This window comes from Pelecanus crispus, chromosome 7 (genome assembly GCF_030463565.1).
Source record: "Pelecanus crispus isolate bPelCri1 chromosome 7, bPelCri1.pri, whole genome shotgun sequence".
Classification (NCBI taxonomy): domain Eukaryota; kingdom Metazoa; phylum Chordata; class Aves; order Pelecaniformes; family Pelecanidae; genus Pelecanus; species Pelecanus crispus.
Genome location: NC_134649.1, coordinates 36163145 through 36688131, shown reverse-complemented (window position 1 = coordinate 36688131; position 524987 = coordinate 36163145). Strand labels below are relative to the sequence as shown.

The 524987-nt window shown below is 36.0% G+C and overlaps 1 protein-coding gene across 1 annotated transcript; it reads left to right on the top strand.

Annotated features, from left to right (window-relative positions):
• Positions 1 to 46464: 46464 nt before the first annotated feature.
• ERC2 (ELKS/RAB6-interacting/CAST family member 2) lies at positions 46465 to 504637 on the top strand. The gene is made up of 20 exons (XM_075714165.1): positions 46465 to 47121; positions 101558 to 101581; positions 102214 to 102630; positions 147648 to 147722; positions 160922 to 161077; positions 169196 to 169363; positions 214346 to 214513; positions 241364 to 241501; positions 250319 to 250459; positions 251012 to 251152; positions 254598 to 254633; positions 261051 to 261080; positions 261963 to 262156; positions 268119 to 268130; positions 282716 to 282851; positions 327096 to 327256; positions 407273 to 407420; positions 408617 to 408736; positions 425340 to 425474; positions 504557 to 504637. The coding sequence occupies exons 1-20, from the start codon at positions 46465 to 46467 to the stop codon at positions 504635 to 504637; spliced, it is 3138 nt and encodes a 1045-aa protein (XP_075570280.1).
• The last annotated feature ends 20350 nt before the right edge of the window (positions 504638 to 524987 follow it).

Genomic DNA, 524987 nt, shown 5'->3' with positions numbered 1-524987 from the left:
GACTCCTTGGGGCTTGCTTTACTTTGGGCCACTTAAGTGGTTTCTGCATGATAGCCCTGCTGAACTTCGTGATCCAGCCCTTTGCGATCGTCACTGTAGCTGGTGGGTTTCCCAACCTGTGCTCTAGATCGTGGTCCATCTGCAATGTTCTTGAGAAGAGTTTCAGGAGCTGAATATTAAGCACTGTCCAGTCTGCTGTTTTGTAGGTATAGCTTCTTGAATAACGGGACATATAAACATGGAAATTAAATGAATCTGCATTTTGCCTCATTTTTAGGGAAAACATCTTCGACTTATGTAAGGAGGATTTGGCTGTGTTGAAGAGTATAGTCAGATTGAATAAAATGCTTCAGAGCCTGTTTAGATCTTTTACTACTCAAGATGGCATTTAAGCTTATGCTTAAAGCCAAATGCTTACTGAAATCCTTCATTTCAGAGGACGTTAAGACCTTAAGACTTGTCTTGAATAGTGTTGCTTCTAGACGTAGTTAATTTTGTCTGGCCAAAGCTACCATATATATAGGGGCAGATCCTGTAGTGCTTACTGCAGCTGACAGTAATAGAAGTCTTCACTGGTAATTTCCTTCTCATTTACTCATCTAATTTTTTCTGGACCAGTCATGGCCAAGCAGAAGAAAGGGAGAGCGGGCACTAAATCGTTCTTCACTATTTTCAAATTTATATTTCATCCCCTGCTTCACAATAGATTTCCCAAATTAATAGATTTCTATAATACTTGCAGAATTTTAAATAATATATCCAAACCAGACCAGGATTTTTTGTTTGAGACAGCAGGTGGCAATATAGTTTCAAGCATCAAGTGTAACCTTGTCATACAGAAAATCATAAGGACTCTAAACCCATTTTTTTTTCTGAAACAACAAGTTTCACAGTCCATTTGGATTTCTTTTTGTGTTAATATTTTATAAATAAAACATCAGTGTTTTGTTAGACATGTGTGAAAACAGGTTATTTCAAAAAGTTGATAGTAGTTGATGGAATACTGCTATTTGAAGCTCTAAATAAAACTATTTTTTTAATTATGTACCTGCCAGTCTACTCTATAGCCTGCTCTTTTATCAAGATGTCCACAGAAATGGTAAGGCTATTTTTCTGTTTATAGTGAACCTTTCCTGACGTATCCAGGATGATATCAGAATTAAGATTAAATAGTCCTTTTAATGCAACTCACAGTGGTTTCAGGACTTGGAAAAAAAGAGTACTATTCTATACTTTGTCTACAAGTTAAGACCATCAGAAAACTTGTTCTACACATACAGAACTGGAGGTTCCAGAATGGAATTGGGTTGAGGAGTACAATATGCAGGCTTCATAGATAATTAATCACAAGTCTGTTTCAAAAAGCCATCCTAATATTAAAGAGCAATTCAGACTTTTAAAATCAGGTTGTTGGCTGTAGCATTATGGGGGAGGGGAATGCTTTCAAAGTAACAGAATAAACCTGTCCCCTATAGTCTATATTTAATTCTGTTCTATATTTAATGCTGTTTGTAAATGAATATGCATGAAATATTACGGAGAATTCATACATTACAGTATGTTACAGGAAGGCTATAATACAGTTGTACTACTACATCACTATTCGGTTTTGATGGCTGCAGAAAATTGATCACTTTTTTGTTTAGGTCATACCAGTTTGACAGTAAATATCTACAGAATCAAGAGTTAATCACATGCTAATCACTTTGTTTTGATAAAACTGCATGTATTTATTTTTGGTGTCATTAACAAAAAAGTGAGAATCAGGAAAGCTGGAACAAAGTCACCTTTTAGCCCTCTCTAAATTCATCCTTCATCCCTATTTCCCAATTACATTGTTGCTGTGCCATTTCACTCCGTGTTTTCAGAACTCTTGCCTCCATGCATGGGAGCATTTGCATAACTTTTAGTCATTGAGATTATTGCTACCCTTTCTGACTTGCAGGGAGAAATCAGAATTTTTGCCTTGCTATATTTGAGGGTCTTGCTAAGAGTTATTAAACTTTAGATTTTTTTGAACCTTTTTTTTAACCCAAATATTAAACCTTATTTGCACAAATATGTCTGAGGGCAGTAGAGGCTTGAGGATGAAAAGAGTAAGCCTTGGTTAGTCTGAATGAAGAAATTTAGTCATTCATTTACTTGTTCAAAAAGAAAAGTACCGTATATTTGATCCTGTTGTAGGGCGAAGGAATGACATGATTCAACAAAATCATATCCTCAAGAGACTTATATTTACATTCTGCCCTGAGATGCGTATATGTGCACCATGAGCCGAGAATTGGGCTTCCTCACTACACAGAACTTGAGCACATACACTGTTCCATAAGACTCAAATGGAAAAAAAAGTAAAACATGTTTAAGTGAGTTTTGTCAGAGAGGACGGAGTTAACTGGAATGTACCTTTGCTCTTAGTTTGACTAGTAGTCATCTACATTCGATACATAAAGCGTATAAGTATCTATACTCCTTTTACTCTAAATTATCTTTGTTGCATTGAACAGGCTGTTGCCCTTTGGTAAGTCTTTTTATATCTGAAGCAGAACTGGTTTGGCTTGCATATAACGTGTCAAATTAATTCTTTAACAACTACACCATAGATGAAGTTGGCCAAAATAATCTGACTTTGTGTACTACTTTATCAAATGCCTGAAAGACTTGCCATTTTTGAATGGTCATATTTTGTTAAATGTGAAAATTTTATATAATTAAATGCAAATAAGCAGATTATAACTTGTGTAAAAGGACTTCCGACACTGTAAAAAAAATTATTGCTTCCATTAATGCACACTTGGCTTTGTATTATCATGAAGGCCAGATAACAACTTTTTTTTTTTTTTTTTTCCTTTCAAACTACCTTGGAAATTTCCTCCTGAAATATCATGTGTCATTCTCACATTAAGAGGCAGAATTCTAAAAATATCCAGTGTCCCTTAACTGAACTGCAGTTTCACAAGGGGTCGCTATGTAATGTTTATATATTGTGAGGACCATATCAAAGTATTTATTTATCAAAGCTGGAAAGGAGAATTACTCTGTCCCACAGCAGGACAGTTATCTATCTCGCACTGAGAGTACATTATGTACTAATACTGATAGTACAAATTTTAAGGCAGTCTAATTACCTGAAGCCTGTAAATTGACATACTTTCTTAAATGAGCAAGGAAATCTGACTATCTACTGTACATGCTATAATTTAAAATGTTTTTTGAAGAACCAGTAAAGGAGTCTTTGAAGATAAATCCTGCTCTGATATAAATTTTTAAAAATACTTAAGTTTTTTCACCTTTCAATATTTGCTACTATTTTAAATCATGGGAACCTTTCAACTTTAAGACAAATATTCTATTTTATTTGAAGAGTTTTAACATAGGTTGCATCAGGTAATAAAACTCCAACCTTAACTTGTGGTTTTATCTTCCCTGTATCTTTTCACTAGGTAAGAAATTAATTGCCTCCACTAACATACATTTTTGAAATATGTGACGATGGAATCCACATTATCATTAGGCATTTTTGTATTTTGGACTGGATGCTTTAGTCATGCATTCCAAACTCTATGTGGATAATATGTCTGTTCATGGCATTATGTCTCATTGTATGGGCTATATTCTAACTTGCCATGCTTCTATATTAACTTCTGTAGTTTTATTTACTGATTCTTATCTGCAGAATTTAATGTGAATATTAGAATCCAACATAACAGGCATGATAGGAGTTGACGTGAAATATCTGAAGAAATGTAAAGATTATGTTTTCTGTTACTGCTTGTCCAAAAATAGTATTTAAAGCGTTTATACTTTTAGGAAGGAGAATACAGGAGGTAGTACTTGTTTCTGTAATGCAAGAACTGTTGGAATGCTTGCAGGAAGAAAGTTATCAGGCTCTATTTTATTTCCTGATAAATTAATCACGAGCATTCCTAAGTCCTTGACTTATCATTCCAGAGGACTGAATAAAAATGCTTTCAGGCTACATGCATCTCTCCTAAGAATCATGAAATACTATACAAAGCACTTCAATCACTCATTAATTAAACTTTCTAATAGCCCATATAAGCAAGGTAAGAGGATGAGATTTCAGTGGGAGGTAGGTGTTATGAAAGTCCCATCAGGTGTCTGTCTTGATCTCCAGACACGTGAATACCATTAATATCTGGTCTTGAGTGACTTAAGAGAACAAGTCCCATTGATTTTTCAATCACTTACATACTCATGAAAACCCCACTCAGAATTGTTGTGCTTGTTTTCTAGGTGGATAAATGGATTGGCACAATGATTAAATTCAGCATTGTTAGTGATAGCTTGTGGAAGCTAGAACAATGGGGTTTTCGCCTGGGACTGGGTTTGTAAATGCTTTTACAACACAAATGCAGCTGAGAGGGACCCCCAAGAATACATTTCTTTGGGACTTGCATGTGGAATGTAGCCAGATTTGTATTTGGCATTGTTGCTGCATGGGGGAGTATTTTTTAAATAGTTGAATGTACTGCAAGTGTGGTTTGAGTCCATTAATCTCTGGTTTTTAACTTAATTTTGGGGGAAGGGATTCCCAAACCTTTTCAGAATAACATAACATTCATAGGAAGTGTATCCTTTTACCCTACAGTGACAGACAGAAGTCATCCTCCTTCCTCTTAATACCTGTATGTAGTTTCTCTGAGATATTCAGCCATTGCAGATGTAGTAAAGTAAATCAGGAATGTCCTTAAGGTGTATTTAATTTTTCTTAGTGAAATATAGTAGTTTGAACTACAGAGAAGCTGTGTGCACAGGTGAGCAAACAGCAAATCCCTGTCAAGTGCTCTACAGATGAGCACTGAAACAAAGATGACCGCTGAAGAACAGCAGCCCTCAAAGCATGAAGATATCTTACATGCTACTGGACAAGTTCAAATTCATACTTAGTTTTCAGGTCTTCGGAATTTAAATGGGAAACCTAAACAGTTTTGGCCTTGCTTCCAATACATTATAGGGAACATAAATGAAAGTTTTTAGGCTTGTTTTCTTGATTGCTTCCTGCAAAAGCAAAATGATGAAGAGTAGCTATCAACTTTATGCAATCAAATGCCAGCATGAGACGGTGTTAATCTTTAGCTAGCATACTTGATGATTAATGAAATGAATGTATGAACTGTATGCCAAATAAACTGACTGTTGAAATCAAACAAAATTTTTCTTTCAAGAAAATCAGTTACTTTTTGGCACTCTTGATATAAGACTGCATGTTCTGATTTTAAAATAGTATTCCAAACAGGAGTTTACGTGATGTCCATAAATTAGAGTTTGTATCTAATATCAAAGAATATTACACACTAAGAACTTTTGAAACGCTAGAATTTTTCTAAAACATATTTCTGTGTAGCAGAGGAATGCAGTTCCTGAAATCTGCCTTTGTGGCCAAGAAATGTGCGGACCATACATACCATACTTTTGTTCTCAGTGTGGGGTATTACACATTTCCTCCCTTCGTATTTATGGATTTAAATGATAGCTATGCTTGAGATTGTGTTGATAGGCATTGTCTTTGTATAACTTGTTACCTTGCAATGACTATTACATGGAAGATTGGTACTTTTATGTTCTGAAATATACACAGTTTAGACCACCAAGAAGCACATAAAGAATGTAAAGAAAGTATGTTCTTATTGCATACACATTATTGAACAACATTAAAGCAGGAAGACAAACTCGGGAGTAAAGCATCCAAATTTATGTAAATTGGAGCCTACAGTAGTCTTTTTCCTTTTGTAACCTTCAACTCAGTTTGATTGGGTTGCAGCCAAATTCATGGGTGGCAAAAATGGCTGTTGCTCCAGTGGAGTTGCACTGTATCAGAACAACAGCAAATCTTACTTCCCTATCGAGAGAAACTCTTTAATTAGCTGCTTGGGCTTTACAGCATTTGCTGTAAGTATTTGTGAAGTGTTTTCTATATTCAGGTATCTCATGCACAGCTATGAATATTAACCTTTGCATGTACCATTGTTTGTAGGAATTGTTCAGAGATTACGTACTTAACTGAATATTCCCGGTTTTGGAATATTCCAGCCGTTTTTGGAAGAACCATATTTTGAAGTGCGCCTTGCTTCAGAAGGACAAGTGTACTTGCTGCATATTTGTTGTCTGTACATGGCACATGGTACTTTGAAATTGCATGAAGCTGTACAAGGTTTTTGTCACAGTCATTTCCTGTCCTGTTTCTTCACATGGCAGTCTTAAATGAAAAAAATCTGAAATCACAAAACTTATTTCAAAGTTGATGTGACTAAAAAGGGATTTATGTGTAGTGTTACACTTATCATAGAATTGGTGCAAAGTGTAGAAATAGAATATATTGCATAGTAAGGCGAAAGGTTATCAAGCAAAGAATGGATTGTGATCTAAGGTAAGTACCTGAGTGGCTGCAGATTTTTACCAAGTTTTCTTTCTACATTCTTACTAGCAAAGAAACAAAACCTCATGGTATTATACTATAATACACAGTGGTTGTCAAAACACAAGAGTCGAGTCATATTTCTTACAAATATATTCCCCATCAAATGTTGGGGAAGAATAAAGCTTGCATCAGAAGAACAGTATTTTCTGGTAACGAGATTAGAATGTTAATTACATAACACTACTGCGTAGCATCAAGTTTGGATTTTTTAAAAATTAAATTACTAATGATCAGCCTATTAAGTGAGGATGCACCAGTGTTCCTTCTGAAGGATGTATCATCTTTTTTCCCTAAAAGTATGTTTTGATATAGTTTAAAATAAAACACTATAAAAGCAAAGATTACCACTTAACATTTTATTCTTGTCAGGAAAGCATCTCCTGCAAAATACTTACAAATGAGCCTCTTACTTCTCAAGTCTTGACTGAAATGCATTATGCAGAAATCTGACAACTGTTCAGTACAATTTGCAAGCTGCAGAGAATTCAAAATAGTTGTCGATGTCTAGGCAGAAATTCACTGTACAGCAGGGAATTTAGGTAGGTTCTCTGCATTTTGTCAGCCTGTGTTGTGTTTAATTAAGACACAGCAAGCATCTCAGGATTATCCTTTGACAGCTAAGAGTTTTTGCTCCAGGTTAATAAGCCTGATTTTTTTTTCCTCTCTCCTCCATTTTTCCCCTTCATAAAAATCCAATAGGCTGTCAAATCTTCTATTACTTTTCTCGCAGGAGCCTTCTTTTGGATAGAGAGATCATATTGGCACTGATGCATTCTTCAACTTCATGCATAGTAACTCGCATGTGAACTGACTAGTTCTGCTACATAGCAGAGGCATTTAATGTAATAAAATTAGTATCCCACAGCAGATATAAAATAAATATGTGATGTGAGGACTGCAGAAACTGTCCTCACAAGAGATCAATCAGTACTGATTTGAACAGACACTAATGAAAGGTAAATTAAAACAACTAACCAACCAAAACCTTAGGAAGAAATAGCAGAAAATAATAACCAAATAATTGAAACAGTAATGATGTTTATTTGTACTTGCTATCAAAGAGGAATGATTATCATAAAGCAAGGAAAAACTGTAGTAAATAAAACAATAATAAAGTAAAACTATATTATACTTTAAAAATTAAAAATTTCATCTTAAACTCAAAATAAAGAGGCCAAAAGAGTGGAGAAAAAGGGGAGAAAGTTGTCCTATGCATACCAAAAATGCATCAAGCCACTGAATTTTTCTGAGCCAGCACTTGATCAGGTGTCATGCAGATGCGTTTCTCTCCTTCTTTATTCTTCTTCTATATACATATACTTTTAAAGTACAACTTATCTTAAGAAGAAAATGTCCATAAATTGTTAAAAACCCCTAAGATAAAAGCAGCTATATCAATTAAATAGGGAATGTTCATCAGAGCTTGGACAAATCATCATGCAGAGGATATACTAGGAGAAAGCACTGAAACAATCAAAGTTAGGCCAGCTGCAGAACAGAAAAGAAAATGATAGCTTTAGCAAATGAATGCTAGTAATTACATTTCTGTCGCTCTGTATTATATTGTTTGTCATCTTGGGATAAGATTTAACTTACTCAGAATCTGAACCATTCTGATTTCTAGAACTTAGGCAAAGCGACTATTCAGAAGAACCCCTGAGGAAAAGAAAAAGCATATGTTCATGTTGTAATGGATCATATCTGAAAAGTGAAAGGTATGTTCTGAGCTTCTGGGGCTTCTTGTGTTCAATTTTTAAAGCTAAACTTTCAGGGATTTTAGAGTAAACTTAATACTGAGTTGCATAGCTGCCTCAACTTGGGAAGTGTGGGAAGGTATGAAGGTTCTTATTTCTTTACAGGAAATAAATGGAGCTCTGTAGTATCAGAAAAATAATAGACATAACAATAATAAAAAATAGACTTAACAATAATAAACAAACATCATGAATAGCAGCATTAGAAATTGTGTGGCTTTGAGAAATCAGCTATGAGTTGATTTTTACCTTCAAATGAAATAATGGAAGTATAAACAGAAATTGTAATTTATCTTGCTTTAAGATAAATATATTCATTTATATAAATGGATATCATGTGTATCCATTTATCGTAAACTGGGAAGTGTTACTAAAGGAGACCGTGCCTTCTTTTACGATGTGACATGATCACAGGATGACAGCATGTTAAAAAATCCTTTTTTCTTCAAAACTGTTGATGTTTTGTACAATTTTTCCAATTGTTTCTGATTGGGGGAGAACTATAGAAATGTTACGTATGTTAAAATAGTCAGTGAGGGCATAGTAAATACAAATAGGACACTTTATTGTAATGTGACTTGGGAAAAAATAATTAATATACCATTGTGTTACTTAGGGAATATGTGATTATTTTGTGTATTTAGACGTTTTGTTAAGATGATCAATCTAGATCACAGCACTTTTGTGTGATAAGGGAAGAGAAACCCATCCACAGGCCAGAGACGGAAACAGACAAGTGGACATCTCTACAACCATTTTCAAGGTGCTTTTGTATTTTTGCTACTCCGATTAGGAAAAATCTGAGTAGAGTATCAGCAGACTGAATACAGAGGTATTTGTGCTGAAGGATAAATAGTAGGATTTTCTACCAAATTCCCTCATCTGCCCTTTTGTTTTTACACTGTAAACAATGCCATTTTCATAGGCATTTCCATATTCTCTTGTCCTTCCCTTTATCAGTATTGGATTTCTTCCCAAAATTTCAGCACATTCTCTTTTCCTTCACCCTTGAACTGTACATCTGATTGGATTCATGCTTATGTTTGGGGCTAAGTGATAAATTGTTGCAAACTTCACCTTCTGTATTATCTAGAGTAAGATGAATATGAAGGAAAAACTTAATGTCTAGTTAGCACAATTTTCTGTTTGCTCCCATGGGTTTTCATTTGGTTGATCGTTTATTTCTTTATGGTTGTTGATGAGAGCATTTAACTGTAAATGTAAAAAAAAAAAAAAAAGGATATGATTGTCGTTTTCCTTGCCATTTTTGATAGTCCCTGTATGAAGAATTCTGTTGGGCAAGTAGAATTACATGTACATTTTCCAAAGATACTGTTAACAATACAGGTTATACATGATGGTGAATCAGTCCCTCAATTAGTACAATGTTATAAATGCTCCCAAATGGAAAGTTTTATTATAGTTTTGCCTTCCCTCCTGCAGAATTTCACAGTTGTAATTACGGTTGGCAGTAGATGAAACTTCACAGATTTCTGTATATTTATAAACTCTGCCCTAGCAGCTCAATTTCCAGAAATTCGTAGGATTTCTTTCATATTTTGTGCAGTACTTCGTAAATTTTTGACTAAGTGGTGCACAAAAAAGTTAACCAAAGCAGTAATAGGCAATTCAACTCTGACTAAAATAAATAATTGCAGAAATTTATTTGACTTAAAAACCATCAACTACACTGAATCCCCCCCCCAAATTTAACAATACAAAGGCTTTTAGAATTGGAAACGTTTTGCTTTTATCCTTACGTCTTGTTTTTAATCTGTCCAATCTGTCCATCAATCCTTGGGTATAGCTGAAACAGAAAATGCAGTATAATGGATGGAGATTTAACAAAACAGAAATGGATGACCTATGCTGATGTAATGCTTTCTCATCTTTTGTACGAGTCTCCCTTTTTCTCAAGTTTTCTGAGCAAAGCTCTTTAATCATAACTTGCTTCTTAAACCAAGTTGGGCTTGAACTTGGATATATTTCAAAATAATGTTAATAAATCTCAACAAATGCTATTTGCTGAATATTGTCATTTTCGTATGTGCTTTAGAATTTCTGAAGACATAAATTCATTTAGATGTAAACCTTATCAGTCTTTGAAGAGAGTGTTCGTTATATCTGGCAATAATTGTTTCGCAGAAAATTGGGAAAGCAGTCTGGATCTCTTGAATGGTTTATGATTCAATCCCACTTCATAAGTAAGCTTTGCCAACTGTTTTGTTTCTACCATGAAAGCTTTATATATATATATATATATATGGGGGTGTGTGTATACACACACACATATTGAATGTATATATGGGGTTGTTCTTGTAAGTATACATACACAAAAATGTATATAAGTATATACTGTTTTTCTTTTCTGTTCATTCTGAAAGCGTACTGTTGAATTAGATAAGCTTGAATAGAAACATATTGGGACACTAGTAATTCAGGATATTCCTTTTGAACAGGCAAAGGAGCTTTATTAAGAAAAGGAGATAAAAATGTTGTGCCATAGCTTTCAAAAATGTTCTGCGCTTCAAATTAAAATACACTTATCTAGCTACTACAAGATGAGACTGAACTTGTGATGACAAGCGTGACAACAAATCATCATGTTGCTTACTGTAGCTCAAGTCAGTCTAGTCTTCCTTCTGCAGTGATTTTTCTTTACTGCTGCAATGCAAATGTACATCTGATAGTGTTACAGTGTTATATTCTGGAACAAATGAAATCTGCCAGTAATTATTCCTGTATCTACAAGAAATTGCTTCATACTTGTGCAAATCTTTACAGATTATAAAAAATTGCCAGTTTCTGAAAGGGTGTTCTACAATATTATGTCACACCTAATGTTTTTAATTGAGTATGCTTTTACAACATGTGGTAATTCAGCAGCATACGTTATTGGATCACAGTTGTAAGTACGAGCCAAGTTCTGTCACTTTTATGCACACTAAATAGAAAATAACTTGGTTTTAATGGGATTATTGCCAGACCAATGGAAGTTTCGAAGAGTATCTATGAGTAAAGTTGGAAAGGAAGAGGCTGCAACACCAACATAATAGTGACTGTTTGTGTTTCTAACAGTCATTAAAAATATTTTCCCTGAAATTTTGTATGATTATTCTTAGACGAGTGTATGTGTGTGTGTGTGTGTGCTTTTTGATTTGTATTTAGGGAGTTGAAATACAGAGCTAGATAGATGGTGTGCTGCTACTATACTGTCAGAAATGCCCAAATAGAATGTCCAAAGATAGTCTGTGAAACAGCCATATGGCCAGGAGCTGAAACACATTAATTGCAATTCCAGAATAATTGGGGTGTAACCTTTTCCCTCCCTACTTTTCTTTTCCATTTGCAAAATAGGGTAGTATTATTAAACCATTTGATAGGATTTTTCTTCAAATATGTTAGATTATGCTCTAAGTGGCATCTCACTTTCATAGCATAGCATGTACCTTGCTCTTGTTTCCAGTAACACAGAAAAATGCAGTTTCATCTCATCTCTATGGCTACATGGTGTTATGCAACATGACTTTTGGAAAATTGTAAGAGGTGGGCTTTTTTTTTTCCTTCCCATTTTATCAAGGTAAATAAATCCTTTTGTTCAGTCTTGGGGCTGGGGGGGAGCAAAATAATAGTATCAGAAAGGCTACATGGTTCTTTGTGTGTATGATATACAATATTTCATAAATGCTTTAATTAACTGGCAACTTGAAGTACCTGAAACTTTGCACAAAAGCTATTTGGAAAGGGATTCCTTACCCAGGCCTTGCTATACACACATCACCCCTGATAGCTAGTGTATAGAAGGGGTTAACGCCTGTTGTCCATATGTCTTTTTTCACTTCCCTTTCATTCCTAAAAAAAGGGAGTTATTTATTGTGTTTTCTTCTTTCATGCTAAGGAAATCAACAACTTAGAGCACTTAAGACCTTATTGAATGACCTTTGTATAATTGCAAAATTGGAATAAGCCAAATAACATCACCATGGAATTAAACTAAACTTTTAAGGCCACTTCAAAGGTCATGGAGATCATAAAATGCTTACGCATTTGAATCTTGGTTTGGTGAATGAAAAGAAGGTGATGTCTGTGACAGAACGGATTGTCATAGGTGAAAAATAACAACAAAAGGAGAAAAATAGGGACAGTGGGACTGCTGACTGCCTGAAGGGCAGAAGTTGCTGAGCAATTCATCAGCAACTGCTTTATGAGAGTTCCAAGCTCAAAAAATAATTTATGGGTGGTTCAGAAACTGAGCTATTTTTTTCTTCGTAATAAGCATGATATGGATTGTGGAAATGAAGACTTTCTATTCCCTCCTTCCATCTGTGTTCTACATCCATCTGTCATACTTTATCCCTGTTTAGATTGAAAATGTTCTGGATTTGTGGCAGTGTTTGTATTTACAAACCGAACAACCAATAGGCTGAATGCGACAGAAGCTGTAAGACCCTCTGTCATGGTTTAACCCCAGTTGGCAACCAAGCTCCACAGAGCCGCTCACTCACCCTCCCCTTCCCCCCGGTGGGGGGGAAGTAGAACCTGTGGGTTGAGAGAAAGGCAGTTTAACAGGACAGCAAAGGAAGAGAAAATAATGATAAAAGAATATACAAAACAAGTGATGCACAATGCAATTGCTCACCAACTGACACCCAGCCAGTTCCCGAGCAGCGATCGCTGCCCCCCAGCCAACTCCCCCCAGTTTCTATACTGAGCATGATGTCATATGGTATGGAATAGCCCTTTGGTCAGTTTGGATCAACTATTCTGGCTGTGCCCCCTCCCAGTTTCTTGTGCACCTGGCAGAGCATGGGAAGCTGAAAAATCCTTGACTGGCATAAGCAGTACTCAGCAACAACTAAACCATCAGTGTGTTATCAACATTCTTCTCCTACTAAATCCAAAACACAGCACTATGCCAGCTACTAGGAGGAAAATTAACTCTATCCCAGCTGAACCCAGGACACCTACTGATATAATCACTTGGCAATAGGACCCCTGCTACAAGTAAGAGGCCATTGTTGTTATTGGAGTTGCTAAAATCTGGCATCTGATGTTTATCACGTTACAGTTAAGAAAAAAAAACATGGTTGCAATCCACTGTCCTTAGGACACATCGCTTCTGAATAATAACAGATCATCCAAAGGATGGCTGGAAACAACTGGCATCTGAGTGAACAGAATGATAATTCTTCCTAAAATACAAGACTCAGGCTAATCAATAAATAGATTTTTTTTTTTCCCCTCAGATGACAAAGCCAAATGTCTAATTGTTACTGTATACACATGCTCTATAGTCTTTGCTGAGTCTTTAATTTGTTACAAACTGGATATGTACAGAATGCAAAAAAAGGAAAATGATTTATCAACTCCCAGTTCAATTTTTTTTATTCAGTGCCATCTTGAATGATTCAGTGCCATCTTTATCTGAGGTCAGATAAAAACAATGGTTTTACTTCTCTGAGAGAGGCTCCTTTCCCCAGATACTTAAGGATTTTTTACTAAAATTAGACAAACATTTATTTTAGATTTTAAAAAGCTATTTCAGTATACTGCTAATTTATCCAGTTAACCGTATGACAGCACTTTCTAGATAAGAATTGTGCCTTTTTCCTAAGGAGGTATGTATTTAATATAAGCAGTAATTTAGATATATATGTATCCAAATTATGACTCATGAACAAGTTGGAAATGTAAATAAATAAATTAGGAAGTTTAAAAATAGCTCAGAAGTATACTTACTGTATTTGTAAAAAGAGTATATCAGTAGAGCAGCAGAGGGCAACATGGTTATTACATGAATCTGCACTCTGAAATGGCACCTTTTTTTTGGTTTTTTTTTTAAGCTCTGGTTTCTAGTATCTGAAATTTCAACTAGTAAGACTGTAGCCTGATGCTGTTAGACATGAGAAGCTTTCTTATACAACTAAGCCAGTATTTTTCACCATGGTGAAAGAGAGAAGCTCCTTGGCTATGTTAAAAGATTCAGTGGAGAACTTTCCCTTTCATTCACTGCTGTTCTCTTCTGTGTGCCAGTACAAGTGTTCCATGCTGTCACATGTGGAGCTGGACTGGGACCTGATCTGACTAAAAATTTTGAGTAGGGGAAAAAAGGGCAGGAGAAATGTGTGTGTGGGGGTAGTTTTCAGTGGATCACTTTCTTGATTTTCACCATATAACCATACAAATAGCTACGCTGTCATAGTAGAAAAAACTGTGGTGTGGCACCATGTATGAATCGGTAGATCATGGAGCAGATGGATATCAAGGAACGCTAAACCTGGCGTTGCTCCTGAAGTAATACATATCAGATTATGTCCTCATTTCTGTCATTGTGGTAGAGATTTTTTTTTTCCCCTGTTAACTGTGATAAGATGAACTCTGGAAATGTCCCATAAAGCAAGAGTTAAAATATAGATCAGGCAAAGCCCAGCTAATGCTAGTGCGGGGAGACCAAGAAGAGACTGCATCAAAACTCGATCTGCAGCACCACTGCACCTTACATGAAGAAGCAGTTCCTCAAAAGAAGTAGCTACTTCCCTGCTGATCCTGTTGTCAGATGACAGAAGACTATGGTGTAAAGATTTTTTAAAAATTTCAGCTGGAGAGACTATAACTTCAGGAAAAAGCTACATACTTACAGTCTGTTTATTTAGGCATAAATTAAATTGTTCCTGTCCACTGGCATGATGAAGCTTATTATTTTCTTTGAAGAGGTCCCCTTATAAAGAAATACGCAATTTTTGCATAGTAAATGAAGTCTCAATGTGTTTCTCACTTCATTTGAGCAGTCATAAACTCTCATATTAATTCCAGAGCATAATCTTTATTTATTTATTTTAAAATCTGTATTAATTTTATCATGACAAAATAAGCAATCCCCAGCCATGCTATTCATCTAATCTGAATGGCAGGTGAAGTTAATTTCCAGTGGGCTCTATGTAAACCACATTTATTCCACCCTAACAGTCTGCATTCAGCACAGCACTTCCACCACCACCACTTCCAGCAAAAGTAACACCTTTTGATAAATTAATGGTTGAGATTCACTTAGTCTAATTTTCTACAACAAAGATGTGCAACAGCATATAAAAATGGAAATAATGTTTCAGACAATTTTTTTTTTTTTTATAGTTTCCCTTCAAAATCAGAGCGTAAAAAGAATGTATCTTATGAAAAGAGGGGACAAAATGTTGAGAGAGTCAGTATTTTAAATGAATGACTCTTCAGTTTATGTTTCTGTAATAATAGTAGTGCTAGAATAGCTAGAAACAGTTAATCTAGTTTTTGAGCACAGAAAATGTGCAGCCTTGGGGTTACTGGTCCACCTTGGGTTCTACTATAGGAACTAAATAGCAATCTCAGGGATAACAGTGTACCCTAAATTCCATTAAAAACTGCCTGCCAGATGTGATCGGTATAGGGATCATCTCCGTACTTAAAGTGCTGACCATTCCTGGAATTGGACTAATAAAAAGTACTTCATCAGTTAACTCAGTAGCTTTTACTTGTTCTTCCAGTATCTATTTCATAACCACAACCATAATCCATTGCAATAAGTTTTTTTTTTCTTCTACAAATAAAAGTTCTAATTATTGCAGTACTTTATTCTGGTCTTTCCCCCACCTCTCTCATTCATTTCTTCCTTAGTTTATTTTGTTCTACTTGGCATGCGTCTTAGTCATTTCTATGCCTCTTCAAGTGTTCTACTTTCCAAGCTGATCTGCAAAACAGCATCTCTAAGATGCACGCTAATTAATATGGATGGGTTTGGTGACCACAGCTTAAATTTCAAATAGCAACATGCAGATCTTAACTATTTTCTGTTCTATATTTTGGAACACCTCAGTTTGAGCTTCAGTAACATACAGGATTTGTCTTTTAATAACTTAGTGTAGGAGAACTACAGTACCCCAACCGTCTGCTTTATGCTGAACTCTCTGAAGCAGCCAATTTTGTCTTCCAGAACGTGGCTGCTGCACATGCTGGGTGCTGATTGCACGTATTATCTTAAGAGAATTACTTCTCAAATATTTAAGAAAATTACTCTTCTTTTAAAGGCCTTCTTTTGTGCTTTTATACTCTTGCTGGCTTCATCGCACCAGGAGGTAACTGACAAATAGCATCATTCAGTTCCATGGCTGTATTTGCTGCTGCGTTGTGTTTATGAAACAAATTGGGAGGAAGAGGAGGACTACAAAAAATCAACAACCTGCAGCTTCTCAAGAAGCAAAGAAGGTAGCTTGGCAACAAAAAGAAAACCTGCACTATAGTGCAACCAGAGTGGTTTGTCTGTGTAACAAGATGGGAGCAGTGTTTGAGAAGGACCTGAAACAAAGACTCATAGCTTTAACACTCTAATGTCCTGGTTTACAGAGAACTCATGAAAAATCGAAGGCAGGTAGGAGCCCTGCAAGAAGGAATGTAGCCAGAATATCTGCTATTGGGCATTCTTCCTTACCTTTTTTATTAGCAGGCATATGATATGAAAGTTCAAAAATGAGTGTGCAAAACAGCCAATATTAAAGGTGTTGAAGATCTAGTGGATTTATGTGCAAACAGCCTGAACTCACCTTACATTCCTGAGTACCTGCTGCTATGCCAAACTAAATCCTTTTTAAGCCTGATCTTCTTTCTTCACTTCTATTTCTTATAATACATTGTGGATCACCATAATCTCTGCTTTGTAACAAGAATGCAGAAGTAAAGAGCTGTTTCACTCAACTAATGTAATTATAAACTATTATAAATGAAATAATTGTTGACTTCCAAAATACCTTTTTTTCTCTAGTTATGCTCCTGTGTTCCTATCTTGTTTCGTATTAAAGACAACAAAGTAGTTTTGCTCAGATTCCATTTTATGTCTACATTAACCCTTCTGTCTGTCAAGCACAGGCCATAGTGATGTTTAGGATCCTAAAACTGCAACTGTACTTAAACACCAAAAAAACCCATGAATCCCATTAGCCGCATGAAAGAAGCAGGCAAAATATTTCCAGTGAGATAAGGTTTGTGCAGAGAGGTAATACATTTTCTTAGACCAATTGCTGTAGCTGCAAAATATTTCTACTAATTTTCAAATGTGCTCCTCTTCACAGCTGCCTGGTCAAAGTATTAAAAAAAAATGAATGCAGAAAATAAAAATATATTTTGGAAAATCCAAAGTACATTTAAATAAGGAGTAGAGAAATGTAAGTATATATAAATAAGAAGCAGAGAAATGTTATTAAAAGTACCACTATTGTAACTACTGTCTCCTGTCTTATCCCAGTATCTCTCTGGTTCCTCCATTCATATGAAAGACGGTCATATACAGTTCTCATACAACACTACTAGCACAGTCTACTCAGGGATCAAGAAATCATGCTCCATATTGTAGTCTGATCTTTCATGGTTGATAAAAATCTTTCTAATTGAGCTATACTTCAGTGATTAATGCATTTATCCTCCCCTTCACAATGGCTGCTGCTGCTGCAACATGGTTTGCCTGTCTGCCTTTTGCTATACATATTTGCTTTCTGATTGCCCTGAAGATTTCAGAATAAATTCAGTACTGCATGGCAAAATACTCCTTTATCCCAACATGAAAAACCTTGTGATTTATAGTTTATAGTTCACTTGTATGTAGGTGGTTTACATCCTGAAGGAGCAGGAAATGGTTTTAGTACAATGGAAATAAGTTATATTTGTGAGGGTTTCCATTGCTTTTCTCTTACCTTCTCTACAACTGAAAAATTTATAGAAATTTTGCATAGCTTTTTCTTCCTCTAGCTAGTAATTTCACTAAAGAATTTTATGAATATTTGTATCTGTTTCTATCACCTGATTTTTCTGGAAGTTCTGAATCTAATCCTCAACATTTCTATATGGCTTCAGCATAGATGATGGTTTTCTTCTGCTTTTTTTCACATCTGCCAAAAGAATACTGTGCTACTCAATGCTAATGGATTGATAGGACTGTACACGTTTCTTCATCCTTAAAGGTAAGAGAAGGATAGAGCAACAGCTGTTTATAGGCTTAATTTTTGCTTCCTATGTTTTGAGGTTTCTGTCATTTTTCAGTTACTTCAAATAAGTTTTCTTCCTAAGATTACATTCTAAATGATAAAGAAGAAAAAGTATGTGTAAATTAAAGTTACTATGGTATATTTAACCAGAATTGGCTGGGAACAAAATTATTAGTTATTTCCACTAAGCTTTAAAGTTTGATGTTTTCCTGGTTTTTTTCTTTTTTTTTTTTTTTTTTTTATTTGACTCCCCCAGTAAAGTGAATTAAACAATGAGAAAACCCACAGAAATGGACCAAGGAGATTAGGTATAGTCACACATATGGATTTTTTTCCCTCTAAACAATACTTTATCAAGTGACAACAGAAAAAAACCCCAAAAAGTTCCTTGAATTTGCAGGAACTATGTTATGAAAGCCACCTTCTCCCTCCTTGCACAGTCACACCTCAGGCATATTCATGCTTGTAAATTGCATATGCTGAGATTTGCAGTCCACTAGAAATAGATGTGCCAGACTGACAAGGAGGAATTCCTGCACAGTAGCAGCCATTTTATACCTAGTTGTAGGGAAATGTTATATAATGTCAAGCTGACAATTAGAAAACATTTCTCCCTCTCTGTTTTAACTTGTGAGCTCTCCCCTTTTTATTTTTTTCTATATAGCTTAAATAAGAAATAAAAAGTCATCAGTTCAATTTAATGTAGACCTTCATTATTGTTATATACATACATTCTTCTGTTACAATAGGTGGTTGTATTTCTATAACTGCAGTCACAAATTGCTTAGTCAGAAAGATAATCAACAAACTATGCTAGTGGAATAGGATGTAAAAGTGGGATTGGAGCAATGAAGAAAGCAGAAACTCTTAGGGGGGGAATGCAAAAAAAGACAATACTGAGTTTGTCCCTGGATCTAAATGCTCCTAACTAAGGAAGGCACTTCATCTGCAATCACCAGTACTGAAGTAGGCTTTTTTTTAAGGCACATTTCAGGTTCTGAGGAGAACTTATTCCTTAGATGCTTCTGTAGACAGAGGAAAAGAGTGTCTTTAGAATCGATGAGATAGACACAAAGAATTTCACCTACAGTTACATTTATGCTAGTAAATTAAACAGGTTCAGGAAGCACTTCTTGGCCCTGGAACTTAACTGTTAAATTGTTAGAACAGTACCTGTCATGTTTTGGACTAGACAAACTCCCTCTCTCACAGTTCTCAGGCATATTTTGGCAGTCGGCATAAGTAGGAGTATGTTCCCAGTAGGAAATCTATGTGGGAATACCCTATTTTGGGAGCTGAGAGAGTCTAGAGGCATGAATCCAGATAAGGCTAAGCCATTTCCTCTTTATGCCAGAGTGGTTCAGGATAAATTTAATTAAAGGTGCTAGCATACATGTAGTTTACAGGGCTGGTTCTAAATGGTAAAAATGAGAAAAAATAAATGAAAAAAAAGCCATTATCTCTTTTTAGTTCTAGAATTGGTAAGATAAGTGGACATAACCACTTGAAGTTAGATCCTCAAATAGTGACCAAGTTTTACTCAAGTGTGGGAGAAGTCCTGATACTTCATAAAGTCAGGATAGTAGGTGATTGTCATAGAAATACTGACAGATATTTAATTATAGCCACATAAAAGGATACTTTCAACCCTATATTTAACCTTTCTTCAGTTTTAAAGACCAGAACATAAATGAAGTATTCAGAATGGCATGTGCCATTAGTTAGTCTGTGTTATAGCACTGACAAGAATCTCGATGACAAAAGTTAAATCCAATGGTTATGAGATCTTTTTGTAAGTTATCACTACAATACTAAGAAAATGGGACAATGAAGTTAAGACTACTTCAATGAAGATTATGGAGTATATGACAACTGTCCGGTTACTGAAATGTAGGATTCCTTAATATCTGGCCTTAGGTTCTACATGAAGCAAAAAATATATTGGTACAGATAGAAAGCTAACATTCTTGTTCTCTCTAGATGTTTGGGTTTTTTTTACATAGTATAACTTTGTGTATAACAAATACATTTTAAATTAATTTTAAAAGAATGTTGGGATGGCTTAAAATATTCCCTAACTACAATCATGAATCACAAAAGCAGAAGTGATGTTTTAGCTACAGAATCAAGCATAGCTCATAGTATTCAAATTTTTTTCTTAAAGTTTCTGGGACTTTGTAGTGAAGTTGAAGATTGAGAGAACCTCAGCCTTTGTATCATAGTTTTTCACTGGGGAACTTGTGGAGGGTTTTTTGTGTTTTCGTGCAAAAATACCAAGGAGAAGTGCTAGCGTATGTGTAAAAGGACCTATAAAAACACCTTGTAAATTGTCTGAAGTAATATATAAAATAAGTCAAACTTAATCCCCCATAAATTTATACTTTGTGTAATTCTATGGAGTATTATGAAGTCGATATAAAGTGTTACCCTCCCAAAACAGCAGTTCTATAATGCCTCTTCAGCATGTCTATATAGAGTAACAGATGGAAGACTATCAGGTCCTCTTGTTATAAACGTAACAGTTGTGTGAACCTCATGCCTTCTATGTAAAGGCAGTCATTAGCTGATAACTAGCATTAGCGTGAGCTGCACTGGCCATCCATGGTCAGGCATATTATACTTCTTGCTATTCTGTTGGACATGCAGTTCCTCAATAGAATCCACAACTAGTACAGAAGTAGGGAAGCATCCGCAGGTTCACTGTCAGTTTTGAAGCAGTCACACAAGGCTACTGGTTTTCATTATTTTCACTTTTTTCCTTAATTTATTTGATCTAGTGGGGAACTATTCACTGTTTGATTTTGTTTGAAATTTGATTCCATTTTGGGACCAGTCTTGTAGATCAAGTTTCTAGCTCCACCAAGCTTAGATAGTTTGGTTCCTGCCCAAGTCCTTCCACCATGTGAATGTGATAAAGGCAGTAATTTGGGCTTCAGTACCCAGCTGTTTAAAATTGGAGGAGACTGTCTTGCCAATAAAAGGTTCCCTTACTGAGCAGCTGTCCTGTAGCTCTGGTGAGAAAAGATGATGTGCTGGGGGTGGGCAGTCCTGCAATCCTGATTTTGTTTGTACCTGCCAACTTCACTATAGTGGTTGAGATCATAAGTAGGGAAGGAGATCCCAGTTTCCTGCAAATGGAGAACTGAGAGGGGAACAGCAGTTGCCTTCAGCTGGAATGCCTCATGTTGCTGCTTGTAAGTAAAAGTTTTAGTATCTAGATTTACTTTTCAGGAATAAGGTAGGCACTTAAAAGCTTAAGCCTTACTGAAAAGTCAGTTGGACTTCAGCTCTGAAGTGTCTAAACTGATTTAAAAAAATTAACCATCACCTAAGAGTTTACTAGTTAGTGCTCATTTAGTAGCAGCCCTAGTATAGTCACGTGTACTACAGTGGTAGCAGTAATACTGTGTTTCCAGAAAACAGATCCAACCAGGTTAATAAAGGACCATTGATAAAATTTTAGGTCTTAAAATATTAAACCTAATTCAAGGTGTTTGAAGCTAGATTTACTACTGTTAGGGGCCACTGGAGTTTGAATTTTTCTAAGAAATATATTTAGGTCTCTGAAATATATTTTACTGTTAATGTAAAAGCCTATTAATAGCCCTATTTTGAGATGTGGCACCTGAAGAACTTCTGAGATAAGTATTTTTACCATAAAATAACTTTACTATTTTTGCTCTATTTGCAACAATGAAATTAATGGCACATGCCAGAGTAGCTTTATTTCTACCCTGAACAGATTAGCAGTGCAGCATGTAATAAATTGCTTAAATTATGCAATTACAAAAAAGAATATACTTTCCTTGTTTGTTTTCTTGCATAATAATACATTATAATGAATTCCACAATAACATTTTGTGTGTTCATGTATACCCAAATAACATTTTTCCATCCTCTGTAAAGCATGTGTCACTGTTAGATTAAAAATAAAAAGTTTATACTAATGATTTTGAAAACCAAGACAGCGGACTTTGGTGATCTGTCACGAGGAAAGTAAAGAAGGAAACTAACATTTGGTGGAAACTATTTTATGATTAAATTTGACAGATATCTGTAGGTGGATATCTGAACTGATAAAGAGGAAAGAGAACAGTCCTCTAAGTTATTGACTGACAGGTGCAACACCTCCATGAATTAGACTAATAGGACCTCATTCTGAAATCAATAGAAAAACTTACTTTTGTTTCAGTGATTTTGTTTGTTTGGCGCTTTTTTGTTTTGGGTCAAGTGCTCACTCTAAGTCTGATCACCACATTGTGGTAAATGAAAGTGGGTTTTGTTTGGGTTTTTTTTTTCTGTAACCTTCAGTGTAAATCATGTGGAATTATGTTGTGGGGTTTTTTCCTTTTTTTCTTTTCTTCTGGAGATATCAGTATACTTCATGTGAAAGTAGTTTTCTTGCACAGTTCCATTAATTTTCTTCTTTCTGGACCTTACCAGTTGGGAAGAACTTGCACTATGAAAGTAACTTTCTGATTTGTTCCTTGCTGGGAATTGGGTATTAATATGAATAAAGGGCACCAACATCCATAATGACTGACTTTCTTTTCCAAAAATAAACATATCTCTTAAACCCTGTTGTGGCTTAGCCCCAGTCAGCCACTCAGCACCACGCAGCTGCTCGCTCACTCCCCCTACCCTGATGGGTTGGGGGAGAGAATTGGAGGAGTAAGAGTGGGAAACACTCCTGGGTTGAGATAAGAACAGTTTAATAATTGAAATAAAGTAAAATAGTAATGATAATACTAACAATATAATAATAACAACAATATACAAAGCAAGTGATGCACAATGCAATTGCTCACCACCCACCAACCGATACCCAGCCAGCTCCCAAGCAGTGATCGCTGCTCCCCGGCCAACCCCCCCAGTTTCTATACTGAGCATGACATCATATGGTATGGAACAGCCCTTTGGTCAGTCTGGATCAACTATTCTGGCTGTGCCCCCTCCCAGTTTCTTGTGCACCTGGCAGAGCATGGGAAGCTGAAAAAGTCCTTGGCTAGCATAAGCAGTACTTAGCAACAACTAAAAACATCAGTGTGTTATCAACCTTCTTCTACTAAATCCAAAACACAGCACTATGCCTGCTACTAGGAAGAAAATTAACTCTGTCCCAGCTGAAACCAGGACAAACCCTTTCTTTGAATATTATTTAAAAAACATATCTTGGTAAGATCTTGTAATAGTGAGTTCTACTGGACAGTTATAACTAGAAGTACTCGTGAAAGCAATAAACAGCTACATTTAATCAAGGAGATTACTGTCACATTTACTTACTTTGTACTGCAACATAGGGTAAACAGAATTACTGATTCCATTTCTCGATAATAGTCTAACCTAGTATTATCTTACGTATTTCTGGTTTTTACCATCAAAACACAGGGTCTGATGTGCATGGTCATATCTCATTTCTGCTTCAGAAGCTCCCATCCTTCTAATAATTTTTATGTCTTTGTGTTGTGTCTATTTGCACTGTATTTTTGTGAGAAAGTAATTCAGTTTTTCATACATTAATATAATGCCAGAATTATTTTTTACAATTAATTTTTAACTTTTAGTTAAAAAGTAGACTGTTATATCAAGTTCTTGACTTAGCTTTTGTAATAGAAAATGAAAGCTGAAAGCAACTCTGCCACTAGGGAAGCACAGATGAATACATCAGACCAAGGTTCAATGGAATAAAGCTAAAATACATTTTCCTCAGTTTTTAAATCACACACCTGCAGCTGCTTGCTCTCAGTTATGCAGCAGCAGTGACTGAGCTCCATTTCTATTTGGTTTTATATTTTTAAAAAATGAAGCACTAAACAGCATACATCTTCACCAAAATATGAAAGGGAGCTAGCTGCTGCTAAAGTGTTATTACCACAGGTAAGAAGAGAAGAGGGAGCTGGGAAGCATAAAGGGAGGCAAGGGAACTGAAGACAATCAGTAACATTATATGTTTTCTAATGTTATTTTGAATTATTTATACTTAGAATAACTAAACAGAAAAATTATAAGAAGAGTATGTTTTATACTTTCATGTTTCCAAAATCAGTATAGCATAAGCTGAGGAAAATAGCAGACTTTAAAATCTATATTTCATATGTACTTTAATTGTTTAGGGCCTAACTTACTCTCATTTAAATAAAAAAAGAAATTTGTCATGAATTTCAGTGGGGTTTTCACAGCTCCTGATGTATGACATAAGCAGAAAGAACTATTAATATGTTGTGTTTTTAAGGTAGAAAGCTCTTCAGAAAGCAGACAAACAATTTAAGAAAACAAACAAACAAAGTATGCTAGCCAAAAAAGTATCTGAAGGTAGAAACTGTTGAAAAGTGCAAGGCTTAGATATAGCATCACAATACCCTTATAAATACTGGTTTAAGTTTTACCAGAGACTGCTTTCCTCTAGACATAATCTTTCAGCCAGCTGTTAGTAGTTAATGCATCTGAACCTCTTGAAACAAAAAACAAAAGGAAAAAAAGTGCTAGTTTATTCACATGATCTGGCTTTCTTCTTTTAATGTGTAATGGCACCCACCTGTATCATGACACCGAAGACAATACAGATGTTCCTGTGATTAGACTGAAATAAGAACTTTCATCAGCTGTAAAGAAATCAGTCTTAAGTACATATTATTGTTATTATCCTACCCTTTGGATTTGGATTCTATTTTCTTGAATGTAAGGAATTAATATTATTGAAGGGTTTGGATTATGTGACCTTGAGGCTGTTTGCATGGATGTTGTTTCTACTGGCACAATAAGTAGATTAGCTGCAAAATTCTGATTTCCCCCCGACACACCCTTTACTTGAACTGCACATTTTTCTAACAACTCCTTTTGAATACAATTTGGCAAAATATTTTTTTTCACAAAGCTCTACACCAAATGGTCTTGTCCATAGTGGGTATATTCTGTTCTTTGGCACTAGTAATACTGACAGTCCCCCTGCAGATGGTCTACTGCTCCAAGATGGTCTATGATTAATTCTGCTACAAACTTTATTGAATGATAGCAAGCTTAATTCATTGCAATATTGTTGCAACCTTATGGTAACTGTGGTGTCTTCCCACAATGACTGTTCCTTGGAATGAAGATTTTTAGGCTACTGATCCTGGCTTTTGCAGGCTATCACAAGGCGCATAACCTTTGCCAGTGAATGAGTCACAAAAAAAAGATAAAGCAGAACCCAATGTTCCTCCTTTTCAAATAGACAGGGATGGTGTGATATCTTGTTTAAAAAACTGTCAGCAGCTGACACCACTTAGAACAAAAGTCCTGTCATCATCAGCAGTACTGAGACAGAATTGGTATTAGCAATACTGAGACAGGTCTGTAAGATATTCTTACTGCCCACTGAATCCAAATTAAGTACTAAACTTTTGAAAATGGACACTTCTTGTGCTTTGAAGCATTCACTGTAATGACCCACATTTTATAGTGTTTATCCATTTTCTTACAGATGCAGACTTACTAACTCTTCAAGGTTACTTTGTTTGCTTTATAGATCAAGTGAAATGATTTGTATACAAAACCATGTTCCTTCGTGTCAATTTCTCCAGGAACAGATTTTCTCTGTCCATAATTTCCATGGTTTTGTAACTATTTTAACAGAAATGTCTTCAAGTAAATATGCAGGTTTGAAAAGCAACTGAAGTTTGCATTTTAATCATGGTTTATCCCATTATTTTGAACTTGGAAAAAATATTTGCCCCATATTGTAATTATAGCTGAGATAGACATACTGTAAGAGTATGTCCCTTTCTTGAGGAAATAAAAACCTGCTATACTTTTACTGTGAATTGCATTCTAGCATTGTTTTGAATATTTGCATCTCTGAATAAATATTTACAACAGCAAACTATTTCAACTGGCTTTGGATAATTCAAATACAGCAATGAAGGGATTATGTTAGTTATAAACATGATTGGTTGCAATCAATTTCATTTGACATAGTTTTTAATAGTAATTCCATGAAAGCTGTTTTATCAATAATGTTTAATAGTGCCATATATTGGTACATATGTGGGCAAGAGAGGAATAAAATACAGATTACAGTAAAACAGCTGCAGATTTGAAGTGCTTCTTAAAAACATTGTTACAGCAATGAGGTTGAGCCAGATAAAATACACTTGTGAAATTCAGTGTAGGGTGAGGTGTGAAGTTGCATTGAAGCAAGGACTGAGGGTGATCAGTTGTAATTGTATCAAGAGCAATTAAACTCAACATAAAATTTGAGAAGAGGGAAAAATAGAAGAGGGGACACCCCCATTTCTTAGGATGAGAAGTCAGTGATGTTTAGAGAAGTTTCCCTCACTCCCCTTAATACAAAACTAAATAAATACAATCTCAGGAGTAATTTTCAATGCTGTTTTCTGATGAAAAAGGTTTTCAGGCTTCACATAGCAGCTTATCTCCTGTTTTTTTTCCTGCATGCTATTTTTTTTTAAACACAAATATGGATGTCATCTTAATTACTTTTACACTTAACCCTAACCACAGATTTAGATTTCTTTTTTGCTGTGTATCTATGCACATATAGTAATGGATTTTAGATACCATGTTCTTAAGCACCTGGCTCTGAACATTTTTGGCCTTCGGTGAAGAGGGACAAGAAGGCGGTTTTGCCTCTGCAGTTTTACGCAGACGTAGGTGTATTTTTAGGCTATTTCACAATGAGTAACACACTTCCAGGCGTTCAGGGTGGGGACTGGAACCCATGGGCTTGCAATGAATGGACAGAGACAAATGCTCCGAGAAAGCCATGGGCTTGCAGTACGTGTGGTGCTGGTGCTGCTGCTGGTGGTGGTGGTGCTGCTGCTGCTGCTGCCGCCGCTGCTGCCCGCTGTCAGAGCGCTTGCTGCTGCCCCCGGCGGCAGGCCGCTCGGCGCTGGTGAAGCCCCAGCTCCTCGGGAATGCTGGGAATGTTGAGTCAGGGACTGACAAGCCAGCCAGCCAGGCTCGCAGCTGACTGAGGGAGACTCGCTGAGGGACAGAAAGACGAGGGACAGGAGCACACAAGCCTCTCCCGACTGCAGCAGGTTCCCTCTCTTCCTCCCCTCGTAGGTGTTTGCTCGCTCCGGCTCGCCCTGCTGCCTGCTTCCTCCGCGCAAATGAGATGTCAGCTAAACGTGATGTTGTAAAATCCATGTGAGGACGAAAGACAGATGCAATGATTTGAAAGGTGAGAAGCTTAAACAAGAATATGGCTGTAATACATTACTGTAAATTTATGGTGATTAAGGAAATTGCTATATATTGCTTTCTACAGCTGTCTGGTAGCCGAAACTGGAAATGAATTTGCAGAACAGGCTTTTTATATTGCTTTAGAAATACACTGTAATAAATGGGACCAAGTGCACATCTTATTCCGGTAACAGAGTGCCTCTCCCTACAGAATCGTCAACCAGAAACCTCTCTTGCAATTTCTATTAAAAGCAGCCATAGGAGTCTCATTTTTCGTGCCCAGTGTTTAAAAATATTATTGTTGTTGTTAAAGTTTTCTAGAATAGAATTGATGAGCTTTGGAAATTCCTAGCTTTATACCTAAATACTGGATAATATTTGGTGGTTTAAAAATCGTGTCAGGAAAAAGGTGAGAGATTTCTGTTCCCTTCTAGTGGCTGGTGAATGGAAACCAGGAACTAACAGGATATTATTTTGCAGTTATATAATTAATTAATACTTACTGGAGTCCCTCATTTATGATGTGTGGGTTTTTTTTTTTAAGAACATTTTGGGTTGGAGAAGAGTGATGCGTATGATAAAATCCATGCATATATTCATCAAGGATACATATGTATTTTGCTGAGAGCACTGGAGTAGTAATGTGATGGAGAAGGAATATATATATTTTTTTATTAGTGTGTGATTGATTTCTAGGCGGCTACCTGCTAAGCCTTGTGATGGATGGATGGGAATCTACTCCCTTAGCGGCGAATTGATGTTTCCCTGTTGATGGACACACCAACCGACCACTCGCATTGGCAGATACAAGCTCGTTGCAAATAGGCACGGCCAATAAGTGCTGCCAAGAGGAGGGCAAATCCTACTTGCCAGGGTTAGTTTTCTGCTTGGCTTTTTAAATCAGTGTTTTCACTTGTTTGTTTGTTTTGGGATTTGTTTTTATTTCCAATTCCCGTGCCGCCATCCCCCATGTGTACGCCCAGGGCGGCCGCCTCGGACGCAGCCCCTTCCCGGCAGTTCCACCGGGAGCAGGCCCTTCTCCGGCTCCCCCCTCCTTCCAAGGGCGGGGAAGGGGGGAACGTCCCCCCCGCCATCAAGCCGCTTCTCCGCTAGGTCTTCATTTCCCTGTGGCGAAGCGGAGGACGGAAAAGCCCCTCCGTCTCATGCCTGCCCCCAGGCCCGCCAGCCTCCTCGCCGCCCTGCTCTGAGGGAAGATGCTGTGGCGATCCGTTACCGCCCTCCTCCCGCCTCAGGAAACCGTGGAAGTCCACGGCGCTGGTTCAGCCGCTCTTTCCGGGGTGCGGGGAGAGACCTCCTGCGGTCGGTCGTTCTCCAGCCCCAGGGGCGGGGGGGCTTGGGACTGCGCTCCCAGCCTCACTTCTCGTCAGCGAGGAAGCCCGACCACCTTCCCGGCCCAGCTCCCCCCGCAGACGGCTGTGTCGGGGCAGCGCGCCCACCCCCCACCTGCGTCTCTACAGGGACCCCTAAAGCAATCCCCCTGCCGCGGGGGGTTTTCCTTGAATTCTCCTGATAAAAGGACCCCCCCGGGCCAGCACTGCTGCCGCTACGCGGGCGAAACGCGCCCCCCATCCGCCCCGGTGCGGCCCGACCCCGGCGGCCGTAGCAGCCGCCTGGCAAGAGGCGGGCGGGCGGGCTTCTCGCCGGCCCTCGCTGCGGGCGGGAAGGCAGCACCGCCTCGCGCCTCCCCGCTTGGCGCGCGGGGCGGGGCGGCCCCCGCTGGCTCCGCTGCGAGAGGGCGGGGGCTGGCGCGTGCCTCCCGCTGCTCGCGGAGCCCCGGGGCCCCGCCCGCCTCTCAGGGGGAGCGCGCGCGGGCCTTGTGGGGGGGGGGGGGGGGGGGTGCCGCCGCCCGCCTCGCCTCGGCGCCCCGCGATTGCTCCGCGGGGTCGGGCGGTGTGCCATCTTGCTCTGCTGCGGGCGCTGGCTGGTATCTCCGTCACCTGTTCTGTGGGAGGGCGAAGGCTTTTGCAGTCCGTACCCCTTCAGGGTCTCATCTGCTTGAGCAGTGCGTTTCCCCACTTCTTCCTTTCCTTGGATATGAAGAGGAAAAGGTCCCTTTTTAGGGACTCCCTGCACGCAGGGAGTGTGTAATGGTAAGTTTCTCCAGTTCCCTTAAGGAATATGTTTCTGTGGGAAAAGCTTTGTTAGTTTCTTGATGCAAGAAACTCACAGTCCAAGTCTTGGCTTTGTGGGTGACTGTGTTAAGGGTTGTGTGTGAAAATAACTCCACATCTCTTCAGTGCTGTAAAAGAAACCTTTTCATTACTGTTATTTTTGTTCGAAAGCTCCGTGTAAAACAGTTTTCAAAGGTATCGAGGTGAGTTAGCAATTTCACTTTTCCTAGAGGAAGCTGAAGTCGGGGAGGACTGACTTGCTGTCCTGTGAGTGAAGGGAACGTAATTTCTTCCTCCAAAGGATTAATGAGGTAAGGGCGGTCCCTGAGACTTAGGGCTTCACAGCTCAGGTTGAAACGAGATGTTTAAACTATGGAGAAACTGCTGTATCTCTTGCAAGTGTACCCAGGGTGGGGTAGATCTTCCAGTTAAGAACTGAGGGATTTCTTTTTTTTTCTTTTTTTTTTTTCGTAGTGCTAGTTCATTTGTTCCTGTCTTCAAATAGGCATTTTGTTTTATCACCACTAAATTTTCAAATCCAAAGGTAAGGAGATGATGTTTTGCTAGTGAAAGAGAAAGCAAGTATGTGGACTGTCCTCCTTGTCATTCTCTCAGAAATGCGATTTGTTTGCTTGAGAGAGTAGGTGGTAAAAATACTGACTCCAGAAAACAGTTGGAGTAAATAATTTTGAAGGGTAGTGCTGGGGATTGAAAGGTTGTTTCTGTGTTGGAGAAAGTGTGTTTAGTCAGGTTTGGAGGAATCTTGGCTGCCATTATCTTTAAATAGCTCCTATTTTAATCCTGCTCAGTTGGTGGGGTACCTAGGCTGATACGCTGTCTTCCTGAATGTGGAAGATGATACTGTCTTATTTTCCCTCCGTACTCTAGCATTGAGATCATGTGCTTCGACTTTCTAATTGTGTGGGGTGTTTTTATTTCCTATACCATGAAGATGGGTTTATGGATAGAAAGTTTCTTCTGTCTGGAACTAAGATGCATCCCTTTTTCCGGGATTCAGTTACTGAAATGGTTTCCCTCCTTCCCAAGCATGAAGAAGAAAGTTGGAATGCAGAGGTATCTTGTTCTTTCCCATCCTACTGTGCAAAATGGAGTTCCTTGCCTTAGAAATGTGTCTCTGGTTTTCCTGAGCATTGACCTCCTTTTACCTTCTGTTAGTGTTTGAATGCCCTATACTCATTATACTTGGGATACTCTCTCTTGTGGTTAAGCTGCATTTGGGGGAGACCCATCTCACCACCTCTCATATTCTATGGGTGGTCCTTCAACTCCCCTAACCTGCTGGTAGTCAGAATTTTGTGGGTTAAATTCTGATGAATGGTAGTGTAAGATACAATTATCCATGCCAGTCGCCCCTGTTGCCTGCTCTGAAGGCTGTAGAAAGGTGGCAAGGGAAGGGGTGGCTTGTATTCGTAGCAGCCAAATATCAAGTGAGCACATTCAGCCATCTTAGAATGTCAAATATAACTGATATTTAGAGAATTAGCTATTCAGCATGCGTGTTTTTGTAAAAGAATGCTCAAGGTGATTTTCTTGCTTTAGAAAGATGATTCTTGCAGACCTTTGAAGGATGACTAACAGAAAAGAGTGGGTTGTTCACCCCTCAAAGAGGGTGAGGCAACCAGCCTGTGTATCACTTCCAAAGACAACATATGTTCTCCCACCTGTATCTCTTATGGTGTTTATTATATTTTTATCCACTATGATGCATTTGTTATCTTCTCAGTTTAATTTAGTTTGTAACATGCCTGGGATATATATGGAGATAGTTAGTCAGATCCACCTAGGAAATATTAATGCAATACTGATTTTTTTTTTTTCTTTTGTAATGTGACTGCTCTTTTATTTGTGAGATTATATTTGTTTTCTTCAGTTTTAGGATTGCTTTAAAACATTTTTGTGATGTAAGTTTTGGTTTTTGAGTGATCTTATATATACTTAGCAATCATGAGGTTGCCTTAACATATTTATTTTGCAACATTAATACTAGCTTATTTTCTACAAAGTCCTGGCAAAAGGGCAAGAGTTACTTTAAAGGAAAATGAGATTATAATTTCTTTTTGAGGATCATAGTTGATCAAGGGAAATCTTAGAAATGAAATTCTCTAAATGAACTGGATAGTGCTGCTGCTTCTGGGTGATACTTAGAAGAAAATGTAAAGGCATATCAGCAGAAACATCAACATCAGTTAAATTTTTTCTGGAGCACTTGATTTTTAATTGGTCACTTTTTTGTTATATAATGCATTTTATACACAAAGAGTCTTTCTGAAATAAAGTGAGATGGATTTATGTTGGTTTGTTACTGCTTGTATGTAAGGTATGACAAAAAAAAAATTACTTCCTTATTTCCTTTCAGAATGGTTGTGAACTATTTGTGGGGTCCAAGAAAGCTTGTAAGCATAGATATCCAATGTTTGTTTGTATAAGAAATGTAAATGTCTTTTGATGAATTAACATTGGTAGCCCAGTATCTAAGTTGTGTTGTTGCTTTCTTGGCTGTTGATCTCAGGGAGTTCTTATGATTCATTTAGTGATAGTTTTTGAAATGTCCAGCTCTGGAATATCTGAAATAGCCAGATTTTGTTTTGGAGTAGTTATAACAATTAGGAACACCAACCTCATCTCCTTTCAGAGACAGTCTGTCAAGTGCTGAGCTCTGACAAAGGAGAGAATAATAGCAAAGATATATTTTAGGAGTTCTCTGGATAAGGCTCCATTACTGTCTCCATTTTTGTTCACAGAAACCTAGAATTCTTTCGTGATATTAGAAGTGTAGGCTTTGAGATGGACAGTTTACACATTTGGAAAGTTGTATATCACTACGATCTCTTTAATTTGTAATGAAAATAATGAAGGAGAACCGAAGGGTCAGCATTTCTGTTCTTTTAGGATGGCAGATAGAATGTGTCTAAGAATATGAGGTATACCTCAGAGTTTCAAGTTGTGATTGGATGTGTGAGAGCCTTTGACGTTTTGGATGTTTAGCAAAGCCTAAGCTTTTCTGAGAAGTTTTAAGATTAGGTTTTTGAAAGGGGATATGGGCTTTCTAGACTATCTTCTCTGGACTTAGAAACTCATTCTTACAGACTGACATTCACTGGAAATGCTTCAGACTAGTTAACATATGGCTTCTTTAATGCCCAATGTACTTTTTATTTAAAGTATCCCACTTTCAACAAATACTGTCTTATTTTGTAAGCTTCTCCCTGCTTGTCTTGCTTGTTATTCTGTCCCTCTAACTGAAGTCACAGTGCAGATGTAGAATCTAGCAGCTAAATTCTACAGAAATGGAAAATTATGGGAGATTTATTTTAGAGTTAAATCACTTAAAATCTTAAATTCTGTGAGAGATGCCATGGAACAGTGAAAGGAGTAAAAAGATCAGTGAAAGATAAATGCTATAATTACCTGTGAAAATGATGTGCTGTAGTTACTGGGATAACTGTGGAGTTGAGGTGGGAAGTCACTAAAGAAAGCAATGTCTGTAATGATTGCCTGGATATAATGTGCAATTTATTTCTAAGGCAGTGAAAGAAGTGTAACAAAGTCTATGCCATTCCTGAACTTAGTCCAACAGAACACACGTTGCACAGAGCATTGGTAATATGTGGGACTGTTTCCCTCCAAGTAAATAGCTTGGATCACTTGGGATGAATGCTGATTTACTGGCCATGCTATTCTGCTGACTTTGAGACTCTAACAGAACGCACTTTGGTGACTTCATTCTAATTCCTAATGGAGGTTTACTGCGTCCGTACTCGTGGCTACGCTATTTGGCTTCCACTTGGATTGTCTCATTGCAAAAATAACAAATTGAATGGACTTGGAGACCACAGTACTTGAATTCTCAGGAACTGATTTCTCTTTGTCAAATATGAGTTGAATCCTGTTGAAGATTGTGCTGATGCTTCTTCAGTTTTCAGTACTGTTAACTAAGCGCTTTTCATCGTCAGTAAAATTAATTTACAGGTAGTCTGCTAAGATACATATTTCATTATGTCTGTGGTATGCACAATGTCTGAATTGTTTGATAAATTTATAAAACAGCATAGCTCTCATTTCTGTGATGGTGTGGACTTTGACTTAAACAGTTTTCTGTAGTGCATTCTTTTCCTCAAAATATATTGCTGTTGAAATATAGTTCTTACCGCTGATGTTCTTTGAACAATTCAGATTAGTGAGCAAATATGACATGGTAAAGCACAGTTGTTCTTGTTGTTGACCGATGTCAAATAATAGTGCAAGAAATGTGTACTCTCAGGTGCTTCTCTGGAAGACAGATTGCTGTGTAAAGCATGCTTATTTTTGATGGCTGAGTATTGGCAGTCATAATGTACCTTGGTTTTCATTTATATATCTTTTTCGCAGACCTCATTTGAAATCTGCTTGGGCAATTTATTTTTCCTTAAGGAGAGCAGTTACAATAACGTCTGTCATCAATGTCAAATGTTCATGTCGGATGCCTGTAAGGTCTTACAAATTGCACTTGTGAATTGGCATGATTATGCTCAGCTAAAATGGGTTTGGTGTCAGTGCAAAGGTGGAAGATTGGGTTGTGCTATGAAGTTGCTAATGACCAACAACCAAGTGATTGGGAAACTCTCTTCAACCTTTTCTGTGAATAAATAAATAAAAAGGTAATTCCAGAAGTGTAATGTCTTCTAATGGTTCCAGGGTGCTGATTCTATGGTGAATTGATAGGTAATCTATTAAATCACTTGCATCACTTACGGAGCCTCTAAGTTCCTTGGAGAATTTTGATCTAACATGGCTGAGGCACAGATAGTTTGGTTTTTTTTTTTTTTTTTTGCATGATCCTAAAACATATGTGTGCCCTTATATCCTAGTGAAGAGAACAGAAAGGAGAGTTGTTCAGCATGTTTTTGAATTCTGATGGCTTCAAAGCATGATGAATGCAACAATGTATGCTTTTTGTTTTATAATTTGAGTATGTATATTACTACTTTGGAATCCAAGAAATGTAAAATGCATAGTGGATATTTAGGCTTGCTAAATTATAAATATCCCAATATTTAAGTATTCTAATAGTCTTAATAGCTGATCCTATGACTGTTCTGTTGCTTTTTTATGAGAATGGAAGCTTTGTAGCAAAAAAGAAAAATACAGCTTTATCCTGCAAATATATAAGCCTGTGTTTAACAACATTCATGTGAGTAGCCTTAGTGAATTCAATTTGAAAATATTCCATTGTATAGAATTATCTCTGATTATTTCTAAGATAGACTTACAAGTTTTAAGTGTATCTTAAAATAAAAAGTATTACATTAATGTAAATGACAGAATATTCTTAAACATACTTAATGTGAAAATAGGCAAATTTACAGGTCTAATTATAAATTCGGTCAATTTCCTTCTACATTATTTTCAGTTCTTAGGTTTTATTCCTAAAATAAATAATTGCCATCTTTAATGTGTGTTTAATATATGTATGTGTTATCAGGTAAACAGCCGTATGTTTCAAAGACTGTTGGTATGAATGTTGACAATATAGATGTTTGCTGTTGCATGAACATGTGTGACAAGTTTTTTTGGTATTCTACCTTTGTGGCCTCATTTGAAAAACATTTTTTTTTTTTAATTTTGGCATTATTGAAACATTTCTGACACATCAGAAGTGTGACTTTTCCTATTGTAGACATAATTTGTAAGGAAATATTTGTTTAATATCATGATACTTTTCTTCTGTCATTCCTGAGCGTTTAACTGACTCTGTGTCTTTCATTGTTAATCTCTTAAAACCCTGTTCGCTATTTTGTATAGCAAAGATAATAGGTGTTACACAGAGTGTTTACAAAAGCTTACAGTTTGTAGTAATGTCTTTGGTATAAACACACATATATAAAAACATTGAAAATATATTTTTGTAAGGTATAACTTTTATGAACCTCTTATTTGTATTACTTTTGAAGATCAACCATGGTCTTTTCAATACCTGAGTTCTAAGAGCTCTTTCTGCAAGGTCTAAGGCATCACAACAGTTTTCCATATTGGTTCCTCATTCCTGAATTTTTGGAGTAATAGTATTTTGATTTGTAACTAAGTGTTGCTTACTCTCATAATGGGCTCTGTTAGTCCAGAGTATGCAAATGGAAAAATAAATGCACACAATTATTTAGTAAGAAAAATTAAGGTTTCTATCCGAATCACAATTCAGTGTCATTATCATGCATAGAATTTAAAAAGTTAATTTGGTTTTAATTAGATCCTCACCTTCCTCACATTTGATTGAAGAATTTGGACCATAATTTGCTTTGTTAAGGGTTCAGTTTTCCTTGCTCATAAACAAGGCAGAAGAAATACGGACTAGATGATAAATCAGCAATATGAAGTTGCCGATGTGAATTGTCCTACTTGCTTCACTTTTTATTGTGTACAACTTGGATGCTCCATGAGCAAGGCAAATGAGATTGCAGCTAAGAAAAGGAACTTGGCTATTAAATCATAATATAGATATATTATTTTCTACTTAAAATTTTTGTTAGTTTTTTCCTTTACCCTACTACTTTCTTTATCTTTTAAAAGTAATTATAAAAATGGAAATTCAAGCTGAATTGTGTCCTTATTTGCCTCTTTACATATGTGTATAATGAAATATATGTGTGGTATTGCTAGCAAAAAAATCTTTTTTAATATGTCTGGAACTGTCTCTTGTGTCCCTCTTGAAGTTACAGGTGGTCTATAAAGAAGCTTTAAAAATTAGGCTTTTGTCATTATTAAGTATAAATAAGAACCAACATACTGCTTAAAAGGGGAAGAAAGGTGGTATTTTTTGCCATTTTTAATTTAGAAATAATAGAAAGAACAAGACTGGTTTTCCAGTTTTTGCTAGAAAACTTTCAGGTTATTTTAGAGCTTAAAAATAAGCATGATTTAACTTCATTTGAAATAGAAAGGTAATTCAATCTATAACAAAGGTAGTGTTTCTGTAAACTGTTAAACAGTCACTGAAGTTAGGTAAATTTTTGGCAAAAGCAAAGCAAAATTGTGCTACTCATTAGGCGTAATCTTCAAGTTACCCTGAATAATGGTGTATACTCTTATATTTTAATATTTTTCCCCAGAGGAGTCTGTTTTAGTAAAAAATTTAAGACATTTAGTTATTTATTGTTTAATAGCAATTAAACTAAAAATACTGTTTGTCTGGCTAACCAGGTGCCTAAGAATAATTCTCCACAAAAGACTAGAGCTGGTAAATGCAAGCTTGCATTGATAAATGAGGTTTCTTATTGAGAAAGAAATAAGAGGCAAGTGATTAACAATTGCAGGATGGAATGCACAATGAATACAGACTAGGATACAGAATTTAGCACACACAAGACACCTGCATACCTGAAAAGACTACAATGTTAGGAATTCTTTCTCTGGAGGGAGAAAAGCTTGCCAAGCCTTTAGAAATACCTGTGTATCCTGAGAAGGTCTTTATGGTGCAGGAAAGTTGAGAAGACTAAAAAAAACTGGAGAGGTGCAGACAGTGTTTTGGAATGTATGTGTTTCTATCCCTTATTACTTGTAATTCCGGCTACCCCCCACTCCCCCCAACAAAAAATAGGATCTTTAATGTTAAACGTTGCAGAGCAAGCAGATGGGTAGCAAAACAATGGCACAATGAGCTCAGGACAGTGAACTTTGATCAATTAAAACTGCGATATTTTACCCTGCATCTTTGAAACTCTACTTTTAACAACACTGTTAACACTGGTGCTTAATATTAAACAAAGGATGATGCTAAACATCCCTGCCTCTGTTGATTGACCATTAAATCAGAATAAAATTGGATAGTGATACATAGTCTGCATTGGAAGATAATTTGTTGTGCAGGCTGTACTTGGTTTTACTTGCCCAGAATTGGCAGATACACTGCCCTATAGCTTTTTGTAAAGATACAGTGTGTTCTCTGGCAAAACCAATGAAAATTAGACATGATGATTCTGCCATTGCTTGGCTATAGAAGTCTTTTTTTTTTTTTTTTTTTTTTAAAGCTATCTACAGGTCTTTAAGATTTGACACACCATAAGGAAAAAAAAAAATCCTAAATTGCTCACCTCCCTTAAGCATCTTGGAAACCCCAGGGAGGCTTTCTTGTGTCACATGCAGGAGTGTAGGAAAGAATTCTTTTAGTGGAAGTGTTAGAGATAAAATGTTAAGAATAATGTTTCAACAACAAAGAGAGACCTAACTTAAAGGTTACAAAGTAATGGAGGTGTCAGTTGATGAAGTTTAAATCTTACTTTGATTTAAAGCCCATTTCTGATTTAATATTACGCTTTAAAAGTGGTTTAAAACAATTACAGTGTCTCTAACATTGTAATAAAGAGAAAAAGCCAGTGCATTGAAAAATGTACCTCTACTGAACGCTAGCCTTATTTTAAAACTGCGAAACTCGTATAGAAGAGAATTAAAAAGGTATTGTTGACTCTTCACTAAAATATGCCTGAGAGTAATATAACTGACAATCCTTATAATTCAGTGAGAACTGCTTGTTTTTCAAGATTTTTAATACTGCATTTTGAGCAAATATTTCCATTGCTGTAGTCCTCTGATTGCATAAGTATTAATTGCTGTCACAGCACCTGATGACATTAGAATGCCTGACAACATGTATGTCATTGGATGCATATGCAGCAGCCATTCCTACTTTCTCCTTCCTATACTATTTCTTTTGTATGAAATAGAAATGAAAGGTAGGCAGGTGTGATGGACTATTCCTGTTGAGGTGGTAAGTGCCAATTCTTTCATTTAGCATTGATGGGAGTTCAGGGACATCACCAACTTGCAAGATCAAAATGGACTTTGAAACTAACTTTATACACAACTACATATGTAGTATTTTTATAACTAAGTACAGAAGAAAGTAGATAAATTAACACTTACTGACTAGTAAAAATAAATTTATTGTGTAGACTATAGTAAAACTTACATTTACGTTAGCCATGCAGATTCAGGACACTCTTAAGGAACCTAAATGAAGATGATGCCACTTTTGATGTTGTCATGTATATTTTGTTTTTCAAACTTTTAAGCAAGAGTACAGTAGTAGGAAGAAATGGGTGATTTTCTTCTTAAGATTAAAGAATGGGGGGTGGAAGTAAGTAATTTGATCAGTCTGATGGTGGTAAGTAGGAGAAGAACAATATTCTGCCCTTTTAATAAAAACAGTGCAGGGCTTGCACTAACCCCACATGAACCAGCAGTTTGTTTATGAACTTCTTACTACCTTATTAAAATAAGGCATGCCGTGCTGCTCAGACTAATGAAGAAAGGAAGCATACTGTACAATAGATTTTGGTTCTCTGTATCAGTTCACATCAGCTTGTTTTAAATTAGCACAGAGAATAAAAAACATGCAAAGAAAAGAATGTTCTTTTTTATGAGGATGTGTTGAGCTGCTGTAAAGCAGTCAAAACACAAGGTAAAACAGGAGAATGTGCCAGAAATAGTTCTGGCTCTTGGTCACTACTTTAAATATATATGCATCCATGGGCTTCTGTGTACAGTGATGTTTTTTCTTCTGATAAGAGGGTATTTAAATGATTCCTTTATTAAAAAAAACCCCAAACCTTACTGTTTCCCAGGATGTGTGTTTATGGAACAGAACTTTTTCTGTCAATCTCCTTCTTTTTGTGGTGTCTCAATGCAGGGAAAGATGAGTCCTGCTGCAGAATATAGGAGCATTATCTTCTACATCATCTCTTATTTCTTCTATTTTGTTGCTTTTTGTTTATATTTGGGGAGCTGTGTAGTACTAGACAGTTTTAGACAGTTTGGAAGACATAGAGTATTTTAAAAATCAGATTGGTAATTTCTGCACTTAGCTGTCACTGTATGTTATTTGGGGAGGATAGCTGTAAAGAAGGAGTTCCCTTAAAGCTTTTGGTAGTATTACAAATGTTTGAGCTCCTGGCTGAATGTTAATATTGGCAAGTAGTTCTGCAAAGCTATTAAGTATTTGGCTAATATCCAATCTTACTGCTGACTAGGTGGTTCTGGCCAGAGGAGGAGACACAGAAACTCTAAATCGGCCCTGAGCTTTCTAAGCATAATTGTCAGGATTTTTTTTTCCTTCCTTTTTCCCTGCTGCCACCCCCGCCCCCCCCCCCCCCCCCCCCCCCCCGCCGTGGCTGTTCTGGCCCCACTATGTCTGCCTGTGAAGATGGTGTAAATGGTCAGCACGTGAGATACATTGGCAGAAAGTAGTTCCATGTTCAGATATTATTGATGATACGGAAACAGTAATGCTGACCCTTATGAAACTAATAGCGTGCCCTAGTCTGAGGAAAAACCCAACAAAATCCCCAAAACAAACAAAAACCAAAAAAAAAAACCCCAACAAAAAACCCCCACCAAAACAGGAGAAGGAAGAAATCAAGTCTCTTTATCCTGCACTAAAAATGTTTGCCTGCTGTTAGTAATATGAAGAATGATTTCTGTACTGATAAGATGATAATTTAGATTTAGTAGTCAATGCACTTCCTGAGCATAGTCTGCGTATTTGCTCATATTATGGGTTTTTTTGTCATGGGACTGTCTCATGAGGAAAGTTTTGCTACATTTTGTTGTCTCTGGCCCTATATGTAGTTACTGAAATTTTTCTACATTTCTTGGTGTTTTCCAGCATAGTGTGATTTGATAATTTTCTCCCAATAAAGTTGTTAAATCTGCTGTGGAATTAGTCGCACTGTGTGCTGTCTAGCACCTGCTTGTTAGGGAAACCTCTAATGTGAAAGTGGTGAGAACTCTGCGCTGTGCCTATGTGCAGAATTGGTAGCAAAGTTCAAAGTGTTACCTTTTTTAATGGGTTGGAGCATCTGATCTGAGACTGCTGGGCTGCTTAGGCCCAAACATTTTACAGGAGAGACATGGAATGTAACAATATACTGGATTTTTTTCTGAACTGAATGAAGGAGGAATTTAATCATTTCATTAAAACTTATTCAGACACCACAGGCTTTTGTCGGGCAAGATCTAGTTTCCATTTTTTTCTGAACCATCAGGATTCATAGAGCTCAGGAAACATGCAAAATAGCACCCAGTCTGTTCTGAGGCTAAACTACAATGCCTCTACACAATTATTTTGGACTTGCTATGAAAAGATTGACAGACATAATTCAGAAAATTCTCACTTGTTTTGAGCTTGGTGACGCTGATTTGTTTAAATAGCTTAAAAAAACTTAATTGTTTTTTTTGGGGGGGGGCGGGGTAAGAGTATGTAACCAGTGAAAAACAGGAAATGATGGGGTTCTGTGAAGACAGTGTTTCAAGGAAACTGTAATTATGTAAAATGTCGAAGTAATGCATTTGGAAAGTAAATTGAGACAGATCTTCCATTAGCATCATATTAGAATCCTATGTTTTAAGTCTGTATAAAAATAGATAGTTAAGGCAAATAAAATGCGGTGTCAGAGACTTGTGATGTGGATAATGTGAATCCATGAAGTTACTGTCTGCAGAGTGCAGATGATGAGATGAGGCTGAAATGTGGAAATAAGCTAAGTCTAAGAACAGCCACCAGGAAGCATTTTAGCATGAAATAGACTATTTTGTATTTGCTGGGATTTTCAAGGCTGATGAGACCATGGTGGGGAGGAGTGTCAGCCCCCGGCCCTGAGAATGCATGCTTAAGTTTCTGGAAAAAAAGAAAAAAAAATCTTTTTATATAGTTTTGTTTGCAGTGCAAAATATTAAAGTCACAATTATAATGGTTAGTTTTTAAGTCACACATTATATACATTAAAATATTTTTTGAAGTAAGAAAATATTGAGAGAAGTAAATAAGCATCTGTGTTTTCTCGTACTATTAAGCCGATTTGGATTTTAAAACTCAGAATAACCTCTATGGGAAAATGCATGCAGTGGGTCTGCAGTTTGTCCCAGACCAGACTGAATGGATCTGGGTGACTTTTTGTCTCAGAAGTTTTTAGGGGGTTATAACTTTCATGAGTTGTATTGGAGCTCCTTTGTGCTTGCTACTGCAACATCTACAGCTTCTGGGCTTCTGTCGAGAGGGAGGGTTGGTCTCTTTAGTTGTGGGTATGCTATTCTAGTCTATACAGCTCTCCTACCCTCTCCATAATGTATGAGATTCTTATGTTTCCTCTTGATTCCATTTATCTTTCTCTCCACCCCTTGCAATATGGTGCATAACAGTTATGCTTTAGTTCAGCAAAACGATCCTTGAAACATTGGGTGAAAAATGATTGCTTTAGAGTAACAATTTTTTCGCCCATTAATTAAAATAGCAATATAAAATCAATTTAGTTTTCAAGATAGAATCATCTGTATCTTGCCTGCCCACTCCAAGTTCAACTAGAACAGCTCTGTGTCAGCAGGTTTTATAGGAAGATGGGAGAAGGGATCTCCTCTCTTTCGCTTTTTCTCCAGGCAGTAGATGATGATCTGTGTGACAATTGTTGAGGCCCTGAGGCTGATATTGCTTCTTCATGCCTCCGCTTCCTGATGTGTTGAGACGCACAGTAAATCTTCCTGAAGCTAGGAAGGCTCCATGTATAAACAGTGAATAGTAGAAAATGATGTAGGTGCCTTTCTCCCTTCCATAAAGCAATGGCTTCTAGTGTCTCCGAGACTTTTCACAGCCATAAAGGGAAGGCTCAGGGTTTATGTTAAGATGTATACACTTCCAAAAAGCACACTTTAATGTGCTTTCCTTTTTCCAAGGTGTTTGCAAGAAAGCCAGTCTGAATAATTCAGGTTGAAGTAGGTAGTGAATTGCAAATGAAAATAGAGATAAACTGTAAGAATTTCTTTAAATCAGGATTTTCAGCTTTTGGTCTGTGAGCTATCCTTAGCAGCCCATGAAAGTAAGAAAACCAAGCATATTGTCAGTGTGCTTACACTTTCTACGTAGATGTCTCCATCTTGATTAGAGTATTTTTAGGGCAAAAAATAAAAACTATAATTGAAAATGCTGTGGAGGTAATAACATTTCTTTGGGTAGTGTTTTACTGCTCTTTTCCTGTTGCTTTTAGAATTTTCATGGGTGTATGAAAGTTACAATGTTAAATTAGTATGCAAACATTATTATTAAAGTAAAGGAGAAGTCCAGAGAAGCTAGCCTCCCTTTGGATGAGGGATGATGATTCCCTTTTTCAGTAGGGCTCAATGGTAAGCATTGGAGTGCTAAGCAAGGTAAGTGTTCTCTCCTTTGAGATTAGAACTTCTCAAAACGTCACACAAGTAGAGAAAAGGAGGCAGACCACAACCAATAAACTCTAAAAGACAAAACAAGTACCTAAAAATACATATTAGAGACATAAGAAAAATGCTAAGTAGGATATTAAGAGACTCAAAGGAAGAAGCATAAATTATTTATTTATCAGACTATGGCAATGGAAAGGAAAAATGGTATTGATATGATGTAAGGGTATACTATACCTACACTTTTGAGGATCAACAAAACTGCACCAACCCCCACCACCTGGCCATGTGTCAGGTCTGCTGTATCTAAAAATATTTGATTGTATCCAGTTTAAATTGACGTTGACAGTTAATGCTAGCAATCTTAGTTTTTCACTAGGCCAGATTTTTTTGTGGGGTGGGGTGGAGGGCGGGGGGGAAGAATTGTATCAGTCTAGAAGACAGTTGCTTTTGCTCAGGATCTGCCATGAGCCAGCAGAAGGAAAATGATCTTCAGCTTGGATCTCACATGAGATCCTCTTTGAAGGAGCTACAGAACTTTTTCAGGAAACTAGAAATACACAAGGATGGATTTCTTAGAGTGCGTTATGAGTGATGTTGTTTGGCCAGAGGATGCAGCCACTGGAATTAGGATAAGCAATTGCATTGTCGCCGATCACCATGAAATATGTTTTTTATTGATCAATGCATTGAAGTTGAGATGGCAGAATAGTTGCACCAGTTTTTTTTGCGGAACAAGCTGTGGGTCATCTCTTGAGTGCTGGATGGCAACCGAAAAGGAGGGTAGATTTGGATACTCATGATAAAATGTTAAAATTTGAAAATGCAAATCAGCAAGTTAATCTGGTTCCTTTAAATCTGTGCATCTTAGTGCTGAATTCTGGAAGCTTTAAGAGGTTTTCATGGCTCAAGAAGTTGGATCAGGCTTTTGCCTCTAGAATTAAAAATATTCATGTTATTTTATGAGTTATGTGATCCTGAAGTAGAAAAGGGTTGCTAGAATGTGATTTTGTATCTATGTCTTCCTAAATAGTTAAAACCTACATTTTCTCATTGAAGTAGGTACCCTTGCTTTGCTTTATGCATAGCTGAATTGTTTGTACATGGCAAAAAGTGCCAGTGCATATAGCTGAGCTGTTTGTACATGGCAAAAAGCGGTAATGTTTTATGACAGTGTCCTGGTTTTGGCTGGGATAGTTAATTTTCTTCCTAGTAGCTGATGTAGCGCTGTGTTTTGGATTTAGTATGAGAATAATGCTGATAACACACTGATGTTTTAGTTGTTGCTAAGTAGTGCTTACATTAGTCAAGGACTTTTCAGCTTCCCGTGCTCTGCCAGGTGCACAAGAAGCTGGGAGGGGGCACAGCCAGGACAGCTGACCCAAACTGGCCAAAAGGGTATTCCATACCGTATGACATCATGCTCAGTATAGAAAATGGGGGGCAGCGATCAGTGCTTGGGAACTGGCTGGGGTCAGTTGGCAGGTGGTGAGTGGTTGCATTACTTGTTTTTCCTGGGTTTTGTTCCTTTTCTTGTTGTTTTCATTTTCACCACTTTTTAAATTATTACTATTTATTTTATTTCAATTATTAAACTGTTCTTATCTCAACCCACAAGTTTTCTTACTTTTACCCTTCCAATTCTCTCCCCCATTCCACGGGGCAGTGGTAGGGTGAGTGAGTGAGTGCATGGTGCTGAGTTGCCAGCTGGGGTTAAACCATGACAAACAGAATTACTGTTCTTGTGAATATAGTTTGTATGGAATAATGTTGTGTTAGCTTGTCTGATCCATTTTGCCAAGGGCAATATGTGCATTGAAATTAATTACTTTTAATGGAGCGGCCTGGGTGCAGTTCAAAGAGTTCAGTGTTTCCACGTTATCAGTTGAATAAATTCCACACTCTTATATTTTTGTCCAGCACCCATAGTGGCATTGTCATGAACACTTCAGGGTAGTGTAGTGCCCTGCCTTCCACTTCTGAATGTTGTGACTCTTGACACAAGAGTCTTGTGACCTCTTGGGAAAGACGTGAAAATTCACAAGAATGGCTACTGTTGTATAATAGTAGTTGAAACATCTCTGCTAATTCAGATGCATACTGGTAATTCAAATGAAACAAAAATACTTTAGACTATGCTAGCTGTTAAACTTGATGAAACCGTAGCATATACCGAGCAATTTTTGGAATTCATATAAGCCATGTGGTATATGCTTGTGCAGGATAATGAGGGGTCAGTGGAGAACTCGGCATGCTTCTTGTTTGCTGATGTAATTAGTATCCATAATGTTTTATGCTAATATTGTTGGTGAGGATTTAATATACTAGAGCTTATTAATAGATATGACATCAGATCATCCTTCTGCCTGCCCCTGCATCAACACTTTTTTCACAGCAAATGTAGAACCAGATGTTCTGGGAAATAATGTATCTATAGATAATGAGGATGCCTTGAGGGTATGGTTAAAGATTACTGGATTTGACTGAATGCAACTTTTGTTCTTCCTCTAGTTACCTTTGAAATAAATGGTGCTAGATCTGGTTAATGACCACCAATTTAATTAATACCACAGATTTATTGAAATGGTTAGATTTGTTTAAAAAAAAAAAAAAAATCACTGGGCTTACCTCATCCTGGAGTCCTATGGTATGTTTTTATATTTATGCTGTGTGAAGTTAGTAAACTTACTTAAAACTTGGTAAATGTATAATGATGGTATTGAAGAATTTGAAAACAGAGCATTGGTCCACATCTATCTGTTTGGTTAAATAAATTACAAGGGTAGTTTTCTCGAAGTAATAATATGATATCCATAAGAAAGAAAGAAAATTATATTTCACAGTTGCTCCTTTTCTAAATTAAAACCTAGATTATTGTCATGCAACCTTTTCCTGAGAAGCTTATTAACAACAAATATTAGCAAGCTAGTACTTCGTTGAACAAATAATACTGTGTTATAATACATTATAACTGTTTAGAAGGAAATATTCACTTAAATTAGCTTAGTTTTATTGTTAATTTTTCTTACTAAAATATGTTTGTACTGGTTACAGCCAAACTATTAGAAACACTGTTTCCTTTGTCCTTTTTCATATCCAAAAACCTCTTTGTTAATCCAAACAGAAATTAAAACCCTTGCTTATTTCCTTGTTCTGTCTTACTCTAATATTACTAGAGGACACACAGAACTGCTGAATTGCTACTTTTATACTGTCTTTTGAAAATGTAATATCTTAGTTTGAGTAGTTATTAATATCAACAACAGCTATTTTTTTTTTCCTTTATATAATTCCACATGGTCAGTCATTTAAGTCCATTAACATATCAGCTAAGGTATGTTTTTGGGCCCATGGTGTTTATTGCAACATCAAGCTTGTTAAACTAAGTCAAAATGTCAAGATATTTTCCAGCAAGAAAAAATTGAGCAGCTTTTTCTTCTGAATGAAATTAGTTTGAAAATGCATTTTTAACTGGTCATCCTAAATACAAAATGTATAGTAAAGTAATTACTCTATTAAGTGCGTTACTTTATTTTTCTGATATACGCTGATTACTTGTAAACTTATTTTCCAAGATGAAAATTTATTTAATTTTATAACATCTTTTTTCAGGTCTCTGACTTCGGAGGAACAATAGATTTTTGCCTACTGGAAGAATGCAGTGAAACTGCCAATATTTGTAGCTGGAATTATAAATTTAATATTCAACTTTAGTGTTACTAATTTCTTACTAAGTAGTACCTCAAAGTAGAAGAAAAATGTATGGAAGTGCAAGAACAATCAGCAACTTAGAAGGAAGTCCCTCCAGGTCTCCTCGTTTGCCAAGATCTCCTCGCCTGGGCCATAGGCGAACAAATAGTGGAGGAGGAGGAGGAACGGGGAAGACATTATCAATGGAGAACATCCAGTCCCTTAATGCAGCCTATGCAACATCTGGACCAATGTATCTGAGTGACCATGAAGGTGTAGCTTCTACTACTTTCCCAAAGGGCACAATGACTCTTGGAAGGGCTACAAATCGAGCTGTGTATGGTGGTCGAGTCACAGCTATGGGGAGCAGTCCTAATATTGCTTCAGCTGGACTTTCACACACAGATGTCCTTTCTTATACTGATCAGCACGGAGGTCTGACCACGTCTTCACACCATCACCACCATCAGGTTCCTTCTATGCTGAGACAGGTTAGAGATAGTACCATGTTAGACCTGCAGGCTCAGCTTAAGGAACTACAGAGGGAGAATGATCTTCTCAGAAAAGAACTAGACATTAAGGACAGCAAGCTGGGATCCTCCATGAATAGTATCAAAACTTTCTGGAGTCCTGAGCTAAAGAAAGAAAGAGTATTGAGGAAAGAAGAAGCAGCCAGAATGTCAGTTCTTAAAGAACAAATGAGAGTTTCCCATGAAGAAAATCAGGTAAGTAATTCTGAAAGTTTCTGTTGATTTACAGCTAAGTACTTGATGTTTTGCTTATGGTAGTGTATCCTATGCTGGAACAAGTTTGACATTTACAACAGAAATTGTATGTCTTGATCTATCTGCCTCTGGCTGCTAAACAGTAGGAAAGCACATTAATAAGAATCTGAATGCAGGTTGTGATTTCCTTCATGCAGCATTCTTTCACATTATAGCTGAAGAGGATGATTTTTTTGTCACTACCTGTTTTCTTATTTTTGAGATCAGTGCTTTTTTGCAGCAACAGTGTAAATATACTCAACAACCTTTGAACAGGTAAATGAACCACTTCTGCAAAAGTATAAATAGACATCTGGAGGTGTATTTTGTATGAGCTGTATAGGGATTTAGCTGCCCAGTTTTTTAAAGTTAGAAGAAGATATGATATTAAATCCCCATATGCAACCTTCTGTAATTCTGTGTTACAGAATGAAGTTGAAATTGTTTTTTCAGCAATGTTTCAGAGACCTGTCACTTAAAGAAGGAGCATCTTGTAAATATGTATTTCAAATAATTCTATTCACAACATAACATTCTTTTCCCAAAGTTATAAAAAGATTAAAGTATTTTAATCTGGATGAATAAAGCTATAAGGTCAAGCTTTGAGACTATGCTATTTCACAAAGCTATACAAAACAGTGGCACAGAATAGATCAAAAAAATTCTTGTATTGCTGTCACCACGCACTTCTTGGCTGTTGGTCTTATTTTAAAGCTGCTTCTTTTTAGACCATCTGTTAACTTTCCCCAGACAAAAACACAATCCTGTGTTTCTTTCACTTCCAGACTCCCAATCTAAACTCCTTCGCTGGCAGGCAGCAACTACTGAAATTTTTAATTTACTTCCGAGTTTGTGATCATCAGTGCTTCTCACCAAAACTTTCCACCTCTTAGGCATGTCATGAACCTAAATATCTATGGAACTAACAAGTCTGATACCAGTTACTTCAGTGGGAAACTGATTGGGTCTTGATCAGGAATTCAGTACAGTGAATTAATTTATTATTTTCTTGTATACCTTGTGTATCCAGACTGACAGTTACTGAATATTTATTTATAGTAGGTGCACTAGGAGGCTGGTAGAACCAATACTATCAAAAACATGTTTGGTGGAGGTTCTGCTATTCAAAAGCCTTATTGGTTAGACATTCTAATCTTGATAGTTAGTGTCACTTTAGCAGTAGGGGGAATATTCTAATACACTCTGTTTTGGTAGCCTTTCTCATAGAAAGGTCACATTAATATCTTATATTGGCATTTGGAATCTGAATCTGGCATTTAGACTTTGTCACCTGCCAAAGTGGTTATGTTTGTGGTTCTTCCCTCCCCCCCCAAGCTATTTCCTCATCTTGAGGGGAAGTAAATTAGTCACTCTGTTATGAATCCTCCTATTCATTCATTCATTTTGTAGAAAATTATATCTTTTTATTTTTAACAATACTCTTATTTTCTTGTAAGGGTGAACCTAACAAAAGCCGAAAAGAATGTATTTTACTCTATCTATATATTTAACATGAATCCTTACTCTGTGATAAAATGACATAAAGACTGAGTAGCCCAGTATGCCATTGCTAATAATGTCCAAAAGTTTATAGAATGGACCTAGTATACAGTGATATCTCTACCAAGTACTGTTTATGATCCAGCTGCAGTTTGTGTGCTTAATAACTCTCAGTGGACTTTTCTTTGAATTAAGCCAGTTGCTTTTGGACCTGTGTAAAATTCTAGTGTCCACAACCTCTTATGACGGTGAATCCCACAGCTTAACATGTCATGTGAAGAACCACTGCTTTTCATTTGTTTTTTCACTGGACTTTGGCTGCTTTTACTAGGACTTCCTGTTCCTTGTACTGGAAGAAACATTAAATAGTTGATGTCTAGTGCCGGTCTTAGTGCCACCTGTCATTTTATAGGACACCCTCATCACATCCTGTCCCTCAGCTGTTTTCCAGACAGGAGAATCTTAGCATGTGTGATAGTTCCTTTCATGAAACTCTGGCATTTCTTTGATTCTTCTCTGAATCTTTTTCAAACCTATTACATTTTTTTTTTGAGGTGGGGAGACCAAAATGGATCATGTTTTTTATAATACAGGAGTAAAATGAGTTATGCATTGATGTTATAGACATACAGAATAAAAGGGCAAACACTATCCTAACAATTCCCAACACTCAGTTTTTGTTCTTTCTAGCTTTGGATGACCTGTTCTTTACTGCTACTGAGTACTGAGCTAATATTTTAATGGAAATATTTGTCACAGCTGAAGAATCTCACCAGTGGTTATAATCATTTTCAATCCAGGTGGGATTATTTTCACTTGTGTATAACTTCACATTTATCTCCCTGAATTTCATCGGCCAGCCCTTGCCTAGTTGCTTAGTCTTATAAAATCCTTCTTTGCATTTGGCTTTTGTCTTTACCACCCTGAATAACCTAGTATCATGAGGAAAATCAGTCATCTTACTGTTCACCCTGTTCTCTGCGTTGCATAGGATGTCAGACAGCACAAAGCCCAGCCACAGGTTCCAGCAAAACTTCATAGGGGCCTTCTGTTGGGTTTATGACTTGACCATGTGTTTCTGCTATTTCCTCTTCTGTAATCAAATATTTATGCATGAAAGGGCCATCCCTCTTATCTAATTGCTGCTTAGTTTTCTTGTAAGCATTTGGAGAGGAGCTTTTCTGAAGGAATAGCTTTGGAAGTCCAACCTGGCTGTGTCAGCTAGTTTGTCAGTCTTACTTATCCATGTGATTATTGATTCTTTCAAACAACTAATTTCGATTAAAATTATCAAAAAGCTGTAATTTTAAAGACAAAAAAAGTGATGCCATCTATCACATCTACACTAAAAAGTGATAGATCTGTCCTTGTGTGTCTGAGGGTTACTGGCTTATGAAACTTCCTTTCTTAAAAACGGAGATGTTTCTTATGGGAACACTAAAAGCTGTTTTCAGATGGGCTGTGCGTGACAAAATTGACACTGAATGGGGCCCTTAGTTTCACAGCCAACTTTGGGAACTCCCAGGAGACTGGAGAAGGGCAAATCTAGCTGCCTGCCAAAAAAAAAAAAAAAAAAAGAGAGAAATTATGTATTAATTATTTGTATTTCGAAAAATTATTAGCTATTTCTAAAATATAAGGAATATGGGGGAAAAATATAAAAAAAGACTAGCACTCAATATGGATTTGTCAAGAATCATGTCAAACAAGTCTGGTTTTCTTGGATTACAGGAAAACAGGCTTTATGCATAAGGGAAAAACAGTAGTAACATATTGACATTAGGAAAACTTTTTACATTGTCTCAGAAGATTTTCATTAGCAAGCTGGTGGGAAGCATATGAGATGAAACTGCTATTACATGGATGCCTAGCTGATTAGAAGACTGCATCAGAGTAATTATCAGTGATTCATGGTGAAATTGGAAAGATGTCTAGTAGGATCTGGTAGGGATCTGTCGTGTTTGAGGCTTTCATCAATGTTCTGAATAATGGACATGTATTATGCACCCAGATAATGTCAAGCTGGGAAGGGTTAAAAACATGCTGGAAAATAGGATTTTAAAGGAAAACAAGTTTGGCAAATTGAAGAAATAATCTGAAAAATTAGGATGTGTTTCAACAGAAAATTGATAAAAATTAAACCTTTTGGAAGCAAAAAGAGACCCATGAAGAAATTTATGGGCAGTAGCTTGGTCATTCCTGATTTTCTATTGAAGATTATTTTACTTTTGAAAATGTATGCTTTGAACACCTATTCTTTGATATTACAACCCAAAGTTAGTTGTGTTGTCTTTCTGTTCTTTCTTATTCTTTGTCACATATGTTCTCACAGCACAAATAGTATTATTCTGTATATGGATTGATTATATACATAGGGGCAGGAAGTACTTTACATAGTTAAAAACATTTAAAGTGGTTCTTCATCTTGGAATCATCCATTTGCAATTTCTCAGATTTTTGCTTTTTTTTTTTTTTTCCAGGTAGATAGATATTCTCTCTAATCTTGTTTGAATGTGTTATATAGGAGAGTTAATGTAGAAGGTTTCAGTGGAGAGCAGAAGGCTATGAGGTGGAAAGAACTAGGAGAACACAAGAAATTATTCAGTAGTATTCATTCCCAGGATTGTTGCCTGTCTGTCAAAAAGAGGGATAACTAGTTTATCCATTTGGATTAGCTGGTTCTAAGACAACATATGTTTATCAGTTGACATGCTGCTTTTATGACATTGCAATAACTGAATTAGATTTACTGTGACATATTTAAAATAAACTGTAAACTCAGTTGCACAAAACAATGCCTCTTTTCCCTACTTATAAATGTCACTATTTAATACTACATAATTAATACAAAATTAACCACCATGTGCAATAAACAGTGTCTCTTTTTCATTCATGATATGGTTATATGTTGTTGTTGTTGGAAATAAATGGTGAGTTTGAGCCTTTTCTTTTTCCTTGCAGAAAGCCAGGTTTGATTTGCTTAATGCGTTCTTTGAAAACATATTATAAATTTTGGTTGTCTTTTGAAGTTTAGTTCCTGTCCTGATACTGCAGGAGTTTGCTTCTGATTAATGAGATGAAGAGAAAGGATAAAAAGGATAGTGAACAGTTCCTCCGAGAGGCTCATAGTTTTGAATACAAAATTGTTCCTAGAAATAATTTCTGTATATCTGTAGCAATATGAATAACTCATAGATGCTGCAATTAACAGAATAGAACTGATAAAATAATCAGTAGATAAGGGTATGCATATTCATGAAGTCAGAACTGTGAGTAGTTAATGTTATTTTACATGCTCTTCATTTTTACTTTGATTCATGACAAGTATCTAAGTAGAACAGTAAAAGAAAATACAGTAAGAAATACTTTGGGATGATGTTTCCCTTCTTGGTATTAATTAAACTGTATTCCTAGTAAAACCTTGATCAGGCTCATGTATATAGTCTTAAAAAAACCCAAACAAAAACAAAACAAAAAAAACCCCTCAAACCAAACATACCATAGGCTTATTTTGCTTTCTGATGCATTGCATGTCATACAAAGTACACTCTTTTAGTCATCCTTCTGCCTTGTAAAAGGAAAGTCAGGAAGCAAGGGTCATAATTTAATTTGCTGTAACTTTGCTAGCTTATCTGGGAAATAGTGAAGTTAAAAAAAATTTTAAAATTATTTATATCTACTTGTAAAACTATATATAGTTGAAAAACAGTGTGTATTAATATAGTAATGTATTTGTTAGAATAATAATTATTAGTAATGTTTAAAGAAGCTCACTACTTAACTTTACCTAGTGGTTTCCATGTCTGGGATCAACCCTGCCTGCTTCCAAACCAGACAGTCCATTGCTTAGACCCTGCTGCCATCCTCTAAAAAAAAAAAAAAAAAAAAGTCAAAGGAAGTTGAAAATCTGTTATCACCTCACTCTGTCCACTTCTGAGACTATTGTTCATCTTTTTTTGAGATACTTTGTTTATGCGCATTGAAATTCTGGAGGTTTGATCCTAGTGGAATACACAGGGAGTTGCCAGCAGTTGGGTCATCAGTTCGAGTTCCCAGGTAGATATTTCTTCCTTAATATGCATTAAAGTATACACTTGGTTACTCTTTAGAATGGTGGCCCCCCATTGTTCCTAAATACCAGAGATGGTCAGAGGAGTGTTTTGGAGTATAAATACCTTTCAGGCTGACTCCTTGTCTCTGTGTAAATGTGTGCAATGCCACAAATTTTGAAGCTTATTGTGAATACTTATGAAATACAAGGTTACACGCAAAAAGTAATGCTAGTTACCTGAGAAATGGAAACGTTCTCTTTGTGTTTCACCGTGCTTCCTGAGGTATGTTATCACATTAATAAACTAATTTCATAAGAACAACAAAAAAAGACCTGATTTTTTTTTACTAAATGTCTCTTTTCAAGAAAAAGTAATGAATTTAAATATTTTCAACTAAAATTTTAGTATAGTATTTATGACCAGTGAAAGTCTCTTAAAAGTATTTTAAAGCCAGTAGGTTCAGCACATTCATTCATGTTTTCTGTTTTCACTGTACTGTTTTTTCCTTTCTTCAGCTTTTTTTTAATACTTCTGTCTTGAGCTGCATGCATACTTGCTGATTTTAACTTTATTTTGGATGTTTTCACTGTTTTCTTCATTTAAATTCATGTACATTGATGGCAATTTAGGTAAGTTGAAAATACTTCTTTTTTTTAAATGAGACAAAGTGCTTAAGCATATAAATGTGTAGAATTGATTAAACATTCATTATAGAGCAAAACTTCATTATCTAAAGATGAAAGTGTAATGAAACAAAAGTACATCGGTAACTTTTTTCCCTAATTAGAAAATAAAAATGTTTCTGTCAAATGGGAAGAGGCTAAAATAGCAGGACTCCTCTGCTGAGGAATTGATGGTATATACGTGGTGTGAAACAGAGTAAGTCATGCCAGAAGGGTGTGTGTTGTCTTTTGTGCTGCTGTTACTGATGATGAGGAAAGGCTACTAGCTCTGTGATGGGGAGTGGAAAGAGATAAGGAGGTGGTCATAATACTGTAGATATCCAAGGAAATTTTGAGGAAATAATAACCCAAAGGTGTTTAAGGGTGAATGGGGAATGTAGTTATTTCTAATTTTTTTTTACTGTGGGATTTTTTTAAATCTGAAAAGGCTTGCTAAGTACTGAGCTAGAAAGAATAAGGGGAATGTGTCCCTGTAAGTGTGCAAGTACTTGTTTAGTCTTGACTGAAGCTTTTTTGGTGGTATTCTGGTTTAGATAATAATACATGTATGTACATTATGTAGTAGGAACTAATACTTTAAGCTGTATGAAAATTATATCACATGTTAATGGTCATTTGGAAAGGATAGTAATAATGTTATATCCTTTTGTGCATTTTTGAGATATAAAGAGATCTGAGGAAAGTAAACATTGATCTTTATGTTCTGTTCCCCCCAGTATTTGAAAAAGATAAAGAGCATGAATTGTCTCTAGGATGTGCTGTATGTAACTCTGTCAGCTGAAGGAGCACTATTATTATATTTCAGACAAAGGGTACTTTATTCATCATGTTAGAAATTAAAAGTTGTTGAAAAAGTGATTTGAACTTAAAAGAATATGAGCAAAACAGCTGCTTTAGTCAGTTGGCTCACCTTTTCTTGGTGGCTTTTTTTTTTAAATGCAGGACATAAGTAATTCTCAATTATGCCAGTGCCAAAGTGCTAGCATTTGGGGGAAAAAAAAAAAAGTTATTTCAATTGCATCTTGAAGTCTTAGATACGAGTGTCAAATAATGACTGTCAGTGAGTGTGCTTTATAAAGAAGACCAGTCGTGTGCTTTATAAAGAAAACCAGTCATGTTTCAAGGAAAGATGGATTGACTCTATAGCAGAAACAGCATTCCAATAAAAGGTGTTTGGAACTGTGTAATGCTATATGACTCAAAATTGTGATCTCATCAGCTTTGAACATATTCATATCCTTAGCTAACATTTGATGGTACATCCCTGAGATACTACAAAAAGTGCTGCTGCTTCTGTTGGGGGTTTTTTGTCCTGTAATGGTGGTGATCTGCTGCATAAAACTTAAAACTGAAGTATTACATGAGGAGTATACTGAAAGGCTGTAGGTTTATTAGTTGATAGTCTAGCTGAATGTAATAATTTCATCCTGTTTGTTAAATTTCACTTGCAACTCCAGATGGATGCTGCATTCTATGTTCCCCATTCTGATGTGCTTCGAAGCACGGTTCTGCTGTTCAACAGTGATTGTTGTGTTGCTGTGCCCTGGTTTAACCCCAGCCGGCAGCTAAGCACCATGCAGCTGCTCACTCCCTCCCCCTGCCCTGGTGGGATGGGGGAGAGAATTGGAAGAGTGAGAAAACTCCTGGGTTGAGATAAGAAGTCTAATAATTGAAATAAAATAAAGTAAAATAGTAGTAGTAATAACAATATAATATACAAAGCAAGTGATGCACAATGCAATTGTTCACCGCCTGCTGATCGATACCCAGACAGTTCCCGAGCAGTGATTGCTGTCCCCCAGCCAACTCCCTGTAGCTTATATACTGAGCATACGTTGTATGGTATGGAATACCCCTTTGGTCAGTTTGGATCAACTATCCTGGCTGTGCCCCCTCCCAGTTTCTTGTGCACCTGGTAGAGCATGGGAAGCTGAAAAGTCCTTGATGAGTGTAAGCAGTACTTAGCAACAACTGAAACATCAGTGTGTTATCAACATTATTCTTATGCTAAATCTGAAACGCATCACTCTGCCCGCTACTAGGAAGAAAACTAACTGTATGCCAGCCAAAACCAGGATATGGTGTGTGAGTAAAACCCTTTGTACAGAAGCCAGGATTCTGACAGGGTCTCAGGGATGACCACTTCAAAAAAAGTAGATCTAGCAGGAAATACGTTGGGATAAAACTACCTTTAAGTTATCCTTGTGTATTGGGTTTGCGTGGCAAGGTTTTTGGGGGGGGCGGGGAGGGGCAGGGAGTCTACAGGGGTGGCTTCTGTGAGAAGCTGCTGGAAGCTTCCCCTGTGTCCAACAGAGCCAATGCCAGCCGGCTCCAAGACAGAGCCACTGCTGGCCAAGGCTGAGCCCATCAGCAACATTGGTAGTGCCTCTGGGATAACATATTTAAGAAGGGGAAACAAAAAACCACTGGGACACAAACTGCAGCCAGAGAGAGGAGTGAGAATATTTGAGAGGAACAACTCTGCAGACACCCAGGTCAGTGAAGAAGGAGGGGAGGAGGTGCTCCAGGCACCGGAGGAGAGATTCCCCTGCAGCCCCTGGTGCAGCCCATGGTGAGGCAGCTGTGCCCCTGCAGCCCATGGAGGTCCATGGTGGAGCAGATATCCACCTGCTGCCCAGGGAGGACCCCACGCTGGAGCAGGTGGATGTGCCCAAAGGAGGCTGTGACCCTGTGGGAAGACCATGCTGGAGCAGGCTCCTGGCAGGACCTGTGGAGAGAGAGGAGCCCAGGCTGGAGCGGTTCCTGAAGAACTGTAGCCCATGGGAAGGACCCACATTGGAGAAGTTTGTGGAGGACTCTCTCCCGTGGGAGGGCCCCCACACTGGAGCAGGGGAAGAGTGTGAGGAGTCCTCCCCTGAAGAGGAAGGAGTGGCAGAAATGACAAGGGATGAATTGATCGCAACCCCCATTCCCAATCTCCCTGCGCCACTCGGCGGGGGGGGAGGTAGAGGAAAAATTGGGAGTGAAGTTGAGCCCAGGAAGAAGGGAGGGGTGGGGGGAAGGTGTTTTAAGATTTGGTTTTATTTCTCATTACCCTCTTCAGTTTTGATTTGCAATAAATTAAACTGATTTTCCCCAAGTCGAGTCAGTTTTGCCCATGATGGTAGTTGCTGTGAGTGATCTCCCTGTCCTTATCTTGACCCATGAGCTTTTTTGTTATATTTTCTCTCCCTTGTCCAGTTGAGAGGGGGAGTGATAGAGCAGCTTTGGGCACCTGGCATCCAGCCAGGGTCAACCCACCACACCTTGCTTTTTAGGCTTGTAGCACTGCTTGAAGGTATTCCTTCAGTATATACTGGTAAGCCACACCTCAGGCATGGCAGCTGCTGCTTTTTGCCACCTCCTGCCTTAAATTACAGATCAGTCCAGAGTAGGCATTCAAGTAGAGTACTTCATGCTGTCAGAATGACATAAAGGAGATGAGGAAAGAGGTAATTGTATATGAACTGTTTTGAGTTTTGTTAGAATCGGGAGGTATCAGATATGTCACTTAGATAGTAAACTATTTGATAACACAGGAACTTATTTTGCAAGCAAGGATTATAAAGCATAAGTAAAGTCTCCTGAAGAAGTTAACTAAACATTTAATCTCATGAACAATACAGTTTCTCACAGATATCATAGATAATACATCAAACATTATCTGTGGTGAATTTCTTTTCCACCAATTGTGATGAAGCCTGCAGTTTATGGGTTTTTTTAAAAAAATATTTTTATTTCTCTGTTAGCTTCTGTAAACTGGTTTCCTTCCTGCCTTTAAACTTTGAGGCCTTATGGTTAATCTGGGGGAAAAAAAAAAATGCTGGAAATATCTCTTCAGAATTTTCCATCATCTGAAGTGAGGGAGAGAAGGGGGAGGAAGTACTGGAAAAGAGAGTCATTCCTTTCTCATTATATGTTTTTACAGTTTACACTTTCAGACAGTTTCCCTCATTTTGGTCCTTTCATCTTGACTTTTCTGAGAGTTGTCTCCAATTTATTTACCAGGCAGTCAATAATGCCATATTCTATTAGCCTGCAATAGGGAACTCCATCCTCTAGGCTATTTCTAAAAAACACAACCCTTTTGGGTGTGCGGCAAAGCATTATTTTTATTTCTTTTATATATCTATATAATTTAAAGATAAACTTGCATGACACTTCCAAACCTTTCTCTTTTCTGTTATGTTTCTGAGGTCATAAGATGCATGTCAGATTGTTGTGTCAGGGTGAGGACAATGTTATAATGGAGACTTAACATGTTGATCATGATTCAGTTTTCTTCTGAATTTTTGCGTGTCAGGGAGTTATGATTTGTTAATGTCATGCAGGGTCAGATTCTGACTTTACCTGTCATTTGCTCTGCTCAAGGTGTCTAGCATTCCTGACTATAGAACTGTGTATTTCCCTGGTGCCAGAGAGTCAGTTGTGAAGGCTGTCAGTTGCAAGATATGATTAGCTACTGGAATTTATTGCTAGAATATCTGTCAGTTGAGTTAGCAAAGAAACTAGCATTCAGGAACCCTTGGTATATTTTATAGAGGATAACTTTGGTTCAAATTGGATTGCCTGTAGCAGGAGCAAATAACTCTTTTGAATTTAGTAATTTTAGAATATTTGGCCTGTGGGATGGGGAAATTGTATTTACTTTTTGAATTTCCTTAAGCATCTGCCACGATATAGTTATTGCTCTTACTCTTCGTGTTTGAAGATGATACACAAAGTGAACAAAACGCATGTGAAAAGAAGGCAGTAGACTTCATGTGAAGTGCCCTTCAGACCCTGAAGGGAAAGGAATAAATGACGTTATTGCCAAAAGGAAAATCCTGAAGCGATCAATCTAAGTATTTCAGTGTTAGAGACTCAGAGAACACTGAGGTAATCTCTGTTCCAATTCCATCTATAATTGCATGAGAGTGTGAGGTCTCCACCACATCACATTTCTGTAGAAGAAAAGCAAAGGTCAGCAGAAACTAGAGAAAAAGCATAACACACATTGGGATGCAGCTTCAGGGGAGCAGCAAGCCCTGAAACAAGGTCTGCTTGTTGCGCAGACTCAAGTTTTCCATTTAATTGACTACAGTATTAATTGTACAGAGTACAATTTTCACTGTTTGAATTGAAAGAAAAACAACACAGAGGCAGGGAGTTGTGCTTTGCAAATTAAATACTTCCTATGTATTTTGTTTTAAATTATGTGTAAACGGATGTTGTATAGCTCTTTCAATTTGTAGGTAGAAAGTCTGAAAGAATAGTCGCGTTAGTGTGAACTTTTTCCTCTGTGTGATATTAACTCCAGATAGCTAATGGTTGCTAGTAGAATGCAATGTTCTTAACTAATTCAGCGAAGAAATGCCTAAATATCATGGTATTGTATTGTTGCTAGATACAGTAGAAGGTGGAGGTGAAATAGTGGGTTGCTATTTAAATCTTGCTATACCAAAGCATTAATAAAATGTTTCAATACAAACTTGAAAAACACCATTTGAAAAAAACACAGGTCTGTGCTAAAAGCCAGCTATTGAAGTATATATGTAATTATACACATACATATGTATACATAAATAATTATATATGTGTTGGGTTATTCAGAATGTTTTGCATTCAATAATCATATTAAATTCCTTCCCTGTGTCAAAAGTTTCTACTGTTCTGAGTGACAGAAACTAAGCTGTACCTCCTTGAATTTTGAGGGAAACCAGATTTCCCAATTGCCCTTTATTCTACAGCCAAAATTATATTTTTTCCCATGCCACTCCGAAAATGTACCTACTTGTCAGCACAGCTCTCTGGAATACGGAGTATATGTTACCTGTGTAAACCTTATGTAAAATAAAGGTTTGTACTGAGTTTGATGTTAACATAAATACATCTAGGTACATGTTATATTGTCGCATTTGTTTTTATATATATTGTAAAAAAACAAAACAACCCCCCAACCCCCTCCCCCCCACAAACAAAACAAAAAAACACCAAAAAAACCCCGAATGAATGCACAACCCTTTTATATTTCTGGAGCTGGTTAATACTGCCATGAAAATTACAATAGACTACTGGAATGATACTACAGTATTCTGGAAAACTGAAGTTCTTCCTACAAAATTCGTGTTCAGAATGACATTGTATTTTATGCCAGTACAATTTTTACTAGGAAGTTTCTGATACTTAAGAGATTTGGGATAATTTTTAATCATTAGTTAACAACTGCTTAGAAAGCCATCATCCTCTTGTGGATAAAATTTATTTATTTTCATTTTATATCATTATTATTTTAGTATGTTTATTGTTCTATTTATAACATATAAGTCATATTCTTATTTTGGTTGAAGAGTGGAAATGAATGAACTGCATAATTGCATAACTGTGTATGAATAATCTAGTACTTTCCTTACACTAGAGGGAAATTTTTGTCTTAACTCCACTAGGGAATCTGAAGGAAGGGAGGAGGGAACTATAGAGTAGAAAGCACAAAAGCTGCTTAAAGCAAAACCAGGCATTCTTCATCCTGTTCAGGCAGTTCATCCCCTGAAGAGGGAGAGCTGTCAGACTGAGAATGTGAACAATTAGACAAGAATACTCATGATAGGCTTTTCCACCTGAATACACTGCATTATCCTGACTTCAGGACTGCAAAATGAACAAGCAGTGCCAGTCTGGCAAAGTCCAAGAAAAATTATTTTTAAATAATATTTTAGAGAAGAGTTTGTTTTCTTAAATAAGTATATAGGTATAACCATAAAACATGAAATGAAGCCACCAGTAATAAAGATTCTATGTTAAATAGGTAGGACATTATCCTTTTCAGAACTCAGACTTTGTATAAAGCAGTGCTTCACTGTGTAGAGAAGTGGTGCCATCAATGGCTAAGCATAGAGTGGAACATCAGAGTGGAACATCAGAAAGATTTTGCGAATTTACAAGAAAAGAAAATTATCTTTAGGAATATATTTTTTCCATACTTGTTTCAACTAGAAAGTCTCTCTTTTTTTCATGTCACAGTGGTCTTGGAAGAAAGTTGTAACTGGATCCAGTTGGAAACTGCATTTGAAAACCTACGGTTCCAAAATCTTTCTAGGTGTTAATTTCTTAGATGTGTCCTGACTGCTCACATCTAGTCATGTGCTGGTGTAAAGCAGGTAGAGGGTTGAGTGGCCAAGAGTAGGAGATGAAGGTGGGATCTCAAATTCTGGCAGCAGCTCAGATTCTGCTGCTGAGCCTCTGTGCTACTGAGGTTTTGACTGCCTTTGGCACTTAAGAGTTTTCTTGAAAGAAAGCTTGAATATCTGCACTATATTGCAGTTTTTGTTTCATACATGCCTCAAGGTACAGAGAATAATCTTTAGACTACTTTAGATATTTTGTACTTGCACCATGAGAAAATGGTGAATACTGATATTCTTGCAACTGCAGTGTACACCACAATTTGTCATTGAATTACGTTCTCTTTGGCAGGTCAGTAGTGCATTTAAGCTCTGATGTTTTCTTTGGTGTTTGCCCTGAACACTTATTTTCAAATGTCCATAAATATTTTTTTATTCTGTCTTGATATGATCTGAAGGGTTGGGTTTTTTTCAGTTACTTGATTAAGATCAGTGTTTCCCTACTACCATGGGAATATTTGGGTGCTTTGTCTTTTTTTCTTTTTAATCCTAGCTTAATAGTGTCTACAACAAATTTAATTCTTTCAGCTTTGAAGGCTTATTTTTCTCATGCATTTTTTTTCTAGAACTAAGTAATCATCTGTTTTTAATAATTATCTTAACAGATGAGGAATTCTAAAATGTGTAGAAACAAACAGTTTCTAATGCAAAAAAAATCTAGTAAATGTATTTTGTTATGAAGTATGTATCCTCTTCCTCTCATTTTATTGCTTAATTCAGTTTTACCAGATTGTAGAAAATTCTGGAAAACACATAACAGGGTTTGCTGCTGTTCTTGTTTTTAATTTGTTTCGCAAAAGGCTACTGGGAGGATTATGTGTGATCAGGAAGTGTGAGTCAATTTGTATAAACTCCTTATTTATACCACTTATACATCTTACACATTCAGTATTATCCTGCCCTTTTCTGTTGTGCTGTTCAGTTGCGACTATACATTTTTATTGACTCCTAAATCTAAAGTCTGCAGTGTCTTGAGGAAGTAACTCTGCCCTCTAGAGCGTGGCTACTCACCTACTTTTCCCAGATTGACAAGCTCAAGCATTTAAATACCAAAAGAATAACTGTGTTTCCTCTTCATTGATGCTTTGAATAGCATGGTCATTAAAAGCAATTTTTCATTCTGTTTCACTGTGCAGGAGGAAAAATTGTACCAGGTGTCAGTCACATCTGAGAGGATAAAACACTTAGGTGTGAGGAGCCATGAAAAAGGCGAGGCTTCCAGTTCCCCAGCCATTTATCCTTCCCTTTCCCCATGTAACTATGCTCCATGAGTAAGTACATGGAGTGGAATGCTGTACTGCAGGATCAGTTTAACTGAAACAAGCAATCATTTGGGAATGTGGATGTGGACATAGTGGAGGACTTTGTAAATATTTCTAAGCCATTATAATGAGCATAACAACTGGTAAACTATTGTTCAAATTTAAATGTGGTACTTTTTTTCCCATTGGCAAGCTGTTGTCTAATCAAAATGGGTTTACACTGCCTTCTTTACAATTCAGGAAAGAGGAACATCCCTTTCCTGATAATCTGGAGCAAGTCCTCCTTCTGAGTTAGAGTGAATTTACCATCTCTAATAAATGAATATGAGAAAATAGATGTTATCTGTTCAAGTTGTTTAACTTGCTGCATACAGCATGAATTTTCAGATATACACAGGTTATTTCAATACTGAAAACAAGCTTTGTTTTCCTTTGGCAGGAAAAACTTAAAATCTGCAGGCTATAAGCTATAGATGGGGAAAAGAAAATTTTGATGCAAATTCTGGAAAAGCTAAACCAGTATTAATTAAAGCCAGTAAAAAAAGCGACACCCCCCCCCCCCAGTCCAAAAGACAATAAGTGGTATATAGAATAACTATGCCTTGAGATGTTCCTCTCTGTTTTGAATGCTAAAATGTGTAATTGTTTAACTAAGGCTCTAAAGAGTATGCAGCAGATGAATATTTCTATTACAAAATTATTCTGAAATTATGAAACTTTTGTGTTTTCTTGCTTCACATCTAAAGCCTAACAAAATCAGTAAAGAAGTAGTTTCCTTTTGAGATTAGGAAGTGGTTCTGTCTTTGCGCATGAATCTTGCATTTCCTACAGTTATTATAGAATAGGGAAGGTGGATATTCTCCTGTCACCTGCAGAGGCAAGCAGTGAACTTCAGAATAATACATTTGCAACTGTTACATGCCTAAAAGCTGTGCAGACCATACCATTAAAGAGAACTTCATAATTGAGGATAGTTAACTTAACTAATAGATTGTTTTATAAAGCCATTTTCTTTTGCTTTTCTGTTAAATTTTAGCCAGAAGTTGGTTGATTTTAGACCAATGTGTATCACAACTCTGCCACTCTGTAGGTAAAACACTGGGTAATTTACAACCTCAGGTTGTTTCAGAAAGGAGAGGATTTCCTGTAATATCAAATTTGGATGAAGCTTTAGTTCAAATAAGCTATTAATTTCTCTTGCATTTCAAGAAATTATACTGAAAAACTTACTGATACTTCCATGAACTCATGTAAAACAAATGAAAGAAGGTGGGAATTCAGGAGAACCCAGCAGTGGCTTTGGCAGTTTACATAGTAATGCTCAACAGTGCTATTAGCACTTACAGTAACATGCAAAGGTAGATAACTGTACATGCTGCTGCAGTTCACAATCCCATCTACCAAATTGCCAGGTAAGAATCTTAAGGAAAATACAGCAGTTTGTGATAAATGCTATAAAGATCAAGTATACACCCACACATTTGCAGTACACATTTGCAGCTGGATCGATGGGCCAAGGCCAACTGTGTGAGGTTTAACAAGGCCAAGTGCCGGGTCCTGCACTTGGGTCACAACAACCCCATGCAATGCTACAGGCTTGGGGAAGAGTGGCTGGAAAGCTGCCTGGCAGAAAAGGACCTGGGGGTGCTGGTTGACAGCTGGCTGAACATGAGCCAGCAGTGTGCCCAGGTGGCCAAGAAGGCCAACAGCATCCTCGCTTGTATCAGGAACAGTGTGGCCAGCAGGAGCAGGGAGGTGATTGTCCCCTTGTACTCGGCGCTGGTGAGGCCATGCCTGGAATACTGTGTCCAGTTTTGGGCCCCTCAATACAAGAAAGACATTGAGGTGCTGGAGCATGTCCAGACAAGGGCAACAAAGCTGGTGAAGGGTCTGGAGCACAGGCCTTATGAGGAGCAGCTGAGGGAACTGGGGTTGTTTAGCCTGGAGAAGAGGAGGCTGAGGGGAGACCTTATTGCTCTCTACAACTACCTGACAGGAGGTTGTAGTGAGGTGGCTGTTGGTCTCTTCTCCCAAGTAGTTAGCAATAGGACGAGAGGAAATGGGCTCAAGGTGTGTCAGGGGAGGTTTAGGTTGGATATTAGGAAAAATTTCTTCATGAAAGGGTAGTCAAGCATTGGAACAGGCTGCCCAGAGAGGTGGTGGAGTCACCATCCCTGGAAGCGTTCAAAAAACGTGTAGACATGGCACTTTGTGACATGGTTTAATGGGCATGGTGGCGTTGGGTTGATGATTGGAGTGATGATCTTAGAGGTCCTTTCCAATCTTAATGATTCCTAGTTTTACTTTCATTATAAATGATCCAGCCACCAAGACAGGAAATATGAAATTGCTACTCTACCCTTAACTGGTTTAGTGGTGGACTTGGTAATGTTAGGACTTGATGGACTTGATGATCTTAAAGGTCTTTTCCAACCTAAATGATTCTATGATTCTATGATACTTGTATTACTCTGCCTGTGCATAACTACATTGTTGAACTTTGCATTTCAAGTTGATAATTCTTGTACATGAAGCAATTCTTTCAATCTGCCTACATGTTATTGAGATGATGTAGTTTTTTCTTTTAATATCTTTCCATTGTCTACCATTTTTTTGTGGTTTCTTTTGTTTCAGCAGTCTACTCTTTTGAGTTGTATAGTATCCAAGCAATGAGTTAAGTGATTCTGAACACAGTCTTACAGGTTTATGTAGTGCTATTCTATTTTAGTTTACATTTTCCTTTAAGCTGGGCAAAACCTGAATGATGCAGCAAACTAAAAGGCCTTAGTAGTGTTTCCTATTGAAAGTGGAGTGTTTCAGTTCTTTGTACAGAAATCTTTAAAATAATTTAGCTGTGCTGTACTAAGTATTTAAGAAACAAATGTTTTAGATGATGTCTGTATTTCTGAGAATTGTGTCTTAATTCCAGAAACAAAAAACCCTGTACAGCAGCTAAAGAAGTTCATGCTGTGTTGTATATGGGCAGCTGGAAATATTCACTGAATAAACATGCTCTTTTTTGTTTTTAGCCGGTTGGATCTAGTGTAAATCATGAAGTTCAGAAACTCTAATGTCAAAGGTTTCATAGCTTCTAAGCATGAGTTTCATTCCTGCATTGCTTTTGGATATGGATCTCTGTCATCAAATCACTTAATTTGCCTTCATCAATCACAGAAAAGTATTTTTATACTTTAGTGGCTGAGGCTTTGGTTTTTTTCTAGTGTGAAATACCACATGAGCTCAGAGTATGATTCCTACTATTTTAGTGGCATGGATTCCTGCTGTGCAGTAAGGGATATCATGATTAAAGGTCAGCAAAACTGAACCCAAATCTGACCTTTAAGATTACTATAAATTTTACTAAATAAATATTTCCATTAATCTTTTACTAATATTATCCTGTAGTTAAAAGTTCAGAATTTAACTCTTTTTTTTTTTTTTTGATTGCCAAATTGATTACCAAAATGTAAACCAGGAGGTTTCATATCAGTAGAACACAAGAACAGTGATTGTGCCTAAAGGAATACAAGAAATACTTTTTTTGGTGTATTGGGTTCCTTACTCTTAATTTCATTTCCATTTTTTTCAGTTGTAGCTGATGATCTGGAATAATTATGTAGAGTAATTCAGTGCCTTCACAGTGGAAATGTGAAAAGATGCACTTTCAGGCCCCCCTTCTACAGCATCTGTCAGTTCTAGTTCCTAACTCTGTGCACTTGGTAGTGAACCCGATCCATTTTAAATTATTATTTTTTTTTTTAAATGATCTTTAATGGCAATTCTGAACCAGTAATAAAATTGGCAAGGTGGTGGCCACTGATGCTGTCTGGTAGGGGAAAAATTGAGATTGAGACAAACAGCCCAAACATTTCTCTCAGGGAGTGGCCTGCACAGGGGGGAAAAGATTCTGTTGAGGAATCACACTAATCAGAATCACAGGATTAGTTTTGAATAGGTAAGGAAGTCTGGCTATTATGTAAATATCTGTACTTCATAGATAATATGCCCTATTTGGCATCAGAGCTATAGTCTATTAATTTCAACCTAGATGTCATTTGACCTTCTTTTAGTCTTCTGGCTAGACTACAGACTTATTGATGGATACTGTGCTTGATAAGCCATGTCTGCTACTTTTCCAAGTTATTGTTTAAATCTAATTAACCAGGTTGACTTAGAACAGTTGTAGGTTTGCTCTGAGTTGTGGGCTGCCCTTTCACTCTGTGCAAGGAGCACAGAATGGAAGAATAGGTTAATTCTGCTGCAACCTCAAAAGCTTATTTAAATTTTAGATAATTTTTAATTTGAATTAAAAAAAAAAAGTCTTAATGTTGAATGAGTAGATTGTTCTCCCTTCAGAACTTTGGGCCAATAAGTTTCTCTTAACTGAGGATGAGAAGCCAAGACCTGAAAGGGAAATTGCTGTAAAAAGTTAAACTAAACTACCTTGCAAAAATGTAATGCAACAGAACGATATTTATTAAAATGTCTATTAACAGAAGCACTAAGAAAATTTGCATTTAAGGGTGCATAATGCATAGCTAGTAAAGTAATGAACAGATGGAAAATGCAATATTCATCACTAATTTGATTTTTAATGACTGATCATTATCAGACCTGCCTTTTCATAGAATAGCTAAAGAAGCTATTAAAAAAAGTATTTAACACTCTTAAAATACATATTACTGTTTAGGCTGCTCTTCAAACAAGCAGTTCCAAGCTGTCCTTACTGTTTAGTTATATCAAAAGGCATGCATTTTGGGAATTGTTTCATTCTCTTTGATTATGTGCTCTTAGGAGACCATTTTAGTGCACTATTTTAGTTTAGCATTGCCTATGTTAAAAACCAGAGTTTATTTATGCTTTTATTTACTTAAGCCTCCAAATGTTCAATAGCACAGATACAGTGTACTCTAAATTCCTTGATAACTATTAATAGTTGATCTGTAGTTGCATTCTGGTACATGTTATAACCTGAGCCCCATTCAAGTTATGCTGGCTTTCTTCTGACTTACACCTTGTACCTGATTGTTACACGGATCAAGAATAAAATACTTAAAAGTAATACTGACACCCCCCCCGCCCTGCCTGGAGCTTACCTCATACTTGTTTTTAAACAACTTAAAAGATATGGACAAGGTTCTCTATCTTTTAAATGAAATATTATCTGAAAAATATAAATACAGGTTATCTGCAGGATATGTGATAGAAGGCAAAATTTACAAAGGAATTTAGGTTAGCACAATAATTCATAGCTCTGCTCTAATTTTTAGGCACACTTTTCTATGTATTTTTCTATGTATTTTTTCTTTATTCTTGTGTGTAGAATCCATAATCAATAGCTGTTAAGGGGCCAGGAATTCCCTTCCTATTGTCAGCAGAATACCTCTGCAATAGATTAGTCATAGTTCCTTTTATTATGTTCTTTCTGGTCCTATGAAATTTGCATTCTTGGTTGCACAGTGGCAAAGCTTTACAGTGTTTCCTCTAATGACTTTTAGATATCTCCCATTTCCCTTTAGCAGCTTTATTAATGAATAACCCAATAAAATAATTGGCATTTTTTCCTAATATCTTAATGGAATTGTGTCTTTACCAGCAACATAAAAAGTATACCTGCTCTCTCAATAATTAGTATGGAATATCCTATTACACTGTATAATCTCTGACAGATACAGGTCAGGTTTGCCTGGGTAGTAGGAGGAATTTTTAACCATATGGCTATGATTATAGACTGTGACAAAGAATGTCTTGCACTATTTTCCTCTTCCCATATGTGCATGATAGGGCCCTTAGGATCACAGTGCTCAAAGCTAACAAAAATTTGAAGGGAGAGAGGACCCTCTGCCCATTTCTGTTTTAGGATTAAGAGCTGCAGTATGCCTTTTATCACAAATGTTTTCTTATGAGCTTTTGTAGCTCAGCAGTGCCCAGTTACAAAATATGCACAATTCCTCTCTTTCCAATCAGGTTCAAGACCCAGCTATTGCAAGCCTATGTGTATCTAGTTTTCATGGTTGCAGGGAAGTTGTTGTCTAGGATTCTGACCAGTATATTTAGGAAGCAGTGCCAACACATGAATGGATATAATTTAACATGATATATCAACTTATGGCCACTTATTCCTGATGGAAATTCATGAAGCAAGTAAAATTGGAAACCTTTCCCATAAATGAACTACTGTTACCCTTTATGGCTTTCTCTTTAGACACTGAAATGTTAACAGTTCAAAAATGGTGGCAAGAACAGACCATCTCTTGAAATTTTCAATATGCTGATAGGAAAGGAATATTCTACTTCAATTTTTTCAGTCTTAATCAGATAAAGGCTATTTTTGTTTGACCAACTTTTTAGTTATGCCTGAGCATAACTAGCTTTCTGCTTGATAATAGAATTCCATCAATATCAATAAATAAATACACAAAAGGTCTGGAATAGCTGCTGGTTTAGCATATTGGATGCGTTTTCACATCCCTTACAGCATATCTGTTCCTCTTCATGGTGAGCCGCTGTTTTGTAACCTGAAACATGAATATGTTAATGAAGTATGAGTGATATATCATTATTTACAATGAAATGGACCAAAGTAATAAGATATGTCTTTTAACACTTCTCCGAATATGGAAGCACTTTTCAGATGTCTGTTCATCGAAATCCAGTTTTACAGTGGCTATTTTGACTCTTAGGTATGTATAATGCTCTTTGCCTCCATTAGATGGTTGGCAGCCTTTGGCAATTCCAGGATCCTTCTTTGCAAGACTAAAAATATCTTGTCACACAAAAGTAGTTTGAAGACTGACTACTGCTTCCTTTATTGGTGAAACTAGCAATCTGGGTGGTTTGGGGTTTTTTGTTTGCCTCCCCCACCCCGTCTTGCGTAACATACCTCTTTTAGTCTCTAAATTCTCTATGAGATGGAAGATCTTGTTTTGTTGAAACTTGAAGGATCTTCAGATTTTGTGTAAGAGTGCTAAATAGTGATTTGTGCTTGGGTGGCTGCTGTATCAAACAGCTGCAGAAAGTGAAGATGGGAGTCTTACATTTTTGTAAGAAAATACAGATCTATTCTCTCTGGAACTGAGCAAGTATACAAAGCAGCATCCACATCATGAAATGTGCAGTTCTAAAATCATCTTCCCTAAGAGACACCAGTGAACAATTTGGGACAGTAATGACACTGAATATGTAGTCAGGCCTGTGACATATTCTAAGGGAGCTTGTAAAAGGAACAGTTTGTCTGCAATTAAACTTGTCAGTAACCACATCATCTGTGCAAGTTATGCACGGATTGAAATATGGAAACATGTTTAAATCTACATTAAATCTGATGTAATAGAAAATATCTGAACTACATATAATCTGAAATAATTCCTAAAAAGTATATCTTGAGGTTAGGAAATAACTTCATCCAAAGTTACCCTGTTTCTTCTTTCCAGGTTTACATTTAGAAGTAACTGGAGTATGTTAAAGATGACCCCATCTGTGGTTTAGAAAAAAAGAAGTTACAGATAAGTACTCTTTATAAAGACAAATCAAATTTCTACTCACAACCCTGTAACTGTAGTTTTATTCTTTTTAAAAACAAGAATTTAAAGGATTTTACTCAATTTTCTCCATTTTAAAATTTGCATGATTTTTCTGACAAAACTTTGAATTAATGAACTAAAGCAAAATCTATAGACTTAAAAATGATAACACTTCAGTATTTTCTGGCTGTTAGTTTAACAGAGAAAACAGAAAAGGAATCAAAACCATTTCTTTGTTAGTACAACTTTCTACCTGTGCATACAGGTATAGAGTTTTATACACAGAAACAATAAACTAACAGCAAACTTAAAACAACATGAGAAAAAGAAATTGTCTATATTTGTATAGAGTACATTCATCAATAGCATAACTTGAAAACATAAAACTGTTTCTAAAGCCCAACTGAAATGTTGTTTATTAACACCCCCCCCACCCCCCCCCCCCAAAAAAAACCAACCAAACCCAAGACCACCAAAAAGTTATGGGGAGAGTAAATTTTATTCCCCAGTGCTGAAATAGAGGAATTTATTGGCCTACCTCATGTCAGAGGCTGAAATAGTAAAACATTCAAACAAGCCATATTTTTTAAAAAAAATCTACAGTTAGCGTTTTGTCAGTGGAGCAGTGGGATCATAAGGCATTTGAAGGGAGCAAAAATGTAGCTGGCATACAGAAGTAGCCAGAACTACTTCTTCAGGATTTGGTACAAACTCAGACGTTTTCCTTAGCTCTTAGTTGTTTTCTTTAGTAATTTCTTTCTTGTATTATCAGACTTTGCCAAAAGACAGATTTGTTAAACCAGTGAAGTAGTCAGATTCCTGAAGAGATTAACTCAAATTGTTAAAATCATGCTGTTAATGACTTCTCAGTGTTGTGGATTAGGTGGGAAGCACTGCAGTTTGTTAAAGAAAATGCTGGTTACAAGTAAATGTAGCACCACGTCTGACCTTAGTACTAGTGCAGGGAAAGCTGGTGGGGGCACGCACTGATGAAAAGAAACTTGATCCTAAATGCCTAGTTTGTACTTTCAGAGAGATGCCAAGAAAGAATAATTATCTTGATTAATGCCAGCCTCAGGTGTACTGGTGACACAAGCAAACCCTAGGCTCACCTGAGGGGAATATTAATTAGCACTAGCATACCTACTGTTCTGTCTTAAGTACTTAAATTGCTTTAGCCCAGATGAGAACAGTGATTTCATAAAACTGAATTTCATGACTGTATTAGAAAAATGGTTGTGAATATGAACATAAATTAAGGCCTACAGTAGTTTCTTCTGTAACATGAAATAGGGAATGTTTCTGCAAATTTAGCTTTATGTCCCGCATGTAATCTAACTTTCTTTTTACAAGATATTAATGCAGTTTGATTTATTTTTTTAAAAATAACTACTTCCAACATATTAGAGTGTTCATTCATACACTTCATTAGGTGGAGAAAGAGGTGTGTATTTGGGTCAAACCCCGTGGTCCCAACTAGTTTCTACTGGGTGAGGTCATGTCTACCACCAAGAAATTTTATCACCCAAACTTGTGTTGCCTTTCAGCTGCCACCTTTGCTGTGCTGCTGAAGCACATGCGTGCTTGGCTGCTTTTGCTGCTGCCTCTCCTCATGGAGAGATGCTGCATTGGCCAAGGCTCTGTGCGTGGTGGGTAAGAGCCCGGAGCTTACAGCTGCTGATGTTGCTGTAGTACTGGAGCGTGTCCAGGCTGACATTTTGCCAGCAGCTGAATATCAGCTGAGGGTTTGTGTCATTTGTGAAGGTGGTTTCAGTGGAAGGACTGGATTTTGCCTGCCTCATTTTGAGATGCTCTGGATATTGGGGAGGCATGGCAAAAAGGAGGCAATATCTTACCGCAAAAATTGGCAGCATATGACCCATGTGAAATAAAAAAAAAAATTAAGTGATCATTTTGAACAGTTACCTTACTTTGAAAATGTTTATTACATGATTATAGAAATATTTCCTTTTAAAAATTCGATTAAGCAATGAAATTGTTTCATTAGGAATACTATGCTATATTTTAGATGCATGCCTACAACTGAATTTATTATGCCCTGAGACTATTTATATCATTATTACTGGTCACTGAAGTTAGTGACATTAAATGCATATATGGTTGAAAAAACCCATGTCTGTCATTACTGAATGAATATATGTTGAGACATGAGGGCTGTGGCTTAAAAATATTAATGAAACCATAAATATATTCTAATAACAATGGGAGTGAGTGAAAAAATTGTGAACATGATTTGTTTGGTAATTTCTAAATATCTTTTGTAACTGCTGCTCGTACCTTGATAAAGGAAAAAAACAAATCTAAGAGCAGACAGTAGTGTAACTTCTGAGTACCTCGGGAATGTGAATTTAGCCTTGATACTAAATACGGTAAGAAAGCAAGAGTGTATGAAGGCCCTGGCTTTTCATTCCTTGAACTGGAGTGAATGGTACTCATACAATGCCATTGCTGACATAAGCAATGTGTTTTGATGTATCTTTTCTTGAGATAGAGAAGAATGTTCATTTTAAAATTAGTTTGTGCAAGCTTGTACTTAATGCTTTGAATGAAGGGAGATTGTGGGAAATGCCTAGGGAAATTGGGAGCAGATCTCACTAACTTTAGCTATTGGATTTGTGCTGTGAAACTCTCCTAAGGTCTTGCAAAATCCCATCCAAAAGTAAAACATAAGTTTGGAAAAAGTGGTGCAATACATACTCTATAGCACTTAACCTTTCCCAGTCATGAAAATGTAGCAGTGTAGTAACCAGGAGGAAGAAAGTTGCTAATTGATTGCATGTTATATATTAGTAGTGCCTTGTTCACTTGCTGTTAAAATAATACTGTGAAAGTATGACCCAACTTTGCTTTTATCAATAAAAATTAAAACCGTATGGAAAATTATCTGTGCAGGACCCAAACATTTATTGGAGTTTTTGTTCATAGATCTCTCTTTAAAAGCTTTTCTACTGGTATCCTTTCTATTGGTATTCCGAATCATCCTATAGAAGCAATTTTGCAGGACATTGTCTTTTCTGTTTAAAGATATATAAACACATACTCTTTCTTTATAGATAAAGGACTTTCCATACAGCAAGGAAGCATATTGATATTTTTATGTTTTAATATATGGGAAACTGCTTTGATATTTCAGTTTAGTGTAGTGCCAATGGCATATCTCAAAAGCTTGTTATTGTCAACAGTCTAATTCATAAAACAGTCAACTGAAAATCATATGTTTTAGTTCTATCAAAATATGAAGGATGATATATGATATCACATCAGTGTTATATCAATTTAGACATTCATTGATTCAAAAACCCTTTTCCTCCTGTAAATAATACTGTATTCTCTCAAGAGGTACTTAAAACCCCTCTCCTGATGAGAATATTTTTTCTTTTTTTTAATGTACCTGTGTGTTAACTTTTTATTAACATGCAGTTATTTTGGTGGTTATGCAGCAAGAACAGGGAAGAAACAGTGCCTCAGAAGTTAGAAATGGAGTTGTTTATTAATTTACGACACTTACAGCATGCTGCAAAATAAGTTTAATAATATATTGGCCCAAGAGGAAACTATTCAGACTCTGTAATGGTGAAGTGGCCAGGTAGTTAAATGCTTCTTTAGCTTCAACTTCATAGACTGTGATCTAATTCATAGATTCATCTTTTTTGGTGACAAAATTGAAATTGAACATTTTCAACTTCCAGTGACAATTTTCAATGTGCCAAATCTAACTTCAGTCCTTCGCTTTCCAGCAAAACTACCATCTACTTCATAAAGAAATGGAAGGGTTGAAGTCTTGCAATTAAAATTGGCATTGCAACAATAGTACTGTATTATTTTTATTGAATGTTTATTTAACAAAGTGGTAGTCGGATTTGCCAATCAGTGCCCCATTGTGTAACGTGATATAAAGCCCACAGGAAAAAACAGCTGCTAAGAAGTATTCAGATTTTCTTGGACAGATTAGAGAAAAATTATTTTTGGCAAATTCAGATTTTTTGGTTACATTTATTGCCGCATTTTTGATGCGATGACAACATCATCAACTTCCAGTATCAGATTCACAAAAGACTGTTACTAGTTGGTTTCTCTCTATATCTTCTCTTTTGCCTAGGCTGTTCTGTATGTATGCAGGTGTAAAAAATTGGATCCCTCCATTATGTTTGTGCTCAGACTTGTTATCTTCTACCTTGACTACTTGCATATTCACTGCTCTGTCTCAGCTCCCGTCTTGCTTCCCCAAGTTGTGTCTTTTTATGCTTCTTTCTAGGTCAAACTCTTTCCCATGCCTGCCATATTATTTCCCCTAGGCTTATTATTTCTCAGTGAGCTCTTTTAGTATGCCTTTCTGTATATCCTTTTAGTGTTGCTTGTATCTGTAAGTCCACCCTATAGGTATTATCTCTTCTTACTATCTATCTATTTTTCCACCTCATGTGCCTTTTGCCAGCTAATGACATTTTTCCGGTTTCAGTTCCTTGCCATTCTTTTCTCAGTGCTTTCTTCCAGTTTTCTTATGCTTTGTGCCTCACAGAAGTTTTAGCATGGTTTTTGTGCCTGAGGTTGCCTATACAGTTGGAGAATATGTCTTTGTACAGATCTGAACAAGTATTAGGGTTTGCTTAAATGACTTGTAATTATTGTTTCTATTGGTGTCATCTTCTTTCTATTGCCATCACTTTCCCTGTGACTTATAGTGGAGTGTTTGCAAAAACAAGCTTCTGGAAGTGAAGGGGTATAGAGTATTTGATAATATGACTGAATATTTTACTATACATTTTACTATACATGACGAGGGAGGGAGGAATATCATGTTCTTGGAATGATGGTACAGGTAGGCTGAGTTTCATATGCAGCTTAAAAATAATTATTATGAGCTAACAGAATTGTGTTACCGAACATTGAGAGAAGTTGTATGACAGGGGAAAGGGAAAATATGAAACAGATGTACCATGTTACTATGTGTTTGTTTTCTGTAATAAAACCATGGGGCACACAAGAATAAATGTAATATTCATAAGAAAAGTAAATTTTATTTACTATCTTTATGCTTAGGCATAGTGTTTACTGTATTATAATCACTGATGATCTCCCCCCCACCTTTTTTCTGTGTGCTTTTTAGCAGTTGGGAAGGGCCTAGAATGGGCCTCAGAGCCCTGAAGAACTGTAATATTTACTACCCTAGCAAGAATGGATATGCTTCTAGGTGCAGAATTTGTGGCCAAATATACATGTATCTCAGACTATGTAGGTGTTGCTGGGGAAATAATGGGTTTTAGAAGACCTGTATGTCTATTACGCACTGGAAAGTGGATACATTTGCTAAGATTTCCCTGTTGTTTCTGGCAGTCTCCAATTATTTTGCCATAGCATAGGGTAGATAATGGGTATGAATGTTACCCTTCAGTTTTACGTGTGGGAATTACCTGAATTATAGAGTATATTTATTTTAAAAATATTTTCTTAACTCCTACCTGGAATTTAAAAAAAATAAATTGTTTTAGTACTTCATGCAAACTGACCCACTAGTGAGGAATAACATGTATTTTTTTTCTTTGAAGGGCATGATGATACTTTGTTGAACTGTGGATTTAAGAGTGGTTTTATAAGTTTCTCCGTTTTCTCTATCCAAATAATACAACAGTTTCACTGATTCACAGTGTATACATGAAGCTCAGCTGTATGATGTATTTAATTAAAGCTCACTTGGTTTTACTTTGCTTGGAGCTTTGGGGATTGAAAGTCTCAGGTTTGTAAAGGAGATAATGAATTATATGTAAGGATCTGATCCCCTTCTCTCTTGTTTTCCTTTGTGGTGTCATTCTATAGGCTTCTGTGAAGCTACTCCAGATTTGCAGAATAATGAGTAGGAGAAGACTTAGGCTCCTGTATCATCTTTTTTTTTTTTTTTTTTTAACCTGTGAATGTCCCCATTTCAGTTGGTTTTGATGGGATTGTAGTTGTAAATTAATCCTGTTTAATTATTCAGTTATCTGCTAGAACAAACTTTGAATTAACAAGGCAGACCACCCAAAACTTTCACGTTTAGGCAGAAATAATTAACTTCTGTTTCACATCGCTTTTTACTTTAAAAAGGGTTGATGAACAAATTGAAAGATAGGAAACTTGTTCTTCTGTCTTGATTTTTAACTGCAATTACTGCTTTAAATCTTGCATTAAATATCTTTTGATCATTACAGCACAATTAAATTTCTATAACGACTTGGTTATAGAAACTGAAACTTGGCAGAATAACTTAGATGTTTTTCTAGCACTGAGGCAAGTACATACTTTTAAAAACCATATTCAGACAAGCCAATACAGATTGTTAGGAAATAAACCAGCATTTTCAGTTTTGCTGCGAGTCAAAACTCACAATTCAAGTCAAAACCTTAAGTCATTTGGAAAGTCATTTGGAGTAGGAAATCAAGGGCTACATATCCTTTTGGTTTTCCTCAGGGAAAATGGAAAGAAAAAACCCCTCAACATCTGGATTCTTGCAAACAAGAAGTGATAATTTTTTTTTTTTTTTTCCAAAAAGAGATGTGGTGATGGCTGATCACCCTCCTCATCTATTGATTCCATGGAAATCCTTCTTTATACTTATATGGATTTTTGATTCTGGTATGTAAAAATACTGGGATATCAGCAATAGGATTGTGCTATATGTTCATAGCATGTGAATACTGTAGATTGAGACTGAAGCTAGTCTCAGTTATGCTATTGGGGTACCTGGGCTAGACAGTCATAGGCAACTAGGTCTGGTTACTGTTCCCATCACTGCTTTATAAGATGGCTTCTGCAAAGGATGTTTGCGATAGCTCCTTTTTAGCTAATTTTCTAGTTGCTGTAGAAATGTTGATTTGCATTAAAATGAAGGCTCTATGGATTTCTATGGAAATTGCTAGGGTCTCTGAGTGTTGTCTGAAAATTAAAATAACAGTCTTCTGTGAAACCTTGAGGACACTTTCCACCTGGGAAAGAAAGGAAAGGTCCACAATTTTCTCTCTACAGTACTACAGCTTCTGGAAAGCTCCACAGAAAAGAGAGTTTAGCCTTCTGTGTTTTAGAAATTACATATGTATTGGAATAGCAGATTAGAAACATGTTAAGTAGTGTCATCATAATAATACTATTTTTTGTTCTGTCTTAATTTTATGCTCTGTGTCACAGTAATTTGTTAAACACCCACATAACTCCTTTATGTACGAGTAAAATAACTTGTTCATATGTGCCTCCCAGTTTCGTATATGCAAGAGATTACATTTCTGTAATTTTTATTGAAATAATATTAGAACAGCTTCACTTATTTAATGCTCATGTTATAATTGCACGTGAATATTCCAGTGTGCAAAGTGATCTTGAAGTTCATTCAATGTTTATTTTGATAGCAAAGAGAACTTCACTCTGAAATAAAATAAAATTTAAAAAAAGTAAAAATAATCTTTGCAACATATTACAAAGTATGTGTTAATATGGGATAGTAGGATCAATACCACTATAACTTTAAGAATTTCTTATATAGATAGGTTAAATTCAGTGGCTAGACTATTTGCTGATGTAAGTTTATTCTACAAAATGTAATCAAGTTTTCACTGCTTGTAGTAAAAAATAAGGAGTAGCTGAATACAGTCAAGATGATTCAAAGCAGGAAGAGGAAATTAAATTTTTCGCTAAGTATGAGCAAACCTTGCTTTGAGATTTTATGAACCCTGTGATTATTATTTTTGGGGTGTTTTATTTTCGTGAATGAATTCAGATTGGCAGGACTGTGCATTTAGTCAGAACAAAGAGACTGATCTGTTATCTGTTGATGGTCCTCTGTAGCTACTTTATGTTGTACTGTAGAAGCAACAGAAATTACTTCACAGGCTTTTTTGAGGTCATGGAATTCAGTTAAAGAATTTCCCAACCTTTTTTCTAGTTATATGGAATCTTATTTTTGAATAAGGGCAAAAAGCCTTATTCAAATTGGCAAAACTTAATACCTGTCAGTGACATATATTCTTTGTGTTTTTATCACTACAGTTTATTTCTGTAAAACTTCCAATTTCCTGCCAAAAGCAATGACATTAGAGTAAAATTCAACTTTGAATTTTTGAATGTAGGAAGTTTGAATGGTAGTCTCACCGTAGGTGTTCTGCAATACCTCCAGGTCAGAGGTAATTTTTACAAAAAGTGAGCAAAAGGGAGTCCATCTTTTCTGTTAAGAGCATTTACTGAAAGTGGAGTCAAAGCTTCTGTATTGAATAGACTAAAATATCAGCCTTTGACACATACATTTTGATGGGTAAAAATGAGGCCATTATAGCAACCCCCTTAAGAGCTGCAAGAGGTCCTTCATTTGTTGTCTAAGGAGATCTGAATTTTGATGTGCTTAAAAGATTTTTATTATGTGTACTTTATACACACACATATGTTCTGGTGTCTAGCTGCTGTGTTGATTGGCACAGGAAAATAAATTGAAAAGAAAAAAAATGGTTTTGTATTACTGTTGGGTTTTTTCTTTTGCATGATTTCATTTCCTATATTGCTTCTGGTCCACTGTTTAAGATCAGCTGAGATTTCTGTTCTGAACCTTGCTTTTTATTGGGTTCCTGTGCTTTTGATCTGCATTGTGAGACCTAGTGGCTATTGTAGTCAAATATAAAGCTTGTGATGGCTTCTCTTGCCTACTAGTTCCTATTATTACCTAACAATGAGTTGAGAGCCTATGGTTTTGCAATTTCATCAAAGGTTACTGGTATTCCAGTTATTTAAACTGTTAATTTCTAGGTGAGCAGCTGAGACCGGTGGTCTCCGCTAGTCCTCCTCACTTGTCCACTGGTTGAACTTTGGGCCCCCTTTGTTCATATATGGTCACTGAATTAGCTCATCAGGCCTTTGGCCTTGGAATGTTACGAAACCAGTTCCTTGAGTGCTCATCTTGGCATAGGTGTCCTAAGTCTATGTTATCAGGGCTTTAGTAAGCCTAACGAGCTTAAGATCGGTTTTAATTGTCACATTCTTTGAAATTTCTGTCCTATTTATCTACTCTGCTTCCGCAAATAACTAAAACTATCTGAGTCAGGCATTGTCAGAGGTGTTTAGCCCTTCCACATGTATGAATTTTTCGTTGTTGTTACCATACTGCTGTAGTCTTTAATAGGAAGTGTGTGAAAAGACTTTAGTTGGTATTTTGGAGAAGTAGGATCAGATTTCTAGGTGACTGCAAAGAGTTATTTTTCTAACTTATTAAAAAAACCAAAACAAACAACTTTCATTTGTATTTCATTATTAAGATGTTACACATTCCTATTGTTTGCCACCTATGGAAGTACATGACTAGCATGTACTGTTGACATTATAATATTAGCTTAGTATATGTGCAGTTATAAAGTACAAATTAGTCAAATGCAACTCGTGCAGTTTTAATACTGAGTTAGAAAATTTGGATGCAGCATTAGCTTAAAAATGACACACAAATAACACATTTAGAAACCTGCAAATTATTCCAAAGTCAGTGTATTTCAACTAAGGTGTAATAAATGTAGTGTATTTTGAAAAATATAGAAGACAGGTACATTATGACATTTAAATAATTGTGGTATGTCATATTTTCAGTAGCAAACTTGTGGTGTAGGCTGCAAGAAGAGAATTAGTTGTTTGCATTCCAATATTGCTGAGAGATTCCAATTAAAACTGAGGTTTGCTTGTGAGAGTAGTTGGGCAAAATAGTTTAGGTTCTTGGTTGAAATAAAGGATAAAAACTTACAAATGGTGAAAGATAACATAGAAAGATAGACAGGGAAGAATTAGTTTTGTATTCATACTGGTCCAGCCTCCCATGGTTACAGGTAACCATCTATTAGAGATTTGGTATGGAGTGATCCCAAGAGGATACTCTATCATGTGCTGTTTCTTATCTGTGTTATTTTTTAATTTGGAGTGCTCTGTGGGTCAAGCGTCATCCCCACCATCCTTTAATCATTTAAGGCCATAACTGAGTACCTCAGATCTTCTGTGCAGGAGGCTGGCAAAGAGAGGACTGTATAGGAGCTCTATGCATCCCCTGTATTGGAGAATTCTGCTCTGCAAGCGGTTGTCTGTGAAGTAACAATAGAGCAATTGGAGAGAAGCTAAAAGAAGCAAAAAGTAAGCCTGTCTCTATTGATTGTAGATTCACAGCTCTAGTTCTCACTTAGCAGCCGATTTTCCTGTGTGTCTCCTATTGTACTCATTAACTGTAGCTGCGAAGAGGGTTGACAAAAATATCTACATACGCTTGTAGATAATTGTTTTTACTCTACTAACAGGTGTTTCATTGGTTCTGTAGCAACCAGATCATAGCAAATTATTTTGTATAACCTGTTGTCTTTACTGTACAAAAGAAACTGTCTCACTTTAGCTGGAGACATAGAAAAGAATTATACCTTATGGCCAGTCAACATACTGTAAATTCCTAGCCTCTTCTTCATGGTTCACTGGTATACTAAGTTTTGAAAACAGTGTGTTAGAGAGATTTAAAAACGATTATTATTATTGTTATTTTTCATGTTATGACATAAGCAATCTTCCATGGCAAAAATTCCACCAAATATGGAAAACTCTAACTCCATAAGCCTACAATTATTTTTCTGTCAGGTTGAATGTAGGAGTAACTATATTTCCCCCAGTCATTAGAGTCCAAACCTGTTAGAAACTAATTTGTTCATGCTTATTTGTATCATTGTTCAATCACCCTTGTGTTTGTGTATGCCAAGGAGTCACTGATTACCTAGATAATGATGACATGGTTGATACAGTCACACAGGATTTTGAAAAGCTTTTTCAAAGTCACCTGTCAAAGGTTCTTAAAAGAACTAATCTGATGTGAAGTGAAAGTTCCTTCACATGCATTAATCACTTGTAGAATGCCTCTCATGGAATAATAACATGCTGAAATGAATCAGGGAGATCACTTATGGAGTCCAAACAGGATCTCTTCTGTTCAACTTATTCATTAATTATATGAAAAAGGGGACAGAGAGTATGGTGGCAGCTTTTGTTGATGTTCTTAATAGGGATAATGACTGAATACTGACTAGAAGGAGTTGCAAGGGTGTACTGAATGAATGTATGATGAAACTGTAAATGAAATGCAATACTGATAAGTGAGAACTGGTGCACCTGAGGGGAAAAAGAGTACTAAATTTACATAGACAATGATGCTCACTGGGCTGTTAGCACATAGAAAAGAGGTTTGGGGATTATAATAGATTTTCTACTGACAGGGCAGCTTGCATGCTCAGTACAGTCAAAAAAGTTGATTGAAAATTAGAAAAAAAATCAGGGAAAAAGGAATGACACGCAAACTAGAGAACATTACAGTGAGAGTTTATATTTTGTAGCTCATCTGTGTCCTGATTTCTCTGCAAATTCAGATCCCCTTCATCTCAAAAAGGGTATGGTAGAACTGGAGAAGGTACTAGTGAGAGGAAGAAAGGGTAAACAAAAATATGGAAGGTCTACTAAGATTGGAAGAGAGCTGATGGAAGTGGGGTGTAATAGAAATCTTCAAGAGTTTGAGCAGCATGAAAAAAAGAATGAGAAATAACTGGTATTTCTCATGAAATGAGAATTGGGAAATACCAGATGAAAGTATCATGGTCAGAATTAGCAAAAAGACATTTAAACAAAAAATGTGGAGTTAATCTGGTAGCTCATTGTGGCAGGACTTTGGCTTCCATAAATTCAAAGTCATTAGATAGATTTATAAAAGTCTTTTAAGAACTGTTAGGCACATAGATCCCCAATCTGGACCTAGAACTCCTTGAGCTTAAGACTACTGGGAACTGCATCCCTCTCTGCTTATGCCCCTTATGCTCTTCCCTAGGCATCCAATATGGGCTGGTTGTTGGATCCAGTATAAAAACATCCTATAGTGTCTGACTTAGGAGCTCCACTGTTTCTTGCCCATGTTCAAAAGATGGTTCGAAGATTCTTTTTTTTTTTTTTGTATATGTAAGAAGTTTTCTCACTAGATCACACAATCACAATCTTTTTATAGGAAAGCACAGGAAAAAGAAAGCGCTTAGGTTGTGTGTGAACTACATTTAAACCGTGGTTACCCCTCCCTGTCTGTAAGTTTAAAAGATGAATCACCTGTGTGGACTGTATTCCAAACCTCTTGCTGATCTTAATAAGAACAGAGTGATCGTAGTCATAAATAACATAAGGTCATCAATGAATAGTGACATCTTCTGGGCATATACATCAGTCTGTGTTCCAGACATTCTTTCACCCTGTTTCTCTCAACTGGGGATTCTGTCTCCAAATCAAGAGGAAAAAGTGCCAGAAGGGCATCTCTATCTGGAACCATGCTCACAGTGAAACTAAACTAATTGTCAGCAAACTTATAGCAGATATTCTTGTTCAGAGGCAGATTGTGTTCACTCAGTTCATAAAAGCTGTTCAAACACTAAAAAATTTCAGTCTCTAAACAATAATTGCCACTATCAAATATATGCTTAATACAAAAAATGGCAAGTAGGTCAGTAACAGGATATTTTAGGAGACAACACATTTGGGTTTAATAAATGTTATGTTTTATCAGGGAAAATAAAAATGTTGAGGTGTACCATCTGGTCAGGATTATCCTGACCTTTATAGACAAAGCTTCCTTTAAGTGGGTACCAGTTGTCTTAGAAAGCACTTAAAATCCAAGGAACCAGATTTAAATCTGAATAATTTCTGGTACTTTATCATATGAGTTTGAATTAAGAAAGTAATATCCTGTTCAGAGGAAGGAAGAATGTCAAAAGGATTGTTAAGCTTAAAATCAGAAGACCGAAAATGCTTCCTTGTTCTGTAACTTTTTAAGTAAGCACATTTTGATGTTTCTTTGTCATGTAAACTTAGATTTTTTTCTGAGGAGTAAGAGCCAGCAAAAGCATCAATGTTCTGAGCTATCTAATTAGCATAAGCTATTGTAAATATTCCCATTATTTCTTCTGAAAAAAAGTTTGAGTACTGGCTGGTGAAAGTGTGCTATATTTGGGTAATATTTATAACTAGCTACAGTGCATTGATTTATTTATTGAATAGTTTTGTCAGATGCTTGCAATGAATCAGGCTTTAGGACCAGAAAAAAAATGTATCTGTGCATCAGTGATAACACAGCCTTCTGGTATTTGTCTCATACAATTGAATTTTAACACAATAAAAACTACAAGCAGACCTTCTTTTCTTTTGTTGGTAGGTATGTAGTTATCAAACTTTTGTCATTGGGATAAGTTCCAGCACATTTTCATTTTGAACAAACTTTTAAAAATGGATTTAGCATAGAAGACTAAACAAATGAAGTTACCCAATAATTCTGGGTAGAGCTGCTTGATTATTAGGGTTTATTCTTAAACTCTAGGTTAGACTTAAATTTAGCTGAACAGAGCTCTGACAGCAAGTTTCTGAGATGTTTTGTCAGACTACCCAAGTAAGAAATTATCAACTTGTTGCCCTGAACTTAGACTGTTGTGTTTTCTTTATTGATATTACAAGGAAAAAAGGTGATAAAAGATTCTGCAGAACAAAATATTAATGTAAAGACTATTTGGTTACCAAAGTAATTAAATGTATTCTTCTTCTTTGCTTTCTGAAATGTCTGGAGGCATTTTCTCCTTGATTCTATTTAGTGACAATTAAAAATAAATGATCCAGCTGGCTGAAGACTTTTCACTTGACAGGTAAACGGTATTATTCTCCAAGGAGGTCAAGATGTTTTGCATTTCATCATTCCTGGAATTTATCATCTGTGGTCCAGCTTGATTGAACCTCCTGTGGCACTGGAGGAAAAAGAAGCAAAGGTCTTAAAGCAAGGAAAATGTTATTGACTAATTAGAGTTTAGGACTATGTAAATTTAACTCCTTTTTTTCTTTTTTTTCCCCTCCCAAATGCTTCCTGTGCTAAAGAGAATACAGAGTAATCACAGAAGAGTAGTTGCTTGGAAACATAAATTGATTATTTAATTATTTTATTTGACAATTATATTGCTATAAAGAGGAGAAAGGTCTAAAGAATTAAAGAGCTTTAAGCTCACAGACAGCAAAGCATTGTGAACTTGATGTGGGTGTGAAAGCCACAAAAAATATTTTTCCTTAAGAGGGTTATTTTTCCATCTCTTTGCAGCTGAAGAGAACCAGCAGAGCTCTGCAGTGATGATAGCATCTCCTGTTACCCTTTCCAATGGAATTTTTTGACCAGTAGACTGTGTGGGTATCCTTCTACTGTTTTGTCTCAGAAATAACTTTCAATTTCCCCCCATGCAAATACAAGTAATCTGAATAGATTACTGTGGTGGGTTGACCCTGGCTGGATGCCAAGTGCCTACTAGAGCTGCTCTATTGCTCCCCCTCCTCAGCTGGACAGGGGAGAGAAAATATAATGAAGCTCCTTGGGTTGAGATAAGGACAGGGAGATCACTCAGCAATTACCATCACGGGCAAAACTGACTCGACTTGGGGAAAATCAGTTTAACTTATTGCCAATCAAAACTGAGTAGGGTAATGAGAAATAAAACCAAATCTTAAAACACCTTACCCCCACTCCTCCCTTTTTCCTGGGCTCAACTTCACTCCCAATTTGCTCTGCCTCCTCCCCACAAGCAGTGCAATGGGATGGGGAATGGGGGTTGTGGTCAGTTCATCACATGTTGTCTCTGCCGCTCCTTCCTCCTCAGGGGAGGACTCCTCACACTCTTCCCCTGCTCCAGCGTGGGGTCCCTCCCACGGGAGACAGTCCTCCATGAACTTCTCCAACGTGGGTCCTTCCCACAGGCTACAGTTCTTCACGAACTGCTCCAGCATGGGCTCCTTCCATGGGGTGCAGTCCTTCAGGAGCTGACTGCTCCAGTGTGGGTCCCCCACGGGGTCACAAGTCCTGCCACCAAACCTGCTCCAGCATGGGCTCCTCTCTCTCCACGGCTCCACAGGTCCTGCCAGGAGCCTGCTCCAGCGTGGGCTTCCCATGGGGTCACAGCCTCCTATTAAAACTTGAAAACCTTTGCAAAAACTTGAAAATCTTTGCAACACCACAAAGCAAACATAATAAAGGATCATGAAGCTTTCTGTTAAAATCAAACGTTCTTCTAATGAAAGTTCATAGATTAGCTGCATTCAGTCGTAAAGTTTAGTTCATTTTTATATAGTTATTTTTCCCTTAGAGGTGAAGTTAAAAGTATGTGTAGCACAGCAAAGAAGATTGTGTTTCTCTGATGTTTATAATTGTTACTTGATGTTTTGCTTTCAACCTAATGATCTCAGTGGAGTTTTTCTCTCTCTAAAGGTTCTACTCTGAAAAAGGCATGGTTTTAATTCCCCAAACAGGGGTATTGTTACATGTGTATGGTGGTTCCTTGCAAAGCAATGATAATGCATCCCAGCACTTTGGGCTTTTGTGAAGTGGATTTAGTGGATTTTTTTTTTTTTTTTAAAATACTTGAATAGTCTGTTGCTTCGTCCATCAGACTGTGGACATCAGACCTTCTAGGCACACTGGGGTGCATTATGCAGTATGTTTTGCTTATCGTAGCTGACATTTATTGTACATTTAAATTGCTTCAGATATGGCTATAAGGGGTTTTTAAATCATTCCATCATGTTGACAAGCAGTTTATTCTGCTCATTTTTGTTTTATTTTCTATTTATTTTTACTAGTTGTCATGTCTGTGTGTATGCTTCGGGAAGCAACAGCCCCCCTACCCACAATAACACAGATATACTTGTTCAAGATTTTGCTACTGCATAAGTTTACTGAAAATGCAACATTATCTGGGAAATGTTAGGGTTAAAAGAAAGCTGCAACTGGAGAATATGTATTGAGGAAAACAAACCAGATATAAGAGTGAGAACTTGTTGCAAATGTATAGTAAAATCTAGAGAAAATGTGGACTATGGAAGAGAAGGGAGGAATCAGAGGTAGATTCAAGTGAAATAGAAAGCTGTAAAGCCAATTCATATGGTTAATATGCTCCATCTCTTGTGTGCTGCTCAAGAGTAAGATAAAATGATCCTGTTATAAAGATCCATCCGAGCATGAATTAAAAAGTAGAAAGATATGAGGTTACATAATTTCTTGAAAAGTTGAAAGAGCCCATACATTTTATTGAATTATTGACAGAAGCTGACATTAGCTGAGCAGGCTGCATGGAGGGTTTTGGTTGACAACATGAGTATTGATTCTATACTCTCACCTCCTTTTATACTGTATAGAAAGAACAAATCCTCTCTGGTCATACAGTGCAAAAACTGGGGATTAGGGGAGGATGTGTTGAAGGGGATATTCATTCTGATCACAAATCTGTACTTAAACTACAATGAGTTGCAGCCAACAGATGTGTAAGCATGTGATTTAGGAAAAAAACCCCTAGCAATTACAACTAAATAAGCCTTTTGCACTCCAAGGTAGCTATAAAATGCCTTACCCATCCCACAGATCTTGTGGTTTTTATCTGCAATGTGGGGTGATTGAAAGGAAATCAATAGTAGTGGTGTGCTTCTGGAGCTTGCATTGCTTTTTGTGAATACAAGGCTTGGAGCACAGACCAGATCCTGAAATCACTTTACCTTTTCTTGCCTTAATCATTATTTTGTTTTGTGTCCAGTTGAAAAGTGGTTGCAGAGCTTTAATAACTCCTTCCTTTCTTAATAGCTGTATAAATAGAATAGTCTTACAGCACGCTTGCCTAAGAGCAGTTTGAGAAATAAGGAAAAAGTATGATACAGTAGACTGTTGGCTGAAAAGAAGATAATGCTAACAATTTAAAATTCAGCACTGTGGAATGCAGTTGGCCCCAAATGACCCTTACTACCTGTTTATTTAATTGCAGTTGGCAATGAAATGCTCCCTGGAGGCTCCTGGGCACTTCATGAGTTTGAAGGGCTACTAAATAGCAGACCAGCATAGGGATGCGCTACTGTTTCAGCACTGTAGTAATTAGGATTATGCTGTGTGCTTGGGGAAAAAGAATCCACTGACATACAAGGAAAGAAAAGGGTGGTGGTGGTGGGAAACTGGTAACTGTGAAGAATCTTCAAGTAGTTTAAAATTGAGTATTTACTGCATTCAGTTGCTCCCCTGTAGTGGTTTATTAATGGATCTGTAGTCTTAGCTGAGAAGTTTCAAAATCATACTATTATTTTGATACATTTTTTCCTACAGAAATATACAACATGTTTTATAGTCATGTTTAAAGGATGTAAGTCAGTAGTACTTAGAACTTAAAATACTAAATACTTAACTGCCTAATTAAAAGTCAGTTAAGTGTTTTGTGCAGTACTGAGTGTTGAATGGTGATTAGGAAGACGTAAGATTTAACCGTTCTTCGATGTATGTAGCTGTACTATATTTGTAATTGCTTCTTAGGAATGAAGGCCATCACATATTTAAATGTGCAAGTACAAAACATTGCATTTGACTGTTAGTGTTTGCAGTGCAAACAGTGTGATTGTATTTGGCGTTGATTGGCCAGTGTTAGTGTAACCAGGGGAATGAAATAATCTCTAGCTTAGAAATATTGTAGTTCTGTGTCAGAACTTGGAAAAAAGAGCCAACTTGATTTGTTGTTAAGTGCTAACTGTAAGTCAGGGATTAGTAAGTTTTGAAAAACTTCCATGGGGAGAGGAAGAAGAACAACACTCTCTTCTTCACTGTAGCCTTATACATAGTTTTGGGAAAAATAGCAGCTATTTTTGAATAGTAATGATAACTCAGCCTGTGAGTTAAGGTTTTAAACTTAAGAATTAAAACAAAGTTCCAGACTAATAATGCTTTGATTTCAATTTGAATAGTATTGTAGTTTAGGGATCCCCTGGTCTTCATTTAAGTGATTCTGGAGAGGATACCTGGCTATGCACTTTGGGTGCTCCAAATTAGAGGGCATTTTGCTACTGGATTTTAAGTTCAGTTGTGTCTCGTGTTAGCTTTTTAATGATTATCCTTTGCAAGGCAATCCAGTTTCAGACTCAGGGTTGGATTTTCAGTTTCTACAGATACTTTTGTGTGTTATACATTGAGGAACAACTGTTTGGATTTTATTTACTGTTATATATGTCTCTGTGTATGTACAGACACATATCATTAAGTATATGTAAATATATATAAGTGTATATTGAGTGTGTGTATATATACGTGTGGGGTTGACCATGTCCGTCCGTTGTGTGCCCCCTCCCACTGTTGAACTATGAGGGGAAAATTGCTGTCTCTTTTAAGAAAAGACCTGGCTTAGGCTGTTAACTTTATTTTGCTATACTTACAGCTTCTAATTCTTGTATAAAGTTAGTTTATTTATTTTAGGAATGTGACTATAGTTTTTCCTTTGTGTTTTTGTGCTGGTTAATAATTTTCTGCAGCTATGGATTTAGTGCCATCTTGTGGGAAAACTTAATAACTGCAGATTTTTTTATTACTAAACGTACTGGATTCATATAGACCCTAAATGAGAAGATACTCCTATGAAATCTGACAAGAATAAATATAGATTTGGTGAAGTTTATTGTGAAAACAAAGTCTTCTAACTTATGAAAGCATATTTTTGCAAACTGCATAGACCTTTTGAGCCCAAAATGTTGTCTCCTTAATGATTTCTCTTTCCTGCTGATCTGCACTTCTTCAGTAACTCAGGATGAAATGTCTTTCCAGATGGTCGTCTTGCTTTGTGATGCATCATTTTGCTCTGTTGGATCTAACTGAACACTGTTTTGATTGGAGCTACTGAAATCTCTATATTGATTTTTTTTTTCTTAAATGTAGCAGAACACATAGTTCTAAAGCTCCTTTTCAAATTGTTTCAATGGGAAATGATTATGTATTATGGTTAATCAACTCACAGTACTATTCCTAGTATAGAAGAAAACCTGGAAGCTGAAGAGTCCTCTTTTATGTATTTTGCCTGATTAAAATACAGCAGGGAGAGGTTGAAATTGGAACTTGATTGATCACTTTTTTATTTCTGGCTTACTAAAAGCTGTGCTTGAAATTGTCATGTGAATAACTTATATTCATATGATTTTTCTAGTGGCTGCATTAAAAGAATATAGTTAGAAAGTTTCAAAATCAAAAGGTGGAGAGGATAAAGAAGGTCATACAAAGTGTTAAGATGCCCCACTCCTGCAGCTTTCAGTGGTGCTATGCGTTTGTCTCATGTCAATGAAGATTTCCTTCAGAAGTATAGAAACTTCAAGCACCCATTTCACATGTAAATTAAACATGTATGTTTGCAATGCAGTGCTGAGGTTTTGGCTAGCCTTCTATCTTTCCTATTCTGTATCTTTCAATATAGTGTAAAATAATCACTAGAATATCTTTCTGAGAAATTGATAAGCTATATCAGGCTGTTACATTTCTCCATATTGTTTCTTAGATATGATATGCAAAATGTTAACTTTTACAGTATGTGGGATATTAAAGTCACCTGAGAAATGAACACATGCCATATATTATGGAAATAATTGTTTTAATATTTCTAACAAAATTCACATCATTCAGTGTTTTGTCCGTTACTACTTACTGACAATGGCAACCATCGCTATTTCAGTCTGTTATGCCCTTATTCTTGTAAACACTATTCGGACACCTATATAGTTTTTCTTTATGTGTGTATTTCTTTGATAGCTTGAGCAGAACCTGTACTATATCCACAGAAATTCCTGTCCCCAGATTTTATTTTATTTTTTTAGATGAAAGAAGTGGGATGTTTCTTTCTTTGGAGGCAGACTGCAAAATAGGAAAAGTGAGCCCAGTTCATACGATCTTTATCTAGGAAAAGGATTGGTTTTATTTTTTTCAAGCTAATAGTGAGCTTTCAGCCAGAAGCCCCTAAACTTTGTAGCAAATGATCAAGCAGATAAAGGGGACTGAAGATCAGATACCACAGGTTTTTCAGTGTTTGAAATGTGACCTTGTTTAGTCTTAATGTTCTCCTTTTGTAAGTAATTTCTTGACTCCGTGCCTCAAAAAGAATTCCTTTAATGTAGCTAGACCTCAGTTTTTGAGAAATAAGAAAATAATAGGTGTTTTTAGCATCCAATATTTTTGCTATGCTACTATTTTGACTGAATCAGCAAGCTGGACAATATATTCTACTGTCAAAAAAGAGGGAGGAAGTTAATTGCCAAATATTTTTTGGCTTATCAGGCTTTTTTAAAGCTGGCAATCAGAAACAACGAATTCTTAACTTCCTGTTCTTCATTAACTGAAGTTTGCACAATGGTTCATACTGAACTGGTGTTACCAAATGTAATCTCATGGATATACCAGGAAGAAGGCAAATATAATTTCCCAGGTTTTTGAACAGGTGCATTTCAGTTGTACATGACCACAGAAGGAGGAATAGAGCTCAGTTCCCTATGACAAATGGAAATCTTAATTCACATACAATCTTGCTTTTAAAATAAATATTCCCAGTATATGCTTTTGGCTTTCATTTCCGGGCCCATTGTGATCATTGCTAAGCCTAATTTCTTCTCATGCCCCAAAACAGCATTGAAGAATGCTGATCCTATGGCATTCTACAACTGTTTGAAAAAAACAGTTATGGAGTCCCTACAGCTTTTCTGAGGGAAAAAAAAAAATTGCACTCCAGTAGATCAGTAATCTATGCTGGAATCTGACAGGTCAGTGTTTAGTGTGCTGCTGGTCCAATGAGGACACAGTATGCGATTTCACTGTGAGGGGAGCTCTGCATTTTTTTTTTCTTTTAAAAAAAACCCAAACAACCCCACAAAACCAAAACACACCCCTGCCCTCTCCCAACATTTGATTAATCAATTTCTGTATTGATAACACACATTTATAACTGATTTTATGGAATAAAACAAATTTAAAACTTGTAGTTCTGGTGAGACTGTGACAAATCATATTTTAATAATTTTTCAGACACTTTAGTTAATGTTGGCAGGTTTGAAGACTGGGGAATGGTCAGTAGCCTTTCTTAGTGAAAGTTCAATTTGTACCTCTGCTTCTTTGCTTATTGGTTTGATAAGACTGATATCAGGGAAGAATGTCTTCATATCCCTTTACCCAGCATGATTTCCGGTGCCTGGAGGAGTCCATCTCTTTATTGCTAATCTTTTCTGAGTAAGAAGTAGTAAACTGATATAGTGCAGTTAATAGCATTTCATGGTAGCTATCTTATATTGGCAGGATGAATTACTATAATTTCAGCATGTACAGTATTTAGTATAGGAAACGCTCATGGAAACTCTGAAGTATTGAGTTTTATGGCTTTTCTTAAATATTAGACACTTTTTGCAGTAGCACTGTCATCCATAGGTGAAGGCTGGTGGTCTTCCTGCCCTTTATTGGAGGGTACAGTTGAAATGGTTCAGAACATCCCCTGTTCTGAGCTATTGCAGAGGTATTCAAAATCCCAGTATGTTCCAGGACATAATATGGTTTAGAACTTGAGCCCTAGCATCAGGGACAACTGAAGAACTAGAAGAGTGATACTCAAAGGAAGGAAATAAACGTTGGGTTTAAGGCTCTGAGGAATTAAAATTTTTAATGACAACAATGAAAGATGTTAGATCATTCTATGTAAATATTTTTTTTCTTATTAAAAAAAGATAGCCAGAAATATTTGAATACCAATATCCTTGAAAATTCTGTGAATATTTGCTCACTTGCTCTCATTTACTTAGCTGTTAGTGTTTCAGAAGCCTTAAATAGGAATTCTGTCATAGAGCTGAATATGTTTTGTCCGAGTAACATGCTCAATTATACCTGATCTTAATTCAGTAATATTCTGGATTGTCATTCATGTTCTAAATATCTTCCTTTGACATTTTTGTGGTGGAATAGTTATGTAGTTTTGTTTTTTTGCATCTTTAATGTAGAGTTTATGTATTGCAAAAAAGTTATTTTCTAAGACTCATGTAATTTTTCTTGAATAATTTGTTGGAAGTTACTCAACATTTTCCTTTAGAGAGTGATTTAATGGAAGCATTTGTAATTGTTGGCAATCTAAAATATTTAGTATTATATTTGCATGGCTCAAAAACCAGTGATTAACCTAAAAGAAATTTTCTATTTAAGCAACAGGTCAAGGCCTTTCTGAGAGACTGCATGCACTGGGCTTATTCAAAGGCATGCAAATGAGAGCTGATTAATGCCTAACACTGCAAAGTGGTAAAATAAAACAAAAGTACAGTACTTGTATTCTTAGGTGAAAATGTTAGAATGGAAATACTAGAAATAACTTACCTTAAAGGATAATAAGAATAATTTTAGTAGTGACTTTGATGAATGAAACACATGAAATGGACCAGACATAATTAAAAGCATTAAGGCCACACTTGTTTGATCTTGCTGGTAGGAAAAAAATAGGTTTCTTTTGACTCTTAAACAAGATGTAAAGCAGAGGTGCTGACTGCTTATAATCATTAATGAACCCATATGCACTTCTCATAATAGGAGGTGTGTTACAATTTAGTGTGTTGGCTAAATTCCATGTGGTTTAGTAACTTACTCTGGGTATGGCACTTTTGATGTTCTGGGCATTAAATAAATAGTAACCCACTTATTATAACCATAACAAAAGAGGAAGATAATGCTATTTGTTAAAAACCTTGACAGTAAACATCACTATGCTGGAAAATAAAATCTGCTTTGCTCATAGAAACTGAACTTGTTAGAAATCAGGGAGGAAATTTCTTTTTTCCAAATTTCCTCCATTTTTTTGGTTAAAATAAAATGGAAACAAAATTTCAATGAGTTCTAAATACACAGTGCAACGTTTTGTTAATGAACAACATTTTGCTCATTGACTTTTAAGAAAGTTTTTTTCCACAAAGTTTTAAGAGCTTTGTGTGTGTCTGCAAGTATCTTCACCAACTAGAACATATTGAAAATACTTGATAATTTACTGCAAATTGTTGCGTTCTGAAAGCAAGTGATTATTACTTCAGAGGTATATTTATGATGCTGAATTAAATCTTTTTTGATAGGAAAGTTTTAACAGCAGAGAAGGCAATCCCAAAAACAAGGGCTTCCGGAATTACCTGACATTGCATCAGCAGAATTGTAAACTCACTGTTCCCTTTAGATAAAAGGCTGAGGAGATAACGGAAATCTGCTGTTTTATGAGCAGAAGAGAGCTAGGAATGATGTGTTGTTTTGCTTTTTGTTTTTCTTTTCATCTTGTATCTCTTCATTAACAGTGGGATTTGGGGGTGGGGCTGTTGGGGGTGTGGAGTTTTCTTTGTTCTTTGGAAAAGGACTTGAGTGCTTTTGCACTTTCCTAGACTTCTGTGATGATTTGAAGCTCTGGGGATTCTGTGCAGTGACTGCGGTTACTCCTGGGATTAGCTGTGGGATTGAGATTCTGCTCGTCTTTAGTAAACCACGGACAGTCAAAATACAAATTGAAAGGATGGGTTATGTAGAGCCTAGATGATGTGAGAAATCTTGTGTGGTGAGGGTAAAGGTTTATGGTCCCAAATACTCTAAAAGTTTCCTTAGAGAACCTTAAGTGCTTCAATCCCCAAAAAGAGCAGAAATGATTTATCCTGACAAGAAAAGAGCATCAGAAGAACTGCAGTGCATTAGAGGATGGAGGATTTCTCACTGTATATAGTTACTATATCTGATGAGAATAGTTTTTAGATATGAATGCCAGGACTTCTAAAACTTGCATTGTTCTTACCTGGGTAGCTAATGTTGCAGACAGAATTTTTTTGGAAAAAAAACCCATCTGCTTTTCTTAAGCTAACATTTATTTCCAGATCTTGTTAAAATGTATTTTGTTTTTTCCTCCCAGTAAGTTGTAATAAGTAATCTTGAAATAGTCTTCCAGATGTGTTCAGATTGGTCAAAATCTGTGTTGCAGGTGATTTTCAGTCAACTAAAATACTATTTAGTGATTCTGGCATTGCTCAGCCCTAAAAAACATTGTAGCAGCATTTTTCCAAAGGGAAGAGGGGGAAAAAAGGAGGCCACAGTCTAACAGCATAATTGGACTGTTTAAAAGTTGGAATAGTACCAGTGCCAGTAATGATCACCTAAATACCAAACCTTGCATTTTGCTGTGATACTGATGACTTAGATGTTTTAATAAAGCTTTTTTTTTTTAGTAACTAAAGAACTTGATGTGGGCATTTTTGTGAACATGTATCTATGCAGGTTACTCCTCTCAAGGCTTTGTTTGACTTCTTACATTTCTAAAACTCCCTTCCTCTTGGCCTTCCGTTCTTACGGTTACAGGCTACAAGATTTGGCCCATGAGTATTAACGTGATTTTTTTTTATCGGTAGGGGAAAACAAGAAAACAAATTAATTCAGATTTTCCAGGTTAAAAGAATTGATGAAGAAGGTTGTACTGAACTTTTGCTTTTGAGATACTGCTTTATACAAGGTACACCGTAACTGAATTCCTATAGGCAGGCATGGACTGAGGCAAAATGTACTCTGTCACCACAGAGATAAGACTGTGTTCTGACTTTGGTTAAAGCTGGTTGATAAATATCAGAAATCCTCCACTGAATAAATAATTCAACAAATAGTAATCAGCTAGCTTTCTTCAGGAGAAAAAAAAAAGTAGTATTGCATTTTAGAGGCAAGGTGAGTTTGAAAGACATGAAGTGAGATCACACATCACAGAAAGCATTTGCTATACTGGAGAAATGTAGTGGAAGAAAGAAGAAAGGAACTATAGGGAGAGATATTTCAGACACATAGTTAGTTTTTTCTACTCCAAAATACTCCAAATTAACAAATTAACTTCAGTGGTTTAGAGAATGATTTGTGGTTCTGTAAGTATCTGTTATGAAGAAATACGATTTGAGAGAATGACAAACTGTATCTGTGATAGCAGACCTACTTAGGGCAAATAGCAAAGCAAAGGAAATAAATTAAAAATGACATCTCTCAGCCCACAGCAAACCAGAGAATCGGGAAAGAAATATATTTACAGATTGTGTCTTAAGAATTAGGTGCAAAACTGCTATGAAACTTGCAATACTAAAATGTTTTAGCCTGCGGTGACTCCTCAGTTACGAATGGAGATGCATGTTTTTTTACAATGACCACAAGTTTTTAGGCAATAATTTGTCTCTCCAATCTTACATGTTTTTCACCAAAATATTTGTGTGAGATGACCCAGAAAAGCTGACTGAAAAGTAATGAAGTCTGATAGTTCAGATTAAATATAATGTCTGTATTAAGAAATACAGGTTTAAATGTGCATGACATTATTTAACTTGCAAAGCATGATATTAAGGGTAACCTTTGTAGAGTTTGACAAGGCACAAAATTTAAAACCATAAGGAAAGAAAATTTACGGAAAGTCAGTAAACAAGAACTCTCTTTTCAAATACATGGTCCTGTCAGCAAACGGTGTTACGCAGAAGTTGTCTTACATCTGTTGCACCTCCAGAAATTTTAATGCTGAAAGTGCATTGTGTGTGTGGTCTGAATCTCCTGTGATTCTTCACAAATTACATCTGTCTTCTCCTTTCATCTCTTTCTGTCAGTCATGTCTTACTCAAGCAAAATTCTTGTCAACTGATCTTTGGTGGTGGTGTTTGGATGCCAGAATTTTAAATTACATTAGAGAGATGAACAAATGCATGTGAGAATCCATTTGTTAATTTATACTGATGAAGAAAGTATCTCCAGTTCCCTTTTTGGTCTTGTCTTACAGAAGAAAATAAAGATTTGCATGTTTGTCCTTAACAATGTTTAGTTATAAATATTTGCAAGTCTAATGCTCATACTTGTTTCAGTAGTACAACTAAAGTTAACATACAAATTGGTTTCGATGCAGTTCATAAGAAAGCTTTGAGTAGTTTGTCACCTTTCAGTGACAGTTTCATACAGTGAAGAATGAAAAATGGAGCAGTGGCAGATTATAGAATAAGTAATGAAGCTTGATTTTAGAAAATGAGAGTATAGTTGAGAGTATAATTTGCTGTTATACTTGCTCAGATGTATTCAGTTATAGTTGTAGCTTTCTACTGTGTACAGTTACATGGTAGGATTTTTTCCACAGTCTTCTGTATCATCATATATTTGCCACTGTCAAGAGACCAGACTGTATCAACTAACTGATCCAGCCCTGTAAATTCTATATTTATGTCCCAAGATACAGGGCATTTTAGTTAGTACATCTTATTCCTTTCATTGCATGCACCATAGAGATAATGTGATCATGTAGGGCTGCTTATTAAGATATCCCATACCATCCAGAAGTTAGCTGCAGAGACTGCTTAAAGCAATCATCCGTAGTCTGAAGAATAAATTCAGAAAAATACTATGTTAGACCATGCCTTTTGAAAGGCTGTAACAGATCATAAAGGACTGACAAAATCCTTTGTCAGTTTTATTATGTTCATTAATAAAAGGAAAAAAAAGGAAAAAAAGAAAAAATAGTATATTGAAACCTTCAGTTTGGTTTGATTTCCAGCTCTTCCGGAAGTCTTTGTCGTGAATCCATCCTGATGTGTTCCTATGTATTTCCATACCACCAGCTGCCTGGTGTAAGGTAGGGCAGTTCAGCCTCACCTCACATCCCACCCTGTAGTGTGTGGATGTCTGTTGCCTGGACCTGCCCTCTTTCCTGGACTCTGATTATTCCTTCTAAACTTGCAGGGTTTTGCTGTCAGTTGGTTTTCACTTTGTTGGATTGTTTGACCATCACATTATATGGAAGTTCTGGCATTGAGAGGACAGGGACTGTTATCACAGCAGTCATTGCTTCTCAATTGTTGTAAAGCCAGGTAAGAGGGCCCCAGAAGACAAAGCTATTACATTTTGTCCTTGTGTTTGGAGTGGGAAAGAAACAGGAGAATCAGGAGTTAAAAATGGAGCTGTTAGAGATAGGAGCTAGAAGTCAATAAAAAGACAGTGGGAGGTGAGAGGGAGGACTGAAGCATTAGGTGGGGAAAAAAACCTGAAGTCCGATCAAGTAGCTATAGCCCTTTTTGGATAGAGCACCAAAATAAGAAAACATGGATGGCTACAGAAATAGTTGTTTAAAATCTACTGGATGATCTTGCCATCACTCTCTTTAGTCATAGTGCTGTATTGAATTATTCAGAGCAGAAACTATCAAAGAACATACTCAGAATCCTTCAGTAGCTCTGGTGCCCAAATCTGAGTGATTCCTGTCTGAGGAATTAACTTGTTAGCTTATCACTACATCACAGAAAACTACTAGCAAATAGTAGTAATAGCAAATATACTATATCCATTGTATGTCCATTGTATTTCAAAATTTGTCACTTGATGATAGCATAAGACCACTTTCTGCCACCAAATCCTTCAGGCTGGCTTTCCCAGTCAAGACAGCCCAGCTATAGTTTCTTCCTTGACCTTGAACAAGGTTTGCCACTTCCTTCCATGTTAGTAGCAGGCAATTTTTTGCATGACAGTAGACTGGATTCTTCAACATGTTCTTTGCTTTTGGTGCCATCGTGATGGTGCAAAGTACAAGAAGCTGTAGGTGGACTAACAATTTTAAATCAGTGAGTCTCCTTGTGATTTCCTTTTCCTCCGCTGTTCACTATATATCTAAGGCTTTGGGATGCTCTGAAAGTGCTTATGTGCTCTGGCCCAAGGAGGACAGTTCTCTGCAGGCAGTTCCTTTGGGAATAGACAATTGGCACAGATTAGAGAAACCTCCTTGTGTAGAATGTGAATTGGAATCTGGGAAGGGCCATTAATTCATCTTCCTTTCACAGTTTTGTTTCAATTTATGGGGGCAAATTTTGGAAACCTGCACTATGCTTAATTCAGAGAAAGATTAATGGAACCTCCTGTGCAGTTCCATGGATTGCTTCTTAAGAGTCAGGATATAGAGAAGGAATGAAAAAGTTCTGAGACAACTATTTATTTGTTACCAAGAAATTGACATGGAAATATTTCTGGTCAACTGGTCTGTTTTTAATAGAAATTATGGAAAAATAAGATAGATCTTGCATGGTTTTTTTTTTAAATCCCATAAAGTTCTATGTCTATGTAATGACAGCAGTGTGACAGATACTCACAGCACTCCTACATTCCTCCCCCACTGCAATTAATTATACAATTTCTTTCCACCCTCACAACATTTGTTCTTTCCTTCTCTTAACTAGCTGCAAATAGAAAAATCTGTGCCAGCACAAGTCTAAATCTGGTCCGTCATGCTCAAAGAGAGTTCTAAGTCTTGAAGGTGTATGAAAATGGATTCTCTTATGTCAAAGTAGCAGTAGTGTGCTACAGTTGAGGCTGCTAGTTTTAACACAATTACTGAGAAGCAGGCACAACTACTGTTGTGCTTAGTGACAAATGTGGTTATGAGTAGAGCCTAAGAACTGCATACATAGGTTGCTGTGGGACAGAAAAGGAAGTTGTCTGGTTTACCTTAACCAGAATTGCTGTTTGAGTTCTGATTTCTAATTATTTGTGTGTTGATCCAACAGTTTTGGCTTTTACACCTTGCATTCAGAAGGGTTGTATATTAGCAATGCGTATGTTAAGCTTGCTTTTATTTTTGTCTTACAACATTTTAAATATTTTAGCAATGAGTTTCCCTTTGCTCAGCTAAAGTCTTATAGTCATATAGGCTTTTGGCGTACAGAGACTGCATGACTTTGGGAAAACATTTATTTGTAAATAGCTTTTAGCATCAAGTAATAAATATTGTCTAATTTAACATGAGGAGGATGTATCTTAAATCACTATTCAGATCAGAGAAAACAATTCTTTTGACTATTTCTGGACTACTGGTAGTTGCTGAATATTGCTGTTGCTTAGTAGTGAAATAATTTTGGAGTGCAGAGGATTTAGTTTACTGTGCTTATGCAAAGTAAATTTTATATGCGTGTTATTTCAGCCAGTCATTCTTTTGAAGAATGTGTAGATATGGGCTTCATTCTTCAAATAAATGCCCTGGCACTGACACTCTGGCTGGTAGCTGATGTGGACAGCAACTTGAAAATTAATTAGTTAAAAGGAAAATTTTTTTGTATAATGTTGAATGAAATTTTGTTGGATCAAAAGGAAGCATTTCACTTAGGATAAATTCTAACTCTATTTAAAAAAAAAGACAATTTAAAATTAAAAATAACATGAAAAATTTAAAAGACAGCTTCTAGTTTGAAAAACAAAAAAGAAAATATTTCTTGAATTCTTTTGAGCTTTTGAGAGGTGCTATTTGCCAAGCTTGATGCAAATTTATGAATAGTTTAAATGGATACAAATCTATTTTTCCATAATTACTCATCTGAAAATTTTCAATAAGCTCTAACTAAGGCTTCCTTCCATAAAAGGAAAAACAAATAAAGATGTGTCAAGTCAGTTGTATGATTTCAAGTCTGAAGTTGTAAAAAATGAAGCTGTTTCCCTAAATTATAAGATTGAATAGAAAATTTTATATAAATTTTATTTTTTATTTGATTGTGGTCTTTTAAATTTTTGTCACATTTGCAACACTCATGGTTTCCTTTGAAGCCTTTGAATAAAAATGTATTTTTGTAAATGGAAGCTGTGAGTCTCATGCATAATTGCTTTCTGTCAGAAGCTGGGATTTACCCCACCTCACCTGCCCTCTCTGCCCCCAAGCTGTAACAACAACAAAACCTGAACAGAAAAAACCTGTTCCTTGAGCTTCAAGATAGAAACTTGTATTATGACTTCTTAAATACTTAAAAAAACCAAACAAACAAACAAGCCCTTATCAGTCATGCCACTGAAAACTGAAACAAGCTGTTGAGTGTAATTTTAAAGTAGCTTGCAATATCATCAGCTGAGCTAAAACGTTCTCAAAGATGAGGATGGAGATATTCCAACATATTCTTTGAGGTGTCTGTCATATTTTTTTCTGAGAATTTACTTTTTAAAAAAGTTAAATGCTACTTTTACCTGCTACCTTGCCTTTTCCATCTCAATAGTCTTATTTTGAAGAATGTAATATAATTTCAAGGTGGTTTCTGTTTTTCTTTCTCCTTTTCATTTTAATACTTTTAAACCAGGATTTCATCCATATTTCTGCTCTAATGCTAGTGAAGAAAAATAGTATTTTCTTGTATAAAGGAAACTTGTAATCTCTTTACTAAAAACTGAATTATCTTTAATTCAGTAATTTCAAGCATCTATTCTCCTCCAGCTTCCAGTGTTACAAAGCTACAAAGGACTAAATCTGTATTCTCTAATGCAAAATGTCATTTAGTTTGGAATCATCACAAAACTACTGTATTGGCTGGTTAAGGTAATCTACAAAAGTTATGTCCCTGTGACTTTATATAGTGAAAAAAACATTTTAAAAGAAATGGTTTTGATTCTCTTTTGTTCTGGTTTAGCCCCAGCCAGCAACTAAGCACCACACAGCCGCTCGCTCACTCCCCCTACCCTGATGGGATGGGGGAGAGAATCGGAGGAGTAAGAGTGAGAAACACTCCTGGGTTGAGACAAGAACAGTTTAATAATTGAAATAAAGTAAAATAGTAATGATAATACTAACAATATAATAATGATAATAATAATAATATACAAAGCCAGTGATGCACAATGGAATTGCTCACCACCCGCCGACCGATACCCAGCCAGTTCCCGAGCAGCGATCGCTGCTCCCCAGCCAACCCCCCCCAGTTTCTATACTGAGCATGACATCATATGGTATGGAATAGCCCTTTGGCCAGTTTGGATCAACTATTCTGGCTGTGCCCCCTCCCAGTTTCTTGTGCACCTGGCAGAGCATGGGAAGCTGAAAAGTCCTTGACTAGCATAAGCACTACTCAGCAACAACTGAAAACATCAGTGTGTTATCAACATTCTTCTCCTACTAAATCCAAAACACAGCACTATGCCTGTTACTAGGAAGAAAATTAACTCTATCCCAGCCGAAACCAGGACATCTTTACTTTGCAGCATCTGTCCCTCTTTGTCATTGCCTTCCCATGTCTTTGTTAATTCACTCATTCATGATAATCGTTGAATATAATTTCTGTACTATTTGAAAATTTGATTTGCATTTATGCACTGAATTTCTGTGCTCAAACTGTCAGTCTTGGGGTTGTAAACACTCAGTATATTAGTAGATTTAAAGTGGGAAAATTGCTACATCTAGAACAGTTTTAAGTTTATTTGGAGCCTTTAAGTTATAAATAAATAATGATAAAGATGATGTGATTAAGAAAAGATAAGAATTACTATTAAAAAAAAAGCAGGGCTGTAAATAAGTAGGCTACATTTGTGTGCTCTTAACTGAGTTTGTGCCTAATAAGATGCAAATATTAAGAGAGTTAAGATCTGGCAATTTATTGAAACAGTGCTATTTAATGATAAAAACAGATTCGAAGTGTCTACTGTACAGAATTCTACCACTAGAAAAACTGTTTTCCATTTGAAACAACTGATAAAAGATATGATTTCAAAAGGTTATTTTCTTAAGGTTTTGCATTTTTCATTTAGTTTATTATTACAAACTGACAGCTTTAGATGTAATTGTGCTAAACATGAAGGTAGTATCAAATGAAATGATGTTTTGTTGTTTGTTTGGTGTGGGGTTTTTTTCTTCTGGGGTTTTTTGGTTTTAGAATGTGGAGTTGCAGAATATCTATTAATGCAAAAAAGTCTGGTGCCATGCATTTAGGTCCCCTAATTCCTGCAATTAAATGTCTTTTGGTACAGACTGTAGAACTATTCAGGAATTCATATTTCTATAAATTCGGTATGCTGTGTAGGCAGTGAGTAGAGGGAAAAAACAAGAAGAAAAACAAAGATAAAAATATAATCTGAAAGGAACATCATAAATCATAGTAATTTAGGATAATTATCTATGTTCCAAACTTAACATGGGCAAAATCCTTTTTTTATGTTGAATTGTGTTGAATAAGGAGTGCAAGATTTACCTCTTGAACTGAGAAAGCCCCCTGTGCTCAGATGTAGTACAAATATTTTAGGACAAGTTGCTGTCTTTTGAAAAACCTTAAAGTGTAGAAGAACAGTAAGATAAAACAGGAATGTTATTATTCACTGTGGGATTGATTATTTCTAATGCTTTTTTTTGTCACATCTATTGAGTAAAGTCTGTCTATAATTTAGGTTTATATATCTGAGTACTGTGAAGTTGTTGGTGCCCTTCTGTATAACATAAGAAAAATTATTTTTTTCTGTTGAAGGTACTTTTTGTTGAATTCAGTTCTTTCTGTTGAATCTCCTTTGCTTGCATCTGACCTTTATTTATGTTGATTTTGCTTCATTTTTTCATTTACCATGCTGTTCAGTTTTTGGATGCCAGGAGAACAAAGGTTTGTCCACTATTTGCAGTCAATTTATTTTTCAAAATTCAGTATTGCTTATTGTGTTTTTTGTTTGCTTGTTAGAGATACAGTAATCCTGTTTACTAAACACGTTCATAGCTTTAGTTGCCAAAAGAAAAAAACCAAAACCAACCAGCCTCAACTCAGCCCCTCCTCAAAGCCCCCTTCAATTATAGCGATTGACTTTATAAACAACAGCACTGTTGAGCACTGTGAAGGGCAGAATTACCTTTAGTCTATGAAATAATTTAGAAAACATGGAATACTGAGTCTTTCAGCTTTATAGGTACATATTGACTGTACTAATGGATGTGTCACTGCCTAGTGTTTGGGTTTGTTGGTTTGCCTTTCTTTGCTATTTATTTTATCTGTAGCTGACACTATTTTGTGTGTGTGTGTGTGTGTGGTGTTGTCTTTTTTTTTTTTCCTAGAAGCACTTGAAAGATATCATTACAAATACTGTCACATGCATTTGCTATTTTATAAGGTCGTTTGGCATACTTTCATAACTGATTATAATGAATTTTTTTAACAGTTTACAACAAGAATTTAATCAAAGACGAATCCTACATCCAGATCCTAAATTGATTTTTTTTTTTTCTTTCTTTTCTTTATTGCAGCATCTGCAAATGACAATCCAGGCACTTCAAGATGAGCTTAGAACCCAGAGAGACCTTAACCATCTCCTCCAGCAAGAAAGTGGAAACCGAGGGGCTGAGCATTTTACCATTGAGCTCACAGAGGAGAATTTTCGAAGACTTCAAGCAGAACATGATAGACAAGCTAAAGAGCTCTTCCTGTTGCGAAAAACACTGGAAGAAATGGAGCTTAGGATTGAAACACAAAAGCAAACACTAAATGCCAGAGATGAATCAATAAAAAAGCTTCTGGAAATGTTGCAAAGTAAAGGTTTGCCATCTAAAGGAATGGAAGATGACAATGAAAGAACTCGAAGGATGGCAGAGGCTGAATCTCAGGTTAATCATTTAGAAGTGATTTTAGATCAGAAGGAGAAAGAAAACATGCATCTTAGAGAGGTAAGGAAAAATTATTGTTTAAAAGATATTGTCACAGTACTTGCTGCAGTTTTAGAAATATACTTTAGAGTATCTGTTTTCTTTTTCTGCTCGCATTTTTTCATAAGAAAAAGATAACATGCATTTGTTTTACATCTGTAATAAATACACCACAGCACTATATGACATTTGAAAGCAAGTAGAACAAATTATGGAAGAAAATTAATTGTATTTGGGGCTTATTGTCTCTGACATTGTTGCTTTGCGTAGTTTCTGTATTCTTTGTATTGAGACAAATAAGTGTTTGGCAAATGAAGACTGGAACTGCTGAAGAGGGAAATAACACCTGCTGCTGCTATAAACAACATAGTCATGAATGCGTGCTACTTTTGATTTTATACCCCTTGTGTTTGAAATGAGTGTTTTAACATGCTTTGCCTTCCATATAAACAAAAGCTTCTGCCTGTGTGCATTTCTAATGCATTTTCATGTGTGGTGCCTCAACTTCTTTGGTAAATATACCACATAATGTTGCCACATTAAAACACTGGCGTGATGGCTGCACTGTGCTTTGAGAGATCCTTTATTTGATCCCAAGACCACCCGCACCAGCTGCCCACATCACTTGTGAATGCATTTTTGGGACTGGATTTGGGATGATTGAATTAGTACAACTGAAATAAAATCTGGCCTGGTGTCAAGCCCATCTGCCCCTGTACATCCCATCAGCCCGTCAGCTTTATCATGTGTCTAGTGTCAGGCAAACAAGACAGTGTGAGTCTTCCTCAGAAAGACCCTGCTGCCTTCCTGCTAAGAACAGTGAAAATTGCAAGGGAGATTGAATACAAGCTATCCACAGTAATGGGAATTGGGACAAACAGGTGTGTTTCCATAGAAACTCAGCAACACTGTAGTCTGATTGAACTTCCAGTCTAGTAAAAACACCAACTTGCCTGACAGATCAAAGCATGAATAAAGTTAGTACAAGAGCATAGAAGATCATGGGTTCATGAAAGGCAGGTCCTGCTTGACCAACCTGATCTCCTTCTATGACCTGGTGACCCGCCTAGTGGGTGAGGGAAAGGCTGTGGATGTCATCTGCCTGGACTTCAGTAAAGCCTTTGACACCATCTCCCACAGCATTCTCCTTGGGAAGCTGGTGGCTCATGGCCTAGGCAGGTGTACTCTTCACTGGGTAGAAAACTGGCTGGATGGCCGAGCCCAGAGAGTTGTGGTGAATGGAGTTAAATCCAGTTGGTGACCGGTCATGAGTGGTGTTCCCCGGGGCTCAGTTTTGGGGCCAGTCTTGTTTAATGTCTTTATCAATGATCTGGATGAGGGGATTGAGTGCACCCTCAGTAAGTTTGCAGATGACACCAAACTGGGTGGGAGTGTCAATCTGCTGTAGGGTAGGATGGCCCTGCAGAGGGATCCAGACAGGCTGGACCAATGGGCCGAGGCCAACTGTATGAGGTTCAACAAGGCCAAGTGCCTGGTCCTGCACTTGGGTCACAACAACCCCATGCAATGCTACAGGCTTGGGGAAGAGTGGCTGGAAAGCTGCCTGGTGGAAAAGGACCTGGGGGTGCTGGTTGACAGCTGGCTGAACATGAGCCAGCAGTGTGCCCAGGTGGCCCAGAAGGCCAACAGCATCCTGGCTTGTATCAGGAATAGTGTGGCCAGCAGGAGCAGGGTGATTGTCCCCCTGTACTCGGCGCTGGTGAGGCCGCACCTGGAATACTGTGTCCAGTTTTGGGCCCCTCACTACAAGAAAGACATTGAGGTGCTGGAGCGTGTCCAGAGAAGGGCAATGAAGCTGGTGAAGGGTCTGGAGCACAGGCCTTATGAGGAGCAGCTGAGGGAACTGGGGTTGTTTAGCCAAGAGAAGAGGAGGCTGAGGGGAGACCTTATTGCTCTCTACAACTACCTGAAAGGAGGTTGTAGTGAGGTGGGTGTTGGTCTCTTCTCCCAAGTAGTTAGCAATAGGACGAGAGGAAATGGGCTCAAGGTGTGTCAGGGGAGGTTTAGGTTGGATATTAGGAAAAATTTCTTCATGGAAAGAGTAGTCAATCATTATAACAGGCTGCCCAGAGAGGTGGTGGAGTCACCATCCCTGGAGGCATTCAAAAAATGGGTAGACGTGGCACTTTGGGATATGGTTTAATGGACATGGGGGTTTTGGGTTGGTGGTTGGACTGATGATCTTAGAGGTCTTTTCCAACCTTAATGATTCCTAGTTTTTACTTTCATTAAAAAATAATCCAGCCACCAAGCCAGGAAACATGAAAGTATTACTCTACCCTTAATTGGTTTAGTGGTGGACTTGGTAGTGTTAGGTTAATGGTTGGACTGGATGATCTTAAAGGTCTTTTCCAGCCTAAATGATTCTATGATTCTACAAAACTGTTATTCGCTCCTGTATATCGCTGAACATATGAATTGTAGAGATTAAGAACAGCTATTTACATCTACAGAATATTGTCAAAATATTTTCTTTGCTCTGGACAAATTCTTTTATATTTAGCTTATGGCTACTTTAGTTTTCTGCCCCTCCCCCTTTCCCCCCCCTTTTTTTTTTGTCTTCTCTAACCTAGAATATGTATTGAAGACTCAGTGGTATCTGGGGCCCATCTGAAGCTTGGAAACTGGAAAATTTGCAGGGCCCATTGATACATTTCAGTAAAGTTTTCTAGTGAAGGTGTGGATCCTGAATCTTTTCACAGGCAGAATTTTAATTAAAAAGCGATGCCACCCATTGATGAAGTCTGAAAGTCAATGGATCCTGAAAGGAGTTTCATAAGAAATTAATGATACTATGTTTGTGATGAGGGAGGATTGTGGGAAAAGTTCTATAAACTAGCAGACAGTTTCTGGATTTAGATCTGCTATTCTCAGAATAGCACATACGGTCTGTTTCAAGGATGGATGATTTGCTGTTTATTATTTGTTTTGTTATGTGATTGTTTGTATTTCCCCTGTTGCACCAGCATCACTTAAGTTTGTGAATCCTAATTTGGGTATGTGTTGGACATGAATAAATTTGCAGTCGAAATTTTAAGAAGGTTTCTAATTAGTACAGTAGTCAAGAGTAGTGAAAGAAATGGTACTAAATAGAGCTTGAAAAGTAGATAAAATGTAAACTTCCAAGTAAAGTCCTTGGGCATGTAATTTATTGATTAGTCCAAGGAACGCTGAAAGGAGATCATATTGCTACTTGTAGACTGTGCGTGTTTATCCTATATTTATACTGAATTATTTTTACGTTTCAGAGTTCCCCCCTGGTTACCCTCAGGGGCCAGGAAAAAAGTTGTTTCTCCCTCACAATTTATACAAGGATATAGACGTTGTCTTTCCTCTGGAGTACTGCAAGTGTAGAATGGGGCTTATTGGAATTTCTGCTTATGACATGCTGATATGCCTTGGTAACTGGTCAAGGTTTAAAAATTTACTAGCTTTCCTATCTGGAATCTGTCCATGTCAGATTGGCAAGAACTATCTAGTGATTTGAAGATTTTAGCTAACAATTTCCTTGCTATCATAAGAATTCAAGGCTTTGGGTGAAGTCTTCTGTCTCTCCAGCTCTCTTTGTGTTGCACATAGTATTTATGGGTTTTGGGTTTTTTTTTAAATTTTTTTTCTGCAGATTTGAAGTTTTTTATAGGGAGCTTGGAAGGATGATGTGTAGGGTGTATGAACTCCTTAGAAACTAAATGTTTAGTAGATGTCTGCTTGTTTTTCCAGGAATCTGGATTTGATTGTTCAAGTAGACTCTTGGGAAATGTTCTGATGTTCAAATTTTGTCTTTTGCTGTCTCGTTATGGGAAGCTGTCTGCATACTTTGAGGGAATATCAGATATTCCGTACAGTTTTATGTATTTGTTAAAAGTCCAAATGGATCAACTTTTGATCTTCATGTGTAGCTTGGTAAGTCCTTGTTATTCTGCAGTGCTCGTTTGAATTACTGTCACTGCATGTAGTCTTCATCCTGCACAATACAGTTTTTCAACATGATAAAACAGGAAATACTTTGTTAAATCTTCTGCAGTAGTTGCCTCAGTGGATTGATATTCTTATTTAATTTTTTAACTAGTGTTTGTAAGTATATTGGGTTTGTGTGGCAAGGTTTGGGGCGGGGGGGGGGATGGTGCTACAGAGGTGGCTTCTGTGAGAAGCTGCTAGAAGCTTCCCTTATGTCCAATAGAGCCAATGCCAGCCGGCTCCAAGATGGACCCACTGCTGGCCAAGGCTGAGCCAGTCAGCGACAGTGGTAGTGCCTCTGGGATAACATATTTAGGAAGGAAGAGAAAAAAAAAAAAAACCCACACAAACAAACAAACAAACCCCCGACAGAACACCGGGACACAAACTGCAGCTGGAGTGAGGAGTGAGAATATGCAAGAGGAACAACTCTGTGGACACCAAGGTCAGTGAGGAAGGAGGGGGAGGAGGTGCTCCAGGTGCTGGAGCAGAGATTCCCCTGCAGCCCCTGGTGCAGACCATGGTGAGGCAGCTGTGCCCCTGCAGCCCATGGAGGTCCATGGTGGAGCAGATATCCACCTGCAGCCCGGGGAGGACCCCATGCTGGAGCAGGTGGATGTGCCCAAAGGAGGCTGTGACCCTGTGGGAAGCCCACGCTGGAGCAGGCTCCTGGCAGGACCTGTGGAGCTGTGGAGAGAGAGGAGCCCACGGTGGAGCAGGTTTGGTGGCAGGACTTGTGACCCCGTGGGGGACCCACGCTGGAGCAGTCAGCTCCTGAAGGACTGCACCCCATGGAAGGAGCCCATGCTGGAGCAGTTCGTGAAGAACTGTAGCCTGTGGGAAGGACCCACGTTGGAGAAGTTCATGGAGGACTGTCTCCCGTGGGAGGGACCCCACGCTGGAGCAGGGGAAGAGTGTGAGGAGTCCTCCCCTGAGGAGGAAGGAGCGGCAGAGACAACGTGTGATGAACTGACCACAACCCCCATTCCCCATCCCATTGCACTGCTTGTGGGGAGGAGGCAGAGCAAATTGGGAGTGAAGTTGAGCCCAGGAAGAAGGGAGGGGTGGGAGGAAGGTGTTTCAAGATTTGGTTTTATTTCTCATTACCCTACTCAGTTTGGGCAATAAATTAAACTGTTTTCCCCAAGTAGAGTCTGTTTTGCCCATAGCACTAACTGCTGAGTGATCTCCCTGTCCTTATCTTGACCTACAAGCTCTGTCTTCATATTTTCTCTCCCTTGTCCAGTTGAGAAGGGGAGTGATAGAGTGGCTGTGTGGTGTTTAGCTGCCTGCCGGGTTAAACCATAACAGTAAGTTTTTATCCTGACTGTGTAAATGATCTTGCAGAGTTACTGAATTCCCTGCCCCCCTCCCTGAGAATGCTTTAAAAGTAAACTGGAACTTGGATACATTTTTAATTAATTCCATTAATGAATTATTTAATATTCACTCAAATTATGTTAATCTTCTTACATCTTTAACAAAATATTTGTCATTTGAGAACTTGATCTAAAATATTCTGCTTTCTGTATCTTTGCAGCTTGGAGTGTAGAGCTCATGTTGAGTATATTTCTGAGAAACTAGTATATTGTCATGTGTAACATACTGTTTGATCAAGTCCTGAACACTTGTTTCTGTTTTTTAATTAGTTTTGCTATGTAACTTTCTGCTACTGCACTTGAAACAAGGAAGATAAACTTCTTTGTAGCAGCACATGAAGTTATTCAAGGAACAGAGTTTTCTAGTATGTCAGTTTACCCTTACAATGATAGATTCTTCTGTAGTTTCCAGATTAGAGTGCTGTCTATGACAAAAGCTGAACATGTTGGAAATGAGGTTGAATGTGGAAAAAATAACTGAAGACTAGTGATTTTCTACAGCCTCAACACGACATTAAAAAGAATATATAGTTTGACTTCTCATAAGCTATGCTATTGTTATTTAGTTTAAAAATACTTTCAATCTGAAGTTTTTCAGTTCTTGAAATCTAATTGTGTACCATCCTGTTACCTTTTAAAACCTAGCTGGAGAAAGGACAAGACTTCTATGTATTTTGCAGAACTTTTGAACATGTTTTCCCATAATGCACCATATCTTTCTCCCTTATGCTGTTAATTTCTTAGTTCTTTAAAATAGTGCCTCTCAACACAGTGGAATAGAAAGGTAATGGATGAGAAACAGAAGAAACTGATTTTGTTGTTAATAGTCACTGGTGGGTGGAATTTGACCAAACCAGAGAATTAAACTAACATCCCGTGAGAAACTGAAGCAACTGGTCCTGAAACATTAGCAATTAAGGACACCCTCTTCTACACACTCATGTCTCCCAATGGCTGTCAGTTCCATCTCTTTGACCTGCACCCTGCTGAGCACTGATCATACTAGGAATTGAATAGTAATGGATACGTTCTTTGTTATTCCAGAGCTACTTTTGCCTAGTTAGTAATTTTTTCAAAGCCCACTTAACTAGGTAGAGAGAAATAACTTTCCTTGTTGTCCTTCAGTCTCTACCACATTGTCAATTATGAAATATTTCTCATACTCATTTTCTGCCCATTTCACATAAGCATGCACATTACCAGAAACCAATATCCTACTGTTTTGAACAATTTGCCAAATATCCAAAAATCATGTAAAAATTTCTCTTTATTAAGCCATTGATGGTTTCTTTTTTTCCCCGTGTCAATAGCCATAGCAGAATTTCATAATATAGCTGCCTTCAACGATCTGGGATTTCTCCAGGCCTTAGATTATATTTCTTAGAGAAGGTACAGGGAAGAGACATACAAATAGCTAGCATACCAGAGGCATAGGAATAACTCTGGAAAATAAAATAACTCTGGAAAAAAAATTTCTTTGTTTTCATATTCTTAGAAGATTTGGACTGACTTTGGCGTGTTAACTACCTGGCCCTCAAAGACTGTACCTTTCTGCAGTGTGCAGTCTAATGCCTCTTTAAAGTTTGTTTCAGAGAAGCAAACTTGTGATGATAGGTTTACTCAAGTTTTGTGTTTGAAGGTCTTAGGAATGGCAAATTTGAGGCTTATTACACAGGAAGAGCAGGACACTTAGCTGAAGTTGGAATCCTGCTCTTTTACAGCAATAGCAAAGAATGTCAGTAAGGTTAATTAAAATGCTGGGAAATAAGCTATGCAAAAAATTCTTTCCATGTATTAAGGAATGTAAAATATAAGGCAGTAAGCTTTCATGAGGATAGCTAGATTCCCAGCTTTGCGTTAGTTATAACAAAAGTTTCCTTAATTGCTGATTCACAAAGCAAGAAAGAACAAATAAAACTCTGATTGAATAGCAAAAAGCATGAGCATGTGTTTCTGCTTCAGTTTTGGAGGTGCAGCCTATTGAGGAGAGAATGTTGAGCTCTTTTCCATGGTTTCTGAGAACTTCTGCACAGTTTTCCCTCAGTTTTCCATCACTGAGTTACTGAATCCTGTATCTGTAGCTAACTAATCTCACTGATGTATTTTTGCTAATGTTTTTCAAAGGTAGCTGAATTTTATTGGTATTTTCTGAGACAAAATGATACAGCATTTGCTTTAATAAGGAAATAATGTGTCCTGTATCTTTGCAAATACACACATGTAAGAAAAAGGACATTCCTGGGCTGGGCGGTCTCCATGTAAGTATATTAATGGTTGAAAATCTGTTTTGAAGCCATAATGTCATACCATGGCATTCTTCATGTTCAGAATTAAATATCATGAAGATCACTAAATAGACATTCCTATCAGAAAACATAAGATGCCTGCCTCAAAGTTCTAAATTGGTTATCACATGTCTCTTCTAGAATTTTAAATAAACATTTTTTTCTCTATAACTTTGGGAGAACTGTAGGTAATATGGGGATTTTATCATGTGGAAATCTAGCACAGATGTTTGGTATTACTTTTTTTAAACATAGTGACCACACATTATTTACCCTAAGTACCATTAAGTATTTTTTTATTATTGCTATTAAAAACTTGCCTTAGGCAAAGTCCCACTAAATCTCTAGTAAAGTCAAATGTTAAAATTCCAGCAAGTATTTTATTATATATACATACACGTATATTACACATGCCCTCACTTTATAACATACAATTTCACTAAAACAGAATCTGAGATCATATAGGATTTTATATACACATTTTAACTCTTATCTTGCATGTATTCTTAAAATACTGTTGTTGCACATGGTTTAAAGCTACAGCTTTTTTATACTACAGCTTTTTTATATTTAGTAGGAAGAAGAAGAACACGGCTTCTTTATTATAATTTAAAGTGTACTTTTAAACTTTCAGGGTTTTTTTTAAAACTTGCTCTATCTTTGAACTCAGCTTGGTCAAATAATGAAGGCTGCTGATAGGATTTGAACTGCCATCATGAATTAGTTATTGCCTGTTTTTAAAGTTATTAATGGAGCAAAGTTCCTTCTTCCACTGTGAATAGAACAGATGCCTTGCAGACTTTTGGTGTTTACTGTAAATGTCTTACACTGGAGCCAGTAGTAATTTACTAAGGAAATGCTTTATCGACACCAAACGTTTCTTCCCTGAAGTTATATAGATTAACAAGCATTCTAGACTGAACCTCTTTATTAGGTTCATTAGTGCCTCTTTCCTTTTATTTCTCCTGGTTCAGCTCAAAATATTAATCTAATCAGTTGCTATAAAGACAATTACTTTCTATCAAAATATCAATAGTAATATGTGTTTTTAAGGTGACCTCTTAAGTATACAGAAGGACTTTGCAATGTTGGCAGTCACTCCAGACATGAGAAAGTAGACAGAACCTGATTATGCTCTAGAGAACAGTTGTTACTTCTAACATAGCCCATTCAGATTTTGTTATGCCCCATGATATTCTTGCCAGGGTGCTTGGCTGCAATAGTTTTTATAAGTGAACGTGGAGGATTAGAAAGCTTTGTTCATTTAGAAATCAGTTTCTTTAAAGACAGGATTGCTCTCCATGACATCATCACCAGTAGTATGGAATCTAGAATATGAGAAAACTGTCAAACTGTTTTAGTGTAGCAACTAAAGAAATTATTTTAGGAAGAGAGAGAAAAATCAGAGATTCATGAATAAGCTGGTTTTTCTACACCTTTCAGTATATGGAGGTGATAAGTGTCAATCCTGCCAGCATTCCTGGAGAGTGCATCCTTTAGAAGGTAATCTGGGGACTGGCTTGAATTGCTGTAAAACTACTATTGTCCCCAGATGTGGAAGTACTTTCTTTGCAGAGCTATTTGCTCAGTTCACACATTTACAACTTTCAGGCTGCGTGTAAACATTTTAGAGACTAGCCAGTAATGAAACAGAAAAATTATCAATTTTGGTTTCTGTGATAGGTTTTGTTTCCTTTCATCTTCTGTTATCTTTAAAGTCTCTGTTCTGTAAACATGCCACTACTCATCTCTGTGGCAATAGTTTCATTATTCTATAATGTAATTAATTTTCTCTAGCTTCATCTTCTTGTCCGTATTCATATGAATGACAGTAGCTTATGTATGTGACTCACAGCTCTGACATGATGATGTATTTTCACAGGAAGAATCAGACCTGAATTTGTGGGGAAGAGGGGAGTTGGTTACTCTTGAATTCCTATGTACACTTTTCTGCTTTAGACTCTCTCCTAAGTGCAAGAAGATGTACCCAGAGAGTGGTTAAGCCATGGAATAGATTGCCCAGAGTTGTTGAGGAACTTTATTGGGATGAGGAGATACAAGATACAGATTGTAAATCCCACAAAATCAATGCTCATAGCACAGTTTATTATGCTTAGAAGTGCATTTGAAAGTGATTTGGTCACGTTATGTGCCATCTTCAACATTTATTTTAGAATTATTTTCATTTAGTACTTATATTCTCATTAGATAATCCATGGCTAAGACTTTTCTTAGAACAGTCATTAGAAAAAGCAAAAACTTGTCAGAGAGAATGTGGAAATTTGCTGCTCCTATTGAAATGGAACTCGACTGGGAGTGATTACGCATCTCCTTAGTTGCTCTGCACAATGTAACACATAGACAGTGCTATCTGATAGCAGCCGTGTTTCCTGATCACTCAATCCATTCAGGGACAAGTCGTATTTCTACCTTCTTAGAGCCTCTAAAAAAACCCAAAAAAGGTAAAATGAGTGGTGCTATGTTGTTCATATAAAACATAATGAAAATAAATAAAAGGGGGGGAAAAGAAACATCACTGAAGATTAAAAAACAAATACAGAAAACAAAACAAAGCACCAAATTACTTAAGATGTAGTTTTATTGTATACATAGCTCATCATAAATAATGATGACCTCTTGCATCTCACTGGGATCAGTCAACTCAAAATTAAGGAAATACTTCACAGAAGAGCATGAATGTGTTTTCCAGAACTTCAGCACTTTAAATACAGCAAAAATATTGATCTGTCCACTGATCTGTGCTGCTGATAATGTTTGCATGCGTCACAGTTTATTTTTAACAAATTTTCTCTCAGTGTCTTTCTTACTCCTCTTTTATAGATGAGGAAAATGAAGCAAAAGGTAAGTCAGCAAACTGCCTAGGTCTTCTCATAAAATCAGTAATGAAGCAGGGGGAAGGATCTGCATGAGTTCCATGTACATCTCTGACCACTGTTATTCACTTCAGTCCACTGTGGAAATGCAACTGCAATAGTTGAAAAAGGAGTGTCTATTAAAAAATTTGAATTTAAAATAGAAGAATGTATTTTAACATGCTAACATGTTAAACAGGTCTTGTTTAAAACATGAGCTACTAGAAACTGCTGTAAGCAACTACGGTGAAATCACCTTAAGGAGGAGACAGCTGGAAATGAAAATGTTTAAAAAAAAGGTAGTACTGAAGAGTGTCAAGGGTAGGCCGTGGGCAAGAGGATTTTCAGTTGTTAATTTAAGATCAGCAGAGTGCTTGGGGTGGAATAGTTGCCATTGGATAGGAGATTTCTAGTACAAGCACTGTTCCTTGCAAGCACCCTGTTTAAAGCCACCCAGACCTGGAGAGCTTATCAGATAACCAGTTCTGCGTAGTGCAAAGCAGTCAGTATTTGGTGTATTTTGAAAATTCAGGGGGATCAATTAAATTCCAGGTGTGGGCAAGTGTACATCCTTAACATTTGATAACTTTCAGTTGCATCACAAGCTATCTCTTGAGGGGAAGATCTGATATGCTGAAAGGCCATTGCATTCTATTTTCCTTCTATTACTTACTGTATTTCATAGTCTTGTAAGATCATGCTGGCCAATTTTCTAGTAAAAGAAGTGTAGACTTGATTACATAATATTAATGCAGGTTCTAGGCTATTCTTTATATATTAAAAGTTTTCAGGATGAAGGTGAAAGAATTAAGGCTTCAGTCAAGTGGGTTCTTACTCGTGCTGAATTATTGTTCATACTTCTCAAACCAATAAACTTAATTAAACTATATCCCTCTAATCTTCTGCTTACACTGGATACATGCAAATAATGTGTCCCACTTTTGCTGACTCCTAACTGTAATTCATATTAAGGTACAACTGACTGAATCTACTGGGGTTTTTTTTGGCTTCCTTTGGGGCATTAGCTGTTGGACAATGTTTAAGTCAGGATATAAGACATCATTTGTTAATGATCTGATCTCTTATGGCAGGTGCTGTCTTCCTACTTAAAAACATTACAAAGAATTTAAGACCATACTGCTAAGCAGGCGTTAGAGTAGCAGTCATGTTGGGTGCGTTTACTGCAATTTAAAATTACTGACGTTCAGCCAGTGGGCATAAGGAATTGGAAACGTGCTTATGAGGTGGACCTCAGGCCTGAACCAACTTTTTTATTCCAGATATATTGTCTTATAACACCCCAGAAGGAAAATCAGTCTGAAAAATTATTCTATCCTCAATTTTAAATGAAACTTCTGTTGAATCTTCTTTGGTAACAGTGCTTTCCCACTGTATGAATATTTCCAGGAGAATATTGGAAGAAGAGACTGAGAATCTGAACAATTTCAGTTACTATTAAAGTTACTATAAACTGGTATCTCTTTTACTTACTACCTCCTGCATCATCTCACAAGAACTCTAGAGGAAAATGAAGGTTTTTTAAAATAATAGGTTGAAGAACACTCACTGTTCTTCTAAATCCTTTATACCTATAGAGCTCCCAGAGCAGAGTAAGATTAGCAAACATCATTTTGTCATTTTCAGGGCTAATTTCTAAATTCTAAACCAAAACTGCTATTTCCAGCACATCACATGTTTTAGCTGAGTTGAGACTTCTTTGTCTTAGAAATCATGCAGCCTTTTACCTGGACTAAAACCCCAGGTACTACAGTCATATAAGCTTGACTTCCAGCAAACTGCAACAGGCTAGCCTCCTGCCAGAGACTATATACATATGTGTGTGTGTACACATTTTTTCCTTTGTGTGGATCTAAAGAACCAAAAGAAACAAATGTCTTGTGTCATCTTAAAAAAAAACAAAACCAAAACCAAAACAACCGAATGACCCCCCGCCAAAAAAAGGAAATACATCTTTTCATTTGCTAAACTTTTTCCTCGTACACATCTTAAACACTGTGTAGCAACATGAGTTTTGCCTTTGTATGTGCATGGCCTATCTCAGTAATAAAAGTGGAAATGTAGTATAGGCAGTAGAATATGGCTAATAATGTAAACTCCTCCTAAAGTTTCACCTGAAACTAAGTTTGATGAAGGAAAAGTGTAATGTTAGATTAAACCATTTAATGAAACAAGATTTCTGATTTAGTGAATGGATGTAAACTTCTTTTTGAAACAGTCTGACCCCTTATTTTCAGAAAGGATGTATAGCCTTTGATCTAGTGGAACTGGAATTTAGCTAGTCACTAATCAGCTGATCATATCCTGATTTTATAGATCTAGTCACTGGCTTGTGAGATAATCTTGATTATAGGTCAGTTATTTTTTTTCTGTTGACAGCTTGAGCCTGGTAGTCCAACATGATTATAGAGCTCTCAATATATTTATTTGAAAATATAAAATTTGATAATAAGTATAAATATATCCTATCTCACTATAAAGATTTGGTTAAAATTTTGATGAATAACCCCAATGTGCTCTAAAAGACATATCCACCAAAATTATGGATATGTGTGAAAGTACTGAGTACCAAATCCTGTTTGTGTTTTTCCATGAGTCAAATGAGGTCAATGGGATTAATTGAGTGAGTTAAGGTGAATAGGATTAGATTTGAAAGAATAAATGAATCCAGACTTGGTTACTGCTTGGTTACACTGGTTGGAAGGAAGTAGTTCACTGTAGCTTTTCCATAGGTGGAGCGAACTTCTTCACCTGCTTGGCTTATCTCCAATTAGCAACACGTGTCATCACACTCATATGTAAAAGTATTTCAGTTGCTCTTCAGATTATTTTCTTCTCAAAACCAAACAAAACCACCCAGACTTCTTAGAGCCATTTATGTATAACGAATATATTTAGAATAGTTACTGGTTTTGTGCATTCTTGTGACTGTTGTTTCCACGATTAAGGACAGTATTAATATAGGCAGTTATATTAACTCAGGGGACTACTTACTATTATGCATATCTATAGGATTTGGGCCCTTTCATACAAAAGAGTTGAGCAATATTCCTGCTGGTCTTTTAATAACACTTCATAGTTCTTGTTGAAGGAAATGAAGTGCTAAATAGAAATGCTATGTGATCCAGGGAGCTGTGAATCAGACGTGTTTCCCTAATTACTGTACAAGGAGTGCATATGCAATACCCTATTATAGACTGTAACAAATTAACAATTTTTTGGGGGTGTGGAAAGACAAAACTGTAGTGTTTCCTACTGTGTAGACTCAGGAGGTGTAAGGGCCATATCTAGTACATTCTTTAGTGCTCTGCTTTTTGCATAATTTACTTGAATTTATTCTTTTTAAATACACAGTTTGTATTCTTTCCTAGACACTTATGATACTGGAAGATTTTGTACCTAGTCCAAGTTCCACTGATAGAATTCAGAAGAAGAAAAATTATCTAATAACTGACATAGAGAAAAATGCTTAGTCAACTTACTGCTATACTTGGTAATTGCAAACAGGTTCTTCTTAGTGGTATATCACTAAGTTCTGGCTACTGTATTACTCCATTAACCAAACTCTTATGCTGCCATTGATCTGCTGTGCTGGCAATCTGATTCCTAATTCACTTCAAACAAACATTTCTTGTGAAAGTGTTACAAATGGGGTTAGTAAAGGGACATCTTACTAAAGGGAATGTGCTTCACACACTGTTCTCCTTAAAATCTGCATTTGTAGAATGCATTATTTTAATATGTTAATAGATAATTAACAGCTAGATACTGATTTCTTTAGTCACACTGCTTTAATTGGCTTTGGCTCTTGACATTTTTTGTTTCCCTGAATATAATTTTATTTACAAAAATATGTGGCTCTTAGATTTTAGATTTGTAACAATGAATTTAAGCTAAATGATGTGGGTTTTTTTCTTTGGCACATTATTTGACTCAAAAATAAACATTGGGAAAAAAGTATTCTCTTAACACATGATCTTTAGAAGGAGAACTTAAGTAATTTCTCAGTTTGTGATATCACATCAGCAAGTTCCTGCAAATAGTGAGTTAATTAAATTTCTACTATTTTCATTATCAGCTGAATTTTTACCAGGTTTATTAACTAAAGAAGTGGTCTTCAGATGCTGAACAAGAAATAGTGTATTGTTTACTAGATATCTGAAAGTATTGGGGGGGGAAAAAGGTGTTATTAACTTGTGGCCTTATCTGCCACATAACTTTTTGTGACTTGATAATATTTAGATGATATTTTAAGATTAAACTTAATTGAGTTCAGGTTTCTCTTCAAGTGAAGTTGCCTAATTGCAAGTGTATATAACCCACAAGAATTAGTCTGTTCTGCAGAATTGCCTCTGACAAGAAGAAATTGTTTGGTAATGAAGTAATGCATTTTCTGTGGTAGTTATATGCAGGGTAAGTCAAATTATGGTTCCAATGGCTTGGTTGTGGCTGTCTTTAAAGTGTGGTACTTGATGCTTCTTCACCGGTCGTTGACAACATACTCCACTTACAGGGTAGCTGAAGTGCCATACTTCAAAAAAGAGGTGTGTTTGTGCCAACAAAAAAGAAAAGATGCATTGTTTCTGCCATGCTTCCAAAGCATGATTCAGTTTGTTAGTTTGTAGATCTGGCTAACATAGAAGAGGTTTTAGTAATTTTTGTCATGTTAAATGAACAAATAACCAATGGCATGTTATGTAAGCAGTAGATATTCAAATTTCTGTTAGAAAGTACTATACAGATGTTACTATTATGCTATTCTTTTACAGCATTATTCACATTAAAAGAAAGGTTGCATGAGACTTTATGGTTTCCTAAAGGAACTGTGCTATGAAAACTGGAGGCATGGAGAAAGTTAGCGTACTCTTATTTCATATATCCTCTTGTCAAGGCGTGCAGATTAAAAATAACGCCACATGATAGTCCAAGAGTAGAGGATATTTTTGTCTGGTTTACTTCATTTTCAAAGTCCTTTCCTTTTTAAGTTAAAATTGGTTTATAGTCTACTGTCATATAACTTGCTAACTAGATAGTACTTTATGGTTCACTTTTTCTGTTAGCTTCTGATTCTGCAATCGTACCTTTCTTTCAAGATGCTTGTTTAAACCAGAATCTAATTGTATAGTTTGTTTAAAAACAAAGATGTGAAAAAGTATCTCCTGAATAGTTCTAACGTTGGCAGGTTGAATTACAGTGGGAACACGATAGGCCTTATCTCATTAAAACCTTGGCACAACTGTACACATGCTGTATGAATAGTCCCAGTGAACATGGTATAAAATTGTGTAGCGTAGGGAACAATATTAATCAAAGATCTAATCTCTCCTCTCCTTATTACAAACCAATCCCCACACATGGAGATTTGTAACTAGAACTGAGAAAAGTTAGTAGTGTACTTTATTATGATAAATGCTGCGTAGTAGGGAGTTGGACTTGATGATCCTTATGGGTCCCTTCCAGCTTGAGATATTCTATGATTCTGTATTTCCTTAATACCCAGCATCATTCCCAAACACAACTTCCCCATTTACATACACCTTGCTTTGTTTGCTGTGGAATAGTTAGACTTCTGCAGACGTGCGTTTTCATGGATATGCACTGTGAGGTTTATCAAGATACAGGCTTCTAGGTATATAAGATTAATTCAGCGTTGGAGGTCATAGATGTTCAAATTATGCTTGTCACTTAAGAATGTCCTATGAGTTGCTGTGGCCTTCAAGTGAGGTGCTATAATCTACAGCAAGAGTAGCCTGTGAGATGAGAAACTTTGACATTCTACAGTTCAAATGTAATATCTCCTCTTAAAATTAAAAAAACCCCAAACCCCCCAAAACCCCAACAACTTCTCTCCCCTAACAAAAAACAACCAAAAAAACATGGAGGAGGGCGCCTAAATAATTCCTAAAAATCAGCCGCTGTGCAACTTGATCAGTTCACGCCTTCACGTGAAGGATGTAGGGTTATTTTGGTCACTAGATGGCACTCTTGAATGAGGATTTGTTTCCATTGTGGGTTTTTTTTTCACAGATGATCATGTCCCATTTGTTATTTTTCGTTGCTCATTTTACAATGATAAGAGGAGGGCTACCCTCATTTAAAGTCAATGGAAAGATAATTGCATAGAGATTTTATAGTACTCTGTAAACTGAATGCAGTTTAGAATAGCTGCATCTAAGAATCAAAGCAAGGAGACTAAAGTATAGTGCAGCTCTCTACAGAAAAAGTGAAATGAGGAATTCAGTCTGAAGGTATTAGTAGAAGGTATTAGTCAAGGTTTGTAATTTAATTAACAAAAATAAAAGAGCAAATTAAGGTGTCATTTTCCTCTTTTGAATGGATTGGAGTTTCACTGTGATATGTGCTCCCATACCCCAACTGCTGAAACACACCTCTACCCTGATACTGTGTGATTGGGACCTGGAAAGTGAGTGGTGGAGAATAGCTCAAGTCATGCTGACGTGCCCTGCTGCATTTCAAGATAGGCTTGTAATACTTAGCTTACCCAGAAGTTTTGCTTGCCTTTGTAATGGCATGGTAATATATAACCACACTGAAGAAACCAAAGGTAGCACATATATAGCTGCCTTTGCATCACATAGTTTGTGATGCATTTTGGATCCTCTGATATGAAAGCCCATATGTAAGTATAGCCCTCAAGAGCATACGAAATACTTCCTATAATTACTTCATTAGGTGAAATAAAGTACCTGACATTAGATGATGATAAGGCTATCTAAATATAAAATTAAATAATAAGAGGCAACAAGATTTTTTTAAAAAGCTAATTTCTTATTAACTCTGGTAGGAATTGCAAATCTGAATCTTCTATTGAAAATCTAATCTCTCATCTGCATGAGATATTAATTGTTCCTTTATTATCTTTATGTAGTAGATAATACTTAAATTACTGTGTTCCTTGAGAAGAGCCAGCTGGGACTTATTCAAAACAGAAAAAAAGATGCATTTTTCCTATCTAAAAAATGTAAAAAAAGTTCAAATGAAGGCTTTCTTACAGATCACACAACAGGCCTTCGTAATTTTTTTCGTTTTAAAATTTATAATCTACTTAAAATACATAAGACTTATAAACAACGTGAAATTAATAGTACAAAATATATGCAAGACATTAAAGGAATTTCAGAACTAGGTCCTGTAACGAGAGACAGAACATGTTGAGGAACTAGTGACCATTGGGGGGGGAAGCAGAAAAGACAGATGAATCAGAATTTTGCCTTGTACCCTTGCACCATCAAGAATTTTTTGCCTAACTGCTACACATCAAGAAAAATTTTGTGTTTCTAAACACATCTCTTTATTCTTTAACATTTTCAGTGTTTGACTTTGTATTTAGTAAAGGGAGCCTCTATTCTGTAATGTGGTTAAAACTAGACCTCATCTAAAAACCAGGAAAGTAAATAACATAAAAAACCCCAAACAAACTAGTTTCAAATTATGTGACAAACTTTTGTGTGTGTTTCTTACATCAGTATACATAGAACACTGGAGCAGTAGCAATAGGGGTTGCCTCAAACTTTTTTTCCTTGCTTTTTTCTTTTAAATCTGTGGTGAGCAAGGTAATAAATTAACAGTTTACAGCAGTATCGAAAAGATGACTAGGGGGTGCAATTGCATCTGGTTGAAAGAAAAGTTTACTAATAAATGGCTGACAATTATAATTTAATAATCTTAGCTGGTCAAGTGTCCGGGCAAACTATGATAGCATATTAGGGAACCACTTATGGTTATTTCAATTGTTAGCAAGTTTTTAGCAAGATCTTGAGTTCAAGTGGCACTGAATAGAGCCACTGCATCTCACAGCTTAAGGCACCTATAAGGCTCAAGCATTTCTTGTTTCAAAACTATGGTGAAGAACCTACCATCCAAAAGAACAATGTTTTCAGTGAGAAAATATGTTATTCTTCTACATCTGAAGACTGATAGGCTACGTCATTCCTGATGAATTTATCTGTCCTAAATATGAGTGATTCAACTTTTTACTATTTACATTTTTACAAGTTATTGTGGAAGTGTCAGATAGATGAGAACACCCAATATACTGCCTGCTCAGTTGTTGCTTTTGCTGTCATCTATTAAACATCTGTTTTGATAAAGAATTACAGTATCCTAGGGAGTTACCATACTGATAATTCCCTAAGATGTAGCTTTTATTCTTCACTTTTTTTTGCCTCACATGGAAGATTCCTGCAGAGGTTTTTGTAGCTTGAACAAATAGCATAATGGTGAAAAACTTGTATTGGAGATATTTTTTCTGATTTTGTAGTGCAGTTATGCATACATGCCGCAAACAACTTTTTTCCTTTTGGAGAGCTCTCTCAGGAGAGCTTTCTCACAAAGGAAGTAGAATCTATATTCTGTTTAAACATGTACCATCATAGCACAGGAGGAAGGATTTTTTTATTGCAGATGCATTGTTATTCCCTACAAAAAAATTGGTCTGTTTCAGAGCACTGATGGCCTAACACCTGCATGTTTCAGAGTCAGAACAATCAGTTTGTTCTCAGTTATTCCTGACTTGTTTGGAGAGAGTAATTTTCAGCTCTCAACTTGAAAAAGGCATATTTTCACATAGGAGTCCATCTGGCAGACAAAAGATTTTCTGCTGATAACAAATCTCAGAAACCCTTATCAATATAATGTTTACCCTTCAGCCTCTCAACAGCATTGTGAGTGTTTACAGAGGTCCTGGCAGTGCTTACATCCCATCTGCATCATTAAGGCACAGGATGATTGGCCAGAAAAAGGGAAATCTTACCAAGAGTTTGGGAACAGATAAACATACTCTCCCTCTTGTGCGATTTTTCTTATCTCAAAAGAAAGGTCATTTTAACACCAACTCAGATGACAGAATTTATCAAGACGATAGTGGACTTCAGGATGGTAAGACAGACAGAGCCTCTGGAAGGATTCCAAATCAGGGCTACTTTGACCATTTGTTTCCACTGAGCCCTTCAGGATGAGGGGTTTCTTGTCTCTGTCACACATAGTTGGAAGCCTGGTGCCACATGCAAACTCGTTCTTTAATTTATTAGCCATTTTTTCTGAATGGTTTGCATTCCAACAAAGTAAAATACTGGTTTCAATCTCCAGAAAACCTGGCTGGTTTTTGTCTCTGATTGAAAAATACAGAGTTAGAAACTTGTATAAAAACTTTCTCTCCTTTTATTCCTTTGGAAACAAATTATGAATACATTATTAGTAAGCTGGGTATTCAAAGTGTATGAATTTATGGTGGTTGAGCTTCACAGGAATCTGATTCAGTTTAACATTGTGGAGCTTTAACTACTGTAAAATGTATTTGAGTATTTCCTACAGTCTCTTCCTGCTAGAATCATCGGGCAGCATGACAGTGATAAACTCCGTAAATAAGGGAAAGTGTTTGCTGTGTAATTACAAATGCGAGCAAGCAGGGTTTGGAACTGGTATGTACATCATGTTGTGATATTAGTGAAATGCTTACCAGTTATTTTAAACATGTTGACAGTCTTAGCAGAAACTCTCCAGGGAAGAGAAGTGAAAGAACTAACTTGATATATTTAGTTTGCCAGTTATGGGGGTAATCCATCTGTGGATTCACTACAAACAAGAATATCAAAGAGTTCTTGGGTCTATGGCTGGTCAGAGATCTCTAAGGGATGGTTTTCTGAGTCAGTGGCTAGATTAACTAATACCTGCATTCCTGTCATTACAATTACTGTGGTCAAAGCAGCAGTTCAGCTAGCACTCCTGCATTGACATGTCCTTTGGATTTCCACAGCTGTTTCAGCTGGCTATAGAGGCCATGTTCAGTAATCCCTTAAGCCAGATTTCTTTTATCTGCAGGAGAGATCCATTTGACACCTGTCTTCTCTCCTTGTGTTTAGTAGCATGCTTTTTGGATAGATATTTACTATAGAAAAGTCAAATTTAGACAATTGTAAGAGCACAAAGGAGTTTATGAAGAAAGCTTGTTACGTCAGATTGGAAAAAGCTTTATACATGATTTCAATAATTACATTTGCCATTGTGACCGCTAAATTTGACTGTATTCACTCCAGGTAAAAACTATTTATTGTAAACTTGGCAGTCATTAGTGTTTCTAGTCCTTCAATAGACTGCTGTACCTTAAGGTTGCAGTGACTCACAGAAAGAGCTGCAAGAATTCTTCTTCCGTAAGAACACCCTCCCCTGCTCTTGCTGATCTGAGTTTAATATTCCACCTCCAACATATTGAAGTCCTTTGTCTCCTATCCCTTTTCCATTTCACTTCAAAAGTTGAATTACTTTAACAATAACAGTATCAGCTAGTATCAGGGTGAAATGATTAAGACTTTTCTGTGAGACTCTTTTGTCCCACTTTGGTACTCTACTGTATTTCATCATGAGGTGATTTTGATGAGCCATACTCAAAACTTTTGCCCAAGATAGTTTCAGAATTCCACATTTAATCAGGTTATATGCTAACCTGTATTCCTTCTGAGACACATTCAAATAATGAAATTATATGGCACTTCTTGGATATCAGAAGAGCCTTGTTATCTGAAGGTTGAAGCCCTCCTTCCCTAAGCCATTCGTCCTGTTGAGAGAATAAAAATTTCGACTGTCTCTCTGAATAAAGGTTAGCTATGAATTGTCTGGCTCTGAGCGCGCTCAGAAATTTTCTTTCCAAAAGTGTTACAGGCTGCTTGGGATTCACTTACAGGGAAGCACTCACAAGGACAAGCAACTGAAAAAAGGACAGTTTAACAGCTTGTCTGTCCTCTGGATTTCTTTGAGATGCTTTGACCCTTTATGTATTCTACTTCCTGCCCCCGCATCTATACTTACAGCGTAGAAAGAATGGCAATAGCTCATGCTTTGTTTTTGCATGTTTTATACTCTGAGTGTAGCTAGGAGACGTGCAGAATATGTGGCAGCTGTTATAACTCTTGCAGGTGTATAGAGCACACGAGTAACCTTGTGTGTCCATCTGGCTGTCACACCTATCTGGCTACACAGCTTGGACTTCAGTTATTTCCCAACCTCCAATCAAAAAAGCAATTACTTGGCAATGATGGCTACATAACTATTTATACAAATACAAACAGCACCAACAAAATCAGTGTTAATGTACAGAACAGGGACTTGAACCTGTCTTTTCCAAGTTAATTTCCTGGCTATAGGGCTATTAATAATTCCGTGTTCTTTTCTTTCTTTCCTCTAGACCTGGAAAGTTCTACCTTAAGTTTCAGAAATGCACCTAGATATTTTTGGGGTTGACAATTTCCATCCTCCAGCAAAGAACATTCATTTGTTTCTATATCAGTGCTCAGCTCATGAAAATATAAAGCTTCCCTTTCCTAATGTCACTTAGTATTGCTGTACATTCATGTTTCTGTCACTGTAGTTTTAAATAAACACCATCAAATTAGAGCAAAATCTGCTACATATTGACTTTGTGTATTTGTTGTGTATGGTACTTTGCATAGTGTTTGTTTTCTCTGGACACTTTGCAACTGCAAAGGTGTCTGTTATTCTTAAGCTGAAACTCAGCAATAGCTAATAGGATAAAGATTGTGACAGATACTAGGTTATAAGTGAGAAACATTTTCACTAATAATTTTAAATACTGACAGAGATAAGTTATTTTACAAGTCTCTGTTAAATAAACCTTTTCTAATGTAAGACGACTGCTTTTTATGCAGCCCTTGATGTTTTTGGCTTATTTCACAGACTTCATCCATAGAGGAAGAATCTTGATTCAAGCTTCAGAAATGTCATTCTGAAGTGCAGTGGGAAGTCTGATAATACGCTTGTTGCAGTCATTGTATGCATTAACTGCAGATTCTTAACTCACCTGTTACATGGAACACAGACATAGATATTTGGAAATATCTGGATATTTCCATTTTATATTCATTTCGATTTGGTTTCAGAACCACCAATAAGAACTTGTGCATATGTGTCCATGTTACCTTTTGGTCTTTGTCAGAAGTATATCTGTGTGAGTCTTAAGTAATCCAGTTTAAGGCAGCATTAGGGTTCCCTCACATTTCTCCTCTACAGCAGGATATGAGTTGATTTTATCTATGAAGTACACATATTAGTATGTGTAACTACTTCAATTTTATGACAATTAGTAAATGATTATTGGTAGAATATCTGAACAGCAGTGTTGCAGAATGAACATACTCGCCTTTTAGTTAAACCAGTTAAAACTGAAAAATAAAAGATCAGGTTTATTTTACATGGAACGTCCATTACTGAAGTAAATGCAATTACGGCTAAAATCTTGATATTCTTTTTGTGTCAGAGGATTTTCTGATACAAAAATATTTTCTGGATAGTAAGATATTCTTCGCACTTAGTGTTAAGTGTATAGTCCCTCACAGTAGCTTTGTAACTGAATGGGAGTTGTTATCAGATACTAACTAATGTTTTTAAAAATTAAATGTAAATATGTCATAAGTAGCATTTTATATAATGTGATACTTGTTGTATTAATGGATCTGTAAAAATATTTTGGGTGATGATTTGTATTAGTTCTTTTGCATGATAGGAATACTATGTGAAATGCTGTATGAAAAAGATGGAATATGGAGACAGCCAAATGTTCTTTTCAATGTATTTTAGACAGGCATGTATTTTTTTTTCCTGCAATGTAAATTCCAACTCTGATTTACTTTCTAATAATACTGAGAAAATGATAATACCCACACTTCTGTCATGTGCTTTCCATGTTTGTTTACAAGTGCAAAAGTAACTTTTCTTTAGTGACACAGTAAAATTTATATGAATGGCAGAAAGAAGGTTGGTTTTTTATTTTTGTTAAATGTAGGAACGTAGAGGTTTTTTTCTCTATAGGGTACCTATTTTGTATTCAGAAATAAAATTGAATAGACTGTCTATATTTTGCACTAATTTTGCCTTTTGCATGTCTTCAAGCTCTAGATGTCTGAATTGTTCCTTCTAGCCTTCAAGATTTAAAGCACTACACATCCTGATTCTTGGTATAAAATAAAAAATAAATTAAAAAATTGTCACTTGCTGTGAAAGATAGACAATACACATATATACCATGTTGAAACTGCGTATTCTCTTATAGAATGCCTTGCAGCTGTGGAGATATGCTTAAGAAAATACGTTTTCCAATGTTTTCTTGAGTGAACAGTCTATCAAAACCTTGCTAGGAAAAGGAAATATCTTTAAAGGTTTTCATTATGTTCTCAGCTGTATTAAATGAGTGGTATTAAAAGAATGGATTTATGCACTTTGGTACCTGAACAAAGTAATCTGTAATGGGATTGTTTCACTGTGATGACAGAATTGCAAATTATTAACAGTGTGAAATATCAAGTATGAGACATTTTGTATTTCTCTTTGTTAGCAAGTTCCTGAAGGACATAAGATTTTAGGTCTTGTCACACTCAGAGGCACGAGTCTCACCTAACGTGGAAAACAGCAAGATAAAAAAGGAGGAAACAGATCTGTGAAGAGCAAAGCTCTTCAGGATTTTCAGGGGCTGGCTTGGAATCTCTTGAAAAGAAACTGAGTTAATGATTGACCTTGGGGAAGGAGTGAAAATAATGAGGTGTCATTGATTTTTCAGAATTGCCAACACTATAGGTGATAACTGGAAGCAATATATTGTTTTGTCTTGAAAACACCCTCCAAAAGCTATTTTAGATGCCATTATACCATAACAGGCAAGCAAAAAATTAGTGTGCTTATATATGAATCTATTAATCTTGTCTAATTTAATGCACTGAGAAATCAAGTCTAACTGTTGTGGGGTTTTTTGGTGTGTCGGGGCGTTTTTTTTGTTAATGAGCAAGTAATTCTATGATTTTTTTTTTTAATGGAGGAAAGTCTGTCCAGCATGTTTTAAGTGTTATGATAAAATAGCACTGAAGTAAAGGATGGTTTTAAACTCTATTTTTGTAACACATGGTCTGTAACAGTGTAGGCTATTGTTTTCTTTGTTTTGGTGGACCATTTGTTCATGTACTATTGCTTAATAATGAGAAAAAGGATAGAAGTAGAGGAAAGGCAAAAATATCGGAAGGTAGCTGAGAAAAGTCTTGTACTGCAACTTGGAGAGTGGCATGTGAAAAACACAAGCTCTTCACTGACTCTTAGACTGCAGTGACATTAGCATTTTAGGGAAGCATAACAAGAATTATCTTTGGAGAGCTAAATAGTTGGTACTGAGGTTATTTTGGGGAATTTATGCTGGATTACATCCAGTCTGATTCTGTATGCTGAATTCCTGGCAATAGGTGTAGCTAGTAAGAGTTCAAGATGGGGACAATCAGAAGTACTCTTTAAAAGCCAGTGGGATGCTTTTTTTTTTTTTTTCCCTCTCTGCTCTTTTCTTGCAAGAGAGAGAAAAGTTGCTTTTGCTCAAATGTTTACAGTGTGCTAGATGCTGAAGGAAATACAATTTGACAAGAACTTGGAAGTGAAGGTACTCACTGTATGTGAAACTTGTGCTAAAAAACTTTCAAAGAATCTTCAGTTATATTTTTAATTTAATCAGAAAAATTTTCAGAGAGTCATAGAATACCTCGAGTTGGAAGGGACCCATAGGGTTCATAGAGTCCAGCTCCCTGCTCCTTGCAGGACTACCTAACACGAAGCCACATTACTAAGAGTGCTGTCCAGATGCTCCTTGAACTTGGTCACAGCACCAAGCCTGTCAGCTTCCTTGGGGAGACTGTTCCAGTGACTGACCACCCTCTCAGTGAAGAACCTTTTCCTAACGTCCAATCTGAACTTCCCATGATGCAGCTTCATACCATTTCATGAATGTTCAGTCAGGTTCTTAAAATCTTCTGTTTCATTCTAGAAAACTCTTTGATAGAGGAATATCTCTTTTTTTTTTTATTTAAATGTTTGTTTTTCCTTTTCTTCTCTCTCCTCCCTTGCTGCTCAAAGCAGACAGATTTTAAAAAAGTATTTTAAGGATTTTTTTTCCATATTACTAAAGTAATATAAGAGAACAGCCAGGTACTCGGAAACTATGAAGCATAAAAACTGGTTTTCTGTAGAACCTCTAATATCTTTGTCTTTACAGAAAATATGCTGTGTTTCCACAAGACAAAACTCTTAATGTAAAAAATAGACAGCCCTCAGTTGTTCTGTACTGGCATCAGGTAGTCAATCACTGTTGTTTGTTTGGTTTGGTGGGATTTTTTTTGTTTGTGGTGGTTTGTGGGTGTTTTTTTTTTTTTTTTGGCAGAACTTCTGTGTCATTTGCTCTAGAAACTGGAAGAATGTGTATCGAATGAAGCAGGGTAAGAAAAGAAATAGTGGTATGATAGATTAAAGGGATTCTATGTGACTTGAGATACGATGTTTCTCTCTGGCTCTGCCACTGTGTTTCTCCTTATTGCTGGCCCAGTTGTTTCAGGCAGAGCTTTTGCAAATGTCTGCTTATGTGTTTCTGATTTTCTGGGTTATCATCCTTCTGATCCTAAGAATTCTGTAAATGCTAAGTGTTTAGAATTGTAGATGAAGTCATTGGAAGTCTCAGATAATCTATTCCCCCCGCGCACACACACACACTTTGTATGGTGAGACACATACTGAACAGCTCATAAGTGAGAATACCGTTAAGTCAAGTCTGTGAAAGGAAAATGTTATTAGTTAGGTATCTGGGAAAGGTATTTTTCTGAAATAGCCATATAAATAGGGGAGAATAAATATCTTTTAACAACTTTTCAGAATAAAATTCAAAATGTAGTAGTAACACTTAGAATAAATTACAGATGTCCCAAAACTTTTAAGGGCCTGCTCATTAACATAGGAGCTGGTTTTTATTTTATTTTTGAGAGAGAAATGTAGAGATCAAAACTATAAAAGTTATGGTCTTTAATATGTTTAAGACACGTATTGTCCTAGAGATAATGTGATGGTTTTATGGAACTATTTCTGTAGTCCATTAGGCTGTAGTATTGCTCTTTCATAATTCCTGTTACTACAATCGATTGTTTAGTTCATGCACGCCATGTTTAGTCAATAAACAAACATCCAGAGCATGTGGAAAGTTCATTTTCCAGAGGTTTTGGAAAAATCTAATTAGACGAGATAATGTAGTGTTATGGTAATGCAAAAGCTAAAGTATAAAATACATACACTTGTAATCTGAGCACTGACCAGACTGCTTTCTGTTAAATGTTTTCTGTTGGAAATTACTTGCATTAAAAATGCAGTAGTGCTTTCTGATGAAGGAAAACCCTTTGAATGATGCTGTTCTTGTTACGATTTTACTTAACGAAGTCTTGAAAAAGTTTAATTTCATAACTTAGAATGTTCAAGACTCTTTGTTTTCATGTAATATTACCAGTGCAGTGGTCTGAGAAATAGAAGAGGGATTTACTTCTTCCAGATCTTGCTTAGCTTCTTTGAATAGGCTGTGCTGGGATTTCAGGATATTTGCAACTTAATAGGATATGATCTTTAATTTCTTTACGGTTAGTCTTGCAGGACACTGAGTAAAATTTGAGAAACTAATTTTAGAAAATAAAGACAGCACAAGATGTGTTCAGGGCCTGGACCTTTGAAGCCCAGTGAGCTTTATATGTATTCATGTGAAAGTACAACATTTATGCTCAGATAACGTGCAAATCTCCTACCACCTGCAGAAACAGAAGGGAGAGTTGTCTTTGTGATAGCTCAGTATACCACTAGATTTTTAGTTCCCAAAGCTTTACTGAAATGGTAAATGCTTGTTACATCGCAGCTCAGGATTTTCCAGAATTACTGGAGTGAAAACTCACTAGCTTTCCAACAACTTGACAGGAGTGCTGCATTCATGGGAATGTCATATATCTCAGAGGAATATTTGAAGGTTGGATTAGCAATAATCTAGTAAGATTTTTTTTTTTTTTTTGGTGTGCTAGTGTTTTCCTAGTGAGATAATAAATTCAGTCCCTAAGAAAATGAGAAAGAGTAATATTTATGTAGGAGGGAACTTTTTTTTCAGTGAGGTTTAAAATTAAAGTAACTGCCCTTTATCCAAGCCTGAGTCATTGTCCACTTCATAATTTTGATGCCCCTCTGGAAGACAGATACATGCAAGCTTCCAAAAAGTAAACAGCATTTGCATTTCCTTCTAAAATACAGAAGAGGGTTATTGGCAATGATGATGATATATTAAACAGCCTTGGAGTAAGGGCTGAAACTGAATCACCTTGCTAGCTGTAGAGACTTGTACATCTTCTGTGTACTCCAGTGAATCTGGACTTATTTCTGCTCAAAGAAGAGCTTTCAACAGAAGAGGTGCAATGTGCTGTCCATCACTCTAGGGTGCTTTCAGAGGGAAACATGATTTTCAGTCTTAGCAGAGGTAATCAGTATATGTGTCTCAGTTGCTCAAGAATTGAAGGAGGGGGCAGAATATGCTCTGAATGTCCTTATTAAACTGAGTTCCAAGAGGAAGACAAAGAACATTCTTTATTTCAGATAGAACTTAATTTTGAGCAAGACACTTTTTATCTTAGTGCTGACAGTATTAGAAGCACTTCTGAACCTGTGTGGAAAGGAAGTGATAGACATCTGCAGTACCTTCCGCTGTTGCAAGGAAGTTTTCATGTAAATGTTTTGGTTCTCAGTCCTTATGTTTACAAATTATAACTAAACCTTAGAAAGTCTTACTTTATAAATATCCCACCTTCCAGCCATGAGAATATTCAGATCATTTGGTTCAGATTTGAATGAATCTGATTCTGAAGGGTCACAGGACTTTGAATAGTAAGAGAAGCCTGTGGGGTTATTTGTGTAAGTTGTGTTATCTGGAAAATAATTTGCCTACTCTTTCTGTTTATTGCTGCCATGTATGAGTTGTTCTTCCTCTGTTGTTTAGTCCTCACACTGGGGCAGTATCTCTTTTCACTCAAGCTTGAAAGTTCTGGTCTACTGTCACCTCAATCCATATTTACTGACCTTATAGAGCTAATTTAATATTAGAAGTACAGAGCCTGCTTTTTCTTCAGGTAGTATCTGTAGATACAGTAAACTTTTAAAGTTTAGATGGGTAAAGGTAAATAATGATTATATCCATATTTGGTTGTTAAACATCTGTATTTAGATGTTGGTAATTGAGCATAACCATGCTGATGCTTGCTTAAACAGTGTGCCTAGAACACTTTGTGTGCAACTATTGGAAACATATAAGTATCAGGAAAACCTACATTGAGGGTAAGACTGGAAAGTGTTGAGTAATTTAAGGTAACAAACATTCAGATGAATTGTTTTTTTATATATATATATATATTTATATATTTTTTTTTTTTTTACAAAAGCACTTAAGCCCCCAAGGACTTCAGAGGCAATGCATAGGCAAAACCCCAACGTGTTAAACCTTCTCTTTAATTCTAACTTTTAAAGTATTGTTTATTGTGAATAAATCATTACAAAATAATTGTTAACTATCAGATAAGCTATGGTAATTTAAAGAATTTCCAAGAACTGATTTTTGAAAGCTATTCTGTTGTAAAAGAAATTCTGTAGCATTGATATTGCTCAAAAAATAAGGGATAAAGATATTGAGATTCAGGACTCCTTCCTTTAGATAGGAAAGGGAACCAACATGTTAAGTGAAATTTTGAACCACATTCAGTTCTATTTTCTTAGCCAAAAAAACCTCATTAACTTGATCATTTCTCATTTTGTGAAACAGTCATTGATTAATTAAAAAGAGTCCCATAAACTGGTACTTATTCTGTATATAGGGATTGTTCTGTATGTATACACCTGCAGATGGGGAGAACATCAGGGTGTAGCAGAAGAACTAAAGGGGGGCCTTCAGGGTGGCCCACTTCTTCCGATGAACACAGGGTACTGGTCATGACTGCACCACAGAAGTCCTACAAGCCTTTCTGTGGTAAGTTTGCTATAGTGAATGAATTATTTGTCAGTTACACTCATATTTATGTTTGTGATCACAGAACTAACAATTTGTGCATGTATCTTGGAATCATTTTTTTCCCTAATTTTTCAATTAAATTTACTTTATCATTATATTTCAATTTCTCTGTTTACCTTTTGGTTTAAGGGGTTGGATAATGATATGAGCTACAAATCAATTTAGGGTTCTTTTTTCCTTTTCCTGTCTTGCAGATACTTATCATCTGGTAGGAAATGCATTGCATAAGAGAAGGGTCAGAAAAATTGATGATCCCAGCTTGAAAGACTAAATTGAGGCAGGTAATGATGCAGTTCCTTGGCTCGTAATTCTTCCCATTTGATATAAGGACTATATAGTAGCTGTGTCTTAGAATGCTGCATGATATATATTAATGAAGCAAAGTACAGTATCACAATCCTTTCACCTAATTGCTTTGTAAAAAAAATTAAAGCACCATTGTACCATTCTTTCTCTTAGATCACCCATGTGATGAGATCGTCCAGTGTACCACCGTTTTCCTCCTAGAAAACGTGGACAATAGGAGGATCGAAGAAGCCTGTGAAAAAAGGATTATGTTGCACTCATTTTTTCTTTAGAAATATTTCCTCATGTTGTAAACTGTTCTAAAGAAAATGCTATCATCCAAAACTGCAATAAGATGAAGAGCTCACAATAAAAGTATATAAAACATAGTTATTTTTAAGTATGTTTTTATTACAAATGCAAAGAAACTTTGGCGTTAAGTTTTTCATAATGATACACTTCTAAAACTGTGCTTACAGAGATATGGTATGGATGACTTGAACAATGAAAGAGATGACTGCTAACTTATAAAGATGTTTTATAGATCTTGGTACGTTTGCTACTAAATGAAAGTATTATATCTATTTCCTTTTTATTCCCTCTAAATGTAGTGAAGCTACTAACGTAAGATACCTCATAGTATCTTTTTCCATTCTGTTGTACTTAACAGACATGTGCAGGATTTCATCTGCAATGACTTTGCTGCAGTGATGTCACTGATTAGTATCGCACTTAACTGATGCTGATGTAAATAAGGAAAGAGTCAAACCATTGGTTCATGGAGACCTACTGACCGCTGAAGTTCATCCTTGATATTCAGTCTTCTGAATAATGGCACACAGCAATATCCAAATAGAAAATGAATAATGTATGTAAAGGGAGCTTTTAGCATGCTGAGATACTATGGACCTGTTACTGAAGAGGTTTCTGTTAGGTAGGAGTTGATGCCAAGAATTTTTGACGTTTGTGGGATAAGTCCATCAATTGGCAGGATATGTGAAGAAGTGATTTTGGAAATGGAGGCTATGTGGTAAGACATAGGGGCCTAGAAAATCTGCTAGACTCTACTAGGAGAATCCATAGAGAGCTGTAAATAACTAGATAGTATTTAACCAAGAAGCAATGGAGTAAGTAAACTACGAAATAAATTGTTTCTGTAATATGTCAACAGAGTTATGTAGTTGGCAAGTTTCCACCAGCTAACTTTTTATACTGTCTAGGTTTCAGTTCTTGCTCTACACAGTTTCTCTCTCTACAGTTAGCCTACATCTTACAGTTTTTAACCCTTTAAATATTTATAACTCTTTATTTTGAATTATCTTGTGCCAAAATGTCTTTATGTACGTGCTTTGTTATCTGATGTCAGCAGAGCTTGGATAATAGTAGTTAAGTCTACTGCTATATTTAAATTAAGGAAAATCAATTCATAAAGTTGCTAGGTAAGTTACTAGATTTTTTTTTTTTGTCATTTAGTGACAGTATTGTACATTCTGTATTCACTGAGAGCTCCTAAATGCACAGTAAGTAGCTAATTAAAAAACCAGAACATATATGAATGGCCTTTATAGCTAGACTGAAGATTTGGCATGGTCAATCAGTAGTATGCACTTAAACCAGGGACAGAAAAGTAAGATTCAGTGATTTACAGAAGGCCCAGACCAAATTCCCCACAGGGAGGTTTGGGAAGGCATAGAAAGTAAACTACCATGTTTGAAAGGATTGTTAGGACTGACCTTGTCTAAGCCCATAAAAACTTAAGTAATAGATATGAAAAAAATGTGAAATGCAACATCTCAGGCAGCATTAAGATAAAGAAGAGTTGTAAGAAATGAACCTGAGAGAACTGACTAAATCAGGTTGCAAAGTTTGCTCTGTAGTGTGAAGGAAGTATGAAAAATAAAAGAATAGTCGGTGTGAGTTACCGAATCCCTAAAAAGAAATGTCAGCATTAACTCCTGACAGAGAAGTGTCAGAAGAAAAACAGATGGATTCAAGCACGGCTAAAGCATAAATATATTCAAGCAAGGGATGATACCCTGTTGCAGCCTCAGAGCATAGAAATTTTCTGGTACATGATAATGAGTTAATAATGTTTCTGTTCTAATAACTGGGCTTAAGACTACATGATGAAATAAAATTATTTCATCCCCTAAAATATAGAGGTCTATATGGTGGAGACTTGGCAACAAGTAATGTAAAGCAAATGTTGAGTGAAATTTTACTCCATCTGTGTTGTAGTTTTCATTTGTTTAGTGCCTTTTGCTCAGCTATTTCAAAAAGCTTTACAAATACATTAATAATATGTCACTAAGATCTATTCTATTTTGAAACTAATTTGTAAATAAAAGAAAGAAAAAGGGTGGTTCTCCCTCGTTATCATACATATTATAGTCTGTGTGCTGAGGTTTACTCTCTTTTCTATTCTGAGTTTTAGGTCATAGAATATTAGCAAGTGAACTCTTTTTATATAGGCTTATCTACAAATTTTTATTATGCTAATTTTATCAATAATATAGACTTTGAAGTGTTAACGCATTTATTATGTGATAATTAAATAGAGATTAGGAATTTTTTAGCTTTGCTGTTCTTCTTGTGGCTTGGGATTCTGAGCAACAGATTGTGTTTTCCAAAGATAATTGCTCATTTTAAGTCAAACTATACAAATGCAAATCTCCATAGTAACACTGTAGATTCTTCTGCCAACCTGTGCTCTTGCAAATTTGCTTGTCAATCTGAAGGTCCATTCACAGTTGTATAAATACAGTCTTTGTCATATAGTTAGAACATAGGAATAAGATCAACAATTTTATTGGCCATTTTGCTTATAGCAGCATGTATTGTATATCCTTTCTCATTTACATTGAAGGTATTTTATGTGCTTGGTTCATTTGTTGGGGGTAAAAAGTATTTTGAAGGGGAATTTTAGCTAGTAGTTGTACTACATAGCATATGTTTAGTTTAAGACGAACACGTTGGAGAAACAGCTTATTGACTGTGACAACTTTAACATGATTCTTTTAGTATGTTGAGAATTCAGTTTCTGTTCTACAAATCTCTGTTCACTAATGAGATAATTAGCCTTTAGCTGTCATGGGAATTACTAGCAAAATGTCCTGTGCTAATTGAATCAAAATGGCATAAAAATACTTGCTCCAGCTCAGAAATATTTTTATAAATAATGAGTTAGAAATGTTCATCCAACTTGTGTAAGTAAATAACCTGAATCAGCTATCATGTAAAGGTATATATCTCTATTAATACCATGATTCTGTGGTTAAGTTAGATTTGATGTTGGCCAGTAATCCTAAAATGAATTGCTTACTTTCTCAGTTCAGAATGAATGTCAGTTTTGTGATAAGGGGAAACCATCTAAGGCATCCTTTTCAATGTCATAGAGACCTTTAGAGGAGATTCCTGCTGCTCTCTGTAGCCATGGGTGAGAGCAAGAAATGGAATGAAATACATAGATGTTGCAGAGTGATTAGTGTGGCACAGCTTAGCCTCTCATGGTGCCAGACTTCCCTGACTCCACTGGGAAGCAGCGCAGTGTATCCACGGTGATGCTTGGAGGCTATTAAGCTGAAGAGAAGCATTGCATGTGCTCTCCTGATCTCAGAAGAACGCAGCACTGTGGATTCTAAAAACTGGCCGTCCTGATTACTGCTGGCATAGAAGGTGTCCCTAATGGACTATCTATAAGTTGACTTTTGCTGTCTGAGAAAGAAACAGTTCTTGAGTGGGACTTACGGGGCTGTGCAATCGTTAGACTGGGCAGATGATGTAGCTCCGTATGAAACATTGAATGTGTGTTCACACCATAAAATGAAAAGTAGATCTAATGCACGATCGAAGTGCTGTTGGCATGGCTTAGTAACAGGATGTACCTGCTTATGTATAGGAAATGTCTGTATTTTTACTCATGAAATGGATGTGCATTTGGTCATGTGATTAGTGATGGGCTGCAAGTTTTTCAGGAAAATGATAGCAGAGTAGAGGCTGGCATAACTGTCCAGTAGGCAGAAAGGAAGAGGCTGTGGGCTGAATAAATTGTTCTGGTTTCCTACATATAGTGGGAAGTTTACCACTTTTGATGGTTTAAAATGCCCATTTTGCATAATAACAACTGGTATTCTGATACTGATGTCTCTACTTAAGATTGTGTGAAACTTGTTCAGGTGGATAAAGGTCCTTGTAGATGCCTATTCAGTAGTGCTGCCAATCAATATGTGCAAATCTTGCAAGGGGGGAGATACGTACTATCAGTGTGTAGTAAACTGCAGAAAATAATTTCAGATTACTAAATCATGTCGTAGCTAGATCTAGTCAATGTTACATGATGACTTGATATTCAGAAAGCATTTTTTATCTTGATTTATAGATAGATCTTATTGAATGGGACTGGAAGTCCAAAGTCAAAAAGTCCAAGTTGAGACTTTTAGTATAACCCATCTGCTTTTTATATAGTCTTCAGTTCATCTGTGGTACAGAGATCTCATGAATATGCATATGCAGTCAACTGATGAGCAGAAACAAGGCTAGAAGGAACAGACGTATCTATAAGATACAGGAAGCAGATCTTTTAGCTTTCTGAAAGTTTGTTTTATTTGACAAGCCATCTTCATTTCTTCATGTTTTCTCAACTTTTTATAAACTGTAGGGTTTTGTTTTGTTTTTTTTTTTTTTTTTTTTTTAAATTATGTTACAAAATTTTTAGTAGAAACAGTTGCTGGAACATACCTTGGAAGGAAATGAAACCTGACCTTTGGATGACCTGGTAGAAAATGACTGTTATCTTATTCGCAGTTACACATTTATAGCTTGCTGTTTGTGATATGAAAATATCTTTGTGTATGCCATCCTTCTCCATACAGGGCCACAAAATGGCAGAAGTTGCTATAGGGGGCTGAATTACAATTGCTGCAGAAACGATGATTAGGACTTTACTGGTGTGTATGTGCAATGGTTACTTTTTTTCACTAGTTTGCATTTACATTATAAGAAGGGCAGTTAAGTTTATCATACTCCTCTGATCTCCACATTTTGAAAAAGTTATTCAATGAAGCATTATGTCACTGTGTTCTAATAATCTTTTGGCATAAAGTTCTTTGTACTTAAATGGTGGTTCTGTTCTTGCAGTCATTTTGACATCTTGATGATATGATCTTTGATAGCAGAATCATTTACATTTTACTCTATTTAAGGCTATGCTGTGCTTGAAAAGTCTACTTTCAAACCAATTTATTTCTGGTCTGAATCTGTTAAAGCTAATTGCACATTAGTAAACTACATTGTTGCAATTCTTTACTTCGTAGCCAAATACTTTGCATATTAGGAAGTTGGATATTTAGGCATAAAAGTTGCAGTAGCAAGAGTAATAAAACATAGTAGCTTTGGCAAATTGTGCTCCCAAATGATTTTTTTTTTTTTTAAGGTGGTTTTAAGAAGAGGTACAGTTTTAATGGACACAAGGGTTTAATTAAACCACAGAATTCTATTTAAAGTTTCAGTTTATGCACTGCAGAAGATATCCAGGACTCTTTAGGAGTTGCCTGAACGAGAGTCCAAAAGGGTTGATGGCATCTTGTCTATAAATACCGTATTTGCCTTATACTGGGTAAGTTAAATTCTAATTGCAATGTACAAGCAATAGTAGGTGGCTGAAACTGGGCTAGGGACTCAGTGTCTTTTCACAGGTGTTCCTGAACTAGAGTATATGAAAGCAGATAAAGATTGTTAAAAATGAAAATGTTACTAAGGTATGAAGGAAAAAAAGGTAATGGATGCATTTAGATGTATGAGTGTTGGGACCCCATTGTGAATCGTGAATTATGCAAACCTAACTGAAATCAGTCTATTCACTCTAGCCTGTTCAAGTAGTGGCAGAGCAGGCAGTTGCCTTGATGCCTGCCCTTGTCCACACTGAGAAACTGTGAATCATCTGCTTTAAACCAGAAAGCTTTCCAATCTCCCCAGCTGTGTAGGGAAGGGTTCAGAATGTCGAGTGGCTTCCTTCCTGTGAAAAGGATTTCTGCCTCAGCCCCTCCTTGAAACACTAAAAGGAGCATTTCCTTTGCCTGTTCAGCTCCATTTGGTTCCCCAAAGCATGAGAAGAACAGGAAGGTGAATAGGACTTCTCAAGAGAAAGGAGAAATGGTAAGGAAGAGAAAGCTGCTGCTTCTAGGGTGTGAATTGTGGTCCCTGCAATACCTTCAGGCTGGATGTGAGCATTACATTGTCCTGTGTGCCACAAAAAAGAGAAAATGAGACTGTCTTACGAAGGGTGGCCTGGGGAATAGCAGAAGACAGCATTAAACCTCTGTGCTTGCCTGTTACTCTCTTTCAATTCCTTTCTTCTACCTAAAGATCTGAAACAAGTGTCTCTCTGAGAAGCCTTGAGCTGACTCTGCCGTTATTTTTGAAACAAAGATGACATAAAATGTTTAAAATAGCAGTAATTCCAAGTTTTTGAGTTTGAAAATATAGATGTAGAGATCAGATAATATATAGCATGTAATTTTTCCTCAGTGTATTAAAGCACTTCTATTTGTTGAAACTATACCTGTTGTCTTCAGCCCTTCTGGGGCAAATCTGGCTCCAAAAGTTGCCAAAACAAAATAATCCCCATACTTATACTGAGGTAAGTTTAGTACCTAAAAATGTAAAAGCATTAGATAACTCTGGTTTGTCATTGCTACAACTTCTGTTTGTAACATGGTGGGATTTTTTTTTAATACATGTGGTAATGTGTTCTGTGCAGAATTTGGTATTCTACATCATCACGTAGTTTTTCTCCATTTGTCTGTTTTCCAGTCTTACCTTGTTTACATCATCACATGGATTGCCAAAGTTCTGAAAATTCTCCTTTAGGGTCTGATTTTAATCACAATAGATAATACCAATGATTTAATTGGAGATTCTTTTGATTCACGTCTTTAGAGAGAACTACACCTTTAGATATTTGATATCTATGCATTCAGCATTTATTATAAGTACTGATGTACAGGAAAGTAGTTTGTAATATGTGCCTTAGCCCCTGGACTATAGATATTCATGTTCAGCATATAGTTACACAAAAGATGCAGTCTCTAAACTGTGTAAGGAAGTGGTGTCTTGCTGCTTATATTGCCCTGAGGTAAGGAACAGGAATAAAACAAAGAAATTTTTTTGCTTTTCTTACAAAAAAAAAATCTTGAGGGGAAGTGGCATTGTTTTGAAGAGACAGTATCAGGTATTTTTAACTCTGTCATAATTTTAATGCAGATAAGGATCTGTAGCATCTTTTATGCATTGAGAAAACTTTTTTTTCCCCCCAATCATATTTTCAGTTCGGGGTGTTTTTTTGTTCTGATAAAAAGAGGAGACTGAAAGAGGAAACTTGAACAGGTGGATTCGAGTTACTAAGCAACACTGTGTTTCCTGGACAATGGAAAAAGAATTGGAGCAGTTGCTACGTGTTTTTTCTTTTTTTTTTTTTTTTTAATGTTATAATCATTGTGAGCTGAGCTATGAACTTCAGTTTAACAGACTCTTGACAGACTTCATAGGATGATTAATATTCAGCTGGATAATAACTAATTGTGCAGGTTGTTTACTGTGTGACCTGAATGGTTCTTTTCTGTAGCTATGGTAGCGTACAGTATAGGTGGTGAGCAACACGTAACAACTAGTTTTTGTAAATGACACTGGTGTTGTGTTTGCTTCACTCCAATATTCTCATATACAATCAACTCTCTTTTACAATATTCTGATTTAAATATAGTCATGTAATGATGCATTCAGGCTCCTCTGTAGAATATAAGTTTCAGAGTGAAATGAGGGTTCTGCATTCTCAAATGCTTAGACATTACCCCCTTCTTCTTCCCTGCTGAGAAAGACTGACTTGGTTGGTGTATCTCAACTGATAGTTAGGTCTGCATTGAATTGGTGGTTTGGTTTAGTTTCTGGCAGACCAAAAATGGAATTTTTTTTTAAAGGTCAATGCAAAATAATTTCTCTCTCTCTCGTAATTTTTTGTTATTTGGGGGTGGTGGTGTGGCGAACTTTTTTGGCAAGCATAAAATTTAGTTTTAGGTTAAAAAGCATGATTCTTTCTTAAATTTAAGAGTTGCATTCTAATTGTTTGTTTTGAAAGAAATCAAAGGCAATGGAAAAGGCAATTTCCAAAGGCAATGGAAAAAAAAAAATTCCAAACATTTCATTTAACACTTTGAAAAATTTTGATTGCTTTAGACTTCTAAAGGTTTTTAAAGATAATTTAACAAAATGGAAATATATTTGTTCCAGTGTTGCTTACAAGCTTTTTCTTAAAAAAACCAAAACATGCCCCCCCCCGAACAACACCCAAATTGTATGAAAAATTGTCCATCTCTTTTCCAGAATTAGATTAGTGCTCTCATATCCCTCTCTGTCATATATTTGCATAACCTCTGTCATATATTTGCATAACCTAACAGCTATATAGAATTTCTTCTAATCAATGATCCTTTTTACTACTGTGTCATCCATACAAATATGTACACTTATTTCAAAATAATATTATATTGCACACTCAAGTTGTATGTAGTGGGAAAAGCTAATAAGAGAATATTAATGTTTGTATGATATATTGTTAAAAAACACAACTTCTGTGGATATAGAATGTAGTGCTTAGGCAATCTTTTTGTGCGTTAATTTGATCCAACAATCCAACACTTTTACCTGCACGTATATTAACTACTTGGGAATGTAGGGATGAAATTTGTCTGAATATCTAGGGGAGATAATTTTGTTAACTGAGAACTTTCACATTCTGTTATGTGACAATGTGACAACTTTAGTCTTTATAATTATGTTATAAAATAATGATATCTAATTTTTCATCTACCAGCATCTCCAAGGCCGCCTCCGTAGGGCTGCTGTCATTCCATTCATCCATCACCCAGTCTGTAGTGATACTGGTGATTTCCCTGACCCAGATGCAGGACCTTGCACTTGGCCTTGTTGAACTTCATGAGGTTCACATGGACCCACTCCTTCAGCCTGTCCAGGTCCCTCTGGATGGCATCCCTTCCCTCAAGCATATCAACTGCACCACTCAGCTTGGTGTCATCTGCAAACTTGCTGAGGGTGCACTCAGACCCACTGTCTGTCATTGATCAAGATACTAAATAGTATTGGTCCCAACACTATTTGGGACCCCTGAGGGACACCACAAATATCACCACAAAACTCTGTTAGCATGTTAAAAAAAATTACTATACCAAAGAGAGAGGAGTTTTGGTAAGAGGAAAAAAAAAGATTAATGATACTGGGCAAAAAAAAGAAATTATCCTCTAGACATTTTGTTCCTTCTACACTGAAAAGAAATAAATTTTCAAGAATTCTGGTGAAAGTAGAGTTTCAGTAGCTCCTTTCAGGAAACATTCTCTGTGCTTTCAATTAGAAACTGAATTGTCCCACATGCATTTCAAGCTCCATACACAAATGGCCTTTTCACTTGAAACTTCTTGTATGTGGTCTCTTGCCAGAGGACACTCTTCCATTAAGACAACATATGTGGTTACTTAAGGTGTTTTTGACATACAAGTCAAAGAAAAGCTGAGTTTCTTAATGCTCAGATTATTTTTCCTTAGAGTCTGTCTTTAGGCATATTGGTAAAACATAACATAGGCCCTTCTTTTATGCATGAATTCAGGAATAGATTGAAGTATGATCATTGTAAAGAAATATTTTGGCTAGTGATTCAATATAGTGGTTCTATCGTGGTGTAAAAACTCCTCCTTCCTCCCTCTCTACTCTTCTTCACACCCCCAAGTTTTCTAATGTAGGCCAGGAATGGTGTCAGAATCGTTGTTCAAGTGTAATACTGAAGCCAATGAGATTATTGCTAGACTTGTCTGCTGTGCCGGACTATTGATCATTGTTTTATAGTTTGTTGGTGTTGCCTAATTCATGCAATTTATTCCTATATTCTTCTGTGTTCATCAAAACTAATATTTGCCTGTTTATTTGAAAATGCTAAATGGAGAGACAATTAGGCATGGGTCTGAGTATTTTGCTTAACTGTGAGAACTTAATAAATTTAAATACACCTAATTTACAAAGAAACTCTTTCTCCAGTACAGAACTCATAGCTATCAACTCTTCATAGTTTCCTGTAATTTTTCGTTTCATATGCTTGTATCCACATTTTTGTTTCTTCAAACTATAAAATTTGTTGGGATTTGACAAAATTTCTTTAACAGGTTCTCACAGAGTTCAAATACCGGTGGTAGTGGGTTTTTAAAAGATGACCAATGGCAATGTGATTTTTGGAATCCTTCCTAATAATGGAGGGGGGGGACTTCTACACACTGGAGGCAGACATGGAAATTTTCAGTGTTGTCAGTTTATGGTTTCCAGAAAGATAAAGAGTTTGATCAGGATTTCTTAAGTATACTTACATCTAAATTATTATGATATCATTTTGGCTGGGGGTAGATGCAAAGGGTTAGAAAACAGGAAAGAGAAGATAAGCTTATGTTAAGAGTAAATTAATTCCTATATGTTACATTTTTGTAGTATTCTGGTTAAATAGAATTTGATCAGTCTTTCTAATGGTATTTTTGGCTGAAGAAACACTACTGTTTAGACACTCTAGGTAAGTGGCTGTGCTTTTACTTAAATTAAATAATTGATTGAAATATTAATATACTGCTGATTTAAATTTTAAAGTTCAGACAAGCTGATCATGTAGAAGCAATACCAAGGCTTTCTTTTCCAGGAGAATGGAAGCAGTCTGCTTTGAGGTGTTTGAGAGAACTAGCAGCTCCTATACTATTGCCTGCTGTGATTTACAGATTTGTACATTTTACCTAGAAATACAAGAAGCTAGATTTACTGACACAATGATTTCTCATGCCTGTTTTTACGTTGCCTTAGGTATAGTTGCTGCCATCTTCAATAATCCATCTTTCTTCCAGTCGTTATTTGATTCTGATGTCTTTGTTCCTATTATGTCTTTATTTTTTATAAATCTTGAATTTTGTGTTAATTTCTTAAAATCTTCTGGTTTATGATTCCATTTTCCTTCTGTTCTTTAATCAGTAGAAGCTTAGCAGTTGAAATGCAGGCACTCACTGACGGTTTCCTGATACCATCTCTGTGGTATTTTTTCTGAAAAATACGCCTATTTTTCTGAAAAAGTCCTTTTCTTTCTAGCACTTTGTGTCATGCTATTTTAGGCAGTTTTATGTAAATAGAAGGTAAAACCTTAAATGGCATTAACAGCATTGGTGTAGCCTTTTATGTAAGAGTTTCAGCTCAATCTTCTCTAATCAGAACAAAACATAGTCACTGATGTCGTAGCAAACTTAAAATACATCAGAAAGAGAATAAAAGGAAGATCAGTTTGCAGCACCCTGGCTTTCCTGCAGCCAAGTGATGAAGTGTCTTATAATAAAGCTGGGATAAGAAGGCAGTTTTGTTTTGGTTTTGATTAGTATTATCTTCCACAATTATTTAGGAAGTATACAATATAAACTACCTCCTCTTGGAATTTTTTGATGTTTAAATTAGTGGTAAAATTGTGTGCTGAAGTTACTGTTGAGGCCAACACGAGATGCTAATCATAATATCCCAGAAACACGTGGAAAGAGAAATTAATGGCCAGCTTTGGTTTAAGACTCATTTTGATCTAAAAATAAAGAATATTAGAGTAAATTTAATGTGAAGAAAAAGATCTGATTACCTGTCAGTTTTGTGTGGGTGTGTTAATCACCTTGAAAACTAAGCATCATCATGAAGTTCCAGGTGTGGGCATCTCATTATGCAGAGCTCAAATTAATTTGTATGTGCAAAGTGATTACTCTGAACTACTACCAATTGCAGTGATACAAATGTATAGGAGATATAACGAAAGTGTAATTTCATAAAAGTACATCTCTGAGGGATTATTAGTATAGACCTTGATGGTTGCAGAGATGATGGCACAAGTACTTTATTATGGATATAAGTATCAAGAATTCCATTTAATACATTTCAGGTTAAAATAAATTATCCCTGATGTTGTGTGGGGTGTGTGGTGGGGTTTATTGTTGTGGTTTGGTTTTTTTTTTTTTTTTTTAAAGGGTTTTATTAGGCTCCCTGGGCTTTTTATTAAAAGAATTAAAAAGACAAAGCAGCATTGTTCCAAAAATGATGTAATGGATAAAAATCTGGTTTCCTTAGGCTATAAGGACTTCATGAAATGTTCAGAATATCTCTTGGTTAGCTGTTCAGGCAAATTTGAAACCCTCGAGATGACTTCAGATAGTAAAACAATCAGTGTAAGGTATCATGCACATAAAGTAGTAGTGTCTTTGAATCAGTACCCCAAAAGTATATCCCTGAATCAGGTACCCCAAAAGAAAAAAATGCATACATAGAACAATATAAATTCAAGAACTGAGCCTTGTGGCAGTCTCCAAACATTTGAATCTGATTGGAAGAAAATCTACACAAAATAATAAAGTGGGAGTCATTTTCTGATCTTCTCCAGAATCCTAGTCTGCTTCATTTTACCATCAGGGATAGAGAAGAAAAGCTTTTAAGTCAGCCAGCATCAGATTGATTCATAAAGCAAACAGGAAAAGTATTATGAGGCAAGGCTTCATGCTATGATAGACATCTAGGAATACTCATCTTTGGCAGTCTATTCATCTTTGGCTAAGGGGGTGGAAACTCTGGTTTGTCTCCCTGGGTAATGTGTGGAATCCTGTTTATACTCCAACTCAGTTTATGTGGCCTTGGGGAGTAAAGTCTGGTCTCAGAATTAGCTGTAATTTTTGCTGATCAGATAGTGGTATGACTGGCCAACTATTTTTCCATGACTTTTGTAGGAGAACTATATGACAAGTCTATGACATACGCTTATTTTTTAAAACATTTGTGTAGTGAAGGTACTTGTTTCTCTGAGACAAACAGCTGGTGGTGATTGAGAGATTCTCTGTATAGGTGATTTGCAAAGATTTCTTTCTTTTTATAAGGTGGAGAATTAGTTGTAAATAAAAAAAATCAAGGAAAAAGAACCATTCAGATATACTTTTTCATAAATGCCCAGTGCAAAATGAGAAATTCACTGTTGTCATATGTTAGAGGTAGTTTAAATATACATACTTATATCTGCAATATATTTAATGTAATGAAAAAGTATGCAGACCTACTTAACTTTAGGTATGCATTCAAACACGTGCACCTAATCTGACTCTTGCAGGCAGTGCTGTGGTTTATCAAGTTATCAATAGGCTATTTCAGGACAGAATGTAATTTAACAGTTTATCTAACCATTATGTTTTTGTGCATCCCTTCTATGGAAAGAGCAGAGTGGGCAAAACAGAATAGGCAAGACAGAGCATATCCGACTCCTTTATATTGCCAGGGTTCCTAAGAGCTTCAGTCATTGGCTAAGGTATCGTTGTTAGCTATGGTACAAATAGGGAATGAAAAACTCCCCATGCCCCCAGATGTTTGCGGGCTAAGATCATGAACAGAGGAGTCTGAAAAATGACATCAAGCTGGTGCGATCCAAATGGTCTTGATTTACCAGCCATTTGACCGTAACTTGGCTACTTAACTGTAATCCTGCAGATCATAAGTATTGATCTATTTCTGTATACATAAAATTTTCTGTTACCTAGGGACAGCTTCTTTTATTTTAACCAAAAATGCATGCCAAACCTGACAATTTTGGGATGGGTGTCTTGGTATTGTGTCCTGTCGTAAACTACATTTCAAGTTAAGTAATCTATGTTCAGTTAAATGGAGCACACATGACTAACTTATCTTTTTCAGTTATTTAATATATTAGGCGACACATTTTTTTTGAATGTATTTTATGAAGATGTTTATTATCAGTAGATTTTAATTTAACAACATGTGCCAAATCACTCCTACTATAAAGAGTGATTGTTTCTCAAGGTCATTGATAAGCAATATGCTTGTTGCTTAACAGAACTAGAAACTGATTGATAGTGTGTGGTACAAGAAATTATGACTTTCAAGCTTGTGGGTTATGAGGTATGCGAGACCCAGAAATGTGCTAGGATGGGCTGAGGTGGGGGCAGGATAATAAATGTGCACAATCCATAGTTGATTATATTTTTGATTGTTAGTCTATCAATTGATTGTCAAGTTGTACATTGTTTGCTTCACGCAAGAAAAGTGGATTTGAGAGATGGGAATGAGGATAATTAGGACCCACAATGTTATGTTTTTTTGATGATCTTCCCCCACCAAATTTATGAGGATGAGCTGAGAGAGGCGTAATTTGGAAGACACAATAGCTCGGGTTCTGGAGTCAGCTAATTTCTTTGTGGTGAATGAACCGAGCTTTGCAGCCTACCAGGCATAAACGTATTTTTCAGGGTTATCAAGTTAGTTCAATTGTGTATGTGGAGCACTGGGGTAGAAAAAACAGGGAGAGAAAGACATCTACCGTGGCAGTCCTGTCCTTTAGAGGGGAAGGACTCTAAGGGACTAGAAACAGGACTATATCGACTATATCTGTCCTGTTTCAGTTTTGTTTCGTAATAAACTGCTCAGACAGTGGGAGAGGTGTAAGCATCATCAAATGCTTAAATGATGATGTTTCATTACAGCTTTACATTGTTATATGTAGGTAAGTGAGTTTTCTATTGAGATATCTCATACCGAGATACAACTGCTGTGTTTTATAAGAGACCAAGTGCTGCCATCTTTATCCTCTTTTTTTGTAAAGACCAGTAGACATTAATTCTGTTCACTGTATGTCTTAACTAAATGCAATCTATTTTTCTTTTACCTGTGGATTAAGATGCATAAAAATAGTATGAAAATGTGAAAACTGAAATGTAACTGCTACTGTAGAGGGTGCTGCGTCAACCCACTGTGTAATTATTAACGTTAAAATGTCAAATTTAAATATAATGTTTTTAAATTGCTTATTTTGCATATTAGAGGAAAAACTAAGAAGAAACTACAGTAAAATATTCTAAATTACTTAACAGTATTTGAATTAGTAACACAACTAATTAAGTTTTGATGTTTAGGCAGAAACAGCAGCATTGTATTTGGGCTAAGAAATTACTTGCTGTGTTTGTCACCGTTGACATTAATTATTGATAGGGGTTTCAGAAATAGCGCATGTGCCATAAGAGTTGACTGTAATATGATAGGGACTGCAGTGATGCTCGAGGGATTATAGAGAGGGAAGCACCTGTAGCATTTAGAGTTACATGCTTCTAATCATCAGACTTTTATTTTGTTGTAATAAATTCATATGAATGATTAAAATAATGGAAAGATGAGTCGTCAGGCTTATTTCTATCGTGTCCCTCCACAGGAATTGCATAGAAGAACCCAACTTCAGCCTGAGCCAGCAAAGACAAAGGCTCTTCAAACAGTTATTGAAATGAAGGTATGGTCTTTGCATGTTTTCCCATACATCATTTTTGTAGCATGAACTCATGTACTGGATCTGGCTGGGATGCAGTTAATTTTCCTCGTAGTAGCCTGTATGGTGCTATGTTTTGAATTTGGGACCAAAACAGCATTGGTAGCACACTGATGTTTTAACTGTTGCTGAACAGTGCTTAGACAGGGTCAAAGCTTTCTTAGTTTCTCACTCTGCTCCCCCGCCCAGCAAGTAGGTTGGGGGTGGAAAAGGGGCTGGGAGGGAACACAGCTGGGACAGCTGACCTGAATTGACCAAAGGGATATTCTGTACCATAGAATGTCATGCTCAGCAATAAAACTGAGAGGAGGACATTCAGAGTTACGGTATTTGTCTTCCCAAGTAACTGTTACGCATGATGAAGCCCTGCTTTCCTTGAAATAGCTAAATATCTGTCTACCGATGGGAAGTAGTGAATGAATTCCATAATTTGCTTTGCTTGCATGCGCAGCTTTGCTTTACCTATTAAACTGGCTTTATCTCAACCCAGGAGTATTCTCAATTTTACCCATCTGATTCTCTCCCCCATCCCACTGAGGGGGAGTGAATGAGCAGCTGTGTGACACTTAGCTGCCTACCAGGGCTAACCCACACCACCTTGATTTATAACTTTTATTATTAAATCATTAAAGGCTTCCTTCTACTTTTCAACTTATTTTGCTGTGAAGCTAGGAATAATTAGTATTTCTTTCTCCCAGTCTGTTTTCTTCATAAGACTTGATTAAAAAAATCAAGTGCAGCATTGCTGAATAATGAGAAATGAATATTACTTTTAAAAAGACTCAGCTGGGTGGGAAGTTTCAGGTGAGCCAAAGTTGGAATAAACTAACAAACAGAAGCAAACACAAACTGTCCAAGGCCGATGTAAAATGTTTTTCTTGATCTTTGAAAACAATACTTCTGTTGGTGGTTATTTGGCCATCATTTTACGTCTAACCTAAGGAAAATACTCATTCCATCAGCAGAGTGATATGACAAAATGTGATGAAACTCCTATCCTAGTCCTGAATATAGTTTCCTCTATTACTAAAGTGTTGTGGCTTTTTTCCCCACAATACCAAAAGATAAAAAATAATAATTTAAAAAGTGAAAACTAATATTTTTGCGTAATTCTGAGTCTGGAATATACATCTTTAAGAAAAAATACCATGAGACTTGAGATAATTTGTGAGTTGGCAATGCTGCCTGAAATACATTAATGATGGTCTTTCATTTCAGTCTTAAAAGGAAGTGCAAATTAAAGGCCTCATTTTGCCAGTGACTTCTGTTATGAGCAAATGAGTTCAGCATGTCTGAACATTGTGGTAAATACACAGTTACAACAACAGCAGGACTTCATAAATACAGTATCTGCCTTTTAATAGATAATAATTAGTTTGGATTATTTCAGTAACAAATTAGCCACATCGATTTCAGCATTCCATCTTCTGATGTGTATTTGCCTTGGACGTTCCCTGTTTATTCTAGTTCAGAAACCTATGTATGAAATCTAAAATGTGTGTTTTTGCAGTAACTTGTTACCCTAAGTATATGGGAAAGTAGGATACTGGCTGAGAAACATGTTTCTATTAATATTCAGAATTATAAATTTAAAAGTTTTGGGATACAGAGATAGTGTGTTAGAATAATTTATGGTGGGTTATTAACAATGTAAAGGTTATGTTGGAAAATAATTTGCAATTCCTCTTCCCGTACGAAAACTCTTTGAAAAGAACAGGGGCAGGGAGGGCCATGACACATGACGGACACATGCAACAACTGTACTTGGCAGCCACCCTGACAGTGTCTGTCCCTGAAGACAGTAAAGTCTTTTCTGTTTGTCTCCCAGGGGAGTTGGGAGTTGGTTCCACTTTTTACAAATATGATCTTTGTAACGAGGGTTTTCATTTGTCATGGGTGAGACTGATCATGTTGCTGGAGCATTCTGGTGCGGAGTTGCCTTTTGGCTCTGAGGCACACAGTTCTTTCTTTCCCTATGAACACATGCTCCTTTGGGGTTGCCCTGTCTAAAATAGGCCTAATACTGAAAAGAAAAAGGGACAAATGTAAGATGTTGAAATCCACATGATTAAACAGCAGTTTTCATTACAAGTTCCAGCTTTGGAATGTTTTCAAGTAAATTTAAATTGTCTTAATCCAGACAGCATTTGTTTTGAAAAAAATACGGAACATTTGTTTTGAATGATCAAGCATTGAAGCAATAATTTCCCTACAGTGTTGAGGGTAGAAGGAGGGGGAAGATTATCCTCTAATATGGCAGTCTGAGGCCATACACTCCCCCATGCAGAGGCTCCATCCAAGCTGTATACATTTCTCTTTACTGCACCCAACCCCTTCCACCCCCTTGCCACATTAGCTTTTATCTGAGTCCCCTCCCTGGCTCCCCCAGGGTCTGCCAGGAGGCAGCTTTCCCTCCTTTGTAAATCCCTCTATTCTTTCCTGTGGTTTTCTTCTGTCCCTTGCCACTACTGAATGCTTTCTGTCCCTTTTTCCAGTCAGCCCTCACTTCTATCCAATGAAGTATACCCATTTCTCCTACCTGTCATCTCATATGTGATTTTTTTTTTTGTCCTAAACAGCTTTTCTGCCTTACCTTTCCTATCCTGTCATGCTCTTCATTTCTCTCTGAAAACTTTGCAAGTAGTTGCCTTCTCTTACAGCAATTGCATTTTCTGCATAACTTGTGTCCTTGACCAGTCTTTATCTTCTGTATACTTATAAAAAAAAAAGGCAAACAAAAAAGATAGAAAATTCACATCCTATGTCTTGGCTCCTGTTTTTATTACTTTATTCCTCTTCAGATATCTATTGTCTTTTCAGATGCATTGCACAGGCCTTTCTTTCCGAACTTTCTGGTTTTGTTTCTCAGACAGGTTTGCTTCCAGATGTCCCATGTCTTTTGCTTATTCTTTCCCCTTACATTCTTTACTCTTTGTTCCCTTGTCTGCTGCAGACCTTCTTCTCCAGAAGCCCTTTTTTCTTCTGGAAGGCAAAGTCACAGGACAGGAGGAGGGCAGGATGCTTCCTTTTCTCACATGCTCCTGTTATTCCCTCAAGCTCCTGTTTTTTAAAACTTGTCTAATCACATTGTAGACGTTGCTTTCAAGGGATTGTTTTGTTCCCCCAGCCCTTCACAATGATTTTCTCTGAGACCCATTATCTAGAAAGTGGGGCATACTAGATGTGCTGTTTGTATCCTGGATTTAGTAAAGGGGTAAAAGTTTTGAAGTGCACGTCTGCCCAAAACAGCAAGTCGCATCATGGAGCTCATGGTGTTCAGAGAAGAGCCACCAGAATGTTTAATATTACCACCAAACAATGAATGACTTTAGGAGCTTAATTTTGTGTAGTTTAACAAATAAGAAATGACAGAGCAAAGAGATTACAGTCCATAGATACCTATCTGAGATATTATCATTAAAAAAGAAAAAAGTCCAGTATTGAAAATAAATATATTGCAAAATACAGTGTATGGAAGCTAGAGGTAGCAAATGCACACTGAAATATGGTGTGTATATTTAACAGCATTAATGTAATTTTATGACTTGTGTTATACAGGAAGCCAGTCTAGTTTTGTTGCAATGATTGCTTCTGACTTTGTGACTGCAGATATATGTAATCAAACAGCATTTTTTTCTCATGCCTAAATCTTTGTCTGTTTAAGCAGCAAATAAAGCTGGTATATTGAAATCCTTTCCTTTAATTGCCATTGCACCCATGCATACTTTGCTTATTGTGTCCTGACAAATGCCAGATCACTGATACCTTTGAATATCAGTGATATCCAAAGTTGATTAACGCTGATTAATGTAATAAAACCAAGTAAAAAGAAATGCACTTTTCATTATTGTCTTCTTTCAATAAGAAGTACTCCTGAGCATGTGAATTGGGTCAAAACGTGCCCATGGCAGGGGGGTTGGACTAGATAGTCTTTAAAGGTCACTTCCAACCCAAACTATTCTATGGTCTTGTTCAGACAGTTCCAGGCTTATACCATTGATATTACTTGAGAGAGAAAATCAGAAACGAGTTGCCTACCGATATGGCATAAAGCTCATTTTAAGTGTAGGGTATTGACCATCCTGAAACATATATAGTCTAGCAACAAGAATTAAAAAGTCTTTAAAAACTGTAAGCTGTGAAGTAAATGAAAGTATTTGTGGTTTACCTTACTTGCAGAAAGAGCCATGTTTATGTATTGATCCAGCTTTGATATTTCAGGTATGGGTTTAGTCCCAAAAAAGCGTGTGCGTGTGTTTGCGGTGCAACATAGTCTTATTAAGATTGCATGAACTTTCACTTTCCCTTGTCTTCAAAAACAAACCTGAATATTCTCTATACTAAACTGACAATGTTAAGAAGATATATAGTAAGAGTAGTCGCTTATGGTCTGTTGATAGCATGTGTGCATATGTGCATTTAAATGCAAGTTTTATTAAATGTGAAGCTTCAAATATTTGCTTCTGATTGCTTGTTGAATGTCCTACAAGCAAGATTTTTCACAGACATATTTTAAACCTATCAGGTATTTGAAATGATGAAGAGTAGCATTTAGTTACTTTTTGTTTCAGAGTAAGACAGATGGGAATGCTGTATTATTTAGAAATGTTTTGCCCTACTATTCCACCCACTCCCCCGCCAGTGTTCAGGAAGTGTGCTATAACACTCTTGTTGTAAGGACTGGATATATAAGACTCATGAAACATTATTGTGGAAACTCATTTGTAGACTTAGTCTCCTTTCCATTGTGGAATATTATTTTCTTCAGCATCAGGACACAAACTAATTGTTTCATGTTCCAGAAGAGATGGATTTCTGCTAGGTCCAGCATAGAAATAGCTCTAACCTCTCTCACACAATATCTGCGAACTATTCTAATAAAGGAGATGAGGAAGACATACTGGTTTACTGCTGGAAGGAGGGGATAGATTAGGGTGAGTACCCTGATCTATATCACAAATCCTGCTGTATAATCTCATGTCTTTTAAAGATTTAGAGGGCCTGACCGGAAAAATCTACACAAAAGTTGCATTGTTGTAGAACTCAGAAGATGTTTATTAGTACCAGTTAATACTAAGCTGCTTCCTTAATATTACTGCAAAGGAATCTTCTTTGTGATTCAACACAGACCCGCATAGTTTGTTAGAATGCTGCTAATGTGGATAAGTCTTAGAGGTTTGAAGGAAATACTGCATCTGTTGCTATTTCAGTTTCTGAAAGATTGCCAGACTCTGTGCCACAATAAGAGCTGGTTGAAAGTTTTCCAATTGAAATTTTCTGTGGGAAAATGCTGATTCAGCTGAATCAGAAGATTTTATGGGAATGTGCCTATTATGTCAAAACTTTTAGTGAAAGCAAAGCTATGTAACTTTCTATCCATCTTGTAAGTCAACCCAACTCCCTTGTGGCAGTAGCCATTGGGAGCTCCAGGCTGTGTCTGTGTTATCTTTGAGCTACAAGGTTCCTTGCTTTCTGGCAGTTGTCCAGACAGAAAGACTTTCAGTTTTCCTGGGCAAGCCAGCAGCCTGTCTGGTGTATTTGCAGAATTGCCAGTCCTGTATTGTTCACGCATAAGGCAACAGTACCTTTGACTCCTTGAACAGTCTGTGAATGATGGTGATGTCTGGCTTCTCATCTGTCTTGTCGTCACTGATGTTTTTGATAAGTTATTCTGAAACAGATTTTAGTCTTCAAAATTTGTGAAATTTCTGGCTTCTGTTCCAATAAAAGGTTAATACAAAACTGCCAGTGACAATTTTTCTAGAGATAGAAAAACTAGTTTTTACACAGCTGTAATCACAGTATGCAGAGATTGATTACAAATAAGCTTTTCCTTGGAGAGTTCAAACTTGTTGTGATAAAATAGAAATACAGAAAATTCTTCCAAAAGTTATGTTAGATATTTCTCACTAAGCTTAAATGTTATTCTGTGATGTGTAAACCTTCTGAAGAGTGTAACAGGCTGTGCTATAAATTATTTCTGCCGTGTTATATTTGCAAACATGCAAAATACAAATGCAGTACAAAAAGCCAGACTCTTAAACACTTAGCTGGAGAGATTTGATGAGGACTACTCCCAGATGAGATGTCATAACAAGTCATGTAAGTATTAATATATTTCAGTGCAAAATCATTCTAAAGTGCAGTGAAGCTTAGGTTTTGCTTTTATCTTCAATAATAGGAGTAAAAGATTTCTAAAATGAAGTCTGATGGAGCAAGCTGATTTGATTGTAGTATCTGTGAGAGCTACAATAACTTAATGTTGTGCGTAAGCCTTGATAGCTTTTAAAATTATTTTTTTCTCTTTTCTTTCAGTATTTTTATTTTTGTGCAATTTCTCCAAATGATAGGCTTTAATGATAATTCTTCCCCTTTATTTTTTTCATTCCGTCTCAACATTTTATTTTACTTTTCTCTTTTTTAAAAAAAAGTTTATGAAAAAATATTTTGTGAACAGAACAGTTAATGTCTTAAAGATGTTTATTTTCTGTCATGTGAAAGGCTAGTAATTTAATACAAAGATTGCTTGGTTTTTGTGATCATTCATACAGACTTTGCTCTATGCTACAAGTAATACTGATTCCATGGGCAAATATTAATAAAATTTTTAGAATTCTGCTAATGGAAATCTGTCATGTTAATAATGTTAGACTGACATACTAAGTAATTGAAGTTGCATTTTACCTGTAACTTGAAAAGTTGTTATTCAAAAAGCAACTCCATAATTATATTAGATATAGGCATATAACCTAAAAGCTGGTTGGAAGTCTTCCAGAATGGGGGTGGTGGTGGTGGTGGTGTGTGTATGGTGGGTTTTTTTGTTGTGGTTTTTTTGGGGGTGTTTTTTTGGTGGTTTTTTTGGTGGTAATGTTTTGGTTTTTTAAAAGTTGCATCCCTAGTTAGTTCCTTTGTGGTTTTTAATTGATTTTTGGTGGAATACTCTTTCTCTTTGAACATACCCTTCAAGAAAGGAAAATATGGACTGCTGATTAAGATTATCTTCAGCATTTTCAGTATCAGATATTTTCCAGAAAAGAAACAGCTAGTGAAATAAAAGATAAGAAACAGCAGGTTTCACGTTCCAAGATTTTTTGTTTGTTTGTTTCCTTTGCATTCTGACACTTTTTTTCTCTTTCAGCTGGAGCTCCTTTTCTAAAAGGGGATGCAGTTAATTTGGAAACTTGTAAGATGCACAAAGGGGTTTGGTATTTCCCTTCAAAGTGTGTTACTTGGCCTATATGGCATTAAAGTATATTTGCTGTCATGGAAGGTAGCTCTCCTCAACTTTTATTTTAAATTCTTTTGTCTTAAGATTTCTTATGGAAAAGTTTTACATCCTTTTACAGCACTGAGCTCGTCTGGATTAAAACCCTCTGAAAAACTCTTCAGAGTTCAGTGCAGTGTATTTGCAAGGTTGTACAACGCAGAAACATACCTGCCAGTGAAAAGTGGTATATCATAGTGTGGTGCAAGTGAATTAATCCGCATTCAGCAGTAGGCTAGATGTATTTTTCCCATTTTCACAATGTTAGCAGTAGGTAAAATTTGACAAATCTTTTTTCTTTATTCTTTCCCCTTATCATCTTATGACTGTTTTTTTTTTTTTTTTTTTAAGTGAAAATTTGTATTCTGGACTTTTAGAACAGAATAGAATCATTAAGGTTGGAAAAGACCTCTAAGATCATCTAATCCAACCATCAACCTAACACCACCATGGCTACTAAACCATGTCCCAAAGTGCCATGTCTACACGTTTTTTAAATACTTCCAGGGATGGTGACTCCACCACCCCTCTGGGCAGCCAATGATTGACTACTCTTTCCATGAAGAAATTTTTCCTAATATCCAATCTAAACCTCCCCTGACACACCTTGAGCCCATTTCCTCTCGTCCTATTGCTAACTACTTGGGAGAAGAGACCAACAGCCACCTCACTACAACCTCCTGTCAGGTAGTTGTAGAGAGCAATAAGGTCTCCCCTCAGCCTCCTCTTCTCCAGGCTAAACAACCCCAGTTCCCTCAGCCGCTCCTCATAAGGCCTGTGCTCCAGACCCTCCACCAGCTTTGTTGCCCTTCTCTGGACATGCTCCAGCACCTCAATGTCTCTCTTGTATTGAGGGGCCCAAAACTGGACACAGTATTCCAGGTGCGACCTCACCAGTGCCGAGTACAGGGGCACAATCACCTCCCTGCTCCTGCTGGCCACACTATTCCTGATACAAGCGAGGATGCTGTTGGCCTTCTTGGCCACCTGGGCATGCTGCTGGCTCATGTTCAGCCGGCTGTCAACCAGCACCCCCAGGTCCTATAGCGTTGCATGGGGTTGTTGTGACCCAAGTGCAGGACCCGGCACTTGGCCTTGTTAAACCTCATACAGTTGGCCTCGGCCCATTGGTCCAGCCTGTCCAGGTCCCTCTGCAGGGCCATCCTACCCTCCAGCAGGTTGACACTCCCGCCCAATTTTGAAGTATCTGGAAGGGAGCTGACTGTGTATTTCTTGGGATTCCGATTCACACAAAAATTTCCTGGTCACTTTGTATGACTGTAAGCAAGTGCTTATCCTGCTGTTCATTTTAAAGCCATTCTCTTTGTGTAGTTGAACTGGTATACATGTACCTATATCAGTATAGTGTTATTATTCATTTACTGTGGTTTTGATTGTGCGATTGAACAAAACTGTTTAATGAGGGAATGGTCTTTCACAGAAGAAAAGTGCTTTTACTCTGATGCTAATTTTCAACTAACTGTTTTGAATGAGATTATTTCCATGTTCTACTGCTTGCTACAGTCATAGTACAGTGATTTTCTTATGTTTTCAGTGGAACAGGGTTTGACTGAAAATTTGATTACACATGAAAAAAAGGAATTAGATCTTATAAAGACTTGTAAATTTAACTTTTTACATCACTTTGGTTATGAACAATGCAGCTGGCTATTTGCAGAAGAGAAAAGCCAAGAAAGAAGCACTGCAGTCAGTCCTACTTTTGGGAAACACATCCATCTGCTCTACAATTAATTATATTGCAAAGCCGTTTGTGATTAATTATTAAGGGTGCTAAAAATCTTAATACAGTTTGCTAGTGAAATGCTGAACATATTTCACTGGCATCAGACATTCAGGCTTAAGATCACTGTACTACAATTACGGTGGGAGTAGTGACAGAAAAAGAATGTTCTTTCTACCCTATTGCAATTCCTGAATATTTGCCTGCAGTATATTTTGTCCCAAGACTGCAAAACCCAAATGAAGGGATACAATCAGGGCTTTATCCTGGCAGATCTTGAAAAAACTCCAGAGATGGATGATACTACCTCTCTGGGCAACCATTTCCAATGCTTATACTCATAACATAACACTTGTAGGTATTGCAAGGCTATTTTTAGGTCCCCCTTCAAGCCTTCTCTTCTCTATGCGGAACAAGCACACTTTCCTCTGCCTCTTCTTAGAGGGCAAGTACTCCAGCTCTGTTGGTGGCCTCCTGCTGAACTCATTCAAGTTCATCAAGTCTGTCTTGTACTGTGGAGCTTGAGACTGGATGCAGTATTCTAGATGAAGTCTTATGAATGCTGAGTGGAAGGCAATAATCTCTTCCCTTGATCTGCTTACTGGCTATGTTCATGTTAATACAGCCCAGGATGATGTTTGCCTTCTTTGCTGCCCGGTCACAGTGCTAGCTCCTGTTAAGCTTGCTGTCCACCAAGATTCTCAAGTCTTTTTCAGCAGAGCTGCTCCCCGGTGAGTTAGTCCCCACCTGGTACAGCTGCAAGGGGTTCTTTCTTCCCAGGCACAGGACTTTGCTTTTGTCAGATTTCCTAAGGTTCTTGTCTGCCCGTGCATCCAGTCTGTCTCGATCCCTTTGGATAGCAGCCCTGCCCTTGAGCACATTGACTGGTCTCCCAGCTTGGTGTAATCTACAGGCTTTGTGAGCCAGCACTGTTGTCACCACGTTCAGCTCACTCATAAAGATCTTAAACAGGACAGGTCCCAGTGTGGACATCATAGTACTCTTGTTACTGGCTTCTGGGTAAAGCACAGCCTATTAACCACTACCTTCTAAGCCTGATCATGGAACTAGTTTTTTACCTTGCCTAGTTGTCTACCCATCCAGACCATAATGTGTTAACTCGGATGCAAAAATATGGAAGACAGTGTCTAAAGCCTTGCTAAAGATGAGGTAAATGACACCCACTGTTCTTTCTTCATCCACAAATCTAATAATTCTATCATAGAAGGCAATTGAGTTGGTCAGGCATGATTTACTGGTGGTAAATCCCCACTGACTGTTCCCAATTACCTTCTCCTTTGTGTGATCAAAAATGTTGTCCAAGAAGACTTCACCATAATTTTCCCAGGGTACAAAGCGAGGCTGTCAAGCCTGTAGTTCCCTGGTTTGTTCTTTTGGTCTCTTCTTGATGATGAGTGCAGTATTTGTCTTCATCTGGTTGTCAGGGATCTCCCCCAGTTTCCATGATCTTTTGAAGATGCTAGAGAGTGGGCTTGCAAGGACATCAGCCAGTTGTCTCAACACCCTTGGATGCAGCCTGTTGAGTCCCATGGGTTTGTATGGGTTGAGTTCTCACAAGTAAGCCCTGACTGAGTCCTCACTGTTGATAGTCTTCTTGCTTGAACCCTTTCATTAGGCACAGAGGCCTGAGAGACCTTGTCATTGTAGACTAAGGAAAATACTTGTTTCCTATGTAGTTCAGATTAACTTGAGCTTAAGCTCAATTGCTCTGACTTTACAAAGACAGTGCAGATAGATTATTTTTATGCAGACCTTCTAATTAGGTCAAGCTGTGCTTTGAGGTGTCAAATGAACTATTATGTGACAGCTTACTTTTGCAGGCAAATGTTTCTGTATCTTAAATACTTTCATTAATGGAGATATATGGGAAAGGTCTTTGTGGTTCATTGAGTTGACATTATTTTGCAGAGAAGCTGTGAGGTTCTAAGGCTAATTTTGGTGGGACTGTTTCACACTGCACAGGTAGAATCGTCTCACACAGCTCCTATAGTGTGAATTACTGTTTTTGACTCACTAATAATGGAAAAGATGTGGGCAAATAAGTTCTTATTTACCTTACAAAAGAATAGTATTATTAACTACAGTAAGTGCCATTCTTCGAGATGTGTTGTCCCACACAGGAATAGGATTGGCTGAGAATAAGCATTCTTTATTTCCTTCGTTGAAGGCACAAAGGGTGTTCAGGATACTCTACTCAGGTACTCTAGTCAAAAGTATCTGTATTTACTCCAGCATGTTTGGTGAAAGAGCATCAGCTTCTGAGAGAAAAATCTTGAAGGACCACGGTTACTGTAAATTAAATCATATTATCATTTTATTTTTAAGTAGAATTTCTCTGGGAGTGAAAATTGTAAGGAAAATACAAATGTTAATTTCATATTATGAATACTTATCCTGTTAGATCTTGGAAAATCTACAGGATTTCAGACTATGAATATTTTCTCTTGTTTACGAACAGCTTTTATGCTGCAAACTAAATAGTTAAAATCTTTCCCATTCAAAAACCTCTATTAATTTAATTAGTGTAAGAAATAAGATTATAATAGAAGAAAATTTCTCTCAATCTGAGACTTATTATTGACTATAAAGATAAAAGGTAAAATGTTAGAGGAACGATAGTGTGCTGTCTAAATGACATTGTTTACTCCTTTCATAGCTTTGATTCCTCCTTTCATAGCTTTGATTCCATATGGATTTGTAACAGTGGTTGCTAAATTTCAAAAAGAGTCCGAGTTTCATTTTTGCTTTAGTACCACAAGTTCAGATGCTTTTTGGAACTTTGTCCAAACTATCCTGTGTCTTAAATTGCTAAATTTGCCTAGCTGTATTATGAAAGAAGGTATTACAGGAGTTCTGGTTTTGCTTGCTTTTAGGCAGCCTGGAGAAAGCATTGGTGTACTCTTAGAACTCAGGGAAATAAAACTAATTTTGAGAAAAGAAACAGAAACAATGTTGTAGTTAAGCAGACCGATTCAAGCTTAGCTTCTTCTGGTTAAAGGATCAATTAAATTTGTATTTTTTCCCAAATTAGCTTTCTAGGTTAATATCCTGATCTTACTGAATCAGGGTTGGTTTGGTTTTTTTGGTCTGGTGTGGTGGTTTTTGGTTGGTTTGGTATTTTTTTTTTTTTTTTTTTTTTACTTCAGTGGAATAAGAACTTCACCCCAATCTCTGATTTTTGATGGATGGTTGCTCCTTCATGTTCTTGAACCAATTGTCTGACCATCTGAATTACAATGTTTTCAATTTCTTAATAAATGTCTGCAAACAGGGCCTAAAGCAGATTTCCTAATGAATCATTCTGCAAAGCTCTTTTAAACAGAAAATTATGTGAGAAGTTTGCATAATCACTTTTTAAATCTGACTTACTGAAGAGATTTTGTCAATTTCTAATGACTGGCAACAACAAAAAAAATCACTGGATGTTTTCAGTACTGTGCTGGCACACGTGGCAGCCATTGTCTGCGATGTAGAAATTTTTTTGTGGTTTTGGTTGTGGCTTTGCGGTTTTGTTTATTTTGGGTCTCATAATAAAAAGTGCTAAATCACCTCTTAGTGATGTGGCTGAATTAGCGGAGGAAAAGTGTGTGAGGAGACAACCTTTCTTCCTCCTGACAGCAGGCAGAACTCTATGGAAACAGGGACACTCAGCCTCAGGCTGAGTCACATAATAAAGTGGCCTGTCGTCCTGCAGTGATGATGGACTGGCCTCCCTAGGCTAAACTTTGTGTTTAAGCTTGGAAGAATAGCCAGGCCTAGATGGTTAGCAAAGCAAATAAGGTATGTTATCATGAACATGTGGGAAATAGGGCATCTTCCATTCTCCCTTTATCCCTAACTGTGTAGGAATGAAGACAGAAGTTTGACCAGAAGGTATTCTCTACAGACTACGCAACAGAACATAGCACTGCACGTTTTTTTTTTTTTTCTGGGGGTGAAATAGGTCTAAATTCTGTATTTCTTTAAGCCAAAATCAATAGAGTTACTTTTGGTTTATGACAAATAATCTGTGTTTGTGCCATCACATCATCTTGCTATCATCTTATTTGATGTTCATGCAAGTACAGATATATTTTTGTTATGCTTTAATATATAAGTTTCATATAATTTTCAATACTCTCTTTTTTCATAACTTAGGATACAAAAATAGCATCACTTGAGCGCAATATAAGAGATCTTGAAGATGAAATACAGATGTTAAAGACAAATGGAGTTCTGAATACAGAGGACCGAGAAGAAGAAATCAAACAAATAGAAGTTTACAAGAGTCACTCAAAGTTCATGAAAAATAAGGTAAGTTCTATTAATAAAATAGCTTAATGCTGTTTAAATAATGGAAACAAAAGTTTTAACTTGACCCTTTTCAACACAAGCAGCTCTCAGCATGTCTTCTTTTGGTAAATCTCTACTATGCTGTACTCAGTAGCTATGGAGGAGTGAAGCATTTTGGATAAATAAATATGTGTTTATGTTTTGACTTACGAAGGGGTAGGGAAGAGCCTATTTCACCACTTCTGCAGAGGCTACTGCAATCTTGAGTCTATACCGTGTTCCCTTTTCCCTTTCTTGTGTATGGTGTTTTAATGTTGGCTTTTTGAATTAGTTCATAATTTTGGCTTGTACCATTTTGGCACAACTTTAATTGTGCATTTTTTTTTTCTGGTTTTGACTGTAGTTTTACAGTAGGGACTGCTGTTCCATAGATGATGCCAAATTGTAATCTAATATTTTAAAGACTTGCAATTTGATGACTGTTCCTGCAGAGAACCTTTCATTTCAAATTATTGTACATACATAATTATGGGTTGACCACAAGCAGATAGTAAATGTGTAGTAATGCAACACATTTCCTGGTATCAAGCTCACAAAACAGTATTGCTTGTTCATTATTTTAAAATACATCAGAAGTAAAGCCTGCTGTCTAAATTGTCATCCCAGGTGCTCTTTTTACCTCCTTTCATTTTGATGTGCTCAGCTGCTGTCTAGGTAAAGATGAGCACTCCAAATAGTCTTTCTTGTGAGTTCTAATATTTATTTTCTAATATTTTTATAATTGCCTTTAAAATTGTAATAAATAAATATAATGTTACAATTTGTGATGGTTTTATTCCCAGCTCTCTGCCTTGAAGGTGTTTTGTTTATGAAGTGATAAAATACTGAACTAAATTACTTGATAAAAAGAAAGAAAAAGTTTGAAATTATGGAGACTGAAGCTGATGGTTCCATTCTCATATAAATAAACTTAGGTTTTGGCAATAACATTTTTTATATTATTTATAAGCTAAACTAAGATGGGGTGAAACAAGTCACAGCTGCCTGAAGTGGAAACACTGAAAGGGAAAGACAGCCATCTCATCTCTTGCAGTGATGTTAAAAATTTGACCATAATGCCAGAATAAAATCTAGGCAAAAAACTTTAGTAGTCATGATTATTATGAAATTTTATTTTTTTTAAAAGTCTTTCCATCCTAGTTATTTGTTTGGGTTCTTATTCTGTTTAATATTTAGGGGATTTTGTGTATGTGAAATTCTAGGGAACTGAGATGGATTGATTCACTTTTTCTGAAATGTGTACTTGCAGCTCTGAAAAAAATACTTGAGGAGGAGCTGGTACTATTACCTCTCTAGAGGCCATGTGAAGCAAAAAAAAAGTAGGAGTTAATGGGCTTAAAGCACAGTTCTCTGCCTACCATTGTCTGTTGATGATAAAAATACTTAGCAATGTTGCTGTTTAAGTACAAAGTTTGCAATACCAGGTAGATAAATACTGTTACCACTCTTTCAGAGTTGGGCAATCTAACATTCAGACAGAGAAAGCATGCAGCATGTCTATGGTCATAGAATCATAGGATCATAGGTTGGAAAAGACCTTTAAGATCAACCATTAACCTAACACTACCAAGTCCACCACTAAAGCATTTAAGGGTAGAGTAGCAATTTCATATTTCCTGGCTTGGTGGCTGGATTATTTTTAATGAAAGTAAAACCTAGGAATCATTAAGATTGGAAAGGACCTCTAAGATCAGCCGAGGCCAACTGTATGAAGTTTAACAAGACCAGGTGCCGGGTCCTGCACTTGGGTCACAACAACCCCATGCAACGCTACAGGCTTGGGGAAGAGTGGCTGGAAAGCTGCCTCGTGGAAAAGGACCTGGGGGTGCTGGTTGACAGCCGGCTGAACATGAGCCAGCAATGTGCCCGGGTGGCCAAGAAGGCCAACAGCATCCTGGCTTGTATCAGGAATAGTGTGGCCAGCAGGAGCAGGGAGGTGATTGTGCCCCTGTACTCGGCACTGGTGAGGTCGCACCTGGAATACTGTGTCCAGTTTTGGGCCCCTCACTACAAGAAAGACATTGAGGTGCTGGAGCGTGTCCAGAGAAGGGCAACAAAGCTGGTGAAGGGTCTGGAGCACAGGCCTTATGAGGAGCGGCTGAGGGAACTGGGGTTGTTTAGTGTGGAGAAGAGGAGGCTGAGGGGAGACCTTATAGCTCTCTACAACTACCTGAAAGGAGGTTGTAGTGAGGTGGGTGTTGGTCTCTTCTCCCAAGTAGTTAGTGATAGGACGAGAAGAAATGGGCTTAAGGTGTGTCAGGGGAGGTTTAGATTGGATATTAGGAAAAATTTCTTCATGAAAGGGTAGTCAAGCATTGGAACAGGCTGCCCAGAGGGGTGGTGGAGTCACCATCCCTGGAAGTGTTTAAAAAACGGGTAGACGTGGCACTTCGGGACATGGTCAGAGAATGAAACGGTGCCAGCACCTACTGGAGAATCTGAGTTCTCTGATTTTCAGTATTTTTGTCTAATTTAGACCTTCATTATCTTCTTGACAAGATGCTTTTACTTTGTCTGAATTCCACAGTGAGTATAGGAGTAAGAAATTGCACCGCTGTGTAGTATTGGATACTGAAGATTTTCCATCTCAGAAGAGCTGTTACTGTCTCCCAGTTTGGAAACTGTAGTATCTTGTAAACTACATCACAGGAAATGCTGGTGTCTTGGGACATTGGAGCATATTTTTATCTTCTCCAGGCTGTTTTTGCTACAGAAGAAAAGGAAGTGTTAGTGCCCACGTGGAATTAAACCAGATTTATTAAAAAAAAATTAAAAAAAAATCAAAGAATATATTTCTTCTGTTGAAAAAAGTAGTTCTTAAACTACTGAAAAGTAGCTAAAGTTCCTAAGTAGCATTCTCATCAGGAAAATTGTTTTGCCTATTTAAACATCGTTAATTTCAAAGCAATTAAGTTTTAGTAATTTACAGCAAGAGTCCTAACGCATCTTAGCAAATCTGTTGATATAAAAATAATGTGCAAAGCCTAGTATATTGCTGACAATCTTCTGATGTTTTTGAGAGGAAAAGCTTCACTATATTTTTGTGGTAAGCAAGCAGACAAATGAGAAGACTATTAGACATGCCTTGTTTTGTCACAATCTTCTGATCTTTGATAAATGCCACATTCTGATGAAAATTTGTCTGTTTTCTTTCACCAGTCCTTTTTTTCCACTTAAAATTGAGATTTTCAGCAGAAGATACTATTTTTATCATTCATCTGAGAACCTTTCAAGGTGGAAAAGTATTTATGTAGCTGTCAGCAAACAGATCTTATTATACCTGATCTGTTGAACCTGAGATTGTTGGTAAATTCCGATAAACAGAAGTGTTGATTGATGGCAAAGAGCAGAACAAAACTCTTCTCACAGTTAACAGTCTTAGGTGCTATAAAGCTCTTAATACTTCACATTCTTGAAATATATCTTGTTTTAAATCTGTTCTTGATTTAAATAAATGGGAAGGTGTTAAATGGAATACTGAATATTATTTATTGTACGTGAGTGGCAGAGGATGTTGGGAAGTGTTTCTTTTCTTAACTAATTCTTAGTAATATTCACTCCTTCTAAATATATAGGCTTTAATTCTGACTTGCAGTTAAACAGAAGTTGTAGAAAAGAAATAGAAAACTCGCTTAGGGTTTTTTCTTTCTTGCCCACTTGATGAGGACTCTCCTTGCTCTGTTTTTGAAAGGACAAAAATTGCCATAACTAACATGATGCAGAAATTGTCAGAACAAGTCTTAAAGTTTTCATGACTAAGGGGAAGCTTCAAATACCTTCATTGAGGATATGAAGAAAACATATGGGATGATATGCATTTTTTAAAATAATTTCTACTTTGCAAGACTTCCTTCTCTTACTAGGGTTCATACTTTGGCTAGCAGCCAGATATTCAAAGGAACATTCTTTCAGGTGCAAGTTTGCATTCTGAAATTTAAGTAGTTCTTTGAGTATTAGATCTCTCATGCTATCAACAGGAATGAGTATGAAAATCTAGTGATAGTTCAGTACAACTTCAGCAAATTACTGTTAAGATGAGTTTTAAGAATTGATTAGGCTGTAACAAGGCTCTCTGTAATTAATGTCTGTGTATAACAACTTTTCACACTGTATGAAGGAAGCATACAAGTTGTAGATGATCCTGCAGAAGAAATATACAGGAAAAGAACTACAGCATTTTTTTGTGGATAGGCCTGGAAATGTGATAAACACTTTAAAAATAGACCAATATAATGTGTAGAATCTACAGATAGACTTGTAGAGTCTCCTGTAGGCAACCACTTAATTTCATTTGCATTGTTACTGTTTTTCCTTTACTTATATCCTTCACTTTAAAAAGCAGTTGCCATTTGTCACATAATACCAGATCCTCATGATGCGTAAATCAGTATAGTTTCATTTAATGGAATTATTTACTTAAAGATTTAGCCTGTTAATTTTCATATGCAATATTGCAATATTCAGGGGAAAATATCTTACTTTTTTTGATTTTCTTTTTTTCTTTTTTCCTTTTACTTTTTTCTTCTTTCTTTTTTGTTTTTTCTTTTTTCTTTTTTATCTTTTTTCTCGTTTTTCCTTTTCTCGTTTTTCCTTTTCTCGTTTTTCCTTTTCTCGTTTTTCCTTTTCTCGTTTTTCCTTTTCTCGTTTTTCCTTTTTTCGTTTTTCCTTTTTTCGTTTTTCCTTTTTTCGTTTTTCCTTTTTTCGTTTTTCCTTTTTTCGTTTTTCCTTTTTTCGTTTTTCCTTTTTTCGTTTTTCCTTTTTTCGTTTTTCCTTTTTTCGTTTTTCCTTTTTTCGTTTTTCCTTTTTTCGTTTTTCCTTTTTTCGTTTTTCCTTTTTTCGTTTTTCCTTTTTTCGTTTTTCCTTTTTTCGTTTTTCCTTTTTTCGTTTTTCCTTTTTTCGTTTTTCCTTTTTTCGTTTTTCCTTTTTTCGTTTTTCCTTTTTTCGTTTTTCCTTTTTTCGTTTTTCCTTTTTTCGTTTTTCCTTTTTTCGTTTTTCCTTTTTTCGTTTTTCCTTTTTTCGTTTTTCCTTTTTTCGTTTTTCCTTTTTTCGTTTTTCCTTTTTTCGTTTTTCCTTTTTTCGTTTTTCCTTTTTTCGTTTTTCCTTTTTTCGTTTTTCCTTTTTTCGTTTTTCCTTTTTTCGTTTTTCCTTTTTTCGTTTTTCCTTTTTTCGTTTTTCCTTTTTTCGTTTTTCCTTTTTTCTTTCCTAGTTACTCTATGTAATGTCATGTAAGATTTTGGTGTGTAAAAATAATAATGTAAGAAAAAGGATAATGGTTTTCTGGAAATGCTAGTATCTAAGGAAGTGAAATTATTGGAGGTGACAGATTCATAAATTGAGAAGGAAGACAAAGGAACTAGGGTTTCAGGAAAGGAGGTGAAGCAAGATCATATTGGGCAATATTGAAAAAGCAGTGACAGGCAAATTACACATATGAAATATGTGAGGTAGGGGGAAGGTCAGGATCAGAGGACAAGCTTGGAGTTCTTTAGATGCTACAGCACTTATACCCAGACTTGCAGGTTATCTTCATTGTAATCTTTATAAAGTACAAAAGCGTTTTTGCCTTTGTCTTTTTTTGTACTGAGATCAGGAGATCTCATTGAATTGTGACTGTTGGTCTTCCACACCACTTATGATATAGCAAAGTGAAAATGTTTGGACATCTGCTGGATACAGAAATTTATTTCATGCCCTGTTGAATTTATTTTACGCACTAATAGATGATGCAGAACTTTAAAAAAGCAAATATAGCCAGGTCTAAAAATTTCTTTTTAAAAGTTACGTGATTTCTTTTTAGGCCTTTGGTATTTTTCATACTTAATTTTTTTTAAATTGAAGTTTTAGTACATTTTCACCATTACACTTTATTTTAATAAAACACCAGCCAAAAGCCTAATTATTCAACACAGTTTTTTGGTAGTGGTTTTTTTTTTTTTTTTGGTGGTGGGTTTTTTTTTTTTTTCATTTTTTATTTGAGAGCTCTAACACGTTTTTAAACTCCTGGCAATTTGTAGGTCTTGTAGCCAGAACTTTATGCTAAACAGATTCTGTTTCTGAAACACAAAGAACATAGTGGTAATGAAAATGAAGCTTTTTTCTTTTTTTTTCCTTGATTATTTCTCAGGGTGTGTGTTGTGTCATGGAAAAAAGTGGGAAGAGTTTCTAGGAGAGATTAAATGCCTGTGATGTTCACATGGGTCTCGTATAAAGCATGTGATGTAATTCAGATTGGCTGCAGATCTACGTTTTGTCTTTATATCTTGTAGACAGATTTTCCCATTGTTCATTTTGTGTACATTTTTGTCTCGGTTGCCATACTTGTTTACCAGTTCTGGCAAGGGAGGGAGGAAGGTGGTTTGCTTTCAAGAGAAAGTTTTCACTGTCATTTTCTTAACTGCACTGTTTACTTTTTCTTGACATCTGTTTTTTGTACACTGCTTTTCTTATTTTGATATTTTCAGACTGTGAAGGTGATTGCTTTTGGTGCCAGTATAGATTCTTGATTTTTGTACAGTAGCTTAGGGGTGGCTAGCCAAGTACCTTAACCAGCTAGACAAACATACTAAGATTTATAAAGAGAAATAAGGAATAAATATATTAAGATATGAATATAGACCATAGTTAGAAGAAACTTTTTTAACATTTAATTTTTAAGGATACACTTGCAATGAAAAACAAACTAGAAATATTTTGATCAGCAGTAAATGTTTCCAGTGATTGTGCTACACAATATTGAATCTGCAAAATATTTTAGTACGTGGATCTTTAGGATGTGGTTGAGTATGATCAACCTGTGGATACATATTCTTTTTTTCCTGGGGATTTTTTGAATTGCCTTCCAACTAGCCCTTCTAGATTTCTTGTGTCCCAAATGTCTGTTGGGATGCAACTGATGGGAGAGAATGGAAGGAGCTCTTCTAGCACTTCTCTGGTTGTTGCAGAATTGAAACTTGAATTTTAAAGAAAAATGTCTATGCCTTACAGTCATCAAGAAAACTTTACAAATATAAAGGAAGTGTGGTTTCACTGAGTTATGCAGATGCACTGAAGTGTTTTATTTCAAATAATCCTCATGAGATGATATATCAGAACTCATTTGGTGACCAGTGTTATTTCACAGGACTTTAAGATGAATAGTTGTATGTCACCTAATTTGCCATCCTTTAGGGTCATTTTTTGTATTGTCCAGTGCTTTGTTCAGATTAATATATTGTAAATCCACCATGCTTTTGTGTTCTGTGGATACATCTCCCATTTATCATTGTGGAAAGGCAAGAATAATCACAATTCCATGACATTTACTGATGAAGCTTAAATTCACTTAAATTCAGAAGCTCCTTCTTAGTGACTGGGTTTCTGCTCTGTCCCCTAGGATATGCTTTCACAATCTCACAGGCCTTTCACTCTGTGGAATTTTTTATAACATTTTCCCCAGACTTCTCTTAAGTTAATCACTTTGGCTTGGCTTTCCTAGTAACTGAGAATTCCATATGAACTGCCAGAGAGGGAAAAAAGGAGGTGGGGATGGTGAGCAACAACACATTTGCAAGAACAGTGAAGTTAAAATTCCACTTCTCTGTTTCCCTGTCCTTACTAAGATGCCTGCTCTTCCTTATCAGGCTCCTAAAAAAACCTTGATTCACCCTGGCCAATGATAAATCACAAGAATCATGCTGTTGGAAGGAATAGGCTATTGAATTGAATTTATACTTTTATGAACACTTTTTTTCCTATGCATTTTGTCTGTCCTGCCAGACTTGCTTCACACAGGATAAATTCCTTTGAACTTAAGTGAGGTCCATGGTGAATTTATAGGCCAAATCATCATGTATAATCTTTAAGAGTTTCCTTTTAACTTCTGCAACAGCAGGACAATAATTCTTAAAACAGGGTACGTTAAATTACAAGAAACTCAAGTTGAAGTTGTGAGTGTAAAAAGCCCAAATCTTAATTCTCTTCCAGAATTTACAGGTGTCTGAGTTGTATTATATCATGGTCATTCACACCTTTCAGATTTCAAGTGCAACTATGAATTGGAAATGAAATTAATGATTTAACCTTTTTTTTTCCCCATTACAGATTGACCAACTGAAACAAGAACTCTCAAAGAAAGAATCAGAACTTCTTGCCTTACAAACTAAGCTTGAAACCCTTAGCAATCAGAATTCAGATTGCAAGCAACACATTGAAGTGCTTAAAGAGTCACTTACTGCCAAAGAACAGAGAGCTGCCATACTTCAGACAGAGGTATTGTATCTTCTAATCATAAAATGCAATAGAAATATTTAGTTAACAGCATGTGTCATGGTGATGATGTGTTTGTTGCAAGTCTGTGTAGAAGACACTTCGTTAAAGAATAGTGAAATAATATAAAACCCTTTAAATGCCAATATAATTGGTATATATTTTTTGGTAGTACACAAGCTCTCACTGTAGAATTTTTTTAGAAGCACCTATGATTACATTTTAAGAAAATATTTCTGCCTAATTCTCATTGGCTTCAATGAGGGGAACTTGGCCTTAATGACTTGATTGTTGTGATTTCATTCCTTGTTTCTTCATCTATTAGTTGACAATGAGTTTTCCTTTTGGTTGCTATGGCTTGATGCTTCTTTTCTACTGTATATTTCTATTCTGAAGAGTGAAGCTACTGATGTATTTTGAAGGGATCTGTTGAAAGATGCATGATATTAATCTGTGGTTATTGTTTCAAGTGCAATCAACGTTTATTTTAAAATATGGATAATTTCAGTCTTTAAAACAGGCCAGCGTATTAGTTATGTGTGTACCTAAAAAGTCAGATCATAAAAATATGGGTGATGGAATACGAGGTTGAGGTGGTTGTCACGTTTGATGGAATGTGTAAATGCAGTGTTAAAAATGTTGTCCATTAGTTCATTTTCTGGGGTTTTAAAAAACTTCATAGTCTTGGAGCACACAATACTGATTAGATTGTTTCATACTGTAACTTAATTTTATTTTTCATGTGTGCACCCCTTTCAAGAAACAGAAATACCTGTGAAGTTCAGTCATACAGTGCAAATAGTTTCTATTCAGAAAAGAGTATTATTTAAGGTATACAAGAATCTTACAGAATGTTTCAAATTTCTGGCTAACAAAGCTCTTGGAGAAAAAGCAGCTTAAACTCATCATTCTCATGGAAGAAGGAAATAAATATTTCTAAGATTGTGATTATCCCTCCGTGCTGTATGTCTTACCCTCTGTACGTTAAGAAGATACAGATGAAATCTTGGAATTTCCAGTTTGTGTTTAGTGGGCCAGCCAGCATATGTATATAATACAAAATAATCATAATAGAACAAGGGTAAAAACTCCAGCAATTTTGGCAGATCTCAATCTAGCTTTTGAGTAGTAAAGATTACATATTTTAAATCTTCGGCTGTGCAAATCTGTTTTGCAAGGTTTGTATTACCTGTCACGCTGCTGAGGATAGTGATGAATTCCATTGGCTCTCCACTAATTTAATTTCTTAATTCTTTATCAGACTGGTATGTATTCAAGGCTTTACAGTCTTACGGCTGGCAGATGGGCAGTGATAAAAAGAACTGAATCTACAGTGCTCTTTATGAAGGGCTGCTGGGATTGTGCAGTCCTGGTGGAGAACCTGTTGGTTCCTGCAGGTGTTCAATTCTTCTTCTTCCCAGCTTCTATATAAGGCAGCTGAGCTTGAACCTTTTACATGAGCAATTTAAGTTAAAATTAGCTGTAATTGCCTGTTGGTGTCCGGGTGACGATTGTGTTGTGTCTGCTTATTGTTAGTCTCTCAGGGAAACCAAATGAAAAATTCACGTTAAAATGATCAGAGAGGTAGCTTGATAGAAGGAATCCTATATAATAGCAGAGAATAAATCCCTTTTGTTTGGCCTAATATCATGTTATTTGTGATATAAGTGATTGTGTTATTTCATACAAATAATATGAGATTCTTCCAGCTTTCAATGAAAAATAAAATCTGTTTAGGTATAGGATTAGTGAAAGATAAGTTCAGTATTTTCTATTCAGTGGAAGATATCAGTTCCTAGTTTTGATTTTGTATTTTAATGAACCCTTTACTTCTGTATAATCCAAAGCATTCCGATGACAAGCCTTGGTTTGTTTCTGAATAAAATAACACTGTAAGCTAGGTGGGTCATTGCAGGTATGAGACTTAAAAATGAAGCAAAACAACTCATAAATGTCCTCACAGTATATCTTGGTTCTAGACAGTCAAGTCTGTCTCTGCATGGACTTGCTAAATCAATTGAACCTGAATTTGTTTGTGACTGAATCTTCAGAAATTCTGGTTTTTATTTCATATGCATTATTGTCAGCCTTCAGTAATTACATTGCCTCATAAATTGATGAAGCTCTAAAACACTGCAAACTCTTTTATATTCCCCATAGAAATCTAGGTGATTTCCATTTTCTGCTTTGAGTAGGGTGTAGGTAATGATTTTATCAGACAACAGGTTTTTGAGTTTCTTTTCTCTTTTTAAGATATCTTTGTAAAGGGAATTGGGGAAAGTTGGTGAATTATGTCCACCTCTTATGGGAAGCAATTTTAATTAAAATTTGTTTTAATTGTCTGTTCATGTGCAGGAGGCTTTTGGCAGAAGGGTCGCATTAATGTAACTATTTTTGTTTTTCCTTCTGGGAGATCATATGAAAATGAAGGCCTGAATATTGGGTTAATACCAGACTTCATTTTGGGATATGATACATCTTAAGATGCATTAGAAGCAACATGAAGAAAACAAGTTCCAATTCCAGTTATAGACATGTATTGGTGCAGCCACTATTTGAAATGGTTTACCAAATAATTTTGATCTAATAGCGGATTTAAAATGGGAAATACTTCACTTGCCTCAAATTTTCTTCTATTTACTTTTGAAAAGATAGCATTATAGGATGTGCTTTTGTATACACCATTTACCTGTGAGGCACAGACTTTAACCTGTGTTAAACTTTAAATTATGTCTATTGGGTTTGCGTGGCAAGGTTTTGGTAGAGTTGGGGGCTACAGGGGTGGCTTCTGTGAGAAGCTGCTAGAAGCTTCCCCTATGTCCAATAGAGCCAATGCCAGCCGGCTCCAAGACAGAGCCACTGCTGGCCAAGGCTGAGCCAAAAATCTGGCACAACTGCAGCCAGAGAGAGGAGTGAGAATATGTGAGAGGAATGACTCTGCAGACACCAAGGTCAGTGAAGAAGGAGGGGGAGGAGGTGCTCCAGGTGCTGGAGCAGAGATTCCCCTGCAGCCCGTGGTGCAGACCATGGTGAGGCAGCTGTGCCCCTGCAGCCCATGGAGGTCCATGGTGGAGCAGATATCCACCTGCAGCCCGGGGAGGACCCCACGCTGGAGCAGGTGGATGTGCCCAAAGGAGGCTGTGACCCTGTGGGAAGCCCACGCTGGAGCAGGCTCCTGGCAGGACCTGTGGAGCTGTGGAGAGAGAGGAGCCCACGGTGGAGCAGGTTTGGTGGCCCGACTTGTGACCCCGTGGGGGACCCACGCTGGAGCAATCAGCTCCTGAAGGGCTGCACCCCATGGAAGGAGCCCATGCTGGAGCAGTTCGTGAAGAACTGTAGCCCGTGGGAAGGACCCACATTGGAGAAGTTTGTGGAGGACTGTCTCCCATGGGAGGGACCCCACGCTGGAGCAGGGAAGAGTGTGAGGAGTCCTCCCCTGAGGAGGAAGGAGCGGCAGAGACAACGCGTGATGAACTGACCACAACCCCCATTCCCCATCCCATTGCGCTGCTTGGGGGGAGGAGGCAGAGCAAATTGGTAGTGAAGTTGAGCCTGGGAAGAAGGGAGGGGTGGAGGGAAGGTATTTAAGATTTAGTTTTTATTTCTCATTACCCTACTCAGTTTTGATTGGCAATAAATTAAACTGATATTCCCCAAGTCGAGTCTGTTTTGCCCGTGATGGTAATTGCTGAGTGATCTCCCTGTCCTTGTCTCGACCCACGAGCTTTTTCACTATATTTTCTCTCCCCTGTCCAGTTGAGAAGGGGAGTGATTGTCATGGTTTAGCCCCAGCCAGCAGCTAAGCACCACGTAGCCTCTCTCTCACTCCCCCTGCCCCAGTGGGATGGGGGAGAGAATTGGAAGAATAAGGGTGAGAAACACTCCTGGGTTGAGATAAGAACAGTTTAATAATTGAAATAAAATAAAGTAAAATAGTAGTGATAATAATAACAATATAATAATAATAGTAATAATAATAAACGAAGCATGTGATGCACAATGCAATTGCTCACCACCTGCCAACCGATACCCAGACAGTTCCCGAGCAGCGATCACTGCCCCCTGGCCAACTCCCCCAGTTTCTATACTGAGCATGACATCATATGGTATGGAATAGCCCTTTGGCCAGTTTGGATCAACTATTCTGGCTGTGCCCCCTCCCAGTTTCTTGTGCACCTGGCAGAGCATGGGAAGCTGAAAAGTCCTTGACTAGCATAAGCAGTACTTAGCAACAACTAAAACATCAGTGTGTTATCAACATTCTTCTCCTACTAAATCCAAAACACAGCACTATGCCTGTTACTAGGAAGAAAATGAACTCTATCCCAGCTGAAACCAGGACAGTGATAGAGCGGCTTTGGTGGGCACTTGGCATCCAGCCAGAGTCAACCCACCGCAGTCCTTCAGCAATTTACCTGATCTGAAAATACTTTAATATGCATACTTTGGGCAATATTAATTACATCTCATTTTTTTATCTTTTTAAGATGCACTGAATGTTTTATTACTTCCCTGTACTTTATCGTGGAGGTGCAGCACATCTTAAATCTGCTGAAAAACATCTTTACCCTTATGTTATGTAGGTAGAAATAAAGCACACTGTGTACCCATTAGTTTTTCAAGCCAGGACTTAACAGGAAAGAACAGTACTTTTGTTTGTTATTTTAAAGCCCCAAGATTGTTGTAGGCATGTCATAGGCTGTACAGCTTCCCATCTAGAAAATTAGATATTCGGGGGTTAGAAACAAAGAGTGGTTTCTGGAGTTAAATAATATTGAGGCATGCAAGAGATATGTGGTTGGTGTGAACATACTTTTCACCTCTTTTGAATAGATTTTGAATTAAGAGCTCCTTAAAACTACTGAGCTATCCAGTCTTGTTTCCTGGAATAGAGTTTTACAGCAGCTTTCAGCTAGCCATAAGAAATACGCTCATATGACGAAACACAGCATTTGTCATAAATTGCTATGTAACTACCTGAGAATGTCACTTGCCTTCTCTAACAATCATGAAAACAAGTGACAGATCTCTGTGTCTAAGCAATTTCACAGAGTAGAAAATAAGATTCTTCAAGGCTGACATGCATGTTCTAATGATGTTCTATTGTTACATATTTTTAAGACCCTCAGGGTTTTGGCACATTCCTTACCACCCTGCTGTATGTTAGGGAGTTTTTCTGGTTAAAAATGATTGCCAGAATGTCTCTTCTCCACAAACTAATATGTTACAACTTCCAGACTGGGTACGCAGTTTATTGGAGAGAGAGTCTGTTAAACTGTGGGCTTTCTGGATAAATGTGCTGGAGCTCCGAGGAACACAAAAGCTGGACAGTGGCTGGATTTGTAGATTGCGATGTCTACTCTTTTGTAGGCTGAAGTCCTTGTTTCTTATCAATATTTAGATAAAAACAGAAAGAACACATCCTTAACATAAGCACCAAGAAGACACCTCAATAAAAAATAATTACTAAGGCTGTAGACCACTCATTGGATACTGTAAGTTTGAGGGCTTTTAAAGCTGATCTTGTTCCTAGTGTTAGTCAGCTTTGAGATGGTTGAAAACAGGCTATTTGTGCTGCTTACACTTTTTCTTATTCAGGATGGAAATGCCTCCTTTATTCTCACACTTCTTTTGCCAGCTTATTTGCCCTTCATGTATTTTGACTGAGCAGTGGACCGATATGTGGCAATAAGAATGAAGTAATATTTTTGTTTGTTTTGTGGTATGCTTCATTGTACATTTTAATTAACAAATTCATGTCTTTAGGCTGCATTCTCCTGTTACGTCCTGTACAAACTAAATGTGATGCAGCAAGACAGGAAAGTTCAAAATGATGCCTTGGAGTAAAATTGTCCTGAACTCTCTTTATACTTACTCTTAGTTTTATGAGGAGCCTTTTTGGTAATCACTTTGCAAATACCAACTTCATATAACTCAACAATGTCTGTCTTCAGTACTCAGCAATATCTTGTCTTTCAAAAGGACCTTTTATATTTCCAGTTAATCTTTAGTTTGGAGAGCTCCAGGGGAGTAGAGAGAATGTTTATATCTCATACGAATCTTTGCTGAAAATGTTACATTTGGTTATGTGTGAGAGACTAAATGTGGTCTAATTCCAAATAGCAACAGAGGCCATTGATGTTTTGTTTCTGAGATATATATATATATATATTAAGCTGTGTTAAATTAAATAACAAACCAACAACAAATCAAAAGCTCCTCTAATGAAGCTCATGCATTTCCTGCAGGGAATACAATCCCTGCAACAAGAGAGCCGTGATAGGATAGAGGGGCTTTCTATGCACTAAAACCAGGATCCTTCTTACCAAAGACCTGAAAATAAGCAAGTGTCATTTACATGGTGATCAAGCATGTGGCTTGCCACTGTAGATGAATGAGGAATAAAAATACTGCTTTGCCAGCTGGGCTCTCTCTGAGACCCCAGTTTTAAGCTGACTAAGCTAAGGCCTAGACTGTGCTGTGGTAGCAATCCGGCAATGATTCTAGACATAGCAGGTTTTGTTCTCTGCAGCCAGAAATTGGGAAAAGATTTTGTTTGCTTAGAGCAACTGAATCTTATATCTCCAGGCCTCAGGTCTTATTTAAAGGGAGGGGAATGGCTTCCAGCAGCAGATGGGAAAACAGCTGCAGGAAGATGCAGGGTGAATGGCAGCCATCCAGCAGGTGGAAATCATTATGGAAGGAATTTTGTACTGTACAAACTATTGTTGGTCGTTCCCAGAGGAGTAAAGTTAATAACATTTTGGCCTGCATTAAGCCACACTCCTTTCCTACTGCATGTCCACATTGTCTATTTATAGAATAGATAGTTTTTGTTACTTATCACTGTAGAATTTTATGCTGTCCTAAAACATGCTCATAACCTGCTTTGAAGGGCTTCTTTCTGGAGATGAAAGTAACCATTAGAGGCCAGTTCTAATCCTGAGCTGAGTAAAGTATTGGTAGTTGCAGTGTCAACTTCCTGCCGAAATAGGATTACTTTGTAATCATCTTGTAATTAAATCAGTTTAGTAAATCCTGTAATAAAAGCAATCCTCAGCAGGATCTCAGTTACTCCATAACAAGCCTTTTATTATTGTTTAGCTTAATAATGGTGCTCTGCAGGTTATCTTCAGGTTTTGAAGACAGCAGCTGCATATGATGCAACAGGATGTGATGCATAGAATCACATAATGATTGAGGTTGGAAGGGAGCTCTGGAGGTCATCTGGTCCAACCCCCCTGCTCAAGCAGGGTCACCTAGAGCTGGTTGTCCAGGCCCATGTCCAGATAGCTTTTGAATATCTCCAAGGATGGAGACTCCACAACCTCTCTGGGCAACATGTGCCAATGCTCAGTCATCCTCACAGTAATGTTTCCTGATGTCCAGAGGGAACCTCCTGTGTTTCAGTTTGTGCCCATTGCCTCTTGTCCTGTCACTAGGCACCACTGAAGAGCCTGGCTCCATCTTCTTTACGGCTTCCCTTCAGATATTTATACACAGTTATAAAATCCCTCCTTCCCTTCTCTAGGCTAAACAGTCCCAGCTCTCTGAGGCTTTTGTCATATGAGGGATGCTCCAATTCTTTAACAAAGCCTTTAATTAATCCCTTAATTGCTTTGTGGCCCTTCACTGGACTCTCTCCAGTATGTCCACGTCTCTCTTGTACTGAGGAGCCCAGAACTGGACATGATACTCCAGGCATGGCCTGACCAGTGATGAATAGAGGGGAAGGGTCACCTCCCTCAACCTGCTGGCAACACCCCTCCTAATGCAGCCAAGGATACTGTTTGCCTTTGTGCACCAAGAGCTCATTGCTGATGTTCAACATGGTGTCCACCAGGACCATGAGGTCCTTTTAGGCAAAGCTGCTTTCCAGCTGGGTGCACCCCAGCATATACAGGTGAATGGAGTTGTTCCTCCCCAAGAAGGGGACTTACATTTCCTTTCCCTGAACTGCACGAGGTTTCTATTAGCCCATTTCTCCAGCCTGTCGAGGTCCCTCTGAATGGCAGCATCACCCTCTGGTGTATCAGCTTCTCTTCCCAGTTTTGTACCATCAGCAAATTTGCTGCGGCTATACACTGCCCCATCATCCAGACCATTAATGAAGATGTTGAGTAGGACTGGATGCAGTATTGACCCCTGGGGTACAATACTTGTTCTACTTGAGTCCCCTGATTCTACTTGGTGGTACTCCACCTCCCTCCATGGTTCTCACAAGCCAGGTCTAATAGGGCATGAGGCTTAGAAGTAATCTGTTGGTATTAATTACAGTTCCTTGTAGTTCAAGTATCCCTGGAAGTTCATTAATTTCACTTTCTTTGTTGATGAATTCTATCAGTGTTTTTTATTTAGTAGAATAGATTATTTTTTGTATCATTTCAAGTCTGGAATTTTCATGATGTCTTAGAAAAATTAGCTCAGAAAATATTACTACTTTAAGAGTATAGTTTAAGTTGGAGCTCATTCTTACATAGTTTGTTTCAATGGTCAGAAATGAAGTGTAACCAGAGTTATAATGATTCTTAATCTCTGCAGAATGTTGCCTACTAATGAGAGGCATGACTAGCATATCTGTTTATTCAGATAGTTGTTTTACATGTATTATAGCAGATCATCAGAAATAGAGAACATTGAGATTTTTTTGATGAGTATAGTTAATTTTTTTTCAAACAGTGGTAATTGCATCAGATTTCGGGTACAATGGCACTTTGTCATGTGATGTGAGAAAATTTAAAACCAACAATAAATAAGCCTAGATCTAAACATGATGTGCTTTTTGCCGGTGTTTCTGTTGTCTCAGTGATGTCAGTGGTTTGGGTTTTTTTTATTAGGTTTATTTGGCTTAAGCTATCATTTGAAGTTTTTATTGACAGCAGAAACAAAAAGATATAAACCTGTAAAGCAATAACTATCATGGTGGCCAGAGCTGGGAGGTCTGAAAATGGTTTATTGCCAGTAGGAAAAATGTTTGGAACCAGTCCTTAGAAGGTTCCCCCTCTGCTACGTGCATTTCATTTTGTTCCATTTTTAAGGGTATATATGATAATGGTGCCAAACTATGCAAACTTTTCCTACCCTAATGTATATAGCCTTTGTTTTGATTATCTCTTTATTAATGATGTGAAAACCTGAGGTCAGATAAAAATGAGCCAAGGTCAGGCAACTCCAGCTACAGAACACCAAAAATGTCACTGTGCTCCACAGAGAATTGCTAAAAGGAAGAATATTAGACTTGCTGAGAATTTTCCTTGCTGTTGTGAAAAAGCTGTAGATGTTAATTTTTAAATGAAGCCTTGTGCTGTTACTACAGCAGGAGAGAGGTTAAACAGCATGAATGATCCTTTTTGATGATTTAAAAAAATGAGACACTACCGTTTGTATACTTTAGAAAGTGGCAGACAGTACCGTTTGAGACTATATTTGTGCATATTTGCAGTGACTGGCACTTAACTACTGCTCTTACCATCAGGAAAAAAACTTACATAAATTGATGCAAATACATTCGTTTCAGCTGAGTAGCTCACTGGAGAAAAACATTCATTTCATAAGCAATTCTGACACAAATGTACTTAGCACTTTATTAGTTAGTGTATCATTGCTTTAGATATAACACCCGCAAACTGGCAGGTGTGCTGTTTGAAGGTTAATGAACTGTGAAATAAGTAAATGTCTACAAAGAAATTTTGTAAATTGTGAGCACAGTCCTGTCAATGGAGAAAATGGATTGGAAAAATAGGTGAAGTCTGTACTGTAACTGAATACTGATGTGTTCAGTGTACATGTATTAACATAGAAAACCTTGTAAAAATGAAGAGGAAAGGTGATTATAGTAGGTATTTATTACAATCTGTTTTTTCTTTTAAACAAATCTGTTTATAGAGAAGGGCTGTGAAATGATTGACTTCTTGGCAGTTCTTAGTTTGCATAAAGAGCAAATAAAAGCAGACAGCACAAAATACTTGGAACAAAAGGACAAATGCTTTATTTTTCTTTCTATTACAATGTTGATATTTGATATTGGCTTGAAATGTAAATCTGCTTTTAATTTTACAATAATGGTATAACTATGGTTATTTCACTCTCATATTTTTATTTTTCTAAGTTAGAGTTTTACTTTGAAATTGTATTTTTCTATTGTTTCGTGATTTTTCTTGTTTCAAATCAGGGTGGGCCAGATATTTCCGTGTGGTCTCTCTGCTGTACTGCCAGCGTATTGTTCTGGTAGATCTGTGCATGCAAAGGAAAGATCGCCCACTGTAAAAAGCACTATTCTGGAGCCTTGTGTACCATTTACTCTCTTTGTCACTCCACAGCTGTTCACAGCTTTCTTGACAGTGTTGCATATTTCAAACTGAGCTTTATTTCAGGTGGAATTTGCCAGCCATTTCACTTTTTATACACTTCTCATGTTTTGTTGGCCCTGTGACAGTTTAGAACAGGAGAGAGGAGCATAGTGGCAAGGCGGTAAATTCAAAGTTAAACTGAAAGAACACTTAGATTAGCAAAATGCTATATTTAAACAGAAGTAAACTGTGAAGCAAAGTGTTTTTTTTGTCTGTCTATCTATCTATTGGAGGATTTCAAGACTTGACCGTTCAGAGGCACATCAAACAGCATGGTCTGATTTCAGTGTTCTCTATGCTTTGAGCAGGAGGTTGGACTAGCGACCTCCTGAGACCCATTCCAACCCTAGTGACTCTGTGGTACTACAAATGAAGCTTTCCCAAATACATGATAGGTAATACTGTCCCAAAGATGTGTATTTTCTGCTTTGTGAGTTATATAGTAGCATTGATTTATCCAGAGAAAGATTAAATGTTGATTGATTTACTTATTTATCCTGCCCCCCCCCCCCCCCCCCCCCCCGCCCCGCCCTTGAATCCATTCTTGATAAAAGCTTTAAATGTTCTGTCTTTCTTTTGAGGACACCATTATTTTTATTTTATAAAAAAACTGAAGTAGAATTGCCTGAGGGAAAGGTGATGAAAAGAGTGAAGAGTTCCATTTATGGGGCCTGTAGAAAGTAGTACCCAGAGACAGGAAAACACAAATAAAAAGAAAATGGGGAAGATGAAAGTACAAAGATAAGGGCTGTATACTCAATGTGTAAAGACTTTATGCAAGTTGTTTGGGACAAATAGTTTAATGAATGTTAGATTTATCGTACTGTCAAAACACTTCTCATTTTCATCTATTTAATTAAAGTGATGAATAATTGTGGTGTGTCCCCATGTCCCGTCCAACTGTGTCCCCCCCCGCCCCAGTTCTTAGATTTACAGAACATTACCTTGTTGCCATGTAAAACAGTATTCAATTAGACAGCTTTAATGGGTTTTTATAACCGGGCAAAACTTACTGTCATAAGATAAATTAAGCTTCAATTAGGCTTGATTCTAGTAGATGGAAATGATTAGAGAAATATTAGTACTGTTATCTACTAATTTAAAACCTTTGCTCTAACTGGAGATGTTTTGAGTGGAGATGTTTTGAGAGGAACTTTGGTAGGACTGCTTCAGAAATTATTCTTTGTATACTTAAACTATTGCTTATCTTGTGATTAAGTCTAAAGGGCCCACTTATGATTCTGGTGTATTGGCACTGTAACCCTGTTGTGGTTTAGCCCCAGACAGCAGTCAGCACCACGCAGCCGCTCGCTCACTCCCCCTACCCTGATGGGATGGGGGAGAGAATCGGAAGAGTAAGAGTGGGAAACACTCCTGGGTTGAGATAAGAACAGCTTAATAATTGAAATAAAGTAAAATAGTAATGATAATAATAACAATATAATAATGATAATAACAATAATAATATACAAAGCAAGTGATGCACAATGCAATTGCTCACCACCCACCGACCGATACCCAGACAGTTCCCGAGCAGCGATCGCTGCTCCCCAGCCAACTCCCCCCAGTTTCTATACTGAGCATGACATCATATGGTATGGAATAGCCCTTTGGGCAGTCTGGATCAACTATTCTGGCTGTGCCCCCTCCCAGTTTCTTGTGCACCTGGCAGAGCATGGGAAGCTGAAAAGTCCTTGACTAGCATAAGCAGTACTTAGCAACAACTGAAAACATCAGTGTGTTATCAACATTCTTCTCCTACTAAATCCACAGCACAGCACTATGCCTGCTACTAGGAAGAAAATTAACTCCATCCCAGCCGAAACCAGGGCAAACACAAAGAAATGCAAAGACAAACCTACCTCAAAACCTACCTCAGTGTTGAAATTTCATCAGGTAGATGCAAAACCAAGGGGAGCACAAGGAATCTGTAGATGTTATAATTAGCCTAATAACTAGTAGACATAACCCTCCAGTCTGAAACTGTTAATGATGTTGTCCACATAAAGCTATAATGATGAAGTGGGAGGAGCAGTTACTGAAGTAGTTTTTGGTTTTATGCTTGAGAGACAGCTGGGAAGAAAGGATATTAGAGCCACTTAAAGGAAGACATGAATTAAGTCTGTGACTGAAAGGAGATGGGGGGCCATGGTTGGGTGAATAAGCCATGAATGGCCTTAAGACCAAAGACAAGTGGCTCTTGTGTTTGTAAGAATGAAAGAGGAAAAGGGCAATTGTGGCTAGTGTTTTGTGTCTGCTATCTTGAGGTAAAAATGAAAGAAGATAGCAAATCATCAGTGAGGCTGATCCTTGTGCAGGGTAGGTACACCTAGGTAAAAGTTTGCTATAAAATGTAGGGACATGGTAGGCTTTTTTACTTCTTACATAGTGCCAGCGTAAGGGTTCTGTTTTGTTTTTAATATTTTTTTTAATATTGTTAAGAATGTAATGCAGGGATATAATGTGGGACAGTTCAGCCTTTGTGCTGGGGCTAAGGCCAGAGAATGCAAACTGTGTCTTTTTTTCATCAGTGATCCAGTTTGGGAGCATTCTTCTTCAGTGAAGAGATCTGCCCTTCCTAACATAAACAGAGTTCTTCTCTCACAATTGCTCTTAACCCCAACACTCAAGCCTGCGGTAGGTGCAAAGATACATTCTCAGCCTGCCCTCTATCTCTGCAGAGGAAAAATCATGCTCACAGCAGGAGCAGAGTTTAATAAAACAGGAGATATGGTCCATTTGAAATAGAAAAGCTTCTGCAGCTGTGGTGGTCCAGAAATTTTTGGAGATGCTCATACTGACAGTAGACCTCAGGTGGCTTTTTGATTCTTTTCTTGGTAGGATTCTGAAGAATATTTTCCTTATAGCTATGTGGTGATGTGCTGGGTTTTTTGGTTGGTGCTTTTTTTTTTTTTGTTCCCCTCCCCGTTTAACTTTTAGAAGGAAAGAAATCTCTATGTCTTGGTATCACAGTGGAAAATGAAAGTAAAAATCTAAGCTTGTGAAAGATCAGTGGTTTCACAGGTGACCTGCTAATATTTAGGGAAACCTCTAAATAAGATCAGCTAAGGCAAACAGAAATTATACACTTCATGTCCCAAGTCATAACATAATATACTTACATAATACTTTACATATTTCTAGTACTTTCCATACTTAAAATCATCACGTAATGCAGGCTGTGAGAGTTTTTGAAAGATTTGTCATTCTTATAGGTAAAAAGTATTTACAAATTATGTCCTGCAAAAGAAGCAGCATCTGTATTTTCTACTGAATAATTTGATTCTGTCATTATTTGGTATATTTTCAACTAACTGGTGTGGTAAACTTAATGGAATTCCAGTTTTGTGGCTTCCATTTTTGTTTTCTGTTAAAGCTGCTTTTTCATTTTGTAAATTGGACAAACTATAAACCCAGACATAAATGTGCTGTTTCATTTAGACAAGCGAAGGATAATACATGTGTGCAAAAGCTGTCTTTCTGAAGTAGATTTGGTACTTCACAGCTCTGCCATGGTAAGTCATGGCAGTTAAGTTGTGTAGCCTTAAGGCTTTAGTAAATAAAAATCCTTGTGGACCATTGGCTGGCACAGACATGTGGGAACAATCATCTTAGTTTCCAGTGGTTGCAGGGAGGAATTGCAGTTGTGCACAGTTAGCCATGAAAATAGTGGCCTGACACTTAAAAAGAAGCTGGGCTAAACAACTACTGTGCATGATAGCACCTAGTTAAATAAGGATATTAATGTCCTTAGAGCAAAAATTTTTAAAGATAAGTAGTTAATGAGAAGGCTGTGACTTTAATGTAATTAAAATACAAAATGTTCTTAAAGGCAGGATGCTAATTAACATTTGCTGGACGTGACTAGGTAAAAAGTGCTTGTAACAAAGTTCTGAAATCATCTGTCTCCTTTGAAATATGTGCTTTTTAGATCTTTGGTCATGTAAGTGGTTAATGATGTTAGTAAACTGTTGAGTTAGTTGACTGTGGTACAGTTCTCCATTTGTTTGATTCTTTGATTCTTTTCCTGCTATTATTTTAATGCATGGCATTATAATTTAAATCTTAGCTCTTCAACCAAATCCTTTGCATTTGTGTTTCCTGTACAGGGTCATATACCTTCTCCCTCCTAGCATTAGTTACATTATTTCTATGCAATAAAATTTGTAATGCAGTAATGTTTGTTAAAGAAATAGCATTATGTGGCATTAAGTAACTTGAATCTGTATAATTGCCTTTTGTTATTATCTGTTCTGTGAAATATAAAGAAGAAAGGCTTTCAATTGTTTCCTCTGTACTTCTGTGTTGCATGTGCACTCTTTCTCACACAGAAGATTAATATACTTTTGTCATTTTCAATGTTAATTTCCGTATTTTTGAGAAGGAAGCATGGGATGTAAAAAGTGATGAGAATGCCAAGGTTTGCTAATGTTGTTACAGACACCATATATTGTAGGTTTCTTGCTCTTATGATCATACTTTTCCTACCTGTGTCCATTCCACCAGCTATATGTTTTAAAGACTCCACATGCATCCTGATGAATTTCTACTGTATACTCTTTGCCACAGATCTGTGTCTGTTTTTGAAAGATTCTTGCTTAACAGTAACTGTGAATATTTTCAGTATGATAGCGTTTTTAGTTTTACAGAAGAAACTGTGTAAGCAGTGCCATGCTAGAAGAAATGAAGATTTAGAAAAGTGGGGAAAACGTGTTTTAAAAATGCAAACAAATATTTCTGACGCATTTGAAAGAATAACAGTTACAAGAGAAGGAAAGAAGATTTTTGCTAAGTATTAATAATAATCTAAAGCTTCATGAAGCAAATTGGGTGTTCTACAGAATCAGAGGGAAATGAGTGAAAAAGGAACATGGAACTGTGGAGAAGGTTTGCAGAAGATGCTACTACTTAAGAGCTCTGGGATAGGAACATCAGCACTGGTGTATAGAGCTGCTTAAATGTTGTCTGAGCCAGTAGAGTTTCTGCTATGATTAGTGTTAGAAATGTATTTAAGTATTGTAGAACTAAGCCCTAATAAGATAAAATCAGGGAGTTGGAGGTTAAGTATTCAGAGAGTTTTGAAAATGTTGGTACTAGTGTAAAGCTGGATTGACAAGCAGATCAGAAGATAGAAGAATGGATAAGGATGCTTTGGTTTCTGTTTCTGTAGGAATACTTTGGCTGCCTATTTTAACATAAGGGGTCAAACTGGATTTGCAGAGGCAAACCTTAATTCTGACATTTTGTAATGTGGGGTACTGATCCCCCCCGCACCCCCCAGGTTTGGTAATAATTTTGCTGTAAAATAGGTTGGATTTGTAGATATTCATATAGGGCTTGTGAATCATCATTGCCTTTGCTAGGTTCCCTTCTACTGTCTTTCAGTGGAAGCAAGTTTGATGCAAGCAAGGTGCGTGTTAGATGCTATTACCAGAGTCAGCTAGAAATAGGCTGGAACAATTCTGCAAACACTGCATTTATGAAGACTATTTTCTTTCCCATGTCCTTTTGCTTTTGTCTTTCAAATTCTTCCTCAGGTTGAACAAACGTAACAGCTGTTTCTTATCTTTAAAGACTACTTTCCTCCAGCTGCCCCACATTGTGAGATCAGGCACAAGAACAGTATAGGGTGGGAAAGACTGAGGAGCTTGTAAATAAAAACAGTTCTGGATCATGTTCACTGCATGCTTATTTTCCCCTTTAAACTGTTTAAACTGTTGAAGTTCCGAGAAAATACTTAAAATACTTTCCATTAGGTTAATTGCTTTTATACTGTATCATTTACTCATTGTTCTGAACACCGTTAGGGCAACACTAAATTGGATTCTGGAATAGAAACACTATAGCCATCTTCATATAATACCTAATTGAAATGAAAATCAATATCTGTTATATCTGCCCATTTCTATATATTAATAATCTTTTGCATAAATAATATTTTGCTGTTTTCTCAGTATGTGTACTGTTTGTGGTTGAATTTAAAACACTTTTGTAGCAAGAGCGGAGAAAGTTACTTCCTACTGTAAAACATTTACAGTGTTTTTCAGTAGTAAATTCAGAGGAACACTGCAGTTGAAATGTTCTTCACTGAGGACACTAGTGTTGCCTTAAAACTTAGGACAAATAATAAAGTAATAAGAAGAAATTTCTGGTAGAAATTACTACCAGTAGTAATGGAAGTTACTAAGATTCTTTTTCCTTGCATTTCTGCAAAGTGTTCATGATGCCTGCTTGCCATATCCAGTCTAACAGAAGTGATTGTTTGGTCAGTGGCTTGCATGGAAGATTGATTACTACTCGAAAGATTTGTTTTGGAGGTTCATCTTTCACCTTTAAATTTAGATTAGCAAAATAATGTAAAAATAAGAGAGTCTTTACATGGCAACGAAGGAAAGTGTAGAGGGAAAAGTGCTCAGGTATATTTGAGCTCCAGATTATGCTTCACTGATCCTTTACATGTTTCAGAACTCTAAAATGTAACATAGTGCACAATTTCTAATGGACTCTGCACTATGTTGAATTTCAAACAGAACACGTATTTTGTGTCTTGGTATAGTTCCACATTCTTTTCTGTCTTTGAATATTTATAGCTAAATTTCTCTGCTTTATGTCAGGAGCAGTAAAGTTCCTGAGATTAGAAAGTATGAAAATAAAAGACTGAAACCTTAATTCTCTGCAATACCTAGTCAGATCCACATTATTTGAGTTACATTAAAGTAATCTTTCCCCTTACTATTAATTTATTTCATTTTTGAGTCAAGTGTAAATCTCATTTCACTCTTTTGGCTAGAAGAAATTCCATTTTCTTCATTAATAGACACAGATAGTTACTGAAATATTTCATTGTGGAGCTGTTTCATCTTTTTACATAGTTGATATAAGCGAAAATTGCTTTTCTCTTACTGAATAATTTTTTTTTAGGCCAGTTTTACCTTTTCTGTAAATAAGGTCCTGGCTGACCTTTCAATATAAGGATTGGTTTGCTTCTGTGTTTATTTTGAAATGTTGCCAGAAACTGGGGTTGGGGGGAGGAGAGAAGTTGCCTTTATTTTATCCCATTTTAGGATTTTATGCATGATTTCATAAAGTTGTGGTAAATATAATAATACATATTTAATACAGCTTGTAGGTTTGTTTGCAACAGACTGGAAACAATTGAGAGTAGTTTTCCTAAGCATAACCATAAACATGATGAAGTTTATCCTGCCAAGTGTCAGGCCACAAATAAAGACAGGCACATGTGTGGTCAGCCTGCCCTCCGTTTCTAGGAAAAGTGCTATTGGACCGAATAAACTAAGTTTAAATCAGGCAGGAAATCTTTGCCAGACTTGACCTAGACTCATACATTGGTGACTCATGGCTGTTGCTCAGCCCTGCAGCTGTGTTGGTTTATGAGCCATGCAACAGTTCAGGCCTATCTGCACTGAAGTGCCAGTTGCCTCTGTTATCTTTTTCTCTTCCAGCATGATTCTGTGTACTAGCAGTCTGGCAGCAGGCTAGTCTACTTTGTGTCATTTTCTGTCATAAATTTTGAAGCAGCCTGTCACATACCTAGTGAGAGGGTAAGCTTAAATGATGTGTGTTTTTCCTGGACAAAGAATGCTTTCAGGAATTTTTAAAATATATGAGAATGTTTTAGTATGATGCATTTTTATAAATGATCACTTTTGTATAACTGAAATCACCTATCATTCCTCCTCCTCTAATTATGAAGCTAAATAAAAAGGAATGGTACTGGGGGTGGGAGCAGGCAGAAGTCACCTGGGAGGAATAGGGAGACCCCATCTGAGCATGCAGGTGTAGGGGTAAGAAAGGCAAAGCCCATCTGGACTTGAATAAAGCAAGAGATGTGAAGGGCAACAAGAAAGGTTTCTACAGGCACATCAACAGCAAAAGACTAGGGAAAATTTGGAATCACTGATGAATGGGAATGGAGACCTGATCCTAAAAGACATGGAGAAGGCCACGGTACTGAATGCCTTCTTCACCTTGGTCTTTACTGGTAAGACTAGACTTCAGCAATTCCAGGTCTCTGAAACCAGTGCAAAAGTCCAGGGCCAGGTAAACTTACCCTCGGTGGAGGAGGATCAGGTCAGGGAATATTTAAACAAACTGGACGTGCACAAGTTCCTTGGCCTTGCTGGAATGCACCTACAAGTTTGATGGCGTTGTGTCAATTATCTTTGAAAGATTATAGTGGTTGTGGGAGGTTTCTGAGGACTGGAAGAAAGCAAATGTCACTCTTAGCTTTAAGAAAAGCAAGAAGGAGGATCCAGGGAACTACAGGCTGGTAAGCCTCACATCGCTCCCTGGAAAAGTCATGATAAAGAAGGAATACTCCTGGAAGCTGTTTCCAAATAGATGACAGACAAGAAGGTGATTTGGAGTAGCCAGCATGGATTTATGAAGGGGAAATAATGTCTGACCAACCTGATAGCCTTCCTCAGTGAGGCAATTTCCACTAACAGGGTTGCACATAAGCGTTTGCTGTGGATGCTGGTGAGGTCCTAAGTATTAGTGTTGATATGCAAGATTGTGACTGTGTTCTGTTTATCAACCACTAAGATTTCTTGGGCTTTTCTTGCTAAATACACCATCTAGTCCTAAAATCTTGTGTAAGTGTATATTCTAATTTATGCCAATGTACTAGTTGTTTTCAGCCTCTCTTTCATTTTAGCTAGAGTAATTCCATTTGCAAGCTAACTCATCTTTAAAATATACTTTGCCGTATTATAATAATGATGTGAAAGCAAGAGACTGCTCTTTATTTCTGTTCAGAGGCGTATATAGTTTGTAGTTATTAAAAAAGCAGATTATAAGTACTCTGCGGATTATAATTACTCTATTGTTCTATTATTCCATCATTTATTTCATGAGAATATTAGAAATTGGGTTAAAATAAAATATATTAACAAAAAGGAAAGTATTATAGCTAGCTAACAAAGCACATCAGTAATATTGGCTAAATACAACTTTGAATGTAGCAGGATGCCATGATAAAGGACAAGATTAGCCTGATTTTCCCTGTGTACGGATCTGTGATTTATGAATTTCTCTAGCTTTCAGATTGGATGCCTACTTCTCAAAATGTCTGATGCTTTAAGCATGTTTTCAGCACACTCTCAACATATGCTGTCACTGACAGTTTTGGGTTTTTTTTAGTCTCTAGAATTTCTGGGGATATCAACTGGGAATATAGTAATCTTTCTTGTTGGTTTTACTATCACTGAACATAACACACAATTCTGTGAAAACAAAAGTAGTATTCTGGATGTACCTATAAGTAAACTCTGCCTTGTATTTTATTTAAACTTTTGCAATTTTTTCTGGGTGGATTGTCCCTAAGAAGAGCTGTCTTTTCGATGGGTTGCTGATAGTTTGATTTGAAATCTGATGTTCTCCTTTGCTTATACTGGGTTGGATAATTCTTGAGCATTTTTGTTAGAGTATTTCTCATTTGCAGTTACTGGCAAACTCCCTTTAAATATTTTATGTGTGTAGTGGTTCTAATGGTTTTTAGGCAAGTGGAAACCTTGAAAGATTATCTTTGTTCAACTTCATTGTGGAAAGGATGGTTAAAGCACAGTTACATAATAAATTCTCACCACTTACTTCATGAAGAAAATCACAGGGTAGCTGGAATTTTGGGACCTTCTAACTTTCTCTTATGCAGTGCGATTTACACTCAGCCCATGCAGCCCAGCTGCTGCATGCCCATCTCTGTGACTTTGGGGAAGTCCTCAGGGAGGTTGGTCTGCAGGTGCTTCCTGTTCCAGTGGGTACTTGTCGTGGTTTAGCCCCAGCCAGCAACTCAGCACCACGCAGCCGCTCGCTCACTCCCCCTACCCCGATGGGATGGGGGAGAGAATCGGAGGAGTAAGAGTGGGAAACACTCCTGGGTTGAGATAAGAACAGTTTAATAATTGAAATAAAATAGAGTAAAATAGTAGTGATAATAATAACAATATAATAATAATAGTAATAATAATAAATGAAGCACATGATGCACAGTGGAATTGCTCACCACCCGCCGACCGATACCCAGCCAGTTCCTGAGCAGCGATCGCTGCCCCCCAGCCAACCTCCTCCAGTTTCTATACTGAGCATGACATCATATGGTATGGAATAGCCCTTTGGTCAGTTTGCATCAACTATCCTGGCTGTGCCCCCTCCCAGTTTCTTGTGCACCTGGCAGAGCATGGGAAGCTGAAAAGTCCTTGACTAGCATAAGCAGTACTCAGCAACAACTAAAAACATCAGCGTGTTATCAACATTCTTCTCCTACTAAATCCAAAGCACAGCACTATGCCAGCTACTAGAAAGAAAATTTAACTCTATCCCAGACAAAACCAGGACAGTACTTCCTAGTGTGGTGTGTTGCGGTGACAGGCTTAGTGCAAGCACGTCTGTTGTCTGTGCTTTTAGTGCAGGAGGTATATGATACTGACAGATTGAGGCTTAAGTTCAGATGCGTCATAGAATCGTGTACCTTGGGGGGGAGCTGTAGACATCATCTAGCCTAAGCTCCTGTGCAAAGCAGGTCTTAATTAGGGTAGGTTGCTCAGGGCTGCGTCCAGTCAAATTTTGGATATCTCAGGATGAAGATTCCACAATGCCTCTAGGCACCTATTCCAGTAGTTGACCAAGCTCGTGATAAAAAAATGTGTTTTTTCCATGTGATGGTGGAATTTCCATGTTCCAGTTGTGTCTCATTCTTTCCCAGGGCACCCTTGAGAAGAGTTTGGCTCTATCTTCTCACACCCTCCTACTAAATAATTGAAGGCAGCAGTTAAGACCTCCCTGTGGCTTTTTCTTCAGGGTGCACAAACCTGGGGCTCAGCCTTTCCTGGTACATTTTGTTCCCCAGTCCCATGACCATCTAGGTGGGGCCTCAGTTGGACTCATGCCAGTATTTCAATATCTGTCTTCTACTGGGCATGTCCAAACTGGGCACAGAGCTCTGAGTATGATCTCACAATTTCCGGAGACAGGCTCCACACCCCCAAGGTAGGTGCTGCCTGTTCCTCCAGTTAGTTGGCTTTGGTTTGTTCTGGTTTAGCTATTGTCATAAAGAATTTTGTGTTCTGATGCCTAACCAAAAGAAGCATTTCTAGAACATGAGTTCAGAGTTGCAAGGTATTATTAATTCCAGTAATTATTATTAGTCATACATAAGTCCAAAAATTATTATCCACTTATAGTTCTAAGATAAACAGTTTGATGAAAAGCTTATATTGTTATTTGATGTGTTATTTAACAGTTTGTTTAAAAAATACATAGTAGTCTGTCAATAAAAAGAGAACTTTTCCTATCCAACTAAAAACTGTATCAACTGTAGACCAAAAATTATTAGGATAATTATTTCAGTGATTATATCTTATTTTCCTCCACTGAGACAGATGCAGTTTTTATGATTTGAGGAGCAGGGTATGTTTTTCAAACCTTGCCTTGCTCAGTTGCAGGATTACGGGTAGATGGGTTTTCTTGATGTTTTTGTATTTCCTCTGTTTGCTTCTGTGGGAACAGTGAGCAAATGGTTTTGATGAGCAGCTGTTCAAAGAGAACATGAAAAGAAGCCATGACAGCAATTTAAGTCAATCTGATAGCACCTGCTGTCACCTGGCTTTACCTCTTGATGAAGGAGAAAGAGATCCAGGGCATGGTTATGTGCTTCTCTGCTTCCATCTCCAGTTACCGTACTGAACCCAATAACCGTTTGGGAGAGAATAGGAATAAAGGCATGGCATACTTCGAAGTTCAGGGCCTCTCTTTATTTATTTCATTATTTTTGAGCTGGCTGAAAAGTGTCAGCAGTCACATGCACATGGGGGTTGGCCAAATGGGTAAGAATCAGAATTCAGATCCATTATGTTGGATTTTCCCCATCTAGAAGAGAGTTCTTGCATGGCTATAATAGTTTTATAGGTCTAAAATGTAGTGGCAATAGTTAATGCAAAATTTTAAAATATAAATAATCATCATGTAAAATGTCAAATGCAGCATCTGAGAGGGAACTCAGGATGGCAGCTGTGATGTGCCATATTGATAAATCAAAATCATAAATTCAAAACATATGTTATGATCTCAGTAATGTAATCCAGATTATGCATTAGAGGGTAACAGTTGTGTGTTTCGAGTGCTAGAAGTTTACTTTGCCTTTGACCTGATGCCTTGATGTACACTAAAGGTACAGTGTTGCTGTACTGTGATAAATTGTATTTGTGCTCAAGTGGTACTATCAACCTAAGGTTTTATTCAAATGAGACATACAGGTTTGATTTATAGTGTAAAACTATAAAGATTCTTATTCCATAAGAATTATATTTCCTTTTCTTTGTTGCATAAGATGCAGATGGAACTTTAAGGTACCAAAACTTGGGGGGAGGGAGGGGGGAGAAAGCTACTTGCTGTGGTAAAGCCTTAAAGTGAGTGTGAGAGCATTTTTATACAAGTGATGAGAACCTCCTGGACATGATTGACTTAAATTAGCTTGATTGCTTTTTATCAATTGCAGCTGCACTATTTAGCATAAAAATGCAAAACATCCAAAAATCATTTGCCTTGCAGTATAGTAGAAAGATGTTTTTAGTTAGTCTTTAAGATGTTTCAAATGTTTATTCTACACAGATTCTCTGAGAATGGATCCAGAACGTATCTAGTTACAGAGAATTAGTATAGATATTGTAAACTTTGAGAAAATTAATTAAGGAAAATATGCTGCTTTATGAATTACATATTTAGGATTTTGGTTTTTTTCCTTTTAACTGTGTTAGTAAGTTAAACAGTTCAAAGATATTTGTTAGAGTGGCATAATCAGGCATCTGCTCTTAAAAGCTAAAAGAGAAAGACTAGAACTTTTTATGTGATGTACAATTGTCTCAATTGCTCTCTGAACCAGTGACATGGTTGAAAGACAAATCCTGAAGTTATATAAAAATAAATTTCTTTCTGAATGAGAGGAGAAAATTTTAGACCAGTGTTGAGGATTGCAACCCATGTTGGAAACTCGACCAGGGAAAGGCTGCTACTGTTATTTAAAGGCTGTGTTCTGTATATTGAGTTTTGATACCTGATGTCCATTTGCCATCTGAATTACCTTTTTGTAGGACTGTACTGCTTGCAAACTCATGATCATGTCTTTGTTGCAAAGGTTTCTGGTTTTCAGTGGCTTAATGATTTATATAGCATGTGACTTGAGGCTAGTTAAGTGCTTCTTTCTATTGCTTGGATGCTTCATGTTGTCTAATTCACAGGAAAAATATTCATGTATGTAAAACTTGCATGGTTTACTGTAATTGATTATAACCAGCAATTGTGCTGAAGGAAAACCCTTATTGTTATGCCAAGCAATAGATTATGTTAAAGAATGAGATTACCTGAAGTTAATCTTTTGTACACCTTCAAGTGTTTTTGATACAGGATGCCTATATTGAGGTCAAAACCTTTTATTACTCCTTAGATTCATTTACTCTTACATGTTCGTAGGATAATGATGCCAGTTTAAGTCTTTAGACAGATTCTTGGAATTAAGATGTTCAAAATGGAAAAATAGCCAGTTAAGGGCATACTTAATGGTACAGTTTCAGTTAAAGGCAAAAACTTAAATATTTATATATACACGTATATAAAATATAAAAGTTTGTACATATATATAAAGAAAGTATGGGGACTATTTTATTTTATTACTATGAAAAGACATCTTCTGCTCCTCAGGTTTGTTCTTTGTTAACATTAAAAATCACATCTATATACATCATTCTGCCAATAAAGTTTTAATTTTCTTTATTCCTCTGTTAGGTCTTGCAATCCAGTACAGAGATGAATGAGGATAAAGGGTTATATTTCTTCTTGCATAAATAATAGAAGGGTTTAGAAAGTTTCAGTTACAGAGGCACTTAATTGCATCTGCACAAGTTTACAGGCAGACTGCAGAGGTATTACTAGGGGTATAATATATGCAGGAAGAACAAAGGCTAACTTTCATGTCCTAAATTTAATTTTCAGGAATGATAGGCCCAAAAACCTCGCCTTTTTATGTAAAGTGAGATGGAAATCAAAGAGGCTAATACACCTATGTATCCACAGATATGCTTTTGTAATGCAATCTTAAAGTAGATCTATATTTAATAAATTAATTAAATTAAATTCTATGTGGTTGGTTTTATTCCCTAACTACTAGGTCTTCACTTTTTTTTTTTAAACTTCCTTACTAAAGGACTACTTGGAAATTGAATTCTGTGGAGCATCATTTTAAGCTCCAAAATGCTTATGCATTTTGCCATTTAGTTGAACTGTGTGAAATGCATGTCACTACATGGGATTACATAGGGAAAGCCACTACGCATTGTTTAAAACAGCTTGACAGCTACAGAGAGAAATATTAGCAGTTCTTTAACATGTCCTTTTTAACTTACTGAGTTGGAAAGGTGGAGGGTTTATGGGGGTTTGGGGTGGGTTGTTTTTTTTTTTTTTTTCTTTGTTGTCCGTGAGATGCTATTGTGATACTTATGTGTGCGGATAAATATAATTAAATTTGCATAGTGCAGGATCCTATGTAGTTAATCTATGCTAAACTTTACTTTAAGATTCCTTTTGTGTGCTGGCATTGTCCTGTTTCTTGAAATGTATCTTTATTTTCCCAATCTTTTGAGGAGATGGGAAAAAGGAGCAGAATTTCACCCATGTGCAGAATAATCTATGTCTGGAAAAAAGATTACTTTCAGAATGCTTTCCAGGAAAAGAAAAACAGATGAGGAATGATACTTACTTTATTTATTTATTTATTTCTAGAATTTTCTTAAAAGGCAGATTTATAAGGCTCCATGTTAATGTCAACTGTCAGAGATTGGGGAATGAATTTTCATACTCAGATTTCATTTCCATGACTAGTAAATCTGCTTTCATGTAGCCTCTACTTCTGTGTTAAATTATTTATATCCTGATTTTTTTAGCAGTAATATTTGTTTATACATGAATATGCATATACATCTATATATATGCATTAAATATATAGACTAAAAAGAATATACCCTAAATATATATACTATATACACTAAAAAGAATATTAAGAATGATTAAACAGTAAACATTTTTTAACAAAAGTAATGTTTCTTGCATGTTTTCTATGGCATATTAGCAAAATCCTTTCTACAGTCTATCTTAATATTTAATGATAACCTCAGTTGAAAGGGTGAAAATAATAGAAGATTCAATCCTAGAAGTATTTCAAAGACATACTTTCAAGTACAGAAACTTTCAACAAAAGGCTTTTGAAGATATTCTATTCAAAAAGCAGGAATACTGGTGATACTTTGTATGGAACAAAATAGTTACTCAAAGTTCGCAACTTCATTGCTAGCACAGGATATAGAACAGAATGTTACCACTTCCATTCCCAGATTGGATAGCAAGCTTGAAACAAATAGTAAAAATCCATTTATATCTAAAGTAAAACCATACATTATTCTGAGTATCCCCCTTTGAATTTGCTATAAAATATTATTTCTCTGCTATGAAAAAGAAGCGTTTCAGGTAGCCATTTTTAGAGAGCCACTGTGCATCCATTTTGGTTACGAAATCTGTTAAATTAGACTAAGGCAGTATCTTTCTTTGATAAGAGCACTAATCTTGTAGACAAAGAAAATAGATTATGTATAATTAGTATAATATATAATTATTATAATTATATTTTTGACCTTCTGATAAGTTATATTGAATGCTATGACGCCTTCCTCTTCTGTAAATTCTGTTGAAACATATCCAGCATACAGATTATACAGTTGACAAACATTACTCAAATTCATGGTAAGACTTGTGCTAACAAGATTTAAAAAAAAAAAAAAAAAAGGTAGTAGTAGTAGATGGAAAGTCAATGAATTAGCATTTTATTGCATCACACTTAAATTTTAGCTGAGTACAGTAAAATGGAAAGCCTTTTAATTTTTTCAATGGTTACTTTTTTATCCTTTCATAATTCTAGTAGTCTTAATTTGCTGAGTCTTATTTTAGGGAGGACTTTAATCCATTTTATGGATGAAGGCTCTCCCAAGCCAAGGATAATGCAGATAAACTCAGTTCTGTGTATGTTTGATGGTTGCTGTGAGAGCATTAGGCTATTCTGGAAAACTTTTTTTTTTTTTTTTGTCCACTAGGTGCAGTCACGTAGTCTTATTTTGTATGTTGGATATTCTACAGAGGTGATTGCCAAATTTGTAACTGGCCTTAGGCTCTCCTAGGGACCACCATTTTAATCACACAGAACTAGTTGAGAAGTCTGTAGATGTTATTTTGTAGCTTTGTTCTGTGAAGAGTTTTTAATGGCCATTTTAATATCCAACAGAGTTATGAATTTTATTCCTAGGCATTTCATTTGAAGCTGTTGTGCAGGACTCCCCTAGAGGAATGAGATGTCAGGAACAAATTGTTTGCCTTGTGCAAAATTTTTTTCTCATGGATAAATAGTTCCCCCACCACCCCATTCATTGTCTCTGTGTCTTCGTTATGATATGTAATAGTAGTTCGCTTCACCAACATATTTTTCCTCATAGCAAATAGTACATTGAATCAAATATATAAAAAATCTGGGATGCCTCTGAAGGATTTAGAGGGCCCTGTTTTACAAGTCTGGGATTTGTTGCTCTGTGGCACTCTGGTTATACTCTCTATATATTAGCTACTTTTTTTTTTTTTTTTTTTCCCCTGATTATGAGCTTTATAGATTAGAGATTCCTTGAAGAGAGCTGGAAAAGGGGGAAGAAGGAAAGATTTCTTTCAAGCTCTTCCAGTGTAGGTGATTGTGGTTTAATGATTTTTCCATGCAGGGTTCTACTGCAGTCCAGGATCAAGCATGGATATGTAGTTCATGAAGTTTCTCTTTTTGAAACATAATAAAGTGTGCATGATATCTAGTATTGTCTTGCACATTTTGGAGAAGGAAAGAATATGATGGCATCCTGGAAATTACAGTTAAGAGATCTGTGGGTTCTAGAGTTTCTTGTACTGCAAAGAATCAGCGTGGGCTTGTATTCTCACTGAATTGGTGTTCAGTTGAGGAGCCTCTCTTTGTTTTAGTCCCTGTGTCTTGGCTGTCACTGTTGGGTTTTGTAGGTTGCAGGGCACCTTCTCTGAAAGTAGTTTTTAAGAGTTATTTCACTGCTGACTCTTTTTCTGAAAGGATCCCTTACATACTTAGCAGTGTAAGACCATTGCTGTGATACAGTTTGTTTTCATATCTAACTTTACATAGCTTGTTTAGTGTCAAGACTGTTACGAAAGCAGCACATATCAGTTTTGCTTTATCTTTCTCATGCAGATGCTATTGTGTCCTGAGAAACTGTCTCCCAGATGGAATATAATTGTGGTAAACTAGTAAACCTATAGCTTCTAGCTGAATAATAAATAAACGCAAGATCAGATCTTGACGTGTCTCTGACTTGCTGCTAGATGATCTGGCAGACTGGATTAAGTAAAAATATTTGGCAAGCTAATCTCTGTTAGTATGTTAGGAAGCCTGCAGCTGAAACTTATGTCTGATTCCATTCCTGCACAACTTCTTATTTTTAATTTACCATGTAACCTCTATTATAAGCACTGTATTTATACAAAGAATAAAATTGTTGCTTTTATGTCCTTAGTTCCAATCTCATGCATTTCTTTGCAGAGTTGAGCCTCATTAATTACCTTAGATATTTCAAATACTTAAAATATGAGGTGAAGATCTACCATTTCTGTGATGATTCAAGTTTTTTACAGTAAAATGCCTTCTCCAGTTCTACCTAAAATGCCTAAAGAATGTTACTGCAAAGATGACATAAAAAAGGAGTTACCAATTTGGAATCTGAAACTTTTAGTCTTCTCTTGACACACTGCATCTCAAGCAGCCTCTCATGGTCCAAATAGTCTTTCTTTGTCTGGAATTCTTATCACAAGCCAGCACAATCTCTGGAAAGTAGTTTGGGAGTCTGTTTCCAGCATAAAAAGTAAATATATTTGCAATGTCTAAGATAGGCAAAATAGCTACACTGCTGTTTTGGTAGGAGTACAGTCTGCTTTTTGGTTGAGATGCTTGTTATTAACAAAATAGTTTAACGCTAGCAATATTACTAAGCCTTGTCATTTTCAGCTGATGGGTTGTCTACTATCTGTAAGATATCTCTGAATAATGACTTACAGAATTAAATTAATATATATGATACAGTATTTCACAGAGCAATTTCTTAAAGGGCTCAGAATATCACTGAAAAGCTATTAGTTTCGATAAATCTGAAACCTACTGAGTCCTCACATTTAAAATCTTCACTCATCTGTTGAGTGTGAAAATCATAACATTATAAATGTGATCTAAATTGTGTTTTTATATATTTTTCTTTCTGTTTTCATTTTTTTAGATCTTGTTTTTTCTATACTATCATAAACACCAGTATTTTTTTTCTAAGAGTTTCAACGCTTATTTCTGATCTGATATTTTAAGAAAATAAGTAGTTATCACATGACTCACAGTATACTTTTAATCTTCTTCTCAAGCCACTTGCAAACTAGCCTAGTAAAGTTACTTGTCCTAGGTGGCAGTAAGGGCTTTGGCAGTACTAGTACATGAAGTGTTTTCAGACTATTCTATTGATCATGGAGCAGATCCTCCTAGAAGCTATGCTCAAGCACATGGAAGACAGGGAGGTGATTCGAGACAGCCAGCATGGATTCACCAAGGGCAAGTCCTGCCTGACCAGCCTAGTGGCTTTCTATGAAGGAGTGACTGCGTCAGTGGACAAGGGAAAAGCAAAGGATGTCATCTACTTGGACTTCTGTAAAGCGTTCGACACAGTCCCCCACAACACCATTCTCTCTAAATTGGGGAGATATGGATTTGATGGGTGGGTTTTTTTTGATTTGACTGTTCGGTGGATAAGGAATTGGTTGGATGGTTGCATCCAGAGGGTCATGGTCAACGGCTCGATGTCCACATGGAGACCAGTGACAAGTGGAGTCCCTCAGGGGTCCACACTGGGACCAGTGCTGTTTAATATCTTCATTAATGACATAGACAGTGGGATTGAGTGCACCCTCAACAAGTTTGCAGATGACACCAAGCTGAGTGGTGCCATTGACACACCAGAAGGATGAGATGTCATCCAAAGGGGCCTGGACAAGCTGGAGAGGTGGGCCTCTGTGAACCTCATGAGGTTCAACAAGGCCAAGTGCAAGGACCTGCACCTGGGACGGGGCAACCCCCAATATCAATATAGGCTGGGGGATGAAGGGATTGAGTGCAGCCCTGCGGAGAAGGACTTGGGGGTACTGGTGGATGAAAAGCTGGACGTGAGCCAACAATGTGCGCTTGCAGCCCAGAAAGCCAACCGAATCCTGGGCTGCATCAAAAGAAGCGTGGCCAGCAGGTCGAGGGAGGTGATTCTGCCTCTCTGCTCTGGTGAGACCTCACCTGGAGTGCTGCGTCCAGCTCTGGGGTCCTCAGCACAAGAAGGACATGGACCTGTTGGAGCGGGTCCAGAGGAGGGCCACAAAAATGATCTGAGGGCTGGAGCACCTCTCCTATGAGGCCAGGCTGAGAGAGTTGGGGTTGTTCAGCCTGGAGAAGAGAAGGCTGCGAGGAGACCTTATTGCGACCTTCCAGTACTTAAAGGGGCCCTATAGGAAGGATGAGGACAATCTTTTTAGCAAGGCCTGTTGTGACAGGACAAGGACTAATGGATTTAAACTAAAGAAGAATAGATTTAGACTGGATGTAAGGAAGAAATTGTTTTACAATGAGGGTGGTGAAGCACTGGCACAGGTTGCCCAGAGAGGTAGTGGAGGCCCCATCCCTAGAAACTTTCAAGGTGAGGTTGGATGGGGCTCTGAGCAACCTGATCTGGTTAAAGCTGTCCCTGCTCGTGGCAGGGGGGTTGGGCTAGATGACCTTTACAGGTCCCTTCCAACCCAAAGCATTCTATCATTCTGTGGTTCTTTTCTCTGGTCCCTAAACTGAGTGACATAACATACATATGGCTATTCAGCTATCATCTCCTAATATCTATAATATAGATATAAGCTTCCAGAAAAGCTATTACCATTCTTGGCACTCGGGAAGGTTCCATGCATTAGATAACAAGTACAATGTTGCTATTAGGTACTTGTTTTAACTTGTTTCTGGGTAAGGCACTGATGGGAAAAGTTGAGAGAAGTGCATGTATCTGTGCTCTTACAAGACTGGTCCAGCTGGCAAGTTCCTTTGTCAAACAGTTGATGATCCATCCAAAGGCACTGCTACAGTTGAGCTATATTAGGGTCACTTTTCTGATTTTTTTCAAGTTGATTATTTGCAAAAATCAAGTAATTGTGTGATACGCAGGTCAGCTACGTATATCTTTGAGTTTTTTATCAAAGTCCTTAATTTTGAGCAATAGTTTGCTATCACTGTCCTAGCTTTTTTCTTTTATAATGTCAGGTCATACAATAATGTCGGTTCTTTTGTTATTCTTTTTGTTATTCTTCGCACAGAGCTGCTTTCCTTAAGTGAGCTATTAAGTGATATCCTGTTCTTTTTCTGGCTTATCTTTGGTGTAGACTAGTCAACACTACCATTCACATGAGAAGCAGCAATTTGTGCAGATATTACATTAAGGCAATGCTGACAAACAGTTTTTAATTGTGCAATTCAAGAGTTCTTAAAACCTTGCCAGTTGTAGCTATAAATATGTATTTATATTGTTAGCTTTTTTATCTCTATCAGTTATTATCAAAAAGAGTTTTTATTGCTAACACTTGAGTCTGAAATTTTTTTGCTTTGTGATCTTGGATTTAAATTTTCTTCTGAAGTTCATATACCAAGTTTTACTTACTCCCAAAGCAGAAACTCAACTCTTGCTCCTCCTTCAGTTATAGAAGTAGATTTTATGCAAGTCACATATATTAAGGATTTTCATTCCTTAGGAAAGATGCTTTAATCTTCAAGATGCTATAACTGGAATACTAAGGTTATACCACACGGCTAAAAAGAATCATCATCATCAGCTGGGTTTGAAATGCCTATTTAGATCATTTATAGCACTGAGATCACTATGGACTTGCTACAGAAGCATTTCTTTTTGGGTCTTATCAGTCAGAATTAATCAGTGATTTTTCCCTTAGTTCAGAAATAAACCTCATATTAAAAAAAATTATCCTTACAAACACTGGGATCAATACCATTTTTTACTCTTGATCTGAGACACACAAGTACTTATTAAGTTGTTCCTTAAATCACCCTACCACTTGCAGGAAGCAAGACACTGCTGTAAATAGAGTGCATAGGGCCTTTGCTTGAAACAGACTTCCCCTTAAAAGAGTCTCTGAGAATGGTATGCAAACTTTGCTATTTAAAGAACTATTTATTGCTATATATTATATCCTGGATAGCTTAGAATGTTCTTGCTGGGAGATCTCTATCATTTTTTAAACCTTATTAATGTTTAGTAGACGCAGAGATAAACTTTTACCAAGAATGTACCTTACTACATGCCAGAATAGTCCTTTTAGGGGGTCCATTTATGGAACTTTCAGTCCATATTTTAAAAAATCCCAACTTTTAATATTACTCACTAGTTATTACTTGCATCAAACATTTCAGAAGGTATGGTTCAACTCTGAGTATGGAAATAAAGATCTCTCCTGAGATAATCTGTTCCTGCATAGCTTCGAGTTTTGTTTCTGGAAAGATGTAGTTTAATAATCTAGTTTCTTAGTTCTCTCTTATTTCTTGTTTTAGCAGACCTGACTTCTGAATTCCGTGAAATTTGTGTCCTTGGCCTGGTAGAACAAAGAATGTAAAATAGGATGTCACTTTTAATTTCATTTTTGAAGTTAATTTGCAACTTGTCTGCTAGCATATATACATTTTTAGATTTAATACTTATGATAGAATTGAGCCAGCTAGGGTTTTTTTCACAGACTTTAGGTAGGGTTTCTCTACACAGATGCTTTATGCCATGTGGTTCAGACTGAGTACATTCAGTTTGGTTGTATCATCTATCTAATTCTTACATTAGAGTTATTATTTTTGAATCTACGCTTGAATATTGCTTGTCCTTAAACTGGACGTTTTAATCACAGAAGACTGGGGAGAGACATGGAAAGAGGCTATAACAGTGAACTGGTGCAGCCAATGAAAGAGAGAGCATGTCTGATACATATTGCATCTTAAATTCATAAAAAGATTTCCGCTAGAAAACTAGCATTGTTATTTATTGAAATTAAGGCTTGTCAGCTGAAGATTGAAATGATTTGTTATTTTGGAAAGGTTTTGTCAAATCCATTATAACCAATAATGTAGTATTTTTCCTCTAGATGCAAGGACATTCTGGAATTCTGAACAAACAGCATTTCTGGTTGCTATAATTTTGTAAGTTTATAGGATGCTATAAGACCAGCAACTTGCAGCAGAGCTGGAAGCCCCTAAGCAGTACAGGTATCCTATGACCTTTATCCTCTGTGAAAGGGGATTTTGTAAAAGTCTGTTTCACCAGGTGTGTATATGCATTGAGTCTGTATGTAGCATTAGACTTTTCCTGGGGGGGGGCAACAAACCACAGTATTCTGGGCATATGTGTACCACTTTAATATTACATAAAGCCAGAGCAGACCAGAAGGTTGACTTCTGTTTCTCACCCTAGGTCTTGTTGTCCCAGAGGCCTCTGATTTGAGTTCTACATGGTTCTGATATGCCTGCATAGTTCAGCCTAATTTATTAAGATAAAGGAGAATTTTGTACACAGTGTGGTCAGTGCAGTCTGTTTTTACAATTAGTAAATTGTATAGTCAACATATTGTCTTTCCTCCAGGCAAACACTTGGCATTTATAATTATTCTTAATTTGTGTACTGTTACCAGCTGAATTATTTCTGTGTATCACCCAAACTCAGCTGTGTGCTGTAAAAGGGAAATTAATTTTAAAAACAGCATGTGGACAGGGTATTTTGATACAGCTCTGTACCACAAGAAAATATACACCCCAAATCTGCATGGGTAAAAACCACTGATTATGAAGCTAGAAAAAAACCCCGAAAGAATAATATACTGACCAGGCCTTTCTGAAGAGCGCGGCTGATGTCTGTAATTGCACAGAGGACAGAGACCTCCTGAATAAGTGCATGGTTAAGTGCAGAATCTTCCTGCAAAGTTCCTTTTTGTCTTTTTATAAAAGTACCTTTTTTATCCTTTTATCTTTTTAAAAACTTGATTGTAGGAGGGTCTGGTAGCATACTACCAGCTCTAGTTGAAATGTATAAATATTGAGAATATGCCAGATGTTGGGAAACTGAACCTTCATTGGTTTTTTTTTCCTTGAGAAGAACTTCCTTTATGGGCAAGTCTCAAAAATAGCCAAAATGGACCTCCTAACTTATGTGACAACTCTTCTCTTCAGAACATTACCTCTGGAATGCCAGATATTCCACATCACCTTTTTTCTATCTAATGTAGTAAAACTCTGCACTCTGTTCTGATACCAGGCAAATATCTTCTTGCCTCATATATGGAAAGGGAGTAAGCAAGGGGGTTGCCTTGTCTTACATGCCTCGAAAGCCAGAGCTAACGAGACGGTTCTGACTTCTAGAAGGGCCTAGAGAACCAAAGGTTTGGATTGAGGACAAGTGATGGAGCTAAGCAGACCTGTAACACTTGCTGGTACTCAAGGTCGATATCAAACCAGCTGATGTTTACTGTTGTCTAGGAGATTATGGAGCCTGCCTTGTTGGGAAAGACAGGACTTCACTCCGAGTTTATATATTTGGAAAAATTTTAGAGGTGAATTTTTAATCAGAGAGATTACAAGTAATTAGAAGCTTATTCACTCTTGAGAAAAGTGCAGCAGAGAAAAGGCTATAACTTGGTCTCTGGAAGAATGTGGGCAGGAGAGATACAAAAGCCAAAAAGGCGTATTTCTTGAAGAAAATGCTGTGTTATATTTAAAGTAAACAATATATGTTTAGCATATTGTTTTAACCTTCTTCTCTGTTCACTGTGTTCTTATGAATAAATGAAAAATATTGCCCAAGCTGTTTTATGTCACACTATTTATGAGCTGGCCATAGATCCTGGAAGATAAGCTTGTAGCCAAGCTGATTCCAGCTGGACCTGCTGATGTAGGAACGTCTGACAAACAAGTGGGTGACATAAACAGGTGGTCCAATCTCAGGGCAGGGTGAATCATAAGGTTCGCCTCTGAGAGATGTGTCTCACTCAAAGCATGTGAAATTGAGAGAGAGGTCAAGGGTACAGCTCACCCCTGCAAGCATAACACAGGCTCTCTAGCTCAGTTGGAGAGAGGTTTACCTACAGGCACCTCCTTTGTTTGAATGTGCTGAGTAGGTTACAAACCTTAAATCTGCTTTTTGAAAATCACACTTTCACTGCTATGCCAACTATTTGTAATAACTGACCTCTACTATTAAAAAAAATTAAATGGAAAAAAAACAGTTAATGTAATGTAAAAATTCTATTTTTATCATGTGTAAAGCTAACAGATATTTACTGATGATTCTTATACTATTATGGAATTCTACACATTTTTTTCATGAAGCAGTTAAATGCATTGGCATGACTTTAAAAAAGAACATTGTGGCCTTTTAATTCACTTTCTATTAATCTGTTACAGTATAATAAAATTTGAATGTTATTGGAGACAGAAATTTCAAAAGTTAAAAGCTTCCAAGATTGATAGTTTTGTAAATTGGTTTTAAGTATTTTGAATTTATAACTATCATTATATTGCTAAATAACATTGACTCTGGAAAGACTGACTTCCTTTTGCAGTAATTCAAAAATATTATGACAGCTATAGTTTTATAGTGAGCATAAAAACCAGTGAGGTAAGTTCAATGAGGTAAGGTTAGTGTTGGAAGTTTTATTAACAAAAACTTTAAGTATTAGCACATGAGTTACAATTCCCATGTGTTTTCCAAAATTTGCTGGAACTGAACTGAATATTAAATTCTGAACTTTGGACTAGTTGTTTTAAACTAACTAATTTTAGTGGTAGGAGTAGGCAAAGATATAAATTTGAATAAAACAGCTGCTCGGCAGTTGGCTGCATTGATAAGCTACAGGATCAGTTCCTCATGGCATATAATGTTCGACAAGGATGAGTTTCAGACTGCCTGAGGGAATCATACATATCTTGGCTACAACCTCTGGTTCAGCTAAAACCTTTTCTAGTGTAGTTTGACCAGTCAGTATTACCAATTTTCTCTTTTAAAGAGCAGCATAATCTGGACTAGTGGAAAAAAAAGAATGAAAGAAAAATCAAGATTGATTAGTTGAGATGGTGGCTGGCTAAGCTGTCGGGGAGGGAGGCTGGGAACTTTATGAAACCTGTAGGCACCATCTTTCAAGGAGTAAGTAAAGGAGAGTAAGTGCATTTGATGCATTGCACCATCAGGTGGTTCTCCCATCCTTGTACAGAAGGATTGAAAGAGCTTGTGATGGTGATTCTGTGAGGAAAATGGTATGAGATAGTATGAGTTTGTTTTCCTGATGCGAACAGCCAACACTGTCCTGTGTTTATAAACCATCTGATGTTGCTTGCTCTCTGTTCCCCTTGACTACAATGCACTCGGCTGCTTTAAACCCCTCTCCTTTTGTCAGTTCTTAACTACTGAAGTAGTAGAAAGAAGACAGCTTATACTTTAAAGAATATAAAGCCTGTTAACTATCAGCTCTATAATAACAGAATTTGCTGAATTAAAATGTAAACTAGAGCAACCAGAGTAATAGGGGTGGGAATGTTGTTGAACTAATGCTTGAAAGTGGAATTTTCCTCTATGAAGGGAAAAAGCTAGATAACTCACTAAAGTTTCAATTTGGAACAAGAATGTAAAGCGTATTAACTGTACAAAATTCAAGTGTCTGCAGCTTCAAAATGTGGCTGTGTTCTGCCTTTTCTGCGTTGAATTTTACATAGATCAGATGTTTCTGAAAGAAATGAATGTATTATACTCTGCATTACCAGATACAGCCATTGCTTTGAAGAAAACCATGTTTATCACATCAGACTGAAAAATGAGGGACAAATATGATGAGGGGATAGTTTTCATTTTATTGTTGTATTTTAGAATAGGGTTTTTTTTACTAGCTCTGAAGTGGAGAGTACAGTTGGGACATTTTAAAGACACATGATATCCTTTCTGTACTTGTAACTCAGTTCTCATATTTGCAAAAAGGCCCATATGAGGATATGCTCTCTGTACTCACAACTCAGTACTTCTGTATAGAAAATTTTGAAGTGACAGCTCTTTTTTTTTCATGGTTTAAACTGGTTTTTGTAATCAAAACCTAGTATATTACATTTCCCTGGATACATACAGATGTATAAATACAGGCATTAAGACCTTTAATAGAAGTTTGTTTTCTGATTAATTGAAGTAGTTCCTCAAAAGATGGCTGCATAATATGCTAAGAGAGCAAATAGCACAGAAAAGCGTCAATAGCCTTGTGGAGCCTGTAGTGGTCATCAGGAAGGGAGAGAGGGATAGTACAGAACAGGAGAAGACTAGCTCTTGGACACAGTGGCAAATACTGACTGCAGCATGTGCTGGAAGAGAGGTGAGGTTAGGAGGGAGATTGACAATGGGTTACAGTTTGCCTTTTCTATTACCCCAGGTGTGATACTACAGTACACTTAGTGCTTGACTAGTAAATTCAGAATTAGTTTAAAGAAAATAAGCCAAGCCTTTGCTTTAAATGTATTTATTTATGATGGTAAAATAAATAATTCTTAACAGTGAAACACAGTAGTGCTTCTTCATGTTTTACTTCCTCATGGAGCTCCATAACACTAAAAACACTTTCACAGATGATATATATAATATGGCATATAGGTTAAACAGTTAACAGTAAGGAACTTCAAGAAATAGACGTCACTACTGAGGCTGGCCATGAGTGGCGGGTGATGACATGTAGATTAATAAAGTTCGACTTTGAATTTGGCAACTTTTGCCACTTACATGAACTTTTCTTTTCTTTCTACGGTATAACCCAATTCTGAAGTTTTTGCAGTGTGTTGTATATTTCCAGAGCAAGTGACAGAGTTTATTGTATTAAATAGTTGAAATAAGTAGTTGCTGAGGAAAAAGAAGTTAGACAAAATTAAAAAGCAATTTACTTGGACAGAGGTCTTTGAAATGCTTTATGTGTTAGCTATCAGATCTGGTTTTGCTTTATTTTTCTGGAAAATGATGGTGTTCATCAGATTGCCAAGTTTTACTAGTAAATGTACTGCCAAAGCTTGGGAAAAATAAGTTAAGGACTCTTAAAATTACATAGTGTTGAGTGAAAAGCCAAAGAGAGGGTTTTTGTGTACCAGAAATCCTTATCCTTTCAAATATAAAAATATATATCTGATGCTGTAAAATGACCCATATTTAATTTCCTTTTAGATTATGTTTAAAATGCCATAGATATAAAAGGAGGAGTAACAAAATGGCAGACATTTCTCATAGTGTACTGGCATGCTCTATTTCGGATACTTCATTGTTTCATTATTTTTGGGAGATGTGATTTCACAGTACCATTTTCAGGGAAGAGATAATTTCTAATATTGGCAAACTCATCCTGGCTATAAATGAAGTAGTATATTTTGCTTCTTGTCTTCCACAAGATGAGGAAGCGATTTAACAGCTTTCTGGTTTTACGCCATCTGGAGGCTCATATTTGACTTATGACATGGTGTCATACATGCTTAGCACCAAACAGATATCATATAGTAAAAGGTCGCATGCAGTTCATGCTGAGGTAGTTTTATTTTGCATTATGAGAAATGTAAAAGTCTTGGTTCATGATTAAGGGAGGCAGAAAGAAGAATTTAGGGAAGGAGAAAATGACTGACATAACCAATGTTCTTGTAAACCTCCACATTGCATTCCTGTGAACAGAAAATAAATCTGTACACCTAAGACCACACACAGTATGAGTTGCCTATTCACTCTCCCAGACTGGCACTGGCTCAGAGTTCTGCCTCTCTGAAAACTCACGTAGAGCACTGATTTCAGAATGGCTCCTTGCTGTGTATGTTAGTTTGGGGGGATGATATACCAATTCTATCAAAATACCTGGGGTTCATTGTGTAGGTGGATTTTTGAATTGAAGTGCTCTGCTGTATCAGTCTCAAGATATCTGATCACTGGTTGAGGAGATGTAAGAAAATAGAGATCTATTTGGCAGATTTTCTTTCCTTTTTTTCTTCCCGACATTGGTGTCAGGACACAATCTAATTTGAGCTACACAAAAAATAGCTTCTGAGGAGGAAGACTAGAGAGAATTTGGTTTCCTATACTTGCAAGGAGAGAAGGATGACACATCAAAACTCATGCTGTGTTATAAATATTAGCCTTTTCTGATCTGAAAGGTTTTAGTCTGAGCTCCCACATAGACTTGGCTTTAATTGTAATATATAATGGTTAAACCATTTCTGCACAAAGGGGAAAAAAAGAGGGAGCATCAAATAAGGTATTGTCTTATAAAAGAATAGGAAAATGTATGGTATGCAAAATATAAGTTTGAGTCTCTGTGATCCAGATTGAAATGTGGGAAATGCTATGTCAGTAGCCCAGGTCACTAGCTTCTTCTCATCATGTTTGAGAAAGATTTCTGTTTCACCAGGAAGGTGAAATTCCTTTAAGAAGGAATTTCCTCGTAATTCTGTGGGGCTCAAATTCTAGCTAGAACAGTAGAGCATTGGCTGACCTATGGTTCATTGGGAAAGGGCTGGGAAATAAAACAGTTTAACCTCCTAGGTATGACATTGGGTTTGTTGTGGCTTGGAAGTTACATCACGGACTGTTATGGAAGTGCCAGACTCCCTGACAGAGAACGTGTGGTGTAAGCCTGTCTTTTATCTCTCTGTGTTAGCAACAACGGTGGCCTCTTTGGCTCTGGAGCAGCCAGAACCACTCACCTGCCAGACAGGGAGGAGTCGGGGTAGGAGACACCGGGACTGGAATGGAGGATCTGCCACCTAAGGCAGATGGTTAGGCATGCTGTACTCCAACGTACTTCCCAATGCTTGCACTGTCCTTGTGTGAAGTGGGGTTGTTGGGATTGAGAGTCATTGCCTGTTTCAAATCTTTTGGAACATTTTTCTCAGTGCAGTTGAATCTGCACTTCAGTCATGGTTTAAAGCTTTTATTTGAAGCTACCAAGGCTAGAAATTAATTCTTAAATGAAAACTGAGATAGTCTTATATTAAGACCAGTCTCTTGTGGGCACTGGGGTTCTAGGCAGAGGTTATACCACTTACATCTAAATATATTTGGTTCTTAAGTCCACGTGCAGCTTCTTAAGGAAGAATGCAATTCACCTCAGACACATGAGTGTTCATTAATAAGTGTTAAAAAGTTACTGTGGAGCTGAAAGAATTGATCTAAGGTGTCAACTATTTATGTGAAGGCATGTGGAGTAATCTATTTATGACATTAACAAGAAAACAATCTGTTTCTGCATTTAGAGTCAGTCCAGACAACTCTGAAATACTAGGTGCTTGGTACTCTGTGGCACAGTCAAGGTCATAACACTTGTGCTAACTTAAAGGTTTTCATGTGGATGGCCTGAACGCTGACCAGTGAAAGGAAAGCCGGAGATTGCAGCTCTGCTGCAGAGTTTCATGTGTGTTTCTTTTTGGTGTGAAAGAAAACCGCCATGCACCTTCTCTCATCCCTCCAGGTTGAATGTGTGTCTTTGTTTAGGGAATAGAAATAATGTATTAGTCATGTTATGAGCTGGCTAATGGTGAAAGGAAATGCAGAAATGTTCAGTCATGTGGTGCTCATTAATTAACAGCTGTGTGAGGGCAGGATTGGGGCCTGAGAAACTGGAGTGAACAGGGCTCTGCTCCGCTTTCCCACACAGGTTGTCACTCACAGACTTGGACTTCAGTGCCATCTACTCATCCTCTCAACCCTTGTTCTTTTGCTCCCAGGTTTTAATGCCTAAAATCCCCATTCCTGAATTGAATCTAGTGAGATATGATGACAGGGTGTGTGGGAAGAAATTTGTGAAGAAGAGTGAGAATTGTCTGCTTGGCCCTTAGGGTGGGGACTGGATGGGTAGAGAAGAAAAGACTATTGGCTCAGAAACTGCCTGGTTCAGCCGAACAGAGCTGTGTCAGCAGGTGTTAAGCTACTGTGTTATCCCAGTCACTAGGGAATGGTATCAGTGCTTTGGTTATCAGTGGGTCTAATCACCTTCAACTCCCTTTGACTTCAAGCATTAAGCTTCTGCCTAGTGGTAGCTGGAAAATGAGACTTGCGGTGCCTGACTGAAGAGAACCCCTTTTGGAGCTCCTGCTGCAATGTTACGATGAGCTTCTCAACTGCAGCTTAAAGGCCCAACGGAGATTTTTGTGATTTGACTTAAGGGATTGCTTTCAGACATGAAGCAAATAAGGGATTAAGTATAAAGAAGATGTGGTAATAAGTTTCAGATGAGGTCTTTTATGTTTATTAAAAGAGATCTAAAAGCTTGCTTCTACTACTATTTCTTGTTTTCTAACTTAAAAAAATCATCTTTGAATCTCATACTGCACACTGCCTATGAACTGCAAGATCCTATTACTGTAGTACTGTAAAAAAAAAAGTCTTAAAAATAAAATAAATCCAGTAGAATATAAATCTTTTTTCCAGTGTATAGAAAAGCAATGAGCCATTTTAAGAGCAGGAAGAACATGCATTTCGAGATCCAATAGATCATCTAAATTGGTCCCAAACCAAGTTTTAAAATGGCATTGCAAAGACTTTTGCTTCAAATAAATTTAGCATTACAAAACTCAGAATATAAATAAATATAAATTAGATTTGCTGATTGTTTTGTACTTTGCTAATATTCTGATTAACTGGGATAAAATGTGCTTAATACATATCACCCTTTCTGACTATTCCAGCTGCAGAACTTAAAAATGCTAAACTAACATTTATGCCCTTTCAGTTACTTCCGTCTAGCTTCTTATTATGAATACACGTTATGAATTTCTAGGTAATGTAAACTTTAAACCCTTGTTCTTTATTTTCTGACATTTGGATGTTTGAAATTTGGATTAGTGAATCTAAAATTTCTCACTTGCCTGACTTCCTGCAGCTCTCTTGTAGATGGAAAATTATTCTAGATTGCTACATCATAAATTTTCAGTCCAAACCTTGTCTTGTCAATGGCGTACCTTGCAGCCAAAACAAGCCTGTGTGGGTCCACTTAGTGTGAACACCTCATTGTTTCAGAGCTACAGAAGAAAACAGTATCAGAAAAATGGCCTCTATTCAAGGAAACCTGTCTTTGTAATAACAAATGATTGCACTCTCTTTATCTTAGTTTTCTACTTTGCATGAAATTATAATGTCATTCTAATGGTTTGCAAACCTTGCAAAGGTTCTCCATGCCCATGCTGCCAGCTCTGTGTGCTTTCTGTGCTACGTAACGGCTTTCGCTCTTTGGGTGGAGGAGAAGGGCAAATGTAGAAGTAGGTCTACAGCAGTATTTTTAGTATTTCCTCTCCTGAACTCTAAGTTTTGATGTGTTAACCAGCCTTCTGGAAAACTGAAATATTTCACTAGGAATAAACTCCTTGATTTCTGTACCCCAGGCTTGAATTTGGGAGTTTGAGACTACACAAGGACTGCAGAATTGAATCCATAATGCTTAGCCCTAACAGTAGGTTGATTTTGTTGATGTCTTATGATGTTTAAAAGTGCTGACAAAATTTCATGGATATACTATATTTTGTTATCATAGAATCATTTAGGTTGGAAAAGACCTTTAAGATCATCATCCAGTCCAACCATTAACCTACACTACCAAGTCCACACTAAACCAATCAAGGGTAGACTAGACTAAACCATGTCCCAAAGTGCCACATCTACCCGTTTTTTGAACACTTCCAGGGATGCTGACTCCACCACCTCTCTGGGCAGCCTGTTCCAATGCTTGACTACCCTTTCCGTGAAGAAATTTTTCCTAATATCCAACCTAAACCTCCCCTGGCACACCTTGAGCCCATTTCCTCTTGTCCTATCGCTAACTACTTGGGAGAAGAGACCAACACCCACCTCACTACAACCTCCTTTTAGGTAGTTGTAGAGAGCGATAAGGTCTCCCCTCAGCCTCCTCTTCTCCAGACTAAACAACCCCAGTTCCCTCAGCCGCTCCTCATCAGGCCTGTGCTCCAGACCCTTCACCAGCTTTGATATATGATAAAATCTGTTTTTTACCCAGAAATGTCCCCACCCAGCATCCTATGCTGTGTTGCCTGTAGGCTGCTCAGTGATTCATTTGTAACTGCATTTCTGAACCAGAATGTGGAAACAGGTATGATTTAGTGGAAGTGCTCACTGAAGGGTCCAATGCATGTAAGGCACAACTCTTGCAGTACTGATGGTTAAACCCAAACATAATTATGTTGCTTTAATGAATTGAGATGTCTATTGTTTTATTACAAAAATACCTTTTATTATAAAGGTATTAAGAGTCGGCTTTATGTGATGGATAATTCTTTCTTTGGCATTAGTGAATTAAGTTCTGTCCCTCAGCCCCTCCACCATATTTTAGGTTAGACAAAGAAATTGATAAATATTTTAAACTAGAGAGATACATTCCAATTCAGTTTAATTTCTGGTTTTTTTCCCCTTTACAATTCTCCTTCATTTGTCTATTCAACTTAGCCCACCCTTCCTTACACTTTTTTAAAACGTTCTTGTAGGAATAATGTTACTTGCTCTTTCCATTTCAGTGAAATGTATAATTTTTCATTTTGCTAATTATCAAGGTCAGCAAAGATTACATGCATCATATTTTGAACCCCCTACATTCTACAGTCAGTATCTTTATGTTCTTGAAATATTACAGTATTGATTCCTAATTGTCGTCTTCTCTACTATATAAAAAGCTGCACCATTAAAACTTGCAAAGCTTCATTTTCCAGCTCTACTTTTTGCTTGCAGTTCCACCTTATGGTTTCACCTCCACTTCGCCATCACATCATTGTAAGACCACTTAAGTGTTTCCTTTATTCCATTCCATTATTATATTTTAATTTAAGGAAACTGTGACAAGATCTCTCACTTTGAATACCTTTTTGAAAGTTCTTGAGAGCCAGTACTCTGAAGAGTATATTAGAAGTTCTCAAAGATTGTATCAGTGAGCATCTTGACAGTGGCTGCTTCCTTTCCTCTTCAGTGTGAAGAGTAACACCTTTTCCATTTGGAATCATACCTTACCTTGTGGTAACGACTCTAGGCAGTGCTTATGTAGAAAGGTATTACTAAAAAAGGAGTTTGAAGCTGTGAAGTAGGGTTGTTAAATCTACTTGAAAAAAGTTGCCTTCCTGTCTAGGCTTTTGTTTCTTCCCCTATTTCGACATTTTCTGTGTGTTCCCACCTGGATCCACGTGTATATGCCTACTGCTGTGGCCATGTCTGCATTTTCACATTGTGCATACTTTCCTCTTTCTTGATTATACTCCCCAAAGAGCCAATTCCCTCCTCCTCTAGTTCATTGAACAAGTAATTTAGATGTTCCTTTCTCTCACCACTTTGTTCCTTCTTTCACCAAATGTTTTTCTCTTTTTTTGATGACAATATTTATGCTGCTGTCCTTGAAGGTGACTGCTGCTTCCCCCACCACACACCCTCTTGTAATAGAGGAGATTTAGCTATTTTTCCTCCTTATTTCCAAATGCTTTTATGAGTACCCAAGCTTTTAATTGCAATTAGCAGTAGAGCTGCTTATAGAGACAACTGTATACAAATAGTAACCAGTATTGAGTGATCTATGGATTTTTTCCAGACCACCAGTAAGTATTTGCCTGACCATAATTTGAGAACTGTTTGAGTTGCATTAAGACAACAATAAAATTACATGCTTGAGCACTATACAGCAACAAATGAGAAAATCAAGGCTACATACACCTTCTGGGCTGTTATAATGCTTTTGATCTTTTTTCTTTCTTTCTTTTTTTTTTAAATTTGCTTTAGGGTTTCTAAAGGAAAAAAGCAGTTATGTAATGCATAGCAATTTGGTGAGGTTCTTTATTAAGACATTCCTGCTTCAGAAAAACCTTGGAATATCACTTATTTTGGTTGACAGGGATTTGTGCTTACTACAGAAAAGTACAGTAAGGCCCATTTGTTAAGAGACTTATGCAATATACACCGGAGAAAAGTGAAGAACCTTGTCATTTCCCTATTTGCTGTGCCTTTGGTAAATAATTCTGTTTCTAGATTACTGATCTGTGCCCAAACCTGTGTAGTGACTGTAGTATCTGATTGCCCACTTCATGGCTTTAATGGACACATTAAATACAGCATACAGAACACTATTTTCAATGAGTTATATATTTAACAAGTCAATATGGGTTTTTTTTTTTGAGTCCATTATGCATATGTCAAGTTAGGGCTGTTCTAATACTATTTCATGTTTTGACTATTCTGCTTTTTCTATTCATGCTTTGGTGCTAAAAAGTGCTTTCATTTTTTATTACATTTTAACAAGTAAAAGAATCTCAGTCTGTGATAAAGTTGGAAAATCTACATGGAAAAGAAATTTCTTAAGTGACAAAAAAAAGGGAATTAGGAAAAAAATGCTAATGATCTTTACTAAAACCTAAATATGCTTGGTTTGCTTACTGTAGGTTGATGCCTTGCGGTTACGATTGGAAGAAAAAGAAACCTTTCTCAATAAAAAAACTAAACAACTTCAAGACCTCACAGAAGAGAAAGGAACCCTGGCTGGAGAGATTCGAGATATGAAAGACATGTTGGAAGTAAAAGAAAGAAAAATTAATGTCCTTCAAAAAAAGGTAAGATCACTGATGAAAAAATACACTGTCAAACGTTTGAGGCACATTTAAACGAAATATATTTATTTCTTATAGCATATTACTTTTAGTAATTAAAAAAATGCAAGGAGTAAGTCTGTAATAGTCAAATAGTTCTCTAATATAAAATACATATTACTGTTTTCCATAGGATCATTTCGATAGTATTATATCTTAATTATATTATATCACAGAAATATTAGGTGCTGCAGTTTCCAGAAAATTATTGGAGTTAAAAGAAAGCCCTAAAAATTCTGGCAAAACTTCTTACTCCTCAACATGAGGGGTTCCGTTATCCTTACCAACACTGACTACTACTCCTTCCAAATAATGTGAATAAAATGTGTGGGATTGCTAAAAGATTAGGATACTGTTTTTTTTCTGTAAAGACTTTTTTTTTGGGGGGGGGTGGTGTGGAACTGAGAGGAGCAGGGAAGGAACCTAAATTAAGTTGGTTACCTGCTTTTCCTGTGAGCTAAAGACATTAAGAAGGGAGGCTCTCTCCAAACAGGTTTATTAGTCTTATTTCTAATTTTCCACAAGTTTAGCTATTTACTTACTCTCTTTGGGAAGTTGGATTTAATCACTTAGTTTCCACCTGGGGGGCTGGGGAGGGAAATTCCTGGAAAGGCAGCTCTGCAAGGGTTCTGCATACAGTAGTAGAGTGTTTATTTACCGTATCCTTTTTCTCACACTCACAAAAATATTTATGCTAGCAGGTAAGTCCTGTGTGTGTCGTGTGTATTGCTCTTTATTGTATATAGATGCACTTGTAAGCATGCAGATAAATGGAGCAAAAGTTCTTGGCATTGAATACATTTTACTATTACTTCTCCCCTCCATTTACAGCCACTCAAAGAATGTCTACTCCTTACTCTCTATTATTATGTAGGTAGTTCATGTTACTGTGGTTTTCCTCCAGGATTCATATAGGGTTCACATGGTCTAGCTGTGCTTCTGTCTGCAATTGGTTAAATACAGTCTTCAAAAAGCCAAGTCCTTATTTTCCAGAAACTGAGAAGACTGCTTTTTCAGGCCCAGGAAATAAGGCCTATCAAAAATGAAATATAGGCACTCATCCACTTTAATCTTATTTCTGAATATTTGCCTTGTCAGCAATGCTGATGATGTAAAGATAGCAATCTTCAAGCCTTTTATCCTGTGCTGAATGCTAATTAAAGAAGAGAATGCATCTTTTCTTATGGTTTGTATACTAAAAAAACCCAAACAAACCAACAGTTTACAGTTGGTCTTGTATTTAGATCTTGAGGAATGTGGATTCAGTGATCAAAATTGTGTGATGAATATAACTTCTCACAGAGCTGTCAGCACTATCTGTCATGGCTATGTGCTCAGCAATATGCAACATAGCGTGTTTTTTTGGTTTTAATACATCATGGCTATTTTATTAGGGCTTGCAGATGGTCTTGCCTCTTTTGCACCTGCTTCTTAATGAAAATAATCACTCTCGAACTGCAGTATCTCTCTTCACTAAATCATAAACACCTGTTATAGCCTTGTAAGCTCTAGTATACAATGTGATAAATAAATCCTGCTAACTACTAGGTCCAAAATCAGAGTTAGTACTAAATTGACTCTTTAAAACTGGAAGTAGCACCTGAATTTTTTTTGCAGTTTTTATTCTGGTAAATAAGCTTCATCGGGGGACTTCTGAAGTTCAGTTTTTCTGCTATGGGCTAAGTACTGGGTTTGCTTAGAGAAGAATGGGTTATGATGATTACTTTAAAAAAAAAAAAAGAAAAATAGTTCATTTATATCACATAAAAGTTATGCATAAATTTGCTTCTCTAAAGCATTTTTAAAAACCACATTATCTTAATATGTAGATGTTAGCATGCCCAAAAATGCTAATATCAGATCATCATTATGCCATTATTTTGTTTATAGGAAAAGAATATCATATTTGGAAAATACATTTTTAAAATGACCCTTAGGTCACATTCTCTGCTTAGGATCATTGTTTTACTTATGCCTCGCTTCCAATGTGTTTGGAGATAAATTCACTCACAGATAATTTGACTAGAGAAGAATTTGTTTGGAATATCACCCTGCTCTACTCACCCCTGTTATTTAGATAAATCTAGAGTATGATACTATAAAGGATGCTTTCACTGTTTACTTTTCATATGTCTGGTGTACAATTCTGAAGTAGAAAATTCTGTATGTTACCAATGGAAATCCAGGCTTTTAAATTCATCTGGAAAAAAATAATAATCTACTTGTCTAGTTAACCCAAGTGTTCAACTTCATTTTGGCAGTGCTTATTAGATCGTGATTTGTCATGGTGTTGTGGTTTAGCCCCAGCTGGCAACTAAGCACCACGCAGCCGCTCGCTCACTCCCCCTACCCCGATGGGATGGGGGAGAGAATCGCAGGGGTAAGAGTGAGAAACACTCCTGGGTTGAGATAAGAACAGTTTAATAATTGGAATAAAGTAAAACGGTAATGATAATAATAACAATATAATAATGATGATGATAATAATATACAAAGCCAGTGATGCACAATGCAATTGCTCACCACCCGCCAACCAATACCCAGACAGTTCCCCAGCAGCGATTGCTGCTCCCCAGCCAACCCCCCCAGTTTCTATACTGAGCATGACATCATATGGTATGGAATAGCCCTTTGGGCAGTCTGGATCAACTATTCTGGCTGTGCCCCCTCCCAGTTTCTTGTGCACCTGGTAGAGCATGGGAAGCTGAAAAGTCCTTGACTAGTGTCAGCACTACTCAGCAACAACTGAAAACATCAGTGTGTTATCAACATTCTTCTCCTACTAAATCCAAAACACAGCACTATGCCTGCTACTAGGAAGAAAATTAACTCCATCCCAGCCAAAAACAGGACACATGGTTAGCCTCCTTGAGCATCCCAGCATCCTTGGCAGCAGATGCAATCTCATCTCTGGACCATGATACTTGCACGTAGAAGGGAAGATGTCCAGTGTCTGCCTACTTTTTTTCAAGAAGCTTTCCTGGCATTAGTGCCTTTCTGTTCAAGATAATTTTATCCTCAATACATGAAGCTATGTGCCCCAGGGCATTCATACCTCATAGAGTCTTCACGTTCTGTCAAAGTAAACGGGAGCACAGCTCCGTTTTGACCATAGGCATTTTGTTCATTCACTCGTGTTATTTCAGAAATGTGTTGGACTATATATGGTAGTAATTCTTAGTGCTGTAGTATTCTTATTGTAATATGTTTGAACAGTCACTTTTCGGGGTTTTTCAGATAGTCTAGTAGTGGATGCTGTGCTTTAAGAAAAAGATTGTCCAATGTACCTCTTTTCTTTCCAGTTTTGACAACATACCTTTCCAATAGCAACCCTATATAAGAATAAATTTTGATAGAAAAGTATTTAATATATATCAGTTGCAGTAATTTTATCCTTTACTTGAACCTAATTATGCTTTTGTCCTTTACTCCTTGTTGGATTGCATGTGCCTCTTGTATTCCTCCAGTTTTTGCTCATCTTCTTGTGACCTTTTGGCCACCTCTTCCACTATTGTTTTGACTTCAAGTGATGGCAGCCAGACATTTGCGTGTTGAGCATTTAGAAATTAATTTGTTCTCACCATGCACATATATGTGGAGAATTCAGTGGGTGGAAAGCAACATGGACCGTTTCATAGACACTTAGGAGGTGAAACAATTACTGGGCCCTCTGGTGGGTTGTCCTGCCTTTACATGCCTTCCTTCGGGACGTTGCCCTGGTTGCTGTCTTACTCTCCTGAAAATCCTTCTGAAAGTGAAGGAATTGCTTCTCATTCGTCTTCCTAAGATCCCTCTAGACATTAGATTCTTCTGACTGGAATATTATAATGCTTGTCTCCATTGTCTTTTTTCTATGCAGGGCCAAATTTTAGATCTGTGCGTTTTCATTTGCTTTTGATATGAGGACTTGTGAATAACCAGTTATTTTGGTGCCTTCATTTCTTGATGCAAGATAGATGGCCACATCTCTCTTCACTCAGCCTAGAATAATATTTGTTTTAATGGTTGTATTCAGGTAATTGAAGAAGGGTGAATTTGTATATAGTGCTTAAAAATATTTCTGTCAGTAATAACCTGAAACTGATTAGGAAGGAATACGTAACTTGGAAAGATGCAATTTCTAATTCTATATTCTTTCTCTTGTGTACATTACTGTTATCTGTCATGTTGAAAAATACAAAGGAGACCAAACCAAAACCAGAAAAGCTCCCTTTCAGTTGGAGCTGTTTCTTCTCCTTTCTGGATAGCTGTTATATTTGCAGGACAGGACAGGTTCTGTTGGTTCCTACCAAAGGCATGGAAGAAACAAAAACATTGACAGTGAAACAGCTGTGGTGGGTCCCATGGGATGGTATAGGAACACCCATAAGGCAACATGTTGCAGAAAAAAGTAATGGGCTAGATAATGAGATAATGATGCATTGTCCTCCCATGCAGTGGTTTTGGTATAATTTTTGACAAAATTGAGAAACCTCTACACTGTTCAGTATAATTTGCATGCTTAAGGGAGGCCCAGCACTGGAACAGCACTCATTTAGAGGATTTGGATCAAGGTAGATTGGCATGGAGTAATAATAAACTTATGTCAATGTCAGAGGTGCAATATTACTTAATATTTCTTTCTTTTAGAATCTTTGGCACCACTGTTCCATTTTAGTGCCAGTAAAGTTGGGTATGCTGTTTTAATAGCCTTGTTTAACCTGGCAAAGCTAGTCTTACACCTCATATCTGTCAGTTTAGCATGCAGAGGGGCAGACCTCAGAAGTCTTTATGTATTTCTTACCAGAACGTGCAAGTTCTATGAATATGGCTGAGTTGTAGGCTGAAGGGCAGAAGTGCTGAACTGGATAATGATTCGTGTTCCTTTTTGCTCCCAAATTTTCTCTTTCATACTGTGGCTATACCTAGTGTGTTTTGTCCTCTAGGAATCTGTAGATATTTTAAAAAACAATTACATACTGTGAAGTATGTCTCGGTGTTGAAAACAGTAGCTGTTGAGACAAGAACAGCATGGACGATGTAGACCTGGATCATATTAGGACAACAGCTTGTGGAAATTCTTTTGTGGGGACTATTATAAAAGAACACCATGTAAAAGGGGCTAATATAATATTGACTTGCAACATAACTTTTCATGTAAAATGTTACAGTTTCCATCTTTAATAGTTAAAGCTTTGTGATTGATGAAGTACTACATGACTGAGGGCCCTAACCTACCAGCTAATTAGCATTTGTAGGAAATGTCATAAAGTCTTAGCTCTCATGTAATAATTGCAATCTGTACTTGGAGTGGCTGGACTGTGCACACTAGGTGATATTGTCCAGTTTGTGTTAAATTAAAATGTATTGTACAATTAATTGTATGCATTACTGTTAGCTGTCTCCTAAAAAAGAGGAAATTTACATATGGTCAGATTAGGAGTACACTAATGTAAACAAATGAGTCCTACTCTTGTGCTTAGAAATTTGTATCAGTGTTATTGCTTGATGTGGGAATTCTGGCTGAGAACTGAAATTGAAACTTCTGAATCCAGAATGTTCCAGGAAGACCTAAGAGACCAATTTCTTTTGTTTGATCTTAACAAGTAGAAAGTGCAAGCACATTGCTAATATAAGATGCCTTTGATTTTTTTTCATCGTTTAAACAGTTGGGAGCATGTTTTCATAATCCTGTAGAGGGGTCATGATGTCACGATGAAGGACATTATTATTAACTTTGTCAAATTCTATCAGAACACTGTAAATAGACTGTTATGTGAACTGGGGTTTTGCAATTACCAAATCAGAGTTCTGTTGTCTTTCTGCAATGAGACAACAAATTCTGAACTAATTAGTTGTTCTGACAACCAGACCAATGTTCTGACTGCAGATTACCAGTGTTGTTAAAAAAACAATTAGGAAGTCATTATGGTGCAATGTGAAAGTTTTAATGTTTCAAAGCTGCTGTGGTGACTATTGACTTGTGTATTGCGTTGAGATGCTTCTTCTAATAACATATGCCCACTTTAAGGATACGGTGTTCAGTGTACTGAGTATTAAAAAATTGTACTTTGGCTACTTATGCTTGCAGCTTTGCCAAATCATGTTATGTTATTCAGATAAGGCAGTCTGAAAGTGAAGTTGAACTAGAGCCAGTTGTTCATCCAGGGTGGTGGTGTTATTGATCCCAATACATTGTCAAAAAAATGGATCCTCAATGATTCTGCACAATAAAATGCAGGCTTTGGACCCTTAAACTTTATGTGTGGTAGACATTAGGACTATCTGAAAAATACAGAAAAAACTTAAGCCTAACCAGTGCAGCTGTTTGGATGCTCTTGGCCTGTACACCGAGATACTGAGAACAATGTAATTAAGATCAGAGGCAGTGATCATCTTCCCTTGCCTTTAGCCTCTTTAATTTCCCATTCTTTGTAACACACTACGAAAGCTTTTACAGGTTATAAAAGGTCACTGGAAATATGTGATTTATGTGAACCTATGTTCACTTAGTGAAGGCAACCGGAATGATCATCCAGCCTCTGGCCATACCTATGAGTTTAAGGTAAGTCCTTGCACCTTGAAATCCATGATCATTATAAAGTTTTCCAGTTTGTGATTGAATCTACTGTCTTTTCCAATGATTTTGCTACTCACTGAAGCTAGAAGCCCAGCATTTTTTTGTTCCCCCCACTCCCAATGACCTGCTTGCTACTGCTGTTTTTGTTCAAGTCTACACTTCAAAAGGAGAATAGTTGGATTATACGCTTCTGCTTACTCACCTATTTGAAAGTATGCACATATCTTTATAGGAGAAAATAACTGAATTCCTCAAATGAATTTTCATGAGATTACAAAATCTAAAACCTGTTTTATCTAATGCTAGTTCTGTAAACATGGTAATTTTTGAATATCAGGTATGTTGTAAATCATGGACCCTCAAGTGAGTGAAGAAATATTGACTGCACCTGGTCTTGGTGTTAAAGTTGCTTGGAGATCTGCTCATAATAATCATGTCTAAGCAGGTCTCCTCTTTATCAATGGCAGCTGACAAATTAGTGAAATGGCTGGAGATGTTTGGTACCAGGTGTTTGGAAGAATTCAGAAGTGTCACTAGGTTTCAATATAAATAGCTGAAACTGCAAACACCTCTTAGTTTACAGTAATTATTCCCCCAATATGAGGGAATTCACTTGTCAAAAAATATTACAAGAAGCAATGTGTATGCAGTTTTTCAAGAAACAGGGTCAAACTGCAGTTGGTCAAACTAGTCTGGTTCATGTACCAGTAATATACACCCCTGAACAGGTAATGAAGGAACCTGTTTGTTTGCATGTTTGAAAATACTAATTGTATTTTAAAATCCTAAGTTAAAACGATAATTTGGCTGCCTTTGTATGCCACCTATGGAAAACTGAGCATTTTGTATATATCTTTTAATTCATTTGGGAGCTATAGGGTAAGAGAGTGTTAGTGAAAGTGAAAAAAGTACTTGTTACTTGAAGAAATAGGCTGAAATAAGAAATAAGTGCTTTGAAGAGATGCTGTCATATATTTATGTTTGTGTAGTTTTTAGCACAGTAGTATGGTACTATTACTACATACATTATTAACTTTCTAAATGCAGTTATATATACAGAAAGGAGGCAATCAGTTGTAAGATCTAAAATACGATAAAGTACAATATATAAATGAGAGATAAAAAAATCACTTTTTGTGAAACAGTAAATGCTTGTGTGTAGATCACATGTATTTAGAATTTTAAAGAGAAATCCTTAAGTATAAATAATGTAAGTTATTCTAGACCAAGTTATGCTAGCTAGTTTTGAGAGGGTTCTTCACATGCAGCTCAGATGAAGAGAATTGGATAGTTCAAGACTCAAATTATATGTTGCATACAGAAGTGCTCTTAAAAACAGTATGCCGTTTGCAAAGTAGGGCTGAGCTTAATGAGGTACTTACATAAGGGTTTCATACTGCTAGTGTGACACCAGTGCTACTGGCAAGGAAGGAAGCTGCCATTCGGCTCTGAAATGTCAATACTAATTAACAAAGTTATCTTTAAATAAGATCCTAAGTTTTATTCATGCTGAGAAAGCAGCCAACTCACATGCTGGGAATTTTAAGCTGTGTGAAGAGTAATATTTTCTTTTCAGTAGAGTTGGAGGAAATTTCTTTTGAAGTGTGAAAGAGCTAAATTATGCATAGTGTGACTGGGTAAAAAGAAAGTAGAAGTTGTCATATTTGGGAGGTGCAGAGGAACACAGAGGAATTATTTAGGGAAATGGATGACTACTTATATATCCAAAAAAGAGCGGGGGAGAATCAGAATTGCTTAAGAGAAGAAATACATTTTTCTGTGAAATAGTCTTCCAAGAAATGTAACAGAAGTCTGCTGATTGGTGTTAAAAAAGATAAGGGAGAGTGTTATAAATGTAATTGAGAATAATTTTACGTTAGAGAGGTATCCTGGTGTCATGACTTTTTTTGTTTTAATTTTCAGCTGCTGACTGAGAGGAGAGTGTGTATTCATGCAATTCACTGCTCTTGGAACTGCATGCATCTGAGTGGCAGTCTGACTATTTTGTAACTGTCTCAACATGACAGATTCAGCTGGTTTTATACCTGCCAGCTGTTTATCACTGAATCCTTGACAACTCATTTAAATGACACAGAATCAGATCCTTCAAAAAGTAGCCCATGGAACAAAGTTTTGCACAAACCCCAAATGCTTGTGTGTCTTTCTTACATGCTAATCTTTTTCTTGAAAGCTTGTTCAAGCTCCACGCTCCAGATGACTGGTTTGTGGTAGGGAGGAAGGACGTTGTGTGGCTTCTCACCTTTTCTGACTGACACAGACATTGAAAAGGGGGATTCACAGGAACACGCTTCAGCTGCCTGTCTGAATCAGCAGCGACTTCTCTGTGTGTGTTGTAACTGAGTATAGGAAGTACTCTCTGCCAGGCTCCAAAATTTAGACCTGCTGGATTAGATTACCATTTTAGACATATTCTGCAGTAGAATAAATACATGTATGTTAAAAGCATAGCTCTAGCTTCAGAATATATAAGGTGGCAAGCTGGGAATATGCTGCCAAGTAATACTTTAACTAAAGCAACAGTTGTTTTATTCTGTATATCATATTTTGTTTACACAGCATAACTGTGATTACACCAATATTGGTAGAGATGTTTAACTCATATCTTTTTTCCTTTGGGATATGTAAGTTGTCACCTTCAACATAATCCTGTGTGAAGCTGGGAACTGTGCATCCTGTCAGGCTAGTATATTTGGAGATGTTATATATACTTCTTACTGCTGCATGCATAATGGGAGCAACTGTTGATGCTACTAGTTTGGGGAGATTTTTGTTAATGCTAGAAGTATTTCAAAGCTTTAATTACTTCCTGCTTGGGTATAGTGAGGATGCTATTTAGAAAATGGAGCAAACAAAATATTTGGATATTATTTATTTGTTTTCATTTGAACTAATGCACCATTCATACTGGAATTTGGTGTATTAAAACTAAGTCTCAGACATGGTTCAAAGTTTACTGACATTACTGACTATATGCAAAGTGTAATGATAAATTTTGAATCTAAATAAATGGTCCATGTGATTCTGTATCATGGTTATAGTACACTGTTTCAAACGCGTTGCTACCAGTTTTTTATTAATGATCGTTATTCCTTTTTAGCATATTTTAGCTAAAAATTCCTAGAAAATGGTGAATCATAGTTTTATGAAATGCTTCCTAGGAAAATAAGTTAATCAGGTTGTTAATTATATGCAGTAAAATCCATGAGAAGAAAATTTTAGATCTTGAGTGATTCAGAAATGGTACATTTTATTGTATGATTTTGAGCCTATTTTGACTGAGAGATTAATGTTTTTGTCATAGTCTCATGCATAAAATATTTAGCAATGTAGTGACTGAGTAACTTGTTAATATGATAAACCATCCTGACCTTATCCTGAAATAAGAAAGTAGATCCCACTGCCCTTGTTCAAATAGGCAGTTACAGTTGATCTGCAACTTGACCTAATGTATATCCAACTATATCTGGAAATAAAAAGAAACATTTCCTAATAAATATAAAAAGTAGACTTTTACATTAGCAGTTGGTTTTTACCAGTTTTGTAGTATATTAAATTTCTACTCTTTTGTTGGCATAGAATCAAACACCTTAATTTACACATTGCTAGAGCTCCTTGATGTTGGCAGTCATGCTTTCCTGGTGGTATTCCATTGCTGTCTGTCTGACTGAGCGGTCTATGACTAGAGATTCTAATACCTTAGTAAATTGGATATTTTATCACTTTTGGAAAAGCATCACCCCTCACCTTTGAGTGGAGCTCTTACTGGCTTTATGAAAGCATGAAGTTCAAAGACTTAAGAGTACACATGCAGATAAGTTTAATGGTAACAATAAATGGGAATTGTTATCTTCATACTTCTCCCTTCATGTTATTATTACCAGATGTAGCCAGAGCTAGTGGTGCCAATTTGGTCAGATTGCTTTGATAATTTTCTTGTTGCCAAGTAGTATGTATTTCTTGGTGGTAGAATCAGCAGTGGTATGTTTGAATATGAGTAGAATAAATCCAACTTTAGAATGGAATCTGAATCTAATTCACTTCCTTCTAGCACACCTGACTTTAATCTTTAACGCCTAGCCAAGCACAGTGCTTAGATCAAAGTGAAATAAAGAGAATGGAGTAAAGCGGTTCTTGGAAAGTAAAAAGAAAAATGACATAACATTGCGTAATCTTTTATATATGAAAGAAATACTGGACCTATTTGCCATTCACTTAAGAATAAATCTGCAGTAAATTTACTGAAGGTAATTATGCCAGTGTAAACCCTTATTTATCTGGGAGAAAAATCAGCCCCACTATATTTATTGCCTAAGAGATGCCTTGATTTGACAGCAGAAATCTCCATTCATGTCCCCAGACAGGCACAGAGTCCTTTATTGCTTGGCATTTAACCTCATGCCAAGGTGACTGCACACCATGGGAACTTCTATACCTTGCTCTCTGTAGTGCCTGTTGCTGATCTTGACTGAGGGTGAGGAGCTGCTAAAGGTCCACATGAATTTGTAAACTATTCATGTTTAAAGCAGCTGCTTGTTGATAGACAGGATTCAGAGTATGTAAAAGCACATTTTAAATTTGAGTGAAATACCTGCTGTGACCTATCCCCAAATCTTAATCTGTGGTTAAGTCTGGATTTCTGTTGTGGCTGTCATGGGAGCCGTAAATAGCTTGATTTGAATGTTTATTTAAAAAAAAAGATCCATTACTTTTGAGAGTTTCAGATTTTTTGCATGTCAGGAGGTGGATGTGATAGTAAGCAGCTGAACAAATGTGAAGAACTTCAAAGTATAGAATCTAGACTACATAGGAAGGTAATAGAAAACAGGAGTTTGCTAATTTAGTTGCAAGAGATCATCCCTGTGAACTATCCATGGGAGCTAGATTTGTGTTAGATTTACAAAACATGATTTCTTGCATGACATTTTACATGTTAAGTAACTTTCACTGTTAGCACTCCTTAATTGTTACTAATTTTTGTATACTGTCATATTATGAAATGTAATATAATTCAGCCTCTGCCTTAAAACGTATGAATTGCAACACCTTCCATGAGTCCCTATAAATCATTCCAACTTTGGGGAGGGGGAAGAAGAGCCACCTCATAGACAGCTAGCTGCAGGCAGGGCAGCAAAATGAACCAATTCATGCCACCAGGATGGCAGTGCTGCAGTCACTGGTTATCACTGTGCCTTAAGCGTGCTGCTGTAAAACCTGTTGAAAAAACCCCAAACCACAAAAAGGGACAGGAACAGAACAGGAAGATTTGCTTGTTCTTGCTTAAGTTTTAATATACTTTTTACAGAATACCAGATTAACACTAATACAGTACCTGATTAATTTTTTGTATTAATGCTAAAATAAGAATTCCCTGAGTAGAGCAGTAGAAAATATTCTCTATGTATGCTTAGTTCTGGAATAAGATCTTCCCTGTGTCTGACAGTTTTTTAGCATTGAACTGGCCATCATTCAATCATTAAAAAAGTCCAGACCATTAGTACTATCTGTCATCTTCTGAATGGGAGACACCGAAAATGGAAGTATTGTCAGACTATGGTGTCATTGTTAAAGCAATGCTCAAGTTTTTTGAAAGAACTTTACAGCTAGAGTTAAGCACATGTTCTGGAGAAGAAAGCCTGACAAAAATTAAGTTCTGTAATAATTCTAATGCTTGCAGAACCTCAGAGATAAAGTAGTCAATCTGTGTAGTATATTTTGAAATAGCCATCATCTCTAAAGGACATCAAAGTGTTCTTAACTGAAAACTCCTAACTCACCACTCTTCTGAAGGTTTTATCTAGTGTCTGTCAAACCCCACCATGGAGAGAGGCACATGTTTCACGTCGTAACAGACGTGAACATGGAGCTACAACGGCTTAATGCTATGGGAGAGACAAGTGCATCTGACAATTGCTGAAACTTCTCACCGTCCTATGTAATTCTTTAAGATAAACTTCTAAATATCTGGCGTAAAAAGCAAAGTAATATACATCAGAGAAAAAATATTACAAGTGTGTTATTGGTTTTAGTATACTATGAGGTCAGTGTCACTGACATTTCAATAGCAGATGACCTCCAAATGCGTCTTCAGGATATTACAATGAATTTTCCTGTAATTGCCAAAGGGACAATGAGTGTTCTTCATGGATCCTTTCATCAAGGCATTTACAATAAATGAAAACAATGAAGAAAGCCAAATGAATAAGGATGGCTACATTCATTAATAAATCCCAGGCATCAACGACCTAATGAAAAACTGGTTTGGGGAAAAAAAGTATTTCTGTGTCATAGATGTACTATATAATAATATTCCTTTTTTTTTTTTTTATAGTTGATGATATTAGAATGAGGCTAAGTTTTACATACAAACCTGCTGTTTTTTAGGAGGACATACACGATAAAGGAAATTCAGTGAAAGATTAAAAAAAAAGAAAGGACATTTTTTCATAGCAAAAGCAAAGTATCTTAAACACAGAACTACTTCAGACTATTTCTACTTCCCATTCAGACATTTATATGAAAGCATTGCTGTGTTACCTTTGCTGCTATAGAAAATCTAAACTGTTCAGCAGATGTTGATTAAAGGCATCCAAGTTGCTGCGTTTAACGTTTCAGTTTAAGTTTAGTGGTGCTTTGATAGTTTATACATAGAAAGGCTGTGTCTGGCCTGCAGTAAGTAATGGTGAAACTTAATATGTGCATTGTCTTTCATGCAGCTATAGTGCAAATATTAAATTACGTCTCATAGTAACAAGAATCTTAGTTCTCTGATGAACAACATTTTGAACACTTTAACTCTTAATTGATATAAACCTATGAACATTGACCATATGTTAATTTAGAATGATTAAGAAAAGACATCTTTGAAAGAAGGGGGCAGGGAGATACCCTTCTGCAAAGCTTTTCTTTCATGTAAAGTCATTACACTGTGCCTTATATATGAATACAGATGCTGTCTGTAACCAGGGAGCTAAAAGGAAACTTTCCAATACAAAGGGTATTATTTTTTCTAATTAACTCCTGCCTAACTGTTTAAGCTCCGCTGCTATGGTTTTTTTCCTACTTTTTACCACTGGCACTTAAAGAAACTCATATAGAATAGTACCATGTGAAACTGGATTCTCTATTACAAGCTCTTGAATGCAATTTCTGACGGCAGGATGCTCTTCTAGTACAAATCAACATAGCTGTATTGAATTCCTGTAGCCATCCTTTAGTAGCTAGGGGGCAGACCTGTTATTTTTACTTTCAATTTAAAAATTTTTGCTACTATAGATTCCCCCCCCCCCCCCCCCCCTTAAAATTATTTTCCATTTTTAGGGCTTCCCTCCTTCTTCAACCTGTCTGCCCCCTTATTCCTTACTCTGAGAGTAAAAAAGTATAAAGTTTAATATTTTTCCTCTGTTGATTTTTAAGTATTATATTATTATTTAGAATATGTTACAGGAAAACTGGGAAATAAGAGAATATATGAAATCTCTGAAATAATTTAGTGAGACTGTAGGAAGAGGTATGTAATTAAGGATTAAAGATGACAGAGCAGTTTTAAAGCGCTGTACTTACACTTTTTTCTCTTCAGGTGTGAAATGTCTATGATTTATAAGTTCTATACAATCAATTTATCATTTAGAATTAAAAGCAGTACACTTATCTGAAAGTCTCTGAACTAAAGGAAGAATACTGAGAGTTCTCTATGTTCTGGAACAATCAAATAAAGCTTACATTAACTCTCAAGTCAATTATCTGTACTTCTGAAGTCTTTATACCAAATATGTCATACAGTTCTATGTAAAATGCATGTTATGAAACTATTAGTATAAGGAGATAGATAATTACTGTTAAAATGTAATTTATGGCCAGATTCTTCTAACAAAATCAGTGGTAGCAAGCTACAGTAAATTTAGACATTTGCTATACTCATAATTTTACACTGTCCTGTAGAACAGTGTGATGTTTAAAGGTGCATTTCTTTTGCTTTTGTCTAGACTCTTGTATCTTTTATAGTTTTCCATTGGAATCGAAGCTATAGGAGTTGCTTAAATGAGAGATGTATTGAGTTTCAAATTCAAACCTTACAAACCATGTTAAATATCTCTTTAAACTTTCCAGGAAAGGAAATAAAGGTATTCTTTTCTTTCACTCAAGCTTGTGATTTAAATAGTAACCCGAAGCCATCGATAGAAATATACAGTGATGTTAGTGAAAACAAAACAAATATTCTGAAAGTATTACAATGCATATGTACATAAATTAAAAGTATATGAAAAATAGGCAAGAGAATCTGGGAGATTACAGTTTGTGATAGAGTTTAAATTTGGTGTTAAATCTTTAACTGGATTGTCCACGTAGATGTAGGTGATATCTCAATGGAGCAGTGACTTTCTAGGCTAGAAATATGTTATCATAAACCATAGTTCTGGAGTGAATATGGAAAAAATGAACATAAGAGAGCCAGAATAAAAGTAAAAAAAAAAAAAAATCCTTCAGGCAATAAAAATTCTCATCGATTGAAGATTGAAGTTGATTGAAGAAGTAGGAAAAAGGATAAATGGGCAACTACAGTTGAGGGGAACTTACTTGGAGTGAGAAAGCAGATTTTATCTCAGATATGGCCTTCAATATTTTCATTTAGAAAATATTTTTCAGCATTTCAATTGGGGGGAGGGGGGGGAAGTTTAAATGCAGATGGGGAAAAAGAAATGGTGACTAGCCTGAAAAAGAAATTTGGAGTGTTAATACCAGGAGGCTGAAGGGAGCGATTAATATCAATTTAAAAGAGTATTTGCACTGGGATGTGGTAGTAAAAATTGCGAATATTTCTGTCTGCAGAAAAACTGGGTAGCAGAACAAAAGATGATAACCTCTCTCTAGATGGGCTTTGTGTCATCCCACCTGAAAAACTGTGCTTAATTTCAGACATCTCATTGTCAGAACAATGTAAATGTGGAAGAGTTAGACAATAAGAATAGTTAGAGACCTGACAGGGACAGGTATCTGGCTAAAACTAATAGAGCTTAGTTTTTTATTCTAACAGTCTGAACTTATAAATATCACAAAAGAGGAGACATTTTTTTGGACAGTGTAAAACTTAAAAAGTGGGTAGCATGAAATCAGATTGATAAGCAGATCTGTTAAGAGATTGGATAGCCTTCAAACAGGAAAGGAAATTCAATTACCATAGGTTTTTCAGTGCTAGGTGTAACATAGGCCACAGTCCTGGAAAGGATCTTAGAGTATCATAGTGCGTTCCACTGCCCACAAGCAGGATTTGAAAGAGACTCTTACAGGCAATGAAAACATTACATTTTCTCTAGGGATTAAGCCAGGCTTCCAGCCTCTCTGCACCACAACCTGCTGAACCTTTTCACTTTGAAGTACAGTTTGTAAGGTTTCTGCCTGTTATTCAGAACTCTAGATGATGGCTCTTTTCTCTAATTAAAAAGAAATCTTTTTTCTGCATGTCTGTCTGTTTTCCTATCTTAATAATTTTTCTAAGTATATAACATCATAACTCAGGATAAGTTATAGTAAATAATTCCTTCTGTTATTCTTCTAAATTCTTTTTAGTCTTTTACTGATGGAGATTGTTTCTGTTTTACTGCCTTATTTTCATTGATGAGTGCTTCTCATTAATTTATCAGGGCTATATTGCCCTTTAATAACTACAGTCACTTTAATAACATATTGTAAAGTGAAATAATTTTATTTAAAGTGAGTTGATATGCTTTTTAGCTTCTTTCTTGTGATCTTTGGATACCAAAACCTGAATCTGCTTTCAGAACAGATTTGTCATCTATTTTAAAGCTTATGTTTCTATTCTTCTATTTTTTTATGTATATGTATTTCCCTTTATATATTTGTCTATTTTAAAATAATGCACACAACATACACATCTGTGTTGGTTTTTTTTTTTTTTCTTAAATGATTTGTATTAAAAGTATAAGTATGCCAAAGCAGCTTTTTTTCCTACATGTGAGGTTACATTAGAGTATATTAGAGCATAGGTACTTCTCTGGCTTGCATACTATATAACGTAACAGTTTTTCATGCAAAATCTTCTTGAAAAAAATCTTGTGTAAGCTAACATATCCTATTTTATATGTACCTGTACCAAATAATACAAAACTGGCCATAAGTAACAAATTGTCAGATGTCTTCAAATACCTGAAATGTAGGATTGAGCAGAAAGGTATAATTTTTCATGGTTGTCCTGGAGAAGTAATACAGGTCATATTTTTAGGTGCTCTCAATGTGCAATTGGGCTAGACTTCAAAAAAAGGTCAGCAATCAGTCATTACTGTAACATGAAAAATGTTGTGAGATGTAGGAATTCATACCCAACCAACCCAGCTTGAAAATCTGGCCCTGAATATATGCAGACAGTTTTTATAAGAAGCATTAGCTTGTTAAGAATGAATGTCCATCTCTTTGTGCGTCATAACTGGAATTATGTGATAGTCCATTTCGTATTATTATATTTACTATCTGGAAAATACCTATTGCGTTTTGAATTATATCACAATAAAGACATATAATGAGAGCAAAAACTTTTCAATGGATATCTGACAAGACTGTGAGTCCTGCTTAGAAGAGTCCAAGAGTCAAGCTGTTTTGTTCTGAGAATTTATTGGTCCCTGAAGAGAAGGAGACAGAGACTGAGTATTTCCAGATACACAAGTGGATATTATCAGCCTGGGCTTCTTTTGGCTAGCTTCCTGGCTGAAGGTTAATTTTAGCATTAAGTTCCAGCTCTTTCTCAGCTGGAGTCTGGCAACAGAAGCCAAGCTTTCAGTCCAGGAGCTCCTTTCTGTGTGACAGCCTTCTCCTCTCTTGGCTCAGTTTGCCCACTGACCTGCTTTTATAGCCCTGTAAAAGTATCAGCTGACTTGAGGGCAGATCCCTTCCCTGAGCAGCCCTAGGGGAGTTTTCTTCTCCTCTCTGTATGAAAACTCAGCACACACGTCTTCTTTCTTAATGCTTGTTGATTCCTCTGAATCCTTCCTGTTACCCGTACATTTGAAACCTGTATTATGGAAGGAATGTATAATATCACAGTAAGTAAAAATGGGTGAAATATTTCCTGCAGTGGTTGCACAATAAAACAAACAAACATGCTTGTTTTGGAAGAAGAAGAGATGATGTTTATCACTTTTGGCTCCAATTTTCGTTGCATTTACTTCTATATATTGATGCAATAGGATGCTCTCAGTTTCTACATGTACAGGAGATAGTAGGCTGATGTTTCCGATTATAGAATAATGAAATTTTTTTCTAGTTACATGTAATACCACTTTATTGCAGGTACTGACCAGAGAACATGGCTGCAATATTCCCAGTAAATGAGATACATTTTCTCTTAGTGATCAACAGTTAATAGGTTCTTTTCCTTCTTTACACCTTTTTTCTGTCCCAAATTAAGGTGCACATATATTTTCTTTTTTCTTTAGGTAAACTTCCAATCCTATTGGATTTTTTTTTTTTTAGATACCATAATGATACTTTATGCTTCTGTACTATTTTGCTTAAGACTTTACTAATACTCAGTTGATACTCCATACATTTAGCAAACTGAATCATAAAGAACATATAATGACATGGGAAATACTTGTACATTATATAAGTAGATCTCTTGATTCTACCACTGACTTATTTGCTTTCCTCAGCCTACTTTAGGAAAGTTTAATTACTGTGTAACATCTGTTCAGAAGCTTGATATCAATGTAAATTTAATGTATTCATTAATAATATCCTTTTTGTTCTTTGCATCTTTACAGCCATACTGCAGTGAATGTGTTGAGTGGAGTATCAAATGGCTGAATAGACAGTGAACATATGGGACTAAACTGTTTAGTAGGAAGAATGTCTTCTAGACCTTAAAATACCCCTGTATTCTTAAATCACTTGCTCTTTAGGACAGAGATTTGGTGTAAGAAACCTGACAAAACAGTTGTAGTAAGTTACAGTATAAAAGCAACCAGTAGCCCTGTTCACCTGTTTTTTTTGTGACAGCTAAGAGGTGTTCGAGGGCTGAAATTTTGTTTGTAGAGCTCCTATGGAAAGTGGGCTTCAGGTACTGCAAATCTGTGAATACCTTATAGAAATAAGGTTACTGTACCCGTGAAGTATGTGAGAATTTGGAAAACAGTTCATTTATTTTTCAACTAATGGGTAAACGAAATGTAAGAAATGCGTTTCCCTGTTGTTTTATGGAGTTCTGATAAAGTGTTTGCAATCAATTTCAATATATTGCTGCAATCATACTATACTTCAGACATGGTAAAAATACAAAAATATAAATAAAAATAGGATTTTTTTCTGTTTTCCCTTTCCAGAATAACAATTAAGCATTGGGGCCAATTATTAATATTTCATAGAATCAGAATAATTTAGGTTGGAAGAGACCCTTAAGATCATAGAGTCCAACTGTTAACCTAGGTATAAAAATGGTATATGGAATTTTCAGCCTTATTTGTTTCTTTAAAATGAAAGAGAAAAGCAAATCAAACTGAAAGCCACATTGGAAAATAAGTATCTGAATTCTTATTAAGGGCTTTGAAAATATCTCAAACTTTGCAGTTTGAGAGAACAGATATGAAAGATATTTATGCAGAACTAGCTGCCATTACTAATAATTCAAACAAAGTATAACATCTACAATCAGAGGAATACCCTGTCCTGATTATTCCTGGAAGCCTTGTTGGTGCTAGTGGGGAATTCGGCATGAAATGGAATTGGTAGAGTTTTGGTGACAGACTTGGGAGTTTATTGATGAGATAGCCACTTCTGGTGCTGCTGTCTTCTTCTAGTTATTACCTTCATGGTTGTTAGAAATTTATGCATCCATTTGATTTTTTTTTTTCTGGGCAGTCTTTTGTTGAGTGTCTGTTGTTTAGAGTTGATATTAATTTTTTGCAGTAAAGACATTTGATGACATAGTGGTGGAAGTGGCTGAAATATTTCAGACTTCAATTTTCAAAGACACGTGCATGCTGACTTTGAAATTATTTTAGTTCTCTGTTTGGATTGTAGCTTTTAGTTTTGTTCATACAAAAATGTTGTGTATGTCTTGAAGTAGAACTAAATTTAATCCCAAGAAGGCTTGAATACACCATTTCTCATATTTTTCTTAGAAATGTTTTCTGACCTGATTGTAATTAAGTGTGTAATGTTGATCCTTCTGATCAAATTGAATTATAACAGCTCTTCACTTTTTCTTTTGTGTTTGCTGCCAGTGTTTGTTACTTACTTCTTTATAGCTTTTATACCTCTCCCTTCCTGTCTCCTGTTTTTTTTTATTTCGTTCCTTGAAAATTCCCATCTCCAGATGTCAGCATCTGTGTAAACTCTTGTTTTGGTTTGTCTGCTGTTTTCTTTGCGTTTGGTTGCTACTACAGCTTTAGTGTTCAGTAGTTAGAACATAATTTTTTCATCCAAAGTACTGTTTTCTGTATTCTAGTCTTTGTTCACATATTTGTTATAATTTCCAATTCTCTTTTGGAGGCATGGTGTCATCTTTGTCTTTCATCTTGCATGTCCACTTTCTCTCTAATGGTAGTATCTTCAGATATTTTTCTTCCTTATTCAATCGCATAAGGAGTTAGCCATACTGCATAGCTTATTTCTTTTGAAAAGCGTGTGCAGTTGATAATGTCTGTCTCATGTTCTGTTGACACTAATGCAATTTTACACATTCAGCTTCATAAGTTGTTGCTTGTGAATATACAAAAATGAGTTGCCCTCTCTTTTCTGCATTATTTCATAACAGATGCAAGCATGTAATAAGCATCTCCATTATATCAGTTTGGTTTTCTGTTCACTTTTTATGTGGATTAATTTGCAGTATGCATTTTAATGCTTTATTTAGTATGTTAGTGACAGTTTTTGCAAGTTAACAAGAAAATGGAGACAAATGTGAGTGAATAGCTTTCTTAAAATCTTGGATAGTCCTGGAATAGACGTGGTAACAAACACGAAGCAAGTACTGTTTTCTCTAACTCAGAATTTCAGCTGAATTCACAGTGCTTATTTTTTGAAGATTAGTGACTTCAAACAAAGAAAAAGGGAAGATGATTCTGTTATATTGGATAATATGGCCACGACCAGGTGGTTGTTAATAATGTAAATGTAGTGGGTAAAAAAACCCTGAAAAGTCTTTGATGGTGTAAGAATAGTGAACAACCATAAAAGTAAGTTTTCAAACCACAGTGTTAATCTGATCAACTGTGTAATCCTAATGGCAAAAACTTGATGAGCTTGAAGAAGCAGAAAATGTGTTGTACAGAAATGCTGTAACTTTGGAGGGAAACAATGTTAAATATACCTCAGGAAAAATATTCTGTTTACCTTTTTTTCCTGGTTTCTTATTATGGTCTTATGTCTTTCTCTGTTTTTTTAAACTTGTCAAGTAGAGCAAAATTCTGAAGGATTATTTTCCTTCCTGCTTGGATTATGTGAATGGGAAGGTAGCAATAGGGTAATTACTAGCTCATGCCACTTCTCTCTTGCTCTTGTCATCAGGTTAATGTGAGGGCTGATGTCTGAAGCAGCATTTGCTTCATTAGCTCCTTTGTGACAGTCATGGTCCAGCTGCACTTTGCTACTTTAAACTGTAGTCCTGACGGAAGTTTGGGGTAAAAACTATTCAGACAGATCAATTGTCTTTTGTGAAAACCTTACAGACCCATTGATTTGGAGACTGCTTTCTCCTTGGGCACACACTGTATCCATGGTTGGAAATGTTGGTTTATGTAATCTAAAGTGTTATGTAGAATTCATGGACAGCTTTACAAACACCTCTACTGTTTCTGATTTAGTAATCCACTATCATATTGACAGTGTAGGATTGAGCTGGTCATATGCTTTGGGCTATCTAAAATATCTGATGTTTAAGAAAGTCTTGTGGGGCAAAAGAATGAAAGAATATAAAGTTAAAAGATACTATTGAACCATGAGCTATGTTGTAATCTGAAGCAAGTACAATGCTGCTGTATTAGTCCGATTTGGCAAACATAAATTTGGAAGGTAGTAACAGGAAGGCACTCTGGAAATATTTTAAATTGAGAACATATTTGCGATAGGCAACTATAGGTAAGAAGCTTTATTCTATTGAGAAATAATCAAGCGTTTTGGTAGCTATTGGAACTGCTTATGAAATCCAAGAGTATTTTATCATGTCATGGTAAGATTAGCAAGCTTTTTTCCAATTACTTTGGTAAAGCCAAAGATTAGTACAAATCTTACACTTTAATAAATATATTTAGTTGCAAACAGCAAACCCCCATTCTATAATATTTTAAAGATTTTTATAGTATAATTTTTCAATATACATTTATATTAATTTTTAGAATCTAAATGTGTATGTATTTTGACTTTTGAAAAAAATATTCCTAATTAATGCTTGTCCATCTACCTACTTAAAAGGAAGAAAACCAAAGTGAAAGGTAGTGGTACTGAAAGATGAAGCACTTTTGGGGCTAGTCTTTTTCAAAACAAAAGACAATTCTGCAATGTCAAACCGTTGAAGCAGAAGTTGCCCTTTGATGATCTCATTTTGTTAATTGAAATCCTGCTTAAACTGAAAAATGTATTTAGGTCATATCATGAATATTAGTGGAAAGCTGTAGAGTCATAGCTTCCCCCTCTTGCCCCACAGGCTGAAACTTCAAATAGCTGCTCTCAAGCCTGTTAATGTAGCTTTTAAAATACTTTGACTGAGTTGATATTGAATAACTGTACATCATTCATTAAAAATTTCTGGCTAAAAATCTATAGTGCTTTCCAAAAACTATACATCTGTATATTGAGCTTTGAGGTAGTAATATTTTTACAGTCATGGTAGGGTAAAATTATTTCAGTTTTTTTTTCTTTCTAACTGGTCATTCAGACTAAGGATGGGTATTTCATTACAAATTATGCACGTGCACACACACACATAAACAAATGGAGATATTAAGACATCTGTAGATACATCTATTTTACTGAGTCACTACAAAAGCTGATTTCATGTTCTAGGATATACTGAAATGTGTCTGAAAAGGACCATATGAGACAGAACATGTATCATGAGTCTTACTAATAAAAATAAATTGTGCGTGTAAGTAGACATTTAGAGTATTTGCATTTGAACTATCCCTAACTCTTTTTTTGTTTCGATTAGTAGTTACCTTTTTTTGTCTTTTGTTATGTATATCTATGAGGCAGCAGCTAAAGTCTGAGAATGAATACTAAGGTTTAAAGTAGCCATAGTTAATGCTCGTGTTGGATGAATGCCATTGTTTATTAAATCTCTTTTTCTTGAAATTCTATTAACTGTATAAAGTAGAATGTAACAGTACTTGGGAAATTGTTCAGTGCAATTTGTTTTCTTAATACTTTAAGATTTTTTTTTTAGTAAATAATGAAAATGATATATACAAAAGTTCTGTTTCCTCATCTCTGTTGCAATTTTAAATTTAAACTAAACTAATCTTATATTATTGATCTACTTCACTGGAACAGACATGACCTGTGTTTTAATATGAAACAAATCTCAAAGAGTTCTGCCTACAGAAATTTAGAATAGAACAAAATTAATTTTAGGATTAAAAAAGCCAGTGTTACAAAATACTTGTTGTCTGAGTTGTTTAAAACTCAAATACAGAGCAGAGAGGAAAATATATGGAGCTAAGTTGAGGTATATGACTTTACGGTTTCACTAGCTAGGCCTAGGAAGTCTCTGATAAATTCTGTCTTACACTGTCTTAAACTCTTTTGTACTTTAATGCGTATTTCTAAAGGCGAATTGTTATAGCATGGCACATTTTCTTTGATTACATAATTTTCTTGCAAATTCCAGAGTACAGTACCTTAATTTTGATAATGAAAGTAATTTTCTTTTGAGAACTTGGGTTACTGTAGAATTTTAAAGCCTGTCTGCGGGTGAGATTTAATTTAATCCCTTGAGTATTTAAGAAGCATTCCTGAGATCGTTGCCAAAAAGTGGCAAGATTAGCACTTGAGGTTATTGACAGGATGCCTCATAGGAAAGACATTTATCTGTAAGGGTATTGTTTTTTAAAAAGGAATAAAGTCTGTCCTAAGCTCTGGGAATATACACACTTTCTGAAATACAAAAAGAGTGGAGCAGTTTCTTTTCATACAGCTCATGGCACAGGGACATAGCAGTTTACAGAGGTAAGAATTACACGTTGACAAAACTACACAGTAACTAATTTCCTATCAGATAAAAATATAAGTGCTTAAGGATTAAGAAAGTCTTAACAATCCCTGTCATAAATTGAATTCAGGCATGCTCAAAAGTCAGTCATTATTCAGCAATAAAATTGTGTCCTTGCATATATGCCTGTACCCATATATATGTTGGAGAATGACAGAGGTTACCAGAGGGTTTGTTGTTCTTTCTGGGTTTAAAAAACCCAGGAAGAACTAAATCATATCTTGTGTTCCAAGATTTTAGCATGTGAGACTGCTCAATCTCTTTGCCTCCCATAATCTTTTTGAGAGAACTCTTTGTGATTAACTGGTCATAAAATCTTGTCTGCATTAGCAGATCTTTACTAATCCTGTGCCCATCCCAACAAACAAATACTCTGCGGTACTGATTCTACTTTCACATACACCAGTGTGGTCCTGTTCCCATCAAAGTATTTCCTTCAGATTTATATAGCACAAATAGAAGAATAATCAGATCCTTTCCTCTTATTTTATCTATGGACTACGCATTGAATGACTTATTTTAAAGCAGTTGTGATTCAATGGGGATGTTTTTAATTTGCTGCCTGTTCTCTTTACCTCTGAGGAAAGAATTTTGTAAATGCTGAATAATTTTAGAACATGTTTTCTTGGTTAAGGGTTGGATCATATTTTAAATTAGTTTTAAGAGGAAGGAAATCGTGTAAATGCTGTGGAATTCAGATAAGCACTGTGCATAGGAAATAAGTACTTTAATTTAGGGTGCCTAGAATTGGTAGGTCAAGCTGATGATAATAAAGGAACAGATCTTAACTTTGTTTCAAAGAACATGTAATCAATATTCTCTCTCCTGTTTTATTTCCTTTTTGCTTGAGAAATTATTTTGGTGAAGCTGAAATGTGCAATTGCTTAAGTATTCCACAGGGTGTCATGAGGTAGTTGTTGGAATCATTAATACTTGGATGAAAGTAAAGAAAGAAACGTAGTGTGCAGTCCTCTGAATGCCAGTTAATGTAATTTTAGATGTGACTAATACACATGCCATAAAATAAAAAGTTCTTAACTCATTAACACGTGTATCTTATTTCTGTATCTGTATAAAATATACACATGAAGAAAAATATTATGAGAGGTCGTTTACAAGACTGAGCTATTCTACGTGAGGTCTTCCCAAAAAACCTTTCTATGTATACCTTAGTATTTTATAGTTTACAGAGCAAGTGGAATCTTTGGCCCATAGCAATAATCTGACATACCAAACTATGTATATAAAAAAGAAAAAAAGGTACAACACTTGTATTTGCCATACTGTTACAAAGAATTTCTAATTGGAATGTGCTCCTCCAAATTTACTTTCGAATTTTATTTTACTTTAATTTGTATTTAAGTTCTTTTAAAATTTAAATTTATTTAAACAAACTTTGTACAGTGCACACAGCTGTACTGTGGATTTTATGATTTGATAGTTATAGATATATATGATGTCAGAACTCAACTTCAGGCTTTTTTTCCTGCACATGTGTAATGTAGCAGTAGGAGAATTTTTACCAAAGTATGCCCCAAATTAAAGTGTGTTTGATTATGGTGATACATTTTTGCATATGGAGACCAAGTTTTTATTGACATAACTGTTGACTTCTGCAGAGCTGCACATGCATTGAATTCAGCTTCAGGTTTGTAAAAGAATCTTTAAATACAGCTTAACAGTAATTATGAAGGATCCCGCTTCTGTTAAAATCTGAATGGCTTTAAACAGAAATGACATTGGCCATGAGAAAAATTACATATGAAATGAACAGCAAAACTTCATTCATTTCAGTAGCAACAGAACGTGATCCAAAGTGTAAAAATCACTGATGGACGTAAGAATTCGAATCTGTTGACAGTAATAATTTGTCTAATTCTAACAGCATATTTAAAACCAGTTTTGGACATATGATACGTTACGGATTTAGGCATATTTTGTCGTATTATACAAAGTGGCATACTAAAATAATAGACTAGTTAATTTTCTTGTTACTATTTCTTTGTGCTGTGTTATGGAACAAATTTTAGTTTCATGCCAGTGGCATAATAGTGAGCAGCACTGAGAACATAGGATGAAAGTAGGTTGATTCTGCTGACAGACAATTAATAAGATTTTACACATATGACATACCGCAAGTCCTCTCTGCATTATGCCCAGAAGATCATAGTGCCTTACAGCCATAGAAGGTGATTGCTGTGACAATCGGAAGCCAAGTGCTTTTGTTCAGTTTTGCTTCCAAAATCCACACAGTCCTGTGGACAATTGTTTGTGCAAAATCTTTCTGACTTAACCACTATAAATCATGACCTGTTTAACAAACCAATGTGTTTATAGGTACCTTAGCAGTATGTTTAAATACTTGCTAGAGGAAGAACTAGACCTGTTTAAAGCAGTTTTAATACCCAAAATAGAGCGACATACCTTAAATCTTAATGAAGAAAGTGAACGGAAGTGGTGGCCTTTGGGATTTTGGGTTGTTTGGGTTTTTTTGTTTCTGGGTTTGGTTTTTTGAAATATAAACATCCTGATCTCTGTCCAGGTGAGTTTCCTTTACAGCAGGGCATCGTGGAAGAAGAGGTTTTTAGGTAGGTAGGTAATCATCTCTATTCCTCAGTTTAAGGCTCACTGAACTCTGTTTGCCTCTCCCTTTCTTTGTCCTTCTTACTGCAACTAGAATAATCTAAAGGGTTAATTCCACACATACTTTGAATTACTGAGATAATGCAGTACCTTAAACTAAAGTGATTAATATCAGAAAATATTTAAATAATTAAATACCTGACTGCACTTAGATTTTTCCTGTAATTTATTAGAAAATGATACTTTTTAGCAAAGGAAAATAAAATAGAAAGGACAGAAGTTAAAAACTGTTGATGTTATACCATATAAAAACTTGGCAGTATTCTAAGGCATATGTATCATGTGTGATATGTATACATTCAATTGATCCTAGCACCCAAGTCCCTCTTTGAATGTTAAGACAAGGCTAATGAATATTATTATCTGTTTTTATTTTCAGATTGAAAATCTACAGGAACAACTTAGGGACAAAGACAAACAGCTAACTAATCTAAAAGACAGAGTGAAGTCATTGCAGACGGACTCTAGTAACACAGACACAGCACTAGCAACCTTAGAAGAAGCTCTGTCAGAAAAGGTAATGTCTTCTCATGGAACAGCATTATGTGCTGCTCTTGGGGGCGAAGTGGGTCCAGAAAGTGTCTTTTTAAGTTGGTCTGACACCTGTAACAAAGCCTATGGGCCTTGTCAGGAAAGCAGGTGGCTTTGTTCTGGTAGGACGAGCATGGTGTGATTCCCAGCTGATGAACGAAAACAGGACTCTGAGGTAAAGAAGGATGTCCTTTTAAATGGGGATGGAGTAAATGGCCCAGAACATGGGAAGATTTTCCCTTAGTCAATGGGATGAGTGGTTGTTCCCTGAAAGAACTGAAAGTCATGGACACCTGACTTAAAGAAGGTAGAGTTCTGGGTATTTTTATGGCTTTGTGATCGTGATTATCTTGTTCGTTTGTCTGTTAAGCAGAGCCCAACTGAAGAGCGAGCAGCGAGTGACTGTACCAACTGTTACCTTGGCTTTCTCTTAATCCTATTGGTTTCCTATACTTAATTTATAACAGAAACGGTATTTTGCAAAAAAAAAAAAAAAAAATAGAGAATTACTTTTTTGTTCTTTAAAAACTATATGCCTCTAATTTGAAAATACCTAGCGGAAGGGATAAATCTGGAGTGTTTAAATTAGTGGCAACGTTCCTACCAGTTTCAGTGAGGTCGGGGGTTTCTTCCACTTTGACTACGAGATAATCCAAGTGAATCTGTATGCCAAAAAAATTAGTACAAGTATCTACTTTTTGCAGCTCACAGATCTTAAAGTATATCATTTAAATGTGCACAGGTGAGTGCAACTAACTAAACTATTATGTGCCATTCTGCGGTGTGCAATCCTGGGAAGGTATTTATGACTGTATATGACTTCAAAATGCCACTGTGGTGTTGGCACTAACACCTAAAATACTCATGTTGGATTTTTGATTTCTTTGTATGTCTAATCACCTTACTAACATTTGCTTGGTCAACAACAGTGAAAAAAGTTGGCATTACTATTACTTCTGTGGCTTCATATGGATAAGCTTACAGCATTTATGCGAAGAATGTAAAGAAAATACACACATTTTGTTAATCTTTCACTGCTAATCTGGACACAGTGTTCACCAATCTCACAGCATATTATTAAAAAATGACACAAAGTACTTTTAAATCTGTTTTTCCTCCTTGTAAACTGTCTTTTCTGGTTTAATCTATGTTGTCACTTTCCCCAAATACCCATAGAGGCAGCTGAGAGTTTAAAACAGTCCTTTAACCATCGTGCTACTGTTGTCAATGTAGAAAGCAGACTGAGTGTCACACTGCAAACTTGCCAGTTCTCCTGTGCAACTAAGCATGAAGTAGATCGTCAAAAGCCAAAGGGGAAAAAAAAAAAAAAAAAGCCTATTTTCTGCCTCAGCTATACCTGCAGCACTTCAGAGAAAATGCACTTATGCAATAGTCCTTAGCTGGGGTAATTTGCTAAGTTGCAATATGTCTTCAATTGTATCTGTTGAAAATATTAAATTAATGCGTTCACAGTAGAAGCAGCAAGTATGGAGGTATTGAACAGAGCACGTATAGTCGTCTTCTCACTACCAGCAATACAAAAGGCTAAGAAGTACTGGGTTAAAACCTAACCCAAATTAATGAGTGGCAATTAGTTGTTTTCAAGGAATTTTGTACCAGTACCATTCTAAAATCTGTTGAAATAAGTGTAAACTAATAAATAATGTAAAAGTTTTGATAATTTTGAAGAAGTTTTGTATGTATCTGAAAATAAAATATTCTATTTTTCTCAGACATACAAATTGTAAAATTTTAGTAAACTCAGGATGCATTATTTTTTAATATCGTAGGGAGGATTTGTCCCAGAGTTTGTTTAAAAATTATGCTGTACAATTTCTTTGTGTATGTGATAACTTGAAATGTGACAAAACTAGAGACCATGAGGGTATGGAAATTCTGTCAAGCTTAATTTGATTGCTGTAATAAAGGTTCAAAGTCCAATAAGTTATGCTAGTTTTAATGTTTTGGAAAAGTTAGATAAGCTTAGGTCCTTCTCTGAAATGTATTTTTGCCGTTCATGTCTACTTCATTTGGAATTTCATGGATGTATACGAACAGAATTTTTTTTTAAAAGAATCAGTGTGATTAGTGGTTTTTCCAAGTGGAATTGATTAGAACTCACATGGGGTCCCTAAGCTTGAATTCTGTACAAAGTAGTCACTTTGCTTACATACAGTCAGCTGAGAATGGCGTCCTTTCTGCAGTGTTTGCGGGCTACTCTGAGACACATATGCAATGAATAGCATGGGATGATTTCCTCTGCCACGGAGATTTCTGTCTTTGCAGCTGATGAAGGCAATGGTATCTTTTGTAAAACAGTGCTTTTGAGAAGTGGCATGAAGCTGAGTTGTGCTGTGGTGTCTGGTGACTGTTTCAATCACTTATGGAGAGATTGTTGCGTAAAAGTTAGGTGGCAGTATATAAAGGGAAGAACTCTATATGTAAGCGACATGCTTATCGTTCTGTATTACTTCAGAGATACCACTTTGTTAACCTGCGGAAAAGATATGCAGAATTATTCAATAATAGCCTTTTTCTACAAACGAGCTATATAACTGAGAGTGTAAATTATTTTATGACATGCCCAAATCATTATGCAAATTAGTTTCTATGTTAGAATAGGAATATATGGCTTGAATTTTAAACAGAAAATTTTCATTTGTTTGAAACTGTGTTATTTTCCTATGACTATTTTTCTGTATTTTGAGGTCTGTAAGCTTAATTAAATTACTAATCAAATAATTAATACTTGTCCAGTTTCTGAACAGATACATAACAGTATAGCTTCTACACAGTTACTGGATTTACAGTGACTGGCACTCTAGGTAGCAATATTGATGATAAACTTTAAAATCTAAAATGTAGAATATCAGTTCTAAAAGCTTAAAATATTGCTCTGCCCTTTAAATTTATTGGCTAAATTTGCTTATGAGAGAATCATGTTATAAAAATTTAACTTCATGATGCTGCTGATGGATTTTTTTTTTTTTTTTTAAATGTGTGACCAGTCACTGTGTACTACTGGGAAATGTTTTTACAGTTGGGGAATGATTAGTATATTAGATTAAAAAAAAGGAGAAAAGCGACACTGCAGAGTAGAATTAATTAATAAATAACATTAATATATAGAATATATATATAATTAATAAATTGTTGAGAAACAAGGTACTTGATCTTAAAGCATTAGACACAATGAGGAGGAAGTTTCCAAGGTAAAAGCATCTCTTTGTATGATTTGGATTATTTATTGTACAGACAAATCATGCACGATTTCTTTCCCATTGTAAGTTTCTTGAAGGCCACGCTTTCAAGGGTAGGTTTCTCAGTCTTAAGTGTAGTCTCTGGGATGTCCTTATACATTGAAAGAAGCCAGTAGGCATCTTCTAGAAGTTCCAAATGAACTATTATGTGTAGTTTTCTTGTGTCCTCTGGCAGCTAAATACCTTGACAGTTTACATGTGTCTCATTCCTATTTGTGTCCAGCTTTCCAACTCATCCTAGCTGCTCTCAGTGACTAGCCTTTCTTATCCCTATTCCTGTCTGCAGTAGCATTCTTAAGACCTACAGACTTTATCAATAGTTATTAATTTCTTCCACTACAAATACTGGTAGAAATAAGGAATAGATTTTTGTTCAAATGGGGCAAAACAAGAATTAGTGATAGTTTCTTATGAACAAGTGCATTGCTATAAGTACTTTTATCAATTTAAATTGTAATGCTGTCAAGAAAGGATGCTGCTTTCATTCAAGAATACCTGATTTCCATGGAAATATGTTGTTTGTTTGTGTGGTGGTTGTTTTTGTTTGTTTTGTTTTTCCTAGAAATTATATCAGGCCTAGTTTGCAGCTATGTCTTCTTGTTTTATACTCTGAGATTAGGCACAATTTTTGGCTTTACCTTAATTCTTTGTCAATTCAATAGTTTTTAGAATTTTAATTAAAAAAATAATGAAAATACTCCAAGAGCAACACGGGAAGGTCTTTTGAAATAGAAATTAAATTTATTTATATCAGTTTAGTTAACCACAATTCACTAAAATTGAATTTACTTGCTTTTCTTAGTCTCTATGGGAAGAAAAAATATTCAAACATGATCATATGATATGAATAAATTATAAAGCTATTTTTAAAGTCCAAAACTCAAATGTTTGAGCATTTATGTTTTTCCTGCATTGTTCTTGAAATAACTCAGATTGAGATTTTGGCTCTGAATTAGAGAATATGGCTCTTTATTCTTCACGAAAAAAGATTTTTCCAAGTACCTGTCTCTGATTTTCTTTCATATTTAGTGATTAGGTAGCTCAGTAACACTGAATGAGAAATTACTGTAGGCATCATAAACTAACATCAAAATTTCCTGAAATGGACTCCTTTTAATCTTTGTATTTCTCTGGCAATATTGCTGATATAGTTTGTTCTCTTGTCAGGAATCAGAAACAAATCAGCACAACTTTAGTCGCTTTTGAGTGCATTTTAGAACTACACTGAAAAAGTTATTAATTCAGTTCTTTACCCCTAAGTTTGGAGCCTCTCCTAAGCACTGAAAATTATAAAGGTTACACTGCAATGAACAAACAAAACAAAGTTTACTCCTATTTAAAAAAAAAAAAAAAGCTTGAAAATCAGAATATGCAAACCTGCTATCAGCTTCCTTAATGTTTTAACAAGAAACTTTTCAGAGAATATCTCGGCTCTTGGACTGGCCCAAAGCAGCTCAAGAGGTTGCTTTCATGAAGCTGATATTTATAAAGTTGGTCCTACTGTAGCAGCATACAGCAGATAAGCAATTGAGTACGTCTGATAATATAGCTATATGCTGTGGCAATTCAGTTCCTGCTTCTGTGATAAAGTGCAAATAGATTAGACCTGTGAGGTCGTAGATTAGTGTGTAAGGAAAGCTTGCCAATGCAAATAAGACTGAAACAAGAACACATTGTTGGGATTTCTGCAAGTTAGCTGTTAATCAAGTAAAACATGGTATATTAGGGCCTTTTAACAGGTTTTTGACATTTAGCCTTATACAGCTGACAGATAAATTAGTCTTCTTTTATGATTGACTGAGAAAAAATTTATACTGTTCATTAATAAGATGAAATGGTGTTATGTTTAACTTGTCATAGAAGAAAAAAAAATCATCTAGGTAAATAAATCTTCAAGAAGGAATTGGTATAAAACTAAGCCTGAATATAACTAAGTGGATTCTGAATGGTTATTAAACTATTCCACTTAGTGGAGGCTGGCATTTTAACATTAATATCCAAGGAATTAAGAATCTATATTATTTGTTACTAGGAATAAACTTGAAGTTATTTAGTATCCCATATCCCTTTCTTGCATAATCTGTATGGCAAAAGCCAGCTAATGTACTAGTTTTGTAAAAATATTTTACTATTTGCTAGTTTGTCATTTATGTAATACTCAACAATGTTGATGTTGAAGGACCTTCATTCTGTATGAACACATTTATACCTGAAATCCTGCCAGGTATGAGTCAAAGGGAGATTTTGCCAGGAGTTTTGTACATCTGCAGTGCCAGGAGTCTCAGTGCAAAGACAGTTGATGCTGTCTTGGAAACAGATTTAATTACACATAGCCTGCAACTTTTAGTTTTGGCTGTTATCTTTTTTACTGTATGCTAAGTGGAACATAGTATGTCATCAATGCGTATTTCTTTCTGAATGAAATAAGTAGGGATATGAGTTTTATATGAGTAGTCAACACTGTTTTCTCTGAAGATTCTTACAGTAATGCTAATTTCGTAATATGTATGTTCAGTTAGCTAGATTGTGGAAGGGAGTCCCTGATGTCAGGGGAATGCTGGGTGCAAAATGAAAGTAGCACTGTGAACTTCCAGCCCTTTGAAAAGGTTTTCCTTAGGAACCAAGTAGCAAATAATAACTATACCAATATTCTTATTACAAGATTATTCAGTATAGTGCTGATTATTTTCCAATGTCTAAAAGATTCAAAATACATTTATTTACAAACTTAAATATAACTACTCATTTGGTAAAGATCTTTATCTAATTGTTTAAAACCTTCTAATAATATTTAACATTAATTTTACTAATACATGTAATTACATTATAAAATACTCAATGTGATGCATTTTTTAAAATTTTTACTATTGGTCAAACAAATTACTCTAGCGCAAGCCAGTATTATATATCTGGAAGAAAAAAAATTAATTTATCAGAGGAACATAAATGCTTGAAATGGCTCTGTAAGGAGTATATTTGAAACATATCACTTGTTTTTCACTTAGGCCTAGTTTCACATCCAATAATAGACTAGTCATAAAGCAAACATCTATGAAGATTAATACCCCGCATCTGCTTTTGATACTTGATCTTAACAGCTCATGGTACATAAGAAAATATGTTGCATCATAGCTTATGTTTGCTATATAAACATAATGCAAAAGTAAGTTAATTTTTAAATAGTTAAAATAAAAATAAGGAAATATACAAATTAAGATTTAAATTAAAATTCTAATGTGCTTAATTGCACTTATACTGGGGTCTACAATTAGCTCTCCAATAAGCAACCACAAACATTAGAGACATTCCAAATAAGCAAAGATCAAAATGAGAAGCTGAATTTTTCTATTTCTTGAATTGGCATTTAAATATTTTCAGGGAAATGCATAACCCATTAAAGTCAAATTGATTTAAGGGCAGCCAAGTTTTAAATCAGTAGTTTAAAATAATAAAATATTTATTCAGTTCATACAGAAACTGTTCCATTTTCTAGTAGCTAGTTCCTTTGCTATGCAGTATGAAAGGAGGAACAGACAACAAGCAGAGGCAATGGGTAGCTGTCAGCAGAGTTGCTGATGTGGTCAGTGTTACAAAGGGATCAGTTGTGAAAATGGGGGGGTGAGAGTCTGAGCAGAAGAGAAACAACCAATGTTTGAGGTACAGAATGTAGAAAATGTCTCTGCCTATTGTACAGAACCGATGAGTCTGGAAAAGACCTCTGGAGATTATCTAGTCCAACCCAGCTGCTCAAAGCAGGGTCAGCTAGACCAATTTGCTCAGGATCTTGTCCAGCTGGGTTTTGAATATCTCCAAGGTTGGAGACTGCTGGGAAGAAAATCACAGCCTTGAGTTTAGGCTCTTTTTTTATGCATATAATTGTTGACAGTTGGCTTTTTGCAAAATATGCCTTGAGCTTTAGAAAGCACAGAAGCAATCTTCAGAAGATCCTCTAGGGTTTGGAGGAACATCATACCTAGTACATGGAGAAAATGAATGAATAACCAGGATTGTCTGAACACTATACACTTTTAAAAAGAGCTGATACTACTTAAGCTAACTTTGATAATGAATTAACTTTCTTATTTCATTATAATGACTAAGTTTATTACCAGTCAGAATGGGATGTACGGCTCCTGAAGTGTTGCTTGCATTTTAATGTTTGTTGAGATATAATAACCACAGCTGGGAGTATATTGATATGGGCAAAGGTAAACTTTATGTATATGTGTAGTGTGTGTATATATATGTGTGTGTGTTTATATAGCTGTATTTCCAGTGTGTGTGTTTGTGTATATATATATGGCAGTATAAGGAATTATGGACAGAGGGGATTAGTATGAGATTTTTCTCTTTCTAATAATATTAGTCTTCCATCAGTCTTGTCCAGTTCTATGAAATAGTATTTTGAGTATTGATCCCAGTCTTAAATGACTTCTTGGGGATTTCAAGCATAAGTACAAAAAGACTAAGATCCATGAGTATGCTGATGGTTCTACTTCAGCCATGCCACTGGTAGTGTAGAACTTCATCAGTTAGGAAGTAGTTTTGTCCCATGTAGGTTTAACTTTACTAAATGATGTTGCTTCCACTACCCCCCTAACTACCACTTCCAAAATGATACTAGTAGGTTCCCTGATACCCTGCTTAAAGTGACCTATTCCCAATTCAAATGCAATTCTAATGGTTATTTTATTTTATCCTAAATATTTCTCTCTGATTAGTATTTGCGTCCTTCAAGTAGTGGTAGAATGTGATTTTTGAAGAATGTAACCAAAGCTTAACAAAACAATACTACTGCGTCTGCTTTTAACATTTCACTCTTTGAATTCATCACCCAGTCCTTGACTGGTGATTTTCAACAATCCTTATAATAGTAATGGGAAATCAGCAAAGCATTTAAAAACGTGGTTGAGTTTAAATATCTGTAGGGTTACTGCTAATTAGATGGAGAAAAATCTTCTTTCGGATATCATAAGTTGTATCAGGGTGCTTTCTCTGTGTCTTGGACAACTTTTTTTTTTTTTTTTTTTTGTCCTCTCAAAATATAATACATGTAAGCTGTGAGTTACTGATAGTTAGCAAGTGATTGATTTCTAATTAGATTTGGAACCTTGAAAACCTCTTGCAACCACTATAGAGGCTACTAGCATTCAAAAAATATACCCAAATTCAACCTGAGTAAACCAGTGATGGCCTCTCTGTTTTGAACTTTTATTCAAGACTTCAATCACTTATGAATACAGGAAATACATTACTGAGATGAATAACTTCCCATATCTATCACAAGACTAAACATGTTCATATCAGTATAGATATTTAATGAGGTTTCTATACTATGTTACTCTTATCAAGTATTTAAAACCTTGATCTGGTGCTTTTGAAATCAGGGGAAATCTTGCATTGACTTTAATACCGTTAACTCAATCATTCTCTGCTTCTGAAGGCTGATTTTTCTCAGTGCTACTTAAAGTAAAGAGATTTTATTCTGTCTTTTCTTAAAGTGATTCCCAACTTTTCCATTTTGCAATTCTTTGCCTTGTTAGGAAAGAATTATAGAGCGCTTGAAGGAGCAAAGGGAGCGAGATGACAGAGAAAGACTTGAAGAAATTGAATCTTATAAAAAAGAAAACAAAGACCTGAAGGAGAAAGTTAATGCTTTACAAGCTGAACTGACAGAAAAAGAGGTCAGTGCTTTCAGTAAAATCTATGTTCTTCTATCTATGTCATTATGATGAAAGAAAGTGCATTAGGATTACTCTTGAATCATTTTAAGTACTGATTCTGCCACTTCAGTGGTCAGCTTCTGAACTGCTATTTTCTTAAGCATTCTTCATAGTCCTCACTTTTCTACATAAAATATTGCTTCAGTTTTTGCATAGTTGTGTGTCATTATCTCTATTTTTTCCCTTTACATAAGCCTCTAGTAGGCTCAAATATTCCATCATTGCTCCTGTTTTCATTTGTCAGTTAGAGCAATAGATTTCAAAGTAATTGTACCTCCAGAATATGTCAGCTTGTCTGTATTATGGATGTTTCTATGTTTCACTGCATGCCAGCTCCTGTGGTTCCAACTGGTTGTATTCTCAAAATGGTGTCCTTTGCTATCAATGCTTATCTTTGTGTCAACTCTTTTTGGGGAAGGGGAGGGGGAACAGGATCCAAGTGATTACTAAGTTGGCAACAAGTTAGTGTCCTGGTGACTAGGAATTAACTTTTTACTCTTGGTCATTTTTCAGTCTAGTTTAATCGATCTCAAAGAACATGCATCTTCATTGGCATCAGCAGGGCTGAAAAGAGACTCCAAACTTAAGTCTTTAGAAATAGCCATAGAACAAAAGAAAGAAGAGTGTAGTAAGTTGGAAGCACAGTTGAAAAAGGTAAGTTCCATCTTAAAACAAACAAACAACAACAATCAGAAAAATAAAAATCAACACCCCACACCCTCATGTTGGAAAGATAAGGTTATTTACTCTTCTGGAGAAAGTCTAAAATCTACCCATCTTATGCTGTTTGCTGATGCTTGCATCAGGTACTGCTAACTTTTTCTTCAGAGGCTTGTACCAAGGCCACTGGTGAGCCTCAGAAATACCTACATGAGGGAATTCTAAGAAGCTGCTACAAATAGATGAACTGGGAGCAGGACATTGGAGGGAAAATAGAAGGGCAGAAAGCAATTATCAAACCAGCAATTTGTATGTATATGAATTTCTACTGCTCTTAGAAGTAGACTGAAATGTTTATAGCCTGGGGAAAAAATTAAAGGCTCATCCAAGAAATGCTGTACTTCCTAATCAAAAAAAATTATGCTTCCAAACTGGAAACTCTAGCTAGGTTTTGTTTTGGCATTGTTTTGGCATTGTTGGCGAACATGTTTGCGATAATTAAGCAAAATAATGCATAGTTTGTCTCAGCTAGCAATTCAGTGTTACTATTCAGCAAGCAGTGGAAGCAAACATTTAGAGGAAAACATACAAATCCTATATTTTATAACACGTTTTTGTTTAAATTGATGCATTAAAATAGTTTTTGCTGAAATGATTTGCAAGTTTGTTGATGCTTTTTCTACCATACATTGTTTCTTTGACCTTTTTCTGTGTCATTTGGTAATGTCTGCTCTCATTGTTTGAACACCGATCTCATGACATGTTTGGTGGGTTTAGGCATTATGTTTGCCTTCTGCAATTCATGACTAAATGTATGTCAAACATTAATTTTTTTTTATATTGATATATAACGTTTCATTTTCTAGAAAAGAATATTTATTTGTTCTATGAATGTTACCACTGTTAGGATAATATTCTGACACTCTTTTTACCCAGGTTGAGTAGTATCCTGCTCCGTGTTTAAGCAGTGTTTCAATAGCCTTACCTGTGAGGAAGGTATTGCAAAATGTAAAGGATACCAGAGTGTAAACCTTATACTTCTATTATTTCTTAATTCAGAACAAATATGTACAATTAGGTGCCTGTGTTACATGTTTAGTTGTGGAGAGGAAGGGAATCTTTTTCAATAAGCGTAGACAAAAGCTTTTAATGGAAACAAAACTACTTTAAGTATTTGATAGCTTTTAAATGCTATTGATGTCAGAATGAAAATATCCAAAGAAGCTATTTCTCTGGAAGTCCTTTATTTTGTTTTCTTTTGTTAGAAAATGTGTTTTGTTTACTTTGCATTTCACTACAAAATATACTTTATTACAATTTGAAATACCTTATTTTCTTCATTTTAAAAAACTAGTTAAAAAAAAGCACAGATCACTTAAAAAAAATCAAAATCCTCTTGAAGGACTTGAAATCCTAAGTCAATCTTTTATGACTGTACATATAAACACATCATACAGTCATGGAAAAATAAGCACTTATAAAAGTCAGAGAGCGTCTGGGACGCGTTTCATATAAAAAGGGAGTATGTTCCCTGTGTATAAATACAAAGGATTAATAAATGAAAGCTGAAAACATAATAGTTTTATTATATCATAAATATAGCATAAAGCCCCAATGGAAATTCACCCAACATTTGTAGGAGACCAGGTATTTCCACAATAAAATGTAGTTACAACCTTCTTTGTGGGCATGTTTAGTTGAACAGAAACAGTGACTGTTAATGATAGTAGACTCCAAACAGTAATTTTCAATTCAAATTTTCTCTAATAAAATACTTTATGTTCAAACCTGTAAATATCCTGTGTTAAAAGTAATTGGTCCCCAGAAATCTACCTTCACCATGTTTTCAGTCCTTAGGAAACTAACTGAAACAGAAATCTGGGTTATTCTTGCATATGTCTGAGTTAGAGTAGGAGGGAACATCAACATAGTTTGGAGTAAATTAACCTGCATGTCCCATAAGTGTGCTTACGTATGAACATTAACCACGACGGAAGCTAGAAGGAATGGACACAGTTTATATCTATTTTTCAAAAGTGACTCCAAAGGGCTGTCTGTTATTTTGTGAAATTTAAATGGAGCTTACACATTACTCCTCTCTAAAAATAGCAGAGAAGGCACTTTTCATTATAGTATTGTACAATCATCATCATTTAAGGTTGATTTATAAGTTTTAACAAATTATACTAATAAATATGAAGATAGTATTTTGTGCACATTTGCAAAGAGTTAGTTTTCCACAAGCACTAATGGTAATAAGTACTATGCCTGAAAGAAAGTGTGTACAAGGGACAAGTCCAAACAAAATCTGTACTTCTTTTTTTTTAAATAATTTTTAAAGTTTCTCTTCCCTTGTTTCCTCTCCTTCCTGTTTTTGGAGAGAATAAGATTCATTTACTGATAATAAGATGGTTTTGATTGGGTCTGATTGGATGCAAATATTTTTCAGTATTAGTTAACCGGATTGTTTGCATTTCAGCAGGAGAAAACATACTGATTCAAAACCCACTGTTTTAACTTTATAGAGTAGACATGCTTTAAAAAGTAATAAATAGGATATTTGTAAACAGTAATTATTCATGTGACTGTCCTATATTTTGGGATGCAAAATAATGTTTAAAACTATAGACATGCTTATTAAACTTTTTGTGACAAAAATTGTGGATTGAAATTCATAAAATTAAAAAAAAAACCACAAAACCCAGAAGAATGCTCAATGCTTTTTTTGCCAAAATTCCACAGACTTTTTGTTGACTTACCTTGTATTCCTACTAGTGAAAGAACAGCAGGAATTACGTAATAGGTAGCTAAGTGTTTTTTATATATATATGTGTGTGTGTATATATATATAATCCTATTATCTACTCTAGAATTTCCTCCTTTTGTTGTTTTTCATTACCTTAAATTTACTTGCTTACTGACATATTTGCAGTTGCTAAAGTACTTTTTGCCAAGCTGTACTGTTCAAAAGTCATTCTGCATAGAAAATTCAGTCTTGTGTTAAACAAAAGGAAAGTAATAAATTTAATGATACAATTTAATTAATCTTTTATTATTACCATCTTTGAAGCTTTGGTGATAAATTGCAGCCTCAGCCAAAAGCACTTCTCGTGATTCATTGCTTGAGACCAGCACTTAATGTATCATCAAAAGTGGACACCTTTCTTTATTTCATGGGTTATTTAACTTGAGAAAGGGAAAGTAACACAAACCTTAAATTTCTTACTCCAGCTATTCTTTTTTAGGAGCCAAAATCAACATTTATGTTTCCCCAGTGCCTCTCACTTTCACCAAGGAATGTTTAGAACCTTAAATTTCTACTTTCTTATGACAAGTTCTTCTGTGCAAATGCACTGGTTTTGTTGAGCTAATGCTGTTTTCCTGGATCTTTCCTTCTTTTCCTGTCTATGCTTCACTCCCTTCCAACTTTGCAATGTAGCAAGCTGAACAGTTGTTCAATCAGATGTACAATCCAGTAAGTTCTTCTTTAAAATGCCCGCTGTAACATATGAAAGCATGAGGATCCGTTACCTTACTGTGTTGTGCTCTTCCTCTGTGGAGCTTTGCAGAATACCTCTGGTGCTCACTATGCTATATTCATTATATCCAAATAAATGAACTTTGTGGACTTCAAGGCCATTTTAAGAATGTGAAATGTATTAAATAGGTACATACAGTATTTCTGAGAAAACAAACAACCTAGCCTTTAGGTCCTCAACTTCTCCATTAGAAAAAGCATGCAGATGATTTTTGGTTTTTGGTTTGGGTTTGGTGGTGGGTTTTTTTTTTTTTTTTGCTTTGCTTTTTAATTCCTCCTTCTGCAGTACTTTATTTGATCCTTCAAACTTAAATAACTTCTAATTTATTCAGTTTATCTTAACTTACTGAGTTGATTATGTGAATAATAATATCTAGGAAGTGACTGGTACTATTGTCAAAAGTCCGTGTGATTGAAATAGTTCAGTTCAATTTTACTCGTAAAAGACCATATACATTCAGCATATATATATCTTAAGAACATGGAAGCATTGTATTTAATCAGAGAAAATGCTGAAATATAAAATGATGAACACAAAGGGCAGTGTTTGAAAAAGCCAAACACTATTACTTTGGCTTGTTTAGCATTATTATTCTTACCAATGTCTGCTTTAATTGCACAATCTCTACCTTTTTACTTGACTGTGTTCCTTTTTCAATTTGAGGAAGAGCTGTAACAAACCTCTATGCAGAGAACAGTTTTTATTTTTTGGCTGAGACTGTGCATTTAATGTGCTGTGAGCATCACAGGACAGAAAAAATGATGTAACTGTAATAGCAATTTACAAGCTACAGTTTACATAGTAATCATAATTGGAATTACCATATAGTTGGGATAGTATATATATATAAGAACTGGTTTTGTAGCTTAAGTAATGTGATACTATGCATTAGGGAAGGTATTGCCTTCACTGAGGTCAATGGGAATTTTGCCATTCATGTCAGTGGACCAGGATTCCAGCTTTGGAGTCTATTAGTGCTAAGTTTTGTAGCTTCTAACCATGTAATGGGTATGTCATGATTATGTATGGGAAAAGAGAGTCCCACAGAATGTGCTGTATTTACTTTTATTGGTTAACTGTTTTTAGAATCCGAACATAAATTGATTATAAATAGCATCAGATCTGATATTATCACCTTTACCATCCAGCACACTGCTGGTCAAAGAGCTTTTGCCTTTGAAGGATAAACACCTTCATCTTGGTATCATCTTGGATCACCTTTGTGGTAGTTGTTTCTATTCATATCATTTGCACTCCTACTGTGCCTGTGTTTTCAGACTGGAGTCTTTTTTGTGTTAGTTTTTCCTCTTGATTTTCATAAATGCTTTCCAGTTGTTATTTCAATACTAGTTATTCTGCTGTATGGAATTCGTTTGTTACTACCTAGTCTATTTGTGTGTGGTATTCCAAAGTCAGTCAGTCCTTTTTTAATTTTATTTTTTCTGCCTTTACGTGCTTAATTTTCAAAAGGACAGCCTGTCGGCAGTTCCAAAATAATGGATGCAAGATCCTTTTCCTTTTGAACCAGGAAGCAATCATAGTATATCTATGAGACAGGTTTTCTTAAATGAACTTGTCTTGCTCATCTTCTTTCCTCTCCTGCTTATATATATATCAGTCTATGTTTAAAAATGTAAGTAGTAATGATCCTCTTCTCCCCGCAAACCACCTAAGGTCTTGAAATGAAATCGTGATTTGATTGAAGTCAATGGCAACATATTCTTTCAATTCCACAAGGCCAAGTTTTCACCTTTGTTCTTTGAGATGGCATAATAGCAGTTACCTGAAACATTTTTTTTGTACTGCAAATCATTATGATGCTTTATTTAATAGAATGTTTTCTTACCTTTTTTTTTTGGAGAATAATAGTGTTATAAAAAGCCAGATGGCAATCTAATCTTAAAATACCGAAGTTTTAATGCTCTTTTGTTTACATGTCAGAGAAATAACAGCCAATCTCTGAGACCTCTTTTAGCCCATGCAGTAATATAGCATTTTTCTGTGGTAGAATGTGGTTTTTCTAATATGTCACACAGGTATCAACTCCAAGACTTTCATTTATTGCTGAATCTAATGTTTTTAAAATACAGCAATGGATAGAAGTGTTTTAATCTTACACACGTTTGGGTACCAAAGTGGAGATGATATGGAAGGGGTGCAAATCCTGCATACTCTATAGTAAATGATTTCATGATGTATTCACCTGTGTGAATAAGATGTGAACATAATTGGGCGCACGTTTCTTCATGTTTGTTTTGAAAGGTGAGCTTTTTGAAATACCCAATGAATTCCTGTGCTAAATTGATTGTAAGAAGTTACATGATTGGTTTTGTCCTGTAATGAAAACACAATGCTATACTTAGTTTGGAGTTCCGGTGAACCTTTTTCTGAATAGTAAAGACTTAATTTTCCAAATGCTCCATCAGAGCAATGTCAGATTAAAATTTGAAGTACTTGCAGAATCCACTCTAAATTGCTTAGGGCAGTCCCTGAAGTTAAATAAAAACCCCCTGAATTTTAAGGAGACTACAAAAATGCTAAGGTGACAGCAATTTTTTTTAGATTGTTATTGAAAGTAATAAAATTTGAAGGATCTTACAAAGTAATTTCTTGCATGTAGATTCTGCTGTTCCATTTTTTTTGTTATGAAGTACTCAGTTGATTTCTGTGTATGTTTGTGTCTGAAGCTTTAAAAATGAAATACTATATCTATCCATCTATTTCCGTTATGCAGAATAATGCATGCATGATTGTACCATAAAATTTGAATAGACAATAATTCATGTTGCATGTCTGTGCCACACTATTGTGGTGTTTCTATAGGAAATTTGTGGTTTACATAAGGAAATGTTACTTTACTTCTAAAGTATTTGTAGTACTTATTAATCAAATATCGTAACAGATACATAATTATTGTAAGAATTAGCGACATTCTAACAGTAGAGTGATATGCTATTTTTACTGAATTGTAAAAATAACTTAAAACAACAGTCACAAGATTGACAGACAAAACATCATAAACCAAGTGTGCTAGTTCGAAACTATCCTAATCTGCTATACAGATTAAGAGAGCGATTACTTTGCTGCTGAAAGGTATGCATGAACCAGTTACTCTTAGCCATAAAAGCCCCATAAAAACAGAATATGTATTATTCCCAAGAAAACAGAGAACTTAAGGAGAAAAAGGGGGACAGAAAGGAAAAAAAGGATAGAAGAGAAGACAGCAGTAACAGGTAGAGACTTTCTGATTCATGTGATAACCATGCAGCTTCTGGTTAGAAGTGATCCAAGCCTGTCTCTCTCAGCCTGCAAAAAGCCAAAAAAATCTACCCTGTCTGTGTGGGAGCAGGGTCAGTATCAACTGAGCTGCCTTTCATCTCCTTTGGGCCTACTGTTTGACTCAAAAGTCAAGTTTCACCTGTCAACAAATCACCCCTGATCTGTAGACAACAATTAAAAAAAAATGCCTAGTTCAAATCCAAACACATCTTTCAAAGCCATAAAATATAATAGGGCACTTGTAAGTAATTCTGTGCCTTTGTTCTGGGAATATCAGATGGATTGTGTTTTGCTCTCTTGTAGTATGAGCAGCTTTGTTTACAACATGAGGATTCCCTTCAAGGGACTCACTGCAGGTTAGAGTACCACCTGCAGAAAGCTCTTTTTAGAAAATGTTTTATGTTCCTGCTCTCCTTTTTTTAACAGACTTTCCTTTCCTTCTTCTTTAAGGCAATGCCCTGGTAGAACTCTGATTCCCGCCAATAGTCCAAAAATATTCTATAGGAAGTGCTTGTAAAAGTAGAGGCAACCAACTTACTTGGTGGTTTGCAATACTGGGATCTTTTTTGTTTGTTTGTTTTATAAAGATTAGAACAATCTTATACTTGTCTTTGAACTGAATGCTTATGTTGATTTATATGTGACATTATGGATAACTGTGCTGCACCTCAAAACCCTGCATAGGTTGGAGACTTAATCATATTGGATTTAATCATATCTTATATGTTCTGCTTCGTGTTGAGAACCATAGTGAAATACAATGACCAAGTTTGCGCTACAGAATTTTCCAAAAACACACCCCATAAATATGGAATGGCATGAGTACCACAGAAAGCACAAGAACTGAAAATACTTTTGCAACTTAACATTAATTTCCTTAGCATGCTATTGAGCAAGGATTATAGGGCTAAACTGAAGAATATAATTTATATCTATTATTTCAGGTGATGTTTTAGTTGTAAGCTGTGCAGTAGATAATTTGTTCAGTACGTTTCACTATCATGTGGTTGCCCAATTATGTATTTTCATCATAGAAAGTCCAGTGTGGCAAAGAAAAGAAAAAAAAACAAACCAAAACAAAAAAAAGACAGGCTTTTCTCTCTCTTCTGCATTGCTTCTTGTTCTGGGTTAAAACTAGGGTAGAGGCGCATGGCGGGGGGAAAGTTAGGGCTGAAGCTGAGAGTTCTTGTATGCTAAAGTGAAGAAAAGACTGGTTAGAGGCAGGAAGGTATGTGTTTTTGCCTCTTTAGGAAATGATCGAAGCAAGGCTGGTAAATAAGTGAATTATACACTAAAATAAACAGAAGGGAAAGAAAAGTGACAGGGAGGAACATGAAAAGAGTGCTAGCCTCTAGAGAGGAACTGTGAAATTCTGGATTTACCCTTAGGAGTGGAGGAGAAATCTGAAAAGCAATAGGGAACAACATGCTCTTTTGCATAGGCTTCTTGGTATCTTAAAGGTGGGAGTATGTCGTGGTTTAGCCCCAGCCAGCAGCTAAGCACCACGCAGCCACTCACTCACTCTGCCTACCCCGAGGGGATGGGGGAGAGAATTGGAAGAGTGGGAAAAACTCCTGGGTTGCGATAAGAACAGTTTAATAATTGAAATAAAATAAAATAGTAGTAGTAGTAATAATAACAATATAATAATAATAGTAATAATAATATACAAAGCAAGTGATGCACAATGCAATTGCTCACCACCCGCCAACTGATACCCAGACAGTTCCCGAGCAGCGATCACTGCCCCCCAGCCAACCCCCCCAGTTTCTATACTGAGCATGATGCCATATGGTATGGAATAGCCCTTTGGCCAGTTTGGATCAACTATTCTGGCTGTGCCCCCTCCCAGTTTCTTGTGCACCTGGCAGAGCATGGGAAGCTGAAAAGTCCTTGACTAGCATAAGCAGTACTTAGCAACAACTGAAACATCAGCGTGATATCAGCATCCTTCTCCTACTAAATCCAAAACACAGCACTATGCCTGCTACTAGGAAGAAAATTAACTCTATCCCAGCTGAAACCAGGACAGAGTTGGGTTGTATTATTTTTTTTTCATAGAGTGAATTTGCCTTTACCAACATATGGAATTATTTTTATTCTTTGCAGAAGAACACTTAGTGTTCATTTTGGAGAGATAAAACATTGTCTAATTTCTTAATAGAGCTGATGGAAAATTGAAGTGGTTTGCAGCTGGAAATTGGTACACAGTCTCTCACATAATTGGCCCTGAGTCTGAGTATTACATTTACTTCAAAAACTACAAAGCCAGCTGAAAGTAAATTTCTTGACACAATTAACAACCAGTATAAAATAAATCAAAGTTGATTATTAAAGCAGAAAGATTTATGAGGATGAAAAGGAATTATCTGTTGCTAGCATCTCACCGAAACAGTAAAATCAAGATGTTCTTTGGATGTTAACCTTCAAATGAGCTCTGAGTGAGGAAAGTCCTGTATCTGCATAGAAGTCGGGGCTGGAGCATGTGTTATTATCCTAAATAGAGAATTTGAAGAGCAAGGCCAGTAAGTTTAGTAGGCTTCTCATGTCATTCCCTTGGCTTATTTTGGTAACCAAATATTTCTTCTGAATAAAAATCTCACAGTTGCATAAACAACACCTAAAATCTACTATCTTTTTTCTTATTATCCTCATGCTTAAATGATATGTTACATGCAACCCCCCTAAGTTTCTTCCCTAGTAATTTCAATTTTTTAATTGTTGTATTTATACTAAACCCAGATTTGTTCTTTATTTATACAGAAAGTTTTAACCATTGCAAAGAATATGAACCCTCTAGTGTCTGTAGTTTATATTAATTCTTTCCAAAACATGCATGTTTCATTTTGATCTGCATTTCTTTCATTGCTTGCTTGCATTGTCTGTTCCCTGAAACTAAGAAGATAAATAAGTCCACGTCTTCTCTGCGTAATAAGATAGTTGGAGGACCTTCAGTTCTAAATATCCTGAATTTCCGTAAAATTCCTGTATGTTAAGAGAATGTTATCTGAATTTTCTATGTTTAATGTGCACTGCCTTAAACTACTTGTTTTTTCCTTGCCTGCTCTTTCAAGATGCCAATTAGGAATAATGGGAAGCAAGGGGTAGGCTAAGCATTGCAGTGCATTGTTGTTTCCATCTGTCTGTGATTATTCCAGCCAACAGTTTAAAGCACTTGATGCCAGATCATACTCCCATTGAAGTTAATTGGGTTTTTGCCATTAGGCTTGATGGGAGTAAGATTGGGCTCTGCACTGTTGTTGTTGTATTCATTGCGTTCTTTCTTGTCTGTGAAACTGCCATCCATCCATGCATGTGTTTGCCAGGTTTGTGCTGTTTTCACCAATGGGCTTGTTCTTCTGATGTATCAGGTTAAGTATTAATGATAAGAGAAAAAGGATTATTGGGTGAAATGTCTGCTGAAAGCAACTTCTTAGTTTATTGGTTTGTCTTTTAAAAACAGCACTGCACAAAACCAATTTCTTCCTTTTAAATTCTTCGTATCAAACTGCATTTGAAACATCTGGTGATACAGATTACAATACGTATATATGTATCTCAGTGTGTGTATATATATACATGGGACAAAGTGTGTGTGTATATATATGGGGAAAGAGAGAAATATGATTTATTAAGAAATTGCCTGTATATTTGAATATTTGAAACACTTTAAAAGCTTAATGTGAATTAAACGAATTACAAGGTAATTTTTTAATTTAAAAACACCCTTAAAATATGGTCACTTTACGTAAAAAACCTTAATAAATCCCCTCCCCCTTCAGGATGATAGCATTTGACTATAATTTTAGACTATGAAGACATTTTCATTCCTTTTTATAATGCTTCTGTAGAAAATACTGTCATCAGACAGAAATACCCATAATCCTTTTTAATGAAAATTTGAACTCCGAGACTGAAGAAGTAAAGCTCTTAAAGCTATATAAATTACTGTCATCCTTATTTTTTTAAAAATATTGATTCTGAAGGCTCATGAGGCTGAAGAGGAGGCACGGATGAATCCAGAATTTGCAGACAGAATGAAACAGCTTGACAAAGAAGCATCGTACTATAGAGAAGAATGTGGCAAAGCTCAGGCTGAGGTTGACAGACTTCTAGAAATACTCAAGGAAGTAGAGAATGAGAAGAATGACAAAGATAAGAAAATTGCTGAGTTAGAAAGGTAATTCTTGTATTAATTGTCTTGCATTGAGTGGAATTTTTATTTACTTGATCTTCATTGCAGAGCAGAGAAGCTAAGAGTAGAATATGTTTTTTAAACAGAATATTTATGTCTTGTAAAATTGAATCAGAAATGAAAAAAAATGGCTACCTGAGAACTGCATCTCCTGTCTGCTGACTTTGGAACAATTTAAAGTTTCCTCTTTTTTAGTAGTCTCCATAAAAGCAACACATATAGGAAAAGCCATATGCAATTTACAGTGACAACAACCCTCCCAGAAAAACTTGTTGGGGAACAATCCTGTCTTCCTAGTAAATGCTAAATCAAAACTGTCCCCACACATGTTTCTTCAGTGTGAACAGAACCACTAGTTTTCAGAGGTCCTGAAAAATATTGGTAAGTATTTCTAACCAGTCTCATGACTATTTAATAATAGTTGTAACTATTTCTCAGTGTTTCTGTAGTCTTTGTCTGCTTCAAATGAATATTTTCTGACATTGACCAGGCAGTGTTTGTGGTGTTTCTGGGAAGGTTGTACAGTCTTTCCTTAATGGAGACAGGAAGGTTTTGGGATCCATTTGTCTCGCACCCTTCATTATTAAATGATTCGTGGAACCTTCTCCCATACGGTATGCTGCAATTTATTTGATAAGCATTTTATGTGGATCTGATTTCTTTGTTCCCTTCCTGTACTTAGCCACTCTTAGGTAAATGAAAGAAGGAATTTTATGTTTTCAAATATTTTATATAATTGTTTTCTAGTGATCAAGTCAGAAGAAAAGTGCTTCATGGTTCCAAAAGAGAAGTTTAAGGGATCTCATTGTTGTGATTATTGCTATAGTACCAGTCAAGACATAGCACTGCTCTGTCCCACTAGGGAGAATTACCATGAAAGAGGGGAAGATCTGCTGGAAGTGTTGGTTACCTTAGGGGGAGGAAAACAGCCAGCTTGGAAAGGAAGATGTGTAGAGCATCTTTTACTGATGATGACTTACCGACCTTCACAGTTATCTGTTGCCAAAACTTATCTTTCTTTGCAGACATTTGGCAAAGGTTTAATAATGATAATAATGAATGGTATATAGTTATCAATCAAAGCGTCATGAGAACTGAGACCTCAAATTTAAAGTTAAAAAGGAAGATTTGTACTCAAAATAGAGCTAAGTGTTTATATGGGGAACGTTAATTAGCAGTTATCTATCTCACCACATCAGAAGAAGTTTAGAATACGCAAGTGTTTGCACCAATTTTATGTGTAGATACCAGAGGAAGCTAGTAGTGAAGAGTGGTCACTTTGTGCACCATGACTGTGAGTTCTGCCTAAAGTCTCCAAAATCCTAAAGCACCATATTGCAAAAAGATAACATGATTAGTGAATTTGTGTGGTCAAGAAAGTGCTGCCTATTCGATCCATCGGTGCATGTACTGTAGAGGCGATTACAGACCTAGGCTTGTAATATAGTCACTCCAGGTGTGACCAAGCTGGTGGAAACTGTATAGTTTTTACAGAAACAGTAACTGATATCCTCATTGGGCTATAAAACCTACTGAATTACTGTGTGACACTAGATGCAATAGTAGACATGCTAAACTTTTGTTCAAGAGGATTAGTCTTAAGAGATTTATTAAGTAGCAATCACGTACAAGTTGAATGGTTGAATATTAAAATGACAAGATTAAAAGAACACGATGAAGTAGTGAAGCTTGTGATCTAAAATTTTTAGTAAATGTTAATTTGATTTAAATATTTTACATAAAAAGAGCTAAAGAATTGATATAGATCAGTAGATTTATTTGAATTAAATTGAGAATTATTGATTACAAAACAATGATTACAAAGAAACAAGGAACCAAGGGATGCAGAGATATTACTACAGCCTTGTCAGCATACAACCTCTTCTTATTGTCTAAGAGCCCTGTAGTGGGTTATGTAATGGACAGAATTTTCTATTTTTGTATTAAATTTTTTTGAAAATTTGATGCACTTTTATCAGTGAAATTTTGGGGCACCAACTTCCAGTCTGTTATTGTTGATCCTGAAATAACTTTTCAGAAAATAATTTGGTACCACTGAGTAAGCACAGACTTTTTGAACAGGATATACTGTACTTTGAATGTGATGAAGTAGTTAAGCTTTGCTATGAACCTTTAAGTGCTTCTGTAATGTTTACAATACCTGTGGTATGACCAGCTAAGGACAGTAGTATGTTGCAATTTTGGGGAACCATCATGCTCTAAGATTTGTTTGTGAATTCTGTTAACTTAACTTATGTACAGCTGTCAAGATTAATTCCAAATTCCTATACACACAGTATATATAAGTTTATTATTGTAAACTAGGGAAAGAAAAGATTTACTTAGAAAATTGTGTATTATTGCTTTCATCAGCAGAAGTTGCTGCCTTTACTTGGTAATGGAGTCTTAAAGCTACTTTCCACCATGTGTAGGCACAGGCACAAATTTGTTAATTTGTACAGTAAGGCTAGCAATCTGCCAGCAATATAAAGGTGTAATAGGGAAATATTTTTAGGGAGTGGGTATCTGACCCTTCTTACTAATCAGGCTCACCTTAGGTTTCTCTAAAATTTATGGTTGGACTGGATGATCTTAAAGGTCTTTTCCAACCTAAACGATTCTATGATTCTATGATTATTTTGTTTTCTCTCCCTCTTCCTTATTTTCTAAAAACGTTGGCCTAAAGATCTAAATCTGTATGTAACTGTGCCACCTGTTGGTGTCCCTAGAGAGGGAACTTTGATGTTGAAATTCCCCTTTCTAGGGGGTTACGTAGAGTGTAAATTGCTGTAACATTTTATGAAGTGCTACTACTTTTTCTGCTTGTAATGACTACTTGATTGGCTCATTATTGAAGGGAAGAGGTGGAGCCAAAGCTCAGTTTACCCACTTAATGGGAATAGAGCATTGTGAAAATGACTGCAACTTTAACAGAAGCATATTTGAAAATGTTCTTTCCTTCTTGTCCTGCTGTTTTGTAATTCATATAATGTGCTCTAGGTTGCTATTTTCTCTCCTTGCTTTTTCTCCTTCTTTTTTTTTTTTTTTTTCCCCCTCTTCTCAGAAACAGCGTATCTTCAACATTTCCCCTAATTTCCAAGGCAAGGGCATCTCTGGGGTTTTGTAGGAAAACAAATGCTCTTTTGAAATGTATTTGTTGGTTAATAGCGTGCTGGGATCTGTGTTCACTGCTATGCCAACATCTTTACATTGCAAGATAATTGCAACAACGTATGTTCTCAAAATTTATAAACATAAATTTCTGAGAGAGTTATAATCTACAGTATTGCAAGCTATGGTATCTTCACAATATTTATTATATTCACATATAAATTCATCAGCATAATGAGGTGTACTTGTATAATTTAGTTTGAAAAGTAAGAATGTTTGTAATAAAGTTGTCATTTACAAATGCAAACAAGAATTAAAACGATGATGAATACTAATGTTCTGCTATTTGTCAGAAAGTATTGACACAGAAAGTGTCAAATACTCAAGGGTAGAAATATCTGCTTCAAGATATGGGCAATTAAATTTGTAAGTGTATGCTATTTGGCAGATGAACATTATTAATAATCCTGAAGAAGATTTCATATGAATGGTAATTCTCTTGGGTTTCATGTGATTTTCTTGCCTCAGAAACTATCACACTCCTGAGTTGCATCACTTAAGATTCATCATTCATGCTATTCTTCAGATATAAAAACATGTTGGTCTTAATTCTTAAATTACCCCATATATATTAATTTTGTATTGTATAACTTCTTATTACGAAATAGGAGAACCAATTCCTCCTCCTATACTAAAGGTGTTTGATAACTTTTATTATATCTTTCATGATTTATCTGTTTATAATGAGAACAGGTTAAAATTAAATGCAGTATAACCCAGCCTAATGTACTTGAGGTAAACTTAGCTTGATGTTTTTCTTTGGTTTTCTTGATGAAGGAAATGTGGTGTTTTGTTTTTTTTTTTTTTTTTTTGATAATGTAAATGAAACTGGGTAAGATAGTGATCAGCTTAGATTTTAATGTGAAGGGCCTAGCCAGAGAGAGGTAACTGCAGCTGAAACGGAACTGTCAGGATGGAAGGAGTGTGTTGTTTAATGCTTTTATTAATGGTGTTAGGATGAAAAGTATATTTATGAAATATAGTAGGGAGTTTGAATTGTGAAATTAAGTGAAATACAATAGTACAAAATGCATGATTGTGAAGTTAGGACCAGTAAGACTGCCTGCTGTAAGCGAAGGATAATCCTTGATAGGATTTAGGAAGAGAAAGATTGGGTGAATTTCCTTATGGCAGTGTCATTATGAGCCATCTAAATAATGAAGCAGACATCTAAATAATGAGGTGTGAATCCTGATGTGTCAGAATAAATGTCCGCAGTAAGAATAGGAAGGTATTAATGTCATCAAGCTCTAGCAAGACTCCATGTGGAACTCTGCTGTATACTTCTCATCAGTCATGTTCTAGAAGGTTGAATGAAAACTGGAAATGGGTGCAGAGAGGGCTGGTAGGGTAGTTAAAGGAATGGTGTGCTCATGCCACAGGAGCAGTCTAAACAACAGTGGTTTGTTTTTCTGGTAAAAGAAAGGCTCAGTAGGGATGCTTGTTCTTTCTAATTTTGTGATGGTATAAACACTGTGGTGAAAGAAGAGTGATTTCAGTAAGAGTGCTGGCACTTAATACAATGGATATAAATTATCCATTAATAAATTTAGACTGAAAAGAGAAAGAAAATGATGAGAACATAGTGTAGATTGCAAAATCTTGGATCAGCTTTTCTCCAGTGGTATGTTAGATGGTTGGTCATTTGCTTGATTGAGTGTAGCTTCTCAGCAAAGCTTAGAACAATATGAAAGTTCATTTAAAAATAGTATACTAGCTATGAGACGAAACCATCTTTTTTTTAAACAAGAAGATTGTCTTTTTGTTATCCACTTCTCATATGCAGTGGTAAGTTTTGGGTAATAACACTATAGATGACCATTTAAGCTCTTGGGGTGTTCAGACTATAATTAATTCATTCTGAATTGATTTGGATTTGAATTCTGATGAAAAATAAGTCCACACAGCACTGACAATTCATTGCATAAATGACAAAGATCAGCATATGGAATAATAGCATTCAAAAAAAGTATTTTTGTGGCTTTTAAAAAATTTCCCTTTCATAAGTGAATGAAAAACTGTGGACCAGTGACAGCTTTAAGGATTAGTCTAGCTGGGTGTCAGACAGGGTGGGTTTTTTTTTTTTGTTTTACTTAATTGAAAGGGCATGTTAGGTATTTTTTAACAAATAAGTTATCAAGCATCAGAGTATTTTCAGTAATGAAGTATTAACCTTATTCTTCAGACTGAAGAAACAAATTGCTGTCAGCGTTAGAAGGGGCTGTATTTCCTGGGGGGGGGACACAAATATCTCTCTTTGATTATTAGGTACAGTGCTTTGTGAACTTCTGAGTGATATCTTTGAACAAGCTGCCAAATTGTTTAGCTGTTTTGGCTTTCATGGGAAGACTTGATGAATGTGGGTCACCAAACCTATGTTGGTTCAAAAAAAGACTTCGTGGTATATGATGAGACATTTGGGTGGCAGTGAACACTACCAATATCCACCTAATTTATTTGTTCCATTCAGTGTGTGTATGCATTTGGATGGTTATAAATATGGATAGCTTTCCACAGTCCACAAATGACAAGATGCCATTTTACTTTAAAATTTGTTTTATTCAGTGCACAGCAAGGATATACTGCTACAGAAATTTTATTTTACTTCCTGCTTTCCCTTCCCTTTCCTTTTCTTTCTTTAAATAAAATCTGCTGATATAACATCTGCTTGCTATATTTTCAAAGAACTAATGTGTTCCTCCCTTTATTCTCTTTTGCTGTCTTCCTCCCTATCTGTTTTTCTCCAAACTGCTGCTTTCATCCCTACTCCAACCAGCTTGACTTCCAGGTCAGTATTTTCTGCTCTCCTACTTAATTGCTCCTTCTGCAATGAAGTTTTTCATTGATGCTTCATTGATTTGGCCATTTTGATTCCATATTACTAACTTCTGTTTGTCCTTTTTTGGTTTTTGTTTTTATTCTGCTTGTCCCTATTGTGAAGTTTTTGGTCATTCCATTTTTAGATCAGAAACTTTACAGTAAATGAATGCTTTTGTCAAAAGCATGTAAGAAAAAAATGTTTATTAACAACATATTCAATTCATATGTTGTTTTGTGTGAAGATTTTTTTCTTCTTTCAGTTTCTTTTATTATCTTTGTTTAGGGAGTTCAACATTGGGAATAACTTCTTGTTAGGCAGCCCAACCCAGTAGGTAATGGATTGAACAATAACAATAGTATACAGAGATTTATACCTAAGATCAGAGACTTATTCTTAATACTTTGCCATTACCCCTTTTACTGTTATTGCAAACATAATAGGATGAGTTGGAGTGGTTCAGCTTCTGGTTCAGAAACTTTCAGTTGTTTGTGCTGGCCAAAATCTGAACCAGCACATAACTGCAAGGGAGGTATGTGTATGGGTATGTTTTATATGCTGTATTTGTATATAGGATCATCTAGTCAGATTCCTGTTTTTCTTTCTTCCAGGTTTTAGATTAGTTTAGCTAGCGTTTGTGCTTGTGCACTGGTTTTTGAGTAATCTTATAATCTTATCAAGTATTATTACATGTCTTGTGGTTCTTGTTAAAAGTAAAAATTGATCTAGTAAAAATTATTTTTCTCTTAGTAGGCCTTGATGTTGATTTTTCTTTCGCATACTTATGAATGGCTGTAAAATGTAAGTTAGTGAAGTCTTAACACATCTACTTGGTAATTTAGAAACTAACAAGTTTATATGGTTTGGACTACAGGTTCATCTGCTTCTTCCTTTCCCCGTTCATTTCAGAGTGTGGCTTTTTTTTTTTTTCTTTTCTTCTTATTTCTGTGACAGGTATTTACGGCAGTTCTGTACTCTTAAGCTCATCCCCTATTTTTCAGTTTCTGAAATTGGTGACTGAAACTTGCACAAAGTTTTGTTTCCTGTACTGAAAGAGCTTTGCTTTAGGCAGGAACAGACCTGGTTTTCAATCATTATCAAGGCAGAAAGCATTTACTTCTTCATAGATCAATTGGACTAGAGTATAAAGGAGGGTGTAAACTGCAAAGACTTTCCAGGTGGATTTCAGCTACCAAAGTTTTGCATTTGCAGATATGGTTCCAGGTATCAGGTTGCCATGCAGTACATTTGACTAGAATCATGGCAAATGTCCAATCTGCCTTTATAATGTGTTCAGATCTGAAGTTTTCAGAATTTTTATGTCAATGTACACTTTTTGTACAGCATTGTTCTCTATTCATATAGAAGCAGGGCTTGCCAGTTTGGGTGAGTTTTAGTATGTTAGTCTCAAAACCAAGCACTGTTCACGTTTCACAGTTCAGATGTGTCAGAGAAGTTTCTGATGTGGATGCCTTCAAACTGTATGGCAAAAGATGGTTCATTATGTAAAGAGACTGATAAGACAAGAGTGGTTTTTTCCTGATGTGCTTTAATGCACATCACAATTGCAAGTTACTTTCCAGCTGGAAAATTTTGTTTCTGAAATTTGAGGCTTATTGATTGCAGTAATGAATCAGATGAACACTTTCTTTTTATTGTCTATCTACTACAAGCACATTTTAGTATGCTTGAATGGATAGGTATTACTCCTGAATTATCAAAATAGTTAAACAATTTATTTTCAGAATCTTTCTTTCTTCCAGAAATTAATTAACTGCATTTACTCTGGAGTTGGCTATGATGAAATGTTTGTCTGAATGTGACCACTCTGGCATTTCTATCAGAACATACTCAACATTGATTGAAAATCTCTCTAGCCAGAGAGAGCTTAAAGAAAGGTATTATGCTATGCGTTTGTCATTATGGTTGATTTCACTGGAATTCAATGATTGGTATGCAGAAACATTTGTTCAGCAGTTGGAGGTGCAATTTCTGTTATGTTTTATTGACCTAAAAAAACAGCTGACCTTGCTGAAACAAACTGTCCTCATAACCCTGCCAACATTCATCCCTAGAGTCCTAGATAAGTTGTAGCGTATGATTAGAGTTTATTGTGGGATTTCAGTGAAGTGTTAAGTTTTTGCAGCTTGAATTGTCATTAAGGTCAAAACTTAATTTAAGAAACAGATCTATTAATTTCTTTAATTTCTGCTAATCAATGTGTCCTTAGCTGTCATTTTATTAATCCGTATTTATATGGGGTTAGAATGATTAGAAAAATGCTGCATCTGACTTACAACATGACAGGTTATTGATACTGATGGCAAACAAGAAAATTGAATACATTGCCATAACAACCGCCTCTGTGTGCATCTACCTATACCATAAAAAAATGTTCTGAGCACAAGAATCAGTACAGTAACTTTTTTTTTTTCATTTAGATTACAGCAGGTTATATACTCCCCAAACCTTCTGCCTTCAGATAAAGAGAAGGATATTTTTTCCATGTATAATATACTGACCAGTGCTAGAAATTTTCCCACCAGCCTCTGATGTTGGTCTTCCTAATTGTTTCCGTGGGAGGCTAGAGCTCAATGAGATGTGTAAGGCAAGGTTTAACGGAGTTTTAAATTTAACTTACGAGCCTTCCACAGTTTTGTCAAATGTCAGTTTGATGGTTCCAAGGGCAGAGTGATATGTTGTTCAAAGATAATTTCCCTGGAGAAATTGAGATAGTGTACTAATGAAAACTGAGAGAATCTGTGATATACATTACTCTTCTGAGAGACTGGTTATTCTGAGTGAGAAACAGTTGTCACATTGGATAACAGGCAGATTGTTGTCATGTCTTTCTGTTTTAGTCTGTTTGCTACATATACAGAATCAACACTTTAACATTGTGAACATTTTAACATTTAAACATTTTGAAAGAGATGATGATTTGAGACGAGATTATTTAGATTTATCTGATTGCATGTTTGGTGTTGAATTTGTGTACACTTACGTTTTGTTTTATTTAAGAAATAGTGAAGTAGAAAGTTTATTTCCTTGGAATTCTACTTTCTTAAAAAAAAAAGTAAAATCATATTACAAAATAAGCAGAAATCATGGTGATAAACAATAAAAAGATACAAACGGGTCCCTGGGACAGGATAATGCATTGTTGTTAATTTTTATCCCACTCACTCCTGAACCGGGCTGCTCAGTTCTATACTTTGCTCTTTCAGTTTGCTTAAAGGCATATAGAGGTTAAAATAATAATTTCTGAGACAACTAGAAATGGATTATTTAAATAAGGAAGGACATTTTGTAATTTCTCAGTGATGTGGGGTTCTCTTTGGTTTTGATTTGAAGTGTAAAGACTCTGTGGAAGTAAACGGTTATGCAGTATAAACTGGATATGAGGAGAAAAGAGCTCTACATCTCTGAAGGAAAAACACCCACTTTGGGCTGGGTTGGACTCGACACCACAATTCTGTGTTGGGGAAGAGAGACCATAAGGAACTGCCACTGTTTCGTGGTTACTAATTTCAAGACAGAGCAATATTTCTTATGCTCCTCTAGACCTGCTGTTTCCACTAGTTTTCCCCAGGGGGGAGATCCACAGAGCATATTTCTTTACCTCTTGAATGTACAGCACTCCTCTGGAGAGCTTGGTGACTGCCTGGGTACAATGCTGTCAGGATTCCCTGTGTACAGTGGAGGGGTGTGTGTGTGAAGAATCATTGAGAGATAGCACAGCTTACCCTCAAAAAGCTGTGACTGAAAAGAGACAGGGGAACTAAATTTAGGAATTGGGGTGTTGGTGGAACCACTTCTTCCACTTGCATTGTTCGCTTCCATAATGCAGGAGCAATATGCCTGGACAACGTGATTGTGACTGGATTGAAATGCTCTGATCTCAATTTATAATAAGGGGAAGTTAGGATGTCAAAACAAGAAATCATACAAAGTGTACCTGACTTATTTGGAGGTCTGAAGAGGTTACTGCAAAAGCATGGAAAGAGTGATTTATGTATTTAATGATAATGGCTGGATTGATGCTGAGAACTGCTAGGTTGAGCCAGGAGTTGCAGTTGAAAGATTTGATTCAGAAGGAAATTGCAATGAAACATGAAATGCAGCAGAGGAGGTTCGATCCTGATTGCTTTCAGGCTGACCTGGACATGCTGTGGAGCAGTTGGGTGCAGAGAATTAACTGGACAGAGTCAGGAGTTGGTGGGGGTTTTTTGTTGGGTTTTTTTGTTTGTTTGTTTGGGGTTTTGGGAGTGGGGGTTTTGTTTTTGTTTTTAAAAGAAAAAAAAAAAGGAAAAAAGATTACCTGGTCAACAGCTGGAAAGGATCTGATGAAGCAGAAGCAGGACTGCAACTCCTTGGTTGCAAATATCAGGCAACAAACTATTTCCAGTTACTGGTTACAGTTATTGCTAATGGTATCAATTAATAAAATAGCTGAGCAAGCAATTGCTATATTAAATCAGATCAAATATCCTTCTCATCTAGTGTCCTGTCATCATCAGCATTTTTTTTTTTTTTAAAAGAACAACATCAGAAGAAAATGCAGAATCCTTGGTGTACAAGAGAGATGTGTGACAGATGAGTCTTCTGGTATGGATTTCACACATGTTCATATAAAATGTCATCCAGTAAGAATGCGCTGAGAAAGACAGTAGTGCAATGCACTGTATTGGAGTTTCAGTGGTTGCAGTACAGATATGTGTTGAAACAAAGTGATATGAACCATAGTTTGGAACAGGATTTTAGTAGGTCTTTTTCATTCATTCATTATCCTCACGTGGGTATTTCTAGCATCTCTCCTAGGGCTTTGGAGGGAACTGTGTCAGACTAAACACTTCTTAAACAAAGATTTTGGAAAACTTCCCAGATTGTGTGTTAGGTAAACCCTTCCTCCCATGTTTTTTTCTTTGAGGTGAGAAATGTTTCAGTGACTTCTGTGACACTTGCTTTATTTCTACCAGGCAGAGTTGTTGGTTCTCTCAAGGCAACAATATCTTTTTGTGGTGCATTTGGAGGCAAAATAGTTGTGACGCTGGAGCACTGTCATAATCTGAGTATTAAGAAATCTTAAACCAGGCTTCAAACATTAGAAATAATGAGATGGGGGGTGCGGGGGAGAAGAAAAAAAGGATTATTGAATGTGTGGCTTTTTTTTTTTTTTTAACTCAGTAATAGAATTGCCTTGCGTTTTTTGAGACCTATAGATCTTTGTGGGCTGCAAGCTTGCTCCTTTGAGTGAAACTGAAATAGCTATGTAATCCATTGGTAACAGGAGCTGGGAATGTAATGAAAATATTGAATATGCTAAAATTTATTTATCTTAACTGGTAACTGGACATTACAGCATTTTTGCGTTCAACTGGAGAATTAGGGATGTGGGAATCAAATTCTTTGGAGATTTTAAAAATATTGTTTGGTATGGATGATTTTTTTTTTTGGTCCATTGTTTGCACTGGTCATTTTGATTCCAGTCCTTTATATCAACATAGAGAGAACACAGAGGGTGCTTCTCAGTTTTCCTGGTGAGTAGATGGAGTATGAACTGTGACATGGAGTTTGCCGTAGTCTCAGCTTCAGGTGAATGGCAAGCATTCTTCTTTAGTAGGAGATGACAATATGAACTTTTTGTGATGATATTTTTTGAGGTGTATAGCAGAATACAGGCCTTTATTACCAAAAGATAAAGTCAGTTTGGCCAAAGCTAACCAGAGAGTATTTCCTTTCCCCAATTCTCTTGTCCAAAAGACAACAAAATTTTAGTTAGTTGTCACAAGCTTATTTCATAAGGGAAGGTCTTAACGTCCCCTGTTAGCCTTCCTGGCAGCAGGGGCAGTCCAGTCCCAGGGTGACAATGTTTTCCTGTCTCTCCAGGAGGCATCCACTCAAACTTTTCTTCTTATCCCATATTATAATAGACATGCTAAGGAAGCTAAACTACTCCCATTTATGTTACTGTAGAATGGATTTTTTTTTTCAGTTACAAGATCAGATAGCACCACTGTAAAAATGAAATCGTGTCACAGGGTCAGCTGTAGGGTGGTAGGTTATGTTGTTACACAGTTGAGGAGTTTAAACAATTATAAAGGCAATTAGCTCAGGCAGTTGAAGTCTTGCCCCTTCTCCTTTTCAGTGGGAAGTAGAGAGGGGAAAATCTAGTTCTTCTATAGAGAAAAGGAAAAGAGTGGGAATAAGATCTTCTAGATTTTCTGCTTTGGAATAGTGAGGGCAAGAAAGACAAAGGTGAGACAGGATTTTTTTTTTCTATAGGATGGTAATAGGTTAGTCAGACATGCAAAGAAAGGAATTCCTTGGGATCTGGGGATAAAGTATTCTTCCAAAATGCAGCCTTTATGGTAACAGACATGGAAAAAATTCCATTTTTTTTCTTTTGAGTCTGTGTAAACAAAAAATTGAGGAATGATTTCCCCCCGCCCCTCTCCCTTAGGAAGTCTTTGTTCAAAACACTTTACTCATATGTACCTATGTAGTGATCTGTATTAATCTCTGAGCTTCTTATGTTGGTCTGTCAAATTTTCACATTAGAAGCAGAAAGGCTCAAAAATTCAAAAGCAGCAGATGAAATGTTATTTTTTTAAATGTTGTAATAGCTTTGAAACAGAGAATGGAGCTGATTTATGGCAATGTTATACTTTAGTTCCAGATAAATCAGTATGAGCCATGTCCTACTTAAGGCAGACAATTACCTGGCAACTTACATTCTCAGAATTTGGGTACATTATATAGTGTTATCAAATGGAATAAAGAAGCTGTGCAGAGAAAGTATTACAAGTTTTGGAACCATTTTTAACAAAGTAACAGATATTCATAGCAGCTTAGTCATCAGGCTGTCGGAATAAGCAAAGAGATAAACCCCAAATGAAATAATTACTCTGGAGGGGGGTCACATATTGGAAGTGGTAAATTGCTTAATTATAGCTTTGGGACTTGCCTAGGCTCCGTTCTACATATGTTGCTTGTTTTGTGGGTGGAGTATATTATATCAGTGGTGAATATGCACTTGGTGTGGGTTGTGGATCAGTTTTGGTAGGGCACCACTGAAACAGTTCACACGGATGCAGTTAGCCCTGCAACATAGATACATTTTTCTGTGTTTTGAAGATTCCCTGTTGGGAGAACCAGACAGCTGCTTTGTACCTTTGTTTTTCCCTTTTTGCTTTTTGGTACTGCAGTTGTGACACACCTTACTTCAATGAGGAATATTCTTCTTCTTTGCAGCCTTGGACATACTAATTCTTTCCTCATTCTTAACAAATGCACTAGCAATAAATAGTAGCATTCTGTGTTGCTGTAACATGACATGTTTGCTAGTCAGTGGATCTCAGAAAAAGAATCATTGTGTACAATGGTGAGCTGGCTTTGCAGGTTTGCAGTCAGCAGATTTCATTTTACAAGGAAAAAGGCAAAATGCTTATGATATTATTATTTTATATGTTAATAAATTTTAATCTTTTTTCGCCCTGTGGTTATGATCATTACTCTCTGCCACTTTATATCAGGGCATAAAGCAAAATGAGTAATTTGGGCTGGAACATACAAGCAGTCTAGGTTCTGAGTATCATCTACATCATTAAAGAAAGGATCAATCCCAATATAATTTTTTGCCATCGAGGGAGAAAGAATAAAAGTTATTTTGAAGCTCAGCCCTGTTGGACATGCTGGGTGTGTCAAACTAATTAACTTAATGGTCGGGATGATTGCTTTTGTTTTTGCATTTAAGGTATTATTTAATTTTTTATCATCACAACAATTGTATTAGTTACCAAAAAGAAAATAAGAAAGGTTAAGAATAAGGAGAACTCCCAAATTTAAAAGACCTTTTGGATACTAATAAGGCTTTAGGTTATAGCATCTGGCTTAAAAAAAGAAACCCAACCTGTAAGTTTTTGTGAATGCAAATGACAGCACAGGAAGATACGACTAAGGTTTTTTTATTAGCATATCAGAAATCTTAAGGTGACTAGAGTCTAATGTATTAAATAAATTCAGTAGTCAAGCTTGAAGGCTTTCTTTTAGAAAAATTATGGTTATTTGAGGTATGCTATGTTTTCTTTCTCATATCAAAATTTCAGCCTGTCATGATAATACCTATTTTCCCCAGACAAAACTATCTATGGGTTCTAAGTGAATAAACAGTGTCCTTGCATATTAGTGTCAGGAATGTGTCTGTCAGTAACCCTCTTAACATCTCTTGTGATGTTTACAGTTTGCTAGAGTCTAACCCATCTTTGTTTTTCAGGTTTATAGATTGGTAGTAGCAAGTACATTTACATTCCAGGACAATGCCAGAAACAATACTTAACTTTGCTTATATCTAAAATATCATACCATAAATTCTATCTTATGGATTTCAGTGGAGTTGGATTTGAATTTTAAAGAATTGCCCTTACGCTGCTGTTTTAGTCTTGACTCAGTAAATCAAATGGGAACCTACGCATTTTTAAGACAGTTAGAACTGAACTGTTGGAAATATTTCTACTGAGTCTTACTGAAGTAATGTATTTCAGAATGGACATTCACATGGACAGGATTTAGAGGATCAGTCTTCTGCATGACTAGCTACTGAGATCCAGAGTGCCTAGTAAAATGTTAAGATTTGTTTTATTGCTCACATACGTGAATTGTTTGTAAAGGTGTGGACTGCTTATAAAGGAGAAAGAGATGATCTGTTAAAAATTTTTTTTTTTCAAGTAACGATGTTGGTAATATTCTACCCAGTGCATGCCTAGAACAATAGATGAAGACATTTCATTATTTAAAATATATATACTGGATTAAATTTTAAAATGTATTTTTGAGACTTTCTCACTTTATAGAGATTACTTGTTTTGACTAAATTGTTGGATTTCATAAAATATTTTTATTTTCCTGAAAACATTCTTTGGTAAGTTTATTGCACTCTATTTTTTTTTTTTATTTGTTGAGGAGTACAGGTTTCTAGCATACTGGAGAATTTTTTGATTGACTTTCAGACAGCTGGTCCCATTGTAATGCTGTTTAATATGATGAAAATTATTACAGAGACATACTCCTTTAGAAACTGTTACAGATTTTGCTCTTGGGACTGTTTTGCATGTCTGCATTTTTTGGATGCTTTCAGGAAAAAAAAAGACTTTATGAAATAGACTAAAGGCTATACTAAGCATGTAACACTTATTTTTGGCTGATGTTACCAACTTTTTGGCCAAGGTACCCAGGTGGCTAATTAAAGCTAGGAATTTAATGAAATATCCTGATTTTCTATAGCTATCATAGATGAAAGCATTGGAGTTTAGACAACAGTTACGCACTGCTGTAAAACGAGATCTGAAAGTTACTCACATGTATGTGGAAACTAAATGTTAGTATTTGTCTTAAAAAGTTGGACTGAAGGAATTAAATGTACTGTAATTAGAACTATGAGATCAATTTGTATGCTATTCCAGAACAACAAGAAAAAACACAAACAAACATGGTTAAACATAGTCATTGCAATTAGTGATATTCGCACCAGCAAGCATTAAGTGCTACTACTGTTTTAATATTTGTCTTTCTGCTGATCAAGGGTCTGTGTCTCTATGGTACTGATGTCTATTTCTTACAAAGACATTTCAGTTAAAAAACTAAATAGAATGAATGGCAAGTGTAATTGATATAAGGGGATCCTGCTGTTTGCACAGGAAGGTTAAGGGGCTCTAGATTCTTTGGTCTGGACTTCATAGGAGACAAAGCTATGGGGCTGTATAAGAATTTTTTGTCTTTTCCCTTCACCTGTCTTGTTCAGTTCGATGATATTCTAGGTGTACCTAAATATTTAGCAGTCACAGTTTTGATGGTTCTTCAGCAGTATCAGAAATCTGAGCTGCTACAGTCTATTGATTCCTGTGTTGGTGGTCTAAGGCCATTTTGCTGAAAGTTGTTGGATGAGGAAAACAGATGTAGGCATTGCTGTGTTTTAGATACCTGATTTTAAGTCTAGTGCCCACTTGAGGTGGAAATTACTGGCTGTGAAGCATTCTGTGTGTTGAGAAAGATTACTGAAAATTATCCCAGATCAGGAATATTTAGGAAGAGGAATGGGGAATTATGACTTTTTGTCTTCATTAGGAATGAGAGAATATCTAATGTACTAGAAGAATCAAATTTTGTTTAGAATTTTTTCTTATATCTAGTGTTCTTCATCTCTTCTTTAGTAATTTCCAATATCATTGTCATCTAGTATTTATGTGGCATGGGTGTTTGCTGGATACTGTTTCTCTGTATTGAATGATCAAATGAGTTGGGAGATGCCTATGAAGTCCTTCAGTTTCTAACTATGGAATAGAACAGAACTTGTTTCGTTTCTTTCTTTTCTTTTTTTTTTTTTTTTTTAAACTATTCAAGATGTGCTTACATTCTTGTTCCATTTTGACGACAGCTTAGCTCCACTTTGAATTCTTTTTTTTGTCCATAGATGAAGCTGCTGGATGTTTTATGACAATTCCTGACTGGCTATAACCATAGGAACACAAACAGAATTTTAAATTTGTTTTCTGAAGAAGTGTCATTACCCAGCCGTTTTAATGTTTGGCCAAGATTAAGCATCTTTGTAAAGTGTTAGTCATCTATGCTGCTTTTTAGACTGCTTTTTTTCCTTAAATGTTATGAGCTCAGAACATAATTTCTTTAAGCCAAATGTGGTGCTGGCACCACTTCAGCATGCTCTGGGCTTGGGTGCTTTAGAACTAGTTTGAAGACTGGCTTTTCAGTTACATGAAGTTTGTAAAATTACAAACAGAATAGTATTCTATAATAACTACTTTGAGATGGCTGTAATGCCTAGTTCAGTGGTTAAAGAATTTAGCTCACTATAAGATAATAGATACCCAGCTTCAAAATGAACTATAACAATCTGGAAATCAGAAAGCTGTGGATTTCATCTTACTGTTTTGGGGCAGTTACACTGTCAAAGAAAGAATACTTTTGCATATATTTTAGTACCAGAATATGATTAACATGTGATAGTAAGATCAAGTCTACTGCCCAGATCCCTGCAGCATACATTTCAGATTTTGAAGACATATATCTTAAACAGTAATGTTTTATTTATTTTATTCTGTCTAATGAATTTTGTGGTCTTATAGCTTTAAATTGAAACAGTGTAGCAGAACACATGAAACTAATTGCTCATGATAAAGAATAATGTAGACTCAACTATGCGTATCAGCATAACTACTAGTAAACTATGTGGATATTTTATATCCTATATGGTAATGGCATATAATATTTTGTACTGATTGTATACTGTTCCCAAGTATTTTTCTATTTCTTGTGCATAATTTTTATTTATCCTAATCTTCTATTTTATTCAAAAGTGTTTTAGAAACAGAGCCATGTGAAAAAATACCAGAGTGAGCATGCTCAAAAAACATACTGGATCAAGGATTATATTTGATATATTTGCTGTTAAAAAAAATTAAAAAAATTAGTCGGGAATGTGTTCTTGTATTTATTTCCTCTGTTGAGCTCCTCCTGTACCTTTAGTGCAGTCCTAAAAGAAAACTACTCAGCTAGGCTTTTTAGCTCTAGCATTTTCTTTTCATTTCCACAGGCATGTAGTCAGTTGTGGAAGAAAGAGAGGCTACGACACAGCTTTCTTTTATTTCCTTCTCTTCAAGATTTTGCATATCACAGGCACCAGATGTTTTCCTTTGCAGCTTTACCATGTTCTGCTTTTCAGTGTGGCATTAGACAGAAACTGAAATGGGAAGTTGTGAGAGGGAAGGGTGATGAAAGAAACAGTTAGCACTGGCATCAAATTGAACTTCTTACAGAGATTAAATATAAATTAATTTATCACTTAGTGTTAGATTGGAAACCATTTTATATTTTAACAGCACAAATTCATGTTACGCTGCCAAAATTTCTGCCAAATACCACATTTATATATGAAGGTCTGAAAGTAATTTTTTCTAATATTCATTTTGGTTTTATGCTGATTAGGTCTATGCTTACAATTATGCAGCATGGACCCATGAAAGAGAACTGATTTTCGGTTGGAATTGCACAGAGCATCTAACGTATGTTTGAATACTTGATTTAGAAAGACAAAGGGCATTACTCTAAAATTCTTGAGGAACTTTAGTAAAAAGTAAACAACTCAGTAGCTAAACCCATTATATTCTTTAAGACCTAGGAACAAGTTTAAACCAGAATGTGCAATTTCTGGTTGTTTTTTTATTAATCTGTCAGTGTAACTTTGACAGAAATATCCCTGCTGTTCTTAGCACTGACATGTTGCTTGCTTATTATTGGTTAGCTGTGGCAGAGTGTTGTGTTTTTCAGAAAATTAACCTTTCTTAAAACTCTGATAAAGTACTAGTGATTTATACTGTACTCTCAGGCCTATTGAGGTAGGTCTCTTCTAAGGAGGTTTCTTCTGACTGTTTTGTAGTGTATTTCTTGTTCTCAAGTGAACTTAATTTGGGGATTTAAACATGATGCCAGAAATCTACCAAGAGACAGACGTAGTGCTGTTCAGGTGGTCTCTTTGAGCTAGGAACAAAATGTTTCTTAGGAGTCTTGTCATTTTGTTAAATGTACGTCTAAAGGGGAGAGAGCCTTAGGTGTATAGTTTATTAGAACTATATCTGGGTACTATAAAAAATGTTTGAGAATATTTAAGGAAGATACAGTCTAAGGTCTCAAAGTCTCTAGCATTGCAAAATACTCCTGACTAGAGTTGGTTCTACCTGGAGAAGCTCAGCTGTTCATCTTCCAGTCAGTGTTTTGTGTAATATAAAAATGATTGTACTAGAAAGAAATAAATTTTAAAAGGATGACTTTTGATATTCCCCGCCCCCCCCCCCCCCCAACTGGTCTATTTTCTGGTAACAATGTCTTGTTGGGGATTCTTTTAGCTTTATGTTATATACAATCTTCATGAATTTTATTTCTAACATTAAAAAATGAGTACAAAAGACAAATGCTGTAAGAAGATGATCAGTTAGGCTAATCTGTCTTTTCATGCCTTGACAGGCTGATGCAAACACTTGAACACAACTATAGGATAAATCTATTTTTCAAATAGAGGAATTCATACTTGTCTTTTTAAAAAATTATCGGTGAGCTTGATGTAGATTCTTTTAAAAAGCAAAGATTTTTATTTGAATTAGTTGTACCCACTTTTACTTTCCTAGGCAAGTTGAAGTTACTTTTTTTAGTAATAATAGATTAGCTTTTCTGTTACATGCTGTACCTACAAACTTGTCTATGAAGTGTATTCTAACAATGTTTAATACCATGGCAACATTTATTGATTAGAGATTCATTGTTAATTTTTTAGTATAAGTAGTGAAAGAGACAGTAGTAGGACAAAGAAACCAGTGATAGAAGTAAATATAAATTGACCTAGTTTCTTTAGCATAATAAAATCAGTGCAAGAAATGTATTCTGTGACTTTCTTTTTTTTCACTGAAAGTTCGAATGTGGAAGCAACAGAGCCATTTTCAGTGATCCTTTTGGGCATTGAATAATATTCTCTTCATTTGCCAAAGTAGGATTAGTGAGTAGATCGCATTAGGAATTTGCACATGACTTTATTTTTATATAGATAAAAGGGAGCAAATTCCTCAAAGTCAAAGAAAGTCGGGAAAATAATATCTAAGAATCCAAGCAGGTAGAAAGAATTACTGCAAGGATATTTTTTTCAGTGTCTGCCAGGCAAAATTAGATTGCCTTCTTTATTAAAAGGATGTATGCTAAGTATCACAATCAGGAAAGCTTCTGATAACTTAATGAATAAGATCCACAGCAAAAGATAATTAAACATTGAAACAATTTAAAAATATATTATTTTACTTGAGTACAGTCTTAACAAAAGAAATAGAACAGTGGTAAAGATTGTTTCATTTTCATTAGAAGTTACTCATAGATCTATTTGTTAATCTTACGTAGAAAGAAGTCTCATTATTAAAAAAAGATAGAAATGTAATGTTTTGGCTATGTACAAAGCTATTTGTAAAAGCGTCCTTTATTCTTCATGGCATATTTATGACCTGGCCTTCTACCCCATTACACTTTAATCCTCAGAAACATTGTATTTATCGTCCAGGTTTTAAAAAATAGAAGTTCACAAAATACATTAGTCATCACCTTCACCTTCTGCTTCCTTTGAAATTAATGCTACTTAAAGCACCCATTGAAATTGCTCCCAAGCTCACTGAGTCTGTAAGGATTGTTGCATAATCTCCCTCTGTTACAATAGCAATTTTTCTGCATAGTGCTTAGAATGTGTATGAGTATTTGTGCGCAGATGATAAAAAAGAAAAAATCTTGTAGGCCCAAATAATTGCTTTACCATTGTATAATCAGATGGTATTAAAGCCATTTTGATATGCCAGCTTGAAACAAGATGAAGTTTTATTATTTGCGTCTGATACTTGGAATACTTATATCTGTTGGAGAATTAATGTCCTGTGTCACAGTCACAAGTTAATTTATAGAGGAAAAGAAGCGATTGAAGTCATTAACACTAATGCATATGTGTATACAATTCTTAGACATATGAAGGACCAAAACAAGAAGGTTGCCAATCTGAAGCACAATCAGCAAATGGAGAAAAAGAAGAATGCACAGTTGTTGGAAGAAGTTCGTAGAAGAGAGGACAATATGACTGACAACTCTCAACATTTACAAGTGAGTTTATTTTTCAATTGTGTTTTAAAACCATCTGTCGTGGTTTAACCCCAGCCAGCAACTAAGCACCATGCAGCCGCTCGCTCACTCCCCCTGCCCCAGTGGGATGGGGGAGAGAATCAGAAGAGTAAGAGTGAGAAGCTCTCCTGGGTTTGAGATAAGAACAGTTTAATAATTGAAATAAAGTAAAATAGTAGTAGTAGTAATAATAACAATATAATAATAATAGTAATAATAATATACAAAGCAAGTGATGCACAATGCTATTGCTCACCACCCACCAACCGATACCTAGACAGTTCCCGAGCAGCAATCGCTGCCCCCCAGCCAACTCCCTGCAGCTTATATTCTGAACATGATGCCATATGGTATGGAATAGCCCTTTGGCCAGTTTGGGTCAGCTCTCCTGGCTGTGCCCCTTCCCAGTTTCTTGTGCACCTGGCAGAGCATGGGAAGCTGAAAAGTCCTTGACTAGCATAAGCAGTACTTAGCAACAACTAAACCATCAGTGTGTTATCAGCATTATTCTCCTACTAAATCCAAAACACAGCACTATGCCTGCTACTAGGAAGAAAATTAACTCTATCCCAGCCGAAACCAGGACACCATCAAAGAGCTGATGGCTCTCTCCTTTCCTACTAGATGATGCACTACTGACTTCAGTTGCACCCATGAAACATTTAATATTTAGGGTGAGGGAAAAACAACAGAATTTGAAGCCCTCTCCTCACAAAGACTGTATTTTACTTATTTAAAAGCAAGTAAGTCATTATAGCTTGTTTTGAAGAGAGTCAGAAAATAGAAGGATAATTATCCTTTCTGTATTCTATATCTGTGCTATTCACAGCATTATATCCACAAGCCATAGTGAGGTTATATAGTGTGGTAATGAATGTTCAGCATGTTTGAATATCAAATAGCCTGCTGTGATTTTTCTTTTTTTTTTTTTTTTTTTTTTTTTTTTTTTTTTTACTGGGCAGACATTTATATATCTGTGTGTTTAGCTCTGTAAAATACAATTTAGTTTTTCAAGACCACTCAACTGTATAGCAGAAATTCTGCTATATTTTCCAGTGTGGTGATTGAATGCAACAACATTTGAGACCCATGAGCCCCTTCTTTTTCTGTGTTTCTAGATGTAGCTCTTCACATTAAATTCCACTGTCTGGGAGTGAAATTCTATATCAGCAGGGATATCATCATCTAGTTGCATAATCAGATAATTTAATGAGTGCAATTTGATCTTATTAACTCTCTGTACATGCATATGTAGTGGGTTAAAGGGTGAGGATAGATTATCTAACAGGGTAATGGTGAATTTAGAATCCTCACCAAAGATCATTTTTATCTTATGTACTTAGATATAACACAGAGGAGCACTGGAGATAGCTATAGCTGTCTGTTTTGACATATCTCTTATAATCATTACTGCACAGTTACTATATCAACCACTTTTTTCTTACAGTTGGAAATAAAAGGTTCTGCTATATCTTTTTTTATTTAAGGTAGACTTTCAACCTTATTCTAGGACAATTTCTACAGTTTGTAAGTTATTGAGTTCGGGCATTGACATTTGAAAGATAGTTAGCCGATATGGTTAAATGATGCATTACATACTAGGGAATTTGTATTAAAGACCATGAAACAAGCTCGATGCGTGACTTAAAAATTATTCTCTGAGATCTGACCATGAAAAACTATGGAAAAAAGTACTGATTTCTGTGAACAGCATCAATGTCTCCATACCCAGTGTTTATAGGCAAGTCTAATTTACAGTGCAAAATATCAATTTTGCTTGGTCTGGTTAATATAATGGATTTCTGGAAAATTGCTAATAGTTGGATTTGACCCTCATATGCTTCATACAGTACTGTATTTCTCATGTGTTCCTTTATGCAAAATGGAGAAATTAACACCACACCTCTCTTCAGGCTTGTGTTGGTGAAACTGTGTGTCAAAATCAAGTTCAGGAAATGATACATTATTTATGCGTCTGTGTAGTGTTATGTATACTTTATAACCTTGGTCATTACGTACTGATTGCATCACCATGCATTCTGCTGCATGTGCTATATTAAGAAAACCTTGTGAAGTATTTGGTTTGACAATATGGTATATCAAAATTAGACTTCAGTGTTAAGCAGCTACTTGTAATTAATGTGGTTCAGTAAAGACAATATATTAGAGCTTTATTTTTTCAGTATTATTTTGGAAAACTATCAGAGTGGTGTGATCACTTGAGAACAGGAGTCATTCCTAGGGTCTTGATGTAACTGCTATACTTGGAGCTTTCAAATCATGTGATGAGAATGGGTCTACCAAATGGAAGCAGCATGGCTGAATAGCCTGAATTTAGAAAGAAAAAACCTTGTCTGGTGTGTAACTCCTTTGTGCCATTCACTTGCTATAAAGCATTTATGCATGAAGAACGGTTTATGAAAACCAGTTAACTAGGAATTGTTATTTCTCTGTTACTATGCCTTAAAATGTTAATATTTTAATATTGCATACTTCAACATACTGCTTTCAGTAATGTATGTGTGTATGTGTCGTGTCCCATCCTACACTTGCTGAGCTGCTGGGAAAGGGAAAAAGAGAGGATCCCAGCTGCTTCTGCCTATCAGTAGGGGCTTTGCATTCCCAACTCTTCCTCCAGTAGCTGCCAGAACAACAGGAGGAAGTGAATATTGGTTGTCTGTACTGCTGGCATGCTGGAACAGCTAATCCTGTCTTCTCTGGCATAAGCAAAACAGGCAATCTGCTGCTTTCAACATTTTGCTACCATAACTGGTTGTTATATTTCCTGAGTCTAAAACATTTCCTTATTTCTTCCCATGCCTTTCTTAATGCCAACCATTGTGTTCACGCAGGGCTGGATGTGTTCTCTCTTTGCAGTTTGCCATTTTAGTGAATTAGACTGGCTGTCACTGCATGGATCACAGAGGTAGCAAATCCACCTGAATCAGAATGGCTTGTTTGACTTTACAGATTGAGCCATAAAATACCTGGAGATGTGCAGTTGCAAATAGAAGTTTTACTCTACAGCACTATGATATGTTCAAGTAAATCCCTAAGGAAACAAAGTGAATGGAGCGGGATGGAGAAAAGCTGCCAAATTTGAACATCTGGCAGCTTTTTCCTTCCCCAGCAAATTAAGATACAGAGTTACTTTGGCACAGTAGCAGGTACAGGAGACAGATACCTTCAAGAGACCCTTTCCAAAACAGGCTTGACAACATGTGTCCTTGTATGATTGCTTCTTTCATAAGATTAAGGAAGATGGGGTAATGGTCGTATCTGGGGCTTTTTTTCCTGTTCTTCTTGTGAGGTAAAGGAATTGTTATTCTCTATGGAAGTTCCTTAGGGTTTGCTTTAGAAAATGAATTGCAAAATTCATTGTTCCAGTAAAAGCTCATGATACTACTTCTAAATCTAATGGAAACATGTCCTCACATATTGGGAGCTTGAAGTTTCCCTGTCATTGCAAGATTCGGGGACCTTTTAGTTGTTCTACATGAATGCTGTAGTGAACCTTGCAAGTAAGTCCAATAGTTTGACACTGAATAGTGGAGGTAACATGACTCTGATGTGCATTTATTCTGCTGATAGGAGAGTGTTTTGATCTAAAGTTTTTCACTGGTATGGTTTATTTGTTTCATATGTGTAAGGTAGTTACAAATATTAGGTGAGAACATCAAGTCATATTCTTATATAAATCTGATAAGTAGGTGGTTGACTGTTTAAAAAGCCAAACAAACTCTAAAGCTCCAATTAGCCTTGTTATACAAAGGAAATCTTTTCGTAAGAGTTGTTAAAAAAAAGCCCCTCCTCCTCCATGGAGTTGTTTAAAGAGCAAGTATCTCTTAAAATAAGTTTTTCCTTTTAAAAAATTTGATCAAGAGCACTGGTGGATGGAGTTATGATTTTGATTGGCCTGTGTGGCTTGTCATTTCAGGGTGATTTTGATTTGAGGCTTTTGTACCTGGTCACATAAAACTGTTTCATGTATTTGGCATAAGATAAACGTTTACTCCTGTAATATTTAGCCACAAGAGCCTGGGTGCAGGAATGGAACACACCTGATTTCTGCAGGTCTGAGTATGTAGCTACATTTCTGAGTGTTCTAGATTTGAACTTATTTACGCATGTGTTCAAAAGGATACATATAATGCAGTATTTGAAGGTAAATTTATTTTCTTTCCTGTCAACCCAAGGGTAGAATACTTTCTGCAGGACGCAAAATACAAACTGTAGTTCTTCTAGTGATGTGAACATATACAGAATTTAAATTGAGATATGAGTGTTGACTAAATGAATAATCTGACAGTAGAATACTTGATCACTTTATATAAAATTGCAGTTTATAAATATTAAATAGAGTTAATAAAATGTTGTAACAGTAGTGATCTAAGGATTTAAGTGAGGCAGGATTTGTGGGGAGACACATGATGTGAGGTATATGATGTACTTTGAAAAACAAGTTTCTGGGAGTACTATGCATCTGCTAATTAAAAATTAAATTAATTGGTATTTCAATGAATATTGAATTAACATCTTAGTAAACCATAGGGATCTGACCACCTTTTCTTGTTACTGTTTATAATACCTTCTGCTATGTTTAGCAGAAACACCCTATGTTTATAGGCTTTTATAAAACATAGTGCTTGTGTCTATAGTGTACTCATTACATTTGTGAATGATGTATTGAGCTGTTAGGGTAAAGCATATCCTAAAATTCTCTGGCCTGATGTAATGATTGTGTTTGTTGGCTAGCTGTGATAAGCTCAGCTGAGAATTGAAGAGCAATTAGACTAGTCAAAGTACATTTACTCCAGCCAAGTCTCAATCCTTTTTGCAGAAGTAATGGAAAAGATGTAATAAGAAAGCTAGTATAATTGTCCATGGACGATTCAGGGAGTCATTCAGGGCAACTGAAGCAATCAGTTGAAGTGCCACCCATTTTGTACAGCTCAAGTAGGGGCTGAAGCTCTACCCATTCAGCTGTCCACTTGCCTTCTGGTAGGTTTGAAGAAGTTCAGAAGTCTAGTTTCTTTGAAGCTTCAATAGTATGTAATAGTTCCCGAGGCTTGTAGCATCATGTACATTCGTGACGCTTTTCACTGTCTTTTCAGATAAAAGCCTCTCAAGGCTGGTTCATATCGTAGCATCAGCTCTTGCAGGTCAAGTTTGAGTCTCTGATGGCCCTATCTCACAGCACTCTGGGGCCAGTGCTGCACTGGGGAGTGCCCTGGGATGCCTGGGGAGGGAATTCACTTTGGTCTCCCTCGGCTATCAGCTGTAATTGTGAGTGATGCTTCAGGTGTGGTTTTGGGGGGTTATATGGATCACTGTAAAATTGGAAACATCAGGGAGCCAGACTTTCAGATTACTTCTTGGGAATGAAGAATAGTTGTGAGGTTTTCTGCTTTTTCCTTCCACAAATCAAGGGCAGACCTGTGCAAATCTTGCCAAACGTGATGGTCATATATTACATAAAGCATCACAGCAGGAGAGCTGGCCCTTGAACACTTTATCATGAAAGTTTTTGAGAATGGTCTATCTAACATGCCTTCAATTTTCTCTCTTTTTTGTCTGTCTTTAAAAGATAAGCCTTGTTGAGAAATGCTGAGCTAAGAAATATACAGGTATCATGTCATAAAGTTGTGCATAATTCCTCAGATCTCTTTGCAGGATCTTGAAGCATTATAGATGTGAGAAATGTTTATTTCCTGAGATGCGTTCTTCTTTATTCTTGTATGGAACATGTTTGTTCCAGTAACGCTGTTACCTTGATAGAATTGGGAAAGAAAACATTTGCATAACATTGAGAACTTGAGTGGGTTTGGTTTTGATTCTGATTTTCAAACCTGCTGTAATATAACAACAGCAAAGTCCTTTTCTCTAGAGTAAACAATAAGAATGTGCATGTAATAATATTCCCATATGTCTCATCACATAGCCTCGAATGAAATTAAATGTATGCTGTTGCCTGATTATACCTTTCATAAATGTAAAGTATCAATTTAATAAGTGAATTGAACCTTATGGAATCATATCTGTACTAAGTCCAGAAACACTACTCTGTAGAAACATTATGTAAACTGTGTGACGCATACGTCACAAGAGAGGTGCAGGGATGAGCCTGAAAACAAAGTTTAAAAATGTAATACCCTCTTCTGCTCTGATCTACATGGCTTCTGGGTATTTCTGTCTTTTCTTCTGGTTTATCTGCTGGAAAAGTTTTTGACTCTCCTAATGTTTTAAATGATTAGGTTATTAGTCACGATGCTCTTTTATGTAGCTTAGATTTTCTTTGGGCAGAAATCCACATGCTGAAAGGAGATATTTCACTAAAAAAATTGGTTTTGAGTGAGACAATGTGTAGTTCTCAGTGATTTCAAATATCATGTACAGGCAGCTTGATCAATGCACTGAGCCTGAAGTACTGTGAAACAGAACGTGTACACACGTGCATTTTCCAGGTATGAATATCTAGCTTTTTAAAGAGTCCAGCATGACAGCCTTGGTTTGTCACTGGACATACTGAGGCAAGGCAAGAATTCTGGTTTTTTTTCAATAGTTTCGTACTGGCTGGAAATTTAGTCTTAGATAATGAATAAAACATGATCAGGAGAAAGTCCTACCAACAAAGATAGAAAAACTAGGTAGTTAATATTACTTTTGTCTGATGCTTGCCATGCGAATATCTGTGGTATCTTACTCAAAATAGTTCCTAAGAGATTTCGCACCTACTCAGCATGAATCTCTAAACTTGGATTTGTTTCTTTGTTTTTCACTCTGTGCTTCAGCATATAATTTCCATCACCATAATAGTTCTAGAAGTACAAAATATACTGAATACATAGCACATTGCCATATGCTATGTCTGTGTCTTTTAAAATAAAATAGAAGCATGGCCTAAACAAGGGGTATACTTGACATTATTATGATTTTTCTCTTAATGCAGTGTGTTTCCTACTGCATTGTCTCAAAGACTTTGGAACTATAATATTAATAAAAAGAGGAAGCTAGCAAATGAGATGAAGTCTTGCAAATAAAAATTAATGGAGCAGTGTAATCAGTTCAGAGGCAGAGGAAACAGTTGTGACTTATGCAGACAGGCGTTAGTAGCTGACATAAGGGAGGAGAGAATTCATTGCATAAACACACAGCTTTGTATTTATTAGTGCTGAAATACATATGTAGTGAGAAAAAAACCTTTTAAGAGGTTAAGATCATAAATTATTGTATTAAAAGTGAATTCTAGTTTAAGCATGCATCCAGTGGTGGACCTCTGCCTCTCTGGAAGGCTTTAATAATTCCAAGTGTTTAGGAGATTCTGTATGTTTCCATCTTCAGAGGGCTGGTCATTTTGTGGAGGAAGGTGGAGATGAGATTGGGATTTTGCCTTTTACGCCATTCCTTTCTGATTTCCACATTGTGCGTGCATGAAACACACATTGTGGTCTAGCTCTGATGAGTAGAATTGCTCCCTTCAGTTGTGGGCAGAGGATAAAGGGAAATAGGTGACCGCTCTTGATTTACCTTTCTCAGTATTACAAGCAAGTAGAACATACAGATGAGATATGATGGAGATAGACTTGTGGAAACATGTACAGAGGCAAGAGAAAGGATAAGATATGGCCTGCAATGCTTGTGAAGATCTTACCTCTTCCTAAGATTTCTGCTCTCATATACAAATATTTTGAAACAAAAGCTGGGTTTTTTGCAAGTCTGTGTAAGAGTCGGCTGCAACAAGTCTTTCAGTCTTTGTGTAAGTTAATGAAGAACCATAAGGTTTTGGAACCAGTTCAGTGACAAATTCAGAAGATGGGGTAAGCTACAGCTAGAATGAAGTTCTCCATTTAAAGCTCCCATGGACTTGTTTGTGGAAAAGACATAATAGAAACTTCTTTTTATTATGGTTGTAGTGAGTTAAAAATTTATTTTACCCCAACTTTTCTACAATTAAAGCAGAAGCTTAATGATGCTCCTGACATTTAAGATCGAGGACTGTATGGTCGTGTGTTGTAGATGTCCTATTTAATATTGTAGCCCATGCAGAAATATTTTCAACACCAAGCATATTTCCAAAGTTTCACACTAAATTGTAATTTTTTTGGCTGCATACACTTGTTCAAGATGTTGCTTCCAAGTGCAAGTGAGCAATTTTTTAAATTTTTGGCTAAATTCTCCATATATTGTCTATTACATTAATGTACTAACATATGGAGAAATGTAAAAGTCATTATTTTATGCTAGTTTTCTGTAACATATCTACAGAATTATCTTCAATTTATTGCTTGAAAACTAAAATATGTTCTTGTGTGCTTCTGTTTTCAAACTATAGGTTCCTTGGGGACTGTAAAGTTTCATCTTTGAGTGGTTAAGCTGAAGTTTGGTCAATTTGTAAGAAAATAAGTGTTCATGTACATATCAAATAATTTTACCCTTATAAAGCAAGAGTTATGTACTAGCAAATGGAGATAACCTTGCACAGTAGATTACACAATTATGCGCATTGGTGATATGTTCATGGGTACTTCCTTTGACATTTCTCTGCTTCTCCAATTATAGCTGGATTTTGCCAAGATAGAGGGTAGCTAATAACTACAACCTCAAAAATATCAAGCCTTCAGCAAAATGCATAGCTTATAAATTTCACACAGTTCAGGGAACTTTTTTTCTCTTGTGAATATCTAGGAAAAAGGCAGGAAATGCATTTTCTTCAAGCAGTCATTTTCACGTAGCTGAACATAAATTTTTAATAGACATTCTGAAAAAGTAGGACTTAACAAAACTATCTGTGATGCTTTGATAACCAATCTATAAAAAACTCTTTGAGCAGAGACTCAGGCAGTGGGTAATAGAAAAAATAAATAACCCTGTGATGATGTAGTGCAATATATTAAAAAATGATTACCAGATTAGAAGTGCATACTTGCAAAAATCAGACTAATCAATTCAAACACATGTAAGACTATTGAAGACACAGCTAGTGTACTTATCTTAACATTTCTAACATAATATAAATATAAATTCAGATTGTAAACATGGATGGACATTTAGGAATTTTCCTTCCTTGGCCTGCGGAAGTTCCATAAGTTGTGGATAAATTCCATATGTGTTGCTGAAACGTGTGTTGAACTTCAGCCAGTAGTTTAAGATTATGTTGAAGAAAATATTTCTAAAAGGTTTCAGATGAAGAAAAGTATTTGAGAGTCTACAGAGGGCAGGAAGGTTGATTGGTAGGTCTGAGGATCAACACCAGAAGTGGTTTTTTTCTTTGGGGGTTTGCTTTGACATTTGTTTTCATTATGCAGTGTAATCCCCAGAAGCCAAAACTACTCTTGTTATAAAATGTCCCTATAGACAATCTGTGAAAATCTCACTTGAAGGTCAGTTTCTACTAGACTCACAGTCTCTCAAATCTTTTTTCCTTTGTCATAATTGGTAGGCTGACAGAAGTGACTCAGTGTTCTGTGCTATGTTGTTCTAACCAGGTATAATATAAAAAATGTTTAGTGGGTAAAACATTGCTGCAACTGTTGTATATAGTTGTCATGTCCTTTCTTTTGTCTAGAGTATTACATTATGAGAGTATATATAAAATAACATGAATTTTATTCTTAGAACTATCCCAGTTTATCACTTTTGGATTTTTAAGCAAGTGCACAATATTATAGAACATTATACATAATTATTAATACAACCGTTGCACTATTACAAGGACTTCTGGAGCATCCCATATCACAAAGTCTGAATAATGACTTTCTCAGTTTCTACAGTTAAGTCAGAAACATCATGTTTTTCAGTGTAGTCTAAGTAATGTTAATTCACTGACTTCGGTACCCAAGAATAAAACCTTGACATCTTGAATTGCCAACAAAGTTAAATTTGTATATTCTAATGTAATTATTTAGAAATCTGTGAACTGCAATTATTGACAAGTATTTTATGTTTAGATTAAATAAGTTAGTTCTGCTATGCGCTTTAATACATGCTTTGTTAGTTGAAAAGGGCATATATGGCAAGGCAGTGGAAGAAAAAGATCCTGTTGGAAAAAACAAAACTGCAACAATAGGAAACAGGAAAAATTTAATATGATACATCTTTTTTTTTTTTCTCCCCCTCAATATTTATGTAATAACTCACACATGTGGGACTCCTGTAATCTCCAGGGGGCAATCACATTCAACATGCATCAAAAGAAATAGTTCAGTTAAACTAACTCTCCCTACCCAGCAATAATTACCACAGGTTTACACTGAGATATAGTTGCATAAGGTTAGTCAGTAGGGCATCTGCAAATCAAGTCATATGTCAACTCTACATCAATAACCTCATTATAATAGATGTTAGTATTTCAGCACATGACTGTCCAATATAGCATTCCACGTATAGTTCATTTTTAACTTTTACATTGACTTATAGCTTGTCTAATATTTTACTAACTTATGTATTTAAACACTCTATGTTACATAAATTATAATCAATGACAAAAACAATGATTTAGATTGAAATTCTGCAAAGTGAAATTGCAATAAAATGTCTGACCCTATTTGTGTAGCTGTCTTCAATATAAGATGAATATAGCGGGTTTAACCCTGTAATATAAAGCAGTATAATGGAAATTTGTATTAGAGTAGATTTTTCTAATTTAGGCATTGCTTAAAAATGTTACCCATACTTTCTTTTTATTTTCGGTTTTCACAAATGAAAAGTGTTTTCCTATGTATAAACTAGCAAAAAAGTAATCATGTTCTAGAAATACAACTGATTAGCTAAATTCTATGCAAACTATATTTCTATATACTTCATTATATGTGTAGCTTATCCATGGGCTGTAACATTTTTTTGTTGAAAGCTTGATAGGCTGCATGAAAATATAAAAAGATTTTCAAAAACCTCCTTGTGGTCTGCATCAAGCTCAGATTTCTAGCTAGTTTCATAATTTGGTCTTGTTGTATTAACCTGTTTGTAACCAGTGCTAGCTATTGCTGCTGTTTGTCACTCTCCATAGATGATTTTGAATAGCATGCAAGTCTGTTACTAATACATCTGGTCAGTAAAAAAAGTTCTGCTTGAGGTAAGCCTAAGTCGAATTATTTTGGTTGGTTGCTAATAAGCCAGATTTATACCACTTATCTCTCATTACAATTGCTCTGTAATAGCCGTATACACTATTACTTACACACTACCTCATGTTACAGACTGGAAAGAGAAGGGAGGTGAAGGTGCTTCTTTACATAAACTTGTCTAGAACACTCCTACTTTGGAAAATTTTCTTAAAATTATTTATCGTAAATGCATCTTTGCTTTGAGAAGCTTTCATGCAATAGATTTCATTAGAAGATTTTTGGGACCAAATTTCACTGTTATACTTTGCCAGTCTCTTGTTTTGAATTGTTTGGTTTTAGTTGGGCAGAATTTAGCCAGCAAAATTTGTGATAGTAAAATAGATAAGCCAGGGAAAACAGAGATGATTTTCAAATCTCAAGCTGAATCATCAGATCTTGCCATTAAAGAAAAAATACTTCACTCCTAATTTAAACAAATATAAGATTTGTTTAATCAGATTAAACCCAATTCGCAACAAGTATTGGCCACCTACTGGGATTTGTAGTCACTTAGAGCAAAGTCATATCCAGATACTGACTTCTTAACCATGGAAATATGAGAGTAAATTGTTAATATTTCAGGTTCCTAGCTGTTTTGCAATACGTGCAAGTTAAAACAGTATACACAGGCTGCCAGAAAGTCCTAATTTGTGACTAAACGTAAATCTTTTAGTCTTCAATTAAGAAACCACACATTTGACATAGCATGCTTTAATAATAGATCTCATACTATTTTACAGACTAGAGGTATAACAAATATATTGAAAGAAACTGAGGCATAAGGAATAAAGGTTACGTGCACTGTCCCCCAGATGGCTGATGGCACCACTGAGAAGCATAAGCTTAGTCTTAGTCTCTCTAGTATTCCATTTACTGGTCTGAACTGGTAACTGACAAGATTTTGATGTGGTGGGTTGCTCATGATACTACAAATGTTTGCTAATGAATTGCTACTGAATGAGGTACTTAGAGCAGGTGAATTTGATATAGTTTTTGGTCCAGTGAGTGATCAGAAGATCGAAGATTAGCATGTGAAAGACGAGGAAGACTACATACCATGTTAACTATTTTGCAGCAACTAGGCAGTTTTACTAGGTCTGTAATAGCTGCATATGAAGAAAAAGAAGAGTACTGCCATATACGGTTTAGATTTCTTTTATAATGGATTCAGCTCTTTTTTTAACCTGGAATATCAAGATAATCAGATAATTCAACAACAAACAACACTAGAGTGCAGTACATTAAATTTTATGAAGGCTGATGTTTATCTGTTCTTTCAAGGTACAGCTAGGGTCCTTACTGCCTTACCAAGCATTTCTTTGATCCTCTACTTCTGTTTGTATTTTTCCATTCCTCTTTTTCCTTGGAAAATGCTCTGTTCAACTTTCTGCACCTGAAAAAGACTCCTTCCCTAGAAATACCTTGGAGAAAGCCTGATAGGTTATGGATATTGTTGAACTCCCAATGTTTTCATTAAATATATTAATACAATTGGAGTTTTCTTCTGTGACACATTTCATAATTGTCAATAGGGAAAAATGAACTTAATTTGAAATATTGGTTTGATGTAGATGAACGATTAAAATGTTAGCTTTGAATCTTAAACACCAAAACTAGGCACAGAATGCAGATTTTTTTCATATTACCTTCTAAAAAATACATTTTGAGTTATTTGTATTTCTGCGGATATTTTAGTGATGTGACTCAGAAATGCTTTTACAAATGCATTTGTTCTTCAGTGGGGTGGAGTTTTATTAAGCAATATTATTCGGTATCAGCCAGTCATGTTTCTTTTCACAGCTGCATATTGGCATAATGAAAGAAGCATTTTACTCCTACTCTTTAGCTGTCACATACCTTTGTCATAGTGAGAACTATTATAATTTATCCATCTAGAAGCTATGACAAAGATAAAAGCCAGGTGTATGTGATTCCCCCTGCCCTTTTTTTTTTTTCTAAACTTCAAAGGGACATTATAACAATGTGAACAGTGTGTGACATAAATGCAATAGTTCCTTCGTTTTGAAGAAAGAGTTTTGTGTTTTCCTGCATATGGGGTGAATTGCTGGCTCTAGTAAAGTTAATGGGAATTTTGCCACTGCCTTGTCAGACAAAGATTTCTCACATGAAGAGAAAAATAATTAAAAAACCCCTATACAGACAAAAAATAAACTTAAAAGGTCATCGAGAAAGCAGATCTCAAGTACAAATGGAGCCAGTCCATTGTCATTCATCATTTACATCTGATCTGTTGATGGGGGTTGTAACTTGTGAGAAAGTCCTTCTGCAGTCAGCTGTAAGGTTTGTCAAGATTGGCTTTTTTGTCTGGGTGTTCTTTTATAAGAACGTTTGGCTGCCAAGTCCTTACAAATATCATTATTTCTCTTAATACAGACATTAGAAAAGACTGCTAGAACACTGTTGTCTGGTTCTCATGTTTTCAGCTTAGGCATCAATCCTTTATGTATGATGTCTTTGTTCACCTTTTTCTTATGAAGCTGATAAACACTAAAATAATTAGTGCTATACGCAGGATAACTGGTATCTTATGTATTGTTGGTTCTCTAAGGTGCTCTATTCCAATTTTCAACTGCAGATTGCATTCTTTCCTTACTTAATTGAAATCTGTATAAAGTACCTGTTAAATTTAAACACATATTGAATTATCTAGTAGACAGTCAGGTGGAATAATTTATCTCAAGTCCTGAAAATGTTTCTTAAAAGCTAAAAGAGAAAGTTTCATATAATTGTTGCCCTGGATGATCCCAAGAATCATGATTTCCCCGTTCACTTTGCTGTGGTACATTGAAAAGCCAGGACATTATAAAATACATATGAAGGCATTTGAAGAATATTTATTTCTGCAACTTCCCAGTGCAGAATTATCCTGCAGTAGCACTCCCCTGGTTATAATAAGGGAAGTGGGGACCATACACAAACATTTTGATACTAATGCTGATGACACTAATGAGACAAGCTGCGGCTGAAGCCCTGACAGCAGCCTTCCCCTGCCCCCAACCTTCTCTGTCCCACACCTCATGGAGGTCTGGGCTCTGAGAGGACTGGCTGTGAAGTGACCTATCTGCCATGGAGTGTCAGTGGGCTGTTTCAGAGGACAGGGAGATGCCACAGGGCACTTGGAGCTGCGTCAGCATCATGGCAGGGACACAGCTCAGGGGCCTGCAGCTGGTGGGGGGAAGTTAGTGTTTGAGGCTGCCACTGAGAAGCCCCTCACTGCACACTGGCAGAGAAGTCCCTGAGGAGCATGGGGCTGGGCAGGGGGTCAGCTGCTGGCAGATCAGATCCCAGGGCCCTCAGGAGGAGGGACAGAGGCAGGATCCATGGCGCAGGACTGCAGCAGGCCAGGGCTCACTGCCAGGCTGCAGGGTGGGCCAGCTGCCCCCTCAGGGACCGGGAGCACAAGGCCACGCAGGCACTGGCTGTGCCCTTGCCAGCTGGTCCAGTCCCAGAGTATCTCAGCGTAGCGGACAGAGCTGGCGACAGGGTCTACCCGCAGTCCCAGGCCTGGCTAGTGATGAGCTGGGTCCAAGGGCCATTGGAGAAGCCACTCAGGAGGAGCAGGAGATGGGGCCAGAGGCCTGACTGGGGAGCACGGGCTGCCATGTACCCTCCAGGTCCACTCAAGAGATGAGATGCCAACAGCCGAGGGCTGACCTGTCTCTGGGGGACAGGGATGGAGACAGGTACACCTACAACATAGTTCTGGCAGATATATGGTATATTATGTAAACTATTTCCTTCACCTTACTGTTGGTTTGACCAAGTTATTTCATACAGAAAACCTAAAAAAAAAAAAAAAAAAAAAAAAATAGGAGTCCTTAGAGTCTGTATGGGGAAGTGCTGAAAGGTAAAGACTTTCTGGACCCTCTGTACATCCTTTTCTCTGTCTGTTGCCACTCGTAGTATTGTAGTCAGGTGGTACCTACCAGAAATACCCTGTACCACTGAGGTATATCTCAATTGGAAACATCACTCAAATATAAAGCGAAAGCCTCAAGATCAAAAAGGGAACATTTTACATAAAAATAATGCTCTAATTTAAAATAGTTGAGTAGTAATCATTCAATAAACCCATTTTAAGTAACTGAAGTATTACTATATGGTATATTTATTTTCCCTATCTTTTATAGTGAAGAGCTGTCATTAATATTTTGACCTGAAATTTCTGAGAAGGCAGTTTAAACGGGTAGTCTTTAAGTCTATGCTTGAGTTAGACTGCAACTACAGTAGATTTAGTTAAAGGTCACAGACATAAGTGCCTCTTCATTTAATCAGCTTTCTTACAGTTCTGAATATACATCATCAAAATTCATACACAGGTGCAGCTTTGCCCTCTCAAGTCCAGTGGTTGAGGCATGTAATGTTGATTTTAATGCAGTAAACTACTGGTGGGCAGACTCGATTGCGTGTGTTGAAAATGACGTACACAGCTACCTTGAAGCACTACAACACAATTGCTTGTGCTTTTGTTGCACTTTTTCTTTGTGAAAGGAGTCTTATGAGAAATTGGAAAACTGCAGTTTCAAAAATTTTTAACGTTTTAAAGATATGCTCCTCCCTTTCCCTGATTTAATAATACATTTACCTATTCATTTTACAGGTGTGTTTTCTTGCTCCTGTTCCAGGGTTAATGCTGTAATTACACTGTTTGGTGCACATGTATTAAATTCTCCTTCACAGGTTATACCACGTGCAGTGACCATCTGTCCTTTAACCCAGACATGGATATAGCAAGTATAAACCTATCTGTCTGTTCTAGCAGGGTTCTGAAGAGTCTGGTGTCTCTGATAGGGTGTGTGTTTTGTTTTGTCCTTTTTTTTTCTTCTTCTTCTTTTCTTTTTTCCCCTCAAATTTATTGTTCCCAAGACTAGGTCTTGAGTAAAAAATAGCTGGACAGATGTTTCATATAGTGATTGAAAGTCAGGAAATCAGGTAGAACGTAACCATAGCGTTTGTGCTTTAAAGGAAAGTGTAATCAATAACAAATACAGTGAGCTAGTAACAAAGGACTTAAATGTTTTTCAGAATGTTAGGATGCTGCAAAATAGCTCAGTATTTTCATGAAAATTTGAGATGTTTAGCACTGAATATGTATACAGAAGTAAAAAAGAACTTTTCCACTACCTTTTTAATGTAATCATTGAACAAAATCTGAGTCAAACTAGGTTCATAATATGAATATGTAAGCTTATACATACTACTATGAATCCTGAATGCCACAAATTTATTTATCTTTAATAAATTATGTAGACTACTTCCATACATGTAGTAGTTATAAATTGTGGGGAAAAAAAAAAGTGGTCTTTTGTGTGTGTGTTCTGGAAAGAATCTCTCTTTGGTAGAATTAAAATTTGAATTATGAACAAATGGAAGTCTGCTTAAGAGACCATGAATTTTCTGAGGCTTTTAGTCTCAAGTCATATTCAGTATCCTTATTGCTGTTATATTTTTTTCTGCAATCTGAAAATTTTGTCCAATCTTAAAAGTATATAAATCTAAAATTTGACCCAGGTTTAATTTTTATTCTGATTTGTGTTTTATGTATATAAAAGGTTGTATTTATTCCTCTACACTTTCTCGGCCATGTAGTTTTGTCAAAAACTTCATTAACATTCGCACAAAGCCTTGTCTTTATTGTTCATATCTTTTAAATGATCCAAATATCTTTATGTATGTTGGCAGTATCATGTCTTCATATTTATGTCTTGATTCCCAGTGTTGAATACCTAAGGAATTTTGTTTCGGTGCATCCATAGGTATTAACAATCAACACATTCTCATTCTTCATAAACCACTGCAACATCCTTGACAGATGCCCCATTCAGAGAACCTTTTCTTGGTGTAAATGAAGTTTCACAATTCATGAGGTAAAGCTGGAAAGCAGGCAAAATGCAGCTTATGTTGTCAAATGTGGTACAGCTGTGCTGACTACTGCTGATATTAACTGCTGATACTATACTCTCTGTAGTTGTTTAGTATTTTCAGTCAAATAAGGAAACTGAATATTAGCCTAAGATGATTAAATAAAATGAAATTGAAACCTGGTTTAGAAGCTGGGGACTGAGAGTGATGCTGTAGCAGTTATTTTACCTGGACTTACTATGCATGCTGGAACTACAAGAAGCAAGAAATATATTGAATCTGGTTTTTTTTTGTTTGTGTGTGTTTGTTGTTTTTTTTTTTAAAAAAAAAAGGAAACTGCACAAAAATAAGTATGTTGGTCAAAAAGAAATTAAAAAGGACAGGCTAAGGAGTAAAAGCTTTACAAGCATCATGAAGGCTATTTAAAGAAAATTATATTGGCTCAGAGGAAATGGATACCACCTATCAAAAACTACTTTAGGAAGACCAAATGGAAACCAGCATAGTAAAACAGCAGGATAAATGAAGCTATGAAAAGCAAAAAAAAAAAATCTTTCAGAAAACTGAAATTTGTCCAGTTGAGAAAAATGGAATCATAAAACCTGGCAAGTAAAAGGTAAAAAGCACAAATAGGCAGACCATGAAATGCATGAAGCACAATAAGGAGTAAGTAATGAAATGCATTCAAACTAGTAATTTTCCAATGTGTCAGAAGGAGGAAGCCTGCCAGAGAATCTATAGAGCCAAAGATAATCAAGACATATAAAGAGTGCTTTCAGAAAATAAGGTCATGAGGTCAAAAAAAAAAGAAAGACATTTTTCTCCTGTGTTCACAGAAGGGGAGCTTGGGTAGTTTCTGCTTCTGGAACTCCTTTTTATGGGCAAAGTGTTGGAAGATTTATCTCAAAGTGAGGCTACAATAGAAGAGATTACACAACAGTTACTGAAATTAACAATGCCATCATCATAAGATCAGTAGATCAGATGATAATTCAGGTTGAAAGGGACCTCAAAGGGACCATCAAGTTCAACCTCATATTCAAAGCAAGGTGAGCTTGTGGTCAGGCCAAGTCGCTCTCAGAACCAAGCAGTTTTCATTCTAAACTTCTTGGAAATTAGGGGTGAAATATGTGAATGTATAACTCCAGTGTATAGCTTGCATAAATTTTCCTTTCTACCAGAGGACTGGAAGGTGGCTAATGTAACACGTGTTTCTAAAAATGGTTCCGGGTAAGTTCTGGAAAACTACCTCTATGTATGACATCTGTATTGGACAAATCAAGAGAAATTGTTTTTAAAAAAATAGAATTAGTGGGCATATGGCTAAACATAGTATGATGGTGAAGAGGCAAAGTGCCTTTCCTAAAATTAAGTCATTCCTCATGAGTTCAAGTCATGATATTTTTCAAAAGTTCCATAAGAATCTATGTTGCGACTGGTGTGTTTTTAAAAGGCCTGGAAAAAAAAGTGAAGAGTTTAATGACATTCAGCATCATTCACTCCAAGACCAAGGATTGTTTCTTTGATTGTGCCTCCCTGCAAACTCATAGGAAACTGGATAGATTTAAACCCTTAAGAGTCATTTAAAAAAAAAAAACAACAAAAAACCTGTCATAGAATAAGAAAGCCATTAAGACATGAAGCTATGTAATCATGTTACTAAATGCAGTACTGATGGCAAAACCCTTAAATGCTACAGAAAAGAATGTAGTGAGAAAGCTTATGCAGAACAGAAAAGAACATTTTGGCAAACGCAGGCTGATTTATGATGGTGGGAGGAACTCTGTGGGTTTGCATGGTTTTGACCCTAACCCTGCAAAAATATGTTGGATTTGGCAATGTTTCACTTGGAGTTTTTGGCTTCCTTTAAGCCCAGAAGTGAAAGCAACATTTGGGATATGAACCAAAGCCAAAGAAAAGGTTTGGATGAACCATACATACCATAACAGCCAAGTTTCACACACGTCTAATTATCATAATGGTTTTCCCCTTTCTTTGTTTCTTTACACTGTTTTCCAGAGCTGCTTTTCTATTTCTGAATCTTAATGGATAGGAGTCTCTGTAGCCAGTAAAAGTCTTTTTACTCTGTGTGTGTAAGGAGATGAAAAATGAGAGCTCAAATGTTTTGTTTCTCATTTTTGCATTACAGCAGAATTTGAACAAAAAGGTTGTAGATACCATCTGAAATGATGAGGTGCGTTCATGTCCATTTTGGAAATATTTTATTTTGTCTCTTTGGTGGAAGTGATAATGTTAGATACTTGGTCTTCCTTGTGTGTTTCAGAATATGAAAAGACATAATGAAGACATCCAAAGCACTGAACAGTTTAAGGAAGGAATATAGTTTGGCTTCTTTCTACCACTTATTAACAAGTATCTCTTAAATTCTGGTAATGTAAATACCACTTTCCATGGAGACAGCCATGCCTGTACAGTAAATGGTGCATGTTCTGCATCTCGTTTGGATCTCGTGAAACTGTGGGATAAGATATGTTCAAGCTGCCGGTCTGAGAAAGCGTCTCAAATCCATAGTCTTTGTATGCACATCAGACACTACACATATGGTAAATGATAAACATACCATATGGGATTTGTGAAGTTAAGACTATCAAATTCCTCTCCCATTATTTTTTCTTACATTGTATGGTCAAATCAAAAACATATTATTCTTCACATTATTAAGGGGTTATGTTTGTGGCCCCATTTATAAGGTTACAAAACTGATCACGCTTTAAGCTTTCCTTTGGCCTAAAAATTTTCCTGGTTACACTCAGGTTGCCATTTAAAAAAAAAAAAAAAAGTGTGTGTGTGTGAAGTTTGCAGAAGTTCGGCCAATTTTTGAATTATAGAGGTCTGAAAACTTCACATGTAACCTTAGGCAAATATTACTGCTCAAAAGAGCTGAGTTTAAGGTTCATTTTGAAAACTTAGTTTTCCAGAATTTTATTTTATGTATCGTGATGTTATCTGGAAAGAATAGTTACAGTCCTGACAGTATCGTGACTATATATGCAGTTTCATGATAGTTCTACTTTTTATGTTGTCTTTGTAGACTTGAATAACTTAGTATCCTCAGCTGAACTGTCAAGTGTTTATCTAAAAATTATAAATTTAGTATCCTCTTTTTCACTTTCACATGACAAAATTCTTCTAATCTTACCCCTAAAATTGAAATTAGTTAAAAAGAAGGTGGAAAGCAGTGACCACAGTAAACTATGTCAGTAGGAACCCATAGGTGCTAGGGGAGGAACTAGAAAACAAAGCTCCTTGAAAAGTTTAAGTCAGGAATTGAGGGGAGGGGGAATAAACAGATTTTTGTTACTCTCAATGCTACATAACCAACCTAATTTCTCTTTCGCTACTTGTTTTGAAAGCAAGGGCTGTATATCCTGAGTGCATCGGAATGCAGGTCTATTATTGTGTCCCCTTCCCATAGTAAGTCAATAGCTGGAACAGATTAGGGAGAGAGACTCTTTCATGCTATGTGCATCTCTGTGGTTGAACTCTTTCTGTAGGTTAGTGTAGACTTTTTTACACCCCCCGCCTTTTTTTGGGGGGGGGCGGGGGGTACGGGTAGATGTGGCACTTTGGGTAGTCTACCCTTAATTGGTTTAGTGTGGACTTGGTAATATTAGGTTAATGGTTGGACTGGATGATCTTAAAGGTCTTTTCCAATCTAAAAGATTCTATGATTGTATGATACGGCCAAGTAATGCTTGTTACATGTGGAATGTATAGCTATTTCTTGCTATGAAGATACTACAGGCTTTTCTTCTAGACATGTCTTAGAATCATAGAATCATAGAATTGTTTAGGTTGGAAAAGACCTTTAAGATCATCATCCAGTCCAACCATTAACCTGCACTACCAAGTCCACACTAAACCAATCAAGGGTAGACTAGACTAAACCATGTCCAGAAGTGCCACATCTACCCGTTTTTTGAACACTTCCAGGGATGCTGACTCCACCATCTCTCTGGGCAGCCTGTTCCAATGCTTGACTACCCTTTCCGTGAAGAAATTTTTCCTAATATCCAACCTAAACATCCCCTGACGCAGCTTAAGCCCATTTCCTCTCGTCCTATTGCTAACTACATGGGAGAAGAGCCCAACACCCACCTCACTACAACCTCCTTTCAGGTAGTTTTAGAGAGCGACCTTATTTTATGTCCTTCTCAGCATCCTCTTCTCCAGGGACAAGCAACAGAGAGAAGGTTCTACATGTGAAGTTTTTATGTAGATTCATAAACATGTGAAAGACTTCTGCACTCTTATAGTAACATTTCTGATGGTTTGGCCCAGTAAATAGACATTTCATCAGTGGGGGGACTCACTGAAAACCATATAGGAAAGAAGAGTCAGACACTTAATATTGTAGTCTTGGGGGAACTGGGATAAAAGTTTCTGAAGAGGTATGGAATACTAGAAATACATGGTGTTTTTATGAAACATCAGGCTACCAACATGCAGGCTTTTAAAATTAATTATTTTTTAACTTACAGAAATACCTACTGTACAATGTCTATTTCTTTGCGAAAGCACTAGTTAGGGCACCGATACAATCTGTACCTTTTGATAGTGGGCTTAATTCTGTGCAGTGTACTTAGCTAAGAAAGTTAGCAGCTGAATAGAAGAATCAGGAATGTCATCAAGAATCAAGATTTCCACTTCATACATCATGAACTGATCTCATCAGTTGAGATGGGAATGAAGGACATTGGGTGTAAGCTGTCCTTTTTCTCGTTGTACTTATTGTTAAAGGTACAACATTATGTTAGAAAGGAGATAAAGGTACACATTTGTCTACAGGGTGGGTGAGACCGTATACCAGAGCTAACTGGATTCCTTAATCTTACAACCTGTGGAACAAAAATTTTATGGATGGGAGCCACAAGACTTACACCTTGGAAAATCAAAAGTAGGGAGATAGGAGATGGGCTCTTGGGATTGTTTACCAAATAGGAAATGACTCTGTCTCTGGGGGGGTCTGTGGGTGAATCTGCTTTAGCCATGGAGCTGGCATATAAATCAGTCTCGTAATTTTAGCTGGTTCATTTCCTTTCCAGCCAGGGATTCAGAGTACCCAGTTGTATCCCTACTGCAAAACACTGTTATCAGTTGTGTAATGAAACCCTACCACAGGAACTTTATTTGACCTACCCACTAGACATGTGGCTCAAGAGTCACAGTCTGGAAACTCATTTCACATACAGCCAAAATGTGGCTTAGAATAAAAAAGATAAGCAGGTATAAGTCTTGACAAGTATCTGTTTAAAGACAGTAAAAAAAACCAACTCAAACAAGGAAACTCATATAACTGAAGAACTAAGCATCTCCTGCTCTTAGTAAGCATGAATTTAGACTTGAAGTTTAACTGAGCTAAGTCTGATCACATTAAAATAATCCTATTAAAATGAAAGGACATCTCACTGATTTCATTGGCCCTTCAATTACGCAGAACAGAAAAAATAATAAATTAATATTTTTTAATATCTAGAAAACATGTTTACAGGAAAAATTACCTGATAACAAAACAAGCAGAAGTTAACTGACAAATGTAGAAGGAATGGTAGGCTTAATTTGGGTTGGATCTGCACTAATGGAATTGTTGAGAATTTTTTCATAGTCTTTAAGAAAGGTAGAATTAATGTTTTAATGAAATGTAGGGGAACAATGTTTCCCAGAATGACCCCAAGACTGAAAAGATGAACCATTTCTTTCTGCAGGACCACAAAATTGATACTGGTTGAAGGCAGTGAAATTATCAGTCAAAAGCTGAAAATGTGAAAAGGAACTGGAATACATAGTGAATGATGTTCTTGGGCTGCAAAAGTAAAACAGTTGCACATGGTACTGCCACATCTCAGAACTTTTAGAGTTGTCCAATGCATGAGTAATACTTAAGTAAGGAGGATGTGCTTTAACTGCTGCACAGCTATATAGCGTCAGCTGCTCCATTACTTAGGACTTAGGTCGTAGAAGACTAATATAATAAGTTTGTGACCGCTGGTTTACATCCTTTTGCATACCACCAGTTAGTTCTGTACTTCCTAAAACACTATAGAAATACATATGAGAATGTTTTAGAATATCTGGGACTGCAGGAAAAAGCTAAAAATATTATGCTTGGATCTTTGTAAGAGTCTGTGAAAGAAATTTATTTTTTATAGAGCTTTTAATTTTTTTTTTTTTTTTTTTTTACTTTTAAATCTGAACAAAAGCCTTAAACTTTTGTACCTGGAGAGTAATTTGTATGACTTTCTCTGTTTACTCTCTACCCCCATGCTACAGCAGCATATCCTGAACATGAAAACAACTTCATGATGTAAGTCACTGATTGCTTGTAAAAGCCCAGAATAAACTCTAGACATCAAGGCCCATAATCCAGCCAGCTGGTGTCTTACTTTTCAAGGAAAGAATCCAAAATGGCAGCTCAAATGACTTTGTTTCATGAGCCATCTGACCTGTGGTGCAGTGTCTTTGGAGACAAATGGTTTCCTGAGATTTTTGTGTGATCATTGCACTTCAGTAAGTAATTATGAATGTAATTATATGGTGTATATATACATTTTAAATTCCAGTGTTGTCAATGAAAAATGTGCATGCATTAGTGTAACATACTGTGATTTACAGTAGGGCACTTCTGTCCACATTACTGTATAACAGAGGACCAAGAATATCTGTTGGTTCTTATCTATCTACTCACAGCTGTATTTAAGCAACTAATACACATTTCTATAAACAACTTAATTTATAGACAAAGTTGGCCACTGAGAAGTAAAGTTTTCCTGAAGGGTAGGAGATGTCATTCTTTTTTGGTTTAGTGGGGAGATCACAAACTTCTGGCTCCTGGCATGCCTTTTGGTGTTCAGTACTGACCATTTTACTCTCCATAATGCTTGCGAGTCCTTTTCAATTTATAATATATTTTGTCCTTTCCTAAATATTTATTTTATTTTCATGAAACAGAGAAGTGCTTTTAGTACTTTTATTCTAGTTACTATCGTTAACTCTTTGATAGACTTTCTTGATTTTAATTAGAAACATAGAGGAATTTGTCTTATATTTCTTTTCCTATTTTGGAATCCTTAGCTGATTAAGAACTGTAGTGGTCTCATCAAGAGTTATTTCTTCACTCTATGCATAAGAATGACAGAGAATTTTCTTCCAGATACGAATCTTTCAGCATTTCTGTAAGCATGTTTCACCCCGAGAATTTTTTTTTTTTTTTTAAATCTGGTTCCATGTATGGTTATACATTACATTACTAAGGCTCTGAGGCTGTATTAGTGTAACCTGTGTGACATACCTGAGTGGTTTTTAGATATTTCCCCAGAATGAATATTAGGCTGCGAGCCATGCACAGCAGTAGCTTTAATTAACATGTCTGCAGATTTTGTGATTGGTCCCTGCAGCTTGGGAGCTAGTTCTGTAATTCTGCATCACAGCTACCCTCTGTGGGTATTATAATAATAATGCCTTCCTGATGAATTGAGAATGAGTTGGTGGCAGCAGCGTTTTCGTAGAAGGAAGCATCAGCCTTGACATCATTCCTTCTTTCATGCCACTAAAACGTGTTAATCTTTGCAATATAAGAACTGACACACTGGATCAGGTAAAAGATACATCTGCTTGATTTTTTTTTTTGTCCTGATCAGCAGAAAAATACTTGAAATAGAATAATACAAGAATTAGGGCATGAAAAAATAAGAATAGGCAGAGTATTTTTTCCTCAGTATACTGTCTCAGGTTCTACCAGTTGATGGCTTTAGGGACCTTTTGAACTGGAAATAGCATATATGTTGTCCTGTTTAGAAGCCGTAGAACTTATTATCAATAAAGTCTTTAAAATTTTTTGGCACTCCTTTTGGGGCTGAGAATTACCCCACATCCTAGAGCTATGCCACTTAAAATGACATATTCAGAGTTTTTCCTTTTATGTGGTTTTTAAGTGTGTTACCTAGTAATGCACTTAGGTGCCCGTAGTTCTTCAGCTGTGAGAAACACTGAACAATAGTTCCCAGTTCACCTTCTCGATAGCATTTCTGATCTCTCCCTTCTTTTTCAATAGTGCGTTTCCTAAGCTGAAAAGTCCGGCTTGAAAGTCTGCCTTTTCTCATTGCAGATAGTTTTAAGTTGTTTGTCTTTCTTAACTGGGAGAGTAGGTTCTTTTCAAATTATTTTTGGCAGGTCTGGAATGTTTTGTCTAGCAATTCTTTTGTGCATTTTATGCTAGAAAATAAGATAAACAGTTTTTACATATTTTAAATTAAAGTACCGTAGAGAAACAGGGCTGGAAGGCATGTGAAGGTATCTTCTAGTACATCCATAGTACTAAGTGAGTATCCATTATATGACTGTTATGTCTGAGAAGTTTGTCTAGCTTGTTCTTACTGACCTTTGTAATAACCTTGTTCATGATTCATTGTCCACAGGTATTAAAAGATTTCTCTAATATCTTAACTTAGTCTCTTTTTCTGTAATATCAGGCAGTTATTTCTTTTCACATTGGACATAGTGAACTGATTTTTTTTCCTTCCTCCTTTGTGATGGCCCATATCTGAAAATGCGTATCATGTTCCTTAATTTCTCTTCTTGAAGTTGATAGACCCTAAATCTTTCAATCTTACCATAAAGGTTATGTTTTCTAGTTTTCTTATTGTCCTTGTTGCTTTTCTTTGTAGCCTCTCCAGTTTGTTCACATCTTTGAGTGGATAAAATTGGATCCAGTTCTGCTGAGATCTTGCCAGTGCCAAAGAAAACAGAAGGATTACTACTATATGTACATCTTCCCATAGTGTGTTTTTTGCAACAACATGACACTGTTGACTTGTCACCTTAGTGTCCTGATCCTTTTCTTTAGTAGAAAAGACAACTTCTTAATCAGTTATTTCTCTTCCTGGATTTGTGGAATTGACTAATTCTGCTGAAGTGTATGACCTTGCTTTTCTCCCTATTACATATCATAATCTTTTTTCCAGTTCAGTTCTCAGGTTTGGCAAGATGTTTTAAAGTTACATTTTTGTTTTTCATACTAATGCCATCTGCAAATTTGTAGTCTTAGTATTTAGGGTTATTAATAAAAGAATTGAATATCATATGGCCCTGCAAAATCCCATTTTTTAAACATCCTTCTAGTTTAACAGTGAATTGTTGGTGGCTCACTACAGTTTCCTAACTAGTTTGGCATCCGTGTTATATTACTTTCATTTGGATCATATTTTTCTTTAGCTTGCTTATGTGAATATCTTGAGATTTGATACCAAATATGACTACTACTCTTGTCCTTCAACAAAGTCAATTACTCTGCCATATGAAAAAAATTTGATTCATTTGACATAACTTCTTGGGAAGTCCATTGATTCTTCTAGGTGTTTACAAATAGTCTGAAGCAGATTACTTGTTCCAGTAAGTCTCAGAATCAAAACTGACTTATCTATAATTCTCCAGTCTTCCTTTTTTCTGTTAAGATCAAAATTATATTTGTCATTCCTTAGTTTTTTAGTATCACAACTGTTCCCCAAGAGTTCTCAAAACCAGTTTTGTTTTCAACAGCGCTGAGATTTTATCAGCCGTTTTTATTCCTAGGACAAAATTCACTATATCTAGCTAACAATAAAACATCCTAGTATTCTGTTACCTGTTGTTCCCCCTTGCCCCTGCTAACAGTGAGATGTTTCCTTTCCCTGCCTTAGTGCTAATTGCACTAGCTATTTGATCAGTGCTACCCTTAGGTAAAGAGTGATGTAAAAGAGTATCAGCCTTTTGGTGGTCTTGGCATAATCATTTAATAAATTTACAGATGTGTCAAAGAGAGTAAGCTTAACAGAGTTAAGCCTCACTCTTTCAGTATAGGTTTAGTCATTTTGTTTGAACATGAGTTTGTTTATGACATTATTTTGAAGTTTATAAATTAAAGGGATAATGCTGTCTCATCTAGTACAAAATGCTTGGACATTAAAATCAGTAGGATAGTAGAGAATGCATTTTGTAATTATGATAGTTGGAGATCCCAGTGGGGTTTGATATCTACCAGCATCCAGTAACTTTAGCACAGACAGGTGGTAAAGGATGAGGGAAATATAGTTGTAGCCTCAGGCAGATACTCCGCTCATGCAGCTGTTTCATGCATTCTGGCAACATGACTCAGTTAAAATCAAATAACATTCCTTATGCCAATATTTCTTACCTGCATATGAAACCAGTTGTCTTTCATTTTGCAAAAACATGATAATTCAAAGAGCGTTAAAAAATGTACTGTTTCTCACACAGAATTTATATCTTGCAGCTGCACACTAATCCAAGTGAAATGGAGTAGAGTTTCACTTTATCAGCCAATCATAACTTTAAACTGTTTTTACAATTCATCGTACAGTTTTTAAAGCCAGATTTAAGTCTGTATATGAAAAATAGTCTACTTGATGTATGAAACCATAGATTAGTCAATATGTATTTAAAGGAGTACTTCAGTAACAACAGGAAAAATGACTAGAGAATTTACAGACTAAACTCTGAATGATACACATGGAATGCAATTGTTATGCCATCAGTACAGTTAGGGACTATGTGTGAAAGGAGTAACTGGAAAATATAATTAAATTGCTCAAATCATCTCTGATCCTGGTACTCTTTTGCAGCTGCCATATTTAGTTTATTAGTCTGTCCCATATCCTAGCTGCTTGTTAGCCTTTTTATTTCTGAGAGCAAATATGCACCAAGTGGAAAATAGAGTGGATCTGTTCTGTCTGGGTAAGGCTGAACCTGTTCATTATTTCCTTAGATGGGATCATGGAAGAAGATGAACAAAGAATTAAATTCCTACTCATGAGTAGATGTGCCATGTAAAGATGCTAGGAGATTATCTTTATCCTCCCAAGACACTGCTGAGAATTCAATTGCATCTCTCTATTGGGAAAGCCATGTCTTGGTTCCTATGCCCTATTTAATCCCCTCTTAGGGATTATTAGAATTAATGAATTATTAATTCCTTATATTAGGAGGAAAATCATCATAATATGCATACTTGGCACTTCTTGTCACACGCCAATGTTCAGGTGGTGGTTAATAGTCTATGGCATAGATTCGGGACTGAATTGTATATCCAGAGAAATGTTGCATACTTCATCTTCTCTATCTGAAAGTGTCAGGAGAATCATAAAATATTGATTTGGCCTTTTTGACTAACTCAGATGAGAAATTTTTCTTGGGCTAAGATTGTGTTTGAACAGGAAGAAAAGGATTTGAAAAATTTCTCTTGCCAATAATTTAAAGTTTTATCTTTCACACCCATATTATTTTTAACATATTTTTGGTTCTTCTTCAGCAATCTTTTTATCCTATACAGGCTCAGATAAACTTGATTTAACATGTGAAAAGGGTTTTACGTATTATTAGAGCGTTTCGGTACTTTGGGAATTAGTCATGTGGTTGTACAATAAAAGTTACAGAAGTGACTGCATGGGTGACTGTTATGATCTCCATTTATACAACACATTTAAATATACTTAAACTTAGGTACACACTCATGCACTATTTTGCTAACAAACTCTAAGTGTCACTTAGAAAAGACAGCTCCTAGGAATAAAAAACTATTCAAGTTTTATGCCTACTAGTCCTTTAAAATTCTGTTTACTATGCCAGATAAATTTTTTTTAATTGATGCCAGTTATGATATTTGTCCATTTTTGCTGTCACCAAGCTGGTGAACGTATTACTAGTCAGCACTTTTGTATGAATAATGCCTTTCCTATTTCAACTCTGTCTTTTTAGAAGTAACTTCCTGCTATAACAATATTTTCTGGAAAAAAGTCAAGAATACTTTAATACCTCAAACAGGTTTTACAAGTTAACAATTCTGCTGTAATTAGTCTTCAGGCTACCTCTGGCTCCATGGATTTAAAGCTATCAGAGTTTACTGTTTTGTGAAAAATATGTTTTACTCTGTTTGGACATGCTTGTCATAAGTTTCTCAGTATATCATTATCCTATAAAACCTCCCACTGGCAGCGTCTGGAAGAAAAAAAAATACAGTGTAAACTATAGAAGACCTAATGGCAGCTTCCTGCCAATGTTCATTCTTGAGTCAACAACATTTGTTTTTGTTTTTGCTTTTGTGAAAATATGTCACAATCTAGTCTTTCATATAAGTTTGCTAGTTTTATTTATCAGCCTAGTAGAGCATATATCCACATCTTGTACTTTCCCCTATTTTTTCTCCTTTTCATTCCATGATATCTGTGTTTCTGGTCATACCACCAGTGAGTGTTTGCACACATAAATTATACACCTAAAAACACTCATCACTAGAAAATTTACTGCTTCTAATATCTTTCTCATGAACAGTTGTGTTTATTTCTGAGTTGACTTCTCTGGTAAAGACAGCAATGCTCTTAGCTTTGGTTCAGTTCTTTGTTTTTTCAAGACTCATTTTAGATATTACAGTGTATATGGGACCATGTGGGCTTTTAACCATAAGCCTGTTGCTGGGAATATTAAAATGGTTTTAGTTTGTAAATGCAGCTCTGAGTAAAAATAATAGTGGATTGCTATCTGTATTAACTATACTGCTGAAGCCAAGGGCAGAATGTGGGAGCAGAATATATCCTCCTGACAGAGGATATAATTGGCTTTTCTTTTTTCTTTTTGAAACCCTGTTTGGAGAAGGCAGGGGGCAGGGAGGAAGGTTGCTGTCCTTTAAGATAAGGAGCTTGAATCTTCTTTCCTATGTGCAGGAAACTTATGTTATTTGGTTTGGGAAATCTTTTATCTTCTGGGCCTCTCTTTGGCAGCTTAAGTACTAACTACTTAACTAAAGTAAAGGAGAGGCAGATAATACAGATACTGTCTTGGAAAAGTAGATGCTCTTCTTTTCTCTTTTTTTAAAACTTCTTTAAACATTCTTTGCCAGTATTTTCGTTTTTTAAAATATCAAATACTTGGTGCTTTTGCAGTATTACAACAGCATAGTAAGTTAATATTTGTTGGGGTTTTTTATTATCATATGTTACTGTGCATTTATAACAGTGAGGGTTACTCTTTTGTAATGGCTAATTTTCCCTCCTCTTGAGATGGTATGTTGTATAACATTACATGAAGTATCATGAGATACATCTCAGATTAAACTGCATTCATAATGCAATACAGTAGGATACCAGTTATTCAGACAACTCGTATGACACTGGATTTGTCTGGGTGGCTCAGAGTTTGTATCATGAAGAGGCACTGTCAGACAGGAAGACATGTACAGCAGGGAAGTTTGGATAACCAGGATCATACTGTGAGTATTTAGGGGTTTTTTTGACCAAATCCATTCTATGTAGAAAGGCTGTATTTCTTTTTTGTTCATTTATAGAAAGCATTTATAACATTACACTATCATATGAATTTACTGAACAGATATTGTACTGTAAGGTATTACTTTTGATCTTGTCATGAACAGTAGATTTTAGATAAGTGGCACCAGCACAAAAAAGACCCCAGACTGAAAAAGCCAACTTATAACAAGAGAACTGTTGAGCTCTAATTTTGAATAATAATTTTATTTACTCATTGTAAACAGTGTTTCTTAACAGGAAAAAAAAAAAAAACAACCCTTAAGTGCCCAGCTCTCTCTCTAGATAAGAAAATACTCAAAGCACACCTTAAATATATTTGCTTACCACTGTTGTCTAATTTTTGTCTTTTGTCTTTGTTAGCCCAAGGAAAATGGACAGATATGATGATTTTGTACACCAATTATTTGATTTGCTTTCATTTAATTTTATTTTTTTACTAGCCTTGAAACACTGTTCTTCTCAGTATCCCTTATACCAATCAAGATCAAGAAAAATCCAACTTTTGATTAAAAAATGTGTGCAGTTGTCTAAGCTGTATTGCCTAAATGAATGAGAATTGTTGAAATTTCCTACAGTGTCTGTGGAGATTTTGCTTTGTAGAGGTGTTTCCTGTGAAGTTCATCGTAGGGGAAGGAATTTAGATGTCATTTACGTGCATATGTGCGTGCTCACTGAAGTGATTTTGAAGGTCTTATGTATGCACCAAGAAACTAGAGAAATTAGATATTTGGGAATGGAAATTGGTGGTCTTCCAGGCAATATTGGATCTAAAAGTGCTAAATCCTTTAATAAATAAACCTTGATTCAGACTGGAATGTCTTGGCTTGATCTTAAAGGTGATATTATGAGGGACTTCTAGCTGTTGACTAGCCTCAAAGATAATTATCTGCACATTCCAATCTTGTTCTGCCATCGGCAGTGCCTGAAGTCTAAATGGAGCAAATGTTATTTCCACTAGAAGTATATTATATTTAGACTATCCTCATTCCCAAACATTCAAAAAATATTTGCATCTGACTGGCAATACGAAGACTAAAGTAATTAAATAACTATATAACCTGCTTTTTAGAGTCCTGTGTGCTTACCACAGGAGTCATAATTTCAGCCATTGTAGGAGGTTTTCTAATTATGTCATTGTATGTTGTGAGCACACAATTATATTGTTGGTGTTACTATTTTTGTTAAGCTGCGGAGCAAAGAATAAGTTTTTCTTTCCTGAACATTTTGGAGGTGAGATCTCTTAAAACACATCAATGCAATGTTGTGGATTTTGCTCATAATACAAATTTCATTTACTGTGTCATGTACTGGAGCTAATTTGAGAGACAGAATAGCCCAGCTGAAACAGTATATATGTAATTATAGCATTAAAAAGTCATGTTTTTCTATCAAGCACCTTGAAATGGTTGGAAATGCTCTTCTGCTTTAAAAAAACTGCTTACTTAATTCATAGTACATAGCTGCTTACTTAATATATGATAAATCTAAGAATTTTTTGTTTGTTTGTTTCATAAGTTCTACCTGCACAAGTAAAATAGAAATTAGATTCTTTAAAGGACTTAACTGCTGGGTATAGCAGAGACTTCCATAATAAAGTTTGTCTGCAGGACAAAAGCCTGTACAAAGTTGAGAAAGAAAGAAAGCATTAATTTATAATGTGCTATGTAAATAAGTATGTTTGTAAACGCACTCTAATACAGGTTTAATGTTATCCTCACTTGTGGGATTGTGTGTTCCTTGGATAGGGACTCTAGATCTTAAAATATACTTCAAATGTACAACTTGATGTGGACATAGTCATCTCTGTCTTCTGAAACAAACCTGTCTTTCAATGAGGAGGACTTAAGAATAATAAAAGATATGTCCTGATGAGAACTATTATACAGAATATGAACAGTGGCAAGGGTGTTTACATGAAAGGTCAAGCAGTGTCTTTGGTCAAAGTACAGTTCTCATCAAGGCCAGTTTAAGCCTCCCAGCTGTAAGTTTTGTAAGTCGTGTCACTTAGCTCATCTTCTTAATACCCATATATTTTTGCCTCAAAACAGAGTGAATAATATCAACTCGTAGATCTTCATGTTTTCTGTTTATACTCTCCTGCTTTTTGCGTCACGTGGGAAGAGGCTTGAGAGACTAAGAAGGAAAACAAACTTTTAGCTGAGGAATAAAAGGCAGCTTATGTTAGTTAAAGATTCTGTTACTACTTTTCCTTTTTTCATCTGGTGAGAAATATTATTGTAACTTTGCCTAATGTATTTTGCCTAAAAACGTATTTATAGCTGTGTAAAACTTAGGCTTTTATGTGAGTGTCCCTTGCTTTGGTATCTAAATAATGTTCATACAAGAACAGTTACAATAGTAAAATCTTTAGTAAATTCTATAGAGCAATTATTATGGTTGTCCAGTTCAGGCCAAGGCTTTATAGTACAGTTTTCCTTAGTTTTCTTGTTATAAACTGATTATTACTTTATCCATACAGAAATTTTCTTCATACTACCTGTAAATAGAATTCCTGCATCTAATAAGGCTGCCTTTCATAAGGATTCCTGTTGTAATGTAATGTGAATGCAATTTAGGAAGCATGAAAGCTCTATCTAAATGTTGACAGCTGCTGTTCTTCAATATTTATTCTAGCAGATGGCAAAAACTGCTTGTAATCACTAAATGAGAAAAGCTGCCTTGCCCCAGTTGTTGAGCATATAACCCACAAAAAGGCTGAGCAATAACTACTTGGTAATAGTTGGGAAATCAATTATCTTCTGTAGGGAAGATCTGTTAGAATATTTCAACTGTCACATCTTTGGGCTGAGAAGATAAAAAGGCAAAGACATTTAGTTAAGTGACTACTGAGCAGAATTTGGAACTGAAGCACTCCAAGAGTAATGTAGAGAAATGTTCCAGTATGACCTAGACCAGCAGATTGGGAAGATGAAATGGAAGAGGGGGAGTTGGTTCAGCAAATTCTGGGAGCTTGCTGAAGAGGCAGCTCTATGATATTTATTCCATCAGAAGCCAAAAGGGACTAGAATGGAGATAGAAACTTGAATTGCAGAGCATCATAGTGGGGGAGTACTCGTGGACAGTTATGAGAGGGAAGAAGCAACTGAATTCATGGAACAGAGAGCTAAGCACCATTTTCTATTGCCTTTTTCTATTATTTTCTTGTACCTGGTAGATGTTGGGGTAATGTAATTACTCTGGAATAGTATAGCAATAAGGTGAATAGGGATGTAAGTATTACAATCTTCTCCTCTGCTTTTTCAGTCTAGTGAAACAAAATCTATCACTCAGTATAAATGCATTGCCAAATGCATATTTGGCTGGTACATCATTAACTGCATGAGGGGAGACAAAAAGTCTAGGTGCTGGAACTTTGAGTTACAGTATTTGCATTTTCATACTTGGGCCAAACTCTCACAAGCTGATGTGACAGAATTGAAATCTTTGTTTTTGTTGTAGGTAATGCAATAGTTTAAGTGACCGCTCTTTTACTTCATCTGGGCATCCTCACTAAACCTTGTTTTGGTTCAGTGATAGACAATGTGGTCTTGTTGCTTGGAAAAGAGCAAGTTCTGTAATTCAGCATCTTTGTTTTTCCCAATAATGTTTTTATTTATTGTTAACTGCTGCTGTATTTCACAAAGAGATGGAGATGATTTTTTCAGGAGCTAACCTGGAGTAAAACCATTGTTATAAAGTCTCTTTACTTAGTAGTGTTAGGTTAGTGGTTGGACCTGATGATCTTAAAGGTCTTTTCCAACCTAAAGGATTCTATGATTCTATGATTCCTCTTCCTTCCTTCAGAAAGTGATTGACGAAAATTTTGCAGTTTAAGAAGGACAGTATTTCTGGGGCTCTCTTCCTGCCTTTGCCAGTGTTCTCTCCCCCACCTGATTTAGTATTTCTTCTCCCATCTCTGTAATCATAGCCAGCCATTCCTACAGCTTCTTTTCTGCATACTATGTGTGTGTATAATTCTGCACATTCTATATCTTTGTAACTTTGCTCTGCAGCATTGTACACTGTCTGTGCAATTAAGTGTAAGGATCTGTTTAGTTGCTGAGTAGTTTCCTCCTGAGCTAGTGTGCCTGCAGCATTGTGGAGGCATCTGTGAGCTCTGTTACTGCCTTTTCGGCTTCTGCTAAGTGCCAGCAGCCCTGCTCTCAGAGGCAACAGGCTGTGCAACCGCCCTCACATCTGGCTCCCTTTTTGCACAAGTAGTATTTCCTGAGACTGTTGTTGAGTTCAGTTTGGCATCCTGCTCCTCCAGCACTACTTCTTCCTCCCACAGGGAATTTCTCTCTAGCGTGTTGATTGAGGGGAGGCACTGTGATCTGTGACTGATTTATCCAGTAAGCTTATTACTGTGTAGTAGGTGTGGGGATAGTTTCGTGAACAGGGAACTACTATTTAAGCAAGATTTCTATTTAGCACTCTGAAAATTTGACATGCTGATTGTAAACTGCCTTCATGGAGGAATTCCTGCTGACAAATTCTGGGTTGATATTTTTGCTCCATCATGTGATCATTCCTAGCTTATCATGTGTTAATAATGGAGTCCAGTTGTCAGACATTTTGTTGTGCCCTGCAGGCCTCCCCTCTCTGTCCTATGGGCTGTCCTATCCTGGACAGACTCATAAGCACTTCAGTTCTGTTCCTATTGACTGGTCTCTTCCTGAAGTGACCCTTCAAAGCCATTTTTAATTATTATTTCTGTAAGAAAGATTTCCTTCTAAGGAACCTTTTTCCCCAGAAAAGTACCAGAAATGCCACAAAGTATATAACCTTCACTTTTAGGGCTGAAGTGCAGCTTATTTGACCTATGACAGAGCCCATATTGGTAAACTTGTATTGCTTATGTTTGTTTAGTCAACTGTTTGTAGTCCTGCTCCATGTGTTCTCCTGTATTTCACCCGTGGCTCTGGATAAATTTGTGTAAGAATGTAACTACCAATTGCTATACCAAGTATTAAAATTTTTCTTGGTAAGAGTGATCTGCAGGTGGGTGTGCCGGAGCCAGAACTTGGCTCTTTAATGTACAGACATACCATGACTTCTCTTCAGGTTATGTATGTAGTTGATATTGCATTGTATACAATAGGGATTAATTTTAGTTTTTAAGCATGTAGCATGTCTATGCCACTGACTTTTGTTGGTGTGCCAAGCCAATAAAATATTGCATAAATAATTTTATATTAAAAATACCAAAGAATTAAGTAAACAGGGAAAGATTATCTGCATTAAGAGAAGAGTGCAGATACAGCTTCCTTGGGCCTTCAGTACTCACATGAACACTATTTTAAAAGTCATAGTACTAAGGATGGTATCAAATTTCTTTGGTGCAGAAGCTATACCTTGTTACCAGTTGCATGAACCTTTTTATTTATCTTGCTGCGTATTAATATTATTTAGCTTGTGTCAAAACTAGATAGGAAACCCTATTTTCTGAGATTTTTCACATAAAACTATCAAAGTATTTTCATACAAAAACATTTTCATTTTAATAAATCTTACTTGCTATTTCACAATATGTAAGCACAATGTAGTGTGTGGAGAAACTCTTATATACATAAACTACCTGTTTGCAGTAAGACTATACACATACCATGTGAATCTCTGCTGCCTTTGGAAAGATTCTAAGGGAGAAGCATTTCTAACTGTAATAATATGCTGGGATTATGGATTAAAAGCAGTGGTGAAGTAGCCTTGTGCCGTGTAACCTAACAAGTGTGCTAAGAATCAACTTTTGGCAAGAAAACTCCCAATTTGCCCTCTCTCCCTGAAGTTGACCTGGTGGATGAAATAGTAGATGTGTGTATGATTCTAGGCATGCCTTCTCCAAAGATCAACATTTGTACACACTTTAGTCACCTTTTATACGCAGTGCTATTGACATTAACCAGAGAGGCCAGTCTGACAGCGCTGTACTTTAACACCAGCTAAAGAGTTGCTCTGCTCTACTTGCATGGTTTATCTAAAAAGACTCAACACTGAAATCACACAGTGTAATTGTTTTCAGTCTATAAGAGTTCTCTTCCAGATACAATATCCTGTAGGAAAATTGAATGTCCTACTGAAATCAACATAAGTTCAATAACTAATTCAATTACATTTTTGTATACTTCTGAAAACATTAGGTTGATCTCTGTAATTTATCAATATATTATATCTAAATCTGCTTTCATTTGCACAACTATGAAACACCTTTAATGCTACTTTTGTAATTAGTTTTGCACAGTATCAAACAAGTGTAAGTTAGAGCAGAACTGAGGCCACCAGCTGTTTAAAACAATTAACAGACTTGCTCAAATGAAGCTCAGTGGAAAAGGAGAAAAAACTAATAAGATATGTCAATGAAATAATTAAGTTTCAAGCTAAATGAAAAAACTTAAAAAGATGCTACTTTTTTTGTAAGAAGTGGAATTGCACAATTGCTCAGGTGCTTGGCCTTGTTTCCATTACAGTGCATCTCTGGATGACTTCTAGAGTTGAATGAGGCTGACAGTGAGTTAGGCCTTGTCACTGTGAAGTGTACCTTGGACAAAGAACATTTGTTGACTGATTCTTGCAACACTTTGAATGCTGTATATTTATTGACATGGTCTGAGGTGGTTGGTTTTTTCTAATTTATATAGCATTGCAAAATCAGAATGCGATATTAATTACTCCATCATAAAACTGTATTTTGCTGCTAATGAAAGAGCTTTTATTTGGGGTAGTAAATTCCAGCTGCATCTGTGAGGAGTATTCTGCTGTTTTGCCCATGCTTTTCAGTCTTGCAGGAGGTCACATCCACATTTTGACACTGGGTTGTCATACGGCGTTTTCTAGTTGAAACTAATTGAGAATACTATAACTGGAGGCCACTTTTGTTTCACAAGATGAAGTGTTTAAATAGATGACAGTATTCCTGGGACTGCAGTGGAAGCATCGTTTTTGTTTGCACTTGAGAATAGTTTTTGTTTTCATCTGTATAGAAACATTACCCTAGAGCACAGAGGTTAACATTACTTACAGCATCATTTTTGTTTGATTTAATTGAAACTATATGCATACATAAAAAAAAAAATTGTTGTTGCTTCTGGTTGTTGTTTTGGTTTGGCTTTTTAAACTGATTATTATTCTATTTAACTGATTATTACCAATATTTTCCAAAATTATTTAATTATGTTTTTCAAATATAGGTGAAATAACTATGTTAATTGGAAGACCAGATAATGAATCCAAAAATTATATTGTTGTGGTCCTATATTTTACCGAATTACCAAGGTTTAGAATAAAAGATGATTGAAGTCCTAACTGCCAGTATCAAGAAAGTTAATCATTTTAATACAGTTCCCAGAACTGTTTTGCAAAATCTTAAATTAACTTAATAAAGACTGCTACATTATTCATCCTTCCACTTAGGATATGCATTTCTTTTAATCTATGGGAATCTGCTAAATTCTAGAATATTTTTATGTAGAGATGGACATACATCTCTGTCATAACACCATGCTAATATAAATTAACATGACTGGTAGCCACCATGGGACAGTCAGCAAGGAAATACTAAGGAAACTGAAGTACCTTCTCTCCCTGACTGTGGTCCTTACAAGGAAATATGTGCTATATCTATACTGTCTCTCTTCTTTATCTGAATAAAACTAAACCTCATGTATTATTAACATAGCACTTAGCAAAAGAATTAAAATATTTTAAATCCTACTTTATCTAATAAAGTAATCTCAATAATGTTTCTGATTTCAAATTCTGCAGCATGGCATTCCATTTGATAATTGTGCTGTTGTGTTCCTATGGAGATGGCAAGCCATTTCATGAGGACTGCTATTTCAGTGCTTCTGGTAATTTGTGTTATACTACCACTGCATTGCTGGTTGATGTCATTGGGCCCTACTTGCCTACTCTATTATGATTTTTAAAAACAACAGTCCCAAGTTGAAAATGAACTATTACCCTGGATTTTATAAATGTTCTACTTAATTTTCTGTCAAATCCTTCGCTTACGATGTTTATTTTAAAGCTTATATACATTCTAGAGTATGGTTACTTTTTTCTTCTCTGTCAATATCCAAAATGGTGAGAGAGAACATATGTCTAATTTCTTCATTTGGAAAGGTTGAGGAACATCAGCCTCCATAACTATACTGGTTTTGTTAGACCTGTTTCCTGGGTTTAAAAGCTGTGATGGAAGAAGTCAGAGGTGAGGAATTTGGCTATGGATGACAAATGGGATGGGAAGAGAGCAGAGGGGAGGGTGACAAAGAGTTTATTTCCATGTCTTGCAAAGCTCAGTATGACACTTTGCTATGTCTGTTTGCTTTTGTGAAAAACACCTTTGTAATGAAACTGTTTAGGCAGTTGTGCACTGGAGAAATTCCCATTAGAAACAGAAAGGAACAAGGTATTTACAAACCATATTGCAGGACAGTGTTGGCAATTTTAAGAGCAGTAGGTCCACATGGCTTGCGTTGGACCTCCTGTAGGTGTGTAATTGAATTAGTCATGAGATAGAGCGGTTCTGTGCACAGCCAGCAGCCGCTGGTACAGGATCCTGGGACGCCTGGCACTCATCCTTCACTATGCAAAGCATAGGCAATCCATTACTGTAAAAAGCTGAAGTCTCCAGCCTGTGAGTCAGAAGAGCTGGTAAGTGGATATTTGTGTGTACAAATCCAGGTTTTTATCTGTTTTCCCTCATCTCTGTGAATGTGTTATCTATGTCCTTTAGTCCAGTGACAGAATAAATTTGTAGGAAAGCCACAAAGAGAAACTTTAAGGAATAGTCTTTCCTTTTTTGCAATCTCATGCTTAATCATGGGGGAAAAAAACAAATAGAGTTTTTATTAAATTAATCTTCACAGAACTGGAGATAACTGAAATTTATATAGTGTGTGGCTTGGCAAAAAAACCCAAAAGCATTTCCTTAGCAAATGGAAAAAAGAAAGCACCTTTGAAAACAACTGGATGGATTTTTACACTGACTGACTTCTTATAAAAATGCAGCTCACATAAACCTGTATTGGATGAATGTAATAGTTTGTTAGATTTTTTTTTTTTAAATTATCTATAATGGTTAATGTTCTTGTATTAAAGAAAAGTGAAGAATCTATAAGTAAATAGTATTTATTTTATTTATTATTTCTATTTTATTTAATTTATATTATTTTTTATTTTATTTTATTTTACTGTATAAAATTAATTATCTGTGTGTACTAACGGAAGATTAGGTTTTAAATTAAAGTAGGTGTGGGGGTTTTGTATAGCTACTGATACTTGAAGAAGTCAGGGAAATCCAAAACTCTTGTATTTATCACTAATATCGTTGCTAAAATGAAGTGCCATAGAATGCCTTTAAAGATAGTAAAACTAATAATACTAACCTTGATTACTGGACAGTTGCCAGCTCTTTGTCATCCTGCAGAAATATATTATACTTGAACTGAGAAAACATGCAGTTGTCCCTCCCCCTCCTTATTCCCACAAACTGAAACAGTATTATGTTAGCATGAGTTGTGCCGAGCCGAATCCAATCTGGAATTAAGAATGCTCCAGGGCATTTTTAATAAACTGTCATTCATTTGAACTCTAACCTTCTTTAATTTGCAGAATCTGGTAACACAGATGTATACTTCAGCCACATTCATTTCTTTTTCTTTTCTTATCTTGGTGTGAAACACTGCTGATTGGACTTGAAAATGTGAAGCTGCAGAAGAAGTAGAAAGTGTTCCTTTAAAGAGTAAACTCAAAACTAAGAAAGAATTATAGTTGTTTAGTTTGCTGTTTTTTCTACCATTTTGAAATGTAAACTTAATTCTAGTAATGATTTTAATAAAATCTTTGAAATGCTGAGGTCAGTTAGGCTTTCTGAAAGTATTAAAAAAAAATAAGGCTTTTATTAGAAAAGGCAAAGGATAAAACGAGGCCGTTGTCTTGCAGAGGGGAAGAAAACCCAGTTAATCATGTATTCAGGGCATAGAGTACTTACTAGCAAAGAACTTTGTATTCCACGAGGTTCTCACAGTAAACTCTTTCAAAACATGACTTCTTATGAATTCTTTAGCGGTATCTAAAATGGCGAAGTTTGTGATTAGAAGTAGTTAGACTAAGAGATATGGTGGTGGGGGGGAATGAGCAGGCTTTCAGGCACTAGCTGTCTTGCCAGGCTGGGTCCGGAGCTGCCCTTCAGCAGCCTCGAGGGAGTTTGAGCTGTAACCGTGACCTTCCCAAAAGGTGTCGCTGCAAGGCAGAGATGCCGCAGGAGCCGGCATCAGCGGCTCTGGGGAAGCAACATTGCTTGCACAGTGGCAATGCCTGCTCCGGCTTCAGCACGTGAAGGCATTTAAAATGCTGCTCGCGTTTTAGAATATGCTACCGATCAACAACAACTACTTTGAGAGACTTTTCTGTATTTTGTGTAAATAAAGGTCTTAAGGATGCATATGTGATAATTGAGGTAGAAAAGATACTTCAGGCTGGGAGGAAAATGGCTGGATGAGATATTACAGGTAACATATGGTCATGAATACAAACTTTATCTTGACCCTTTGTACAATGATAGGAAAAGTATGTAAATACGTTACTTGGTCATTATTCAACCGATACTTCAATAGGGGACTCAGTTCAGTATCTGGAGAGTGGAAAAACTAAAAAGCAACTGGAAGGCAGGACCATACCAGTGCTTTGGAGAGGACAGGACTCCCGGACACACGTTATTCTCCAGACGAAGTGCCCCTAAATGCAGCAAAAGACGCATTTGCCATTGAAAGCTAAAATTTTGCACTAGTAGTACTGGATTTGTTTCCATTTCTTACAGTAGGATTAAGAGGTAGTAAATCAACATTAACCTGTAATTTTTTTCTCTACTATAATTTTAATTCTAATATCAAAGAAGAGAACATGTGCTTACATTAAGAATTTGGTTCAATTTACAATGCTTTTTTCCCCCTGGACTTTTGTATCTAGATTATATTGCCTTCAGTGTTTAAAATTAATTTTCCATAGTAATATATCTGCTACAGCTATATAATAAACACGCTAAGATGATTGTGTGTGCAACTTCAGCATTCACACATTTACATTTGATAGTAGTTGGTTAAAAAAAAAATCAGTTTCTTCTGCACATGCCTGCCAGTTGAATTCTGCTGTAGGTGTTGGTGAGACAGTTAACTAGGAAAACACAACTCTGAACTTGGGTCATATTCAAAAAATGAAGGAAGAACTAGCTGGCAAATATTGTGTTGAAAGTGTAAATGAAGGTATAACTTTCAAGTCTACACGTGTTAACGATTTGTGGTTTGAAAAAGTTTTCATATTTAAATTTTTAAAGTTTTTTTCCCCTCTCTCTTAAAGTTTGATTTCTTTTGTCTGGTAATATAAGAGCTTTGTTTTCCACAAGTCTTTAATTCCCTTAAATGTTTTAAAATGTAACTGATGTGATATATCAGAACTTAGGAGAGCATTCAGTCAACAGGTTGGGTACTGAATTCAGCTGAACCTGTAGGAAAAGGAAGACAATGATAGTAAGGATATGGAAGTGCTACTATTCTGCCTTTTTATGTTCTCATCTGTCAAACAAATCTGCAAGTATGGAGTGACTTGGTGTTTAAAGATACTGTCTCAAAGCAAGAATCTGTATGAATGAATGACTTTGCAGTCTTGAATCCTTACTACTGTTTCCATCAATGTATGTTGCCTGGAATTAACTAACAGGCTGGAGGCTCAGCAGAAACTACATGCAGTTTTTAGCACAAGGGTGAGCCTAAGAAATAACCCAAGAAAACAGGGAGAAATACCATATTATATCTCAGTAGTTGAGGCTTGTCCTTGTTGGAGACAGCATGGGTTTGTGCTCTTGTACTAAACCCAAAAATTAAGTATCTGGTGTTATATTAGAAATTGAGTATATTTTTTAAGAAATATGATCTGTCTTGCTCCTCCTGGTTTGGTTTTTTTCCCCCTGGGATTTAAGTGCAAATCCAGCTTTTTTTTTTTTTTTTTTTCTTATTTCCCTCAAGTATATTTTCTCTTTGCTGCTTCTACTGTGAAAGTTCACTAGATAGTAATTTTACAAAGATATCTAAAGCCTTCATCTTTCTTCATGGTTTGCTTTAGTGGAATCTTGCACCTGTACAGACGCTACTGCACAATTTGCACTCCTTGCTGTTTCATTTACATTGGTATTACACAGGTTTCACAAGTGGAAGGTTGAACATCAGTAGCTTCAATGCTATTGCTAATTCTGATCCTGCATTTGTGAAATGTAACTTCTTACACACTGAAGGGTATCAGATGTGTTCTAGTATTCCACTGATCTGAGTGTTTATAAAGATGCAGATGCAGCTGGTGTAGAAGGGGTAAATAAGCAGTGTATCATTTTCAAACAGGGTGTGAATCCTCATTACAATTTGATGAAGACTGTATTATTAACTTTGCTTTATTGAACCTATTGTTTAGGAAACAATGTGTGTTCAAATTGAAACAAAAATATGTGGCTTACAAACACTGATTGCATGCTAGTAGGATTTAGATAACAACAACAACCAACAATTAAGCACGAGCTTGGGAGAAAACATCTTATTTTCTCTGTAGACACACTGGTTATATGACCACAGTGGAATATTGTCAGGCTTTTCAATACACCGGCAAAAGTGAAGACTTTTCAATGACTTGCATAACATGAACAACTGGAATATATCCTCTCTCCCATTTAATTTTATTTAGATGTTCTTCCTGAAGTGTTGGCTAATTTATAAAATGTTAATATTTGGACAAAGGAGCTGAGAAAGAAAATACAGGAAATAGGACATTAATTGTTTAAATCATTATATCTCACAAAAAGAAATTAAATCTGTTGTTTACTCACAGCTCTTAATGTAAACTGTATTATCTGAATAGGGGGAAATCATACTGGTGTCCTCATTACCAGAGACTATTTGTGACCCTCTAGTTCTGTGAATATAATGATTCACCCCACAAGTAAATTTGCTGCTGCCAGACAGGTGTCATATGTAGTCTTCATTCTTTAGTGTGTTTTTAAAATAATGTGGTAGACCATGTCATACACTTTTTTTACTTCTGAATTTTGTTTTCTGAACAGATGAAGGTTTTCTGAATTCCTGCAATAAGCAATTTATCCTACATCCAGTTGACATTTACCAATGCTACAGAAAGAGTGGGATCACCCTAACTTTCCTGTATTTCATACTTCAGAGATTCTTACAGTTGTCATGAGGAAAATAACTCTGTTGTTATAAAAGCAGTAACAGATATTTAAAGTTCAGAATCCTAGAATAATTCGGGGACCACTAGGGGCAATGCGATCTAAACCCCTGCTCAAAGTAGGGATAACTTCGAAGTTGGTTCAGATTCTCTAGGCTTCATTCAGTCAAGGTCTGAAAATACGCAAGGATTGGAGCATCTAGGGCTTCTCTGGGCAACCTGTTCCGCACAGAAGACTGTGCATTTTTTGATGAAAAATACATGGATTGTCATGATCATAAAACCTATGCAGATATACCTACATCTGCATCTAAAATTTCTGAAACTACGATTATGAGGAGTTACTACCACCCTGAATTTAAATAATATAAATGGTGCAGAAAATATTTATAAATTGTGTCTGTATGTGGCAGTGGCCCAGGTTAAATAGGTTTCTGGTGATCTGTGTTGGTTCTGTTTTGTATAAATGTTGCTTATTGCTCGATGGATTCATGGAAACATTAAGATTTTTTAGTATTTAAAGACTACTTCTGTTAGTTTTTAAAACAGTTAAGATAGGAATGGCTTTGAACAGCCATTTACTTAATTTTGGTTCCTTTTGTGTGTTTTTTTTTCTTCTAGATTTATATAGATTTAAGATTTACTTATTTTCAAGAATATGGAGCTTAAAAAGTTCTCTCTCTTAGGTAGAAGAACTGATGAATGCACTGGAAAAGACTAGACAAGAATTGGATTCTACCAAAGCCCGTCTTGCCTCAACACAGCAGTCTTTGGCTGAAAAAGAAGCACATCTGGCTAACCTGAGAATAGAGCGAAGAAAACAGCTTGAAGAAATTCTAGAAATGAAGTAAGTACATTGATTTCTCTAATTTCTAGAAAAATTAAAAGTACTACTTTCTTGCCATAAGAGAAGGGCTTTTTTTCTGTGTTTTTTCTGTGTATATATTTAAGTTTGAATTGAAGGAGTTACAGTTGTAAGACTTCAAATTCTTTTTGAATTATGGAAATGCAAAAGTTTTCCTTTTAGAAGCACTCAACAGTTGACATGAGAAGAATTTTTTTAAAGCTGTCCTTTGTTACATGCAAATAAAGTATCAGCACAGTATAACTTCCATGAGATATTGAGGGTCTAAAGCCTCATCTTTCAGTGGGAATTCTATGTTGGATTTTCTGTTAGTATCAAATTCAAGAAAAGGGATTTAATAACTTTATATGGATGGTGTGAAGTTTATGGCATTGAATTGGTTAAAAAAACCTGCAAACCCAAAACAACAAAAACCTATTTGCATACACATTATTACTATGTATAAGTGTACAGAACTGAAAAAGGAGGATAGACCTGTAATTTAAATCTGACTTCCTAGCCACAATAAAGGTAAATATCTGTAATTTTGGGATGTTAGAAGCTCTGACATGATCTTTAAAATTGGCAAAAAAGAGTGAACCTGTTGTGACTTGGCTAGGCTGGTAAATGTGTAGTTAACATTCAACAAAGAAAATTCACAGTTGTAATTTCAAAACTTTTATTGAGGAAGGAAAAAAAAAACAAAACAAAACACTTAAGCCATATATAATTTCAGCTAAGTTGTTGTAGATATCCTTACATTTTAAATGAAGGTAAATAATCAGGAAAAAAATTATTTTAATAATGTTGTAGATAAGACAAAGTGGACATGGAGGCATATGCTTACTAGAGTGTTATAAAAGTAGGTTTTATGAATGGCTGCCATGTAAAATAGGTGCGGAAATACAGTAATGTAAGCATGAATGTTTCCAGTGAAATGAAAAGAACTACTTCTTTTGACTTTAATGAGGTCTATATCTATACAGAAAAATGGGAGCACATATTAATTAGAGTAGTATGTGATATTATATTCTATAATAGATACATATTTTTAGTTTTCTGATTTTCTTTTATACATACATATTAATTCATCTATAACTCAGATGCTCAGTACCAGTATATTTCATGCACTCATATGTTTTCTATATAGTGCTTTGGTCTGTTTCTTTGAGTGCATGCTTATTTTTTGTCCTAATGGTAAGATTTTTTTTTTTTTTATCATAATTTTCAATTATTGAGCAACATAGGGGGAAAAAAAAGCAGTATCTTTAATTCTGTTACTGTGACTTTTTTGGTTGGGTTGGGTACACAGAACCTCATGGAACTGTGGAAGGGCATGTATCTTCAGTCTGGGAAGTGAGGTTGGCAAAAGCTTGTGAAGTTTGACTTTTCTTTTGATATCTTTATGAATAAAGGACTGAGTGGATGGTACTTGTGGTGATACTCAGTATCAAATTTCCAAGTTAGGAACAGTTTGGAATTTAAAATGAGATATAAACGTATAGTTTGTTTTTACAGTATCAATTTTAAAAGTAAAATAGTAAAGTTAGAAGAACATTTCAAATTAGCATCTAAAAAATTAAATTCATAAAAATTTCTAGTTAAACGTGTGTTGCTTTTTTTTTTTCTTTTCTTTGAGTAGTCATTGGAATGGTTTCTTTTGTAGAAGACCTCGTTCTTCTTTTTCTTTTTTGCCTTTGATTTCTTAATTGCTACCTTATTAGCTGTGTAAGTATATAGACTTTTTCTGCCATTACCTTTTCAAGAGAAGCAATTGTTCATATACAGTTTTCATTTTTATTCCTGAACTGACCTAAAATTCATCTGAAATTCTAAGTTAATAACAAAACCCTTCTAACCTGTAATAATAAAATACAATTAATTATAATGCATGCTTCTTCCTACTTAGGCCACAGAGGGTTACCAGCTTTCCGAGCTACCTAGCCCTGTGTCATTAGTTGTAAAAGTCTGATGCTCTACCTTATATACAAATCACTCCCCCTGAAATCTATGATTCAGCTAATAACTTAGAATTAGAACTCACCTTCATTAAAAAAACCATATATTCTATTACTATTTTTAATTCTATCCTAACTTTAGTTTCTGTGAAATATGTTACAAAGCTGAGTTCATATTGGAGATGGAATCAGACAGAACTTCTATTGCTTATGGTGAGATGGAAAGAAATGAATACGGCTATCAGATGTCAGGATGGTTTTGCTGGTCTAGGAGATAGGAAATAGAGTTAACGAACAAAACAAAATATATAAAACCACAGCACAATATTACTAAGCAGAGACCACAAATAGAATTATGACAAATTCACATGATCATATTTACTTTTTTGTTTTTACTGCCTCTTTAACAACATTAGTACTGAATCAAAGAAGCAAAAATGAACATATTCATTTGTTGAGCTCCCATTTCATGGGAAGGGCTGTAAGACTGCTATTAAATATAAATTAAATGTAAACCTTAATTTCAGGTTCCTCATTTAATTTAATAAGATATACTCAACAACATAAATTAATAGATACACATGTGTTATTAAATGTCTTTCAGAAATAATTCAGATATTTCATTAAAATAGTTTAATTTTTGAAATTGCTCTGTGAAATAAGTGTATGACAAACTTTATAAAACTGCTGCATTACAACAGAATATACTAAATATGGCATTACATTTTTTTATGAATAAGGTATTCTCAAAAACTGATTGTAGAAGCTAGCTAAGACCCAGACATCCACTGACAGAATAATGATAATTCTGTGTTGTAGTAATATACTACAACAGCATGTCTTCTCTCTGATATTTTAAGATAATTTATTAATTGGCAGCATTGACCATAACTTCTATTTATCTTTTTTTAATTTAATATTGAGCGATTACAGTTTTTGGCTGCTAGCTTCCAGTTCAACAGGCATGAACTGTGTGTTTAAGAACATTCATGATGATTTCCTATGCTTATATTATGTTTAAGTTCCAAACATAACTCTGCATTCTAGGCCCATCTGACTGACATTGCCAAGATCCATCTTAATTTACTGGCTACAATCAGTTGTCAGTTTTAGATAACTTCTTCAGTTGTCATTACATGTTCCCATATACATTCAGTTATTTAAGGAAGTTTAGAATAAAATTGGTTAGCAGCTTAATCTTGTTCATTGTCTGGTTGGTCTTTTTGAACTGGAAACTAGGTAAGTATCCATTAAATGAAAGGTAGTTAGATGGAAGGAGATAAACATCAAGTTATTCTTAACTTGATGCCAACATGTGAAAAAATAAGATTTATTTTGAAGAATACTGAAGTGTTAATTTTGAGAAGGATTTGCATGTGCATGCTACTTTCTAAATATATGATTTTTTTTTCCCCCCGAAATGTCTATTAAAAATATTACTATATTAGTTCTGGAGGAAATATTTTTGTTATGGTCATATTATTTTAGCAGTGCACACATAACTCATACTGACATTAATGGAAGTTACGCATACATGTTAACAGTAAAATGCAGCATGTGTTCAAATCCATCATTTTGCCTAATTGTCTTAATGCTTTGTGCTCTTTCTATCTCTGAGCATTAAAAAAAAAAAGACCAATGCACTTATTTTTAATAAGTGATAGTTTAAAAAAAAAATCTGTATAGCATAGTGTGACAAAAGGCACGTTAATGTTTTTTAAAAATGTATTTATCATCCATAGAAATGTTTCAATTGGCCTGAACTTAAAAATTGGTAGTTAGAAATATATATCAAGACTACTTTTTCCAGACATTGTTTTTGTTTTCTGAGAGTCCTCAAGAAGGAGCACAGCCTGATGAGAACTTCACAAGGCTTGCCTAGAAAAGCTTATTCATTTTGTAATATGAAGAGCTTGAGGGTAGGAGAAGTTTCTGCACTGTGATGTGGTGGGGTTTTTTTTCAGATGTTTCAGAAATGTCATATTTGTGGAGCATACTTTCATGACCACAAGGCGTCCACAATGCTTTCATACAGATGTCCTTTCCTATACGGTGGTTCCTTCCAAAACTCATAAACCTGCTTGTAACAAAATTAGATAGCTGTATAGATAGATAAATAAGTATTTATATAATATTAAAATTGCTTTGTATATGTATGTGAAATAAACGCCTGTTCGTATGGAAGGTGGATTTTACTCTATGGGGTAGATCATCTTTTTAGAAATGGTCAAAATTATTTTCCCTTTGAAAGATATGAAGTTTGGCCTGGAGAGCCAATAGTCATAAAAGTAAGTCTAATGGCATGTGAGGGAAAAGCCATAAACATTATTATCACCCTTTTTGTTAGTTCAGCTTTTAAATTATATGCATGTAATCTTCAAGCTGCAACCACTGAAGTTAAAAACAAAACAAAACAAACCCCAACCCCCCAAACCCCCAAAACTTTTTTATCAAAACTTGGGGTTTTCTTGGTTAAAAGCCCTTAAATTAACTTTCTGTGGTGTTTACTCTACTTAGAAATATTTTTAAATACAAGATTAAAAAAAAGAAAATTATTTCCTTGTGGTTTTGCATTAATTTGATGATCTTTCAGTGACTTAGATACATGTGACAAACATTGCACTTAGTATTGAGTGACCATGGGAATAAACCCCCAAAGACTGAACTTCATGTTTTGACTTGAAGAACTGTGAATTCTTAATTTTTGAGATCCAACTGTTAATTACTGTTTCCTTTAGCAGTCAACTCAGTACACTCAGTGTTCTGAAGCTTTCAGAGTATCCTGAATGAAATTCTTGCCAAGAGTTTGAAAGGTAATTTCCTTGACTTTGATAGAGTTCATGCCATCACCTGTGGGTATTGCTAAATCAGTTCAGTTGGAAGTGACTTTGCCCTGAAATTCACTACAAATTTCCAGAAGAATAAGTATTTTCCCTTATGTGGAATAAATCAGATTACTTCAGTAACGAAGCATTAAAGATCTCCTAATAAAATAACCAGCTACTAGTCCTTTCATTCAATAATAAAAATAGAACATTGCTGTGCTGTCCAAAGAAATGTATTTTTCAATTAGATTTTGCAGTAAATATTCTTACAGTGACAGTATAAAATTAAACATCCCTTCCTTTGTTTAAGAATGTCCACCCTTTTTTTTTTTCACTGAAAATAATAAATGAATATTGCTTATCTCTGTTTTTCAGTATGTTTACTTTATTCATTTAACAGCACCTGTGTATAGTCAAGGATGAAATATTTGTGGAAAGAAGGGGGTAAAATGTTTTTTCCACCAAGCATTCAGTCCCACCAGCTGCCACTCTGCAGAAGTGCTGAACACATACTGCACTTTTTACCTGCTGGGTTAGTGGTTCAGCTGCTCTGCCAAACAAGGAGAGGGCACTTGTATTTGCCACTAGATGCCAGTCTCGGGTGCAAGACCATGGTCTGGATCTGCTTGGTTCAACAAACTGAGTATGAGCAGCTTCACAAAGTAAGCAGGAAGCTTGTCTTGTTGCAGGGAAGAGAATGGGTCTTATCTATTTGTCTGTCACCTGGTCTGACTGGTCCTCTCCTTCCTTTTAGTGCAGGAAATTCAAGCATGGCTTCATAATGGACTTGTGAGGGTATTGCAGGGATGAAGAGGGACTTTGAATGGATTCTGGAAGTCAGGGATCACAGCCTAAGGGGAGGACTGTGTAAGATGTAAAACTAGAGAGTCACTGTCAGAGTTTGTAGGGAAGTCAGAATGCTTTATGAAGTACTTCTGGCAGAAGTATAAGGAAGTTTACCATTCATCTGGTTTTCTGCAGACATACCCCTTTTTTCCATCTATAAATTTTACTGGAGTAGAAGTTGGGGATTTCACATCTGTGTAGCAGCTCAGCAGGAGCTGCAGCTCTGACAAGGGCTGTTGGATGTCCAGAGAATCCAGACATGTTTCCAGCACCTGGACAAGTCAGCTCATGTCCCTGCCTTACATTCTCCTATTACTATTTCCATCCATCACCATCTCAGACTGGCATTTGGGGAGGGAAAGCGAAAGGAACTCAACATGTTTTCCGTTATTTATGTCCTAATTACTCTACCCCAAAAGGTTCTGTCACCCACAGGATAGTGGTTTCTTCCTCATCACTGTGGGTACAGCTATGGTCAGAAGTGCTTCTGAAATCTCTGTGTGAGCAGTAAATCCAGTGCATCTGGAACATTTCAGAGTAATTATGTATGCAATTCACCTGTTCAGTGCATACACAGGCCAGAAGCATGACACTCATTGACAGGAAAATCCCTGATGACATCGTAGGGACTCTACTTGCATGTGGTCGTGAAGTTAATTTCCTTTTTGGGGGTCTTCCATACAGCAGCAATGATGAGGAAAGCAATATAGCAAGGTGGGAGAAGCTGGCAAGGTGATCTAAGGTTGGAATTACTCTCTAAAATTGCTTGGAACTCACTCTTTAAAACGACTTAAAACAATAACTTCCCTATAGACACTCTCTGCTTTCTGTTGTCACAGTTAGGCAGTGCTTTTCCCCCACTCCCTTCTTTTCAGAAAGGAAAGCAAGAAGGTAGATAACCATTTCTCTTGCCTACACTGGAAACTGAGGTGTTTAACTAAAAGGTTTGGGCAACGATGCTTAGCTTATGCTCCTTTTTTAAATGCTAGTATATTCTAAAAAGAGCCAGCACCTACCTTGGAGATACTAGTAGTAGTGGGTACATGGCATTAAAGGATACTCTTCTAATTGAAGTTTAAGCAAATACAACAGGGTCACATTTCTTAGACTCTTAATAAGGTATTATTTTGAAAGTGGGATCATTTTAAAATATTTTTTAAACTTTGTCAGCTTTAATACAGCTATATTTTGAGAAAGACAGCTATGATAATTTCTCTAACATGAATTCGTTAACATATCTTTACTTAATAGACTAGTGTATAAATAGCTGTGGAGAAAAAATAATTTTCAGAAAGCAGCTTACTATTTTTTGTAATTTTATTAGAGGGATTATTTTGACTTGTTTCAACTGTGGTAAAGTATACTATAAACATGTTCTGTGAATGGATAGCAAGTTGATTGTCTCAAAATTGTACCATTTCGAATGTAGAACACTAGACTGTTTTTTAGTAACCTGTGGACTGCTTCCATTTAATTGTAGGATTCATGCTGAGAGTGTAGAGAGTCATATCCCAAGTTAAATACAAACAAAACAGCAGGATGTTGATACAACTGTGACTTCCATAGGAAGTAGTTAGAATGGTAATGTGGTCTCCTTCTAACTTGGGTGGAAAGTCTCTTGTGACTGCTTTTGCCCCACAGACCTGTAACACAGCATGCCTTGACTAACATTTTTGACACCAACTTGCAAACACCATAAAGATTAGAGAAACCCAAATGAAGGCTTTGTTCTCTGGAACAGAAGCTTTCTTCACTGAAATGAAGAGATGTTTTTCTTTTGTAAACAACGAAGGGGCACAAAGCAATAAAGTGTTTCTCTCTGTGAGAATAGAATGAGTGAACTGTTTACTTGGCAAAGCGCTTGTCTTATTTAAAGACTTATGAGTGTCACCAAGTTCCTATTCACTTGAGAGTCTTATATGTTCAGACTAAATGACAGTATACTTTGATTTTATTTTATAAGATTCACGATGTTTGAAATTTCATCAGCATGGGAAGAAATTGTGCCATTTCTCTTCTTTGTTTTGTTCTTGTTAAGGTCATAATTTACTTTCAGAATAGATTGTCACCTGCTCTTGAAGGTTAGTAAGATCAATTTAGGATTTCTCTGAAACGTGATATGGGAGGCTGTATTTTACCTGCTTTTATATGGGTGTCCAAGTAAAGGAAGCTGGAGCCTCTTCCATGTTTCCTGTCCCCTTTAGACAGCGGGAGAGTGCAGTAACAACCTTTTCAAAGTGTTTCCCTCCCAGGAAGGCAATGTCTTCCTCTCTGTTATGGAATGGCAGTAGTGTTTCTTATGTCACAGAAGCATTGCATGAAGGCAAACCAGAAAGAGTTCAAACATATTCCAGACAACATATATTATGGTTATAATAAATAAGCATACTTTTCTCATCTATAAAATGGGTCTGGATTTTTACCAGCTTCTTTTCTTCATCTCATAAGTATTTTGGCTTAATTATCATGCATTTCCATGAGTAATGTTCTTAAGAAACTATAGAAATTTAAGCTTATGGCCCTCTAGTTGTAAAAATGATCTTCCAGGTTCCTATGATGCATGTGGTTTGAGGCATCTGCCAGGCAGAGAAAGGGTCTTTGATTGTCGTTGCCCCTCTGTATGGTCGTGCATTTTTCTTTCCAATTTTGTTGCCATTATTCTCTACCCATTCAGGTACCTTACATCAGTAGAAAAATAACAGTCAATGCTCCAGCAAACATTTTATGTTGGAAATTCCACAATACTTCTTAGGGGTTTTATTCCTTGAGTGCTTTCCCCAGAACCTGAATGGTAGAGAGATCAAGGGGATCCTGCAGCTGCTTTATGAGGGAGAGCTTAAAGACTCTTCCCTCTGGGGAGGGGAAGGCAGGGGGAGGATATGTTTGAAGTTGCAGCATCTCAAAGGAAGGCATAAACTGAATGTAGAACTGTTGTTTGCCAGATCCCCCAGCATGAGGAATATCAGGCACTTGCTGAAGTTAGTCAGTGATCGATATGAAAGAGAGAGAAGTGCTGCTTTATGGAGTGGTTGGTTGGTGACCTTCTGGAACTTGCTTCCACAGAGGGCAGGGTGGCATCAGTTGGTTCAAAAAGGGATTAGACAAATTCATGGACAAGAGGTCCGTAAATGGATACTTCTTTATATTGTTGTTCTTGAACTATGTTCCTAAAATTTATTTTCGCTGTGAAATACTAGCTCTTTCCTCCCACATTGCTCCCTTACACTGAAGCACATGTAGTTAATGATCAGATGATTTTTAAAACTTTTTTTTTTTTTTTTGAGAACCAGTTATATTAAGTCAACTAATACACTCTGGAAAGCTTAAAGGCCTCACTTTGAATAGCCTTTTGCATCTTCTGTTGCACTATAGTGTATAAGTGGATTTACAAGATGATGCAAGTGACAAAATGATTGTTTTAAAGTGCAGGTTATAAGAGTGAGATACGACAGTTACATTAAATTCTATAGTGACTGAACCACTTAGAAGACAGACGGGATTAACAGTGCTTCAGGTTTACAGGTGTCTCAAGCTGCTTGAAGGACTTTGTCTTTTGTAATGCAAATGAAAATTTGAAGAAACAATTGCAATTGAAAATCATTACATTTGCTTCTCCTCTTTAAAAATCAACCTCTTTAAACTAAAATGCTTTTCTATTTTTTAATTTATAAATAATGTGCTAGGGCTTAAAATACACCAGTTTAGTCTATGGTGTATCCTTGATTAGTAGCATTCTAAATTCATGTGAGGTGGAACACTATTCAGAAAAGGACAGTGATGAGAAGGATAGTACGTAAAAGTGAGAAGGGACTGCGAGTTAGTATTCAGTGAAACATGGACAATGGTAAAAGGAAGAGGGCTGTACAAACCTGAAGAATGAAAATCCAGGTCTGGATTCTTCCAAAGGAAAGGTATAGTTTGAAGTATGTTTCTATTTCCTAAGAAAGCTTACTATTTTTATCTAAAGTTAACTTACTGGGGCATTTAACAATCTTAACTTTTTAGATAAAGAAGAAAAAGTTTGTATGCTGTCTCCTAAGTATTAAGCACTTTTTGTCTGGTTTCTATTGCACAACAACTTTTTTTTTTTCTTAATGTAAGAAAATATAAGCAATAAAATAATTTTATTGGAAGAACAATACTACAGAAAAAATTGTACTCTGTAATTACTGCTCTTGATAGAGCTATGCTTTGTTTTAAAACTAACTTAAAAGTGCTTTTATTAGCTAAAAAATTAGTGATGATAAAAATGATGTAACTGGATGGCATTTGTTTTGAAGTTCAGCCAGCATGGGAATGTGAAGGCCTCCACCTCTGATAATCCACTCAAAAGAACAAGTGGCTCAAAAGACAGAAAGGAAGGAGTAGGAGGCTGAAAGTAGAAAAAGAAAAAGTTAGGCTTCTGTTTCATGGATTTTCTTTTTTTTTTTAAGCTGACTGAATTATGCCCTTGTCTACTGAAACCCTCTTAGTGTAATTCCCATTGGCCTCCGTGACACCTAGGGCAGCGCTGATCAACTGCAGGCTCCCATATTCCTAACCTCAGCCAACTGAATATGATTCTAGCAGATGTTTCTGCATTTTAGACCTCAAAATATGATGGGTCAGGTATTTTTCCTTTTTCCAGTGGCAAACCTTGCGTACTTGAGACCCAGGACGTGCAATTCAGTGGTAGGAATTATGAGCTGAGGGTCTCTCCAGTGGGTTAATGCTGAACTTAGTGTAAACTCAGATCTTTGAAAATGGAGAACCAAAGAAATGTAAAGGTTTGGATCATTTAAACTAAATTACTGGATTATTGCTTAATATTGTATAAAAATATAAAATGTGCTTAGACATGTATATGATGATGTTTTCTATTAAAAGGTAAAGGTCTTACAAAGTCAGAAGTAATCAAAAAGGAACAGCTTGCTTATTGGCAGAAGGGAAAAGTTCAGTTAGCTTTCTCTGCCTTTCCATTACTCCTTAGGTGCTATGAAGTAAATCCACTGCTGCCTCCTTCCTCTGCTTGCTCATTCCTTGCCCTCCCCGTGCCCGCAGCAAAACAAGTACTTCTCTGTGTGCTGTGGAAAAATAAATCTAAGTTCCTATTGCTTTGTTTCCTCTGATTGGGTTCTCTTGTGTCTAATAAGGTGCAAGATGTGCTTGAAGTTTTGCACTCTCATGTCTGAGAGCATTCATTAATGCTCTCTAATGTGCATTGTCTCATGCTTTGTAAGGTGTGAGCTCATGGGACAGCCTTTCTCCCTGTAAGGGCATAAGTAAGTTTTACTTTCTTATCTAAGCGATTAAATTACATCTGTAAGAATTTATTGTCATAGACGTCTGTACCTCTATCTTGAAATGAGTCAAAGGGTTTCTGTCTTTTGGGGAGGGAAACATGCCATATTTTAAATCCAAGAGAGCTTCACACTACTTGTTCTGGTGGTGTTTATGCCCTCCCACTGAACTGTGTATAGCCTATCTATTTGGAGTATAAGCCTGACAAGACTGATCAATACTCTTTATTAATACAGTGCCAGGCATAATTGATCTCCTTCTATGACCTGGTGACCCGCCTGATGGATGAAGGAAAGGCTGTGGATGTCATTTACCTGGACTTTAGCAAGATCTTTGACACAGTCTCCCATAGCATTCTCCTTGGGAAGCTGGCAGCTCCTGGCTTGGACGGGTGTACTCTTCACTGGGTAAAAAACTGGTTGGGTGGCCGAGCCCAGAGAGTAGTGGTGAATGGAGCTAAGTCCAGTTGGCGGCCGGTCACGAGCGGTGTTCCCCAGGGCTCCGTTTTGGGGCCAGCCTTGTTTAATAACTTTATCAACAATCTGGATGAGGGGATTGAGTGCACCCTCAGTAAGTTTGCAGATGACACCAAACTGGGCGGGAGTGTCAACCTGCTGGAGGGTAGGATGGCCCTGCAGAGGGACCTGGACAGGCTGGATTGATGGGCCGAGGTGAACTGTATGAGATTTAACAAGGCCAAGTGCCGGGTCCTGCACTTGGGTCACAACAACCCCATGCAATGCTACAGGCTTGGGGAAGAGTGGCTGGAAAGCTGCCCGGCAGAAAAGGACCTGGGGGTGCTGGTTGACAGCCGGCTGAACATGAGCCGGCAGTGTGCCCAGGTGGCCAAGAAGGCCAACAGCATCCTGGCTTGTATCAGGAATGGTGTGGCCAGCAGGAGCAGGGCGGTGATTGTGCCCCTGTACTTGGCGCTGGTGAGGCTGCACCTGGAATACTGTGTCCAGTTTTGGGCCCCTCAGTACAAGAAAGACATTGAGGTGCTGGAGCGTGTTCAGAGAAGGGCAACAAAGCTGGTGAAGGGTCTGGAGACCAAGCCTTATGAGGAGCAGCTGAGGGAACTGGGGTTGTTTAGCCTGGAGAAGAGGAGGCTGAGGGGAGACCTTATCACTCTCTACAACTACCTGAAAGGAGGTTGTAGTGAGGTGGGTGTTGGTCTCTTCTCCCAAGTAGTTAGCGATAGGACGAGAGGAAATGGGCTCAAGCTGCGTCAGGGGATGTTTAGGTTGGATATTAGGAAAAATTTCTTCACGGAAAGGGTAGTCAAGCATTGGAACAGGCTGCCCAGAGAGGTGGTGGAGTCACCATCCCTGGAAGCGTTCAAAAAACGTGTAGACGTGGCACTTCGGGACATGGTTTAGTCTAGTCTACCCTTGATTGGTTTAGTGTGGACTTGGTAATGGTAGGTTAATGATTGGACTGGATGATCTTAAAGGTCTTTTCCAACCTAAATGATTCTATGATTCTATAATGAGCTCCCATCCTTCATTGGCCATCAAGCATTACTATTAATAAACAAGTTAATAATAAAAACATTGTATCATGTTATCACTGTCAACACTATCTAAACAATGAGAGTGTAGAAATATTGCAGTAAAAAGAGAATTCTTGAAATATGTTAGTAAAATATGGCATAACACACAAAAATGTGCTAAAACACTGAATTTCTAATGAACAACACCTCTCCTTTCAATGCTGTGCTGCTGTTCAGCAGAGACCGACGGATCACAACTTATGTGATGACAGTGGAAATTAGGATGAGCTCATCTCAATTTTCTCTGATTGTGAACAAGCTTGGCTGTGTCCACACTGCTGTGCAGTGCACTAGGGTATCTTTGCAGTGCACCAGGTTATCTTAGCAAAGAAAAACCCTATTTAAGAAGGTACATTATATAAGTCTGTGCTATGTCTTATAGTGTTCAGGATAAACATCACCCTAAAAGGACACCTTGGCTTGCTTCCTTAGAGTGAAGTGGCTTCAACTGAACAGATAAACTTTTCCAGGTGAAACAAAAGCATAGTGACGACACAAACTTATGCAGAATATTGTTCCTGGAAAGATTTTTTTTTCAGTTGTTGGTAAATAGAAATGTTGTATTTGTAGCGGAGCTTGCATGATCCTAATAGGAGTACTGTGCTTATGTCGTGGTTTAGCCCCAGCCAGCAACTAAGCACCACGCAGCCGCTCGCTCACTCCCGCTACCCTGATGGGATGGGGGAGAGAATTGGAGGAGTAAGAGTGAGAAACACTCCTGGGTTGAGATAAGAACAGTTTAATAATTGAAATAAGGTAAAATGATAATAATAATAATAACAACAACAACAACAACAACAACAATATACAAAGCAAGTGATGCACAATGCAATTGCTCACCACCCGCCAACTGATACCCAGACAGTTCCCGAGCAGCGATCACTGCTCCCCAGCCAACCCCCCCCCAGTTTCTATACTGAGCATGACATCATATGGTATGGAATAGCCCTTTGGCCAGTTTGCATCAACTATCCTGGCTGTGCCCCCTCCCAGTTTCTTGTGCACCTGGCAGAGCATGGGAAGCTGAAAAATCCTTGACTAGCATAAGCAGTACTCAGCAACAACTAAAAACATCAGTGTGTTATCAACATTCTTCTCCTACTAAATCCAAAACACAGCACTATGCCTGCTACTAGGAAGAAAATTAACTCTATCCCAGCCGAAACCAGGACAGCTTATTATGTTGCATTTTAGTATTTAAAAGTATATTGGGGGATGCAAGTGGAAGACCGGGTATATTTTTTTCCTCATATTTAATAGCGAATTTCTCAAAACCCATCCAGTTTTAGTTTTGTAAATGTGTAGACACTAAGGAGGGAACTGTGATTTACTGGCTTAGATTGGAAATGTAAAAATACTTTTTTGTGGTTAAACTCTTCCCAGTTTCTAACCACTCCTGCCTCAAACATGTAGTTTATCTTTGTTGCATTTGCCTCTGACCAAAATTAGGCCACACAGGCCTCTGAGGATCACCATATTGCTGAAGTCATTCTAGTTACTACGGATTCTTCTTTTTTGCTTCCCAACAAACTCATCTTGCATTCTTTGAAGACTAGCTTACATGGTTGTCATCTTCTAGGTGGGAGGGAAAATGTAGATTGATTTAACAGAGACAGTCATTAAATGTACTACTTTGTTCTTCTGTTTTTCAACCCCCCTGAGCTTTCTTTATGATTAGGAAACATAGATAGGTGCTGAAAAGAAGATGTTGAAGGTAGGTTTGATAGGATAGGATAGGTAGGTGACCTCTGTGTCCAACACAGAATCAAAGCTAGCCTAGGTACTTTCAAATCTTTACCTTATGTGGAGTGTGAATATAAGTTATTGAACAAAACTCTAATTCCACTTAAATCTACATCCATAAGAATGTAGTTTTATATCCTGCCTTGTTTCTTTAGGCTGGAAGAGTTTTGGGTAAAGCGCAGTCAGGTGTGAGCATAGGACCTTATTGCATCGATCAGTGAGCGTTAGTGAGTGGACTTCATGGTAGTTATGTTCAGCTGTCTGCATGTTAGGACAAGCTATCTCCCAAAGACTGGTTAGGAAGGAGGGATGCAGTTAATAGGAAGAGCGATCTGAACTTACACACCCCCTCACTCTAAAAGCTCCAAAACGTGGAATTTTCTCATCACTATTTAGGGGATTTATCTGTATTTGATAACTTACAAGTATTTTTGTGAGTTGGACAACTTCAGCCAGGTCTTTCTTGTATGACTACCTTGAGAAACTCTTTTTAGTTTTGTGTGGTCTGTAAACAAAAGGTAAGTAGTGTCTGGGGTTTAGAGCAGGAGCTGGTGTTGGGACTAGTGTGAAATTCAGTAGCAAAAAAGCACAGATTATTATGTAACACCTAAAGAATAGAAGCCCAAGAAGTGTGGTAGATCATCAGCTGACATCCAGCAACCTGATACCCTCTTAACAGAGCGGAAAATACTCCGACATTCATGAGCTTACAGAAAAGGCTTTTCACCTATTGAAAAATATTTAAACTTTCAGAATGCATGAAAGAAACTTGACTGCTTTCCAGTTTTGTTTTGGATGCCCATTACCCGCCTTGCCCCCCTGGATTATTTTGTCAACAACTGAAAGAAAACTGGTGAAATGAAAACAGAGTCTTTCATGGGTTTTGTGGTTGTGCATACATGTGTACCACCAAGCTACCCACTACAGCCCCCCGCATCAGATCCCTTCTTAAAAAAAATAGTACAAGGATCCAATCAGGATGAAAATTACCTACAGTATTTTCACAGTTGTATTAAGAAATATAATTTATATTTTTTTCTCTCTTAGAAAGATCTCCCTTCAACACTTCAATACTATGATGTTTTGTTTAGTCTAATGTAGTTTTTTGTTAGTATCTAGCCTAAAAATGAATCTAATTAACAGATGAACTTAGGAAATCCCTACTGTAATTTGGCAACTAAATGAATGGGGGATATCAGTATATGACAAGCAACTTCCACTTAAGGCTAATGTAACTATTACCTCATTAGAAGTGCAACTGTACACTCTTGAAATAAAACCTTTATTGAATTTAAAATATGTATTTGACAAAGGACTAGCTGAACTTACTTGAAATTGGCTTTGTGAAATTATGCTGCCTTTATTGATACTGACTAGCTTTATAAATGTTTATCTTAATTATGTTTTATTGTGATTAAAAAAGATTGCAGATACTCTGCCATTTCTGTAAAGTGAGCTGTTGGAGTTTTTTGTTAAGGATGGGGGTAGGGTACAAAGAATAGACCAGCTCCAGAGAGGAGGCCCCTCACAGGCCATATGAATCCACTTACATGTAAATTGCTTGTCTATATGAATTAAGGTGAAGGTTATGAAAGAACTGCATTTCTGTGTTTATTGTAGGATTTTTGACAGTCTCTTTCCTCTTTCAAGTAAATTTGGCTTAAGTCCACAGTCAGTACAGTTTTAAGTAAACTCCTCTTTTGTTACATTAACAAGGTTATAACATCACTGAGGCAGATTTCCAGCTGCATGAATTGAGGCCTAAGCTTGCAGACTGAGGGGATAATTAAAACCTTAGGGTGGGTGAGTTAAACTACCAACTAAAATTGGATAAAAGGCTAATTGTCCATAGCAACATAATACATGTTTCTAAATACCTGTGAAATAAAGATAAATATTCATGGTCTTTTAATTTCTTTTCGAATGCTCAGATTCAGATGATATTTTAGGGCATAACAAAAATCAAGAGTAAGTAAATAGAAACCCAAAGAATTCTTTCCCAGATATTGCTGTATTTTAGTTATTAATTGAAAAACAGAATTATTTTGAAGACTTCTGACTTTCTTTACAAAACAGGAAGCATTTTTGTGTAGGAAGTATAAACCTCGCTGTGCGATACAGTACATTGGAATGGACTGGTTGGTGCTTTGTCAAAATTTGTCATATCTCTTTTTCCTTCCTCCTTTTTTTCATTATTAAGAGTGGAGTTACATACCTTTGGTGACCTTCAAGAAGATGACATAGAGTCAGGCAAGATGATACATTACCACAAAGTTAAAAAAACAAAATGGGTTGTAATGGCAGCTTGTACTGAACTAAATGAATTGTGAAGGCCCATTTGTTATTCATTAGGAGAAGCAGAGCAGATTACTGTTCTGCCTTCATAGGGAGCCTTTAAACTTAAGGTCATTTTACACTAGTACCCTTGTGGCATGGACAGCATTTAATACATTTTTAACAGCTTTTACATTTCCATGGTTTGCAGCAGTGCTGGTTGAACCATTTCTGTAATGAAGGTGTTTTAAAGTAGTTTAGAGTTACTTTGGGGGAAAAAACAGGAAAAAAAAGAAATAATTGGGTTGATGAAGTGACTTTATATACTAAAGAGCTAAGCATGCAGAACGTACTGCTATAAAGTAATGCATGCTGATTCCCACTGCTACAGAAGTATGTCCCTGGGGAACCGTGGGGTTTTTTGTGGGGATTTTGTGGTGGGTTTTTTTTTTTTTTTAAACGTAAATAGAACTATAGTTGTTTTTTCACAGTGCTCATTCCTTTGGGGAAGGTCGGTCTGAGGATAGAAATTTAAGAGTACTTTTTGAGCTATTTCTGAGTTGCTCAGGAGTCTGATGGAGAACATTCAACATTTTGGCATGTTCTGGGGAAGTGTGCATACTAACTGTCTCTCATAACCGTTGATGTGGGCATCTAAGGAACCCAACGTAAAATGAACGTGGAGTGGAGGGTAGAATTTTGCTGATCAGAATAAATGTTGATTATTTCAATACCTCTCAAATGGTTCAGTGGTGCTGTGGAAAGTCAAAGCAGAAAGGTAGGTACCAATATGAAACAATGTGAGAATAATTTGTTCGAAAGTGTTGAAGAAATCTAAAATTCTGTTAGCTTAAAGAATGATTTATAACTCTAAAGAAAGGTATAATAACCCCAGTTAAAGGAGGTAATCATTTCACGAGCTCACGTTTTATTGTAGACAATAGTCTTTCATTTACTACCTTTTAATTATGTTGTGGATTTAGCTGTCCAAATCCATATTACAGTGACTTTATTTTTGTTCAGAAAATATTAGAACACAAACAATGCACTGTTTTTCAAGATTTGTTTACAAATAAACTTAATTAAGAAAATGCTAATTTAAATGCATGATGGTACTTCTCCCAGCAGCCAGTCTACCCCTAATTTCCTTTTTCTTGTTTAGCAGATTAACAGTATTCATTCTATACTTCATTGCAGATGGCTTTCACTAGAGCTTTTTCTATTGATTTTACTGTTTTGTAAGGATACATTTTGACAAAATACATGTGGATCACAACAGCATATAAGCAAGAAAAAAAATGACGCATTCTTTGACAGCAGAAGTATTTTTTTCTGAGATTTTGAACAATGCATATTTTAAAGCTGAAAGGCTATGTATCTTTAGAAAATAGCAAGCTTTAAGTAACATAAATGCAACAATGATTGCTTTTATTTAATATCAAAGAGATAGTAGAATGTAAGAAACTGTGAATTCTGGAAATCTTGTTGCTCTTTGGACTGTGTATTTTTTCAATAAAATTAGATTATTTTAATATAAGTTTTAAATGTTCAGTTGCACCTGTATTACTGACTTTTCCCCTAATAGAAATATTTGTCATCTTTTAACTGTACACTAGCTTCATGTAGTCATTTCTGGTTTGTGAACTAAAGCTGTTTTAATCAAAACTACTTGAACCTCTCAAAGTTTTTAAAAGTTCTTCACATATGTGAAAACATAGACTGTCAATGTATGTCCATAAAATATATCAAGAGTGGGTTTGTTTGGTCAGAAAAAGAACCCCATCACTTTTGTTATTTTAGATTTCTGAATATGCAGTGGAGGGACTGTTACCATGCCATGTCAAAGCAGTACCCTAAGAAAGGCATAGTGCCGCTACTTTTGTTTGTAAAACTCACTAACAAGAACATAAAGAATTCTGTGAAGGCCATGCATACTTACCATAGGAATTCTGGGCAGGGGTATAGTATAAACTCCATTTTAATTTTATTTTTTCAAACTAAATACATGTATTTAATGATAGCCATATTTCGTGGCCTGCAACTTTTGTTTACTTTTCCTTTACATTACTTACAACCTTATTTTCATGTTTGTAACTTATTTGTCAGAAATGTAAAGTAAAGAACATGCTATTAAGAGGAGAGTTCCAATATTGGAGCTACCTTAATTATGAAATTATATTAAGTAGCTAAGACACTTTAATGTTCACCCTGTTGGTCTTTATTTAACATAGGGCTGTCTCCTAAGTTGAGGATCTTACTCTCCCCAGTTCTGTACCTACTTCTAGTCCAGTACTGAGTCAAACACCTCTTGGGTTGCCATTGCTTGGGCATCTTGTTAGCATTTTCAGACCGATTTTGTAGCAACTGTTATCAATAAAACACGAGGTAGCCAGAACAATTCCTATGTGCCTCCAGAATGTTCTCTGCATTGTGTGACGTTAGAAGGGTGCCTATGACAGTAGTACGCCAATTGAGTCTTACTTAGAATAATTCCAGATGTTTATTCTGCCACTGGGAAGTGATACATTGAGTCACATGTTTTGATTCAGGCAAGAGTTCCAGAGTTTGAACAAGTTAAAAACAAAAAAACCCAAAACAAAACAAGAATCTCTTGAACATAGGCATGGAAGACTGCTATAAAAATTTCCTCTGAACACTGGTATTGTTTGAAGTGTTTAGACACTGTATGTCCCATTTACAAAATTGTTACCTTGCTGGAGCCACATAGCAGAAAGCTTGGTCCAGCATCTTCGTGGATGTGAATTTTCTCCTTTTGCTAATACTTTTCCTGAAATCTCTGTGTGAGGCAGAAGATTCAGATGCCCCTGCAAAGAGAAGGATCCATGTTTGTTTTCTGAGCCTTTTTGTCAAGTAGTAATTGGGACATTCTGAAGGACTTCCACATGAAATCGCTGATTTTTGGCATATAGAAAGGCATAGGCCTTAGTCAATTTTATGCCTTAAGAATTAATTTGTGGTTTAATTTTACCCTTTTCTGGTTTCCAGATGGAACCAGACTTGGTGATTCAGGATGTCTCTTTTTATCCATGTTGCTACTTCTGTCCATTTTTTCCCCAGTTATTAATTTTTTCCTTAAAAATAAAGGTTATAGCTACCTTCTGAGTCACTTAGGTAATTTCTCTTCCTTTTCACTTCTTCTCATTCCATTAAGAAAGAAATCTAACATTTTTCTTCTTGTTCTCTTTTTCCAAGAGCAAACCACGTCTCATAAAATACATAAAATTCTTCTCTTTTCAGAGACACCTAGGCTTTGTAATTTCACTATAAAGATTATACTGATATGTCAAAAGGAGTAGAACTTTAAGGCTGCTGTGTATTTACTTTTATAATTTCATATATGTCCAGGAATGCACAGGTGTTGTAACTGGGGCTGGCCCTTGTAATTTGGTGTCTCAAAGTTACTCTTTTGTGTATAAATGTTACAAGGTGGTTGCAATTCTGAATCATATTTACTAGTAGGCTTGGCAATAAGTATCAGAATCTTGTTTGTTCTGGTCTGACTCCTGTTTCAGGGATTATTTTAAAGATTAATTTATGATCTAATTTTTCACTTTTATTGGCTTTTTTTTCTCTTAAAAATTACAGGAAGCTTGTGAATAAAACCTCTATTCTATGGGGTATCTGTATTAGTATCAATCCTCAGTTCAGAGGCCACACACATCCAACCAGATAGAGCGTATCTTGACTTGCAGCCGCTGCCTTAATATTCCTCATAGAAGACAGATACACAGAGGGAGTTCTTCTGAACAATGAAGTATCACGCAGCAACCTGCATAGGAGATAGCAGAGAGACAGAGAAATCATGAAATAAGTTCTTTTGTTTTCTTTACCTTTGGGAAAATATAATCTCACAGTCCATAATAATGACTATTGAATCAAGTAGAGACACTAGGAGGAGAAAAATCTTTCAAAGAAGGGATGTTCATATTAACATCCTGTTATATGGAATCTGTTCAAACCTCAATAAATAAATAAATATTCACTAAAATAAGACATGAAACTTGTCTCAGCTGATCGTCAGTTATTTTTGTGTTTGCCTTCTATGAATAGTGTAGGAAAAGAATTTTCTTGTAGAAGTGTTCACAAAACCACTAAATTTTTAGCTTGTTTTAAATAATGGTGACCGTATGTGTGCATCCTTGACTGAAATTTGATTATAAAAGTTGTCTACCCCAGCCTATGGAAAGGCATGTAAAAATCCCAGACGCAGGTGATATGGAAGCCTACTTTTATAAGAAACAGCTTCTTTCCTGCCCTGCATTTTTTAAAAGTACCTAGGTTTTGAGATAGTGTAAGTGTATCTGTGGTGGTTTATTTTCTTTGATCCTGTGCAAGTCAGCCCTATGATGGATCTAATGCATCCGGGCAGACTGACAGTTTTACCTATCTTCATAATAAAGTGACTCCATTTGCTGTGGCACAAAAGAGACATAGTGTGATAGGATTTGTGACAAACTGCTAATGGTTACAGCTCTGCAGTGTGCCTGCTTCCATCTAGGCTAGATGAATCTAAATACTAAAATTTCTGTGTAAATAACCAAATTTGACTAAATAGGTATTAAGTCTTACTGAAAAAAAATTGAAAATATTATTGGAAGGATAGATAAATGGTAATCCACAGACAAAATCTTGCAGTGGTTGTGGCTTTTTGTGTTCTGGCATCGCAAAGTGAGCAGGGCCTTTTTTTAAAGACAGTGTAAGGAGAACCCTGTATTGTTGTAAATCTGGCAAAACTGCGAGAAGTAAGTCGTCCTCTGTTATATCATCTTGCGTCACTAAGGAAAGAACTGATTTCTGTACCAAGTGGTTCTTTTGACATTGACCATTGTGGTTGGAACATGTGTCTTAGGTGGGAAAGACCATAAGTACTTCTGTTGTAGAACTCATATGACAGCAAATGTAAATGCAAAGAGAATGTATTTGATGTAATGTAATCCCAACGCTGCTATGCCACTTGCTTCTAAATCAGGTGAACTACAAAGCAGTCATGTTGGGGTCTCATAAAGGGCAGGCATGGATAATATACAGTGTATTAGCAGTCTTCTGTTTGTATAGGCAAGAGTTTATAGTGGCCCAAGGTAAAGAATAGCAGATGCCAGGCTCCTACTTGCCAGATCTATGGAATGCTTGAGAAAACTCCTATGGTTCCCTAAGTGAATGAAGCAGTAGTGAGACAGGAGCAGAGCTTAAATGAACTGCACAGTAATGTATTGTATATTCCTTCTGAAATGATAATGTTCTGCACTTTGTAGGCAGGCAGTAGTAACAATCCAAAGTCAATTATTATAGTCGGATAGAGTCTAGAAAATGAAAGTGAAGACGTTAAAGAAACAGATCATATGCCTCATTCCTTTAGAATTAAGACGCATAGGAGGGACAAGCTTTGGCAAAACAAAGGGAAATATTCTCCATTTGAGAACATAGTATCTGTTGTCTGAAAGCTGATACAAGCTAATCTTTCTTCCATTGGGAGATAGGGGAATTGTCCATGAAATTTTAAGGCAACAGAGGGTTCAAGCTGTATTCCATTCAGAGATTTTGACAGTTATGACTGGGTCCCTTAGAGTCACAGCTAGGACAGTCTGTGGTTAGCAAAGCATGCTTTCTTAAGGAAAATAATGCAGGTACCAATTTTTGTCAGGAACCATCATGTCAGTAACATGTGGTGAATAAACATGTGGTCAATAACTATTATGTTAAAATTTCTAGTATCAGAGATCATTTTGTTCCCACTAGTAGAAGTGAAAGATATGATCTTCAGCTAGATTATAACTAGAGTTTAGATCTTGTAAGAGAACAAAACAAGCTGACAGATTTCAGTGGTGAAAATCTTCTGGTTAAATGAAGTGAGCTGCAAGGAGCAATAGTCATGACACCGTTGGGCAGAGACAGATGTGCAGATGAATAACCAAAATTAATAGCAGGCACCCTTAAAGGGCTGGTTAATCTGCCAGTAGAGAGTCTGTCTCTTTTCTACCCACTAGTACATCAGCTCATAAAAAATACAAATGAACCCAATAGCAGCAAGAGCCTTAAGATCTGCTTCCTCATTAGTGAAACTTCAGAGAAGCATTTCCTATGGCTCCATATCTTTTTCTACCTTTTAAGAAAAGTTGTTAGCAGGAATGTGTAGACTGAGTTCTTGGGGTGGGGGATGGGAGGGGGAGGAAGTAGTGGAATGAATCTATAAAAGGAAGAGTTTATCTTGGATTACTTTGGCAAACAGAATATTTAAGCATTTTAATGGTGAAAAATATATTAAAGTGTTTGATAAGTGTTTTTTATATGGTAGAGAAGAACTATCTTGTGTGGTTTATATTTTTGTTCATGTTGTAGCCCATTGAGAGCAGCAGTGCTAGTAGATTGTATGTGATATTCTGTTAATTCTTAGCTGTTGGGGGTTGGTAGAAAATTCTCCTGTTTTGCACAACTGGGGCTAACCTAAGGAAAAGCGATCCAAGGATGGGCTTGCCTGACAGTACAGGAAGAGTTCGTGCACTGTAAGTTGTGTGTGTAGTGTTGAAGGATAAACAAAGTTACAAATTTGGGGTGGGAGAAAATGCTGTTTTTAAAAGAAGCTGAAAATAGCAAGACAGGGTAAAGCAAGCTGGGAAAAAGAAAAAAGTTCAGCCTTAGAAAGATTCTGTTTCATGTAGTTGTGGAAGCTCTGAAAAAAAAAAAGTGAGATGGACAACGGGAAAGAAGAGAAGAGGTCACTGGTCAAGAGGTTCACTAGGGGTTGTTCAATTGTAATGATAACTTGGACTGATAAAGTTAGTTAAGGGAGGTTCAGTCCTCTAAAGAGTTCAACAATCTAGTGCTGAAAAAACAGAGGATGTAAACAACTTTGTTCCCTCTGTCTGCCTTCTGAAATTGCCCAGTGAAAGCTAGGAGCTTGCTTCAAGCACTCTCCCACAATTTATCTTCTCTTTGACCTTCTGTTTGGATATACTGCCTAATATATAGCAATTACCTCAAAGCTATTTGGGATCTTTTGGGATCATGTGGCTGGTTATGTGACCCACTTTTTTAGAAAGGTGGAATAAAAATTATTCCATGCAAAACAACCAAAAAGCAGAATTGTAAAACTGGTTGCACATGTGTTTAGTGTAATGAAATTTATGCCTGACTCTTTCGCTAATGCTACATAATAGATCATGATGATCGTACTCCTGTACAGTGTAATCTTTCTCCAGTATTTCTGTGTTATCCAACTGTTACACTATTGTTCAAATTGATTTGGGTGCTTCTTTCTCTCCTTTTCCTGCTCCTCTCTCATAAGTAGTAATCACATAGTTACATGTTTTTATATTTCTTTTAATGACCTAGTTTACGCTTATCAGCAGTTTTTACAACAGCATTAATGTTTCTTTCCCAAGGTGATATACTCTGCCCCTTCACAAGTTCTTTAAGTATTTATCCACACTCATGTTTAGAAGAAAGGGACTCCATGCATGAAAGATCCAGATAACAATAGCAATAGAGAGTAGTGACGCACATTTGAAGTTATTACAGTGATGTACTGACTTGTAAACTTGGATGATTCACCTCAGAATTTTATTAAATTCTCCAAGATCTTTGTCAATTTGTCTGTGTCTATCTGCATCACAGAGAGAGATTTTGTATTTGTTTTTGAGTGATGTGAAAGATCCTTTAACTCCCTTCTGCTGTCTAATAGGTTCAGGAGTTACTGCTTGACTCCTGATGGAGTCAGAAAAATCACATACTTTTAAAATGAAAGGTTTTTCCATGTCAGGAATATTATTCATTAGCAATATTATTCATTTATCTAAATTTATACTTAGACTATGTTTAAGTACTTCCTATAGGTCTGTAATTACCAGTTGACAAGCCAATTCCACACAGATAGAGTGTCAAGAGATTCTGAAGCTTTCCTCCCTCTAGGGAACCTCAGAGACCAAGAAATGTATTAGCTATTTAGAATGAAAGTAGTTGTATAATTTTGCAAACATTAACAACATTTGTAGAATTATTTAAATTGTTCCTATTTAAAGGATAAAAGCATGTGTTTCCTTACCTGCCTTCTCTACACAACAAATTTGTTAGCTGCCAGTTTCATATAGAGTTTATTTATGTTTGACACAGTGGGGATGGCCTGCACTTTCTCATTCATCTGCTGTATTTGCATAACCTTGCAGAGTTAATGGCTGCCATTCTGACAAATTAAGCTGATTTCCTATGTCTTTAATGGATTAAGTCCTCTTGGACAAGTTATACTTTATTTTAATCTGTGAATAGTGTTTGCTAAGTGTTGTAAATAATACATTCATTCCTTTTATTCTATTGACATTTGACTTGTAGGCTAAAAAACATATATATGAAGAATACTTAACAAATATGGAACAAAAGTTTTTTATCTATATAAAGACAGAATACAAAGATCATCAATGTTTAATAGAAGAAAAAATAAAATGTGTTCTGCTTTAGTTACTGTCAAATATTTGAAAACGTTTTGGCTGTGAGAATAGTCATACTTTTAAAGTTTTTGATTACATTATGGTAAGATTTTACCCAGCTCCTGATTCCTGTCATAATTTTTTAAAATTATGCAATTTACGCAGTGTACTCCAAGTGTAGAAGCTTTATGTATGATACGTGGTAAACGAGTTCCCTGACATCTGCAATAATATATTGGATTTGTAAATATGTGTAAAAAGATTAGAGGCAAAATATCTGAATTTAAAATGTATGTTAATGTTATAAATGCCTGAAAATGACATGTTTTGCAACTAAGGTCATATTTAAAAATAATAACCTGTGGGAACCAAACAGCACTGAATCTGAGACAACATCACTTACCTATTTATAGAGTAGTATTTTGATAATTCTTAGGTGATCAATAATGGACATATTCTTGAAGCATTCTGGTGTGGTAGAGAGGTAGTGCTTCTGTAGTTTTTACTCTACAGATAAATGGAGGTTTAAAGCTACTTCTTTTCATAGAATCATAGAATAGTTTGGGTTGGAAGGGACCTGTAAAGGTCATCCAGTCCAACGCCCCTGCAGTGAGCAGGGACATCTTCAACTAGATCAGGTTGCTCAGAGCCCCGTCCAACCTGACCTTGAACGTGTCCAAGCATGGGGCATCTACCACCTCTCTGGGTAACCTGTTCCAGTGTTTCACCACCCTCACTGTAAAAAATTTCTTCCTTATATCCAGTCTAAGTCTACCCTCCTTTAGTTTAAATCCATTATTCCTTGTCCTGTCACAACAGGCCTTGCTAAAAAGATTCTCCCCATCCTTCCTATAGGGCCCCTTTAAGTACTGGAAGGCCACAGTAAGGTCTCCCTGCAGCCTTCTCTTCTCCAGGCTGAACAACCCCAGCTCTCTCAGCCTGTAGGAGAGGTGTTCCAGCCCTCGGATCATTTTTGTGGCCCTCCTCTGGACCTGCTCCAACAGGTCCATGTCTGTCTTGTGTTGTGGAACCTAAAGCTGGATGCAGTACTCCAGGTGGGGTCTCACCAGAGCAGAGGGGGAGAATCGCCTCCCTTGACCTGCTGGCCATGCTTCTTTTTTTCACGTAAATGAAACTTTTTACTGAAGTTTTTTTCAACATGAGAACTAGGCAATACACTAATTTCACACTACTTCAGGCTGTGCATTTCCTACTTCATTGCCTGTGCATTTCCCCAGAAATACACCTGGGGTTTGAGAATGCAAATATGCGTCTCTGTTCATCACATTGGCATTCATTTAGATAAATGAGATTTTTTTTTTTAACTTCACAAAGTACATACATTGTGTCTGTGATGCTTGGGTTAGAACTGCTTTGTATTTGAAATGTTGTATTTAGCCACATAGTATAGCTAAGTGGGGAGGAACTGAATTTTTCCTGGCTACCAGACCTTTATTCAATTCAGTAGACCACACATACACTGCACTATGATTTTTTTGTAATATGTCAGATCTCTGGCAGTGTTCCTGAATTCTGTATGTTTTGTGTGCACAGGCTTAAAAGCTAACACTTCTTTGTAAGCAAATCTGAAAATTCTGTTTCTTCCAAATAAGTCCTAGGCACGAGATCTCTCCATGGACTGTAGCGTAAAACAATGATATTTGTGAGATATGACATAACAACAAAATATTAAACAGGAGCTTAATTCTCCCCATCCTACTCTGGACCATGACAGTGGACCTCCTACTGGGAAATACAATGATCTATTATTAAAATGACAGTCCCACCTAGGGAGACAACAGCCCAATTCAAAGAAGAGAGCCAAAAGTGCCTCTACTACCACCACCAGCAATTGAGATCAGCTGGTGCACTAACAATCCCTTGATTTAAACATCTGGTGGCAGGACTTTCTCAGTGGAGGTCTGTTGACTGTGGAATTCACTTACACAGACACATACATGGTTTAACAAAGCCAAAGTTTCTTTATCCTCAGGGTACAGTGTAAGGCTATTTCCTTTCCCAGGCAGAAGCATTTGCTGATGGTTCCACTGGCATCCAGTACTGCATTACAAGAACCGTCCTTGAGGGATACAGACAGTGATGCCAGAGGATGAGCTGCTCTGCAATGTCAATTAGTGTTCTTCACCAGCTCTCCACAACTAGTAGAGCCCTTGAGGGAGTGCACTGTCAGAAACATCTCTTATTCTTCTGTGGGAATTCGTCATTTGTGCACGTTATCTCAGTTTTACAGAGAGGAGCACACAGCTGGGAATTAGGAAGCCAGAATGTATACGCTCTCCTGTTCTGCATCCTAGAGCCTGTGTTCAACTGCCCGATTTCCCAGGGTGCTGCTTTAATTAAGCTCCTGAAAATGCAAAAACTTCATTTTTGTTTTGCAGGTGTAATTCTGCAGTGCTTTTTCCCAGTTTTATCACACCTATAAAATAAGTTTGTGTTGAAGAAAACATTTGAGAAGCACTTTAGCTTACTGTTAAAAAATAACCAAGCTACTACAAGCAGTCAGGTTGCAGTAGCAAAGAGAAGAGAGAGTATTAGTTTATCTTGCAGCTGTGGCCTGGTGTCATGCCTCACGGAGGCAGTGTGGGGGGGGATTGTTGTTCTCCCAAGTTATCTATGGACACTAGTATTCTTTTTTCCTAAGGTTGAGTGTTTCTTTTAGAATAGGTGAAATCTGCAATCTTCATAATTTATTTGGTACTACTATACATATTTCAAATTATGAGCTACTAAATTAAATATGACATGACTTATTTCACAACATGGTTTATTTACAGCATGTTAGGAAATTAAGACCACACAGTGGAAATAATATTCAACACAGATATGCGAACCAAGAACAGAACTGGGAAGGAGGAATTAATATGTATCCATGGAGTTATGATGTAGCATGACACAGAAGTGTAACACAGTACTGGTACTGTAATGTAGATAGGAAGCAGTACAATTCCTCCTCCCTGCCCCCAAATTGTCTACTTTGCAAAGTAAACATAAGAAAGAAGTTTAGCTGAAGAAGATAAAAATTCTGTATTGACTTTTGAGTGCTTTTCAATCATGTTTTAGCTGCTTACCTACATGATGAAAATTTGTTGTGCAGCATATGATAAGGAGATGCTGCTACTCTTAAAATGTCTAAAACTTTAAGTGTAACTACAGTCTGGAATACTGCACTGCATTAGCTTTCACTGTGAAAATGGAAAAGGAAAAGCTTAAGTGAGGAAAATCAGAAATGTTTTCTGTGCTATTTTCTGTTTGTTGTTAGAGGCAAGTATTTTTAGTAGCCCAGTATTGTAAGCTGTATAGTGCCTTAAGTTTTTTTTGTCTTTCTATTTTCACTATGTGCATATTAATGTAATAAAAAAAATTGACAGTGTGTATTAGAACCAGCTTTGGTCTAAAGACTGTGGTAGAAAGTACATGCAAGTAAATTTCCCGTATCTCAGCTGCTTATGAATGGGGATGACAGAAGCCAGGACACCAGTGCTTTTGCATTCAGCATCCTTGAAGTGAGGATTAAATTGAGGCTTCTATTAATTTCAGCAAGCAAGTTAAAAAAAAAGTCATATTATTAACTGTTCATGTAGTTTTGTTTAGTTTCTTTAATTATTTTTATGTACTTCATGAAGCTAATTTTACACACATGCTTCTCAGTGAAAGAACAGTGCTAGTTTATATAGAAATAAGTAAATATGCTTTTGTATGTTAGTATAGAGGGAAATATGCCATTGGCAATACTGCAGAATATGTGGTGTTGCTGTTTGGAAGATAAATATTTAAAAGGCACGTGAGAATTTCTCCCTAATGCTCTTCAGCGTAGCCTTCATTTAGATTATTTAAAATTTGTTTTGCATTTATTCTAGACTGAACTTCACTGCACATTACTTTTAATTCTCTTTTGCCTTGTTCTTTTGAACTCACTTCTGTGCTTTTGAACAAAAGAAAACAGAGCAGAACAGGATAAAATTGAAGAAGTTTGTGTATATAGTGTGTAGGAGGAGGACATTAATTTTTTACTTTATGTGAGAGATTATGTTGATTGTTTTGGATATTTAAGATAATAGTATATTTATTTCTGGAATAAAAGAAGTCCAGGCTTAAAAAAGGGATAGAATTTTGTTTTATTAACTTCCACTAATAGCCCTTATTGAATACATGCAAATAAAACAAAAATAAATGCAAATAGCAGAATTCCAAAATATTCTTGAAGTCATATTAGCAAACTTAACTAATATCCACTCTTATATAAAATAAACACCAACCTTCACCACCTTCCCTCAGGCATAGTTAAAGAGTATTGGAATGTTGTTCCAAAATGGCACGTGTCTTTGCAGTTCTAATATCATCATTATCCAATAGATGCTATCCCACAAGTGGGAAAACAAAAATGTATTCCAGAGCCTTTTCTGCTCTCTACATGTGCGGTAAAAAATTTCCATGCACCACATGTCTCTTTACTGTATCTATATGGTGTCTGCCAAAATAAATATTTTATTCCATTTATTTTTAGTTGGTATTGCACAGGTCCTCCTAAGATTAAACAGTCAAAGGTCAAATAAGTTGAGATGAACTATAGTTTTAAAATAGTTGTGCTGCTCATAATTATGTGTATAGAGGTTTTTAGATATATACACATATACATACATACATATAGAGATACACATACACACTTGATTAAAAGCTGAGGATGTTTGTTCAGCAGAGAAGCAAAACCATCATTATCTGATTGTACATGGAATCCAGTGGCTGCTAATCAAACCTGGGGCTCCATCTGGTTAAACATACTTGGCATAGACTTGTTACAATTAGAGGTTTTGCCATGTCAAGGGAATCTTTCACTCAAAGCAGCGACCCATATTGTACTGAACAAACACATGAGTTTTCAACTGAGAACAATAGCTTAACAAACCACTTCCCAGGACCACTGAAAGAAAAATATGTGCCTGTGGCAATTCTGGCACTAAATTGTGTTTATTTGAATTCATTTATTCCAAGCCAGGGTTCAATATACCAAGCAAATAAAAAAAAAATTAAAGTCAACATGGAAAACAAAGTTAAAGTGAGAAAAATACAGTATGCTGAAATGTAATGCCAATCTGTAACTGAAATACTTGTGATTTAGCAGATCTGTGTTTATATCCTTGTGCTCTCTCTGCTCATTTATAACTTTTAAACCTGAAGATCTACACTTAAATTACTTTGTTTCATAGTGTATGAATTTTACAATGTATATAGCTACAATGTAGTATGTATTTACATTACAAAATGAGCATTGAATATAGCTTTTGTTATATAGAATTTATTCTACATCTGTATTTCACAATACAACTCGATAGAAATTATTCTATATTTAGAAATAGCTGGAAATGGTAACAAGAGTGTAATAAACATTAAAGAACAAAATGCTTGGTTTGGGAAGTTAGGTGTTATAGACACTAGCCAGGGCCCAAAATTTCTAACTAGTACATATGGCATTCTAAATTCAATAATATCTAAAGTCTGAGTATATATCTGATATATGTTAGACCAAGCTAAACGACTGAAAAAGAACAGCAAAAACTCAACACAGTATTTATGATACTGGGATAAAGTTTAAGATATTTTAGTTTTATTCTCTGTTTTTCTACTGCTTTCTCAAGATTTTTGAAGTCACAGTTTAATAATAATTTTTCAACCTGAGGTTTCTAGTAGAAAAATATTATCATCTGCTGATTACATGCAGCTGTAGGTAAAGTTGGGTACCCAAAAAAGAAAATATCTAGATTAGTAGAGTTTTTTAAAGGTTCTAATCCTGATATTTTTTAGGTTTGTCATCTTGACAATTGGTCTTCTACTCAAACCTGTAATTCTTGTCTAGACTGTCAACATGTTGGTTCAGTTTCTGACTCATGACTGAAATGAACCAACTTCGTACCAGCTGGGGACACAAAGATACAAGGAGGAAGTAGGGAGCAGAGTGAAAGGGAAGGGGTGGCTTGGACTTGAAAAGGTATATGCTGTACTCACTGTGGACGTAGTTCAGTTTAAGTGTATGATACAGTTTGGGAAATGGTTAGTGGAGTGTTCAACATGTATCATAAAAATGCTGTAGAGAGTGCTACAAACAATGTGGGAAGCCTGCAAGTATGCCCAATGAATCTATAATAGTAAAGGAGCAGAATCTTAAAGGTGAGTTAAGTGTTGTGGAAATGCAATGTAAAGTTTCTAAAGAAGGATGGATATAGAGAGACAGTGGAGTACCTGTAGTTGTGTGAACTACTGACTCTTAGAGATATCATGCTTAGGAAGTTCTGCCAGTAAAGAACTGATGGTGAGAGAGATGCATTATCCCAAAATTTGTCTTTCTGAGCAGAAATTTGGGGCCATTTTACCTGGAAGCTGTATGGGCCAATCTGTTGCAAGTTTTTTATCAGACTTGGATTTTTGTTTCAGGAGACAGTAAATGCAGTTTTAGGGTAGTTATTAACAGATCAATAATGTTATTAAGTATGAATGCTGTACAAACTCACCCTTATGGTTCATTTTTTTTGGAAAGCATATTTCTTCTGGCAGACCCTATTCCACATCAGATATTGTCTGACTATTGTGCCCTGGCAGCCGAGATGGCAAACCGTATTCTAGGGTGCATCAAACACAGTATAACCAGCCATTCAAAAGATTATCCCACTGTATTTAGCATTGGTGCAGCCTCACCTTGAGTACTGCGGGCAGTTGTGGGCCCCACAATTTAAGAAGGATGTTCAGGTACTGGAATACCTCTAGAGGAGGGCAGCAAAGCTGATGAAAGGACTGGAAGGCATGTCCTGTGAGGAGTGGCTAAGGACTTTGGGTTTGTCTAGTTTGGAGAAAAGGAGGGTGAAGGGGAACCTCATTGCTCTCTACAGCTTCCTGAGGAGGCAAAGTGGAGAGGGGGGTGCTGATCTCCCTGGTATCCAGTGACAGGAGGCATGGGAATGGTTCAAAGCTGTGCCAGGGGAGGTTCAGACTTGACATTAGGAAGCATTTCTTTACTGAGAGGGTGGTCAAACACTGGAATCGGCTTCCTAGAGAGGTGGTTGATGCCCTATGCCTTGTCAGAGTTTAAGAGGCATTTGGATGATGGCCTTAATAACATGCTTTAACTTTTGGTCAGCCCTGAAGTGGTCGGGCAGTTGGACTAGATGGTCATTGTAGGTCTCTTCCAACCAAACTATGCTATTCTATTCCTACCATCTTTTACAAGAAGCATTTCTGTCCTCCTGCAGGTAACTTAAAATTGGAATAAACAGCATATTTCGTAATCAGCTGATGTGATGGAAATGCAGTTGTTCGCACTTCAGCATTTTTGCACCATTGGGCTCCAGCACTGCACAGATCTTAGTGCATTTGGAGCTGTGGTGTTAGTTTTGTTAAAACAAGGCTAAAATGTTTTCCTACTCAAGGAAATGTACACTACTTTCTTGTATCATAATCAGTATGTATGTGTTTGTGGTTTTGTATCACAAATGCGGTTTTACTCATTATTTTTAGTAGGATTATGTAACTTCTATGTTATATGATAATTTTGATGCTGCTGCTGATGCTTACATTAGAATCTACTGCAAACAGTGTTGCTTAAACTTTGTGTTGGGTGATTGGCAATGAAAGGTACTTGAACTAGAGAGTGGCGTTTTTTGCCCTGTGGGCACGAGACCTTGGTAATATGGAAAGAGTAACATAATAAGTAAATTATTTGACTGGATGATTGAACTTTCAATATTCTTGTTTTATTCTTTTATGTAATATCGCTAATAAGATGATCTTGAAGCAAGAATTCAGTCAAGTAATATAAAGTTTGTTTTATCCTGCTGCTCACATGCTATCATAGTAAGTCACTGCAGCTTAGAATTTTCTTACTGATTTCCTGAGGACTTATTTCAGCACTGTGGAAATCTCCCTCTGGCTATAGCATAGTTTTTAACTACTATTTCTTTATACATTTGTCCCAGAATGAATTCCAACTTGTTGACAGCACAGCCTTGTACTAACAGAATAGTAGAACTGAAATATTATAATGATAAAACTGACAAAATGGAGTAGAGGGATACACTGACTCTGGGTTGGTTTTGTTTTTTTTTTAAATGGCTTGTCTTAACCATGTTGGTTTTTTCTTTATTTTGAATGGGGCATGTTTTTAAGTTAGTCTGAAAATGCAATAGTCAGTAAGTCTTGTGTTAAACGTTTGTACTGTAATCTCAGTGGATGGAGTGAAAATGTTGGTAAGTTTTCCATGATTGATTTAACCCTCTTGCATGTCTTAGCCTCCATTCAGACACCCTGTTCTGGCTGCAGCTGAGTCTGGTTATGAAGTTGCCTCCTCTAGTTCAACACTGCATGTTTCTACTCTGCTAGAGGAGACTGCTCTCCTTTAATCTCTTTGTACTTGTGTTTGCTTCCTACCCTAGTTCTGTCAAAATGATGAAAGTTATTTTAAATTCTTTAATAATGCTTAAGGATTTTTCTAAACCAGATCATTTTGATAGAAACATATTTACAATTACATTTGTAGTTTTGCTATGATATCTGAGGGGATGGGATGTTCCCTAACATGATACTTAAGGGAAAGTATGCAGTTAAGATTTAGAAAAGTGGAGGCTGGGCAGCTCCATTTTGCAGGATCTTCAGTGCTGTGGCAAGTGAGGCTAATGGTCAAAGTCAGCAGGGAACAGGGATTCGTTTGTAATATGTAGGTCTGTTTGTGCTCATGTGAATGTTTGAAATGAAGTTTATGGTTAGTTATAAAACTATGAGCTGGAAAATCAGTGTATTTGCTGAATACTGGATATTCTGCCAACACAAAATGAAGGCAAATGTCAGTAGTACAGATGGACTCATCTTTTCCTCCTGTGGACAGCAGAGAGTGTTAGAGGATAGTTAGGATTTTGGATAGATTGGCAGGAGGAAGATTGCACCCACTACAAAGGGGAGGAACTGGTCATTCATTTTTAGGTCATTATTTATTTGCGGGAATGCTTTGAGTCAAAATGAATGTTAAAGTCTGTGTACTGAAACCCATGTTTGCAGTGTACATTAGGTAGTTGTAAAGGTTAAAGTCAGAGAAATCAGGAGCTGGAGAGCTACTCTACTGAATCTTGCAGTGTTTATAAACTAGGTTGAAGAGCATATAGAGGATGGAGTCCAATCTTGTATAGGTAGTAATAGGAAGCAGTAATTCCTTGGACACAGTGTTAGGGTTCAGAAAAGCAGCAGCTGGAGGGCTACTCCAGTCAAATAATCTTGCATAATTTCCTAAGATATGATGGGGTAACAAGCCTACAGTGGGTAGGAACTCCTCTTCACAAAGAAGTTTGATTTTTTTTTACTGGTTACACACATGCTCATTTCTAATTTGTAGCAAATTAGAAAAATGATGCTGTTATGGCATCACTTGTTATCTTTTGCATGACTTGTTTTTGATATGGTTTGTGTTTGCAAGCACAATAGGTGCACGCAAAACAAGTTTCCTTTTTTAAAACACTCTGCTTCTTCACTGCTCTTCACTACTCACACAAACTTCCTTTGGTTGCTCATTGTTATATGCAGCACATAATTGCTGTAATGTTGTTTCTTTATTAAAGAGAAATGGGAAGAAAACCTGGATGGTTTTAGTAGCTAATATCTGTTATTATAGGACAGGCTCGATATATACTTAAACATTTGCAATCTGCTGTTTTAGAGTAGCAGCTGTCTTTCAGTTTGGGTGGATAGTAGTAAAAAAAAAAAAAGTCCCCTTTGCAGTGGTTGGAGATGAAAGTTTAATCTGGGGAAATGATTTCTTTTCTGTAATCAGCACTACCCATTCTGGAAGTCCTAGAATGGCTTGTGTAATCTCCTAAAAAACATTAGGAACATTTTTATTGTACTGCTCTAGTACAGTATCTGAAAATGACTCAGCAGAGGGTCTCCCCGCCCGGTAAACATTTATTAACAGATCCATTATGCATTCCAACATTCTGTGATTCTCTGACCAATCTGTTTGCTTAATTAGTTGTTTTGACATACTTTAAATCAGGATCTCTTCCTGCAGTGTAGACCCTTAATATTTTCTTTTGCTTATTGCTGCTAACATATGTGGAAATGAACTCATTTACCCAGGTGGGTATTTTTTCAAAGGTAATATAGGAGCTTGTACTGTAACATGTTTTTCCATGGCTTGATTGAAATGGGCATATTACTGCTCCACCAGCCGTTAATCTTCATCCTGCTCTGTTAATAAATTGTTCAAGCATATCAGCTTGCATGATAAGGAGATGAAGAGGAAAAGGATGGTATCATGGCCACTATGTGTAGAGAGATTTCTGTTGTTAGTTCTGTCTTGGCAATCTGTGAGAAAATTGCACAATCATTGTTTATCTCACTTGTTGACTTTCCAAAGAAATGAAAAAAAGGTAAGTGCTCTCCTATATGTAATCAGTCTAAATGATTCTTACGTTTTTTGCAGGCTCTGAGTTGGGATATACTGTTCCTAAAAAAATATGTACGTGCATATGCATAAAACATACACAATGGTAACTTTTTATTCCCGTAATCTAGGTGAACTAATCAGCTCTGAGATGTTTCATGACTATTATTTTGTAGTGGAAGATGAGTTGACTGTGAAAAGCCTCAAACAGTCCAGGAAGTAAAGGTAAAATAACAATAAATTAAAAACTATGGGGTTTAGGAAAGGTAACACTGCATTATCTGAAAACCCAGCCATTCAAAAAATCCAGATAGAATTGAGAGGTTTTGTGTGCCCAGAGTTGAAACATATGATTACTGTTTTCTTGTTGCTAACCTACAAAATGTAATGGACCAGCTGAAACACCAGACAAATTATAAAATGCTAGGAGTTTAATGTTTTTTCTCCTGAGGTGATGGATGTTTATTCTTGTGAATTTTGAAATACTAAAGAAAGTTGAAATGAAAATGGGCTGTACAGGCAAGCCTCCAAATGTGCGGCTTCAAAAACTAGAACTTTAATATTTCAGATATAGCAAATAACTAGTGCAACAAGTATATTCAGCTTGAAAGGTATACTTTTTAAATAGAAAGTTATTCCTTTTAAAAATTTGATTTGGGTCCTGTCTCTAAGTACACCTAAGTAAGATGTTAAAGTTTATGAGTCTCAGACTGTCAGTATCCTTTTGCAGAGATGAGCATAAACTGAGAAAATCATGTGCAACTTTTAGCCTGTTTAAGGAGTTATTTTTGCTGGAGATACAGGCAATTATGAATTTGGTAGGTATTAATCTCTAATTAATTTGTATAATAAAAAGACACCACTAATTTGGTACTTTATTTCCTATGTTTTTGCAAAATATATTGCCCTCTAGTGTATGTTGTCCTTACCTTTACATTAGAAATGTCTAGCAATAAGCATTAGCTAGTTATCCCTTAATGTGATTTTTCTGCTGGTAGTAGATTATTCATTCTTTATCCTAAATGCATATAGATATGAAAACCTTGTTTATGTTAAATTAATGAAATATACATTTTCTGCCTTTCCAGTACATTATGTCTTGTAAGAAGAAAGTGTTTTTATTGTCTGTTATACTAGAGTAATTTGGAAATGCAAATTCATAAAGTGAAAATAAGTGATGCCAAGTATGCCATGAAACCCTCCTTTGGTACAAAATCTTTAACAATCTATTAACTTCGCCTCATTGGTCACTCAAACCTTTATAGCAGAATATATTTTGTTATTGGAGTAATGAACTGCAGAAAGCTAATTTCTTTGTGAGTGATACTCACTGTTTTCTCATTAACTCAGAGTAAACCAGCTCAGAATGCTGGTGACAAAAGAATAAGTAGCCTTCCCAGATCCACAGGGTATGACTTCCCTGTTTGCTGTAACCCACTGTCCTTCTTGTTTCTTTTGGCATCATCACAAAACACCTGCTTTTTTTGCAAATATCACTTCCTTGGTTCATCCACACTGTCCTAACCTACTAACATGTGATAAATATGGGAGCACCTCCCTCTAGTTTCTTGCTGGCAACTTTGTCAAGGCAAATTAGTGCAAACCTGAGCGAACCAGGGTACTTTTACATTGATTCTTCATGCCTCAGTGAGTATCACCTTTTGTAGCTGAGGTAAAATTATGTAGTTAATATATTCAATTGCAAGGACAATTTTCTTCTTTCAACTGATTACGGTTTCATAGGCCACTAAATGCTGTGTTTTTCTCATACTGCTTTTAAAATGACAGCATGAATGTCAGACACCATGAAGTCGGTGGCAATTTTGGCTTTGATTAAAGAAAACAGGGTATCACTAGCAATTTTTGGCAGCATTATCATGTGAATTGTAATTAATTCAGATTTTAAGGAAGAGTAGTTTCAAAGTATCAATAAAAAGAAACACCATCCTTGAAAACTGCAGTTTGGAGATTATTTTTACTTTTATTCAGGCAGTACGGTATCTCCTAGCAAAATTACAGTGCATGTCAATTCGACAATATATGGTGACATGAGGAAAAATTTCATTGTAGTCATGTTACTTCAGTATGCACAGATGAGTTCTTCCTTGGGCTGTTGAGAGAAGGTCATTCATCACATCTTCTAATGGAAGTCATATGTTGTGGAAATGTACCTTAGCTATTCCTATCTTGGAGAAATAAATATACATTGAAAGGTACAGTTATCATTTGGAGATAACAGGATATAAAGGAGCTTTCAGTCACTCTGGAAAGAGTTGTAGGCCCTGCTCGAGTTCAGAGAATATATTTTGTAGAGTCTTTTGAGCTGCATTAATTAAAATTCATCTGAACTTGGTAAAGGAAAACTGAAAAAGGAACTGCTGTCCTGGTGATATGTATGCATTAGAATCACTGATATGTTTTTTATGTAGTCATTTAGCTGTGCATCATAAAAAGGCAGTAGACTTCATAATAATAAAGCAAATGATTAAGCGACATATAAAGCAGCTATTGTGGAGGAAGAGCATGTATCTGCATGCATGTAATGCACAACATTAAAGGACAACATTTTATTTTAAAAAGAGGTTTTGATTTTCTCATGACTGATTCCAAAGTATTCCCTGTGTTAAAAAACAATGAAAAAAGAAAGCTGTTTTACATATTATAGGTACTGTCATGTAATCATTGCTAGAAAGTTTAATAGGGGCTAAGGCATGTGACTTTGCATTGCTGCCATATAGGGGTAATTATTTAATCTCTGTAAAAATCTTAAATATATATTAGTGGATATTTTAAAGTGCTTTTTATATTTTCTTGTCTTTTCATGAGCTGTATTAGTTTTAAAATGAGATTTTTTAAGTTGAGAAAAATACATATTTATACCTCAGTTAGCAATAAGTTTTATACTGTATGATTAGATGACCTAGAATGTGAGACTTAATGGAACATAGCTGGAGGTTATGGTTAAACTCAGTTTTATTATAGCCATTTTATACACTGTTAGGACGATTTAATTAGCTAATAAGCAAAGGAAGTTATTTCAACCCTCATCTGTTAAGAGGTTGAAAGAATCAGATGGTCCATATGGCTGCATTTAAGCTTCCTGTTGTGTATTTTTTTTTTCACAGTTCAGATATCTTCTTTGTATTAATCTGGGGGATCAAATAAGCCAGACATGCCTTAACTGGCACCAACAACAAAGACAAACGCCTTGTAGCTGTGAGACCTCATGAAAGCCAGACTTTGGTCTCTTTGACCTTTTTAGTACCATTTACACGTCTATGCGGAGTCTATTAGTGACATTTTTCTTAAGGTGGAATTACTCACCTTTGAGCTTAGTATAAACTGAGAACCAAAGATTAGATATTTCGTATGACACAAAGGAGATGATGGTTATAACATAGGTTTTATTGAATACATGATGCTTATAGAATATTTAAGTAAATAAAGTTGTAGAATATGCATGGTTCCTATTTCTTTTGGAATTTTATTTCAGTTAAGATAATCACTAAAAATAACTTACTATAATGGATAAATAGCTCTATAAAGCAATCTTCCATTCAGGAAATTACTCATTACATGTAATTTTCATGTTCAAGAAGAGATTGAGGTCTATCCTATAACAATACAAATAGTGGGTCTACCGCACAATCTGAATTCCAGCACATTTAGTAGTCTAAATAATCACTATTCAACTTATTACTAAGTTGCTAAAAAAAAATGGAACTGATATGCCTATAGATTTGCTACATGAAGAGGAAGTTGGGTACCTTGACATCTGCTCCCTGGAAGAACAAATAGTCTTTCATTTAGTTTATAGCTTGGCACACTACTAAAATTCAGTTGTCTAACTTTTTGAATAAATATTTATGAAGGGTGCCCTGCACAGTTTCATTGTGAATTAAGAAATATTGGCAGTTGAACTGATGTAAATCTACAGAGGACCAGAGACAAACATTTCTTTTGATCTTTGTCTTATTAAAGCCGTGTAAAAATGACCAGAACCTGATAGCATAGTCTCATCTCATAGAGGCTCATCTGCTGAACATGTCCTGTAGGATGCTGAACATAATGCTTTTGCGGAAAGGCACAGTTACAGGTTCTGAGCGTGTCACAGAAACAGGTCTCTGCTTTGCAGTTTTTCAATAAGGTTTTTGAATTGCTTTGTGGAAATATATTTCTTCTACGGTAGTTGTGAAAATTAGTTCATTCCCTGGAAAATTTTGATGAGCCATGAAATTTCAGCATAGCGCTGCAGACAGCATGTTTTTTTTACCGTCCCCTTATAATATTTTAAAATATTTTAGAAAAATAAATAAAGCAGCACATTTTGCCCTTCATACACATGCATCCATAAAACAGAAGCAGTAGGTTTTGCTGTAGCATGATCTGCAGCTTTTCTTTAAAATCTGTGAAAATTAGTAGAAAATACTGTGTTCATCTGTGTTTGGTAGTTAAGAAATCAACACTTTTCTGTTCTGGCATTCCCTGTCTGACTTGAGAAGCTTTAGTGTTTGCAGCATACCTTCTAGTTATATTAGGACCACAGATGATGGGCAGAAAAATTCAAGATGCATGTATCCCACTCAAGTAGAAATAAAGTAATGCTCCTGAGTTCTCTGCTACAATTTTGTACGTGAAAGGCATATCCCATTACATCTATTGAACATTGTGCAGACAAATTTTGTTATTCAATACTTGCTTGTTGTCTCATTTATTAAGTTGTACTTTTGTGAACAAAACCATGGGAATCCTTGCTTCCAATGTTGAAGTACATTGACTGACATGTCTTAGTGATCTCAAGGGTAATCCTTAATCGTGGCATTGCAATAATAGAGGATGGAGGTCAAATGGAGTGATGACCTGCAATTTTTCAGCAGCAGAAGGACAATACAGGCTTGCTGTAATGGAAAATGAGTTGTAAAGTGCAAGCAAATTCAGCAACAGGCAGGAATCAAAATTATTTTAGTAAAAGCATCAGTGTGTGACCACATTTTACTAATTAAATAAGCTTCTACATTTATAGCTATGTAATTATTTTTCAGTTTGTCCAGTGGTGGGAGGAAGGGGTTTCTTTCTTCTCAAAACAAGCAAGAATTTTTTTTTTCTTCACTCATTGTTTCACTTGCTTCACTTGTAGCAGAAAGAAAGGTAGCGCCTAGGTTCTCACAGTATCAGAGAAGAAGGGGTACTTCTTTTTAATTGATTTTTCAATTGATTGGTTGTGGTTGAATCCACATCCTTCACCTGCCAGGAAAATGTTGTAACCTGTTGGCTGGCAGTCAGTCTCTCCTTCTAGAGCTATTGCAATAATGTTATGGGAAGAAATAAGAAATAGCACTTGATGTTTATGGGAAACCTGGAGAAAACTGGGTTCCAATCCTTGTGCCAGTGGATTAAAATAAAAAATGAAAACATTTAACCCTAATCCTTCAGTTGCTCTAATTACTTTACTTTCCTGGAAAACATTTATTTTGTTTTTTCTGGATTGAGTCTCAGACAGTTTTTGTCCAAGCTTCTATTGGACTAAGGTATTGGGAAAACAGGGGAATGCTGAGATACTGAGTTCTGTTTCTGATACAAGGTGTTATCTATGATCAGCACACAGATGGCATTTGAGTGTGTTGGTTCTATCATTTTGTAGTTTTGTCACTGAACTGCACCTCTGTATTGAGCTCTGTCTTTAACTTAAAAAGAGAAGTCAGTCCCATTGCTGGAAACCTCTCTGTATGAGGAATCTGTATATGTGTACAAACCTGCAGTCCCAAATCCATGAGAACAGATTGGATTTCCTGGCTTCTTTTCTAAACTTTTGATTGAGAAAAAAGCATACTGTATTCAATATAGTGATCTCCCTCACAGTTCAACACAATGCCTTAACTGAAATCTTAAGAACATCAACAGATATTCAGGGTTGACATATGTATGGTTTAGGTCTGTGGTATGTTGTGTGTTTGTGGGGGAAAGCATGAGGTTGTAATTAAGGTTTTACATTGTACTGTGTGGAAAGATTAATGTGTTTGTCTGTAATGTGTTTCTTCATCACTGGGAGACAGGGGAAGTTCTTAATAATGATGACAAGCCTGTCACTGAATATATGCTATTTGGGCACTGGCATGGAATTAAGTATTGTCCCATAATTTGTCATATCCTGGGTTTGCCTTGTGAGTGATGCATTTATTCAGCTTTTTTTTCTTCTAACATGGAATTTTTATTAAGAAATTTGACACTGAAGAAAAGGAAGACTAGTATGTCTATTCTTCTTTCAAATTCAATTCTTGTAACTGAAATTTATAATAGAATATTAATTTTAAGATTGCATGAATACGGGATGTCCTGCAAGATGTTTGATCAGCAACTGCTCCCTATTTCCTGAATCTCAGATGTTAAAAACTGCAAACAACATTCAAAGAATTTTTTAATCATAAATCCTGTAATTTAGGTTACAGAAGGTAATTTTCAGCATCCCAATCAACTGCTGTGTTCATGAGCAACACTCTGGGAAGCAGGCTGTAAAAAATATGGAAATATGCAAGGCATATCATGACTAAGTTGGAATACCACTGCTGTTCAATTTAAATGGCTGGTACAAGCTGAAGTAGTACTGTCACACAATAATTAATTGAGGAGGCAATAATCATATAACAGTGTTTACTGAAATGAAATGTAGGTATTATAACTAGAGATATTTAAAGTTTATTTAGGAAGTAGAGTAAATGTTGAGAAAAAGGTACCTTAAAAGATTTTATAATGTTAGAAAATGAGAGGAGAAGAGAAACGTTAGGATGAGGAAGTTTTTGGTGAGTTGTATAGAAAATGGAAATACCAATTATATAGCTGAACCAGTGAGGTTCTGATGCAGTGGCATTTTATCAGTTAAGTGAGTATGTATTGGAGTAGTTTCACTGCAAAGTCTTAACATAGTTCTAGTCTTTTTGTCACCAATGAAGAACCATACATGAGGTCACTGTTTCTCATGTGATCCTATTTTTATGATTTTAAAAAAAAAGTAATTTTATTTCCTTTTAGTTCTTTAATATGTGGCCTATGACTTTCTTTGAAGACTGCCACATTGTCATCTCCAGTGCCAAATCCTTCATCCCATAGAGAAAGTGTTTATGGTGCAAGCTCCTGAACTGAACTGAACCATGAATATTGGCTGGACAATGGAAAGTTGTACTGCTAGGAGTGGTAGGTCCTAGCTTAGTTTCAGGAGATGGGTGTAAAGTAGAAATGACAAAGTCGTCTGTCTCCACCCCAACTGCCCTTCTCCCTCTTACTTTGTTCCCACATACTGCTGTTCCTTCATGGGCTCCTAACATCTTGGTAGTCTCCTTACACTCTGCATGATGGATTTATATTGTACCCTCTGGAGAGGAACATACCTGTTTTTATAAGGATGTTTCTTTTCAGCTGAGAGCAAAGGAAATTCCTTATGTTCTGCATTCAAATTGAGCTACTCTTCCTTCTCAGCATTGCAAAGTGACAGGTGTGAGAGCAGAGAACAGTTAGGTTTGGTGCACAGATTTAAGCATTATGAATCAGATGATAGATATTAATATTTATAATTATGTCTGTATTTCAATATATTGTAGTGATGGAGATTTTCATGAATATTATTACATTTTTAATGGTGATGATGATAAATGCTTCTATAAATCTGTTATGCTTTTAACTTCACATTATATTTTCAACTATTTTACAAAATATTTTAAATATCCTACACTACTGGCAAGGAGAATTCATATGGAAGTGTCCAGAAGGATGGATGCCTGGGAGATCCAATAATAAGAAAAGAAGTCTTTGCTAACAATCAGATTGGAATTACATAAAGCGGTATGTGTATGAATGCGGCAGTTGAGAGCACTGAGTACAAATAATTTAGCGATAAATTTCTGTGTCTAATTATAGACAGATTCAGACCAGATTTTTTTCTTCCCAGGCACGCCTATCATGGGAGAGATATCACTGTACTGGTGTTTTTAAAAAAAAAAAGTGTAAGAAAGAAGTTTCTCATGAGTTTTGCTGAATTAGTGACTGAACAATGCTTTAATATACCAGACCTCTCTCTGAGTAAGAAATATTGCAATAAGTTATAAACTTAGTTCAGCTCTGAATTATGCATTGTGTATTTAGGCTATACTAGACCTATAGTATGTTTATCTGTTGACTTCCACTAAGATTTAGGGTCTATTTTGACTTAATAACTTTCTTTATTTTGTTTGACATATATTTTATGTCTTCCATGTGCATGGATACATAAGATACACAATCGTGGGCGAGGGTCTTGAGAGAAAGTGCAGCACTACAAGTGCTAATAATAGTGGTTGTAACATAAAAAATAACACATCCCTGTTCTTTTCTGGTGTCTTGTCACTCCTTAACTGGTCTAGAAGCCTTAATACATGGAAAGAAGCACAAACTGAAGAAGTTATCTCATTATGGTTTTATTATATTTTACTTAGCAAGTCCAAAACTTTAAAAAATCCCCCAAACTATCACCATATCCTGCTGACACACAGCTATTGTGTTCAGTGCAAAAAATTATTTTACGTGTACTGTTGATTGGCATCCTACACTACACCTCAGTTTCTGTTTCTAGTATTAAAAATGAGATTAGTGAACAAGTCTGTGCAGCATGTGAGGTGCTCTGAAGTTTAGATATGAGTTTAAATTGTGCTTATTTGATATAGAGATTGTAAGAATATATATGATTTACAAAGCAAAAGGTTTTCAGCAGTTTGGTTTTTGCTGTTACATAGAGAAAGATTAAAGCTAAACTAATCTACTGTGTCTATAAATTCTTCTTGACTTCTACATTCTGTGTGTCTTTTAGCTTTTCCACATTTGGCTTCCTTTTACTTTTTTGGTTTATAAAGGAAGTCAAGGGCAAACTGATGTTGTTATGGACCCCTCCTGTTTCAGTGCACTGCTGAAGCTAATCGTTGCTTTCTTGGAGATGTATATAAGAAGATTAAATAAAAAAAATTCTGGACTTTTAGTGGAGGAAGTGTAATCCTCTACGTTTATTAAAGTTTTAACTGAGGTGACAGGGCAATCCTTGCAGTTTTGTCAAAGATGATAGAGGAATAAACAAAAAAAAAAAAAAAAAAGAAAAGCCCAGAAACAAACCCAAATGAAGGAAGCAATCTATCCAAAGACAACTTTCAATTCGGTGGAGTTCATACAGAAAATTTGGAATCTTGTGTTGTCTTACTCTGATCCTGCCTTTCTGATATGGTGTGCCACTGCAGAAGTGCTAGCAAAAGCACTAGTGAGATTCTATGTGGGGAAGGTGATTTTAAAGAGTTAGTGTAGGTACGCTTTGGCTGTTCAGTTTATTTGAAAATCTGGCTACTTTCCTGTCCTACACCACAGATGAGCAGCCCTGAATGTAGGGTTCTCCATGTAAATATAGAATTGTGGGAGATCTGACCGGAGGTGTGTTTGTCCACATGGTTCCTTCCTATAAAGTGCATGGGCATCAAGACAGAACCTGAAAACAGTGCATTGCATTTTGGGACAATCGATAGAAGGTCAAGTGAGTGCTATAAAGTGAATATCATAAAATACTTCATTCCATAGAATAAATTTCATTCTGTACAGACTAGGCCTTCTGCTATGGGGTAGAAATGTCCATGTTAGCAACAAGAAAAGGTTATGAGTAATTGGTTCTGTAGGTTTTTTTTCTATTAAGATGGATGGCATGATAATGAATAATTCAGAGCAGTCGTCTCCTGTGAAACTTTATAATATGCATACTGGTGTAGAAGATGGATGCGGCTGATTTTTAGAAATGATAGCACAATTTTAATGGAAGGTTGTTAGAAAAGTTAGCCTGAGTGCAGTGTCAGAAACATTCTTATTAACTGATGATGAGGTTCCTATTCTGTAGAGCAATGCAAGTTTGAATTCTAGGAACAGTTTAACCACAGCAATACATCACTATCTGAAACAATTAACCTTGTCAGGTCTTGTTAGCTGGGATGCAGCAATGTGCAGATGTAGCCACAGTCATCCTACTTTGGAGTTACTTAATGTGTGTTAGGTCATGGCTGTATACAAGCCCTTTGAGCTAGCAAACATCATGTGAAGCAAGATAGACTTCCATTCTTGACTTTGCCTGATGATAAGTGCATTACCTATGGATCTTGGTTTACAAAGTTAATTTCACCTTTGTATTACTAAGTTTATCATATTGTCTGACACTATAGTTTTCAAAAGGCTAATGAAAAACCATATCTGGCGAGCAAGCTATTAAAACATTGAACTATTTGTGGAGACTTTGCAATGGAAATATCATTTCTCTTCCTATGCAGTGATTTCAGGATCAAGCTGAGGGTGATGTTCCAGGCAATGTAATGTGATTATTCCTTGCTTAGGAGCTAGGCAATATATCCTTTTTTTAATAATTGAATATTGATGACTGAAAAGGAAAGCTTGACAAACTGCAGTGAAAATAACATTCCCCCTTGAGAAAGTTTGTTTGATAGAATGATGACCTCCTACTACAAATTCAGTATTGCACTTTTTATATATATATAAAAAAAAAGGTTATATCCACTATCCATTTGATCACTGGGAGAAAAATACCCATGATCAAAATAAATCATAACTGTTGAAAATAGAAACGCTTTCTACCTGAAATTAAAACAATGGCTTTTATGATTTCAGGATTTTGTCCAATATTGTGTCATAGTTTGATTTTCATATACAAAATTAACTTTGAACCTCTGTTTTTTCAATGCAAAATATCAAGTAATAGTAGATGTCTTATTATAGAAATTTATAAGAATTTCTATGAATGCACTTCTGAGTAAAGACCTGTTAATTTTTCTATTACATTTTGAATACTGCTTATAAGTTACTACATTACTTTGGATATGCTAGAGTTTCTCTTTTTTTAATTCTGTTTGTGAAGTATTTCTTATTGTTTTCTTTTCTGTGAAGCTGTATTTAAATTGAATTACTTGCATGTATTTAAATAACGTTCTGTATTATATGTTATATACTTGCATATATATTTCCATAAAACAAGGTCATATTTTGAATAACTATAAATAAGGTTTCTTCAAAGATGACATGGGAAGTGTCCTCAGTGAGGATAAAAAACAGTCCCATGCTTAAACACTAGGTTAGCTTTTCAAAGGAAATATATTGTCAAGCAAACACTGCAAAACAAAATGGACTATTGCAGGCATCCAATGGATTTGCCTCATCTGAAAGGTGCAGCACTGACATGTCTTTGATTTGCTTGATTCTCTGTTTGTGTTGCATTCCTCTAAAAGAGAAATTACAGGGTTATATGGAGTTGTTTTCTAGGTGAGGGGAGATAGCTTTTTTCCATGGGGAACAGCTAAGCATGGATGGAGGAAAAAGCTTGGAGGGGATCTCTGGTGTGGACCAGAGACGCAGCAGGAAGCAGTAGTCTAGCAGTTTAAGCAGAGGGACTGCTGAGCAAAGCAGGAAGCAGCCCCCCAGGCCTCAGAAAGAAGGGAGAACCTTCCAAGGGAGCCTGGGGGACTGGCTGGATTCTGCACCAACCTGGCCTGTATGGATACAATCAACATGAAAGGGAAAATTTTTACCAGCAAACTTTGTACCCAATAGAATGGTACATATGTTTATGAAGCCTTAAAATGTCAGTTGGTGTACTATGAGTTAATTACCCTGTCACAGTTTCAGAAGAATAGGTTATGTACATGGCTCTTCATGTAGATGCATTAACACAATATTTTGCCTGTTTGAACCCATGTAACAATCACTAGGAGTTCATTTACTTGAGTTTTTGGAATCACGTAGTCCTTTGGAATATATTTTGCTAAGTGTATATTGGTTTTCATATTTGGGTTCCTGAATCCCAAATTGGTATTTTAATTGAAATAGGACTGAAAGATGAAATTCAGCTTTTTCTGGTTGGACTATGAAATGTGTCAGGAAAATTAAATATAATACACTTATTTTGATAATGCATGGAAAAATTATAGTTCATTTACATGGCCTTTGAATTACTTTGTTATCATGATAATGCTGTCATATTTGGGAGCTCAAAGATGGAAGATACATAGTCATTTAAATATATTCTCTAATTTCATAGAATCATAGAATTGTTTAGGTCCAACCATTAACCTAACATTACCAAGTCCACCACTAAACCAATTAAGGGTAGAGTAGCAACCCCACGCCTCCTGGCTTGGTGGCTGGATCATTTATAATGAAAGTAAGAACTAGGAATCATTAAGATTGGAAAGGACCTCTAAGATCATCGGTCCAATCATCAACCCAACACCACCACACCCACTAAACCATGTCCCAAACTGCCATGTCTACCCGTTTTTTGAACGCTTCCAGGGATGGTGACTCCACCACCTCTCTGGGCAGCCTGTTCCAATGCTTGACTACCCTTTCCATGAAGAAATTTTTCCTAATACCTAATCTAAACCTCCCCTGACACACCTTGAGCCCATTTCCTCTCGTCCTATCGCTAACTACTTGGGAGAAGAGACCAACAGCCACCTCACTACAACCTCCTTTCAGGTAGTTGTAGAGAGTGATAAGGTCTCCCCTCAGCCTCCTCTTCTCCAGACTAAACAACCCCAGTTCCCTCAGCTGCTCCTCATAAGGCTTGGTCTCCAGACCCTTCACCAGCTTTGTTGCCCTTCTCTGAACACGCTCCAGCACCTCAATGTCTTTCTTGTACTGAGGGGCCCAAAACTGGACACAGTATTCCAGCTGTGGCCTCACCAGCGCCAAGTACAGGGGCACAATCACCTCCCTGCACCTGCTGGCCACACCATTCCTGATACAAGCCAGGATGCTGTTGGCCTTCTTGGCCACCTGGGCACACTGCCGGCTCATGTTCAGCCGGCTGTCAACCAGCACCCCCAGGTCCTTTTCTGCCGGGCAGCTTTCCAGCCACTCTTCCCCAAGCCTGTAGCGTTGCATGGGGTTGTTGTGACCGAAGTGCAGGACCCGGCACTTGGCCTTGTTGAACCTCATACAGTTGGCCTGGGCCCATCGGTCCAGCCTGTCTGGATCCCTCTGCAGGGCCATCCTACCCTCCAGCCGATCGACACTCCCACCCAGTTTGGTGTCATCTGCAAACTTACTGAGGGTGCACTCAATCCCCTCATCCAGATCATTGATAAAGATACTGAACAAGACTGGCCCCAAAACAGAGCCCTGGGGAACACCGCTCACTTTGTTTCTTTGTTATAATTTCTATTGGTCTAAACAAAGTCTTTTTTCCCCATTTTATTTTTATACTATTGCAGATTTTCTTAGAACTTAATTTTACGCTTTGCTTAAGAAATATTCGTAAGCAAATAGGGGTGGGTTTTTTTTTTTTTTCATTTTCAATGGAACCAAACTATGGTCCACTTCTGCCAGTGTTTAAGTTTTGCTTAATTTTTAGAATGCAAATACTTCCGCTGACTTTTGTCAAGCACATATGTAACCACTGGAAGAGTCAAAGCTTATGGATGTTCCCAAATGAGAGATGTAAACATCATTATTAATACAGCAAATGATGCTTAATATGACTCTTAGAAGAAAACCAAAATTCAGTGTTATTTTGTGATAGTAGTAAAGGAACCTTTGAATTCTCTGTTGAAGATGATGTTATAAAAGTTGAAAGTGGTAGAATGCAGACTGACCATATATAGTTTTTTAAGAAGAAAGGCCTTTTGCTAGGTGAACAGAGACGTTATTTATTGACAATATACGTCTGCACAGTAAGGGATAATAAATCCACATAGAAAAGCAGCCACAAAATAATTTTACTGTTAGAGTTGGTGTCCTGGGCCAGATTAATCCCTGTTTTTTTTCTGGTAGATCAGTAGAATGGCACTAGGGATTAATTTATCCCTTATAAAAATACCTATTCCTCAACTGTAACTCCCAAACCCATCACCTTCTCTTGTATCAGAATATAGCCAAATGTTGTGTATCTGTGTATATATATGCTGATTTTACGTGCCTTTTGACAAAAGTTACCGTAACATACCATTGCTCATTCTGTGTATGCCAGATGTTATAAAAAATGAAATGTTTAAGCTAGAACTCTAAACAATTAAGAACTTTCACATTGAATATTTTTGCATCCCTTGAAATCTGAATGCCTTAAATGCCCTACTGTATAGGGGTTTGTGAAAACCAGATTTCCTAAGTTCTTTAAGCAAGATTAAACTTTTGTAGTTGCATAATGTGTTTTGTAGTGTTTCTGGTCTTGCTGTATGAGGAGAAGCACTGACTTCTAATGGAAAGATGATGTCTACCAGGTAAAAGCTTCAGGTCACTGAATCATAGTACCACATAGAAGCATGTAAAAATTGCTATCCAAATTCTTAAGTTTACTCAGTCTCCTTGTGGAAATTTTGGACTTAGGAGGAGGAGTAAAGGTGTATTTCTTTAGGGGGGGGGGGGGAAAGTTGCTTAATATCTCTATCTTATGTACATATATCGCCCAATTACTTTTACATCTAAGTATCATGTTAACGTCAATGTAGTTAACTCTTGCAACATGCCTAACGATTTTTACTTTGTAGATTAGAAGTGATATAGAAAAAGACACGCCAGACTTAAATAATTGTGTATATATCTACACAATTAAGCAACAGATTCGTAGAATTTTCTAAAATGACTGGCTCAATGATGGAAAACTTTTTCATGACGTGTTCTGGAAGTATTATCAGCACTAGCTTTTCTGATTCATAGCTTGGCTCACCTGTCACGGGCAAGTTCCTATATGAGATCTATCACTAGGTATAACAGAGAGATTCATGAATCTAGGTAACCTTCTTTTCTTTTCTCTGAAGTGGAAGTGTCTTCATTACTCAAACTCTCAGGAATGTTTGGTAGAAAAGCTGAAGAGAACGTGTATCACTGTGTTGAAAACATGTGAGTTTCCAGCACCCCAGTTGGTGAACAGTTGAGATGCTATTAGCAATATATTCTGTTTGCCATAGATTGGCTATTACTTACCAGGGTATTTTCTTCAGAAAGTCCATTGAGTTTCTAACTGTATCTTTAAACTCTTAAATACCCTTTTCCTAATTTGCCTTTAAGTAACTTTTCCAAAGTAATTTGTAGAATCTAGGACAGAAGCAGGAGGCACATCATTGTGTCATGCCTGGTGTTCTAACTGTACTAGACAGTTAGTACTGGCCATGTTAGTACTAGACTAGTTAGTACTAGATATGAGAATGTGAAACTGTTCTGGAGAAATTTATAAGAAGGCTGAGAGCAAGTAAGGAGATCAAAGATGTGTGACAGTTTTCAGTCGTTGTGTCCACAGGCACGTAACAGCTCTCTTTTACTGCGCATATTATGTTAGAAGTTCAGCTTTCTCCGAAAGCCCTGCCCTGCTTGCAGTTAGCAAAGATTCATTACCTCAACTCTAGCGTACCATGTCTGCACTGTAAGAGGTGGTGAGTTAGCTTCCGGTTTTCATTGTCTACCTTCAAATGTGCTTAACGCGTTGCCTGTTGACAATAATTGTTTCCTTGATAGCCTAGATTTCTTTTGCATATGTAGGCAAGGATATAAGAACACAGAAGAAATATAAAACTGTAACTTCCTATACAATTTCAATTTTTCCAAATAGCATTAACTTATGCAGCAATATCACAGATGAGAGACGTGATACATCCTCTCTGGAAGTATTTTTGTCATTGCAACATAGAGAGAGAGAGAGAGATACATGTGTATTTATTTTCTTAATCTTCAGTGGTATCAATACAAGATTTTCTTGTGGTATAATAAGAGATTAATAATGAAACTGCATTAAGCGTTACTTCGCACAGGATCATTTCAAGATATATATACACAAGCTAGCTGAATGTTAGTGGATAGTAGTCTATCTCATAGATAGCTTGAAGGAGTTAATTGAAATTCTAAGTACTTAGCAAGCCAGTTAGTCAGATCTACGTTCTAAAAACTGTGAGCTGCAGATGAGTATTGGAAGTTACTTCTGTGAATTAAAATTATTTCTTAATTTTATGCCACAATTCTTTGCTACTTAACATAGTAGTGAGTAATTTATAAATCAATACTAATGAGACAATGAATTTTTGGAAAGTGAAGTTTTTCATGAGAGGAAAATACAAAATGAATGACTATCATGATTGTAGATCTTTTAAACTAAGAAAGAAAAACCCCACTAATATTCAATTGGGAGAAAATTAAGGAAGAAAACAATTTTTTGCTTAGTTCACATACGGTTTTTTTGTTCTCTGGTTGTGTTTTGCAAAGTTCAGCAGTCAAGCATGACTTAAGAAACAGTAAAGTTCCCTTAGGGACACTTTAGGGATTAGAGGCATACTGTAGTAGAAAATGTAAACATGATAGAGCAAGGTCAAGCAGAGCACTGTCTGTTAGCAGAAGATCTTAAAATTGATTCACTGCTTCTCTATAAATTCTCTCTGCAGAGGAATAATGATCTCTGACATATAGACTGGATGATTATTCTCACAGGAAGGTTTTTGCATAAAGTACAGTTGCTTAAGGAGAATAGAAAGATAACACTTTCAAATAATCAGCTGTGTTATTCCAGTCCAGAATTAATGGTCAGTGTAAAGGCTTGTTAGACTTATGAACTAGTAAGATGGAATGAATTACTGTAACCTAAAGAAGTTTCTAAATTTGCTAGGATTATAGATTTATGTTGTGCTTTAAAGAAGGACATAAAGTGAAGGCCAGGTGAGGACTAGTGCAGTATAATTGATCTGAGGTAGCAATAAATCCCAAACTCCTTGAACTCAACTTTAGGCCCCGACATCAAAAGTTACCATTTATTTTTAATATAAAATTGGTTTGCTTTAGGTGTATTGATTTTTAGAGCAGTCAGGCATCATCAGTGTCAAATGTGTGTGTCTAGCACCTCTTACAAATTATTACTACCGTGACTTTAGTTTAGTTTTTACTTCAGTTAGTGTCTCCCCACATTTTTGAAACTGGTGGTGGGCTTATCTCCTATAGACCGCACAGATGAGTGGCTCTGATGGATGCATTCTTATGTGGCTCTGAATTAACTTCCACCATGGAAAAGGCAGAAGTGCCATGTGTGCCTGCTGATGTTCCAGTTTGCCACTGGAAGTATGAAGGATTCCAAGTGATTTGATTTTCTAAAGTATCCTTTACTTAACATGCTACATCACTCCATTTTTCAGGTCTGTTCTGTTTAAAAGTCTGGTAAGTTTTTTTGAAGACACATAGGGACTGTGTTTTCTTGCTAAAAGCAATATGCAGGAAGACTGAGAATGCCCTAGAGATATTATATTATTCTACTCTAGAACTTACTGTATTTATCCTGATGTCCCATGTGTTACTCTTTCACATATATGAATCTGTCTTCCCTTCTTTTCTGGCTCTTTTTACTGTTCTTCCACTCATCTTTTCTGTCATTTTTGAAGTCTAGATAATTTTAATTTTTTTCTTTTTTTTAATGTTTGTAATTATTTGTTTTTCTGTTGTGAGAAAGTATTGCCTACAGCGACAGGTGGATTCAGACAGAAATTTGTCCTTTCCAATGATCTGCCAACCTCTTTAAAAGTTTGAAATACTTGTTTAGTATTAATGAGGTAGGAGACAAACAGGTAATATACTTTTTGGTCAAGGAACGGAATAGAGATATCGGAATGCTAAAAAGATTGACAGTTGATCTTATCTGCAGATCAGATAAGATTTGGGAGAACACGAAGAATGTTGCAGAATATTTGTGACCCTTTACCAACTCCTACAACCACAAATAGCTGGGGATTTAAAAGAGGATCTTAAAGTAAGAACTTCACTGTTCCTGACCAACAAAGCGCTGAGCACATAGTTAGCTGTAAGCATGTGGCTAGTTCTACTGAATCCAAATCCGATTTCCTTATGAGAAAGCATGTGTTTAAATGCTTTAGTGAATAGGAGCAGACCACTCTGGCTTTCAGGACTCGACCTTATTAGTCAAGGAAAATAATCTTAAAGCGGTTCTGTAGACTTGGAGTATAATCACTAATGGTGATTGCAGATTTTTGATTGGGTTTTTCTACACACTTGACTCAATGAGCCATTACAGTCACTTGTTTCTGTTAAGGCTTGTACATATATGTATCACTTTTACAGTATTTCTCACTTTTCTTTCCTTATAAGTTGTGTCTTCACTATTTTGAAAAAATTCAAATAACAGATACAAAATTTCTTTTGCTAGTTGTAACTAAGTGACACTATGGAAAAACTAGGCACAAGTAGGTTTGGTTTTTTTTGGTTTTTTGTTTTTTTTTAATGAAAGATCATGTCATTACAGGAGAGAACACCACTCTTGGGGTGAACAGAGATCCGTATTTAGTCAGTGTATTTCAAATATATTACATAATGAAACAGTTCCCTTTCAGAATTTCTGGAATAGGGAAGTGATGGAAATTCTGGATAGTGAATGAAATTCTGGAAAGAGAAATTATTTTGGCAGCTTTGCTCCAAGTCATGACAGTGAAAAACAACTGACCAGACAGCACATTTCTCAAGTGCTGCGTATGGTACATGCAGTCAGGGATTCTGGTGAAGAGATCCGAACAGTTAAAACAAGACCATTTAGAATAATGAATAAAATTCAAGTATTTGCAATTTTTCACTTGATCTTAATTATTTTCCCTATTCTGCATAGACCATAAATGCTTGATTAGTGCATAGCATAGCATGGTTATTATTACCATGTTTTTGCTTTACTGAAACAACTCTGTGAAGTCATTTTTATAATTCTCAGGTTTTAGATGGATCTCTTCCTTCTAATATTCTGTGACTCCAGGACACAATATGCAAATTGTTCTTCGTAATGTGCAAACATTTTTTTCATTTCTGGTATCTCCAACATGTTTTATGTGTATTGATATTAATCTTCCAGTATTGAAGTAGCTGTTTATCTCTTTCACTCTTTTGGGTTTTGTTTTTTTTTTACTAGCTTTTACTGGATGCATCTGAGGTAAAGAAAAAATTACAGCTTTCAGGAAGTGGTACTAATGATGGAATTATTTGTATAAGTGAGCTTTGGGAGCTAAAATCTATCTCTCTTTAGCTGCAGTTCTGTTCTTTAGCAGTCCTTCCCCTACAGTGAACTTCAGTAGGATCTGTACATAGGGATCGCTTGCAGGAGAATACCAAAACTTGTTACTTTACACAGCAATCCATATCCAATCCTAAGACAGTAGGGATAGTAAATAAAGCTGTACTCTGGGAAACATAAAACTTGAATGTTGTTCCTGGTTTGGGTTTTGCTATTTTTTGAATGATTTTAGAAAAATCGGTTTCATCCTTTATTCCTATTTTTTCTCTTCTTTGTAAAATACTTTGAGATAAACTGAGGAAGAGCTGGGTGAAAATTTAGAGAATATTTGCAGGGCTCTGTTTTGCTTCCTCTTTCTCTGAACACTTGCACATAAAAGAAAATATTTTGGTTATTGTTCTGAAATTCCCACTTATTTAAAAAAAGTCCGCATAAATATAGTACTACACTTGTATCTGATACCAAGCAGTTTCTGAATCAATAGGATCACAAAATGACTGAAGAAATAATGGCAGTTCTGTGACATTTCATTTCTTTCTGTTAAAATGCTCATCTGAAGTGGAACTGCCATTATTCTAACTTTTGTAATAGAGATTGCATTTTATCTAGCATTTTTTTTGCTTTATTACAGTCTGTTCTCTATTATTAAAATAGATTATGCAAATACTTACTTTATTGCTGCATTATACATGTTTAACTTATCACAGAATCAATAGATTTGGAAGAAAGTACTCTGTATAAAGCAAACCAGAATAAGCTTTGGAGCTAAATAGCTATTTTTACCTCATTCAGCTAAACGTAGCTATTTTGCTCAATAATGGGTAAAGGTAAGCACAGCACTGACATCCTACATGTATGAGATCAGTAAGATGGAACTTTTATTTTGGATGATTTTGCACTGCAGATTAATCAGCTGAACACATGCAGTGCAATTATGGTTTTACTATATAGCATGATCAGCTTTGAAAAATTAAGTTGGGTTCATGCTGTCTTTGGGGAAAGAATTGGGAGAACAGCAGTATAACTGGATGAAGAAAATACCTGATGTTCTTTTTAATTTATTCTAATCTTGCTTTTTCCCTGTTATCTATACCATTAGTCTGAGTCATGTACCCAGTCCCATTGGCTCTAAGCAAAAAGAATTTGATTCAATTTTACTGCTTGCTTAAGTAACAAGACTGGGTGTCTCCTGAACTCACTTTTGCTCTGTGCTTCAGACTCCTTCCCTTGTAAGTCATTCCATATGTTTATTGTACGTGTCAAATTGTTCAAACTGTTATTTCTAGATTGTTTTATTTAAGATTTATTTTTAAACTGGCAAATACAAATTCAGTGAGCCTGCCCCTGTGTGGACCAGTGTTGACACCCTGTGGCTAACTATATTAAATCACAGATGAGTATTTAATAGGGATATCCTATGGGACATCTCCCAGACTTTATCTACTGCTTGAATACAGTAGTCTTATAGCTGAACTGTGTATTAACTGTGCAGCATGTTTCTGCTCTCATTTCCTCAAGGGTATATGTGAAAATAGTGCAATTATATATTGAATAACAACTGAATTTTATGGCTATTTTTTGTTATCCTGATTCAGTACCTTTTAACTACTTATATGCTAAAGTAAGAGCTGGTTGCCAAGCGTACAAAAGCATTATGTGATATGTGGTGAAAGTGTCTTTTAAACAGTCATAAAATCAATGTTCTATTCATTGACCATTCCAAACATTCAGTTACAAAATCTTTAAATCTTTTTTATTGCTGTTGTGGACACAGCATTTCTCTGGAAATTGTTGCTCTATAATTTATTTTATATCTTAATTTCTGTCTTTACATTAAGTGCAGTGCTTCAACCTTAAAACATAGCAGTAAATTCAGAGTAGCACTATTGAATGCAGAGACTTTAATTGACTGGGAGTAAGGTGTACTTTAAGCACTGATAAGAATATGGATTTTTAATAGGATCCATTTGCCTTTTCCTATAGATTTAGGACATCATGTGAAAATATAAAGCCTTGTTGTTATTTTATTTTCATTAGTTAGCTGTGTAGTGATGGCTTAAAAAAAATCATATACCACTCCAAGTATTTTTTTATCATTCTTAAGGAAAATCCGTAGGTGAAGCCAAGGAATAAAGAAAACCTCAGAATAACTTCATCATTCATGAAGTCAAAGGCTGAATTTTTGTACAGTTAGTGTGTTCATCAAATAGTCACAAATAGGAAATGATACCCTCTTCAGGCACTCAAATAAAATGATGGTCCTTATAGCATAACCTCATGGACTGTTTCACATCAAGAAGTGCAGTTTTTTGCGCAAGAGAACACTTCTTAATGCTTTCTCTTCTTCCCTTATCCCTGTTCCTCTTTCTTTCCCCCTGCCTCCATGCACTCATACTTCCATAAGGAAGACTCATGCCAGGTCTCTTATGCTGCCCAGCGCAAAGGAAGGGTAAGAGGGAATCTTTCAAGTAGTCAGGTGCCAAGCCATTTAAGACTTTGTAGATCAAAACTAACACTTTCAGTTTCACCCAGGTGTTGGCAGCCAGCCAGCACAGGTTGTGGAGTATTGGTTGAGATCTCTTGTCTAAAATATACGATTTACTAAATGGATTACTGCCCTTCGCATTAGCTCAGGTTTCCCCTTGTATCAGCGCTAGAGTTGCCTTGTGTTCAGCACATTGCAGTAATTAGCCCAAGAGGACACTTTAGACTAAATTCTTACCTAATTTTACACCCTCTATGGTGCCAGTCATCCCAGTGTATATGGTATGTAAATCAGAACAGTTATGCTATTCCTTGTGGACACTTCGCACTATTTTGAGCTGCCTTTTCGCTATAACTTTACTAACTAGAAGCCTTCCCCTCTTCCTTTAATATATTGTATGTCAGCTGTTTGTGGACATTTTACTCACTGATGCTACATGACTTATGTTATCCATTAAGAATAATTACCAGATTATTCTTCCATGATTTCAGATTTTGTTACGATTTAAAGAAATACTAAAAAATAACTATGAATTTTCTTGGGTTAATAGAGGGGTTTTGTGGCAGCATATTTTTGGGAAATAGCTAGCTGAGCCTTTTGTTGTCCTTCTCTTTCCCTGGGTAATTCACTGTACCAGTCCTTGAGGTAAAGTTCATTTAATATGGTCCATTTGACATTTCTCCTTTCACTTTAACCCATAAGACTGGACAGAAAACTGCTCCCATGTCTCCCATGCTCCATGGGTCCCTGCCATCCCCCAAACTATCCTCCCACTTTGAATAACACCACAGTCTGAAAGACTCTGTCACTTCAAATTTATGCAGCTTGTGCTGCTTTCACTGTACTGAAGATTTTTCTTATGGTTTTGAGGGAGAACAGGTCTGCCTTGCTAGCTTCCCACCCTATCTCCCTTTAACCTCTCAAATCTCTTTGCCTAGTTTCAAGTTTCATTACACATGCTTTGACCAGCTATACTTGTTGCCAGTTTTAGACTTTTGCATTCCAGTTATTATATTCACTTGGGAATAAAAGCTTGATGTGCTATAAATTTACTTTTCTTTTACAAGAAACAGAATATAGTTCTTTGGAAGTTAATCTATTGTCCCCATTTGTCTGATAACCTTTGGGCTGTTTTTTTCTTTAAGAAAGTGAGTGAAAACATATTTCAATGTTCTTGTAACAAAGTATTTTAGTATAAGAAACCAAAGCGTAGGGATTTACTGTATTTTAATATATTGCTACAGGCAAGGAACTCTGAGACATAGCATTTAGAAATTTTTAGACAAAGGACAACTCATTTAACCAAAACACAATGTGAGTTCTTTTTTAAACTTTTTTTTTTTCTTTTACAATGGGAAAATGTATTTCTTTCCTCTTTAAGTGTGTTACTCTTCATAATCCTCCATAAAACTTGAAAGTGTCAGTCATTTAGATAATTGAAAACATATAATAAACTTAAGACTCATATAGTTGTTAAATTAACTACTGAGTACATTTAAAGACAAAAAATTTATAGCAAAAATGTTTTTTTCCCAAGTCTTTTTTGCTTCTAATTATGCTATAAGAAAATAAAAAGATTTTACAGTTAGTGAGGTTAAAATATTCTCTTCTGTTTAGTCTTTCATCTTGAGTTTTGAGAAGATGAACTACCATGTTTATCATACTTATTTTGACCTTAACCTTTTTTTAATGAAAGAGACTTAAAATGTCCCAGCTGGCATGTCTCCCACTGTTGTGAAAAAAAACAAGAAGAAAGAAAACCTTGAGTACTTCTTCCTATGCAGTAGTCCTAGCAGGATGAATAGAACCTAATAATATATTAGGCAGAGAGTCAGTAATATTGTTAATTGGAGATGGAATTTGAGAGATGTTTTGCCCCAGTTTGTTATCGAACCTATGAAGAAACAGTGTAGAGAGAAAAAATGTCAGAAAACACATTAATAATTATATGAAAGCATTAAAATATGCTTCTTTTTTAACTTTATTGTTTTGCATCAATAAATACAAGCCCAACAATCATAACAACATCTTTACAACTTTTAATGTAAGGTAGTTCAGCTCAGTGCAAGGTTTATGTACCAGACCATTAAGTTTGAACTAGGACAGTCCCTGTGATTTTAGTGGAATTTACAAAATGTGTACCAGCTGGAGATCTGATTTAAGGAGCCTTATGTAAATCTCTGTACCTCACCTATAAAAGCACACTTAAATTACAGGTGAGAATTGCCTCTGAGAATATGTTCTCATACTAGTATCAAAAGGGCATCACTTCACGTAAGTCAGCAGATTCTACTTTGGTGCAAAAGTATTGCAATACAGAGATTCTTTTTCTTTTATTATCAGTTTATGAGTGTATTTTCACAAGTCTGTCTTGCATCAAATGTAAAGGAGATAAAGTATATTTATCTCACAGTCTGTATCAGATGTCTGTATCGAATATAGTCTGAGAGAGTGCCTTTGAATGGAGAACACCTTGCTCCAGATCACTTCCAGACAGATGTGGGAACCAGTGTAAGGCTGCCCAGATAACAGTAGTATTTGATCAGGGTCAAAGATGAGAAATAATTCAGTGCACTGGGTCTTACTCAGAGCATTCTGTTCTGTTACTCAGAACTTGAATTATATGCTTTTACTTTTTGGCAGTTGCTGCAGTTCTAGAAGTGTAAATAACACTTATTGCTTTGGAACAAAGGAAGAATCAAGTAGACACATGCGGTACCCTATGAATAAGGTTTAGAAGAATAAGTTTTTGGAACCCCTTATAGGAGTACTTCACCTACAAGCTGTTAGTTGCTAAACACACTAGCTGTGTATAAAACCTGCATGTGTTGCTGATTATATTATATGCTGAAGCAGAATTTTGTCTGGATAAATGTTCTGTTCTCATCATAGTACTTGAAAGAGTGTTCTTCCCAAATCCATAAAAATTATCCATGCTTTATAGTGAATATGACTGCTAATTAGCACAGTAGAAAGCTTTTGAAAGCCATACTTATATCTTAGCAAATATATGACCTTGTGCATTAATGTAGCATGTTGATGTAACATGGACTCTACTCCATGTGTTCAGAATCCCTGGGTAGTTCCTTTGGATTTTTTTATGGTGTTGGTATTTCAGCTGTTCAGCACTAATATCTCAGCTTTTTTGACTTTTCATTTGAAGCCTAAATATAGGAAAGGGTTATAATGTTTTCTTTTAATAGGACTGAAGTCCTTAATTTATATGGCCTGCTTGAAGTTATGTTCAGTCATGTCAATGACATGGAAGGAGCCATGACTTCTGTTGGTCTTAGTGGCATTAGCCTGCTAAGCCTGTTTTAACCTGATACACTACTGTAACAGAGGGCCAAATAGTTCTGAGTGGGAGAGACATTCAGGACTTGTACCTTAGCTAGTTTATTAGTAGTAAAAATCGTAAATTGTTGATGGAGCGAGATTGGCAAATTTGTCCTTTGTGCATTATCCAAAGTAATTACAGGTTAATATTCCAGAAACTGTTATATTTTGTTAAAAAGGTATCAGCTAGCATTATTTTTTAATCCAGTATGTTCCAAATAAGAAAAAAAAAAAATTAGATCATTATCTGAAAAACATTTACTTGAAAGCTGTCAATGTCCTGGTAACTTGAAAAAAAAAATTCTCGAAGAGTATTAAAGAAATATAGCATATTTAAGCATTAGATGTTCGTTATCATGTAAGTAGATATCCTAATTTATTTTTCTCCTTGTGATGCTATTGCATGAGGGATAGATAATGGTAAAATGATGTTTAAAAGCTTGATTAGGGTGGCATTATGTAACGGTCACTTTTCAACACAGTTATAGTTTTTCAATTTGCACATTTTACATACTAAAAAAAAAAAAACCAGTCTAGCAAGCTGCAAACTTTTAAAGACTTTAAATCTGCCAAATTATAGCCACTTATTTTTGCCTGACATATTTTCAGCTTAGACCCACATAGGGGCTGCCAAACTTGTTTCTTTTCATTACCTGTTCTATGTCTGGCTCGAAGTTTAGATTTTAGAAAATGGAAAAAAGCTGTTTGTGAAATCACAAGGCTCTTGAGCTCTTAGTTTCCTCTTAGTATCAACGTTTATTTATTTAGGTTTGGGCTGGGTTTCAAAAGATTGAAATTGGAAACAGAGAAGGTGACTCTGAATACCATTTATCTGTATGTAAGCGAACATTCAATGTACATTTAATTTAAAAAATTGCTGTTTCCTACAAGAGGGGGATATTTTTCACATTGTTAAAACATTTTTAGAGGTCACTAGGTGGTCATGTCACCAGCAGGGAGTTTTTGTTTGGCAGGCTGCATTAGCAGTTAGTAACAAATGCCTCCCATGATTCTGTGTTCAAAAGGAGTTGCTTTGCAAGTAACAAATACTTACAACCTGAGAACTGAAGTACAGAAAGTAGTGACAGGGGAAAATGTTTGGAAATGTAAACCAGCATCTTTAGTGGCCAAATTGGGAGTGTTTAGGGAGTTGAAGATTACATATCTACTTTATACTTGAGCTTGGAGTTTACAGAAGCAATAATATTTTCACTACTGCAGTTGTGAGTCTCATCATTTCTAGTTAGTAAAGAACTGTAAATCTGCAGCTTACAGAAGTCCTTGGTTTGGGACATAATTAACATTTTCAATATGATTGTCATCAGATCCTTCACACTCCTTTTAATTTTTGTTTCCTGATGTAGTATTTACATATCTTACAAATGCCTATAATATTCTGACTTAATTTTCCACAGATTTTAAATAATTTAAAAAGTAAGAAAGAATAAAACTGAATAACACCAAATGTGTACAAAAAGTTTGGCCCAATGTGTACAAAAGTTTTGGCCCACTATGAGACAACAGAAGCCATGTTTGAGAGATTCTTTGTAATCTCTTAACACGTTGTCTTTGTTGATTGAGATATGGTGTGTAAACATTTGCTAGTGAGAGTACAATAGAAATACTAGTATTTGGAAAGTAAAAGTTCTGTGAGTTGGACTGAAAATATCAGTTTGTTATATATGTAATAAAATTCATTTATAATTAGATGTTTTTAGTAGCTGGAACAGTGATTTCTTCCTTTAACCGTAGAGTTGATTTTTTCCTGATGATTATAATACAGAAATTCTGGTTATTCCAGTGTATAATTTAGGCCCATATCATCCCACCATGCAAGAAAATGGGGAAGGGCTCTAGAAGAAGATAATGCCCATGGTGATTTCAATGTGAAGCAACTGCTTGATTTTGTTTCTTAGGACTGCATTGATTCACACCTGAGCTCTGACCCTGATAGCCATCCTGTTCCATTGGCAAAATCTCCACAATCCCTAGACTTTATGCAGTCAGGTGCCCTTGATAGGATGGCTATAGTTTCATTTAAACTGACCATGTTCAGAGCAAGATCTTTGTGGGAGAGTGTCTGTTGTTGGACACAGAGCCTGCCCAGTTGTGTTTCTTATGAGGTATACCTTCTATGTAGAGTCTGCAAGGGATGGACAAAGCCAGAACCAGGATGAATTGGACACATGAGGTCTTTTCCTTTGGCATCTCAAAATATTTGTTTTGTTAAAACAAAGCTTTGCACTTCTCAGAGGGAGACTCTTGTTGATGGACAGTGCTGAAAGTATGACCAAGAATACCTCTGAACTGTGGCAGGATGAGATCTGTGTGTAATCCCAGCAACTCACCTTTATACTTAACTTCCACAGGAAGGAAACTCTAGAATATAAGATAGAAGAGACCTGCTGTGCCCTCTGATCCTGTGACCTTGTGAAAACCAGGCCTCCAGTCTGGATGAGCTGAAGAGTAATGTGCGCCAGCTGTGCAGTCTAGATGTAGCATTGGGAACCAAGAGTCTTTGACAAAAAAAGGTGCTTGGAAAGGCACATTAGTCCAATTAATACCACATGGTGACCTTATGAGGACTAGAGTCCTTGGGGTCCCTTTTCGGGGACCTGGACCAAATCTAGCAGCTGGATTTTGTTTACACTAGAGGGTTGCTGTGGTTTAGTTAGCTATACTATTGCTTGTCTGTATTGAATAGGAAAAGACCAGGCCTGGAATTCTCAATATCTCTGTTTTATTATACTCAAAAGACACATTCTGATAATTTTTCTGGGGATTCCTGGCAGGAGCAATATGAAACTTAATCCTTACCTCAAGCTTTGCTGTACTAGATTAGCTTGTGTATTACTATGGTTAGGGGTAGAGAGGATACAGAAGAGTGTTATCTCAAGTCTGTGGGCCAGTGGTATATCAAGCAAGGAGCAAAGGACTTCTCTTTCTCATGTGTGAGTGTTACCTGGTTGCTCTAAAGCCTGCCAGCAAGCTTTCTTATTTCCTGTATTATCGTGGGCATTCTGCTCAATCAGGAGATGTTGACCTTGTCTGACTCCTGAGAGGTATGGTTATGTTTATCTTCATCATTGTGGGCTATAATCATGCAATACCTGGAAGCTGTGATTTTGTGCTGGATAATGGCACAGTCTGTGACTAATGAGAATTAGTTAAAATATTTTCTTGAGTAGGGTTTCCTAAACCTAGCTGATGGTTAGCTGATTGGAATAAGCAATATTTACCCAATCCAGAAGTTCCACTGCCCTTTGTAGGGTTCTCACCATTTTAGTTTCTGTGCAAAAGGGATCTGCGCGATATTTTGAATGTTTTTCAGAAACTTCAGTTTTCTTTAATCATTGGGCTAAATAAGTTACAGCTTTTTTAAGAACATGTAGGCTCATATTGTCACATGTACAGTATGAAATAATTTGTAATTTGGTGGCATTGTATTTGTATGTTAAAGAACAGAGTTTGAGTAGATTACCTTGAAGATAATTAAAAATTGATCTACAAAATGGTAAATGTTGGTAAATGCTATTTGTTCTTTTGGTAGCTAACATACATCTGCTTCTCTACTCTCCTGTAGCAGCTGAGGTTTTGCTGCTGAAATAAATTATTTTGAAGTGATTAGTGTTGGATCCATCTTTAGAAATTGAAGGCCACAGCTATTTAACTAGAAAATTTTATCAACATTTTAACAAATCACCAGTGAGGTGCAGTAGTCATTGTCAGTAATCATTTCTTTGTTGACTTGGAAAAAGTCATAGTTGCTGAGACTCTATCCTGTTACTTGAAAAACTAAGGCCTCTCTCAACAATACAAACGTATGCTTGGGTGCTTTGAGGAATTTAAGCTGTTTCCTGAAAGGAGGTGGGGGCACAGTTGGGGTTCTCTCCATCAGTCAACTCAGAGAATTGGTCATTTTTAGGTGCAGTGTTGAACTTTGGGAACTGTTTTCAGCTGATATCGATTGTGGTCCGATTTGTTCAGTTGACTGTATTATGACTGCCTGAAGTTTAGTTGCCAGATAATAACATAAATCTAATGACGAGGCACTACACAGAATAAACCGCACAGATAAAATCTGCCAGGTAGGTTTTAGGTTTGTCCAGTTTGTCCATCAGTTCTGTATCAGCTGGCTGGAACTGGAGATGCTGGGGTGCATGGGGTAGAGATTTCAGGCTAGCCAGCTTCCTGGCTTAGTGACAATACTGGCACAACTGCAGGATGCAGAAGAGCTGTTGGTACTGAGGTTAAGTGGAAGTGGCAGCAGTACCTGCTAAGAAACAAGGCAGGTGGCAACAGCCCAGGATTGTGAATGGGAAGAATGTCAAGGAGGATCACTCAGTGGGGCATTATTCCTTAAGAGATTTTCAGCTGCAAAAATGTTGGCAACTAGTGACATAGATTACATTCAGATGGAAAGACCAAAAATTACTATCCATTCAGCATTCCAGGTCCAACAAAAATTCACTGGCTAACAGCATAGGAGTTGATTATAACCAGCAATAGTTATTCTACCTGTTGAAAAAAAATAAGGAAATATCTATTAGCAGTTCCTCTTTTTATTATAATGTGTATGTGTCATACACTGTATTGATTGCAGAGCAGAACAAATAATTTTCTCTATTATCTAAGTGGCTGAGACAGTGACTTCTTAGAAAACATAAGAAATTATTTATTTTGGAGGTATTGTCAACATATGTGAAATTATGTTCCCATACACTACATTGATTTACTTTTCACTTAGGTAGTCAGCACTGATATGTTAATGTTCCTTGTTCTTCAACTCTCTTGCTTCAAGCTAGTCTGCTTCCTGTAAATGTGAACTGAATATGTCAGCCTTTATAAACATCATACGCACTCTGTTCTTCCCAAACAATTGTAGTTGTTAGGAATTGTTCATTATAAAGTTACTTCCACTAATGTTCATAAGCATGGAAGTAATTTGGGGAGAAATATACTTTGTTGTTTTGCACGTAAATAGTATGACTTTCTGTCTTAAGGATAAGCTTAAGTCAACCTTAACTATGGAATCATGAGCAGTATTCACATAGTATAGTTTTAAAACGAGCAGAACAGCCAAACCAATTATGTCTTTGACAGGTTTTTAATATGTGAATGTAGCTTTTAATGTTTTAAATATTGCATTTATTAAATTTTTACATAGTGTTTCCTACTTTTAAAAATGCATTCATTCTTTATTAACCAAAGCATTGATTTCTATTGTTAAATCAAAGGGTGTTTTTTAATTAATACAGTAATAGCCTATATATGTTTCTCTTTTTGGAAGAATTAAGGCAGACATAGATAAACTTTCCTAGCACCTGGTACTGACCTGCATTTTTGATTTTGTTTAATCTTCTATTCCAGAAAGGATAACGTTATATTCTCTGTTTCAGCATCTTTTTGGCAAGTTTTTGTGTTATTTTCTTATTTGTGGAAATATTGTTCTAGCCAGCTAACATGGTTCTCATATGCTTTAAAATAATTTCTGGAATACCTTAAATCTTTGTTGCATTTTGAGAGTGTGCATTTTCTTTTGTCTTGAACAGTGCATTCAACAGCATAGCTGCCTGCAGAGTTGAGTTGTACTAATTAATTAGTTCCCTTTTGCGCAACAGGAAAAAAATCCTACACCTACTTTTGTATCTAGACTGATTTGGCCAGTTCTGGCTTCTCTGAGCTGCTGAGGTGTTATTATTTCCTACCACCTGTACAGAATCTCTGCTCATTGCAGAAGTTAATAACTTTCATTTCATTTCTCATAGCAGTGACACTTACTTCTATTAGCATTCCTCCTTCTAATGGCAGCTCATCTTAAAATGGATTGTATTATTTGTATAAGTCACAAGGCCACCTGGATAGCAATTTAGGAGAGCGTTTTCCATAGCAACTACTTCTTAGGCTCTTTCTGTCACGATTCTTTCCAGATGTGCTGTTGACTCAGGTAATGGTCAAAATCCTGCATAGAAACATCTTATTTTTCTGTTGTCTTGGATTCTAGAGCTCATCCAAGGTTATAGTAAATGTACAATTTTGTACATAGTTTAAAAAAAAAAAAATCAACCATGGACATGCAGAGGCCCCAGAAAGTGTCCTCTATTTGATTCTAAGCAAACCTTTTTTTATTTGAATTGGCTGGTTATTATTTTTCCAAAAGCACTATTGATTTTTGTTACACTTACAGTCCATGCCTTAGGTTTTGGAAGTAATTTATAGTTTTTGACTGTACCATAGCCACTGTAGAAATTTAGCAATCCTTATTAATTTACATGTTATTGCAAACATACCTCTTGTAGGACTGTCCCTGGGGAAACCTGATTGTATTAATTTACTATCTGACCTGTCTGAATACTTTCCGGTTTTCAATGTTGAAACCTGCATTGCTTTTGTATTCGGGTTTTTTTAGCTCAAGTTTAAATTTGGAGGAATAAAGTTTGTCATCACTGTTAAATGTCAGATTTGTAAAAGAAAATTGAAAATTGAAATTATTTGCATTCTTCATGATGCTTCTATCCTGTGCTTTTATTTTTTCAACTGTAACGGTCTTTTAAAGTATGAAATTTATGCCTGTGTTAAAATTTAAGTGTACTATAATATCTTCACATCCTCTTTGACAAAAAGTGTCATCCATCCTGATCTAAGAGTCAGGGTTTCCAATAATAATCCCTTTTGATTTTGATTCTTTCAATCCCTTCTGATTTTGTTTCTTTAATTGAATAATTTATCCTCTGCTTTTGTATTGCTCTTATAATGTCTAGTACAGGTTTAAGTAGTGTGGCTGCCAAATACTAAAGCCTCCTGTAGTTTTTGTTGACTTCTTAAAGAGTTCTTAAATTTTAGTAAGACCATAAACATCATTTTAGCCAGTGTTCTGCAACACTGTTCTGTATGTTTTTCTAAGATACAGCCATCAAATTTTGCAAAATAACGTCTAGATAGTATTTTGAAGTTGTATTTTTGAAAGTTTTTTGATTTTTTATTAATGACAACTTTTCAGATTACTTCTCTATGTTTTCTAAAACCCTGCCTTAAAAATAGACTTTGCACACTGGTCTCAACATATTTTGTTTCTAACAGAAAAGTAATTTGTGTCCTCCCAAGTAATGAAATTCAATGAGGAGGGGAACTTGCAGGCCTTGCGCATCTTGCAGATACAATGAGGTGGGAGGGATACATTGCTAATTTCTATCATTTTCCATAAGATAAAAACAGAGAGAGTGAGGAGAAAAATGCTGCATTCTTCATTAGGAAGAAAGGATTTGAAAATATATACAAGACCACTATACACAGTCCTGTTACGCCACTGTCACTTTGAAGATTACAGCAGTGCATTCATTGCCAACATATATATGTCTAGCTGATGAGTAAACTCAGCTGTGTGCCATCTGGATGGATCTCAGATCCTATGGTTGATGGAGACATGACTGAATGACTACACACATAAGTGCCTGAAAGTCTAATGTCTCGTGGCAGGGCCACAGCTTGGTCATAGTTTTGACATGGATCTTGGTTTTGGTTTGGTTTTTTTTTTTTGCCCCTAAGTATTCCTCGAAGATAAGCGAAAGGCTAGGAATGTCTCATCAGAAATTAAAAGTTCTATATATAATTAACCCCTGCAGACATGCCCCTTTTCCAGCTATCTTGGTGACTTTTGAATGGCAGCAAACTATCCAGTTCCCACTGGTTCCTCAGAAGTACTGTCTGTCCCCTGCTACCCCTGCTTGTAATCTGGGTGTCTGTGCAAGCTGCTGGCCCCCAGCTCCCTGCTGTGGCATCTTTCTGTGCCTGACCTCACAGGCTCGGTAGCTTCTTCAGAAAAGGCCTTAATATCCCCTTCCCGCAAGAAGATTCATCTCAGTCAGTTATTTTTAACACATAACCTGAGAATACCCAACTAGAACAGATACCTTCTGACATACAGCTAGCTAATATCTACAAGAAGGGAGTGATTTAACTAGGGAAAGAGCTGATAGTTAAAACATGGACAAGAAAGGAGAAGCAGTTTGGTTGACCTACCCAACTAATAGTAAGTGGCATACATTTTTGTATTTCCAGTTCACTGTTTTTCATAATTTAAAAAGTATCATCACACAACTTTTCAGTAATCAATGGAGTCCTATGGATTAAGTAATTTTATTATCCATTTTTGTAATAAAATTTGAGCAAACTAACTAGATGTTAGCTCAAAAGCAGACTCTTTCTTTGCCCTTGGTACAAGTCCATCAGTTTTAGAAGTTTTCCTAAAGACTGCCAGAAATATTATTCAATTCAATAGAGAACTTCATTTGTTAGTCCTGTTAGTCTAGTATGGTACATAAGAAGGTAATTGTTTATCAAGACTAAACATGCTACAGTTTGTTGTGAAATTATCTTAAAATATCCGACTACTGTTATTTCTATTGTGGTGACCCCTTATTGCCATTCAGACGTCTGTCTTGCTCGGCACTATGCCTTTTCTCTGATATTCAGTGATACACCTTATGCCTCTTTTGTCTGCTCTGAGAAAGTCAGTATGAATTGTCTTCACTGTGAGTCAATGCATATTATCTTAGAACTCAAGACTGTACATATGCCTTTTTTTAAAATGCTTCCTGAGCCTGAAACAAATTTTGAAACAGTTAACCCACCAAAGAAGATCAATGAGCAAGCTTCTGTAAGCAAAGTTGAATCATATAATGGTCTTCATGCTCCTGGCAATGCTTGTGAATAGCTCCATTAGCAGGGAAGTCATATAATTAAATAACATCATGTGGTATCCTATCTCTTTCATTCCCAATCTTTTAAGATACTAATTAGAGAAATATTTGTGTGCTGTTGTCTTATTCCCTCTCTCTTTCCTTCTAAAATATCCTGTGCCTGCTCTAGGCTTTCATTGTCTTTACTGATACTTTTCTAATTTATAGTTATTATTTTCATATGCTGTATTTTAGGCATGCAGTATTTTATTAAAAAAGAAGGTGTTTTTTTTATGGAGATAAAATGATGGAGGCAGGGTTGAATAGATGTTCTCTGACAAAATGCCTTTAGGCACTTAGGTCTTTAGACATCCCACACCTAAAAGAATGGTTGCCTGTTAGTTTGAGAATAAATATCTGAATTGTTTTCTTTACTCAGATGCTTAACTACTTTTTTTTTTTTAATGTTAACACCAATAATTAGTGGTGTTAATAGTTGGTTTTCTGTGGCTTGATCATAAATATGTATCCAATGGTTCCCCATATAATGACATCCTCAGAAATGGTATGTCTGGGGCAGTATGTTTATTCTGTACATAGCAATACCTTATCAACTAGGCAAATTTAACAAAAACATTGTAGTTTTAAAAAATAAAAAATGCTGAGTTGTAATAATTTGTAGAATTTCCTGTATCAAATTAAGCTATGTAACAGTTTTAACATGCTCATAGTGTAGGAATAAGTAATGGATGTTGTCATGTTAATAACGGTAATGATGATTCTGACTTCACAGATCTAAATTAGAATAAATAAAATACTAAAACAGTCAGCCTATTTGGGGGCGGGGGGTGTGTGTGTGTGTTCAAAATTCTAAAGAGCTTCTTAGTTTAGGGCTAACATACAGAATTGTACTCTGACGTGTATTTGTGGCTAGTGGAAATCGTATGACACTGGTTTACACACTCTCTGTCTGACACCCCATTTTGTAAGTGAGCATTTAAACTATGCCCTCAGATCAGTTATCAAATATGAATTATGCACTGCCAAGAGAGTGCATTTTGTTAATCATACATATTCAGGCAATTTTCTTTCTTGAAATTGCCTTCTAATATACTGTAAAGCTCAAGGCATAAATTCTAATACGTATTCATATTGATTTCTATATGTTGTTTCAAAATGGAGCTAATTATTCCCTCTGTGTTATACTTTAAAGTTCAATGTGATCTACATTGGATTTTGTGAGTTTTGTTATGTATGTTATTCAAAGGGCAGCTGCTTGTAACTTCATGGAAATTAGAGGAAGGACCTTAAGTTACCTCTTTCAAAATCAGACAAATCTTTTTCTTAAATTTCCAATGGAAAGGAAGGAAATAGATTGTAGTATCTTTTTATTTGTGTTATCTGTTTGCCAGAAGGAAAATTTTGTTGATCAGCATTTACTAAAAGTTGAAAGAAAGCCCCACTCATTCTTTAGCATAACCATCTACTTTGTAACAAATGTCCATTTGGAATATGTTGTCAATTCGAATTAAGAACAGACTACAATTAACAAAAGTTTATGTTTTTATAATATTCTGACTCTGTATCTCAGTTTTATGTGTCTTTGACTCAAATATTTTGAATTCTCTGCAAATTCATTAAAACAATAGTAAGTCTTAATAGTAACATTTTTTCCAACTTAAACATTTATTTGGCAGTTCAAAAACATTTCCAAGAACTGTATTCTAAAGATCAAGCCATTCATCCTGCAAACTACTTTTATCTTTGTCTTCTATAAACACAAAAAGTGGTGTTGAAGGATAAGGAGGCTGACAATGACAGATTACCTATAGTTTTGTTTTCCTATTTAACTTAGGTGGACCCTGTGCAGTGCTATGTTCTGCTGTAACACAATCCCATGCATTCAGATGCCATTGTTCTCGTTCTCAGTGGTCCCCATCTCTGTGCCGTATTGTGGTATGGCATAAAACAGGCAGAGGTATTTCCACCAAGTTGCATTCCTATGGAGAATCATACAAAGCCAAATGAACAATAGGAGTCAATTCTAGTAAAAAGCTGCAAAACCCAGAAATAATTTTCATCTTCTAACTTCAGCTGTGTTTTGCAGCCCTGTGAATTCTTTTTTTTCTCTGCATTTCTCACACAGTCTGAAGCTTGTTATATCTACTCATGTGTGAGAAATGCTGCCCATTTGAATGAAATGATAATGCAGTGGTTATTGGAGCATGATCTATGAAACCATGATGTAATTGCTTTCACAGACGGGTACGTCTTTTCTGAGGGGGTCTGTTTTACTTAGCTGTCATTTCTAAAACATAAATCATCGAGACATCAGAAGTGCAATGTTATAGGGCTTGAAAAAGTCCAGAGAATTCAAAGGGCAGTTGAGTGCCTACTTCTTACTTAAAAATTAGCCCCAGAAGATGGGCATAAAGTTCCTTCTTTGCCTTTTAAGATGTCTCTCTGAACTTCTACCTTTATATTGGATGATTTTTGTTTGCTTAACAAAAGACCTATATGCACATTCCAAATTGCTGTTAAGGAGAGAAAAAAAAATTAAAATTGCCAGTCTAAAGACAATACAGTTACTGTTACTGAGGGATGTAAGGAGAGGTGTGGTTATGGGAATAATGAAACTTGGGAAGAAGCACTGAACTGTGGCTCTGGGGAGGTAACTGGATAAGAAAGCTGCTTTTTCAAGAGACTCCTCCATGATTATTCCGAATCAGGTCCTCTCTTTTCCTTCTTTCCATTTACTCTGAAATTTCACATTAAGGGACAGCTGCTTCTTCCTATTTCTCCTTGATTCTAGCTTTATGAAAATATACCTCTAATACAGGTGTGATATAGAGACTATTTGTTGTCTGTCTCACACAGTGTAAGCTTTGATATCTCCTCCTCACACCTGCTTCCAGCAGAAGTTTTGATCAGATGGTAAATTCAAGGTTTGATACTCAGATAATATGAGGAAAAGTGCCTGGTGGGTTGGACTGGTGGATTGGGGTGTGTAAGAGCAGGGCCCCCGTCTTTCTGTCCCATAGTTAATGGAGCAGTCCTCTCTGCTTCTTGGTGTGTTTGGGCTGTGGAGTAGTTCTCTGTGCTTGCTGTAAGGGCATCAGGCCAACCTGAAGTGCTATTTCATGCTGATTTTTCTTCTGAAAGTATTTCAAAAGGGATTGTTCTTTGAAAACAGTGCAAAACAATTGTTCATTTAAAAGAAGTAAGCTATAAATATGCTTTTGTAAAGCATATTTAGTCATGTAATTGGAGAGACAAATTTTCTGTCAGCCTCAGACATAATTTTAGGATAATCATCTAAAATCAATAGTAACTGAATTTACATGTCTGTGTCACACGACTAGCTTAGACTTACAACTCTGTTGCTGAATATAGAGATTTTAAATTTCATGCTTGTGATCAGTATATTTTGTTTTTAAAGAAAAAAGCTTTAAAATACCAATAATGTTCTGAAGTTTATTTTCTAAGATGCATGCACATCCATAATGGATTAACAGCATGTTTTAACAAACCATTTATTTGCTTTAGGAGCGACAGAGAGAAGCTGTTTCAAACAGGATCTCTCATCACCGTCTATCTCTAGTCACCTCCTACTGAACTTAAGGTTGAATACTGGGGGTCATGAGGGAAAGAAAACAATAATTAAAGGGAAAAAGTTGATTGAGCTGTTTTTTTTCTCCTTCAGTACGATTAGCATGTGAGAAGCTGGCTGAGTACTCTACTGTATATCATTAGTTCAAACATTTCTGACTTGATTTAGCTTTAATGGTGACTTTTTAAGTTGCATTTCTGTATTTTGTGGAGAGCGGCTTAAGTAGTAAAGGCAGTAAAAGTTCTTGTTAGAAGATCTTGTTTCTATAAATCTTAATCTTGGAATTCTGTTAGATTATAATTGGACTGTTTCTAAGAACTCACCCCACCTCCCAAAAAGTTGTCATGAGTTCTTTTATTAAAGCTCAGAAAATTATTCTTAGACTAACAGAGGTGGGGAGTAAAGCAGGAGTGTTTACAGAGTTCACTACTAAATTGACTGTGATAAGTGGCAATGCAATGTATTATGATTAGGGGTTTCTGGGAGACTCTTTAAGAAGGTTAACTGCAAGGTAGCTCTCAAAAGAAAGCATTTATCTTAGTGGTCATCCTTCAGTGTTTTATACTACTGAGATTTTTTGTGGGTGGTTAGAACCATTTTTTGTGTTTTATTAGCTGTATCTTGAATACCTCCTACAAGCTGAATGACAGTTTAGGGTTATTAAATCTGTTCTTGGTACATTTTTTTTATCCATAGTTAATCTTGACTAAATATATGCTAGCGAACAACCCTTTTTTCTCAGTTGTTGCCCATATTTGTTAAAGAAATTATTCCATTTGACATTTGTTTAGGCTGCAGTTTGATAAAATACTGTATACAATATACTTTTTCAGTTTGGCATTCAACAGAGTCTTTCATGGATTTATTTCTTCTTGCATTATCTTATCTTCCCTTCTAGTATGCTAGGGCTTCCTTTTCATATTAAGTAATTTTTTTCACTCCAAGACAGACACTTTCACAAACGCACACTCTATGTCTGTATTGCTAGAGATCGGTAAGATTGTGGTTTTCATGTGTTAGGTTACATTTGTAATTGAGTTGCTTTGGTATCACCTGCTTTCTCTAATCCTCTGTATGGTATTTTTCTTTAATTCAGATTGTTCTTTAACATTACCTCCAGTGACTTTACTAGAAGATGTGCATGATTTCATACTTCTTGTTTGTCTAAAAGCCATGTCTATTATCAGATTAATAGTTAGTTGATAGATCCTCCAAGGAAAGGCATCTCCGTATTTCACTATCACTGAGGAGTGGCCTACGCAGTATAAAGTCATTCTTGTCTATAATTGCTGTCTTTGAAATTTTCACAGAAACTTGATTATTCTCAAGTGTTGTATTGTTCTTTCTTACAATGGATGTGGAAATTTAAATGTAAAAGGTCTTTTCCTCCAGTCATAGGAGGGCTAGCAAGCATATGATGGAAGCAGATAAAACATGACATTAACTCCAAGGACTACTGTCTTAAATGAGACACAGAGTAAATCGGCTTCAAAACATCAAATCGTTGAATAATTGGGTTGCTGGTTAGGTCATATCTTGGGGCAAGATCAACTATACCCATGTCGTTTCTAACAGACATTTGCCTAAATTGTTCAAAAAGACTTCCCCTGGCAGTGACCATCTTTTCCCAGCAATTTCTTCCAGTACTCAATTGCTATTCATACTTACCTGCCATTATCATTAGACCTTGGCTAGACATTTGGAGGAAAAACCCACAACTTTTTCTCCTGCAATTTATGCACATCACTTCTTGTTCTGTGTGCCGTGGATATGGAAAAAAAATGTTCTCTTTCAATTTGACATAGCATTTTATGTTCTCATTATTGTGTTTCCACTCATAGACTACTTATTGTAGGTTTTTTCCAATATTTTCTTGTCAGTCATTTCTCTGTCTGCTTTTGTTGCAGTCTCCACATTTTTCATGGAGAATCATATCCAAACTGGATTCAGTATTTCAGCTAAGATCTTCCTGAAGTCATGTAGATCAAAAGAATCACTTCAGTCTTGCAATCTGTTTCTGTTTATACTTCACAGTATGATGTTTGCTGTATTCACAACAGATCATTAATATGGAGGTCTCCTTAGTTTTCTAAACGGCATCTTTTGTTTGTCAAAATATTTTTATTCCTGTCTTCATGGCACTTCAAGACCCTCGCAGTCTCAAGTCTCATTGAAATGTAATAAGTAGAATTTCTAGTCCATCATCCATGTAGTTAATGAAGACATTTAAACAGAGTGGAATCCTGAATATTTTTGGGTGGAATATCACTTGTGTAAGTAAATTAATTCCTGGCCATTAGGGGCTGTTTCTTATGTCTTTTCTTTTGTATTTTAGTATGAAGTGTCATTAAGTATACGAAGATACTTGTGTGAGTTTCTTGGTACTTCTTACTGAAATCATTAGTACCTTAAGCCCTGATCTCGCAGCTGCAAGTGTGCTCATCAAGAGACTGTTAGATTCACTGTCTTTGGATTAAGGAGACTAGCTTGAGATAGTAGGTTGCTGCAGAGTAGAATGCAGTCAGGCTTTGCCAGGGGAGAAGAAGTTTCATTTCATGTTTTTTGCTTTTCCAGGGAAAAGTTCTCCCTCTTCTCCTTGTAATGAGCACCCATATTATAATGGAGGATATATAGATTGGGAATCCTAGGAATTATTTTATGTATGTCAAAGGAAAATGTACAGAATAATTACCAATGTGGAGCAAAACCTGTTAGATTTAACATGTATTTTATTAATCTGAGAATTTACCTAATTTTACATGTATGGTTAAAATGATTTTCCTTGGTGTTAAAAGTGCTACCCTGTTATTTGTATAACAGATTAGTTTGCCAAAAAAGAGAGGAAAAACTACTAATGGCGAAAAGGATTACTCTTTATAAATATTACTGTTAAAGAATGTCATTTAATTCAATGCTCTAATAAATTATTTTAAAATGTATTTTATAACCATAATTTATTAAACAATAAGGAGACATTTTGGCTGCAAATAGTGATAACATCTCTGTAGAACTGTATTTGGATAATCTTTTTTTTTTTTTCCTGACACAGTAGATAATTAGGAATTATAAATTACACTTACACTCTTAAGCATGTTAGCTGGAGAGTATAACAGACTGTATGTTGCTCTTAGTGCCAGTTCAGGTCTTGATTTTCAAAACGCATGATAAGTTTCGGTTTCTAGCAGCAAAGCAGAAGTGTATTACTCACCTGAGAGATTTAGATGAAGACCTTACCACCTGTTTACATTTTTGAATGAGGATTACTTCATGTTTGTCAGTGAGAAAGTCATTATTGTCAGCTGTTTTGCTGGCATCTTAGCCTTGTTCCTAGTAGTCAGATAATCTAATTTCAAATGTTTCCTGCAAAAACGGTGGTATTCATTTTTTAGCAGGGTCACTGGGTAGCGAAAATAAATTGCTTCTGTTCATCACATTTGGTTCTTCCATAGGAAACCTGAAGTATTTTGACAGGGTAGCACAGCAACTTTCACAGATGTGGGTAAACCTGTGTGTGATATGTAATAAATGAGATATGATAATGTAGAGCTCCGGGTCTATCCCCACAGGCTGCTTCATGAATGCTTCGATCTCTTCACTGATGATGCCTCACCAGCATGGGCAAGGTATTTTTCAACCTCTATCTCCCAGGGACTTACTGGAGGAACTGTAACTCTGCTAGTACGCTAGGCCATGCAGAAGTGAAGGAGGCTGCTTCGGTTTCTTTAGATGGCCTGTCACAAACTGCATCTTTATTTTGTACTCTGTAAAATAATAATAAAAACTGTTGGCTCTCTCTGTCTTCCCTCTCTATTGAGTTAGTTAATTGCTAAGGATGTAAGCAACCAACATGTATCATTTGGTAGAATATACAGTCCTGCTCTGCTGAACTTTTGTTAACCCGAATGCCTGGTTGAATGCTACTGGATTATATATTTGAGGTTATTACTGTTCAGATTATCCATGATAATAGACACAGATAACATGCCGACATACTCCAGGAGTATGTCTGTGCAGACAGGTGCAGACAGATGCAAGCTTGCTCTGCCCACACTCTGAGCAGGCTGTATGTGAGCAAGTTCCAGTCTGGAAGCCACCAGCATGTTGTGTGGCACTCTGCCCAAGCTAAAACACCTTGTCTCTTAGATAAATGAGGCTTTACAGCTTCTGAACTGAAGCTGACTCACATTCAGGCGGCTTCAAGAGTACTGGCATTTGAGTTTGCATTCAGCTGCCCGTCTGTGTAGATGTGTTTATCATTCCACGTTGCTGTGGAAGGACTTCAGTAGAAATCCCCATTCTTGTATTCTTGTGCAGTCGTCTCTCAACATTCTTAGGTTTAAGGCCTCCCAACTCCACTTACATTTACTATAAAGATAAGAATTTAAAAATATATTGACAATAATTTTGGGGGCCCAATTCAAACATGTGTATGTTCTGTGGGTTTGATTCAAATTTTAGAGCATCTCAATGGCACACTTACGGAGTCATATGACAGCAGCTATTTCACGTGACTATGAACCATTATTTCCTGGAAGTGTTTGGTATGAATCATTATTTCCTGGAATTAAGTGTTTGGTTACGTATTTTCCCAAGATAGGAGAAGTAGCGTACTGAATGGAATCATCCTGTGAGCCGCAAGACAATAGAGAAAAAAGATTTTGTTAGCTTTCCCTTGCAAAAACATTCTCATAACTTCTGATTGGCTTTCATAATCCCTCAACACCATCAGCTGAGAAAAAGCATGCTAGGGCCTGCAAAATCTTGTGGTTTTGGGGCTGCAGAATCCAGAGTGCAGATTTTTCAAAGTGTGTTGGCTGGTTCTCCTCTCCTGTGGAAGGTTTTACCTCATCTGCTACTTTAAAGTGGGGCTAGAGAGTGTTGCACAGTTGAACAGTTATGACCACAAGGATGTGTGATCATTTTGGCTGGCAATACAAAAAAGATGGATGTGAGTGAATCCCATTATCAGATGTTGAAATAATATAAAATAATTCAGTAGTTCTGACTCTTCTTCTTCACTAGTGAGGTTTGTGTTTTCACTGCCAATTTTGAGGCAGTGAAATAATCTAAACTTTGGAGGAGAAGGAAAATTTCCGTATAGCTTCATGTAGTTTTCAAGTCAATTTAAAACTTTTATTCTGTTTGTGGCTTTTTACAGCTGTAATATGTGTTACATATAATTAAATAACATTGTATATCATTAGAAACCTTGTAGATGGCAAATATTTATCACGAAATTTGCTGTTGCGTGAACAGAAATATTGGGCCTGGCTGGGATGGAGTTAACTTACATAACAATAAGTAATCTAAATATATTTAAAAACCTTGGAATTTCTGAGATGAAGATTTCGTGACCTATTTTCATTCTGCGTATGTTGGGTTTGTGATGGTTATGTCAATGTTTATCTTCAGATATTAAATAAGTATATCTTTAGACTGATAATTATGGTATAAACACATTTATATTTTGCCACAGGTACCTACTTTACAGTAATGATTACCATGAATTAAAGATTAGGATTTAATCCCATTGGTGTTAATTGCAGACAGGGCAAATCTTTGTCCTACATATCCTGAAAACCAGAGGAACATTGTGACACCTTTTTTTAAATGATGTTCAAAACAGCAACAAAATTTTTGCTTGATGCAAGTTAAAAAATGGAAAATGTTCCGTGATGCAAACCACTGGAATGTTGTCAAAACTTCTGCCTAACCTTTCTTTGTAATTTTAATACAGTCTGCTATCAGATAACTGTAGAGGAACTAACCTAATCTTATGTAATTTAGGAGAAGAGTATTTTACGTAATAATGCAATAGGCTGTTTCTTTGGCTTTAAAGTCATAGAATACTTGTTGCTGACACTTTCTGTCAGAAAGCTTATGTTATCACCTCTGAAAAAGCCCCACCTTCTAGGGTTAGGACACATTTCTAAAACAGAAAAGTACACACTTGTGTGTCAAAGGTACTGCAGAGAAAAAGCTGAAATTATGTTACATTTTTCTTTCTGTGTGAGCCAGATGCTCAGAAGAGGGCATATTTAGATTTTACATGGTGCACAAATTCTCTGCTTTCCGCAGGGTGAGAGGAATTGTTGAATACAGTAGCAAATCAGCTTTCTTATGTTTCAGTGCATTAAAAAGTTAAGACTTTAATGAAAATGTTAAGGAATTGATATTGTATTTGAGCACAACACATGAAAATGCCAACAGTCTTTTACAAATTACCATGCAGCAAGTCTTATGCATTATTATGAGGTTTATAGAAAACAATATACCTATATCTATCTCATTTCAGATTAGCATTACAGATCTGTGACCCTTTGATATATTTTTTTCTTTAATACCTGTTATTTAACGTAATTAATAGCTTTCATTTAAATTAAGACTGTTGGAGACTTATGGCATCCTCTTTTAAACATCATTTAACTGTGATTAGAATGAAAAAGACAGAATAATAAATGAGACTATTTAAGTGTATGAATAAAATGCAACTGTTTATCTAAAATTGATCCATGTCTCATAACTTTGAGAGTAAAATAAATGAGTTGTTTTTCTTTGACTCCATCAGAAATATTGTCCTTTAAATATTTACATTAATACATTAGAAACTTTGAAATAAAAGTGAAATAGCTTTCCTGACATTTTTGCTGGCAAGCTGAAGGACTGTGAGAATTCCAAACTTCTAGCTCACCTGGACTGTATGAAGTTCATGAGACGTATTCTTACATTTATTAGCAGTTGGAGCCTAAGGTTAATTTATGGCTCATTTATCCATGTTTATTTTTTAATGATTGATCTTATATAGTTCTGGAAAAAGGCATAGGCCATAACACATTCTGTTCTAAAAGCTATTAAGTATTATATGCTTTTTATTGGCTGATAAGTCATAGTCTGTCATTGAATGCGTTGCAGAAGATGCATATATTTCTTTCATTTAGGAAAAAATAAGGGACAGATTATGGCCTTGCCAATGTGAGCATTTTAAACTATAAGAAATAATAAGATACTGCAAGATCTGTGTTTCCAACTGCATGTTGTAAAAATTACCTTTGTCATATGTCTTCACAAACTATTTACGATGTGACTCTGCTGGCTTCTATGTAATTCTATATGTTTCTGAGTGCTGTAAGTTTCTGTTTGCTTTATGGAGATTGAGGGGTCAAGATTCCAAAGGAAAAGATTCTTCCTGAACAATTAGATCAAGGAACCAATAAATACCACAGATTTTTAAAAGCAAGACATTTCACAGAAATATTGTTAGATATCATATTGTGGTAAAATAGACTGAGGTAAATGTTTTATGAAATAGTTAAATAATGAAAAATCTATAAAGAGAACTTTTTTGGTTAATCAGTTTATTTCATTATTTGGTTAGACTTGACAATGTTTGCTATTTAAAGAGCTTTCGGAAGGTAATTGATTGTCCTCCCTGTGGTTAAAAGAAACATCTCATGTAGTATGACATAGTATATGTTCTGTTTTAATGAGAATATAACAATTTTTATTTTATTTTATTTTATCAGACAGGAAGCCTTGCTTGCTGCAATTAGTGAAAAAGATGCAAACATTGCCTTGCTTGAACTGTCTGCTTCAAAGAAGAAGAAGACTCAAGAGGAAGTAATGGCTCTTAAACGAGAGAAGGACAGATTAGTACATCAATTAAAACAGCAGGTGGGGAGACATTCATTTCCATACTTTCATGGCAACAGAAAATTAGCATTATTTTCATTTGTACTATTTTATTCTAACCTCATATTGAAAGTCTTCAAGCCAGGTCTGACATGTGAAAGCAGTTAAGAAAGGTAGGAGGTGTTCAATGTAAGTGTTTCTGTATTGCTTCTCTGTGGTTGTTAAGTATTTAGCTGCACATTTGCTTGGCTCATATTGTATGCAGCCAATACACTTTCTGTCTTCCTTCCTCAAACAGCTTCCAACCTTCTTCATTATGTGAGACAGAGGAGAGTTTTGTTGACTCTTTCTAACCTTACTCTGTTCAGTTATTTGCTTATCTGTTGTAAAATAATTGTGTTTTCAGGAGGTTTCAGGCTTTCTGAGAGGTTATCTGGAAATTGTGATTATCCTTAAAATAAATTCTCAAACGAGTAAAAATCAGCCTGTCTTCAACACTGTAAGTCATTTGAGGTTTTAATAAAAAAAAATGTAGTTACAAACTCTACAAATAGATTTTATCACAAGCAAATTTAATTTATGTTCTGCTTTATTAATGAGGAAAATAACCATACTAGATGCAGTACACATGTACCAGACACAGTACATAGGTCTCTCCTCTGTCTAGTTAAAATGTTTAAACTCTGCATACTGTGCAGTGGCTACTCCCCCTGATTTTTAAAATGTAATAGTCATAGCCAGAAGAGGTAGAGGTACTGTAGGCAAGAGGACAAAGGATGTTCAGATAACCTATGTACTAAAGACCTGTGCTGTGTGTCACATACATTTTTAAACACCTTTCCTCTTTCAGAATAGGTGAAAAAGTTGAGAAAGATGTTTTCAGACCATGTCTGAAGGTGTTGTATCTGATGTATTCCTTTGTGTGGCATTACTGAATTCTGTGATTGTTGCTTGAGGAGGAGAATACCATCAACAAAATCATTCTGGTCTCCTTAGCCTGTCAAAGTAACCACTCTGCTGTCAGGCAGTGTGCCACTTTACAAATGAGCATGCCATGTTAATAATGTTTAGGACATACTGCATAGTCAATGTTATGATTATTTATTCTGAATCATGCATTACATACTGTAGAGCTCCATTCACTCAGTAACAGAAAGTTAAGGAAAACCCTTGCTGCTATGCCTAATTCCCAATAGCTCTGACCTCATGCATCTAATCATTATAGCTTTTTCCCACAGGTCTATAAAAATAGGAAACAGCCCCTGAGCATGAACTTATCATCCACTCGTGATGCTGACTTCATTACAGACATTCCAGCCAAGTACCTGTATTCCAGCCATGATGCACTCATGTCTCAGGTCAGTCAGCTGGCCAGGAGACATTTCACCCAAATTTTATATGCTAAATAGGCAGACGTGCTTTATGCTTTTTAGTAATTCATCCCACTGTGCTGAATCGGAGCAGATGATGTTACGTTCCAAATGATTTTAGGGATTTTTCTTTTGGTTTGCTTCGGAAAAGAGAAGTTATCTTCTCTTTTAGATATCTTCTTTTTTCACTTTTATCGTTCGTTACTGAGTTAATGAATATACCACTTTCCCATATTCCATGATACCTGTCATGGGTATTTTTAAAATGTTCATCAGAGACTTAGGCAAACTGGGGCTTTTTTCGTTGTTTTGTTTTCATTTTGTTTGGTTTTGTACCTTTAAGCTATTGCTGAAAAGTGTTCAAAACGTTCATAACTTTCTTCAGACAGAGTGAAGGAACAGCAGAAGAGGATTGGTAGAGAGGCATTGTTTTGGATAACTTCAGTTAGAATTGTAACCAAATACTTCAAATGCCTCCATTATTTATAGTGATAAAGATCTTCAGTAAAGCTATTTAACTAGATTAAATTGATGCCAAAATAATCTCCCTGTTATCTCAGACACCAGAAAAAAAAGAGATACCAGGAACCGAAATGTGGTTTAACTAGCTCACCACTTTATTATACTTATGAGTTATCTGATAATAGAGGTTGTAGAGATCATTTATACTTCTTTAATCCCTTTGGGGTGAAGCACTGTCAACCCCCAAAGCTTTCACATGTGCATCCAACATAAAGGCTTGTTAGTGCTACTCTTCCGTGCTATGACTGTGCTGGGTGGTTGGGGGCGAAATGACAGATTCCACACTGTGTGATATATCCTCCCCATTCCTCAGTTTCTTTGAGAGATGCTGTCTTCCAATCTATTTCTCATTCTTTAGAACTTCAGTGAATGATCAGCTGCAGCATCAAATTTTTTCTTATGGCCTTATTTGTCCCATCCCCCATTTCCACAGCTGCTATACTGCTGAAAGAAAGAAGAAAAAAAACCCCAACTTCTCCAGCCTAATGCGATCATGAAAGGAGAGATATTTATAAATATTAGATGACTCGCTAGATAATACTAAACATTAGGCCCCCAAATCCACTCCTGTTCTATACAGTAGGAAGAATTTTTGCTTTGAGAGGCAAAATAACACTGTGAGCAATGATAAAAATCTATATTCCCTTTATGTATATCCACAATAGCAAATGGATTTTTGATGCATCTACCTATCCAATCAAGCAGAAAGCCTTCTGTTCATGGCTACAGGAGGCTGTGAACTTACCAAGGCAGGAGGGCAAAGGATGAGAAATGCAGACCTTAAAGAATTCAAGGAGTTTCTTTTTGTGTTGCTCCTTTTCATGTTGCTCCTTACAAAGGTCCTCTGTCTTTCATTTAGTGATGGGAAAGCTAGGCTGCATATGAAGCATTGTGGCTGAAAATCTTATTAGCAGAGCATCAGTAAGAGTAGGCTTTCCCTGTTCCACAAAGAGGCATCAGCTGATAAGAGTAAATGTGTTGCAGACAAAGTCCTCCTTTCTCCTTCAGCATCTGCAATTCAGACATTTATTCTGATATATTTATATCCTAGAGGAAGTCCCATTCTTGATTTGCTCATCAAATAATGCATCTCCTGAACAGGAAAATTGCTGTTATATCTATTCTGTGTTGCTACACAATTGCTACTATTACAGGTGCATCAATTTTAGGAGATTTCTTCATTAAATGTAAAAATATTTTCTACTATGTTTCAGAAGAAAGTTGGTTTACTCCACTTATTTTTCTGTCTTCCTTTTACAATTCCTGTGCTACTTCTAATGTTCTCCAAATTTTGCTGAGAAGTGTTCTCTTCAGAACCAGACTTTCATTTCACCATTGTGTTAGACCTGCAAAACAAAGGGTGGTTGTTGCAGTGTAAAGCAGCGGTTAATACAGATTGTGTCTTAAATCATGTAGACAAGCTATTGGGAAACCATTTGTAATTATTTTAGAGTGCTAACTGAAGTCAGAAATTTGCTTGAACATAATTTCACCTTGCCTGGAAATCTACATGCACTGTTGTAGAAGTCAGCAAAGCTCATATAGAAGCACCATCGTAGAGTTTCTTTAGATAATCTTGTATTTTCCTCATTATACAGCAGAGTTCATGTGTTGATGCTGCAATTGAGCTTCTAATTGAGCTTCTAATTGAGCCTGTGTCCCAAGAACATCTTGTTTTTCAAACACTCGTTTTAATAAAGAAGCAATAATTTGAAATTAGCCTTCAGTGAAGGTGAGCTTTACCATTTGAAATAGAGAATATTATTTCAATCAAGTTTTATTTTGTGATCTTTATAGACAGGTGAATCACTTTGGCCTTAATAAGCTGTTGTGAAATTTCAACCCTGGTGCTGCATCATCATATATCTAACAGTTTGATTTGCTTTTTGCTTTTGTTTGCAGTTTGGGGAGTTTCTTTCTATTTCAGAAACTCTCTGAGTCTCTGTTTCTGCTGCTGTCTTTCAGTGGCATCCTAGACTTTGTCATATAGTTGATAAAGTCCAATTCCATATTTCTAGCAATTTCAAATCATGCTGTACTATGGATCATTGCAATGGATGATACCTAAAAAAGTGCAACATCCTAGCCTAGGATGCTGGTTTGCTCTTGCTATTGAAGTGTTGGCTTCAGTGTCTGAGGTAGGATCGCTGTAGCTTGGAAAGTCCTCTGCTGATATGAAAAAGTAAGTAAAAAGGGCTTTTTTTTGAGACAGTTACAAAGGGGGGGGCGGGGAGAGAGAGGGAGAGAGGTACGTGAATTCATCAGTATCCAAGATTTCTGGCTGTATACACGAAATGCCCAGGAATATCCCCTTTGAGGCATAAGAAGGGAAGTCACTGTCTTCCTCCAGAAAATCCTGTTGATGAAAGTAAATTTCCTACAGTCAGACATTGACAAATGTACTGTTTTCCATTGCTCGACAGTGCCTGCAGACTGACAAAGGACATCCAAATAGTGACCTAAACCAAAATAGTATTAAACCAGAAATAAAATGTGTTCAAAAAAGAAAGTTTAAAAAAGTCTCAACTGCTTATTTCAGGTTTTTTTCTCTTTTTAAATAGTTCATGACTGAAATAATGCTCCTAGCACCACATATGCAATTGAATGCATTTCTCCACTTTTTCCATTCTAATTTTTCTGGCCTTTGGGAACGTCAAACAGATTGTGAACTACCAAGACATTGATTTTGAAGTAATTTGTTGCAATTCTTCACACTGAAAAAGAAAAAGAAGCATCTTAAAGAAATGAAATATACTGCCTTTGTAAGGGAATGAGAACATATGTGATTTATTTTAAATATGAAGCTACAGATGTACATATATTAAAGACCAAAATATTATTTATGTGAATGAGAAGGTCGCAATTTAAGGGAAGGCACTGTGGAGTTTTAATGGATATACTTTGTAACATTTACAGATGCTTACCTAGTTGGAACATCAAAACTTTGCAAATTCATCTACTGCTACTCAAAATGCTGTACAAGAGCTGTGGTGGCTCCCACCATGTGAGATCATTGTAGGCATCAAAAGCCTGCTTCATATTTAAAGAGACAGGGCACAGTATGTAGTAGATGTCTTAAAGGTTCAGGAGGTCAATTCTATTAAACTCAGTGCAGTAACCCAAAGTATTGAGGTTACTCATAGAATTTTACTGTTATTGGATTAAGGCCAGAAAAACAGATTCTATCGCTGCACTGTAATGTATCGCAGACTTGCACTGAGATTGAATTGCCTAAATGCAAATGTAGCTGCTTTTACCACAGACTTACACTGTGAAAAACTTTTCTAATCACTCTGGTAGACTCCTGAAGCATCTGTTGTATTTTGTATTTCAACTGGAAGCTTCTTGGCTCTCCATAAGCTTCCTTAGGGTTGCTTCAGAAGATATTAACATTGTGCTACAGGCAATGAGCACGAAAAATTCCATAAGAGTAAGAAAAGTACCAAGAGCTTTTCAATATCTGGGAGTAGTAGGCTATTGTCTAAACAGGTACCATTCTGGCAAAGATAAAACAAATACAGTGTACTGCCTGCTTAGGCATGAATATTCATCTTAAGGTATCCATGTCATAAACTTGATGTTATTTTATGTCTTTTATTTTTAATGTGGTCTGCCTTATAACAGTGAAGCCAGCTATTACTCAGTTTGGAGGCAAAGTATTTATTTCCCAAATGCGCCCTGCCCCAAACTCAAAAAGGCACCTGCATCCTTTTCTAATTAATCAATTTATTTTAGTCAGAAAATGTCAATGTTTTCCACATTGACAAATGTACTGTTTTCCATTGCTCGACAGTGCCTGCAGACTGACAAAGGACATCCAAATAGTAACCTAAACCAAAATAGTATTAAACCAGAAATAAAATGTGTTCAAAAAAGAAAGTTTAAAGAAGTCTCAATTGCTAATTTCAGGTTTTTTTCTCTTTTTAAATAGTTCATGACTGAAATAATGCTCCTAGCACCACATAGGCAGTTGAATGCATTTCTCCACTTTTTCCATTCTAATTTTTCTGGCCTTTGGGAACGTCAAACAGATTGTGAACTACCAAGACATTGATTTTGAAGTAATTTGTTGCAATTCTTCACACTGAAAAAAGAAAAAGAAGCATCTTAAAGAAATGAAATATACTGCCTTTGTAAGGGAATGAGAACATATGTGATTTATTTTAAATATGAAGCTACAGATGTACATATATTAAAGACCAAAATATTATTTATATGAATGAGTTGAGCAGTCTGTTTATGGATTGTGACTGTACGAGTTTAAGTAAAACTCCTGTTATTTCTAAGCTGGAAGAAAAACATTGGTTTTATCTTAAGTGCTGACTTACTTTTACAGTTTTTTTCACATTATATCTTGATAACCTAGGAAAATTATTTGTAATGTATGCACCTGTAAGATTAGTAGTAATAATACTGACCTCTATGTTACCAACACCTTCCCATAAGAAATGAGCATATTTAATTGTAATGATTTAAATACAATTTAGCAGCTGGAATCTGTCAGTTAAATATTTGTTGTTTAGTGGTTTAAATAAATGGAAAGCATAGTAACTCACTCCCAGCAAAACAGAACCGCTGGAATTGTTTTCATTTGTACACCAAATGCTGTATTTTGAGAGCCATAGAAATTTGCAGTAGGCTTAAAAAACCTTTCAGAAATATAGCATTAAACAAGATCACCACAAGGGCTTGGCTGAGTGATTACATAATATTTATAATCACCCTGGCCAAGATTCCTTTTGAGAATTTTGAGACGACTATTTTTAGAGAAATTTGTATAGTGAGGCAATCCTTAATTAAATAATTAGCTTAAGGTCCATTTTTAGAACATCTCAAAAGTTTTTGGTAAGAGCAGAAGACACTGCTATGTTACTGATTCATTCTGAACTTGGATACTGCAAGAAAATTTCCCAGTTGCCTCTTTTCAATTTTGGGATATAGAGCCAAAAATGTAAGTGGAGTTGGCCAAAATGCAAGGTCCTCTAACTCCTTGAGAGCATTTTATTTTTCTTCTCAAAACATGAAATTAGAAACCTTCCCGGTGTTTTCAGGACTGCAGGTGTACAGAATACTCTGGCCAGAGGCAAAGCTGGTGTTTGGCAGTCTTCTCTAGGCTATTAGTTCACTACTCTGTATTTCATCACATGAACATATTGCTAATGAAGCAAAAAGGATGAGAAACAATCAAGGAATTTTAAAAATCTCTGTAACCACAGTTTCTCAGCAAATTAACCACTAGCAATATTTCCCCCTGCATGCAGTGCATGGAAGTATTTCTCAATTAACATCCAAATATTTCAGAGAACTCTTTCAGCAGCAAAGGAGTAAAATGGAATTGAAGGCATCATGTTGCATTACATATACTGCTCTAGTTAAGTACATCAGAAATAGTGCTAATGTGATATTATGGTGGTGACATCAAGCACTCAAGAATAAAAAAATACTCCAAGTTATATTTTCCCTGTTAGATTAATTCAGCTGTATTGCACTGTGTATTTTATGATATTGAAAGTGTTTATATTACTGTATAAGAAAAAGAATAGGATTAGAAGCTGTTGCGACTGTGATTATTCTGGCAGCCCAAAACATTCTTCTGCAACGCTGTACATCAATTAATTGCATTTAAGCCCTCTAATGTTTAACAAGTGTGGGAACAAAAAAGTCTTGCAATGCTTTCTTATGGTGTCTGTAGACATGATCATCTGTAGACTTTGCAATCAGTAGCACTGTCCTGGTATTGTGTTGGTTCCTAATCACTATTGCTTCTGTTTCTGCTGATGTCAGACTAAGTTAATGTTTCCGGTTTCCTTGAATTTCACAAGGAGCACAGAATACTACATTATTATTATTATTTACACAGATTTGCTTCAGAGAGAGATTTATTGTATTGTTGAGTCTAAATCTTATTTCACAGTAAATAGAATCCGTGTTATGAAGCCATTCACAGGGGTACTGCAGACATATTTGACCACTGTGCTATTTTTTTTTTCCTCTTGTGTTTATACCGTTCGCTATCACCCATAATATTGGTCTTGCTCAAGATTTAAGCACCTACCTTTGAACAAAGGAATAATCTGAGACCCTTAAGTTTCAGGAGTTTTAGTTTTGTTACACTTATGCTACATGAGCTCTTTGTTTTATTTTGGGCAGGTAAGAATAGATGTTCTAATAACTTCATATATTGAAATTTCATATGAGGAAAATCAGTCTGGTTATTTTTTCCTTAAAAATTCTCAGACAATGTAGCAAAATGGCTATTAATCTCTGATTTTAAATGCATCTGTTCCGATCCCATTGATGTCAATTCAAGCAGCCCACTAATTCAATGGCCTTAAATTTATTTAGTATCTTACAAATCCTTGTAGTTTATACTTTTCTATTATGAGAAATATCCTAAGGCAATATTTCTGCATGTCCTAACATTGGGGTTTATTCTCTTCATTTGTAATCTAAATTTTGAATCTGTATTTTTGAATCTGAATCTGTAATTCTCAATTTTGCCAAGTACAAGCAGCTTAGATAACCCAGTGCAGACAGATAGTGTAGGAGTGAAACAGCAGAGTGCCACTTCTTCCTATAGCTTGATGCAGCAGGCTCCATATGGCACAAGGTAAGAAAGAGAATGTGTGTGTGCAGCTAGTAGCCTTTGCCTGATCAAATTAGTTAATTCAGAAGAAATGTTCTGTGTTAGAAAAACACTGAAAATGTTGGCAGTGCTCACACAACACTTTTCACATATTCTCAGTAAGATTTGACAATTTATATTACAGAAGTCGAAGGACTCGAGTCATAGCTGGATAGGGTATCACTTTTTCCTCCTTATGCTCTCAAGAATCCAAATTCTTTTGGACTGTATTTTTACACAGACATTTTCCAGTGAGAGGGGCTTTTTTTGTCTCGTAGCCTATAGCAGTCAGGCCCTGATGGCATCACAGCCCTGGTACATGAGTCCTTTCTCGCTTTGTAGTTGATGATCTGCTTTAAAATCTTTCTGTTTGTTCAGAGTTTTTTAATTCTTGAAGAATTTATATCATATCTTAAGCATGGCCATGTCTAATGGCACCCTTTTTCACTGGTGGTAATCTCATTGTGAACTTATACTAGAACCTCTCAATAGCTATAGCTGTCATAATGCACTTCGTTCAGACAAACAGTTTAACTCCACTGAGACTGAAAATCTTAAATGGAAAAAGTAGGTAATGCAGATATAAAATAATGTATATATCAACACTGGAACTTTTTTAATTTTTGGTCTGGCTGGCTCAATAGGTGAAAATGGGTATTAAGTAACTCAGATAAGAATAGTGAGTATCTCCATTATGTAAATGAGTGAATTCCCAAGCCAAAAAGGTTTTTCTTTTTCCTCCAGAAGACATTTTTTAAACAAGTCCTTAAATTCTACTACAAAGTACCCCATGATAATAAAGCTAAATATAGTTTAACAATCTCAATCCCAAGTGCTAAGTAACCAGTTATTAAAAAATATTGTAAAAATTGTGTGTCAAATTTTTCTGTTGCTGTGATAGTGGATAAAACTTATCATTTCTACAATCTAGCATCAAAAAAAAATTAGGTATAGGTAAGATGTCTCTATAAAGCATATCAAGACAGTGTTGTGATGTTATCTCGATTTCAGTCCATATTCCAATATACCATCCATGTGTTGAAAGTTATGTTTTATTTATCCATTTTTATTACATACAGTGGAAGAAATGCAGTGACTTCAACTTAGGCTCTATTTTGTATATGATACAAATGAGAGCTGGGCTTGGTAATGAAATTGCTGAAATTACAGCTGAAATGAACTATTCAGACATTAAAGACACCGAAAGACAATCACTGCTACTAACCAGAGATTTGCAGTTTCAAAGGTCTTGTTTAGCTGCTGAAGTTTCTGATTCATGTCTGGTTTTAAATAATTACTATGGGGAAATATCTTTTTAATGAGTTATTTCCTGTTGTAAAAAAAAAGGAAAAAACCAGAGAACCTTACTTTCTTACGTTGCTTGTCTGCATTTAGTAGGACCTGGCCTGAGATGTCCTCAGGCAGCTACTGTTTCAGAGCTTTAATTATGCTTTTTAACCCACTTCTTTGTGTCTATGTTCTTACATACTTCTATGTAATTACCAAGTTTAGTAGTAGGACTCAGACAAATACTTTTAGCATGACTTTAGCCTATACATTACTGAGTATGCTGTATTATTACAAGATATTTCCTGCGCTTCAAGCCATACTTTTAATTCACAGAACTTAAAAAGACTTCAAAAACACAAACTCTAAATGCAGAGACCGCAACTAAAAAGTCAGATGGACCATGTTCAAATGAACATAACTTTGTTCAGTCACAAGTGTCAGGAAAGTTGAAATTTGGCCTTAGTACTTTAGGTAAGTGTCTGCTTGGCACTTGGAACTGCTGTCTGTCTCTGTCTGCCAAGTGTCTAATATCCCAGCTGGTGTTTGTGATACTATTATCCTTCAGCTTGTGAAGAGGGATACTTACAATGAGCTCTAACTTCTATCAGGATAAGTCAGTCACATTTTGTAATGTTGTAAAGCAGCAGGTGTAATGGTTGTTAATATCAGTTAAATAGTACTCTAATTAAAAAAGAACTGAAATATATGTAAAACCTTTATGCTCATGTTCAACCCTAAATTGTCACATCTAAATCTTTGAAAAGATCTACATTGGAAGCTGCTTTCCATTGCTGCACAGGAGCGAGAGTATCTAATTTGACCAGCAATTGCTTTTGCATTTCACCTGGGAGGAAGGTTGGATTTCACAAAAACTTGGAAAATACTTGGTACTGTTTCTTAGACCCTATTCTCTGTCCTGTGAAACAGGGGAGGGCAGACAGGGCCTGAAGAAGTAGTGTTCTGGTTACATTCATGTTATAAATGATAAGTGTAAGAGTTTAATGTAAAACGTCACATGAATTAAGTTTAATATATAACTAGATGTAGATGGGAAAAGGGAAAACTTACATGTTTTCTTAGCATAAAAACTTTACTGTGTTCTTCATAAGCAACAGTCATATCATTAATGAGGTAAAAAATAAGAGTTAAATGAGGAGTAGCCAAACTTTTCTCCAATAAGCTATCATGCACACTTTTAGCCTGCATGCATCCTGTCTCTCACACTTTCCAAGACAAGTCATACACTATAATAGGAAAAGAAAAACATGCTTATTACCCCATTTGGAATTTTAACAGGGAAAAAATTAATTGTGTTCTTCAATGGAGGCAGGAAACAAAGCAGCAAGACCCATGTTAAAATACAGTTAAGAGTAAGAATATAAGAATAGATTTACAGGGCTGTTATAAAAAGAAAATGCATAATTAAAGCACTCAGTACAACATAACTCTACCCCGTAGTGATGCATTCCAACACCCATACGGTTATGATTATGATAGTTATTTAGCATCTGGAGTTCCTAGTTAGTTACCATTCTGTAATGTTTTTGTTATCTTTTGGTTACTGATGAGTATTTGCAAACTTATAGTCTTCATAACTTAAGGTTTTTTTCTATTGGAATTTTCTTGGTGTATAAAAACTCGCTGCATAAGCAACAAAAAAGCCTGAACTGAATATTATCATATATTTCTAACGATTGAAGACAAGTATAATTTATGTTGAAAATAATTAGAATTATGTTGCTAGTATTATGCTGTTACAAGTGGCCTGAATAATTAGCATAAAGTAATACAAGCTCTGGAATACTCTGAAGTAGATTGAAGAATATTGAAGTCCACTTCTTCCATGCAGCTCTAGTATTGGCAAAAGATCCTTCAAAGCAATGGCCAATTAACAGATCCTTCAGCTTGCGGAAAAATGACAGAAGTCCTTCTGTCAAAAGTTTATGGATTTATTTTAACAATTTGTCTCCTTTAATCATGTGTTGATTCAAGAAATATGCTACCATTAAAAAGAATTGAGAGTAGTCTTGAGGTTAGACTTTTTAACAATAGCCTTGGAATTACCTTTTTTGCTTCAGCTAGACAATTAGTGAACCGGTGCTCAAAAATCTCTTAAGTATATCAAGAAGTTTAAGCAAAAGAAGTTTCAACTGAAACTGTAATAGAATCTCTCTTAAGTCTCTTTTCTAGATGGCAAATTACACTCACTGTTTGGCTTATTGTCAAATCAGTTATGCAGGATGCATGTATCTCTAGTAAGCTTGAGATGCTCAAAGAAGGTGGAAGTAAATGACAGTGATGTTGAACATGTTTTTTAGAGGCTCCAAGGTTGGAACTTGAACTTGTTATTTTTGATCTCAGAAAAATATTTAACGATGATCAGGCAACAGAAGTCAAATAAATGGAAACTTGCTGAAGAGTTTAAAACAAAAAAAAAAGGCAGTTAACTTGATCAAGTTCTAGAAATACAGGCTTTACATGGCATTTAGTTTTAATTTTAATTTTCAGTGTGGCCTGTGATGACTTCTTTGGTCTTAGAAGTCACCATATGGGTTACTTAGAAACACAGCATTCTGTGTTGCCTTCTGAAATGTCTTTTGTAGCTACTTTTCTAGACTGCCTTCCTCTGTTACACAAGTGTAACAGTCTACATTGTGGAATATTTTGTATTTTTAAATGAACAAATACATGCTGTTTTTGTAAAGTCTTCATTTTGTGCATACTGTTATAGTCCTTTAACAGATTGTGAGTGATGAATGTAATTTGGTGAACTTTAAGGATGTTTGAGGCCAAGTACAGCATTTGTTGTCCAATATTTAATTAACTGTAACTTATCAAATAACAAGTCAGCTATAAGTTGTATTCCATGACAGTTAGCAACTTTTGTGTCGTGCAGCAGTAGAAATGATAAGAAATTCTTCACTTGTATTCAGATGATAGCAGTTTTCAAAGAATGTGTGAAAATATTGTTCTGACATGAAAACTGGTTTTATTTGGAGAGAGTAAATACAGAGCTGACTTAATTAGCAAACATCTTGTTAACCCTCAGCTGATGGAATTCAGGCCTGAAGCACTAGATTCACACTGGAAAACCAGTTGCAGTTGCACATTCTTTCATTAAATCCATGTTAATTCCACTAAGTTTATGCAATTTCTGGATAAATTTTGTGAACTATACAGTCTTAAGCATACAATTTTTTTAGATCCTTACCTTCTAGATGTCAAAGTTAAAAAAAGATTTCATTTGAAAAAAAAAAAGCTCAGATTAAATAATTTATTAGTAAAAATCAGGAAGACTAGAACTAAATATCTGCCACATGAAGATCTCAAAGTGCTTTGTGGAAATATTAGCATGATTATTTTCAAATAGGGAGATTGCAGGAAACAGAGGTTCTGTGTCATTGAAGACAACAAAAGGCCATTGCAGAATCAAAGCTAGAATGTGGGTCTTGATTTTAAATTCCATGCTTTCATAATTAGACCGCAGCATACCTTGTAGGTGTTATATCTGCCTCCCTCCCATATTATATAGGGAAAAATCCTACCCTGTTGAAAGTGAATATTCTAGAAATGTTTCAAATTCCATTTAGTGAAGAGAGATTGAAAAGAAAATCCAAAGGAAAGTAATAGCTATTCAATGGTATTACACCTATATCCCAGAGCAACAAATCTTACTATTTTTCCCCATTTGAATTTCATTCATGAGAGTTTTGTTGTTAAATTGATCCAGATGACAGATCAAAGCATAGTTCCCTATTGCCACCTTACTAAAATATTTTTTAAAAGACAGTTTTAATATTATAGTTTTACAGTTACAGATTGCTGTTAAGCTATTTAGTCTGTTACCAGTCAATCAAAGACTTTGATTTCACTTCAGTAGATCCTTAAACTCAACAGAATTCTAGGAGGACAAGAAATATCTGTCAGTTTTCTTACAGTGCTAGATCATAAATTCTTTGGTAAGTGGGTTAAACATTCAGTTACACGTACTGTTCATGACCTTGACAGCTTAGCAAATAGTGGTATTGAATGATCAAAGACAACTGTTTCAAGCCCTAAGGGTTAATATACCTGTGCACCTAGATTTAAGCTGCTTTTAATTCCTCTATCATTCCTTTATTTCAAAATGGATGCAGTATTTATTGAATGTAGTCAATAAATTTAAAGCAAAAAAAAAACCCTGAGGAAGCTGTTTAGGCTAAAACTAATAAGGCTATAGATGGTCTGTAGGAGATGCAGTTAATTAATTGTTGCATTTTGCAAGTTAAATTTTTTTTCTTTCCTAGTATAAATCCAAGTTAAAAACTGCTCCTTCTCAGGTGTGGGCCTGGTGTTCACCAGGCATTTTCACAAAGAACTGTTGGTATGATAATTTTGTTGTCAGAGCTGTGGCTATGTAAATTTTGAATGAAAACCGTATCAATAATACTAGTTTTGAGAGAAAAATGTGAATAAAATTTTGAAGTATATAAGTATTTCGGATATGGAGTAATTCGTGCAGAGTAACATATGATGCAAATTAAATATGGCACAGTTTAAATGCATGTACAATCATCACTGTAATTTTCATGAATTATACATTCCACCAGCGAGTTTCCCGATCATCCAGAATAGTCTATTGAATAATCTGTTGTGCTTTCGAAAGTAATATAAGAAAAGGTCTTGGATGTTCTTGAATAGGAAATTTTCAAGTATGCTGAAGATGTTGCAGGACATGATGGCATTGTGAAGTCAGTAGGTGGTATTTTTCCTTCGCAGTCAGTACTGAAGCAGTGTCCTAATGTGTTGATATGGGACCCAGACCATGAGGATTTACTGTCTGTCTGATAAACCAACATCCTAAAAAGTATATGCCTTTCTGTGTGTTTGTGTATGTGCTTGTATGTAAGTGCAGGGGTGTGAAGCCCTGGGGTCCTGAACGAATTCCAATGTGGTTAATTAATTTCTTTCTCAAACAAAAATTATACCTGGCGTTTCAAAGCCTGCTAAAGATTAAAAGAGGTAGCAAGGGGAGCAAACAGAAGTAATGTTACAGACTTTTGTTTAGAAGGACCTGGAGAGGATTGTATTGTTCCTCTGGATGGCTTTACTTTTGTTCCTCCTCCAGAAATCCTCCTGTTCATCCTCCTCAAAAGTCCTGCTTTTAAAAGTTTGAAATCATACCATGTTTTGTACTTCTTAAGTCAAAGCTAAGCATACCTGGAAAATACAGTTCAGTGTGGAAGTATAGCACTCTGACAGTAGCTAAAGCAAAGACAAACAGAACCTCAAAATTATTTTAGTTATCATGAAGAGCTAACAAATAAAACCAAAAAGCTTTTAAAAATAGTATTTTGCAAAATATTTATCATCATTTTAGGAAATTAATGAGAATCACAAGTCATGTAAAAGTTTGGATGGTTTGATGATCACTTGAGTGGAAAAGAAATTCTCATTTCACATTTCTTACATGCTTTGCTTCCAGAACAGGCACACTAAAGGAAGCCTACTACAGCATTAACATTTCTTTGTGCACATTTTACTGCAATCTGGCATCCAAAAGGAAGAAACATTAGAAGTGGTTTATTTATATTTCAGCGCCAAATTAGAAAGATGACATCATTCATTTACAGTTCTTATCCCATGACATGTCTAATCCCCAACACCTCATTACAGGGGACACTTTCAGGATTGCATATATCATCTTGTTTAACTTTTGCATTCTTTTTTGGAATACAGTTGAAAGGTAGGAAATTTAAGGCTGTTCATTGATAAGAAAATAAACTAATAAAATGTTAGGAGCTTCCCCAAAGAGGCAGAATATTACAGTGTTTACAGTAAGTGGGTTATTATTTGTCTATTAATTCTCCATCTTTTCCAGTCTTTTGTTCAAAAGGCCTTCCTCTTTGAATCTAAAGACAAACAGACCAACTATGATGATTCAGACTGAGTTGGTCTTTTGGCAAAATTGGTAGAAATGCATAGCTGAAATTCATACAGCTGTATGCTTCCATCTTCTTACCCAGGAGAGAGAAAATGAAATGGTTCCAACTGCGCAGAAAATAGTGTTAAAAAATGTGAAATGATGCCATATAGTACCAGTGCAATACCTGTTCAAAGGAATCCACCACTTGACCTGCGGAGGACATTTATTCTGTAACACACTGAGAAGATACTCGTAGTTCTATAGAGATGTTCAGAAAGAGTCTGACAGTGGCTAAAGCATGTGCACATCTGATCTGTGGTTGTTCCTTTATCTTGTTATTGTGGGTGCCTTAAGAGTTTGGTTTGGTTTGGTTTGGTTTGGTTTGGTTTGTTGGTTGTTCTTACTTGAACTGAGTACAAGTCCCCTCCTGTAAAATAGTTTTCTATGATCCTTCTAATGGACATCATGTAAAGTGCTTGAGAAGCATTGTGACATTTCAAAAAAAAATTAATTGCCAAAAAGACACATCAGGATTTCCCATGATGCCTGTGATTCATAGTTTTCCTTGCATTAGATTTTGTTATACTTCAAATATTGTGTAATATTGCTTTTTTTCCAAATCTCTTTTCTACTTTAGCAAAAAACATTAAGATTGGGGAATTTAATAGCAATGTCTGAGTTTTTACATTTTCTATTAAAATATACTTACCAGTGAAATTTTCCTAATGGAGATTTTGATATAGGATTGTTCTCACAGGAAAATCAATTTACAATAGTCCTGGAAGTAAATTTACCATATACTAGCTATGAGACACTAGCTATTCATGGGCACTTCTAATTGGAAGCCAGTTAGACATGTTAATATAGGAACATACCTAAAAAAATGAGTCATGTTTAAATTCATCTGTTGGTCCTTTAGAACTCATTAGTCTGGACTGGGGTAATGTGTTTAGCCAGCATCTTCACTGGAGTTAACATGAGTCCTGCTACCTTGGAGCATGGGTAGAACTAAACTGTGGCTTTTTGCAGTTGATTTCAGTCTCTTATCTTAACTGTGCAAAGTAGACTTGTTTGTGCTTCACCAACTCAAATGATGTCCACATAGAGAACTGGTACAAAGTAGATAATGTTCCTTCAAGAACAACCTTTCTCCTATAGGGTTCAGGTGAGATTTTTGAAGATGACAGTAAGTGTGTTGACTGCTATCTTTCCTTCAGTCATCTGCATGATATTAATTGCATATTCTTCTAATTGATTCTTCTAATTTTGGAAGAGGTCTTTGAGAGTTTACAGCATTTTCTTCTGGATTTTTTTAGTGCAAAAATAAGTAAAACTTGATTACAGGTTAACAAGTTTGCCTGAAACAGGCTTCAGTCCTACTAACAGAAAAAATAAGTACTGTATCCACTGGTATTGGGCAATTGGTAGTAAGATATTTTTGGTATTATGAGCAAGGCTTGAATTATTCCAGTCTATGTATTTCATGGTGTGGAATAATTGTAATAGTGATAAAGAGCAGTGATGTATCTTGTTATCTTATGGTGACATGGATTTTATTGTCTGTACATGGCAGTAGCTGGAAGTGTTGATCTTTTTTTCAAGATCTATATCTAAGGCTTACTTTCATTCAGTAACATGTGTCAAGTTCCATAATCACTTATTTCTCTGAGTGCCTGTGTCTGTATCAGTTAGTTTTCAGGTTCTTTTAACTTACTGTTTAGCAGGGTGATTGTGGTGTACACTTAAAATAATTAAACCAAAATAGAGCTTTTAGCATAACTACTCATGATTGTTGTTGACATGCCTCAGTAGCTAACTAAATATTTGAAGTGCACTTGTTATTCCTTTCAGTAAGATTTTACAAGTTGGCAAGACATTATAATAGACTGGAAAAAATAGAAAACTGTTCTAAAATAGTACATTTAGAAAAGCTGAATGTCTTTGTTGACACCCTTCAAACACAACATCCTTGATCATAGCCTTTTCGGACTTCTTTGTGCAATTCTACTTGTGTGAAAACTGAGAAGATGTGTTCACATACTTTGTTTTGTTTTTCTATTTCTGTTCCCTTTTCTTTGTGAGCCAGCAGTCTGGACTTCTATTGTTAGGTCCTTACAGCTACCAAAAACCCTCCACCAAACCCAAATCAAAAAACCCAGAGCTAAGAAAGAGCTAAGATCTTCCTAAACACTGTTAGGGTAGTATATTCCAGCATGTAATAGAATTGTCTCACTTTACATCTTAAACAGACACAGAACAGAATGAAACTGATGGCAGATAACTACGATGATGACCATCACCACTACCACCACCATCACCACCACCACCATCATCGATCTCCTGGGAGGCCGCAACACTCCAACCACAGACCCTCTCCAGATCAGGTTAGTCACCTCTTTTTTCACCTTCAGTTTTATAATTTTACTATTTTGATATTTCAAGATAAATATTCCAAAGAAATAATAAGCAAGTGATATGTGCTTTGAACTGAAACTAATAGCTTTGGTACTTATTTCCATCCCTGAAACAATTTAAACATTTTTGCTTTTTGTCTGGTGTCTTATATTTTTCTTCCCTATCTTTCTTTAGAAGTTTTACAGCTGTTTTCAGCATTTCATAAGTCCACTTTTTCAGCAGAAAATCAGTGAAAAATTTCCTACTTAGTGATTACTACTGATTTCAGAAGTATGCACTTTTTAGAATAATTTTTTGTTTATTTAAAGTAAATGGATTAATCATTAGTATTGAAAAACCTGTGCAGCAGTTCCCTTTGGCAACTTGTAAACCAATGGTTCTAAACTTTTTTTGAAAGTGTCTTTCTGTTGAAACTTTCAAATAACAGATATAGCTTAAAATCAATAGTGATGCATTTTAACTAGGCAAGATAAACCAAATTCCAGAAAAGTTTTAGTTTAAAAATGCTTAGTAATTCAGTATTATTCTTCTCAGAATATTATTCTTCTTAGAGTCCTGTGTTTCAGAAAGGACAAATAGCTGTCCTAATTACATGGTCTTCTAGAGTATGTTAACTGAGCATGCTAGCATTGAACCTTTTCTCCTCCACCCGGGGTGAAAAACCATCCTTAATCTCAACATGCTTTGATTTTGTAAATTTCAATATTTGTTTACAAATAAATACAATTTTTAAACAGAAATATTTTTGTAAATATGTAACTCATTTGCTTTTAATGATACTATTTTATAATATTAATGATATGAAAGTGAAAATTAAAATACAAAATTATTAAACCACGTTTACTGTCACACAGTTTTAACTTAATATTTACACTGTTTATGTTTGGAATGAGGAGGTTGTGATGTTCTGTGGTTTATTAGCATTCCAACACTTTGTCTTTTGGAATACTTTAATGTGGTTTTTCAGATAATGTTGCTTTCAATAGCCAGAAATTTGCTAAGTGTCCAGTGTGCAAGCTCAGTACTTCTGGTTCATGGACAGCTGGGTGAAGCAGACACCTTGACCAAAAAGTTTATTGTTTTGATATGTTTGAAACAGATGTTTCCAAACAGAAAATGCTGCACCTTTTATTTCTGGAAAGCTTAAAGATCAGATCCACCAAAAATAAAGTATCTGCTTTAATTTTATAGTTATGATATTGAAAATAATGCTATAGTATTGCTATAGCTATTAATAATGTTATAGGTATTAGTTATAGCTAGTTATCATTATAAAGTTACAGTATTGAAAACAATAAATTCTTTAATTCATTATGTAATTATATAAAATATACATTATATTTGTATATATACACACTAAAACAGTATTTCAAATTCTAGTGACAACTTTATCTCATCCTTAAAATACCCTTCTGCAGTGAGCATGTTTTCATAATTGTTTTCTGAGGTGTCTGGGTCTGATACTGGTAAAAATTTGTTATGGTGAAAAAATAGTGTGTGTTTGTGTACATGCATGCATGTATGTCTATGTGTGTATGAAATGCTAAACCACAAGAATTACAAGTGAAAGAAGCTAAGCCGTAGTAGATGAAATTTCAAGAAACAAACTTCTGTTTTGAAATTAAAACATATATGTAAGACATGCTGCCAGCATGCCATGTATTTGCAGCTGATTCTGGGTGATGCTATTCCATTTCAAATTAATATGCTTAGTAGGTGGAGAGCTTGTCAGCTATGGATGGAGTCTGGCCTGAAGATGACTTTCAAATTTTAAGATAGAATTCTTTTCACTATATGACTCTTTAGCCTACTACAATAAGTGAGCGTTGAAAACTGTAGGAGTTTTAGGAGGAACTCAGTCACAGTAGGACAAGGGGGAAAGTTATCCTTATATGTATTTATCTGGAGTAGGAAAAACAGTCTATAGAAGCAAGTAGTAGAGAACCCTGGGGGAAAATAAAACATTGCTTTTATATGAAGAATCATTGTTTGATACTAAATTAGTTTATAAGTTCATAATGTCTGGGTAGAAATAAAAGGGAAAAACATTGGTGAAGTTATAATGGGGGTGTATGATACACTACTGAATTAGGAATAGGGGACGAAGAGGCAAATGATGCTTTTTTTAGAATGACCAATAGGGTTGTATTAAAGACAGGAAGTGGTACGTATGAGAAAACTCAATTTCTTTGATGCCAACTAAAAAAAACCCCAAAACCTGAACAGCAGAACACAGAATCCTTCAAGTTCTTGGAACATATTAAGAACAACTTTTTCTTTCAGAAAGTAGAGAAGGGTATTAAGGACTTGCTGTCTTGGTTTTAGTTCTATTTCTGATTAAAAGAGATAGGTTGGCTGAGTTTATGAAAGAAGGCAAAATTGTCTTCAAAATTTTGTGCAAGGAATAGAATGAGAAAAACAGAACGAAGGTAAGAGATACGAAAAACCAGGTAACAACCACCTCTGTGTTACTGAAACCCAGACACTGGTTTCAACTAACTCTAGAAACCTAAACGTGGAAAGAAAATATGAGGGACAGGACAATGTAAGAGAGCTAACATTTAGTGACGAAGGTGCTTTTCAATGCACAATAACAGGTTATTCAGGGAAGAGAATGGTAAGAAGCATAATGAAAGTCTGTATCAAAACATCTTCAAGAACTTAAAAAACTTAAATTACATGAAAGATGGAAATGGGTACATGACAGAGCACACAAAATACTAGCTATTTTACTAGTATTTACTAGTATTCTCAGTTTTACTCTGAACTATTTATGATTACATTCAACAACTCTCATGCAGGATATAGGAGATTCCTGGAGGCTCAAGGAAGGCAAACACTGTTCTCATCTTTACAAATAAAATGTATGGGGATTTATGAATAACTTTATTTTAGACCCTGGAAAGTTATGGAATAAATGTCAGTGAATCCATAGAAAGCCCATAGTCTTTTTACTGTTCATTTTCAGTAGCTTGATGTCATAGAATCATAGAATCATTTAGGTTGGAAAAGACCTTTAAGATCATCCAGTCCAACCATTAACCTACACTACCAAGTCCACTCTAAACCAATCAAGGGTAGACTAGACTAAAATCAAGAGTAGACTAGTCTGTATCAGACTGTGTGATGGTATCTATCTATCCATCTCAGTGTATATCAAATCACTTTATACTTGCTTTGCCCTTATCCTCTTTTCCTAATCATCAACTGGTGGTTTCTATCCTAGCCCAGATAAACTATTTTTACATTACATTCTTGAAGACATGAGATTGTTTACCACCATGTGCTCACTTTATTTTTGCACTCTTTCCTAGGTGACAGTTTTGAGCCACTCTCTAAAACAGAATGCAGGTCTAGATGGCTGTTACATAGCATACCCATCCTATATTTAGTCTGCCTGTATTTGTCAAGGACAAATTATGTCAAGCAAATCGAATTTCCTTTGATAGGGCAACTGACTTTGTAGCTAAAGAAGAAAGTGGTAGCTGTGACATACTTTGGATTCATAAGGCCTTTAATGCTGTCCCACCATATATTTGTAATATACAAAGAAATACATTAATTTGTAATGTAATTGTAAAATGCATTACAATAATAAAAGCTGTAACTATAAATAACACTATTTTAATTTAATTAATTATGAAATCACCATGAGATGGGTGTGCAACTGATACAAATAACATGCTACAGACAAATTTTCTGTTACTCATTGTCAGACAGGAGGGACATTTACAGCAGGGTTCCAAAGAGGTCTGTCCTTTATCTGCTTCTGTGGAGTATTTTTTTTAGAAATTATTTCAGTGATGAAATAGAAAAAAACATGAATATTGTTGATAATGGACCAAGCTGCAAGAAGCTGCAGGCATTGTATGAGCGGTTAAACTGCTCAATAAGCTGCTCCAGTTTCAATAAACTGGAGAGGAAGTCTAGAATAAGTAATCTGAAATTCAGTAAAGACAAGTCCATTTACAAGGGAGAAATCACATGTACTGATGAGGCAATAGCATGGAAAAAGGAATCTGGATTGCACATAATATACGGCAACAATGGAATATTATTGCAATGAAGTTGGATCTAATTCTGGGATGGATGTAATACTGGAAGAGAAGCAGGAAGCAATTATTCTGTTCTTTCAAGCACTGGTGAGACCTCATCTGAAAAGCTGTATACAGTTTTGATCACCACGCTTTAAGAAAGATAGACAAATTAGAAAGGGACAAAAGGAAAGCAACAAGAATGATAGGAGTTTTAGAGAACATGACCTATGAGGAAGGCTTAAAGAACTGGGTTTGTTTAGTCTAGAAAGTACTAAAGGGGAGACATAAGTCTTCTAATACAAAAATGTTGTTGTAAAGAAGACGATGATCAATTGTATTCCAGTGCCCACTGGAGAAAGAGTAGGAGTGGTAAATTTAATTTATACCAAGAATAACTAGGTTAGTTATTGAAAAAAGGAAACTTTTTCAGTATGAGTCTAATGACTCTGTGAGTGGAAAGAAAATGTGGACATTCTTTCCTATACATGTAATGGAAGCTCCTTTCGTGGAGATTGTTAAGAACAAGTTAGATGAGTATCTGTGGTGCATGATAATCGCTTTATTTCATCTTGTGTTGGTGCATTGGGCTTGGAGTAGGTGTTCTCCTGAAGTACTGCCATCCCTAAATTTCCACAGACTCTGTGAACAATGGATTAGCTCAGCAAATGTTTACTTGTAAAGCAAGCAAATAGGAGATCCATAGCAAAATCCTTGCTGAGATAATCTTTGAGAACAGCACAGTCAATAATAATCATGAGTGAACTCTAGTCACTGCTTTAGCTTCCATTTTTCAATCATGGATTTTTTTTTTTTTTTTACTTTCTGTGTTCTGTGTTATTTACCATTCCATACAGCATTCTTTTGTACAGCAATTTGATTGCCCTTTGCCATACAAACCTGTATTTCCCATTCAATAGCATATTACACATAAATTCTAGATATGTGGGTTTTGATGACCATAATCCAACATACTGCTAGTGATTTGAAACCACAGAATAAACTGAAAAAATAACAAACTTGCAAATCACCAGAGGGCATTTTTAATTTTGTAAGGAGACAAGAAAGTGGTGCATATTGTAACATAAATGCCATTTAATTTAGTGAATGCTAGGAAGGGTTTTTGAAAGTTTTCTCACAAATTCTGGAGAGAAAGAGTTAGTTGAACATACAGTGTTAATCTTGAAACATTTCTCATTTCTACGGATAATACTGGATTTTCTAATTTATATGCAACATTTATATAGAAAAATATATGCATGTTATTATATATGGCTCTAAAAGCATGTACATGTGCACTTGAGTACATATTTGTAAGGAAAAATAAGACATTTCCTGATGTAAAACACTGCATATATGCTACTGTGAGCCTAACCCCCCTTTAAAGAGAATGGTGTACCACCAGTGGCTTGGAGGAAAAATACACACACTTCCTGCTTGAAATATGCATGCTTTTTACATGGTGATGTTGAGGTATTGACATTTTGTTTTAATGATCATGTTTTTGTTATAACTGTTACTCAATATCATATCCTGCTATGGGCAGCATGTGGCAGCATAGTTCTAGATGTAGTAAAGGGTAGGATCTCTGACTTCTCCTGATGAACTAATTGGGCATCTTTTTTCAGATGTAATGGATGTGTTTAGGTCTTCTGGCTGCTGCTAGGGAGCAAAGCCAAGTTTCCAGCCACTTCTTGCCTTTATCAACTCTTTTTTTGCTGTTCTGTTTAGGGAGAGGTATAGGTTGGCAACCTTTTTTGCCCTTGTATGTCTTCACCTAAACTCTGGGGAATATTTAAGAAAACTTCACAAGCAGTAGGAAGACTCTAACTGTCCTCTGCCCGTACACATGGTCACATTACAGTGAGTCATGATGTGTTCCCTCGTTATGTTGGTGCATCTGATTTTTATTTGATATAAATAAATTTCTGGGGATTGAGTGATGCCATGTCAATAACATTGCAATATTAACCATTTTTACTAGTCTTTAAAAAAGTTGGAAAAAAAGATAATTTTGCAGCTTTGCACTAAAAACTGAAGTTTATTCTTTTCAGTTTTGGCTTGAGAGTTGGCAATCTTTCTTAAATTCCACCTGGAAACATTTTGGCAGTCAGTGTGTATCCTGGAGTGCGGGTGTAATACTCCTAGCATGAAAATGAGTTTAATAAGCATTCTGTACTAGCTTCAGTTTCCAAGGAGTTGTAATATGTAGCCCCTTGTAGAGTGCATTACAGTAATCTAATCTGGATCGTTGCATCCAAGATCTATCTGGAACAAAAAAACCCCATGGCTAAATAAATTTGAACTTCCAGATTTAGAAGCTGTCCAGCCCCATAGTGTAGACTTCATCATAAAGCCTACTGTCCAGCTCCCTGCCTCTCTTACTTCTCACCTCTACATACTTACTGGTTTTCCTTAAAAACTTTTTCTCTTGGCCTGTTGCCCGCATCATCTTTCAGTTTTCTTCCTTGTACTGAAAATGTTTTAAAGGAAGTGCCTGTTTGTGTCACACAAGTGACTGTGTGCCCTTGAAGCAAATTGCTGTTACTGTCGAAAGTTGATAGGAATGTGCACTTTTGTATTCCCTGCCACAGCTGCCTTACTGTACTGAAGTCCTTTTGTCATTTTTTCTCTTGCACTTTTACTGTAGTAACAGGTGTGTAAGTTACTAACCAACAGGGAATTCTGTCTTGCTAACCACAAGTCTGGTCAAATTGGGACATCTCATTCCCTTTGGTTTTCAAATCTCAGATGCCTTTCTGCCCCTCCATATTTGTATCCTGTTCTGAGTTTCAGGCTCTAGTCACCCATATTCACTTACTACTAATTTCCGTGGGCATTGTACATTCCTTGCTGTCTCTGAAACAGTCCTTAACTTACTGGCACATATGACAGATCTCTAACTCTAGGATGGTCTCCACATGGCAAATAGCATTCTTTTGCTGTCACCCAGGACTTTCCTGTTCAAGTTCATGAGATCTTTGCTATGTGGTTGAAAGGTCCTAAGTTCAAGTTGCTGCTTATGGACTATATAGTAAAAAACTGTACTCAATTATTTCAATTAAAAGCAACATCTCTACATAAAAAAGGGCCTTGAAGTTGTGTAGGTAATCTAGGACATGTATGTGTCTAGGATATACTTAGGTTAGTTTGATGGCATTGTTAACAGGAAGTTATGCTATTTGAGAGGGCATATGGAAGAACTTGATTCTGCATCCACACAGTGGAAGGCTGAAGGTATAATATCTGAAGAATTTTCATACTTTAGGACTTTATTGCCAATCCTGATGATTATAAGAACCATCAAATCTTTTTACTTCCCGTAGTACTGGAGATTTTTAAAGACATAAAATGTAAGGTGTTTCTCATCTCATAAGAGTTTCCTGAATTCCCAGGCTGTAGTTGAACCAAAGTTGAATGCTTTACTCCATGGTCACCAAGGCTACAAAAATATTTTAATTTTGTTTTACGATGAGAGATGATATTTTCATAAAAAAGAATCTGATTTTAGGAAAAAAATATGAATATCATAGGGTGTGCCATAAAGCTGTAGGAACTGGCTGCTTTCCAAAAACTTGGCCCTATTCTTAGAAGCTGTAATTAAGGATGGAATGTCACGTAGTGTCTTAAGCATGTAGCATGTCCTTTTAATCTTTTAATCTAGTCTGGCTATGTAGAAGTTTTGTTCCTATTTAAAACATTTTTGATGGCCCTTCTACAATGTGGTGGTGTTCAGAAGTAATTTGTCACAAACTCACTGTCAAGTGTTCCATTACTCTGAAATCACAGCAGAGAGGCCTAAAAGGTAGTTCAAGCTTTCTGAACTACCCTCTTATCTAAAGGAAAAGTCCTCCTTACTAGGACAGTGATGGGGCAGCGTGTATCTGAAGCTTCCCTTACTGCCACTCTCCAGTCAGAAAGCCAGCTTTTAAAGAACTATCTGATAGCTGTCTTTGTATTAAATTCATGTCATTTTGCTGGTAAATTCATTCATTTGAGAAAAGAAATCACATGCAATGATGCACGAAACTTGACAACAATCTGACTGTTGCAAAGTAGGAGTACGCCACTAAAAACTAACTCTTTGAAGACGACCATGCACTCTCAAAAAAAGTGTTCATTGGTTTGTGAAGTGGTGACTGGTCTTGGCAACAGGTCTTTGTTCATCAGCTGGAACTGCTAAATGTTGTTGGAGTTGCTGAAAGACAATATGTGAAAAACTGAACAGGTCAGGTGGGATTCTGTTTGAGGTGGATGACTTTGAAATTGGAGCCACAGGACAGTTGAACAATGATATGAAATTTTAGTATCTGGATCCTGATCTGCAAATCACTGTATTGATCCATATATAATTTTAGGGGAAAGGAGTGCATGCTCCTTTCTGGATTTTCATAGCCCTGGCTGTTAGCTCAATGCCTTTTATTCTGTGGCCATACTGGAAAACTGCCAACCTCAAACTCCTGAATAGGCCTCAGGAATATTGAAACTGAGATTTGTCTTTAAAAAAAAAAAAACCAACAAATCAAAAAAAAACCCCACAAAACCAAACAACACAACTTAAAGGGAGGACAAACATAAACCAAAACAGGTTATTTTTAGCTTATTCAAATAACCATGGTTATTTGAAAAGAGTAAAATTCTTCAAACTTCTTTAGACTGTGAATAGAAAGTTCAATGTGAGCAGAAGTTTAGCATCTGGAAAACTGAAATATCATGTTTGGGAGTTTTCTGCAACTTTAAAACTTTGTCTTTTAGTTGTTCAGGAAAGAAGAAACAAAAAGAAGGGGAAACCCCAAAGCACCAGAGATATTTTAGTATATAAACGAAGTGATATGATATAGCTGTTTAAAGCAGCAAGTTGGAATTATTGGCTCCCTCCCTGACCCAGATTTTGTTTAATATTATGCGTGTTTCTTTATCCTGTATGTTTACACGTTGTATTTGGGCAGGTGTGAGCCTGCTCTTGTCTGTTCACTAAATGTATGTGAACTTGTTCTGCTGGTGCCTCAAGGTGCAAGGAAGCACTCAATTGCATTAGCACAGTGCTGAGCCTGCACTAAGCTCATCGGAGTCACATGGATTTATTTAATTTAGGAATTGGGGCAGGGCAAGTTTTGCTTGTCAGTACATTCTGTATAAACAATCCTGGGCATACACACTGTAAATAGCTAGTATTGTGCTGGATTAATTAGTGTTTTGAGATCTCAGGAGTGCAGTGCAAATTAGTCATATAAATGCTTTCACATTTTTAAGTATTTCCTCTAATTTTTCATCTTTGCTACACATATTGTCCCTCCAGAAAAAAGAACTTGTGATTCATATCACACATTGTTCAGACTTGTTGAAATGAATGCAATAAAAATCCTATTTGTATCATGGTCACCATTAAAAAGTCAATTTTCTGATTAAATTGTATGCAGTTATCATAGCTATGTTGTTTACTATAAACATGCTACTAAATGGCAAATACTCTTCTAATGAGGATGTAATTTCTGTCTATGCATTTCCCAAAAGTTAGTAAGTGTTATCATAAGCTTATTTCAGTAGATACAGAGAATTTTTCCTGCCTCTGACATCTCTCTAGGTATTTCTGTCTACTTTACCCTAAAACTGAAATAGTCTTCTGCAGAGGCTAACCCAGATTTTGAGGATGATATGCTTGGTTTCAAACCTAATTTTCATTGTGGATTACATTGTACTTGTGATGGAACAAAAGAGCAAGCCTTGAAATTTGGAAAAGTCTGCTCTGAGTTTGCTTTTATCTTTCAGGGATACTCTAGTTCTTGATTTTGGTATACTGCCATTTTACAGTTACAAACATTGTGCCTCTACTCAAGGTTTCTCATTTAAGTAAGAGCCAATAGAAGTTTGCAATATTTGTTAATGCTTTTGTTATTCCTACCTCTTAATTGTAATTACAGTGTAGCCAGATAATGTTTCATATATCTTTTAATTATCTTAATTTTGTAATTTGAGTAAGAGACCAGCTAAACTGGAGCTGTATTAAGAGTAAGAAGTAGAAAATAGGTTTTGCCGTCTATGATACCTCCAGGAGATGGATTTTGTATATTGAAAAGTTATACCTCTCCTTTGCTTACAGAAATGAATTTATTTTATGTTTTGAGGTTTAATGAATGTGATATAAATGTATACATACTGCTCAGTGTGTATATTTATATATATATCTGTATTTATATGTTAGCTTTGCAGTCTTTTCCACATATGGAAGAATTTTTTGAGATCATGTTTAGCTATAAAAACCTCTCCCCCTCACTTCCCCTGAATGTGTGTGTTAGAATATAAAACACTTATATAGAGGTTTACGTTTATCATATATTTCTTACTAGAAAAATTAACTGCCACCGTCATAGTCTAAAATAGGTCTTTAGACCAGCTGAAAGAGCCAAAAATGCATTTCTGGGAGACAGTAACTTGATAACAAAAGTTGCATATCTGGTGCTGGTTACTTAAGTGAGATAACATGTCACAGGCTTTCACTACAAAGGGGACCATAAATTTTTGCATTGCAAATCTGATTTCACGGACCACTTCTTCTAAGAAGCATTGGGTTTCCACTTCATCTAGTGATAAAGCTTTAGAATGCATGAGTATCTGGTGAAACATCTTATTCATGTTAATGCCAGCCTGGGTGTTGTAAAGTAAGTGGTCAGAAACAACCTTCCACTTCCCCCCATCAACAGTATATTATGTTTGATTTTAGCCTAACTATATGCAAATAGAGCAAATGGTGAGATGGCTTTTATGGCCATTTTCATAATTGGATGATGCATGGTTACTTGTGACCCCTTCTGTTATGGATAGGTTTGAAAATAGACCTGTGACATAAATGCGTATTGCTGAAGCAATTTTTAAGATTTATTCAACTTTTTGAATATACAAATGAAACATAAAGACCTTCTAAAACTCTACACACCAAAGCCATAAGTGAATCCAGTGTTAGTCTTCCCCCTTGCCAGTTACAGGCTCAGTTCTTCAAATCATTCATGCACAAAACTCTTCTGTAGTCAATTGTTCTGTGTATGGAGAGTTCGTGCGATTAGTCCTTAGCTATGTTTGCTTCTAGAAATTGAGTAGCAGATAAAAGTCTCTATAAGCTCTGAAAGATCCTGATTCTAGGCTAAGTTCTTGATTTGAAAGAAATGTCATTACATAGCAGGTAGATTTCTGTGTCACAAGGGGAAATTAATATTTGTTAATGTAATTGTTTGCTGTAAGTAGGACAGTTTCACAGTCCAGAGCCAGTAGTTACATGTTTAATGACCCATTAGTAGCCATAGATAATAAGTAGAGTAGCGTAAATCAGTCATCAGAAAGTTAGTTCAAGAGATGAGCAGGTTATCGCTAGATTTATTTAACCCAAGTTAAGACATTAATTCTTAGCGTGCCGGCACATGAAAGGGAAATATGATGAGCCTTGTCAGGAAGGGTCTTCTATTGTGGGAAGAGAGCCAGAAAAGCTTAACTCATCAAGTTTTTAATGTTGCCTGTGTTGCAAAAGCTTTTGTCTAAAAGGAGACTAGGATTTTTTTATTTTTATTTAAAGAATGGATTTTATAAAGGTACTTGTATGCTACAAAAGTGAGGGGACGTGCTGTACTTCAGCTTCATGGAAGTATCTGTTGTCTGTTTTTTGAGTCAGTTTTACTATATTCTTCACTTCACGTAGCCAAATTTTATACACCAGTGGGCCTCATAATAGTGGAGAATTTTGCAGTCTTTGAGCACATCTACATTAGGGTTTTAGTTCTGATCATGAGTGCAGATTTGAATCAAATCTCCTGATCATTCCCACTTACTGCACTATGGTTCATATCCAGAAGTGGTGTTGGAGTGGGCACGCCAAATTCCTATTTGATTAAATTTAACTGAAAGATGTATCCCAGGATGTCCCCCAACACAGTGAAATTGCTAAAGGGAATTCAGTCTTAAAGACAGAGCAAAATTAATCCAGAATACCCCCCGAAGATAGGTGTATTGTACCAATGCCGATTCTCAGTACCAGTTGAGTTTAGCAGTGTGTGTGTCGCAACACACTGCTAAATATAACCTCTTGCAACTATTTCACATTCACCAGTACCCAGGATTATGCTATACGCAGAATGGTTACAAATGGGCTTATAATTTCTGGCATCTGATTATTAAAATTTTTTAGATTTACTTATTCATGTAGACCACGATTAAAGTTATCCTTTGTTTCTAACCTGCTGTGTAATGTAGCCCCTTCTGTCTGAAGGCCAGTGCCTCAAATTTGCTACTGAAACTGATGAACCATAAAGAATTGATGGCTGAGAAATGTGCCTGCAAAACTTGTATCGAGATACACTTCAATAATAAAACAGAATGTATCTTCATACAAGCTTTCTGCATCTGTGTTTAGTGTTTTCCAAGCAGTATTCTTTAAGTTCCTCATCTTGCTACTTTGAAACCAAGTTTTGAGATTTTAATGCTAGGTTTTGTGGCAATTGGATCAGAACAGTAAATCATATTTAGTAACACCCGATATTTCTTTTTAAGATGTTAAGCAAATATGGTAAGTAGCAGCACAGAAAAAAGAAAGGACTAGCAAAAGGATGAGACAAAATCAATGAATTAATAATCTATGAATAGCGCATGTACACAGGCTTTCATAGTACTTGAGATTATACCACTGTACTGTGCCTAAATATATGTCCAAATTAGAGACTTGGATGTCAGTCCGAAAAAGCCAAGGCATTCAATATCTTAAATATTTTGAATTTTTGATAATTTTATAATAGTTAAGCATGCATACTAATTTATTAGTTCAAATGGTATTTCTTGAACTTTGGTTTTTTCCCTTTTTGCTTGTCTGTAATTGAGATTTTGCTTTGCAGTTTTTGTCATTGAATTACTGTTCTTGACCCTATAAACCAATGAAAGATCCAAGTTTAAAAAGCAGTTAATGTACACAAACATTAATCAAAAATTGCTTGATTATAGTTTATTGTTTGAAAGAGCCATAGATTAATGATTCTGTAGGATACACACTGATATGAAAGACTAAGCATACTTCTGGAAGCCTCTGATCCAATATTAATAAATGATAAGGCATAACTGCAGTTTTTATTTTGCTTCGCAGTGTGTCAAGAATGCAAAAATAAGTAATGAACTTAGCTTGAGTCAGAACATCAGTGAAGAATTCTGTATTCTCTTATATTATTTGCATTGAGGTACCAAACCTTAGCTTCTCGATAGAATAGTTTATTCATAAACCCAATGAAAACTACAATCCTGATTCTTACATGCTTTTTGTCCAGTGCTTTTGGGTAGTTCCTATCTATACAGAAAAATCTGTAAAGCCTATAACACTAAGTTAGGATTTACACCATTAAATATCCACTCCTCAAAATGTAACAGGCAGCAGAATGACAAGGATAATTAAGTCTTGTCTCATAACTTTGATCCAATGCACTGGAAGGAGGTAGTGCAGGCTTGAAAACAACCTGTCTGCATAATGGGAATAGCAAGTGATCAATGAGTTCTTTTAATATTCCTTTAAGATCTTGCATTTGTACATCCTGGCTTCTGTTAAATTAAAAAGTGACAGCACATATCATGAAATTATGGTTCTTTGGTTTAATCCTAGTTTTTAAATGAAAAAGAGGGTTGCAATTCTCCGATATCTGTAGGAATTTTACTTTTCTCCTCAACTATCATCAAGCGCCAAGTATTTTTTAGGTCAGTGCATTACCTAGCATCAATACATGACATAATTAATAAACAATAACATATTAGGTAGTAAAGCACATAATTATGAAATGTTGGGCTTTTTTGATAGGGATGCTAAGTGGGTGAGCTCTGCTTAGGTTAGTGCAAGTCTGTTTATCTTCTATAAATCAATAGTGTGTAGAATTGAAAATGAGATATGAACAGATTTTCTGGGGTAGGTATAAATCAAGTCAAAATACTATACAGATACAAGTTTTTAAAACAAGACAGTATGTTGAGACTGGTTTTGAGGTTGCTCTTTATATTAAAAATTTAAAATCCAGTGAGGGTTTGGTTTTTATATTCAATTGTCTGTCAAAACAGTTCACAGTGTTTAATTAATTTTTTATGAACTTGTTAATCACTAAAATTGGAAAATATGTAATAAACTCTTTGTGTACAGAATAAGATCATGGCACAGACATTCTCACTAAAACAGATGTGAAGAAAAAAGATAGAAGAGGATTTTTATTAATTGTAGATGTTGAAGGTGAAATGGACCATGAGCATAATCTGGACCTGACCACTCAATAATTTCTTCATAAATCTGTAATTTTTTAAAATTGTTTTGAATACAGTTAGCCATATCTTTTAGAAAGTGTCCAAGTCTTGATATAAAATCTTCAAGTCATCCAGAACTGATGCGCTATTGAAAAATATGTACCATATTTGCAGTGTAATTACATCCTATAAATCTCTGTCTAGCTTTTTTTCTGCTAGAGAAAAGAGCTGTCTTGTTTTCTGTATGTGTTAGTAAATAGTGATCAAACAATCTTTTAATATTTTCTGAGTGACCAGTTAGGTTGAGTGTCTTTTGTTTCTTACTACCAAGCTTATTTTTCAATAATTTTGTTGTAGTTTCCTGATCTGATTACAGTCTTTCAAATATTCACAAGAGTATGGCATGAGCACTAGGTGTGTAATTCTATTAATGGTCTTATGCTACTGCATGGTGATACAGCAAACTTTTTGATTTTTATTACTCAGCCTGTATTTGTCCTTGTAAATTCAACGTTGTATTACATGTTCACTTCCACCATGATTTGTAAAGCCCTTTTTTGTATCATCGATTTCAGATGCAGTCCCCTGTCTCCTAAGTTTGCCCTGTAAGTTTTCAAATGATGATACTGTATACATGGTTTCAGCCATACATGTATGCGGCTGATAACATTTATTCGGCTAATTCCAAATAGGTTCACTTCTGCAAGCAGTCTTTGTCAGACTTTTCTTTCAGATCATGGGAAAACAAAACAAGTTTGGGATGAGAAAAGATATCCGCAGGTCCCCTTCCTTCTCCAGCAACATTCATTCTATACAGAGCTAATTTTGCTGACACTGTAATCAAATGCCTTGCAGAAATCTCAGCATATTATTTCAAAGCACTTACCTTATCAAAAAGAGTCTCTATGTAATTGAAAAAGATAGAAAGTTATTTTGACAGGACCAGTACTCAATAAAGTGATGTTGATTGACATTAACTGAGCTCCAGCTTTTAATTTATTGCTTATTGTATATCAGGATCAATGCCAAACTATATAGTCTGTAATTTCCCATAATACTCTTCAAAAATATTTGACGATATTTGATTTTCAGCTCTTCTAGAATTCTGTCAAAAAGAGATCACGCAAATAATTGAAGTAAAAAATGTATGTCTGCCTGTTTGAAGATTTACAATACACTAAACAGCAAAACAGCTGTATGTAGTTAGGAGGAGTCATTTGGAAATGTACCGAGTTGCCCACTTTTGTTGATTTTTGCTGTTTTTAAAGATATCACCAAAGATTAACCTAATGCGTTCTGTTAGTGAAATAAGGATCAAACTACTCAGTGGAAAAGAAATCCTTCAGTCTTTCTTCAATCTTTACTCCGGCAAAACTCCTGTCAACTTCAAAGTCAATTCAATTAGTGTTGGTAGGACTGAATAAAAGTAGCTCCTGTAGAATTCAGGAGGGAGGACTCGTATTTTCAGTGAGGCAAACCCAGCTCCTGGAAAGTTTTACAGAATCTGTCCCTTTGTTTCAAACCTAAGTAAGAATATTCAGGCCTTACTGTGTCTTTGCTTTGTGGTGTAGTTGTGCAGGCCTTATAACTAAGATGTGTTCCAAGTTAACTGTAAAAAATTTACCCTCATTTCTTCTGTGTTAAATGATAGCTAAGTTTATAGTGGACTGTCAGATTTCTTTACTTAATTCAGCAACATGCAAGACATCTATCTTAACATCTGGTTTTTAATAACAGTTGACATCTGGGAGCTCTTTTTTATTCCAAGAATGGACTAGGAACAGTAGTGATACTGGCAGTGTATATTTTCAGGCTAAAATTCCTGTCCATTTTGATCATAATTAATTACTATTCATTTTATTTAGTTTTTAGATTTAATTAAGTGCCAGCAATATGTTTCACCAGCTAACTTTCAAAGTTTTGAAACTATAGAATGTGATTTTTTTATGTTTCTAAAATATTAATGGGTGAATTTTAAGGATATCTAAAATGATAGGATTTTATTTGAGTTTGAAATGCTCAGTTAAATGAAAAACATTGTGTTGTGCACCTCTATGTTCTAGCTGAGTATCGTATCAGAATTTGGCACAGTAGAACTATATATAGATATGCACATACACATCTGTGTGTGCATAGATAAAGAATCATTATAAAAAATGTAATCGTCAGTAAATGTATCCAGGGAAGAACATTTCCCTCTCCTGGTTTAGTTCATGGTTTTTGTTTTGTTCTTTTGAACTTCAAGTTTATAATAAATGTGAAGACCGACTTTCTGCTTTCAGCATATCTACAGTAAAATAATCCCTTTTAAAAACAAATTAATGAAATTGTTATGATTTTTTTGTATTTGCTATTAATGTTATCTACCATTAAAAGTCTAAATAAATGAGTAGTCCTAAAGGTTAAAAACTGGGAAAAAGGAGAGAAACTGTCTAATAGTATTCAACAATATGCAGTGTTTAAGGATCACTTAAAAGATAGATATAATTGATAGTGTGTTAGAAAAGTGTACTTCGCTAATGATAGATTTTTTTTTGATTCTTCAGCAGTTTTGTGTCTTTTAACCTAACAGTGTGTAAGATAATTTGATTATAGTAATTACCTTGCTTACTTATAAGGTTTGAGCTATTTCTGCTGTCAATGTTGGTTTGAATTGCATGCAATTAAAAAATAGATAATATTTTAATATTTAATCTTACAATCTACTTCCTACACACTGTTTTAACTGGGTGGGAAAAATGTTTATATCACCGTTCTTGTTTTTCTGGTTGCTATAGATGCAGATTCTTGTATATGTAACTCAAACTTGTTCAGTTGTTTTCGCTGGCTTACATTTAAAAAGCCCCATCTTTTTAACAGCCAAGAAAATTGTATGTTATATGCACCAAAGTAACTAACCTTTTCTTCTTTCATTCCAACGCTAACATCTTCTCTGTGCATCTCCTAATGTATGGCACACAGGATGACGAGGAGGGTATATGGGCATAGCCGTTCCTATAAACCAAAGTTCCAGTTTTGTTTTGAGGGGTGAGAAACTCTCTTTTCTATCTCTTTCAAGTTGAGTCTAATTTTTATTGTCTTATTTTAAACTGCATGGAGCTGTGTGTTTCTTGACAAAGTGTGTTGGTGAACCCTGTAAAAACTGTTTTCTCATATGCAATGAACAATGAGAAACTATGTCTCATGGTTTAATGGTGTAATGGTTTAATTTTTTTCATGGCCTATTGTGGCTAAAGGTGTTGGTAGGTACAAAACTTTAAAAGGAGTGTATTTGTATCTGTTTGTATCTGTCTAAACAATTTCCTGGTTTCAGTATATAAGATTTTTTTAAAATTAATCTGCTACGTCATCTTGAAAATCCCTGTAAGAAAACTGTAATATCTTTGCAGAATGAGTATGAAAGTGTGATACTTAAGAAAGTTTGCCACAGATTAAGCATACAATTTTACTGGAATAGAATTTATAATACACGTGGAAAAAATGAGACTGCCTATTACATTAAAATGTTTTAGTGAAATTTAAAAAAAACCAGCAGATGCTTAATAAGGAAAGTATAATCTGTCTATGCAATACATGCTCTTTGCCTTAAATAATCTGATGGACTAACATCCATACAATAATTTAGTTGTGATATTTAAGAGTATATAGTGCAGCTTATTTTGTTTAGGTATCTTTCAATTATGAGTAAATACTATATTGTAACTGTGTGTCAGTTATTGATCAATGCATATTCACTTTTTTGGTGCTTGCCTTTGAAGCTGTAGGTAACTTGTAGCTCATGATCACTGTGGTCTCAACATTGCTAAGACCATCAGGCCTGGCGGTTCACTCGTAGAAAATGTTGCTCATTTCACTATTTCTTACTTGAACAATTCTATTTACTACAGCAGGACTGTTCAGAGGAGCAAAATTACTCACATAAGTAATGAGTAACATGTTATTAAAGCTATCATACTTTATGTTACTATACATACTATACTTTGGCTCCTGTCACCCCAAGTCGAAGCCTGTATGATTTGTTTTCTTTCCAGTAGTGTCATAAACCACATTACAAGTCAGTTGTTCTATTTGACAGGAATAAAATCTCCAAAATAATTTTTGTTCTTACATTCTTACTTCTGGAATAGTTGTGAGATGCAAAATTAGTGCTATCCATAATGAATAATTTGTGTTTTGTTTAAAAAAAGTTTAAATAGTTGAAGCTTTCTATCACAGACAAGTTTAAGATTCAACAATTATAAAATAAAATAATGGGCACTGTGATACTATTAAAATTTAAAAGAAAGCAACCTATATCAGAGTATAGTTATAAACCTTTTTTGTTTTTTTTTTTCTTTCTGATTAAATTTTAAATGTCATGCTTGTACAGGTTATATGTGTAGATAACCTCTGTGTTTATGGACACACCTGTTGCATGTGGTAACAGTCGGAAAGGATGTGACTCCATATTCTAATTTCTTTTTAGTTACACTTTCTTCTTTCCTGAAAATAAGCAGCCTTAAAAAGAATCTGGAATTGTTCTTTTTCACCTAAAAATGTAAAAAAGGTTTATGGGTTTTCTTAGTGCTGTGTTTTAAGTAATTAGCAAGTTCTGTTAACTGCAGCTGCATGATATTTTAATAGCAGTTTATGATCTTATTTAAAAGTAATGTAATTTTCGGCTGTTTGTCAGCATCATTCTTCTCTTCTGGGTGTGGAGAGCAAATCTTTGTTTATTTTCCAGGCCCATATATATTTCTAATTTAAAAACAGACATTCCTCTCTGACTCTTTTGTTCAAATGCCAACATAATTTATCTGGTATCGTTACATAACAGACCCTTAACAAATTACTTGTTTGCTGTTCCTTTTCAAGTGTAAAGGTAGTATAACAAATAGCTGGTAGCAGGTATAGCCTGTCCTCCAGACTGAAATCATGAGCAGACCTGTCCTTGTAGGTACAATAGCCATGAGTCCAGTGGAATGGCTATCATAAGGTGAAAATTCATGTCATAAACCTCCTTCCTTAGGGCGAAAAAAAAAAATTTAGGTCCCAGACCTATAAACATTTCTGAAAATACATGTGGTAATACTGAATTTCCTCATATTCACTGTTAAGAGCTGCAAGTATATCTTACAAAAGAGATGCTTACAAAAGATATACTTAGAAAAAATAATGGATTTTTTTTTCTATTTTGCACAGACTTAAGAGCTAACAGCTTGATTTGGCTATGGGAGCACAGGAGTTTGCAGTCTCCACTCATCTAGCTCAGCAGTGGCGGTTGCTCAGGTAGAACTGAGCTACTTAGCTCTTGTATTAAACCAGAGCAAAAATGGATTTAGTTCTCAGAAGTATTGAAGTCGTGACACAAACTACTTTCAAGGTCTTTATTTGTATTTTCTGATGTTTTAGCAGAGCAGCAGTTAAAAATTACTTGATTGTTAGATAACTCTGTGGTACTTTCTATCACATAGACTAAAGCCTTGGATCTGTTAAGGAAATGAAAATTTTGGATAATTGGGTTATTTCCTGTTTCTACTTACAATCAATACTAACAATCAAAAGGCTGATACAGTTGAATCTTGCAGACATCATCTTTGTAAAATACACATGATTCCACATTTGTTTACTTTGTAAAAAGTCTGGATATTATAATTAGTTCTGTTATTATAACTTGCTGTATGATATGCCTTTAGAATCCACTTTATGATGCTGTAGTTATGGATTGAAAGGAATAGTGCCTGCAATTTAGTTTTGGAACATTTTAATAATTTCTATTGCTATTTAAATAAGACACGCAAGATTTGTCTTGGATGCACATGGCTCAAGGCTAAGTGAATTTAATAACTCAAATGGTTAGTAATCAGGGTGAAATGAACTGTCTTGAATGTTGCATTACTGTTTAAAAGTGGCATTGTTAACATGAGTAGAATATCCAAGTAAGTGATTACAATAAATCCATTTCTGTGCAGATTTTAAAGCTCTAGGCATAACCTCTTTGCTACAGAGTGCTCTGTCCTGTGTTTTTGACAGCACTTGTAAGAGGAGTCTGGATGCTTTTCTTACCAAGGCAAGGTGATAAAACTCCCTGAACAATTGTTCACCACCAGGAATGACGGGTGCACAGTTCACTCCAGTTATCTTCATTGCACTGTGGCTGTAGGATTGGGCAGGATGGGTTGACTCGTTTTGCACAATAGTAGTAGAGTGGATGAGTGGTCAAACTGGTGAACTTTCAGCAGCCTGTTGAAATAGATCTGGAGACTAGATTAATGGAACAGGAACGAGATGGAGATTTCATCTCCATCTAGGAAGGAGGTGATTTCACTCTTCATAACGTAAGGACTCTTAAAACAGCCCTTAATTAATGTGATTAGACATGTTTTTACCATTCTTCCTCTCTCACTTTCTCCTGATTTTCATAACAAGTAGTATGGCTGAGGGAAATCAATCTCTCAGTCAGTTGAATGTATATTAAAACAGAGACTTAATACAATTAAATTGGGTGTATATCTTCTTTAGAAAAGCTTTTCTGTATTTGTTTTTTACTGCAGACTTCTATCAAAAGCTAATTGTGAACATGAGCAAACCAAGAGACCCAATGAGAATGAACATGAGGGATATATTTTATGTTGGAGAGGAAAATGTAATTTTAGCAACATTTTAATTTTAAGTATTTGAACTGCATGAATGTGGATTTCTAGGAGAAAATCATTCATCTAACCTTTTTATCGTTTGTATATTTGCCATAATTTTTAGTCATACAGTTTAAATTATATAAACTATGGATGCAGCAGTTCCATTGCAACACACACTTTTGTTTATGAACCACAGCATATTAATGTCCTTTCAGAGTCTCAAAGCCACATTTGTTTTGGTTTTAAAAAAATTTGTGTACAAAGTGTGCAGTGATTTTGAAAACTGACTATCAAGAGATTAAGGGAATCAACTTAATTTTTGTTACAGTCATGTAGAATAAATGATATGCTTTTGAATGGGAGTTGATTTCTCTTTAAGAGGATTTTTTTCCTACAAAATGAAAAGCACCTGAGATACCAAAACATTTAGCTTCTGAACTTGTTTTGTTTCAAGTCTAATTATATCCCAATTATATAGGCTTATTAACATTGCTTTAGGTACCACGCAGTCTCATGCAGTCAGAAATTTTCCTGATACCATGAGGTAGTACTCTGCCTGTTAGGATAGTGCAGGCTGGTCCTCTAATTACATTTAAAAAGTAGTAAGTTAAAAATCAGTTAAGTCCTTTTAAACTTTATCACTTTAGTGCTCAAATACTACAGAAGAGTGACATGAAATGATGGTGGAAATGTAGAGTGGCAGGACAAGAATGTGATGTGAGGTTTTAGAGAGCTCATTACTCATTAAGGAGCAGACGAGGTGTTCAGGGATATCTCACTGGCCAGCAAATTTGGTAGCATATGTAGCTGCACTGGTTGGGGCTTGTTAGAAACAGTATTTCTTCCCCTCCCCTCACCCTTACAAAGAAAAAAAAAAAAAAAAATCAGGAGGTGATGATAAGTTTTAAGAATTAAGCCTATATAGCAGTCTGGCATGGGTAACTGAAGCCATCTGACTCTCAGAAAATATGATTCATGGCACAGCTGAGGTGTGCAGGTAGAACACAAATGCTTGTTTTTTCCTGTCCAGTTCTACCACTGAAGTGCAGCAGACACTGGGAAAACAGTTAGGACTTTGCCACAAGTTGTCCATGTGTGTCTAATAGAAATCTGCATAAAACCTGTTTGTACAGTATTTTGTTTGTACAGTTCTGTAGACTTCATTCTTTGTCAGATGTGAAGTAAATCAGATATTTTAAAAGATTTTAGAAGTGTTTGGACAAGGTTATTGTCATATCCTTAGAACAAGGTTACCTTTACACCTGAAACAAAGAGGGACTGAAGCTTGTGCCTGCCAGCAAATGATGTCTAGTGTTTTTGAAACTTAAATCATAAAGCTAGTCTGCTGAATTTGGATTTAGGAGCTGAGTCTGTAAATAATAAAGTCTGTAATTTTAAAATTTTGCTGTAGTAGTCACTGTGGAAGCATTCTTCCGGAGGCATCAGTGTTATTCAGTAAAAAAACCCCTTCAAAGCAGAAAATCATAGATGTCTACAGAATGGGCAAAAGAGTGACACTTCTTAATTACTGCTTAGGCAAATATTCGCTGTTCACTTCTAACTATTGGATGTGTTTTGTATGCATTTTCAGGGAGGAGACGAGAAGGCTGTTTTAAAACAAATGTGGTGCCTAGCTTTGTCTTTGTTGAGATGTGATGAACAGTTTTCTTTCAAGATGTCCTTACTAATAGCAGTATAAAGCATAACAAAATTTGGCCATGTTACTATATAAGGATATGTTTAAAGGCATTAACTACTAGCTATTGTTCTGCTTTTTGTTTTTATTATTTCAAGTCAAGATTTTTGTAAATAATTTACTTCTCTTTATGTTTGGATATTCTGTTTAGCCTGTTTTGGAAAAAACATGTTAACTTTGAAATGAGTCTCAGTAGCATGCAAAGCAATGGAAAACTAAGGAGCATGACTGTTTGCAGTGTTCATTTTAATTCTCTCATAGAGTGTATGAATACTAGCTCTATGCTTAATTAGCTAAATGGGTGTTGTTACATTGACTGGAGCCCAAGGGCATTTTGGATTTGTGAATTTTTAGACATGATTGTTGTTCTACTGCAACTTGGTTTTTACTAAACAAAAGGAGGAACCTCCCTAGGAATGTTTGGCAAACTATGGACAGATTTGTGACTAGTCTTCATTCCTGTTAAAATACTTCTATTCATAATGGAAGGAGGTTAAGGAGGTTTAGGTTTTATTTTAACTGGGAAATTTTGTATTAGTTAAAAAGTTACCTTTCTTTTTTTCTTAAAGATGTCACTACTACTGCTAGTATTTTTGGGTATTAACTGCCCACTGCTGAAGACAGGGGGTTTTCTTTAAAAGTATGTAGGAATTTATTTAACTGTACGTATTTGGGTTTTTTTTATTGATTACACACTGGAAATATGTGAATCACTTGACAAACATGAAACTTTTTCTGTGTTTCCTATGGAATGGAAGATCAATAAAGAAGTTCAGCATTGTTCTTTTGAAAAAAAAAATCTTAACTTTCTGTCACAACACTGCTACAACTAAATACATTAGAATTAAGGTCAGAAGTTGAAACCCTGGGCCCACTGAAATCAATGAGAGTCTTATTATTTATTTCAGTACTGTTAAGTTTTCACTCAGAGCAGTTTCTGTCTTTTGATTTGTTCGCAGTCTTAGTAGAAAAAAATCTGTGCATATACATATATGTATCCTCAAAGAGATTTGTACAAACTAGATGTCTTTTACTTTACTCTGGCAGGCATTTATCTTATCTTTTCCTTGGTATTTATGAGACACCATATCACCCTCATGTCTAGCTATAGAACTTTATTATATAAATTCAGTAGTTTTCTGTCTGTCACTTGTATTTTAGCTGTGTGAGTCAGGCCATTCTGCCTGAACTTTGGCCTCAGCTTCTTCACTCCAGGTGCAGAAGGTGTGCAAACAATCTGAAAATGTAGCTGAAGAACTGAACTTCAAAGCTTTTGATGTAGTCAGCCTAAAGACAACAATCACAGGGCCTACAATCATCAGTCAAGCTTTTTTATAATCTTCCAAAGTAAAAATAAATAACATACTAAAACAATTTTTAACACCATAGAAAGTGAGAAAAGGCAGTATGTATTTTCACACCTAAACTTTGTTTCAAAATGTTATAGTTGCTGTAAACAGGAGTAGATAATTGCTGACTTCACACCAAAAGAAGTAATGACATAATCTAGATATATTTTAATATCTGAAGCTAAGCTGACATCTTGAAAAAAGTAGCAAAAATCTGCTTTAAACAGATGAATTCAATGATGAATTGCATTTTGTTAGATTGCACTTCTACAAATGTTCATGTGAACATGTGAAATTACTATGATTTGTCTTGAAAACAGTTTCAAGCACTTGTTTGTGAATATTAGAGTATGTGAATATGGGACTGGCAGCACAGCATTCCTCTTGGAAGGTCTTGGTTTGTTTGGAAGGAGAAGTACCACCTGACTTAAAGACCTAATCAAAGGTCATATGACCTAAACTTGTGAATATATGATTTTACACTTGAATACTAAAATATGAAAAACAAGTCAATTTTGAATAAACATGAGATTTATATAAATTGCTCTGGGAACTTTATGAAAAATACAAGAGAAAATGTTCAGTAGAATACAGAAAATAATACCTAATAAAAAATTATCTAGTATAGATTTTTAATATAAACAAACATATTTATCCTCCGTAGTTACAATGCTATAATGCTGCTTTAGTAAAAAAAAAAAAAGAAGAAAACCTCCCTGTGCTGACCTGCTTAACATCAATGAAATACCAGTTGTCATTGAATATGTCTCTTGATTTCCTCAAGGAAAAGCTTTGATAGGTGATGACTGCTATCATAGATATCCAGTCCTACCAGCCACAAGGCCTGAAGCCAGTTTTGAGACACATCCCCGTCTCTTATACTTCATGTTATTCTGGCAGTGGTTTCTAATGCAGATTTTCAGATGAGACACATGCAATAATTTAAGCACTTCATCTGGGTGTGGTGGCCAGAGCTCAGACTGAACTGAGTGAGGTGTAGATGCAGAGAAACAAATAAAAAAAAGGCATTTGGAGGTTTCAGCAGGTGTATGCTACTTACATAGCCATTCCCTTTTTCTGCCAAAGAAAAGGCATTGGGCAAGATGGGATTATCCTGAGTTTGAACCTGTTTGAATCAGTGCCTGAAACATGATAATTTATAAATAAATCTATAACAGAGACCACAATACAGAAATCTAGGAAAAATATCTGTTCATGTGATTTAATTAAGTTCAGTATCAAGCATCTTGGGAACATTGCTTTGACAATATTAAGCTATTTGTATACTTGTGCTCTAGTAGCAAATATTAAGGTAATGAATTAGAAACAGTTAAGGAATGCCTGTTAATATTCCTCATTTTGCTATACTGTCCCATTCAAATTAGGCATCCATTTTGACATCAATATTCTCCCGTGTTCAAAAAATCTATTATGCTAATTGCCCATTTCAAGAGCCCACTAGGCAAAGAGCAAATTTAGTTGTTGTGGCATATCCCTGCGTATTGCAAATGGCAGAGCCTTGCTGCTTCGTTTTGCTTCAGTTTTGATCTTTGCTTTATAGACAGTTCACCAGTGAAAATGTTTACAGGTCTGCTTGCCAGAAGAGCACTCATGATTTCACTGGTCTCCTGCTGGAGCCTTTCAGATCATCTGGCTGGCCAGAACATGAGCTCTTTTTCAGCCTGGCTCGGAGTTCTACCAACTGAGCCAAGCTAGCTAAAGAGTTCATGTACTAGTTTTATTTTAAACCAGATCTAAAATGAGCAACTACTCACTTGAACAGCTTTACTGGAAGATTTGAAGAAGTAAGTCTTAGAAGGGAGAGGGACAAGCAGCTGGAATCTCTTTCAACAGCATATCTGGATGTAGATGAGCATATTTGTCCACAGCCTTAGGCCAATGGGCAGAGCACTCTACAAACTGCTGTGCCAGTTGATGATGTTATTACCACCCACCCTTATGTGCTTATTACTATTTTTCTGCTAGAGATTGTTACCCTCCCAGATCTCTCAACAGAAGAAATCACTCCCATCAATCCCATATCATCTTCAAGCACACTGAGCCAGGTTAGCTTGAATAGTGATGAATACCCATTCATCAGGCAAGCCTGTTTATCGCTGCCTGGTGTGGATTAGAGAGCACTCTGACATTTCTGACTTTCTGTTGGAAACTGTGTGGTAACATCCAGCTGATGGTTAGTGAAGAGCAGCTAGTGGCGGTAACATCTTCAAGAGCAAAAGCTCAGTCTGGAAGAGAATTATGTCCATAAGTTAAAAACAAAAAGACCCTTGCTGAAATCACTTTATCTTCAAAGGCTCTTGCACCAATTTAGGTAATCAGGTTATTAAAATAATTTAAATTAAACCAGTGCACTTTTCTTGTTTAACTAATCAGAATCAGAACCTCTTTGTTCATTTTGCAGATAGACATATTTTTACCAGATGAAAGCATGGACATCAGTAATAAATGATATTTTCCATTTCATATAGGAGCTATAATTTTGGATAGTAAATCTGTGTTAAATTCTAGGAAAACCAGTTCTTAAACAAACAAACAAACAAACAAAAAAATCAACCCAAACAAAAACCAGCTTGGATAGATCTTGCAATAAGTCTTTGCTGGGCCAGTTATATTAATAATATGATTAATTTTGTCACACAGTTCTAGGACCTTGAAATGCCTTAGGTAATAAATGTCAAACAAAGCTGAAAGCTCTGCTCTATATAGCAGATCTTAAAATCTATCTGTAAGTGTTTACGAATGACTACTCTTCCCTAACGTGGCTGAGGCCTAAATCTTTCTTTGTTGGAGCCATCAAAGCAGCACAGGACAGTCGCATTCTTTGTGTAGTGTTTTACATCTGTTGACCTGGCTCCTGCATGTGAGCTTTTCATGAGGATTCATTTTAGTTCTGAGAATATGGATAGGGTCAAATGTAAACACTAAGGCAAGTTTTTAATGATTTAGGAATTCTGTTAGCTAGGATGATTTTGATTATGGCAGTTAGAGGCTTGAGGTCTGACTTACATTGGTTCTATACCCCGATAGGAATTTATACCTGTGTAAGTAATAACAGATCCTAACATTTTGATTGAATTAAGTTGTGCTCCAGCCTTTTGGGTGGAAAGTGCTCTGAGATTGCTTTTATATTTTTAAATGTAATTGAGTATTATATCCTAGCTGCATTAATTGTGGCAGAAAAAATGGATAAAGGTAAAAAGCTTTACTCCCTTTGCAAACTGTTTTAATAATAATTCCTGATCCAATGTTGGAGTTGCCTTCAATGTCATGCTACTGAAAGAATTTTGTACCAACTCTAAATTTTCATCTCTGCCTAACTCTATGCTGTAGTTATGATTTAAATCTGTGGTTAGATTTAATGAAAATATAACTCCTTATCCACTCTATTTAACTTACCCTCACTCTGTCTGAGGCTGACAAAATTGTTGAAAAATTTACATAGATCCTGCGGCACTCATTTGTAAAATATTTACAAATGGTAGGTCGACCTTTTAAAAACTTACGAAGCTGCTGGAAATCTGTTTGCTGTTTTCTCCCAGATTTCTTTACCAAACCAGGTTCAGTTTTAATTTGATCTTTGGTGCAATTGTGGTCATTCATCTTCTAGGAGGTCTTTTTCTTCATTTGTAAATTTGCTTAATTTCTAAAGTCAGCAGCAGAAACTTTAATAAGAAACTGTCTTATTGTTAACTCTTTCATAATTCAAATGAACTATTTTACAACTGCAGTATTGCAAATGAATTTATCTCAAGGCTTGTAATGTATTTCCAGTGTGTAATAGATGGGAAAATATTTAGAACTTGAATTGCCATTCATTTTAAGACAAATGATAAATGCTAAAAAATCTCTGCTAGTAGTAATAGTTTTAGAATTGTACCTGTCAACCAAAAAAAGCCTGGAACCGATTGTGAGAGAGAGAAGGGCTCATTCTCAGAGGGCTAATTCTTTTTTTCAGTTACATCTCTTTTACTTGTTTAATAAGTTCTCCAATTTTTAATTAGGAAAAGCGAGGACTACTTGTTCAAATATTGCAGTGTCTTAGCGTACCTTGTCTTTTGGTTTTGTAGGAAAGAGAGGTGTTACTATGAAAGCTACTAAAGTTGTATGTGAATTGTCCACAGATACAGTCTTATTGCTTGAAGAAAGTTTGGGGAAGTTTTATCTGGAAATAGTCCTTCAATATAAGAATCAGAAGAAAAATACCTTTTCTTTCCCTCTTGAAAGCAGTGTAGCTTCTAAGAGTGTATTTTAAGACAAGCTGAGTGAGAACCCTGCCTTAGCTACAGAAAAAAGATACGCTGTAGGGAAAAAACATGAGCTCTCTAGCTATATTTAACTGCTGTTAGCACCAAGACAAAATGAACTCTGTCAACTGTACTTTTACCAAAGTACTCTGCTTTTCCTTGAGGATTGATAGGTTTGAAAGTACTGATTTTCTCCTTGACTCTGTCTGGTGAACTTTGATCTGATGTTGAAGTGTTCAAAAGCTGCATGTGTTGCAGGATTTCAGCAAACTTGATCTTACAGGTTTAACTTCAATATTGTTTCCATTTTGAAGTCTGTCATATGGGTGTACCACAAAGAGTGTTTGGTTTTAGCCCTGATGTCTTGGGTGGTGGTATGCAGCAAGTAACAGAATACTGGGAATAAAGAAAAATCCTGAAATGAATCCCTCCAGCTATGGGCCAGTTGAGAACCAGAGAGACAGGATGTAAAGTAAAACCAGTATGTCTCCCTTTGATCAAAGGATAGATTCCCCACCACCACCCAGCAGGTGATTAACACATATGTACATTCTCCCCTAAATGGGCTGATTGGACAAAACTAGCTATCTGCTTAGCACCTACAAAGCAAACTAATGAGCTGGTGTTAGAACTATTTCAAATACTGTGTTTATGCATTCAGATTCATGAAGTTATGTGATCTGATGCACTTAAGTTCCTACTGAATTGTCTCAGAATGTGAAATTCTCTAAAGGAAGAATTACTAAGCACCTTATCAAACTGCATTTTTATTTTTCGGAAAACAAGTTCTTTCCAGAAGTAAATTGTTACATATTTTTTCAGTTGTGTATGCTTTCTGTATTTGGAGAAATTCATTAATAGTCAACTGCACTATAAATTTTGAGTATGGTGAAACAATAGTGTAGGGTGTTGTTGTGCATGGTCTTACATATAAAAGCCATTCAGAAACAGACTTGACCAGCTGGAAGATCTCTAAGCCACAGACTGTTTTTACTTGAAAAGTAATGACAGTGGGTGTTTCACTTTGTTTCTAGAAGTATCATGCTGGGTTTAGAAATCTTTGTTTTCTCATGGTTTCATCTAATGCTATTTATTATGTGCCAAATAAAATTTTGTTGTAGAGGAAGGACATAGCACATGAAGCCACCACTGTCCTGAAGAATTTACAGTGCAGTAACACAGTAATGTCAGTAAACTCTGTCATTGACCCATTGACTTCTTTGAGGACAATATTTCACACAAGAACTTTTAAAATGGAGAGTATGTCAGCTATGCTGTTCTCATTTTCATGATTATGAATTGCTTTCCAGCACAAATCAGAATATAATGACCAAAATCTAAATCTAAACCACCTCCGCTATATTTCGCTATTAGTGTGATAGAAAAATCCCACCAGTGAGTGTCTTTTTAATAAGTAGCCTCACTGGGGATGTCTGATAGAACATAACCTTACAAAAACTTTTATGCAAAATTCATTGTAGCGCAAATATTTTTATATGAAAGATAATCAAGCCATGTCTCTTACCAAGCAGGATCATCATTCAGAACACTGTATTTCAGAAAATGGAAAACAGTAAGCTAATTACTAAGCAAATTTTTTTTCATAATTTTCATAATTGTATTATGTGAGATCAAATGTATGGATAGATATGACACATACATTTTTTACTAGGATCCTGCTAACAATAATTAACTAAAGTATTTATCCTGTTATGCAAGAACTATACATTCTTCTTAATATCATGATTTAATTTTTGAAACAGACAAAGATGCGCTGCCACATTCTAAAACAATATGAAATAAATAAATCTTAACCAAAAGAGATGCCAATATTCCAGAAATAAAGTGTGGATGTGGTATTCTAGAAAATAAAGCCCCCCAAATCTATAAAAGCTGTACTGGATATTGTATTTGTAGTTGTCTGTTACAAGACTGCACTGTGGTTGCTACAAATTGTGTGCTTTGGTATTGGTATTATAATGCAATTTTAGCAAGCTTCTGTTTAAGAAAAATATTGTTTATCAACCAATCACTTTTCCTTAGATCAAAAAGCAGTAGTTGGAATATAAAACCTCCAAATCTGCAGGAGAGGTGTTTGACAAATTAATGTAATTTAATAAGATGGAATAACACTGTTTTAAAATGTTATTTACTTACTGTTTTTCTACATTCTTCCCACCAATGGTGGGTAGAGTGTGCAGAGTTTGCAAGAACCTAATATGCTCTTGGCAAATGTTTCAAAGATTAATGATCAGGTAGTTCCAGTACTGGTGTTTTTAAATGATGACAGATGAATAAAACCTTTGTAGCAAGGAGAAAACAGGTGCTAAGATGCAGAACTGTGTATTTTGAGGCTTTTTTAATAGTAGAAAAGCTGTTTTCTTCTTCAGTGACTAGTTTTGTGTTGTTTTATGATTTTAGCTAAAGACTCCATCTTTCATGACATACTGCTCAAAGTCCTGTCATGGTATAGCTTAACAAAGCATCACCAAGTATCCTGATGTGCAATCCTGACTGCCAGTCACTTGGTACCTAAGCAGATAGGCACTATCCTGAATGTCTTCAGGGTGAATTCTTGTTTGCATTTCCTTTACAAAAAGCCTACGGTTGTTATTACACCTGCTGGTGTTCAGTGTCACTGACCTCTCACCTGATGTACGATCAGGTGCTCTTTTTTAACAGGCAATCTGGCATTCAGCCCACTTAAATTAGGTTCATTTGTCATGTACTCCTATCTGCCAGCAAGCAAACTGGGGAAAAAGAGGTCAAAGTAGGGATTTTTCAAATGTAAATGTTTCCTGGAAGCTGCTGTTGGAACTTAGACATGTCATTCAAAATGCATGTTACTGCCTGCCTTTTTTCTTAGCAAACTAATTGTCTCTTGCAAGTACTAGCTTTTCTGAATGTCTTTGCAACAGTTTTGTGTGAAGTTGTGGCATGCATATTTTTATTGCCAAATATTGTTGCAAGCAATAAATAAATCACTGGGCTATATTAAAAGCATATTTTGCCCAGATGCTGCTTTGAAATACTGGATTAAAGTGGAAAAAATTAGTTTTAAACCACTTACAGGAAGTGGGATCATGCAAAAGGCTGGTTTCATTTCCAAGTATCTTGTTGCAATCAGTGCTTTTGTATATAGGGTGTGTACAAATATATATTACAATATGATATTAAATCTACATTTTACAATGATTTCATTTTGTCTGCCTTTATGGTTTGGGGCTTTTTTTTTTTTTTTTTTTTGGCTAATTTAATCACATGGTCCAACATATGAGTAAAATGCTGAGATGTAGATTCTGGTAGGAGGTTATGTTACTTCTTTTAAAATTTAGTGGTAATTAACGTCCTGAAACATTGTGTGGATTCTGTCAAATTACTAAATGTTTCAATGCCTGTGCCAACAGTACAGCTTGTGTAAGGTAGTGATCCTTGAATCAAGATTATCACAGCAAAATACAGCTATCCCCAGTAACAGAGATGGAGAATGATGAGGTGGGAGGAAATATGCTTTCTTCCTCGTAGAATAATAATTTACTTTTAGTTTTGCTATTCTCTTATAAAGGAACTGAAATTTCATCAAATAATTGTATACAATTGTGCTTCAAAAGGTAATAATGTTGGCTAAATAATGTGATGTCTTCTGCTTTGTCATTTCTACTGTCAGTAATAAGGAGGGAAGAAAGTTTCAGGTTGGTGATAAGTCAGTGAGAAGGAAGAGATTGGCTGTGAAATTGGGAATTGGCTTTCTGAGACTGCAGATTGACAGAAGGAGATTTCTTCAAACCTGTGATTGTTGTATGTGATTGAGAGAGAGACAGACTTGCTGACTGGTGTCAAAGTTTGCAGGCAGGTGGAAGTAGGAACGAGCTGAAGAACCTGGCTAGTTTTAGCACCAGGATGGGGTGTAGTTTGCTTTGGCAAGGTTGAACATCTGAGATGGAGTGAAAAGGTGAATGACAAAACAGGTTATTTGGGTTATGTCCAATGAAAGTGGTAAATGAATTGTATGCTAAGAGTTAGCTGTAGGGGTAGAATTAGGACATGGGGAGAACAATAAAGGACTGAGAGAGATGAAAATAGTCATTATTTCTTTACTTTCCAGGTTATTCTTTGATGGATCTTCTCCACCACTTTTTTTGAGGTTTCTTTTGTTTCCATTTTCTCGTTTCCATTTTCTTATGTCTCTACACCTTAGTCCTTAGATAATCTCACTTGCGAACACAATTTATTTACTGTGTCTTTGCTGATAGTTCATAATCTGCACTCCTATCCCAGATCCAACTAATTTTCTCCAAATTAAAATCACGGCTATTGCAAGCCTCAGGTATCTCGTTATTAGCTTGAGGAAATATGTCTAAAATAGGTAATCTACTTTTTGTTTCAATTTACTTGCTTTCATAATCATTATATCATAATGACTTTTCTAATATTACTTATTAATTAATTTGCTTAGATTCCCCAAATAGTCAAACTACCACGATCTGTAGTTTACTTCTGCAGGCACATAAAGTGAGCAGCACACAGCTGAAACCACAAAAGCAGGGAAGTGGAGGGAGGTGAGCTCTAGAACAGAAAGGAAGACTAGGTTTTCTTTTTACTTTTGTTGTGCCTGTGTTGTGCCAGAGCAGCTTTTGTTTTGATGATTTAGGCTATGAATGTGAAAGCCCCTTTAGGACATTGGTTTCCAGCTTCCGGAATAGAATACAGTTGTTTTATTCATTGCTGCAGGTAATAATTAACACTTATAAACTATGTCTGCTTGTCTAGATGAGTCACTACACCGTAGTTTTAATACAGAATAAACTGGCTGGGATTTAGTATGGCTGGAGATGTAGTTACACATCATCTTGCCAGCCCACAGAAGAATCTTCTGATGGGGTCATTCCTGTGAGTTAGATAATGTGTATTAGTTATGTTACTATAACAAAGCATAACCAAAACTATTCCAGTAGAAAGAAATAGTCATAATTGGCACAGCGGGTTAAATTATCTTCAATCATCTACAGACCAGAGAACAGACAAAAAGAATGGTGTAGGTATAGCAGATGTCAAGTGGACAGATTAAAGAAATCCCACTCCTAGTGTACAGGGATACTACCTAGGTATTCAGAAGATTAATTCAACAGTTGGAGTCTTTAAATAACATCTTTCAAGACTTAAAATTCTTCTACAATGGACTTATAGATCTGCCTGGTGAATTCTGTTAAGGAAGACATAATTCATGTCCTCAGTAGCTGAAGAACAGGTCAAATTTTCAGAAAAAAAACCCAACAAACTATTAAAACAGCAGTATTGTAAGTGCTATTATTTGTTTCAGATGCTTTTATTTGCTGTTGTAAGCTAGCAATAGCATATGAGCAGTGAGAAAACTTTTCTTAGAATCATAGAATTGCTTAGGTTGGAAAAGACCTTTAAGATCATCCAGTCCAACCATTAACCTACACTACCAAGTCCACACTAAACCAATCAAGGGTAGACTAGACTAAACCATGTCCTAAAGTGCCACATCTACCCGTTTTTTGAACGCTTCCAGGGATGCTGACTCCACCACCTCTCTGGGCAGCCTGTTCCGATGCCTGACCACCCTTTCTTCTTTCTTTGTGGATTTTTGTCAGTTCTCAAAAATCCTTACTCCCCTGGAAAAGTTTAAAAAATTGTTCTTTTGTTCTCCAAAACTAACTGAAACTACACTGGAAAACACACTTTATCTGATTTTTCTTCTTGATTAAACAAGATAGATAAGCGGGCCACATTTAGGTTTCCAATATTTTTTTTTTTAAGAATTGTCCAGTAGTGGATAGAGAATTCTGACTTATATAGTAGGGTTAGAAATATATAAGTTTAATGTAGTAATGTATAGAATATAAAATATAATGAAATAATAATGAGGTTAGAGATCCCTTAGAAACTGCTGTTCTGAGATGGTGAACAAGTAATGAGTTCATATTACTTATCATATTGCATATTAAATCATATATATCGTATTGCATTTCAATTTTGAATTGGGGAAACCACTACTTTTTTATTCTACGAGTCTTAGGTTTTTTCAAATCTCTCCAATTAAGAAGACAATAAAAATTTTAAAAAATAATTAAAGCAGGAAATTGTGTCATGGTCAGTCACTTTTAAGGAAGTTTTACCTTTCATTATGTAATAATTTTTTAGGTTTTTTTTTTTAATAAAGTTTTGAAGGTTAATAATGTCCTGTCTTCCATTTTCCAGTTGGTGAAAGTTAGAATAGAGTCTGAAAGAGTTTGAAAAGTCTTCTCAGAATTTCACAAATTCTAAATAATTCAGAGGAGCTAAGGGGGAATCAGGAGAGGTGTAGAAAGTTGTACAGAAGATAAATTCAGTTACTTTTTCCATCAGTGTGGCTGGATCATCATCCACATTTATGTTTGTCATTTAAAAGAGATAGGGGCTTGTCTAGCAATCATCTTCGCTGCTGGTCTGTCCAGTCTAAACAGGTGTTTAAGGGCTGGTAATTGACAGAATCTTAAGACCACTCCAAATATAGCTTATTCATAAGAATCCATCTTACTGTGCTCCCTCCAAACAAACAGATGCATCATAATTTCTGTTTGTCTGCTTTGCTGTAAAATATGAAGAGGAGATTTAAAAAAGAATCTGTTAATATAGATTATACAGTATAAAATTATTCATATGAAATCAGGAATGTCAAGACTTCTGGTGCATGGCAGAGTAAGAATTCTAGATCCTTATTGCCAATTTCCAAGGCAACTGCTGAAGTAATCTTAAACGCTTGTTCTCACTTTAGCAATGTCTGGCAGGGACAATGTTGTATTGTATAGGACAGCCAAGGAGATCCAAAACAGGACAAAAATTTGGAAACAATGGGAGAATTTGGCATTTATGAATCTGTAGGGTATGCACATATTTTAAATAACTTTATGATGTGAATATCTATGTGCTTTAGAGTCAATAATCAAAAGCTTTGCAGATTTAGGAGAAATAATTTAATTTTAAAACAAAATTAACATGTCGTTAAAAAATCTTAACATAAAACTGGAACGCAGTATGATATAGCACACCAAGGTTTACATTTCCAAATCCCTTTATGTACCCTGTTCTGAACACAAAGCCCAGTTTGTACATGCAGATTGAAAAAGTGAATCAAATGTAAGTCAAGCATCACAAAGGTTTGTGCATGTGTCTTTGCATCTGAGTTTGAAAATGTTGATTTTCCTAAATTATTGTGACTCAATGCATTTACATTTATTATAATTTTGTTTTACAAAATGTCATTGACAGCAGATTCATTAATCACATGCTTAGAGATACCAAGAAATAATATACCCTTTTGATAGCTGTGTTTTTGTCGTTTGAAATCTAGTAAATTTGCCTTTTCTTCTGATTTTCTTAGAATTGTACACTGTTTACATTACTGTGGTGTAAGAGGTGTATCATGGTAAAGAACACGACCAAAATGCCAGTACACCATCAAAGAATTCCCAAATGCTGAAAAAATGTGAGAGGGTTTGATTCACCAGATTTAAGCTTTCTTTATGTCAGGGCAGAAATCAAGCCTACCAGATTCCAGATCAGGTCTGTTGTGTTTTCCCAAGGGTTTGCCACTTAGTAAAAAGAAGGCCTGTTGCGCAGAAGCCTTAAAAGTATAAACTCAGCTATTTTGGTTTTGTGGTTAGGACAGTGCTGTTTATTGAGTTTCCAGGTAGGAATCTGGTAGGTTACCTAGCACTCAATAAATTACTGTATGGCCATTGAGCTAAAAAAAAAAAAAATCAAGATGCTTACAGTGTCATCACTGGAAATTAGTCAACTGGTCAATCTGTTTATTTAAAACAATATTATAAAAATGATGAGATGGCTTCTGGCATAATTTCCCTGGTCTATAAGGCCACATTTTGATTTACAGCAGCTTCAAAGAAAACTCATTAATTGCCTTGCCATACATGCTACATTTTGTTGGTTTATTTTTATGTTTGCAAGCACACTGCAAGCCTGAAAAAGTAAATACATTGTGCTGTTTAGATTAATGAGTTCCTAATTGTTTTAGCCTCTGAATGCTTGAAAATTTGACATGCATTGAAACATAAATACATCAGAGTTTGGGGTTGAAAGAATAAATGAAATGGCTTTTTGTTTATAGATATATTTTTTAATGTACTATTTTATCATTCTGACATGTTCAAGGAAGTCTAAATCTAAATTCCTTTGGCCGATGGGCTTGACTTTCCTGCCAGGGTCAGGGGATTGAGTAGTTGTGCCAAAGTTTTTTTATTCATCTCTATTTACACAGAGTGACTGGAAGCTTTCAGAGTCAATCATTCCAATCACTCATACCTGAACTGAACCCACATGAATGTAAATTCATTTGGCATTTACCCATCCCATTTAATTTGCATATTTAGTTATATAGTTTGTATCTTTTTTTTGTAGGCGTCGTCAAATAGTGTTTATTATTTTGTGAGACTAGCTTGACCAGTAGCATCCTCTAAGAATCAATGAAAGAAGGAAGGGGGTAGAAAGGACATACTCGGGAATAATGCCTCAGTTTGCTGTTCATCTACAGTTTAAGCAGAACATGTGCGTGCTGGTGTATGTGTTAGGGAATGTCTCTTTAACTAGCTGTGTGGTATGAGGGCCAACGTGATGAGGTAGGGCATGCCAGTTTTCCTTCCCAAAGGATCTAGTTGTTCATATTGGCAGGAAGTTTTACTTACCAAAGTGGTTAGCAACTGGCAAAGTGAGCACATCCAGGTCTGAGGTATTCCTTACACACGTTTCTTCATGGGAATTTCTTATATTAACAAAGGTACAGTATGCAGTGTGCTTAATATTCTGTTTTATTTATCAAAGCAAAGAAACAACTGTATGAGTAAGGTCAATATACAGTAAAAGTTATTTTAGGTTGAAGGTCAATATGTTGGTCCTTGTGGTTTGTTGTTTAAATCTTTAGAGATTTTACATATTAGCAACTATTTCCTGGAAGCAATAGGAATGATGTGAAATTCTAGAAGGATTTTCACTTTTCATTTTCCCTATCTTCCTTTAAGAGGAGAATGGTACTCATCCTCCTAAAATCAGTTAATTTCTTAGTTGTAATGTTTATATAACTTCTGAAGACTTTTATATTTTGCATGTATTAAAAAAAAAAGTGAATATGTTTTAAAAATTACACATCTCATTCCTATAAAAACGGAATAAAATTAGATCAGTTGAAGTGTTATGTTTACAAAACTTACTCTCTTCTCCTCTGCACCAAATATAAAGCTACAGAAGGTCCTTGTTTAAGCTAGCAAGTCCAGGGAATTCTTGCCTTCCTTTCATGGACATGATGTCTCAATGCACTGTCCTACAGTTGAGGTGATTGCTTTTCAGTACTGTATTTGATTTAGAACAGTATTTTTATTGAAACTGCTATGTTTTAAATTTTTTGCCTAAAGGAACATGTTTCTCCAAATAATTAATTGAATGATAAAATTAATTTCTACTCCTATTAAAAAAAAACCCACAAAATTGTTGTAATTTATCCAAAACAAACAAACAAACGACCCCCACCACCACCACCAAATAGCAGTTTAAAGGTAGCAGAAATAGTTTACCAAAAAAAAACCCCACGTTTTGTTAATATTGTTGTCAACATTAAGACACACTGCACTTTGTCTTAAGAGTTTTTGATGGGACAGTGTTGTATTTAGTAATTTGTGATTATTATGACAGCCTGGCTGTTGAAAGACCATCTCTGTGGTTATCTGAAGGAGATCAAGGTGCATCACATGTAGAACAAGGCCTCGTTTTGGCTCACCGCTGCCCATCTGGAAAGGGAGCACAAGACTAGGAAAGAATGTAACTGCTAAATCCATCCTTTCACCTCAGTTACAAGCTTTCCTGTACGTGAAGTTTAACTGTAGATGAGTTATTTCCACAATAAGGCTCCTGTGTTAGCAGTTTTTGAGGCTTGCTATGCATTCTGCTATCACTATTTTCTCAGTAGGAGGACAGCAGCTGTTCTTTGATTGAAACATGAAGAAAGATGTGTTGAAGTCAGATAAGCATCACTGCTAAAGCAGCTTTACCTCCCAATTTGCTGGTCTTTGTAATATGGCTGGTAATAAGGAATGCTGAAATTGAGCTTTGTACTTGATTTAAATTATAATCTTACAAGATACGTGTAAAGCTATCTAAAGAAATTTTTCTTCATGTATCTCTGCTTCTTGAGACAAAATGCACTCATGTCATTGTCAACTAAAAGGCATGGAATAAGAGGACATCATCTGACCCTTGGTAGGAGTTCAGTAGGGTTTTTTTTCTTGTCATTCCTTATGATTATGATTTGCTTTTTTGATGACTTATCAGGGGTTGTTTTGGTTTGTGTGGGTTGTTTTTTTTTTTTTAATCTGAAGTAATTTGTGATTGGACAGCAGTAGTTTCTTTTATCTTCATTTCCAAAGCTGCACTTGTAAGATCACATTCAGCAGCAGATTAATCCCCAAATACCTTGGTTCGGTTTTCACAGTTGCTGCCAAATAGACCTTCTTTCACAGACCATTTTATGCTTTGTGATACTTGTAACTAACAATTACTTATAGCAAGTCTGCTTCTGTGTTCTGCACAATAAAAAGTAAGCCTTATTGATACAAAATACTAATGAAGATAAGCAACATGAAAATTTACATGAAACTTTCTATCTCTTGTTTTTTAATTACTGTGAAGTGTAGTGGCCAAATAATCTGTTGCTGAAATGATCCCAAGTGCTTTGACAGATACTGAAGATTTTCAGAATTTAAGTAGGGCTAAAGAAATGCTCAGATCTGGTTTCATCTGATCTCGTTTGATTTTTGGTTATGTACAATGATGAATGGCATTCTTTTAAAAACAGAGTACCATGTTCTAGTGTCTGCTTCAACCCACTGGATGCCATTTAAATTGCATTAGCAATAAGTGGGTCTGGTAAGGTGTATTTCCAAACAATACAAAAAACAAAAAAAAAAATCTCAAAAATGAGATGAGAAACTAATCTCCCAGCTTTTTAGTGACTTTAAAAAATATGTGTCATTGCTAAATTTTCTTGCCAGGGGATTGAACCAGTAATCTTTTCAATTCATCTCTAGACTAGGTTTAACTGTGATTGAAATTGTGTTTCAGTTTTAGTTCAAGAAACATTTTCAAAATAACAAGATTCAATATACAGTTGCAGTTGAATTAAAAAAAAATTAAACTTATTTTCAGTAGGGTCTAGCTTGTCTCCTTGATGGTCTATTTCTAATCTTTCTACTGTATTTAAAATTATAAATATATTACTTTGGTATTTTAAATTTACAATACACTCAAATAAGCATTTTCTGATATTTACAGAAGCTGGGTTTTGAATCTTCATGCACTACCTGATGTCTGTACTGTTATAAAATTTAACTGTCACCTATTGGTGTACATATAGATACCTTTGACCATTACCCCAAGTATATTTTTAGCCCTTGGAATCATTAATTCATAAATTGTCTGTAGTCTGGGATAAATTATTCTCAGGACTAAAACTTTGAACAAGACATATTTCTTCTTAAGATGATAACCACCCAAATCAAAACATGTCATACATGAGGGTCTTCTTATAGAATAGTATTTGTGCAAACTTTTTACATTGCATAAAAGTGAATGGAAAGTTGTCTTCTTAAAAGCATGCTCATTTTATGCATCAGGAATCATTTAAGCAACAGGTATTTAAATAGGGACTTCTTCATGAGCTTTGATCCAAATGCATGTTAAATTAGAAGATCTTTCAAAAATACGAATAAGAGTTAATTTAATTAAAGCCTATTCAGAGATAAGAGGATTGTGCTTGATCACCAGTAGTATTTTTATGAATGAAATACTAATGACGAGAATTTTTTAAAAATGTATACGGGTCTATTTATGTGAAGGTACTGATTAACCATGCAAAAGAAAAAAAATACTGCACAGAAAGCTAACATGAAAAGTTCACATTCCAGAAAGTATTAATAATCAGAAAATTCCTTTCCCTGTTTCCTCCTATCTCTGCCAATGCCCTGTTGAAGAGACCTGTCTTGGTGTTTTGCACAAGGTAGATACAATGACTCATGATAATAGTAGCAATAATGGTGATATTGCTACTAATAATAGTAATAGTAACAGTAGAAGCTTGACTACTCTAAAGGTGCTCATTTCTATTAACATTTTAAACTAAGAGTTTTTTATGTTGGTGTGTTAGAGCACTTTGTTTTGAGAATGTACCCATTGTGACACTTTAAAGGAACGTGCCTATTTTAGCTACTTGCAAGCTGCTATGTGACTAGCTGCCACAGAGCAAATTACAAATCTGAAGAAAGCATTCTAATCTATGTTCTTTGTTCTGTTCCTTTCTGGGACTGACATTATCTATTATCTTTAAAGAACTTTATAGTATGCAGAGGCTCTAGGAGGAATGAAAAGAGGGAGTGAATTAGAGCCCCCTTAGTGGGCAAATCTTGAGAAGGGTTTGGTGAAATTCTGTGAGACCATTCTAGGAAAGCAAAGAATTTACAGTAAATTTAGAGCACATAGAGAAATTATGCTTTATTTAAAATTCTTCAAAATTATAATGAGACTTTAGTTCATTTCCGAAAAAGTCCAGTGTCAGTTCCAACCAATTAGCCTAATGAAAAGCAATTAGAACATCCCTGTTTGCAAAGAGAATTTTCAGACTTTTTTTTCTTCATTGTTTTTAAGCAGACAGACTCTAGAGTATCTTGGCATAGCTACACTCACTGTATCCATTATCACTCTTTCTTTTCTCTTACATATTAGTGAATGTAAACCAAGACATTTTTAGCCTCCCTGGTTTTCATTCAGTTTTTCAAACAAAGTGGTAGTGACTAAAACAGCTCTATCAGCCTCTCAAGGAGGCCAATTTAAGCTTGGGCAACTTGCCATAAGCATAAAAATACTATTTATTTATTTATTTATTTATTTATTTATTTATTTATTGGGGGTCAGGGTGCTAAGATGGGACAAGTGCCCCTTTTTGTTTTCTTAAACAAAAAGAAAATTTCCCCTAGCTTGAATCTTCTCCAATAATAAATCATTCTTTTTCAAACTTGTAATTTAATTAAATAATAACAATAATTAAAAGTGTTGAAAGGAGATTGATAAGTTGATTACCCTAAATCCATTGCAAGGTAGACAACAGGTCTCATAGTGTCTAATTACATTGTATTTATTATCCCAGTGGTTAAAGAAAACCTTTGTGGGTTTTTTGCATATTTTAGTCTAAAAAACAATTCACATAATTATTGATTGTTAGTTAGCATCCAGACCCTGTTTTAAGAAATGTCTATTTTGATTGCTGTTTCCAAAGTTGAGCCAGTATTAGAACTTAAAGTTGAAATTCTATTTTGAAATTTTGTGTATGTAGCTTTGACTCTACTACCCATTTTAGGTCCGTGCCCCTGCTTTGTTCCTAGGTGTGATGTAAATCTTGAAAGGGTCTATTTTCAAGTCCTGGTTGCATTTGTAGCTGGGTAGCATTTTCTGCTGGGACTTCAGTTCATGTGGATAAAGTAATCCATCTCAATTTCTGAAAACACTTAGCAAAATTCCCATCTCATTTTTGAATCCAGCCCATCAACCGGATAGTTGGATTGAAACCTGATAATCATTTTGCCCTACTGTGAATTAAAAGACTGACATCTCAGCTGGTCGCTGTTTTTTATTTTCCATGCTGTAAATAATAATGGTGCTTTTTTTAAAAATGATTCTCAGTAGCATTGATATCACATTCACTTCCTTTTTCCTCCATCAAAAATATTTGTGTCTTAAACTATGAAAATAAAAGTCAATGGAATCAAAAAGGCATATGTTCAAGGTAGTAGGATCATCTATGATGTTCATCTTTTAGCATAATTTTTAAGCAGTATGGTGCTTCCTTTGAAACACAAATCAGGGATTTTTTGACGATTTAACAAAGTGCACAGTATGGAGGAATGACTGTGGTGAAAGACTTAGAAGGAGATGTGAGTCAGAATACAAGAAACCTTATGTATCATGGATAAGTTATTCGCAGAATCATAGAATAGTTTGGGTTGGAAGGGACCTGTAAAGGTCATCTAGTCCCCCTGCAGTGAGCAGGGACATCTTCAACTAGATCAGGTTGCTCAGAACCCTGTCCAACCTGACCTTGAATGTTTCCAGGGATGCGGCATCTACCACCTCTCTGGGCAACCTGTTCCAGTGTTTCACCACCCTCATTGTAAAAAGTTTCTTCCTTATATCTAGTCTACGTCTATGCTCTTATAGTTTAAAACCACTACCCCTTGTCCTGTCACAATAGGCCCTGCTAAAAAGTTTGTCTCCATCTTTCTTATAAGCCCTCTTTAAGTATTGATAGGGGATCCTTTGAGGAAAGTGATACGCTGTTGATTTTAAAGGTTAGAAATAGCATCCTGCTGTATTTTATACTTTTAGAAATTGATATAGCTGCACAGGCTGTGCAGACTGTGAACTGATCCCTATTATTACAGCATAAGTAACACATCTTTAAGTATTACCTGGATCCCCGTTTCCCATGTGGCATCTGCCATGGGTAACTGCACTGTTCTGATAGGATCAGTCTTAATGAAATAGAGCTGACATTTCACTATGTTTCTTGGAGCAAGGAAAGATGTTTACTGTATGTTTTTTCATACTGCCTAAAATAATGACCACAGAAAATTCACCCTAGGTGAAGTGAACGATAACGTTTCTTTCTTTCAGCGTGTTACTAATTTCTAGTTTCTTCTTGGAACAGGAATTTATGTAATTTTCAATGTTAGTGCTCACAAATTGTGATTCTATAACGCAGATAAGTGTTGACTATTCATAGGCTTTCTCCTTAATCACTTACACTGTCATGCTAGTTTTTGTTCTAGATTTTAGTATGACATTGATTTAGATCATTTTCTTGCCAGATCTAAAAAAAAACAAAAAAAAAGGAGTGACAGAACTATTCAACTATTTGGAATTTAATGCAGGATTTCATACCTTGTGGAGACGAAATTGTGTGACACTACAGAAACAAGTTGTCCTGAGATGTTCATCAGGTTGCAAACCTGTGCTGCTTCTGGTGGTGATGGTCAAACATTCAGGTATAGCTTAATACTGCTGCAAGGTATTGCATTGTTACTTAGGTATGCCTTTGGCCCAGGGCTGAAGCTAGGGCTAGCATTTTGAGCTAGATGTAGGCATAGATAGTCTCTGGGAGACTGGAACTCCATGCTTATATACCTACAGCAGCCCACTCCATGACGGGAAATCAGTGTAATATTTCCAAATTACTTCCAGGTTACAGGAAGCCGTTCTAGAGGACACAGTGCCTGCATTGTGGTGGCTAGAAGAGTCATAGATAAGGAAAAAGCCTTGATATTTCCTAGCCAGTCGAAACTTGCTGCTTATGTAGGATAAGTGATGGCAAAACAACACTGAGGTTGCACACTGCTGTAAAGAATGCATGAGTAAGCATCTAATATGCATAAGCCGAGAGACATCCTGGTTACTGCTATCCTGGTCTTACCTGTGAAGAATTCAAGCCAGGTCCTTTTTATTCAAATGTATTGCTTTACCCATTGTGAAATCATTATGATAACACTGCTTCTGACAAAAAAACTTAGGTTGCTTGCTGTCGTATTAGTGGTATCACCATTTTCAGCTTGTCTTCAAATTACCACAACATTTTTCAGAAAGTTTCATACCTAACTTAGGTAGTAATTTTCTTGATATTCTGCCTCACTTAAAAGTCTTCATTGTATTTTTTGCTGGAGTCAGTATGTTTTAATTTTTTCCTAAACTATTCAGTCATACTGCTAGTTTTATTTAACTTTTGTTGATTTTACTCAAAATGAGGTGTGGCTTGAAGTGTCTTGGCAAATACACATCATTTAAAGGGTGGATAGATACCCTTTCTGGATGACAGATGTTACAAAGATAAACTACTGTCATATGCCCTAATATTGTTTCTGAAGATGATTTATCAAGTGATTAGCAGAGCTGTCAGAATTAGCTTATATTTATTTCCTAGTCTAGAAAGCTTTTTTTAAGCCACTGACTTGTCTCTCTTTAATTCTAAAATAATAATCTCTACTAGTTTCTGTAGGGAGATAAGGCAGTGATCTTTGCTTCCCAGGAGGTAGTTTTTGAAGTATTAATGCTTTACCTTTAAAGAATAGTAATGAGAAAAATGTCAATGGAAAGGATTTTCTAAAGTAAAATTTAAAAAAAAATCCATTAATAAGATGTCATGAAATAATATTTTTGGTTACTTTGTGCTGTAGATGTATTTTTCTTGGAAATATGTGCTTTTTAGTGATTGAAGATATGGTTGGCCATTTGATTAGTTTATGAAGAGTTCTGTTTCATGTGGAACCTTAACTAGCCTGCACTTAAAATAATTTATTAAGTTGATATCTGGATTCCTCATTTGAAATTTGTCTTGGAAATAGAATGTTTTCTGTATTACTGTCAATAATTACTTGGACATATGACCAGTATTAAGAATGCATGAAGATGACCATGGTAGTTTCAGATCTGTATGTGTTGATTTAAAAGGAAAATTGACACAAGTTAAAGAAAATTGTAATAAATTGGAGCTCTTGATGTCGTGTTTTAGTAGTTAAACCTTATATACTTTTTCTGGAGGAAGGATTTGAATGGAAGGAGATTTTTAGAGGCAAAACTAAACAGGAATTTCTGAACAAAATTAGATTTTTTACTTTTTTTTAATGCATTTTGTTTCTGGAGTTTCCATGCAAACATATGAAAATGTGAAAGAGGTTTTAACTGTGAGTCTAAGAGAAGTTTTGGAAATTAAATGAATCACTCTTCCTTCTAATGACAGATTATGAAGATGGTTGTCATGGTTTAACCCCAGCCAGCAACTAAACACCGCGCAGCCTCTCGCTCACTCCCCCTACCCTGGTGGGATGGGGGAGAGAATTGGAGGAGTAAGAGTGAGAAACACTCCTGGGTTGAGATAAGAACAGTTTAATAATTGAAATAAAATAAAGTAAAATAGTAGTAGTAATAATAACAACAATATAATAATAACAGCAGTAATAATAATATACAAAGCAAGTGATGCACAATGCAATTGCTCACCACCCACCGACTGATACCCAGACGGTTCCTGAGCAGTGATTGCTGCTCCCCACCCAACTCCCCGCAGCTTATATACTGAGCATGACATCATATGGTATGGAATAGCCCTTTGGCCAGTTTGGATCAACTATTCTGGCTGTGCCCCCTCCCAGTTTCTTGTGCACCTGGCAGAGCATGGGAAGCTGAAAAGTCCTTGACTAGCATAAGCAGTACTTAGCAACAACTAAACCATCAGTGTGTTATCAACATTCTTCTCCTACTAAATCCAAAACACAGCACTATGCCAGCTACTAGGAAGAAAATTAACTCTATCCCAGCCGAAACCAGGAGAATGGTTTAATCTTGCAGTGTAAGTGAGTGTTCTACTGACAGGTTCCTATGTGAACAGATTAGACATCCATCTAAGACCTTTTTATTGTTTTGATTCATTCCCTTGGAAGAATGCAGGCTTTTACTTATTTTAGAGATGATTCTAAGTGGCTTGTCAAGTTTACACCTCCATGTGACTTTTAGCTGGAATTATGTTACATGGAGGTGGCAATTTTTAATAGGCATGGTTCAGGTGGTACTGCAGAAAATGAGTAGCTCAGCTTAATGGAAAAAGCTAACACATACGCTTGTGTAGCAAGCAGCTCTCAGGAAATCTGTAGATAATGTCCTTGAATAGTGCATGTGTACATAAAAAGCAATATTAAAAAAAAAATTACTGCTGGTTTATATTCTTAGAGAATAGGCAGATGTATATAAACCATCCTCATGTCTGGTGCACTTCACAGCCAAGTGACAGCTCAGATAATTTTTAAAAGCATGTTCATTGATGGACAAAAGGGAATAAATACTTTCTGAGCCAAACTTGACTAATGCTCAGTATTGCTATAAAACTTGGTCCCATCCTGAAAGACTTCAGACTTAAATCAAAATTTCACGTAAAGCTTAGAAATTCATGTTTTCTTTAAATTTTCTATTATGCTTTATCATGAATAATTTTTACTTAAGACTACATTCCTGCTTGAAGCAGCGTGAACTTCAAAGTTAGATCAGGTTGCTCAGGCCCTTATTTGGACAGAGATTTTTTTTTTTTTTTTTTTTTTTTTACCAAGACCTCAGAGTATATGGCCAGTGAAATATGTGGAAACATATAAACGGGTAGTACAGAAGTAACAGAAGTAAGAATAATTTATGTATTTGTCTATCTGCATTTCATGCAAGCAAGGATGAAGCAGGGATGTTGTGGAGATGATGATAAACTACCAGATGTAACTGAAAGGTCTTTGCTGGCATCACAAGTTCTATGTAAATGATCCTTCTCAGCAGGAGGACTTGGGGCTTGTATCAGGGAGACTTTAATTCATCAGCAGTCAGTCAGGAACAGATAAGTTAAGAATCAAACTTACCTGCGTATCTGGAGATCATTAAATGCCATTTTTCTATAGGAGATTGAACTGCTGTGAAAGGAACAGAGCATATACCTTCCTGGTGACTCCATCAGTGCCAATACACTTTGGTATGTGAATTTATTAGAGCAGTCAGGAGAACCCTATGAGTGGACCTCTTCTCTATATTTGGAAATCCAGAATCTTGTCTTCTCTGCCTTGATTTCTCCCTTTAGATTAGTAGTAACACTGTATTGGCCAACTGTACAGTACTTTGTTTATTAAGAACTCAGATGATAGTAACTAATTTAATGTTAGCCAGCTATAAGGCAATTTGATTAGAGTAATTTTGCAATAATTATTAATTTGACTCTGTTACCTAAAGGAGAAGAGCTTTAACTTCCTTTATCAATAGCCTGGCTTGTCCATTTTCCTAGCTTCATAAAATAGAAATCAAATGAACTTGCAAAACTGTTACATTTTAAAGATATTTCATAGGTGAGCAAGGCATTCTAACCAATCTTAGTTTATTATTTTATAGCCATGTGATATGAACAACTAAAAAATAGATCTCAGAAGACAGCGATGATGCATGAAAAAACAGAGATAGAACAGTGTATATGGAAAGTACAAAATATCCAAAAGATTTTCTTTTATTAGCTGTGAAAGCTTATCTAAGTCTGTTGGTGCTGCTGTGAAAGATGCTCCTGCCCTTTCCTTGAGTCTTGACTCAAGCAGGTCCTGCTTGACTAACCTGATCTCCTTCTATGACAAGGTAACCCACCTAGTGAATGAGGGAAAGGCTGTGGATGTTGTCTATCTAGACTTTAGTAAGGCCTTTGACACCATCTCCCACAGCATTCTTCTGGAGAAACTGGCTGCTCATGGCTTGGATGGGCGTACTCTTTGCTGGGTAAAAAACTGGCTGGGTGGCCGAGCCCAGATAGTTGTGGTGAATGGAGTTAAGTCCAGTTGGTGACCAGTCACGAGCAGTGTTCCCCAGGGCTCTGTTTTGGGGCCAGTCTTGTTTAATAACTTTATCAACGATCTGGATGAGGGGATTGAGTGCACCCTCAGTAAGTTTGCAGATGACACCAAACTGGGTGGGAGTGTTGATCTGCTGGAGGGTAGGATGGCCCTGCAGAGGGACCTGGACAGGCTGGACCCATGGGCCGAGGCCAACTGTATGAGGTTCAACAAGGCCAAGTGCCTGGTCCTGCACTTTGGTCACAACAACCCCATGCAATGCTACAGGCTTGGGGAAGAGTGGCTGGAAAGCTGCCTGGTGGAAAAGGACCTGGGGGTGCTGGTTGACAGCCGGCTGAACATGAGCCGGCAGTGTGCCCAGGTGGCCAAGAAGGCCAACAGCATCCTGGCTTGCATCAGGAATGGTGTGGCCAGCAGGAGCAGGGAGGTGATTGTCCCCCTGTGCTCGGCGCTGGTGAGGCCGCACCTGGAATACTGTGTCCAGTTTTGGGCCCCTCAATACAAGAAAGACATTGAGGTGCTGGAGCATGTCCAGAGAAGGGCAACAAAGCTGGTGAAGGGTCTGGAGCACAGGTCTTATGAGGAGCGGCTGAGGGAACTGGGGTTGTTTAGCCCGGAGAAGAGGAGACTCAAGGGAGACCTTATCACTCTTTACAAGTACCTGAAAGGAGGTTGTAGTGAGGTGGCTGTTGGTCTCTTCTCCCAAGTAGTTAGCGATAGGATGAGAGGAAATGGCCTCAAATTGTGCCATGGGAGGTTTAGATTGGGTGTTAGGAAAAACGTCTTCACGGAAAGGGTAGTCAAGCACTGGAACAGGCTGCCCAGGGAAGTGGTTGAGTCCCCATCCCTGGAGGTATTTAAAAGACATGTAGATGTGGTGCTTATGAGTATGGTTTAGTAGTGGACTTGGTAGTGTTAGGTTAACAGTTGGACTTGATGATCTTAAAGGTCTTTTCCAACCTAAACGATTCTATGATTCTGTATTTGTGCTGGTTTAGGAATATACTGCTAAAAAACCAAAAAAATAATCCAAGGAGTTTGGAATACTAATGTGTTCAACCAATATGGGTTTTTTTTGTTTGCTTTAAACAGTTTGCTAACTGAGATATTTGCATTTTACCTACATACCAATTCTTTAAAGGTCAAATACCAATTCACCCTGTAATATCTTTACTGATTCAGCATAACAAAAATGGGGTTTTCCCATCATTGCAGGCTGTAAATTATACAGACTGTTCTTTCTTTGGATAGATTTCAGTTGTCATTTCTTATATATAGCACTTGGAAAATTATTTCTAACCAGAAGTTGAACTTCTATAACAAAGTGCCTATTCATTAGACATGATATTTCCTGGATATCAGAAGGGTATCTGCAATAGCCTTTTATCAAAGAGAAGATAAGATTCCTCCTTTCCCTGTGACTGAGCCAACCTCAGCAAGGAGCAAATAGGAGTTTTGTATCCTGTTGCAGGTAGTTAAGTCAATTGCTTTTCATTTGGCATTAATAAAACATTTTGTTCAGTTGCAGATTAATCCCTAGCAACGGATGCCTTTACCTAGAAAGACATTAAATATTTTAATGTTTACATTTATTAAATATCTTACACTTGAATTAGCATTGAATTTAAAGATGCATGATTTTAAACACATAGAAAGTGAAATTGTTGGTTTCCATTTTTCACAACTAGACAATCATAAATATCTACAGCTTTCTCAGTGAAAACTGAGCAACAGAATGAGTGAAAAGTTGATGGAAATATAGTTAATCCTACATAATAGGCCATAGCAATTGAAGAAAAAAGGATTTGAAACTTAAACAAATAAAAAATATATAAATAAGCGATAGCTGTTGGTCTGCTCTAATTTACATTCCAAAAGGTGACCTACACTTTAAAGCCTGGTTCCTCCAGTGCTCAATAAAAACAGTAGAAGTCACAACAAGCTCTCTGGCTTGCCATGACAATCCCCTAACATGGAAGAGAAAAAGCCTTCTGAGATGATGCAAACTGAGAAGCACTTCATTATGACACCAAATTTTATAGGTCTTCAAAATAACAAAAAGTCTTTTAGAATCAAATGCATTTTGCACAGATTTCTTTATTCATTGATTCTTTTCTCTTAATATGACAGATAAAATTTAGTCAGATTTTAGAAGTTAAAAAATAGTCTTGAAAATTATGGTTAAATTGCTTTGCTTAGATGTGTAAACGAGTGAGTCCCACACTCAACTCATGGTATTTGGCAAGTCTGTAGGCATGGATTTTGCATCAGATTATTCCATGTGTTCATACAAGAGAAGGGCCAAATTTTTTTTTTTTTTAAAGTGGTTTGATTTAGGCATTATTTGCTTATTAATGAATCTTTACCCAATGCTTATATTCAAATCATGTATGTATATTCCATGTGTGAATAACTGTTTTTAATGGGGAGTGTCTGAGAGGAATGTAACAGAGACAAAATTTTCTGGGGAAAAAAAAATCACAATAGAAAAGGTCAGCAGAAAGTAGTGGGCTTCATCTGTAATACACTGGTGCCAGGAGCATGAGAAGGCAGATTCTGTTAGGCAGGTGTCAGTTGCCAGAAACAAAAGCAGAGCATCACATTCATATCTATCCTAACTGGCTGTGGACTGTAGTGTGTGCACAACCATATCAAATGCACTTACGGTGCACAAATCATGTCCTATATCTTCTATCACACCACGTATTTTTCAGTTCTTTCTTTGCTATCTATTTCACTATGCCCTTCAAGCTATTTAAGGATTCTGTAATATTTTCAGGATAAAAGTCAATCTATACGTACCTTGCAAATACCTCTTTGTGGATGGGTTGTAGTTAAGTCTGGATAGAGTCTTATCTGGGTTGACTTAAATCTCATTTCTTATCCTTAAGATGTCCCTTATGCCAGTTTACACTTCTAGACTCATCTACATTCACCTCCACTCAGTGTTATTTAATAACACTCTTCATTGCGTCTGAATGTAGTAACAGTGCAAAGATGTCTTAAGTAGCATAAGTGGGTTTAATCATAATATTGAGGGATAGAAGAGGAGCACTCTCAGGAACATGTGTGTTAAAATGTGGACGAAGGCAGGGTGTTCACTTACATTTCATTTCATGTATTTAGTTGCAAGGTGGTGTCAGCACAAATTCTACTTCACTGTGGTTGGGTGGTCAAAAATTAAATGCCTTTTCCTTTTTTTCCCTATTTTTTCCACTGTCTCTTCTAAAACCTGATATTCAACCCTAGTGTAATTATACTGAAGTTAATTTGGTACACTATTTCAATATTTGGATGTAGGAGAAAAACTGCAAATTTGAGTTAGTCTGCCATAGGTTCCTTATCATAGAATCATAGAATGGTGTGGGTTGGAAGGGACCTTCAAAGATCTTCTTGTCATTGTCCCCCCACCATGGGCAGGGACATTATCTCCCCTCCAGCAACATCCTTCTCTTCAGTTACAACGTGCTCATTTTACAAACCGTATTTTGCCTACCTGAGTTAGTGTCTGTGTGTGTGCCTTCCACAGTACCGCCTTTCATGCCAATTCTCCCCTGACAGGTTCCTCTAAGTGTAACATTATTTCAATCTTAAACGTTTTCTGTTGCAACCCCTACGCAATTAAGGTAAAAGTTTATGGTAAAAATCTTCCCATCCATTTTCATAGTCGGTAACTGCCAGGACATCAAACAAATCTGCAAATACCATGGCACTCATGTTTCCTTAGACCTAAGGAACCATAATAATTCATGCATCTGTATGTGCTGACCCTAACTCAACTGGGCTATCACTAGCACCTAACTAAAATGTCTGTGTCCTGGAAATTAACCCTTAAGGTCAAGGCATCTGTGTCCCTTGGCAGAGCTTCTTTCTACCAGGATGTTGTTCAGATAGGTTGCGGGTATTCATACGGTAGTGTGCTTCTCTTCCATGTGTATGACAGGAGTATTCTTCCTGGTGCCTCCATGGAAGGAGTTACACTTTCTGCTTTTAGAATCTGAACATTCCCTCAATTAAATAACTTTTTGGAAAGGCACAAATTACTTGGACATTGCAGTAAACAAATAAGCTTGCACATTATTTCATATTCTTATATTATTGTTAATTCTTATATATTATTTCATATGCCTTATACATTAATTTGATTATTTTGTTATTAATATTGCTTGTCTTTCATTAATTTAATTTTACTGGTGGCAAGCAGGTTAGAAAAATAAATAAATGGAAAGGAGGATCACTGCCAAGATAGGTCGAATTTTAGGCCTTCCAGGCTTGATCTGTCACTTTAAAAAAAAATAAAAACACAAACCCACCACCCTATAATTCTGTGAAGACATTACAGCCTATGAAGTTAACAGTGTAAATGTTTATTTAAAGAATAGGTTTTAAAAAACTTGTCACTGACCTAGTGTGATAAATAATCAAGGCTGGATTAATTTAAAAACTGTATCCAGCCATGAAAGCATAGGTCATAAGAAGTTTATGTGAAGAATGCAAAGCCATAATCTCAGGCACTTGCATTGTGGAGCTAACTAGCTGCAGGATCTAGCTCTTAGAAAGTTTTGACTGGATTTTGTCATATACACAATTGGGGAATGCTTCAAAAACATTAAGATTAGCGCTTTAGTTAGGATTGTGTTGCATGTGCCAAACTGTCTTCCTGTTTTCAACATTTTTTTTAACTTAATTTGGCAGTAGGAAGACATACAGGGCACATTGTATAGCTGTTGCTACCCAGAAGAGATGAAATTAGGAGAAAGGAGTGGTTGGCCTTGCTTTAATGTGTGCATTGTAGCTGATCTGATTAAATTAAGTGTAAAACTACAGATTCTAAAACAAGGACATGCTCTGTAGAGTAGGATGAGTCTGACTCAGTGTCTTCTGGGAACGTAACCAGCAAAGCACCTGGAAGGGAACGGAATGAAATGTTCTCTTTCTTCTTGGAGGGCTGATGAAATGGACCCTATCTTAGAGCAGTTAGACCAGTATCATTCCTGAGCTTTAGAAAACCCAGCTGCATTTGTTCTTTAAAAAGAAAGTGCACTAGTTTTGTATATCAAGCACAGAGGCTCTACTGAAAAGTGCAGTATCCTGTCCTGCTGTAGATAACTTCACCAATCAGAGTACTACCTGTGGTTAGTTATGCAGTTATGTGTACGTATAAAGACACAGTTACATTCTATGGAGAAGTAGGAGGATGATGTGTGGTTTTCAATAGTTGAGGAATACAGACATACAGTAGCATTTCAGCTCGTTCTAAAGGGAATGTAAACTTTTTTGCTGTAACAACTGTCTACTAAGTCCTTACAGACTCTAGACTATTTTTTTCTTAGTTGTATTTGATCAGGAACTTGGAAGACTGGGTACTAGGAATATGAATTCTTTCAAATCCTCTCTTAAAAAGCAAATTGACGAAGACTGTCTATCCCTTTTCTCTCTACCCCAAAGAGTGATTTATTTATGGGAAAACAAACATGTCAGTGTTCCACTGTGGACTGTATCACCACTTGATGTTTTATGTGCCTCAGTTGTTGTGTTTTCAGATTGTAAGCCCCAAGGGGCAGGGACCATGTCTTCTTTTGTTTGTACAGCACTGAACCTACTGTCAACACTCCATAAATAAGAAGTAATTATAGTGTTATGCACCCATGTATTTTGAAAGTTCGGGTCTGCTCCAGTTGAAATCCAAGGAAATTTTTCCCTCTTACTTCAGGGACAAAGGATAACATACTGTCTTAGCTGGCTGAATTTGTTTTATGTTGCGGGGGTGTTTATGTGAGGAAAATAGGCTAAAAACTATAATGCATCCTTTTCAACCAAGGTGCTTTATTATGTGAAGCTGTGTTTTGATTATGTTAAATGAATATATAGGAGGTGGTGTGAATTAAAAATACTGTTTCAAAAGATGATAACCAGTTTTCCAAAGCTAACAGCTTATTAATGCGATAGTAAAATAAGAAATGAAACTCCTACCAACTATGGAAAATTGTAATTAGAATGGAAAATTCCATCATCCTACTCAGTAGACACAAAGGTTTTTCTGAGTGCAATGAGTGCAGAGAATACTAGAACAAGAATGGGAAACCTGTTTTGAGCTAGCATGTAATCTGAAAGGCACACCATTTTTTTTTTAATATATGTGAAACATACTTTAATGCTGAGACCTTGTGTGTTAAGGTTCTGCCTGAAGTGAAGTTTTACGGCCAATTTATAAGGTCTTGCAAACAGGAGTTTACAGTGGAAACAGTGACTCTTACCTTAATTGTAGCAATGTCAATAGCATTGCTGTAATGAGCATCTGGCTACATTCCATCTGTTGACCACACCAACGGGTTTTGTGCATCATAAAAGAAGTGTTTCCCCTCCGTATTTGATTTTCCACATGTCAATCCCTCCTACGCACTCCAGCCCTTTCAGTTTATTGGAATCCCAACATGTGAGCTGTGTAAATGATGGAGATGGGTGTTCGCTCACATGATAGAGACAGCTCAGCCCATGTAGGCCTTCTAGCACACTTTTTCAGCTGCAATGACTTGCCCTTGTCACTTCCCCACTGCCACCTAAGACACCAGATACACATGGCTGATTAGCCCGTCAGTTGCATGTGGCATATCAGGTTATGGATTTGGAGAGAGGAAGCAGCACCATGCTGTAAATGCATGTGGCCTTGCAGCAGGAGAGCATGAGATGAGGCCAAAAGAATGAATTTCATGCTTAGCACATGAAACTTGGCAGATATAGTTACTGGCATGTGTTTGGGGGAAGCTTATATTTGCATCTGTACAAGGGAAAAGTTATGCATTTAAAAATGTTACCAAAACCAAACTGCATAATTTTAAATGAATGCTGGGCAATTTCAGTTCTAAGGCACTTTATTATTTTTTTAATCAAAGCAAGAACTGAATAAATGCCCCTACTAAGTAGGTAAAGAATTTGGAATAAAATATCTTTTGTATGAAGTACAAATAAAATATCTTTTTGTATGAAGCAAATGTTGCCCAGATGTGCATGTAAGTTTTCACAGCAGCACATGCTGCTCTTGTTCTTCAAAGGTAAGTCTAGAACTTTTAATGGGTGATCTAATCTCTTCCAACATCAGTGGGTCTTCCCTCTCCACCAAGGTGAGATACTATGAATATCCAAGCTGTTTAACACAAGGATGAACTTACCCCTTTAAACTTGTCGATGTTTGGGGTCCAGTGCACTTATTCCAGAAACAAAGACAATTGATGGTGAATGTCTTTGTTACAGACCTATATATATCTGTGTTCTAATATACACAGCTTGTTTTTTGCTGAGCATGAAAGAAATGAAGTAGAAGTACTGTACCTACTTGATGTCCTATCCTGGTTTTGGCAGCATTCAGTCCACACAGCTATCCAGGTCACAGTATCAGACTTTTTCTGGCTGTGCTTTAATTTCTCCTCCATGTCAGTCCTGTGCTGGTTTTGCTGCTCCTCTGTCGTGTATGTGCACTCAGACACCAGTCACTGAAACATCTTCCCTGTTTTCCAATATGCATGCTTGCATTTTTTGCATATTTTGGAGATGTCCCAAAGCTTTCCTAGGTCCACTGTCAAAAATGTAAGATAATCTTCAGGATCGCCAGCTTTGGTAATATGTTGCCCAAACACCTCCTATTAACTTGTGTGGGAGGTTTTCATAGGAAGCTCTTGAACCCTTTAGAAAAGCTAATGCTGACATGCCTGAAGATATGTATTATAGTTGTGTTATATATGTAATGGTTGCTATTTTTATACTATAACATATCAATTTTGGCCCTGAGTCTCTGGTAAAGTTAATATAAAATGTGTTATGAGTATCTTTTATCAATACTTTTAATCTAACTAGATTTCTAAATGGTGGTCTTTAGGTCTTCAGGAATTCATTGTGCATCAAAATATTGCTGTAGTTTTGTTCTCAAGGAACGTTCCTTATTTTCTGTCTTCATACCTCCTTGCTTTTGTAGAGCATCAGCTATTTATGCAGTAGAAAAAATAGAGTCCCAGGTTTGAGGATGAAAGCTGGGCAATAAACTTTGTTTTCGAGGTGCTAAAAAAAGTATGCAATAAATTAGAATATTTTAGGCCTGTCTCATTTTGGATTTAGCATCTTTAACAAGAAATTGGCTCTCTACCATTTAGACCAAATATTCCAGGACACAATGTCATTCCTTCCTTGGCTGCATCAGGAAGTCCAGCCTTTATTGCTAGTATAGTCTACTTGTTCCTCCAATAACTTCACACTTTCTCTCATGTTTCCTCCAGGTGAGGGAAAACTATGTCCAAATCTATAAACTCGCCACCGGGTCACCCTTTGAATCACTAATAATTATCCTTAAAGGCTATTAACTTCTGTCTGACAAAAAAAGGGGCAAGTGACAAGCAAAGCTGATAAATACTAATTCAAATCAGGGCTGTATCTACCTTTTCATCTCACTGTTATTTGTTTCTTTATATTTTTATCTGAAGTTGTGAAAATTCTGGACAAAAGGTATTTATACTGTGAATAGCATGATGGGACTTAAGTTCTTGAATGGATACTAGGTACAATTGTAATAGAAATCAATAATTCTGAATGTTATGAGCAGTGTGATTTTCAAATTTCACTTTCAGTAAATCACAGGACTCACAAATCAGGAAATGTGCACTTAGGGAAGATTATTGAAAGCAATTCTATAAAATAGTAGTTCTTGGGCATTCTTGCACAGACCATTTTGAGGGGCAGGGGAAGCTCTGCCCCACAATTTGTTAGGATTTTGACAGGCTTTGGAGAGCTGGGAAAGCTGCACACTCACCCTTACAGCCACTGCATTCTCTTGCTCTGAAGTGGGTGATTTCCCACCTTCCTTAGAAAGTTTCAATTACCATTAATTTTGACTGCATGGGGCAATTAGATACTTAATCTGAATATCTCTTCCAGAAGCCATCACTACCTGATACACTTCACTTTTTCTGTGTAGGTGTAGAAATGGTATTATTTCTAACAGTGTAAATTGCTAGGATTGATATGTAGTTTTGCTGTTAAGGCTTTTTGTCTCTGAAAGATAGTTTCTCTGCTTTTCTTGTTCAACGATCTGTAGTTTGTATGTTGTAGGCACACTAAATGTTTGCTCAGAACAGAAGATAAGACAATCCTTATCTAATAAACCTTAGCAGGAGTACTAATTTTTGAAACATCAGAGGAATACTGTAATCATAGCTGTCATTATTTATACAGACAGTGGTGAATAATTCCTCTCAGTGAGGGTAGCTGCTCAATGAAAAATATGCAGACAGGAAAGGACTATTGAACTCAGTGAAACTCAGTCACTTGAGATCCACAACTTAACTGGCGTTCCTTGGCTTTGTTGTGTGCACTACAACTACATACTGTGTAGTTGTAGCAGAGCTATTAATGTGTAGTTTACATTAGTGAGCATGTTATTGAGTCCTGGATCATTTTGTGCCTCCTCTAGTGATGTTTCCTGCAAAGTATTTGATGTGGGAAAAGCTTCCAGAATTTAGGGGTGGAAAAGGTTTTTTTGTTTCAATTTGTTACTGCGCCTGCCTCATAACTGATGAAAATGGCTCTGAGAATATAGAAAGCTAACCAGGCATGTCAGGAGTGCAAGTAATTGAGAAGGTTAGTGCCTGAAAGTATTCCACAGATCTTACCTGACTGTAAGGTAAATCACAATCTGTGATTGTTGCTTTTCCTTTCACCTTTCACCTTCACCTATTTGAAAAGAAAAGGAAAAAAAAAGTATTCCAAGCCAATGATCAAAAATAAAATACGAAAAAAGGGTGAAGACATATGTCTAATCTGCATCATATTGATTAATAAGATGTTTCATGTGTTTAGGGAGAATTAAAAAACATAATATTATTGTGTAGAGTGGCTCTCATTTTCCTTGTTTTGAGCATGTGGCATGGTACTGTATATATGATGTTTGGATCCTTATCACAGCATATCTCAGTCAGGTATTTTTGTTTGCTACTTCAAGGTCTTAGGCATAGCAGTTCAAAGTTGGGTTATTTATTTATTTGTTTATTTTCCTTGATGTACTCAGAGAAGATAAGTATTCAAAGAATCAAAGACTTAAAAGATGCTTATTCTCATAGCCAAAGGTTTTGGAGTCTTTGAGGACAGGGTTGATATATCTGTTGGAACAACAATAAACAAGTTTTATTCTATTACAGCCAAAATATTTTTCAGATGTTGGTAATTAAATTGAGTCCATAAAGAAGCTAGGATATTAATATCAAAGGTGATATTTCAATATTAGGAGATGCCAGTTTGCAAGATTCATAATTAGGAACATGATTCAAAAGTACTGTAGCTATACAGTTAACCCACGCACTGTCATAATTCAGATCATGAGCAATACATAACCAGGGCACGCCAGTGGCTTTTTTGTATTTTACCTCATAATAAGTATTTTCAGTATATTGCTATAGTTGACTATTAATGTATTAATAGCAGGAAAAGTTTTAATGCATTTAATAATTTCTAGTATTTCATCACATCATTCAGTCATCCATACTCTTATTGCTTGTTCAGTTTTATTCTTAACTCTTCAAGTTGTTTCCTCATGTGTTTATCCTGGTCATTTGAAATACAGCAGACAGAAACTAGGGAGCAAGTTGGGGTTTACTTGTACTTGAAATAAATCTCAAAGGTTCCATTTTATCTCATGAGAAAAAAACCAGATTATGATTCTTGTGTTTCTTTGGTTTATTTTTTACCTCTTCTCAGGTAAGTGTATAGGTCAAACAGTGGATAAAAGAAACAATGTTTTTGGTAGTTCATACATTAGTTCAAATGTATCTAACCTAGAAGATTCTGGTTTTTATCATTTCTATGATGTGACAGGCTTTCTCAGTTTTTATCACTTTAACATTCTAGTACCTCTTTCAGCCCACATCTGCATATGGATACTTTTTTTAAAACATTTTTTGTTTCCATCTTTACTTTTTAGTATTTCCATTTTGTCAGATAACTTATATGACAATATGTGACAAGCTGAAGAAGTTGTCGAGACCATTCAGAGCAAGATAGTGGCAATATGCTGGGAGGTAAACTTGAGAAATGGCAAATAAATATCTGGATCTTGGAATGAGTCATAGCTAGTAGAAATAATTTTAACGAAGTAAGCCTATTAAGAATGGAGGAAAAGAACAAATTTGTAACAAAGGAAGCCTCATGGATATGAGGCTTTTTCCAGTGATATTTTGCAAAGTGAGAGCAGGAACAGGGAAAGTGGAAATTAGAAATACGACTGTTGCAGGATGCAGAAGTACAAGGAGTCTGATGGGTGAAAAGTATAAAGCAGACAAAAATAAGAGTCATGGCTGTAGAGGAAAATGGGATGAAGTGCTTAGAAGCCGCTGTCGTGACACTCAGGGATTAAAAATTGCAAATAGCAATTTAGGATGACTGGAAACTTGTCTAGCTAAATTATAGCATATATTTCACACCAAAAAATATTCACAGGACAGATGAGAGAGAAATTTGTAACAGGGAAGACAATTAAACATCAAAAAATTGTGGTGGATTCTGTCATTCTCAAACCTCCATTTAAGATGCACTGTTCCAGCTAAACAAAAAATTCTGCACCTGTTGAAGAAATCACTTGAAGATACATTATGCACAATGTCATGGAGGGACTTCCGCTTTATCAGTTGTTTTCTCATGGCTTTAACCATCAGGGAAATTATACAAAGCAAAGGACCTGGAGAAGTGTTAAGAATTTCATTATAAAGAAAGGAAGATTTAACTTGCCTACCACCTGCGCACTGCTGTCTTCCAAAATCAAGCCTTTCCTCTGGAAGCTCATGCACAAATACATACTCAATATTTAGTTCTGACACAACTTTTGATACTGCCTTCAATAGCAAATATAAGGGATTTGCGACTAATTCTACAATTGTGGCTAATTCTAATTTCATTTAGAATTAGCAGGTGATCTGAAAAGATTTGGAATACTATGTTTAAATGACTGCTCCAGTCCCTTTTTTGCCTTAGAAGGTATAAACCTAAGAGGAAAACAGACTCTGTGTGCGATATAGGAGAAAGAGCAGAGTGAGAACACCACATAGTTGCTTGGTTGCAGCTCTGTAGTGGGAGGTAAATAAAGCAGTGTCTGATATACTGTCTTCCAAAAGGAAAAGAAGGAGCAGTGAAAGCCCAGCAACCACATTTTGATCTGATCTCAGATACTTGGCATATAGGAGAAGGTATCTGCACAGGCATGACAGTGGAGAAAGTGATTGAAGTGCAGCCTTATTTTCTTCAGGTAGGCCTCTGTACGAATTTTGTGGCATAATTTCTATCCCAGAATTAAAAAAATAGTTGAATGCATTCCTAGTCAGTAGGAGATCAGTTTGTGTAATGAAAGAGCTTTCATGCTGTAATACTTCAGTTGGTCTCTACTAGTGCTAAAGAGTAGCACTCTTACTGTTTTCCCAGTTGACAACCAAGGGGGTCAAAAATGCTTTTTCTTCTGATAATGTGCTTAACTACCTTTCAATGAAGTTGCATATCACAGTTCATTGCCCCTTGAATTTTTTCAGGACCTAAAGTGGCTGGTTTAGTGGCTAGCAGTAACATATCAGCGCAGATCAGCCGCAGATAATTTAGTCTGATCTTGTTTGATTTTATGGGTCTCCTAAAAACTTTGTTTCCACATACCTAGCGGCTTAACGGACAGACATATGATTTCAAGGTGCTAAACTTCAAGGCCTGTTGTAGAAGGGGCAAGAATGCATGGTAGAGGAAAAAAGGGCAGAATTAATGCTGAGAAAGAATTTGACTCTGGCTTATACTCTGTTGCCTTTCATTTTTAGACATGTCTACACTGAATAGTATACATTTCTGCATCTGTCTGTGGTACAAAAAACCAGAAATGAGATGACTAAATTTTAATAAATAAAGTGTTTTCAGATGTATATAGTTCTTCATGTTCCTCTAAGAGGAAAAGAGAATATTCTTTATAGTTCTAAATCTAACTTAACATCTGCAGCTAAGGGATTCTTGAAGTTATTATTTAAAAGTAATCTTTGTAGAAATAAAGATGCACCTTTCAAATATTTAATTAATATAGAATTTCAGTGGAACAATGTATCCTGGACTTAGCTCAGGTTTTAGACTGTGTTGATCTTCAGGTGTAAATGAATGGATTAAAATGTGGTTTGCTCTTTTTACCTTTGAAATGAAAAAAACCAAAGCTTTTGTCATTTCTCTTCATTCATAGACTTAGAAAAAAGCCCATATCTTAAGCTTACACTCTTCACAAAAATGGAATTCTGGTACGGAAATTAATACGCTAAAAGTTAAGGGAAACACAATATACTAACAAAGTTATCCTCCATACACCATCATCCTTGGGAACCAACAATTCTGAATTTTGATGTGAGGCATTAATTTAATGAGGTTGAATTTTCATAGCATTCCCATAGAATAAAATATACAGTATCTTAGCAGAGGAACAGTGGTTCCCAAGAGTCCAAGGAAGACAAAATGTGTTTGTATTCTTATAAATGGTCCCTGCCCTAAAAAATAAGGCAGTACATGTGCTGAATTCAGCAGACATTGTAGACAACCATTTTTTTGTCAGCAAATAAATCTGATTTTAAAATATCTTGTATTTTAATTTTATAATTGTATGTTCAAAACTGACAAATACTTGTATTTCAAATGGGTGTGATTGCTGTCATTTCTTCTACTTAGTTGTGTTTTCTCCTCTTATAGTAAGCATTCACATTCAATAAAGTAAATAATAGCAGGTGACAATTATTTTAATTTTAGACAGGATTAAGTGGAATCAAATTTAATGGTGGGATGTGTGTGGAAGAAGCCAAAATTCTCTGACAGAGATCTATCTGGCATTAACCAGGGATCGCAGGGTCTCACTTTTATGTGCCTAAGAGCTTGATGTATTTATGGAGTGTAGGATAGTGGATAGTTTCCTTTTAGTTTTTTTACAGTTAGACAAGGTATTACTGGTATGAGCAGGTATTTCCTATATGCAGAATAGGAAATACTGCTAATACAGTTAATAACCCAGCTAACAGAAGAAAAAAAATTAAAAGGAAATGCTTTAAGGGCCCTCATGGTACACTGTAGTATTAAACACATGGCAGCCCATAGACTCAAAATAAAATCTTACAATTTGAATGTGATGTCACTGGTCAATTATTTGACTGTGGTAGCAGTACTGATAGTGATATCACACCTATGAAAACTGGAATTCATCCAGCTAGGTTTGAAGGTGTGATCTACAATCCATCAATGTCAGTTGAAAGTCAACCATTACCTTTTACATCAAACTATAAAAGCAAGTTTTACGTTCACTGCAGAAGCGTAGGGGTGTTGTTCAAGCAGCCCATTCTTTTTAGGTATTATGTATATAGTTTATGCATTATGTTCCTCTGAGAGGCCTTCGATTACATCTTTAATCATAATCAGTATCTGGTGTTAATTACTGCTTAGAATGTCTACTCTTTTTAATAAATTTAAACTTCACAAAACAATGTGTAAGTAGGAACTATTATATTTCTATTTTGAGAAACTGACTACAAAGATGTTATGACCTGTTCGTAAATTATTTTGTGTTTATCTACTTGTGTTGACCTGATTTGTGATTAATTGTACCCCAAACTGCATTTTGAACAGTAATATTTTAAAAAAATTTTAAAAGCAGAAAATATTTCTTGGTTTATTTATTGAGATAACTTTAAATATATTTAATCAGCTCTAAATAGCAACATTCTCTCTGCCAACACTGTAGCTTGAAAGTGTTATATATCCTTTTGCCTTCTATTGAATATTTATGTATACAACAATTTTTTATTCCTATCATGCTGGAGGGTTTTTTTGTCCTTAGCAAGAAGGACCACAAAATTATATCAATATATGAACATTTATATCAATATGTGAAATATATATCAATATATCAATATGTAAATATCATTATATCAATATATAAAAAATTATATCAATACAGTTTTTTACAAAGAACTTTTACAGTATTTATTAACTTGTTCTGCTGTGGTTTTTTTAGTAGAGTTTTTCAACTGTTCTAACAAATAGTTATCAACCAAGATTTTCTACATCTTTTTATTTTATAATTAGAGCACTTATTCCCTTTCTGGTTCCCACAACAAAAAGAAACAAATTGAATAGGTTGTTACAATAAAGCAGTAGTATGGGCTTATTTATCTGCATTATATATTCCCAATTTACAAACATGCCTAGTATCCTTTCTTCTTTTAAAGGTTGTCTGACCTTTCCCATAAAGAAACACTTTCTTTTAGCTGATAATTTAAAAAATTTACTTGGGACACTTGCCAAGTGAGGTATCTGTCTCAAGAGTTTATATTCTGCACAAATGGTTCCATGTGCTTAGCTGAAAAGGCTTAGCTATTTCCAAGACAGGGAAAAATATAAAAACCCAAACCAAACCCAAACTAGAAAACAATACAAGTGGAAACTTCTTTGAAAAGGTTTACTGATCCCATTGCTTCAAGGTGGTGTCCCGAATTTTAGCAGTTGGATAGTACTCATTTTATGGATGTACTTTTTGTTGTCCAATTAAATATTTGTTAAATTTGGTTAATTTATTGGCTTTTAGAAAAATCCCACTTTGCATCATTAGGTTTTAGAAACTAGAATTCCATCTTCAGGATCAGATCTGGAGGTGAGGAAGATTTCCCTTATTTTCAGTTTGGGATGGCTTCTGTTGTGCCAGGTCCAGAGCTAAAGCTGAGAGATTCTCTCTCCTGTATCTTCTGTGTCATCTGCCAGTCCATAGCTGGGATTTTTCTCAACAAGTTGGTCTGAGGGGGGAGAATGAGATCCAAAGAGGACTGAGACTGATGAAAAACCTTGAGGCGGGAAGGAAAAGAGTTTGGGAATATATCTCAGTAGAAAAGAAAGGGTAAATCAGCTGCCAGGGGTAAGGCAGAGCTGAGATGGCTGTGCAAACAGATGAGAATAATGGTTGGTCATTCAGGAGACAAGGAGAAAAATTGGGACTGATAAACTGTGAAGGAGAGGAGTGTGAGATGGAAATTGGAGGGCACGGTGGAGGTTGGAGTAAGAATGAATATGGAATTTGGACGGGAAATCAGAACTGGCTGAGCAAAATCCCTAATGGTAGTAATGGAAGAGAGTACAGAGAGAGAACTACAAGTCAACCGAGTAGTGGATGCTGGTACTCAGGTAAGTGAATGCAGTAATGTCATAATACAGAATGCTCTAGAAAAGCCTGAAATTAATAGTTTTGTTTTGAGAATAGTGTTTGAATAACTTTCAATTAACTAAGCTTGAAGATAAGATGTGTCAAAAATGTTGGCTGGTTGGTCATGGGCAAGAGCCTGACATCCATTCTGTGTACTGACTGAGGCAGGAGTCCTGGGGAAAAACATAATATGCAGAATGAAGGACTGTATCATAACAAGTATCTAATAAACTACAAAATTCAAGTTGAATGGATAATCTTAACTCTGGCACTTTTTACGGTTTGCTTGTTTGAACTTGTAAGCTGATAATGTTGTTATACCATAGAAGTTTTTTCCATGGGTATAATACACATTAAGCAGATAAGATAGTAGACAAAATTCTGGAAATTCATTGTGTAAATTTAAAAAATTTGTTGATATGTGTCTAGGCTTTAATCACATTATGCAGTTAACATTAAGCTAGGTGACAGAAAGAATGATCAGCTTCTCAATATCTTTTTAATCCGTAAAATATTTGCTGGGTCATCACTACAAGAGATTGAATATAAAGCAAGATATTTGCTTTCAGTGTTTTATCTTCAGTATGTATACCTGTATCAGTCATCTTGTAATTTTTTAAATAATTATTTTGAAATCAATCCCATTATCCTGATAAAACACAGTTTCCTTGAGTGAGCTGCATAGCCCGACAGCTTCTACTACAAGGTCTAAATGTGTCAACATTGACAGGTAGTTCTGTCTTTTTCTTTTAATCTACAAGATAAAATCTTGAACTCAAAAAAGCAAAGTAAATAAAATAAATAGACTTAAAGACACAGCTGTGTGCTTTTATGAAGAGAGAGAGTAACAAAGGATACATCAAAAAGCCAAGGTTGATGTGTTTCAAATAAACCTTGGTATACATGACAGTTCTCTGTTTAGGATTTTCTCATAAAGGTTCAAGGTAGAGTAACTTAAAAGTGGTATAGAGTACGGCCAGAATATTTGACTTGTCCTGTAGGCTATTTTTTGAGGCAATGCCAAGTATTTAATTAACCTAAATATGTAGAATTTACTGTCCAAGAAGGCAAGTTCCATGCATCAGCCATGTTTATAAATTAATAGCTGTCAGACTCCAAGATGGAGTTTTTATTTGACAGGATCTGGTCAATAAGTTAGTGTTTAGAGTAAACATGAAATTGAATAAAATTCAGTAATACCATTTTGTGAGTGTGGTGCAGAAGTCTGAAGTCTATAGTAACCAGAGAACTACAGCTTGTGTTGCTAGAAAGTTAGAGGGTGCTTGGTTATTCTGAAAACTGATGCTGATATGCTTACCCTTGATTTTGGAAATTTTCTGTCTTCATTTTTTTCATCTCATCAGTGCAGCATTATGTACTAAAGAATTATATAATTGTAATATGTTGCAAGCTATTTCGTAACAAATCTTGAAAGTATGTGCAGTCCCATTCTCTAGGCAGAGCCTCCCCTTCAGCTAGTTTATTAATAAAAGTCCCCTTCCTAAGACTGTCATATCAACAATTACTATTTTTTTCTGAATAAGGAGATTAGCATTCAGCCTAGTGTAAAAAACAAATGTTTATCTTAATGACCAGGTATAACTCTGGAGTTATAATCAGCAAATGTGTCTCTTGATTTCAGCAGAGGTTGAGAAAATCTTAAACTGTTTTCCTCTTCAAATGACTATTGACACAGGCTATGGAGTGCCTATTATTAAGACAAGGCTATGTAAATCTGTCTAAATCTTACATTGTTAAAGACTGCAGTTCTTGCCATTATTTCTTTGCCAAGCTCTATGCACAGATGAAATGCTGTGTAAACAACAACTGACAGCTTGCTATGTGCACTACCACCTGAAAATATTGTTAAGGACAGTCAATGAGGGGGAAAAAATCAGTGATGCTGAGTTTGGATTCTGTAGGAAGAATTAAGTTATGATTTTTTTTACTGGATTTCTTAAAAATCTGTGTTTTCAAGATTTTTTTCATGTAATTTTTAAACATTTCTTATGGGTTTAAACATAAAGATCTGTTTAAATAAAGTAGGCTTTTAGTGGAAGAATTAAAAAAATTATCTAATACCACCTAAAAAAGCTTCAAAGTCAGTCTGTCAGGTTCTTTCTGGCAATGAAGCTCTTGCATTATCTTTTTAATGTTGAAATCAGTTCAAGTCAGTGAAATTTCTGTAATGAACTTTAGGGCACATCTTCAAAGAAGCCTGCAATTGAACCTGTGGAAAGGCCAATGCCTTTGAACTGTGGAGAAGAAGTTTATGCTAGATTAGCTTGATCTTTTAGTTTACTCTGCCTTTTAATCTAGTAACAAAGATCTAAGCTTTAAGAATACCCCTGAACTGCAGTGACAGCCTAGTAGTAGTGTATTGTTATGGATAAATTCATTACTTCCCTTAGGTATTGGCATTTTAAATTTGGAAGGATAGCAAAGCTGTTTATTTTGTACTGTGAACACGAACATTCTGGGTCTCCCTCAGCACTAAATTTTCTTTAGTTTCGTTACTACCTTATAAATTGAAAATCTAACTTCATTTTTGTTTTCATTCCCTCTCTAACATTTCACTGTACTTCCATCCAGTTCAGTCTTTCATCACCCAAATGTGGAACAATGTGCCTTCAAATGTGAAAGAAATAACAAAATCTGGAACAAATTATGAAGTGATGGTGAAGGGAAATGCAGAAATGTATGGAAATAAGTACATTAATGCATAGGCTGTGATGCACATAAGTCTGTTTTGAAGGACACTTCATTTTTAGTTTGAACTTCTGCTTTTAAATTTTACTGTAATATGATAAACATTTGCTTTTGTGAGTACTTGAGGAACTTTCAGTGTTAACAGTATTCTTTTCTATAGAAATTCCATTGGATTTCAGATTTTGTACTTTTTCCAGGTTACAATAAGAAAAACATGGATGAGATTTTTAATAGAAAAACAACACTCAGTGGTTTGCAGCTGGCAATCACAATGCCTCTACTGCTGCTTTTATTTTATTAAGTGGAACAGGTCAATTCAATATCAGAGCTGATTGTGTTCCTTCTCTGGTCAAAGTGAAAATATAGGTCTAGCAAAAGATTAGGTGACCACTAGCTTCTTCCTTTCAATCATGCTGAGAATTGTCTTTTAATAGCCATCTCATTTTGTGGAATTAAGTAGGACAAGAATGGTTATCACTCAACTGGCAAAGGAAAATTTGCCTTTTGTCTATAAATCTTGACTTCCATAACTGGTATGGTTTGACGCCTACTTTTGATTATGGACTAATACGAAATAACACTGTGCAAAAAGTGCAGAAAACCGGAGGTAGCTAGAAAAGCTCATTCACAATCAGATGAAAAAATTGTATTTATAAAACTGGATTTTTGAAGAGTGAATTATAGAAGAGAAGAATATAAAATGTGGCTGAAGGAACTGAGAATAATTGAAAATTGAAATGATATATTTATCCAGCATTAAAAATTAAATGATGCTATATTTTCCTGTATTGTATTTTATTTTGAGATTAAATCCTTGCCCTATTAAAGTCAATGGGAATTTCACCGCTGACTTGATTGGCACTATTTCACCCTTCATCTGTGAGAAGCAGTTTCTGCTTTTTATTATTATTTCAAAACAGTATCCTTCCTTTTGTTCTCTCACTCCAGTTTCCTAAGGATTTATAATCTTTTGCATCAAAAGGAAAATTTTTCTTGGTATATACTGTATAGTTGAAGTCAAGTACCATGCAAAAAGCTAGCTGACCTAATGGGCTGATTCCAGCAGAGCAGACGTTTTGAATCTGGACTTTCTTAGTTATTGAGGGTATAGGATTTTGAATGCTTTTATCCTTTTATTGGTGAATGCACTAAAGTGCATGCAGACAGAGAATGTTAAAGTGGCAGTCAGATAAACTTGTTAAAGCAGTGGGAGTTTTTCCTTTCTTTCTACGTGACTTTATCATCACAGTGGAGTTAAAAGGCAATTAGCCCTTCAGCTCTTTTCTGGCCAGTTTATTGGCATTTTACACACAACCGTTGAATAGACAGTGCCATATTAAAAATTCCAATGAAGCTGGCCTGGGGATAACAGACTCTAAATTTTAGGTTAATGTAGGTTTCCTTGAGAGGAACTATTGCCAAAAAGCTCAAGTAAAATTATCTAAATACAGTACCTATGCTGCATGTACTCGTAGTTGATGGAAAATTGTAGTAGTCTTGCTACATGCTGTGTTACATTTCCAGGGAAATATTTTTATAAAGAGTGTTTGATGAAAAAGTTTATTCCTTTAGTAATAACAGGTTACCCACTGTGTTACTTAAGGCAATGAACATAGTGAGTAGACCTAGACGTTTTCGTCATAACAACAACAATTATACTTGCTTTGCATTTCTGTAATTTTCATCTGAGGTCATTAAAACACTTTACAAACATGGATTACTTATTTCTTTCAGTATATGAGAAGGTGGGGGAGAGATTATGTCAAAGTTTTCACCAAATTTAGTCAAAAATTTGTATTCCTTGGGGTTTTTTTTAGAATTTTAAAGGAAATATTGTGGGGGGGGGGTTTCTCATTTCAGTGTCAATAGAAAATCAAACATGTCTTTTGCAGTTCTTGCACCCCAAAATGTTAAGAACCAGAAGTTGATTATAATAATTTTTCATCACTGAGGAGAATGAAATACAGACACAAAACACATAAGCTCACTACTGGAGAGAATAGAGATAAATACTATTTTCATAGTATTTCAGTTTTAATCTGCTCTTGTCAAAGAAAATGGGAGGTTTTTGATAGACCTGACTGAGACTATTATTGGGTCTTAATGATGCATTCATTGCTTCTAAAAAGAAATTTATTTAATTAAATTTTGTAGCTGATTCTAATTTACTGATGTTAGAACAAATAATGAGAAATCCATTGAGGTCTGTGTGATTGAAAACCAGATGGCAAAAACAGAGTAGATCCAGTATTTTTAACCTGACCATACACATTGCTCAAACTCCTCCAAGTTGTATGTCACCTAACTGTGAAATCAACAAAAAGGTTCCTTAGAAGTCCAGCTGATTTTTAGATCAGATCCATTTCAAAATAGGGATGAAAAGCTGATAGGTTTAAAGAATCAAAAACCCTATATTCACTATTTTTTAGTTTCCATGGCTGCTCCAGAGAAGGCACTCAGAATTTTTTCAGAGAAGTGATGGATTTATGCTCCAATGTGTTTTAACAAGAAACAAAGCAAACCAAAATGCTTTCATTTGCTCAGGTACATACAGTAGTAGCTTTTTCTTTCAGTGCACAACACTATAATTGGAAGTGATCACCAATAACCACAGGTTTATTTTAAATGGTGAATATCTGTACTTCAGCTATCAGTGTTAAGAGCTCAAACTTTGCATCTGATACTGATGAGCCATCATTAAAGTTGTCTGTAACTTTTGTCCTTTAATGCAACAAATTTATGTTGCAAGTCAACAAAATGGCTTCATTAAATGGACATCATGGTGTAAGTCAACAGTCTGGAAGTTAGGAAGTGCCAGAATTAAAGTAGCTCATATAATTTTTATTTTGGTGCCCTTTTTGGTACATTTTACAGCACTTTTCAGTTATACAGCCATTTACTACATTTTCTGTAGCACCTCACTGCTGTTCCATGCTTGCTATCTATTATATTAAATATATTCTTGAGTTGCATATTGAATGGAACAGTGACTGTGGGAGAGACAAACAACAATGTTATTGGTCAGCTTAGCCCTCTTGCTACAGATTTCTTATGTGCTAACAAATTGTGTACACCAAAATACAGGTATTGTGTGAACTTCTATTTATTTCAGTCATGACCTGGCTCAGATGTCTCAGAACAAATCTTATAAGTAGGGGCTGAAGGAATGGGGATTGTTCAGTCTTGAGAAGAGGAGGCTGAGGGGAGACCTTATTGCTCTCTACAACTACCTGAAAGGAGGTTGTAGTGAGGTGGGTGTTGGTCTCTTCTCCCAGGTAAGTAGTGCTAGGACAAGAGGAAATGGCATCAAGTTGCATCAGGGGAGGTTTAGATTGGATATTAGGAAAAATTTATTTACTGAAAGAGTAGTCAAGCATTGGAACAGGCTGCCCAGAGAGGTGGTGAAGTCACCATCCCTGAAAGTGTTCAAAAAACGGGTAGATGTGGCACTTTGGGACATGGTTTAGTGGGCATGGTGGTGTTGGGTTGATGATTGGAATGATGACGTTAGAGGTCCTTTCCCACCTTAATGATTCCTAGTTTTTACTGTCATTATAAATAATCCAGCCACCAAGCCAGGAAACATGAAATTAATTATTACTCTACCCTTAACTGGTTTAGTGGTAGACTTGGTAATATTAGGTTAATGGTTGGACTGGATGATCTTAAAGGTCTTTTCCAACCTAAATGATTCTATGTATAGAGCATTCACAGTACCTCAGAGCAATGAAAACATTGCCATTGTGGTAGTAAAAGTATCTGGTCATCAGGAGCAGAACCAGTGCTGAAGCACCTGGAGTGGTTCTGAGTTTTAGGCCATTTCTAACAGTTTTCTGGGCTGCCTAGGCAAAAGTCACTTTTTAACATTTACAAAATGAGGAAAATAAAATGTGCAATTTTATTTTATAGAGATGTATCAAACTTTAATGTCTATGCAACTGTTTAAAAAATGAAAAGGACTATAAAAAACGAAGAACTTTACACAAGTAAGCCTAATGCATTAGAGCAAATGACCAAGACATCTGCAACAAAGACTTTTGAAACTGTTCCCAGCGCCTGTGCACCATCTTTTCCCACATGGATAATAATGCTCTTTTCATATCACAAAGAAGATGCAGAAAGCAGTTTGTTAGTGTTCTAGAGATATCCAGATATGGTGATGAGCAGCACAGAGAAACTCAGGAAGCAAATAGTAATATAGTTTCAGGGAGATGCTTGGCAAAGGCAGCATTTTTAAAACTTTGGTAGTATTGAAAGGCAACTTCATTCTGTAAGAAACATGTAGCCTGTGAACAGAATGACACTGAGTTCCTAGAGTGAAGAATAATGTGTGATCATTAGTTAGAAATAACCATAATTCATAGACACCAAGGAGCAGAATTAAGGTTGCAAGCCCAGCTATAAACCTGGCATTTCCAGCCATCTAATGGGCTATTTATGCTCAAACTCAAACACACTTTTAGATTCAAATATTTGAATGGTATAGAATTTGTTGGAAATAATGTTCTAAGTTTGTGGAAACAAAGGCGTTTAAGAAATGTGATTGCCCATATATTAAAAATGCGAATTTAACTAAAAGCTAATTTTAATTTGTTTCAGCTAATGTCCAACACATTATTGTTTGTGGATAAATTAGTCCAGCTTTCTAAAGGAAAAACATCAAACAAATCCTTTCTTGAATGTTAGACCTCTTTTTCTTACTTTCTGAACTGCAGAAAATACTGCAGATAACTGCAGCTTTTTATTTCCAACCTGACCTTCTGCGTTCTGAAACTAATTTGCCATACTGCTGCTCAAAGTCTGCTCAAGGACTTCCTTTAGCAGAATAATGTGGTTCTTATTAAGTACATCCTGTAAGACCCAGGAGAATTGCATGCAAAGGAAATAAGACGGAGAAACAAATGAATTTCCATCCTCCAGTCAGATATATGATATTGATGACCAGAATGTATATGAAGGATATTGTAAAGAAGACAAATAAAAAGAATTAAAGCAAATGTCTGACAAATTGGCTGTCTTCATACGCAAAGATGACAAGTGGTCTATACAACTAAGTAGAAGAGATGTAGGCATCAAGCCAAATACTTATATGGTCAACAAGTCTCTTTGAATCACATGGTTACACGTAACCTCTCTTTTAAATAAGGCCTCAGTTTAAATTACATCATCGTGAAAGACTTAAAAGCCATGAAGTTTTACATGAAAACTGATAGTTTCTCTTAAGTCCAAATGTTGTTTTCCACTGGTATGAATTTTATATTTTTAGCAGAATACCGAGATATTCTGTTAAAGTGGAACTTCTTTAGGAGATTCTTTCCCTAGTTTTTAATTCAATGCACCAAACATAAATAATTGTGGAAATAGCAGCTTTCATTTCAAAGTCTGTTTCTTCCTTTAGTTAAAGTTTTTCTATAAGATGACAAAATATTTTCATGTTAGGATAATCTGATGGAAAAATGCATTGAAATAGCTTGAATGTTCTATAGTCTCTATAATTCCTGATGTTCTGATTCTAGTGTGTCTTGCCTAATGTAGCTAAATATAGATTCCAGAGGTTTTACAAGGTGCTTGGTTCATGAAGAAGATTTATGCTCTATATGTGACCTCAGTGCAAGCGTAAATAAGTGAATGGACACCGGAACTATCACTATTTTTCATTTTATTCTTCAACAACGTGCAGAATTTGGATAATCACTGTTCTAATATGATTTTCCTATTAATCTGTTTTAAACCATGAAATCTGATATTTTAACCATGGCTAATCCATTAAATTTGTCAACTTTGTCTGTGATTTACACAAGCTCTATTTATAAAGAGAACTTGTTTGAGTCCTAAGGCATGGAATATTATTTCCCAGCATGCTTTTGATGTCTTTTTACTAATAAGTATAAACAAAATGTGCTCATTGATTATATTATTATTTCAAGATCAGGAGGTAAAACATGAGGAATGTTCAAGAGTATATTCCCCATAGCAGTGCATATGAGTCTTAAGCCATTAAGAAGAAAATAACCTATCATATCAGAGTTGGTAAGAATGGTTGTGATCATAAAGTTTACCTAAAATAATTGGATAACTTGCTTGTAGATTAAAAACATATGTTATACTTGTATGTCTTTATGCTGTAGGCTTTAGAATTAATTGCTGTCAGCATAAACCAGACCAAACAAAAATAGATTTGCATCAATTCATTGTAGTGGGGGGAAAAAAAAGCTTGAATGACAGTAAGGATAATTCTATTTTGTATTTAAGGAGAAACGGCTATACAATGTTCACATACTGGAGTGCAATTTACTATATATGGGAAAGAACAAAGATCCTTTATGTAAATGTAGTATGCAAGTAATACCTTCAAAAGGAAAGAAAAAAAGTCTTGTGTACAGAAAGTTAGTCTGCTCCAGCTGTCCTCTCTCACTTTGTTGGGGGAAGACATTTGGGGAAAGGCCAAAACGCAGATATTCACAAAGCATCCAATTTTTAGTTCAGCATAATGTCTTAATCAGCTTTTACAGAGCTGCTCTGCTCTGTACCAAACATGCTATAAATGTGCAATACATCCATACATGTAAATAAGTCACACTGGCTGGGGTGATGAGAACAAGATGACTATGTGTTTCAATAACTGCACAGCGCTGCAGGTAATAGAAAAGCAACATTGTCTACTTGTTTTTCAGCTGAGCAGGGGACTAGAGCTAGAACTGCTGAATACTATGGCTATCTCTACATCATTTCAAATTCCTGATCGTACAGTTTTATGAAAGTTCTCCGGAAATCATACACATTAATATCACAGATGGCCAACTTGTGACAAGATCCATAGACTAGAGCCAGCTAGCAAGAACTTGATCTACTCTGTAATCTGGTCTTTCTCCAGAAGAAATGACCATAAATCTATTTCCATGTCCATCAAATTATCAAAATACAGACATCATCTGTCGTGTTCCCTCACTCAATCATGCGATGTGAAATGCCTGTTTTGTGATCAGATGATAGGTTCTGGTTGTGTGCTGAGAAAGGGCTCAGGGAATACAGTCTTCAGGTGTCTTCTGCAAATGTCATGGTGTTCTTATGTGGTTGCCTAAGCCATGGCAGGGGAACTCTGTGACTTTGTGCTTCTGGTTGGCCTTTTCTCTGTGCTGCTTCCTTAATCACTATAGCTTATGTTCTCAAAGGCACAACTGCCTCTTAAACTGATTTCTGAATGAAAACAGTCAACTGGATAATTGGTAACTGGAGAAGTAATAAGGTTTAATCAAATGCCTGTGAGTTTCCAGAAAGTATAAAGCCATCCCTGATGAAGAAGTGAATTCAAAACAGCTACTTACCATCCCTCATATTACAACTAATCCACGTATCAAATAAAATTAGCTGTTAGGGAGTTTAAAAAAAAAAAAAAAAAAGAAAAAAGAGCGGGGAAGGATGGGGTATTTCTTCCTATAAAATGCAATTAATCTATGGAACTTCTTGCTACATGATGCTGTGAATGCCAGAATTTTTGCTGGTACAAAAAGAGATTTGATGAATTTGGGGGGAGGCAGGGGAAATCCATCAGAGGCTATTAAATGATGAGATACTGTTTGCAATGCATAAAATCTATGCTGTGAAGGTTGCTTAAGCAGGGAGACTATACCAGGAGCCGCCACAGGAGAAAGGGTGCTGTGGTGGATGGACCTGTGGTGTGCTCTCTACACGCCTCCTGTAGTTAACCCACCACTCAGAAATTCTTGCCTCTCAATGTTCTAAGAGTCAAGGGCAAGTGTGGCCTCTACTCCAGGCTGGAATCTGTTCTTGACCTAAGAATTATAATTTATTTCAAACTTACTAAAGTAATTAGTCCACAAGAATATTTTGTGGAGGACAGGGAAGCATTTGGGGAAGACAGATGAATGTTTTACACATAGTGTTTTGCACTCCCCTAGCTAAAAAGCAATTGAATAAATTTTCTTCTGGTTGCTCATAGCATAAGATGGAAAGTAAGTGGAATCTCAGCCTTTTAAATGGTATTTTGAAAATAGTGAAAAATAGATGTTTAAAATGAAAGTGTGATTTTATAAAATCCCATCAGATTTAGAAATCAACATGATCTATTGATCCTTTTTTTCATTAAGTGCATCTTATTTTGGTATCTCAATATGTCTCTTTACAAATGCAATTGTTCCCTTCAGAACCTTAAAACTTCTCTAATACTACTGCTATAATATGGAATTTATGAATAATCAATAGACTTACATAAATTTTGTTACTTATTCATTTAGATATCTGTCCTGGCTTTGGCTGGGATAGAGTTAAATTTTCTTCCTAGTAGTGGGCATACTGCTGTGTTTTGGATTTAGTAGGAGAAGAACGTTGATAACACGCTGATGTTTTTAGTTGTTGCTGAGTAGTGCTGACACTAGTCAAGGACTTTTCAGCTTCCCATGCTCTGCCAGGTGCACAAGAAACTGGGAGGGGGCACAGCCAGGACAGTTGATCCAAACTGGCGAAAGGGCTATTCCATACCATACGACGTCATGCTCAGTATAGAAACTGGGGGGAGTTGGCCGGGGGGGCAGCGATCACTGCTCGGGAACTGTCTGGGTATCGGTCGGCGGGTGGTGAGCAATTGCATTGTGCATCACTTGCTTTGTATATTATTATTACTGTTGTTATTATTATATTGTTGTTATTATTACTACTACTATTTTACTTTATTTTATTTCAATTATTAAACTGTTCTTATCTCAACCCAGGAGTGTTTCTCAGTCTTAATCTTCCAATTCTCTCCCCCATCCCACTGGGGCAGGGGGAGTGAGCGAGCAGCTGCATGGTGCTTAGCTGCTGGCTGGTGTTAAACCATGACAATATCCTAGATATGTGGGACTAATATTTTTATGTATATTTAACCTAATATACATAGAATTGCTCAGGACCGAATTGAAACCATGTCAAACTACGATAGCTTTTGGCTTTATCCATTTACTGAATTGTTAAGGAAATACTCTTGCGTTTTCTATGTCCAGGCTTTTAAAAAATATTGTCTTTATGTTATAAAGATTCTGTTTTACATGATTAACATGACATGTTCATGTAAGACAAAATGCTCTCCAGTGTAAATTAGGTCTACAGAATTTACCTAAAAGTTTGTTGAGTACGAAAGTTCTACAGCAAGGCCTTTTCCTAATGCATACGTTTATCAGCTAAAATCTTGATTGTTTTGCCTGTATTATGTCACTCACGTCTGGAAAGAACAGCATCCTGCTGTTTGTGAAGCTGATCTCCTGCTGCTATTTAGCCACTTGTAGGATTCTGTCCCAATTCCTCTAATCCATTCTGTTTCAATAGCACCATATTTGGACTCCTTCACACATTCTTTTGCTGCTCTGTTTGGGATGCTCTATGAGCTGAATTAGAATTTTAATGTTCCATTCAAAACAGAAGGAACCTTTTTGTTAAATCAGAGTATAAGGAATAATCTCTTTCATTCCCTTGGATAGAGTTTCTACACATGCACGATATTATTTTTCTTCAAACTATTGTCCAGAAGTTTGGGGCGCTATTTCAATATATTGGTTTACTTTATATAAATCACATCCAATTTGAGGTTTAATGTTGTAATAAGGCCTGCTACCATCTTAAATTGTTTCTTTCCTGTTGTAACTCCTCATTCAGAGTTCGGTGCTTCTTGTTTCCATTATGTCAAAGGTTTACTCATATTTTTTCGAGCTGCTTGTGCAAGTCAGGACTAATTAAAGCAGAGAACAGAAAGGACTCCAAAAATGGTGTTAGAAATGACACAAAAACACAAAGTGCTCTGTAGATATATTTGCGGTACTTTCAAGAAGTTAGCAAAGATTTGCATATGTATTTTGCCAGTAGGTATTTTCTGATCCCCACATAAAACAAGGTTTAGAGAAAACAACTTAAAACTTGATTGGTACACCTATATATACATTGTCTGTCACTTTAGCTCACAGCTAAGCCTATTAACTTCTGTGGAACTATTTGTTGCCAAGATAGCAATGGAAAAAACAGGATAGCAGAACGTGATCCTTCTTATTGTAGGCTTGTACTTGCTTTAAGAATTGTTCTTTAGTGAATGGGGTTTAGTTTACTGAAAAATAAAAAGGTGGTTGAATTATGATGATAATTTTACTCCATGAAAAGAAAGAAGATCCTTGGACACAATGTAATATTGCATGAGTCTTTGTTGTACAATTTTAAAATTTTCAGTGCAGTAGCTTACCTAAGTGTATGAAGAGAACAAAGACATTATCCAGGTGAAACATATTTCAACAATTTCCTAAAGCATCTCTCACTTGTACCACATTTCCAGCACTGGAAAATTTAGAAAGTTTTTTTGAGCATGTACTGCGTTTGTTTTAGCTGTAGCTTTTTGCAGTCCAGAGTTCCCTCAGCATGCTGGATTAGCATCGGCAGGAGCCAGGATCTGATGAGAAACACCATCCCGTGAATGGGATGAGGGATGCAAGTGGAAGCTGGAAAAGGCGACGGCCACAGCAGCTTGATAATATATAAATTGCTATCAAGTTTTACAGCTAGCATTGGAACAGAGAAGATAATGAAGAAAAAAGGGGAGAGAAAGAGACTTCAGAAAGTGAAGGTGAAACAGGGAGAGAAGTAGAGACATACAGGAGGAAGCAAAGGAAACTGTACTGAAGAAAAGAAGTGGGACAAAGAAAGAAGTAATATTTGGCCTCCTTTCTTGCTTGCATTTGGCAAGTAATGTGTATATGATTTGTTCACAAATATGTTAACATTTCTAATGATAGAAACATGTAAAAGAAAGACGTTTAGAAGTTTTTATCGAGGGATTTATTTTATGTAATACAAAATAAAGATATTTGTAAGTGATCCATCTATGCAATATTAGCTTGAAGACTTGTGGTTCTGCTGCTCCTTCTCTGATTGTACTTTAAAATTAATTGAAAGCCTCATTGTTTTGTTTAAACTGTGAAAGCTTCCAAGGTCAATGAGTGAGGTAATTGACCTGCCTGTTGTAGGACAAAAATATGTATGTTAAATTGCATAATTAGTTTTAATTACATAATTATGGTGTTTAATGTGTGGAGGTCAAAGGTTACTATTACATTTAGAAGTCATGGCAAGAAACACAAAAATAAGCAACATAGTTTAATTCTGTATTTCTTTGGGTTTTAAAAAAGGGGTCCACTGTGATCTATCCGTGACCTTGGATATTTGATGATTATAGCAAATAATATGTTGCTGTTATACTTTTTGGAGTCATAGAGACACCTTTGTAAATGACTAAGTGACTTTACCAAAGACTTCATTTAGGTTTAGAGTACACGAAAGTTAATCAACAGTGGGAACTCAACTGACAGCAATTTAATCTGATTGGGTAAGGTAATTACATGATTACCAGGAGTGTTTATGTATGGACAAGGATATTTTTATTGGAAAAAAACCTAATTGCTTTCTTACTGAGAAGAGAAAAAACCAAACAAATTTGTTGTCACAGGTTAAGAGGACATCCTTCGTTCCTTGAAATAGCTTCTTTTCATATTTTAGTGACAAAATGAACTCATAATTCTTTGCAAATATGCACTGGGATTATTCTATGGATTCCTCTGTTTCTAAACTAGAAATAATGCGATCATTAACTTGTTTTGGTTAAGAAGCTCATTGCTTACACATTGATTGTGTGGTAGCTAAAGATGTCATGATGCTTGTAATTCATGATCTCTTTTACTGTCTGTAAACACTGTTGCTTAAATACAGGTTGATTTCACCAAACTTAAACCTAAAGGTCCATTATACTAATGGATATTTCTGGGAAGGAGGGCATTATTTGGTTTGCTGTGATGGTAAAAAAAAAAAAAAAAAGGGGGCACTATGTACAAGATAGGTAGATAAAAGATGATGTTCCTAAATGCTTGAAGAAACAGTCTCACTTTAGGTACTCTGAATGGTCCTTTAGAAAATGCTTTCAGTCTATTGACAATGGAGGGAGTGTTGGGAGATGAATCATCATTAACAAACATTAACTACTGTGAATACCTCCTTGAAGTGCACTGCTGAGTAGAATCACATTTGGCTAATAAATAGTGGTTTGCTCCAAAGCCTGTTTAAATAATGGACCAGGCCTGGCCTTGTCACTTTGTATGGTTGTGCTAGACATCAAGAAAAAAGAAACTGAAACCTATAAGAATAATTTCATACATCATCAGTAACTGTTGAACACATTCTGCCAATGGAAATGGGATACAGTCCTCTAAAGGCTAACTTCTAAGGAATTAGAAAGTTAATGAACTAAATGGTAACTAAGAAATAAATGAATCTTTTAAATGAACTATATAATTATGGGAAGAAGTTCTGTGATACATTCCATGTTATACAAATAATTTGTTCTCCCTTTTGCTAATTTTTCCCCAAATAAGTTCTTTAGAAAATATTACAATTTTGAATTGTTTTTCTAAACCAGATGATCCAGTCACTGTTGGAGGCACATAGCCACGGCAAAATCTCATGCTGTACATTGATCACCTGTCCAACCTTTGCCTAGAGTGTGATCCCCAGTTTCTTCAAGAGATCCATCTTTACCTGTCTATAAAGAAGAAGAGGAGGAGGGAGACATCTGGGATATTCAAGTATCAAAGTTTAACACCAGAGCAGGTTGAATCTCCGTTTATGTTATTCTCTATATATGTTGCTAGTATTGACTTGGATATTTGGCTGAAGATTTTTTTCGGTAATGATGTAGTATACTCTGAAGTTTTACCAGCATTAAACCTTTTTCATTTAGACTTCTCACTTACCGAAACTACACATGCATTTTTCATAGTTACGTGGTGTGAAATTGAATCCAAAGTCCTTCTGCTATTATGGAAGTTACCTAATACTGAACATGCCTGGCAGTCTGTATCTGTCTCTTGAACATATGCTTACCACAAAGACCAAAATGGCTTGTTTAAAACTCTTCAGTGTACCGTAGTTGTACCATTCCGTATTTAGCACACACAACTAAATCCAGGTCCCTGTCAAGCATGCTCATTTTCATTCACTTGCTTCAGGCAAGTTAAACTTGCTTCTTACTCTTCCTCTTCCATTTCCCAGAGGACTTTGATATCCACAAAACAGACAAGGTTTCACTTACTGTCCTAAGGACTGCCCCTTTAGGAGTCTAGCACAGCCCACACACAATCCTGGAATATGTCCAACTTGTTCTTTGAGCAGAATGTGAACCTCTGACCTTCTGGGCCTCCGGCAAGAGTGCTGCCTACTGAGCCACCAATACCCAGGCCATCAATAAGTTTTAAATGCCAGTTGCAGACTTCACAGAGATAATGACTTCAGTGTGTAAAGGTTTTGTTGTGGAGGCTGCAGTCTCACATATGGCGTGACAGAGTAAATATGCTAAAACCATAGAGAGCTGTTGCATAACTTGCCTTGATATAACAGTTTTTGTAATATGTTTCAAGGCATGGAATATTATTTAAAGGGACCCTGTTATGTAGGCTTAGGCCCAAAATGAAGCTATTATAAAAAGAATGTTTAGCAAAAACAGAAATACATCCATGAAATTGTTGGAGTGGGAATTTCAGGGTAAACTTGCTTGGATTTAAACAGTCGCCTGCATGACATTGCACTGTTGTGCTAGGGAATGAGAAACAGCAAATGAAAATACTATTAAGTGAGAATCAGAAACTGAAACTGAGCAGAATTAAGATATGAGAAGTCTATTACTGTCATAACTTCTTAAAAATCTTACTACATCCTGAGAAAGATGAGATGAAAAAATAAATTCCAGCTTAGTTCAAAGCAGCATTACTGACACAGGTAAATAAATGTATTTGCATTTTAATATTATTTTTAACCTGCTGTCAAGTAAGTTCTTGTATTTTACACACATATAAAGCAAAATTAATATGAAATAAGCTTTAGGATTTTGACAGATTTCAGTTTTATTGATGTTCTTTATATAAAATTTAGAATTAAAAGCATAGAAAAGACATGTTGATGTTTGCAAAATTCAAATTGATAGATGTGATTACACAAAATGTTATTTATAAACTTGGATCAAGAAGGGAAACGTAGCCAGATTCAAGCTAGGACTTACATTGTGGAAAGGCTGTTAGATCAATTGCATGAACCTTCTATGGAGCAAAGGCCAGGAACCCAGGACTCCTTTTCCCAGCTGAGTGCCCAAATCACTAGGCTACAGACTCTTGCTCCCTCTTGTGTTCTTTCTCTGGCCCAATGAATCCTGAATTATTTTGTGTACAATGATACAGCTTCAACAGGAGAGCTTTAATATATCCTTCTTCCTAGCATTTAATGCAGTCTGTAGCCTATTGATTAGAACATTCTGCTAAAAGACATTGCTTTGAGTCCTAGACTAAGGAAGGAATTGAACCTGGAGATTTTGCTTCCAGGATGAGTAGTCCTGCTGCTAAGCTAGGAATGAGCTGCTAGGCTAGGAATGACTGCTGTTCATGTACCATTTTAGAAAGAAATAGCACCTGAAGAATTTTGTAGGCAACACACCTAGTTGGTGTTTATTAGGCTAGCTTAGGCTGGCTTTGAGGACACCTGTTGGATCAAACGGCTCAGATCATCTATGCAGGGGTGGGCTTCATTTCTAGATTCCAGTCAGGCTTAGACGTAAGCTGTGCAGTGAGCTGCTCAGTCCTGGTCGGGCAGGTAAACTTTGGCCATGCACAGAGATGCAGCTCGTGTGTCTGGCCTATCTTACCATAGAAAACTGTATTGTCTTTGTCTTCAGAGGACAGACATCTCCAAGATGAGACAGGGGCCTTTGAGGATCACCATTTTGTCTGGAGGTGCCTAAATTGTGCTCATGTCCCATTTTAAATTCCCATATTTTTAGGCCTGTAATTAGTTTATTTAATTTGAAAGCTCCTTTGAATGTAGAACAGAGGTACTTTTAAGAACATGTTTTTCAAACATGTTAACTTTGAAAGAATGTGTTACAATTAAACAAGATGATAGGAAGAATTTGTGGTTCAAAAGTGCATTGACAGTTATGAACCATAGAAAAACACTGCATTTTGAAGCTCTAAAAAGTGAAATTGCTTTAAATGTGTTAACACTTTTCAGGCAGTTCTGTAGAGCAGTGTGTATTAGATCTGAACTCAGAAATACCCAACTAAACTAACTGCACTGCAGTTATAAAACAAATGTTTGTCAAAATTTCTGACTTAATTAGTAGGCTATCATTTTATTTTTTTCAATATGTATGTTTTTATTAAGTCCTGCAGTGCAGGTCCTTGTTCATGCAAATGCGTTTATCTGCCTCAGTGGAATTATTGTGGTAAATCAATGTCTAAGATCAACTAGGATGAGTCTGGTTTTCTTTTTAATAGAAATGCTAATTTTGAAAATAACATCTGTGAATTATTTGTAGTCTGAAGAGCTGTAGGCAGTATAAAATTAGAACTGCGGACTTCCTTGGCAGTTCTTTTATTATTCTTCCTACCTGTTTAAAACACTGGAGGAATAATGTGATTCATTACACATTACTTTTCTGGCAGTAGATGTATCACCTCGTTTGATATCCAAACGTATTACACTGTGAACTATTGCTGCTTTGTAATATGGTAAATTGGGGGGGGGGGGGGGGGGGAATAGAAACTTACATTCCTGACAGGCTGTTGGTTTTTAAGACAAGTCTTTTTCTGCCTCGCTAGTGTCTATTTTCATTGCAGTGGAGCTTTTCATATGGTAGGATAGCACTCAGCACAAGGATGCAATCTGTATCCTGGTTATTGACCGAGTAGATTTATGTGCAGTTCATTTTGCAGCATTTATGTTTCTCCACACAGGACTTTCACTGTCTCATAATCAGTCTTTAGAAGGGCTACCATTTGCACAATTTGATGCTATCTCTCCTTTCACAGTAAACAGAAGTTAAATTAATAAAGATTGTAAGTCAACATCATATTAATGATTTTGTGTGCATGGGGACCTACTGGTGTAAGGAACTGCTTAGCACAGTGTTGACTTGATTGCTCTAGAGAAGTGGGTGTTTGTTAGTATGTGAAAGGGGGAAATCAATGGGTGCTTAGATACCAGTGTTATGAATTTGGGATAAATCGCTAAAAAACTACTGTAACAACCTACATAATGATAGAGAAGGATAGAGAGGACTGAAATAAAACTGGAATCGGAAAATTGAGTAGGAGAGTGGAGAAAACAGAAACATTTCTACAGAAGGGAAAATTTTTAAAAGCTGTGACTTGGTAGAGTGGTAAACTTTGGAGGTGAGTAGAGGTCTTCAAGAATGAATAATTTTTGTATAACTGGATAAAGTATATTACATGATTCTAGTTGATTTGAATCGGTGTACTCTGGGAAGCCCTGCATAAGGCAGTTATAATAATTAAAAATTGTGATCAATAAGCATCTTAATAGAGTCAGTAGTCAAATGTAAGACAAGCTATAGAAATGAAAAACAGACTTACAGTTAAAATCACATGAAAATTAGTATTTAATTTGGAATTTGGGAACAGCATATTTTCAAGATTACAGATAGGAAGGATAAAAAGAAATCACGGTAAAGATGACTCACCTGTTAGCTAAAGCTCAGATTAAAGGCCTTATCCTCCCAGGTATAAAAATTGTCAACTGCATTGTCACTTAGCAAAAAAAAAAAAGTAATATGAATGCTGTTGTGTTTTCCCTTGATCAATTTTAAATGAAAATGGGTTTGATTTTATTGTGTATTTTGTTATTTTTATTTTATATGAGAGGTTCATTGATGGATGATTATTAGCAATGATTCCCCAGCCTTAAATCACTTGATATCTTGAACAGGAAAAGATTGCATGGCCTGGTCTCGCTGTCCCCTCCTTAGTGTTGCCACAAAGGAAAAAAAGACTGTTCACCAATGTCTGACTTATTTGCATTTGCTCTTGGAAATACCAAAGCTGCTAGGGAATTTTAAAAGTTAACAGAGTTTTGGATAGAAATTGTTGCTTTATCAAACCTGAAAACTCTCTCATATCAAGGGTAGTTTAAAGAAACTTCCCTTAGGAAGTTTTAATTTCAAATAGCAAGTAACTAACTTACTGAAAATGGAACTGCACAACAAGAAACCTTGAGAGAAATCTGCATTACAATACCCAGAGCCTAATCGTTAGGGCATTATCCTTTAAGACATGTGACTTTGGTTGAATCTCCTTTTCTGAATCCAGCTGAATAGAGACTTAAACCCAGTTGAATATCTAATGCATCCAAGGCAACTGTCATTACCACTGGACTATTGTCTGTAATAGGTTGGGTATCTCTGCTTTTGTGGAAATTGTGAAAGGATTTGTCCTAATACTAACAAGACCTTTCTGAATCTGCAGAATTCTTATAGGCTAGGAAAGAACCTTTGTGCCCAGCTTTATTCATAACCCCCAGGCTCTGAAGAAATGCCTGTAATAATCATTATTTTAGGTATTCATACCAGGCAACATTTATTAATCTGGACTCTAAACTAAATCTCAATCTCAGACTCCATATAGAGCTGTCTTTCCATGCCTCTGGTTATTCCTGTCAGCTATCTCCGGTTTTTCTCTGTTTTTGCTATATCCACACTTTTAACAGTTCAACCAAATCTGCCTAGCAGTAGTACTTGAGATATAACAGCAATTAATTTAATGGCATTTTTCAATATAGTTTTCTATCTCTGTTTTTGCACCTTATACTTTATTATGATAAGGGGAACTCAGTGGTGATCACTGTTGAAGATGCTTCTAGTTGAAATGTGCATCTAGTGAAAAAAAAAACCAAAACCTTCCAAAACCTGTTGTAAGTAATCTGATTGTGGTTGAGATATTGTTTTGGAATATGCAGTCGATGATGGATTCCATGAAGCTACAGGAGTCAGGATTGTTTTGTGCCCTGTCAGTGTGTAGGTATTCTGAAATTACCGAAAGGGATCAGTTACCTTGGTAATGTGTCCACCAATATTTATTGTGTCTTTTTCTTTACACAGGCTAACAAACATTCATCATGTGGGAATGCTGGTCATGATCAGCTTGAGCTGAATTTAAATTGATGACCTAAAGGTTAAAGTCTCTGTATCCCATTACCTCTCCTTCGGGCTGTCCTGTCCCCCTACCACTGGGTTTAACAGCATTTTTAGTTTATCAGTGTCTTTGAGGAAGAGCAGTCTTTGGAAGTGTTGATCTGCCAAATACCATCAAAGTCCTGTTTAAAAAAAAAAAAAAGATTTCAATATGACTTTTGCAGCTTGTCAATACTTGATGAAGAAGGTTCTGAACAAGTATTCAAATGCTGGTTAATAACTTAACCAGCCGGTTAGATAGCTTTAATCCAGTCATATGGGAACATAATGCAGTGTAGCAGCCCAGTGAAACATGAAACTATGAGAACAGCTGAATAAATTTAAACACATTTTTGAACATTCTAACCTTTGTCATAAAAATCTGATAATATAGAAGAAAAACTAATAACACTTTCTTTTGGTTTTGTTATTCTGTACAGCAGTTGAGAAGACTTAACATTTCTTGTGGTTGCTGACTTTAAAAAAGTAGTGACAATTTCTAACACTAGTTTTTGCCCCATATGAAGTCTATTCTTTCTCACTCATTAAGGAATGAATCTGGTTACATCTCACCCATAAATATTTAAATATTTAAACTAAGTAAATATAGAATCTTAAACATGGAATATGCTTTCATTCTGAACTGGTGGCTGTGGGGAAAGGTAAAAATATTTTATTCAAAGACCAGTGGTCCCTTTGGAAGAGGAAAAAAAAAAAAAAAAGAAGTGTTTTGCTAAAAATTAGGTAGACTTGTGCTTGCTGTAGGGCAGCAAACTTTTTACCAGGTTATACCTGTATTGTTATATGTATAAAGTTCAGACTATTAAGGATCTATAGGAAAGGGTTTGCAGATACTCACTTCAAAAACATATGGCTAGTATTCAGCCCCTATATCTGGGGCTAATTTAATTCTTCTCCATTCAAAGTGCCTCACTCCTGCCTACAAATGCAGAACAGATTCCTTGGTAATTTTCTTTCTTGGAAGTACTGTCATTTTATTCCTAAATGGGAATAGCATGAAATGGAAATACATTTATGACTCTGCTTAAAAACAAACACCAAACAAAATAAAAGCAGGAGTAATCTGAAAGATAGTTCCATAACAAATTGATGCAGAAAAATGGAGAAATATGAAGCATACTGAAAAGTACACAACTGACATTTTCTCCAGGAAGATTTCCTTTAGCAAACTGATTTTTGGAAGTGGTGCGATGTGGCATACCTGGTGTACTTAATTAATTTTGGCTTTATTGCCAGTCGAAACTGGTAATGCAAATTCATGGTTTTAATTTGATCCACGCAAGCAAAGTTCAATACATGTCTAGGTATGCAGCAGGTCTAGATCCTATTCTTAAGCTACAATTAAGAGAGCTGTAAAAATAAAGTTTTATTAAACCGAATACAATGAATAGCAGGCATTTGTGCTTTACAATGTTATGACTGTGTGACTCTCCTACGTATCTTCCTCACTCTCCTTCCATATTTGAACAATCTGAAATGCTGAGGGATACTGAAGGTTACATCCTGTGGCACAGTTCTGCTGAGGCTTTCTTGAAAAAAGACAAGCTCTTTGTTATGTTTTGGAGTCTGTGGTTCAAACTGTAGCTTCTGTAGGTAGCTAATGGGTTAGACCAGCCCCTTCAGTAAAGTCTGGATCCTTTAGGGGGTAATATATCGTTGAAACGTAAAATAAGATTTTATTATAAAAGGTGTCTTCTATAAAGAAAGACAGTTACAAATACAGCACTTTGTGTTTACAAAGCAAGATCAGACCAAACCTCAAAACAGAAACGGAAAGCAGATAATATTTTATTATGCATTACAGAGACATAATTAACTGATCAATATGAAACTCCTTTGTTGAATTTGATGAGGTTGTAGAATTAATTTTAAAGGGGAGACAAAAATCTACCCTTTATTTTAATTTATTTTTATGTGCCTGAAGTGCCTGGACTGGACCAGTGGAAAAGACTGCTGTAGCTAAATTTAGTATTGCTTCTCATTTTTCTTTTGTCTTTCTATCAAACAGTAAAAGAAGATTTGAGAGAACATAAAATGATCCAGTCTCCATTCTTGTGAAGAACAGGAGGATAAAACAGTATTTTCAACAAGGTTCAGTGGTTATTGTTGACTTTTTTATGTTATAGAAAAAGTCATAGAAAAATGTCATAGAATTGTTTAGGTTGGAAAAGACCTTTAAGATCTTCCAGTCCAACCATTGTTAAACCTGTGTTCATAGAAATCAATGGCAAATGCTTTACAGATTTCTTAAAGAAAGTTTGGGATATGTTAGTTTTGCCCTCTGTAATTAGACATAATAAGGAGTTTTATGGTGTAAAGTTTTTAAAACAGCTTGGTCTGGAGCTACCCTTTCAAGCTCTGCTGGTTGAAGTGTTGCAGTAATGAATCCTAAATTCAAAGATGATTTCTTAAGAGCGTGGCTTTGTTCTCCTGTGCACACTGACAGATACAGGGAGAACAAAACCTTTCTTTGGTCTTAGATCAATACTGTAATGAAAACGCAAATACTTGTGTATGTTACCACAGCTCCCATAAAAGCACCATTCACACATTGGGGTTTTTTCCCCACTTTGATTATCTGTACCAGTGCACAAATTCAGTCTGTGTTGGCACAGGGCCCTCAACATGGAAAATCAAGACAGAAGGAAAGTGTCCTGTCATGTCTCCCTTTTATTTCCCATCTCTTCGAACTGTCCTTCTTCTGAAATTTTCCACTTCAGCTACGGGCTTGCTCTAAGTACTTCCTTTTACTAAATTTGTTAAATGAATCTAGACCTCTGAGCTCCAAGTACCATTTTCATATGAACAGGAGCTCTTTTTCTCTTTGTGGGCATCTTAACTCTGCTGTGCAGAATGAAGTACAGTCCCTTTGTCTGTAGTTGTAATATACTTCATTAGTTTCCAGAAGACAATAACTTGCTTTATTCCCATTTTAGAAGGATTAATTATACTCAGAAAAAGTGCTCAAATAGCAAACAGAAAAGGAAACCAGATGTTGCACAGTTATTTAACCAGTGTTATTTGCAGACAAATATTTAAACTATGTGATTTAATTTTTTTGTGGAACCTTTGGAAGCTGGCTACTGCGTGAATAAAACATCCAAAATATATATGAAAATATATTTTACCTGATAATATCATTCTTTTACCTAACTATTGCAGGTAAATATCAGTTCCTGGCCAACAAATTTGCAAAAGTATTTGATTAGAACAGGGAAAATCCCCCAGGCATATTGTGTATAGAGTCATAGTTCCTAAGTAGTCTTTTGTTGCATAAGGCACAGTTGCGCATTTCCAACAGTTTCAGTTTTCTATGTGCTAATGAAATGGTATAGTGATAAACCTCTGTGCAAATTTGTTTTTCTTGTAGATGCAGATCTAAAATAATGAATGTTTAGAACAAGTAAATGAATTCATCATCTGAACACAAATATTTAAATGTGTTTCAATAAGAGCACGCTTCACTTCTGGAAATGATGTTTTGCAAAACAGATATGTGCAATTTCTCTTATAGCAATGGTTTCTATAGGCAGTTAAAAGCATACGTTCCTAAAACTGTTTCTATCTGTTTTAACTAATTTTCATGTAGCTCTTTTCTTCATTTAGTAGCTCTTAAGATTTGTAAGACATAGTTCTAAAGTATAGAAACTTCCTGTTCTAGGCATTGTAAGACAAACCAGAATATCTGTTTGTATTGTCCCTTTCATTATTTCTACATTCTTGACATCTCAGAAATGCTGAACTGTGTTATCTCCCCAAATTTGTCTTCCAGCTGTCATCTTGAGCACCTAAAGCTGGTCTTCTGCCAACCACTTCTGCCAAAAACAATGTGCCTCATGTCATTAATAGAAATTATCTAAATGACAAATGTTGCAATATTCCAGTTACTAGTATCTCAGCACTTGTATGGGTGCGCCTCATTTTCAGCTTTGGCTACCTAATTCAAGGAAGCACTTTAACCTTATTTTGCCGGATTTGCTCTTGTAAAATTTTTCATCCAGCATTTCACTGTCTCCTTTCTTATAGCTTCTAGTGGCTCTTCATTCTCTTACGTGGTCTTTCTGCTGTGCTGTCCTTTCCCTCTGCAACCTTTTCCAGCTGCAATATTCCTCCCAGGCTTTCAACTTCATTTGATTTATTTTCAAGGCTATCTCCATCCTCTTTTCCCTTCTTTCCTCTTTCCTTATTAGTAACCGGCAGACTCTTCAAACTCTTTTCTTCCAAACTTAAACCCCCACTTTCCCAGGTTACATCATCTATCTCCTGCCTCTTCATCTTTTTCCTACTGTTCTCCAGTGGCACAGAAGTTCTGTAGCAGTTGTGTTACAGTAATTTTCACTGCTCTGGTCTGACCTTACAATTTCCTGTTATTTGGTCCATGCAAGTGCTCAACCTGATGGACTTTGTGCTGAGCATAGTCAGAGAAAAAGAAAGTAGGTAGTTTGTCATCAGAGATGATAATAATCTGTTCCTCTTTTTATAATACCATTTCCTGTTTATGGGAACCCCTTCTTGCTGACAGTTTATTGCAAAGGGGCATCATTCTTACATGTACATTCATCTTAAGTTTATGCATTTTTTTTACTATATGTAAGAATTGTTTGCTTTATGTAACTATTTCCCTTGTCTAAATGTAACTCGTGGAAAGTGATGATAAATGTTAAATGGTTCTTGTAAAACTGTTAAATTGTCAAGTTTCAAAACTTAGTAAAACATTGATGTTTTCATTAGATCCTAGCACTGAAGAACGTCCGGTTTTCATCATAACAGAGTTGTTTAGTTCCATGTAAGTCTAAATACTCTGCCCTTGGGAGATATCTTACTGTCACCTGCTCCTAAATTGAAAATGATTTGTTCAGCCAAAGTTTTGGTTTTGGTTTGGTTTTTTGGGGTTTTTTTTAAGAAAGGAATCTTTTTTTTTTTTTCCTTTAACACACATCTTTGATGTGGGACAGAACTCCTTCAATGTAAAATAAATCAAAGTCTGAGATGCTGTTAAACAACCCTTTAGTTTAAATATATCCAGTTCTAGATAACCAAAAACTGTTCCTTCCTGCCCTTGTTCTCTCTTTCTCTATTTAACAGATGTGTAGATTTTCAGACACAGTTCTGTTGGCTACATCATGAGATTCTAATCACTAGCATTTTGTTTGTGAATAAAAATGTAGTGCTAGGTAAACTTATTTAGAACACATTCTCAGTATAAATATCTAAAATTTTTTATCTTGAATAACAAAGGTACAGCAATCAAAGACAGTAAGTTAATGTCATTCAGCGTAAAATAGAATCAAAAAGCTGAATGTTTCTCATCTCACCTAAACAATTAATAGCATCAATTTAATTCATAATGTCAGAAACCCCTTAAAACTGTATAGTGCAAATACAGCCTTGATTTAATTGTGTATAAAAAGAACTGTTGTCACATTCACCAAGCTGCATTTGGTTTATGCCTAAACAACTTCTTTTTTTTTTTTTTTAATAATGCCCTGTTTATCTTTAAGAGGCATACAGATGTAGGGCCAAATCAGATTTTGCTTGAAAGGCTTGGAGGAATGCATAAATAAATGCATTAATACCTAGTTGAAGCATATCATTTTGAATTCTGTAGGGCTTTTTTTAAAATAATGATTGAGAATATGAGCAAGTAAGCTCTTCCAGTAGATATGGTTCTTAAGGATGAAAAAAGAGCATGAGGCAAATATTACAGGACTAGAAAAAAACTTTGAAAAGAACCAGATACAGAAAGGAGGAAACAGATCTTAAGGTGCTTTACATTTATTTTCCTTGTCTTTGTACAACTAAGAAACCCCAAAACAAAAACCCTGCAGAAAGCTCCTGGAAGTCTGAGGTGTATTGCCTCTCTCAAAACTTTACACTATACATCTCAAAACAGAAAAAGAATGTGGGCAGGTATTTTTTATTATCTGGGAATATTCTGTCCAGGAACCTATGGAAGAACAAGACTTGGTGTCTTACCCAAATCATTCTCATCAGCTGACAGCAAGGTACTACACAGCACTATACATTCACGTCCTCCTCAACTTGATTGAAACAAAAAGCTTCCAGGCCCTGTCTACTGAAGCTGGCCTCCTGAATACATTTCTGGTATGTCATATACAACACTACATCTAGCTTTGAATCTCCTTGGTATCTCCTGTATTTATGCATTCTGTCTCCAGATCGGCTCCCCTGTGGCAGTCTAGTTAAGAATGCCACATGTATGATATGACTATTATAATCCTAGCCTCATAAGTCTGCACAGAGGAATTTCTTAAATATGTGCCCTTTACTTATAAAACACATGTGAAAATTACAGCTAGATGGAGAAAAATGCTTCTGTGCTGTTCCTTTCTTTGCTTTCATCAGCATGGTTTGGAGTCACTTGGTCTCTGAGTTTTTCCAATGGTACTGTCCTCTTTTTTTCTTCTGCCTTCATATTCTGATGGTGGTATGTCCACTTAGCTAGGGAACATTTATCTTTTTAGAAACAGCCTGTAACACTTTTTCTGCTTCTTTTCTTTCCCCAAAGTTTTTTCACTTCTGACACTGTAAGTTCTTCATTGCTTAGTCTTTGTTTTTAAAATGAGAAATAATTATATTGACACCACACGCTGTCCTACTGGAATAGGGCTGTGCCATTATTGATGGCCTTTTGATGCAACATCAGACACCTAAACATTAGGTGTCTCTTCCTGATATTAGAAAAATGCCAATTAAAGAGATGGTGATTGAGGAAAACCTAGTTAACAGAGGTCTCAGCATGGAACTAAGATGTATTATAGATTTCTCTTTCTGCCTTCCCTCCCATTCAGATTGCAGACACAGACAGAAAACAAATTGTCACAAGGTGCAAAATGATCTACAGAGCAAGTTGTGTGTTTAGGCTAAGAATATCTGTGGATTTGACAGCCACAGCATAACTTAATACTCTGTAATTCTGGGCAGAGATGAAGAGCACTCCTACATGCCTAGTTAACAAAGCTGATGTGAAACCATGTCTTCAAGTCTTTTAACATGAAGTATAAGGAAAAATCCCACTTAAAGGATTTTTACCATAGTCTTGATCAATTATTTGCTACAGTGCCACAGAGACGAGAAAGTAGCAAAAAAAGGTATCTACTTTACCTCAAGTTCAAAATACTGATCAGATAATTAACAAATAAGTGTAACTTGTTTTTTAATTTGTATATGATGAATTTATAAAATGGAGGTGAAGGGAAATAATTAAAAATACTAAAATGTGCATGACATCTGTTTCTGTTAGGACTATGAACTTTGCTTACAAAAATAGCCGTTCTCAAATGATTATGTGCTAGGTTGCTTTTTATAAAAAGCCCAGTTATGGACCAGGAGGTCATTGCATTATATACTGCATGTGTGTGTGTGTATATATATTTATGATCCTGGTAGTGTAAAAGAATGGCTTTGAGTATGTGAATATGGTCTGTATGTTTGTATGTGTACTAAGCAAGGATGATTTGTATTTGTGTGTGTATGTATACACACATGTTCATTTTATGTATACATACCTATTAAGCAAGCTTAGACAACACTATGAAAAGAGCTGTCTAAAACTGTTTTTGGATTCCAGTCCTGTTTACAGCCTCTGGGCATTATTTTAATATAAATAATAAATAGGGGAAAAAAAGATCTCCACTAGAATTACTTACTTAGCAGCATTTTTCACACTGATTTAGTAATCTAGTAACTTTATTTCCATAATGGACAGCACTGGACAGGAAATAGCTGTCATGTCTGCTACCAGGGTGACAACTCTTGGTTTATTGAATCTTGCTTTCCAGAAGCCTAATCCAAAGCTTTCCCTGTATTGATTTGTGGGGGATATTCAGATTTGCTAGTATTTAATTTCTTTTTTTCCTAGCTGGTGTTGATTGTATTTATTTACTTTTTTATTTATCTATATCTCTCTCTTCTTCTGTTTGTGCTTTCTTTTGTTTATGCAAGTCAGAACTTCAGCACCTCCCCTTATCCTTATATTGCAAGATTTACTATTCCTGTAGAGAACTTCAAGAGCTCGTTTTCTACATATAAACTCATATAGGAATTTCTCTGATCACTGAAGCCTTGCATGTGGCACTTCGGGACATGGTTTAGTGTAGTCTACCCTTAATTGGTTTAGTGTGGACTTGGTAGTGTAGGTTAATGGTTGGACTGGATGATCTTAAAGGTCTTTTCCAACCTAAATGATTCTATGATTCTATGATTCTGTCTTCTACACAAGATTTTACTTATCATGACCTGACTATAAAATCAAGGTTTAAATGGTAGCTACAATTTTAATTTGATGATAGTGTCTAAGGAGTATGAAAAGATGTATCAGTGAATGGTACTGTATACATGTATGCAAAGAGCAAAGCAACCTGCTTTTCCTCCAGACAATTCTTACTCTGAGACACTCAGGTTCTTAAAGAGCAAAGTCATGGAGGCATTTTCTATGTACCACTGTTATACTTCTAGTAATTTCAGTTTTTGAAGAAAACTGAAAAGAAGAAAAGGCTGACATATTGGTAAGTAGGCTGGTCATATTGGTAGTAGAACTTACATACACTAAATTTTTACATGTGTTGTAGGTCTATCAGTTTGTAAGAACATAAAAATTACTTCTTCAGTAACTGGTTTATATTGTGTCCTTTTAAACAAAATTTTCAGAAATCAGTATTTATTCAGTACAGAATGCACAGAACTGTTTTGTCAATCAGATCTAAGCCTTCTAACTTTCATATCTTAAATGTAAGCAGTTAATAAAAAATGAATTCTGATGATACCCAAAAGAGGGTCTATTTTGTATGGTGTTATCCTCCATTGTATATAAGGTTTTACATGAGCCTGTAGCAAGGGTCCAGGGATTGCATATCTTTTAATAAAAAAAAAAATGAATGGAATTTTAAAGGGCTCTCTAGAGTAACTGTTTCATCAATCAATTAGACCCTACCTGCAATGAAAAACCTGATGTATAATTGCAACTGAATATTTATAAGTGTATTTAATACAGAATATCCATGCTTTAAATGCATTTATTTGTGTCTAATGTTAAGTTTATATTTAGCCTATGTGTATTTTAAGATTTGGAAGTAATACAGAGTATAGTAATTGTTTTTCCTTTCAACCAGAAAAAAAAATAAATTGAAGTTGCCAAATTACTTAGTTACACTTAGTTAATTATTAAATCCATTCACAACATGACTTAGAAATATACTAGTTAAAAACATGATATATAGTCTATCTTTAAAAAATAGTATTTGGCAGCTTTAAATTTGTACTAAACAAGGAATGAATTATTGAAGCAGTGAAACAATGCCAATCACAAAGCCATCTAAATCCTTCCCTGCTTTTGTGTCATTCACTAGAAAAGCATTTTTTATCTGTTTTCAATTTATATTCTGTCTTTCTGCTCTATACCCTCAGTTTGGAAACAGAAGGTCTGGAAATACCTAATGGCAAATCTTAAGTTTCTTGAAGCTAACAAAATAATTTTTTAGTTCATCGTAAATCAATTAGTAATGATTAATATTATCTACATACTCTGAAACTAACCATTAGGAGAATATCTAAATTATAGAATACAGGAAATTAACTGGTACATGGGTTGCATTCTTTCTTTCTGGGTAAAAGTGCATAGCATAAATATCAAAGCTCAGTCATGTATGACTTCCAATAAGCATGCTGTCAAATACAGTAATAGCTCTGCTGTGCTATGTAAATCCAAGCTGCTGAACAGTTAGCAAACAGTTAGCTAAATGACATTCTTTTGGAAGCTTTTAACTTAGCACTACCAGGGAACACGTAGTTAATAACAAAAACAGCTGCGTAGACATTCTTGGATGCCATAATTAAACTGATAAATCTGCAGTGACGTATATCTGTGATGAAGAGATCTGCCATTAGTGGATTTTTTTTCTTTAGTGATCATATGAATATCTACAGCATCTTGTTGAAGAATGAAGCTCCATGCTTAAAAGCAACTTTACATTTTTTATGAAAGTAAAAAAGAACTATATTTTTGTTTAGAAGTTTGTTAGAAAAATATTTTCAAACAGAAAAATTGCTCATTTTCCTTACCTTTTTGGTAAACAGAACAGTATTACAGCGAAACCTGTGACCAGTGTTACTTTTATCATCACCAATCCGTGCACTTGCAGCTCATATGCAAACATAGAAACTTCTTTTGGAAAAAAATTTACTGTTGTGTGTATGACCTACTAAATCATTGTTGGAAAAAACGCTGAATTCTTAGTATTGTGGCTTGCATAGGAGTGTGATATCTTCTCTTTTAGCTCTACAATTCAACTTTCATTTGAATGGATATAAAAATCTCTGAAGGAAGAACCAGGTCCAGTATTAAATACTCTTTGCATTCCAGATCGTTTTCAGATGTCAGCTATATTTCCCAGGCCCTATACAACTGGGAATGAATGGATGCAAACTACCTAAGGCATTGCCTTCATACTGTTTTCCCCTCCTCTTTCTAGTGTGTGTTAGTTTGTCTGGTTTTAGGTTTGGAAATTTTGGGGGGGTCATTGTGGGGGCAGAGAGGGTTGTGTGCAGTATATGCAAGTTTCAGTTCCTACTGAACACTCCTAAAGCACTTTTCTTTAGCAGTATTGAACTGCTCACTGCAGCTCTGAGGGTCAAGTTCATATCTTGTGTCCTGGAAGCTGTCCAGCTTCCTAACAGAGACTCATAAATTCAAGAAGTGTGTTCTGATTTTGAGACCAGTTGGGAATTGCAGTAGCAAATGAGAGCTTGGACCAGTTCATGTGGAAATACGGTATGCAAAGAACAAATACAAATTAATTTGAAATCCGCTTAGTTACTGCTTACCAAAAGCCAGTGGAAATGTTCCTTACTTATTTAGGATTGTCCAGAGTGATGCTGAATTTTCCACAATAAGGATAACTGCTTTTGCTAATGGGTTTAACGGATGTTAATATCTGGCTTTTTTTTGTTGTTGTTGTTAGGAGTTTCTCCTGTTGTGAAGATAATTAGAAATTAATTGTGATGTAGCAACAACTGTAGTAAATTACTATAGAAATGTTATCAAAACTTTATTTTAGCAGGTTTTTATATCTAGATCATGGACAATACTGATTTGTTCTTTTCCTAATTGGTGGATAAATCAGATGGGTGGATAGAGATGGACTTTCATTTTAACATTTCCCTGTTCTTTAATGATAAATCAGTGTTACCTTTGGAAAGGTTTTTTGAGCACTGCATTTTCAGAGAGAATTGCTTTCAGTCCATGTATTGTTCATGTTCCCTATTGTCACGGATCAATGTGGTCCATATTTGACAAATTGTCTTCATTGGTGGTCATTACAAACTGTTTTCACTTTCTCCTTGTTATGATATGAAACAAATTAAGACAGTAAATGCCTTGGGCTAGATGGAAATCTGTAATAAGTCATCATACATGGATAAATGCTATGATCATGGTTCAGAAAGCCTGTGGAAATTTTGGCCTGAAGTATTTTGGAAAATGTTTCCAAAATCTGCTGAGCTCTTTTATTCTGCCAGATTAGTGGTGTCTCTCAGAGTGCAGGTTAACTTCCTAATTTTTTTTCCAGTTCTATGCAAAACTACTGATGTATTTCAAAATTCACTTTGCATGAAAGCAAAGCTTTTATTCATTATTTCTTTAAAAAGATAACCCACAACTAAGACATGTGATTGCAAATACAGTAGTTTCATTCTTATTTTCAAAAACATTCACCCATACAAAAGATGGCATCATGCCAGTTTCAGGAACTCTAATGTGACTTGCAAATGACAGCCTCCAGGGGAGCAGGAATGCGGCGCTCCTAATCCTGGCCCAGAGTCGCTGGGAGCCAAGGCAGTACCCTGCTCGAAGGTGTCACGCTTTGGCCCCTGCTCTGCTGGCAACAGTGCAGCAGGACCCGTCACTTCCTTGTGCACTGGTTGAGCTACGCGAGTGACGGTTCTGTCTCTCAATTTTTAAGTATTATCAGCATTGCTGCAAGTGGAGGATTTTTGCAGGCTGTTTGCTTTCAGGAAAGCCAGGACAGTTGCTGCAAGTGGCTTTTGCTCATGGAGCAGAAGCAGGAAAATGCAAGTTCCACCTCCTCTGCCAGGAACCCCTGTGTGTGAGGCAGGTCTGCACGGCATGCTGTTCTTACTGAGATCACACCAGCCCTAGGTCAAGCATCCTACGTGAACGTCAGGAAAATAACGCCAGTGAAATGACAGAAAGCAAATCATCTGGTTTGCCGGTACTTCTGAGAGATTGCTTTGTAAGCAGTGTGACATCTTGCTATGGGTGTTAAAATACTTGTGACATTCTGTAAGTGAAGAGTTTTATATGGGTAACACCACGACTAAGACCTTGTATCCTAGCACTGCCCCCTGACTGCATATATAAGTGCCTCCGTGTGTGTGTGTGGCTTTCAAACTCTTGTAGAAAAGTGGCTGGGCACGCAGATAAGAGAGAGGTCTGCTTCCTTTTTTTAGGATCCAGTATATGTTACAAGTTTGGGCTTTAGTGTCTGACAGTGTAAAACAATTGTCTTTATATGGGGATAATTAGGAACATTTTTGTTGAAAAATCTACATTTCTTTCAAAAAAATGTTTCAAAGGGTGCAATGCTGTGTGCAAATTCAGGTCAGATTTGGTGAACAGATGTGCACTTTCTTTTAACAAAAGTTTTTGAAAAGTTTTAAACATTTCTTTTTGTTCTATATAGAAATCAAATTAGGATGAATTTGTTGACAAGCACAGCAGGTTTCCTACTGCATTGTTGAACCTTGTATGCATGAAACAGCATATACTTTTGAATTTTTTCTTTTATAATATGTCTAATTTTACTGCATGTTTGTGTTAATTTACATACATTTCATATACATATGGTCTGTCATTTAATTCTCCGCTGCGTCATTACACAAGAATGCCAAAGCTGATTCTAATTGTTCAGCAAACTAAAGGAATTTAGGGAGGTTGCCCAGAAATTCAATGTTACTTAAATAAAATACACATGTATTTTAAACCTTTTAACAGACACGTTCTGTGCCATATCCCCTTTACTAATATTAAAATAAGACTTATCAGCACAAGCTGCATAAGGTCGTGCTGCTGGAGCCAAATCCTGGGATCAGCATCCAGGCCACGAGCCTGCAATCAGTTACACTTATGTTGAACTTCATGCACATTTGTCATTCTTTTGAAATCAGCAGGATTATTCACCTCCATAAGACAAGTATGTGTGGAACTGATTCCATGAGCAGACCCTCCATTTTTATTGGCTTTGTTATGAATCTGAGAACAGGAAGAGGAAAATCTGCTCCTTAAGGATCATATTGGAGACCAACTTTTTGTACTTGGGCTGCTGGTAGTCACTGAAGGAGAAAAGGATCACGTAGGCGACACGCATGGACAGCATTGGAAGGCGTGTTCTGGGGGATAAAAGAGATTATGGAGAACAAGAGAGCGGAAAGTTATTCCATTGGTTCCCTGAGCTGAACCTTTTGAGGTCCTGTGAAAAATCACAAGCACATCATGAAATGGTAGGAATGGTAGAAAAACAGTAGAATAAGTGTAGAAGGAATGAGTAGAAGTTTTTTTTGATTTTTGAGTTCCTAACATCTGGATCTAGTAAATATTTTGATGCTGGAGTTTCCCAAGCTGTTTACTTGAACCTGCAGAAGGATATTTTTTGGTTCATACTAAATGGTAATGTTAATATGATCTAGGAAACATTTTGTCTTCCGTAGACACTGGTTTTTTTACATCACTCCTGGAAGTGCTGTTTGCAGTGTCATGTGCAGTAGTTGTAGAATTTTTTGCTGTCAGTGCCAGTATTTAGCAACAGAATTTTAAATGTATGCACAAGTATGATATTAATGATCTTATTTCCTTTGGTTCTTGAGGAATTTTTGTTTGCAAATTTGGGATTGAATCTTTTAATAATAACATTCATGCCCTCCCTTCACTGCCCAAATAAAAGACCAATAACAGCCATGAGGAGATTAAGACAGGCTAAATGAAATCTTGTTACGTTAGACGAATGTAACTGCTGCAGGTAATTAACGCCTTTCATTTTGAAGAATGATTTCAAGCACTTGAGGGAATTTGGAACAATATTTTACATTTTGTTCCAAATAGTAATGTAGAAAGGAAATTAAATAAGACTAATTTTCTTTTCCATTTTTGCTGTCTCTCTTCTCTCTCTGTTCTTTCTCTTGTTGAAAAACTATTGTCATTTATGTCATTAAAACACAGAATTATTGCCCCCAGACTTGCAGTGAACCACAGCTGTTGACCTTTTTTGTCAAAAGCTTTGAATACAAAGCTACGTTGGGAACATTTGTAGCCTATGGACCATGACGGTACTGTAGACTTCTCTCCTGTCCTGACAGAACAGAGTGCCAGAGGGTGTGCTCACATAGTGACTGCATTATTTTCTGGCAACTGTGGTAAAGATTTCCTTGCTTTTCGTTTTTCTGCCTCCTCTCAAGTGTACAGTCCTCCTTCAAACCTATTATACCACCTTCTGAATACTGTGGCTTTGCCCCTTAGGCTACATAATCTATTGTTTAAAATGTTTACCGGTGCTGTACAGATACTAAATTAAGCACTGCAGCTTGACATGGAATGTGTGGGTACTTGAAGCTAGATTTAAAAGACATCTTGATTTCCTTGCTATGTAATAGTATATTACATTGAATGGGAAAGCTGAACATTAACCTTTTCTAGTATAGGAAGTGCTAATTTTCAGTGAAGACTTATGAATATTAAAATAAATACTGAATACTAAGCATGTGAAAAACTCAAGATGTCTTTGCTTAA

Excerpts from the sequence above, each read along its gene's own strand:
- ERC2 (XM_075714165.1), top strand. The coding sequence starts at position 46,465 with ATGTATGGAAGTGCAAGAACAATCAGCAACTTAGAAGGAAGTCCCTCC. Across the intron at positions 250,460-251,011 it reads CTGAACTGACAGAAAAAGAG|TCTAGTTTAATCGATCTCAA; the intron begins GTCAGTGCTTTC and ends GTCATTTTTCAG. Across the intron at positions 407,421-408,616 it reads TACATCAATTAAAACAGCAG|GTCTATAAAAATAGGAAACA; the intron begins GTGGGGAGACAT and ends TTTTTCCCACAG.